The following is a 576716-nucleotide window of genomic DNA, read 5'->3' on the forward strand; positions in this document are numbered from 1 at the left end:
CAACTGCAATTGTTCATCTACAGGGTGGACAAATTGGTGTTTCTTTTGAAGACAAGGGGGCCTTTCGTCTGTGTTCCTGGAGCATATCACTGCCCTTCTGAGTGGAATGGCGTACTGTGCCTTAATGAGTGAGTGAGTAATGGTTAACTCTAATACGTATCAGTGGGCTTTAGCAAGATTCATTTTTAACAATAAACAAAGATGATACAAAAACATGTCTTTTTCCCTTCAGAATAACAACAAAAAGCATCCTCTGGACAAACTTGCAGAACATAGAAGTAAATTCTGTGTGCTTCACAGGTGATAAGAGCACCTTTTGCTTCCCATAGTCACCTTATTCACTCATGCCATTAAACTTCTAATGCTCTCTAGCACATTAACGTATCCAGTTGTACCTCCAAGGATACATTTTTGCATTAATTTATACTTAAGGATATTAAGAAAGAAAAGCTGTAGACTACTAAATGAATTAGAAAAAAATGCTTCTGAAAAGGTTGGCATCAATTACAGCAGTATTGAAGAAGCGCATTATCTTTCACAGGGCTTATGAGCCATTCATTGGCTTAAACACGCATTGCAACAAACATTCCTTCTGATCTATGACTTTTTTGCCTTCTTTCCTTAGCAACTAGACCTGCGCTTGGCATATACTATGTACTCAATAAATAGTTTAAATTAACTGAATGGCCTTATGCAATCGTATTTTCATAAATTAGGACATACAGTAAATGTTGTATTGAAGAAGAGGAAACCACTTTGCAAGAAAGCAAAAATTTCAAGAAAGAAACAGTGCTATTTTAATGAGTTATTGATGAAGTGTTCCAGGGTAGCAGAAAAGCATTTATATATTGTAGCTAGTTTAAAGACAGGTGACCTTTAGAGAGATTAGTTAACCTTTCAACAACTTTGGAGAGTTACTGTTTTGAAAGATAAAGGTCAGAGTAGAACTCGGAATGCAGTTATTGTCTTTTGTTTGTTGCTACTCCTTTAATTTCCAGTAAATTAATTCAAACTGTGGAGTCTGTTCAGAATAATTTCTTTTTAAAATAAAAGAATGTTATTGGTTTCAAGTATTTTTCCAGTATTAGGTAAGAATATTTAAAACATGGATACTTAAACTTATACTTCATTTGTAAATTTCACCTTTAATTTCATTTCAGGTTTAAGGTTTCTAAGACAAATATGTGTTTGATTTAAAGAAAAATGTGAGGTTTATGGTTATTTTTTTCTTTTAAGTAAAGTTCATTTTATTTTTCATTTTACCTACCCAATTTTTTTTAGACCTAGTCATTCTAATTACCTTCCTTCCTCTAAGCTGCCTTAGCTATAAACTCAGTGTTTACATATTTTCTTAGATATGTTAAAACCAAAAGGAAAATTGGGCTGAGTGTTTAGAAAACAGTGGTGCAAAATAGCATTTTTATTCCAGGGTTTCAAATAGTTGAAATTTGCACTGAGGAAATAACCTAACAAATACGTTAACATTTATAGATTTTGGTCAGGCTGTGATATGCAAAGGATCATTAACCTGACCTACATGCTCTCTTTCTTCTTTGTAGTTTCCTTTCTCCATATTTGAATATGCATACAAATTGCTTTTTGACCTATTCAATCCAAAAAAACCTACCTTTTAGTGTGGAAATAAAGAAAATGTGTATTTCTGTTAGATTTGATGATATTTACAAAGAGGTCAAGCCAATTTCATATTACCTGGACATATAACTTAGTTTCTAATGTTTTATTCATACTCAACCATGAAGCAAATATAGATAATACAGTGCTCAGACTTAAGAAAGCATAAAAAACCAAAGGATAAAATCATAGTGTGACAACCATAGTCCTATTGGACTGAACTAGCACTATTTTGGTGATGGCAATGAACATGCTGATCGAATTTTCACTTATTCAAAAATCTGTCAGTATTTTTACAATAAATTTCACATTCAATGATGATTATTATCCACCAGTTCTCAAAATTTCAATATCAATATGGTCTTAAAAGTGAAAATAATCCTTGGCTGAAGATTGAATTGTCTCATCACTCATTAAATAAGCACACAGAGCAAAGGAGGAGAAATTAAAATAAAGGATATTTTTAATACATACAACAGATTATTTTTTCTTAGTGTAATTTAGGATTGACTTTACTGCTTTGGGTGGCAGTGGAGCATTAAAAATATGGGCATAATCCTCACTGGCACAAAATTCTCTAAAAAGACCCCATCAAATATCAACTATCTCTCATGGTAGAAGTCAGAAGACACCGTCTGGTTTGGCAAGGGGATTCTCTCATCTCAGCATTCTAATGTTTCTGAGTGCGCACACTTTGTGCACATGGGCCAATACGACTGATGCGGTTTCTGAAATGACATCACGTTCAAGGCAGTTAAATAGAGGAACAGAAAAAACAAACTGGCAAATGGAGTCCACCACATATTCATAGTATGTATCGAACTTAATTTTGTAGTTTCATTTCTGTTTTTGAACATTTCCAACTATTTGTCATGTTTACTATTTTATAGCTTTCTGAGGGATCTTCCAAAGAACAGAGAAAATGTTTTTTTCTAATTTTTAATTTTTTTCTTTTCTTTTTTATTGTATTTTTCCCCTACCATTTATCCCCCCACATCCTCTTCCTTCTCCACCCACCCAGCTCCCCCCAATAATTATTACACTGTTGCCCATGTCCATGAGTTCTTTCTCTTTCTTTTTTTGATGCTTGATCCCTCCAACACCCCCAAACAGCCTCCCCTCCCAGGGCTGTCAGCCTGCTTTCTATGTATGGGTCTGAATTCATTGCATCTTGCAATTACTTGTATGGGATCACCGAATCCTCTAACTTCACATATATGTTGGGTTCATAACTTATTTTTGTTATGTCTTAAAATGTTTAGCTATCACTTTAGAAATTATTTTACCACTCATCAATTATTCCAAACCATGCTAAGAATAGATAATAGATATATGAAAAAATGCTCAATAATGTCACCAGCCTTGAATGTGCTTATTCAATTGCTCCACATATTGCATCATTATTTCAACAAGGTACAAATGTAGCTGACAATCTGCTTTTAGCTTTCATTGAACATAATTGAGAGTTCAGAGTTTTCAATTTTCAACCTTTAATGATAACAACAAAAAAAAGAAAACTGGTAAGGTTAGGTGTTTTGTAATTATCAGAAGATGAACGCAAAGGGGCAGATAATTGTCTAGAGCCACACTGTCCAGTGTGGTAGCCACTAACAGCCACCTGTGGCCACTGGGCACCTGCAATGTGCTCAGTCATGACAGCAAGATTGCTCCTCCAAATAGAATCTCACACTGTGACTGTATAGACTACATTACCCAAGCTAAACTTTCTCAAGCTCAAAAATCAATATGTAAAATACATGTTTCTGAATAAATAAAATATATAGGATATCCTCACCCAGTGCATTGTTGAGCAGAAAGAACTTCATCATCCAATATTTTTAAAAGAATTTGAACCATTTACTTTTGCTGCAAGGAAGAATGCCAGTGTCCTTTCAACCTTTACAATATTTGTACTCCAAAACTTGCCTGATACAAAGAGGTTTATTATACTTATTTTTAATTGAACTTTTTAAAAATAAATTTTTGCTATTTCTATATTCTTACATTGGTCCATTATTCATAATATGACTTAAAAAATTCAAATGGCCCATTGGAGGCAGTTGGCTACTGGAGATCAATTATTTACTGGTATAATGAGGGGCAAGGAATTTTTTCTAAATGTCACTCAACTATTTACATATTTTACTGTCCAGAAATTCATCACATCTCTGGGTAAGAGGGTTGCCAAGAACTGCAGTATTCATTTGGAATTACTATGTGCTTAGCTAGAGTACTTAGAGGTTCTTTTTCCAAAGCAGATAGGAGAGTAGATATTAGGTTACATCTGTTACATATTAGACATGCATCTGTCTCTGCTAAAGGGTCCACCCACATTTTTTCATTCAATTTGGATTAGAACCTTTGACAAAAAATGCTCCAATATGTATTCCTTATAGATATGATTTAAACTGCATCAGAAATCAAATTTTAGTACTTATATAGAAAGGAAAATACTTTTTATATCTTATACATTCTCTAAATTCTCTGCTTTCCAGAATCTCTCTTCCTCTTGGGTATTGGAGTTATGGGATTCTTAAACTTTCCAGTTAAGATATCTCGATCTGTTATGATTTGAAGCAGTTTTTCCTCTGTTTTAACCAGTCTCTTCTTAACAACTTCCTACTCCCTTTCTTTGCCCCAGAAGGTGCTTGGGTTGAGGGGAAGTTTTGGGAACCCTCGGGTTGGAAGAGTAGACTCCACAACATAACAGGGTTTGCTCTTTGTCCTTGAGTCGGTTGGCCTCAGCTGCAAGACTGTTGGCTTCAGTAGTCTCCAAATCGCTTATACTTGTATCTGTCAAGATGACCACTGATGAAATTTTCCATTCTCTTGTTGGGTGAGCGCCCAGTGCTTCTCCCTGCCAAACCTCGTTTTAATCACACAGACTCAGCAGATTCTTCTTGAGTTACGGCCATGTCCTCTACCTGAAGCCTGGCTTGGTGTGTCCATCCTTCATCATCCTACAAGGTAAGGTCATCTCTCCCTTTGAATGACAAACTTGTGGATCTCAACTTAAATTTGAGGCATGCTGGGAATTTTAGAATCATTTTCCTGATGAGTAGAATTCACAAGAACCTCTGAAACACACTACTCTTGTGCTCTCTTAGCCTGCTACATCACACTGTCATTTTTAGTTTATTTTAGCCCCTTTGTCTTAATTTGGGAATGCCTGCTTAGTGGTCACCTCCCAAAATTCCAAAAATAGATCTAGACACAATCCCTTGCCTTTCTATTGAAATTCTGTAACATCTCCCTTTCTCAGATTTTTGTCATGGAGGACAGGAGCCATAACGCATTTGTTCTGATGATATGACTTCCCTAACAGGTATCCCCACATCCTCTCCCTCTCCTTCTAGCAATGGAGTGCTCTAATGTACTGTTTCTTTACGTCCAGTGAGGACATTCTGTGTCACATAATAGTCATCAATTTCCCCAGTTGAATTCATCTTTGTCCTTGAGTACAATTAAAAAAAGTATTGAGCAAGTACGTAGCAAAACCTTGACTAGAAAACTAAAATGATTACTTGAGAATATTTGAATTCCATCATAAAATTACTTGTAGTTTTGTCTATAAGATCACAAACAACTAAGAGAACATAAGACTTTTATTGGAGGATCTATATCCTAGGCAATTGCTAGATGCTCTTCAGTATACAAAGAATTGAAGACACAGATACATGGCTTCAAATACATGGCCAAACAATCTCAGAAAGGATAAATTTGGCTATCTTAGATGGCATGTGGCATGTCCAGTGAATTTCGTAGGGGCTGAGAAGAAGAGTTAATGATTTCTGATTGTCATAGAACAGGCAGCTCAGAGGTGTTGAGACTCAAAAGGAGTCTAAATAAGTGCTCATTTAGTTAAATATAGAGTAGAATTGAGAGCTATTTGGATTTGATTGCAATTACAATTAACAAGCAGTGTTTATTCTATTAAAGGTTACACTGGATACATCTCTTTCATCAGGGACATATAAGAAAATGTATGCAAATTATCTCATTTGTCCTTAGTATTTTTGAGGATGTGTGACACTTGACAGAGATGTGGAGGAATGCTGTTATAGCAGGGACCTGAAGAATAGACTGAAGTAAGGAGAGATCTGAGACACACACTTAAAGGCATATCTAAGCCTCAGGTAACAAGGACTTGAATTAGAGCAGTGGTAGAGGATGGTAACAATGGATTTCAGTAGTACCCGAATGCTAGACCTGAGGATGTGCAAAAAGAAGGGCAACAGTGTCAGTCATAGCTGTAACTGAATCTCATGCACATTTTCTAGTGATGTGATTCTGGGGAATTTCTTTAACCTTTCTTCCTTGTTTTCTCCAAGAAAGGAGAATCATAGTAACTAACAGATCCACTGTAATGATTAAGAAACATTTAAAGAGGCGACGCAAGTACAATACCTAGAAAACTGCAGAATCCCAACATGTGCAAAGCATTGATAATGCTCGGTGATTCTATGGAAAAAGAAACAGGGAATGAGTTTGTGGATCTAAAATTAAGGCACCATGAGAATGTTGATATTATTGTGAGTTGTGAAGAGTAAACCAACTTTTGAGATGTAAGTGGGCAAACTGACAGCCCCAGGATCATTCCTCTCCCCTGGGCTATATCCCAGACCAGAAATGGATCTGGGAGGCATTATGCCCTGGCAAGCCTTGGCATTGGCTCTACTGCTCATCCAGAGCAGGGTTGGGGAAGGCCTGCTGCTGTTTGACTATGGGGAACTCCCCTACAAATGCCAGAAAGTAAATCAGCCAAAGTATGGTGGTTTGCTGTCAGGCAAAGGAAGTGTGGATGGCAGATGAGAGCCAGAAGCAAGTAGCTTTTATGTAAGTCTTTAAGTGGCTATATTGACTAATTCTAGTTAAGTGATCTAGTTTAGGTCACTTCACAGTGAAATAGCCTTGGTCCTTCCCTTGCTATATTGGCATTGTTAAGCACCTTTACAAAGTAACCCTCATAAAAATGTCGTAAGTTTATCTTTGCCTCCTTCAGTTGCTATACAATTCAGAACACCTTGTGACAGGCCATCTGTAGTTTTTACTTGACAAAAGCAGCAGCCCTCTTCATCTGGAAAATTCTCCCAAACATGTGGTTCAAATAGCAGTTTTCTTTTCTTAGAATCATCTGTCTTAGAAGTAAGTACTTAATGTAAACCAAGGGAATTATTATTCCCTTCTCTGGACAAATTATCTCCCTTTTCCAGAAAAGTAGCCTGTGCTTCCTTTCTAGTAGTAGAGATAGCAGGTGCTAGAGCTTTTGGTAGTCTGGCCCCTGTCCTGTTGAAGAAGCTGGTCTGCATTAAAAAAAAATCCAGAAATGACAGACAAAGGAGAGTATTGCGAGAAAAAGGAGATGGGAGACAGGGAGAGAGATGAGGAAGAGGAAGGAAGCTGACCAAAGGATTGGACGAAGGAAGGGAAGTAGAAATGTGACAAATGGGAAGTGATTCTGAATATTTACCTACTTGCTTAAGAACACATTGAGTTAGTTTTATCCTACTTGTAGTTGAATTAAAAAGTTTTTACAACCATATCTCAGAATTTATATTGATATCCCACAGTGCCCATGATGATTTTTAAATAATAGTTTAGCTAACATGTTTATTTGTGAGAGATTTATATACTACTTTTCTTTATAAGTTAAATTAATACATAAGTCACAAAGAATTACTAAGCACTGATATCTCATATTGTTTTACCTTTATACAAACTCTATATTGATTGTGTTAATAAAGAATTATTCACCTCAAATCACTGGCCTGGGATCTGCATTTGAAAACAAATTGGAATAAGGATATTGCTGAAGTGTTTCTCTCTCCTTTAATAGATGACAAACTGTGTTAGTATTTTCTAACTGTAGCTTCTCCACGTTTTGTTTGCTATTATCTAATTTCTAACTTTCATATCAGCAGACTCTCATCACTTTAAAAGATTTTCAAATTAATAGTGTTCTGTAATGATGAATTATGCAGTAAAATAAATTACTAATCTGCATATTAACCTCATTGAATTAATGAAGGTATTGAACAAATTAGAAAATACATTTAATGTTTTAATATTTCGTCAGCTCTGTTCAATTGAATACATGATTACATTAAAATAACAAAGTTTAAAAATGTTAAAAAGTTATAGTCTTATCAAAGAAAAGATATCAGATAGATTATTTTATATATTTCTAATATAATTGTAATTTTTCTAATATAATTTTAATGTAATTGTAATTTTATCTGGTGATCCTTTGGGTTGCAAGCCAGCACTCAATCCACTGAGCCACGCCAGCCACACAAAGTGATTTGGAGACTACTGAAGCCAACAGTCTTGCAGCTGAGGCCAACCGACTCAAGGACAAAGAGCAAACCCTGTTATGTTGTGGAGTCTACTCTTCCAACCCGAGGGTTCCCAAAACTTCCCCTCAACCCAAGCACCTTCTGGGGCAAAGAAAGGGAGTAGGAAGTTGTTAAGAAGAGACTGGCTAAAATAGAGAAAAACTGCTTCAATGCATGCTTTAGCCATTTTTAAATTCCAATTCCTCCTTTGCTCATTTTGTACTTCTTTTCCTGCCCTACCCGACTTTTCTCCACTTCCTCTTTCATGTCCTGAATGGTGTTGAGTGTGTTCAGCTGGTGTTAAAGACTGCTAGGAGAAGGGGAAGAGTAATATGAAATTGAAAACAAGGCAAGCTCTCTTATAGGAATATGGACTGGGTCATAAGATTGCATAAATTTATGTGTGAAGTGTTCCAAATGGAATTGACTGGGGGTCAGAAAGGTGACCCCAAGGAATGAAAACTTAAACTGATGGGTGGTTACTGTATATCAAGGAAAAGATGATGAGTGTGAGGGGAAAATATTTCCTGAAAAGAAAGTAGCCTTCCTAATGTAAAGAGGTAAGCTGGAACATAATTGACGTGGTACTTTAGTCACACCAAAAATAATTTGGAAATGTACAGAAATCGGTCCTCGATCATGAAAGATTTGTAAATCCATGTTAAGACGTTTTGACATAAATTGGAATAATATAGGATTTAAACAAGAGATTAGTATGGCCAGACTTGGAGTTCATATTAACTTTGGCAACTAAGTAAAGGAGAGATTGAATTGTAGGTCTGAGATAATTCCTAGGTCCAGGGAGACCAGTGTTAGTCTGTTGCTTTAATGTGTGTGAGACAGTGACAAGAGACACTGAGAGTATTAAACATTGGCAGACATTTTTGAGGTGAAATTCATGGAAATTAATAACTGTGCTAGGAGTTAAAGGCATAGAGACAAGCCTTCCGAAGTTTATGCTTTAAATAGCAGTGCCTATTTCTGTCATAAGGAACATAGGTTTTGAAGGTAAAATGACCCATAAATGCAATGAGTATTGGGACTGACAGCAGGCATTTAGAAATTGAGACGGAGATGAACATTTTATAGAGTATAGAGACAGTCGAATGCCCAATTCATGTCTAGATACACTGTGTGCAAAATACCAAACCAACACCAAGGCCAGATGGGAGGGGCAGCATGTCCTCACCAAACATTGCATCACATATTTTGTGTCTCTCTATATGACAAATTTATACAGGTTTGATCCTGAAATTAAGTTCAAAGTTCAGGGCCTATAATTAATTTGTGTCAAGTTAACAAGTGGAATTCAAAACCACATTAGAACATGAGTAGGAAAACGGATGAACTGTGGGGCTGAGCACTCAGACTGAAGTTGTATTATGAAGTCCGAGGCGCAATGTCGGCCGGGCTGGCCTAGCGCCCAGTGAATCCAGCGAACAGCACAGGAAAGGGATGTGGTCAGGAAATGTGCACGTTGGAGGAGGCCACCCTGGGGAATCAATTGACCTTTCTACCTACTCCCAGAATCCCCACAGGACACTGACAAATGCTGGCCAGTTGGTATGTTATTTCTAGAAAATACGATCTGCTTCATCAAAGACTTCCTCCTGGTTACAAAGTAGAAACCCCATCTAAAAATAAAGTGAAAGCAAATTTGTGAAACTTGTTTTTGAGAAGCTTGTGTTAACTACCAAATCAACTATGGAAGTACAAAGGTTATACAAAACAGAGAAGAGAGAAAATATAAATTACCAGCATTTAATATGGATTTCTCTTGAGAACACAAATGTGGTTCCAGCAATATTTTTAAAGATGAATAATGCAATATTATATTTGATAATTACCTAGAATATGTAGAATATTTAATACTATAAAATATTAAATATTTGATCTTGCCCTGGCTGGTGTGACTCAGTGGATTGAATGCTGGTGTGTGAACCAAAGGGTCACAGGTTCGATTCCCAGTCAGGACACATGCTTGGGTTTCAGGCCAGGTCTCCAGTAGGGGGTATACAAGAAGCAGTACACACTTTGATGTTTCTCTCCCTTTCTTTCTCCCTCCCTTCCCCTCTCTCTAAAAAATAAATAAATAAAATCTTTTAAAAATTTTTGATATTTACAGAACTCAACAGAATAAGAAGTTCATAATATTCCAACATTTGTGTTAATATAGACACACTTAAATGAATTCACAAATCAGGAACTTTCCAGAAACTGTTTTGACAGTAAACTAATTTAATATTTGCTTGTTCAATTATAAGATCATTACAAAATATGCCTTCTTTAGAAGTCAATTTCCTTAGCCATTAGATAATATTATAACAAGTCTCCATAACCAAATATCTTTTATTGTAAATATTTAAAGAACGAATGCTTTTGATTTGTTTCCTACTGCTATGTTTTATATATGCCTGGCTTTGGGGGGCTGGGGATATACAGACATGCGCCACATAATGACATTTGAGTCAATGCTACACTGCCTACCTTTGGTGGTCTCATAAGACTGTAATAGAGTTGGAAAATTCCTATCACCTTAGTGACCTCACAGACGGCGTGAAGTCATACCTGTCCCAAAGTCATAGCCATCCAGAAGTCAGAGGTGGCAGGAAGGTGTAGCCTTCCTGAAGATGTAGCCATTGTGAGGCCGTAGCCCCCAGGAAGCCAGAGCTGTTGTGAAGGTGAAGCTCTCCTGATGTCACAGGTGTTTTAACATCATAGTACATTGTGTTAATTACACACTCTAGTGATGCTGGTGTAAACAAACTGTTCACACTGCCAGTCCTGTGAAAGTACAGCGCACACAATTATGTAACCGGTGATGCCTTCTAGGTTGATGTACGCACACTCCATGCTGTTTACACGGTGATGAAGTCGCCTAACCACAGATTTCTCAGAACAGACCTTGGTAAATGGTGTGTGGCTGTACAACTGAAGTGTTGAAAACCATAACTTTATGTATTTTTAATATCTTGGCCATAAACATGAAAGTTTAGAAGTCTTATGTATTTATATTAATGTGGTCAATTGTGCAAAAAACAAAAGTAGTTTTTATAACATATACTTTAATTTGTTCATTGTTTGCAGTTTAATTGGATATATACTATAATTTATTGGTCACTATGGACAATATTATACATGAAAAGAAAAAATGCCTAAAAATTTTTCATTTTACATGACCTGCTTAGTTCTCTGTCATCATTATTTCAACTACATTTCTCATATCTGCATAATACAGACAATGGAATACACTTGTTGGGGTGGAAGCATGGGAATAAACAGGCTCAGTACGTAATTTAAGTGATCCCGGTGAATACACATTTTGCTCAGGCAATCCTGGAAATTGTTCAAATATTAAAAAAAAATTAAACCGAATTGGCTTCTCATTTTGATAGAGAGCCCTGTTTCAGGGCCGCTGGGTCAGCAAGAGCTGTGAACATACCTTTAATTAGCATTTAAAAGTTGGATCGACAATATATATGATAAAAATGTATAGCCTATGTAGGGTGTTAGAATAAATTATGTTTATATATTATATATGCTTCATATTCAGTAGAAATGAGAGCAGTATCCTTAACAGCAGGCTGTCCTACTTTTACCTTCTATATGGCTAGCATGTTGTTAATCTAATGTTTTGTTTTGGTTTTCAGTTTTTCAGTTTTAATAGACTCAGAGGTTATAGGATTTTCACTTAACATATATCTATTTCCTGGCCTAAATCAATCTATGTAGTTTAATCTTATCAAATACAGACTACTTTTGTATCTTCATTTTATACATGAAGAAACTAGAGATCAGAGAGCTTCAGTATTTTGTCCAAGGCCACAAAGCTATAAAATAAAACACAAGACTCCAAGCATAGACCTTCTAAATTTATATCCAGTGCTATTTCCATAATAATTCTACTTCTTTGGTGAAGTAATTAATTTCTGTAAAAGTCATGCTAAAACAAGAATGCCAAATTATTTTTATAAATCATAACATTATCAAATAGAAATATTGGTAGCTAATAAATTCTTTCCCTGGTAAAGGCCTGATTTTTATTCCTTTTAATAACTCTGGAGTGTTAAGTTTTAAAAGATGTTTTCATGAGGCTGTTAATAACTGAAATACTCATTTATTCATTAGAGATGTTAAGTGCCAAGTCAGGCCTATGTACTGTGCACTATGCTAAATAAATCGGTATGGGGTTTTAGGTGGCTTGAATTTCCTTTCACGTTACTTTTTTTTGAGTAAGACTTGCATATTGGTCAAAATTCATTCTTAACTCAGCCTCTATAGGACTCCAAAACACACAGTTTAAAGGTTCAGAACATTCCCCTGCTGTGATTGTTAAGTCCACAGCTGGGGAATGTTCTGTGAACCTAACATTCCTCGCATGTGAAGGGTTAAGTTCATTCCACAGTGCAAATGCAGTTCACCATATATCACCTGCCAGGCTAAGGGGATTGTCCCCACAGCTGGTAACACACTGTCTCTGGGTGTCTCTGTGAAGGTGCTTTTAGAGACATTATCATCTGAATCCGCCGACTGAGGAAACAATATGACCTTTACCAATACTGGACGACATCATCCACATCGCAGATGGTCTAAATAGAACAAAAAGGTGGAGGAAGGGCAAATTTTCCTTCTAGTTCACCTGGGACATTCATCTTCTCCTGCCCTTGGGTGTAGATGCTCCTGACTCTCCAGCCTTCTGACTCTGACGGAGTTTACCTGGGCATTTCTCGTTCTCCAGTTCGCAGATGGTAAAGTATGGAAGTTCTCAGCCTCTACAACTCTGAGTCACTTCCAACAATAAATTTATCTCATTATCTATCAACCTATCACCTATTTCTCCCATTGATTATATTTTTCTGGAGAACCTTGGCTAATATGCCAGCTCTTACATTATGGTTTTTCTTGTGTGTGCTTTCAAACTTCTCCATTGTTAACAGAATTATTTATTGGTGGTTAATAATGCTTCATTGGATTGTTAATCTTTCAAGAATTATATTTTGTTATTTAGCACTTCATTTGGAATTTAAAGACAATAAAAAATTCCAATCAAATAAAATACTTAATAGCAGTTCTTTAATAAGGAAGTCAAAAAATTGTTTTAAAGTTTTTATATCTCACTTGTGGAAACTAAAAACATCCTTTATCATAATATATATTTAAAAAGGGCTCAAGAAAATTGATGTTCCCTTCCTCTCTTTAATTATACAATGTTTTATAAATTTTAATAGTTTATAGTTAACATTGTTGAACAAAAATGCCATAAGCAAAATGTTTTTAAATAATTTCTCCTTTAACATGTTAAATATTTTGTATAGTTTCCATTATTGGAATTAGTAACTTTATTAATTAGTAGAATTTACACTGAAATTGCTAGAATAGTCCAAAATTTACATTATCTTGACATATTTTGTTTGAATTTTCCAAATTGATACTATAAAATTTATATAAAATTTCTAATTCATCAGAAGTTTGATTCATTACTTTTAAAAAATTCCATCATGTACTCACTGAAATTAATTCTCAATCATATCTTCAGATCAAACATATTCCCTGAAATCTAGACAAGAAAAAGATTAAGCAAGTACCAGTGAAAAGCCTAATTAGTGCATTTCACCTCATTATCAAACAGAAGGGCAGAAGTGATCAAAACCTTTTAATGGTCAGAAGTGAGCAAGTTTGTGGGCATTATCTTTCATCTAAAATGACTCTTTTCTGTATTATTTCTGAAGGTCCATTTTTTGGCCTCGTTTGGGAAGAGGTTCAAAAATTTTAGATTTAAAAGGAAATTATGGAATGATATTTTAAAGCCTTATTTCACGCATATACTTCTCGTAATTTGAGGAGCATGATAGAACCTCAAAAGTGGGAGAAATTCCACAAACATGAAAAAGTAATAATCTAAACTTAATTGCAAAATTAATCATGGCTATGTCTATATACTCATTGATGATTTTTACGTGAACACACTGTTTTAGTTATGAGAACAGCAACTAAATACTATTGTTTATTATAAATACTGACATAGAGTATTTTTATGTGCCCAGCACCGCTCTGTTCACCTGATGAACAGTAACTCATTTAATTTTCCTAACAGCCCTATTGGTCATGCACATTCATTATCAGCTTACAGGAAAATGAACGGAGGCACTGAACCTCTGCGTCACTTGCCTCAGCTCCCCCGGGCAGGAAGCAGCTGAGCTGCCACGGCCATTGCAGGCAGTTCGGCTCCGCACGGGAACTTTTAACCACCGTGCCTTGCAGTCTCTCCAGCTCACGGTGTTTGTCTCTTTTCCCAGTGAGCTCCTTGTTCTTTTAAAGTTTTTTGAAGCAGGATAACTTAAATTATTAATGTTTAAAAGAGAATTCAAACACTTTCTTTTATATAAATTAACTCACCTAATTATCACAATAGTCATATTTTCTACATTTATAAATGAGAAAATTGAGGTGACGCATAGTTTTGGCACTGCTCCCAGACAACTGTCAAAGCCAGGATTTAAACCCCTGCTGGTGTAAAACTTTCTATCACTGCATTGTGAGGTGGCTGCCTCCTGTTGAACTGGATTGCCAAAAAAATAATAAAATAAAAAGAAACACTGTACCAGTTGTTACGAAGAGTGAATTAATTCATAGGATTTACTCACAACTCGTTGCTGGTCAGACAAGTCTATTTCTTTGTAGGGAACAAGTGCACGGAACCATTACTCTTCCAGTGAGTGACACACACACACCACATGTACCTACAGTTTGTCTATTTATCTATATCAGTTTATGTTTATATGTGTGTATGTGCAGATATGTGTGTATTGTGTGTATATATGTATATACACACACACACACATACGTTTTATACCTAGGAGTTGGTTGGGTATATTCTGCCTGAGCAAATACCTTGAAAGTATTTCCTAAATGTGGTGTATGGATTCACCCTCTTACCAACAGTGCACATGGGTTCCAGCCACTTTATATGGCACCGACACTGGTGTTTCTCACCTTTTTCTTTCTAACTATTTGGATCGGGACAGTTGTCTCATACGTGCTTTTCATTTGCATCCCCCCCTCCCCCAAAGACCAATTTGGGTGAGTAGTTTACCCTTATCGGCCACATGATTATCCTCTGGGATCAAGAGGCTTTTGTCCATTTTGTCTTTTTATTTCTATTAGGTCAGTCTGTTTTTCCTGAGTGTTTTCCTCTATTCTCCATACAAGTCCTTTCATAAATATATGAAGAGCAAGTTATAGACTAATCTTGAAGACCCTCTAATTTACCGTTGATTTGTTAGGGAAACTGCCAGGTGTCTAGGTAAATGTTCCAAGTAGCACCCTGAACGTGGTGGCGCGAAACCGCTACTTTATTGTGCTCACAGGGCTCATGCAGGCCAACAATTCAGGGAGAGCACAGCGGTAGCTTCTCTCTGCCCCAAGGACTGGGGCTCCGCTGGGAAGGCTGGACCAGCTGGGGCCCGGAGCCCCAGGCTGACCTTCTTCGCACGTGAGTCATCTTCCCCTAAAGGTCTGAAGACTCTAAGGTTAGGCTCAGCTTGGACAGCTGAGTGGGGAAGCTATATGTGGTCTCCTCATGTGGCCAGGCCTTCTCACAGCATCAGGCCGAGTTCCAAGAGGGAGATGGATTTCCAGGAGGGGACTTCCCAGAGCGAGCCTATGAAATGAGGAGGAAGCCACATGACCTCGTCTGGCCAAGCTGCAGAAGTCCAGTAGCATCTCCTCCTCCTCATTCTGTGGCTTACAGACAAGTCCCACCCAGGGTTTACACCGATTCAAGGGGCAAGGAATTTAATTTCTTCTTTTGATATGAGAATGGTAACATCACATTATCAAAAACACTTGAAATACAAAAGACAATCTTTAGCAGTACAATTTTTTTTTTAATGTGGTCTTTTTGGAATGTGTTTTGTGTTGTTTCCTGAATAAGAAGATTCATGGGTTTTGTTTGGTTGTTTGTTTGTTCTTCTCAATCCTGGGTCCTTCTCGGTTATACTTTTTTAACATAGCCTGCCCCTAATTTTCTCTTTTTTGCCATTTTTAAAAGTCAATAAGGCACATTTAGAATCCTCTCATTTTATCAGCCATTATTTTGATCACCTCTTATTTCTGCTTCTTGTAAGTGTATGTTGCAAAATGAATAATTTCTTCAGATCTACAATCAATATAATTAATTCTTTCATCATATCTACTTGACTATTTAACTTGGTTCTGCATTCTTATTACTAATGATTATATTTATCAAGAATAGAAAATGCATTTGATTCATTATCAAATATACTTAGATGTTTTTGATAATGTCTTATTTCTAATCATGCGTGTGACCCTGTCATTTCTTTTAAACATTTATGTGAACTAATTTGTGTTTTTACATCTGATTACTAACACCTTATCTCTGTGAGCAGAATCACTGAACCATGATTGTTTCTACTGGTTCTCACTCTGCTTCCTTGTGGGTTTGATGGCTTAGCATTGTGAGTTTTATTGACAACATGCTATCTGTACGAGCCCTGTGAAATCTTCAGTGTTTTTAATTTGTGTCTCTTAAGAGGAAAGTTGTATTTTTAGGGAAATTGAGATGCTACTATCTTAATTCCATTTTAAGTTAAATTCTTACTTTGGGATTTCCTGTAATATACTCACATTTTAAACTCAAACCCGAAAGCCACATAAAGTTAGGATAGGTTTTTCAGGTTTGACGGGTGTATTTTTCCCATCCTATGCCAGAACGAACAGAGAATTTCTAGTTATACCCTCTAGGTGGGCACATTTTTCCTATAACCCTTGTGGTTAACATCTTTGTTTTATGTGGGCCTCAGTTTTAACCTCATAATTTTTGTGGAACCAAGACACTGTTTCCAGTTATTGGAAAAGTAGTTAAACTACTTTTTAAAACAAGCCTCTTGGTCATACTATCAGAAAATACTCCCAAGATAGCTGTAGTTTAGCTCCACTTCACTGCTGTGTTTTCTACCGGTCTCTCCATTTGGAGGCCCAAACATGTTTTTTTTTGTTTTGTTTTGTTTTGTTGTTTGTGTCTTGAGTGAGGATAATCTTCAAGATCTTAAATATGCCTTATATGAGAAATGGGAATCCATCAGAAGAATGTTTTTCTGAACATTTTATGACCATACAATTTATCTGCATTATCTATGTGGGATCAAGGCTGTGTGACTTTAAAGTTCAGTACGACAAGATGTTTTTTGAAATTTAATTCTGCATATAAACTCTAATCATTAATGTAAGCATGTGAGATTTAAAAATCTTTAAAAATATAAGCATGTTTTGAAGTTCTCAGAGGAATGTTAAATATACTCCAACATAAGTCATTATGTAGATAATTATAGGTTACTTATTAAGAAAGATGGAATTCCACTTTAGCAATCCACACGGCTTCTTTGTACCCAGGTAACCTTCAGCAGGAGCTTCTCAATGAAGACAGCCTGTAAGGCGATACCCTAGCCTTGATCCTTCCTGACATGATTTATAAATATTGCCTTGTGAGCAGCCTGCACATTGGGGTTGCTGAGAGCCAGAGAGGGCATTTTGGATGGTGGAGACTAGCTTCAGGAAACCGTTCGCTCTCCTTATGCAATGAACCCACTGACCTTTAGACCGGTGCTATTAATCCTTTCTGTCTGATATTTCTTAGCAGGAGTTCATTAGGATTTCTTCTTTCTGTAAAATTTTAGTAGATAGAATTAACAGAAATGCTGAACTTGGATTTTGTATTTGTAAACAGAAGCCACATAAGTATGAATACCTAAAAAAAATTTGTAAGTTTGCTTCTCACATGTATGAGGGGATGTCCTGTTAGGAGAGAGTTCTTTTTTCTGAACTAAATGATTATGAAAAATAAGTGAAAATTATGGACTCTATTTTTCAATAGAAAGATAATATTTTAATAGCTAAGACTGTTAAAAATGGAGTAATAAATGAGAGAAATAAGATCCCTGGCATTTAATGTATTAAATATATTTAATAATAGTTGGTCCTTGTAAACAAGGTTTTTGCATTTAACCAGAGATAGACCTAAACATGGCTCCCTTCTGAGTCAGGGCCTAACCACATAATATGTGGTGAGTCAGCTATCTGTGATGGTGTAACCAAATGCCATAATCTTTAGCAATTTAAAACAAAAAAGCATGCATTATCTCACACAGAAATGGCTTGTCCTCTCCCCATACTCCTGCAATTCAAAAAGTAAACATTCTCTGACTTTTAAGTTATCATATTTTTTAATATTATTGAAATGGAATCATATAGAATATACTCCTTTATGGGTGTCTCTAACCATTTATTTGTTCTCAGATTTTTCCCTGTTTTACATGTAACACTAGCCCATTCATTTTAATTCTAAGTAGAAATGAGTGTGAGAATATACTGCAGTTTATTTATCAATTCTGGTGCTGATGGACATTTGGGGTATTTTCCATTTTACATTATTAGAGTTGTACTGCTTCAAAAATAATTGGATGTCTGTTGTGATATAAATATATATATATATATATATATATATATATATATGTAGAGAGAGAGACAGAGAGAGAGAGAGAGAGAGAGAGAGAGAGAGAAAGAGAGTCTGTCCAGAAAAAGTTCAAACATTGTTAATAAAACAAGAATGGTATGTGAAATATTGATGTAACCTGGCAGCCAAGGAGAGTGGACTGGAATGAGCATGTGTGAACAATGATGACTTCACTGTACTCGTCATTGGGGGCGGTAGATGCCATTGAGTGAGCATGTGTACTGTGTGGCTGTCACATTCAAAATGACTGAGCAAGTACTGCACCAAATGTTGCACTAAGCTTGAACATTCCTCCGTGGAAACTATTTGGATGATTCAGAAGGCCACAGCTATGGGTAACTGGTGATTGGCAGCTGCATCAAGGCAATGTGCCCACTCATGCATCATGTTTTGTGCAGAGTTTTTTGGCAAAACATCAAATCACCCAGCTGACTGGTAGCCTCCCTCCAGCCCAGATTTGGCACTGTGTGATTTCTGGCTTTTCCCAAAACTAAAGTCACCTTTGAATGGGAAGAGATTACAGACCATCAGAGAGATTCACAAAAATACAATAGGGCAGTTCCAACAAAGGAATTCTCAGAGTGTTTTGAACAGTGGAAGAGACACTGGGAGAGCTTTGTAAGGTCCCAACGTGCCTACTCTGAAGGGGACTGAGGCATCACTGTCCCATGTACAATATTTCTTGTGTTTTGTATCTTCTTTAATAAATTCCTCTTTCATATTATATATATATTTTTTTAGTGTGCTCAGCTATAGTATATATATATATTAAATAAAGCTCATTATAACTAATACTGTTTCTGATTATACTGTATTTTGTCTGATATTAGTATAATGTACCATCTTTTGCACTTTGTTTGATTAATGTTGGCACGATATATAATTTAAACTTATTTTGAAATTTTTGCATATTCATATATAAAATTTGATATATTCTAAATACAATTATCCCTTGGCATCCTTGAGGGATTGGTGCCAGGAACCCTAATGATACCAAAATCCATCGAAATCCATAGATGCTTAAGTTTTTTATACACAATAGCATAGCACTGGCATATAACATGTACACATAATTCCATGCAATTTAAACAACCTATAGATAATGCAATATTTAGTACAAATTATTTAAAATTTTAATTAAATGTATTAAATAAGCTAATGTAGATATGCATGAATTTTAAATTAAGGGCTTTGGAGCAGATCTGTCTGTCTCTCCTTAAAACTCTTCATTTTCCAGATGAAGAAAGTTTTCCAAATGAGACATAGTAAGTAGCTCCCCTTATATAGGAGTTGTTATTGTGACATACAGTGCTCGATTGCAGCTCACGTTTATAAAATAGTTGACTATTGATAGTACAAAAGGTGACAATACACCCTAAGTTGTTTATGTGTCTCAATTTGACCCTAAGTTTCTTTATAATGAAGTGGGGGCTAGTTACCCATCTCATTGTTTTGCTGTAAGTCAATGTATAAAGTTCCCTAGTGAGTACTGGAGATGTCTAATTAGCAATATTATTATAAATATTATCATTGAAATGTATATAGATATATTTATAAAAATAGGAATAAAACCATACCTTTACAGAAATATAATTATATATAAATATAACTATAGAAATATAATAAGAACTTTACTTAATAATTTGTATAATATAAATTACTCAGAAGTTACACAGAAACTTCTGAAAACTCTCTCTCAAAACCTTTTTGTGGGGGGCCTAAAGGAAGCATTCATATATCTTAATATCCTACTTTCAAATTGCGAGTCTGATGCTTGCCTTAGGAAGGCATGACTATAAATTTCTTCTGGAAATACAATGAGATGTGCCACAACAACACCACAAAATATCTAGTACAAACCCCAAATTACATTTGGCAGACACCACAGCCAAATCCAAAAATAGAGCTCTCTGGAAGATCAAAAGTAACAATTAATGTATATTCCATTGCCTGGGTCATATACAGAGATTTTGCAGTTAATTTGAGGTTGTGCGCACTGATTTCAAAAGGAGAGAATTAGAGCTGAGTTATTTTCTTGTTGAGAGTTTGGCTTTCTTATGTATTCTATTGTATGGGAGGGGGAATCTCTCTTTTCAAAGATGTTATAATTTATGTTCATTTCCATTGCAGATTCCAAAGTAATATTTTTCATGACTAAGGTCAAGAAAAAATCTAAGTTCTGCACTGTATTTTGGTATAATAGTTTATCTGGTGAGTATTCTTAATGCTTATAAGGGGTCATTTACCTGTCAATCCAGTACTACATTGGCATTCAAATTACTGCCTGTAGAGGAAATATTTAAGTGTAGAAACAGCAGGAGAACTGAAGAAAAGTAGGCAGTTTCCAGAAATGGAGCCATTGCATTTTCTTATTAAATGGATACATTTTTTTCAGGGCCAAAGGCTGCCATAGTACATGATATTCTTGTTACTTGAAATATTTACTAAAATACTTGTAGCCCATAGATTTTGATTTCAGTGATAATATACAGAATGGCATCCAAATAAATTTAAAATAATAATCTTTTACTTCATGAAGATAACTGAATTGTTTAAATGTTGCTGGCTCATCTTTCCTTCAATTTGGCCAAGTCACAAGCTTCAAAATATAAACATCAGTACAATTATTCCTATTCAGTTCTTTCCCTCCTCCTGATTCTTAAACAAGGTGCTACCTGTTTTTATACTGATATTATAAATGTATCCCAACCTTATTCTGAAGGTTCAGAATAAGGTTGGAGCCCGTGTGTGCTCCAGCTGTCACACAAGTGGAAAATCAGGACAATTAGAAGATCATCACTTTCAGGCCCAATCGAATAATCAAAAGTGTTTTCACTGGGTCGTGATCACATATAGCTTTAAAACATAGCTGGTAAAGTTTAAGTAAGATTTGATTAAAAGGAAAATTCTAATTTGAATGAGTTTGCTCATTTCCTTCCTTTGTTGAAAATTCAAATAAAGTAATAATATGTCAAATTAAAATAGACATATATTTTAGGAAGAATTTATTTGTGATATATTATGTCATTGGAAGCTAGTGGTGGGTACATCTATACATATTATTAATATGAAATAATGAAAGAAAAACACTAACATCTAAATATCCAACAACCAAAATATTTGGGCATGTTTATTTTTACCTATTCAGACCATATGTGTTCATGGTACTTGTAATCAATCATTGTTTTGCAATATATGGTCCAATTCACTGAAGACAGATTTTCTTTACTATATTGTATGAATTCTACAGTAGCTACCATTTGACTGGTTAGTTTTGTCCGCAACATCTGCGTTTTCACAGGTCAACACATAAAGAACACATGGCAACCTTAATGCCTCTAAAAGGGCCTCCTTTGCCCACTGTATATTTGGGAGGTTGAGCAGACATTCATCCAGTGTGCAGTACTACGCATTTCAGGAATTTACTCGCAGCTGAAACAATTATACAGTACCACGGGGAGATGTGACAATGGAAATAACCAGCCTCTCAAGGCTATAAGGCATTCTTTGTGTGCATGGTTACAAGTCAGGGCACCAGAGAAGAACAGTGGGGCCAACACACAGGGCACCCACCATTGCCAGCACTTGATGCAGAAATGTTTCAACATGGTCTAGTAAACGGGCAGTACAGCTATTTCATCCAGTTTCTATCTCATTGCTTTAGCCCTTGTCACACTAATAGCAACACTGTTCCTGTTGCTGCTGCTTCAGAAACAATGCCGTCCCTCAATCTGAAATGAAACACTGTGCTTTCATAAAATGAGTATGCAAAATGCAGCCTGCGAGGACACATGTGGGAATCTGTCTGTCCATTTCCAAGCATATTTGGAACACTAATAAGCCTTGAAACTCAATGAAACACACACATCATATGTTGAAGCAGGAAGGAAGCAAACATGTCAAAGGAAGTGACACTCAACGTGTAGCATGATTTGGAGAAATATTTATGACTTCTATTTTTGTTTGTTCATGGATACAGCACACTATGTTCATTTTATACATCAAATAAAAATAAAGGGCTCTTGACAAATGTGTTGACTTAAGGAAACTAGTAAGTAAGTTTCTGATTTTACAATAGCAACTATCTATCAAAGGTACATAGGATTGCAGTTCATCCTCTACTCCTTAATTACTGAATTGAAGCAAGTATTTATGTATCCAACACATACCTACTGAGTACTGATTCTGTGCCAAGCAATATCATAGGTGCTGTGTTCACACTCAGGGGTCATACATACTGCCACCATCATTCCTGCCTTCAGATGAGTTGTAATTAATTGAAAATTATTGTCAATTCCTTTTCTGAAAAACATGGAATGGTAATTGACACAAATACATCCTTTCTTTTGCAGGTGTGTTTAGAAATGCCAGGAACCACCTTTGTTGTAAATATATGAGAGTTAATAAGTTACTGTTGACTAGACTTAATTAACTCAAAAGATGAATCTCTATCTACTGTTGTTGCCGGAAAAACTGCCACTTGGGATGGAAAATCTGTGGGGAGATATATTCCTAACATTTACATAGGACCACCAAATTCCCCTCCCCCAGTATGCCCATGGAGATAATTTCATAAAGTCATTAAGGTATGATTGAATATATACTCTTAGTATTTATTAAGCATTAATAGGTTTTGTGAGCTGGTACCAGTATACTATCGTTTCTGCAATTTTAAGCTTCCTTGGGTCCAAATAATTGATTCTTGTATAATTTATTCTATAAGTTGCCTATTATCTGATTTATTATGATGGTGAAGATGTTACCTTAAAAATCATGAAATTACATGGGAGGGGATTCAACTCTTCTACAGAAAGATTATTGTCACCCTATGCCATATCTTATGAGTGATGTTTTATTAATAATAAAGCAGCTAGTTTTATTAAAAACTAATAACATACTCATAAAGAACCATATTATTATGTATTAATTAAAAATTAATGCAACCATTCTGAAATAGAGATATCAACACATATTTACATATAAAATTTTAAACATATTTAATAGTAATAACATATTTTCTATAAAGCATTTTTTATATTTTAATTCTGAATAAGTCATTGTAAGGAATAGCGTATGAATCTTCTCTTTGTTCATTATCTGTGACTTGGTTCCAGTACAACAGGATTTTTGGAAAAGTTTTATTTTATAAAACATTGTTTTCAATAATTTAGATAAATTTTGAATCCTTCATTCATGAAATGTGAAGCACTAAGAATAACAGTATAAACGGGGTTCAATCAGAAATAAATCAAAATTTTAAAGGATTTACAATGCAGTAACTGAACAAAGACAAAGAGTGCTAAGTATTTACCTCTCCCAAAATTCTAGGTATCAAGTTGTCGTGTCATCTGAAGTCTCTGGGTTTTCTATCATTAACCATTTAATCTGGCTTTGAAGTATTCTCATTGACAAGAACTATAAAGTAATTAGTAATGTCATTTCTCAAGAGTGTACAATGTTATACAGATTAATAGTCAACAAGTTATCATTGTGATAAACTAACTCATCATAGCCTATTTATCTGGCCTATGGAAACCCTGGTCTAAGAAGAGCACACCTAGTGATAACAGCTCACCTCTCTCCACCATTCAACACGACTGAGTTAAGTTCGTTTTAACACTCTGGTAGTTCTGGCCTACATTTTCCCAGACCGGGGCAGAATTGCGGCATACGCTGGCTGTACATGATCTTCTCGAGTTTGTCTCATCTATGTGCTTGATTCTGGAACCCAGTACCTTTTGCTCAGGTAGTTATGTCTGCTGAGCCTTCAGTTACTTCATCCATATTTGATTAATATGATCTGTCAATAATGACCTGAAGATGAGTTCCCTTTTTGTCTAAAACTTTTTCTAACTTCCTTATATTGCTTACTTTCAGCAATTGGATATTTCTTGATTCCAGAATGTGTTGTGACTAATAAATTCTGATTACAGGCTAGGAAACTAAACAAAAGGTCTAGATGATACGATATTGAAATTCAGAAAAAGGAAAATTTCCTTCTACTTGACATTTCATAGAGGAGTTGACCCTGGGTTCCACTTTGACAGATAGCTGGGTTTGAATCTGTATAATTGGAGAATATTTCTTCCTACATAAAAGTAAATATATTGATACATGTAGATATATCTTACTGCAAACAAGATCCAATAGTGCTTTAAATGGCAGCTCTGTAGAGCAGTGGGGAAGATATTCTTGATGATGAGTGGAAATGAGCCACATGTATTTGCTCCACACACTTGAGTATGTAAATAGAGCATCAGCTTTTATTTTTCAAGCAACATATGAGTCTCTGCCCATTAGTCTCATCGGAAGAAAACACAGTATGCTTCCTTTTGAGGCTCTTTTCTTCCTATTTGCCCAAATCCTCTGACTGAGGTATAGAGGGGGCAGGAAAACCTAACCCAGTGGGTCTCAAAGCATAATATCCGTAGTTTTATGTGGAATTCTTACTAAAAATTCTCAGACCCTTCCTCCAGATTCAACTGTTCCAACTGTTGATTCTGAGACAGACGGTTCCTGGGTCATACATGTCTGAACGTACTGATCTCTTCGGTCTCCTACGGTTGCCGCGGACACTCAGTCCTGCCCTATCCTAGAGGATTTTTCACCCTGCACCGACGTGTTTGCTTTCCCACGCTCAGGTATTTTCACTGAGAGGTGTGGGTTTTTTTCCTTGGACTCTAAAGCATTGTTAGCGTGCGTGTGTGTATATACATGTTCAACGTGTTCACAACTATTCCTCAAAGCACCACCTAGCCGGGCCACAAGGGGCACCAACCATGTCCTTACACAGAATTGGACCCTCCTGTGTACCCTGAGAAATTCTTCTGAACTGCTGCTACCTCAAACTTTAAAATGTTGACCTCTTGGTGAATGCTTTTTTCAGGGAACTGTCTTAAATTTTTTCTCCTTCTACCCCGTGACCTATTCTGTATCTGAAAGTACTGAGGAGGGTTTGGGTAAATCACTGAGCACAGCAATTACATACTAAAACTACCGTTGACAACCAGACCCACAGGCACAATGCTCTTACAACCTTCTTTCAGGACAGCAAACACCTCCTGCCCCATGTGAACCTCAGGGATAAGGCCATCCAAGCAGTTACAGGACCAAGAACAGCAGCTTGAGCCTTTCTGCAAACATGCACCACCTACTGTGTGTGTGTGTTCGTATGAATACATATTTGTAATTCTTTTCTTATTGGGCTCCTTTTATTCTGGGAAGAAAATAGTAGTAGAAAAATAATAGACACTCTTCTCCCTTCTTCCTCATCTCAACATTGGTGTTTCCCTGATAGAGTTTCATGATAGGTGTGCATGATGATTTAGGAAAACTATAAACTTGACATAGAATTTCTAGAGGCACAGTTTTGTTTTGTGTCCCATCAATGTCAAATTTTTTATAATTAGAAATTACGATAGAGCAAGAATGATGGAACCAGGCCTTCCAATCCTTAGAGCTTCATCAGGAGAAAGCCTGGGGCCATGTGGCACTAAAGAGGATTTTCTTAAAACTACTGTATAGAGCCATACTCTGACATAAAGTCAACTTACATGAAATGCAACTCTATCATCATAATGCTTATCTCATTCTGAGGGAGAAAAAGTAACTGATTTTATTCCTGAAATACTGTGGTTGCTATAGAGTAGTTTAACTTTATAGTGTATAGTGCAACTGAAAATTTCTGATATGAAATTTTCAAAATATTTCAGGAGTGTTGTAGTCCTTAAGGGAAAAGCTAGCAGATTATGGATATTTTTTTTGGGGGGGGGCTGTATTTGTGATTCACTTCTCAAATATAGTTCTTTATATCATTTGTTCTCTAGTAAGTAAACAAGAGACTACATTTCTGAAAAAGCTTTTAAGGCAATTTTATGACAGTTTCATGATTTTCAATAAATAAAACACGAGGTCTGGCTTTTACATGCAATAAATGATGTGTTCATTTGTAAACATACCCCGTGGCTCCCCTGTACTGAAAAGTAAGTTATTTAAAGATTCAGGGTTACCTTCTCAGGAAAAGACATTCTCAAGCTCTGGTGCATTATTTCTTTTAAAGAAAATGCTTTATTTGTGTCTAAAATAGCACCTTAGGATTTATACAGAACTTATAAAAAATATATGCATTCAAGCACCAGTTGTATCAGACTCTTTCCTTTTGTCCTTGAGGAGTTTTTCTACCTTAACATAGTAGAAGTTGTGATCTTAGAAAAATGTGGTAAAAATAGAGTCCTTTTCTTACTGCAAGTCATATATTTTATTATTTCAACCAAATATCCCTAGACCATAAGACTTTTTTCATTTTTCTAAGGAATTACTACAACTCAAAAGGAAGCAAGAAAAATCTACACTTCAAAAAACAGATTTTAGAAGATTACAAAATGAAAAAGCAAACAAATCTTAAAATACGAATCTTTCCATTTTCTTAGGAAATAGTTAAAGGTTAAACTAAGTAAACGATTTTCATTTACTTAGTTTTTATCACTTTATCACTTTTGCTCTTGATTGGCATGATTAAATAACCTATTTCAAAGTAGGTAGCATCACCCACATTGCCAGAAATATTACTTATTCAAAATAAAATAATTATTGAGGAAAAAAGTTGCACGAGTTCATTACCTGATGCAGTAGTTAGAGAAACCTGAAGTATTTATGACAGATAAACCAACACGTGACAGGGTATCCAGAAGAGCTCATTCAGGTTCCCACCGAAATACCTATGAATAGAAACAAAGAAAAAATATAATCCTGCAAGTAAAGGGGCCGGTTAGAGGGTAGGAGGCTGGGATGGGTGGGGAGGAGATCTGTGAAGGGATGAAAATGGAGACAAATGTACTTTACCAATAATAAAATATAATAATTAAAAAATAAAATTTAACCATTCCAAAAAACCCCCATAAAACTAATGATAGACCTGTTGCTAAAATAAGCATGTAACGCAAAACTGACAGTGTTGCACTGAGAATTTCGTTTCATGGTTTAGGCCCACTGAGCTATGGGACACAGAACAAAACCCTGCCAGCCTTAGGAACGGTGGAAGAGTGTTGTCACGTTGCTCACTGCCTGGAGATCAGAGAGTTTGCCAATCAACATCCCTAGTTATTATTCCTTTACAACAAAGATATTGCCTTTTGAAGTACATACAAAATTCTTGCATCATATGAAGAAAGCCCCATTAAAATGGAATGAAAAAAGTATTTGGTCGGGTCTTTATCCTTTAAGTTGTGATGGTGGAGAAAAAAATCATTTGGTGAATGGCACATTAGATATAGTAAATTTTAATTTATCCCCTTTTAATAATGAAAATAAATAATGAGGAGTAGGAACAAGTCCTATGCCATTCAAAATAGGAGAGGTTTCTCTAAGAACACGGGCAGAAGAAATGGATTAGAAAGTGTAAATCAGTCAGGACAGGGGGATAAATGGAGATGGAAGGAGACTTGACTTGGGTGGGGAACGCATGATACGATATACAGATGATATAGAACTGTACACCTGAAACCTGTAAAATGTTATTAACCTATGTCACCCCAGTAAATTCAATACAAAGTCAAATAAATAATAAATTCATAAAAACAACTCAACCCCACAGCCAGAAATTTTGATTCAGTATGTATGGAAAATGGGCCCCAGAAACATTTTAACACGTTTCCAGTTGTGGCTAATAACACTGCTTGTCTAGGGAACTACACTTTGTGATAACAAGTTCTATAGCTTGTTGAACCGAAGGAAGGAAAAGAAAGAGAGAGAGGAAGGAAGGAAGGAAACAAGGAAGGAAGGAAGGAAAAAATAGAGGGAGAGAGAAATTAAAAAGTCAACTAATCCTCTAGAGCTAAGCATGAGAAGCCATTTGTTCTGGTTTATTTTGTTTGGTTTATTTTGTATCATTATTCTCTCAGAACTTCCACAGGAATGAGAGAGCTCAAGGAAAAAATCTATGGCTGTTTCTGTTAGCAATCGTGGGGTCAGAACATTTTTCTCCTGGTCAAAAGAAGCCAGTCATCATGGGGATGAAATGTTTTCTTTCCACATCATCAGGGAAGGTAAAGCAATATGAAGTAATTGGGAAAAGGAACACAAGAAAAGAAGCTGAAAATACACGGAAAGCAAGTTACAAAAACAACGCACTGAGATGATAAGTGAACCGTAGGTGAAACACAGTGGAACTACACTGCCGTTAACATTGATATCCGTGACAGAGTTAGAGAGGAGTACAAATAATCAGGGACATTACATTAGTCATGAGGCAGCGACAAATAAAATTTTTCAAGAACGCAGGTGAAAAAACCCAGAAACGTGGACATGGTAACGGTGGACACTGCCTGACAAGGGAACGCCAAGGCAAATCTGAGGAAAGCAGAGAAGAAGAGTTGAAAGAAGCCCATGTCACGCGTGTGGCCCTGTTTTAATACCTTTCCACAAACTAATTTATTCTCACAAAGCTCTGTGAGGTAGCCATTGATGTCATGACACTTTACAAATCAAGGTATGAAAGGAATGCAAAGAGGTTGAGCAATGCAGAACTAATTAGTAGAGTCAGGATTTTACCCAAGTACCACTCTCCTTCAAGGACATTCTGTTGGTAAAGATGCATTTAAAGATCTTGTAGATGAACAGATATTAAAATAGTCATAGTAGAGACCTGAAGAGTGCCCAGTGAAATCACTGTAACATGGAAAATATTACCATTCTTTCAAGTTTTCCATTTTCCATGTACTATTTCTTAGCCATGTGCACATACATTTGTGTGCACATATTTGAATACATATGTGTCTGTGAGTGGATATGTGTGCAAAGGGGGATCCAAAAAACCTGGAACTATCTTCTGGATGGTGGGCTTCCCGTCGTTCAGGCTTCCCTAGTAGGTGAGTGGTCTAGGAACCCATCTGTATCAGTGGGCCGACTAGCATTGTTGTGAGAGACTGTGCTCGGTTTCTGTGAATTTATTTTTTGAAGACTCTTTCAATGTGTTTGCCCATTTCATGAAGGGTGATTTTCGAGAGCACCTGCCCACACCACGCTGAGTGTTCAGCAGTATTTGACTCAAAATCACATGACACTTGTGCCCCACCCTCCCTATTCATGCCATCTCACTCCGGGAGACTTTTTTTTGTTTTCTATGAGGAAAAAGGTCCTCAAAGGGAAGTGTTTTGCTAATGTGGAAGAGGTGAAATCAAAAACAGCAGAAGCACCTAAAAACCACCAAAATCGATGAGTTCAAACACTGTTTTGAGCAGTGGACAGGAATCTTGCTAGGCGTATTGCATTGAACGGAGAGCCCTTGGAAGGTGACTGAAGTATAAACATGTAAGAATAAACACACAATTTTTGACAAATAAATTCTGGTTTTTGGGTTACGTAAATTGTTGTTCCCTTCTGTGTGTGCTTGTGTATACACATGTACCCCAACCTGTATATGCATAATACCTTATTATTTGTTGGCTGCTTGTGTGTGGACATAGAAATTGTTAATTGGGCAGATTGCTCCAATTCTGAATTATGTTCCTGTTTTTTTGAGGCTCAGTGCAGGGGATTTTTTAAAAATTCACACTAGTGTATTTTTTTCTATTTAACGTATTATAGTATTTTTTAGTTTTACGTATGGGATTCAATGTATTATTTAGCTACTTAGATTTTTTTTTTTGTCACTGAGCATGTTTGACATACATTCTCATTTATCTTCAACCTGATAAAAGTAAGGCAGGGTCAGTGACCCCTCCAGTTCAACATAAACACATTAATTAGAAAACTGCAGGGTCAGGTTTTAAATCACTAATAAGTCCATGTCATACTTTATTCTTTCCTATACTTGTCTCAAATATTGCAAGCAATTTTGCTAAATTTTACATTGAAATAAAATAGTTCATTGGTCAAATTAATATTCTCATTTTTAACATAATTTGAAAATAAATTGGATTTATTTTTGTTTGTTTCTAACTATGAATTTGGTGGGAATAGGACTCTCACAGACTTTTTAAATGTTTTGTATATCAACTTAATTAAGATTTAATTAATATCTTATACATTTCATCCATTTAAAGTATACAAAATGATGGTTTTTAGTATATTCAGAGCTTTGCAACCGTCAACTCAAAAACTTTAGCACATTTTTATTACCTCAAAAAAACCCCTCCTGTTCCCATTAGCAGTCACTACCCATTCAGTGCCACTCACCCCAGCCTCAGGCAACCACTAATTTCCTTGCTGTCTCTATTGATTTGCCTTTTTAAGCCATTTTATAGAAATGGAATCGCATACCATCCGTAACACATGGTCTTTTTGACTGACTTTTTTCATTGAGCATGCTATTTTTAAGGCTTGTCCATGCTGTAGGATGGAAAAAGAGATGAATCCAATATCATATAAAGGGGGAATTTGGGTCAATTTCCAAACGTTTGTAACTTCACTTCTCCCTCTGTAAAAAAAGGGGGATCATGTTTATGATGGATTGCACACAGGATTTCTGTTTGCAGATCAATGAAATAATTTATGTGTTATGTACATGTAAGGAAATACAGCTATTATCACTGAAAAACTGAGGACTGACAGATGAGGTATTTGTTCTCAATAAGATATTCAAATGCATTTGCCTTTTTGTAGGTGGTAAGAAAATGTCAAAGCATTCGTCCTTTCTCTTCTTTTATTTCTTACCTCCTTTAGAAATAAATTTCTATATGCAGAGCAATGTTAAAGTCACTGTGATGTCTGCGTAGAAGATGAACACAAGACACAGAAGTAAAATGCAATTAAGTTCTAAGGGGGAAAAAAGGAACATGCCAACTATGGTTTGCAAGTCTCCTACTTCCTTCTATGTTAACAATATGCTATTTAATGTCAAATATGGTACTGTGAACAAGTAGAACAGATACACCAGTGCTAATCAATAATGATTTAAGGGCAGAAAAAGTCAATACAGTGTAATAGGGCAATTATATAGTAAAATAAATCAACATGTGGACACTTTCTTGAGTAAAGTGTGTTCTGGAGATACACTATTGGAAAAAGAGCATAAATAACATCTTGAAAGCAAGAGGGTGGCTGACTATCGCTCTGTAGTTAAATGATAAAGTAGTTATGGAGCGGATGTGGTTGTGAAGCAACTTATTATTGTAACTCCAACAGGTATTTCAAGTTTTTTAATTCTCTATTTTACAAATTCTTTTTGAGTGAAACCTTAGTAAATTAAATGTTTTATTCATCTTAATTAAATTTACTGAGGTGACATTTATAAGATTATATAGGTTTCAAGTGTCCATTTCTATGATAAATGGTCTGCATATTGCATTGTGTGCTCACCTCCCAAAGTCAAATCGTCTTTCATCACCATATATTTGACCCCCTTTTACCCTTTACTCTTTTTTTTTCAATTTTTAAATTATTTTATTGTTGTTCCTCTTGTCTGTCTATGAGTTTTGTTTGCAAATTCTTGATATTCATACAAATAAGGAAACAAAAAGAAACATATCTACATTTCTTAATTTGGGGGGGGAAATGTGAGCAGATTGGAATTTCCCTGACTTACTAAAGGTCACCAGGCTCTGAGGATGTGTAGGTTAGCATGTGGACTGGGTGTAAGAGACCAGGTCACCTTGTCTCAGTCCGAAGGGAGAGCGAGCTAAATGCCTGACACAGTCACACTGCTCTTTGGAGGGGGCTCTCTTGCTCAGGCGTCTCACATGATGGTTAAGGCATTGAGCCTGGAGTCAGAAGAGATTTGAATTCTTCTACAGCTACATGCTTGGTGATATCAGCTACCATTTTTTGTGTGTTTTTCCTCCATCATACCTAAGATGGTTGTAGATGCATTTACTCAAATTTGTGTTACGTAAAATGTTTGGCATGATACCAGTATATAGTGAATTTTCAATAAAGAACACATTATTTCTACCATTGGTTTTATTTACAGTTTTCAACATTTCAGTAATGATCATTTCCTTTAAACCTATATGATTCATGCATATTTTAATAGGTGCTGAAAAATATTTGTTGAATGAATGAATGAATGGATGGGTAGATAGAAATGACTTTAAAACATATTGTAAGTGGAAAAGATGTGTAATATGTTATATGTAAATTTGAAGTTCCTGGTATATTTAGAGGTTTTATATTTGGCTTAGAATTCCAGAAATACACCATTTTGCTCAGATCTTTGTATGAAACATGAAATTCTAAATAGTTCAGGAATCGGTAAGGTTGAAATTTCCCAGATAAAGGGATGCTATCCATGGGATGAAATTGACTTAATATTTGGCCCTGTATATGTATATATATACATGTTATTGGATCTATATTGTTTTTTAAGTTCAGATTTCTATTATTTTAAACATACATCATTATTTGTATAATCTGAAAATCTCCCCCAAGCAATAAAAATGATTTATTTTGTGTTATATGAACAGTATATTTGGAAGAAGAGATATCAACACACATATGTTCATTAAATTCATGTGTTCCTCCTTCCAAACTGGTTGCTCAATGAAAGAAATTATTAAAATAAAAGTGAAATAATATATAACATTCACATATAAATTATGTTCAGCAGTGAAGTCTCACACAGTGCACCAACTTCCACGTAGCGTTTTCCTTTTGCATCTTATTAGCTAGACTGATGTTCGTTGGGGTAAATTCAGAAAGTGAATGCCTCATTTTATGCAACAGAGGTGTAAGATTAAATAGAACAGAAACCTTGCTAATTATCACTTCTCTCAACTACACATCTGACACTCCTTGCAATAAGTTTTTAGCAAATATTAAAAAGAGGTCATATATCAAGGATTCTTTTTATATGATTGTAATTAAGTAAAGATTTGAAAATATATATGAGCTTATAGAATTTCAGTAAATGTTTGATATAAATATTATACCACATTACTAATTAAATATAATGTCAAGAAATGAATTGCTAGAAAATATTTTATGTGATCTCATTCTAGTCTTCCTCCTCCTGTCTGTCACACACACATTTCCTGGTTTATTCCCTAAGTTTCTGTAGGGCTTTCTGAGTGGTGTCTCCTAGGAAGACCTCCCACCGTGACGTCCTAGAAAGCTGGCATGGGAATTGCTTCAAAGCGGCTCTGCCTTTGGTTTCATCTTTGCAAACAAAGTGCTCAAAAATCACAGTGAAGTGATCTGCATTCATCTGACAGTGGAAAAGGCACACAGATCTTAACAGCACAATTTCTACTTTGTTTTCTATTACAAGCAGTTTTGTTTGTTCCATTTGCCTGGAAAATGAACTCCACATTCTTTAAAATATCTATTTTTTTATGGTGAAGTAAAGCATACACAGAGAAAAGTGATTAAAACATAAATGACATCTCAGTGAGTTATTACAAAGTGAATAGAGAGGCAAGGTCAGGCTTGTGGGTGTTGCTGCAACATCCTTAGAAGGGTTCTCTCCTTAATTTAATGCTATACTGTCACTCTTGAAATTCATAAAACCTTCTGCATCACCTTTTCATCTCGCACTGGGCCCCACAAATTATGCAGCCCGTCTCATACACATGCAGAGAAATAACTGCCAACCACTAGCAAGCCAGTGTATCCCGCTCATGGTGGAGATCATGTTGTCCCTTGCCATTGTCCCATCTTTTGGACCTACTGCTACTTTAGGAGTTTATGTTCAAATATGTGAATGTTTCTAATTGCATCTTATTGTTTTCCTGTTAAGTGTACAAATGCATAATTTTGATCACGTGTATATTCACTGAGACTTCCTTTTTGCGTACGTGTATGGTCAACTTCAGTAGTCTTTCAGAGCATGCCTATAAACCATGCATAACTTATAGTCACTAGGTGTCATTTTCTTCAAGTGGGAGTGTTGTCAGCCTGGTTACACATGACTTCAAAGTTTGATATGCTTTCTTATTCCACCTTCTATCAGTTCCTGAGATGGTTGTCTTAAAATCTGCCACGATGGCTGTCTTTTTCTAATTTTCATTTTTAGTTTGGACAATATTTATATTTGTGATCAAATTATTAGGTTACAGATGTGCAATTGTTATATCTTCCAAAAGAATTCAATTCTTTGAATCATACTTTATAACTCTTTTTAGAAATACTTGTTTTAAAATCCACACTGTTTGAGTTTTTGTTTTTGTTTTTTTCCTGTTTGTTCATTTGTTGCTTTCAGTCTATATCCCACAAACACAGGCAACAGTACGGTAGTGACCAGAGGGAAAGAGGGTGGATGGGTACTATAGAGTAAAGGGGGACAAATATGTGGTGACAGAAGATTTGACCTTGGGTGGAGGGCACACAATATACAGATGATATGTCATAGAAATGTACACTTGAAACCTATATAAACTTATTGGCTAATGTCACATCAATACATTTAACTCAAAAAACAAATAATAAAAAATAATAGATTCAGACAGGCATTAGATGACCTAGAAAAAAAACTTCCTATATGAAAATATTATGAAAAACTTCCTTATGAAAATATTCCCTGTAGTTATTTTCACATTTTATACAATATGATTTTCATTCTACTTTTATGAGGAGGATTCCCTCACCCTGCTTGGCCCTGAGCTTGGCCAGTTGGCCAATGATGGGTAAGAATCCTCAAGGTAGGATCAACCTAAGACAGGCTCTGGTCACCAGGAATAAGCTCTCAGGGAAGGACTCGGGGGGCTGTGGAAAAAGGGGGTAATGGACCCTCGCCCCTCGGCTTTGAAATAGCCTGAGCCCTCATTCTGTCTGCAAGAAGTCTCCTAATCTCTTGGCTGCCTTACTTCCCTTGCCTGAGTTAAGCCTGAAGCAGTAAGAGAGGGCGGTGCAGCCCTGTGCTGGGAGGGGCGGATTCCCTGGGGAATCAGGCCTAACAAAAATACATACATTCCTGTGAAACCTACTTAATTTGTACCCTCAGCTTAAAAGATAAGGGTCCAGACCTGAGATGAGTCTGGCGCCTAAAGTTTTATGGCCCTCTAACTAATTGGCTGTAACTCAGAATAAGCCCTCAAAGTTCTCTGTAAGTTATGTATTGTTTAACCCTCACTGGCTGACAATGATTGATGAGCTTTATCTGTATTCCTATGCGAATGAACCTAATAAAAGCCCATAGAGGGAAAGGATCTGGGCCCTTCTTTGAGAGATCGGCCACCTCTCCTCCCCACGCAGATCATGTCTTGGTAGACTTATTCTTCATCCATGGCAGACAGGTGCTGCGGTAAAGCTCCCCAACACTCTAAAATTATATTATATCTAAAAATCATATACTGGATATCATAATTTCCCATTTCATATTTGGCACAATAAGCTCTCTCTCATGGTGTACTTAAATTTGAAGAGGTATTACTAGTGAATATTTTCATTGTCTTATGATATTTAAACTCATTTTACCTAGTTCTGAAAATTGTATTAGGTTTGCTGTGAGCAGATAAAAAAAATGAGTCTATATTAAAATATTGAAAAGATTTAAAATTCATAATCTGAAATTTAATGAACATCCCATATAGTCATTTCTTGGTACATATTCTTATAAAGTTTCTCTCTTTATGTCATTTTGCAAGTTACTTGTTAAGGTTAATCCTAAATATTTTGTAGTTATTATTGCTCTCTACATGTGTGCCGTCATTCTCTCCATACCGTGTATTCCCACGTCACTGCCGGTGTTAGGAGAGCAGAGGCATTTTGGTACATTCACCTCTAAATTTCCTTAGCGTGTCCTGTTCTTAAATTTAAGAGTTTCTTAGTTGTCTGTTTTATTGATCTTTCTGCAGAAAGAGCTTTGAATGATATCGATCAAATCAGTAGGTTCTTTGATCATCTTTTTCATTAATTTCTCTCTTTATTAACTCCCTTTTGTGCTTTTAATAGCTTTTTTCTCTAAATTTACTTCAATTGAATATTTATTTTCAGTTATCCTTATTTTTTTTTAATAGTCAAAAGCTAAGGGACATAAAAATGTTTTAAGGACTCAGTGAATTAGGGTCCATAAATTAGGATCAATTTTATTTTTAAGTATATTTTATTGATGATGCTGTTAAATCATCCCATTTTTTTCTCCCCTTTACTCCCTTCTTCCTTATAGTCCCCTTCCCTCCAGCATCCCCCACCCCCCCGTCTTAGTTCATGTCCATGGGTTGTGCATATAAGTTCTTTGTCTTCTCCATTTCCTATACTATTCTTAACCTCCCCCTGTCTATTTTGCACCTACCAATAAATGTCTGAGAATGACAGCCATTTAGTGTGCCATTCACTTATAAGAAATTAAATCTTTGTTTTGTTGTTGTTTTGTTTGTTTTGTTTGCAATGCTAGACAATGTTTATCAGAAAATGTTCATCTAATAAACACTCCTAACCCTTGATAGACTAACAGTGGTTGAAAATCAGTGGAACAGGGTTTGCCACAGTTGTCCTACCACATGAAGATCCTAATTACAGTAACTAAGCATCTGTTAGGAGAATATTAGGTGACACCTAAGTGCCTTCACATGTCCATCTTGTATTGGTAAAACCTTACATCTATAGCACAACATTAAGGTTAACAATTAATTAAAATTAAAGTGTGCTCAGACCTGGCTTAGTTTTTGCAAGTGCATGAAATCTGGCTGTACTACAATTTTGACGTTAAACTGACTTTTCTTTCTGTTTACATTTTGCAAGAACAAGAAGCCTCAGCTGGAAAATTGGCCCATAATCACAACCTATTAAGCTTTTATTGATATTGCAATAGAAGTAATGGATTTTTAATGAGCTTATCCATTTTAACATTTATATAATTTATTCACTTTTGCTTTTTCATATTTTGTATATTAAGAAAAACTTTGAGTTTAATAATTTTCTTACTGAACTTTTGAATTCACAGAATTTACTAGTAGCAGTATTTCAAGTTATCATTGGCAATTTTATTAAGTATGGCAATAACTTGGGTGTTATAGTAGGGCAAGATACACTATAAAGGATGATTCATATTGAAGATTTATATCTCACACGTGGCATGCTACTTGCCTTATCCATTTTTTGCCTAGAAGGGACATCAACTTTCACAACAACAAAGGTACAGTTACTGTTTCAGGAAAACAAATTTAAAGAATTGTGTGAATTTGCCCTTGAATCCTCTGTTTACATAATTACTGGATAAATTGTCAGGTTAAGAACTCCATTAGGGCATAAAAACACAATGCTTTTGTTAACCGATGTAACCCCAATAAATTCAATTTTTAAAAAGGCTGAATAGGTATACTGATTGGATTGGTAATAAAGAAAACAGCACAAAAGCCATAGAGTTGGGACTTTGCACAATGGAACAGCTGAGGTATATGTCGTGAGAATGAATGAGAAGGGGTGGGGACTGTGGTATAGGTGGGCAAACACAATCCTTTTCTACAATTTCTTTTATGCCAGTGACTGTAACTTACCAAACAACAACAACAAAACACTAGAGTACTTTTTATATTAGTTTACCTAGTCATTTAATAAATAAATTATAAACTTCCAGAAATTACTTTAAGGTAATAAATATATAACAATGAGCATACTTGTAAATTGATTTCCTTAATTGTCTTTAAACATTTATGATATCTTGAAAAGACATACCAATGATGAATCTCATTATATGTGTGTGTGTATTTCCTATTATTTTTTGTGTATGTGACAACCATACCTGTTGCTTTGGTAAAAAGATGCTAAGTATTGCAAATAGTAAATGGCAAATATGTTGAATTTTGGCTGGAGCTAACAAATTAACCCATTTTCATAGTAGTGCTTCCTTGAAAACACTTTTTATTTTAAACTGTCACCATAAACACTGAAATGGGCACTCAAATCAGCCCGATGGTAACACCAAGAATCAGAACTAGGGGACTTCAGAAAGATGTCTGTCTTCAAATCTAATGGTTTGTATCCTTTGCCTTCAGGGCACACCCCTGTACACCACCATATGGTCAACAAGATTTCTATTAAAATAAATGCAAAATAACAGATTCAGTGTGGGAGTGATTCAGGGTTTTTCAAATGCCATTTGAGGAAATTTTCCTAAACAGAAAAATGTAACCTATTTTAATGAATGGAATGAAAATTTTGAATAACTTGTGTTACGAAATAAAAGATTTTGTATCAGGTTCCAGAGTACACAAGTGAACTGATTTAGTCCGACTTCTGATTTTACATGGATGATCCAGGTGCTAAAACGCTCTGGAGCAGAGCTAGGTGAGGCAGTTCGCCCTTCTATTCTCCCACACCATTTCTTGGTGGCCACCCTGCAGCCAGATGAGTCGTTAACATGAGTCCAGAATGGTGGAAAGAGAGATCTGTGCTTTGCTCCTGCAGGAAGTCAGTGCAGTCACATGCCCTTCCCAGTGTGAAGCCACAGAGTGTTACTCAAGGCCAAGCAGATGAGAGAGACATAAGTGACTAACAACATGTGGGAATTATGTCTTCAAAGTAGCAGTCTAATTGTGCATCTTCATCAAGTGAATGGTTCAAAACAAATTACAGTTTCCTGACCACTGCAGGCAAAAGCAATGCCAAACAAATCTGCTAAATGAAAAACTTTGTAGGGTGGAAATGCTCTTAATAAAATGCCGCAGGAAAAAAAAAAAAGGAAAATAGTGAGAATAATACAAATGGACTATAAAATCAAATGTCAACCTCAGTTGTAAGCAAATGATTATAAGTTTAAACAATAGTAAATATAGTTTGGCTTTTTCTAAAATATGACAAATATGAAAGACTAAGATTTAGTATTGGTAAAAGTATAGGGGAAGGATAATCTCATGTACGTTGTGTATATTTCCTAACAAACATGTTTTTATTTTAAAAATTACAATGTATTTTCGCTCACTGACTCCAATTATCCAAAGGCAGTAGGCAATAATAAAAGGGACACATATTTTTTTAAATGACGCAAAACTGTTTTAAGGCAATAGGAAATATGTTACGACTTAAAGTTTTATAGTATTCAAAAACAGAATTAACTTTTTTCTATATGGAGTTTTTAAATGTTAACGCATTTTCTATATGAAGCTCTGTAAATGTTAACACATGCTTAACACCTGTAACCACCACCTAAAAACTCGCCTATGGTAATTTTTATATTTGCTCCCTCCCTGTACCCATAGCCTCCAGCAGCAACTGATGGCTCCCCATCATTGTCATTTTGACTTCTGTAGCACGGCCTGGAACTGAAGGAGCGCTGAGGGAGAAGTCTTTTGAGACACTCTTCACTCAGCGAGTGACTATGGAACTTATCCCAGTTATTGTGTGTTTCAAGTTTGTTCCTTTTGATTACTGCATATTAAATTGTTTGGATATACTACAGTATGGTAATCTATTCATTTATTGAAAGACACTTATGAGTAAAGTTGCTATAAACATTTTCTTTGTGCTTTTGGGGTGCACATAAGTTTTTACATTCATAGAATAGATACTCAGGGCTGAGATTCCTGGGTCATAAAGTAGGTTCAACTTTATTTTTTAATCTATGAGAGATCCGGTTCCTCTGTTGTTTATCTGGTTTTAGTTTCCGTGAGCCCAGCGAATAACCATTTTGAAAATATTTTCGAGGTCTTTCTTGACATCTGGGTCTCCTCTTAGGAATATGTCTGTTCTTATCTTTTACCCACTGTTGTGTTGGGTGATTTATTTTCTTATTGTGGCTTTTGAGCGTGTTTTGTATAATAATGATACTCAGATATGTAATCGGTAAATAGTTTCTCCAAATCTGTAGCTTGCTCATTTTATGCTATTAGCACTGCCTTTCCCAGAACAAAAAGGTTTTAATTTTGTTAAGTCCAATTTATCATCATTAATGGGCCATGTTTCTGGTTCCAGGTATACATTTTTATAAGAAATTTTATTTTATAATTTCGTGAAGGATTGAAACAACTGCAAATGTCTAACAGAAAAAGATTGGTTAAAGCATAGTACCCACAGATGATAATATCATATGCAGCCATTATAAACCATAACTTAGAAGAATATTTAGAAACACAGGAAATGCTCACTGTGTATTAAGTGAAAACACAGTGGCAGCAAAACAGTTTTAAATGATGAAACCACGTGTAGATGCATATACGTGTGTGCAAGCTTCCTCGTGCATATTTGTGCCATAACATTAATGATCCTCTACATATTGAGAACAAACTCCTCAATCTTTTTGAATTTCCTTTTTTCAAAAGGAAATTCATTTGTTAAAGTTAACAAGTAGATTTACTTTTGTAGAAAAATGAATATTTTCTGAATCCATATTTGTACATTAAGAAATACTTTAAAATGTATTTGAATACACACTCATTCTTGTCCTTACAATTATTTTAAACTGCATGATTCATTTGACACATTTTAAGGGTTTGCTTTAGGTGATGCGCGTATACTACAATCATTTAAATAGAGAACAGGAATAGTGAGGCCATTTTTCTGTATGATTTACATTCCCAGTATTCCTAGGTTTGATATAGCATATGCTTGTTAATTTTACAATGGAAATTTCCTAATCTTCTATAGATAAATTTTCCTGAAAATATGTGCCTCCATGTAGAGTAAAATACATAGTTCATGAAAACAAAATAACATAATTTTAAAATAGATTTCTAATTAGTAAGTTAAGGATCATATCACCTTTTTACCTAATATGCATATTAGCCTTATATTACTTTTTCTCCAGGCTCACTTGAGTTTCCATAGTTTAGAAAAACATTTGTTTCTAAATGCTGAAGGTAATGGGTAATGAAATTATGTCTAACAAATACGTCCCTTTTCCAAGCCTCTCATTTATTGTGAAGCGTATACCAGTTCTTTCTAAATTATTTTTACTTTCTTCCTTAATGGTCTACATGGATTTTAACAGTTGTTTTAGCCCAAACACACTGTGCTCTGCTTCTAACACGTTCAGATCACAGTCAGCCCCGGGAAAACTAACAGGTACTATACCCTCCGTGCTGGCCACACCAGCCATGTTATTGTCGTGGCAGCCACTAGGGGGAAGAGCGACAAAATGCTGCGGTAAAGACGCCCTGAAATGCCTGCCTGGTGGCAGAATGAGGGCCGGCCTGCAGGGATTTCTGCCTCAGTGTCCTGTTGCCTTCATATTGTAAATCATCGACATCCTGAGGATGAGACCCTCCTGCAGCATTGCCTTAAACTACAATACTTAAGTGAATCTGCTTCATTCCATCTGAATGATACAGCAGAGTTTTTCTACTGTAGTTGGGAAGCTAGGTGTATAAAAAAATATCCCGGTATATCTTCCCAAATTTCCATATTCTCAAAATTATTATCTGTACGTTTCAGACACTTATGGCTAACTCTAAACCTAAAACATGTTTGCTTATTGTTTTTTAAAATTTCTGAAGCATTTATGAAAAGAAAAATACTATATTCAGAGGCTTAAACTGGTAAAAAGACATAGAATAAATGAATTAATAAAAATACGGAAATATGGATTGAATATTAGTTGCATGCATTATGATTTATATGCATAACTTAATTTAAAACCTTATAAAGTAGCTATAATTTCTGTGATTTAAATTATAAGTGGAAAATGTGCCAAAGCTTACACTAGAGGTGTTGAAATATTGAGCAATAATGTCTTTTGTTAAAAATGTGACATTTGGACTGGCTAGTTATATATTATATAAATGATTCTCATAAAACCTCTACTAAGTAGATGTATTTAGTCACTTTGTCAAAGTACCTGAACTATTTCTTCAGGCGATACTTGGAACAGTGTTGAACTTCCTAGGTTGGTAGTTCTTTGTTGAAAGACTACCTATTGAGTTCCTTTATGCTCATTATTGGATTGATAACATATAAAACATAAGCATTGTTTAAAAATATTTAGAGAGTTATTATTAGACAGTATACGTTATCTCTATATTTCATTGCATGCCCACCACCCAGAGTCAAATCTTCTGTCACCATATATGTGACCCCCTTACCCCTTACAACCCTCCCATGCCCCTTCCCTCTGGTAACCACCATCCCGTTGTCTGCATCTATGAGCTTTATTAATCTTTATAAACATATTTGTTCCCGGGCCTTCTAAAAGAGACTGTCCCGTGTATAAAGTGAAGAATGGCGGTGGTGAGGAGCTATGTTTTTTTTGTCTCCTAATTCTGTGCTAGGGCCCTGTGAGCCATATGAATGCGGCCAGTATGAAGACCATCCTCCTCTACCAAACTCACGCCATGTTTTCGGCATCCTTACACTTGACATTTAGCTTTGGGACAGTCACTAGAAATGGGGATGCCCCTTTAGATCTGTATGTCACTAGTCCTTGCATTGGTCAGGGTCCCAGTAAGCAAATGAAGTCTTTCCAAATTGTTGACTGATCTGGATTCCTTCAGCGCTTTCTTGTTTTATGCTGAGTGACATTAAAATTCTTAACAGTAGCCCATGAGACCTGGAATAATCTGTAACAATTGAGGCACCTTAAATTTTGGTCTTTCTTTCTAGAAAGACCAAGTTGTTTTGTTTTCTTCCCACCCTTCTAGATATTCACTAACACCATTCCCTTTGTTTAAACACTGTCATCATAATGCTTTTTAAAAACTATGGTAAAACAGGTGTCAAATAAAATTTAACATCTGAATCATTTTATGTGTACACCTCAGAAGTAGTAAGCACATTACAGTGTTGTGCAACAGATACCCAGAACCTCTCCATCCTGTAAAATCGAAGCTCTATATCCACTGAAGAACAAGTCCTCATTTCTCCTGCCCCCAGCCCTGGTAACCACCATTCTCCTTTCTGTGCCTATGAATTTGACTACTCTAGATGCCTCACATAAGTAAAGGCAGGTAGTACATGCCCTTTTGTGACTGGCTTACCACACTTAATATAAAGTCCATTACTATTATACCAGGCTTTAGACTCATTTCCTTTTAAAGGCTAAATGATATTCCATTGCATGTAACCTCATATTCTGTTTATTATTCGTTGTCCATGAGTTCTTGGGTTGATGCCACATTTTGGCTTTTCTGAATAATACTGTTACAAACATCAGTGTTTCAAACATCTCTTCCAGATTCTACTTTCAATTCTTTATACATATATATTTGAATACCTAGAAGTAGAACTGCTGGGGCACATGGTAATTCTATTTTTAGTTTTTTGAGACATCACTGTACTATTTGGCAGAGCGGCTGCACCATTTTACATTCCCTCCAACAGTGTTCCGATTTTTCCATGTTCTGCCTAACATAGACTCCTGTTTTTTGCATGGGTGGCTCTTTATCTTTACGCCCATTTAAATGTTAACACCTTAGGGAATTCCTGATGGTCTCATCTAAGGGTGTGAACTATTCTGCCCAGTGTATGTCCATCATGGCGCCTTGTTTGTTAGATTAACACTGTCCACGTTTCTGCACCATACTACAAAAATCCCCACCAAACTAAGTCTCTACATCCTCCACAGAGTCATTCCTCCTACAAGAGCTTCACTATGTAAGTTAGTGTCCCCCTAACACGTGTGTTCACTTCAACATTGCTGTAAATAACTATAATAATATTAAATAACTTGCATGTGTATACATAAATATCATGCAAATGTAAAATTGTGTTCAGATCCCCTATGAAATTGTTCACCTAGGTAATGTAATGTTAGTCATACTGGTTAAAAAATAACATTAGATAAATATGTTATTTAGAGAAAAAATAGAATGATCTGATTTGGATTGATAAATATAGCAAAACTAAAATCATTAAACACATATCTTACTATTATTTGTAAAAGTAATTTAACTATATATCAAAAAGCACTTACAGTCTCTATACTACTAAAAACAGTTAATATATAAGATACCTGTGGCATTGAATTAATAATACATTACTTATATTGTAAGTTAAAAAATTTTCATTTCTCTGATTAGTCTCATGAGCTGATTATATGACAATTATTTGAAAGGACGGTGAAAAAAGCTGAAAAGAATGTTAATCTCTTAAATTTTATGCAGTTTTAAGGAATAAAACCTTAACATTTCAAAATATATATCATAATCCTCTTTTTTCTCTATATGAATTATTATAAGCATACATAGCTTACATGGGTAAATCAATATTTGCAAATAGATTATGGCAGTTAAATAATTATATGTACAATATATTATATTATTTATGTATTATATGTCATGTTATATTATTTGCTAATATAATTGCAAATTACATATTTACATAAAATATATAAAACTTATATACTTCTATAGAACCACAGTAGTTCTCTTTAGCGCAGTTGGAAAAATATATGAATCTGTACAGTTCAAAATATACACATTCAACTTTTTCATGAGAAAAGTTTTTCTTTAAGGCATGTGTTTAAATGGCTCAGAGCCCGAGCTAAATACATTCATATTTCTACCACATGTTATAACTGTATCCATTCTATTTTTCCACATGCACATTTTTATATGACTCTTTACCATGGAAATGGAGAGCATACACTTTAGAGGAGGAAACGGCCCTCGGAGACCACTAAATAGGATGTAGACCTGCAACAAAGCCCTTAACTACACAACTCGCTGGCGAGTGTACTTTCCGAAGGCTGAGGCGATGCTCTGCAAATACTGCCACTGACATTTCTCACTTGAGAATTAACATGTACAAAACTCAATTTTTTGTAATGTGAAAGCAATAATCTCCTCTCTCTCCTAATATTATACCAGCTTTCCATCATGGCTCCACCATTTCTATTAGCATTGAGTTTATATTGCATTTTACTAAGGAAAGAAGTATTTTTGAACAAAACTTTTGTTAAAATATAATAAGCATGCAGAATAGTGCACACGCCTTAAATATGTTGAATCATTCAGATGTTCAATACATATATGTACATACATTTAAATAGTATGCAGTTTTTAAAGTGGTGAAATATTTTTAAATATGAGAAAAGTGATAGGAACGTTAAAAAATGATATGTAAAATAAACTTACTAATGACGGAAGCCACACTCCACATAACAAGTCTACCACATATTCTTATTTCCATTGCTATGAATAAGTAAATAATATTTTAATAGATAAGAAGGTAGATTCTGTTTTATAATGAACAGAATTTTAATTTCAGTTTTAAGAATAAATTAAACATCTTAAAATGTACAGTTTTATTTAACAATGATGTTGATAGAAATAATAATACCAGCAAACATTTATCGATAGTTATTGTGTGCCTGGTAAGGTCAGTGCCCTCAGCATATATTAGCCCTTGTAAGCAATAGAGCTACCCTATGATCGAGTTACCAACACCATCCTGATCATGCCAGCTAGTCCTCGGACAAATACAGTCCCAGTAAATTCAAATACGTTCTCTTTTACCAACAACATTCTACAGGAACATGAAAGATTCCTAGAGGAAAAAAATCTCTTCCTCTTTGTTTCAAATGCTCTATTTAAATTTTTAAAAAGACAAATAACCTTTGAAAGAAGTTGAGGGACATTTTCTAAAACAACTTTCTTAGCAGGTGGTAAAATGGAGCAATTAACGTTGAGTGAGAAAAATGGGAAACTGACAGATGACTTATCTCTCTTGTGGCAACATGTTTGGGAAATGCTACCTCTCTGACTTACTTCCTGAGTAATTAGCCTCAAACACCTCCTTTCTGACCTAGCTTTACCTTGAAATGACCTATGATATTTCATACTCATTATTCTTAAAATTACTTGTTATTCTTACACAAGAGTTGACTCAAAGCTTTAATTAAAAACAGTTCAAAATGGACAAAATAATTTAAAACTTGTCTGACATATGTACGGTGTGAATGTGAATGATTCTGAGTTCATTGTCTATAAATCAGAAAGTAAACCAAATTTCATCTCTTTGGGGATTTTTTCTCTCATGATGGATTAAAAAATAAGTTGCAATAGGATCTGGTAAGGCAAAATCTGTCAGATCTATTAACTGAGAGAGATTCTTTTTATAACAAGCATGGATGATGCTGATGTTAAACAGACCTATGGAAAAACGACTTAACTGGAGAATGGTTTCTAATGCGGCCATGTATAAACCCATCCCTGCCTCCCTCTCTGGGATTTTAACATTTCATTGTCAGTCACCTGAGATTCCTCATTGGAAATGAAAGAATACTGGACTCAGATGCCAACACTTAGTTAAGATAGCTCTCACCAATTACTATTCTGAAGTATGTTAGAAACTCATTACAGAAAGTAAGTAGTAGGTTCACATAAAAAACAACTCCTGGGTATACTTTTGAAATATTTTGTTGAGAAATACATACAGAAAACAACACACACATGTATTTGTATTTGTGGCAGGGAAGGGAATCATGCTAAAACTGTATTAGTTAAGATTGCCAACAGTTCAGAGCCCTTTTTATACATAAATTGTAATTAATGTATTGTTGAACACCAACAGTAATCAAACTAATATGTTGATTATGCACCAACTAAATAAGAAATCTGACAGTTAATCTACTACATTGCATAAACACACTTTTGAGGTATATTTTATGGCATTAAAATATACAAATCTAGCTTCACTGTATTTACTCGTTAGTAAGAAAATCTGGATTTTGATTAATACTGTACTGCCACTTTGAATTTAACTGACTTAATTTTCCACGGGGTCTCAACCTCTTTATATTAGCCAGCATGCTAACATGGTTTGGCACCTTCAATTAGCTTTGTTCAATAGTATGAACTTGTGATTAGAAGAGGCTGTCAGCCAATGTTGTAATTAGATCTTCTAAAAATAAGAGATAAGAATCCAGTTGCTTCTGACAGTGTCGATGCTTGCCAGTGATTAACAATTTCTAAGTACAAATACAAAGACATTTCAAACTTATAACGAGGTGTATTTGAAAATAGCATTAGCAGATAGTTTAAACAGAATGTTTCTTTGTTTCTAAACATTCAAGTTTAAATTGATGCAGAGATGCTTTTGCACAGTTTTGGTGAAGAGCTGTGTACCTCTTCGTATACACGAAATTGTTCCTCACATTCAAAACATGGTGATGTAAATAATTCTTAATACAATATACTTATCTTCATATGTTTTTGCTTATATTAATACTATTTCAATGTGTTTTTTCTATGACAAATGTATATTTTAAAAGTTATTCTTTGTTAATGCTATATTTATGAAGAAATAATTGAGCAGAATTGCTGCTTCAATAGGAAAGATTTAATTTGCCCCAAATTATTTTAATGCTAATACTATTTATTCATTTCTATTTGCCATGTCAAAACTTGGAAGAGATTAATATATATGTGTATACTATTGTATCCACATACATGTATACATATGCAGGGTGTGGCAAAAGTGGGTTTACAGTTATGAGAACTGAAAACGATTTACTCTTAAATCATTATTTGTTAATGATTGTATTATTTTCCAGATGAACAACTGTAAATCTACTTTTGCCACACCATATATACATGGATAAGTATATTTATATTAAAATATGATTAAATTTTGTGCATTTACAAGATCATATATTAAAATGGTTCTACATAGTTAATTTATATAAAAATCTAATGTAATATTTAAAAACACTTGATTAAATATCATAGAAGTTAAGTGATGTCTAAATTAATTTAGAGACTTTCCTTGAATGTAAAATGTATTTTGTGTAACTGGGGAACTAATATAAATATAACTATATTAATAAATCAACAGGTTCTAATTTATTGTGTTTATTGTTAACTATAAGTGGTGAATATTTTTTGTGGACATAATGAGTAATAATTTGCAGTTTGGGAGGAAGGATTTTTTTTTTTTAATGTGTATCTCTTCTAGAAAATTAAGTGATATGGAACCATAGAATTTTGAAAAATTACTAATTAGTTGCAAATTAATAGTTTTTTAATAACAACTCATACTGTGCTTAGTTTATTGACAGCCAAATGCAAAGTTTTTACACATCTTATCTCATTTAATTCCTAGAACTTTTTATGTATACTAAACAAATGGGTAAGATGAGTGGTTTTAGTAACTCCTCAAATTTTATAGGTAGCATGAATAAAATTGAGTTATTACTGGTATCCTTTGTACCTGTAATGAAGTGATAAATAAGTGCCTTAGAAAAAAAGATTCACCCTGGCTAATGTGGCTCAGTGGACTGAGCACCGGCTTGAGAACCAAAAGGTTTCCACTTTGATTACCAGTCAGGGCACATGCCTGGGCTGTGGGCCAGGTTCCCGATAGGGGGCGAGCGAGATGCAACCACACATTGATGTTTCTCTCCCTCCTTTCCCCTCTCTAAAATAGATAAATAAAATCTTTAAAAATGTTTAAAAAGAATTGTGAGAATATAATGGTCAAGAAGGACAAAGTTTCCCCTAGCTTGACTAAATTTTAGGCAGTTTATTCCTGACTACAGTCTCTTTACCTCCTTTTTTCTTGGAGAATTTACTTTAGAAAACTTGCAATTCTAAGTTATTTTTTATTTTTTTCTTTGAGTTGTAAATCTACAACCCAGGTAGTTCTTTCTCAGGGACCTGGGAGCCACACATTTGATGCATAAACATCAAGAAAGATATTGCTCCTACTTCTCTACATCCAGTGTTTGTGGGAGGGAGGAGCCCAACTTCAATAAGCTCTAATTAACAAAACACAGATGGCCTAATCATATTGATCAACTTCCCACCAACTTCCTGCAATACTTTTCTACTAGGTCATCCAGTGATTAAAAATGTCTTTGCCATTTGTTTCAATGGAGTCCAGTTCAATCTCTCTCTCTCTCCCAGTACAATAGTCTGAAATAAGTTTTTCATGTCTATACAATTGGCCTGGTTCAATTTTTCTTTTACAATCATCAAAACCAAAACTTAGATTTTTTTTGTTTTAGGAACAGTGTGGACAGCAGTCCTTTTTAGTTTGATTCTAAAAGCTGGTATGAAGAACATGAAATTTTAGAGAAAAGACTTCAGTTAGAGGTGCTAAGCTTGGGATGCCAGTATCTTTATAAAGATAGAAATATGTGTGAGTGAGTTTATGGTGGAGACATGTGTTGAAGATATGTATGCATGGAATTTATCAGCATATAAGACCCATCTAATCCATGTGACTGGATGAGATGCATGTATGGAGGGATAAGAGGGAAGAACCTGGAGTGTCTAACATTAAGAGAAAGAGCCTGGAAGTGGGAACATGTGCAGTTAGAAAATAAAAGGCACCAACAAGAAAAACTCATAAACACAGAAAACACTATGGTGGTTAACAGAGGAAAGGGGGGTGAGGAAGTAGTAAAGGTTAAAGAGGGTCGAATATTTGGTAACAGAAGAAGATTTCACTTTGGGTGGTGGGCATACAATGCAATATATAGATGACACATCATAGAAATGTACCCCTGAAACCTATATAACCTTATTAACCAATGTTGCCCAAATACATGCTATTTTCAAAATCTCAATGTGATTTTTATGATTTTTACAAGACTTTACAATCAGCAAAATCAGAGGTAGCACAGGGTATAAATTACCTAGATGCATTCTTTTCATAGACAGAGCAACAATATTAAAAAACAAAGGGGGAAACTATAAATAATATAAAGATTATGAGTAAAGTAAATGCATATCTGAAAAATAATATTTTGATAATAATGCTATACATTTTCCAAGATTGTATAACTGACTTTTCTAATAAGCACCTCTCTGGTAATAGCGCAAGCACTGGTTGATGAGGAAGGTAGACTTCAACTTTTGTGCCCTTAGCAGATAGAAATAATGAATAAAAATATAATGAAACTACTTTAGATATGCTTTCACACCAGACAATCCTGAGACTCTGGGAGTTCATGTTTTACAGAAACAAAAGAAATCACTGTACACCCATTAATTTTGTGTAATACTACATGTATTTATATAACTTTATATATATTTTCTATAGTAATATATATAACTTTAATATATGCATTAAAAATATATATTTCCCATAAGATCATATAAATTTAGAGAATATAAAACAGTAATTTACTTTCATTTCTCTTGCATTAATTATCAAAACTAATGCCTGATACACTCTAAGCAGTGGAATATTTTAAATAACCATACATTAAACTTCAAGTTCAATAATATGATTAATTATATTAAACATTAAACCAAACCAAAAACAGGTTATGCATATACATATTTTATTTTTATTGCATAGATATTTACATATTCATTGTAGCAACTTAATTCCATCTCATTTATTTATTTATTTGTTGTTGTTCAGTTACAGCTGTCCTGCCCTCTTCCCCATTGCTTTCCCCTGCCCTGCCACCCCCACTCCCAGAGTCAATGCCCCCCCATTGCCCATGCCCATTCATTTCGTTCATTATTTGTATGTTTTACTAGTAGTTTTGACTACATTGTTACCTCTTTTAAAACTTGGGCTCAATAGACTTAGAGACCATATTCCTCATGTTAGCAAGCAGGTAAAATTATGGTAATTTGACAAATGAATAATTAATCTTGTGATATATCTATATTTCTATCTCTAACACTATCATTCTCTTTCTACATAAACAGATATAAAATGTAATAGAGATAATTTTGTTTTAATATTTTATTTTCATACATGTATACTCATTTTTTATTAAGTAATACATCTATGTTATTTGAGATACAACAAGAGTGATGTTTTGTAAATGGTCTCTTTCCCACTTCTATCCTTCAGCCACTCAAATCTCCTTCCCATAGATGACACATGTTAACAATTGTTTAGAGTCTTCCGTTGGTGTTTTAAGGATGTATCAGGCAATACATACTATAAATATATTACTTATTTGTTGCTCTATGCATTTATTTATCTTGACACATACATACATATATACAAAGAATAGGTAGGAGAAATAATATATATATTGTGGGCAAAAGTAAGTTTATAATTGTTCATATGGAAAATAATACAATAATTAATAAATAATAATACACAAACTCTGTGTTTCATGTACTCACAACTGTAAAACTGCCTTTCCCCACCCTGTATATATGTTTTTATCTTCTTTCCCTTCTTTACACAAGTATTAAAATGGTAATATACTATACTCATAATTCCATGCCTTGCTTTTTGGACCTAATTGTATAAGGTAAAAATAATTTTATATTAGTTATAATATTTATTATTTTATTGAATTTGAAGCACTATTTCATGCTATAGATATGGCATTATTATGTAGAAGTTTGTTAATAGCTATTAAATCTTATTTCAATTAATTTTCTCTGGTAAACAACACATGAATAAACTAAGTGTAGATGATTTCTCACAGGTACAATACATATGCAGGATAAATTTATAAAAATGGGAACACTAGTGTAAAGATTAGTTATATTTTTAATTTTTCCTATACTATTCAAAATAATGATATGGGGTTTAATTTGAAAATCTGAAATTAGAAAATTATTAGCTATGTCAAGTGTGCTCCAAAGTTGAACTAGTTAGATATTTCAAAATGCTGCTCTTGAAATGTTATTTGGATTATGTCACTAGGTATTGTAAGAAATATTTGTTCTGCTAATATTACAAGAATATCATTCAAAATCCATATTAGATTAGGATATGTTTAAATACTACAAAGTGTTGTCTATGTACAAAATTACTGTTACTCATTGACTAAAAAAGCTAAGTAATATAACTCAAAATTTGAGATGTATTCTACAATGAGTTGAGATGAGTTTGAAGAACTGTTAAATATTTCATTTAGTTCCTAACTTCATACTCAAAAAAGAAAGGAAATAACATGTTTTCAAGTGACCTCTGAAATAGAACACTATAAAAAATTTTGCTCCTTATTTCAGCTTATATAGTCACTTTATGAAGCCCTCGTGAAAATGAGGTTGTTTATGAATTTTATCCAAATACGGCTATGTGTTCTAGTTTTTCTCTTTTAACATGCAGCATAATGAAGAACTTTAAATCCCATCAAGGGCAAATAGTGAATATGAAGTGATAGTTTGCTCTTGCAAAATATATCTCTTTAGATGATGTTTTTGAAAGAATCAGAGAAAATTGCAAAGGAAAAACATTCAGACAAACATCTGAGAGAACTGTTAAGTGAAATAACTATGTAAAACACTTGTGCTAATAATTTTGGAAATTTACTACTGAAAGCAAACATTCAGAGACTGCTTGATCAGGCCAATGTTTGAGAAAATTAGTTTGTTGAACTCACTTTCCTCTAAGAAAGAAATTATGCTGTGACTTTAAAAGATAAATTCACTGTGTGTCTCCTATTAAACTGCCCAAATGTTGTCCATGATTTGCCTTTGCTACCACTTTAATCTGTGATAGAAAAAATAGTTATTTTGATATAAAATGCTTCCACTGATACATATGGATGTAACAATAACTACAATTTAAATTAATTAATAATAAAAATAAAGTATCTTAATTGTGCCATGAAATATACAATTTGATATAGTTAATAGTAAATCTACTATAGCCTTCTTATTTTTTTAGATAACTCATCATAGTTAAATTTATGGAATCTTTAGCTAGGCATATTCAATAGATAAACAAATGTGAAAAAATTGCAAGAAATATGTTTTATTTTTAATTTCTTACTTTGAAATGATGTATTTCAACTTTATAGAAGAATTCCAGGCACCATGCAAAAAACTATATACCCATTACCCCCACACACGGATTATTCATATTTTTCCCATATATGTGCTTCCAGGTGTGCGTCCTCTCCCTTTGTCCACACGATAAATACAAGTTCACAACCGACTGTGCATAGTCCTGTATTTTCTGAATCATTTGATAGTAAATTGCAGACATGAGATATTCTATTGTTTAGTAAACACTTCACACAAGGCATGGTGTGATGGTTGGCCATAGTTTAAATATGAACGGCATAAATTTGCAGATAGTAGAAAGGTCTCTATTGCAGAACAATTACTGTGTCTGCCAGGCATTCAATCTCTGGGAATTTCCACCACTGGCATGTGACTGGGCTGAGTTTTGTTGATTGCCTTTTTGGTGGTGTTATGAATAAATATTTACAATGGCCCCAGAACTTGAAAAAAGATATGATTAATAGTGAATCAAACAGAGATTGAGGCTTGATTTATTGCTGAAATTTTAGGAAATGAGAATTAATTTATTTTAGGAATGAAAAGAGAGACCTTGAAACTATTAAAAAATGAACAAAAAATGGTATGTGCAAGTGTAACAGAAATAAGAAATGTGGAATACTTAGAATGTCATTTATTTTCCCAACTACATATTCTTGGTCATTTGGGTTTGATTTCCCATCAAATGGATATTCATAGCACCCACTGTTATTTGTATTGCTCATCATTTCCTTAGCTTTTCCATGTTTATTGGAATTTTTCCTATATCTACCATTGTCTAGTAAAATCAACATATCTTTTGAAGAACTTTTTATAGTCAAGAATTTACTTTAAAGAACTATTATTTAGAAATTTTCAGTCTTAATTAAGGAAAACTCATTATATTATTTGTGTAGGTTGCTTGATTTTTTCAAAATGTTTATTTGGTTTTTAATTCAATAGAATATATGTGAATATATTTATATATCAGAACCATTAAAATACATTATTTTCTTATCAAAAGCTCTATAAATATCCTTTGAAATAATGTGTTGAATTTGCTATAATTATGTATGTATATATATTTGTATGTATGTATATATGTATGTATGTATGCATGTATGTATTTATAGAGAGGGAAAGGGAAGGAGAAAGAGAGGGAAAGAAACATCAATGTGTGGTTGTCTCTCCTGCACCTCCCCAAGGGACCTAGACAGCAACCCAGGCATGTGCCCTGACCGGGAATCTAACCAGTAACGCTTTGGTTTGCAGGCCTGCACTCAATCCACTAAGCCACACCAGCCAGGGCATGGATTTGCTATAATTTTTTATACATTTTAAATTATATTTAAACAAATTAATCTAAACCATTCTTCTCCCTCATCTTTTAATATATTTAAATATGCAGTCATTAATATATTTTATATATAGTGTTCCAATTACACTAGGACTTTTTGATGATATCTTAATCCAACTCCAAAACAAATTCACACCATACCTTGTTTGAAGTGTTTATAAAGCAATAGCATATCTCATGTCTGCAATTTACTGTCAAATGATTCCATAAATATGGAGTCATTAATATATTATATATATAATGTTCCATAATATTAGGATATTTTAACCCAACTCAAAACAAATTATGATCTTCTCATAATCTATCAGTAGTCTTGGTAATAATATTTTTGGAATAATACCAAAAGCAAAGGCAAGAAAATCAAACATAAACAAGTGGGTTTACATCAATCTAAAAAGCTCCTACACAGCAAAGGATGTCTCAACAAAATGAAAAAGCAACTTGCTTAATAAGAGAAAACATATTAAAATCATATATCTATAATACATTAATATCCAAAATATATTAAAAACTCATAGAAGGAAAAAAAGGATCTGATTAAAAGAGGGGCTGAGGAATAGAACTGATAACTTTCCAAAGAAAAATATAAATAAACAACAGGTACAAGAAAAAATGCTCAACATCGTTAATCAATAAAGAAATTCAAATCCAAACCACAAAAAGAAACCTCCTCACACCTGTTAGAATGACTGCCGTCAAAAAAGACATGAGAACCAATGTTGGCGAGGATCTGGAGAGAAGGGAACTTGTGCACAGTTTGGGGGAATGTAAATGTGCGCAGCCATCATGGGAAACAATATGGAGGCTCCTGAAAATATTAAAAATAGAACTATCGAGTGGTTCAGCAGTCCCTCTTCTGGGCATATATTCAAAGTAAATGAAAAATAAGGTATCCAACAGATATCTGCACTCCTATGTTCATTGCAGTATTAATCACAATATCCAAGATATGTAAACAACCCAAAGTGTCCATCAGTGGATGAATGTGTAGCAATGACCAGATGTGTACATGCAAAGGAATATTATTCAGCCTGGAGAAAGAAGGAAATCCTGCCGTTTGCAACAACATTGATGGCCCTGGAGAGCGTGTTTCTAAGTAAAGTACATTAGGGAAAAACAAATACTGCATGGCATCTTTAAAATAAATAAAAAGATAATAAGGTCAATCTTACAGGAAGAGAGAGTAGAGAAGTGATTACCAGAAGGTGCAGGGTAGGGGAAACACAGAGGGGTTGGTAAGAGCAGACGAACTCTCAGCTGCAAGATGAATAAATTCTGAGGATCTAAGATAAAGAAATGGTGACTACTAATGATAACACATTGGTATATGATTGAAATTTGCTTACAGAGGAACTTAAATATTCTCACCAAAAACAAAATAAGATAAATAGGTGGGGTGATGGATGTGTAGTAAATGCATTTGTAAGAGGATACTAAAAATCTTTAGCATTTAATGTGGAGTCAAAGATTCAACGTGGGAAGTTCTACAGAGAAGAAACTGAATACAAATACAGGTATTGCTATGATGTGTTCTGGCTAAATATCAATTATTGATTTGTAAATATTTATAATTATGGATGTAAAAAAGGTTAGGAAAACTGAGACGTTGGCATTGTCTGTTGTTTTTAACCAGGACTGTTCCAGAGGCAGGGACTAATTCCAAAGCCGGCATTTAGATTTCTATTTAGAAGTTGGTACAAAGCCAAGGCAATTCTAAGTGAAAAGACAAGCCAGAATTCAATTTCTTTTAATTAGACTACATGTGTAAAATACATTTATAAAATCAAGCAAAATAGAAGGAAAACAATGTCCCACAAAGAGAAAGTTGCTGCTTGAAAGTTATCCTTGCCTGAGTTGAATGTAGAACTACTATTCACTTTAAAAATCAATCACAATTCCACTTTATGTCATAAAGTAAACTGTTTTTCGGAATTTAATAGGATTATGCTATTGATTCCATCTGCACACTGCTAGCTGGTGTTGCATACCTATGAACTATGGCCTCTTATGTTACTGAGCACAAGAGAAAAGGGATTAGTCTGTGAGAGAACAAGCTGATTTCATGGCTCCGCACAATGTTCACATACCTGTTAACTCAATAGTCATTTTATGTTAGTAAATGTCAACCAATAAAATAAAACAAAATGAAAAAGTAGTCTGTTCTAATCCTGGACGCATCTGGCTAAGCTTATTTGAAAAACTCCGTTTGGGTCCCTATTCAAAATCCAGGCATTCGATCTGCAGCAATAGGTTTTTATTTCTGTTTTTTTCACAGGGATGAAAATAATATTGAATCATTGATTTCAGCTGCAGATTTCAGTGACTTCTGTAACGTCATCTTGGTAATCATTTAATCAGAGCAGGTGGTAATCGCTAGCTACTCTAGCTTATTTCAGTTTAAATCAGGGATGCACTTGATGATGTTAGGGGATGAGAGGGAGGACACTTCAATTATCACTACTAATGTCCTCTGCTGCCCACTGCTCCGTGTAGGTGAAAGTAATTTACTGGCGATTTGTTTATCTACATATTTAAATGATACGGTGGACAAGGTAAATTTTAAATTGTTTACACCTGAAATCATTTGTTTCTGAAGCGCTTCTCACCTGAATTCTCACTGTCACCGACGTTCATCTGCTTTACCTTTATTTTGCAGACACGGCCGCCCATGAGAGAGCTGTCTTCCACAGAATTTCAGCTAAACTACACTTATTTGTAAATGTGCTCTAATAACCTTGAGTAAGTGGCAAAGAACCTCATAGTTGCTTTTAAACGAATTTTGCATATTTTTTATTAAACAGCGTATTTTCAAAATAATCGGAAAATAGTTATAGTCACTTATACGGTAACCAATACTTTACAAATTATTGTTATAATATTATTCAAATGTCAACAACATCAACATTTATTGCCTCTGAATTGCTTTCCTTCCCCCATTTGGAGACTTAGCAGTGTGGCTGTGCTTCAGTTTTGCTGTCTCACCCATGGGTGCCCTTAGTCAGGAACTGTGAGGTGTAACTGGTCTTCAATCTGAGTCTAATCCAGAGTTTTCATAGTTCCCAAACTAGATTTCTCTAGGAAAACAATATGTTTCGCAGAGTAAGATGAGTAACACCCACCCCAATATATTAGCACACTAATCCTGGAAACTTGTGAATTTTACCTTATATGGCTAAGGAGACTTTGGAGATGTGATTGAGGGCTCTGAGATGAGGAAATGAGGAAGGTTTACCTGGGTAGCTCTCAGTGGGATGTCAGGTGTCCTTGTAGGAGGGAGGCAGAGGGAGATTGAAGTACAGTGGGCAAGACAGCACCACGCAGAAGCAGAGACTGAAGTCGTGTGCTTTGAAGTTGGGGGAAGCCATTCTTAGCTCATGAGCCAAATAACAAAAATAGGCCTCTGGCAGATTGATCTCCGGTGTGGAGCTCTTACATGATTGTGTAATTATCCAAGAGACGCACAATGACGGGCCATCTCCTCACTCCCTCAAGCGGACTTCTGACCAGTTCCATTCTCTCCAGTATTAAGGAGACTTTGGTTAGCTACAGACAATACAAATATCTAAAATAAGAGTGGTATAAATGAGACATTTATTTCCCTCAGATAAACTTCCAAGGACATGAGAAGTCAGTCTGATCCACAAATTCCATAAGGATCCAGACTTCTTCAAGCTTAGTAGTTCACCCTCATCCTTTCCGGTCAAGGTAGAATCCAGGTTCCAGCTGAATGAAGGGGAAACAAAAATAGGAAAAAGTGGCAATATCAAGTGTATGTAAAGAAATGCTCCTGGAAGCTTCCATAAACATTTAACGCTTTTATCTCTGGGCCAGAATTGACTAATGTGGCATCTCTAGCTACAGAGAAAGTTAGTCAATCTCGTCCTTACACTGGATAGCAGAGGACTGAGTCTAATTTTCTATTGCTGTGCTAGAAGGGAAGAATAAATTTGAGGGGATAACTACTGGATTCTGTCCTGATTCTTCCTTATTTAAATTAAGAAGCCTAATTATGATATATAAACATTTACTCCCATGACAAAGTAAGTAAAACAGACACTAATATGTTACTCATGTTATTTAACTTTCATTAAGTGTCAGTATATTTTAATAACTTAGTTGATTTTTCCTCAGGAATATTAGTTTATGAGAAAGAACTCACATAAAACTAGATTTCTCTGAGAAATATCTATATGCCACAAAGCAAAACTGATTAAATTACACACATATTTTTTTCTGGTGATATACTCAATATTAGAGCTTGAATGACCTGATTAATGAGTATTAACATGCCACATTCTGGAAGATATCTTTAAGTTGCTAATTTCTCATATTCTGTCATAATACCTGAAGCAATTTTAGAAATAGAAATTTATGAAAGGAATATGTTTAAATAGTTAAATGGTCTGAAGAAGAATTTTTAATGATATATTTCTCAAGAATAATCTCTGAAGAAAATGTCTTCACTAATAATCACTTTAACCACAACCATACAAAAAAAACAGCAAGTACATAAGTTTTATCATCCGCACTTTTAAGTAAATGAAGGTTTGTATTGCCAAGGAGAAGTAGGGATATGAATTATGGGATGTCTATCTAACTCTCCTTTCTACTGTACCTGCATATATATACACACACACACATATATATATCATGTAGATTTTCATATCTTATATTTTCCATGCAAAAAGGAATATTTACAATGTTTATTTCTATCCTACCTGGGAACAATGCATTAATTTATATACATATCCATATGATTTTTTGTGTAATCACAATACAGTGTATAATAATGAATAATAATTAACAATAAATTTAATAATAAAATTAAAACACTTTATTAATTAATAAATTAATGACAAAATAAATGCAATAATTGGAACTATTAACTTTGAAATAAATATATATATTAATAAGCTCATAAACAGGTGGAAATTATCTTTGAATCACTTACAATAAGAATAAGCTGTAGTACAACTATGACGAATAAAGAATTTCTCTGGTGACTCTTCCCAGCTGTATTACTGGGCATTTCCTTTGTACACAAGGTGAACACAACTGGTAGAGACATTTTTTCCCATTATTACTAGAGATTTATTAAACTGTGTACTGGATTTGATTTCAAATTATTGCAAATAAATTGCATAAAATAACCTTCTATAAACATTATATCTAGTGACAAATTAGTGTTTATCTAATTGGAGAAAGCTTCCATAAGTACTTGTATAAATCGAGTGATCTATTTGGCAGTCTTTAAATGTGATTATTTCAGATGCATAGGAAGTTAAGCTAGGTAATTGCCCCTCCTTTGTTGCAAGTTATTTTATTTCATGAACAAATTAATAAGTAGTGATTCTGTCCATATTAAAAAATAATTTGGAAGTTGAGGGCAAAGAAAGATGGTAAGTATTGTGCAAATATTTAGCTTACTGTTCTATACAGGCAAAACCAAAGTTTGTGAGTTCCAAATGACACATGGCATTATTACTCATTTACTTTGTGAATTATGCATTAGGTTTGAATAATCTTGTAAACTGCTAGTGTATGAAAAGCCATCAAACTCAGCACAGACATGGGAAATCCAAATGACTCGTATTTCTAGATAAAAACCAATATGCTTCCAAATATATTTGAAAAGTAGTAAAGGAGAAAGAGTAGCAAATCAATGTGCTTGAATCTTTTGTTCTTTATGACATGTCCCTTGTGAGTGTTAGCTAATTGTTCTATCATAGCTTTGCTGCCAACTACAAACTATTATCTTGGATGTGCCGCAACGATTGTTATGTACCTACCACCAGTTTTCACTTTTATTTTAAAGTGACATCTTCTTGAATTTAGCATGTAGAACTGCTAACATAACTATTCCCCGGTAGGATTCTTATAAATTCAGCTTTATTTTACTTTCTTAGCTACAAAATAAGACATCACTTTTAAAAAATGACTAAGTACTTTTTAAAAGCCTATCATGGTAATATAAAATACTTTGAAGTAACATCTCCAATGCACACAATTATTATTGATAAAAACACATGTGTATCATTTAATATAATAGGGGCAATATAATGAACACCAAAGAAAATGAAACAATATTTGGTTAAATTTTTAGCCATAGCCAACAATCCATTCTTACTGTTTTCCACAGGGACTCAAATACTTGTTTTTTAAGCTAAAAGAAGGTACATACATACATTTTATTTCTTTAACAGGTGTTCTGTATTTTATTTCTTTAAACAGGTGTTTATGTCTTTAACAGGTGTTTTGATACCAGAAATAATCAAGTAATGGTTATTTCTGGTATCAAATGGTTGACATTCATGTGATACCCTGCTTCTCACCAAATATTGGGTAAACCCAATGTAGTGATAGCAAAGGTAATATTAAAAAATAGTAATTGTTGCTTCAGAGTCATATTTGAGACACTACTCAGAAGCCATCATGAAATACATTGCTTTGTATGTGGTTTCTTGCTGCAAGTGGCATTTATTAGGAGCTCGTTGGCTAATGTAAAAGGCAGTCGCAAGATTTGTAGCGGAGACAGTCACAATGGCGATTCCTTGTATTGTATTAATATCAGGAGAAGAAGTTTTGTTGAGCTCAGGGCATCCTTTGATTAACTGCCGTTGGAGGCAGAGTTTGCAACAGGGCTGGTCCCCGCTCTGTGTCACCAGGCTTCATGAAGTTACTTGTAGGCCTTTAGGGAGGGTAAGTGTATAAACATTCACTTAACAAGAGATGTATGGACAGGCTGCGAAAGTAATGACTAATTGACTGCCATCCGGGATTTATTTGGAACCCTTTTGACTCCAGCTCTACCTCACGTAATGATGAATGATACTTCTTCCTCAAAGAGAGCAGAGCAGAGAGCTTGGGCCAAAAGCCGGCACTCTGAGAAGTGCCTGGAAGCTGTAGTGTTTCTGTGGAAATGAACAAACACAGACGGTCTGAAAGGCTTCCCACTTACTTTTTTGGCAGTGATATTAATAAATTAGGTGCACAAAATTTATTTCTTTGGAGGCTTAAAATAGCAAGTCAAATCAAAAGAAATATGTTTGAATTTCAAACCAGCGTAGATGTGCTTATTATGGGTTGTAGAAAGTATAGTTCCTGTTTTCTGTGAGGTGTATGTTATATTTTATTATTTCTGTTAAGGTATGGAATAGCCAAATATGCACATTTTCTTGTTCATCTTTATGATCTTCTGAAAAGAACTAAATTTAGCTATAATTAATTTTCTGAATAACCATACCTGGCCTATCAAGGGACCAAGTCCCCACTCTCATGTTTTGGTTCCCTCTCTTCTGCCAAAAGAGGGTGCAGAGGAATTGGAGAGAAGAGAAACCAGGACTGAGTAAGCATGGTTGAGATCAGTGAATGAAACTTTCTATAGCTTTTTAAAAAGTCAAATCTATTTTCTTATTTAAGTATTCATTTAGAACTTTGGGTTGTATTTTTTAAATACAAAACTGTCACATGATACTAAACTTTCAGTTCCATTCAAAATTATGAGGACTCCATTGTGTATAACTCATTAAAAACAGAAGAAATGGAGATAACACTATGAAGGACTTGTAACACTTCCTTTAAGGTCTCGCCCTCACCCATTATGTTAGCTTCTTGAAGTTATTTTGGATCCAACTGAACTAACAAGCAAAGTAGAGACAGACTTGTAGAGAGAGAGCAGGCTGACAGCTCTGGGGAGGGGTTGCGGAGGTGGGGGGGGGTAGCCAGGAAAAAAGAAAACAAACTGCTGGAATGCACAGCATGCAGTGATGGCTGGGGTGGGGAGGGGGGTGGAAGTGGAGGAGGGTATAGGGGATAAATGGTAGTGATCAAATACAATAAAAATCAACTATTTAAAAAAATGCAGTTTTTCAAACTCTCACCGTTTAGATGTGTACCTCAGCTTCATGACTCCAGTGAAGCTGTAATTCAGGGATGTGAGTAGTTGGAGAGAAGGATGTTGTGCGATTTAGTGGCTTAAATAAAGAATAGTAGCTTGTAAGCTTCTTTTCACTCACATCTTTGGTCTCATCACTAAAGAATTCAGTAGTGCCCTTGCTTATGTCCACGTTTCAGAAAGTCTCCAAAATCAACCCCAGGCTGCATGTGGTTGTAGATAAACCCCCACTCGCTTCTCACTAACATTACCCGTGGAGTTGGCAAGAATGGGGCCTTTCTGAAGGTCATGAATCTAAGACTGATACAAAGAGGAGATACAGATGAAAGATTGTTGTAAAATATTATATGCTCTGACAAGGAAAAATAACTATAAATTGGAGAAGAATGAAGAGAAAAAGGAAAAAGTAGAATAAACTCATTAATTGTACATATGTATGAAGTGGTAAGCAAAAAATATCTGAGATGACATCTATTTTTTTTTTATTGTTATTCAATTACAGTTGTATGCCTTTTCTCTCCATCCCTCCACCCCACCCCAGGTGAACCCACCTCCCTCCCCCACCTCCACCCTCCCCCTTGGTTTTGTCCATGTGTCCTTTATAGTAGTTCCTGTAATCCCCTCTTCCCACTGTCCCCACCCCCCCCCCCGCCCTGGCTATTGTTAGATTGTTCTTAACTTCAATGTCTCTGGTTATATTTTTTTTGCTTTTTTCTTCTATTGATTATGTTCCAGTTAAAGGTGAGATCATATGGTATTTGTCCCTCACCTCCTGGCTTATTTCACTTAGCATAATGCTCTCCAGTTTCATCCATGCTGTTGCAAAGGGTATAAGCTCCTTCTTTCTCTCTGCTGCGTAGAATTCCATTGTGTAAATATACCATAGTTTTTGGATCCACTCGTTTGCTGATGGGCACTTCGGTTGCTTCCAGTACTTGGCTATTGTAAATTGTGCTGCCATGAACATTGGGGTGCACAGGTTCTTTTGGATTGGTGTTTCAGTGTTCTTAGGGTATAATCCCAGCAGCGGAATTGCTGGGTCAAAGGACAGTTCCATTTTTAGTTTTCTGAGGAAATTCCATATTGTTTTCCACAGTGGCCTCACCAGTCTGCATTCCCACCAACAGTGCACTAGGGTTTCCTTTTCTCCGCATCCTCTCCAACATTTGTTTGTGGATTTGTTTATGTTGGCCATTCTGACTGGTGTGAGATGATACCTCATTGTGGTTTTGATTTGCATCTCTCTGATGGCTAGTGATGCTGAGCACTGAGATGACATCTAAATAGAAGTAATGCAGAGGTGGACAAAAGGGAATAAATGTAATAATGTCAAAACCTAAGAAATACATAACATTTTATCCTCCTTGCAAGGTGACAAGTTATCCTGATAGTTTGGTGAAGCTGGCAGGAGATGAGAGAATGCTGGTGGGAGACTCCTGAGTCAGAGACAAATGACAGTGAGGACTATGGCCACAGGCAGAAGGAGCTTCTTATTCTCTTCTGTCCCCGGGTCCCTCACAGGTGATGTTGAGAAGCCCAGGTGAAGGCTGCAGATGGACACATTGTCTTCCTTATCCTGTGCAGGGAACTCATGAGCCCCCTTCCCTGAAGGAAGCCACCACTATCTCAGCCCTCCACCACTGACTGCATACAAATGTCCCGAAAAATACTCGGAACAACCACTTAGGCAGCCATGCAGAAACACCCCGAAGAACTAACTAGCTTCTGACAGTTAGGAGAAGGGTAATAGGTTGAAAAGAATGGTGTGACGAATACAGCGTAAATACAACACAGAGGAGATTTGAAATAAAATTATGGTGACGTAAGACTAATCATATGGCATACCACTACATGTCAATGGAATTATCCTTCTTGTAAGAGGCAAATAGTTTCAGAATGGCTTGCCAAGAAATATCCTTGTATATGTTTATAGAAGATATATTTACTTTTAAAATTTTTTAACAGAAAAAATTCTGAAATAAAGGAGAGACAAAGGTATAGCAGGTGAATAGAAGCCAAAGTGAATAGGGATTGATATCTGAAAAGGTAAAATTCACTGCAAAAAAATCAACAAGATAAAAGACTCTTTAAAAGATTTCAGTGCAATTTCAATTATATATATATATAAGATTTCAGTACAATTTCAATTTTATATATATGTCAGTAGTAAATAATCCACAAACCTAACAAGACAGCAGCTATTAACTTCTATTAACTTTTTGTCTGGTCAGCAAAATTGACCAGACAAGAAGTTAATAGAAGCACAATAAAAACAGGCGACTTGAATATATCACTCTTGGCCCAACATAAGTCAAATGGTTAAAGTATAAGTAAGAATTTATAATCTTATAATACATAAATGATATAATCAATAAATTAAATTCTATGGATGTATAGTGAAACTTATGTGTTTTCAAATGCACATATCAAAATTCAAAAGAGGTAACAAAGTAGGGATAGAAACATTATTGAAACTATTTTATTCATGTTTATTAATTAAATTAAAATATCATATTGAAGTAAAATATTTAAAAACCAATAACCTAACTCGGTCACAAATAAGGCACATTCTTCCCCTGTCAGTGTTCTAGGCATTGTTGTGGGCATATTGCCAAGTTCATGGATCTTCTATTCACTTTACACAATCCCTGTATTTATGTATTATTCTCAGCTCTAACCCTCCATATGCAATAGCATAATAATCATATATACTTTTTGATTCAGTTGTTAGATCCAAGATATGTGTTAAAACACCCACATGCACACACAGAAAATAAAGCGACCATATTAAAGAGTGTTTTAATGAATATTTTTGCATTTATAACTGTCCAAGCAAAAAGCAGATTGTCAAAGGACTGCTTCATATACTTTCATAATTACATAATTTCACAAAAATTGAGCATGGGAAACAAAAGGCAAAGGAAGAGCATTAAGGTGAGGTTTTGGTTACAAGGGCAATAAATGGCAGAATAAATACGAGAGAAGGAAAGCACTATTGATTTTGCATAAAAGAGAAAAATGAGAAGGTAATGAGAGTTGATTGTCGATCGCCCTGGTTCCTGTGCGCTGCCTTCTGTAAGGCGTCCGCATGGCTTCTGCTTTACGGTTGCAGTTTCATTTCTGTGCAGCGTTGCTGAAGCAGAGGCTGCGTCACATCAATGAACCATCAGTATGCCTCTCCTGAATTATATTTTTTCATCAAGGCTTCTCTTAACAGGAACAAGCTGAGTCTTTTGAAAATTTCAAAAGTAATCTTAAGCAGTAATCAGAAACCTATACTTGTGCAGACTTTCAAAATTAAAGAACAAAGTACATTTTAATTTAGTTAAGTGAGCATCTATTTAATTAGGATAATTTACAGGGTACGGAAGTAGTAAGGCCCATAGCAATGAAGGACATTCAGAAACAAGGTTATTTGAATAAATATTTTATGTATTTGGAAGACAAAAAATAAGCTCCTTGTTAATTTAGAGTAATGTCTATATTATTAAAAATATACATATTGCCAATAAACCAGTATAAATATCCAACTTGTTCCAATGCAATATTGAAATACAATTTGGAATTGATACAGTTGTGAAATAACAGATATTCATTTGAGAGCAAATAAGAGTGAAGCATAATCTACATCTTTCTTGGAATTTTAGCTTTAATTTTTCATTTCTTTAAAGATTTCATTTATTTATTTTCAGAGAGAGGGGAAGGGAGGGAGAAAGAGAAGGAGAGAAACAACAATGTGTGGTTGCCTCTCGAGCGCCCCCTACTGGGGACCTGGCCTACAGCCCAGTCATGTGCCATGACTGGGAATCGAACTGGTGACCCTTTGGTTGGCAGGCCAGCACTCAATTCACTGAGCCACACCAGTCAGTGATAATTTTTCATTTTAAAATTCAGAATAAGGGTTCTTCGCACTGAGATAAGCATGTACACCTTATACTTCTAGTATTACTCTAAATGCATATGTTTATCCAAAAGAAATATCAAAAATGCTATTTAATTCTATACAACACAAAATAGCAACATATTCATTGGAAATTTGGTTATGGAAAACACAGATGTTTGGCTGATCAGAGTTACGTGTATCTGCCATGTGCTACCAGTAGGTTCGTTCAAATTACATCACTTACGTTTTCTACTCTGCTCATGATCTTTTCTGCTTATCCTGTGTCCTTGGTGGGAGGACAACTGACCTTCACCTGAAATAAAATAAGAGACAAAAAGGTCAAAAAACCGGCAAGCTCTTCTTATTGTAGAAACAGTAGTAGATCAGTGGTGGCCTGGGTGTGGGTGTGGGGAGTGACTGCTAACAGGCATGAGATTTTTCTGGGGGTGTGATAAAACGTTTTAAATTTCTGTTGTGGTGTGGATACATGCACTGTAATATAATAAAATTTTGACCTGTATATTTCATTAGTGAATATTATAGTATGTGATTTATAGAACTTTAAAGGTATTTTAAAAAATATAGTAAATTGTACCACCTAGAGTTTAATGACATGAAAAGCAAATTACTTGGGGATAGAATATTATTCTTTAGCACTTGCCATGTTTATTTAAAATAAATTTGGAGTTAGAAAGGGTCTTAAAATAATTTATTGTAATTCCCTCCTTTTATAATAAGAAAACTGAGGGCCAGAACATTTAAATATCTTGCACTAACTATTAAAGGCAATTTAATAGCAAAACCTACCTCATACTGTTGTAGTGTAGATTAAATATGGTAAAGACTTTCTCAATGTATAAAGTGCTATGTCCATATAGTGTGTGTATATAAATATATATGTATATATATTCATAAATGTTACAATAATGTTGTGTATAATATAAACTGTTATAAAACATAAGATAATGATTTATTATTATTTATGACATTATTAAAGTCTAACTTGTTTAATGTTCACCATTCTGGAATAAAGATTAGAATACATTATGACATATGAATTTATAACATTTCTCTTTATATTTCTCTTATCTCCCTGTCTACCTCTAAGCTGAATTTTTTTGCTAGTATTTGGAGATTTTTTTGGAAGCAACTTTGGATGTAGAGTCTTATTTGATTATTTTAAACTATACTTTTAAAAAGAAATAAATTCCCTCTATGTTTCAGATAACATAAAAATCAAAATCAATAGAGAATATATTAGTTTGTGATGGGTTTTGAAAGTTCTCACACAGATCAGGAGGCCAGCGCAGGGAACTGAGTCTCCTCTCCTTAACGGGCTTTCCCTGTATCACTTAAAGGACTTGCAGAGAATTCACCCTTGTTGTGGAGAACATTAAAGGAACGGATCAATTTTTCCCTCAAAGGAGTTTTCAAGTAACTCATATAACCTTTGCCTTTTTGATTGTTCAAAATCCTAAGATATCTTAGTGTATCTCTTGAGATCTCTTTTTCTTCTTCTTTTTCAATATTTGTGTTAGACGTTGATTTTTGCCTCAGGCAAGAACCTAATGGAGGAAAAATAGTGATGTTTTAAAAGCCCAAGAATCTAATATGCATTTTTAAAATATCTAACATTTAAAGGACTATTTTTTCTTAGACAAAGATGAATCTAGAAAGAAAACCTGGAGAACTGAACATTACAATAATTAAACTTCTGTAATTATTTCAAACAATATTTCCCTATATTTATGTTTTTATTTGGTTCCCTGTTTCCCTGAAAAATTGTTCCCTCATTTTGCTTTATTTAACTATAGAAACTTATAGATATTCTTACAGATATTGACAAATTCCTGCCCGTATCACATTTCTAGCACTCATAAAAAAACACACATTTCATTTAATCTCCTCTCTAAGCGATCGTCTCATATGAAAAACAAAGTGTCTAGTTGACAGAAAACTGGCCAAATCTATCTATACAACTTTTGGAAAAATCACTAAGGAATTTATATTCACATGTTATTCCTAATCATAATTAAAGAGGTAATTTGTTAGATTTGGGTCTCCAATATTATCTTTTATTTTTCAATATCTGGTACCAGAGTAATAGTTTTGAAATAATCAAGTACAATTTGAAAAATAATGTCATATGGGGTTACAGAAATGTTGACATTTTTTGAGTGATTTCTTTTTTTTTTTTAGAGACAACTTTTAAAAAGAAATGAAATTATTAGAATAATATGGCTCCTACGGAATGAGTATGGTGCCTCATCCTCTTTCCCTCTGTTTTCTAACCTTCCCTCTCCCTCATCTACCTCACTGGCAGGTCTTCGTGGCTTTGTTGATGGCATGACTCCTGTCCCCATTCCTAAGTGATCTGAGGCGTCACACTACCTTCTCCGCCACATTGCTGCACATGTCTGTTCACCATCATAAACGGGAAAGGAATACCAAGAGGCACCCAGGTGGGTGAGTTGTCTGCCCTCATCTCTGGTAACATCCACTGTGCGAAACCAGTGCAACCAGTGTTCTGTTGATCAGGATCAGATTATCCCTTCCAAGATGCTGACTCTTTTCAGCGGCCATTCTCTGAAAGCTAGAAGTCCCAACTGGCCTGCAGCAGTGCTTTCTTCCAGTTCAATGAGCTCATTTCAGTATTCTCTGGTGACAGTACACCTTCTTCATGGATTAAAATTCCCAACCTATAGAGTTTTGGGACAAGAAATGAAGAGTCACCAGTGGATCACTGGAAGTGATGACAAGTGGGGCCACTCTTATTTCCACTGCTGAGTGTTTGATCCCGTGCATTCTTCCTATTGGGGAAGAAGTCCCATATAGAAATCCCTGATTTAATGCACATAAGGTCTGTCCAGAAAGTATCCAGCCATGTACTATGACTCATAGAGACATTTCTTAAAGAAGGTATAAGGTGCAAGACACATTGTACATAGGACAATGACACCTCAGTCCCCTTCAAAGTAGGCGTCTTGGGACCTCACACAGTTCTCCCAATGGTCATCAGTTACTCCATCATATTTCCCTAAATCTCATCGATGTTCTGAAATTTCTTCCCTTTCAAAGGTGATTTTAGTTTTGGGAAAAGCCAGAAGTCATAGGGCACCAAATCTGGTTTGTTGTGGGCTGAGTCACCTGGTTGATTTGATGTTTCATCAAAAAACTCTCCAAGTGATACGTGAGTGGGCATATTGTCATGATGAAGCTGCCAATCACCAGTTTCTCATAGCTGTGGCCTTCTGAATCATGTGAATAGTTTTCAAGAAGGAATGTTCAAGCCTAATGCAAAATCTGATGCAGATTCATTGCTCTACTTGCTCAGTCATTTTGAGTGTGATGGCCACACAGTACACATACTCACTCAACAGCATCTACTGCCCCTACTGACCAGTACAGTGAAGTCATTATTGTTCACACATGTGCATTCCAGTCCACTCTCCTTGGCTGCCAGGTTCCATGGATGTCGCCCAACCATTCTCGTTATATTAACAATGGCTGGACTTTTTCCAGACAGTTGTATATATAATACTTAATTATTTTTATGACATCAACTCCAGTCAACAGTTAATTTTTCAAGAGTTCCTAACTTTAAGGAATAATTCAAACTGCAATGTTAGTTCAGAAGCCATTTCTTGCTGAAGTAGACCACATAAGGCTTAAAATCTTGTCTTTTGTGAGATACGTTATGATAAGGTCATATTCACCTTTTGAGAAGATTGATGATACTACTCTGAGAGACAATAGTGGAGTTAGGTTTAGTTTTATGGCCAAACATTCTGATGGGGCTTTCACCCAATCAAACACAGACACATGGAGAAATGGCTTAGAAATGATATAATAGAAAGACATTTCAAATGTGTGACCTAAAACAGTCACTGTGACGCTACTTATATCATATTTCATGTGGAGGAGTTATATGTAAAATTGGTTAGCTCCACAAAAATCATAAATGTATCAAGGATATAATATTCTGATCTATGTTGTTCAATTAAGCTTAGCAAGGACTACCTTTCCGTTTTCATGGCAAAATAAATCAAATAAATGGTTGGTAGGAGTGCCTGCTTGGTCAGTCTCCTGGTACAAGTTTATTGGAAGGTTCGTTAGCTTTAGAGAGCTCCTTTAGTTGAAAAAGTGCCTTTCATAATCATGAACTAATCAGCATCCTCTTATTTCTATATTTTAACTTTTGAAAGAGGTTATTTAGAGGGAAAATATATCACTTTTAGTAATCAGGATAGAAATTCTGTTATGCAGAGATTTTAATAAGTGAAAAAGCTGAGCTAGCATCTTACTATTCAAATGGCTCACACTTTGTACAACTTTAATGTATTCTGTTTCTCCTCGCCATGATTGAAGTTGGCATATTAGGACCAACTGTGCACAGGGCCAGTTGAATTAGCAACAGGAAGCAATTATACTTGACCAGAGCAACTGAGAATTTTTACAGATTTTTGTCAGTTTATAATAATGAATAACCCTGTGTGACTATTCAAAGAAAAATGTTGACATAAAAATATTTGCATTTTAATATGCTGGAAATTTCCAATGAAATTATTCAAGCCCTGTTTCATCTTTTATATATTTTTTCACAAACCATAAATGATGGCTGATGTATCATAAAAATGGGAACTAGTGATTTCCAACTCTGCTATGGCACTGGTGTGCTGTTGGCTGACTTAGTCCTGCTGTTTTTCTTGGGGGTGGGGAGGGCAATGTGATTCTTAACCACAAGAGGGGAATATCTTTTATAAATGTGCAAATCAAATGATGGGTAAATGTAAATATTTTAAATACATTAATTTTTTTATTCCATATATGTTCTTAAACTCAACAATTTTTATGCATGTAAGGAAAGATAAATTTATCTGAGCCGATTGCAAGAAGTCCTTGAGTCCTCTTTTTCTCTCAAACTGCATGCCTCTCCTACTCCTCTAGTCCTTATCAGCTAGTCTTGTCCTTGTACTTTTAAGATCTATGTCTCAGCAGAAGCTTGAGCCCCATCAATACCACTAGCATCCAGGTAATGGCACCACCCGCTCTTGCCATGCAGGACACCTCAATGCCCACCGACTGGCCTTCTGACTTCCCGTTTACCAACCTCGCCTGTTAAATGGAAAGGGGATTATGTTATCCTTAAATGGTCCTCATCCTTCAACAGCACTTTTAGAACTGGACTCAAAGTCACTGCTCTGTCCTACTAATTCTATAACCTGAATCCTGGCTCAATGTAGACCTTCTTTCCTACCAATCTGCCTTTGCCTTTTAGGCCCCTGGGCCCCCTCTATATTTCTTGAGCATATCGAGTACTGAGAGCCTCTTCACTTACTCTCCCCTTCATCTGCTTCCTTCTTCCCACTGTCTTCAGCTCAGTAACCTTTTCTTCTTGAAGTCTTTCCTGTACTTGTTATGTAAAATGCCAGTCTTTGCCAATTTCATTCCTTTAAATTGCTTATTTTTTAATAGATGCATCAGATATTCCTGTATATCTGCACTTATTTACCTGCTACTTTTGCATCACCTCTTTGACAGTGGGGTGATTTTACTCTCTTCACTGTCTCCCCACCACCCTGACAGTAACTCACAGAGTGAGTGCTCATCAAAAGTGGCTGGAATGAATGAATGAATATTAATGACCATCACGAGAAATGATTCAAAGATTGCTAAAAATGAAAATGTCACACCTGCTGAGGGAGAGGAAAGATGAGGCTATGGCAGACACTTGGGAGACACGCTGGTGACTTGGACTAGGGCATTGGTAGTGAACTTGAAGGGGGTAGATGTAGGTAAGGATGTGTGTGCATGTGTGTGTTTGCATGCATGTACAACGTGAGTATGAGAGAAACACTGGGAGAGTAATCGATGATATCCTTTAATTGATTATCAGAAATAATCACACACACATGAAAAAGACTTAATAAGATATCCAGGTAGTATTTTATTTTCACTGTTATAAGATCTCTGAAAGGGAACAGAAGGAAATAAGGTCAAATGCCATTTTGAATGTGAAATAATGTTACATGCCTTGCAAGTACAAAGTAACATGGCTGACATTAAACATGTCACATTAAAGGGTTTCTTTTTACAAGATTAACTTGATTAGCTGATCAATAAATTATGAATAGAGTTAATGGGATTATTTTTAGAGAACAAACAAGGAGATAAACATTTTAGAATCAATATATGTAATTACGTCTGTTACATGTTGCAGTCATTAGTTTCATAGTTTACTAGATGGTGGAAACGTCTATTGGCGCTGAATTGAGTATGCCTGTTAGGAAGGATGAGAAAGAATAAAGTACAAGGCTATGTTTTGTAACAGAAACAAATGAAGCATAAAGTAACATAATAGAAGAACATGACAAGTTAATTTTTTTTTGCTGTGCAATATTCTTGGAATACTTAGATCATAAACAAAAAAATCACTCTTATATCTGCTACTTTCATGGGCAGAGATGTGATGAATAGATCGGATAATCTGCTTTCTGAAGTTTTTCAATCAAACATTGGATTTCACAGCCTTCATGTAGCAAGCATTTGATTCATGTTATGTGACATAATTAGGACAACTGAAATTACCTATTTTAAACTGAGTATTTGTTGCCACTCTCTTTTATATCTCATCTCCTCATGTGTTAGAGAGGTTATTTATTTAAAATCTTACTAAAAATATGGAACTCTTCCTGAAAACACACCTGAGTCTTCAATATCTAAACAGTTTGTTATTGATGTACTTAGAAAATTTAAGTAAACTAATAATAGGTATAATGAAAAAGTAGCATAAATGGTAGGTAGAAAATAGACAGGGGGAGGGTAAGAATAGTATAGGAAATGTAGAAGCCAAAGAACTTATATGTATGACCCATGGACATGAACTAAGGAGGGGGGGATGTGGGAGGGAGGGGGTGTGCAGGTTGGAGTGAAGGGGAGGAAATGGGACAACTGTAATAACATAATCAATAAATATATTTAAAAAAGAAAAAAAAGAAAAATTGAACAAACCAAGAATGCCCATAAAATAAAAAATCAGCAAACATTTGAGAGACACCAGATGCGGTAACAAAATCTGCTATTCAAAGAACAGAACAAATAAAATAAACATAATACTTTAATAGTAATATAATAAATAGAATTATAAATAGTGGAAATTGCTTTTATCTATTAAACAGAAATGGATGCTGTGAAAAAGAAATCATTCCTGTTCTTTTAATGCTAAAATATAAATTCCTTCTCTTAATTTATTATTAATGTGTATTACTGAGTTAAATTAGGAAAACAGACCCTCAGTAAGGTTACATTTGTGAGCTGAATGAAAAGGGTTAAGGAATTTTCCCAGCACATTGAGTTAAAGGACAGACAGATAGGAAGTAGAAATGACAGGTTCAGAGACATAGTGGAAATATCCATCAGTTCCAATATTTATTGGTCTAATAGGAGCTCAGGTGGAGATACAGTGAAACAGTAGGTGACATCCATCAGTCAGCCGGTCCACACATATCTGTGCCTTCTGTCTCCCAGTCCATGAATTATTGCACAGGCTACACTGTGGTAATCAGGGGCACCCCCTCCCTGGAGGAAACAGACTGACAATGATCACAGAAGAATAAGTTAGATAATTTAGGTATATGTAGGTGTTAAATGAAAAGATGATTCCCATAATGTAATTGAGAATGGTGGTATTTGAGATGGTGTGTCTAGAATTATATGAGGTGGTCAGTGCTGTGAATGACATTTGAGTAAAAATTATGTATATGGAAGAAGATTGTTATGTGGGATCTTGAACAGATTAGATCAGCCGGTTTAAGAAGCTGTCCAGAAGGAATGAGGTTGGCCTGTCTGAGAGACTGAGATGCCGTAGGTCAGGGTGGCGGGGCCTAAGGGAAGGGGAGAGAATCAGAAAAGATGGGCGGAGCCCCCGCATCAAGTGGGAACCCTTGGCCTGGACTCTAGAAATAGGATTTCATTTGGATTGCAGTGAGAACTCTAAGGAGGATTTTGGTTTTAAGCTTTAAAAAAGATTCCATTCTTCTTCAAAAGAATTATTTTCTGGGTGGGTAGAGATGCTGTTATAGCTGAGAGAGCGAAACTAAAGAGGACGTAAGTTAGACAGCTGTTGAACTAGTCTAGGGGAGACACCATGGAGGCTGGCAAGTGCAAGTTTGGAGGTGACTGTGCTGTGGGCCTGTGGAGATGGCCTCCTGAAGGGGGGGATATTCTCAGCTTTGTCCCCACCACCTGTCGCCAGGGAGGGGGCAGGTCTGTGGACACACACCACTCTTTGGGTGGACTAATTGATCAGCTGGTGACATTAATTGGTTTGATTGCATAGACTCTATTTTAGTTTGCCTTTACAAATTACCAATATTCCTACGGTCTCTGTACAGACGTTTGGACTGCATTTTACATAGAACAATGCTTTAGTGAAAATTTAAAAGTCAGATAATTTTCTATTTCAATTCTTGCTAAGAAACAGGTTAGAAAATGTAAAATGAAACATGGAGTATAAAATGGTAGGTTAATCAGCAGCTAAATATTTTTAAATGGAAAGTTTTATTATTATTACCCAACCAATAAAAGTTTTCTCTTTCTATTATGCAGAGATTTCTTTGGGCCTGCGTACATCATGAACAACTTTAGATTAATAAAATTTTACAATTTTGGCTAATGTCATTAAATGAACAAGAAAATTCACTGAATTTTGTATAAAACATTAACCGCATTACTTTTAAATGTTACTACTGAAGAACCTAAGAAAAATACACATTTCTCTGAAGCCCATGCATGACCTGCTGCTAATTTTTCAAGTTTGTTGTTTCAGAGTTGTGCTTTCTGGATTTTAAAAGCAATTAGATGGAATTAAATGTTTGCCGAGTTGCATTAAATTCAGGGAAAAGTTTTTAAAGAATCTGTTGAAGACCAAGGCCAAGGAGAAATGCAAGCATCCAGCTGATGTGGACGATGCTCTTCAGCAAGAAGTTTAAAATCTTAATATAAAACAACCCCTTTATTTCTGAATTGCCCAAATTTGGCCTTAATTTGGGAAATATCCTGTCTCCTTTTTCTTTTCAGATAACACCAACAAATATGCCTTTGTTTAGGCATTTCTTAGGAAAATCTCAAGCTAATCTACTCTAAGAAAGGGTTCAAAACACAGTGACCCAAATCCACGAAAATGTATTCCATCATCATTTCACATTTGCAGGCCGCAGACCACTCCCAGCGAACTGTCCGTCTCCTCAATAAGTGGCTTCAGTTTGGGGGAGCAATGAACTCAGTGCCTTTTTCTCTTATACATATTTCTGAAGCCTATTTCACGTAGAACTTTACATTGATTCTTGGCATCTGTCCTTATATTTTAGAGATGACACTGTATGTAGGCAGAACACGCTAGTACTAAGATAAACTAAAAATGTAGCATTCTTCAGCTACAATAATGAAGAGTACAATCAATTGCAGTGAACCACACTCACTGTCACAAATATGTGTAGAATTCTCTAGTTGTTACTGATGGGTACTGGTTTTTCTAAGCAAGGTTAAGTGTACAATTTTTTTTTTACCTAACAATATAACAAAGCTAACTATATTTATATTACCCATAAATACTTTTATTGAAATAGTTATAATACAACATATCCTCCTTATAAATGGATCAAACATAGATTTACTATAAATTAAGCAGTAAAATTCCAATTTGCTTAACTTCTGAATGCTCTGAAACATTCATATATTATATATTCCACTTGTTCATACATGTATTATCATATGTATTTTCCATTAATTTTCATTTTATATAAATATATTCTGATTAAATAACAATTGAAAATGTAGAAACAAATAAGATAAAAGGCTAATGTTTCTATTCAGATATCTTTATCATTTCCCTAATCATGATTTGAAAGTTCTCTTCAGAGATCTTTGCAACAGTTTTATATGTATATTATCAGTATATTTATTTGCCTTTAAATGTTTCTGATTACATATGCATTAACTACATGGTTTTCCTTTGTGATATCCTACAATTGAAATCATCCTCTCATACTTTAAGGAATTTTTTTAACATAAGTTGCCTTGGTTCCTTTTATTTTAGTATGCATACTTTCATTTATTTTTGATTTGTTAGTTAAAATGTCTTAAAACTAACTATTGCACATGGTAAAAGAAAACAAATCAGCTACGTAAAAACTATGCAATGTATAACAGCCTTCTCTTGTACCACCAGTAACAGCGGTTTCTGTGTTTCCAGTATAAGATGGTATCATGTTACATTTTAACTTGAGGTTTGTTTTATTTAAAACTCTACTGTGGAAGGGTTCTCATTGTTTGTAAGACTGCTTAAATATAAAAGACACATGGGCTAAACTAAAGGGGGTAGGATCAGAGGTGGCAGGTGGGGATGGCTGGGGTGGTGGGGAGTGGTGGGAGGAAAATGGAGACAACTGTCCCGAACAACAATTTTAAAAAGTTTAAAAAAAAAAAAGCTCATTGACATGAGATAACATGTTCTTTAAACAATCCCGTTGATTGTAGTATTTCAAAATTTCTGTAATTATAAATGGTGTTTTAGTGAACATGTTTATATATAAATAACCATATTTTAGTGTATTTTATGTGGTTTTTAAATTAAGTGACTTAAACTTTTGAGCATTTTGCAGTATCACAGAATTTGGGGGCAGATGCATTTGAGATAGTAAAATGCAAGGCCTGCCTTATGGATAAGGGATGTCTGGTTCTCCAGTGTCACACAGTAATTTCACCGTCACCGTTAAAGGCAATTTCTCTCTCTCTTTTTTTTTTCTTGAAATTAGTTCTATGTTTTTCTGCTTTAAAATACACATTTGTGGATGGGATATGAACTTACGACCTCAGACAATCCAAGGACATGCCGAGTTTTAGCTCGCTTCCTTCTTGGAACAGTGACTTTCTCTGCAGATGTTTTGTCTAAGTTTCCAAATTCTGAAATCACGCATTCCCCTCTACTGCACCCTCATCAATCATTATACTTCTACAGATATTTATTTTTTGATAGCATGTATCACTTTAAATTACTTTTTTGGTTGTTCCTTTTTTTTTTCTTTTCACGTAGACTACTAATATCACGAAGAAACTGCTCTGTGTCTTTTAAGCACTGGGAAAGATCAAGCACTTAGAATGATGCCCAACCTATTCAGAGGCACTCAAATATTTTGTCAAACAAATCCTTTTCTGTCTCGGTTGATGGTGCAAGAAGCATTTTCCTCTCATCTGTCACAGATGCTATGGTGCACTCATTAGCATGTTTAGGTGTTCTTCTTAGACTCCCATGGCTGTCTGTTCTCAGAGGAGCAGATTACATTCATATAGACTCTTTGTTCGAGTGTGCCTTGTTTTTCTCTGCTTCACAATTAGAGGGCTAGCTCAGTTCAAAGACCTTTTATTTTCAGACATGTGGCCTTTGCTTTTGTTAAATCTATGACCACTTCCTCCCAGTCTACATTACTTTTTATTGCTATTTATTTACTTTAAAGTTGACTGGCGTTTTGTCTTTTGGATTGATATTGCCTTCCCTTCCCTTTCTCTAGTTCTTTCTATAGCTTTGTCTTTTGGCTTTAATATCTGGGAGGTTTCTTCAATGTTACATTATCATTATTTTTGCTATAATTACATGCTCATTACCACAAATTGATCTTTAGAGTGTTCATTTTTGATAGCTATCTTTTCTTATGTTTCAGATGCAAATATTTTCTCTAATCAATCTAAAAATACTGAGTAGAATTTTCTTCAATTTTACTGTTATTCCCTGAATTATTTTCTCCATGTTTAATTCTTTCTTTGTCCTTTTATGCCTTCTCTGCAGTGTGGTGAGCCTTGGTTATTGGTTTATATTTGTGGAAGAACAAGACAATTGGTTTACATAGGCAGTTAGGAGGGGTTTCATTTTCCCTGTTTTGGGAAGGGCAGCCTCGCTTTCAGGCTCCTCTGACTGGAGGAGAGTAGTGAATAGGTACTGAGGGGTGTTAGCAGGCAGGGTTCACCCTAGCGCAGATTGGTAGAACCCAACACGTGTCGTGTGCTCAGAAAGGTTTTATCTGTTACCCTGACATCCCCACTAGAAACCTTAGCTGATCTCTGGCAACTTTTTGGAATGCAAAATCTCCTTTTCACTTTGAGAGAGAGCAACACTTCTTTTCTCTCTGAATGTGTGGGGATGATGGCGGTGGGAAGATATTTGGCCGAACTGTTCCAAACGCGGTTCCTGTGATGAGCGTCCTGCATCTCATTCCCACTCTCTGAACGTGCACCAGCTGCGCGCGGAGCTTTTGGAAGCTTCACGAGAAAGAGACTTTTCCAAAGCAAATCAGGCCTTCTTGGTGTTATGAACCATGAGCTTCTCTTCTACCCTCTCACCTGCTTCCTTTTCAAGCTGTTCTCAACACCTTTTAATGCTCTTACCTCAGGCTACGCTGGCTGTATCAGGGCTATATCTACTCAATTTTGAACAGCCTGCTCCCATTCCGATGCAAGTTTGGGAGGAAGAGGCGAGCATATGTGTGCTCAGAAGCTGTCTTCGGTGGAACACATGAAATCTCTGTTATATTTTTTCTTAATGTGTTCTTCCTAAAGGACTTGATCAGACAAATAATACTTCAAATCAATTACCTCTTTTCAAATGAGGTAAATGATTAAAAATGTCAATGTTACTCCAAGGATATATGGCAAATGAGATTTGCCCATCAAAGTTAGAGACATTTAACATATTATTTTCTGTTTATTTCCTTCTGAATGTTAAAACCCATTAACATTTTATGAGGTACATCTTAATAGTCAATATTGTCTTCTATTTTTCAGTAGTTTTAACAATAGTCCAGTATTTCTAACTATAATGAACTATTCTCCATTATTTAGTAATAGTTCCAGATAACTGTCGATAGTCTTAATTTATTTTGTGCAATTTAAAACGATATACTTGCATGTGTAAGAACAAATGTTAGCATTTTTATTCATAGACTGTGGGTCCATCTTAATTATACGCTGGGTTCTTGGAGGGACCCGAGGGTAATGATTGGGTCTCACAGGACAGGTCTGTGATCAAATGTTGCAATAAACTGTGACTGGGGCTCATGCTATGCTTTTTCATGTTTAGCATTTCACCACATTTACTTTGGGTTGCTGATATCTATGAAAGCGTTGGCTCTACATTTTCTCTATTGATAAAAAATTTAGTAGTAATTTATTTTCTAAAGTCACTTTCCCATAGAGTTCTGCTGATTTTCCGTGGGCCTCCTGGCTACGAGAAATTGCTGGGAACTAGGTGGAAAACATTAGGCTTGATGTTTTCTCCACAAATTTTATGCTTCATTTAGTCTCTAAAAAAAATGAACGCAAGTGTTTCAAAAGTCCGTATCTTACTCAAGTGTGTTTTTATGAGCTAACTCGTAAAAACTCTAAAGCTCTCCCTAAACTCTAAGGCTCTTCAGTACTTTGGCTCCCCAGCACTTTGGAAAGATAGTGTTGTTATTTTATGACAATCTGCAGGCACTCAGGAGAATGGGATTGGCAATCCATATAATTCTACCACATGATGCAAATTTCCTTGAACTGCAAGGTAGCATTTGTCTTAGTAGTAATATGGAGGTGCACACCCAGTGCTGTGACAAAGCCAGTGGTTTGTGACCCATGGGAGTGACTCTGCGCCACCGGCTGGTGGACTGTGGGGCTTTAACAACTATAAAGCATAAATCTGCTGTCTATGGGCTGCTTAGTTTTATTGTTATTTTTCTAACTTCAGAATTTTCCTGTGGGGGAAAGAACCACTTGTCTCGTCATTTATTACTCATCTCAGGGCTTTTGTTACAATGCGAGTCTTCGCATACAGTGGCGTCAGAATTCTCTGGTTGTCCATGGGTGCCTTGGATCAGTGCTCTCAGGCTCCTGCTCTGTTCTTTCCAGTTTAAGGATGGAGGTCAATAGTGAAAAGAAAAAAAGTGTATTGGAGAAGAATCACAGCCATGAAGTGTCCAATTCTGAGAAACTGTGGAGATAATCCAAAGAAAAACTTAAGTAACTCTGTTGATAAGAGAAAATAAGCCCAACCTTTCAAAGGTGATAGAGGAAAAGCAACAAGCAAGAAAAAAAAATGATAGTATAATTCCTGTTAAAGGTAGGAAAAGAAACCCCAAAAGGAAGAGATGGGATCCTTGAAACACTGTGAGGAACTGGAGTTGAATCTATTTCTGCTGCAGTTAATGTCTATGTATCCACTCATTTCTCTTCTGATTTTTTCTTCCTCGTAACATCTATTCCTGTCAATGTGTTTTATTTCACTCATACAGCTTATTTATTTTATTTATTTCATCAAAAGAAGAAGACACATTTCTCATCTTCTAAGCGTTTTTTGTTTGTTTGTTTTTGTTTGTTTGTTTGTTTAATGAGCGATGTGTACCTGCATGTGTTTGCACGGCTCTCACAGAGAAACTGACATTTTTCAAACTTGCGCTTTGAGGTTCCTAGTCTCAGGTAGAGATGTTACGTGTTAGAAATTGCTCTATGTATCTCCGCAGGAAATGTTAGCTTTAACCAGAAATAACCTCCTCAAACGGGTGATGCCCAGGGCCACTGCCAGCGGTTAATGGCGATGTAAAACGAACATTCAGTTTCAGCAGGCTTCTCAGTTTTCGGTGCGTGTCCTTCCTGACGGCAGGGCAGCAATGTTTGGTAGGAGAAGCTCTCTTCAGGGAGTCTGGTGGCCTCTGTTCTACCTCAGTTTTACAACTTAATAGTTCTGTAACCTTGAACATGCCCCTTTATTATCTTAGCTCATTTTTTTTTTTTATTCTGGAAAGAACAAATTCTGTCTCCTCAATTGCTACATATGGCTGCTCTGGGTCCAATGGATATCAGACGGAAAAGCATGTGCAGACTACTCAATACCGCAGAAACATAAAGAAACATCCTCACAATGGGGAAGAATATATCGCACATATGCATATATTTTTACAATTTTGTATAATACACAGGAGGTTTTTCTCTGCTTATAGCATTCTAGAGTGGAACTTCCCATTCAATTATTCTGTTATTGTTATAACTTCATATTCATGTTCCAGGACAAACTGACTTTATAATAAATCCTTATTGTCATTAAAGTATTCCAGTGTACTATACTACAAATAAGCACCTTCGCATAGGAAAATATGGGCTATGTGCCACTGGTAAACAGCCTAAAGAGCAAATAACTTGTGAAATTATTTGCCATGTTGTGATATGAATATTCATTTCTTAGCAGTAATAAAAATTAACTACTTACATTGAGGTTTTCATTACTAAAGAATTGATACAGATATGAATACATGTTATTATAGTTCTATCTGAAAGGATTCATTATATGACTTTAGAATTTTACACTATAGGCAGTTTCAATGTAATTTGAGAGCAAAATTAAATTTGAATTATATTTATTAATCTTAGATGACATGTCTCAATTTTTAATTTGGAAAAATGGTCTTAATGAAGCATTTAATTAAACAAAATCATAACCAGTGACATAAGGTTATGTCTTAATAATGTTTTACTATTAAGTATGCATTGCCACTATGTTTTTAAACTGCAGAAAAATAAGTTTAGAAGTTTGAGGAAAACTATTGCTTAGTAGAGCAAAACTTTGTTATATGTGAAGTTTTAAAAATTTAAAATTTTAATAAAGAAATTCTTAAACAGTGACATCGAGTTATTCATTAGTAATTCTGCCTCCAGAAAAAAGTATCAATTTCTTAAAGTATTAAAGTATAATAATTATATAATCATTAATGCTATTAATAGGGAGTATTTTCCAGAAATAAAGTCAGCAAATGTACAGGTTATGTGTATTATTTACAATATATAGACGATTCATTATATGCAGCAATATAATTGAGAAACCCACATGATTGAAGTCAGTATGAAATTCCATTTTATTGAGTTTATTTCAGTTTTATTAGCAATATGGTATCACTTTCCAACCTGGATCTGTATTTCATTAATTAGCTGACTACGTTAAACAAAGAGGCACTGTTCTGCCCCAACCAGGGGCGTGCTGACACATGGTAAGCACGATGATGAGACACGGACCTGCATCCCAAACATGTGTCCTGCAGACCTGTGACCACATGCAGCCATCACCGCAGAATGAAAAGGTAACTTGCTTCTCATACGCATGAGTGCCTGGCGAACATTCAACATTCACACATCAGACGTCGAGTGGATTTATTTTCTCTACAAAAACAACAAAAACGTTTCCGAACTACGGCCCAATGAGAAAAGCTCAAAATGAAAACAATTGTGAGACTGCATATTTATAAGCAATTACTAAAGTAAACATCTAACCAAATTAATTAGAAGTCATGGAGCACAGCCATGACACAAATATAAAATTACTATATTGTCGCTGATTATTATGTTGAGGGGTATTTCCAGGGCAGCTACCTGAATGCCTTGGAAAACTGGGAAAGAAGTATTGTTGCAGCATAAGTGAGAGTATATTGTGATGTAAACAAGTTTCAACATGTTGAAAGTGGAATATCCAGGGCCTGGATATTTCTGGGTGATATGTAAGTTGATCTTTCCAAAATAAAGTAGCTGAATATGTCAGAAAGAAGGACGGGGTTGTTCAAGATGAACTGGTTAGGGCTTGTATAATTCAGTACATGGAGAAAAAAACATTATTTATAAAGACAGATGTGAATGCACACCGCACCGAATTCACTGGAAGTTTTAAATAATTTACAGTGACATGTTGTGCTACAGTTGAGAGTCTAAATTTGTATTGGATTTCAGAGAGTTGTTCTCCAAGGATTTTTGCAACTCTAAAACTTGGGTGGGAGGGACAATTGCCACCTGCAATTTCTGTGCTTCTAGGTTCAAGGCATGTTGAAGGATTTCTCTGCCAAGGCAAGCATCCTCCTAGAAATAAAATAAGGTCACCTTTTGAACACTTCAACACTAGCACTCAATGGACACGTCATTGCCCTACACATCCTGTGACATATGTTGGTGTAAACGCAACATCAGTTACCTCTAGTTCTCAAATATTGTCAATCTGAACTGAAAAGGGAGCAGATTTATTAACAAAGCTACACATTTTTGATGCAGTGGCTGATACTATTTATAATGAAGTTCAATATAGTTTTAGAAATATAATTGTAAGTACACACTTCTAATTCTTCTTAATTTGGTCTCTGATTTGAGACTCATAATGTGCCTTTTTTGTTCCACATTGGATAATAACATTTATTTTACCAGGAGTTTTATTTAGCAATAATCACTCAAAATTTAATAACATTATTGTAGCTTGTTCATGCTCTACTTTGGAATCCTGGTACTGAAATAGAAATTACGAAAGTTTTTCTTCACTTCCATGCAAGATCAATGGATGAAATGATAGTGGTTTCTGACTCCATGATTTTTCACCAATAAACACTCCCTTGAAGTGATTTGCAATTCCTATGCAAAAAGCCTCCATCCTAGGACAGAAAACAGAGATACTGTGTGCCCACTTTAGAAGTAAAATGCAGGTTTTGCAGTAACTGATGGGCCTGTTTACATCACAGATTGGCCAAGAATTAGTTAAAAATAACTCAGAGTTCACCCTGGCCCCATGGCTCAGTTGGTGGGAGCATCATCCCAAGCACCTAAAGGTTGCCAGTTTGATTTCTGGTCAGGGCGCCTGCCTGGGTTGCTGTTCCATCTCCTGTTAGGTCAAGTAGGGGAGGAAGCCAATGGATGTTTCTCCGTCACATCTATGTTCCTCTCTCTCTCTCACTTTCTCTCCTTCTCTTTCCCTTCCTCTCTCTCTAGAATCAATGGAAGCATTGAGGATATAAAATAATAATAATAAATAATAATAATAATAATAATAATAATAGCTCAGAGCACCAAACAGCTCCTAATAGGAGCTCACACTAACATCTCCCTGTATTCTAACTGTTCTAACTTGGTTTTCTCAAAGGCAGAGGGAATTTACTGTGTTGTTCTGGCCTCTCCCAGAGATTAGAGAGATGTGGTTCACTTCCAGGGCAGGAGAGAAAGAAGGCGGCAGAGCTTTGTGAACTAACAGTGGAAAATGATGAGAGTTTGATACGACAAAAACAGACCCCCAGGGAAAATATGGGGGTGTAGGGATACTGCAGTCTCTCCTTAAGGAATGTCATCAGCATCACCCACCACCCACTTACATACTCCATCCATCCATCCATCCATTCATCCATTTATTCTTTTATCAAGTGGCAGTTGTTTTTGGTGTTATACTGTTTCAGGTACTTTGTTTGTTTTGCTCTCTAAATGCTTAGGAAATTGTTCTCTGATGTTTTGACTTATAGAATTAGAATTTGAGAAATTTCTAGAGTTTGGTGACTTTCCATGGTGTCTTGAACTAACTATTGGTAAACTAACAAAACTCAGATTGCTGGCTTAGTTTTACATTTAGAAAAAAATCTTTAATAACTAAAGGCAAAAGAATTAACCAGAAAAAAGTCTTCAATGTCGGAGTCCCATCGTGTCCACGTGTCCTTTCTTTTTGGGATGCAGTGTCCCCAGCACAGACACAATCATCTAATGTCTGTCAGTGTTCTGCAGAAAATGTGTCTCATCTGCCACCCCATAAAAAGTCCTCTACATTTATGTTAGAGAGAAAATAACTCTGAGCATTGCTTTTATAACTCACTAGCAACATTCCTTCTATGTTTTCCCCAGTATATTCTTACTCTAGCAATCCGTATAAGTGGGTTTTCTCATTCTTATATTTTGCCTCTGATTTTGCCTAAATATCAAAATATTTAAAAATGCTAAATGGATTTTTACTGGCCCACAGCCTGACAGAACAACTACTCTAGATTTTTGGCTCCTGAAAAAATTTTAAACAAATTCTTCTCTCATTTGAGCTCTGTAAGAAATTAGAAGGAGGGATTTCAAAAGCCTAATGTCCATCCTTTTGTGGAATCCTTAATGACCATATACAGGTTTGGAGTAGTCTCGCAGTAACTAAACTAGTTTACCACATTAAGCATGTACTTTCTTTACTATTACGTACCATAATTGCAATTATATAACAGTGGTCTATCGTTTGTTAATTATCTGTGTTCCTGATAGGAGCAGACACTTGGATCCGCCCAGTGGAGCTCCTGTCCCTGGAAGAGTAGCGGACAGTTGGTAGACACCCTTTAGGAATCTTTGTGAGGAGTGCTATTACACAGCCGTATCCTTGCTGCCCATCTCCCAGCCCTGGGGGCTCCCAAGGCATCCTCCCTGAACTTTGTGCATTCTACCTCCACAGTTTCAGAAGCATGCACCAGCAAATGGTTCTCTTTATTCCTGTTTTCTTTCCGTGTTTCCCATCTGCTTTCCGTGTTGTAGCTGCTACCACCATTGTTTTCAGTATGCCAGAGGTAATAGCATCGTGTGCTCTGCTCTAAATGCCTTATTTATATGCCTTGCAATAACTAATGCCCAATAATATTTTATGTTTTCCAAGTCTAGCTAAAGTTTCATGTAATATGTTCTAACTGTGAGTCATATTATCAGTCCATAAAAGACAAATAGATTGATCTAATTTAAAGTGAAACAATCACAAATAGAAAGAGGGGGAAAGTTAGCCAAGAAAGTGGGGGAAAAGAGGTTGGGGAAGTTGTAATGAGGGCTGGAATTTTTCAGAATTGTAATCAAACTCGAAGGTAAGCTAGGCTATATACAGACATGATTCTTCCAATTAGTATAAATTATATTTGGTTTTGAATATGTATGTCTCTTGCATCTTCAGTGCTTAACTCCTTAGATCGTGACTTCCGGTTTTACTTAGAAATCTCGTCGTCCATCAGTCCCCATTTCCTCAGCTGTTACAGAATGGCTGTCACTTGCTGGCCCTGGTGCCCTGCCTGTAGTTATGAAGTTTTCCTTGGGGCACTGTATGTGGTACTTTGGATCCGTCCATAATTCTGAAGTGAACCATAGTTATAATTTATTTTTCTTTGATACAAATACCAATTTTTGATTGAAATGATTTAATATTCCATCATTAATGATGCAGACAGAGACCAAGAGTTAAAGGCAACAGCAGATGGTTTTAAAATTGCAAAATATCTATCATGCTTCAGAGATTGAATTCTCATAATAGGTGATAACAGGATAGCAGGATATATTGGCATATTCTATCCATAGAAAGATATATGCTGTCTTGATGTAAACATTGATTCCCAGCTTAGCCTTCGTCACTATGAATATCGGAGTCAATGAATCTTGATATTGACATTAATGGTAATCAATTCCTACTTCATATTGCTCAAGTCATAAATCATGGTTATCTGGTATCCTGGTGTTACTGTTTTCTAATTTCCCATGGCATTCTCAGATCAATACCTGTTTATTTCCTAAAGGAAAAAAACAATTTATTCTGATAAGTCATCTGTAGCACATACATTTCTAAAATATGAAGCTGATGTTTTAACTTTTGTAATTTCTGAAAGGCATTGCAAGATAAAAAGTAATCCAGTGAACTAAGGTTCCTGACACCTTTGAATCCTAAATAACTGGATTTATAATTGATGGTTAACACACATTTTTATTTCTAAGTGTAAAGGCAAAATAAACAAATAGGGAGTTACTTAATTTTGTTCAGACACATGCCCCTTGAAACAGTGTAATAAATGCAAAATACTAGATACTGAATTAAGCATTTAAGCTGAGCCATAAAATTAATTGTTGGAATGCACAGTGAGAAGATAATTGCCAGATTTCAGCATCAGTATGTACCATTTCCTAAAACTTTAGAAGTTTATGACAGTAGTTAAAATATAAAAAAGCGGTACCTAGATGAAATTGACTCATCAAAAGAAACATACAGCAAAGAGACTACAGAATGGGTCTGGAAAATTAACAAGGCCTGGTGCTCCCTGCCTAAATCATTGTTACACACTAATTAGTACTGTGCTCTGGTTTGAGGCTTTAAATGTGTTTCTTTGAAGATTTTCTTAAAATTGTATTCAAAGGAAAGCCTCTTCTTTAATAAAACTGTATAATTCTCCATTCACTTGGGGAACACAGCTTCCCAGCATAATGTTACTGAAAACCAAGAGCTGACTTCTAATAGAGGTGCTAATTACTAACATTCCAGCAACAGCTGAATGCTGCATTCTCTAAGACCAAAATAAAATAACAGTGCACAAATATTTCTCCTCCATTGCAATAAGTACTTGAAGAATTCAATAATGTTCATTAAATACATAACTGTGAATATTAGAAATAAAGATTTTCCCCTGTGATTTATTATGTACTGTCTGAAAGGCAAAGCTGAAGGGAGGCATCATTACATGGCATGAAAAGGAGTTTTTGGCTGTTAATTATAATGTAAATGTATTATACCAGGGGAAAGGAATGACTTCATATTTAAAACCATCAGGCATGACTGGCCATTCAAAATACAGATGCATTAATCTTTCATAATTCATACAGTACACTATGGACAGGGATAATATAAAATGATGAGATACCTTAAAATGATTTTTAAAAATTCTAGTAACGGTCTGTTGAAAATGGAAGCTTGACAGAAGAAAAGAGGGTATTTTGCATTGTCTTCTGGAAGATACAGTAGTTAATAGGCACATTTACATAGACTTCAGTTGCACACAACCTGCAACATACACTGTTTACTACAGTTTTTTCTCCTCCAGGTTTGCAATGACACTAAATGCCACCTAAAGCTCCCTTGCCATGGGAAGGAAGTTACCATTGTCATGTTGGAGAAGGAAGGACCGGGAGTTAAAATAATAAACTTGTCTAAACATTAACACTCGGAGCATCCTTGGGAAATTAATGTATCCTCCCAGGAACTCCTTTTCCTCTTCTGCGCCGTCAGAGAGTCAGAGGCCAATTTTCAAATGTTCACAATTTATAGGATCGACATCAAAGGGGCTTTCACCTTGAACAGGTGGCAGCTACAGGGTTGGTGGGTGATTTTGTACTGTGTTCATTTAAGATGGAAATACGCAACACTTCCCCCAATTCCCTCTTGCACGGTTCCAGGTGAGGACTGCTCACAAGAGATATCGGTGTGACACTGTGGAGAAGACAGTGAATCAGAAGCCACCAGGGCTTTGAGCATCACCATCCTTTTAGGCAGTGAAGGACAGATGCGGAGGGGCTTCTTGTTCTTACTTTGCTCCATTATCCGGTCTCCTCTGTAATTGCTAGCCCCACTGACCAACCAGATGCTTCGCTATAAACTTAGAAAGACGGAGATAGGGACACTCAAGAGTTAAAGATGTTAGTCTTAGTTCACAGGCTTAAGTGATTACTGCAGGCAGGAAGCTGTTATTCCAGTAACTGGAATGCGTGACCTGTGTGACTCCAGGAGGTCTACAGCAAGTCATAGAGATGGTATCTGAGCCCGTGAGTTCTAGGGAGGGAACTTCTGTGATGCGGATAAAGAATCGTTAGTTGACAAGTAAAGGAGTCCTAGGAAAATCACTTCTGGACTGCAACTCTTATCCTATTAACCTTTTTCCCAAACCCCTTACCTACCCTTTCTTCTCCTTATAAAATGTCTGCTTGAGATGAAATGTTACGTCGGTTTTTGAGTGTGTATAACCCCCATCTCCTCAGATTGCTTGGATCTGAATAACACTCATAAAGATTCAATCCTCTTTGCTACTTATTGTTTCTGGTAGTAACAGGCAGCACAACCACTGACTTTTCCGGTGTTAACAGCTGGATGAAGAGCCAACAATTTTCCATGGAAGTCTACCCTGACCATTTTGTGGTTTCATTCTTGCAGCTCTGTGCAAGCTCTCACTTTTTCATCAATCTCAGGGCTATGTAGTGACTTTATACCTTGATTAAAGCCTTGTGAGACCCTTTCCAGCCTAAACCATGTGCAAATTCCTGACCCTAGAAACCAGGAGCTCCTGGATCTGAGACAGGTCCTTGAACTATTGCCCTCTTCTCTTTTCCATAAATAGTAACACACAAGAAGGATTAAAGAAGAAAAAGGAGATGGATAAAGCTAAGAAAAGGCAGTGCCTCCTTTTCAGGGTGCTCACTAAATTTCATACAAAACAGTTCTCCTTATATTTCTCTCCTTGGACCATGGTCACATGACCACACTTAGCTGCACAGTTTCTTCTTCTGGCTAGTTATCGAGAGTTCTGTTACTAGAAAGAATGTGAAAATGGATATAAGGAGAAAACTGAGAGTCTGTCCCTCTACAAATTTGGAATGCTTAAAGATGTGAATGGGGAATGGGTGAGCCTAGCAAGAATGTCACCAAGAAAGACCTGCCGCTACCAGAGGGCACCCTCATTCCCCTAGTCATAAAATAAGACGACTTAGAGAAATCATCTTAGAAATTATTAAATGCTAAACTCCACTTCTGATAATAACATATGACCTGGAGTCGTTTTTAAGTGTAGGCAATGAAATATTGTTTATGCTTACTGCCACCTCTGTAACACCACCGCATTTTTGTTCTAACACTTTTGTTTTCACAAATTAAGGAATATAACACTCTTGTAAGCTTGGGCTTATTTACAAATCTGACACTTAGTAACCATGTGACTTTTTGCACGTTGTTTAATTTCCCAGATCCTTTCTATCCTCAGATGTAAAATACTGATAGTAATAATCATGTAAAGAGGATTTTAAAACTTTAAGTGACATTTTAATGCAAGGAAACAAGATTAAAAATCTTGGGAACATAAGAGTAGATGCCAGATGTTTAGGATAGAATGACATTGTATTAGATTATGCATAAGACTGGGTATAAGACAGGGAAGGCCAGGCATTGGAAAGTGTTCTTGTTTTTTATATTCTTATACAAAATTTCTAGCAGTTAATTCATTGAAGAAAGAGAAGGCAGAAATCCTCATCACTATTGATGCTGATGTCTGGCAAAAATAATTATATGCAATGGATTGTTGATAAAAGTTTTAAAATATAATATAGTTCAGGATTCTTAGTCTTAATATTTTTAAATAATTGATTTGTATACAATTGCATCACTTTTAAATTTCTATTAAGTATTATGATTATAAATTCCTTTACCAATGCCACATGTTAAACTCAATCAATTAAATAATGGCATTTTAATAATCATATATATGTTACAACATTATATTATATAATGGGGTATTAATCTAGTAAATATCTTTTATTTTAAAAATTAATTTTAGTTATGTAAATAAGCATAGTGTAACCAGGTCATGAAAATGATATCAGTTTCTTGCAATCACTGTGTAGCTTTTTAGTTATATATATGTTTTATGTCTTGCCCTTTAATTGTAATTATAGAAATATTATTTACCATTTTTGGACTTGATTGTGACAATTTTTTCAATAATCTTCAAGAAAGTCATATCACAACTTTATTTCACATAAATTAGCTATTTCATTTGTGAAGATATATTATGCATAGATTTTTTTTTATTTAGTTGAAAGAGAGCATGCCAGTTACTTTAGAGTTATCAGTTTAGATCAGTCAGGCTTACAATATTGGCTCCATGGATAAAAGGTCTGTTATTTTTCTGATGTTCTTAAGTTCCTCTAAAGATTTTCTGATCTAAACAAACTCCATTCTCCTTGTTAAAACAGAAGGACAAAGGGTTGCAAAGATTGAACTCCACTGGAAAAAAAATTAAACTGACTTTAGTTTCAGCTAATATAATGTGGCATGGAGCTGGCATTTAATTCCCATTTGTTTACAAATACCAGACAACATGGAACTTCTGAAAGCTCAGGAGAGATTCCTCTTAGAGAAAGAAAATATATTAAAAGAAAAGTAAAAGTCTCTTTTATCTTTTTTTCCATTTCTGTACTCAAATTCTGACATTCTAACTCATTGTATCTAATTCAATTCTCTGTGTTAGAAAAGAAATTTGAAAGCAAGTATTTATTTGACAAAATAAGTAACCTATAGAATTAGGGAACTGTCTAAATGGATAATGTAGTATTGGCCTATAATGATTAGAAGGATTTTGAAATTACATTATTCATATTTATTTTAATAAGAAGTTATCATTTCTTGAAACTAACATGCAATAGTATGTGGTGAAATCAGTCAGGACTAAGAGACAGGTAGGATAAAATCCCCAAATTGACATCAGATGATATCTCAGCTCTTCATGGGCTGGATCAATATGGTTAGCCACAGCAGATAATGAGGAATAAAACTATTGTCATCGATAGGGATTCTGCTGTTTCTGTAACCGAACGCAGGTCTGGCTGCCTTGCCACTACAAAAGCTGATACTCGAGAGGCAGGTACTGATGTAAAGGGGATCGGTGTATTTGCAGATGCCCACCATTTGGAAGGTGGAGGACTCATGTCCAAAGCCTATCTCCACATCTCCATGGTTGCAGAGGTTGTTCTGAGGAGGGAGAGGGGAACAGAACAAAGAGATCAAGGGAGAGGGGTTGAAAAATTCTCTATGTGTAGACGAACACAGTCCATTCTGATAAGGCAAGTGATGGTCCTGTGTTTGTCATCTGGTTCAGTCATCCTGGATTCAAGTCATCCTGTCTTTACATCACCTTGGCTGCTTGTCATCCTGGCTCCATGGTTGAAGGTCAGCAAATCTCCCAGAGCTGAGATGCCTGAAGGTCGGAGCCTGTATCTCTGAAACTAGTTCCTAGAGTTGTCATACAAACATGCTGTTTATCTACAAGCCACATAACAAACTCAGCATTTACAGAAACAATGTCCAAAAATGGCAGGGTGGGTTAAAATGCACCACCGTTACAATGTTCCACGTTACACCACCTCTTCTCTGGAATCCTACAACCTCCTTGAAGTGAGTATTTTGAACATGAAAGTTAAAAAGTTTCCTGTACTTTCCCAGGTAGAAAGTTTAGCTTCAGACTTTCTGGGATGGAAAGTGGCTTGAAGCCTGTGATGATGATGCGGGAACAGTGCCTGGGACACTGAATTGTTACTGGGATTGCTTCCCGAAGCTCCCTACCTCCTCTGCTTTTGCATTGCAATGTGTCTACGACAGTGTCTGAAAATTTCATAACTAGTCCCATTTATAGATTATGGGATATAATTCTAATTTGGATTCTCTTAAAAGAAACTTTGCCAGCTTATTGAAAATCATAAAACATATTTGGTTGTCATGTTGTGTGAGCTTATTTTTAGCACAAGGCAGCTTTATTTTTAGGTACTGTATTTAATTTTGAAGAGTGAATTTTAAAGTAAAGAAAATGTTTCCTCATTTGACTACATTTAATTTTACTTTAGTCTACAATGATTTTTTTTTCCTTGACCCTCGAGAGGGCTGTAGTGATTTTAAAGCCTTGTGAAAAGGTTTTACAAAAAATAAAATATAGTAAAAGCAGAGCAATTTTTTATTTTAGTTATGTAATTCTAATCCAATGCACTGTGAAGAATACATTTTTAATTACAAAAATTTTCTGGTATGATTCAAGGTATAAAAAAATGTCCCAAATCCCGAAGTTCCGCCCCTTCTATAATGTAAACAGCTTACGAGAAAACACATGCATTTGATGATGAACTTATGATGTATGTCACAATTCTTTTATAGCCCTCTTCTTATTTCATATTGAACATAACCATCCCTGATACTTGTGCTATGTTTTCATTAAGGAGAGTTTTCAAACTGAATTTACTTCTAACTGTAACAGTTTGTGATGATCGTTACTATCCTAAGCCTTACTGATGAGGAACTTGCCTCCCTGAGGGCCACTGATTTAATCCAGGTCACATGACCAGGAGGTGGTAATGGGTGCTCCCAAATGTAACCCCCTTTATTTTCCTGGAATCATCTTTGTTTTACTGAAGTTGCTTTAGTATTCTCTCGTTTTACTGTTACTGTTTTCTTTAAGATTAATCCAGCACCCTTCTGAAAACAGCAATGTGTAGGAGACTATTCATAGAAGTAAAGCTTACGCTGCAAAATTATAATTGCTTGTTTGTGTAAGCATGCATGAAAAGTGTATCTATTTATTTATAAATTCCTTACTCCTTAATTCCTAAAAGGAACTACTTGATACTAACTAGGTAAATATACAGCTGCAGAATATATGACCAGAGGAGGTATACTACTTAATATTTGTTTTATAACTAACACAAACTGATTTATCATCTTGGGGCTCAAATACAATTATATCACTTCTCTTGTCCAAATAATTGTGGCTCCCAGGTGTTTGTAGTGGTAAGAAGCACATACCCCCCTGCCAAGCCCATCCCTGCTATTCCATCTCTAAATGGCCAGAGAGCCAAGAGTCTGGATGACAAGTCAAAGCCATTTTTCTTTGGCAACAGAGCCATTTTTCTGACAACAGATATCAGGCAAGGTAATGAGCCTTTAATTTGGTTGCTGCTTCCCTACATCACCGGGTAACACCCTTCTCAAAGGGCCCCCATGCAGCCTCTATAGCTCTATTTCATTCCATACTTTGCGAATTGGTACCATGCTCCAAAGTTAGCACAATTTTAGTTCATATTCCTAACCTTGCACCCAAAGGAGAGCATTTGCCAGGTTATTATGCCTGGAGAGACGACTTTCAGGCTAGTTCCTGTATTGTGCCTGAGACTGGAATACCCACAAAGCCTTAAACCCATGGTGAGATTGCAGATTACTGCAGCTTCCGTTCTGGGAAATTTTCCTTTAGGACCCTACATGTATTTTTATGTCAGAAGATGAAGCTCAATTAGAGTCATCTCTAACTTTCAAAAGGTTCTGATAGAATGAATACATTTGTCAAAACAAATAGGATGTAATTTTATTCAATTCATTTCATTAAAATAAAACCCTAATATATATTCAAATACTTCCCCCCTCCACATATATGTATATATACCCCGTGGGGAAGGAAATGATACAATTTTCATCAAAACACCAATGATTCTGTTACATGGGACAGTAAATTTCTACAGACTTTCCACTGTGGAAATAAGACTTCATGCTGTGTTTTTTGCCATAAAAACAAAAATAAGTTATAGCTAGAAGATGCCTGGCTTGAGCAAATTGCACAGCAGGTTCTACCACTCTGTTGTTATTAATTCAACATCCAGTACCCTTAGTCCACTCAATCTACCAGTTCTTGAAGGAGGACAAAATCCTGGATGGGCAGGCAAACCAAAATCACAAGATATGCTCAATAATTTAATATTTTATTGCATTTCATCATTTATTATAAAGACTTTCACGGTTGAAAGAATATTAGAGGGGGTGCCCTGTACGCCCACCATTCAAATTCTGGCACCACCGTTATACGGCCTTGGATGCGCCATTTATTTATTCATGTTCTCTTCCCTCTGTTCACCTAGCGACTACACGTATGTCACTCCTGGTGCATTTCAAAATCAGGTGCACACATTTTCCCCTTAAGGTGTCAGAACAGATACAATTATTTAGGTTTTAATATTTTTTTATTTTGTCTTATGTTGTAAACTTTGTATAAAAGAATGCGCACACTTTGGTAAACAGTCTCTGAGTTTTGCCATTTACCTACATAACATTACCCCTTGGCACTTATAGAACATCGGCCCCACCCCCGGAAGTTGTCTGTTGTCCTTTCCTAGTCAATCTCTGCCACATCCCGAGATAAACACCGAGATAAACATCGTTATGGTTATATTCTACTATATATTCCATTAACCTGTTCTAAAAGTTCATAAACATAGAATGATCATGCAATATGCACATTTTTGAAAAGTTCCCTTCATTTAATGTAATACTTCCAAAATTATTTTATATTGTTGAGTGCAGGGACAGTTCATTCATTTTTATTGCTGAGTAAAGAATATACCATTGTATAAATACACCAGAGTTTATTGCAGCTGTTTCCAGCTATTTGCGCTTATGAAAGAGCTGCTATAAACATATACAAATATTTGTGACATTTGCTTTCATGTCTTTTGTACAAATACCTAGGATTAGAATTACCAAATTCTAGAGTATGTTTGCATATATTTTAGTTAAAAATGTCAATTCTTCCAAAGTGGTTCAATATTTTGTAATCAACCAAGAATTTATGGAATTTTCAGGTGTCTACATATTTTCCAATACTTGCTGTTGTAAGTTTATTTAGTTTTAGTTAATTTTGGTGAATGCATAATGGTAGACCATTGTACTTTTAGTTTGTCTTTTTCTGATGTCTGACGAGACTGGGTTATCCACACTTTTTCACACACTTACAGCCATTTGTGTAATTTTCTTTGTGAAGGGCCTTTCAAGGCTTTTGTCCTTTGCATTATTGCGATGTGCTACTTACTGCACCTTTTCAAAGATACGCTCACAAGACTGAGGTTTCTTTATTATCTTAATGTTTTCATTCTACAAGTTTCTAGTTCTGATGAAATCTAATTTATTTTTTTCTTTCAAATTATTCATTTCTGTGGCTTGTCTAAGAAAGATTTACCCACACTTCCAAATAAAGAAAATATATTCATAAGTTTTCCTGTATATATTTTACGGTTTTAAGTATTATGTGTAAGCTGATGGTTCCTTGTCAGTTTAATTTTATTTTTGTAAAATGTGAGGTATGCAACATATTATTGTGTTCACACACATATCCAGCAATTCCCATACGTTTTGTTGAAAAGATTTTTCTTGCCCCGCCAGCTTGCTTTGGAGCCTACGTTAAAAATTCAGTGGCCATGTAAGTACGGATCCAATTCTGGGCTTTCTATTTTGTTTTGTGAGTATGCAGATTGATTCTTATACCGAAAACCGCATTCTCTTGATGACTGTAGCTTTATAGTAAGGCTTGCCAACAGCTGGTCTAAATGCTCCAGGTTTGTTTTTTGTGAGGTTGCTTTGACTATTCTAGGTCCTTTGCTATTCTGTTCATATTTTAGCATTAGATTGTCAGTTACTGCAAAAAAAAAAGTCACCTTGAATTTTGATGTGACATTGCATTGACTACATAGATTAATTTGAGAGTAATTAACATCTTAACAATATGTAATCTTGAACTCCATAACAATGGCTTCTCTCACTACTTATTTAGATCCTCATTAAATGTAGAAGTCTATCACCTATTTTGTAAAATTTATTCCTGAATATTTATGTTTTTGGCATACACACATATACAATTTTTATATTTCTGTTGATAATATGCCAAACTATAATTGCTTCCTGCATATCTTAGTATATTCTAACATCTTACTAAGTTCACTGATTAGTTCTAGTAATTATATTCCTGATTTTTATAAATAAGCAATATATTATCTGCAAATAAGTTTACTTCTTACTCTCTTATATTTGTATCTTTATGCCTATTTCTAACTTTTACAAATGGTCAAGACCTCCATAGAAGTGTGAGAATGGGAATTTTCTTTCTTGTTCCCAACTTGTGTGAAAGTATTCAAATTCTTAGTATTAAATGCAATGTTAGCCGTAGGTTTTTCTTGAATGCCCTTTATTAGATTGAGAAAATTTAATTCTATTACTAAGTTGCTCTAAGTTTTAATTTTGAAGCTGTGTCAGATTTTATCAAGTGCTTTTTCTCATTTATTGATACTTAATTTGTACTTTTTCTTCTTTATTTTGTTAATACAGTGAACTACATCAATTGATTTTTAGAAAGTTCAATTGATCTTGCATTTCTGTGACAAAATCTATTGGCTATGATTCCTTACTCTTTTATATGTTGCTAGATTTTAGTTTTAAAATATTGTTAATTTTGCATATAAGTTTATGGGGCATATTAGTCTAGTATTATTTCATTTTATTATTTCATGTATTACATTAATATTATTATCCCCTTAAATGATTGAAAGAACTTAGCAATGCTATTATCTTGTCCTGGAGATTTTCTTATTGGAAGTTTATAATACTTCATTCAATTTATTTAGTAGGCATAAGTTTATTCAGATTATCTCCTATTTATCTCCTATTTATTATCTCCTATCAATAAGTTTCATTTTTCAAGAAATTTTTTGTTTAAGTTGTGGGAAGAAAGTTGTTCATAATGTTCTCTTTATAATTCTATACATTCCTGTATTACTTTTATTGAATACCACCCTTCCATTATTGGTATTGGTATTTTGTGTTTAGCTATCTCTGTTCTTGATAAATCTAGCTGAAAGTTTATATATCTTGTTGATTTTTTTGATGTTTTGATGTGTATGTTTGGGCAGGCATTTAACTTTGTCATTCTCAAAATGCAAACTCTGTCTCTTGGGTAACCAAGTAATCCCAAGTTATTTTTTTCCTTCTTTTTTTGACTCTCCAACAGAAGTCTGTCTCCAACATGTATCGTTCACAGGCAAGTCAGAGATTCAGCAGAGTTCACATACGGAATCTGGGGCTTCTTCACTTTGGCTCTCTCTTCTCTCAGATTTAGCCTTCGTTTTTGAACAGTTATGGTTGCTTCTAAACACTGTCCTCTACTTTTTCAGTCTGAAAATACTGCCTTTTATCATTGTTTTGAGGGCCATTTTTCTGTTGCAGAGATTTTCCTTAAAGCTTAAAGCCAGTAAACAACAGTTAAGCTACCCCAAGCCTCTTTCTTCTTTCAGTATTTGCAATCCTTAATCTGTTTAAGGATAGGCCTAGTAGGAGCTTCCTCATATATCAGAACTCAACACCCACCAGTTTCACTAATTCAAAAAGACTCATTGTATGTTATTTTAATTGCGTATGGAAGTTGATTTTTAATTAGAGCAAGATAGAATGTACATGGGAAATTTATTTTTAATGAAAGCTTTGGCAGTCAACCATTTCAAGTATCAAAAAGCAAAACAAATTTTTGTTACACTATTTTATATGTCGTTCAATTGGCAGTTGCCATTTATATATCTGTTATTTTTGACAATGTTATATAGATTTATCCATAACAGGGATTGGTCAACTATGGTCTTCAAGTTAAACCTGGCCCACTGCCTACTTTTGTAAATGAAGTTAAATTTGAACACAGCTACATTTATTTATTTATATAGTGAACAGGGTGCCTTCTTGCTACATTAAGCAGAGTTGAGTAGCTGAGACAGAGACCACGGAGCATGCAGAATCTGAAATACATACCCTTTACAGAGAGCCAAGATATGCACTCTTTCTACAAACTGTTCAAACGAGCTTTAGTAAACACAGTCTAGAACATAGTAAAAAGTTCTTAAGTCTTGTGGGGTTTTTTTTTGTTTGTTTCTTTCTTTTTTGTGCTAATTTAAAGAGCCTAGAACATGTACAAACTGTTACATCTTTTGTACTGGAGGTAGATAATACTTCTTCTGAGTTAGAACTTTATTTAGCTTTACTTCCCTCCTGAAGTCATTGAATTGTGAAGCATAAAGCTTTTATTTTATCTTAACTATTATTCTATTTTGCTGTCATGATTTCTAGGTTTTATAAAACATGAAAAATAATACCTTCAAATGGCACATGACTATGTGTAGTAGCATGTCTAAATACCACTTTAAAGACATTACAATTTATTTTCTTTATGGTATAAAACTTGCCAATTTAAGATAGGAGGGATTCTTTTTTCATTAGTTCTTTATGCCTTTAGTTTTATCATGTTTCTTGTTGGTTGATATTTCATATTGTATATTTAATTATTTTTAAATCATTGTTATTGTTCATCAAATCGTTGTATATTTAAAAGCACATTACCTGTGGATATAAGAAATCTAGTAATGGCATCCTTAGAGTGAACGATTAAACAGTTCATAGTAATATATTTCTCAGGGCGAGTTTCTCTTGTAACTTTCATTAGTCATTGATCAGACTAATTGATCTCTAATGTGCTCCCCACCATTGTCTTTTCCCAAGGCCCCTCTTCATTGAGATGAGTTGAGGATTTAAAGACTAGAAAAGCAAAACAAAAGGAGGGAAGAAAATTTACCTTAAGTGTTCACCGACATTACAGTAAACTATTTAGGTAAATCAAGAAAAAGGAAAAACACATTTCTAATAAGAAATCCTGAAGCTGTAGTATTCTCTTGAGGATACGACTTGAGTGCAGGCTTTTTAAAAGAACTACGCTGATTTTTTGTGTCTCAGCTATGTGTGTTTCTTTTAGACTTTTACTGAACTTGTCTATTTGTCTGTCTTCATGGGGCAGACCACAAGGGAAGGAAGTGAAAAAAAGACTCTGTTCTACTAGTATAACTATTATTCATATTTATTCCATTTTAATCTCTATATTAAGATTTATGTGAATATTAACATTTATAAAGTTCCATTGCTTCATATCTATTTCTTCTGACCAATTTCCCTTTTGAAAAATATTGATTTACCTTTTACAGGGTCAGTCTAAAAAAAATCACAGCATACAATAAAGCCTTTTAATTCTCCTATGTCCACATTTGGCCTTAATCTCTTTGCTCATTTTTGGACACAAATATCCATAATAAAATTTTATTTTTCTCAGAGTAGAGAAACATGTGCTGTGGCTTTCATGTTTAAGAACTCAACAACCTTTTGCTTATGATTAAATACTTCATTGTGTCTACAGGCAGTTGTAAATTTATTATGCCCAAGGCAGTGGTATTTGAAATAAGTGGAATTGAGTGACTCTTTGAAATAGTTTCTGAAATACATATATTGTTAGTTGCTCCATCTCAAAGGAAAAGAAAATATTTCCAATATCCCCACTTTGAAAAAAGTTGTCTGCATGAGACATTCCAAAGCTGTGAAAGTGAAGGAAAAGCATTTAATTTTGGTGATTGTGGCTCAGTTCCTTTTCTGCTGTTCATCTGAATTCTTTGAATCATAAAAATGATTCTCCATGTTTTTCTCTTTTTATTCAAACAGAAAAGACCTCTTTCTCTGGATTTTTAAGTCCATTTATTACAATTTCACAACATCTTTCAAGTCTAGTAGGTAACCATCTTTGTCATATACCAAAATAAGTTGGATTTTAAGCATATATAGAAGAAGTACATATAATATACACATAGTGTATACAGAGACATCATATAGTTTTTTACATATATGTATATAATGTATATCTACTCACTCACATAGTTAGTTTCAAATCCCACTCCCACCCTACTGGCCTCCACACTTTCTGAGGTAAGACCCAGGACATGACCACACCCAGGCATTTTCTCTTATTCTTCATTCTACTTAGAATTCTTCAACAAAATATACAGTTGTGATGTTTTTCCTTCTTCCTGAAAGTCTCTGCTCAAAATTCCTTCATTAGAAAACTCATCTGTGATTCACCCTTGCTCCCTATTGCCTTCCTTTAGTGCATTAACCACAATCACCGGTCACAAACAAAGGCACACGAAAACAGTTTTTATTTTTCTTAACTGCCCAGACTATATTTGGAGGGAAGAAAGAACCAAGGTAAATGCCAAAGCAGAACACTTACATCACTTCCAGTTAACACTTATTCATATTTTCATTTCTTATTCGTGACAAGATGAACACAGTCACAGTCTGGATTCTTCCATCCGGCTCTTTTATATGTTAAGTTGATTCTGATTTCGGAGGTCCATAGGGGTCTTGGATGATTCTTAAACTGCCCTGTACAAATATGTCGTAGTGTGTATAATCATCCAGTGTGACTTTTGGACTTCACCATCCCTGCTTATTAGCTTTTGTTGACTTTTCTCCAGGGGGTGGGAGTAAGACTAGGAGGGTGTCATTGAAGCCATCAAATCTCTTCATCTGGCCTCGTGTGTATCACCTACTCTCATATCTGAGGCTACAATGGCCATATCACCATCACTAGACCACCTTTATGGTGGAAATGTTCTCTTCCAACCATTTTGCTTATCCTTTTCAGGGACATGGGATGTTTCCACGCTCTTCTATGTCTCTGACCTGCCTCGGCAATCCCAGACTGTCTCCCTCCCTGGCCCTGACTCCAGATACAACCCTCTCTATTCTGCCTCCACACAGGGTGCCCACGACCCATAGGATGATAGCTGCTCTCCCAGATTTCCAGTTCCAAAGGGGAGAATCAGTGGTAGATACTCATGCATCCTTAAATTTAAAAAGGTAACCCAAATTCCTCCACAATGGTGCTGACAATGTATGAGGCACGGGACCTGTGTGGTGTCAAAATCCTGCCTACCATCCCCAGCACAAAGAAGCTTTATCAAGTCTAGAATGTGAAAATTATTTCATACCATCAAGCTTTCCTCCCAATCTGTCGTTTATGACAGTGTATATCACTTTGGCATTCAAAACCAGATTTTATTTTCTCTAAGCTTATTGTTTCTGCACAGAGCTTCAAAAATCTATTTAGAGACCTAAACGTTAATGACCATGGTGTACCCACTCTAACAACCCCTCTCTGAAGGCACTTAGTATGAGATCTCTTCCTTTGCCCCTCAGGAGATAAGCAAGGCAGAGTATGGTGTGAGTTTGTCCCTGCAGTTCTTCTCCCCTACATTCTCACTCTGCTCTGTCCAGAAGGATGACCTGTGGTTCAAGATTACTGCTTCCCATGCTCTCTGCTTCCCTGTTGGTCCTCCCAACAGAGTGCTACTGTAGAAGGGAAGAGTGTGGAGGGGCGTGAGATTGGGTTAAGTTTTCCCTTGGTTCTCTGTGAGGTTGTCTGGAGCTAGCAGTGCCCCATGCCCTGGCTTCTTTCAAGGCCAAAAACTCCTCACACCCTCTGCTTCCAGTTTGCAGGAAGCACACCATCCTCAGGGTGCTAACTGCTTACTGCTGCGATTTCAACCAGTGAGCTGCAAGAATTTTTAAAACACGTGACACCTGACTATCTAGTCAGGGGCACTGACCTCTTTGCCCTTAGATTGCCAAATGAAAAAATAACAACAGCCAACATAACAATAGCCTCCCTATGCAGACCAATCAAAATTATACCTATTTTTAAAAAATCAGATCAGCAAAAAAATATACTCTAGTTTTTTGGTGTACCCAGAATTTTAGTAATTGGGTTATGTGTGCCGTGAAATGAAAAAGGGTGAAAATCACTGACTTACTGCAACTAAACCTTGGGCCATGGCACAGCCTCCTGGGGTTTCCTCATAACTGTCCTTCTATAAAAAACCCGTTCTTAAAATCAATCCACTCTTAATTATTATTCTTAAAATGTGCAATCATTTTTCTGTTTTGAAAAAAACTCCTTACAGTTGAAGGTGAAAGGTTGCCCATGATAGGAAATCACTGGGGAAAAAAATAAAGATTGTTGAAATGAAAATGTGGTACATTCCAGATAGGCTGACACAGATACAGACAATAGTTATGATGCGTTGCACTGTGTTTTCAGCTGTGAAAAAAAATAATAAAACCCTCTCCAATTCTCCTTTACGCCATTCAAGATTTCTTCGCTTAGAGAATTCTTGCTTGGGGAAGGAATGCTACATTCTGGAAGCATCCGTATCACATAATCAGGGTGAAGAATCTGGCCTCTGACCATTCTCTAGACAAAGCCCTTTTCAGCAAAGATATCCGTGGCCCGGCACGGTCTTGCGTTTCTTGCACACATCACTGTACGATCAGGGATCTCAGGAGGGCATCCAGGCATTAATGCAAATGTGCTGTGTCCTCATTTTGCACATTATTTCAAGGCAGCAATTTTCTCTTAACCCTTCTGGTCCTCTCACAGTAGAATGCAGCCACTTGCCTCATGGCCTCCGGCACTTCCTGGGGCCTCAGACATTGGCTTACCTCAGGCTCTCTCCGGCCAGCTCTTCTGCCCATCTTCTTTCAAGAAGCCAACCCCCTGCCTGTCTTTTATTTGGTTGTCTCCAAGCCTCTCTGAATTTGTTTCTCTCCTCAGGACTTGTCACATGGAGGTGACTTTCTCCATTTCCCTAAACTGCCAATACTGCTTGAACTTTGTCGATACTGAGAAATGTGTTTTTTTATGAACACTGCTAAAAAATCACCTTGTGCAGCTGCCTTAAAATTATCCCCATTTTTAAAGATGAATGAATTCCCATTCTGAATTTTAAAAGCAGCCTCTGGTCATTGAACCCCTGGCGTGGGGAAGCCAATGATACATCTTCCTTCCTGAGACCCACCCTGCAACTTTCAGTTCAGGCAGACTTTGCATAAAATATGTAATTTTGGTCACATTCCTTTTCCTCTTGACTTCTGGTGCCACTTTAATGATAAAGTACCAATTCTCTCAATGTTTTTTCCTGGTTGCCACAGTAAGTTCTAATGATCTTTTCAAATGCAAATTTGATCATACCATCATTCTTGCTTAAAATACTCCAATGGCTTCCCTACTCTGTGAAGAAACTACATGTATGTATGTGTGTTATAGCTTTGTTATAAATATGTAAATCTTTTGCATGGTCTAGAAAATATTGCATGGTCTGGCTCCTGAAGCATTCTCCATCTTGTTTGCTAGACTCCAGCCACATTGACCTAATTTTTATATCTTGGAAATATTATGCTTCCTCCCATATACTTGCACATGCAATTTCCTGTGTATCCCCCTGTTTATATACAGCTCTTTTAGGTTCAGTCTCAGTTTGAGAATTCCACTCAAAGAAACATTTATTGACCTCTCAATTTGAGACAGCTCCTTTGTTGCATCCTTGCTCATTACCAATGCAGGCATAACCTTTGTTTTATACTTAAACCTAAGGATAGAATTAATGTTATGGTTATCTGAGTTTGAATCTTAAAAAGAATCCAACTGGAGTACAATCCATCACTTGGTTGATATTGGTCTTTGCTAATAGAGAATAAATCCAGTTAGGACAAAATCCTTTCCAGGTATCACATGGTTAAGTCTCACTAGTGTTTCCCCAACATCTAGCAGAGTGCCTGAGACACAGGTGGGCTCTCAACAAACCACATGGATCAGGAGTGGGTGTGTGTCAACCTCCTCTCATCCCCTACTCCTCTGCACTGAGCTCAGCCCACACTCACCTTTCACTTCCTGTAGAACATGTATGCTCTCTTCCTTTCTTTGCAAATTGTTTTCTTTTCAGTTTTGCCTATCTCTGTCTATTTTTTCCAAACCAAAGTTTAAATACTACTTTCTGGTAGAGATATTATTGGACCAAAACCATGAAATAGATCCACTGATATTTCTTTCATTTAAAATGCACACATGTCACTCATAGCAATTACTTCATATCTCTGTTCCTCAGTAAACCGTAAGAATCATAAGGCATGGAGCATACTATTCTGAATGCCCCGCACCTAGCACTAAACCTGGCACCACAGAGATGCTTGCTCCTCGTACTGCTGCTTATGCAGTTGCAGGGTTCCTGCATTGATATATTATAGGAGAATTTTTGCAGTGAGCTGCACTGGAACTGCATCATCAAAGAAATGACATTATTGGCACAGTTAATCTAATGCTATTTCTTATGTTAACGTAAGTTAAATTGAAACTTATTTTGCCCAGAAAATTCAAAAATACTGCCTCTGAGAAGCCACGCCCTACAACATTTTGTTCTTGTGCCTTCCAGCTAGACCTCACATGTTTAGTACAACCAGATCATTTCTAGTACATATTTACTGTGCGACTTCTTTGTAATACTTGTTGTTTGGGGTACTTTTTAAGATAAAAGGAAATGCAAGCCATATGCACTGACTTCAAAATTCGAATGGTTATGTTGATGAAACAATGCAAACTTACATTATGCCACGAAGGCCAAAAATTGACCTTTGAACACAAGGAGCAAATGATGTGCCACTAAAATGCAGGAGATTAAAGACCAAAGTGATCACTAGAGGTCAGAAGAGACAAAGCATATCAAATGTCCTGAAGGGACTGGGACTTGAGCTTGTTCCTGGAAACTGAATAATATTTCCTAGAAAGGAGAAGGAAGATATTATCTCTGGATGATACCTACACAACCACACAATTATTGAACCATTGCAAACTCCCTAGTTTTTATTTTTTTTAAAGATCATCCTCTCTGCCATCCGTAGTCACAGATGAGCAACGCCATCCCCAGCGAAGAAAGTATGTTACCTCTGGAGATCACCTGCCAGCCCATTCTCACTAACATCTCAGAGATTTCTTTTTAAAAATAAGTGATAACATATTATAAACAAAAACTTCATTAGGGTTGATTGAATCCTACGTGGGGCTCCAATAACCAGAAGAGAGTACATTATTTATTGATCTCTTATCTACCTTCTTCTACTTTACTATTAGGAAAATGATTTCTGACTCATAAAGAATGACCCAGGGAGTCAAATGTCATCTTCTACTCAATAGAGTGCTAATTCCTGTTACTAAAATGGTCTCCTTATCCTAGAAATGTAATGCATGTGTTGCTTATTATAGGATTTCAATAAAATATTGATGTGCTAATACCTTCTCCACTGAAATGATGTGAGGTCAGGGGTTCAGGAAGGCTAGTCCGTCTGCAATTTCATCATGGGAGGACATTCAAAATGCAGGCGCTCTGGGCACAGAGAGGAGGGATGCCCGGCTGCCATACGTCCCATGGATTTTGCTCCAACAATGTTTGTGCCACATTACAGTTCTGCAAGGGCCTCTGCAGAGTGGAGATTTAAAGCAAAATGTGTTTCAGTCCATTAAACAGGCCATATTAAGATCTTTTATGTGATTATCATTTTATGGTATGTATTATTATATCTTTAATTTATTTAGTACTCTATATTTTCCGTACTGTAGCACAGAAAGTATAAAATCTGCTTTAGATGGCAATTGCTAATGAACTCAGTTAGCTTATGTAGGTAAGAAAAGCCTTTATGGTTGGAGCACAACAGAATCCTTTCACTCTCATATATATATATATATATATATATACACACACACACACACACACACACACACATATACACGTACATATTATTAGCTGCAAGTTATACATTTTTATAAAAACTACACAATTTATTGAAATGATATAACTAGTTGAAATGAGCAATGCAAATTTCTAAATATATGTTTTTTAAAATAAAAAAGACATGCAGTAGTTTCTGGTACAATGTTCTCATATTCCTCCTTAATATCCTGGTATAAATATTCAAATAATGTATTTTCTAATTTGCTCTTGATCCTTCTTTTTCAAGGCTGTGGGGATCCTTTTGTGAAGATTCGAGTAAAGCTCTTTCGCTTTGCTATCTAGGGGAGAGGTCAGCCTCAGGGTCTTAGCCTTCGCTTACACACTGTGTCAATGCACAGGCTTAAAACCCCACAGTCCTTACCAATTGTCCTCGAAGTCAGCTTCGTTTCCCCCAATACATTCTGCAAAGCGCTGGCTTCGCGTTTTACTCTTTCAGGGTGAGGCTGTATCTCTTAGCCTCTGCCTCCAACGTGGACAGTCCAAAGCCCTGCGACTGACAGAATTTTATCTGCTGGATGCGTTCTTACATCCACAACGTGCTTTCTATGAAAATCAAAGCAATATTTTTAATCTTTTTTTGGCTAGAAGCAACTTTTAAAACTTTTTAAAATAAGAGCTCAGAATAATTACCCCATTCTTAGTTCCACAGGATACCTTTCCTAATAAATAAATAAACTCCCATCAATAACGATGGTTGTGAATCTGCTGTTCAGTCACTTTAGGACCAGTTCTATGTAAATTACCTTTCACGTACATCACTACACTTGATCTTTAACTGCTATGTTAGGAAAAGGAGTGTATATGCATACACACGTGTGCACAAGCACTTACATATACACACATGAACATGCATACAGGCAATGCATTTCTCTTTCATCCCTTGCCTTTGCTCGCTGTTCAACTATAGCTGCAGCCTGTGTCTGGGGCTATTGCCTCCGATGGGGAATTATGTAGCAAGATACAGAGAATAGAGTCAAATTATACACTTCTAAGTGTCTAAGCAGCCTTGAAAATCAGGGTTCTGATTTGCAAGGACAAGCCTTTTTGAGAGAGAAAAGGTTGCAGAATTCAGACTGCCTGTTTTTGCATATCAAAAGCAAACCCCAAAAGAGTCAGGCTTAAGGCTTCTGCCACTTACAAAAATTTTTTTTTGGAAAAGCCAATCTCCCCCTTTCCTCACTCAGCAAAACCAGGGTGGGGGGTGGAAAAGTAGGGGAAAGCCATGAGTTTTTTGCTAAGATGAGTTTAGAAAATCAGCCAGGCCTATCAGACACCCCTATCCTCCTGTGGTGGGAAACAGTAAGACCCCAAAATGGGTTTGGCTTGAATAAAGAGTTCTCAGAGCCCTGGATCTCATTTGTCATTGATGCCCCGAGAAATGGTGAGTCTGGCAGAAAAATCTCTCGTGGCAGCAACCTGTTCAGGCAGGATTGTTCACACAGGGTCCTGCAGGTCTAGGCAGAGAGGTCCTGTAAAAGCTCCCACTCCATGGGGCTCACATTAGAGAGAACGCTCACACAAGAACGTGCCCATTTATGATCAAAACTGGGAAGCTTCTGAGAATGACATGACTCAGGATTGAATATGAAGCCAGCTTAAACCGGCTAGTCAGGGCAAACCAACCCTATGGTCACCTTAGAGAGGAGTCTACAAGGTCCAAGAGAGAGAACTAGATGGTCCAGAATGAAATCACAGGTGGCATACGAGAGTATGTGTGATTCTGGAGCTAAAGACATCTCATTAGATGCCAGAGGGAACACATACTAGGAATAAAAGTTCACGGAAGGAACACAGACCCCTTAACATATGATATCAGTGGGCAGATGGGTGACTCCGCATATACAACCACTCCTATATCCTAGGTAAGACCATAAAACGTAGGTGTTAGACAAGCAAGTAGAAAGTGAGAAAATTGTGAAAAGGCTAAGGAAAGTACTCAGAGTTTAATATTAAGTTTATACTTAACAGCCAACTCTAGCATGATAACTTGGGTCAGAATTATTTATAGAAAATAAAGTCTTATTTTTATTGAATTGTGTTTTTGGCATGAGTATAAATTCTAGGAGCTACACCCATACACTAAACAGAACAGAAAGTATTAATTCCATTTTTCAGGTGAAGAAAACAAGGTTCATTTACCAATCAAACCAAAATCTCCAAGTATGTAAAGTCTGGTGCTGGGATGAGAGCCAGCGTCATCCAGTTCTTTGTGCGATATTTATAATATTGTTTCTCTCCCCCCCTTTTTGCTAATATAGAGTTATCCTTAAACCATAATCTCATGAATGTGCATTCTTTACCTGGAGATTGGGAGTAAGTTTTGGGGATCAAGGTAGGAATCTGGATTTGTGTGAGCAGATTAGTGCATATTTTGGGCTTTTATTCTTCTTGATAGTAGATCTGTCTAGTACAGGATCTTGCTTTCTATTTTTTGATGTTTCTCCATAACTCATCACTGTCTATCAAAATCTGGTTGATAGCATGTAATATTTGCACATATTATCTACACTCTACTCCACCTTTAAAATTAACTTCCATGAAGGCAGGAAATTTGTCTTTTTTGTTCACTTTTGTAACATTGTGGCTAAACATTGCTGCACACGTAATGTGCATTGGAGTAAGCATTTGTTTAACCCATTCATTAATGAAGACACAGTGAGCCTCACCGAGTATGGCACTACAACAAAGGGAGTGTTGACTAATGAAGTTCAAGTGTAATTTTTCTGAAGACCATTAAAATAATTATAACTGCATGCAAACACATTATCTTGGATATCTCTAAAAGGGTCATTCTCAAACTGTATCAGGCTACATAATCACTTGGTGAAAGTTAAAAAAAGGAAGTTCTCAAACAAACAAACAAACAAGCAAAATATAACCAGAGACATTGAAATTAAGAACAAACTAACATTAACCAGAGGGGAGGTGGGAGGGGATAATGGGGGGAAAAGGGGGAATGGTTGTCAGGAACATGTATGAAGGACACATGGACAAAGCCAAAGGGGGCAGGATCAAGGGTGGGAAATGAGGATGGCTGGGGTTGGGGGGGAGTGGGGGAGGTGAAATGGAGGCAACTGTACTTGAACAAAAATAAAACAAATGTGAAAAAAAATAAATAAAGTACCTTGAGTTTTTTAGAAGAAATATATAATGCAAACAAATGATATTCAAATTTAGCTATTTTAAAGATATAATTGGATATCTTGGATAATTGGATAAGACAACTGGATTTGAGATACACTTTCTAAGTAGTGACTAACATTTTCAAATATACTGTTTCATAATAAATGTATCTCAAAAACCTAAAAAAAATAAAATTAAAAATATAGAAAAAATTAAAAATATAGAAAAATAAAAATTCTGCTACAGTGGATCTGGAGTAGGTCCCCTAAATAGCTTAATAATCATTTAATAAGTACCCTAAAGAATATGGTCAAGTTGTCTTTTTGGTTCAGGCTCCAAAGCTTTTACTCAGAATTCACTAACTATGTAAAGCAAATTTTGTGTATCTGCCAGCATTTCCTTCTCACTTTTAAGTGCTGATTTTTATAAATCACACACCTATAAAATACACACCAGTTTCATATTACATTGAAAAATATGCAACATGATATCACTTTGAGAAAAAAGGTTGCATGCTTATGATTGATGTTGTATGTGACCTTGGCCTTCATTTTTAAACAAGTTCAAGTGGTAAGCTCATGAAATAGACTTAGTCCTCTGAACACATGAGTACTAGATACAGTGACCCAAATGGGGCATATTGCAGACAAACCAGGATTACTCATGGAAGAAAACTGGGACTGCACTTTCGTGTATAAAGAAAATATAAGGCTTAGTTATATTGATTTCATATTTGAAGGAAAAAGCACTACAACAATTTGATCACTGTTCACCCACAATGGCAATGCTAATGACTGTTTCAGAGAATGATTAACAAAGAAAATAAAATGAAAATGTAATTTTTTCTCATCTACAGAAACATTTTCTTTGGGATCATGGGAACTTCAATATGCCATTCCTCTTGGTTTCAAATCAAGGATGGCAGAAGTCCATTAGAGTAGACACAAAGTGCGTGTTCTGCAATCTGTTCTCTAGAGGACACACAATAATGAGCTCCACACTCTATAGAATGCTTTATACATCCTAATACAATATGACAGGACATCCTTCTTGCATTTAATCCAATAGATATTTGGTTTCCAAGAACATGAGAAGGATGTAATTATAACATGAACTCATGGCACAGTGGATCTGAACATAATCGGTTCATCGTACACCCTCATCTTATTAGATCTCTTAGTGCCTTTCACATTGTTGGTTTTCATACCAGCTCTATACTGACCACACCAATGTATACAGCTTAGACTTCCACTTCCACCAAGCTCCAGGCTCATATATCCAACTCCTCACTAGATATTTCCATTTGAAAGGCTAATGAGACATCTCAAATTCAGTTCCAAATAACCCAACTGAATTCCTGGTCTTCCAGCAAATGAACATGATGCATGAACAGCCTCCCCCATCCCAGTGGACAACTCTTCCATCCTTATGTGAGTTCAATCCCCTAACTGTACTTTTTATCTTTGAGCACCTTCTTTCAGGCTTGCACATAATCTTCTAGGAAGTTCTACTGGCTCAATCTTCAAAATTATATACAACTCCAGCTACTTTTTCCTGCTTCACTGCTACCAAATTGACCCTGGCCTTCCTCATCTCTTCCCTGGTTCACTGCAGCAGCCTCAGAATAAGTCCCCTTTCTTTTGCTGTTGTTCCACCACATACTAATTTAAACAAAGACAGAGGAAGAACTGGAAAGTATAACTCTGGATATCTCACCATTCTGAAAGTCTATAATGGCTTCTTACTTCACCCATAAAACATCAAAGTCCTGAAACTGACCTATAGGACCCTACATGCCCTGGCCTCCATGAAGTCTCCAACAGCTTCCCTGAAAACCCTCTGCCTTTTTTACTTGCCTCAAGCCACACTAGTCTTTTTGCCTTCCCTTGATCTTGACAGGCACAACCTCACTTTTCATTTATTTTTATTGTTAACACTATTACAGATGTCCCCATTTTCCCTCTTTCTACCTGCTTCTACTCATCCCCTAACCCCCTTCCCTCTGGCTAAAACCACACTACTATTGTCTGTGTCTGTGGGTTATGCACCTGTGTTGCTTGGCTAATCCCTTCACCTTCTTTCATCCAGTCTCAACTTTAAGGCACAATTTCATTTCAAGGCATTCTGTCTTCATTGTCTATGTGGCGAACTTTCTCACTTTCTTCCAGTCCTCGGTCAGATCTCACCTCCTTAATTACGTCTAACCTATTCATTCCATTTACTGTTGCAACTTTCTTCTCTCTCATCACTTTGCCCACCCTAGGTATTGTGGAGCCCCATTTCCACCTCTACTTATCCTATTTACATAGCTATTATGCTCACCTGAGAAAATATATAATTACTTTAGTTATTCATTTTAATGGAAGCATGCTATTGTGAAGAAAATACACAAATATACATGTATAACACAAAGAATTTTCACAAATCCAAAGCTGTGCAGGTTGTCACTGAGGTAAAGAAAGCATTGCTAGCAGCCCAAGAGCACTCTGCAGCCTCCTCCAGCTGTTCTTCTCTCTTTTCTATGCAAATGTTACCACTGCCCTGACTTCACATACTGCACTGAAATCTTGCCATTTTTTTAACTTTATAGGTACTTGTGGGTGTGGGTGTGCATGCCTGCCCCTTCTTTCAAGTCATGAGTTTTATAAAACTAATCTATGTTGCTTCATCCAGCTGCAGTGTTTTAATTTTCATTGCTGCATAATTTTCATGGTATGACATATGACAATTTACGTGTACCTTCTATCAAAGGACATTTGAGTTCACAGTCTTTGTTGTTTACAGTCTATTTCACCCCCAGTTTTTAACTTTGGCAAGAATCAGACCTTTGCCTGGGTTATTACCTGATTAACACAGAGGCCTAGCACAGTGCCAGGGTCAGGGCAGTACCTCCATACGTATCCATGGAGTGGAAATAGGTTGAACTGGAGAGTCCCTTAGCCTATTTTGAGGTTATTGTTAGAAAACAATGTAAACCCTTACTTTTGTTCTTGAGAGTTTTTGCTTGTATGTCATTGATATTTATGTAGCATTTATGGTGACTGTCAGATAAAAGGAGGATTTGGAGTTGGTGTTGAATTTATTATTAGTGTGTATAAGTGATTGGGGGAAGTAAAGCTCAAATTTTTTGATGACCTAAATATATCACACAAAATTGAAGAAGATTTGGCCAGAAATATGAAAAAAATATCTGACATTAATCTAATATAAATGCAATTAAAGTATGAAATGTCAATACAAACCCTCACATATTTTTTTAATTTGCAAATATCTTAGAAACATCCTAATCCAATGCTGTACACAAAATAGAAAAATATTTTTACCTATTCATAGAAAATATTTGTCATGGACAGAAAGATAAAATAGTGTAAATTTAATTTCTCTTGGACATACTTTATCATAAGTATTTGATAATATCCAAGAGAAGCAAATTATCAAGTTATTAATGACTTATGATACATTTAATTAACTGAATTAATAATGAACAGTGGCATTAGAGGGTCTATTCATTTACTATATAATAATATACTGGTTAACACTTAAGAAAGTGGCCAGTCATTAGCAATGTATCATTGTGCATTGTACTAACATTAATCAAATCAAACTGATGTAGTGTTACTTTTATCTCCAGCAGGCACTAATGAATGCTTCATCATTTCTAAATGTTGCCATGACATATTATCAACATTGCAAATGCTTAATGTTTAGCATAAAAAGGTTCATTTGATACCATGTTAATGAGAACTTTTTTTCTTTTATTACAAGTATAATTAAAGGCAGGTATTATAAAGACTTTTTTAAGATTGTTTAAATATATAAACGTCCACCTTCAAAGTTGTTCTTTTGAGGAATAATAAGTGATTTAAAGCTAAGGAAATTCTTTTTCATACTCTACTTTCAGCAACTAGATCGGTTCATTTCTATTAAAAGACAGAAATATGACTTTATATTAATGATGGAATCAAAACAGATGGCTCTATCTAATGGTTCAGGCAGGAAATTGGAGTAGGAATTATAGCTTCTTACCCTTATATCTAGCACAGATTCACTGAATAACCGTGGGCAAATTACTTAAGCTGCCAGGTCAGATTTTCTAAGTGCATGTCTTCTTTTTTTATGCCCAGAGCTCATATTAACAGCAAAGGAAGCTCTGGAGATCTAGAAAAAGGAAATGATATAATATAGAGTGGAGGAAAAAGCCTTTGGCATGAAAGAGATTAAGTGTTTTACCCAAAGTTTCACAGTTAGTATGTGAACTACTGCAGATTCAAATTCCAATTCAATATGAGCCTTATCAGCCCTCAATGACAAAGCCTTTCATACCAGCATTATAATAGCTACTCTGATTTTGGTTCTGATAATATGAATTTAGGATTGGCCTGGCAAATTATCAAGATTTAAGAAATGTAATTGTTTAATTCTTTTCTCCAACACCAAATGCTATTGACCTCTATCCTTAAAATATCTTTTAGATTTATGTGCTCATTTTACCTAGACTCCATTGTGATGATTCTGACCCATTCATTAATCTAGAATATGCTCTCAGTGACTCCATTGTTTTCCAAATTTACTTCAGCTTCCACGAATTTTGAAACGGTACAGATGATATTTAAAACCATTAGAAGATGAGAGAACACAGAAAACAAAGGCGCTATGCCTGAGGTTTTTGAACATGAGCATTCGCCAGTCTTTTAAGAAGAGAGCCTGGAAATGAGAGTGAGATATCCTTGTCTCTGTCTTCTGTCTTCTTACTGACCAAATTTGTTAAATTAACAGTGTACGCTGATTCCACCACTTATATATTATTTGAATCTATCTACAAATATTTATTTAAAATGACAGTTGCCTAATATGAACTTATATTATTATTCCTTGGGAATTTCTGACTAGTTCTCTTGTTTCTATATTCCTTCCTCAAAGATATTACATACACATTATCTATACAATGTGTCTCTGTGATCCTTTTAACATCAGTTTTCATGTAGTGTATTAGATAAGACTCAAATAAGTCTAAACTTCTAACGTCCTAACTACAAATAACACCCAAAGATTTTGCTTATGTTTTATCCTCCGCTGGAATAGCCACATGATTCTGTTTCTATTATGTATGTTTTAAAACTTGACTTGAATTTCACCTCCAAAAGCTTGTGTGCTTTGTTCGTACCAGTTATGGGTGTACTCCTTCTGTGTCCCCATATATATTGGAAATATCACTACAATGACATTTATTCCATTGTCTTATAATGAGAGTTTCACTATGTTTGTATTAAATTATGCAATATTAGAGGTAGTGCTACATATATCAAGTTCCAGATGCCAAGGAAAAATCACACCAGATAGAGTGATCACACAAGACAACTTTATGCAAGACTGTTGTAGTAGGAGCCAGGACTACCACAATGGAGGGGACAGGTTGAACTCAACTTCAGTGCAAGGAAAAGTGATTTATTTAAGCACTGAGGTGAGCTAGTGGATAAGTACTGAAGGGTGTTAGGAAGGACCTTGGTCATCCTGATTAGGCCAAGTTTTAATTGTCTTTGTCCCTTAGAGGAATTTGGGCTCCTGCCCTCCCACAGAAAGGAGGAGATAGCTGGCATTATGTCCCTTGATGATTCTATTTCAAATGAATAGCTCCAGGGTCCTTTATAAAGAAACACATTTCAGGCAAGAGGCTGGAAGGAGATTTACATCTCAAAGGAACAGAGAAAGAATTTAGCATTGCAAGTCTCCTAAGAAAAGGCAGGTCAGGAAGAAGCCTGTCTAAAGTTTAGTCAAGCTGAAAGGAATGTAAAGGCCATCTTGATCAATATTTATACTCACCTTTCTGAGACTTGTTAAACACTCTAGCGACTTTACTCTGTAGCTATGGCCTCTAAAACCTAACAGGATGTTCTAGCACTAACATTTTCTTTTAATAGACTGGCAGGAATACTTAAATGGTCACTGTGAACGCTTGCTGTGGGTTGAGTGTGGGCGAGAGAGTGAGAAACTCTCTCTCAGGGCCACAGTCCTACAGGAGATCCACAGTTCTGTGATTTTACCTCCAAAACTTCTACCACTTTTCATAAAAAGATGCTGCCCTGACTCAGGAAGTGAAGGGGATGAGTAATGCTGTGACATTGACCAGCACGCTTGTTAGAACAAATTCCTGCTCCCAGAGGGAACGACTTGACCAGAATCTTCTCCTATGTAGCGGAGGGCATTTGTCCTTCTCAGGTCCAGGGAAGAGAGAAAGTTAAGGAACCCTTGAGAAGCCACAGTCCAGGGTCACAGATCCACTAAAGGACAGATTCAAACATAAGCATATAAAATACTTCCGCTTGTCTACCCTTGCCACCACCTGCAGGCTCAAGAGCCAAGTGTATCAGGCTTTCTAAACACTTTGTGAAAATGCTGTGATTCTCACACTTCACACACTGAGAATTCTGGGGACATAACATTTTCCCAAATCCATATTACTCCACTCATATTTGTGAGAGTAGGGGAGAGCAACGACTAATATTGAGTTCTTATTTTGCACCTTGCCTTGCAGAAGAACTTTTCATTTTCTTTGTTTCAACATCATTCCTTCTGTTTCAATAGAAAGAGACAGGAGCTTAACTGTTGAATATTTTGCTGAAGGTTCTACAGCTTGAAAGAGAAAATTAAAAAGAAACACAAAGGAAACATAAATATAAAAGGATGTTTTTAAAATTGATTTCTAAAATAGATAAAGCTGTCATGAGAGTAATGATAGAAAAAACTATCATTACTATCATTACTATTACAATAGTATCATTACTATTACTAAAACTATCATTTTATCATTAGATGAAACTAAAGAGAAAGCAAATGTAAGCTAAAGTGAAAGGAAGTCCAAGAATTAGAAAATTACTTACAATTTAATCAAAAAGATGGAAACTTTAAAAAATGAACAATTTTTAATATAAACCACCAAATTTTCTTTAAAAGAAATGGAAAAGCATAATGTTTTAAATGTCAGAAAATACAAGTAAGGTGATTAAAGTTAAAAACCATAACAAACATGTTTGCAGTTGAATTTGATCTACCCTTTTCAGAACACATTTCAGGTCTTTAAAGTATTAAAGATGTATAAGATGGAAAAATTTCCAATTCATGATATAAAGCCAAAATAACATATGATTATATCAATTGAGGATACAAAGACATTTAATAAAATTTAAATGTCAATTCTAATAAAGGCTCTTAAAAATAAGAACAGATGCTGACTTATTTCAATGTAACAGACTATTTAACAAAATTGAATAGCAGATATCATTTTAAATAGAGAAGCACTAAGATAATTTATTTAAAGCAATGATGTTCTTTACCATCATTGTTTTTTGCATTTTTGGAAGATCTAAGAAATGGAATAAATAAAGACACAAAATAACTAAGGCAAATGTTAGAAGAGATAGAGCTATGGTTTTCTGCTGATAATATGATTTTATACTTTAAATATCAAAAATATTATTTTAAAAATGCTATAATAAATAATAAGATTCTGTGTGGGCATGTAGATTCATTTCCTTATTCTCCATTATAGCAATATAGTTAGAAATGTAAGTAAGAGAAAAAGTTCTGCTGAAACTCTAGGCAAGAAGTTTGCATGTGTATTACATAGGGCTAGCATTTTAAAAGGCATGACCCTTATGTGAAGGAAGCTATAACAGTTTTTGAGTAACTTACAACATGATCTGAGCCATTGGAGAGACATAATAACCTTCATTGTTCTTGACCAAAAAGGCAAAATAACAAAAATATTAATTGAACCAAAATAATTTATAAATTTAATATAATCCCATTTTCTTTGGATTTAGAAAAATAACCTGTAAATTTAAACATGCACACTAAACTTCCAATAGAACCTCAGGAGAAATATGAACGGCAAGGTGAAGCTTCCCTTACAAATACCAGATTATGGAATAAAACAGAGAAACAAAATAGACCATCATTATTTTCATAACAATACATGACACATTTGTTATTTTAATTCATTGTAAAATATTTAATTTATGCACACAGTTTACAATTCACCAGGAAGAAAAAGAGAATTAGATGTCCATTTTATATCATATCTAGAAATAAATTCCAGATAGTTTAAGGTTTAAATTAAGGTGATGTTAGTTGTCTGGGTAGATATCTACTAAATAGTGCAGTTTGGGGAAAGAAATATACAAAGATTTCTGAAAAAATATATTAAGACCCTGACTAAACCTGTCTTTCCAGTTCCACCATCTATGTGTATACGAGTGTGTACGGCCATGGGAGGTGTGCAATTATGTATACATAGTGTTGGAGAAAGGGTACGCAAACCAAAAAGAAAGACAACACAAAGTGTGCCCTCTCTCCCCGTAAGAAAATGTCCTAGAATAATTATGTTTATATATTCATATTAAATATACATACTTAGGTGTGCTTTCAAATAATTTAAGAAAAGTACACAGACTTTTTTTTTGAATGTTCAATATCCTTTCTTAAATGTTTGAGATGATGTATTACATTTACTTTATATCCCTGATTCATCCTTTGCTTTAGTTCTGCTTCATGGTGTATGTTGTGCACGAGTTCCCTTCCTTTTAAAGTGATTGCGTTGCTGGTGGAAATCAGACTCTTCTAAGGGGTCGTGAGGAAAGCGTTCCAAGGACCCATGCACGGGAGATTGTGGGGTGGCGTTGTGTATTCATGTGGAAACAAAATCTTCCCCGTGGGTTTCCAATGTTCATCTCCCTCTCTCCCACCGTGGAAAAATTCTAACGTTGTCCTCAGCAAGGCCAAGACAAAAGCCAGTGTCCAGGGTTTCTGCTTCATATTAAAGCTTAGTCTCTGGAGCCTGCAGTTGGCTTCTAAGCTGTCTCAGTCCCCATCCAGGTAACTTAGTCTATTCTTGGTGGTTCCAGTGGTGGAGCCCATGTCGTTGCCAGCAAGCTGGCTTCTATGGCCACATGACTATGGAGAGAATACAGAGGTGTACCGGGCGAGCATGTTAACGTTACTGGGTAGGCAAGAGAGAGAGGTTGTGAGTTCCCCTAGGATTATATTAGTTTGGGCTTGGGGTGGACCAGGTGTTTTTTCAGAATGACCAATCAATCTCCCAGGCTTTCACAGGCTTCAGGTGGGATTACCTCCCAACCAATCCCTTCTTTCCCTGGTCTAGACTGACAGGCCTCTTTGGTCAAACACTTTCCCCTGTGCCATTTTGACTTCTCTTGTGTATGTGCCTGCCTTCACCTGCTGCCACCTGGCAACATGATACCAGAGGGGGAAGGGAGGAGTGTTAATCCCCTTGGCAGAGCACAATGCTACAATACCCTGAAGTGTGAAAAGATATAGCTTCCTGGTGAAACAAAGGCTCCTGCTTCTCAGTTTATTAAGCTCAATGTCTAGCCCCTTTGCTCCCCTTTTCTAGCCAAATACCAATGGTAACAATAGTATTGTCTACAAATAATAAGTTTATTGACCTGGTCTTATTTTCACCTGGAGTTAGGAGTCACTCCATCTGGTAATATGTATGTAAGGAGGACCAAGGACTAGGCTCTGCTCTGTCCCTCTGGGTGAGTTAGAGAAGGAAAAGATGACCTTCACAAGGAGAAACACAGGCTTTCCAGAACTACCTCCACATGTCTTGGTGTGCTTTCTCTCCACCAGCAACTTCTTTCTTCAGAGGTGATTTTTAGACTCTTTGAAAAGAGCAGCATGGAAAGGTAAAGTGATTTTTAGAATGTAATCTACCAACTCTTAACATTTGAAGAGACAATTTGGAGGACAGTGTGCCCAGGACAGCTCTTCATCACCTTCTTAGCCCAGCAGGATTTAGAACTGCCGTGATATCACCGCATGGGCATCGGGTTGTCTAAAATGTCGATGTTGTTCTACATCCTACGGTAACCATGGGAACAGGCAGTGGCCCTCCCAGGTCAGTGAGGAGAGGGCACAAAGATGCAGTTAAATCTCTTCCTCAAACCATTCTCACTGCCAGATCTGTGTCCTCCAAACAAATGCTCAAACTGGTTCCTGATGGCCCAGAGTTGTCCCAGGACTTGGCTGTCATTGGCTTGCTTGCTTGATGTTTTCTTCATCTCCCAAACCACACTTTCTCACTCTAGTTGTCATTTTTGTCCTCTGTAAGGTTAATTTTTCTTATCTAAAACAGAAAGTAGAATATAAAATCTTTTTGACTGTAAACATTCATTATTTAATTTGGGAATGGAGAAAATGTCTTGGGAATTCTCTTCCAAAAATAGTTGAACATCTAAAATCCTCAAAAAATTTTAATTGTGGATGTGTGTCTTTGAATGCAAAATGTCATTTTGTGTTTTGTGCAATAGCATAGCAGTAACTACATGTTATCATTTGAGATGGCTTTTGTTTTCACTTTTCTTAGGTTTTTCATTTCTAACATTTTCTGTCGGTTGGTCCCATTCTGATGCACTTCATTGTACCTGGCTTTAACTTTTTAATCTGAACCGTCCAGTTGCTGTACTTCCTGCTGATATGACTCTATTGTTCGAAATATCACACTAGCCTTACCAACCAGTTCTGGCCTTTGGCTGCATCGTCTGCAGGGATGCCAGGTGTCTTTGTGTTTGGCATTAATGTGTGATATAGTCCATTAGCCTCAAATCTTTATGAGATCCTCTGAGGTTGGCTGAGTGTTCCAAGCAGACTTTAAATAAAACAAATTTATTGATTTAGAGTTGAGCTTTATTGCCTGAATCATTTTGGAATTGCCCTTAAACATTTTTATTTGTTAATGCATTTATTCATTTTTACTGTTTACATGCTGTTGACTTTAGAATATTTTATTGTCTGTGAATATTATATGTGGTTAGGTAGATTCTCACTTGCAAAATTTCTTGTATAAAATTGGACTCATACACACTAAATGTGTTTCCTATTTTCTTTTAATATAGAACTACATAAATTTAAGAAGTTATGGAACATTTGACTATAAGCACAAAAAGAAGTAATTCACAGATGTAATAATTGCCTATATTAATTACCTAGAGTAATATTAGGCAAAATACCTGGAGGAACAAATATAAAAGTTGTGAATTGGTACACCACACTAATATATTGATTTAAAATATTTAATACTTAATAATCTGAGGAGATCATGGAATTGGTCTTTGGTAACATAATTTTCCATCTTTCTTTTAAAAATATTACTTTAATGAGTCTCTAAAACTTCATGTTTTCTATTATTTTATGAGCCCTTGATGTAACTATGTGTGTAAATCTAGAGTTATATGCCATGGGTCATATTTTATTTCTATGTAGATGGCGACTTTTGAAAAAAATTAAGCACAAACTTTCAGCATCTTCTAGGATAGTGTCATACGAACTCTTTCTGTGAGAGTAGGGAAGCATTCTATACCATCAGATCTGTCTCTGGAACCCACGAATGACCGAGTGGAAGCTGCCAGGGGAGGACATTCGTCGGTATTCGAGGCAAGTGGTTCCCAGCTAAAAGACCACCCAACTGAGAATGAGGGCATGGAGCTGCCTGTTCGGGCTCTGAAACAGATTGACTGGCACTTGGCAAAGTCATTTTGTTTCTCCTGCCTTGTTTCCATCTGGCCGATTCTGAAGTAGGAGAGATTGTGTGAGACCGTCTGTATGTGAACTTTTGGGACCCCGATATACAAGAGCTGAGTGATTTCAAAGGAGTTTAATTATATTTTACTTTACATTAAATAAATTAAATTATGTAAAAGACAGGCTACATACCAAATGTTTGAATACAGTTTAAGAAAAATATTTTGTTGCATTTTATATTAAAATATTTTATGTGTATTTCATAGTTTCTTCATACTCTTAACATTTTAACAGATCCAGAAAAGGAACAGTAAAAAAAAGTTTGGGGAATGAGATAAATTATTTATGATAACATCTTTTGATAGAAGGCAAATTTTACAATGAATAATCAGTTGCATTGATAAAATAAATGTTGTAAAATATATACTTTAATGTAATGACTGAACTATGAAATTCATTAGGCTTATTATCTTATAATTTTAATTTGTTGTAATGATAAAAATAAATCCATACATTTTTGCTTTAAGAAATACTGAAAGGAAAATTTCTGCCATTTAATTGCATCTTTCAAAGGACTATAATCTCTTAATCACCATGAGCTTCTCTTTCATCCTAGTAATTGGTATTCACGCACATTGCCTTTATATTAAACTTTTCATGTCAGAAAGTAAGGCTGACTGCTGAATTAGAGGCTTTTCCAAAACAAAGTATCTGCTCTTCTAATTTATGATATATGAATCACATTAAACATCCCATCAAATATCACCCTTTTCTGGGGTTAATCTATATGTTAATGGTTTCTCTATTTTCTGTGATATCTTGGCCTTTTCATTTATTTTGTACATTGTATTTGGGCAGTTTACATTGTTTAAAATGAAAATTTTCCAGTCAGTGAAGAGGACAGCATGATCTTTGATGACAGGAAAATTACATTCTGAAAAAATTATGTTTAAATGCTATTAATATATTAAAATTAGGTTAAAAAACACAATCGAAAGGGTATTTGTCTGTAAGAAAAGGGCTTCTTATAAAACCTGCAAATACATCATGACAAGGGCATAAGGGAAGAATAGGTACTTTTATAAAATATAGCACAGGGACATTATAGGGTCTGATGTATTTTAATATTCATAGCAGGAAACAAGCCCAGAGATTTTAGGTAATATGTTGAGCTAGCTGACCACACTGTAAACACAATTCCACATCCAGAATACTGGAGCTTCAGAGATTTGCCAAAATCTCACAGCTGGACAAATAAAAGGAGAATATATCAGAAATTAGGTGGGGAAGCGCTGCTGGGCCATTGGAGAAAAGCTTCTCTTTCTAGAAGCCTGTAATCACGGTAGAGCTAATAAGAGAATGAGGCATCAGAAAATGACCTGAGTCGCAGAGATTTTACAGTGTGGTAGGCACTGGAAATCAAGGTAACTTTTTACCTTAGAAATCAGAAACATAGACTACGAAAATAGAATACTCGAGTGTAATCACTTCCTTTGCTCCATGTTTCCTCGGTTGAGCTGGTTTAAAACCTCCTATGTTTATTTTCTCTTCTGTAAAACGTTGCTTGCCTACCTGGGTGGTGTGAGCCTTGGAAACACTTCTAACTGATCTCCAAGAAAGAGAGAACATTTCATCTCTTTTCTCTCTTCTTAGAGCCCCTTATCGCTCTTCCATCCAGTGCCCTCCTCCATGTGACCCCTCAGTGTGGGCCACTTCACTTAGCGCCCCCGCCCCGAGCCAGGAGGGATCCATTGTTCTCTTCACTGCAGGTTCACTGCATGTCACCTCGCAGGCACCACACCAGGTCCATTTACACTCCTGTTACAGGCCCCAAGGCACACAGACCGCTGTGATGTGAGAGACAGAACCCAAAAGCCCCCGGGAGGGACCATGCTGCGCAGGCAGTGACTGTAGCCCCCCAGGTGTACAATTCAAATGCAGTGACACTTTAGACAAGTGATGGGTGGAGGGCAAAAGCAACGGAGCATTCTCAGCAATGCCTCATCCCTTGCTTTCTCTTCCTCCTTAGCCCAAAGCCTTGAGAGGAAAGATCTGTTCACACTCCTCTCACCATTTCACTTTTCTGCCTCTCTCGTTTTGTCAATTCCAAATTTTCATTATCCAGATGAGGAGCAGTTATTAATACACTTGTTCCAAATCATAACATTCATACTAGTTTAGAGTGGTGTAGGCGACATATGCCCAATGAGTTTATTCTCTGCACTAGAGAAAATCTCTTTAAACTGGGTTCTCTAAACCTTTAACTCACTAAAGCAGGAGTTCGAATTTTTTCTCTCAAGGATTCTAGAAAGTATTGTATTCTTGCATTCCAGAAAGCACTTTTGCCTCTATGAGTGCAACTTACACAGTTCTTGAACTCTTTTCAAAGACCTCATAGCTTTGGATGCACTAGGGTAAAGAGGGCAGGGAAAAAAAGAATAACACAGATTTTCAAAATCACATTTTCTTTTATCTACCCATTTCCTTAATAATGAGAAATCTTGACTATTCCCACATTTCCTTATTAAAACAAGGTTGTAATGAATAGCCTTATATATATCTTCTGTGTATATGTGATCATGTCTTTATCGCAATGAGTAATGGAATGGCAAGATTTGCATGCATTTAAAATGTTATTCCTATAAATCGCTCTCTAAAATGTCTTACTAATTTACACTCCAATGAGCAATATGAGGGTACCACATTTCCCATGCCTTCATTCACAGTTGACATCAGCAAACAACATCAATAAAAGTCCTTTTATTGTGAACATATTATCTCATTGATAGATTTTATGCTTTATATCAGTAAGAATGTTTTTCCATGCAAGCAGTAAACAGTAATACTACTCAGTTAAACAACAGGAAATGTATCACATAATGAGGAGTTTCAAAACTTTGGTGGCTCAGAGCTTGGCAGGGCCAAGGGTCCCAGTACCCTTCTCTGCATTTTCTTCAGTTTACTTTGCTCCTGGTGTTTGCTTTGTCCTCGGGCTAGATCTCATTCTGGCCATTGATTGGCAACAGCAATTTCAATTCTCGCATCCAGAGACAGCAGTGTCTGGAGGCATAAAAGAAGCGATTTCTCCCTCAAGTACTTTAGAGTAAAAAAAAAGTAATAATTCCCACAAGTCACTCTCTACCCCCAATTTTTCTTAATGAATATCGGCAAAAATAGCCTAATGCCTAAACCAGTCACCAGCAAGAAATTAGTTTGTACTGTATGGATTATAAGGTTGGTTTCTACCTAAAAGGAACCAGCTCCTTTGACTACAAAAGTAGCTGGCCATTCTTGAAGGGCATGAACATGAGGAAGACAGTGGAATCTGGACTCATGAGAAATTCTGATATGGAAAAATTACAAGGATGCTATATGAATGTTATCTAGGCAGCCACAGTTTCTGTTTTCCTGTTACAAGAAAAAAGAGAAAAGTGACTTCCCCTACTAAAGAGATCCCAAATGAAAAATAAAATGTATTCACATAAAATATTATAATATAACAAATATATAAAGAGAACTAAACACACCTGAAGATAGAGTCCTTGGGATTTCCTGACACAGAAGTAAAATGATAAAATGCTAGTATGTTTTTAAACTACAAAGTTACATGCTCACTAACACATTTTATAAAAATATATAGATACACACAGATTATTAATTTTAATGTTTCAAAATAGAAACAAAGATAGGGCTTAAAATATATATTGTCCACAAGCCACTAACTAAACCAAAATACTTCAATAAGATAGGAAAATTGTAGAGACCAATGTCTGGTTCTGGTAGAAGGACTTGTTCAGTGAGGTTAATCCTGTTCTTTTTACCCCTGAAAATATATGTGAAGGCTGACAAAATATCAGAGCTCATAGTTCAGAAGCAGATACTATAAATAAACTCCCAGGTAAGTGTGTAATGAACCAAATGGCAATAAGTACTAAGGAGAGCGTGCAGAAGGGTTTGGGATGTGCCGGATTAAAGTGGGGGTTGTCATTCTGCATACGGTTATTGGTTAAGTCCTCCCTCAGAAGGCGGCATTTGATCAGACGCTGGCAGGAAGTGAGGGAAAGAGCCATGCAGATAACAGGGCATTTTATAATTCAGGTAGACAGAGAATTATTTAAAAAATTAGAAAAAATAATCAGTGACATTTTCTAGATAAGATAAAAAAAGAGAACTGCTACACTAGTAGGGTTGTATACTTGGCAGATATTATTTTTACTTTTTCTTAAACTTTTTATAGTCAAGACCTAGCTGTGGAATCATGAAATAACACATAAAAATTTCACTATGTATTGAAACTTTCAGGTCTATTCCTATTCTATTTCACCAAGGATATTATAACAAAAGGAAAAATAATGACTACATCTGGATATAAATTTTTATTAAACAAGGCTTCTCTCTATGTTATAATCACCACCTCTAGCACTTCTTAGGCACAACTTCAGGCTTACTACAAATGGTACTATTTTTTTTGGTGACAGGTCATGAATATTTATATAAAGAGCTATAGATAATAATGTGTCATAGCTTGTAAAATATCACTAAGAGAAAGACATACTATATCTGTCATAATTGACTTACTCAAAACAGAGATCCTGCAATGGGCAGAGGTAATTATCCAAGTTCTGGTATAATCAGTTTCCTCTAAATTATTCAAAAGATTGATTCAGTAAGATGATGCATTTAACACTTTTAAAACATGGCATGCATCTAATCCAAGTTACTATTTTGATTGTGATATCCTTATTCTATTCCATGTTGCAAATGTATTTTCTTGTTTTATTTCTTTCCACCTGTAGAGACTTCAACACTACTGTACTTGAAGGTGCTGAATATGTACCTGCCCTTGGAAAATGCACCGTGCATGTGTGTGTGTGGGTGTGTGTCTATCTGTTTACAGATATAGAATTGCTATTCTGCTACAGATCTTATAATAGAGTCTGAGTCCATTTTTTGTTTACTGACAGCTTTAAAGCTTCAATCCTTCCCTTTTCCTTTTGTCCCACAGCTGAATAAACTGCTAAGAAAGCATGGGTGCTCTCTCCTTGGTTGCAAATAGGAAATTCAAATTTCCCATGCATAGAAACACTCACCTTAGCCCACATCCTGACCATAAAGACTCCAACTAGTCTGCTTTCTCTGCTCTCTTAAGTCACCTTTGACCATCTGGGGAGCCACCCTGCTCTTCCCAGAAAACCTCAAGAATGTGGCATCATCAGTTTTAACCTTGCCAACTAATGTGGAATGAGGATCCATCCTATTACTGCAGAGTAGCCAAAACACATTTCCTTCTGACTCTTCCTTGTCCCTGTCACTTATATTGTTACTTTTTTTGACAAATAGAAAGACAGAAAGACAAGGAGGACAAAAATAAGTTTACAGTTGTGAGTATGTTTAAGACTTTATTTTTCTATCATTACTTATTATTATATTATTCATTTGTACATAACTGTAAACCTATTCTTTTCACACACACGTACACACACACACAGGTATTTATTCACCGAGGTTGTGCTTCCTGCTGTGTAGCATTGACCCATCACTTATCTGAAATCCGATTGTTTGATGTGAGTTGCCACCAACTCTCCACCTCTGGAAAGAGAACTGAAACATTTTTCATATTTCCTCTCATGAACCCACACAATCTTACTCTGGGATAGAATCTAAGTCTGGGTTTTCATGTGAATATAATTCATGTATTTTTTTAGTTGTTCCCTAATTTGTAGGAATTATTTGCTTATGTTAAATAAGATGCCCTAATGGTGCATTTCACAAACATCTTTTCCCAGGCAACAGTCTCTCTGTTAACCTGACTCTTTGTGCAACTGCAACTGTAATTTAATGCGAACGACTCACATCTTCTGTTGCAATTGTGCTACAAGGGCCCTGTTGGAGTGCCTCCCAAGGACTGATTGGCCAGGATAGTGTCAGGCTTGCGTCCTCTTCTCCTAGTCCACATTTTTACTTAGTGTCAAAGTCAGATCCAGCTTCATTTTTTCCTCCAAATGGTAATCCTGTTTTCCGAAGATTTTATATGAAACTTACATCTTCTCTTCATTAATTTTGATACACCCTTTATCTTGTTTTGGTCACCATACAAACACAGAGCATCTCTTATTATTCTATTCTGAACCATCGCTTTACGTTCTGCGGCTTCTTACTGTGTGCTAACACTTAGGAGCACGGACTCTATCATGTTTTCTCTTCCGTCAAACATTATCTACTTAATGATCTCTATTTTTAACATAAAAATTTGATTGGTGTTGCCTTTAGCAGTGCCTAGTTTAAGTTGAGGAGAAAATATTTACCATTTAATTAATATGTTAAATCTTTGTATTTATTTGGGTCACTTTTAATAGAGAACTATGGTTAGAATAATTATAACTATAACTATAGTTATGGTTATAGTTTATATAGTTAATAATTATAGCCGTGGCTGGCGTGGATCAGTGGATTGAGAGCAAGCTTGTGAACCAAAGGGTCACCGGTTTGATTCCCAGTCAGAGCACATGCCTGGGTTGTGGACCAGGTCCCCAGTAGGGGGTGCATGAGAGACAACCACACATTGATGTTTCTCTCCTTCTCTTTCTCCTGCCCTTCCCCTATCTCTAAAAAATAAATAAACAAATCTTTAAAGAAAATAATTGTAACATTTGCCTGATGATGTTGAGCATTCCTTGCTCAGTTTTATCCTAAGATATTAGAACTTCCATTAGCAGTTAAGTTATATATAAATACTATATTCTGTAATGCAAGAAAACTGCATGGTGGTATACCTAATTCAGATATAAGACACTAAGTGAATGATTTTCATTGTACTCCTATCAATTCCCAGTCACGAACAGGAGTGAGATGAAAATAATCAGAGTTATTACTTTCTCCAGGGTGGAAGGGGTCGTGGAAGAGATGGGACTGTCCCAAGTGGGATGTTAGGACACATTTCTGGGGGTGGGAGGGTAAAGAACGCATCTCTGAGTCATCACTATTCTTCCTGAACGATCTTCCTGGATTTGGGTCAAATACAGGTAACGTCCAGTTGGATATTTGTCCAGTTGCTGTTGTTCTTTCTTTGGAAGGCAGTAAACGACACAGCACTAAGAGTCGTTCTTATCAAAGGTGAAGCCAGAGCAGACCTCAGCCCACTGGTATCTCACATCACTTAGACCAGGCAGCTGAATCCTGCCTGCTCCAATTGTCTGGGCAATTTATTAAATGGTCATGGTGCAACACTGAATTATATATGATTGATGATTTGTAACCTATATTCCATACTCTGGCAGATATTCCCATTTTCTAAATGCTTATTGCTGGTGTGGAAAAAGTCATGTTACGTTTGACTAAATATTACCATAAGGTCTCAAACACTTGGGTCTTGTTGGTTTTGTTAGGGTTTTCAAAGTGGTGACCGTAGCTTCATATATTCCCTTCCAATTCTCTCTTTTTAAAAATTATCTTAGAGCTTTGGCAAGTATATTTTAAGTAGCAGCAAGATCAAATATCCATGTGTTTTTCTGATGTTAAAGTGAATGTGTCCACAGTTTTTCTTCATTAAGTGTGTGTTCACTGAATATTTGGGGGATATACTATTATTTAACTATAAGTATTCTTTCTTCTTTCCAATTTCCTGTATTTTTCTCACAGCTAGTGTTGAAGGTTATGAAATTACTCTGTGAATTAATTCCTTATCATTTTGACTATAAATTCCTCTTAGGTGAGACAGGTTCCCAAGTGTCATACTCCTCAAGTTCGACCACTCAGAAATCACGTGCCAACAGCGCATTAAGTTCAATGTGAACATGAGCAGATAGAGTTCTAACAACCCTAAATACCACAGGTGAGCCCAGATTGCCTCAGAGAATGCAGTTAGACATATCTTTTTGGCTGAATCAGTGAAAAATTGTTCTAAAAGTAAAGATAATGCCGCATTCTTCATGTAAAGTTAAGATCAAACTTGAATGTGCAGAAAACTACTTTTTGTTGATTTACCACTCCTTGTGGTTATTCACATATGTGTGACCAGTTGCATGTGTAAAATTTAAAAAAATCACTTGATAAAACATATGGTCTTAAAATTATAAATTATAATGATATTAAAAATTATATTTAATGATAAATGCTTTTATAAATATACATTTAAATGGCCTAACAAGACTTCTAAATAAATGTGAATTACAAATGTTCTTGTAAATGCCCATTTTTGAAGTTCATAAAAATAGCTTTGAAATGCTCTTGAAAATATCCCTATGATTTGGATAAACTGATAAGGAGAATGGAAAAGTCAGAAATACACTTTATCAGACTTTTTCACATCCAAAATAATTATAAGTCCTATTGGGAAACACACCTGGCAAAATATGATATAGAGAATTTATGTGCTTGTGTGTGTGCTTGGAAAGGTTTTTGTAATAAATAAAATTTGAATAATATAATCATGTACAATAAATGTAAGACTAAACTGAAGAAGAGAAATAGGCATACAAATTTGAGAAAAAGAGCTAGGAATTGAGGTGAATATTCAAAATTGTGGAAAATTAAAGAACTAAATGAAAGGTTGCCATAACTGTAGATAATTTTTGTACCTTCATCCTGCATTAATCCAAGAATAATAAAGGGTTATTATGAATCTTTAATTATTTTTATTATAACAAGTTATTTTGTTAGTAATATTGGAGAACATAGAAAACCTCTCTTCTCTCTGTATAAATTATCCATTTACATAACTCCTACATGAAGTAAATCAATTATTCAATAAAATCTCAGCTTCACAGTCTTTGTCATGTTTTCTTCTTCCTCCCCTCCTCTTTCCCCTCTTCCCCCCCTCCCCCCTCCTCCTCTTCATCTGCTCCTTCTCCTTCTCCTCCTTCTTGTACTTAAATGGAATAAAAACATAAAAATAATGCTGCTAACAACTCCCCTTGTATTATCTATTTTATATAAGTTACTGATTATACTGATTTTAACAGATGTCTTTCCCTGTGGACTTGTGTTACCACTGTGGTCCTCTTCATTTTATTTTTCACATTTTTAATGCATTAAGCCTCATCCACTCTGGCAACAATGGCAGTAGAAACATCGATACACTCCGTCATTGCCTTTAAACCACACATGTCTGCTGATAAGGATATAAGGCAACTATGGAAGAGGAGTGGGCCAATGCTTGCACACAAACAGAGAAGGAAGAAACAGTTTTACCACTGACTTTCAAATAGCAATGGCTGTGGCCATAGAATGTTGTGATCACTAAAAACAGTAAAAAATAAAAAAAAAAATTGAGAGAGACAGAATTTGTTCTACATTTACAGGTAGTATATTTTTAATGCTTATATTTTAATGTGATCATATAATATATAGCCTTAACAGCATGATATGTATGCTTTTAAGCAGGGACTTTTAGATATCATGACAAAGTTAACAAGGTCACATTATCATCAGGAAAGATTCCAGAGTATAGAAGCATTAATTGCTTTGGTGGATTTAAAAATAAAGTGATTTATTTTGCTCTCCAATTCCCCACCTGTGTGAAGCTCAGTTATCAGTCGGTGTGGGCATATCGTCCTCTAATGAAATTTTTCAAGCCGTCTCTATTAAGAAGTCAGTAAAACAAAATATTAAAATGCAGATTGCATTGATTGCTCCAATTTATAGCAAGGTAAGAGGAAACTGTTATCAGAGGGTAAATCAATATAATCTACATTAAAGTACATTGTCTCTTAGAGTGCCAGGAAATATTCAGTGATCTACATCATAAAAGTGGCCAATGTGACCACTTTCTGTTGTCAGGCTTCAAATTTATGCCCCTAGCACCTCAAGATAAGCAAATGTTATAAACCTTTTCACAACCTAAATTTAGTTCCCCTGAGTTTTCTCTCAGTGCTCCTACTTTCTGATCAGATAGGGAATCAGGATTTGATTAATTTTATCAAAAGCAGATAAGAATGTCCAGACTCCAAAAGTATCCTCAAATACTAGAATCCAAAACCAAACATTATCTTTTTTTTTGCTATAAAGTCATGGTTTTATTAAATATTAACATCTCAAAAATAAATCTGATTTTACTCTGATATTCTAAGAAGTATCTACAAGTGGTTCAGGTGAACCTTAACTATGCTTTCATAAGCCAAAAGGACTTTACTTTTAATCATTCCCCATTACAAAATTCATTTTTTTCTATGAACAAAAATGAGGTTTGTCAACTTTGTTGCTAGGAAAGAATAAAACAGCCAATGGATTCTTCTACATTATCAATACATGGGAAGGAAACAAAATATAGGAAGCCTAGGATGTCCTTTAATCTCCTTATTATGATGTATCATAAGAATTTCTGCACTTTTCATGTGGTTAACCTCTCAAAGTTCTCAATAATTAAGGGAAAATGTATTTCCTATCACAAAAGGAGATGTTGAGTGTCAAAGAGGGAAGTATGGAAAAGCAATGGTCTATGAGATCCTACCCATCATTGCTTGATTGACAAGTCACTTTAGTTTGACTGTCCTGAGAATAAGGATGAGGAGAGGAATTCTGAGTCTTCCAGAATATTTGGAACAGCCCAAAAATATGATGTAAATCCTTAAACACAGATACTTTGTAAAACTCTTGTAATTAAAAACTTGGGTAATTCAAAAAGTGACTCTAACTTGGGTTTGCTTTCTATTTATGTTATTATAATTCAAAGATGCATGCAAAATTTCTTGGCATCCAAACTAAGCATACCTGATAAATGTGCTTTTAAATTTGCCATATTTTCTCCATGTTACCTATTCTAGAGCTATTTATTAGCTCTCTACTTAAGAGCTATTCTCTTGTTCTGATATTCTCATAATACCTTCATTCTGAAAAAAGGATCTCACAATGCTCTGGAAGTTGGACTCATCCCCAAATCCTGACAACAAATAATAACTCTACTAATCCAATCATACTAACCCCATTCCCTTCTGTCCATGCTTGCTTTAAGCATCAGAGACATCATTCAATTCTGATGAGTGAAAAGTTTCCTAACATCTGATGGAAGAATTTAGGGAAAGCATTGTCATCCTAGTAAAAGAGAACTATATTAAGGAGAAATTGCTAATCTCATCTTTGACAAAAAGAATTTGAAGTTATGCCTGCAGCGGACACTTCCATCTTGCGACCAGGTGCATAGAAAAAAAGTTCTAGCCATGCCAGTAGAAAGCTTCATTTCCTATATTAAAACAGAAATAAAAACAAAACTATAATCCTTTGTAGAGTCAAGTGCTCTTCCAGTTTTTGTACTGTTCCTCTCCTCTTCATATGATGATGCTTTTAGATGTTTTTTACACCGTTCTTTGTGCTTTCGTTCTCTTCGGTCTAGTCTGTCTTCTGTTCCAAGTCCCCTCACTTGAAAGTACAACAGTTTCTTCCATGTTGCCCGCCCCCCCCCATGGTCCCTTGGTTTTTCTCCTTTCCGTGTTCAGTCACAGCATCCCAGATAGATGATGCCCTCCTTTTGAAGTACTCCTTCCCTTAGTTCATGCAACCTACGCATTTCTGGTTTTCCTCTTCGGGTCTGCCTGTTCTTTTAAGTGCTGTTTTGCCTAGACTACTCCTGTAAATGTTTTCTTACTAGAACGTAAGAACCTCTCCCTCCTTTCCTCTGTCAGACTCTCTCCCTAAGCGATTTCATCTATTTCTATGATTTATATGTGATTTTTTAATGACTCTCTAGTTCTTATTCCAAACCAGAGCTCTCCACTAAGCTCATAATAAATATTCTTAACTATCTTCTTGACATCTCCACTTGCTTGTTTCATAGTCATTTTAAATTTTAAAACATACAAGATTAAAATCAAGATATTAGAAACTACACTTTTCCTTGCCACGATTTTTTAATTGTTTTTTTTTCCTTCCTGCTAATTATAGCATGCAGTAGCACAAACAGGAAACTGCTCAGTGGAAAAGACTTTGGCTTATGTAATGTTCAACCTGGACCACTCTTCTGATGAGTTAGGGTGACCATAACCCAAAGGCAGCAGCCTGTCCTAGATCTCGGACAGGGGAGTGAAGCATCTCTCAGTGAGGGTAAAATCACAGGAAGAGCAAGAGTTAATACTTTGCAGAGCAGTTATAACAGTGGAGCTCATTTCATGTTTAAAAATTTTGGAAATTTATGCAGAATTAAGAAAGAGCAGGAATTGAACCTCTAGAAATATAGCCAGTGACTATTCTAACCGAAACTGTACATTGACCTGATAGGATGCAGAGAGGCGTAATGTACTCAGCAGTTAACATCCCAGCTGCAATAGAAGAAAAAGATGATTGTGAGCTGTGCTGGGTTCTTTTTTTCCCTTAATGCATGTGAATGTGCGCACAGAAGACAATCCCACTGTAATAAAGAAACAGGATGATGAATAAAGCAGAGAAAATAGCCCATGCACAAGTCGGTTCACATGTTAAAGGAATTTACAAATTCCTTTGTTTTGAAAAATACATGTATGAGGTATCACAAATGTCCATGATAAACTTAAGTGGCTGTAAGAATTTCATGTTTATGATATTCCAAGTTTAAGACTTAGTCATTTTCAATTATTTTGTTGTCTGCACAGTCCTAAGCTGAAGAACTCTTTAGGTTTTTCTGGGAACATATAAATAACATGAAAAATTGAATAAAATATTCAATGTTCCTGGCAACAGACCTGCAAAAGTACACTTTGAACAAAGCATGGATAAACATCATTAAATTACAGAAATGGTTTATTTCCAGATTCCTAGCAAAGCACAACAGTTTTTTTTTTCCAAGTTGATAAAATTGTTTGTCTAGAAGAAAACTGAGAGCCCAAGTCAAAATATATGGCATTACTTGGGAGATTCCAATGCAAAAAATTTGTTTACTTATTTTATAGTTTACCCTTTTTTTCACTAATGAAGCTGTCCCTAGCTATATCATATAGCAAGCTTCATTTTCACTTTTCAAAGAAAACTGCCAAACAATTTTCTCAATTGATTGTATCATCACCTGCACCACATGTGCATTCCATTAATTTCAAAACTTCAATAACAGCCTGGCATGGCCAGTCTTTTTAACGTTAGCCAATGGCTGTGGAGGGCTATTTTATCATGGTTTAAATTTGCATTTCTCTAATGAGTAATGAGGTTAAGTATCTTCTGACATTTTTGTTGTCCATTTTAAAAGTTTTTCTGTGCATTTTCTACTAAGCATTTAGTCTGCTTTTCATACTGTTCTGGTTTGATAATTGACTTGTAGGGGTTCTCAGTACGAGTTGGTATAAGATATGCATGCAGTGAGTACTTATTCCCAGAGTCAGTGACTCAATTTTCCATTTGCCTGTCGGTGCCCTGTGAAAAGCAAAGTGTTCAATATTTATTAGTCCAATGTATCAACATTTTCTTTTATATTTTGTGCTTTTGTTTTCTGTTTGAGAAACTTTTGCTGACTTCAAGGTCACAAAGAGATTTGCTTGTGATTTCTTCTAGAAGATTTAGTCTTTGGGATTTTATATTTTTAAAATATTCTTATATTATAAATGGTTTCCTTCTTTTATTAATATTGACATTAACATAAAGAATATAATTTTTTAAAGTTTTATCTATTTTATTTTTTCAGAGGTAATAATGATAATGAAAATAACACAATGATCAAAATAAATTTACCATAACCTCGAATTCTTCTACCTGATGTATCACATTTAATGCTAAGAAAGATACATTCTATGCTTAGAGTCACTCGTCTGGCAAGTGGTACTTTGGGATCTTTCCAAATGACACAAATCCCGTCTCATTGAACATGTTATCCTATAAATGCATAATTATTCTTGACACATATTTTCACTTTTTCTACTATTCCAGTAGATAAAACACACTTTTAACTTTGATGGTTGACGTTAGACACCCCAATTAATATGCATAAAGTTTTTAATATTTATATGAAAAGTAGTTTACCTTAAGCTCATCACATTATATATATGTTTTGTTAATATTTTTATTTGTGGAGATGCATACGTTTTTGGTTTTGCTTTAGTTTTTCAGAAGAGAAGTCAGTGTGTAGTAAGGGACTCATCGTTTCCATGACGGCTCTATGGGAAGGTGTAAAGACATCAATTCAAATAAACTATTGGGCTGGCCAAAAGTTCATATTTTTTTCTGTAAGATGGCTCTAATGGCACTTAGGTGCCTTTAACCTCATTTGAAACAGCTTTGTTAAATTATATTGTGACAGCTGTCATATCACCATGTATAATAAAAAACTTATCAAAATTGGTGAGTTTTTGTGTAGCCATTTTGAAAATGCAGACATAGGAAAATATGCAACATTTTTGGCACGTTTTGCCTTATTATTTCAAGAAAGGTAAAAATGCAATTGAAACACAACTATTTGTGCAGCGTATGGAAAAAAGTGTTGTGACTGATTGAACCTGTCAAAAGTGGTTTGTGAAGGTTTGTGCTAGAACTTTCTTGCTGGACAATGCTCCACAGTCGTAGAGCAGTTGAAGTTGATAGCAATCAAATCAAGACATTAATTGAGAACAATCAATGTTATACCATGTGGGAGACAGCTGACATGCTGAAAATATCTTAATCAATAAAATTATTGGTGAAAATGAAAAAATTGCCCTTTATTTTACAGAAAAAACTAAACAAACTTTTTTGGTCAACCCTATATTTAAGAAAGTTTTTTCTTTTCCTTTTTTTGTAAATTCCCCAAAGATATATTTAATGTGTTTGAAACAGTCCACTCGTCTCTGTCTCTCTTTGTGGGACAAATGCCACATAAGTAAATGTAAATCTACACCATCAGCAGAATTATATATACTCAGTTATTACTCATTCAGTTCTAATTCACTTGACAGTTGACACTGGTTATGAGTTTTTCCACTCATTTAAGTGAATTTGCATTTATTTTTCCATTATTTGTGGACACATTTCTCTACATTGAAGACAAAGATGGATGGAACTAAAGTAAGTGGCTAAGATATATGTCAAAGTGATCTGAAATGATTTTCATAGTGACATTTTATACTCAAAACAATCTTTAAAACATTTCTAGAAACTTAGGGAAAACATTATAAATATTCAGAACATATTTACTAAATGAAAAATAATAAACTAACTGAATAAATTTCACTACATATTAATGTAAATACTTATAATGAAAATAAGTTGCAATCAGCATGTGGGTGCATTACATTGGTTAAAATCGTGGGCTCTGTATCCAGCTGTCCTTGTCTGATGCTTTTAGGGCAAGTCACCAAGAATCTTTTTTTTTTCCTTTTTTTATTGATGTTCCAATACAGTTGTCTCTGTTTTCCCACCACTTTCCCCTGTCCTCCCCATGTCCACCTCCCACCCTCAATCCCACCCCCCGGCTTGGCTCCATCCATGGATCCCTCATTCATGCTCATTTATGTCCCTTTCCCTTCTTTCCCACAGTATTTCCCTCTCCCCTCCCCTCTAGTTACTGTCAGTTTGTTATCTATTTCAATGTCTCTGGCTATATTTTGCTTGCCAGTTTGTTTTGTTAATTAGGTTCCACTTATAGGTGAGATCATATGGAATTTCTTTTTCACCACTTGGCTTACTTAGCATAATTCTTTCCAGTTTCATCCATGTTGTCATGAAGGGTAGGAGCTCCTTCTTTCTTTCTGCTGCATAGTATTCATTGTGTAAATGTACCCTAGTTTATCGATCCACTCATTTATCAACGGGCACCTCACCCAGCATCTTGTCCTTAGCTGCCTGTTCTGTAAAACAGAGACAGTAATGGTATATAACTATTCAGATTGCTGGGATCTTAAATAATTTACCTGTGAAGCACTCTGAACAGTGTCTGACACATATTAAGGGATAATTAAAGAGTAGATGCTATTATTATTATTATTATTATTACAGATTTCACATGTCTTTGGAAAGCACTAGAAAGGCTTATGTCTTTTCTAGTTATTTATTATCATCATTCTGAGTTTTATACAATTATCTTCAATTAGCATTTAAAACACATTATCTTCAAATCTCATTATGTATATTAAAAATAGTTAGAGGCTTCTTATACCCTAATATTTGTGTCCAAAATCAATGATTTTATCTATTCTCTCTCTCTCTCCCTCTCTATTTCTTTCTCCCCTCTTATACCATCTCCTATCCTTCCAAGACAATGTTTCTCAAAGTCTAGTCCTCAAACCAGCTGCAGTAAAAGCATCTACAGTGCCTGTGAAGTGGATTCCTGAGCCTCTCTCACAGTGCTATTAATGACTTGCACTTTGGAAAGTCTGAGGACTTTGCAATTTTTAATATCTTCCCCATGTATCTTATGTACAGAAAAGTTTAAAATTCAGAGTTTTGAAAAACTGCTCTATTCATCATTTTCCAAAAGTTCATTTCTCCTCAATTGATTAGTGCCCTCTCTATGGACAAATAGCTCTTTCCATAATCATGCTCAGTCCTCAGAGAATAGCACACCTGTGTGACACTGGACAAATGTAGCATCAGCTGATTCTTCAAATTGCATTCATCACCAAGGTAGACTCATCTCCTCTCACTTTCGTGTCTACCACAACTTTCTTCAATCCTGCAGAAACTTCAACTGCGTTGCCTGTTATGTTTCCTCCACTTTGCTGTCTGAATTATGCTAAGTTAACATGCTGCAGAAGGAGGGACAGAACACCCATAACTGAGTTGTGTTTGAGCTGTAATTTTGTTGGTTCCTGCGCAAGCTATTTGGCCTCTCTGAGCCTTAATACCCTCATATTAAAATATTTACTAATATTCTCATATTTACTAAATTGGTTATGATTTATATAAGCCGTCTACTTTATATCTTGCACATAAAATGTTCTTGGTTGTGTGTTATAACATAAATATTTGTATAATGGAAAGCAAAAATTAAAAAACAAGCAACATAATGAATTTGAGATTGTTCATGTATTTGAAGAAAGCATAAAAATAAAGATTAAAAAAGCTTTTACTCTCTGTGTACAGTTATATGTAATGTCTCATGATCCCAAAAATGTGGTTCTATAGGAAGTAAGGTTCAGAATGAATTAGCAACAAATTAGCAATATGCAAGTTTTTAAAATTGTGTCTTATCATTTTGGTCAGCAATGTTGCTTTGAAAAAACATTGCTCACAATTGTTGGGTCCTCTATTGTAACTTGTAGAAGAAGAAATTTTAATTCTATAGCTAATGTTAATGATAACTGAACAGATTAACTGAATTTTGTACAAGTTATTTATGAGTCTAAGAAAAATGGACACAGATAATGAATAGAAAAACTAAAGAGAAAGAACTGTCTTTCCTTTAATTAACAACTTTTACTAGAGATCAGTGTAACATTTGTTATTAAATTAAAATTCATTGACTAGTATTTGCATAATAACAAATATCATCACTTTCTAATAGTTAAAGATAATGAGACTTCTGTTTAACTAATGTGGACAAAATTATCATTTTAGAATTCCAACAAACTTTGCTAGTCTATGATATTTAGATCCCAGTTCATCCAGCGTTTATTCAATGGCTGCTCTATGCCCTGGACCACGACTGTGCCAACCTAAGTGAACCTCAAGATAAAGTTTCACAATTGGTCTAAATTCTCACTGGCTCAGCAACACCTCAAATCCTTCTCAAAATGCCTTTTCCTGGGCCCTTACATATGGAAATTTCCAATGTGTAGGCACAAACCAGTTCCTAGGACTTTGCTACGTGGACTTCTGGGGTTCTCGAATTAAAAGAAATATGGGAATCACTGGACTGGAATATAAAATAGATTTTACTTTTGCTTATTTTTGCTTAATTAAAATATTGCATAATTGATGATAAACACTGCCTTCTCTGCTTTCTACCCTCTGAAGTCTGAATAATTTTTAAAATAATTGAACCATAAACAAACTTTAAAAGGCGTACCTTATCCCAGGCAACCAGCCCTACCATACTGCTGGTAGAGCATGTATTTCCCAAATTACTTGCAAGCTACTAAAAGAGATAATTTTCTTCAGGATACAGACACAATTTCCATTCTGACATTTTGTATTTGTGGTACCAGAAACTTTATGATACTTCTTACTTCTTAGGTGTTTTAATCTCATTTTGTTGCTACTTATTTTGGAGAAAAATAACTGAACAAAATCCCAACAAAACTTAATTCTTTTAAGTCTTTGAATCTGCTGAAATGCAATATTGTTATGTAGCTGAATAATTTCTATAAAAATCAGAGGAAGCAGCTACATAATAGATCTGATTCTAGGTCTATTGCTGGCAACATTCAATGAAAGAAATATGCTTAAAAGTACTTGGCATGCTTTTAAAACAAATAATTTTCATATTTACAAAATTAATGTACTTTTATTGTTTTTGAAGCGTTTACAAGGAAGCAACTTATTATCTGGAACATAATTATCAACCAAGCAATTAACCAATTAATTTATAAATATTCATTGTATGTATTACTTGTCTGTCTCTGCAAAGTACTATGCTAAGAACGACAGAGAATATTAATCCTGGAATCAATGGGGAACACCATGCTAGAATTAGACACCGTTTCTGCTTCTTGGAGTTTGAAGTTAGATATGGACATAAGGCATGCATAAATCAATATAAAACTTTGGGTCTTTTTAATGAGTGAAGAGGGACTCAGTACATGCAATGGTTCACTAATTTTAAGTGGCAGGAATGAAGAAAAATACAAACTAACAGTTGACCACATAAAATAGTGGAGGTTCAGATTCAAGGAGACTTACTGAGGTCTGGGCACGGGGCTTTAGAATCACAGCCTGAGGAGAAATGAAGGAGGCCTTAGAAGAAACTCTTTCATTTTAAAAAGAGAAAGTACCGTTCCAGAAACCCATCCAATGATAGAGAGAACTAAATCAGTCTGGCCGCCAAAGGGTAATGAAACAAATAGCTTGAATAAAGTACATTATGTTAAAGATAAACATGACAATGACAATACTAATATTTTCACATGACTGTATCAGAAGATAAAGATCTAAACTTAATATCTTCAAATATATACCTACTTTCAACTAAAGCTGAATTCTGTAAACTTCCACATCTATGTGTAAACACAAATTCATTTATTTCCTATTATAAAATGGGTTTGTACCAAACAGCTGAAGAATTGTATCCTATTATGCTTCTATTTTAGGAAAAATAATTTAAAAATCTGAGGATAATTAAAACAGCATTGCTCTAAAGTTACTGCAAGGATTCACAAACTATAGTAAGTGATTTCCCAGAGGTTCTGGAGAAAATCTACAGGATTTGCAAAAGAATTGAGTCACTTTCTTTAATTAACAGACATCAAATGTAAGAAAAACAGTATCTGTTTACTATTGAAGATGTTAATATTCAGTACAAAAAGGGACACCTGTCTCTACCAAACTCATTTAGTTCTGTGTACAGTTGTGGGTCTGAATCTCAGTTTATGCAATAAGCGCATTAACGGAACTTTCCCTAATTTAATTTTGAACGTCACTACTAGAAGGTATCTGACATAGAGAGACCACACACACATACACATTTAGTAATACAAGACAAAATTAAAAATATAGCTCATATAAAAGTTGTCTCTGTTTTTGTCTTAGTGTATAATTTTGTTTACAGATAAACACTTTGTTTTACCTGGACATGTATATGTTATTTGGTTATATTGATCAGGAGTTTCTAAGCCCTGTTTATTTTATTATAAACCTTTAGGCTTTTAGTAAAAGTAACAATCTGTTATTTAAATTGAGAAAAATATTTCTTAAACAAAACATGTTTTCTCATGACAGTGCCTGAAGAATTTGGAACAGCTTAATTTTTAAAAGTACAACTATCTATTATATGTCTTGCTTTACTCATCTTTTACATGAATAAAGAGAGGAAACACTCACTTCACAAGGTTCAAACTCTCAAAATTTCAGGTTGGATTACAGTTTTCTAGGTCAAACCATTAGCTATTCTGAATTTTTAAAAATGAATTCTGCTTTATAATGTTTTAGGATAAGTTGTTGGGGCAAAACAATTTTACTAGCCATTTAAATATATTAAACATTTTAACTTCTCACAAAAATAATCACTGAAGATTTTTTTGATAGTATAGAGTCAAAATACCAATGTTAAGTCATTAATTATAGACTGACATAGGTGGACTCAGGTTGGTTCTAGATGCTGGGGCTGTAAAATGATTTGCTTTCTGAAACTTTTTGATTTTGCAAATCAATTTGAATTTTTCTGTCTTTTCATCATTAACAGAATGTTTCTTGAATTCTAATTTGAAGCTTCTAATATATTGTGGGCTGGAAGCCAGACAAACACAATAAAAATGTTTTATTAAAAGGTGTGAATAAAGAATGAAGCAGTTGAGGAACGCCATAAAGGTATTTTCTATTGTTAGAAAAATCTGGCTACCTTCTGGATAGACTATCGCGATTCTGAGACTCTAAACAGATAACAATGTGTGTATATGTGTACACTAAGCACATTTTTCTGTTCATTCCATTTGAGTCATAATTACTTGCAGTAAGGAGCTGTCCCCATCTTGAAACAGAGAGAGCCGAGTACATACAGGAATACGCCTGACCGGGTTTCCTGCAGAGAATAAAGGTACAACACGGAAAACTTTAGGGGGGGTTAATAGTAGAAAGACTGGGCTGTTCTGGTATGTATGATATTGTATTATGGATGCTTGATCTATTGTGATGTACACTGAATTTTCCCTCAAATGCCACTTTGTCTAAATATTAGACCACAATTGCTTTGTCCCTGCTGGGAAATCAGAAGACATCAGAACATTACCACAGGGAATGATCTGATGCTCAAAGTGAAGTGAAAAGTTATCATTGATGTTTCCAGATCCCAACAAAGAGCCAAGATCAAGTACATAGGACCTTGTGAGCGGACAAAGCTACTAAACACAGAATTGAACAACAGTGAGTCTCATCTGCCATTTCACATTACTGGAATAAAAAGGCTTTAGAATTACACAAGACATTCTTTAGGTTTGCTTAGCAGCTTCTGGGTTACAAAGAGTGGCTCAGGTAGTTTTCAGAACAAAGCGAGGATGGCATACTTGTATAATGAACATCCGCAATGACACAGATGGAATGATACGGAGGTACTGAAAAATGTCTGTGTTATTTAAAGTAACAAATGTTAATTTTGTAGATAAACAATTTGTCACCTGCTTGGGACATACTCTTACAGCTGTGGGTATCACACCAAAGCCTGACTTACTGGAAGTCATTCCAGAAGCACCTGTTCCAGAGAAAAGGATAAATTATTTTTACTCTTAGCTTATATGAATATTATTTAAAAAGTGGGGGTCGTTTCCCACCTATTTGGCAGCAGTAAGAAGACTGATCATCAAAGTTAACAGATGTTCTGCTCACTAAGGATCAGAAATGACTGAGCTGAGGGCAAAGAAGAGGCTTGCCAAGCTAGATGATAAAGAAGAGATGCTCCCTTTGGAAGCTTAATAATTTAGCCAGTTAGACCCAATAATATGGGACTTGTCTGCCTTACTGTGATAAGTATAGACTATGGCAGAGTGAGGGATTCTACATCTGGTTAGTATAGGTTTTAGTAAACACTTTTTAATAAGAGGAAAACAAAGATTTAATAAATGAATAAAAGAACAGAGGTCTTGGGTACTATTTTTTTCAAAGCAGTGTTTATTAGTCATTTATTTGGTTGCATGGGTCAGTTTTAATTGTTCCTCTAAAGTTAGCATGTAGTTCTTATCCAAATATATCAAAATTTTAATATGTTAAAATGTAGTTTCCATTTTTATATGGTACAGAAGACTGTGGTTTCTCAAATGGCTTTTTACAGAGGCATAGGTTTTTAATTGATGTATATTAGAGCAGTGATAATAAATGCAACTTTAAAAATCCCTGGAGAGAAAGTTCTAAAACTTCTAAACATTCTTTAATGAAATCAGAGACGCAGGAATATAGTTCAGAAAGTAGGTATTTTCTGACTGTGGGTTAAAAAAATAAGAATCACATTTCACAGTTGTTAATAATGCAACCCTTTTCTAAAACTGTGGTCAAATAGTGGGTTATTAATTAATATGTAGATGAACGAAAATGAGAAAACACAAGAGAAACGATGCAGACAAATGCACACATATATAATCCCTGTGCTCCTGGCTCTCATTGACTGAATTGAAAGGCCACATATGAGACTGTCATGGCTCATCTTTGACCTAAAATTAATTTAAAATCTAGGAATATCATTTCATAAAATGTCTCATTATCTACAGCTGTGACTCCAATGGTCAAACAACCAAAATTTCCCTGCTCCTAGAAAACCTTCTATTTTGCTTGTAAGTGTAATAACTTAAAAAAAAATTGCATAGTAGTGGGTGTGCTGGAACAGGAAAGATGTGATTAAAGAAATCTAAGCTAATTCAGCACCCAAATACGGAGATGATGGCAAGATAACATAAAAATTATAAATGAGTATGATTATTTATGGATATATTTCAAAATACTTTCAAATCATTTAATTAACAAAACTGAGCAATTATTGCAACTGAAAAGAATAGTATTTTCTCCATATGTTACAATGTATTTAAAAACTGTACTAAGTACACGGAACTAAATTAGTATTTGAACATTAAAACTGCCAGTGATTCTAACATGATGTTTCTTCCTAAGATTTCTCCTTTGAGTCCTGGGCCGTCACAACTGCTGAGTGACACCAGTGTGGATACGGTGGCTTTCCTGTGCTGTCCACAGAGTGATCAGGTCCAGTCAACCTTACCCTGCAGTCTCTCACTTCGGATGCTCCGTAGTTTGCAGACCGATTCTTTTTAACTCCACACCATTGCACCATTCTGCCTCCATGTGACCCATCTAGTCTGTGATCTACCAGACTCCTCTCAAAAAGGAAATATTACACTAGGAAATCAAGCTAATGCATCTGTGTCTCGAAAACACAGAGAGAAAAATTGGTGAAGGAGAGATGTCTTTATTTCAATTTAGGATTCCAAAGAGCTACTCTTTATATGACCTTACAATTTTCTGAGTACTAAACCGGCCACATCAAAAGATGGCTTCAGAAGTAATATGCACAAGATTAATAAAAGGAAGTGTTTCTTCCTACACACTTTGTAACCCTCACAGGTATAAAGAGTGATTGTGACATGACATGAGCCATGCTTGCTGGTGACAGAATCACTGTGCATGGACTCCGAGAGAAACCCGAATAAACTAAGACAAACTGAAACTAAGCCAGATGAAACCGACGTTCAGGAAAGATGTCTTAGCGACTGCCAACTAACAAAGAGTTATACTTACACTGCCGATCAGGTCCTTAGTTCAAATGCATTTGCTTACTGTCATAGGAAGCATCAGTTTTCTTCACAAGTAAGAAAATACCGTATTAATCTGTTATAGAAAATAGCACTAATTTTCCAAAGGGGAAAAATCTGTATGTTTCTTAAATATTTGATACCGTAGAATCTACAGACATTTTTATGCTTAAAGGCGTTCCCACATGTCATTTGAGACAGTAAAATTGAACTTGGTATTTTATTTGTTCTGACGCAGCCTCCACTGCCTTTCTAGAGGGAGTTCAGTTTGCCCTGTTGCTCCCTCCTCTTTCCTCTTTTGTGTTGCATTTGTTTTTTTCTTTCTAATCATACAGAATCAAGTATTTGTTTTTAATTTAGCATATAATTATAATTGAATTATTGACTGGATGTGGCCATAGGATTTCTACTTTCCACATATTCACCCTGATAAGCTTTTTTTATTAGAGTGGATAGTCCCTGTATTCCAAGGTCAAATTTTTCTCATTACATTAGAAAAAATTATGTATTTAAACTGGTCAGTTTGGGTTTTTTCTTTTACTTTTTATTTATTCCTTCCAAGTATAACATTGTTTTCTCACAATAAATTATTAAAAATTAGTTAAAGCACAGTGTGGATAAACACATAACACAATTATGCAAAGAGAAAAAGATTGCTTTGGGGAAAATAATATCACTTATACAATTTGGACTGGTTACATTCTGAAGGATTGCAAGCATTATGTTTATACTTGTTGCGAGAAGAAAGAACAGCGCTGTATCTGAAAAGCAAGAATGGAAAGGTAGCAAATGTGTGCCTTTGATCTAAATGACAGAAATAAATTTACCAATTTATGATAATATTAGGCATTTTTAAACTGACCTCTATTACTTGAAATGCAGGTTCAGTATTTTTCAGTTGGATGAGGCCAGTCAATGTAAAGCATAAATGGAATTAAGTTATGTACATAATACCTATAATAGTATTTGCTCCATTAACTCTTGCAGATGGGGGTTATTATTTTATTTGCATACATCCTCAGGTCTGTCCTCTTCTTTGCTTGGATTTATCACAAGGCTGCAGACACAGCTTGCTGCTAGAAATAGACATGAACAATTAAATTTTTTGTCTGAAATGCAATGAAAGATTCCACTCCAGCTGCATTTGCTAAGCCCTTTGGTAGCTGTACTGATAAGGCAAAAAGAGGTTCAAGAATGAGCAATCTAAAGTGGAGATGCAAATCTCATGCTCAGTTGCTATATTGTTATCTCAGAATATGCTGATCTCGACAGGCCTCAAACTAGCTTTACCAGGAGAACTGAAAAGAAAAGAGAGAGGGGTTAGGATTCTTCCTTTCTAAATCATACCACATCTATATTTTATTTATCTTCTTCATTAGGGTGGAAAGCAATTTAATTAATGCATATTTAAAGCAGTTTTTGTTAAACTGTTAAATGTGTAGACTTTAAAAATGTACTCCATTTATATTCCTGGTTGGTTCTTTTTACAAACACACTCAGGCATTTAGAGCTAAATGGTGTCAAATTGTATTTAATCAATCTTGTCAAGTAAATTGGTTGAATAAATGTCAAGTTCTATTGTTAAACAAAGCAGAGATATTTTTAATATTTTTGTGATATTTAAAGCAATTGATTGCTTTAATTTACAAGTTTAAGGATGCTTGCCTCTTAACTACTATTTATCAAAATTTAAAAACATACAAACCCTCAAAATAGTGCAGATATTTTTCTGCCAGTTTAATCATCTACATTCCAATAGAATTTTTTTCAAATAGCTATGCATAGTTGCTTTAATATGACTAGACAGATTTCTCCTCAGAGATTTAATCTAGCAATAATTTCCCTGGGTAAAATGCATGTATTTCTATGACTAAGAAGGCCATACGGAAAAATTAAAATATGAGGATATTTATTTTTCAAATTCTAACATTTTGATTTAAAAGATATAGTAAGAAACTTGAATGATTTTATTACTGGATTCATTTTTTCCTTTATTTGGATTTAGCCCTACTTTTCATTGATAGAATTCTGTAGTACAGGTAAGAGAACCAAAGACAAGTATCAAATCCAGTTACTTATCCCTAATACTTATCACAAAAAACACAGATAATACATCTTAACTGAAGCCCTCTTTGTTGAATGGAAAAAGTAAAGATCTATTGTTTTTATTTATAAACTGACATGAAACAGATTTGCAAAATTATGGACAAAATATTTCTAAATCAATAGGTCCTTCCTTCATGACGTGAGAATTTTTTAAAGTTTGTGCTCTGCTTTTTAAACCTAAACTTGAGATTATTCTGTCATAGATCTTTGGCAGTTCTTTTGGAAAGCAGCAAGGCAAATGTAAAATGACTAATTAAACAAATGCAAATTAGTTTTATACTCTACATCATGTAACATCACACATGTTACTTGACTAAGATAAAAAACAAAATACTAAATTCACCAAATAAGAGATTATTTTATTCTTCATATCTACTCTCTAAATTCTATGTGTCCCACGCTGCTGAGTGGGACAATAACTGGGTCTGACAGACGCTACCCGAGATTTGTTTTGGGATGGACACTTACAGGCCTGTCTGAGGCTACAAGGCTTATATTTTTGCGTGTGTTCCCAGTGTTTGCCATTGCTTTGAAACACTCTTGACTCTGAAAGAGGGAAAACAAGTGTTCTTTTTGTGGAAAATCTGCTATCTTAGCATTCTTAACTTCAATTAAATCTGCCTGTTTAGTAGAGAATTACAACTAGTTTCAGCTTTCAAAACAGTTCTCAGTTATCCAAATACTCGTTATCATGGGTAACCACAATTTCTAAGAACATTTCCAACCCCTTATCACATCATTCTGAAAGTGGGCAAACAAACAAAGAGACAGAAAGGCAGGTCTGTTAATATTGAGAAAACTTAAAGAAGAGGCAGAAGAACTCAAAAATCAAAAGCTTAAGAAGAAATGCATACGTGTTACAGAGCATTTGTTAAAGCATCCTGGTATATTTAAATCTGAAACATAGCACTTATACTCCCAAAATACTGGATCGATATATAATAAAATAATTCTCTTATTTAATCTTCTTATAACCCATAATTACAGTGCCATATTTTATGTAATTTCTCATATAATTACTAGAGAGTAAATACATTGATTCAAATATAGTGTGGCATTAAATAAAATTTTGTGCCTTTAAGGAATCACACAAAAAAGCTATGGAATCAATATATGGTAGTTACACATTGAAAAGAAAACATTTATAGTAATATTCACTTGTGCGCATGTACTGCTTCATCTGAAGGTACTTTCACTACTCAAACTTCACTCCGAAATTTATTTCATAAAGTGTTTGCTCTCAAATGAATTCCAATAATCTCTTTGTTGTTTTCATGTAATATTTGTTCCCAACACACTCTTTTCAATATAATCATGCACTTCACCCAGGTGTTTCTGGGGTGTTTGCTTCTTTGCTCCACACATTGAGTAACTTGGACATCCTGGGGGGCATGTGGGCAAATATTTGATAAAGACTCTTTAACTTAATAAGGCCACTTTCAGATAAGATAAGATAATTGGCCGGAAGATTATGTCATACTCTACAAATGGGAAGAAAATTAAATGGAGATTACGTTGTGTTACTTTAATTTTAAAAGAGCTTCAGAAAATGAACACCAAAAAAGTATGGATATTATAGGCCACACCAAGAAAAAAAATCAATAAATTAAACAACAAAAAGCCTTTGTTGGGTTCCTATCGTAGGTCAAGTTCTACAGATTTTATCATCCTAACACAGGTATTATAACTAGTCTTCAAAACAGGAAAGTGAAGCTCAGGACTTCCAAGTAATTAACCGAATTCTCTACCTACAGAAAGGCTCAGCAAGAATTCCAGCCTTGGGCCAGCCCAGCATTGGAGTGTGTACCTGCCTTCCTTTACCACCCCTGAGCACGTCCCCAAGAAAGTACTTCCTTTAAGCTTCAGTAATCCCTGCAAAGTAATCCTATGGAGTCGTCTTTTCCATTGTGCAGGGTCATAAATGCCCGCTGTTCATGATAGAGTACATATTCAATAGATATTTGTTGAAGTAAGTATGTATTTTGGAGAAATATTTTTAGCTACAATACTGGTGAATATCCATCACCAGTATGTAATGATTATAGAGTGACTATAATTTGTGTCTCTGAAATTGTGTGTGTCCATATATATATACACATATATATTTAACTTATATTTAAAATATGTTTTACTTTATCAGAGAAAAATATCAACAAAGTCTACGGAATGCAAAGACCACACTACTTAGTTCATATAAATCATGACCAAATACTCAAAAAACAAAACAACTTTGATATTCAGATAGAATAACTTCTAACAAATGTTTCTGAATTTTCAAACATGGTCACTAAACTCTTAGAATACTAATGCATATCAAAAAAAATCTCTTGACTCAGAAAAAAGTTAACCTGTGTTTGGAATGACAGCGTATTCTCAGAAATAGCTCTTAATAACTCCTGCTCAATGTGGTGTTGTATTTTCATTCTACGCAGGGGTGTCAAACTCATTTTCCCCGGGGGCCACATCAGCCTCGTGGTTGCCTTCAAAGGGCCGAATGTAATTTCAACTCCTTAACAGTTAAGAAGTCATTACATTTATACAGTCCTAAAATTATTTTGGCCCTTTGAAGGCAACGGTGAGGCTGATATGACCCCCAGTGAAAATGAGTTTGACACCCCTGTGCTACACATTTCTGATGATTATTTAACTCTACCTTTTAAGGTTTGAGTTTTGTGGGGAGAAAAAAAAAACAGTACTTCAGTTTAGTATTGACAGTAACCAGCATGCTATGTGAACGAGGTCTATTATCTACTTGATTCTTAATTACTTTTTAAAAACATATATGTCCTGGGATTTTACTTTCCTTCATTATACCTGCCAAACACTGAACTTTTAATTTCAGACTATTAATTACTATCCTATCCCCAGGTCATTTTCTATTCTCCGTTCCTGCAAGATTAATATCATTCTAAACATTTACTTTAGGTCTCCTTTTGTAGGTCCCTAGATGACGAACTTCGCTTTACTCACACTGAAATTTGCCACAACAAAATTGAATTCCTCTTCTTAACAATATCCTTCTTAGTGCTAACAATGTTTCCTACTTTAGCAGTAAATTTTATTGTCAGGAAGATTCTGCTGTAGAAATTCAATTGTCTGTAAATCTGAGCACCAGGAAAGCTGCTAAAATCATTGTGAGTCTTATTTAACTGTCTGGCACATAAATCAGATCGATTTTACTCGATTTCAGTGGGGTGTTTTCCTAGACCTTAGCTCTCCAGCACACACTGATATTAACGAACTGCACATGAAGGGCATATTATTTCTCCAAAGAGGAATAATTCATCCAATAGGCCCAGCCTATCTTTCTAAATGGCAATCATCAAGCTGCATATCCCAAGCAATGTCATCCTGGGTCAGGGATGTAAAAGGAGACTGGGAATTTAAAGCTTTTCAATGTCATTACTTCATGCTATGACCATGACATACCCCTTGAATACTAAGCCTTTCACATTCTTGCTGCAGAACATCCCAGTCTGTCCCTGTTTGCATGGAGAGGGATATTTTATGCCATCATGGCAATTTTTTCTTGTTCACAAGGGTTTGTGTATATGTTCATTTCATTGTGTACTTTTTAAATCTACTAATGACTACGTGTAAAAATATTTTACCATCATTTTCATTTTAAGACTCTCAATTTTGAGATTTAGTACAAAAACAACTTTTCCACAGTAGAAATGTTGGTATGGGCCAGAACCCAAATTTTACCATGTACATATTTAGAATGACAGTATTCTGTCATCACACACACACGTGTGTTCAAATCTCGGCTTTTGTCTGCACCACTGCAATTATTCAAAAATACGTATTTGAAGTAGCTACAGGTGACAGGAATCACAGCCAAAGCCATCGCCCAGCAGTGATGTGGGTGGGATGACACGGCTGCTCTGCCGGGAAACCCAGACTGACTCCTCCACGTTAATTTAAAAACTCCTTCGTGTGTCCTTTCCGACAGGCAGCTAACACTTATGTAGGCCTGCATCACATGCCAAACCATGGCTTAGTTGCTAGCTTCAGTGGGATCAGCTGCTGAATACAAACACACACAGTCCATTCTTGTTATTGTAATAGGATGGAGAAGAAAGACTAATGAAATATCCACGGGCACATAAAAAGCAACCATAAAAAAGCTAGTAAGTTGTATATGCATGGTTCTAAGAAACACCATAGTTCAGGAATAAGCTTAGAGAGGTCCAAGACAGTCTCCCTGAAAAAGTTACATTTAAGTTGATATCTAATGGATGGCTAGAAGAAAAGATGATCCCAGGCAGACATACGTGCCCAAAGATTAGAACAGGCACAGCAAGGAAGCGGGATTAATAGGTAAGCGTGCACGAAGGGAAAGGGTAACGATTCATGAGGTTGTTGAAGTCAGCAAAGATCAAAGCGTAAAGGACTTATAGGTCATATGGCTTTTGGTCATAATTCTATTGGCCATGGGAAGCTGCTGAAGAGTTTTAATCCAGGGCGGGACATGATCAGATGCGGTGTTGAAAAAATATCTCTGGGAGCAGTGTGGAGAAGGAATCAGTGGACACCCGTACACATGGATGGGAGGATGAAATTTACTATTCTGGGAGTTGAGGTGAAAGATGGTATTTCCTGCAATTGTTTTGATCAAGTTAGAAAAGAAGAAAAAGGAGTAGTTTCAAAAGAAAGAGTTATGATTAATAAGTCTTAGTGATGGTTTGATTATATGGAGCTGAGAGAGAGGTGCAGGACGATCCCATGATTGGACAACTGAGTAGAGGATGGGGTCTCTTCCTAAGATTAGCCACATGTAAAGACTGTGCTGTGTGTGTGTGTGTGTGTGTGTGTGTGTGTGTGTGTGTGTGTGTTGGAGAGGCTACCGCTTGTGCAGTTCCAGGTGGAGAGTGGAACCCATGGCCTGGTTTAGATATGCTGAGCCTGACATGCATGTGGAGCAGGTGGATGTGCGAGTGCCAAGGTCAAAGGAGGACTCGACTGTGAGTGATTTTTTAAATAATTTTTCTTTTATTATTTATGTTATTACAGTTGTCCCCACTGCCTTTTCTCTCTTTGTCCACCTCCACCCAGCTTCACCCTCTCCCTCGACTGTGAGTGGCAAATAATTGAAGAAAGTGGTTTGAATGACTTTGTTTTGAGAGCCACACCAGGAAAGAGGACCTCAGCTGGAACCTTAAGGAACGTCAAAAGCATGAAGGAAGGAAACAACAGTGTGCTTGAGACAAAGTTTATCTAGTTTTAAATGTGGCTACATCATGTTTCATTGTGGTATGCACTAATATAAAAAGGAAATAACTAAAGAAATATTGTTTGATTTTTTCCCAAGAGAACATAATCACACATTAATATAGACACACATTATTATTTTAATTTCATTACCAGAGGTTAAATCATGCAACTTAGAACACAGCAAGATAACTTAAAACGTTAATAATAACTGTCTTATACCTCAGGGCATAATGATCTGCCTCAAAAAGTTAGTTGATATTGTTATAAAAATGGATTGTGGTTTCATTATCTCTGACCTATTCTAAGGTTATGTTTTAAACCAGCTTAATATTGTGTGGCATTTCATTGTTCATCTAGACAAGGATTTTATTTTTGGACTGTGCAAAAGATAGGTTAAATTTAAAGAGCATTTATAAAGGGATCATATTTTTGTTCAAATGATGATGTGAGGGCTATTTTTAATTAAAAGTAAGATGAATTATTTAGTAGTTTTGTTTCTATTAAATATCTTTCACGTAGTGTATGTTTGTGTGCCCGTGTATAACCTTACTCATACCAGATTGTCAAAGAAATAAACAGAGATACATTTATGTTTATGTGTCATCCTGAGTTGATAAATAATATACTTGGCTATCGTTAATAGAGAAAAATGTCTTAGACAAATACAGGCAACATATACATCCGATCAGATGATCCAGAATTGATTTGACTTACAAAATGCACATGGAACGACTATATCAGATTTGCTGCCTTCAACAAAAATATTTTTGTTGAAATGTAAAATAAAAATGATTATCTTTTAAAAATGACTTTTGAATGCTCATCAACAGCATAAAGTTTTCAATGATATTTGCGTAGAGAGAAGGGAAAGGAGAGAAGTCCACGTAATACAAACTCTAAGCATTTTCAAATGCCTCTTAAAACAGACAATAATCTTTTTATGAAATTAAATGCGCCCCTGCACCTGCGTAATAGCCTAGGTCTTCAAATAGAAAACAAATAATAGAAATGGTACTGGAAGTTGGATGTTTGATTCTAAACATCCAAAAGTTATGATTCTATTAGTTTTTGCTATCAAGGTTCAAAAAAGGCTATAATTCAACCTCTTACTTATTATTACTTTATTGTGATTTTATTGTATTTCAATAGCATTCACTCTTCAAAACTGAGTTCTAAAAAGACACCCAGCACAATCAAACCAAAACAGTTCATCAACTTTTATCCCAGTCATCTTTTATACACATTAATTTCTGTGTCAAATCTCTAAAAATGCTCTTCCTTTACCCTCTTTTCATGAGTGATACAAACTCCGTCATACAGATAAATAAAAACTAACAGCAGGACAAGGAGAAGCCAAGTGCTACATTTGACTGCAGGTGAATGAGGGGACCACCGACTGTGTAAAATCAATGATGCTCAAATTAAATCTTGTCAAAATATGTCCATGCTATAAAAAAGTATCATACTTCTATTCTTTTGACAAATGGATCAATGGAATGGTGGAATAGACAGATGTGCAGACTCCCAGTTGGAATGAGATATAAATTCTATATTTTTTTCCAGAAGGGTCGCAACAAAACAAACTTTCAGACTCTGGACTCTGTTTTCCCCCGTGTTTTACAGCCCTGTGTCTCTGCCTTATTATATGTTTGCTGTTGCAAAGGTGAATTTTGGACCTCAATACCGTCTGGTTGCAGGATAGTGAGAACCTGCTATTTACTCACTGGTTTATGCTGCTGGATGGTGGGGGCAATACTGTTTAGATATTAAATGTGATGAGACAGACATTTAACAGGAGAATGTTTCCTAAATTCTCATTCATTATCATCAGGTAGCACATTCAATGAATACTTTATTTTTTGCTTTAATCCTACTCAATAAATACTTTTTTTTTTGCTTTAATCTTACCAAAACATTCACCCACTTGATATGATTGATATTTCTTGTGTGTGTTTTTAAAGATTTAACTTATCATTTTTAGAGGGAAAGAGGGGAAGAAAGGGGGAACAAGAGGGAGAGAAACATTGCTGTGTGAGAGATTCATTGCTTGGCTGCCTATTGCACACCCCCAACTGGGGACGTGGCCTGCAACCCTGGCATGTGCCCTGACTGGGAGATGAACCAGTGGCCTTTCGATTCGCAGGTTGGTGCTCAATCCACTGAGCCACACTAGCCAGGGCTGATATTTCTTGTGTTTTGATAATGCACCAGTGGCAAACACAAGGCCTGTGGGCCAAATCCGGCCCTCCACCTTGTTTTATCTGGCCCTGCACCTTGTTTCTACCTGGCAGCAGCAGCAAGCTCCTTGCCCCTAGTTAAGGAGTAGTTACATTTATACAGTCCTAAAATTACATTCGGCCCTTTGAAGGCAACAGCCAGGCTGATGTAGCCCCCAGTGAAAATGAGTTTGACACCCCTGCTCTAATGGATAGGTGAGTCTTATATAAAGCACAACAGTCTGCCTTCAATTACTCTCTAAGTTTTGCTCTTTGTCCAGATTTATGCAAATTCTGAGATTCTCTGTTACAAGATCTGACTTTCTAAATGCATTACTGGTTCTGCTCGAGAGCCTGTCTTTACCTAGCTGATAGCTTTACTTTCTCCAATTTTTTTTTAAAATAAGATATGGTGTCAAATTTTTTTTCCATCCTGGTTACTCCTTTCCATTCAACCAATATTTAATCTAGGAACTGAATCTCAGTTCAATTCAACAGGTGCAATGTGAGTAGAACAGACATTGCACAAACGCTCATTTCTCTTAATCTGAGTTTTGGTTGTGATGTCACTTTGCAGTCAAATGTCCCATCGGCTTTGCTGGCCACCCTGTGATTCTGATGATTTCTTTCAGCTAATGGTCAAAGAGAACACTTGAGTCTTCTACATATGAATTTATATTAGAGCTTTTCCATGTGGAGACTTTTTTTAGACATGAGATAAGAGGTTACTTTCATTTTATTCATTTATAATAAACTTCATATGTTTGTTAGTTTTGGCCCGCCATGTCAGCTTTTCCTCCTTTCATTTGCTAAATAGCTGATAAATATTCTCAAGTCTTTATTTTTGTTTGATAACACTGTTGCACAGAACCTAGCACCTAATCTGTTATCTATAATATCTCTTCTTAGCATAAGAAGAAACAATAGATTCTGGATCTGGTATAGAACATTACAAGCCAAAAACACCTTGTCATATAAGAAAAATGGAAATGATCAACAGCTAATACTCATAACTGGTAAAAATAATTTATGCATGAATAAGCATAATTGAGGTTGAAAAAATAATAAAAAGTTTAAATTTATAAATCCATAATAATACCTCATTGGTCACATTTGAAAATACTTGCAGACAAAATCTTCCTTTTAAAGTTAAAAATAAAGGGAAAATATAGCTTGATCTATGAAATAATTTTCATTTACTTACTTCAGGAAATAAAGTGTTTATGAAGGTAAGTCTCTTCATGGAATTATTTTAGTGGACAAGTGGTGAGACAATGACAGAACTGGAATGTCATAATTATGCATGTTTTAAGGGTTTGTGATTCTCTGTCATGAGCGCAAGGGAAACTACCATTCTCTAAGGAGAACCAGACATTTTTCTGTTATCATATAGGGGCACAGATATCACCAATAAAGTAGTTTTTAAAAAGATCAAAACTAAATCTGACCTAGCATCCAGACCTACATACTGTTCCATTAGAAATCATAGACGTGGAATAAGATCGGCAACATCTATACTGCAGAGAATTCTAGCAAACAAGCAATGCAATTTCCTCTACAATACACAGAGAGGGAGAGGTGGACTGAGAGGAGCCTCTAGATTAAACGAGACTTAAGAAACATCACAGCCAATCCATCATGAGATAGAGAACTCACTCAGATCTTGACTCAAGCAAAAAGAAATCACTAATGTTTGAAAAATAAGAGTTTTTCAGACAAATGAATACTGACTTGGTTTTTATGATATCAAAATATCATTGTTAAAATTTAAGGATACAATAGCAATACTGTGGTTCTTTATTTTTTAAAGATATGTATTGAAATGACAGATAATGTCAAGGATTTACTTCAGGGCATATCTTCAAATGATAATTATATAAACTGGATGATGAGTACAAAATAGTTCATTATACTTTTCTCTCAATTTTTGTATGTGCCTGAAATTTTTTGCCTTAAATTATTAATAAAGAAATATTTTAACCATATATTATTCTCATTATGTTTTGAGACCACTAAAGGGTCAAAGTGGCAAATTTTCACAGGAACAGATATAAGGCACAGGGCGATTATTTATAAAAAGTATGAAAATCACCTGAAAATGTTTAGTCTCCTGGGTATGTAGTGAGTTAGCATGTAAACACATTTTACTTACTCGTTTAGCCAGGGTGGGAGTAGCGGAAAACTTTCCTCTCTGTAAACTGGTCAAAGCTCATTTTGCAGAGGAGGGAGTATAATTGCTGCACTATTTTAGTGTTTAATTGGAGTCATACTGGCAAACATGATAAAAGGTATAATTTAGCTGGAAAGAATAGAATTTGTGTACAATTAGGAGTAGAAAAAGCAAATTTGGTGACATTATACGGCGGAGCCCTTCTCGGGTTTCAGGTCTTGTCTTCACTATCAACCTGCCGGCGTGGTCTACCTCACAGCCAGTCCTGCCGTACTCCCAGCCCATGGTCCCTGGCTTGCTGTGTGTGTGGGCACCCTGTGGTCCCACAGCAAACTCACAGGGCCACTGCTGGAGACTTTAATTTTTTTAGTTTAAATCAGAGCAATGTTTGCCAGACTCCACACTGATTAGCAATATTAACTTTTGATTTAGCTAATTAATAAATAAAATTATTACTCATTTCTTTTGGTCTAGGACTGCTGTGAACCAATATTTGGAAACTTCTGTCTCCATTTCAATTGAGGGTTCTCTGCTCAGTCCCCGAAAGTATTTCAATATTTATATAATTTCAGCTTGTTTTTGTCTCTCCCATGATGACTGCTTCAATCCCCACTATATATCTAGTAGATGACAGAGCAAGGCACAAAATAGGCCTGACATGCTCAGTTATTTACTTCTTTCATCTATTGAGTAAATTAATGAAGTGGTTAAATGAACACCTGACTACTTAGTGAAGAAATCTAAAGCAATAAAGGACAATTTTTAAAAATCACAGTGAGTCTCTCACTCTGGGAAGAGACAGGTATAAAACTAAAGAAAAAAATTTTGATCACTGAGACCTCTGACCAAGATGGAGTCATAGATAGATATACTGTGCCTCCTTGTACAACTAAAAGAAGGACAACAACAAATTTAAAAACAAAAAACAACCAGAACTGCCAGAAAATAGAACTGTATGGAAGTCTAACAACCAAGGAATTAAAGCAGAAACACTCACCCAGACCGGTAGGAGGGGCAGAGATGGGCAGCTGGGGTGGCGAGAACTGGAAGCAAGGCAGCAGCTGGAGGACTAGGTGGTCCCACATTTGTGTGTGGATAAACTAGGAGGAACAACTGGGGAGCAAGACAGACCACACAACCCAGGATTCCAGCAGGGAAATAAAGCCTCAAACCTCTGACTGAAAACACCTGTGGGGGTTGGAGCGGCAGCAGGAGAAACTCCCATCCTCACAGGAGAGTTTGTTGGAGACACCCACAGGGGCCTAGAATGTACACAAACTCAGCCACTCAGGAATCAGCCCCAGAGGGGCCCAATTTGCTTGAGGGTAGCAGAGGGAGTGACTGAAAGTCAGCAGAGAGCAGAGCAAGTGGCATTGTTCCCTCTCTGACCCCTCCCCCACATACAGCACCACAATGCAGCCCTGTGGGTTGCCCCACCCTGGTGAACACATAAGGCTCCGCCCTTCATTACGTAATAGGCTCACCTAAACAACAACAACCAAAAAATAATGGCCCAAATGAAAGAACAGATCAAAGCTCCAGAAAAAATACAACTAAGCAATGAAGAGATAGCCAACCTATCAGATCCACAGTTCAAAACACTGGCAATCAGGATGCTCACAGAATTGGTTAAGTATGGTCACAAAACAGAGGAAAAAGTGAAGGCTATGAAGAGTGAAATAAAATAAAATGTACAGGGAACCAACAGTGATGGGAAGGAAACTGGGGCTCAAATCAACGGTTTGGACCAGATGGAAAAAACAAACATTCAATCAGAACAGAATGACCAACAAGAATTCAAAAAAAATGAGGAGAGGCTTAGGAACCTCCGGGGCAACTTTAAAAGTTCCAGCATCCAAATCATAGGGGTGCCAAAAGGAGAAGAGGAAGAGAAAGAAATTGAAACCTTATTTGAACCAATAATGAAGGAGAACTTCCCCAATCTGGCAAAGGAAATAGACTTCCAGGAAGTCCAGGAAGTTCAGAGAGTCCCAAAGAAGTCAGACTCAAGGAAGCACACACCAAGGCACATCATAATTACATTACCCAAGATTAAAGATAAGAAGAGAATCTTAAAAGCAGCAAGAGAAAATGAGACAGTTACCTACAAAGGAGTTCCCATAAGACTATCAACTGATTTCTCAAAAGAAACCTTATAGGCAAGAAAGGGCTGGAAAGAAGTATTCAAAGTCCTGAAAGGCAAGGACCTACATCCAAGATTACTCTATCCAGCAAAGCTATCATTTAGAATGGAAAGGCAGATAAAGTGCTTCCCAGATAAGGTCAAGTTAAAGGAGTTCATCATCACCAAGCTCTTATTATATGAAATGTTAAAGAGACTTATCTAAGAAAAAGGAGATCAAAACTCTGAACAGTAAACTGACAATAAACTCACAACTATCAACAACCAAACATAAAAGAAAAAAAAAATGAACTAAGCAAACAACCACAACAGGAACAGAATCACAGAAATGGAGATCACATGGAGGTTTATCAGCAGGGAAGGGGAGGGGAGGAATGGGGGGAAAGGTATAGGGAATAAGTAGTATAAATGGTAGGTAGAAAATAGACAGGAGGAGATTAAGAATAGTCTTAATGGTCTTAACCTCTACATTTCCTATATTAGGAAAATTTAGGCCAAAGAACTTATATCTACGATCCATGGGCATGAACTAAGTTGGGGGAATGTGGGTGGGAGGAGGGGGTGTGCAGGGCAGAGGGAATAAAGGAGAGGGTATGGGACAACTGTAGTAGCATAATCAATAAAATATATTAAAAATTGACAAAATATTTCAGAGTAAAACCCAGGTGGTACATATGCTGACTAGAGAAGAAAGAACCCATAGTTAAGAGAGAAAGAAAGAGACGGGGCAAAACCTATTTTTTAAAAAACTTAATAAATATATAAGATGAATAGCTAAAGCAGGAATGGATAGGAGTGAAAAATTAGAGAAAATAGAAACATTTTCAAACACTTGTAATTTGTCATGCAAGTGACAAAGTTTTCTATGTTCTACTTTAGTCAATCTTCCCAAAAGGTCTATAAGGTATTGTCATCCTCACCTGCAAATGAATTAAATAAGCTCACAAGTGTTCATTAAAATATGTGTTCACTTAGTTCTAAGTGATGAAGTGAGAACTGGAGCAGAGATCTCTTCCCTATTTTTTTCCTGTCCATCTATGTTAGAACACACTTGAGGAATAGTCCACATGGGAAGTGGTAAGGCACAGGTGAAGAAGTTTTGCTGAGATGATTGACCAGTGAACACTAATTCAGCTCTTTTATTCACCCACTTTGGTGATTAGTGTCCTGATTTTTTCTTCCTGCTGCAGGGGAATCAGGATGAGGAAGGATGGGGTAGAGAAAATGAATGGTTCTCAATTTACCATAGAAATCTGATGTCAAGCCATTGAACTGAACTTTACGTGAAGAAAATGGCCAAACATGACTGGTTGGAGGGGAAATGCAGGTAGTGCACTTTTAACACTTCTAAACTCAGAAGGCACAGTGACATTTTCAAAGAAATTTTAAACTAAAAGGGGAATTTTTTTCTATTTTTAAATTACTTTACCTCTTTAAGTATTATGTCAAATTGAAGGAGACTGTCGCCACTCTCAGTCAATACATTCTCAAAGCTCAAATTATAGTCATTTTATTGGTAATTACAATGAGATGCATCTGGGATCCATTAGTTATAAACAATGCATCTGCCCACCTGATACTCTAATTTGGAAGACTTTTATGCGTATTTATTTCTGAAGTGGTAGAAAGGATGTGAAATACTCTTTGTCTTTCCTTCTTAGGTTGAATAACCAAGATGTCTAGCTAGCTAACGGCAGAAGTGGAAAGCATGATGGTGTTTTGTACTTGTTCAGTGTTCTTCATCTTTGGGTTCTGGACTGTTTTACAATATTAATTAAATCACTGATAAAAACCAATTTCTCCACCATAAGAAGGGGAAGTAAACATATACAGTCTTGCTTCAGGACACAGCACAGCACAGCTTTTATGTTTTTTCAATTTTTACAATTTTGTCATTTTATGTTTATTTTAATTTAGCATAACACCTTTTTAAAACAGATTGATGAAAGCAATAAATAACTATTTTAGGGATAAAAGTATTAATTGATTGCTCTTACCTGGAAATTTGGAATCAGCAAAAATATTGCCCTACTCACAAGCAAGCCTGAAGTCATTTCACTAAAACAATAAATTCACCCAAGACAAGTTTACCTAAAATACAATCCTGTTTAAATGTTTGTATTAGAAACAATTGTATACTATACATTTAATTGAGAAATATTTCGTGTGTTTTCAAAAAATTGAGTATTTTTTAAACCTTCTGTCTAAGGAGGAAGTTAAAAAATTGAGGTTCTGATCACAGTTTTATTTTTCTCTTCATAACAATGACCATACATTTCATTTTTTTGCACTGGACATTCTTTTCTTTAAAACAGTGAGTACATATTCTGTGATTCCGTGGAGTGCTGCCCAGATTACCAGTCAGCAGGAGATTTGTAACCTCCCCAGGAAGTGCTGCCATCAGACTGTCTGGGACACTCAAGTCCTACTCAGCTGACCACTGCTTCCCAGAGACCAATGTGATTTCCTTAGCTGGCCCACACCCCCCAACTGGTAATGCCCACGTAATACAGACCCGCCCCACTCGCCCCAACTGCAGACCTCTCCGAAGTTTCATCTCAGCATGGACCCTCACGTTGGGTCAGCTGAGGTTAAAATTGGAAATGCTTCACAGATCAACGTCTCCCTTTGACCAATCCTGTTTCTTCCCCTCCCCTCCCCATCCTCCCCTCCCTCACGTGGTGATCCAAAGAGCATCCCCCCAATCAACCTTCTCCACAACCAAAATGTCTGTTTCTGAGGGAGCCTGACCTCCGCCAACAAAGAAACATCTCTTCCAATTTTATGTTTCTGCACAAAATGAAGAATCAATTTCAGGAAAAAAATGAGAAAACTTTGAAAAAAAGAAAACCACGAAATGCACTTCAATTCTAGCACAAACTCCATTTCAATAATAAAGCCATTTTATAGCATTTCAATTAAAAAGGAAAGCATGAATACATTATAATGACACTCGATCTATTATATTTGGCATCTGTTCAATTTTTATCACTCACTTTGGTCACAGCTGTGACAAAACTGATTTGCACGCTATGCTTTATCAAATGGAACCAACATTCCCATGACTACAAATACTAACCTGTTTAGTGTTAGTTATAGGGACCTAAAACAAACGAATGAGTTTTTGACAAAATGGAGGTTTATTTTTCCTCATCTGTATGTCCAGTAGCACATGCTACTTCTGTTTTTATTCCCTACAGTGTTTAACATTGCACTCATGGCGATACTATGACTGCAAGAGTACCAGCCATCACATACATGTTTCTAATAGGAATTACAATGAAGAGGAAAGAACAAGAGAATAAAAACTGCTTATATCTCTTTTCCTTCCTCTTATCTGAGATGGGAGGCTGGTAAATGGAGTCTTTTTGTTGGACCTGTGTATGCTTCTGCTTCCCATTTTATAGTCAATCTAAGAAATGAGAATCGGTATTGCATAGAAGGTTAGTAATCTCTGCTACAGAAGAAAATCTTGAATCAAGAGGCACAGAATTACCCCAAACTCTGCACTCGAGTCATATTCTACAATTGTTTTCCACAAATGAACACAGTCAATTCTGGTAATTCCTGCAACTACTCCCTTCTCAGTAAGAGGGCTGCAATAAATCTGAATTCTATTTTAAGTGTTGTTAACAAACATCCCTGTCAAAACTTATTGACAAGTGATTCTAGACATCTATAGATCTCCACCTGCAATACCATTGACAAGTCTTCAGAAGCATATTTTTCTTTGTCTGTCAATCACCCTTTCTAGACAGACACGTTGACAAATTACATGCTTAGCAGCCTATGAGTTTGCAATCACATAATCTTAAATATATTGAAGTAAAAAACAACTATTCTCATTTGTGTGCCTTCAAACATTTACCCAAGGAAGCAAAGCCATAGATAAACTCAATTGTGAGAAGTTGTTCTTTGGGTATTCCATTTTGAAGGGGGGGAAGTGATATTTCTCAATAAAAATGCTTCAAGACTATTTCTGTGCAAATCCAGCAAATTTTCTGAGTGCTGGAGCAGAACCTTGCTTTATTCCTGTCATATTAATTAAAAAAACACTTTTAAAAAGAGGATGAATCAAGGCTGTAGCTCTGATAATGACAAAGATTTTTATCATGTCAGACAGAATTTCTGGAATGACACCAAAAACTCTCCAACAGCACTTGCCAAGGTAGAAATTAGTCACCCGGTGGCATGCAGCTTCTTGACCGAAAGAGCAGACAGACCTGGACGTGTTGCCAGGGACTGCGTGTGTTTTGCTCACATTGTAACTCTAACATTTCTTTTTTTAGACAGAGCTATGGAGCTATGATTGGAAAAGGGACTTTGTAAACTTTCAAAGGCACTTAGTGTATTTTCAAGCTTCAGCAATCTACTCACAAATTAGCAATTCTCCTTTTTAATGGAATTAGTATGCATATCACAGAAGAAATGCAGAATCGTATTGCCTGCTTTGAGGCTTTTAGGAGGGAAGGCAGTGATTTCTTTATTCAAAAAAATAATTCAGCTGTATTAATGAAAACAAATTCACACACAATCTAAATAAAGCATGACAAGCCCACTGTGTGACCATTTGTCAAAATAAACATTGTAAACATTTAAAAGGGTTCCCATCTTCTGATAGGAACATCTGATAGCTGTGCTTACTTTGGTTTTTAGAGTGGAGACTAAGTATTTAGTAAACATGGATACACAATCATTTCATGCACTTAGGGATGAGTTATAAAGGGAAGGCAGTATTTTTAATTCAATTGTGTACTGACGGGAAATAGCATAGTTGCATTTTCTTCCAAATAACTCATTTTAAAATATTAAAAGACATTTCAGTATTTCTAGACCAGATAATGTAATTTGGTAGCAGGAATGGCTTCGATTTTCTTTCCTTGCTTTAAGGCTTAAATCACCTCTACCATTTTCAAGGCACAGGTTCAATTTAGTTACCTGTTTCCTGAACAGATGCTCATGTGGTTTTATCTACTGCGAGTTATTGATAAACTATTTATCAAAATCCTGTCATCAAATGTTCAAGTACCTTTCTAGTTGTTTTAATTCAATGAAATGCTAAAGCTTTAAGGGGGAAAAACATCTCAGACCACACCAACGTTTTGTTCTTCCTGTCTGCATTGTCTCAGACCTCTGTGACAACCAGTTCCCTAAAACGAATCGGAGTGTTCCAGTCCAAAGGATTATTAAAAACACTCTTCAAAAGTCGATTTATTAATTTGAGGTACTTTTGAGGTTTGATTAAATTTAAGTTACTTTAAATAGGGCCATTGTTTTTCAATACCTACGCATTGTGATATTGCTTCAAATTAAAGACAGAATTAGCAACAGATGATCTTATTTAGGCTTAGTTTCGTCCTATCTTGAAGATGTTCATTTGTATAGAGAGGTCATTAAAGATTACAGGAAATATGACAGTTTATATACAATATATTTACATGTAAGTACAAAGACAATATGAGTTCTAATTTTTATTTTATAATCGATTTTATTTTGAATCTGTGGCCCAACTTGTAGCAACTTACAACGATACTGCAGTCTTTCGTCTGCCTGCCACAATGCAAGGCAAACTTGTGAGAAAGGTGTCAGTGAGAAGGAGACAGGTTTATTCGGGTGCTGGCCACCTGAGAAGATGGGGGGCTTGTGTCCCAAAATACATCCTAACAACTCAGTGTAGGCGAAGGTGTTTTATAAGGAGGGTGAGGGAACGCAGACCAAAGACATACGGCAGAGGGCAGTGTGCTGGTCTCAGTATGGGTTTTCCCGGTTGGCGTCCTTGAGTTGACCCTCTGGTTAAATTCCTGGGCCTCGAGGCCTAAGGTCAGATTGCCCCTTAAATTCACACAGGAACTGAACCTGCTGATTCTAGCAAAGTATACCGAAACACTTTTAACATGCAAGCTATAAATTTGAGAGAAAAATTAGGTTAGAGTAATAAACTGCGTTTAATATGTAGTAAGATTAATATGGGTGGCTTTATGTAAGTATAGCATATTCATTCCCTGTTACAATACTGATAGTATGCTAGTAACCAGCCAAATAAGTGTTTGCAGTCATATTATTATAAATGAGCGATTTGCTTTGCAGCTGGTGCGCTGCAAGACTTTTTAAAATATGCTACACCTGACCATGTAGTCGGGGCACTGACCTCTTTTCCTTTAAATTGTCTAATAAAAAAATGACAACAGCCAACACAACAATAGCTGCCCGGTGTGAATGGATCAAAATTAAACTTACTTTTTTGTCAAATCAGCAAAAAATATATTTCTTGGTGTGCTACAGAACTTTAGTACTTAGTTTATCTATGCCGTGCAATGAAAAAGGTTGAAAACTGCTGGTATGAATAAAAGGAATGTTGAACTTGTTTTAAACAGTAATTAATATCCTCAACTAAACCCTATTATTAAGAAATATATTAAACATATATCACTTCTTTAAGAAATGATATTTTTAAGAAATTGTCATTTCTTAAGAAATATATTAAACATATATCACTTCTTTTCATAATCATTAATTATTAATAACTAATCATTTTATCAATATAATTAGATACAGAAATGAAAAATTTCTTTTCTAGCAAAGAGACAATAGTTATTCATGACTTAAGATAGGAACCAGTAGTCTTCAACTCCTCTTGTCGCGGATGTACACTGATAGTATATTTCAATTAATTAAAAACTTAGATGAATCTTCTTGAAAAATAACTGAAAAGAAATTGTATCAATAGCTGGGTAAACTGGTATGTTTTGAAAAGCAGTATGCCAGTCCATGATGAGAAGCTTAAAAATAATTACATTTTGATCACATGATTCTAACATATATTCTCAAGAGATAACACATTACAGAGTGAAGAAAAGGAGGAGAAGATGGTGAGCTAACATATTCAATCGAATTCTTCCACTATTAAAAACAGAGTGCACCGCAGTGGTATGGAGTCTGGGTGTGTGTTCCCAAGAAAGCAAGCTCTAACACAGCTGCAGCTAGCTGATTTGGAAAGGGGCCCTAAGAAACAAGAAAGAGGGAATTGAAAGAGCAAGGCGGGGAAAGAGAAAACACCGGTGATGTGTGGGCTGCAGGCCTGGCTTTAGGTCTGTGACCCATCTGAAAAATCAGCATCCTTCCTGCCCCTAAGAAAGGAATAAGTTTGGTACCTTTATTCACTAACCTCTGAACCCCAATAGATGAAGTTTTTGCTTGGTATTTTAATCCCTCCCACTTCTGGGTTGCCTCAAGCCTCTATAGCTTTGGGGAGAAGAGGTGGAACATTTGAGAGCTGTCTCGGAGCCTTGAAGCTGATGCTGCTGGGTTAACAGGGACACCTCACTCTAGCAGCAGCTGAAATTAGTAACGGACTAAGAATGTGGGCCTGGGCAATATACATAGCTAACACCTGATCACTTGTTACATTCAAAACAGCTCATATCCACCTTAAGTGCACTCAGTACGGTGCCTTGTTACAGCCTGAAAAGACTTAAGACAAAGGAATAGAGAGACACGCTCTAGTGCCCAAAGCCTGTAACTGGCCTCCAGACCACATTTGATGGTCTTGTCAGCTTCCTCCACCACTGGTACTCCGTTTGCATCAGCCTCAGGCATTTTTTCAACTTCCCTAGGTTGCAGATTTCAATTCCTGCAGGAATTAAGCCCTTACTGCTTTTTCCCCGCTTCCATCGACGGTGGCTGAAGTTGTCACTCTAATGTTTTCACTAGACGTGGAAGCAACAAGAGACACCCCAGTGAATTTCTCAGTGACATACTCACATGTGCCTGCCAGCTACACATGATATTCAAGATAGATTATCCTGTCCAGTACATAAATTGTCTTTTCCTGCCAAGTACCATAACACAACACCCTATGTCACCGATGTGGATGTTTTGATTTACAAGCACGATGTTGAAGCACAGCACCTTAGGGAATTACTCCAGCTCCTTAGGGTATTATTCCAAACCGGCACTTTAGCTAAGTGTTGCATGGTCAGTTTTTGAGGTGACATATGGAGGGTTTCGTTGTTGTAAGCTGCTAAGCTCATGAAGTCATGAACGGTTTTTATCACAGTCTGTCTTGATGTGATGTCACACCACTTCACATAAGAACTTTTCACAGTGTACTTCTGTCTCTCCCCTCCCAGAATTCACACTCTGATTGTCACACTGTATACAATACTTACACGTGTAATAAACCCCACACTCCTTGTTATATGGCACATAGTGCAATATACAGATGATGACTTGTACCCTGGAGACCTATTATATCTTATTAACTAATGTCACCCTAATACATTTAATTTTAAAAAATATAAATTTATATTTATCACAGACATGATATTTAAAAAAACATTTACCCATTTAGTTACCTTCTCTAGTGCTCCTTTTATACTCCCAAATATCAATCTGGTGTTGTTTTCTGCCTGAAGGACTTCCCTTAATGTTTTTTATAGTGTGGGTCTGCTGCTGATGATTAGTTTTAGTTCTTGTATGTGTGAAGGTCTCTATTCCTCTTTGTTTTATCAAAGATTTTTCACTGGGTATAGAATAAAAGTTTGACAATTTTTTCCCCTTCAGTGCTTTAAATATGTGTCATTGTCATCTTGTTGCACTGCTTTCAATGCGACATCCGCTTTCATCCATATCTTTGTTCTGTGCTATACAATGTGTTCTTTTCCTTTGGCTGCTTTGAACATTTTCTTTTTGTCAGTGGTTTTAATCAATTTGGTTATAACGTGCTAGCATATTTTTCCTTATGTTTCTTGCACTTGAAGTTTGTTCAGCCTCATGGATCTGTAGTTTTATGATTTTTATCAAATTGGAAAGATTTTAGATTTTATTTCTGCGAACACTTTTTGCTGTCTCCTCCAGCTTCCATCGCCCCCTCCTTCAGGAAGCATAAGAGATGGATGCAATTGGATTCTCATGCAAACAATGAGCTTTGAAGAATACCTCTCCCACTACATGCAAAAATTAACTCAAAATGTATCATAGAATTAAATGTAAGGTTAAACTATACAATTTCTAGTGAAAAATAGGAGAAAATACTTAAAACATTGAGTTAGCAAAGAGTTTTTAGATATAACTGCAACATCTCAGTTCTGAAAATAATTTTATAAACTGGACTTAATCAAATTTAAACATTTCAGTTCAAAAAAAGGGTGGCTGTCCACAGAGTAGGAGAAAACCTTTGCAGATCATTTTGTACTTGCAAAGCCGCTGTATTTAGAAAAAGGTAAGGAAACTCTCAAAACTCAATATATAGAAACAACCCAATAAAAGACAAAGCATTTGAACAGAAAAGAAGATAAATGGATAACAAACAAGCGTACTAAAAATGTTGAACACCACTAGTCCTTAGGAAAATATAAATTAAATTTACAATGAGATACCATTACATATCTATTGGAATGACTAAAATTAAAAACGAAAACGAAACTCTCTGACCATATCAAATGTTGGCGAGAATGTGGAGGAACTAGAAGTCTGGTATCTTGCTGGTTTAAATATAAAATGGAGCAACCACTTTGGAAAACAGTTTAAAATTTTCTTAAAAATATTAAACACATCTATATCATATGTTCCACTCATTTCATTCCTAGGTATTCATTTATGCAGAATAAAAAGAAACCAAATATCCATAAAAAAGTTTGTATATGAATTTCTATAGCAGCTGTCCACATAGTAACCCCAACTGGAGACACAGATTTCTGTCAACAGGAGAGTGGACAAACGAGTCAGGCTGTAGTGACGCAACATTAGGTAACTCAGCAAAAAAAGTGCGTGAATTACGGACAAGTACAACAACATGGATAAAATCAAATAATTACACTGCATTTAAAAATTCAGACAACAAAGAACATACCCTACTGTTTTATTTATTTAAAACTCCGAAACAAGATGGATCTATAATGAGAGAAGGCACATGGACAGTTTCAAGGGGAAGGGGATAAGGAGGGGTGCCAGAGGGAGAGTGTTTGAAAGAGATCTGAGGACTTGTGGGGGGCGGGGGGCAAAGGAGAGGTTTATTCTCTTGATAGTGGTAGATTCAAGAATGTGTTCATCTTCAAATTTATCAAATTGTAAACTTTAAGCATTCTGTGTATTGTGTATCAACTATGCCTTAAAGTCAATTTAAAATATATAGAATGTAGTAAGTTATTTGCAAAGTGAACATAACCATATTGAAAAAATTTGTAGGTCATTTTTATTTATTTATTTTAAAGATTGTATTTATTTACTTTTAGAGATAGGAGAAGAGAAGAAGAAAGGGAGAGACTCATCAGTGTGCCAGAGATAAATGATCGTTGCCCCTGGCACGCCCCTAACTAGGGACCTGGCCTGCAACCCAGGCATGTGCCCTGACTGGGAATTGAACTAGCGGCCTTTCCATTTTCAGGTTAGCACTCAAGCCACTGAGCTACAACACCCAGGGCTCTAGGTCATTTTTAAAATTCAACTTTATGTATTATGGGTTTCTTGAAAAATCCATACAATTATCTATTTTACTGAACTATTTTCAAATAGAAATTCTTTGAAGTCAGGAAGCAAGTTATACATTCTACTGAAGGAAACAACTCATTGCAGTTGTTTTCTTGTTGCCTTCACTGCTGATTATATGGTGGACCTGAAACCAGAGTACATAGACTTGCTGATTTTTCTAACATCACATTTTCCTTTCAGGTACCTCAGGAGATGACCCCCAACTGATGCCCTTCCTATGGTCCCAACACTATGTGTTTTTCCTTAAAGTTGGTTCTGTCTTGTAATTATTCTTCATACCTGATCTGAATTTATACCTAGTTTGTTCTCTTAAGGGAATCGAAATATAAAACTTTAGCCTTAAACATTATAGGTATTTACCAGTAGTGCTTAAAATATGGTAAATATTATTAAAATATTTGCTGATAGGCTGATTCAATATAGATAGATAGATACATTTATATATTTAGATATATTTCTTACTGTATGTATCATTTTATTAAGCAAACTAAGCATTGGGTCATTCAATTATTGAACAGCTGGTCTCGGAGTTTCTGCTATAAGCCAGACCATGCAGTATTCTACAGAGAGTCAAAGATAAATTGCACAAATATCCTGGTCTCCTGGGGTTACTCGTTCAATGTCCTATGACAGTTTTCAACATAACTTGACAATACATATTTTTAAACATAATATAATTTTGCCGTACACATTATTATGTTTTACTGAGCAAGTGGTTATCCATTATGCATTATCTCATAGGTATCACTAGAAATCATGTTCTGTTGAAGCAAATAAAGTTTTCTATACAATTAATTACTACTGTGAGTAGGACTAATGGAAGATAACAATTAGTTTTCCAGACATAGAATATTTCAAAACTTGCTGTGTAACAGAAGAAATATACCTCCTGAAAAAAAATAGACGAATAACAGAACCCAAATAAGGGCGTCGTTATTTAAACATGCTAACTCATTTATTTAGATGTACATTAGAAGCATTAATTTCAAACCACTTCCATGTCTATGTTCAAGCAAACTTTCTGGACAAAATCTCCATAATTGCTGAGGCCACATTCTCAGGAGAATTTATTTCACTCTAGTTCTGGCTCTAATTACAGCAAAACAGAAGTAAAAAATGGTTTGGAATGGCTCAGAAATGTCTGGCCTAGTTACCTGGGAGGCACCCAATGTTTGCCTCCCAACAGGAGGTTTTTGACAGCTTCTCAATTGCCTGAAGCAGCCTCAGTGGTGGCTTTCTCTCTATTACAGCCCTAACAGACTACAGTTGTTGTCCCAGTAAATTTAAGGGGGACAACTTTGCAGTGTTTTTCCTAATGGGAATTATTTAACATATATATGATCTGCCACTTGTAAAATAGGAGTCATATATTAAATAAATATATACCCATATGGTGTTGCATTAGTAGGAATTCTATGGATAACTGTATTATCATTATATGCATCAAAATATCACTTGTAGCCAATGCTGGTAAGTTGTAAGTAGGATTTAATGTTTTGGCATTGATTATGAGTTTGTGCTGCCCTCTGTGTCTTGTGTAGTACCTAAAATAAGACACAGCTAGATCTGAAACTATAATTAAGTTTTGCTAGCATGCACCCAATACGTTCTCATGAAAAGTGACTTAGAAACAGACTGATGACAAAGTTCTCAGATATATTATATATATTCAATAGCATTTTGTGTGCTAGTGAAAATTTTCTGTGTCTACTTAGTCCAATATGGTAGCCACTTGCTTCCTGTAATTGCTTGAAAAGTAGCTGGTATAACCAAGGATATTAATTTTTATTTAATTTTATTTACATTTAAGTTTAAATGGTCATATGTAGCTAGTAACTACATAAAAATTCTAAGGCAATGGACTACAATTATTTTTTAGATGCATTAAAAATAATGCAAATTATGTGACATGGGGTATTTTATAAATACTGGGAATTTAAGACAAAGCTATTAAACCACTCTTTAGAAGGTCTCCAATGCTAAATATTCATATTTGAAATCCATTATACATTTAAAGAACAACTAAAGAATCTTTTATCATCACAAATTTTTAACTGTCTTTTTTTCTTCATGAACTCATATTTTGTCATTGGACACTCACAAAATTTTAAATACTAATAAATTACATTTTATACTTCAGCATTTCTATTACATTCAAACATATTAAACTGTTAAAAATGTAAACACATTAAAAATATTTATTTTCTTGTGTCCTGAAACATTTGTTTGTCTTTGAACCTTTTTTGTTTAATTCATTCATTCACTTAGTAGGACATAATTGATTAAAAACACATTTTAATAGTTTTAAACATAAAGTAAATTTTATTAAAATGAAACTTATTGGATGTTATTATTTATTATTAGAATCAGAAAGTGTTAACAGTGATTCAATTATTATTTCTTCTATAAGTATTTGGAACTGTCTTTTATAATAAATAATATATAACATAATTTTTGCTAAGGAAGTATTATTCAAATATTCTATGGGTTATACGTCAATATTGACATAGTGAATGGTAGGTAAATCATCATCACAATCATAATAATATTACTAATGACAGTAATAATACCATCACTGAAAGACTTAGTACTTTTTTTTTTGCTCTTTTCAATGTAAATTGATGAAAATCACCTGAGACACAAAAATTATTGATTTCTGGAAAGACACAGTTTGCTGAGATTTATTAGATACTTATAATTTTGCTTTTCACTTTTTTATAGAGTTGTCTTCTATTATAAATTTATCTTTTATTCTTTTTATATAGAGACATCATGTACTCTGGAAAGATTGCAAATGCTTTAATATTCTTAATTTCAGAATGCATTACCCCATAAAATATTTTTGATAAATTCAGATCCAAACTTTTGACAACTTTTTAATAAGTCCTTCCCCTCTCAATAAAAAAGAAACAAAACAATTTATAGATTCATCTATGGGGATGTGATGTACAAAGCAAAGATAATATTTAACAGATTTCATTGAATAATCTCTATAACTAACCATAAAATTAAGGTCATGCATAAATTTAAAGTTGCACAAATTTGCCCTCGGTTTTCTGATGGAGCTCTGCCATCGATCACATCGCCCTCGAATTCATTCACGCAGGAGGCAGAAACGTGTTTGTGTTCAATTATGGGCCATTATTTTCTGCCAGTCTTTTATTTTGGTAATACCCAAATTATACTCAAATTAATTTTCTTTGGATAGTTTTATATTTGTAATTATATGCTGTGGTTCTGGAATTAGAGGAAGCTAAGTTTAGAAATCACTTTACCTTTTCTCTACAAATATTTAAACGCATGCTTAAACTCTTTCTTTAAGCCTCTATGGGTTTATCTCACTGAACTATCATCAATCTCAAATGTCATTACCGCAAAATGTCACTATCATTTTGGCTTTGTTTAGCAGTCTCCTCATGAAGACAACTGAGTTCCCATCCATTAAATATGTTATAGTTAATATATGTAACTAATTCATGCTGATCCTTGTTTCTTATTTGTTGGCTTTGTCTTTTAAATTTATTTTCCCCATTAAGTTATTTTTCAACTTTACCATTCTCAACATTCTCTCTCATTTCACTTATTGCCAATTTTTCTCCTCTTTTTATTGTGAGATATAGTCTGACTATGAACTGTATTATTTCCATTTTCTTCATTCCCTTGCTTTTACTTCACAGGAAATAGGAAGTACTATCAACTTGCTCCCAAACCCCTTCATGGCAATGGGAAATTCCCACACTGCTGGCAGTGCTACCAAGAAGGAAATCCTGGAAAAAGCAACTCAATTTACAGCTTTCAGTTGACTCCATGAGGAAAGGAAATAGGTTCTTTGTTAAGGGGAGTGTTTGCAGTTCAACACTTGAAACAATTAGGTATATTTTATTGGGATAAATATAGTATTAATTGCCTAGGGCTTAGAATTATAATAGTTGAGAAGAGGAAAATGGAAAATGATGGAGAGTGGTTTAAAAGGGGAGGAAAAATAAAATTTGCAAAACTACTTAAAGGACCTTCATCAAATAGAACTAAAATTTTGAAAACCACATTCAAATGCATATTCATTAAAAAAGACAGAACACAAACGCAGTTAGTGAACCCTACCCACCTTCTCCTTTCCCGCTTTGCCGGTAGCTCCACTGCTACAGAAGTGTGGGGTCCCGGACCAAAGTGCCATCAAACAGTGTATCTCTTCCACAGTCTTCAACAGAAGAAAGGCAATGATACATTTTATTTCACATGTGCACTCAGCTAATGAATACTGCCTTTCTGGAGAGCTCTGCCCAGCAGAGCTAGAGGCTCTGTCTGGATTCAGGGACAAAACCAGGGTGTCTGTTACAGATTAGTGAGGGAAACAGGGGGTTCACCATCTCCACCCACATTTGCACTTTAGATAATGCTTCGTTTTAGCACAGGACTTCAATTCGCTCTTCCATTTTAGATTCATAGTAATATTTAGAAAGTTGTTTTGAATTATTTTATTGACTGGAAAAGTATAATTTTTGAACTATGAGAAAAGCGTCAGGAAAATATACTTTATATAACACATATAAATTATTTTATATGCAATATAAAAGATAAAAGCATATATTTCATATGATAAAATCAAATATGTTTGGTAACGTTAACCATATCGTTCTTACGAAAGTTTAGAATATAATTAGGCTAAAGAGAGCTACATTCAGGTACGTGTACCTAAATATGAACATACCACCAATGAAATATATTTCTGCTGTTAAACATCTAATTTAAACAGCTTTATATGTATGCAAATATATATGTACCATGTACAATGTATATATATAGTTTGCAATAGTTATCTGAAAATATTTAAGACAATTTTGTTAAATTTTTAATTGCAAGAGTTTTATTCTTACATTTTAAAAAAGTTCCTTATAAAAAAAGAATGTTGTACAATTGGTAAGTTTCTTCTGTGTGTCTCTGTGCCCCAACATTCATTTGTGGAGTCAGCTTGCGATTTTTACAGTTCTGATGTTGCCCAACAAACTGAGCTGCATATGCTTTTCAGTGACTCACTTATAAAACAGCTGATTCCATACTCATACGGATGGAAGCAGGCCAGGGTTTCAATATAGGAAACAATTCAATTCTAAACACAGCTAACTGAGATTTCTCTATTGAAAAGCCCATGTTGTCCTTCAGCAAACCGCTGAAATGAATTTAGTGGCTGGGAAAACTGCCAAAGAGAAACACGACCCAAACCCCTTTAAACCACAGAATTACAACATCAAAGTAAGCGTAATTACCATTCTTCTCATCCTAATCCCGCTGGCCACTTCAGCTCTGCCCTGACAGAGACTCCAAGTTTTTAAAGTGACAAACGGGGCTTAATTTTGCTTTTAACACAATTAGCATTATCCTGTACTGCTGTCTTCAGATCCAAAAAAGGTCTAGTCGAATCCTATTCTTTATGACAGAATCATTCTAAAATATCTGCTAAAAAAGGAGTGCTTGTTTTTATTCACACATACCATTTCTGACTGTGGGTGGACCATTGATTGCCATTTTGCAAAAGATAAAGAATAGTAACATTGACACTTTCACGTAGTGTTTGCATCTTGCCATATCATTTAATGCTTCTAAAAACCCCAGAGGTGAAGCATTTCCCTCTCTGGATAAAAAAGTCCCTCAAGTGAAGCAGTTTGTTCAAAACCATTAAGTTAAAAGTAACAAAACAAGAATTCAATCCAAGTCCAAACATAGCTTCCCTCCCAAAGCTGTTCCGCAAAGCAGGCTCTGCTACAGGGCTCTTTCCTTTGAGGTCCCGAGGAAAATTTATTTTCCTGTTAGCCTCAGGAATTCTCTCGAAATATCACATACAGCCAATTACTTAAGGTAACTGTATACTTTGCTTATTATAGTATGCTTGTAGATTGCCATGCCACATAAATTGCATTTACTTAATAACTCCATTGAAATATTTCATTCCCCTTCAAAATCCTGGCCTGTGGATAGCTCTTGGTAAGTCAATAGCAGACTGTTAGGGGAAGCACAGGTCTACGTTCTTGGTTACTCTACATCTGAGGGGTTAATCTTCACACTCTTGAATAAATCTAGTGTACGTATTCTCTTACATCATTTTTGAAAAGAAAATGTTTTAACCCTTCAAGATGTTTCATGATTTAAGTAGTTATCATAGGTATTCTCTAATTTTTGTGACTGGTGGAACTCAATTTGGTTCAGATACTCAAAGTGTAACTTCTAAACAGCACGTTCTTTTAAAGAAAGTACAGATTTTACAAAGCACTTGGTTGCTCAGGAGCACAGATAGAAAATACTTTGATCGAAATTAATTCCGTTGTATAACAGCCCATTTTGAACCAGGCCAATAAATAACTGGGGACACTAAGTTTGGATGGGACATAATTTATTTGCTAAAAAACTAGAGGTCATCATGCATTTAATATAGCAATTTGCAGGGCTGAATTTTGTTGCAAAATAATTTAGCTAAGACTTTTGAAACAATGAAACAATTCATTAAATACTGCCGTTTGTCATCCGAACTAGGACATTGGTGTCCCTTGAGATAAGAAAGAGACTATGCCTAACCAGATTTTCCAAGTATTTTACAGTTTATAGTTTAAATTTTTGGTAAGACAGGTAAAAACTAATCACACCAAAGACATTCTTAAAAGGTTTTTAAGAGCTATTTACTAATTACTTTCCTTTACATTAAAATGTTTCAAAACCTGAATTAGGCACAGATACATAAAATAGACAACTTTCCGTTCAAAAGCCATGGGGGGAAAATAAAATCACTTTGATAATCTGGGGCTTAGGGAAATGTGTCTTGCCAGAAATTTAGCAAGTGAAAAAGTGACGGTTAACCTAAAATAAAATATACCCTTATTTTAACTGAATTTACAAGGATTTCTTTAGCATTAAATACTTGATATATTAATCATGTATTAATGTCTAATATCTGCAGTGCCATCAGCTGTTGTTTTTCTTAAAATATTCAGTTGCAGAAATAGGCTGTGTGTGTGTACATTACAGTCTATAGCATTATTCTTAGCGTCTTCTAAAATGTGACGTCTGAAAATTGATTGATTGCAACCAAATTTCTGCTCACATGCTTTCTTCTAAAATTAAGTAATAATAATAATAAAATAAACTCTGTAATTACAAAATAAGCTATTTCTTAAATGAATTATATAAGAATTCATTTCTTATATTTTCTTATTTTAATTGTAAAAATGAATTGTTTTAATACAAACATTCCTAGACTTTTGTCTTCTAAGAGAGATTTTCTTCTTATTATAGATATTAACAGCTATATAGTGATACAGTTATTGATCTGTGAGTTATCCGAACCAGAGCTCTTGTGATGGACCTTACCTTCTAACTAGGGAAAGAAACACACCAATGAAATACAGGGACACATGGGGTATTTGCATATGAATGATGAATGCTATGGAAGAAATGAAGATGGAGATGCAATGGGGACCTGTGTGGTTGGAGGAATGGAGTTCCGTTGCAGTGTGTGTGAAGCCAGATGTATTTGAGGAGCCGGTAAATGAAGTGAGAGTTCAGATATGAAATTAGCCTACTCTCAAAAAAGCCAAGGGAAAAAAATTCAATGTAGCTAAAACAGTGGTTCCAAAGATTCAGAAGAGAGAAAGAGCTCTGGTTTTCCTGGGAAAGGAAGAAGGTCTGTGTGGCTAGAGTGCCTTGCCCAGGGGCAGAGGTGGTGCAAAGGGGAGCAGGGAGACCTGGAGGGCCCCAGCAGGGGGCCTTGCAGGCCAGGAGGCTCTTCCTTCTGCACTGCTTTCTTTAGGTGAACTTGGACCTGGCGTGTAAATGCTCAGAACTGTTGGGAAAAACTGATGCCATATGAAAAAGGCCCACTTCAGGATGTAAAATGACACTTTTACATACAAATGGATGGCAATATACACATTACCTGGAGATCATGTGCTGAAGCTGTAATGAATACATGACCTTAAACATAATGGGATGTCCCGCAAGGCCTATACCAGTTACTAGAGAATGGAGTTGAACAGAAAACAAAATTTTCAATGCAGTTACTTAAGTATATAAATTTTTATTTCCCTCATATAGATTTACTCCAATGAAATGCAGTCCAGGATCGGACCAATACTTCCAGAACTATTATGTCTATCAAGTAAAATAAACTATGGGCTGTAAAAAAGATACTATTTGACACAGTTAAAAAAAAGAGAAATACAATTTTCACACTCGTTGTTACTTAATAGAACTTTTTGAAATGATTCTCATCCATAAAATTATACACGCACACACACACACATACACAAGTAAACCTAACAGAGTGTGGAAAAGTGACTATTATTGACCACTTAGACACAAAGATGGCAGCTTTAATTGCAATGCAGCATAATTCTATTTGAAATATTTTTTACTGAGCTATAAGTGACAGTGAAACAGTAAAACGACCAGAACTTCAATATGTCAAAATAGATCATTGCTTCCATATTAAACTATATGAAGATACTTCTAATCAGACTATTTTTAATTTTTAAAATTCCTATTAAAACATATTTTAAATATTGATGAAAGTCTATATACTTCTCCCAATTACCTTAGAGAAAAATAGTACAAACAGAAAAAAATTTGTTATTTAAAATATAAATATACCCTGAGGCAGCACTACAGATGTGGAAGGCTACTCTTGTGTTGATGGTAGCGAGGTTGATATGTAGATTCCTCTTTTTTTTAGGCGGTGGTATATATTAAGCAGTTTACCAAATGAAACAATAAGAAAAGTTAATTTAAGTTTCGATTATTTATTGAAGTACAAGAACAAGAAAACATGAACGATGTGAAGTTTCTGAACACAGAGACCTTGCTACAGTTCGGAAACGTCGGTTTGACAGCCCGAACACACCACCTTCAAGTGACACCACCTCACTACAAAATGCTGAGTCATGAACCTTCAATTTCACAACTTCAGAGTCGGAAAGGCTCATAAAATGACGGAGATCAAAACGTTGGAGGTAACTTCAAAGAAAATGATACACTTCCTTTTTTATCTACTCGTAACATGGTTTTAAGAACATAAAAACGACTTGCCTAGTATGTTTCCTTTCTCAGCATGTGGGCTTAATACTAATATATAAATATCCCACCCCTTAACTTTTTCTCTCTCGTTGGAATTAACTGAATGTACATCTTCAACTTATCTGTCATTTTTATTTCAATAATGCTCTCTCAGTACCTATTTTTCTTCCTCTCCTGACACATTTTCCCTGCACGGCACCTTCCCAGAGAATAGCAAGCCAGTGCTAGAAGATACGCCTTGTTGCCTGCTACAGAGCTGAGTCTCTCCTTTCATCTGAGGATGCCTCCATCCACCATGAAGAAGGACGGAAAAGACTGCACTCCCCTTTTATATGGAAAACTATTGCTATCCTTTAGGAACTGCTGCTCCCCTTATGTCTTGACCCCTGTAGGTATACTTATGGTCAGTTTCTTGACGTTATTTCTCCTATCAGCTTCGTTTGTGGTGGAAGGTGGTGGGGAGCACTTCTGTGTGCCCCTTGTCCTCAGAGCCTTTCCTCTCTGACGGTAAAAATCGGTCCTTGTGTTGTGCTAAAGAAATGGCCTCTGCCATGTTTAGAACAGCAGTGATGATCATTCTGGTTTAGGAGTATTGACAATTACAACATTTTAGTGAAGTTTATAATATTCTCTTATTCTGCTTCTTTTTTTGGCAGGGGGAATAATTAAAATTTCTTCTACACTTTCATACCGCTCTAATTCTTTTTTAAATATCCTCTGTTTTCTCCTATCTCTTAATTTCAGACAGCCAAATGCAAACATACAATTAAGGGTACTTATTGTACAGAACAGGGGTGTCAAACTCATTTTCACTGGGGGCCACATCAGCCTCGAGGTTGCCTTCAAAGGGCCGAATGTAGTTTTAGGACTGTATAAATGTAACTACTCCTTAACAGTTAAGCTAGAGCTCAGTGCTGCTGCCGGGTAGAAACAAGGTGCCGGGCCAGATGAAACAAGGTGGAGGGCCGGATTCGGCCCACGGGCCCTGTGTTTGCCACCTGTGCTTTAGGCAGATTGCTCTCAGATGAGTCAAACCACCTGCCATAAGTTGCCTGTTGATTTAAACTTCTGATTATCCTTTCTCCCTGCCAAGATGGCCACTGGGTGTTGCTGAGAGAGGATCAGGCAACAAAATCTTAGCTCTCCTGTGAGGGGTGGGGCGGAATAGCTAAATAAACTGCAGTTCAATCTCTCTTGCAGAGCTCTAAAGTGTTAGATACAAGGGGGAGCACCCCCAAAACAGTATTTATAAACAATTGTGTATTTATTCTTACATGATTAAACTTCACTCGCCTTCAAAGTACTCTCCATTTGATGCAATACATCTGTGAAGCTGTTTTTTCCACTACTCAAAACAATTTTTGAACTTACTGATTTTGATGCCTTTTAGTGCTTCTGCCATTTTTTTGTTTCACCTCTTCCACACCAGCAAAACCTTTCCCTTTGAGAATTTTTTCATGCAGGGAAACAAAAAAACGGGGTGAGGATGGGGCGAGACGGAGTGAACAGGGAGGGTGGGGCACAGGGGCCATACTGTTTTGGGTTAAAAACTGCTGAACACTCAGCGTGGTGTGGACAGGTGCACTCGTAAATCACCCATCATGAAATGGGCAAAGGTGTTGAACGAGTTTAAAAAAAAATTTCATTGAAGCCAAGTGCAAACTCTCACAAAAACACCAGCTGGCCCATTGACACAGATGGGTTCCTAGAACACCCAGCTAGAGGGAAAGCCTGTTGACAAGGGGGCTGATCTCTGGAAGATAATTCATGTTTCTTGGGTCCCCCCTCCTAATAGGAGCAAAACTCATAACACTTGGAGGTTTTTATTTATTTAACTCGTAATTAAGCCCAAGAAGCTGGGTGAGGCACCAACAGTCTGCTGTGAGGAATTTCTCACCCACAGTGTCTGATCAACTCATTATAAGTCTTGGTCTTCTTATTTCATTTTAATTTATCATGCCATTAATTAACAGCACCAAAAATAATGTATTTTCTCAATATGTTGAAGACAATAAAAGCAAGACACATAAATAAATGCTATCACTAGTTAATGAGAAGGAAGATAAGATATTTTGTTCAAAAGCTTGATTTGTGGTTCAGGCAGATACAGATGTTCTGGAAAAGTGCATGGCATGTGGAAATTATATAAATATGTGCCTCTAATATGCATACACATTTTTTAAAAGAACACATAATTATATTTCAAGGATTTTTTATTTTTAAAGATTTTATTTATTAATTTTTAGAGAGAGGGGAAGGAGGGAGAAAGAGAGGGAGAGAAACATCAGTGTGTGGTTGCCTCTCACGTGGCCCCCACTGGGGGCCTGGCCCACAACCCAGCATGTGCCCTGACTGGAAATCAAACCAGGGACCCTTTGGTTCAATCCACTGAGCTACACCAGCTGGGGCTATTTTAAGGATTTTATAACATAAAATGTGGGCTAATCCCCGATGCAGAGTTAAAAGATTATTATGGCTCTGTTACCCTGGTACCACCCATAGTGAAGGCCTGGCCCCTCCACTTAGCCTAGCTTTTATTAACATTTATCTACAAAAGTAAGGAGATATAATTGAAGTACTTGCAAAATAGCTTGATTGGAAGACTTCCAGCACCTCATGTTAACTCCTTGTCCATAATGTTGTAATTAAGCAGTGCTACAATCATTCGGAATTTAAAGTGTAATTTCTTCTGAGTTAATGTCATTTCCTCATGACTTCTGCATCATTATTTGTGCTGAGATTTTCTCTTTGGCTGTCCAGAGAACAATGATGTTCTATATCTGGATAGTACAAAGATTAGATTAGAGGGACAGGCCGAGAAACCAAGATCGCTTAAATTTTCCCATTTTAATTGTGATTAACTTATTTTTAATTTTCCGATTTAAGAGGCTGTAGAATATAGGGTTTAAGAGTACATTATTTAACTTTTTCTGTCTGTTTCTTTATCTCTAAAACAGTAATAGCAATAATAATTCTTTGCCTATGCCTCTTGTACAATTTCAAGGAGTTAATACCCTAAAGCACTTTAGGGTATTAACTCCTTGAAATAGAGCCTAGCTCACAGGAGTACTCAATAATTATTGGCTGTTACTTATCATAAAATATTCTCAATAAATGATAACAAAGTAATTAATGAAAACAGCAGACTGAAGATGGAAGATTATCTAAAACGTCCCCTTTAATTTGTGGAATTGCTCACAAAAACCTTAGAGCAGGAGGGAGCCTTTGTCAGTGGGTATTCTTCATTTATCTCTTTAGAGCGAAGCCTGCCTTCCTGAAAGATACTAATTAGCATTATCGTCCTCATTTGATTACCAACAAAAGGAACCATCAATTGCTTAAACAGTGGCATGAAACACTGGAGCTGTCCATCATTAGATGCTGCACTTCTTTGTAAATAATGATCTTAGATTTGGATACTAATTATAGAGGTGCCTGGTCACCTTCCAAAACTTAGATATTCTGAAAATTAAACAATTGTATTTTTCAAATGATATCTAAATTATTTGATTGTAATTGTATTTATCACTTACTAAAACAATCAAGTGCTTTTCTGTTTAGACTTAGCCTGTGTCAACTTAGAATACTTAGAATATCGCAAATAAATAAATACATAAGAAAGGAAAACATAAAACTCAAAGAAAACTAGAGTAAAAAAACTGTTTTAAGCTTAATAAGATTTGAAAAGGAGTTTTTTTTAGGGAAGATATACTCAATAATATCTTAAAAGATAGTGTATACTATTTTATTATGGCAATTACATTTATTTAGCAGTAATAATTTAGATGTTAGGAACATAGACTTTAAATATGACCTCCCGGTTGCTTTTTGGAGAAGACTGTTTACAGAATCAGGCGTGAGTGCTCTTTATTTCTGTTAAATGAGATGATTCTAAGAAATACATATTGTTCCGGATTACTACTGTGTAACATATAATGTAATTAATATACAAGTCGAATTAACTATAGAAATAAATTTATCTTCATAGTTACATTTGTTTAAATATTGCTCTTTCTGATATAATGATAAGCTCCTACAGCTGGAGTTTTAAAAGAGGGAAGTTCCTTTAAGACAATTTCTCCAAACATTTCAATACATTATTCTGGGTATGTCTTCTCCTGATGTAAAGTGGTTATTTTCTGAAATCGTTATTTATCAGCTGCTGATCTGTTTATTTTATAAAACTGGAGTCCTGTGTACGCTTTTTAAGTTAAAAACCCCTTTTTAGGCAGAGTACCTTACAGCCCTTTGCAGAGCTTTACATTTCCCACTCCCTCTCTGTTGCCCTTGTGGACTGAACTCAGACCGCGTCAGTCATCTCCTGGGTTTTTGAAGGGGGCCACCCAGATGAGATGGGTCATTTGGGAAATAGCTCTTCTCTTAAGAATGAGCCGCGTCGGCCTGTTGAGGCAGCTGTGCAGTCGCTTACTTCCTGCAGGACTGCGCAGCTGCACTGCTCCTAAGGGCTCGCTCACTCTGCGATCTGGGGGACTACTCACTACGTAGAGTGCAGTGAAAAAGAGGCTCACGGAGGTCGTTCAAGAAGTTAACTTACGTTAACCTGTACAATTGGAATAACTTGTATAATTTATGTAAACTTATTTATTCTTATAATTCCTGAATATCAACTTGTTCTTAACTATCAACAACAATACTAGGATTTTCTAATTACCACCTTAAAAAGGTAAAGTGGAATATATGCCACAATCGTGTTTACTATCTAAAATAATTCCTGAAATACAAATCTGTCTAGATTTATATTTAAATTTAAATCTAAATCTCTATTTTACAGTTCTAGAACATACTAGAGCAAAAAATGTTTTCCTTTTGTTATCTTACATTTAAATAAAATACTACATGATTTATAATTTCATATCATACATATTTTTATCAAAGCTATTATTTTTAAATTAAGTGGTTTATCTAATTGTATATGTTCTAGTACTTTAAGTTTTCATACTACGTTGAAAAATCCCTTTTCAGTACTAAACAGCACTAAGAAAGAAACAATGACCCTGAATTGTTTTTAACACGTGCAGCAACTAGCGGAGAACTGGATACAATCTTTTTAGTACAAAGGAACCTCACTCCCTTTCCGAAAGATAAAATGTGAGCAGCCATGACTTGTGGACCCACTATGAACCCCGACTTGATGACTGGCAGGCACCTCAGTGACGGCCAGCAAGTACCCAGAACATGCCCAGTGACTGAAAGACCCATCCCCAGATGCCAGGATGGTTAAAACTCCCCTTGGACAGAACCTGGAAAGGTGGAAACAGAGAGAGAATTTTGCAGTTGGTGGAAGTAGGCAGGAAAGTCAGGACTTTGAATGACTAGACATTGCAAGTGAGGCTCTTTTACAAGGCTCTTAAAGTCAGAAGTACTGAGTTAGCTTCAAACCTCAGGCTTAGCCCGTTATAAACAGACATAGGGGCCCAAGCACAATAAAAGGTCAGTAACAGACAACAAAACTTAGGTTTCACTGCACATATAATTCATCTTGTTCCGCATATGCAATAGTTAACAAAATTTTGGAAATAATTTTTAAAGTGATGTATATTTCCTTCTATAGGAACTTTAAAAATGTTATAAAATGTATAAGTATAAATGGAACATATTTTCCAAATGGATATGTTTATTTAATTTACATGTCAATCTACAAATATTTAAAAGGGAATTATATTTCAAGTCATTTTGAAATATTAAAATAAATTTAAATAATTTAACATAAATGATTCCTAGATAATCTTTTAATGTCTGCTAGCTCTTCCTATATAACTGTTTGTTATATAATTTTTCTATGTAATTAGCTTTTTAAAACTGATGTCTTAGACTCGAGTATGATTGTTAATATCCTTCCTGTTTCAGTTATACAGTAGACTGATGTACAGGTAAAACAATACCTCATATGTAAATTACACATTTTTATCAAAATGTACTGGAAAATTGTAGCAATAACTTATTTTGTTTGCTTTTTCAAGATGGAGATAGGAAAAACCACGTACAAAATAAAGCATCACTTAGACTGCTACAAATCCAATAATGCAGAGTATTAAAGTGTTCTAGGCCACACTGTGATTCTGTTTTCTCCAAAACATAATCATCTTCGTGTAGAGTAGTAGGCTTATTAATAAGAAATAATAATTGCCGGTGTTTTCAGGATCTTGGGTATAATAAAATACTGAAATTGATGGTATTTTATAATTTCACATATATAAAGTGGTCCAGTAAGTAGTTTGTGTGTTGTAAATGAGCAAGTTTATATGTGTTGTGATCTCACGTAATATCAGTAAACTAGTTAAATATTAGGAATAAGGTAATGAGTATTTAAAAACTTTGCTTTTTTCCTATTTAGATAATCTTTTCTTTAAGCTTAGAGTTTTTTTCACTACCATTATGGGTAATTATAACTTGATTTAATTTTTGGTAACTGATTGTATTACTTATATATTGGATCTTTTTATGGTTATGAAACTAATGTTTCATTTTTTATGTCATCTTGAAGAATGAAATTAAAACTTCCAATAACAATACTATTACCTATTTGTAAATACTTTTCATATTCCAGTGTGTTTATTTTTTTTAAATTTGGGAAACATTTTAAAACAAAAATTTATTCAGTTAAATTATGATTATTTCTCATATCATTGGGTATTTTTTTAACTTTTTAAAAAATTTTGGTCAAGTACAGTGGTCTCCATTTTCCCCCTACCACTCCCCCCAATCCCGCCATCCCCACTTCCTACCCTTGATCCTACACCCCTTTGGTTTTGTCCATGGGTCCTTTATACATGTTCCTAAAAGGCCTTCCCCCTTTTGCCCCCAATTATCCCCTTCCACCTCCCCTCTGGTTACTGTCACTTTGCTTTTAATTTTAACATCTGTAGTTCTATTTTGCTTGCTTGTTTGTTTTGTTGATAAGGTTCTACTTATAGGTGAGATCATATGGTATTTGTCTTTCACTGCCTGGCTTATTTCACTTAGCATAATGCTCTCCAGATCCATCCTTGTTGTAATGGGTAGGAGCTCCTTCTTTCTTTCTGCTGCATAGTATTTCATCATGTAAATGTACCATAGTTTTTTGATCCATTCATTTACTGATGGGCACTTAGCTTGTTTCTAGCACTTGGCTATTGAAAATTGTGCTACTATGAACATTGGGGTACCTAGGTTCTTTCGGATTGGTGTTTCAGGGTTCTTAGGGCATAATTTTTTACAATATGATTTTTTATAATATCATAGTATCATCTTTTAAGGATGCATCAACATTTATTTATTTAGTGCCTTTTTCTAGGTTACTACCAAGAATATACAAATATAAATACTCTTAGATTAAAAATAAATAGATATTTACATGTGGATCTGTGATAATTTCCTGGGGATAAGTTTCTAGGAATTACTATTCAACAGGTTGACATATGAGAATTTTAAGTGTTTTGATAACTCATTATAGTTTGCATCCAAAAAGACTGTACCACAGTAATGTTTGAAAACAATCATTTTGCCATATGGTCTATATCACTGTGTTATCAATTAATTTTACACCAATTTTGTAGGTGAAAATGATATATTTATTTGTGCATTTTAATGAGTACACAAGATGTTAGATATTTTTAAATTTTTTTACTCATTTAGATTTCTTATTTTATGGATTTATTTACTTAAGCTATCTATCAATTCATTTATTATGCAATTTAAAATTAGGTGTGCCCTATCTTTTATTAATCTATGGACCATATCTAGTTTAGCATATTTTTTTGATTGTTAAAAAGTGCAAATGTCCTGGGTTGGTGTGGCTCAGTGGATTGAGTGCCAGCCTGAAAACCAAAGGGTCACTGGTTTGGTTCCCAATTACATCACAGGCCTGAGTTGCAGGCCAGGTCCCCAGCTGGGGACACACAAGAGACAAACGCACATTGATGCTTCTTTCCCTCTCTTTTTCCCTGCCTTCCCCTCGCTCTCAAAATAAATAAATAAATAAAATCTTTAAAACAAAATAAAATAAAAAAGTGCAAATGGTCAACAGATATATGAAGAGATGTTCAACTTCAGGAGCTATTACAGAAATTCAAATCAAAACTACAATGAGATGCCACCCCACACCTGTTAGAATGGCTGTTACCAACAAGACAAGGAGTAACAAGTGTTGGGGAAGTTGTGGAGAAATAGGAAGCCTTGTTCACTGCTGGTAGAAATATAGACTGGTACCACTACCATGGAAAACAGTATAGAGGTGTCTCAAAAAATTAAGAACAGAGTTACCATATGATGCATCAATCCCTCTTCTGAGTATCTATCTGAAAAATTTGAAAACATTTATTTGCAAAGATATATGCATCCCTGTGTTCACTGAAGCATTATTCACAGTGGCCAAGACATGGAGGCAACCAAAGTGGTTTTGGTGGATGATTAGATAAAGGTGACGTGGTTCATATATACCATGAAATACTACTCAGCCATAAGTAAAGATGAAGATGCTGCCATTTGCAGCATAAATGGGCCATGAGAATATTCTGCTAAGCAGAATAAATCAGTCAGAAAAAAAGCTTAGAACTATGTGATTTCACTCATATGTGGGATATAAAATTGAAACTCAAATGCACAGACTAGGTTAGGCTGATTATCAGAGGGAAGGGGGAGGAGGGGGAGGGACAAAAGGGGCCAAATATAGAGTAACAGAAGATGATTTGACTTTGGGTGGAGTGCATACAATGCAAATACAGATCGGGTGTCATAGAATTGTACACTTGAAATCTGTGTGATCCTATTAACCAATGTTACCCCCATACATTTAATATAAAAAGAAAAAAAACAAATTGACTTTCTCAGAAAAGAATATGACTTTCTGGGAAATGGAAGGAATATCCTTCAAGTACTAAAAATAAGAGTGATTTTTAACCTTCTTTGAGTGAGTAAAGCCATATCAGGAGATACATAAGTTCTTTATTTTTTTTCCTGCATTTTATCTGAGGAGATGTTTAATTTCATTAACTTAGGTAGTTACTGAGTTAAGCCAAGGCAGCTGTCTTCCCATTTAGTATCTGAACGCTTCCCATTTAGTCAAAATGAACATGAACTTCGTGGGTCTACTTTTGCGACCTGAGAGTAGTGCGCCACTTTGACCACACCGACAGAGGGAATCTCTGTATTCACTCGGTGCAGTACTTTCTGCTGTGCTTGATACAACATGAAGGACTTTTTGGAATAGCTCTCAGCATTTCAATGCATCAGAGTAAGTAAAGACATACTAGATAGATTAGAAGAAATATAAAAGGGAAAATGGTTCTAATAAGCTATTAGGTGGTCTAACACTGAGCAGACAGAGAAAAGGATGAAATGAGAAGCTGGAAGGAGGAGAAGGCAGGTTTGGCCGTGAGGAGCTGTGTGAGACACAAGTCTTTTTTCTTCTACAGAGAAGTTGGACATTCTAGAGAAGATGATGCATCCTGAATTCCAAATAGCAACAAGGAGCTATGGGGCATCCAAACTAAGTTAAACAGCGTGAAAGATTAGGAATTTATCACTGAAACTAATGTAAGAAGGCTGAAAAATAGATGATAGATTGATAATTGATAGACACATTCATATATACAACTATACATACATACATAGATAAGTGAGAAAGACTTACAACCAAAAAGTAATGTTCTGTGGGAGTGAAGGTGCAACAAGAGGGCTCATTGCTAAGTAGAGTATTGTGGTAGGTAAATATTTGAATAGATCATTTATTTAGATAAAAAGGTTGCTATTGATCTGTTTTACCCACTTGGCATGCTACAAATTACATAATTACCATTGAATATGTTTTCCAATATTCAAATAAGTTTTCTTTCTCCTCTTTTTACTTCTAGTGAATAATACCAAATCACTGTTCATTTTGGTTGGCTTTCTTGCAGTGTTTTTTCTACATTAAAAAAGTCAGTTTAAGCATTCTTTCATGCATTTATTCACTGCCATTTGGTATATGATGTACACTAGTATTGGATTTAATAAAAGATTAACTAATAATGACTAAGTTCACTCTACAGTCATGTAGATATAAATACTTAAAATTCAACAATGAAAGTATATATTACTTATGACTATAATAAAATATCGCAAAGTTCTGATATTTATTTTAATTATTCTTTACAAAGAAATAAAGGCTATCCTTTTCATACATAGCTATGAAAGACAAATTTCATCACCTGTGCACTTTTTGTTAACTTATTTATTCATGTGAACTCTGGTTGTTCTGCCATTTGTGAACCACACAGCCTAGACTAGAAGTGTTAGTGTTTGGTTGCACTTCTTTCTAACAACTGTCACAAAATCCCCAGTATCCTCACCTACAGTTTTATCTAGGTATGTCTGTACTACATTTTCATCAATCCTATTTCCTTAGTTTTAGGTAAGCCACTTTTTTTTTTCACAAGCAGTATTGTATAATGGTAAAGACCACAACCACAATTTCTGGAGTTGGATGCTTCATTTTAAAATTGAACTTTTAAAAAAAGCTATGTGACTTTGAGAAGTCAAGTTCTCTGTATCTCAGTATGATTGCCTGTATAAGGAGATAGTAAGAGGACCTATTTTACATGTTGCTTTGAGTCTTAAATGTGAATTCAGTGTAAAACACAGGAGTACCTGGCATTTGTTAAGTTCTGTGTAAGGGCTATCTACTTTCACTATTACAACCATGACTAATATTACTGTTACTACTATACATGTTATAGTCATTTTTAATCTCTTAAATAATATTCTTCACAACAACAGCTGTGTAACATTTTTAAAATGTTTTTTCTGTGCTACCCAATGATCTGTCTCATGTGCTGTTTTCTGGAATAGCAGAGTCTCATGGTAAGGACACATAGTCAGTTCTGAGCTTCTGATTTCATGGTTATACTTCACAGATACTTAGCACTGAATAGGAGACCTTCGTACTACTTTAATCCCTGTACGGTTTCATCAGGCCAAAATGTGCTACTATTTTTATATATGTTCTTATATATTCTAGAATTCATTGATAGTACGGTTTATTTTAGTTTTTAAGGACAATTGATTATTAGCTTATAAATTTTGGACAGACTTCCTGAAAAGGAGAACAAGTAAAGCAAGTACATGAACTCCACAATGTCTTAAACCTCTTGTCCATTCCCCATCACCCTGGAAGGAAAAGTATACATTGAAGACTCGGCAACTCAACCCTGCATTGCTGGTTGGGGCTCCCATGATAAACCCTGATGTTAAATTCTGTTAAGTTTTGTTCGACCACCATACAAGTTGCTATCATCTAAATGAGGCAGAACTAAGCAACTTAGAATGAAGTCAACTGAAAGATTTCCCCTCCTTCATCTACTCCAAGTTCGATTACAGAATTGAATAGAATTATAGCACTTAACTAGTGAAGCAAGAGGAGGCCAAGGAAACCATAGTAACCCATGTGAAGAAGAGAGAACAGAAGCCGGAAAGATAGGAGTGTTTGCTTAATGTCTGTAGCCCGGCAGGTTGGAGCAGTGAGGGCGGGTGGGGTGAGTACAGGACTGAATCTGCAAATCTATGCTGTGCAGTTGGGCTCTTTGGATCCAAACACACAGGATATATGTCTTTGTTCACATTACATAACCATTTTCAGACTTTCACTTGTAAAATAGAGATAATTAAAACAGCTACCTCATACGGTTTCTGTGAGGACATTTTAAGAAAATATAAGGAATGCTTCCTACCCCCTAAAAAGTATGCAATAATGAACACCACTTATTCATATAGCCTGCAATTCTCTTACGTTCTGTGGAAATAAGAGTAATAAAGAGAAAGGGCCCGTGTTCATCTCAGAGTATTTCTTATCCATTTTATCCTCTGCAGAGTCATGAAAGGAAACCATGGAAGAAGGTGGTCGGGGGCTCTGCTGAGCTGGAGTCTTCATTCATTTACGCATCAGACATGTTGGAGTGTCTCTACTCTTCAGATGCTGCAATTCAGGCATGAGAAAAAATAAAAATTCCTCCCTTCTGGAGTTCAGAGTCTAGTGAAATGAAATTAAAAATTCAAAGAAGAAAAATATAGCATATGCCAGGTGGTGCAGCAGTAAGAGAAAAATGAAGCAGAGGATCAAGCAAGCTATGCCACATTCAACTGAGTAGCTAGGAAAGGGCTCACTGGAAGATGCTTTTGAAGACGTTGGAAGTGAGGCATGTGTGTGGGCCAAAGTAGAGAAGGGCCGGCAGGCTGTCATAGGTTTTGGCTTTAATGTAATGGGAAAAATTACATAATTTGAGGATGAACATGTTTTAATTCATGTTTTGAAAGGATTATTCTAGTTGCTTTAGCAGAGAATAGCATTTTTTTTCAGGTGTAGGGGTTTAAAGGTAGAAAAGGCGGGTAGGATGCATGAATATTGTAGCAATCTAGTGAGAAAAAATGTTGGCTCAGACCACGGTGGTATCAGCAAAAATCGTGAATACGTGGGAGAATTATATATATATGTGTGTGTGTGTATATATATGTGTGTCTATATATATATATATGGATAGAGATAGAGATAGATAGATAGACAGATATAGAAAGACCTCCCAAAACTGGAATTTACTTTTAAAAATTATATATTTATTCTTACATGATTAAACCGGTCACCTTCAAAGTACTCTCCATTTGATACAATACACCTATTGAAAGGTATTTTTCTTTTCCCACTGCTCAAAAGTTTTCTATCTTGTCAATTTTGATGCCTTATAGTGTTTCTGCCATATTTTATCTCATCTCTTCCCATTGGCAAATATTTCCTTTTGAGGACGTCTTTCATCCAGGGAAACAAAAGAAAAGTCATTCAGAGGAAGATTAGGTGAATAGGGAGGGTGGGGCATGGGGGCCATGCCTTTTTTGCTCAAAAACTGAACACCCAGCACAGTATGGGCAGGTGTGCTCCTAAATCACCCATCATGAAATGGGCAAACATTTTGAAGGAGTCTTCATCAAAATTCGCTGAAACCAAATGCAGCGTAGCACAACAACGCCAGCTGCTACATTGATACAGATGGGTTCCTACAACGCTCACCTCGCAGGGGAAGCCTGTACTCCAAGGGCCCCGCTCTCCAGAAGACAATTCCTGCAGCCAACGTCATAGAAACATCGGATTTGAATTTTCATAAACCACTGACAGATTCATCCACTCCTTTTCCCACGCTCATCTACCACACACTCAAATTAATTAGCTAAGTTTGTTGATGGAATAGACATGTTTTGTCTGCTCCACCAAAGAATAACCCCTGGCTCCAGAATTGTTATTAAACTGTCCACGTGATGCCATGAGTCTTTGGGGCTGGTGGGAGTTACAAGTCCTCCCGCACCTGCTGAAGATTAAAGACCAGGTATTCACTTTGTAAGCATTTTCTCATCCAAGGACATGAGCATCTGAAAGTAATCATATCAATTTGGCCCGACCTTTGGATGGGAGGGAGTGATACAGCTCTGTGACCTTGGAGAACGGGTTTGGAGGGAGGCCATGCCGGGCACTCAGTTTACAGAGAAGCACAGTGACAGCCATGTCAGCAATGTGCATGCCAGGAATATACATGCCAGTAACAGCCACGGAGTGCTTACGGCGCCTTGGGTTTCACTTGCCTGTGTGGTGGATTTGCCAGCTGTAACCCCAACAATAGCTCCTCCTCGCCTGCACTTCTACAGTGTGACCTGCACATTCAGCCGTCCATGGAGGCGCCTGGCTTGGTGGTGCTCATGAGATTCGGGTGAAAGGGATGCTGTGTGCCTTCTGAGGCTAGGACACGAACAGCAACGCCACCCCTGCCTGACCCCAGGGGATTCTCACTCCTGAACTTTTCAGCCACCAGGTAGACAGGCCAACTCTTCTGAGGCCAACAAGCTTGGAGGAAGCACAGATGTCCTCACGTGGAAAGACTGCACGGAGAGGCCCACCAGTGACTGGAGGCCACTTGAGGAGACAGAGGGGCCTGGCAAGCTGTCCTCACCCCCTGCACTTCCAGACCCAGCAGCCCTCTGCCTGCAACTGCTTGAGACCAGAGACACAACTGTGCCTGATTCCAGCCTGACCCACAGAAACAGTGAGATAAAACACATTGGTTTGTATTATTTTAGCCCGCTTTGTTTGAAGGTATTTTGTTATTCAGCATTGGTCAAACAGAAAGCCTTTTGACTAAGGAAAAAAAAAGCATTTCCAGATATGGCATAATTCAACATACAAATTAAAGATAAAACGACGTCTCTCCGCATACTGCTGCTCTCCCCATGTGGCCGTGATCTTGTTTGTGCTGGAATTCCATGTCAGGAGTTCTTCCTTTGGGTTTTCCTGTCACTCCTCTTTGACGCTTAAGCTGCAAACCCTACAATGAGTGTGTTTCTAACCTTCTGTTAAATCTCCTGAGCTGTTATTTTCAGCGGGATGTTCCTTTTTGTTGATAAATCCCTGATATTGAACCTCAGAAAATTCTTACAAAAGGAGAAGCACTTTTATTTTACTTACTGGGATCCCCAACTTTTCTTTCTTATCCTCTTTAGCTTTCTTCATGCACCAGAGATTTATTCCCAGAATCCCTTGGGGCCTCCATCATTCTTTGACTCCTTCCCTTTCTAGGGCACACTGGATATGTAAGCCCATTACATTTCATAAACTTAACATGCAGTATTTTGGTAAAGGAAGCCTGGATTTGTCCCATCTGTCTTCTTTCCATGGCAAAAGAATTTGCCCTTTAAGAGACCTCACAAAACCGAGAAAATGGGCTTCTGGCCCAGGATACAGTGAGACCAGTATTGTTAGGGACCCCCATGCAGTATTTGCTTGCCATCAAGCGATCTCGTTAAGGTCTCACTAACCTTTCTTGCCTGTGATATTCTCTAGACAACCCCAGAGCACGTTTGCCCTTTACAGGTGCACGTGTCTTCCTTCCTGTCTGTTATCTTTCTGACATCTACCTGTACGGTTGTGCTACCATCCCTGTGCCTCCCACCTGTCGGAAAAGGGCTCTCTCCGACTTAGAATGTTCTAGGGTGATTTATCCAAGACAAAGAACACCTTACCTTCTAACTAATGATAGGCTTTTCCATGATTAAAAATGGGTATTTTGGGAAATCTTTGTTCTTTTCACCAGAGTCAGATGTGTCAAAAACTGGAATTGAGTTTTAAACATCTGACAGCTTAGCTTGAACTCATAGAAAAATCTGCTGTAATACAGAGAGACTCTCATACTATGGCCCGCGGACTCCAGGATACGTGAGTGGATGCAGGACGTGGACCAATCAGTGGATCAGTCTCCTTGCGAGCCCGTACAGACAACACGGCGGAGCTGCTTTTGCCTGTGTTATTTCAAAGGATGCATACTGCACTAAGGGACATAGTCCAGAGCATGCCAGGAGGCCCTAGGAGACACAATAACCAAGTACTAAACTGAATCCATTCTGCCTCCTCAACTCGGCTGCTCCCCAGCGCCCAAGCAGGGCTACAAAAGACTGCAGTAATTTTCCGATCAAAAGTATCTCCCATGGAACCCGTCACTCAGGGAAACAGAAGCTGCTCCGTGCACAGAGCTGGCCGAGTTCAGAGACCCTCTCATACTGCTAAATGTCATTTGAAACCCAGAGAGAGTGAAGTTCATTCTTCAGAAAGGCATTCCTAGTGGCCCCATTAAAGTGCAAAAGGGAAAACAGCTGTTCATCTCTGTCCTAAGTTCAATATCATTTTTATTTGCTACACTGTGTGCATTATGTCAACATTTGCCGTACTTTTTATATTTTTATGAAATCTCCTTTCAATTGGATTTTCTTCTTGCTCTATATAGTGTTTTACTTGATATAAAATTTTGTTGTAAATTAATAATTTTATGAACAATGTAGTTACGTCTTATAACTTTGACCCAGTGATTGATCGATACGGCTGAGTACAAACAAGAACACAGCTGCGATCATTTTATTACCATAGGAAAGCCACATATAACGTGTTGAAATATCATTGCCAAAAGCGCCAAATTAAATCCAAATATTTTTTCCATCGCATCCCTTGTGGAAATAAAGCAAATTTTATCTTCAGTAAGACTCAGGTACTTTGAAAGCTGTGTGTTCTGAGTTTAGGAAAATCTACATATAACACAGGGAATGTTAAATAGCACAAGATATGAAAAAATAGGATTTCTTTGTAAAGTTAATTTTAAATAATAAATTATTCCCAATGGTTTTGAAAAGGAATTGACTTAAGTAATAGTCTTTCTGAAAAAAAAGTCAACAAGAAAAATGATTTCATTATTTGTATTACATTCATAATAAATGGTAAGAGAATAAAAAGAATGAGGGGGAAAATTGGAGGAATATTTACAGCAATTTTAAGTGCCTTGATAAGTTGATCTGAATAGCTTGCATCTAAGAGAAAATAGAGTCTTTAATGATCACCTCCCTGACAACTAACAGTAACATCATTTTTAAACGTGACTGCTAAAATTAGACACCTTCCTCTTGGAAATATGCATTCCCTGGGAACAGCATGCATGACAGCCTTCACCTCGTGATCAGAAGGAGAGGAACAATTCATTGTTAAATGAGCAATTTCTGGGATGAAGAAAAAAAAGTCCCTTAATAAAGATAGAAGGATAGCAACAACAAATAGTGTCACACTAATTACTTTGGCATTATTTAGTGAAACGATTGCTTTGATTTTTAAATCGAGTAATACACTGTTCAAGATAGTCACTTATTAGGACTGTTTATCCCAGGAAAAGAGACTTTTATTGGTGACAAAGGCCTTCTAACAACTTGTTATAAAATTATGCTTACTTGAATAAACGACACAATAGAATGTACTTGTTAGAAGTGCAGACAAATGGCTTTTAAACTGCTGCCTTAGGCTGTTAGCAGTTGATAACTAGCGGGGCAGGCCAGTGGCACCATCGTTTCCCTGGCAGTGGAGAGCTAGACTAGGGGACCTTGTCAGGCCATCCATCACAGCTTGTCACCTGAAGACATAAATAAAAATTCAGCATTTCCCCAGATCTATTAGAAGGCTGGTATGTCTATTTAAAGTCCCCATGGCAAATTTATGGCTTAAATTCAGCCTTTTAAAGTATATACATTAGTAGCAGTGCAGACATAGAGTCAACATTCATTTTGCAACTTAAAACAAAGCGTAACAGGGAAATTAGGTCCACAATGAGAGCTGTAGCTACAAAAATATTGTTAAAAGCCTCTAATTTTATAAATCATTGTAATTGGACAGATCGATGTGCTAATAAGGAGGAACTGCATCTATTATGGCTGTGTAGAATCGCAGAAATGTCACAGGAAGAAGAGAGAAAGTCTCCTTCCTGTTCTTTTGAAATACTCTGTTAAAATGTACTCTAATTACTAGTATGGGTTAGAGAATTACTCTAGAACAAGGGTCTACACATTTTTTTTCTCTCTTACAAGGCAACATGGAAAATATTTTAGGCTTTGAAGGTCGTGTAATCTCTGGCACAAATTCTTCTTTGGGTTTATTTCACAACTCTTAACTATATCTAAACTTTCTTAGTTTATCGGCAGTACAAAAAAAGTGGAGTCCACTGGCCAGTTTTTGCCCATGACTAGTAATTTGCAGATGCTTTCTCTAGAAAATAAACAAATGTGTGCACAAATGTGTACATATTTAATGAAAAGGGAAATTATATAATTTAAAGGATGTCCTTCTTGCTGTTGCAGTGTTATTTTTCATCTAACAAAGAATTCCATAAAGTATGCCATATTTCATAACATGAAAAAAATTATTAGATAAAACTTCTGACGTGTGAGTGCTTTTTAAACCAAATCGGCATTTCTGGCTATACTTCTGCATTTTGAAAAGGAGAACTTACTGCAAGTTGGATGCTGGGCCAGGTATATATTGTCACTTAAAATGGTACGAGAATTGTTTGGAGACAAACGGGATTAAATTTAGCTCGATGCCAAAAGCACCTGTTTGAAAGAGACAGCTCTGGCCGTGCTTCAGACGTGTATATTTTGGTGTGAGGCTACAGATCATTTCTTTTAACATGCGTTGATTTTACTGACAACATAAAAGCAATAACAAAATAAACAGAATTTTAAATTCCCCTTCAGTGTGTGTGTGTGTTTATCATAGATACCTGAAATATAAAAAATAATCAGCTCATTAGATATTTTTTTGGGGGGAGTGAGGACATGAGTAGGAATTAGGTAGTCCAAAATGAATAAAGCTTAAATAATGCACTTTAGAGGAGAACACAAGCAAGATGTGGATCAGTTTCAACATTTGGGGGACATAGATACCCCCCAGTACTTTGCATAAGTTTACAATTGAACACTTAACCTAAAGGCAGGTCGCAAGCTAAGGATCCGGATATTCAAAGAGTAATTTCACTACCTAAAATAAATAAATAACCAATGAGTAGCGCTCAGGCTTTGAAGACAGTTTTTCCCTGAATCCAAAGTTGTATTTTATTTGATTATTAGGTTTTTTTTTAAGTAAACTTTCTAAACATTCTTTTTCCAAAAGCAAATAAATCAAGGGGGAGGGTAGAGGTGGGGGAGGGAGGTGGGACTGGCTGGGGTGGGGTGGAGGGATGGGGAGAAAATGCAGACAATTGTAACTGAATAAAAATAAATTAATTAATTTAAAAAAAAACATCTAGAAGTCTTAAGGGAAGCACAAGTATAATTGGCTAACATTGGCTAAAATGATTCCTGGATTATATTCTCATGACTAAAACATTCTTCCTCACTAAGATATCTGCAGCCCAAGGCCCTCGAACAAAGGACTCAGAGGGAGCTCCTCCACAATGAGGCAGAGAAAAGCCAAATCCAGACATTGCCTTAGAGTTATTTCGTTTTAGTATTTGTAGTGCCAAAAATGTTGTTTTGATGAAAATGGTTAGTAGTAAATAACTTCCTTTCTTACAAAAATATTACTATGTTATAAAATTCCTATTCTTCACAAAATTCTTCACATAAAGATCTATCAATTCTTCTGCTCTAATTTCTTGAGATTTAATATAATCTTTCTTTTTGTTCTTTCTGGCAGATTCTGTTCTTATAGTACCAAAACATGCTTTAATGTAGCAGAATGTCCCTGAAGCCCGTCTCAAATTTCCTACTCTTAAATTTAAGCATGTGCTTATTTTTGAATCAGAAATTATGTTCAGCATCTCCTTACCCCAATCTCTAATTGGATCCGGAACCCGTTTGCTGTTCCACGTATATTCTGTTTCATGTCCTCACTTTTAGTTTATCATCAATGTCTCCTTTCCTTGCTCTGGGACCAACTGCCACATAGACTTCGCTTACAAAACCCTAGAGAGAATGTTCTTCCCTCATTTTTATGGGAACACTTCCGACATTGTGTGGCGTGATCCCAGGTCTGGTCCCGGGAGACAAAATTTAGGTAAGGGACCTCCTTACCCCGATTCATGGTCAATTCTTAACATCACCACACAAAGTTAACCAGGGGAATATGGAATGGAACAGATATGTTAAAACATCAGCTAAGTAACATTTTAGAAGGGGGGAGAGGAGAGGTAGGAAAGAAAGAAAGAAATTGATTGCTTCATTGGCTAAGACTTCACTGATGGGTGAAACACACAGACATATGAAGGAGAAGTGAGGAGAAATACCATGGGTAGCTAATGCTACTAAGTTAAAAGGAAAGTCTTTTAAATGCAGCATGATCAATGTCATCTTAACAACGTGCCCTCAGCGGGCACGTCTTCACCGCAGGATGTTACTCCCAAAGGCTGTAGTCTCATTACTCCTCCCTGGTGGAATCGCTTCCACAAGGTAGTTCGATTTCAATAGGCTCAACAATTATCTCTGAGTACTTTTAAGAGGCTTCATGGAAATTATTTCCACTGAAGTTTCATGCTACTCAACAGGATTTAAGAAGGTTCAGCCACTCTCATAGAGAGGCCGTAAACATTTTAACTTTGTTTATATTCCCTACTGAATTCATGTGTCCAGCACCAGCTCTTTTTCTGAGCTCTAGACCTGTACTTTTAATTGCTTACAGGATGTCTCTCAGCTTCAATGTTGCCTTGAAAGTAGCACATGCAAAACAGAGGGCAGGAGAGTCATCTCTAGGCTACTTTTACTTGTAATAATTTGCATCTATGAATGTTCCCACCATTCTTCGAGTGATGTCAACCATGAGCATAATATTCATCCTTCAGAGCCAAAGGTTTCCTGATGTTCTTGGGTAGAAAAAATTGTTATACTCCAAATGAAAGAAGATTGTGTCTTGGATAGGAATGTTGGCAGTACCGATGGAAAAAAAAATGATCTTATTGAAAAGACATTATTTAACAAACTTTTATGTAGCACTTTCTAAGTGCCAGGTTCTACTCCAAGAATTTTAAAAATATTAACTTACTTAATCTTCAGAATGACTCTTTATTTACAATGATCATTCCTACTGTGTATGTAGATAAGGAAAATGAGGCACAGGCAGGCTAAGTAACTTGCAGAAAGCCACCAAGCTAGTTTGGGTTAAGTAACACATATAACAGGCACTTAACTGACTCTGTGTATTGTCTCTTGTACTGTTGACTAATGTATAACACTTAGTAACATTTTTAAAGTTTATGATAAAAGAGTTTTACTTAAAGAATTATTCTTTACATTTTGGAATAATTTTTTCATCATTCCAGCTACTTTTCCTCTATCTCATGAATTTGAGAGAGAGGAAAGTAATTTGTCCTGTTTACATTGCATTTGCCCACCAGGTTCAGGAGGTGGGAACACCTTCTCTTGCTCATAATTTCATTCTCCCCATTAAGTAGTCTAGTGAAAAAGAGAAGAACCAGAATAATGGCAGTTATTTCATAAGTCCAGCTTCCTGATTTCTTTCTAAAGTGACAACCTAAATTGTAATGTCCTTTTTGAGGACTAGCTTACATAAATAACACAGTGGAGCTTTGCCTACAGAGTATGGTCAATAAATAGTAGATGGTGGTATTCACATCATCACAAACGTGTGTTGTGTTTTTTTTTTGTGTGAATTTTACATATGGAGAAATGGTAGCGGGTGGTGTGTCTCAGGTACCACTGGTGGTTACTGGCTGGAATAAGACCCGCGTCTGTGCCTGTCTGTTCGCACAGACTAATGTCATATTAACTCTAACACACTGTAGAAACACTGACCAGATGGCTCCTCCAACCCAGGGAGATTAGCGGCCAAAATATGTCCGTTCCAGGTAGCACACATCTGTTTATTTGAGTTGCTGTCGTTGCTTAGTAATGATGTATATTATTCACATAATGAGAATTTGATTAGCCAAAATAAGTTATTTGTTTTCAAAACTGCAATAAAGGAAGTCTACCCAGAATAGAAACACTGCTACCTATTAATAATATATTATCTTTATCCATTTTCCATTGCTTTTCCAACCAGAGATTATGTTAGAAATGGGAATCATGAGTGAAAGGTAGACATAGCTATCTTCAATCCCAGTTTTCTTCAGTATGAGCTCTCTGTTGAAACCACAAAAGATCAAAAATACTAAATATTCTCTATACTGGAAAATTAAACAGTGACTCTAAGAAATGTATTGCTTTCTAGTTCTCTACAGATGACACAGAAAATTTTCTTCCAAGTACTATCAGAAAGAACCTCTCATGCCAGCATCTCTCTGTCTCCTCCATGTAACATCCACCAGTCGTGATCACTCCCAGTCGTGAATGTTTCCCTAGTGCTTGGCCAGATGAACTCTGAACTCCTTTGTAGATTTTCTAACAAGCTGACTGTAATATCCCTGTTCTATGAGCAATCATGTTGAAAATGCCAATCTTGACGATTACAAAGGGGTATTTACCTATCAATAATACTTAAACTCTACATTTGTCATTCATTTTTAAGGTTATATTTGACAATAAAATGTTATAATAAATTATTTTTAAAAGGATATTATAAATAATCATACTTTAATAAGCTTGAAATTTTAGGTGACATGTAAAAATCTCCTAGAAAATGCAATTTACCAAAATTAAGCCAGAAAGAAATAGAACTCTGTGCTAATCCTATAATTTTTCATAAATAGAGTCTTTGAAAACCTCACTGAAAACAAACAAGCAGACAAATACTTCAAGGAAAAGTTTATTTACAGGCAAATTGAAAGGTAATACCAATTTTTCACAAACTTCACCAGAGTATAGAAAAAGGGAGCAAATTTCTTCCACTGTCTAAGCTTCAGTGACTGAAGATTGTGAGTTAAATTGAAAATAGACATATTAACAGAAGAAGGGATTATTTTGCATGCCCAGGAACAGCTTTACAGAAAAAAGTGAAAACCCAAAAATGGTCAGGACTAGGGGCTTATATTAAGGAGGACCTCCCCAAAAAACTGGAATTGTCTTCTGGAGGGCAGAAGATAATCAATCCCCTTGTACTACAGGCTTCCCCACTAGCTGTATGTTCTAAGAACCCATCTCTATCAGTGTACCAGCTGGTGTTGTTGTGAGAGGCTGTGTTTAGCTTCAGTGAATATTTGTTTGAAGACTCTTTCAACACATTTGCCCATTTCATGATGGGTGATCTAGGAGCACACAGTGCTGAGTGCTCAACAGTTTTTGACCACATATGGCATGACCCTGTACCCCACCCTCCCTATTCACCTGATCTGATCCTGAGTGACTGTTTTTTGTTTCCCTGGATGAAAAAATTCTTGAAGGGAAATGTGTTGCCGATGTGGAAGAGGTGAAACAAAAAACAACAGAAGCACTAAAAGGCATCAAAATTGATGAGTTCAAACACTGTTTTGAGCATTGGAAAAAATATCTTGATAGGTGTATTGCATTAAATAGAGTACTTGGAAGGTGATTGAAGTTTAAACATGTAAGAATAAATACAAAATTTTTATAAATAAACTCCATATTTTGGGTTCCCCATCATATGCCATTTTAACAAAGGGTAATAAATTGTGGAGAAATAGTTCAAGTAGGTAGCTAGATATTAATAAAGGAAGGGGGCAAAGGGAATCAGACATTATGAGGTCTAACAAACCGGGAAGCTGAATCCAATAATAGGCCTGCTTTACTAGGGGCTACAGGTTGACGAATTCTGAAGGGAACCATTGGTCTGTTCCCTGCACATTACTGGCAGAAGGGACAAAACAGAAAAAGGGACATTCCTCTGCTGGGCACATACCTAGGAGAGGCCAGGATGGGGCAGGAGGAGGTGCTTCTACTATGAGGCATGCACAGTAGGAACTAATAGGGCCATTATAGAGGCCAGTCTAGCCTGGGAAAATGATCTGATTGGATAAGGGACACAGAACCCCTAAATACCTAGGGAATGCATTGATTAAGGGAAGGAAACAGCAAAAGCCATGAAAGATTGGGAAGTTTATAGGTTAGTTTGAAAAAGAGCCTCGTCCTTCCCAAACCTGAGATAATATAGCCCAAACTTAACAAAGAGCTCCTTTCTCTTTCTCTCTTTCTCTCTCCCTCTGTAACACATACTTGCCCCATTCACTGACATGTTTTCTTTCTCAGCAGCCATGCAGGTATGGCATCCGAGGTCCACACAGTTGGACCTTTGACACAGTGGTTGGAGCTGAATCCAGGGCAGGCCTTTGTGTTTCCTTCAACTTCAATAAATCTTACCTCACCATAACCTTCCATGGGTGGGTCCCCCGAATGCTTTCCTTGTGACTCTGAAAGATCCCCATTTCCACCAGCAACAAAGTGAGTAGACATAGCAAATGGGTTTGCATTTTCAGGATGTGTTGAAGCCTGTCAAGGCCTGGCATGTCCTCTCTAGATTTGGGGAGACAGAAGCAAATACATGGGGCCATAAAGATGCTTGACATGCCTTTATTCACAGGTGGGCAAGCCACACATTCTGCGAACTGTGCATCTAGTGAGAAGCCCCTACTGCTTTAAGTACTAGATGGAAGCTTCAAGCCAGAAAATCATATAACAGCACAATTCTGTGCGTGCAAGCCCACTTATGGGAAAAGTTTATCAGACCCAGTCTCAAGGCTATGAGAACACTACTTATCAGGCCTATTCCAGGTTATAGGAGCACTGCCTCCCTTAGTTACCCAGACACTTGGGTGGGGAAGCCAGACTGCCTCCACTTACCCTCCAGGGGCAAATATACGGGGGAAACAAACAGAAGGTAAGAGTTATTTCGTGAGGTTTGTTTGTTCAGTTTTGAGTCAGTGTCATCTCCAGGGATGAATCACTTCCATTCATTATTCATCTCTATTAAGAGTTATTCTCTTCCTGCTATGGGAGAGAAAGACACGTTTATAAATAGAAATTTAGTCAGAAAGGGAGAGAACAGAGAGTTCCTCTTCAGTCTGCTGTTTCTTAATTTCCTTAAGCTCAAAAGAATCATTATGCCAAAGTGGCATATTGTGTGGTGGCATATTCTGACCCCCTTCACCTGTTTTTGGTTTGCCACAAAAAGTACACCCGTTCAGTGGCTTAAACAACATAAATTTATTATCTCACAACTCTGAAGACAGAAATTCAAGATCAAGGTGTCGGCAAGCTTGGTTCTATCTGATTTGAGAGCTATGGCAGAAAATCAGCTCTGTGCTTCTCAGCTAAACCCCTGGTGGTATGCTGCTGGTCTTCGGAGTCTCGTGGCTCATAAAAACATCACCCCAATTACGATCGTCGTCGTGGAGTATTCTTCCTCCATGTGTGGCTCCAAGTTCAACTCTCCTCTTACTATAAGGACACCAGTACTATCAGAACAGCGCCTACCTTAATGGTCTCAATCAATTCAATCTAAAATGATTCCTATACCCCCAAAATGTCACATTCTAAGGTACTGGATGCTAGAACTTCAACATACGTATTTTTGTACTACCCAATTCAACTTATAACATTGACCTCATTTTTTTTCCTTTTACACCCAGTTCATTGTGCTATGCTAGATTGACATGTTGAGATTTACTAAAACAGCAAAGATTATGCAGTAGGTTTTACTCAGACAATAACAACATGAAAGTGATGACTTGAAAAGGAGGATTGAAGGGAAACATAAAAGACAAGAAAGGCTACCACCAATGTGATAACGAAAACCAATATATATTGGAAGTAAGTTTTCTGCTTTGACAGAAAATTAAAACAGAACAGAATTTCATTTGTAATTAATGAAGTTGTTTAAAAAGAGCACACACACACACCAGGATAAAATAAAAGTGACTTTTCATTTAACAAGCGGGACAGGACTTGTTTGATTTCTTTTCTTCCCTTTGAGGTTCTAAACACAGGACGACTAGAAAGCAGGGCAGGACTGTACAGACAAGGACAAGCTTAGTGAAGTTTAATGGGCCAATATTAGGGAGGTTGCACCTCACAGCCAGATAGGACAGGACACCCAGAATGCTTTTCTTCTGTATCATCATTGTTTAAACCCTCAAATTTTCTGATCCCTACCCAAAGTCACCTTATTAGAATGGCTTTTCACATGTATTAATAGCATTATACTTCCTTTAGCATGGAAATGAAATCTAATAATCTGTTTAGCCCACTCTTGAATCTCAAACACCTAGGAGAATGTCTAGAACCTGGCAGATCCTAATAGTTTGTGTTGGAGAGGTGGCCTTGATCAAAGGGTACTGGGTGGATTGTGAAGAAATGGGCAGGAACCCAAGCTTTACTTACTTTTCTTGTATTAGCTACACATTCCAATTTAACATATTCTCAACTTACATTCTATTTTTTCTCTTATTCATTATTTATTTCTTTCACCTTCCTTCTATTTTTCATCATTCTGAATTTTTATTCTTTCTGTGATAATTTATTTCTCTGTGTCTCTCTTCTCTCTCATTGCCATTTTTTGCAATTTTTAAGTTTTTTTTTCTTTTGAGTTTCATAAGTGTTTTAATACAGGCTCCAGATTTGTAAGTGAACTTGATTTAGAGGGTCGGTTAGTTCATGAAGTATAAAAACTCGGGCTAGCCCTACAAGAGCCAGAGCACATAGCAGTTAGGAGCAGAATGCCCAACTTTGAGTCCTGGCTTGTGGGAGATGTGGAGCCTTTCAACAACGACTTTACTATACCGAGCATCAACTACTCAAATGTAGGTAGAGCAAAGATAATCTTACCATTGGATAGCATTGTTCTGCAAATGGTGAGCTAATGAATTCCCGCTAGTTTTGCGTATCATTTCCTGGTGCTACCACAAGCTTTCAAATGATGTGACATCATTATTTTATCAAGGCCTAAGAATAGACTAAGGATTTAACCAAATTCATAGCTCCTAATTAACTTGGTTATCAGAGGGCCATTCTCTCCAGAAGTAGAAGGAAGAGCAAATGACCCTGGATCCTGATTGTGTCATGAGAGTAGAGGCTATAAAAAAAAAAGGCAATCTCTAGTTTTAACCCTTTTAAGTAGTTTCTGGTCTACTGATGGATGTAACTTATCAAGTGGCTTCATTTGACTTAACTTCCTTTTGCTTATTACTGGTTGATTCCACAAGTATTTTCAAATCAGTCACTGAGCTACTTAAGCCATGCCAATTGGATTTAATATTGCATGCTTAATAGACATTTATTTTTTGTTATATATATGAAATCTTGCCTGAAATATGTCATACAAAATAACCTACATAAACAAATATAGTTTATGAACATAAATACATTTTTCTATTATTAAACCAAAACACATGCAGTAAACACTCAAATATGAAATGTTAAGAGAACCAGACTATACAGATATATGGGAACATACTACAGTATTGCCTAACAAAAATTTTTAGAATGATGGAAATTTTCTATATCTGCTCAGTACAGTTTGGCAGCCATTGATCATGTGTGACTGCTGAGAACTTCGAATGTGACTAGTGTGACTGAGGAATCAAATCTTTAATTTAATTTCATTACATATGAATTTTTAAAGTCACAGATGGCTAGTGCCTTCTGTATTGAACAGTGCAAGTTTATAATGTCAAATTTGTATAAGAAGTTCTTTTTTCTGCTGTTAGTGCTTATGATTTGGTCAACAAAATTTGTTTCACAATATGCAGATTCTTGTGGAATTGTAAGCTTCTTTTGCTATAGGTCTCGATATATGTAGACAAACTTAGACATTTTTAGTGTGCAAGTCAGTAGAAGTAACTATGCTACATAAGATATTTTTCTTCATCGTAATGAGTTCCATTTTGTTTCTAAGTAATAATTGTGATATTGCACTTACCAAAATGCAGTAAAATATCTTAATGAAAATCTTTTGTTGTTTCCTCACCACCAACTGTAATTTTTTAATAATCTAAGATGCCTATATTTCATATTGAAAGTCCTTAGGATCGAGAAAAGTTGATACTGAGCAAAACACGTTCTTCCAATCCATTCTAGCTCAATGCATTATTGAAAGAAAAAATGACTATACCTTGATCATTAATATCTATTTTTAACAGCATTTATATCACCAGGGAACTTTTAGATAGACTAATTTTCAATGCCAACCCAAATCTACAGAATCTGAAGTTGGGGTTGGGCCCAGTTATTTGTATTTAAGGAGACTCCTGGTGATTTCAATGCACGCTAAGGCCTGAGTACAACCACAACCACCCATTATCTCAAACACAACACTATGCTATATTGGATATTTGCTATTTGACAACAGATGTTTATGGTAAGTGTTTTTACTTAAGATCATTGAAAGTATTAGAATACTCTTACCAGTTTGCGCTGCTCTAAAAACACAAAATGGAAAAAACAATGACAGGTTGGATTGAACAGCAGACATACATTTCTCACAGTTACAGAGGCTGATAAGTTCAAGATCGAGGTGCTAGCTAACTCAGTTCTTGGTGAAGGCCCGTATCCAGGCATGCAGAGGGTCACTATCTGGCTGTGTTCTCACCTGAGCTCTTTTTGAGTATGCAGGAAGAGAGAGGGGGTGGAGAGAGAGAGAGAGAGAGAGAGAGAGAGAGAGAGAGAGAGAGAGAATTCTCACCTCTCTTCCTCTACTTATAAAAATTAAATCCATGAGGACATCACCCTCATGACTTCATTTAAACCGAATTTCCTCTCAAAAACCCAACCTCCAAATACTATCACATTGAGGGGTATGGTTTCAACACATGAATTTTGAGGAAATGCAGACATCCAGTTCATAACAAGAACCTAATATTATAAAGGAATTCAACCAGTCATGAGGATTAAACACGTCCTACAGCAAGCTTCAATGGATCTTCTTTTAGTGAAATATCAAAAAAGTATCTGTGACCCTTGAAATTATTGTGTAGACACCACATTTAAATTGATTATGATAAAAATAACACGAGTGACTGAAGAAATAAACCTGATTTATACTACAGCTGAATGAACAAAAATTTTAGTGGTATCCAAAATTTCTCTAAATTTCTGGATATGTAAATAGAATATGGTTGTTTAAAATCTGTATACATTTTTCTCATAGTACTATGTATTCAGGGAAGATAAAAATTAATGTTGTCCCTTATTTTAAAAACCAGATAGTTGATCATTGAATTAAGAAACTATAGAATTGTTTGAACCCTGAAATCTCCAAAAGCATAGAATGATTTTCAATAAAAAGTTTCAAAATTATAAGAAAATAAATAAAGGTAGGTAAAGCATACCCTCAGAGGATTGTGTGTGAGATTTACATATTCGTTTTCCTAGGGCTGCTGTAACACACTACCATGGTCTGTCTGGTCTCAGGCAACAGAAATGTATTATCTTACAGTTCTGGAAACCAGAGGCACAAAATTGAGGTGCCAGTGGCCACCCCCACCAAAAGACCTGGGGCGAAACTTCCTTGCCTCTTCTAGCTCCTGGTAGCTCCTGACATTCCTTAGCTTCATGAATCTCTACGCCCACATCCCCATGGTTTTGTTTCCCATGTGTCTGTGTGTCTGTCCTCTCCTTATAAAGTCACTGGTCATTGGACTTAGGGTCCACTCTAAGTATAGGATAATTTTATCTTGAAATCCTTAAAAAATACATCTTCAAAGATGTTGTTTCCAAATACAGTCACATTTTCAGATACTAGATGGACATGAATTTTGCAGAACATTATTCAATTCAATGGAGTGGGCCAAAGGCTGGAGGTTATATTTTAAAAGGTCGTACTTATTAAAGAAATAACATTTTGTAGAGAAAATACTCGAAGCAAAAAAAAAAAGTTTTGTTCATGCTATTCTAGTTCAATTTATGTAAATCATTGAAATTCCAGCTTTTAATAAAGAGTACCCTCTTGGAAAGTAAACTTCATTTTTGGTTTAAGCTGATTTGATCCAGTGTCATTGCAGCTCATTTTTATACCCAGCAACACGGTTAGCCACAGAATATAGTTTAAATTTTAAGAAATGTTATTAATTTATTTTTAGTATAAAGAATACAGACATTGGTAAGCCAATTTCAGGGGGAAATGCCTGTGTGTTACTCTATATTTTCAAAATCCTCAAAGCATATTTGTAAATTTTGAAATTCCTATTATCTTTCACCCACAATAACATAAAGACTATTATTATTGTGGATAATCGTGCAACTTCTAATTAAAGGTTAAGGAATTCAATGACAGAGGCATAAAAAGAGAAAAAGTCATAGACATGGACAGCAGTGTGGTGATTGCTGGGGAATGGAAGGGTGGGGGAGTGTGGAGGAGGGTATGGGGGGTAAATGGTGATGGATGGAGAGGAAGACATGACTTGGGGTGATGAACGCAAAATACAGTGTAGATAATGTGCTGTAGAATTGTGCACCTGACACCTGTATAATGTTGTTAACCAACGTCACCCCAATAAACTGATTAAAAAGGGAAAAAATTAAACAGCAAATGCAGTGTGACAATTTCAGATAGGCTTATTTATGTGTCAGTAGACTACATATAATGTTAATAAGTTATGTATAATTCACACTGATGATAAAATTTGTTTACTTAATAAATATTTTTAGCCACACTCTGCCATCATCCAAATTATAGGTATGCAACCCTAAGAAGTAGAAAGCATCATACAATAGAATACACATGCTAAGAGAAAATTCACATAATTAAGTATATCTAGAAGAAATGCAGGGTTTCTTAAAATGTGTAGAGGAGGTACAGAAGAAACACATTGATGAAGACTTGAAAATGGGTGATCACATGCCTCATCGAATGACATTGAAATGCAGAGGATTTTAAATAAACTAAGAACCGCACAATGTCTTTTCAAGGCCTTCTCTCCGAGACACTGATGTGCCTACAAATAAAAATAAGCTAGTGAAACCAGCAGTCCAGAATGATGAGTGTTATATCACGGCCATATATAGGGACAAATTCAGGAGGGTCAGGGAAGACTTTCCCGAAGCAATGGCGTCCATACTGAGGGTTCAAAGGCACCGATGAGGCTTATAGAAACAGAAGGCAGAAATCATTTCATTCAGAAGGAACAACCATGTGAAATCGCCTGGAGACGAGTTTAGTTCACTGTCCCATTGAGTTTGGGAAGAGGAGTGCTAAGAGTTGAAGGTGGGAAGGTCAATAGGACCCATGTCATGAAAAGCCTAATAAGCCACATAGAGTTTCATTCTGGAAACAATGGGGAAGCAATGCTATGTTTTACCAGAAATGTGACAGGATCGGATTTGTACTTGAAAAAAGGACATTATGGCCACAATGTGGACAATGGATTTGTTTTGAAAATACAAATGGAAGCAGAGACACTAGTTGGAGACCATTAGGACACTTCCAGCCAGAGACATGGGTGCCATGGACTGAAGGCTATCGATGGAAATGGAAACGGAATAGACCAACGTGAATCATGTTTAGGAGACAAACCTGACACAGCCTGGTGATGGATTCGATGTGGGGGATGAGACGTAGAAGCAAGCAGATGTTTGATAATACCTAGTTTTCTGGCTTGAATAGATGGGTAGACAGCAATGCCACTTTTCCTGAAGGGGGGGAAGAGTTGAACATGCTAATCAAGGTTACAATTTACGTTATTCTTCCTCATTCAATTTCTTTCATGGCATAATTCCACAGTTCTAAATTCATTCTGAGGATATCATATGCAAGTTGTGACTCTACATAATATGTTGCCAACATCTCAGTAGCACATTTCTCACTTTTTATTTTTCTGAAATCAAGATATCTTGTAATTGGTGCCAGATAAATTTGCCTGGTGCTTGGCAGAGGAGCACTGTGAGAAAGCTACCAGAGGGGATATTCTGGCAGAGATTACACCTGTGTGCATTTGCACTTCCTTTTCTTTAATGAGGGTAGTTCATAAGGATGCGTGCATAAGCTGAAAGTCAGCTTGGAATTACCAAGGATGCCTCCCCCAGACAAGGAGGTAGCAGAAGTTCCATTCAAGTTACTGAATGAAAGCTATAGTAGGAGGCCAAGTTCACGTCCACAGAAATCACTGCATGTTTTCTCCTGCAGAAGATGAGTCTTCGCAGAAACAGAGTATCTGTATACACCTCTTTAAGGGAGAACTGAAACAGATGAGCAGACTGACTCCTCGTGGTTATAAATGGGGAGAATTGTGGGAGTGTTCATGGGTCTCAGATAGAAGTTGTTGAAACTAATCTTGATTTCTAGCAGCCAGAAAAGATAAAGATATGTGAGTCTGGAGACAAAGTTAAAGACTACCTCAGACCACAGCTCTGGAGAAGAAGCTTTCCATGACCTCCCTAAGTACACAGACATACAAACACAGGAACACAGGTATACCCACCCTTCCTCACTCTGAGCTACACCCTCACATGTTAACTTACTCTATCCAGCTTTCCAAGAATTATAACTCCTTAATATTATTTTAAAAGCTATGAATCAACTTGTTTATTTTCTGACTTATGAACTTAACAAATATGCCAGGTTCTAAATATTTCCTCTACTCAGACTTTCCCATTAGCATGCAAATAAGGCATTGTTTCCCATTCCTTAAAAGAACTCTTGATCCTCTTTTTTCTGACTGCTATTGCTGCATTTCTCTCCTTTCCTTTTTAGCTCAACTGTTTGAAAGCTTTTTTTCTCCCCGTCACTATCTCAAATTCCTCTATTTTCTTTGAAAATATTTCAGTTGGGTTTCTGCCACAAATCCACTAAAACCTCCATTGTCAAGTTCACGAATTACCTCCCTGCTAAATCCAATCTCAGACCTCATCTTTCTTGACCTATTAGCAGCATTTGACACTATTGTGTCTTGTATCTTTCCTTGAAACATTTCTTCACTTGACATAAAAATTTTTTCCAGTGTATCATTCACCGCCATATCTCAGGGTCCTAGGATGCTTTTCCCCCAAATCCCACAATTTAGCACTGGTGTGCCTAAAGCCTCAGGTCTTGCGCCACCTACCTTTCCAATATATGTTTTCTTTCTTGGTTATCATTTCCAGTGCGCTGAAGGTAAATACTATCTGCATGCTAATGATCCCTTCCTTTGTATTTTTAGCTGAATCTCTATGCTGACTTCAAAAATCATATAATCAGTTAACCACATACTTAGTTCTTTAATGGGCTTATGAAACCTGTCAAAAACCAAACTCCTGATTTCTCTCTCTTCAAACAAACAAAAAAACTTCCTTCTCTTCCTGTCTTCCATGGCTTAGTCAATATTTTCTTTATTCCAACAAATTTTAAGGCATTTCCTTCACCTTTCATCTTTTCTTGTCATCCAAAAATTCTGCTTTTATTTCAAGACTTCTCTCTAGGCACACTGTGCAAGCCGCATTTTTGCACTGAGGTTCTTGCAAATCTTAGAAGTTGTCTTCCTTCTTTTCTTAATTCACATTCCATATATGCAATGCAAGAAATCGCAGGGATCCTAAAATCCCTATTAATCAGAAATGCTATTTTGCTCAATTCTCTCCAATAGCACTCCATAAGTAATGCAAATGAAAAGACATATATATTTTTAATAATCTTTACTTTCAATTTAAATACAGAAATGAAAAATAATCTGACTCTATGTTCTTTAAAAGTTTATCATGTAATCACTTTTGAGGGTCAAATATTTCATATCAAGGTTTTTGCAATTTTTCTTTTATTTCTTTACTTAATCTCCTCGTAAGGGGAAACTATGGCAATGAGAAGCTGTAAGTTTCCTCATCCAGTGAGGAGACAAACACATAATATTGAGAATGAGAGTATGCAAATATTGCCCTTATAAACTAATTTATAAATATAATTATATTGCATTGTTTATTAATATATTCCTATTTCAATAAAATGCACAACGAATTGTTAATTCATCGTTGTAGGTGTTTTGTATTTTCAAATATTTTCTTTAATGATTTTCAGCAAGACAATGTGAACATGTAGGCTATCCAAAGCAAACTTCAACTACAATTACATCAAATGCTAAATTGTCTCTACAATGGTATAGAAGCTATTCTCTCCCCAAAGGTTCTTCATTGGAAAAGGGACCTTTATGGAGTTCTTACTGAATATTTAACCTCTAAGCTGAAATTGTCAGTACATTCAGCAACTTGTCTGCATAAGTCAAATCTGTCTTAGAACTTACAAAACGAATCAATGACAAGTTAAAGTTAAAACATTTAAAATGATTAACATTTCATCTATGAGTAGAAAAATGGAGAATGAACTACTAGAATTATGATTTTCATTAAGCTCAAGGTCTATTTATTTTCTAAAGGAAGAACTACTGTGGTCCATAGAAATCATCAAATTTTAGATAGTATCATAATGCAAAAATATAACCCAAGCATATTGAGTTTTGAACTGCAATTGGAAGAAAATTATTTTAAGATATTTAGAAAGTAAACTGTTAACATAATGAGTACTTGGATATAATCATTCACCAATCTTATATTAATGAAAAAATCTTTGTCTAATATCATGCATTTAGTATGCATAAATGAATTATTCATAAACTTAGATGATATTAAATTTTGTAAAATTGAAATTAATAGTGTCTCTTTCAAAACATGTCCTCTCTCTAATTATTAATTTATTAAAGTTAATAATGTTAAATGCCATCATATTCTAATGTTTAAATTAAATTTCAGTTCTATTCTACTTCAAAATACAAGAATACTAAAAAACTGCCAAATATTTTAATGTATTTAATTTATTTTGCTAATTGAAAAAATAAAATGCTTCAATATTTCAAATGCTGAGCTGTCTTAGGTGATAAACTATAACAACTTCTTATTTTAATGAGATTTATTATAATCCTTTAAATGCTTGCTTACAATTCTTTCAAATTGAGTTAATTTTAATAAAAAGATTTTGGCTTAAATTGAAAACATATAAGTATACACAGACTAAGAATGAATTAGAATAAAAAAGCAATCAGCAATCTTCTTCCTTCAAACCCAAGAATTTTAAAAATTAATCTTTTTTTGCCTCTTACTGTTACTCATTCTGATTGCACATCATTATCTTTCTTCTTTCACCTTACATATAAAACAAAAGCAGAACAAGCTTTAATTTATGAACACTGTTTATGAGGGGAAAAAACTAGATGCTGAGCTAAAGTTTCCCAAATTCAGTATTAAAACCCATGGGTATCTCAGACTAGTAATTGATCCCCGTGTTGTCTCCTGAGTTCGAGTGTTGAAAACAGTTAATCAAATACCATAAAGTTGATCACAGTTCACACATGTTCTCATTTTCACTAGTTTTTAAAAATTTACTATAATATTCTCTCTTTTGAAATTATTCACTAGGATAGTGGACATCTGCACATACATTTTTTCCTAAATGGAAAAAAAAGGCCAAATTTGAAATTCCTTTGAATGACTAATTAGGTGAACTTTTCTTTGTTTTTAATTTTATTATTTAATGGTATAGCTGTGATAATTTTAAATATGTTAAAAAACAAAAAAAGTAAGAACACTCTTTTCTTAGCTTTAAAGTACTTTTCAAATATATCTAATTTATTTTTTCCAGGATTATATGACTACCCCGTGGTATAATTGAAATTTGAATCCAATTTTTTTTCGAATTTCAAACTCTTTATTCAAATCACTAATTTTACTCTAAGCAATGATGTTGACCATATTTTTTCTATGTAATGTTAACTATATTCAAATTTTGAGATGAAAGAAAATATTCAATATAAATGATTCTTCAACTAAAACTGGGATTTTTCTATCGAAAAGATTTTCATTCAACAAATTGAAAAATGCCTTTCTTGCCTGTTCAATGGGAAATACTTTTGCATTTTACAAATATTTGCTACCCATAAATCCAGATTACCATCTTAATTTTAAGCCCATGTTTTATTAAATTTTGAACATGTTAGATCCCAGTAGAATTTATTTGTATTTGCCAACATCTTATTCAAAATTGTTTTTCTGGAGAAGGCCTAGCTCACAAAAGTTACAGACCAGTTCACAGACTCTCCTTATTTTTAAAACTGACTACATTATCCACACAGAGGTATCCACAAACATGAATTTACATGAGGTCTTGAGGTAGTTCAGGTAGTACAATCTGAGAGTTGGAGGTGAGGTGAATGGAATTTTCTTATAATGGTTCTCAAAGAATAATTCTCTTCAAGACTAATTTTAATTTTAAATCAAACAAGCTTGAATGAATATGAGAATACTCCAAGAAAGTCCAACATGGGCACATTTTCTAAGATAGCAGAAGGTCATTTCAAAGATTTTACTTCTATGATAGTTATAAACTCTGACTTTTTTTACCCATAAAGAGTTTTCTCTTAAATCAAGTACTAATTATGTACTTATTATGAAAAAAAAGAGTAGTGAAAACAATTAGATTGTGATTTTTAATGAGCTATGTGAGATAAAAATTCAATTCCATTTTTCATTATCTTCTAACTTTGCTGGTCAAGCACTAACCAAATAATAATGAAACTACTACTATTACTAGTAACAATAATAATGAAAGTCCAATTTGTTTACACCAAGTAAATACTGAATCAGTAATATAGCTAACCAAGATATAATTTTAACATTGCATAAAGAAAGCACTTTATACTCTTATAAATACCCATATTTTCAATTCTTTACCTACAGACTTCTTTAATCCAGATTTACAGGTTTCAGAAAAATTATTTGAAAATTGGAAATAATGTTAGAAGATGGGTGAAATCCATGCAGGGATTGTATGGAGCATATTTAGCTCAAATCACTATTTCTTAATGATTAAAGTTCACAGACCTATTTAGTTACGTGGTACCTTGGAGATTTTGTGTAGTTGTGGTACAGATAATTTTTTTTCATTGGATCATATAAATGTAGAAGTTCATGGCCTCATTAGATAGCAACCATGTCCAGCTAACCCAGAAACCCCAATTTGTAGAATATTTTGTTAACCAGTTATAGAAATCTCACTGCTTCCCTCTTTATCTACCTAAAATAGGTAGATAAAAATTGTCATACAAAAATTTTACCATTTTATATTACACTTCTACAAAGGGTATGCCTATACAAAAAAATACACAAAATAAATTGTAATATGAGTTCAGATGGTGTCAGAGCTGTAAGAATATGTGAGTTTAGAATGCGGTCTATAGGCCAACATGAGCAAAGTCTTTGAAAATACTTTGTACAACAAAGCACTTTCAGAATAACAAATGTATTGAGATAAAAACGGTTGAGGAATAGATAATTCCTATGTTTGTTGCTGAAAAATCAATGTGGCCTGCTGAAAAAGAGTGAAAAAACTAAAACCCAACTCTGAAAACAATGGTATCCCAACTCTACCAAACCTATTACTCTCTTTAAAAAAGTGTAGCAGACTTGGGCTTATGGCAGCTGTAGATTTACAGAGACACTAGGCAGAAATTACAGACAGTTTCCACACATCCTTCTCCTCTACCGCACACACGGTTTCCTGTTACCGCCATCTTAGGTGAGGGCACAGTGGTGACAATTGACAAAGCAATAACAATACACTGTTATTAAGTAAAGTCCCTGGTTCGCATCAGAGTTCATGCTTTGAGCTGTACTGTTCTAAGGGTACCACTGCACACATAAGCATTACAGTGTTATACAGAAGAGTGTGACTCCCCCCACCCCCCAAATCCTCTGAGCTCCACTCACTGATCCTTCCTCTGCCCTCCCCTGAAACACGATACACAGAAAGTCTTAGCACTTCAATCTTTCTATGCCCCTTAGCAAAAAGATTATTTTCACAGGAAATGCTAGGTAAATCTATTTGTAATGTTGACTTTTACTTTAACTACCATAAAATAAATATTTTTCAATACTTTAACAATCTCGGAAACCACATTGTATTGTCGTTCACTATGGAATACACCTAACATTATTTAGAGTGTACCATGAGATGGGTGTTGTGGTAAGTACGTAATAGGTTTTATGCAATTTTTAAAAAATATCAGCTAGGAAGAGGCAAGCAGACTATTTAAGGTTATTACTAAGATTAAATGTACTTATTAATCAGATTTATTAATCAAGCTATCCAAGTTAATGGTTAGGCCTATAACCCATATGTTCCATAACTGTGAACCCAAAACTCTCCTTCTTAATACACTACTGATCTTCCTCAGACGTCCTTGTAAATGTATTGGCTTAAAATTAACAAAGTCCTGTTTCTTTAAGGATATACCTGTAAATCAACCTGGAATTTATTGATCTGTGGGTCATGGCTGGCTGGAAAATGGAGCTTAATCACCTAAGCATTTCTCTCGTCTGAGTGCTTAAGGAAGTAAAAACGGAGAAGTTAAACAACTTAAATAGCTGTCTCGTTGATCAACAAAACTAAAGGCACAATAATGTGAAAAGGACATTTTTTGAGAAAGAATTTAATGGGTTTCTGATTCTTCAAAAAAAATTTTTTTTCTTGTTCCAGAGCTTGTGGCATCATTTGAATCATTGGTAGAGTTTGGTGCTGGATATGATCACATGGGTCAGCTATGATAATTCAGCATTATATCAATACATTTGTAGTAACACAATAGAATACGACATTTTTTTTCGTATGGTGCTTCTGACACAACTAGATGTGTAAACGTGGATGAGAAAACGTTTACCTATCTCAGCAAAATCTATCCAATACCATCTTTTAAACAAATATTTACTTGTTTTATACGAAGAGTAAGATGCTAGCGTACGGGTAAGCTTGTTGGCTGAAACATTGGCCAGTGAAGTCAAATGCCCCCACTTGTAGAGAGACGGTGCGGCTGAGCCTTTTCTGTTTATTCTCTGTGTCATCGCCAACATTTACATGGATCTTCACCCCTCAAGTACCACTGACTGAGGCTCTGCAAACTAAAAAGTTCATGTACACATAAAATTAGGTGACGTAATGCAAAATTATGCTATTTATTATTTTCTTTTGAAAATGATTACAAAAAAGCAAAACCAGTTAATACCATATATATTTGACATTAAATATAGAGCAGTGTGATCCTCCCACATGAGGACTTTGTACAAAACATTATAGAAAAACATATATATTGAGGGGCAAGTAATTAAATATAAATATTAACTATATTAAACATGTTAAATACAAAAATATCCTTCTTAATTCATCCAGCCACTATACCTTTAATATCAAATAAGTTAAAAATGGTAAAATTTTAGTCATCTGATTAAGAAGACATTGGGACAAAAACTGAGTTTCTCAGATTATCTTAAGAAAAAATATTAACACTTGAAAAATGTTAAATAATTAGATGATGAATATTTATTAGAATTACTGATTCAGAAGATAACTCACAATTTTGCATTTTAAATATCACAATTTGTTTCTTGCCTTTTTCTCCCTCTTAAATTTCCTCTATGCATGTTAACTCTGAGTTTCAGAGTAGAGACCCCTACTATTTTCCTAGAGTAACATCTTCTAATATCAATAAATACTTTCTTCTTTCTTATAAACATTAGATGGGTTAAATTCACCCACGGCCTCAATGGAAGAACAAAAAGTTTATCTAACATTACTTAAGTGAAAGAGATCCTTCCACTTGTATGCCACTTGGCTGGTTGCTGACATTCCCTATTCATTACAGATCGGCTGACACTGGCCACATTCCAGTATGTGAATAGCTGGAAGAAGTTTTCTTTTCCTAAATTGGTTTTTGTCTTTCCCCTATGTGCCCCGCAAATGGAGGAGCATTGATCAATTTGTAGTGGTGGTGTTCTGTACGGCAAGGACACAATTAGCCTGCGCTCTCCATTTTCCTTCCACGTTGACAAGTATCTCTTCTGGATATAATGCCGTCATTGATTTTCCACGTTACCTCTACTCGTCCAGAGCTATTCTGGGCAACTCTTTTCTAATGGGAAGATTCCTTCAAATGTGGCAAGAAAAGTCTCATTTGTGTGACTCTGTCACATTTAGTCACCTTATTTACCACATTAAGAAAATGTGTTGATTCTCCTTTGAGTCTAAAACTTGCTTTTTTTTTTACTGCTATTCACATAAATTATTCATCCTAATAGATGACTTCTTTATGTATGTCCTTTAAATAAAATCAATCTTAACTCTTGACTATACACACACACACGCACACACACACAAATTCTTGGTTGAAAGTGAAATTCAGGATGTGTGCATTCTCGTTATCTAATGTGGAATAAGAAGAGCATGGAGAAAACCAAACATACTTGACATGTATAAATTAAAACTAAGAAGTGTGGTGGAAAAAAAAATAACGTTTTCTACTCTTTTTCTTTCAACTCGTTTCTACCTATGAGGTCTTTGGAACAATGGAAGAGTGACATACACATAAATTTTATACTGTACAATACAGGATAGCAGTAAAATGCTGTGCTTGTTTTTCCCTCTAAGTGTTGTTTGCTCTAAGGGCCCTGTGTGGATGCAAAAGTCCTTTCCATTAGCTCAGCCCAGACTTCAGGAGCAGAAAGGTTCTGAGGGAGAGCGAACCCTGGAGGAGCACGTGAGGCAAAATCCGTAATGATCAGCTGATGGACAATGTGATGGAAAATGAAATAACGGTTTATAGCAGTCTCTGGACTCCGTATGAATAATCCTCTAAGAGTGAAATTTTAATTTTGGTAACGAATGGTACCTTATTATCTTTTCAAATATTTTACCAAAGCCAAGGTATCACAAATGTGTAGTTAATTTTTAACAAAGGCTTTTGTGATTTCTAAATAACAAATTCCATGTGCATTCTTACAAAAGAAGGTGGTATTTCACATGGGAACCCACTAAGTCAGAAATAAGAAATGGTTCTTAAATATGGCCATACATCAGAATTACCTGAAAAACTTTCAAAAATATATATTTAAAAATTTGGCCCCAACTTATATTGAATCAAAATCAGTGGAGGTTTAAGAATATAAGCCTTAAACTCTTTAAAGATTATTTTTATACAAAAGCTCAAGTGTTGTTCAAAATGAATAAAGATGACAAAATTAATTCCAAGAAAATCCAATAGGTTTCATTGAGATAATAAATTCAAGTAGGTTAGTCTTTCTTACAATCAGTGAAAGTTGGTTTTAAAAAGTCAGTGACATTCTGCCTCTAGCAGACATTTACCCTAAAACAGTGACTCAGTGGCATAAAAGAGTAAAATAAATGTGCTATGTAAAATAGTAGTAGTTGTTATAATGAAATGGTAAAATGGGAAATGGTATCCTAATGAAGTTCAATGTCTGTCTATCAGAACGTCTCAAAACCTTTGATACTATTTCCTTGCTAGCCCATAAAATATATCCTGTTGTACTGCCCAGACTGCTCTGAGATTAGATCTTTCCCACAATACTTTTGTTCAGAATAAATATTACTTGAACACAGTAAAGCCATGTCCTGGACTGAACACAGTTTTTATTATAATATGTGCCTTCAGACTTCTAACCTAGTGTACTTCTCCCTTGTTAGAAAACAAACTTCATCTCAATTTTAATGGTCTCATTGTCTTTACTCAATGATTCAAAATTCAAGCAGCATCCCATCTAGCCAATAGAAAGGAGCTCCAAAGAGATACATAAAATGAAAGAGGAAGGATGCAAGGGCAGGGCAAGGAGCTTACTAGGAAAGAGTGAATTGTTTGTGGTATAATTCTGGGATTTCTTTTCAAGGTAAAGGATAACATAATATAGCACCCAAAAGACGCTGCTTTGCTATAGTGGTTATTTTGAGCTGTAGGCACTTGAAAACAGCAAACACAGGGATGTTTTCTCTTGTTAGAGTAATTAAACAAGAGGGTGGCTCAGTCGCCCTGGCAGCCAACGCGGAGAGCTAGCAGATACCTGAACCGCAGTGAGTTCCTGTAAATACCACAAAGTTAAGAAATCAATACCCACGGACAGCCAATCACAAACAGACGGGTAGGCTTTAACCACAGACGGTAACGTCTTGGGCTCTAGCAATCAAATCCTCTTGCTCTGCTTCTCAGGCTGTGAAAGCCTTTTTCCCTGGGCTCCTGCGGCAGAGACCAGAACCATCTTCTCTTAGGTGCTGCCGGATTGGAGTCGGTAACAGTTGCTCAAATGCACTGAAAATTTTAATGGGCCTCCGTGTCTCTGAACTCCCCTTGCTGTGTCTAAAGAGAAATACCGCAAAAGTATCTCAATTGTCAAAGATCCTCTCTCCGGAAATTTCATCAAGCTGGGCCAATTCCCTCCTAAGACAGGGGAGGTGACTTGAAGTCTAGGCCACACCCAAAAAAAGCCTGTCACCAGCTACCAGGCCACCCCTCAATTCTTCTCTGGGCCCATTCATCTTCCCTACAATCGTTTTCTCTCCCCTAAAACACTCACAGACTCTCTCCCTTTTTCCTGTTAAGATGGTATTTGATCTGAACTCTAAGGCAGCTTCGGGAGTTCCTCATTTTTCCCTAGTTATCACACACACATGCATGAGGTATACAAGGTATTAAACTTCTGTTTGTCTTTCTTTCATTAATTTGTCTTACAGGGGTCCAGGTTAAAAATTCAGAAACGTCTATGAAAATATTTTTTTTCCTCGTCTTCACAAGGTTTATAAAGTGGTTTATAATAAGACATCACATTCTATGAATATTATATTTCTGCTTCCTTTTGTGGTACCTTGCTTAGTGACTCCGTATCACCCCACTTTATATCGTACACGTTTGACGGCAGGTTTTCAGTGTCAGCTCGTCTAGACTGGCTGGCATTCCTTTAGACTGCCATCCATCCCCTGTAGTTACGGGGCATGGTAAGTGGCTAAGGCATATAAGATCTTCATTTCCTATAGAAATACAGGGTGGGGCAAAAGTAGTTTACAGTTATGAGTATGTGCAACAGAGTTTATTCTTGTATTAGTTTCTATTAATTATCACATTATTTTCCATATAAACAACTCTAAACCCATTTTTGCCCTGCCCTGTATTATCATCAACAGTTTTCTTCCAAGTTTCACAATTTTGAATTATTTACACATCTAAACAATGTATGTTTGTCTTTCTTAATACAGACTACTTTATCAATAGAATCATTAAATGCAGTATATTTGGTTTAAGAAAAACTCACAATATTCATTTATATGTATCTGAGTGTGACAAAAATTTAAATATATTTTTCTGCAGCTATCTGAACTTTTATATGGTTTCTAATTTTGAAGTGAACTAGTTTTATTTTCAATGTAACTTTTATGTCACAGTTTTGTCTGATAATATATTTGGCCACAAAAGGCTTTGAAATCATTTTCACAACATTTTTAATGGTTCAATTGTTTCATTCCTAAAACAATTTATTTTCCTTATGGTGTGTAATAACATTTTATTATGTTCTTTTATGCATTTTTATTACATATTCTGAAACATAATCATTTTATTGTCATTCACTTTGTTGATGTCAATATTGAGCAATAATAAGACGGTAACGACCTGTTTTAATAAGTCTATTATAAGCATTCGTGTATCATAGTCTCTATTATGATTGGATATTCCTAAGTGTGGGGAGATGGTTTATGAAGAGTAAATAACTGATCAGTACTGTGTTTGCAGCCTCCGAGACAAAATGACCGACTGCCTCTGAGAAATACGTGAGGAGGAAATACACTGGTGCTCTCAGCTTTTGAGCTCCTGAGAGATGTTCGCAAGTCCATTAGGTTCTGTAAGGCCCTGGATTTCGCGAGCAGTCAGTGCTAATGGGTTTGTACTGTAAGACATCCCTGGATCTTTGCAGTTACAGCAATAAAGTTTAGATGATATTAAGGCTACACTTGATAAATCTGACGCCTGTGAAGAACACAGTGAAAGAATCGTTGTGAGATAATTATGGATAATTCCAAATAACAAGTTATGCAAGAAAAAGTTTATGGGTTGAACCATAAAATGTGTTTAGAATGAAAATAAAATGATAAATATTAAGAATAATTGTGGAATATTGAAAGAGGTGGTGAGAGGATTTGAATGACAATATGCTTTGCAACATATCCAAGTATATTATTTTAAAATACATGATGTATCATCAGTGTGTATTTCTCCTAGAAAGTTCAAAAACTAGTAAGAACCGTAAAATAATCTGATTCCCCCCCCCATGTCTTTCCTTTTGAATTGTAAATGATGGTATGTGAATGCGCGGTGGAAGCAAGGGGAGTTTTTCTCTGAAAGTGTTGGAAAATGTCATTGGGTGTCATACTTTCAGCAGAGAAGGAGGTGGCACACAGCTACCTCCTGTCCTGGGGGACTGAGTGCTTTTTAGGTATCACCTGTCTTTATCAGAATCTTATTATTTTGTGAGTGGATCCCTAAAGGTTTCAGAACCTTGTCCCATGGGTAGCAGGACATACAAAAGATTCAAACTCAAAACAGCCCCTTATGACAATATGTGAGTGTGTTTGTGTTTAGAAGCAACAGAGGCCTTTACTTCCCTGAAGAAGACATCTGACTTTATTTATTACAAAAGACTCTAAAATGAGGGTGCGTGTATGAACCTCAGGGAACACTTATTTCCCATGGATCTGCTTGGCACAGACTGTGTGCGTGTCAGGGGGAGATCAATATTCTGAAGAGATCCAGCTTTCTTTAGTCTCCAAATAGATTTAGGAAATAACTTACACAAGTTAAAAAATCAGGATTATTGAATAACTTTTTCTGATTTCAGTTACTGGAGTCAGAGTTCCATAAAGTAATCGCTTTATCATTGTTTGGTGATGACATTTTATATTAATATACATACATACACAATGTATAATAACTATATTTGTTGTTGATCCTTACAGTTTAAAACAGTAGGGAACCAAGCCAGTTATATAAATAAATAAGTCACTTGCTCAGAGTCCGAAAACTGACAGCTCATTTTTTTATTACTGGAAACATACATGCTGTGGTATTTATCATTTTAACCACCAACAAGCATACCACTCAGTAGCACTGAATACATTTACAAATTTGTATAACCGTGACCACTGTCTACCCCCTAAAACACTTTGATCATCCTCAACAAAACTCTGTACCTATTATACAATACTTCCCATTTCCTCTCCCCAGACCCTAATAACCTCCATTCTCCTTTTTGTCTCTCTGACTTTGCTCATTATAGAAACTTCTTATAAGTGAAATCATACAATACTTATCCTGCTAAAACTGACATCTCTGTCTTGTTCCCAGTTTTAAGGGGAACACGTGTGGTTTTTGTCCACTGAGCATGCTGCTAGCAGTGGGTTTGTCATACATGGCCTTTATTATGCTGAGGTATGTTCCCTCTGTATCCACATTGGTGAGAGTTTTCATCAGAAATGGATGCTGGATTTTACCAAATGTTCTTTCTGCATCTATTGATATATCATGTGATTTTTTATTTTGTTTATGTGGTATATCACATTTATTGATTTGTAAATGTTCTACCTACCTCGTATTCCCAGAACAAATCACCCTTGATCTTTTTGCTGTATTATTGTGTTCAGTTTGCTAATATTTTATTGAGGAATTTAGTGTTTGTGTTCATCGGGGATATTTGTCTATAATTTTCTTTCTTTGTAGTGTCTTTATCTGGTTTTAGAATTAGGATAATGCTGGCCTTTTAAAATGAGCTTGGGATTCTTCCCTCCTCTTGAATTTTTGAAATATTTTAGATGGAGAGGGGTTAGTTCTTCTCTAAATGTTAGGTAAAATTCACATGTGAAGAAATCTGGTGCAGGGCTTTTGTTTGTTGGAAATTTTTGATTACTGCCTCAATTTCACTAGGTACGATCTGTCTATTCAGATTCTCTAGTTCTTCCTGATTTAGTTTAGGAAGATTGTATGTTTGTAGGAATGTATCCATTTTTTCCAGGTTGTCCAATTTGTTGGCATATAGTTGTTCATAATATTTTCTTACAAGCCTTTGTATTTCTTTGGTGTCAGTTGTTATTTCTCCTCTTTCATTTTTGATTTTGTTTATTTGGGTCCTCTCTCTTTTTTCTTCATGACTCTGTTTAAAGGTTTGTCAATCTTATTTATCTTTTCAAAGAACCAGCTCTTGGAATCATTCATCCTTTGAAGTTGCCATAGTTTTAATTCAGAAGACTGGCATTAAGAGTAATTTCATTCCTTAACATAGAAATATTTACATGTTTACTTTAGTCTTAAAAATTCAAGGGTTCCATTTTTAAATACATTGTATGAAAAATTTTTATCTGAATTGAGAATAGAAATATAGAAATTATGAGACTCTACTTTTCAAAATAGTTGATAGGGGAGATTTAGAATAACAATATACTAATAGGCCCCAAAGCATGAAAATTAATATGTAACAATATGAAATTTGTGAATTTGCTTACATTTTATACCTTGAAAATTATTATTAAAGCTATTATTTTAACATTCTAAAGAATAAATATTGTAACTCTCTAGTGAGACAAAAATTTTGTGTTAAGATTGCATTATGTTATATTGTCAATTAGAAAAAAAATGAAGACCATTTTTCTTTTGGTATGCTACTCAAATTCTGTCTCATAAGTCACTTTTGGTTTGGCCTACTTGTCATCACTAACAATGCTACTGAAATCTAATCTTATCCATTTTTCTTTCCTCAGTGCTGATTCTGATTTATTGACTCTGAGCTGCCGAAAAACATAAAGTTAAACAAATGTATAGTTTCATATAATTAGTGAAGATATACCGCTTGTACTAGACAGTGTAAACATACTCAGGTGGGAAATACTGAAACATTATTAGCTACAACAATACATCATAATTTTCTCATTAACATTTCTTCTTCCTTTTTCATCACACATACCTTCAAATATATTATAGAAAATCTTCCTGAAGTTCCTTACACTGAATCACAACCACAGGTCATTGGATGGAGGCTCCCTTTCTGAAAGCTGCTAAAAGAGGTCTTTCTTTAATGGCCAACAGCTTTTGCTAACTTCCTGGGACTCCAGAAATGCTAATCAGCAGTTCTAGTCGGCAGCACATTTATTACACACTGACGTGCTGAAGACAGCCAGTTACAAATAGAACTGCCTCTTGAAAAATGCTGCTACGGTGTTTTATAATAAAGTGCACCAATTAGATGCATTCATTAGGACAAACTGCTTGTCTTTTCCCATATTAGAGCTTTTTAAAAAGCACAATGTTTTTCATAGCTTACCCTGCTCTATATTATTATTAATTGAACATAGCACATTACAAAGTTTAATCCAATAACTATAAATACATAATGAATAATAGTTCCCTGGAGACTGTCAGTTCTGCAAGAACCCACTGGCTTCATACCCTCAGATGAATAATGTCAGAGAAGCCTTGCTCATTTCCAAGGGGTTCCAGATATCCAGGGGACATTATTTCAATAAATAGCATTGACTGATAATTTAAAATTATTTCATTTAACAATGGACAAGGATTTTTCCCAAAATATATTCTAATTTTCTTAAGAATAAAGATTTATGATGTTACACATAATACTCCTAGTTCATATATTGCCTTGATTGTTACCTTTCCTTTCACTCATAATGCAATACTTTGATTGCACTAAAGTTCTGAGGCTAAGAATTCCAAAAGGGAAAATGGCATCACAAATATTGAGTGTGGACAAGAATCTCTCCCTTTTGGAAGGGGGAGGGCATAGGATTATTATACAACACTGTGAATTAAATAGTGCCAGATAGATTGGTCTTGTTTTTCTGCTGGCAAGAACATTCTTTTTCAGTTTCTTGCTTATCCACAAACATGCAACACTACCCAGTTCCTCTCTACAATGGATATACTTTGCATGAGGACCCTGACTTCTGTTATAATTATTTAGTCTTGTCTTTGAATGAAGACACACTAATGATGGACACTCATTGTGTTCTATTTATAATTTATATGGTTTATGTCCTCACACATTGCTAAAAATTAGAAACATTTGTCTCCCATAAAGCTTTTGGATTGACCTCAAATTGGATGAAGGAAATGAAGAGAAACCTGGTCTGTTAATAGAAAAAAGTAGTAATCTTACATGTTCTCCAGGATATGCCATCTAGGTGTTTAAAGCAGAAATCCACTTCTTTAAATTATTATAATTTTTAAAATTCATTTTACTCAAAAATAACTTCACTAGGTAGTGGCATTTGTTGGTGCACTGTGATGAACAAATCCTACTGGCAACTTCCATTATCACAAAAATGTGTTTGCAGTCACAGGTCTGCTCTCACATTTTGATGATGAATAACGGCAAGAAATTTATGTGCCATATAAAAGTGCAAATAATATAAATCGTACCCAGCATTGGTATTGAAGACAGTTGCTTCTGCCAATGGCATGGAATCCAGCATCAGACCTAACGATCGATTCGTATGGGTGCCAAACAGAAACGACTGTCATGGATACACTGGCGTTTACAAGTTAAGTGGGAACAAATGCACATAGAAAACTGACAGGGAAATGCTGTGAACCATACTCATCCTAAATATTTGAAATGACTATGTCTTTCTATTTTATTCCATTTTAATCTAGTTTATTTTATGATAGCATATTAGCCACAAACCACTCTACTGAATGTTTTATCCACTGAGTCCAGATCTGTGATTTGACAAACATAACGTTAGGTGATACCGTCATTTCAGTTAAAACACAAACAAACAATGTTTATAATGCTTGCTTTTATAAGGACATAATGAGACTTTTGGTCCAACATAACAATTCTTCTATTGTCAGCTTTATACAAGGAGTTTAAAAATATACCACAAATATTTGGGGAGCCCCATCCAGACACTATGCAGGTGGCTGGCTTCAATGTGTAGCTCCCTTCTTCAGAAAGATAATGAGCGTCTATTTTTTCTGTATTTGTTTTCCTTTCTGATCTATATTTGTATTATGTTTTTACTTCTCTATGCTAGTGAAAGTTATCAAACTCATAATATTTTAGGCTCTAGAGTCTCATTTTTAAGTAACTTTAAAATTTCATGTGTAAATTAAGTATAATTGAAAGATACATTCTAAAATGGGCCAGAATTTTAATCTTGGAAAATTTAAGGCCTCTTCGCTCTTTAAATATATCAACTATTATATGTATTTTATATTTACTTAGACAATTCTACATATTTAAGAGATATTAACAGTATTAAGAACTATCTTTCCTGATATGTGTTTTTTTTATTACAGTGTAAAATTGATTGTGATAGTTTAAATTATAAGATCCAGAAACATTTCATTGTTAACATCTATGCTAAAGTTTATAACATAATGTTGGGGTTATTTTTAAAAGTTTATTGATTTGGAAGATAAAATATTTCTTCTTTATGGTGTCAAATGGAATTACATATGCACATAATTAGGATGAAAAAATAACATAATAGTGTCTAATGAGCCATTATATACCTTTATATTTGAACATCTTGGAGAAAAACATTGAAAGTTTAACAAAGACGTAATTGCTGTCACTTTGAATAATACACCCAAAACAGAAAGCCGAACAGCATTTCAATGTCCTGATACAGTTAGCTTTGTCCCCAGCGATATAAAGCCTTTGTCTGAATACTCTGTTAACAACCCTGGTGCAATTCTACGTTTTTCTTGTGTGTCTTGGCATTTCTGTTACAATGTTAATTAGACTCGGTCTGTCATTGTTCTTCATATGCAGTTGTTTCTTATATGTAAAGATCCCTCAAAATACTATAGATGAACTGCATACACAGTAAAGCCACAAGAGGTGGGGTAGAGCAGGACAACGGCTTTGTTCTTTCACGGATTTTCAATGAATTGCATGTACTAAAGAAACAGCAACATCATTTTAAGGTGATACGCAGTTGGAAGTCACTAAGTGCAGTCCTCTCTCCTCTCAGGGAAGCCTGGATCCTGAGTGCGTGGATGCGACGGCGGTTCCCCACGGCATGGGAAGAGAATCAACCTCCCGGAGTTGCGGGGAACAGAACTTGCTCTTAGTCAAGAGCACAGTTCTTAACTAAGAAGAAAACACAAAGAAGGAAACAAGGAAGCCAAGCCTTTGATAAAGAATGGATCCCTAAATTGTAGGCGAGGACAAAAGCAGAACAGGAGCATTTCTTATTCACAGAAAAGGAGGCCTTAATACCACAAAGGGACAACCCAAAGCAGAGGGGCCGCGTAATTAATAATGCCATGAACTGGCTCTGGATAAATGAAAAAGAGAAATATGGAAAGGTGAGGAGAGAAACTATTCCCTTTGCTCAAGTGATGCTGTGATGAAGGAATTTGAAGCATAAGAATTGTGTGTCATGAATAATTTGTCTCATAGAAATGTGCTTAGCTTGTTTGACAGTAAATTGGAAATAATCTTCACGCTTTGGTGAGGGTGAAGGAAGGCGCTACACATGCTGGTGACATGTTAATACTGTCAGGCCTCCCCAGTTCGTCTCCCTTCGCCATGTCAGACAGATGGAGATCCTGACAAAGTGCTTCCTTTTCCACTTCGGATGCCCAGAGAAAGCAGACTCGGTGAAAGGCACTGGTGCCTTTCATAAAAAAGATTTACATAGGATTAGAGCAAACAGAAAAGAATATATGATACGAGTATGTAAGTACATAAGTCATTGCAACCAATGGCACAGATGCCTCAATGACTGACAAACAGAAATGGCATTTGATTTGAAAGGGCCTTTATTATTTATAATTTTGAAAATATGCCTCATTCAAGGGTTTTTTTTCTGTCTACATTTGGTATGGGTGAAGTGCAGCACTCAGAAAATACAAAGAAGCAAGAATATTGATGTCGAGAAAAATAACTTCGACATTTGTTAAAAGCCCTTCTTCTCTCTGTCTCAAACCCCGGGTCTTAGTGGAAAGTATTAGGATTATTTGTCTGGTCGATTCATGATAAATTCCTTGTGTACATACTCTGTCTCTCCCAATAAGTTCTTCACTATTATTATTTCTCTAACCTACAAACTAAAACAAAACCTGGGTCATAGTTTCACTCTCCTGATTACTGTATGTTCCCTGCCTTGTGATCTCCTATAGATCAAAGGTATACCACTGTCTTCATCAATTGTCTCAACTAGTTTACAGTTTAATCTACCAGAATGGCCACACCCTGCTCCTTGGCCACCCACAACGACTCCATGTTTTCCAAATATGCCATGTTCAATCATGCTTATGTGCCTTTGGACATGTTCATGAATTTTGCTGAAATGCATTTTATCTCATTTCTCCCTAAAAAAACAGCACTTTCCGTCCTTCAATCCCATTTCTATGCAAAAGCTTCAATTATTATATATTAATTATCAATAATGTCTGTTGCATTCATTAGATTATTCAAGTCAAAAATGTTTTAAATTCCTTTTTATATCCCTGTGCATACCCAAATATTCAATAATATTTGGTTGACTTTAACTTATGGTCTGACTAAATTTTATTGCTTGCTCTTCTAGAAATCTAACATTTACATTTTGTTTGGAAATAAAAAATGTATGCATGGCAGTAATCAAGGTTTTATCCCAAATATTCAACCCAATGAACAAAAAACACTGGCGTTTTTGAGTGTAGATTTGTCTACACTCTTAGGGCAAAATTAGTTTTGTGGACCCCGTGTCATTTGTGAGTTTCTTTCTTACTACTTTTACTTTAAAAATACATGCAGCTCTAAGCATTTATTTCAAAGTCTTTATTTGGATTGCTTTGCATTTGAAACTCATATTAATTTGTTTATCTATTCAACAGTGTTTGAAGTTGATGCTGTCAGTGTTGACTACACCAAATTTGAATTGATTTTTTAATTGATCACTTACCCAATTGCAAGCTAACCTTATGTCTTAAAATTTTAGTCAATTCATTAAAGTTATTTAAGGCACAAAATAGATGCATATTATATTGGTCCCCATAATCTGTCAAATCCTTTCAATATGCATTCCAATCAATTTGTTAACACATTTTCAATAGGTAACTACACAAGTACCTTAACAATGGGAGAGTGATAATGGTAAGGAAAATTTATTTAAAGGGTACTGTTTAAAATTATATGTAAAAAAGCATATGTAATAGAAAAATTTAAAATATGGCATGCAATATTTTAAAATTACATATGCAAATAATTCTACACAATGAAAAGTTACTTGAGCATTTCAATTTATGAATTATTTAATTATAAAGTTGTATATATGTGGAAGTGTACATCTTTATAAATATCATGGTAATTTGTTTCATTTTTTCTATTTTAATAATGAATTTCTTTTTAAGCTTAAATATTATCTTTTTAACTCCAAAATCCATCACATTGTACATAAGTATTATTCTGTAACATACATATATTTTATACATTATACCGAACCACACTTTATCTCTTAGTTATCTCATAGGTGCTTTTTTTGTGACTTGCATTAAAGGAGAAAATACAGGAGGAGAAGCAGCTAGATGTTAAAATTAAGAACTGTTGTTGTTCTACAAACACAGACCTCAGCCTGCCTATGATACACACAAATGGAGAGTTCTCCTGAAAACAGTTGTGCATGTTTCAGCATCTCTGTCGTACAGGAGTTTTATTTATTTATTTATTTATTTTTGGTTTTGGTGATAGATCGGAGCATGCTTAAAAGCTTATGAGCATGAGTCAGAGAGTCTACGGTGGAAGATACAGGGGAGGTAAGAAGTAATTGAGCAAGCGAGGTTCTTGAGAAAGAAGTAAAGACAGTAATCAGAACCTAGGCAGAAGGATGCAACCTGAGAAGAGAATAATATTTCATGTTGTAATAAAGTGGGATGAATGTGCCGCTACGAGCAAGTGTCCTGGTTCAGTGGGAGAACTTGAGGGGATTTTTATGTTATTTTAAATCTATTATGTCAAGATAATACATATATTACTCTAATCCTTTCCATATAGATACATAATGTATATATACATATGTGTGTATGTATATATGTATGTGTACCTATGTATGTATATATGTATATATACCCATGCATAATTTATACTTATATTTTTATATGTGAAACACTGATTTGTCTGGCCTAAAATATATATATTACCTTAAATAAATTATAGCTGCATTTTGCTGTGATTAGGTGTGCTAGTAAAATAGATTTATAATATTTGTATGGAATTGTGTTGCTTCAAAATAAATTCAAATCCATTTTTAACAATTAAAATAAAACATCAGAAATAATGTGTAGGAACTGAACCTAGCATGCCATGTGAAAGAAGATATCAAAAGAATTTCTAGCTTTGGCTGGTATGGTTCAGCAGCTTAAGTGCTGGCTTGTAAACTGGAAGGTCACTGGTTCAATTCCCAGTCTGATAACATGCCTGGTTGTGGGCCAGGTCCCCCTTCAAGGAATCAATGTCTTGGTGTTTCTCTCCTTCTCATTCTCCCTCACTTCCCCTCTCTCTAAAAAAAAAAATAAATAAAATATATAAAAAATAACTTCTACAAGTATAGCTACAGACAATAAATAAAAGTTATTTAATATACTTGATAACTACCATTCATACAGTAATGTTCAAATATAACATTAATCTCCTAAATTTCATTAATTGTAAAGTAAGTTAATAAGAATAATGTAATTTTTACTCACACGAGGGTTCAAATGAAAAGCAGCACACAAACCCATAGATACAGACAATGAAATGGTGGTTAGCAGAGGGGCGGGGGGAGGAGGAGAAGGGCCTAGGGGCCAAATGTATAGCAATGAAAGGAGACTACAGAGGGTGTACTCCAAAGTTGTGCACCTGAAAGTTATATCATGTTATTTACCATTGTTACCCAGATAAATCTAACTAAATTTTAAAACAAATAATCTCATATTTTTTAGGTTAGAGATTGTATATATACTTTAAACTGCACTGATTTGTACTAAGTATACATTTGTTACTAGTGGATTGAAATTAATATTACTGCCAGTAGCGTTCATATACTAATATAATTAAGAATAGAAAAATTTAAATATTAAGTACTTTTTAGAAGACAGTTCTTAATGAAGAAGCAATACCTGGCAATGAAGATCTGATGTAATAACATTTCAGATACTCATCCTAAACAACTCATGCCTTGTATTACTATTTTTTGGGACATAAATAAAACACAGGTATAATTTTAAAAGTTAAATGATTAATGGAAGGGATGTTACCATAAATACTAGAAGCTCAAGGAAACAAAATTTTTTAAGATATAGCCAATGACCAGAAAAAATACTAATTGCTTTTACCTTATATGTAATCTATTTTATTCCAGTTTAAATCTGCCTTAGGATACAAATGCAAATGTTTATAAAGCAAATATCAACTTAATTTTAAGAGTGGTGATTGTGAATACATTAATTTAATTATTTATTAGTAAAGATGCTGCTATGCTTTAAGAAACTACTGATGTATATAGGCTGAGATATACTAGACAAACAACTGGTGAAAGGAAATCTTAAATTTGCATAATTAAATTTAAATGCAGCTCAAAATCACTTTACATTTTTCTCAAATTTTAAAAAGTATCTAAAATTTTATTTCTTTCAAAGACTCACTGAAAATATCTATGGTTAGAAAAACAAATGTCTTGTTGCTATTTCTTCTCTATTTCTTTATGACTGGGAATTTTCCCATGAGATAAAAATTGTTTTATATCTGTGCTCACAAAGCGTACCTAGTATTGTATTTTTTTCCATAATAAATGTCAGTTTGGTAACAAACCAAGCAACAATATTAGTGAGAAAAATCAAGACTAGAATTAATAAAGTGATAAATATTATACATACTCTGAGATATTCAGATTTAAGCTCTTCAAAAGCTCTGCAATACTAACTAAAAGTCACGGGGAAAATGGGTAATTTGTTCAGCACATGAAAATAGGCTGCATTGACAAAAAAGCAATGTATTAAAAATTTACTGTGATGAGCTGTCAAATCAGAATTTTCAGTCAGACTTACAGCTTTTCATTCCCTCATTTTCTCTCTACACTCTCATCTATCAAGCTCAGTCCTCAGTCTCCTGTTCTACCTAAAGACTTTTCTGACAACTTGGAATTCCATTATTTTTTTCTCTTTCATTATTTTATTTCTCATTTTTTTCTGGTAAATGTTCACATGTAACAGACACACAACATTTTCTAAAGCCACCAGAAATAAATAATAACAAAAAGGAATGTCTAAATTAGGATGATTCTAGCCACAAATACCACTAATCTGTAAATAAAATCAGAAATGAAAGAGAAGGAATAACAACCGACACCAAAGAAATACAAAGGCTTGTAAGAAAATATTATGAACAACTATTTGCCAACACACTGGACAACCAGGACAAAATGGATACATTCCCACAAACATACAATCTTCCAAAACTAAATCAGGAAGAACTAGAGAATCTGAATAGACAGATCGTACCTAGTGAAATTGAGGCAGTAATCAAAAAAGTTCCAACAAACAAAAGCCCTGCACCAGATGGCTTCACATGTGAATTTAACCAAACATTCGGAGAAGAACTAACATCTCTTCTCAAAATATTTCAAAAATTCAAGAGGAGGGAAGATTCAAACTCATTTTACAAGGCCAGCATTATCCTAAGTCCAAAACCAGAAAAAGACACTACAAAGAAAGAAAATTATAGGCCAATATCCCTGATGAACATAGGTGCTACCATCCTCATTCATATTGCTAAAATATTAGCAATATGAATACAGCAATACATCAAAAAGATCATACAGCACGATCAAGTGGGCCTTATTCTGGGAATGCAGGACTGGCATAACACTCGCAAATCAATAAATATGATTCACCACATAAACAAAATGAAGAATAAAAACCGCACAATCATATCAATATATGCAGAAAATCATTTGATAAAAACCAGCATACATTTCTTTTTTATTTTTTAATTAATTTATTTTTATTCAGTTACAATTGTCTGCATTTTCTCCCCTTCCCTCCACCCCACCCCAGCCAGTCCCACCTTCCTCCCCCACCTCTACCCTCCCCCTTGATTTTGTCCTTGTGTCCTTTATTGTAGCTCCTATAGACCCCTCTCCCCACTATCCCCTCCCCACTCCCCTGTGGCTACTGTTACAATGCTCTTAATTTCAATGTCTCTGGTTATATTTTGTTTGCTTTTTTCTTTTGTTGATTATGTTCCAGTTAAAGGTGAGATCATATGGTATTTGTCCCTCACCGCCTGGCTTATTTCACTTAGCATAATGCTCTCCAGTTCCATCCATGCCATTGCAAACAAAGGGTATAAGCTCCTTCTTTCTCTCTGCTGTGTAGAATTCCATTGTGTAAATGTACCATAGTTTTTTAGAAACTCTCATCATTGTGGGTACAGAGGGAACATACCTCAACATCATAAAGGCCATAGATGACAAAAGCATCATACTGAGTGGGCAAAAACTACAAGTGTTCCCCTTAAGATTGGAAATAATACAGGGATGTCTACTTTCACTTCTCATATTCAACACAGTACTGGAAGTCCTAGCCACAGCAATCAGACAATAAGAAGAAACAAATGGCATCCAAATTGGAAAGGAAGAGGTAAAACTGTTGTTATTTACAGATGACATGATATTGTACATAGAGAACCCCAAAGATTCCACCAAGAAACTACTAGAACTGATACATACATTCAGTGAAGTAGCAGGATATAAAATTAAGATCTAGAAATCAGTTGCATTTTATATGCCAATAGTGAACTGACAGAAAGGGAAATTAAGAATGCAATTCCATTCACAACTGCTACAAAAAGAATAAAATACCTAAGAATAAACCTAACCAAGGATTGTAAAAGTCCTGTACTTGGAAAATTTAAGACACTGAAGAAAGAAATAGAAGAAGGTACAAATAGGTGGAAGCACATACCATGTACACAGAAAGGAAGAATTAACATCATTAAATTGTCCATATTACCCAAAGCAATCTATACATTCAATGCAATTTCTATAAAGGTTCTAATGAAGTATTTCAAAGAAGTAGAACAAATATTTCAAAAATTTATATGGCACTACAAAAGGCCCTGCACAGCAACAGTGATCCTGAGGAGGAAAAATGAAGTTGAAGAGATTGTGCTACCTAATATGAAACTATGCTATAAGGCCATTGTAATCAAAACAGCATGGTACTGGCACAAAAACAGACACATAGATTAATGGAACAGAATAGAGGGCCCAGAAATAAACCCACACCTTTATAGTCAATTAATATTTGACAGATGAAACAAGCACACACAATGGGCTGAAGATAGTTTATTCAGTAGGTGGTGTTGGGAAAATTGGACAGATTCATGAAGAAAAACTGAAACTAGACTACCTTTTCACACCACACACAAAAACACATTTAAAATGGATCAAAGACTTAAATGTTAGACCCCAAACCATAAAAATCATAAAGAAAACATAGGCAGCAAAATATTGGAGTAGCCCATAGCAATATTTTATCAGATATATCTCCATAGACAAGGGAAACAAAAGAAAAAAATAAACAAATGGGACTATATCAAACTAAAAATGTTTTGCACAGTAAAGGAAGTCATTAATAAAATAAAAAGACAACCCACAGAATCAGAGGACATATTTGCTGATACACCTGATAAAGGGTTAATACCCAAAATTTATAAAGAACTTACAAAACTCAACAACAAAAAAATAACCCAATTAAATAACGGGCAAAGGACCTGAATAGACTCTTGCCCAAAGAAGACATACAGATGGCCAATAGATTTTGTTGAATGTCAATAATCATCAGAGAATACAAATTAAAACCACAATGAGATAGCATCACACACTTGTCAGAATGGCTATCATCAATAAATCAACAAACAACAAGTGGCAGCAAGGATGTGGAGAAAGCGGAACCCTTTTGCACTGTTGGTGGGAATGCAGACTGGTGCAGCCACTGTGGAAAGCAGTATGGAGATACCTCCAAAAATTAAAAATAGATCTGCCTTTCGATCCAGTGGTCCAACTTCTGGGATTATATCTGAATGAACCCAGAGCATTAATTTGAAAGAACTTAAGCACCCCTATGTTCATTGCAGCATTATTTATAATCACCAAGTTATGGATGCAGCCCAACTGTACAACAGTAGATGACTGGATTAATCAACTATGGGACATTTACACAATGATATACTAATTGGCAGTAAAAAAGATTTACCTTTTGTGACAGCATGGATGGAACTGGAAAACATTATGCTAAGTGAAATAATCTAGTCAGAGAAAGACAAGTGCCATATAATTTCATTGATGTGTGGAATCTAATGAACAAATTGAACTAACAAGGAAAATGGGGACAGGCTCATAGATGGAGAGCAGACTGACTGCTGCAGGGCGAGGGGGTGGAGGGCTTGAGCAAAAAGGAAAAATGACTCATGGACATAGACAACAGTGTGGGGATTGCTGGGCAAAGGGGGTATAAAGGGATTCGATGGTAATGGGAAAAAAAACAAAATAGAGGTTACATTTAAAAAACTGAAAATATTTAGAAATAAGTGAGCAGTGTTAGCTCACTGAGGAGAAAGTCCTAAGGCAGGGAAATTCCAGGGTTCTTTAACCCAAAGGCATTGTTAAGCATCAAAGTGTGGTAGGTACGCTCTTTTATGTTGGTCTATGGGACTGTGCCCTCTTATACACTCTGGACTGCCCTAAGAGTTCCGGGTCTCTTTTTATCTGGGTTCTTCTATTTTAAACATTGTATTAAATGTTTTGGGGTAACGTTGATTAATAAAATGGTATAAATGTTGGATGTACAACTTTATAATATGACACCTACAAAGTCTGTCCTGTGCCCACGACCCGGATTCTAGTCCCCTTCTGTGGCCATGCATCTTACTCCCTCATCCTCTTCTCACCCCTTGCAGTAACTGCCACAGTGTTGTCTGTGACTGAGCTTGTGTATTTGTTTTGTTTGTTTGTTTGTGGCTTTAAAAATATATCCCATATATGAGTGACATCTTACAGTTGTTGTTTTTTTTTTTCCATTTGACTTATTTTACTTGGCATGAGACTATGTGTGTTGTTGCCAATGGTGATATTTTATCTTTTCTTATGGTTGAGTAATATTCCATTACATACATATACACACACACACACATACACACATATTTTTTTTTTCAGAGTAGAAACTTTTCCTATAGCAACTTTATTGTGTAGGGAAATTGTTGAAATTGTTGGTTTGGGGTAATAACTATTCACTCTGGAATATTTGGAAAACACTAACCAAAACCATTCTGACGTAATACCTGAATAAAACACATTGGGAAAAAAATAAATAATGCCACTGACTTTTATTTTTGGCTTTGCTTTTCATTTCAAAGTTGAGAGAAAAAAAACGTTAAGAGGAAGAGTGGATTTGAATAATAAACAATACATTTATTGAGTATATTGTATTAGCCTCAATCAATACTGATTTGTTCGCAACCTGAGATTTAAACCTCTCAGAGTCTGGATATCTAAACATCAACATCAATAACTAAATAGTCAGTTGTTGATAACATATCGGCTACTGTCAGTGTAAGAAGCCTGGAGTTCTTAGCCTCTCATCAAAACAATCCTGAATCATTCCCAACTTTCCCCTAAAATCCACTGAGCATCAGCACCCTATCACAGCCCATGGGAGCACCCAAGTTACTAACCCAGCCCAGGGGAACACCAAAGTTACTAACCTAGTCCATGTTTGTCTTACATATCTACTAGTGTTCATACCAAACTTCAATTTATGGATGATGGCTTATCTCAGTTGATGATAAACTTAAAAAAATCCCAAATAATTTGAAAGACCAATAGACTTAATGGCTCTGACTGATTATGAATATTTGAATGTGTATTATATACACAGTTGAGACAGATATATGTGTAAGAGTAGTTGTCTTCAGTGCTTATTGATTACTGGTAAAGAATGGAGCAAAATTATGAGGGTCTGTTGGATGTTGTGGATGGTTTTGCTTTAGCCTTCTTGAATGTTTGATGAGGACAAAGATTATTTTGACAAAACCTAGGTAAAATGTGCCTTCATTTTTGCTTAAAAATTTTGCTACGTATACTATTCCAGTGATCGTAATTTAATCCAAACAAGGGAAAGAATAGAGAATGAGACGAACAGTTGTTAATTTTTCTATTACTGGCATTGCATACAGAAATTATGGTACTCATTTTTTCAATAGGTGGCAAGGAAGGGAACTGTCAGGGAGAATTTGACAGCATCATAAGCACATGGTAGATGTCTGCTTTACTCCTTGACATGCTCCCCCTTGATTGCCTTTGGTCTTACTTACTATTGGCCCAGTCAATCATGCATCTTCATAAACAGATCTCATATCCCCATTTCCCTTTTGGCTTAAGCTTTTGACAAACCAGAGAATGTTAATCGAAGGAGAAAAACCTCTAATTTATCTTAATTATAGAATTAATATTTAAACATTACATGTTTTACTCTCAGCATTTAAGATTTACTTCCTACTTAGTCCTAATGTAGTAAACTTCAGTGATAATGAGAGCAAAGAACCCAATTCTACTCCCATCCTCTCTAAGGGCTACCTTGACCCTTTGGGTACCTCTCTAAGGGCTACCTTGACCCCTCCCCCCAAAAAAAACTATGAGAAAGTTTAAATGACTTTCATCCTGACTCTTTTGCTCTTGTTACTTATTATATTAAATATAATTCTGTACCGAAAGGGCCACATGAAGAGAATGCATCATCTCCTGAAATATATTTAGAGCATTATTTTCATTAATTAGTTCATGTGATTGCTATCGCATTGAAATGTTGTGCAGTCCTCGTGGTTGGGCCTCAGATAGTGTTAAAATTCTTACATTTGCTTTAGCATCCTCTCTAACATAAAATAAGTAGTCATTAAATATCATTAAACCTTTGTTCAAATAATTAAAATTATTATAATAAGGCATGTTTTTGATGGCAAGAGAAAATATACTATTCCTATGGTCATTTAAAGAAAACTCTGGAAATCACATACAATTTTCAATATATGTAGAATAAAATACCCCTTACAAGAGGCAGCGATGCAGTCAAGTTATTTAAACTATTAGAAACTATTGTTTCCCATGTTACTCTTCAACCTACATATATTTGTTAATAGTTTACTATAAGTGATTAAAATGTCAAATAATAACATTCTTGATGATTAGTGTAATGATTTATGTGAAAGTGAGTGTGAAAAATAAGTAAATACTCAGCTGTTTTGTGATTGAGACCTCGGATGATATGTCCTTGAATCATTTACATAAATTATCCACACAAAATGTTTTCTTCAGTAAACATTTGGTTGATTGGCCAGCACTAATGTTATATCTAAAGAATTTCCAAATAAAATTGGACTGTACATGTAGGGACTAGCTGAACAGGTTATAGGTCCAGATAATCATTCAGCTTAAAAATTTTATAAAATTATCTGGGTCACTCTTCATACCTTGTGAAATTGTTCTGAACACAAAGAACAAGCATTTACCGCTTTAAAATTAAGAATGGGGAAAAAGGAGCAGCTCTTGACACTCAGAAGACAGCCTGGCCCTCACATCTAGGCTGCGCTACTATCCTATCAGATGTAACAAGCACACAGAGCCCCAGCAGCAGACAAGGTTACTCTGAGGCCATTGTGCAATGAGACCATTGTCAATAGCGGCCACTTCATGATTTTGTCTACGCAGAGGTAAAAGCAAGATTATCGTACATAAAACTCCTAAAATATAAAATCCCTTACTTTCTGAGCAATATTAATAAACATTTCCTAAAGAATTATAGCTTAATCCTTGTTTTAGTCTGTTTTCTATAGACACATTTTATTGAGATAGACACAGAATTACCTCCACTTTCTGACAGCATTCAGTCTAGCAGGAGCCATTGCTTTCTTTTACCCTCCCATAATTCACCCAGTGAAGCCCCACATCTGCTAATGGGTTATTTCTAACACCTTCTTATGGAGACACCTCATGTTTCACCATGGCATGTGCTCTTCCTTGCTGAGAAGAGTGACAAATCCAATTTATTTAACTACAATCTGTTTCCGGTGGTCTTTGGCTTAAGTATGTTGAGTGAAAGTGACAACTTTTAAAATAATGAGGCAAAGAAAAACAGCCATTGTCATCAAATCTATAAGTGATGCTTGCTATCTTATTTCAAATTCTCTTGTGCTAGAAAAAAAATAAGTACTCACATACACAACCCATTTTACCATTCAAACCTAGAGAAAAACAGAGCAAATCTGCTATGAATTTACTCTGATGATGAGAAGTAACATCTTGGGTCAGGCTGGGATAACAAGAGGAAATTGTGTGTGTTTGTCAGTGTGCATGTGTGAGTTTTTTTTTTTTTTTTTAATTTGGAAGGTAAAATTAATCAATTGTGTTTTCTTAGTGTCTTTTTTTTCCAGGAACTTGTTGGGTACATGTGGTAGGCTAAAGAATGCCTCCCAAAATGTCCACGTTCTAATCCTTGGAGCCAGTGCATTTGCTACATTATATTTTAAAAGGGATTTTGCAGATATAAACAAGGCTGGAGACCTTATCCCAGACTGTTTGAAAGATCTCAATCTAATTACACGAGTCTTCAAAACAAGAGCACTATCTTTAGCTGGAGGCCCGAGGTGTAGCACAAGGAGGAGGCACTGGGAGGAGAGAGAGAACTGACCTGCTGCTCTGGTTGGGGGCTATGTGGGAAACTGGAGGAGCAATGAGACAGCATCGAAGCAAAGACTGCACTCAGGATGACAGCTGCCATAGAAATGAGGACCTCAGTCCTACAGCCATAATGAGGAACTGAACTCAGGAAACAACCTGAGTGAGGTTGGAAGCTGAGCCTGAGGCTCAGGAGAGGAAGGAGTGCAGCCTTGCTGACACTTTGATTCCAGCTTTATGAGACTCTAAGCAGAGGAGAAAGTGGTCCATGCTGGATCGGGGCTCTGATCTACAGAACTGTGAGATAACAAATGGCATTACATCCAACCGTTAAATTTGTAGTCATTTGTTATTGCAGCAACAGAGAACTAAAAATTCTGTTGGAAGCCCAGTGTTAAGCAAAAGAGTTTGCTCTGCACATTTTTGGAATAACCCTTTTACCAGGATAAAAAAGATTCTCTAGCTCAACATTTATTTTTGCGTCATAAGCTTTTTTCATTTTCTCTAAAATCTATAATCCAATTTTGTAAATTAAAAAGTATTACATTCTATTTTTATTTAGAGAATGGAAGATAGGTATATGGGCCTTGTGTTAAGGAAAGGCAATAAGAAACTGCAGTGAAAACAAGCAAGAACATGCAAGAAACTCATCTGAACATAGATTAGTCTAATGTGTGGATGCAGGGATAAACTTCGTTACACTAAAACACCTGGGCCCAGAGAGGAAAATCTCAGGATCTCTGTAATAAGTTGCTGAGGAGATGAGTGGGTCTTGAGAAAGGCAGGTGGTGTTTGAACAAGATGAAGGAAAGAAAGTAGGACTAAAATCCTGAATCTTAGTGTGTGTGGCTAGAAAGTTATCAGATCTTCAGAGGAAGGAATTCATTTTAAAACAGATAAGTCAAAAACGCATGGGCTTATTATGAACATAAACAAATGTGTATACACATAGGCACATATTTATATATACATATATGCATTTTTAAGTTTAAAAGGACACAAAAGTCCACATAATGTTCTTATGGAATTATTTTTATTACTAATAACTGGCTTACAATTTTTCTAAATTGTCAAAACTGAAAAGTGTGCTTTATAGACTAGAAATATCTGAACCTACCTCCTAAGGTTCAGGAGACCTGAGCAAGCATTTTGAAAAGATGGCAGTTACGCCCAGTCAGACATAGCTCCCTATTTATTAGGAAATCATACAGCTACTTCACAAGCAGAGCTGTTTCTCATTTGATCTGGCAAGATTTAACTTTGATCTTTTACTTAAGCAGGGCTTTTGAATTTAGTATGTTATTTCACATTCTACATATGATAAAATATAAAAGTATACTTTGTTTTTTCTTAATTACATTCAAATTTACTTGGTTTCTAATGAAATCTGAAAGATTATAGTCCCCATCTTGAGTGTGCCTCCAAATTATTTTGGAAATTTCCTAAAGTGAGTTAACACCTTACAGTATTTTTAATCATTTAGAAATTTTATTCAACTGCACATGTAATGAACACCTGACCAGAATGGTTTAATCAAATGCAGATTTTTTTCATCTACTATGTCTGAAAGTAGGTGACTCAAGACTGAATGAAAGATGATGGATTAGCCAAAGAACATTTTTTTAAAAATATACAAATAACCCTACTGAAAATGAGGTCAAAAACCATAAACAGGCATTTCACAAAAGAAGATACACAAATGGCAAGTAAGCCTATGAAAAGATGCTCCTTATGATATGTCATAGGGAATTAAAAATTAAAATGACAATAAAATACCACCACCTACCTATTAGAATGGCTCAAACCTGGAACACTGCCCATGACGAATGCTGAGAAGGATGTGGAGCAACAAGAACACTCATTCATTAGTGGTAGAGACTCAGAATGATATGGCCATGTCTTATAAAACTAAACATATTCTCAGCATCTGATCTAGGAATTTTCCAGATCACATGCTTAGTAATTTTTTCCTTAGTAATTTTCCAAATGATTTGAAAATTTATATCCACACAAAACCCTATATACAGATGTTCATAGCAACTTTTTCCTTAATTTCCAAAATTTGGAAGCAACCAATATGTCCTTTCCGTGGGTCAATGAAGTGATAAACTATGATAGACCCAGACAATGGAATATTATTCAGCAATAAAAAGCAACGAGTTTGAGGACACAGAAAGATAGGAGGGAAACTTAAACACACATTACTTAGTGAAAGAGGCCAATCTGAACAGGCTATATAATTCCATAACTGTAGGACATTCTAAAAGGGGAAAACTATGAAGACAAATTAAGAAAAAAACAGTAGTCAATAGGGGTTGGGTTGGGGAGAGATAAGTAGGCAGAGTATAGATAGTTATAGGGCAATAAAAATTTTCTGTATGATACTATAAAGATGTATGTAAAAGCCATCACATATTTGTCAAAACCCAAAGACTGTACTACATCAAGAGTAACTATAATGTAAACTATGGACTATGGGTGACTGCGATGTGTCAGTGTAAGCTCATCAATTCTGATGGATATGCCGGTCTGGTGGGGAATGGGAATTATGGGGGGAGGTTACGCCTATGTGGTGATAAAGGGTGAATGGGAAATCTCTGTACCTTCCCATCAATCTTGCTGTGAACCTAAGACTAAAACTGTCCCCACAAAATGTCTTACTTAAATAAAAATGGAAATAAAAAAAGAAAGGAATAAATATAAACTGACAAGAATGTCTGAAATAACCCAAAAGAACTACAAAATTGTGTAAAGAGTGAAAAATCATTATCTCTTATGACTGGGAATGAGGGAGCAAGGGCAGAAACTCTTACTCATTGGGACTAATGAACAAGACGAGTTTAATGAATTGAGGAATTTGGGGTAATTGGAAAAGTAATTATCTTATTTTAATTCAAACATACAGCTGTATTTTTCCATTTATATTTTGTTATTGAGCCAAGCTCCTCTACTGTATTTTGAAGATGGTAACCATAGCTTTTCTTTTTAAAACATACTCACAGTGTACCTTCCATAATTTCCACTTCCATTCCTTTAAGGTGCAGTGAGAACTTAGAGACACTTGCAAAGACATCTGAATGAAGGAGCCTCCCAAAGTCGTCTGTTTTTTTTTTTTTTTTTATTTCAGATCTTTCACAGTTGTGGCACCCATACCGATTTTCAGTAACTATTTTTAGTGCCTCTACTTCTTTTAGGCGCTTAAAAACATCCTTAGATTTTATAATCACATCACATTTTTCTTTCATGTTCAGTATGTTTTACAAAAAAAACCAAGCAGAGTGGGTTTTGTTTTTCATTTTTGTTCAATTAAAATTTGTTAAATAAGCATCCAATCCAAAATTTGCCCTTGGACCCCATTCTCACCTTGGACTTTGCTGATTGCTCTCACATGTAGTTAAAAGCAATCTAAATGCAATGGCTCTCTCCCTCCATCCATTAATTAGACTATTTTTAAGAAAATATGTTCAAATCGTCAAGTGCGGTAATGGAATATAAAAAGTGTAAGATCAGCAATTTTCTTTCAGCTCAGGCATCTTTAGCTACGAAGAGAGTTAACTGCTCACCAAATTAAGCTATGTGAACACCAAGGGCTTCTCTTATTTTGAAGCATCGCACCTTAGTGTACTACTGTCTGGAGACATTTAACTCAGGCCAACGAAGATCACTAGTGTCAGCATCACAGGGCCATGCTGATAAATGCTTTACAGCCAGCTGGGACGGGGAGGGGAGGCCCCTGGTTCGGAGCCCTTGCTGATCTGTGTGCTCTAAATACCCCTGCAATTGCAGTTGTGAAACTGTCCGTGGGATGTCCTGGGATCCAGCGTTCAGAGGCTGGAAGCACCGTGGTCTTCCAGGGCAACCCCATCAGGTGTTGTATCGGATAAAATAAGGCTTGTGAAATTCTTCTACTTCAGGTTTCACGTTACATGAAGTCAGAAATTTACCGATATACTTTTAAAATCACTTTTCTGTGAAACTAACATTTAAAGTTCCTTTCAGAGAGATTATTATGCTAAACCACTTTAATTCCACCAACAATTTCAAGTATACTTGACAAAAGTGCGGATCGCCTATAAAAGAGGGAAAGGCTTTCCATACTACATGAGGATATATGCAAAAGATAGGAAAATGGCCTCAAAAAATTATGCTTCATTAGGTTAGTCTTTGCTTTTCCATTACCCTTTTCATCGCTAGAGCTCTCCTTCTCACATCCTTCTTTCGTGAGTGCCCCAGGGTAAGAATTACAATAGAATTAAATGTCAAGGTACCATTTTAGTATGAATTGTGCCTAGGTTTACATTTTTAATGTTGCTCTTTATTGTTCATTACACTACATAAACATATATTTTAACCTATTTATTTCACTGAATAACGAATGTAGAGATATGTGGAGTTTTTAAAGACCTTGTCTTTTAACTGGGAGTGTTATCAGTGGATGTGTAAAAGGTATCAGTTATTAACAAATAGAACACTTCCATATCTTGCTCCAGTTACATAGTTTGAGCAAATCTATTATTATGTATTCTCCAATGGGACGACCTGATTTATTGGTGGCTTCCTGTGTGCCTTCCCTTCTCCTGTCTGTGTGCTATTCATTTGCATTGGGAAGAGATGGCTTGTGAGAGAGATCTAAGTTTAGCTGCAAAACAATAGATTGTGTTCTTAAATATTAAAAAAAATCTGATTGCATTAATCAAGTGAGGTGACCCCAACTGAATACAAAACATTTCATTAATTTGCATAAAACTAGTGTATTTTGTAGACTTTGAAAATGTGTTATTCTGCTATAATTCTGTAGACATTTCTGACTTTTGGTGATCTACACATATTTTTTGAATGGATCTTTAAATCAATCATTAACAATAACTTTGGAGAAGACAGTCTGTGCGGTTATGGGGGCCGGGTCCCAGGAGTGAATTCCCATCACAGCAAGGGTAGGTGATTTCAGGCAGAGAAAACAATGTATCCTTCAAAACAGGTGTGAAATAGCATGATATGCCCCAAAAGAATTAGTACAGTGGCACGGATTTCAATACCCAGACTCTTAGAAAACTTCATTTCTAGCGTATCCACAGCATGATATGCAGCCCAGGTAAATTGCACACCTGAGAATTGGGTGATCATCTGAAGACAACAGGGCAGATTGATAATTGGGGTGAATCATTTGTGCAATAAAGTAAATTTATTTAAGGGACTTGATTGCCCATATTCATTATCTGCATAATGTGAAGTGCTCTACTTTCAACTTTGCTTTAACTAATAAGAACATCTTTTTAACATAATTAATGTTAAAATTATCTTCCTGATAGAATTTATCATTTTTATGAATTTAGGTTATAGAACTTTATTTCTATCCTAGGACAAGCATTTTTAGGTTCTGTAAATATTAACATATATGATTCTATGTTATTATGAGATACTATCTTAAAAGATTTTTACTGTTATTTTTCCTAAATTTTCTCTTTCTTTGACCATTTTTAAGTGAAAGATTTGAGGCAGAACAAAGTAACAGGTATTATTAAGTCACTGTAGTTGTTTTTCAAACTCTACATTAGTAGGAGTATTGATAGGACTGAAATAAGTAGTTTAAGAAAAAATAGAGGAACACTGTCTGGTGCGGCTTAGTGCATTGAAAGCCAGCCTGTGACCGAAAGGTCATAGGTTCTATTCCTAGTCAGGGCACATGCCTGGGTTGCAGGCCAGGTTTCCAGGTAGGGGCATGTGAGAGCCAACTGATCAATGTTTCCCTCCCTTCCCCTCTCTCTAAAAATAAATATAATCTTTAAAAAATAGTAGAGGAGATATTTCAGGTGATATGACAGACACAGACTCAAGAACGAAGAGTCTTTGGGGTTGGGGGTGGGATTCATTTATGAACTCGGGAGTGTTAATGATACAAAATATTGGTGGTTTCCTTGGCAGAAGTCTGGTAGGCAGAATAATGGTCTGCCCCTAGATGTCTTCCTAATTCTCAGAAACTAAGTGGGTTCCATATAATCCTGAGTTCTTATAAGCAATAACAAGACATCAAAGATTTAGAGTGACTCAATGTGAGAAAGAACTAATGAACTAATGAATTCAGGCAGTCCCTAGATGTTAGAAAAGTCAAAACTATTTTCTCCCCTAGATCTTCCAGAGAGGAGTGGCACCTTGCTGACCTCGTCATGTAAGCTCAGCGGGATCAGTTTTGGATTTCTGATCTCAGAAGTGCAAGAAGATAAATGTATTTTGTTCTAAGTCAATACGTTTATATACTTTGTTACAGCAGCAATAGAAAACAAATACCAGGAGGATGTCAGAAAGGTGGCAAGAAAATAGATTAAAGGCTCTGCGTGGGAGTGTTCAGTAAAGGGAGGATGAGAGTCCCACAGAAAGATTCTCTTGCTCCAAGGCTGGCATGGAATCAGAAGCAAGCCAATGGGCCTGAAAAGCCATCCTTTGAAAGACCATCCTCTGAAACCCTAGTGTGAATGGGAAGAGCAGCAACGAAATGAGATCGAACCCCCCAAATTAATATCTGTACAGAGTTCGTGAACTTACGCCTGATTTAGAGATCACTTTCATTTTAGAAATATCAGACTCCTCACTTAATACATGCTTTGTTCACAGACCAAAATTTAGAAAAAAATTGTATCTATATATTCTAGTTCATTTATTTTTTTTTGCTAATTGCCAAATACTGATTTGCTAATAAGCAATACCAAAATAAAAGTGTAATAATTTTACTACAATTCTATTTTAGATAGGGAACAAAATATACCAATCCTTCCTCTAAATCTCATTAGACTCTCAATAAAATATTGATTACAAACTTTTAGCATGCACATATTCACTAAATCATAGACTTTGAGATATTTAGAAGCTCATATGAAAAACAAAATATATATATTAGACAGTATACACTCAATTATACCTGAAAGTATTACTGAGGGAGAATTTTACCAATATTTATAAAACTCTTGAGTGAATCACTAATTTAAGATTCATATAAATACCTATGGGGGAAATAAAGTAGAATTTAAAATATATAAGCCAAGTTGGATTTATTTCTCTCCTACTCATTTTTAATTTTGAGTTCTAGATTTTTTAAAACTAAAATAGATAAAACAAGGCCATTGGCATTTAATTTCTGTGCCCTTAAAATTGGTAATTATATTAGAAGCATTAAAAATGTTTCATATGAACTGAACAAGAGCTCTCACCTGGTTTCAGAAGTTAAAACATTTGAAATTATTTCTTAGCCTCATAAATTTACCTCTAATCTTTCTTTTAATTTTAATAGATACTTAAATTGATGCTGTATTTAATGAGTATTTTACTATTAAAAGAAAAATCAATCTCGCTAATTCAAACAAATAACAAGACTAAGAATTTTTCGTATGGGGGCAATTTGCTGTGTCAAGTCAATTTGAAGAGCCCCAAATATTATTTTTACTCTAATTGAACTCTAGATTCCAGGAAATAGAACCAATTTAACATATTGATAACATTCATTTTTCTTTTGATGGCTATGCCTATAGTATTTTCAATTATCTCAACTAGAGGGAAGAGGAAATATACTAAAAACACCATTTAGTGTATATTTATTTATGGCTATGTCTCCTGGCTATTCAAATTAAGTTGGTTATTAAAGAGGTTCAGATTTCATTTTTCATACTGTTATAAAATACGAAGGAAAGAATAAAGGTAATTTATGGCAGCAAAATTATAATTGTATGTTGATAGAGTATAAGGGATCACCCAATCTAAAATTTTCCTTTCATAGGAAAGGAAATTAAGAGTAAAAAGTTTATTGAATTACCCAAGGTTTTTTGACTTCCTAGGGACAGGAAACTTTATCTTCATTTTAGTTTTTTTCCCGTTAGGATTATTGTAGTCAATACGTGATTTTTACATACAAAGCTATATGGATGCTATTGCTCACAATCTTTTCTTTGAGTACTACTATATGTTATAACTGTGAAGCATGCATTTCATGAAAGCTTGCTTAAAGGATTTTCCCAATACTTCACCTCATACTTTACTGCAAAAATAAATCTGTTGATGTTTGCCATAGACTACAAAATAAGTACAACAAATATCTCTAACCTTTTTCCAGTTCCTCCTCCTAAGCTTCAACACTGGAGAAGGCAAATAGATGCAGAAGAAACAGTGAGTGGGGAAAAAAGAATAAAGAGCTATTCAAAAGTCCATGCTCTGTTTCCTCACTGTGGCTATCTTAATGATGAGATCATATGCAAATTGAGATGGATGATAACTTAATTAAATTGATGTTAACAATTTAAATGGATCAACATAGAAATATGAAGGTATCCAGAGGACAAAGCAAGACATAGTCCTAGGATTGCACTAAAGATACTGGTTTTGATGACTATGTAAGGATAAAATTATGAGGTCTTGCACTCAAACGTGAGTGTAGGAACCGAAATGACTATTTAAAGCCAGTTCCTCAAAAATGCAGCTTGCGCAGTGAAATGATGGGTTTAGAAAAATAAAAGTAAATTCAGAGAAAGGGTGAACAGAGCGAGACTGTAATATCTTGATCTTTATTGGAGCTAGACAAAATTTTAAAAAGAGAGAAATAAGAGAGAAACAAATTTTCACCCAAATGTGAATCCATAATCTTGTTATTGTAAATGTTTAATGGTCAAATGTGCACATGCATGTATGATACGGGGACGCTGAAACTTAGAGAGTAAAATAAAGTGCACTCCAACTGGTAGTTTCCAAGTGCACCCGAAAGATGTAAATAAAATCCTTTCTGAAGGAACACGCTATCATGATCTAATCTTCATACTTTTAAACATTTACATCATCTAAATAGCAGCTTGCAATAAATAGAAAAAATGTGGAAAATTACCTATTGCAAGACATGACTAAAAACATTAGAAATTAATAACAGCAGAATTAAATTTCAATGTTTTCAAATATGATAACAGGTATGAAAATTATTTAAAAAGCTGTATCAGAAAAAGATGATTTAAAAGAAACACATTGTGACTATATTAGAGTCTTAAAATAGACTTTAAAGTAAAAATCGCATTAGCAATTTTCAGGAGGATCATTACATTAATGACAATTTTAGTTCACCATGAAAAAAGGTGTATTCTAAATTCAAGTGAGAATTTGTCTCATTTCTTTTGTTTCAATGACAAAAAGACACACTCACTTTGATAGTAGGTGGGAGAGAAGATAACTATGTTTTCTAGTTTCCTTCCAGATACAAAATTCTATGAACTGTATATTTTTTTGATAACAACTATCCATTTTGGGCTAAGGCAGATTCATGCCAGTGCAAAGTTATTTCAGCGCTTCCAATACCAGAAATGTCCTCTGAAATATGTGGATAATGCTTATCACCCATTCTGGTAAAGAAGCGATTCAGCTTGTTAGCTACATTCTCCCTATCAACTCTCCTGGCGATAATGCAATATCAGAATTTATCATTTTCAAAGTATGTTTCAGCCGCAAGAAACCAAATTTCAGAATAAAAATAGACTACAATTAAAGACAATACATGAAAATACCAATTTCACATAACAGAAAGAACAGGGGCATTATGATCTCCACGTGCAGAGCACTCAGTTCTATGGATGCGTTTCTGTGTGGTTCTCTGGACTCACGCTGGGTCATAAGCTGCTCCCTGGTTTCAGAGGGCAGCAGAATCTATGGAAGCCTGAGAGGCATTTGCCCACACCCGTAGGGACAGAGGGCACAGTCTGTGCCTGACAGTGAAATGCATTTTTTCTTGAATTTTGTTGGACTATTTCAGGTTATTCACTAACAACTAGCCCACCGACCCATTAGTCTGATTCCACACACTAATGAGATTATGCCCACGTTCCTGAACCAAACGCAAATGCCTAAAATCACCGGGGATCACCGAGACGGACTCTCACTAACCAGAATCCAGAAACGCAGGTGGGGTTGGCTTCAGGTTCTTCAAGTCACTGGAAAAGTGTGTGTTGAGTGAACACAAGAAGAAAAGTGGTTCTTCAAGTAAACTTGACAGTGGGGATTGGTAACAAATATGTGTACTACTTGGGGTTTAGTGTGTGGTATAGAAAAGTATTTTCTCTCTGTTGAAACTTACTAAGCATATTTAAATAAATTTTTTGTTTAGAAAAATCAGAAAGTGCTACACAGTGAATGTGACTGTCATGTCTATACTATTTCACAAACTCTAATTTTTAATGCAATCCAAACCATAATTATTGTTCTATTTTCCATGAAACAGAGATCATTGATGTAACCAGGGATGGTCTTTATCTCTGGTCATTTGAATGTTTTGAAATTTGATTGTATTATATTGTGCCTATGTTATCTTAGAGTTCTGTAACAGGGCCTTTGTATTACTTTGGGTTCTCCAAAGGAACAGGATTTAGGGGAATATATACATATATAATTATGTACCTATATATTTAAAGAGAGACAGGGAGAGGGAGAGAGAAGAGAGAGATGTAGAGAGAGTGACTATTAGCTCATGTGACTATGGAGGCTGAGGAATCAGAGATGCATTGTGAAGGCCTGAGAACCAGGAGAGTGGGTCATGTCAGGCCCAGCCCCAGCCCCAGCCCCCAGGTTGGGAAGACTCATATTTCAGCTCAAAATCAGGCAGAGAGAGATTCTCCCTCACTCACTGAATGATGTCCATCCACACTGGAGAAAGCAATCTGCTTTATCAGTCCACCAATTCAAATATTAATCCCTCCAAGCACACTCAGAAATACTACTTATTCAAATATCTGGGCATGCTATGGCCCAGCCAAGTTCACCCATAAAATTAACGGTCACAAGGCTTACATATATAGTCCAGGGAACAATGAGAAAGCGTTTTCGAGAAAGCTGTTTTTTCAAAAGTATGCATTATCCATTACTGCCTGTGGAGATGTTACAGGTTCGCATTTCATGTTTCTAAAGAAACCGTGGACACTGTGAGCATAGCACACCTGATTCTGCGTTGGTGACCTTCGCGATCGCCTTAATTGGCCGAGTCTCACTAAGTGAAGGCAGTTGCACTGGTGTATTCCTTAAATACGCTCATAGTTTAACACCCGTTGTCTTCAAAGGAAAACTCTAAATATGCCCTCAGCTCCACCCATCCTACTATTTAATTGTCTGGAAATCAAACGGAATATGAAAACCAGGCTTTTGTGTAAAATTGGGGTTTAAATAGAAACACATTTCGGTAGCTAAGCAATGAAGTAGTAGTAAAGCTGAAATAAAATTTTACGTTTCCTTGCATAAATCTGAGATAATACCTGCTGCCTGTGCATATCTATATATGCATAATATATGCACATACTATTTACATAATTAATTAAGTTTATATCATGTATGAGTTTCATTTTTAGTAGGCTACTAATCCTCTATCTCTTCTGAGAGGAGTAAATTGTGAACATTCTAATTTTTTTATAGAAAAAATGTCTCTCTTATACTCTCTCCACCTTCTCTACCAAGAAGTTAGGAATGATACGTGAACGACCAATTACATGGCTGTTGACGGCTTATTTTAACGCACCCTAAGGAAAAAAGTACCAGCCTTGTAAAGCATTTAAACATTTTCTATTTATCTTACTAGAGCACTTTAAAATGTGTCTGAAACAACTTCAGGGAAGCTTTTTGCTCCTAAACCTAATGCATATATTGCAAATTGCACGTGTTTAATGAATATTAGAGAAAGGAATATATACATATGCAGGAAATATACATAGGCATACATATATGTACATCTAAAGTTATTCCTTTTCCTAGTACTTATTATTTAATATACATATACACAGATACACATGTGCATATGTACTTTTAAATTTATTTTCAAACTCTTTGAGGGCAGAGATACTTTATTTCCCGCCTCCCAGTCCCCAGCTTCTGGCATAGTTACTGACTCACAGTAATAATAGTGAATGCTTAGTAAATTTTTTACAGTAAATGAATGAACAGGTGAATAAAGACTAGAAATATGAGAACGTGCATTTTTTGAATTTCTAACTTTACTGGATAGAAAATATTTCCTGAAAAATAATCATTAGCTGTCATGGGTTAGCTTTACTTTCTTTTTAAATTGCCATTAATCCAAATAAGCAAAGTATATTAGTCATAATAAAAAATTTCAAAAGTTAATATTGAGATATTTGAAAAAAAAATGAACCAAAGCTCTCCCATATGTTCAGTATTAAAGACAGAATAAAACACCTTAAAATATGCCTTTGAAAACATGAAGAGGAGGTCCTGAGAGCCCAAGATAGTGTTTCAAATGGCAGGAGAAGAATATGAAAATGTGGAATGTGAAAATGAGTGAGGAACACAGCCCCTCACTCCATCAACACTCTCTGCGACGCTGTGAGAGGGACATATGGGAGCTCAAGCTGAAATCAGAAGTGGGAATTTCCTTGCAATGATCGCTATGATGTTACACCATTTCTGTACTTCTGAGGAGGCTCCGTGGGTTAAAGACAACAAAGAATGTCACGTTACAAGCTGTTTGAAATGCATTCTTTAAAAAAGAACATTATTCCCATAGTGTATATATGAATATGAGTATATACATAAAAATGAATATATACTTTCAATCATAATGATTGCAGAATATTGACTCTCTCTATTGTTTAAATTTCCCCCCAAAAGCATTTAGATATTAAATCACAAATTTTTGTTAAAATTCTATTATATGAGTCCATTTATTTAACATGTATATTTTTTAAATGTGACAATATTAACAATATCTAGAGCCAACTTACATAACAGCCACTGTTGCAATTTAATTCTCAATAAGCTAATAGGATTTGATCCCTATCTAAGGAATTTTAAAGCACATAGTTGACACTGATATCTATGGAACGACGAGCATGGGCGTTGAAACACTCATTGGTATAGGTAGGTGCCATACAAAGTTAACAACGCTGGGGAAGGTGATGCTTTTGCACCAATAACATCACTGCCGCGTCAGCTTTGCTAGGTGACCTGCACTTAGAATTTGAGATGCTATTTTAAGTGGTTCTATAGAGGAGACAATAAAATATGTCAATCTTAGTGATTTTACTGGTGCCATTAACATAAAAAGTGGTATGTTTAACATTATGTATATATAAATATATACACACACATATACACCTGCATGTATGCATATACTGTGTATGGATTCTTAATCATATTATTTTGTCACTTCAAAAACATTTTGTAGAGATTACGAACTGACTAGTCTGAACTAGACTGAACATACCTGCACTTTTTATCATTTCACTTTGAAATATACATAATGTTTTCATTACCAAAAAGGTCACAGTGCTCAAAATCTAGATCACAACAAAACAGATTGTGTGAAACAAATCTATTTTTGCAGTTCAATTGATAGAATCATTCATTTGAGACTCTAGTGAACATATTCTTTTACATATGCAAGCATGTATGGGTGGTGGGGAGGAAACCTTTGAAGTATTAACTTATTCTCTAATTTAATTGCATTTTTTCACTTGAAATTTCACAGTTTATCTTCCACCCAACTCTAGGCTGGTAGACTTAAGTCACTCATTTCCTTAATAGGACAGTTTTCTCTGTGGGACTAATATAGCACTCATGTGAAATGAAATTATATTTCATGCAGGTAGAAAAAATAATCCATGAACTAATCAATGCATATCAACTGAGAGAAATCCCCCTACCAGGGGGCATGTGGCAGCATCTAAAGTCATTTTTGGTCGCAGTAGTAGAAGGGTGTTATTTGCATCTAGTACGAAAAGCCAGATTTGCTCCATCCTACAATACACAAGACCATTTCCACAACCCAGTCATCCAACCCAAAGTATCACTAGTGCCAAGATTGACAAACCATGGGCTACAGAAAAAAGGTGGGAGAGGAACCGCATTACTGTGGAAACCATCAGTTTGCAGAGAACTTGAGTCTCCATTCCCGCCGGTGCTGAACATCAGCCAAGCTGACCAGATACTTCAGCTGTCTTCTGTTTGCAAGTTAATAAGGATTTTCCTTCGAGTGCAGGCAGCACATCACCCACTCCTTGTCCAAAGGGTTCTCATGCCTACTTTGACCGCCCACTCCTCCCACAATTTGTTACCTTATCAAATGAACTCTCTTTAGGCCACTCTTGTTTAATGTCCAAGAGGAACCAGACAGCAGCAGCTGAAGACTGACCTGTGAACAGTGGAGGGGTTGAGCACCCTCCACCCTGCCCCATACACACTGTCCTCTCGAAAGGTGAAGATTTGCATGATAATGCTATTCAAAAATAATAGGGGTCTTCATCCTGCCAATGATTAAAAACAGATTAGAGATTTACACAAAGAAAATGATACTTATTTCTGTTGTTGTTTGCCTTTACACATAATATTTTCCCTTGTAAGTCCATAGTAATTTTCACAAAATGTCATTGTGATGTAATTACTTCCATGAGATTGACGGAAACAGCCAATCTATTATAGATTTTTATGACATGCTAATTTCCCATCTGTCCGGGGCACTTCTCCTCATGTGCCAACATTTTAGAGAAAAGTTATAAGAATTTGAAAGCCTGCTCCTCTACTAATTGCAGGTTGACAATTACTAATGCAATATTCTTGCTAAAAGAGGAGGCACGCCTCTTCGTTTTTTAAAAAGGTCACTTTTCTTAAAAAAATGATAGTTCATTATAACTTCCAAATTGAAACTCATTTTCTGGTAATATAAGAAGGCTCTGCCCCTCTTTCACTCTTATCCCCAACCTTAAAGTCACTTCCTTTCCCACATTTATTGTTCCCATCATTGTCTGTGAAGTTTCTTTTACATAAAGAACCTCTCCAAGAAGGCTTTATTGAAACATACCATGTAGAAAATTATAAAATGAATGTTAACTCTTCTTAAAAAAAAAACATTGTGAATGCTATCAATGAATCAACCAATGACAACCTGAACATTTTTTTTCCTGTTATGAAAGAAAACAAAGCAACCTGCAAAGAGGGCCTAAGAAACCATATATGCTAAAATTTAAACCACATTAGAAAAAATGTATTGTAGAAGCAGGTCACCTTGTGCTGATTGCTGCCTTTGTTCTTCTATCGGGCTGGAGGGTCTGAGCTCACCAGAGTCCTGGAAGGGCGGCTTCATAGCACAAGAAAGCTTATACTCTTACTCACGTGTGTACGGATGCTTTTTTAGTGAAACATTGGGGAAATGTTGAGAGGCATTGCTACATATTTCGGGGGTTGCATATAGCATTTCATTATTAAGTAAACTAGAGAAGAGCATGGATGATGTTGAAGGGAAAGAGAGGGCGCGTGGACAATCGGTGTGCAGGTCACAGTGAAACACCGAAAAAGGTGCCATAGAAATCATTTTGTTTAGAGACAACATGCACAGTATTGTTGACTAGTGAAGGTTTGAAAAATACTCTGCAAATACAGATTTCTAACAAAATGTCAGCATTCAGAAGTACTTCAAAAGACATGTTTCTTGACAAAAGAAGCACGTATTTGTAAATGACCTCCCCCTAGTTTTTCCCACTTATAAAAAAAAAAACCTTCTATGAATAAAGACTTTAAAGTCGTCTTTCTCAAGTGATTTAGGGGGAACTCCTCAGTTTGACTAAAATGCCTCTAAAATAATGTGGCAAAAGAGAAAAACAATATTAATGAGAAAGGTAAATTTAGCAGTGCTGATTAGCTAAATACTCACCTGATGTGACAGTTACTGAAACCAGCATTTACAAGTTGCATTAGATCTGTACCTTTTTATTTAATTTATTATAATGCTATGAATACAGATTAACTCTCTCAGCCTAATATTTCTTGGCTGATTAGCATTAAAATGAGAACTGCCGGTTCCTTGGAATAACCTTTAAATTGTTTCTTCTAACTTGAGCATAACTTCTGACAGTACCTCTAAATCTCCTCGAACTATTATTTTGTCATGTTCAACTCTTCTCAAGCTGTTTTTAATTTAGTCTTTCCAAGGGCTAGAGTTTTTAAAATTGACTTTTAAAAGCTATCCACAAATTTTGTCTGAGAGACTGGGGACACGCAGCAAAGAACTCCCAAGCCTTTTTTTAGATATTCTAGCAAAACTCAGGCCATATGGTGGCTCTAAGAAGTCCCAAAAATATACCAAGGGGCATAGTGAGGGTGGCCAGACAAAATGTTTCATGCGTGATGTTTTTCGCAACTCTTAAGTAGCAGAAAAGAAAGGATAAACAATGAATCTCTTGATACCATGTCTGCTGCTTTTTTCCAAGGACTCAGAAGGGAAATTTGCTGAGGGCACCACATGGTACAGGTTACACCAAGCACACCGCACAGAAACCAAATCATTTGATAAAACAGTATTTTGAAAATGGAGTAAAAAATAAAAGGGAGAAAGGGGTAAAAGTAGACTTCATGAGAAGGCCGAAGAACCATCTGAAGGCAATGCTGGAAAGAAAACGGTCTCAAGATTTCTTACACGACAAACAATCCAAAAGTATCACCTGAACTTCTTTCTTTTGAATGAAGTCACAGTAGGGATATGATCTAATTTTTTAAATACATGTGGTAGTAGAAGTGTGGTTGGGGGAATCTGGGACATTTAACTCAAATATTGAAGTGAATTTCAAACAGGCAAACGTGAAATTTTCTAAGTCAAAATAATCTTCAGAAATTAAAAATGAATTAACTTTATGAATGCTCCAAGGTGAAATGGACCCATCTCAAATAATTTTGTCTGAGAGTTTTTAAGTCACTTAAGGAAAACTATATTTCTATGCTTCCTTTTCAAATGTGCTAAATTAAAACAATCACTTAAAATATATCACAAAATCAAACATACTGACTTGGTTATCAACAAAACTGAGAGGTGATTATACTACTGATTTGTATTATATTCAACTTATTCTGATATATAGCTACTAGTTCAACAATATTAACTCTGTCACCTAATAAAATACATATTTTAATGATTACCTATCATTTCCTTAAGTTTTCTTACTTCTATTTGCAGTAGTCTCTAATATTTTAAAACATATGAAGCATAATTTTATGTTGTTTTCTTTTATTAATGATATTAATCCTCAACATATGATTGATTCACTCTAAATTAAGCATGATAAATACAATTGAAGATTAACTTTTATAACAATTTCAATTTTGATCTAAGTGAAATTCAGTCAGTGTGAGAATAACCACCCATGCACACATATCTGTAAGCAGCCACATAAACGTTCCCGAACTCTATGACTCAATAACAGGACACAGGCAAATCAGTGGCTTGTATTGTCACCTCTGGTTTCCCATTATGACCTCTGTGGGAGTGTATTCTCTTCTAGTCTAGTGCTAAGTGCTTAGAAAAGTTAGACCACAGTCCTACCCATTGAGAGAACACTTTCAATTATAAGTCAACTTCCACAGAAAGAAATGTTAACATGTGTTTCTTATGATACCTTTCTGATCTAGAATTAATTTTTTTCTGACAGTGAAGAAATACATTTTCTACACGCCACATTGCATGTGTTATGGGGCACACTCTGCTTTTCCGTGCATCCCATCTCACCAAGGCTCGTCCCATTTAGGCACACGATTTCAAATTGATTCGATTTAGAAATAACAATCTGAAATCAGTGAAATAACTATGATTTTTTTCTGTCCAGAGTAAACAGCATGTTTCTCTAAATAGAGGGTGGGAGGTGGGGATCGCTGGGGTGGGAAGGAGTGGTAGGGGGCAGGAAATGGAGACAACTGTACTTGAACAACAATAAAAAAAAAATCTTGGCAAACATTCTTTTAGTTAACAAAATCCTGCTGTTCAATTTTCACATATGTATTTGAAATAATGTAGCAGAATTGAACTTATTTTAAATATTTTCACATAATTATATTAATCATTGGGCAATCCCTATTTAGTCAGTAATAAGATATAATCTTCTCTTAACAAATAGTCACATGGTACAAGAAAAAGTTTTATGATCTGTAATTAGCAGTTCTTGTTCTGCTTCTGAATATATAAACTTTTGGAAGCTTATCAAAATATTTTAAGTTGAGTATGCTTATCATAAAATAATGTCGTGTACTTGGTAGACAAAGGAGATGTTCATCTATTTTCAAATCACTGCCATCTTTTAAAACAAGTGGACTGGTTTTTCTTTTGTTTTATTCTAGTAAAATTACCCTTGTTTCCTCTTTTGTAGCAGATGTGATGATGGATTCTACTGCCTTAGCTGGAAACCAGGGGTTTTCTTCTTTGGCTTTCTTTTTCTCCCTGCACGGGGTAGCCTTTGATAGAGGTTATAGTGATATTCCAAAGTGCTAACATCTAAGTTTTTTCATATTAATAATTTCATTATGTTTACTTTCATCCTTAAATGATGGCTAATTTAGATGTAAAATTCTAATTGAGAGTTACTTTTTTTTTTTTTATCTCTCTGAAACATTCCTGTGTGCTTTCTGACATCTATATTTGCTAATGAGAAATAATACCTTAAAATAATGTCTTTTTAGGTAATTTGCTTTTTCTTCCTGGCTAAAAAATCAATAGTTTCACTTCATTGTATGTAGTTGTATATTTATTTTTCTGGATTTAGTAATCCAGAGTATAAGTTGGCACACACAAATCTGAGGAACAGGTACACTCCACATCCAGGGGAACCAAACTTTGGGGGACTCTCTAAGCACTAACTCAGAAGGACTGGACACCAGTACTGTAATTTTGTCCAGGGCAAAATGGGAGTAATTTTCTACTTTTCAAAAAACCTCCAGTCTCCCCCATCACACAGGACCCTGTATGCTGAGTAGTTAATTCTCCATGTAAACTTGGGTGCTATGTATTTCTTTGCATTATCTCCAAAGATTAGCTGTATATTTCTTTTGAGTGAGAAGCAAATCAACCTGCACTGCCACATTTTCCAAAATAGTACACAGAATTATTATGAAAGAAAAGTAAAAATATGCATAATTTGTGATTCCCATTATGAACTCTATTTTGAAATGTTTTAAACTCGTATTTGTTTCCATTATATATCAATTTGATTTTTTCCGAAGGACTATATGTTAAAATTTTGAAAACAATATGTTAATTTCTATATTTTAATTATTTATAGCTTACCTATCAATTCTGTGCTCTACCACAATAAATTGTCTTCCTGATTTTGTTAGCTATAGTTTGTTTATATACCTCAAAAATAATGAATTTAACCAATAACATACCTACAGACATAGAATTTTCTTCCATCTTTTATGGACATGGACCATATTTATGCGATGTGAACTTTACATCTCTTCCTGCACCTTCTCTCTTTACCAACTCGAGCATTTTCCTTAGTCTTGGGGGTGTCTACCATGGCTTCTCTGACTTTTTATATATAACATGTATTTAGATTTGTCAATTTGTCAGTCTTATATTGCACTCCATCCTTTGGAATAACTTTGATTAAATTCCCAAAGGAACACATTTAGTTGGTCCACTTTTTTTCCCGGCAGGCCTTAGGTCATACTATTTGGGCCACACTATGGCTGGGCTCAACATACAGTCTGAGTGACTGGGGTGGTCCACCTGTCCATGATAATTCAGATATCTTAAAGTAAGTCGAGGGGGAACCGGCACGTTCTGTTAGGAGATGGAATAAAGTGGAATTGATATTGATGTTCAGTACAGAGACACTGTGAAAACAGAACCTCACAATCCTTCTGACAGTTGGGGCCTTAAGTAGAAGATGTCAGAAAAGTTACTACAAGTGTGACTCGAATACGGTGGCCAAGTGTTCATAGCAACTCTACCCTCTTGTCCTCAGTATTGGCTCTTCATTGTGAAGCAGTCTTCATCAAGTGTTGAATTGTTCTCCCACTAATGAGTATGTGAGATGGGTTCAGGGCAACGTGACATAGGACCATTTTACCCTACTGATGATGTGTCGTTGCCATAGCGATCTGCTCAGCACCAATGGAAGAGCTGGTTCCAATCTACAGATAGCACATACAGCCAGTACTATATCTAAGTGAGTTTCAAAGTTAAAAAAATAATATGCAAAATAAGTTAATTAATAAAATGATAAAAGTCATATTTGTTCAAAAATATTTAAAATGTGAGCATACATGTTCTCATGTCTAGATGGACATGACTATAGGAGAACAAAGGTGAAGTGAAGGTGAATGTGAAAAAATTAATACAAGTGAAAATACCAAAAGATCTTAAATAAGTGGAATTTACATTTAAGATAAAAATTAATATCTTAGTTAAAATAGACTACTTTAATAAATGGCAAAGGTTGCATGTATACGTGCATATATACTAATTATCAATACTTGTAAAAATTACATTTAGAATTTAATGTGATACTTCCTTACTGTGTGAACTCTACTTAATTTAATTTATAAATATATATATATCAAAGGCTTTTACTACATAAAAGAGAGTTACTGTGTGGGTTCCTGTGGATTTAATGATAAATGTGATAGATGTTCCTTCAAAAAATATTTAAAATCAGAAAGGAGTACAAATGCATACATAGACAGAAATATGATATATAACAAAAGGAATAGGAATTTTTAAAAGAAAAAAATCTCATTAGAGATTCCAGTACCAGATGCAATGCATATAATTTCCCCCAAACAAAGTATAAAGATCATGAAATGACAGACTGCAGAGTAACATATCCACCGGGAGTAAAAATCACGAAGGGTAGAAGGGTTATGGTAGTGGAGTGATAACACTCGAAGCTAGTGAGATAACAAAAACCTACTTCGTGTAGTTCATGCAGAACAGTTGATATGTATATGTACAATACTCTAAGGCCAATGGGAAGTCAAAAGCTTGGACAGTAGTGGAGCGTGGAAGAGATGCACAATCACGTTTGCATGTTGAAAGATCTTGTTCATTGCCCCATGAGAGGTTGATGTGGAAGGCACTGGGAAGGCAGTGAGGCTATTGGGGAGGTAATATCAGCATTCCACATGAACAATGAGGCAGGAGCTTCACTGAACCACAAGCCAAAAAATCAACCTGTTATGTATATTAAGAAAGGGCAACATAATTTAGAGTCATGTTCTATATGAAAATCATATTAAATGTTTATTCAAAATATTCCTATTTTGGAGCACAAACACTGGTTATTAAATTGAATGTGATTACTAGATTATTAAGACTATTCTTGAACTGTCAGTGTTGTTAGTAGAGACAGTGACCTAGTACTGAACATCATCTAAAATATGACCAATTGGATTTTTTTGTTTATTCAACTGACATTTAATCTAATAAAATTTTCATCTAAACAGCATTTAGGACTTTTAAGTCTATATGGGATATGTCTGCCCTCAGGTTTGCCAGAGGCAAAATGTATTTTGTTGATAGAGTAAGCTTTGTGCTTTCCTCTGGGATTTCCTCTTCATGGCATTTTCAGTAAGTCCTTTCAGTTTGTTCAAAGTACTCCTCTTTTTTTTTTTTTGAACACTTGTGAGAGCCTGTATGACATTTTTGTGTGTGTGTGAATTAAGGTGGGAGAGCATTCTTTTCAGAAATGACTTCAATTGATAGAAATAGACACATCTTTTCTCAGTTAGAAAGCATTCCAGGGAAACAATTCATGGGAGATACATGTTAGACAATGAGGGCGTGTGTGTGTTCTCTGACTTAAAAAAAGCAAACTACTGATTTGTTGAAATGATAATTATCTTAGTATAAAGCATAGTACTTAGACTTTCCTTCTTTTCTGCAAATATTTTTCCTTCTTCTTTTTTTCCTTCTTTTATTTCAGGTTGGAAATATTTTTAACTTTACATAAATGTAAACAGATGTGGTTGAATTATATATTTAAAAACCTAAAAAATATAAAGAAATATTTTCACATTTATATGAAAATAACATTTAATGAAAGAAATAATGGATAAATTTAATATTAATTAAATATAACCATGAGTCTGTAATCCCACTGTGCCAAAGTACCAGCATATTAAATAATTACTTCAACATGTAATGACTTTTCTGTTTGCTAGTTTTCTGTTGCAATATATCAGGATCTCTTAAGGAATTTGAGACTATAGGTTAAAGTTTTCTAATAATTAATAAGGACTCTGATTTATATTTACAGTATGTGATACAGAGAAACTACTTGTTTTCCCTTAAAAAAATTTCAGTAAAATTGAAACAATCAGAAATATACAAAACATATTTCAGCCAACACTGAGTATGAGAGAAATCAATAACAGGCTATCATAGGAAGCACCAATTATTTAGAAATTCACCATAACTCATGTAAGTAATTATGAGTCACATAAGAAATAACTAGGAATATTAGAAAATATTCAAACCTAATAATAATGAAAAATTTATAAAAATTTATGGTTCAGCCATAATAATACTTAGAATCTCACAGCTTTAAATGCTCACATTGAAGGAGAAATAATGATCCAAAATATTCAAAATCAATCACCCCAAAGGTCATCATCAGACATATAAAAAAGAAAAGGAAATCACACCCAAACAACAGATGTAAGATACAGAACACAGCTAAATACAAAAATTCCAAAGTCACCTATTGATTATTTGAGTAGATTGAAAACTACAAAAACAAAAACAAGGCAAAAATGCTTATAAGAACCTGCTCAGATTGATCAAGAAAAAAATAAATCAACAGACAACAAACTCAGACACAGACAACAGGATGGTGGATACCAGAGGGAAGGGATGGGGGCTGTGAAGGGTAAAGAGGGTCAACCTTATGGAGAAAGAAGAAGATGTGACTTAGCATGCAGGTCACAGGGTGCCATATACAGATGATGTGTCACAGAGCTGTGCACTTGACACCTATATGATTTTATTAACCAATGTCTCCCCAATACATTTAATTTTAAAAAAGAAAAATGTTCAAAATAGAAATAAATTATCATAATTGAGAAGGAGGTTTTAATGCTAGAGACTATAGATAAACAAAGGATAATAATAAATATTATGACCAACTTCCTACCAACAAATTGGAAAACTCATTATATAGACACATTCCCTGAAAAATGCAACTGAATAAAACTCACATGCAACATAACAGGACATTATTATAGCTCTATACCTCCTAAAGGAACAATTCGTCACAGAAAATTTTACTACAAAAAAAAAATTCAGACCCAGGTGTTTTCACTGATGAATATTATCAAACACTTAAGGAAAAATAATACGAATCTTAACAAACTCTTCCAGAAAACAAAGGAAGCAATATCTTTCCCTAGTTGTTTTAGGAGGCCAGAAAAACCATGATTCCCTAACCTCACAAAGACTCAAAACAAATTCATAGACTAATATTGCATATGAATAGAGATGCAAATTTCCTTTAATACAACTTACTAAAAGAATTATACATCATGACCAGAAAAATGTTATCTTAGTAATGAAAGGTTGTTTTAACAGATCATTCCAATAAATGAAGAAAAAGAACTTGGAAAAAATCAGCACCGATTTTTGTTTAAAAAATCTTTCATTAAACTAAGAATAACGGGGAACTTCCTTAATTTGATTAAAATATAAAAAATTATAGTTGATATCATAATTAGTGATGAAATATTGATCACATGCCTGTAAATATATCCTCTTGTACCACTTCACATTCTAATGAGTAGATAAAAAAGCCACTAGAAGTAAAAACTTCACTTAGTACATTTGCAGAACATAAGGTTATTTTTAAGCACTAGAAGCAAACAATAAGAAAATGAAATTTAAAACATTCTATGTACAATAGTGTCACAATTCTTATCGGTTAACAAAAGGAAAATAAAACATTTAGCAAAAGATGAACAAAATTATATAATGAAAAATAACAACTAACCATTAATTTGGTAGGTTAAAGACTATCTGAAGACATAGTGTTTGTTATTCCATATTCATGGTTTGGAAGATCCGATATTGTTGAGAAATCTATTGTCCCCATAATATATTTTAATGACATTTCAGTCACAATTCCAATAGGTGTTTTTCCTTTTCATAGAAATCAACAAATGGTTTCCAAAATTTATATGGAAAATATGGAAATACAAAAGGCCTAGATGAGCAAATCTTGAACAAAAGACAAAAGAAAAATTAAGGACTTATCACAGATTTTCAGATGCATGTAAGTTTACCTTTGTCAAGAGAGGTGGCATTTGAGCGAGGGAAGACACAGACTAGTGGAACAGACTATAAGGAAGACAACCACCTCAGGGAGATACTGTTTTAAATTTTATTTAATGTTCTTATTGATAAGCTTCTTACCATATATTTAATAATTATCCATTCAAATACTTAGTTATTGTGTTTGGTTGTAAGTGTTTCTACCTCCCTTATAAAGGTTATTTATTTAGTTAGCATTCACCAGTTAATCATGTTTATAGTAAATATTTACCCAAGTGCCTTTTCACTTTTTTTTTCTATTTTGATATATGAAATTGTTTTCATTAAAACAGCATGAAATCTACCATGAGATATATCAATATTCTTTCTTTGGTTTTGACTCTCCTTATTTTTAGATTTCTTCCCTTACTTCTAGTAGTTTTGTATCTTTAACACAATCTATAAACATCTATTATTCATTTTGTTTCATGGAACGGTGGTTATATTGAGACACTATTCAATTTTATTCCTCCCCTGCTGAACCTTCTTTAATAGGACTTCTAGTTTAAAATGTTGTCAGCCTAGGCATATATGACACTGTCTTTTCTAAATTTTCAGTTAATCACCTAAGAAAACATAGAAATGACAAAAAATTGACAAGAACATAATTTAAAAAAAAGAAATCAGTTATTGTCAGACCCTCAAGACCTAAAGCAAACAATGACAATTCTAAGTTGATATAAAATAATAGAGTAATTTCTCCCTAAATGTTTTAAAGCACTTGGAAAAAATATAAATTTTAATTCCAACTGTAGTATTATTGTCTCATTTAATTTTTGTGTAAATGTTATCATCAGTAGTTAGCTAATTATTAATTAAAAAGGGGGTCAAAGGGAAGTAGACATTGAGCTCAATAAACTAGAGAACATAAGCCTGCTTGCTTAGCCAGGGAAGCCACAGCTTCACACTCCCAGGGGATCACAGCATTGCTCAGCCAGGGGATTCAACTCCTCCCTCCCCTCCAATCAGATTGTGCAGGGCAGGTGCTGGACCATAGAGGACTATACTCCATCTGGGGGTGGGCTAGCAAAAGCCCACAAAAGCTTGAGAAGTTGAATGGTCATTTTGAAAAATCACCTGGTCCATCCAAACCGAAGCTAATATAATCTCAGGGAAACAAAGAAGTGTGTGTGTCTCTCTCTTTCTCTCTCAAGAGCCCCATGACCATGGGGATCTAGTAGCTACCAGGGCCCATAGCAGATGGCATGGGCTCCAAAGGACTGAGCTTCATATGAAGCAGAAACTTGGGACCTTGGTTTTTGTTTTGGCCTTGCTGAAGGCACAGTAGGACTTTTCCCATGATGGGATGGAGTGAAAAGGGACATTGGAAACCCAGAGGGCAGTTGCTATCCCCCACCAAATGAACCATGCCACACTGCTACTTCCCATGTGTGGGTCCTTGGTGTGCTTTCTCATGGTCTGGAACAAAGAGCCTCATTTCCACCAACAACAATAGTAAATTTACAAAGGTATTTGAAGTACATAAACTTTCATTTCATCCATACCTATTTATGAACATTTATTTAAAACTTGGATATATCTATGTTTCATTACAAACACCAGATTACCAAAGAGATGGCTGAAATCATGATACATACAATTACTTCTTCTGAGTATTATCTCCTTATACTTTTAAATATTCTAAAATATTTAAATTCTAAAACATCAGCCAGCTCTATCATTTGTACTGCCAGTCTTGTTTCTGAAATCTTAGAATACAACTTAGAAACTACTATTGAAAACCTTTTAAAATTTTTATATTTATTTGATCATTAAATTAACATTTTCTTGTATGTTCTTTTTCTATGTTCTTTTTCACTTAGTCTTTTACTTAATATTCTATATTTTAAAAAGTGAAGATATTTATTCTCTAAGAGAGGATCTCACCTCTCTATTTAGTATTTGTTGAAATAGATGGCAGGAATAAAGTATTTCAAGTAGAAAAGCTAAATGCGTCATACAAGTCTTATTCATGAATAGCTGCTTAAACATTTAATGTATAGATTTTGAAAATAGATGAAGTGTATAAGAGCCACAATGTTTTAAAAAACACAAATATATTGAACTTTTAATATTTAGTGCTTTACCACTTGTTTTTAAAAAGTCAGTGAAGCATCATTTGGGAGACATTGTATTCTGTATTAGATTTTATTAATTTTTCAAGTAATTTTTCAAGTAATACATCCCAGAAATGCTTGACTTTAGAAGAGATTTAAATTAAAATGTGTCTAAAGAACCTAAGAGAAGATATTCCTTGAGCACCTGACAAATTCTAAAAGAATATTTTTACTCCATTAAATAATGCATCCGTGACTGATATATATGTGTGTGTGTATACATATAAAATGTAGATACATTTTAAGTGTATATGTATACATTTTAAAATATAAAATATTTTGTAATTTAAGTTTATTTCTGTAATATCTCTGAGGTTTTATTCTGAACTTTTGAACTTTAAATTTTGACATGATAATATAGATTAATTCATGCTTAATCAAGAACTTCACATGTTCCTTATTCCATGTTAAATATTCTAATGTTCTTTCTGTGACTAGAGTCAAGAGTTATTATCATTCATTGAAATATGTTGGAAAACATCAACAAAATGTAAAGAAATCCAAGTGAAAGAAAGAACATAGTCACTGATACATTTGATAGAGTTAATATCCAAAATTTATAAAGATCTTAAACTCAACACCCCAAAAATATCCAATTTAAAAGTGGGAAGAGTACCTGAATAGACACTGCCCTCTCCAAAGAGGACATGCAGATGGCCAATAGGCATATAAATGATACTCAATGCCACTAATCATCAGAGAGATGCAAATTAAAGGCACAATGAGATGTTACCTTGCACCTGTCAGAATGGCTGTCATTGCAATAAATGAACAAACAGCAAGTGTTGGTGAGAAAGTAGAGAAAAGGGAAGCTTCATGAACTCTTGGTGGAATGCAGATTGATGCAACCACTGTGGAAAGCAGGAAGGAGTTACCTCAAAAATTTACAAATGGATCTGCCTTATGATCCAGGATTCCACTTCTGGGAATATCTCCAAAGAAAACTGCAACACTAATTTGAAAGAATATATGTACCCTTATATTCATTGCAGCATTATTTATAAGATTTGGAATCAGCCCAAGTGTCCAACAGTAGATGAGTGGATAAAAGTGCTGTGGTACATTTACACAATGGAATAATACTCAGCCACAAAGAAGAAGGAAATTTTATCCTTTGTGACAGCATAGATGGGCCTGGAGAGCACTATGCTAAGTGAAATAAGCCAGTCAGAGAAAGACAAATATCATATGATTTCCCTCATGAGGAATCTAATGTGCAAAATGAACTAATAAGCAAAACAGAGGTGGACACATATATAGAGATCAGGCTAAGAGCTATTGGTGGAGAGAAGAACTGGAGGAATGGAGAGATGGAGCTAATTTTTTTTTTTTTTAAAGAGAAAGAACTCACGGACACAGACAACATTGAGGTGATTGCCAGGGGGAGGGGGGATGAGCAGAGGTGGAGGAGGGATAAATAATGATAGAAGGAAAGGACTTTCAGTGGGGAACACACAATACATGTACTGGCAATGTGTTGTAGAATTGTACACCTGGAACCTGTATAATTTTGTTAACCAGTGTTACCCAAAAAAATTCAATAAAAAAGAAGAATATGTTTCCACAACACAGATTTCTTTAGTGATTTCATTGGATTATGTGCAGCATTGTTATTCACTTTACTTTATATCTCCTGAGCCCTCTGCTTTGTTTGCTTCCACTTCTTCACTGACCTGCAGTGTACCCCAGTACTAGTTACCACACAGCACTTGGTATTTAGTGCTGCTTTGCTACATGTGGACAACCGCACACGTGTTCTTTGAAAATTAAATCAAGTATCTGTTGCAACTATCACCAAATCACATAAAATGTGTGTGTGAAGGCAAATATTGTAAATGAGCAATAAATATGTAAACTTACAGATACAATACTGTCATATATGGTATAGATTTTTAAATTACTATAATTAATACTAGTTTTTTGATTTACATTTAAGTTACCATTTCTTCATGAGAATTAAGTGAGGCTGGCTTACACAGCAGGTAGACATTGAATCAGAAATTAGGATTGTGAACAAAACGTTACACTCAGTGCTTTTAAAACTATAATGGCATTTTGTTTTGTTTTGTGTGTAAGACCTTGAGGATGAAGTCATGACAAGATATTTAGATATGTTCTATCTGCCCCTTAGGATACACACTCTTATCCTAAGCACTTGGTCATTGTTATGTATAGTATTAGTGAGCCATATCCATGGTGCCATCTCAGGCCCCCGTGAGGTTAACTTTAGCCCATTTTATAGCTGTATTTCTTTAGGAGAGCTTAGAGATATTTTCTTTGGGGTAAGACCATTTTAGTAGTTTTGACAGAATCAGGATTTAAGCTCTGCTGGATCTGATTTCAGAATTTTATTTCTTTATATTGTAGCTTTTTTAAAAGGCTAATGAACCCAGGAAACATGAAGAGTAAAAATAAGCTTATTATAGATGTATATATGTCAATAGATTTCATATGGTAAACTTTTATGATATTTTTCTCATACTAACCTGACAGATGGTGCTGCCTTCATAAAATGCTAGCATCAACATAGAAATTAATAGTTTTAATTAACATCAATTATCTGAATTAAGGAAGTTGGGTATTTTATACCAGGGTTTATTTAAATTTTATTCTATATAAAACAGAGATGGATAAATCTTATATACATATACAGGGTCCAGTACAAATAACACCTTTTTATTATAAAATCTTTTATTAAAAATCATAAGCATGTAATTCTGTAATAAAAAATATCACACTAAAGCACACCATATGACATTTTACGTGAAATGTTCAAATAACAACTATAAATTTTTACACCCATATTATTACCCTACCAACCACACTCAAGCAAGCCTTACTTCTGCCAGACACTGTATATCATGCATGTTTATGCATACCTTATATGTATATATTATGTACATTATATAATACTATCAATTGTATCATTTTAACACAAAAAATATCTTTATAGCCTGGCTAACCCAAAAATGCTCTGGTATAGGAATCATTCTTTGGCTGAAAAGTCTTATAATGAGAATCTCCTTCACTTGCTCTAACAAGCAAACTCCCTGTTTCCCAAGAACATTCTTTTAGAGACTCTTGAATGTGCATCTCACTTGAAAGGATGGCCTCTCTACATGGCCATTTTCTTCTTTTATTTTCAGTACTTAGAATTCAGCTCAGGTCAATACCAAAGAAGCAGTTCCACCTCACAAGTGCTGCAGCTGGGTGACTCCAAGGTCCCTCCATTCACGGCAAGGGAAGGCATGGTGGACTCATACAGGATGGAGTTTAAAGGAAAACCAACACCGCCTCCTCATCCACAAGGAATCTTGTGCTGGTCTGGCCAGGATCCAAAGAGAAAGGGCTCAGGTTGGGAAACACACACACACACACACACACACATACGCGGCTGCCAGGGAGAAGAATACTCAGAGATGCATACCAGGGTACCAGGTTATTCATTTGCCAATGAACACATCACTACAAGAGGAGGTAGCATGTCTTCCCTTCACCCATCTGGTTTAAATGAAAAATATAAATATTGGAAAGAATAGAGCAAAGGTTTGTTTTCTTTAGTCATGTCTTATTGCCTAGTTATGAATTAAATTATCAAATATTAAAAATTTTCTTAAATGTGTGCATAAGTATAAGATGATGAGTAATAAATCAACATTATTATATTAATATTAGGAACTAATGGTGAGTTTTATTAAAATATTTTTGATGTGAATTATTTGGATTCTTCTCTGTAACGTGTTTTTTTTTTCCTTTTTTCCATGACCTATGTAATAAAAATTTAAATGTAGGAATTCTTCCAATTTCATGGCAATATATATTGTTTTCTTTATATATCTGGTTAACCATTCTAAGAAAAAAATTGCCTAGTGCCAAAAACAATCAAAAGATACATAAAATTCTATCACTATCTGGGGAAAATTTGACCTATATGCAAACATTTTTCTCAATCTCTGCCTTTTTTCTTGTCTTTCTACAAATAAGGTCTATTATGTGCCAGATGTTTGAAACACTAAAGAGAAAAATAACCAACAAGTAAAAAGTTATTCTATCTTCCACGGAGACTGAGTTAAATCTAGAGAGACCAATGGTGATGTAACCCACACAAACACATCCCAAAGAACAAAACATTACACAGTGTTCTTCTATCCTAATCCATCTCTTTCCCCACTATCATAATTCCTCAAGTTGAAAACCACATAAATATAATTTTAAAATAGTTTACTCAAATCATTTCAATTAAGTTGATACAAATGATGATGTCATTGCTTTCCTGGGTGAAGATACACATGGATTCTTAATATGCTGCACACTTTTATCATTACAAATAAGCAGAAAATTTCTATAACACAGAAAGTTTTAATCCACATTGTTCAGTTAAGGATTAAGATAACTGAAGTTTTACATGATATAACCAGTCAGTATTACTCTAATAAATACTGGGTTTTATATACAAATGATGTAAACTTTAAACATAACCTTCAGAAATCTAAATACAAATTGCAATAATTTTATGTTAAAATACCAAAGCACAAACCCCCTTTTAACATAAATATCTATTCTAGACAAATTGTGATATTGTGATATATATATAATATCTAATAAATTATATATACAACTTATTTGATCTTACGGATGACGCGGACCCCGGCCCACAGGATCCTGTGTTGTGCCGGCAATAGACAAATACACACGGACCACTGAGTCCTGTGGAAGAAAAGGGACGGGCGGGGGCAGTCTCTCAAGGGGAGAGTGCCTCGCCTTGACAGTTTTTTATTGCTTTTCTGAGCACATTACATTGAGGATGGTCCTCATTTACTATGCACAGGTTCCCTTTAGGCTACAGAAAACAAAGGAGAGGGTGTTGTTAATGACATAAAAGAAGAAGGGTATTTGCAAATGTAAAGGGAAAAGTGGTTAAGCTGGTTACACTGGTCCTTGGAAGGTTCAGCATAGATTTTAGGAAGTTACTTTAAAGATATGCAGTAAAGGTTTGCTGCCTCAATTCAGGGTGAGGGAGTTTTAGCAAAAAGCAAGTCGTGAAGTGGCCTAGGTACAATGAGGGCCTGATTCCCCATGGGAGAACCTATCCATGGGTGCGGGTCCTGCCGCCAAACCTCACTCCCCACTGGCTTTTCTGAGTGGGGGCTGGGCCACATTTCCCATTCTTGGAACGGTTTCCCACATATGGATAAAAATAAAACATGATCCCTACCTTGAAATCTTTCTGTTCTAGACATTTTGCTATTTTTCATGTGTTGACCAATTCTATTGTTTTGTTACTCAAAACAATTCTGTGAGATTAGCAGAAACTTTCACAGAGTAATATAAATACAAAGGAATTCAGAAAAGCTATATATCCCATTCTTTCTGACTCCAATCCCAAGCATTTTCTAGGCCTTTGATAATTATTATGTGATATCTTGGTTTTATCAGAGTCACAGCCTAAAGAAGGTATAACATAACACATAACTTATTGTATATTCCTGGGTCACTAAAGTATTTTCAGATATTCTCACAAAAATATTTTATTTTTCTCTAGCATGGAAACATCGGTTTCCACACGACTTGCACAATGTGATAGCAATGATGAATTCACAGGGCCACATTTGGTTAAACCACTGCGACGTTTTGCTCCCCTAGTACCTGCGTGGTTATACAAACACATAGCCTGAACAAAGATAACACTTCACACGTCTTTTCATATAATGCTCTTCAGATAGTAAAGGACAAGGAGGGTCAAACATCTGGTGACAGAAGAGGATCTGATTGCGGGTGGCAGGTACACAGCACATCGGATGTGCATGATGTATCCGAGAGCTGCACACTTGAACCAATGTCATCTTATTGACCAGTATCACCACAGCATTTTAATTAAACAGTAAACATATATTTACAAAGTTAGGAAATTATTTTGGTGTAAATCATTCATACTCTGGATCTATTATTTTTTCACATTATTTCTTTAAACTAATCGTTTCAATCATAAAACCAAAACTTCAATATTGACACTTAGGATCACAGACTGGTATTTTTCTTGCAAGGCTTGATTAAAATTAAAAAGCCAGACTTCAAAATTAAATTCAACCTTCTAATTTATTTTTTTTGAAATGCAACACTGAGAAAATATAGCAAATGGTATTCCTCTTTTATCCACTATCATTATTTTTAACATACAGATGAATAATTGCTGTTGACTTTTTCGTTACTATGGACTTTTGTCACTTTTATCTTGTCTCATTATTTTGAATGACTGTGAAACAAAAATAATAACCCTTTAAAATTAAAACCAATTTTAATCTTTCATTCTCAATGCCACTTTGCATAGAGTGACTACTGCTGTATAATATAGATAAGTTCAAATAAATCATAATTCTCTGAATGTATAAAAATAAAGAGCAACTCTAGTAGAAAATTAGATGTTGCACATTGCTAAATATGTAAGGAAAAAACATCTCTGCAGATGGTGCAAACCAAATCCTTTCTCAACTTTGCAAGCCATTACCATATGATGAAAAATATCTATTCAACAAAACTTGCATATGACATATTTACCTGTTTTAAAGCCAAATAAATACAATGTAAATAATCTGTGGCCAAGTGTAAATAAATATTTTGACTTTTTTAAAATTTATCAACAATAGGTATCATATGTCAGCAATTCTTTGGTAGGACCATTGTTGGAGGTGGGTGAAGGGGGAAAGTGGGGATGACTGGAATAGCATCCACAATAAAATACAAAAAAAGAAATATGGCATTACGCTTTTTGTTACTTGATATTTTAAATATGAATTATGAAGGGCAGGTGCTCCTTCTTTCTTTCTGCTGCTTAGTATTCCATTGTGTACATGTACCATAGTTTATTGATCCACTCATTTACCAATAGGTACCTAGTCTGCTTCCAGCACTTGGCTATTGTAAATTGTGCTGCTATGAACACTGGGGTGCATAGGTTCTTTTGAATTGGTGTTTCAGGGTTCTTAGAATATAAACCCAGCAGTGGAATTGCTGGGTCAGAAGGCAATTCTATTTTCAGTTTCTTGAGGAAATTCCATAATGTGAGAAAGAAGGGAAAGGGGCATAAATGAACATGTATGAGGGACCCATGGACGGAGCCAAGGGGGGATCAGATTGAGGGTGGGAGGTGGGCGTGGGTAGGGTGGGGGAAAATGGAGGTGGTAAATGGAGACAACTGTATTCGAACATCAATAAAAAATGTAAAAAATAAATAAAAATGAAGTCATTAATTAGATATGAAAGAAAGTACTTGGCCAAGTTGTTTGTGATCTAAATTGTTTTAATTTGTGTACATGAAATTATTTACCAGCAAACAGTTGAGAAAAGTAAAATATTTTTGTAATAAAGTTATTTTGGGAAAATAATGTATTTAACAAATGATTTGGATTGTGCATATTCCTGTGCCTGTCATTGGTATCAGACTCAAGCCTACAGGTAAGTTGCTAGGTGACTTTGGATAAATCATTTAATATATCAATGTGTCAGATTTCTCTCTTCGTAAGGAAAAAAATCAAACACAATGGTCTAAAGGCCTCTTCTTGTTTCAAAAGTTTTCTTTTATAATACTGTATATAATTCATTAGATTAATGTCTAACTGAAAAAGAATACTGCAAGTTTATAATGAATATAATGGTTTTCTGTAACTTAATATTTAAATATGCTTCAAATTAAACAATAAGAAGTACACAGGTTATGTTTGTATTTAAGTGAAATTATTTTCTTTGTTTTTGCTATACTTTTTAAAATTTATGACATGACATTGGTTAAATTATATAATTTTCAAGTGTACAATTCTCTAAACATTATCTGTTCACTACATTGTGTATTTGCCACCCAAAATCAAATCTCCTTCTGTCACCATATATGTTACCTCCTTTACCCTTTACTACTTTCCCACCCCCAACCCCCCTGGTAACTACCATACTGTTATCTCATGCAGAAATGCAGGGAAAAACACTGGTGCTCTCCCAGATTTTTACTGATTACTTTTATGTCTCTGTGCTTGTCTTCTCTGCCCCCTGTGTATTGGTTTCTCCTCGGCCTCATATAGGATTCATGTAGGATTCTCCTCAGATCACTGGCTCATTGAGGATGACTCTGGGGAGTGAAGTTGAATGGGTTTTGACAATTACACATTGATATGTATTCACAAATACAATATTGCACAGAATAAAGTCACTGTCCTATACTATTCCTGTGTTTTACCTATTCAACCCTCCTCCTCTGCTCCAAATCCCTGGAAACCACAGATATTTTTATAGTCTCTATAGTTTTGCCATTTCCAGAATATTATATAGTCATAATTACACAATAAGTTGCCTTTTCAAACCAGCTATTTCACTTAGTAACATGCACGTAAGATTCATCAACATATTTTCAATGGTTTGTTACTTCATTCTTTTAACATTGAAAAATATTTCATTGTTTGCATGTACCACTGTTTGTCCATTAGCCACATTCGAAGGACATCTTGTTTCTTTCTAGATTTTGGCAAAAATGTTGCTATAAACATTGATGTGCCATTTTTGTTTGGATAATTTTTCAAATATTTGAGAAAATAAGCAAAACCAAAATTGTTTAGCATTGTAAGAAACTGCAAATTATATTTATTTAGCATGGAAAATTTTATCAGGAATAGGTATTGGATTTTGTCAAATGCTTTTTCTGCATCAATTGATATGATTATTTTATTTTTATTGTGTTGCATGCTGATATGCATGCAACTTTCCACTGGTTAATTTTTGACTGGTGACCTGGCATTGCATACCTAGAGTAAATCCCACTTGATCAGGTTGCACACTTCTTTTTAGAAGTTGAGGGTTGACTTAATATTGGATGGAGATGTTTGTATGCATATTTATGAATGATATTGGTCTGCAGTTTCCTATTTTGAAATGCCTTTGGCTTTGCTGTAAGTAATTCTGGCCTCATCGAATGAGTTAGAAATTGTTCCTTCTGTTCTTATTTTCTGGAAAATATTGTGGAGAATAGGTATTACGTCTTTTCATGAAAGCCAAAATATATGTCTTTACTGCCTTTCCCTTTCACAGTTGGCCATATGTATTGGTAAGGGAAGGACAGGTCTGAGGTAAATAAATACAGGCTGAGGATGCAGGTGGGGATAGCTTCTGAATATCTTTGGTGTTTATTGTAATTATTTCAGGAGGATATTTTCAGTCACTAACTAACATGGACTAAATCTTTCTTTTTGTTTGAACTTGCTCAGAAGCAACAGTCAACAAAATTATGACCTCCAATAGCTTTTAGTTATGTCGCTATGTTTCATGGGTTTATTTTGATTCTCCCCAGAGCCTATCACATTATACAATGACAATTTTTAATCCATGGGATTGTGATCTTGAAGAAAGTTTTTGTCTTCATTGTCATTTTAATGACACATTTGTGGAGGAAAAATAATTTGTTCATATCCCCTCGTTATGACTAAGATCTATTGGTTTTAAAACTTTTGAATGTATTCTTCAAGATCACAGTGACTAATATTAATAAGGATAATGAAAAGCTGGTAAAAACCAAATACCTAATAATAAAAACATATTAAGTATTATCTGCACATAATTTTTAACTATATTGTTACTAAAGATTTTTATGAAAAGTTTATTTATAAAGTTAAACATAGTTATATTATGAAGTTCAAAAGAATCAAAATGCAAAAGATGAAATAGTTTATGATCTTTGAAAGTTCATAAAAATTGGAAATAAAGGTGCTACATTTTTCATTTTATTTTTATTTAAGGAAATTTTGAAATTGACATACTACTCACATAGTTAGGAAATACACTTTTTACTCAGTATGAGTACAATGAGTAACTTCTACTAGTTCTTTAGCCAGATCTGTGAAAGCTAATTAAAGAAATGTGAATATTTTCAGAAAGTTATTTTGATGTAGTATCCAGATTATATATGAACTCATAGCACAAACTAAATTGTAGAGCTAGAATTATTTTTCTTAATTTTCAAAAACACAATTTTAAAACAGATCAGTGTGTTCCTACTTGCAGAGAGCACACTCTCAAGATTACGGATCTGGACATTTTGATACTCAGAAATGGATTTTTTCCTAAAGTTATGAAAGCATGAAACATATCCCCTTGACAAAAATATAAAGTTGCACCTCATTTGCATGATGAGCTTTGGAGGTTTTTAACAGTTATCTTCCTTGCAGCTGGTTTGGTCTTCTTTTGAAACCCTGGCCTGACTCTATAACCGTGTCCAGGCAGGGTGAGGAGATCACATCAGGTGACTGCCTGGGTTGCATATCAAGAATCTCATGCTTCTAACACCTCATCTTGGCAACCTTGACAAAACAAAGTAATAGGTCATGATGTCGCAGTTTTACGTAGAGTTTTGGCAGAACTTGGACCAGGAGTCAGCAATCTTTCTTCTCTGTAAGTGGCTGGATCTATGTGCCGGACTTTGCAGGAAACATGCATCTTTGTTGTAACCATTTTGCCGTGACAGTGAGGAAGAAGCCTTGGCTAACGATTAAACAAACGGGCATGCTGTGTTTCTATCAAATTCTTTTACAAAACGGTCATCAGGCTAGCAGGCCATGCCATGCTGCCTCCTAAACGAGAGGACAAGATTGATATGTGCCTTGGATATGAGGAGCTGCTTATTAAATATTTGTAAGACACAGGCATAATTTTTAGGTTTTTTTTAGTTTGTATTATCAGTTTAGGTAGCTTCTACATAACTGACTTGAATAGTGAATTATAAAAGGGGTTCTTTCTGAATCATTCCCTAACACCACTTGGTATTAGGGTGAGAAGAATTCTTCTTCCTTTCAAATACTTAATATTGCCAACTGATCAATCTAATAATAAATACATAAAACTTCATTCTTCAGGTGAAGAATTACCCTCCTACACCCATACATATAGTTGAGTGCACTTCCTAAGTAGAGTTTTGACCTTTCTTGTTACTACTTAATATATGTATTCTTGAAAATTTCGCATTCTCTAAAATTTTACTAAAAAATACATAGCTATGGATATGATAGCCATATAATTTAACAACTAAACCAGGACACTTTTAAGAATGAAAGATGTTATGTATAATTATGCCAGAAACAGACAAACGAGAAAAGCCTTAAGCCGGGACTGTCAGGAAGATCCAGGATTTAAGATCAGCCTATTTATGAGAAAACAGGTGGGAGGAAAGACAACTCAGAGCACGCGCAAGCCTGTGCGAAAGCTGGAAGTTAAACAGTAATTGGTCCTTCGGGGAGATAATTTGGACCACTTAGGCGGCTCAGCCTGGTTAGAGGCTGCCCCTGAGATACTAAGCAGGCATGATAGCAACAATACAGAAGTTCTGACAGCAGCTTCCTTAGAGCTGAGGCTCCTCGGCTGCCGTGGGGATGGAGCTCAGGTGGAGCCCTGCATTAGTGGAGCTGCCATTCAGGGGCACTAGGGGCTGTGCAACATCCTCCGGAGCCAAGGGCTGCTCAAGGTTGAGCGTTCTCCTCTCAGTGGACGAAACCCCAGGGCCAAGTGCTCGTTTTTAGTTTTGTTGAAATACAGACCAAAAGGTTGGGCTTCAGTAAAGCATGCTTTCTTTTTCCTGTAAGAAGTGTTAACTTTACCTCTACTATTTTTAACTTTTCTTAAGAATGACTGTGAACGAAACCATGTGACTTCTATGTTTCCCTGTTTAGCAGTCATGCATGAGAATTGATGTCAGGAAAAGGGCTGATTTCCCCCTAACAACTAACTCCAGGTAAAACAACATGTTGAATTAACTTTTTGAGGTAATTATAGACTCACAGGCGGTTGTAAACATAGCACAGAGAGAGCTAGCTCCCTTGTACACTTTGCTCTGTTTTCCACAATCTTACTCGTATTTGCCTAGGATTTTGCCTGCATTCATTGGGGCGTGTCCTGTAAGATCTACATGAATTTACCGTCCTGTGTTGTTCTGTCTCCACTACCGGGGCCACACGAATCAGTGTTGTTACCACCTCTTTCTTTACCACCTGCCAACCACTCATCAGTCCTCCACTTTCAAAATTTTCTCATTCAGTAATATTTTATAAATGAAATGATAGTGGGTAAGCTTTTGGAGTTAACTCTTCTTTGCTCAGTGTAATTTCTTTGAGTTTTATTCAAATGCTTGCATGCACTCAATAGTCTGGGCCTTTGTTGCTTATTAGAATTCCCTCTCAGCATCGCTTTTGCTGCGTACCCCCAATTTGTGATATGTTGTTTCTATTTTCATTCCATTCATGTATCTTTATTGCCTTTGAGAGTTCCTATTTGACCTATAGATTCTCTAGAAATCATTTTATTTCTACATATTTAGGTATTTTCTTGTTGTCTTTCTGGAATTGATTCTTAGTTTTATTCCACTTGGTTAATGAACACAGTGTTGAGATTTAAGGTCCTGGCTATGGTTTCTCTTGCTGAATGGTCTCTAGACAGTTGAAAAATAAAATGTTTATTCTGCTTTTTGAGTGAATACAAGTGTTACTTTTTGGGGGGTAAAGTGGTATGTATGTCAATTAGATCTTATTGGTCGATTCCTGTATTCATACCCACTACATGCTTGCTGAATTTCTGTACGTAGTTTTGTCCATTACTGAGGGGTAAGTATTGAAGTCCCCACCTGCAGTTGTGGAATGGTCTAGGCCTCCTTTTAACTCTGTTGGTTGTGTTTCATCTATTTTGGGTTCTCATCTGTGTTAAGTCCTCCAGGCCCATTGAATCCCCATTCTGTAGCACTCCTCTTAAGCCCTAGTCATTTTCTTTGTTTTGAAATCTACCTTATCATGAGCTAAATTTCTAAAATTTAATATTTTAAAATAATTAATTAAACATTCCCTAAGCTCCAATTTCCTTTTTCACTGGTTTATTTTCAACATATGGAATCCCATAACATTCATAACGATCACTAAAATAACTACAGATATCAAATAAAGTTTATTTGTGTGTCAAATGTTACTTTCAAGTTGAAATTCCACATCTATTGGCTTACCATATGTCATTCTCTTCTAATTTTACTGCAGTTGAACTCAGAAGAGGATCAAAAGAGATATACATCAAACAGTATTTTTAAGATCCCTCCAAACTCCACAAATTATTCTAAAACTGCTCAACAATAACAATAATCTACTATCATTTTCAAGATTTAATTTTGAGATAGTTTCCTGCATATACTGAATATATTCATAAAATAGTTGAAGAGAAACTTAAAAGATAAAATTGAACAGTGACTTACTTTTTCTCTCTGGTTTAAATATTTTAGGATTATAATAGAATTATGCATCTTCTTTATATTAGAATTTGTACACATATATCCTGTAATTTATTTTAAAATTCATATTTCAAACTGAAGACAAAACATGCCTGAATTACTTACAATTTTTAATTGTTTAAACATTTAATTTACTCCAGCATCATATATACCTTTATGATTTTTATGTTTAAATTCCATGTTCCAATAAAGAGCAAATTTTTGGTATATAAACAGTTTTATTAAACTTCCCAAATTACATGCACATTCTTTGATTACTTGGTATTTTTCTTAAAACCATTAGCACTTAAGATTTGTCATTTCAGGCCCAAATAAATGGAAGTGTATGCTGGCATCATAGGTGGGAAGAATTAACATTGGTAAAACATCCATACTACTTAAAACAATCTATAGATTCCACACATACCTATCAAAACATCAATGGCATTTTCACAGACCTAGAACAAATAATCCAAAAATGTATAAGGAACCACAAAAGATCCCTATCTTGTAAGAAAAGAACAAAGTTGGAGATATCATGCTACTTGATATAAAACTATACTACAAGACCACAGTCTTATAGTAATCAAAACAGCATAGTAATGGTATAAAAAAGAGACACATAGATCAATGGCACAGAATAGAAAACCCCCAAATAAACTCATGTTAATATGGTCAATTAATATAGGGTGGAACAAAAATAGATTTACAGTTTTGAGTATGTGAAACGCAGAGTTCATTCTTATATTATGACTTAGGATTATACTACTTTTCCATAAAAACAACTGTAAACCTACTTTTTAAATGTGGTATATGGATATAATTGACGTATTTCAAAGATATGTCTTGATCTTAATTTTTAAGGAAGAGATAACAAATATGCTGAAGAACTAAATGTAGGTCCTAGGGAAAAAAGGGAGAAAACCAATTTCATAATTAATATATGGGTTTGCTGTATATCTAATAGAGATTTACATATTGAAGTATAGCAACATTTGCTTATATTTCCAGTATCAAGGTACTAAATCATCATAAAAATAGGGCTTGACTTCTGGAAATAACATGCTTTCATCATAAAATAATGTCCTGAATTTTAGATGAGGATTTTGCATTATGAATGTACTGTACAGACATCTTGCCAAAGATCATAATAAATCCCTCTTCAAATTTTACTCTGATACATTATTTACAATAATGATGTATGGAACTATGCACACAAAAGTAAAAACAAAGTATTAGCCTTATGTGGTACTTCAATCAAATGCATTAGTCATACATACAATTATTGTCACAGCAATTGCACTTTAACAAAAGAAAAAAGCCACTCTCCATTAAATATGTGAGAAAAACACCATTTGAACATACTAAATGTATTCTTTTTCTTATTGCAAAGGTCATATTTCTTTAAGTGAAATTTTTGCCTAATGTCAAAATTTTAATAACTGCTAAAAGCATAAATAGAAATGTATGAAAAATACATTCATGGACTAAAAATTAGGGAAATATTTGATTTATACAAGTTTAGAAGCATGAGATTAAGTTTTATTTACTAATGCTAAAAGTAAAATAACATATACAAAAAGTTGAAATATATACACATCTATTTTATATTTAAAATTACATAAATATCAAATTATTTTGAATATTTAAAACCTGCAATTAGATATTTCATATTTTAATGTTATTTCCTTCACTAAAAAAATGCCTTACATTGTTAATTATTCCTGAATATTAAACAGAATCATCTCATATAAATTCCAAACTTGCGATATATTGGCTTAACTAAAAAGAAAGCACCTACATAATAAGAGATGTGGAGTATGAAGCAAAACTCAGCCATTGTAACTGTTCACAGATAATATTTTTTTAAAAATTATGGAAAGTTATCTGAAGTGAATTTTATTGCTAATTATTTCCTAAAATGTTGAAATGATAAAAAACCACTATTTTTAAATCATTTTGTGAGAATGTTTCTTCTCTTTTGTAATTTTAAGGAACCTAGTATACATGTAAAATTTTTTAAACAGTGAAATACTTACAAGTTAGGCATTATACAAAAAGTGGAAAACTATATTAATTATTTCTTCTTCAGAGTCTTCTGTAAAAATAAAAGTGATACACTTTTACTAGCAATGGATGAGAGATTTCGAATATCCTGTTAATTTTATACAACTTTTTTAACATTTTCAAGTCTTTGAAACAAAGTAAAACAAAACATATGAAGACTAAATAAATGTACTCTGCTTAGATAAAGCATCTTGAAATATTAGATATCGCTAATATGTTAAAAATGTCTACATATGTTTACATGTAAGTAGCTAAAGTTTATTAAATGCCTCTCACATTTTAAGGACTGATAAATTACCCTTAGCAAAATCTCTGAGTCTTCACAGCCCAATGAATTTGCTGGTACCACATTTACAATGGATAATTCTTTCTTCCCTTTCTGGTTCTCTGTCTCTATTTCTGTGTCTCTCTGTGTCTGTTTCTCTCTATATAACTAGGTAGACTAGGCCAGCAATTTTCAGCTGGGGTACCACAAGAATTTTTACAACATGCAATTCCTATTTAGTTAGCAGCACTAACCTCTTTTCCCTTAGATTGTCAAATAAAAAAAGAAAACAACAACAAACAACAGCCAACACATCAAATAGCCATCTGGTGTAAATGAATCAAATCAAACTTATTTTTTTGTCAGATTGGCAAAAGGTACAATATATATTTTTGGTATGATACAGAATCTTAGTAATTGGTTTATGTGTGACATGAGATGAAAAAGTTCAAGAATTGCTGGAAAAGCTATGTAGAAAAACATATTGCTAAAAGATAACCTGAGATGTGTTAAAAAAATTAAGAGTTTATTTGAATAAAAATCCATTCAAAGCAGACAACATCCAATGTAGCAGATGGAAAGGAGTTGTGACTTATTCAAAATGTAAGACTGTGATAAGAAGAAGGTAGTGGGGACAAAAGAGTTGGACTAGACGAAAAAATCCGGCTGGTTATTGTAAAGTCACTGTCCTTTGGGGAACAGCAAGGGTATAACAGGCAGATGACCTAACTCGTGTTGATCAGGTGATTCCTGATGGACTGATGTAAGATTCCATGTCTAGGAGAGATGGGACTGTACGTCTGGTTTGGTCATGTGGGGCTTAGCATCAGTGACCACATTTGAGGCCTATTTGTTTTTACCTACGTATACATATTTGATTTGTATATATATTTGATTTCAAACCCCAGGCTTTTTAACTACTGCAAGATACTTCTTCTTCTCACATCCTATCTATTATTCCTATGGCTTCCTACGCCTTGTAATTGCATACCCATCTCAATTTGACAAAAAGCCCAAATAGAGAGCTTCTTAAGATATCTTCCTGCTTTTATTGTCATCTCCATTCACATCACCCTCTTCACTGATATCAGAATGTGCATTTTAAAATGCAAAATTGAACGAGTCCCTACCATTCTTTCATGCTCTCATTGGCACTTCACGGGATCCATGCATGTGCTCACTATGCTCACAACGTTCTCTCGGCAGCAATTCTCTGTCTTCCGCGTTCTCATCCTCAGGGATGTCTGGATCCTCTTGCACATGCCCTTTCACAGAATAGTAGCTCTTATTATTCTTCAAAACTCAAGTTGAAACTGAACTCGAGTCTGGCTGCCTGCCCCAATGCAAGCCAAACCCACGAGACAGGTGCTGGTGGGAAGGAAAGAGGTTTATGCAAATGCTGGCCACCTGAGAAAATAGAGAACTCATGTCCTCAAAAGCCCATCCTTTTTATAGGTTTTATTTTTTTTTTTTACTTTTAGAGGGGAAAGGAGGGAGAAAGAAGTAGAGGAACATCAATGTCTGGTTACCTCTTATACACCCCATTCTGGGGACTCAGCCCCCAACCCAGGCATGTGCCCTGACTAGGAGTCCAACCAGTGACCCTTTGATTCACAGGCTGGTGCTCAATCCACTGAACCACACCAGCAGGGCTCAAAAACCCATGTTAATATGTCAGTGCGGACAGAGGTTTTTATAAGGAGGAAGAGGGAAAGCAGAACAAAGAGATAAAGGAGAGGGGTTATGGATAGTTAGGCAGTGCCCTTGCTGATCTCAATATGGATTTTCGTGGTCAACCGTCTTGAGCTGGCCACCATCTGGCCGAATTCCTGTGTCCAGGGACCTTGAGGTCAGGCTGTTCCTCAGGTTCACACAGGAACCGAAACTGCAGATTCTAGTAAAGTATACAAAAAAAAAAACAAACAAGCTTTTAACATGTATGCTCTACTTCCGAGAGAATAATTGGGTTAGAGTAACAAGCTGAGTTTGACATTTACTAAGATTTATATGGGTAACTTCATACAAGTGTAGCATATTCCTCCCTGTTACAAAATAAGCATCTCCCCTCTAGGACATCTTGCTTGATATACATAATATGATTAAATGCTTGTCTTTTCTTTAAAGATTTTTATGTGTCTTTTTCTGTAGTTTAGAGTGGTATGTCTAGGTGTAGCTTTTAGGCATTTATCATGCTCGGCTGACTGGATCTCTGGTTTGCTGTCTGACATTAACTTGGGGGAGATTCTCGGTCATTATCACCTTACGTACTCATTATCTTCCTTTCTCTTTTTCTGGTAGTCCCATTACCATACATTTTCCTATCATCTTTTCCATTTGTCCCATAGTTCTTAAATATTCTGTTACAGTTTTCTTCTTTTTTCAGTCTTTTTTTCTTGTTGATTTTCAGTCTTAGAAGTTTCTATTCATGTATCCTCAAGCCCAGTTATTCTTTCCGAGGCCCGTCAGTCTACTAACGACATATAAATGGCATTCTTTGTTGATGTCAGAGTTTTTCTGACCTGTATTATATATATATATTTTTGTTCTTTCTTAATAGTGCCATCTCTCTGCTTGTATTACCCATCTGTTCTTGCACATTGTCTACTTTTTTCCACTAGAAACAGCATATTTATCATAGTTATTTTAAAATACTGGTTTAATAATTCCCACATTCTGCCACAGCTGATGCTGGTGTTGACACTTGCTCTGTGTGTTTTTTTTTTAATATGAATATTTTATCTTTAAGTACACCATGTAATTTTTTGTTGAAAGCCTAATATCAGGTACCAACTAAAGGGAACTCCACACTGGTTCCTACAGAGGTTTTCTCCTGCTGGTTCTCCACCGTGGTGGTCAGTTGCAATTTTCTGCATGTTCCCATTTATCTGTCTTCCAATTTTGGGGCTGCAATTTGTCCTGGAATCTCAATTCTTTGACAGATTGAAGAAGAAGTGTTGGTTTTCCATCTGTGTAGCTTTTTACTTGTTCTTAGGGCAAAGTAATGACTTTGAAATTATTTACATGCTGGATCAGAAACTGGAAGTAATGTTTTCAGTGCCTTACTTTTCTATATTAATAGTGTACATTTATATGATGTACATGTATTGTTATCATAGAAAGCTGTATGTTACTACAATAATTATCCACAATTTTAATTCCATTATGTTTATTATATTTTTCCTGTTGAGTATTTATTTTGACAGTGGTTATCACATCTTTATACATCTTTCCAACACTAGAAATTAACTCAGTGTTTGATAGTGGTAAATGGTTTAGGAATTGAATTAAAAATAAGAAATAATTTTATTTAAAGTGCTTATTTTAATATAGGTTTACTAAACTTAATTTGGGCTTGGCTATTTGTTAATTTACTTTTTAAAAATATGAATAGGTAATATTCATTTAATACAGGCTACTTACATTACAGATTCAAGCAATCCTGGAATCTCAATATCTCTAACTAGTTAAGTTTCATTTCCTATTCACATCCATTGATGGTTGTATGAAGGTGATGATACATTTCAGTTTTGCTGAGAGTCACAGGAAGACAGAATTTCACATCTGGGGTCTCACTAGTGAAAGCAGTTTTTGCCTAGAATTGGCACAGCTGACACCAATTCACCGACTCATGCCTAAAAATGTCACATGAGCATATTTTACTATAAATGGTATCAGGATGTGACACCCTACCTTGTACTGAGAAGATAAAATACAACTTCACTTTTCCAGTTTTAAACATTTATGTATTAGTATGTATCTTCTAAACTGGCTCTACATAATAGTGAGCCCCTAAGCTGTGCTATTAAGTGTGAATATTAGGGCACATATTTTAAAACATTTCTCCTTATTTTTTATTTTAAATTCTATCTTAAAAAGTCCCTGTGTATTGCATGAAAGTAGGGAATATCAACAAAAAAAATCTTGCCCTTTGTGTGTGTACCAGCTGTCCCCAAGAAATTGGTTAAAAGCGGTTTTAAAGGAATTTATTAACATATGGAGGTATTCAACTATCATATAAAATAACATTATAAAGATGGCGGCAACATAGGTGGGAGCGGAATCCACTTCCCCTCAGCGCCAGGGAAATACCTAGCTGATCTGAGGAGCAGAGCGAACAGCCAACAGTACTCCAGCATATACGAAGATTAGAGACCAAAGATAGAGGACATTGAAAGATCTGACGGTAAGAAGAGTGCTCAAGGACAATAAGGTCCCCGGGACCCGGGAACGCGCAGTACAAGGGCGGCAGAAGCGCCAGCCCTGGCGCAGGGGCTGCTGCAGGAGTCTTGGGAGAGGGCCAGGCTGTGCTATGAGCAGCCAGGTGCTTGATTGGACCAGGGGAGCTTGAAAAGGAGGAATTTCTCAAAAAGAAAAAGAAAATAGAGACACTCAGGGGCTAGTTAGAGAACTCTCAGTAGTAACCGAGGCCACTGGCGCCCCTCCCCCCTCCACCCCTGGACTGCGAGCTGGGGGGGATAAACAGCACAAAAAGTGACGGCGCTCACCCGAGGTCCGGTCGCGCGCAGATTAGCGAACGGGCCCATACATGAAACCCCGGAGGGGCGCCCACACCTGAAACCTCCGAGATAATTTGCAGCTGAGGCTAGCTGCGCCACCCACAGGCCCAAAACCTCGGAACAGAGTGCCGTGTGATTCGGTCCCAGGGCGGCCCCGCCTGCTCGAGAGACTCAAGCCCAGGGCAGCTGGATCGGGCCCCCAAGCAAAGAACCTCAGGCGCGGGCGGATTGCGCACTCACCAAGTGCAGGGCCGGCTGGGTGTGCGTTTTCCAAATGCAAAGCTGCTGGCGAGTGTACTAACTCCAGAGTCCCAAGCCCCGGCGGCTCGATTGGTCAGCTCAGGGCACAAAATACGTCACAAACCCAAAGCAGCTGGATTCCCCTGCTGCACGCGCACAAGTACCAAGCCAAAGCGGCTGGAGCCACTTGCGTGTCCCAAGAACAAAGCTGCTGGAGTGGCTGATCAACGGCCTGATTGACTGCCAGGGACCACACCTACAAAACAGCGAAGAGTGTGACCCAGGAAGGGAGAAAAGTGAAACCAATCCTTCCAACCACCCCCTCCCGTTGCACAGACAGGACACCAGCAGATATAACCTGACCGGTTCAAAGCCAACAGAAGATTTTTTTTCTTTTATTTTTTCTTATCTTTTTTCTTTTCTTTCCTTTCCCCCTGAATTCCTTCTTCCTCTCTCCTTTTTTTCTTTTTTTTCATTCCTTCTTCCTCCCATCCTTTACCATTTTTATGTCTTCTTCCTGCCTTCTTTTATCTATTTCTATGTTTTAATTTTTGTTAAAATTCCTTCTTATCTTGCCTACGATCTTTCTTTATTCCTTCTTCCCTCCTTCCTTCCTTTCCTCCTTTCCTAGTTCCTTTTTCCCTCCTTCCCATCTTTGTTTTGGTTTTTTTTGGGGTGGCTTTTTTTTGTGTGTGTGTGTGTTTTGTGTGTGTGTGTGTGTGTGTGTGTATGTGTTTTTTCCTTTCTCCCCCCCTTTCTCTTTTTCCCACAGGTGAGACAACAAAACCTGGAGGGCTGAAAAGACTAGAGTTAGACCGTGTTAAACACATAAACGTCACCTCAAGACCAGTGAGCACAGGAGAGTAAGGAGACAGCACCACCGAATCCCATTGGCATTCTACCATAGAAGTTCATATCATAAATCCAGGGAGTCAGAACAAAGCAATTTAAGAAGCAGAGGCCAACAAGAAGAGCCTCACAAACAATGGGAAGACAAAGAAACAATTCCCAAATGAAAGGAAAGGAGGAAGTCTCAGAAAGAATACTAACCGAAAAAGAGGCAACTCAACTATCAGATACTGAGTTCAAAGCAATGGTCATCAGGAAGCTCACTGAGCTCTCTGAGCTCAAAGAGAACTACCAGAAACTACAAGGAAACTACAATGAACTCACTGCAAACTATATCAACATGAAAAAGGAAATAGAAAATATCAACAAGAGCCAAGAGGAAATGAAGAATACAATTTCTGAATTGAAGAACACAGTAGAAGGAATTAAAAGCAGACTTGATGAAGCAGAGGATCGGATCAGTGAACTGGAGGACAAAGTAGAAAAAAACACCCAGAATGAGCAAGAAAAGGAAAAGAGTCTCAGAAAGAATGAAGAGGGGTTAAGGGAAATGCAGGACAACATGAAGTGCAATAATATCTGTATAATAGGGATACCAGAAGGAGAAGAGGAAGAGCAAGGGATAGAAAACCTGTTTGAAAAAGTAATGATGGAAAATTTCCCTAATCTGAGGAGAGAAAAAGTCACCCAAATCCAGGAATCACAGAGAGTCCCAAGCAAAAGGAACCCAAAGAGACACACTGCAAGACACATCATAATTAAAATGGCAAATTTCCAAGACAAAGAGAGGATCTTAAAGGCAGCAAGGGAGAAAAAGGAAGTAACATACAAGGGAGCCCCAAAAAGGTTAGCAACTGACTTCTCAATGGAAACGCTCCAAGCCAGAAGAGAATGGCAAAAAATATTCCAAGTAATGAGAACCAGAGGCCTGCAACCAAGACTACTTTACCCAGCAAGGCTCTCAATTAAGATAGAAGACCAAATAAAGAGTTTCCCAGACAAAAGAAGTCTAAAAGAATACAGCTCCACCAAACCAGCTCTGCAAGAGATGCTAAAGGGACTGCTTTAAGGAAAGGAAGGAAAAGAGAAAGACAGAGGAACACAGGTAGGAAATAATGGCAATGAATAACTACCTATCGATAATAACCTTAAACCTAAATGGATTAAATGCTCCAATCAAAAGACATAGAACAGCTGAATGGGTAAGAAAACATGACCCACACATATGCTGCCTACAAGAAACCCATCTCAGGACAAAAGACTTACACAGACTGAAAGTGAAGGGCTGGAAACAAATTTTCCAAGCAAACGGACAGGAAAAAAAAGCAGGGGTAGCAATACTCATATCAGACAAAACAGACTTCCAAAGAAGGGCCATAAAGAGAGATCCAGAAGGTCACTTCATAATACTCAAAGGAAGAATCCACCAAGAAGACATAAACATTATAAATATATATGCACCCAACATAGGAGCACCCAAATACATAAAGAAAATCTTGGAGGACTTCAAGAAAGATATTGACAGCAACACAATTATAGTAGGGGATTTTAACACCCCACTATCAAAAATGGACAGGTCTTCCAAACAAAAGATCAACAAAGATATTGTGTCACTTAACAATACCCTAGAGGAAATGGACTTAACTGATATATACAGAGCTTTTCATCCCAAAGAAGCAAAATACACATTCTTTTCAAGTGTCCATGGAACTTTTTCAAAGATAGACCACATGATAGGACACAAAGCAAGCCTCAACAAATTCAAGAAAATTGAAATCATATCAAGCATCTTCTCTGACCACAAGGGTATGAAACTAGAAACCAACCCCAAGGGTAAAAACCCAAAACACTCAAAAACATGGAGACTGAATAGCATGCTATTAAACAATGAATGGGTCAAGAACGAGATTAGGGAAGAAATCAAAAACTTCCTGGAAACAAATGAAAACGAACTCACAACAACCCAAAACCTATGGGACACAGCAAAGGCAGTCCTGAGAGGGAAGTTCATAGCAATACAGGCCTACCTTAAGAAGTTAGAAACAGTTCAAACAAACAACCTAACCCTATGCCTACAAGAACTGGAGGAACAACAACAAAGACAGCCCAGAGCAAGCAGAAGGAAGGAAATAACCAAGATCAGAGCAGAACTAAATGACATAGAGACTAAAAGCACAATTGTAAGGATCAATGAATCCAGGAGCTGGTTCTTTGAAAAGATAAACAAAATCGACAAGCCTTTAAGTAGGCTCATCAAGAAAAAAAGAGAGAGGATCCAAATAAACAGAATTAGAAATGAAAGTGGAGAGATTACAACTGATACCACAGAAATACAAAGGATCGTAAGAAATTACTATGAAGACCTGTATGCTAAGAAATTTGAAAACCTAGATGAAATGGACACATTTCTAGAAAAATATAATCTTCCAAAACTGACTGAAGAAGAAGCAGAAAACCTGAACAGACCAATATCAGCAAAGGGAATTGAAGCAGTCATCAAGAAACTCCCATCACACAAAAGCCCTGGACCAGATGGCTTCACAGGAGATTTCTACAAAGCATTTAAGGAAGAACTAACCCCTATCCTTCACAGACTATTCGAAAAAATCCAAACTGATGGAAGACTCCCAAACTCTTTTTATGAAGCCAACATCATCCTAATCCCAAAACCAGATAAAGACACAACGAAGAAAGAAAACTTCAGGCCAATATCGCTGATGAACATAGACGCTAAAATTCTCAACAAAATATTAGCAAACCGCATCCAGCAATATATTAAAAAGATCATCCACCATGACCAAGTGGGATTCATCCCAGGGATGCAAGGATGGTACAATATTCGCAAATCAATAAACATAATACATCACATCAACAACAGCAAAGACAAAAATCACATGATCATATCAATAGATGCGGAAAAAGCGTTCGATAAGATACAGCATCCATTTCTGATAAAAACACTCAGCAAAGTGGGAATAAAGGGAGCAGTCCTCAACATAATTAAGGCCATATATGAGAGACCTACAGCCAACATCACACTCAATGGACAAAAACTTAGAACTTTCCCACTAAGATCAGGAACTAGACAAGGATGCCCTCTCTCAGCACTCCTATTCAACATAGTATTGGAAGTCCTAGCCACAGCAATCAGACAAGAAAAAGCAATAAAAGGCATCCAAACTGGAAAGGAGGAAATGAAACTGTCACTGTTTGCAGACGACATGATAGTGTACATGGAAAACCCTATAGACTCCACTCAAAAACTACTTGACCTAATAAATGAATTTGGCAAAACAGCTGGATACAGAGTCAATACCCAGAAATCAAAGGCATTCCTGTACACCAACAACGAATTTGCAGAAACAGAAATCAGGAAAAAAATCCCATTTGATATAGCAACAAGAAAAATAAAGTACCTAGGAATAAACCTAACCAAGGAGGTAAAAGACCTGTACTCAGAAAACTACACAACACTGAAGAAAGAAATTAAGGAAGATACAAACAAATGGAAGCATGTGCCATGTTCATGGATTGGAAGAATTAACATCATCAAAATGGCCATACTACCCAAAGCAATTTATAGATTCAATGCAATCCCTATTAGAGTACCCATGACATATTTCACAGATATAGAACAAACATTGCAGAAATTCATATGGAACCATAAACGACCTCAAATAGCAGCAGCAATTTTGAGAAAGAAGAACAAAGCAGGAGGGATCACAATACCTGATATCAAACTGTATTACAAGGCCACTGTAATCAAAACAGCCTGGTACTGGCATAAAAACAGGCACATAGACCAATGGAACAGAATAGAGAGCCCAGAAATAAACTCAAACCTATACGATCAATTAATATTTGACAAAGGAGGCAGGAGCATAAAATGGAGCAAAAACAGTCTCTTCAACAGATGGTGTTGGGAGATCTGGACAGCTACGTGCAAAAAAATGAAACTCGATCACCAACTTACACCATACACGAAAATAAACTCAAGATGGATAAAAGACTTAAATATAAGTTGTAACACCATAAAAGTCCTTGAGGAAAACATTGGCAGGAAAATCTCAGACATTCCACGCAGCAACATCCTCACAGACACATCTCCTAAAGCAAGGGACATAAAGGAAAGAATAAACAAATGGGACCTCATCAAAATAAAAAGCTTCTGCAGGGCTAAAGAAAACAGCACCAAATTACAAAGAGAACCAACAGTATGGGAAAACATATTTGCCAATGATACCTCAGACAAGGGCCTAATCTCCAAAATATATAAAGAACTCACACGACTGCACTCCAGGAAGACAAACAACCCAATTAAAAAATGGGCAAAGGACTTGAACAGACACTTCTCCAAGGAAGACATACAGAGGGCCCAGAGACATATGAAAAGATGCTCAGCATCACTAGCCATCAGAGAGATGCAAATTAAAACCACAATGAGGTATCATCTCACACCAGTCAGAATGGCCAACATAAACAAATCCACAAACAAATGTTGGAGAGGATGTGGAGAAAAGGGAACCCTCGTGCACTGTTGGTGGGAATGCAGACTGGTGCGGCCACTATGGAAAACAGTATGGAATTTCCTCAGAAAACTAAAAATGGAACTGCCCTTTGACCCAGTAATTCCGCTGCTGGGATTATACCCTAAGAACACTGAAACACCAGTCCAAAAGAATCTGTGCACCCCAATGTTCATAGCAGCACAATTTACAATAGCCAAGTACTGGAAGCAACCGAAGTGCCCATCAGCAAACGAGTGGATCCAAAAACTATGGTATATTTACACAATGGAATTCTACGCAGCAGAGAGAAAGAAGGAGCTTATACCCTTTGCAACAGCATGGATGAAACTGGAGAGCATTATGCTAAGTGAAACAAGCCAGGAAGTGAGGGACAAATACCATATGATCTCACCTTTAACTGGAACATAAGCAATAGAAGGAAAAAGCAAACAAATTATAACCAGAGTCATTGAAGTTAAGAACAATCTAACAATAGCCAGGGCGGGGTGGGGGGTGGTGGCGGGGACAGTGGGTAGAGGGGATTACAGGAACTTCTATAAAGGACACATGGACAAAACCAAGGGGGAGGGTGGAGAGGGGGGAGGGAGGTGGGTTCAGCTGGGGTGGGGTGGAGGGATGGGGAGAAAAGGCATACAACTGTAATTGAATAACAATTAAAAAAAATAATAATAAAAATTAAAAAAAGATAAATAAAATAAAATAAATAAAGCAAAAAAAAAAATAACATTATAAAAGAAGTCAGGAAAAATAAATAAAGCATCTCACCCAATAACAGAAAGCCCATAAGCATGTAATTTAACCTTTCAGGATGTCATATTATAACATTTATATAATAAGACTGTTGCTTAATGATAACTATGATTTCTTAACCTAAAATTCTGATTTATGTGAATTGCGAATGATAACATATTACGTGATTGCACCTTAGTACTACCTGCCCTGTTTATGAATTGCCCAGACATGACATTTTCAGTTTTCCCAAGCCTTTCATCTGACTTTTAACTTTTCTTTGACTAATTAGGCAGCTGAATCTAGGATAGATTAGCACAAAATTGTTAGTTTTTACAGTCTACCTTTGAAAGTAAATACAATATCTGGAAATTTTAACTGCATATATTATCTTTTAAAAATACATACTGATTAGAGAATAAGAATTGGATAGTTTTTTGCACATATAATTCAGAAATATCTTTTAAATTATTCCCACAAAAATAAGTTTTAATTTTTTATTTCTACAAAGAATTAATTATATTAAATGTATGAGTTGAATACTCATGTGATGGATATGTATATAAATTTTCCTACATGTGGGTAAATCTCTTCTAGGTGCCCAACAGCCATTAAGGAGATATCTACCTCTAGGAGAAAACTCACATACTTATATGCCAGTCAGGCCTATGTGTGAAAGTACAGCAAACTACTACCCAATAAGCCCAGCAACTACACTGTATGCAATACGAAATATCATAGAGGTTATTCCATGTTAAAACTAAAGGTTCCTGATGATTTAATTCAGCATTTGTGGCTGAATTAAACTGCTTATTTCCTTTATTGTATGTATCCCATGAGTCATCTACAGCTTTTATCCACAAAAAGCCAAAACAATGTGTTTTTCAAAAATAGTTTTGATGATTCTCTTGCTGATAAATCACACTGTGAATATTTTACCTATAGTGGTCAACATGGATCTGTTGGTATACTGTGGAAAATTAGCTCAAATGTATTTTTGATGATAAAGGACCTATGACACCAATTAGTCAAAAAGCTATTTTAGTCTATTTCCATAGTTATTAACACTTAATGAGAGCTTACGATGTCCCAGGCTTTCTGCTAGGTACTTTCCACACATTATTAAATAAACCTGTATTCTGTAAGGTGAACGTGATGCCCAATTAGACATGAAGAAGGAATTGAGGGTTAGAAATGGGAGACAGGTTGTCTAAGGTCATGCATTTGGTAAAACGTAGGGGTGGTTATGTCTGTGTTATTGGAACAAACACTTTTCAATCTTTATCCCTCACTGGGAACATTTTCTCCATTCAGAAATCACCCCATTAGAATCTGTATGCATTTATCAATAAAAGCTTCCAAAATGTTTCATATTTTTGTTTAAATTTTCAGTTTTTGATACAAATTGATACTCAATTTGAACTTTTTAATGTTTATTATAAAATTATTAAAATTTGATAATGTGCTTGAAGAAAATAAGATTCTCAGTGGTTGTTCTTTACATTTATTCCTTAAACATATATGATTTTTAAAAAGTCTATTTCCTGGGGGAAATACATTTAATAACATGTGTATTGAAAATACTTGATACTAAATTGCTATTGTCATTTAGAATTGTATAATTAAAACTTAAATGCTAGTAGCTGCTTAAAAAAGTAAATAATGTGGTATAATAAAATGCTTATTGAAACCACTTCTGATTATCAGTCAAGGATTACAGAAAAATTATCATATTCCTTTTGTGTAGTAAATTTAGTATATAAATATACAACTTGCTATTTAATCATTTTAGGGCAAGATGTATTTTAAGTCACTAGTTATAACATTTATTAATACATTAATGAAAGTTATGTAGACACAGGCTTTGATGAATTCTATTCAGTTTAAATCAGTGATGCCCTACCTTTTATTCTGTTATTCATTAGCTAAAGTCTTGATTATTTTTTCATTCTTCTATTCCCTCCACTAAGCTAGTAGTAGATATATTTTAAGGTCATACAAGTTAAAGACAAGAACTCTTTCAAAACATGTCTCCAAGTATACTTTCATAACCTTATTAAGATGTCAATTATTTTGCCCTGGCTGGTGTGGCTCAGTGGATTGAGTGCTAGGCTACAAACCAAAGGGTGGCTGGTTCCATTCCCAGTCAGGGCACATTCCTGGGCTGCAGGCCAGGCACTCAGTTGGGGGCGCTCCAGAGGCAACCACACATTGATATTTCTCTCCCTCCCTTTCTCCATCCCTTCCCCTCTATCTAAAAATAAGTAAATAAAATCTTTAAAAAAAAGAAATCAATTATTTGGAAGTGCTCAATATCTATTCACAAAATAAAGTCAGTTAATGAGTAACCAGAGACATTTTAATATGCAAATTATTGCTATAAGTGGGACACCACAATTGAGGGTTCACTCAAGCTGAATTTATATTGTTTCATATTCTCATACTCATGCACATATTTATTCAGCTATAAATTCTAGAACTACATATACTTGAAGTGATTGAGAACATAGGTTTATCCTTAAAGAACAATGGACATGTAAGACTTCGCCAAACAAGTACTTGTTGACTTCCAGAGTAACAGGAGGAATTTTTTGTTAACTTGTGCATTATTCAACTTGCAAATAGCATTTCACTGGAGTACTACGTGATTGATAGCTTTGTGCTGTTTGAGATTGTTAAAACACAGATGCAACATTATAAATGTAAGGGCTACCAGAAACAAACGTGAGAAACAATAATATATTCATCACATTGTGCTCGTTTACACTCAGGATTGAGTAGAGGTGACTCTGTTGAACTTCCGTGAATGGCCACTTGACTCTGCAGGAATAGTGTGCAGACTGAAAATTTCCATGTCATGCCTTTTCAAGTCATCAGAGAAGTGACTGAGGAACGATTGTTTTGAGTAAGGAAAAACATGACAGCTGTTGGGTATTCTAAAGCACACTTCAACCCTAGTGGGGAATTCAGAGGGAGGAATGAAAAATCGCATGCACTGTATTTAGTATAGATGAGGGTGAGCCATATGGAAACAGAAGCCAATGACCCGGGGACTGGAAATTCTCTCCGTTTTGTCTGGATGTGGGTGGCGGTGTATTTGTGTTCACTTCCTGCTGGTCTCACGACCGAACCACTGCTTGCACTTTATACCACAATTTACATTCGGATGTTCACGCCCATGTGAGAACACCAGAAAAAGTGCAGGAGTGACCCCAATTCTAGCGTAAAGAAAAAAACATCTAAATTTTTAAGTCATCAATGATTGGTGTTAATATAATGAGTAGTTATTAATAATGTAATATAATAATAAAAGCTCTGGATTTTGCAATCAAACAAGCTTGGGTTTTAATCACAATTCCTCCATTTCTTAAATTCAAATAATTCTGACTCATTTTCTTACATGGAAAATAGAAAAAAATTATCTCTGAGATCATACTTAACATTTTATTTTTATTAATAAATGATTTTTTATTGTTCTTCAATTACAGTTGTCCCAATTTCCCCCCCATTTCTCTCCCCTGCCCCTCACACCCCACCCACTTTCTCCATCAGTCACCGCTCTGTTGTCCGTACTTAACATTAACTATGACTGCATGTGAAGTACTTTCTAGACAACCAATAATGTTGACACTTTAAAATATCTCTGCCAAATGTCCCTTCATTAAATACAGGTCCTGTCTTTTCTGACCCGGAATAAAGAATTCCTCTGTAGTTCTAGACTTTGGTGAGGATGCAGTCTGTGAATACCAGTTACTACTTTACTATTATTTTTTCTGTTCAATCTCCATGATATTATAAGAAATGTTAACCAGGTCTCTTTCGGACGAAGATGTGGACATTTGTATTTTACACTGGCTCCTGCTTATTTATGCAATGAGCGATGACTCGCAGCTGGGTTCAGCCATCATCTCTACAACTTTCACTTATGTGACAACAGGCAAATCAGTTATTAATCTATTAAGCTATTCATATGGAAATTTGGGGCATAATATATGTTTAAATGAACACATTTAGAGTTAAATCACATTTTATACAAAAATTATTTTTCCATTTGATCTATCTTCTCAGTCTTAAAAATCATCAAGATCAATTGTTGTCAGGTTATGTGAACTGCCTGGTTCGTTCTGGCTTTTAGTCTAATGAATTCTTTCACATATTGCTTGTGGAAATGACTTCTTATGAAACATCTACCTTTACATCCTTATCTACAAAGTAACTGTTTCTCTCTGAAACCCATGTTGCCATTCATCATTCTGAACTCATATGCAGATAATATTTCTAATAATTTATTACACTAAACATGATGGAATGGCCTTCATATTATAGTTGGTAGTTATATTATTTATACTAGTGGCTTAGACTGGTGATTATTATTTTTGCCTTTTATACTTAGTACATATTTTAGTCCACCATAAATACACAATTTAGTTCCCTCAAGATCAGTCATTAAGAAAAAAAATGATTGTAAGCTACCTCACCACACAAGATAATATCACATGTTGTTTATTTATTTGTATCACACTTTTTTTCCCAAATAGGTTTCTTGTTACTAATATATCTGCACATGTCATACAGATATAAATCTCATTATCTTTCAAGATGAGCAAAAATGCATCACTAGATTCTGATTCCGGTTCTGAAATCACCACTGCCTGATGATTTCTAGTAGAACTGAATATACTGTAATCCCCCCAAACACAATAGTGGTAAGTAAAATGGAAGTACTTTTGGGTCTGCCAGATTATCAAGAGCCAGAACATCCTTTTGGAATGCCATCTGTTTCCATCTCCCGAACTGGGAGTTTCTTTCTGGACTTCTAATCAAAAGGCACAAGGGGAAATCGTTTTGCCCTGCACCCTAAAGCTACTTGAAGCGCACTTAGGTAAGAGTCTTTCCCTGCTGCTTTTGGAAGAAGCTCTTCAGTTTCCATAATCCTCTTGTATTTATTACAGTAAATTCTGCTTTCTATTTGTTTTGAGACTATTTCCATTCTGTACAACCCAACGTAGTCCTCATAGTGTTATTGGTAGATCTAAAATGAAAACAATGTTTAAAATAAAAAGTTTTAAACAAATTTGGTAGCAAATTCTGGCAAAATCTACGTCAATTCAAACTAACGTGCTACTTACAGACTTCATTCCTCCCCTTTGGGATGAACGTTCTTGTATTTTACTGAGAAATGAAAATGGAGCTTCCTAGATGCAAGTAGGAATATTACAAAATATGCAAAATGTAAAATTCGAAGTCCATTAATTTGCAATATATTTTTATATGCTTAATTCAATATTTGAGGACTTATTATACTTCTTGACCTTTTCCATTCTTTGCCAAAATTGCTTGGTTTGATGGACTGCTTCCATTATAATATAATTACAATGTTTTTTAAAAAGCACACAAAACCAAATATTTGTAATTGCATGTCCTTCACTTTCATTTAATAATAATATGGACTGTCATTTCAAGCCATGACTTATCCTTCACTTCATTTTAATTCAACACAAATATTTAAGTCTACCAGAGGTTCTGTAATGATTGATAGTTACTTACACAGAAAAATATTATTTCCTATGCCGTTATAAACTTTACATTTACTAAAGCAATCAGGAAACAATTAATGAGTATTATACGAAACATTGCTAAATTGTGTACGATGAAGTTCTAAAACATTTAGGAAAAGAATATGAATTATGCAACAACTTTTAGTATCACTTCAAAATATAAATCATAACTGACTTCCTTTATGACATAAGAGGGCGTTTTATGAGACATCGATGTGGTATTATATTAACACTCACTCAGAGTTCAAGAACTGTTTCTTGCTTTCCATCCAAACTGATATGAAAAGTATATGCTGATACAACACATTGGATATAAAATTCTTCCCAAAGTGTTACAACATGATGAAGAGGGTTTCAGCCTGCTTCCTGACTCTGTTTTGAGTAATTAGAAAATTAAGATTTTATTTAAAACTAGCAGTGTTGTTAATGCATAATATTCAACAGTTTTGTATTCTTCTATAAATTGTTAATAGTCTTTATCTCAACTTTCAATTGTTCAGACAAAGCTTTACAAATAAACCATAAAACAACTGCACTTACAGAAGGTGTGAATTATAGGTGAATCTTATAAATACCAAAAAATAATAAGGAAACCAGGATATGGGTAATTTTTTTCTGAATATAATACTTAAACCATGCTTTAGGAAGTTAAGGCTAGCTTAGCCACCTCTTTGCAACTTAATTTTAAAGCAGATACATGAATATTATTAACATTGCATTAATAATTCCACACCCCCAAAAAAGGAAGAAAAGAAAAAAAAACACAAGATTGGTACTAAAAAAATATAGTTTTCTGATTTCACAAAATAACCCCTTTCTGAAAGTGGGCATGAAATTGGGTATACACATAATAAATTTGCTACACAAATAGTATTCCCTATTAATTATTTTAGATATAAATTTTCAGATAACACCTCCAATGAGTGAACAGTTGAAACTGACAAAATGGGAAGTTCTAAAGCCAAGGGCGCTACAGTGTACGGCTCCCAAAGCGGAACTGAATAACCACCACCACTGCACTTGGAATTCTGAAGCCCCTTCTGCATCCCTGTTTCTCCAGTAATGGTTGGCTGATGCAACACTACCCACTGGGGCGATGCCTCTAATGCTGCTGCTGCTGCAATTGCTGCTACATGGCATCCAAACACTTCGTCAGGCTCTTGTGCCAGGCGTAAAAGCCAGGCACAAGTTCCATCTGGAGCCCTGAAGAGCCCCTCTCCAATGTCTTGTCAGCTGTAATCTCTTTGAAAGCTGCTGTTCATCAGGTCTAGCCTAGGGCAAAATGGAAATCCCAATGGGTAGTCTGCTCAGCAGAATAGAAAAATCAGTGAAATTGGATGGTTTTACGGCAATTCAATCAATGAATGAAGCAATTTTCCCAGTTTTATCAATTTTTAAAACATTTTGCTTGGTTAGTGTATAGGCATAGTCTCTGAGAATTATTTGAAAAGGCAGTGCTTAAATACCCCGCTACTTATTTTTTATACTGTGCCTATAAACTACTGTCTTTAAACAGCACAAGACCTCTGGAAACAAGGGAATTAAACTTCAACCAATGGGACCAGTTTGTAATGTATGGTTTAGTGCAGGTAAACATGAATTCCATTTGACCTATATATATGTTTCCTATAATACAAAACTCTCTTATTTTGTTACTCTATTATAAACTGTTGCCTGGTATTTGACACATACTTGCCTGTGTCGATGTATATGACAAAGAGTGACCCCAAAATCTGCTGACAAGCTATTTCATATGAATGCATTAAATTTAGTTCTACAAAGATATTTTTGCAAAAAAAAATTGTCAGTACATGTTAATAAATGTACTATTGAATATTTAAATTTACATACATTTTATCCCTATTTTAGTGGCCTAAAACAATATTATTAGTAGTATAAATATTACTGTTAGCATAATAGTGGTAATACTATTTGGTGCCAATATGTGAAATAAGATCTATTTAAATATAAATAAACTATTTCATAATATGTGCTATTTGATGATTACATTTCAAACCTGTTTTATTTTGCACATAGAAATATTCTCTAAGTGATAGAAAAATACTACCGTGGTTCACATCTTCTAAAAATTCCTTTATTGTAATTACCAATGAGTATGACAACACTTAACATTCAACAACTTCATCATTTTTGTTTGCTCAGAGGTTTAGTTCTTTTCCAAACATAGGTATTAATTAGGGAAAGGTTACACGAAACTCTAAATGTCCAAAAGAGAAACTCATAATGAATTCCAATAAAAACTGATGTTGAGTCATAAATGAGTCTCTGATAATCCACACTTATTGTTAGTATCAATAAGCAATAGGATCTGGGAGGGGCCCCGTGTGCACCTCAGCATTTCAATACCTAAATTATTTCTCTTAAGCTTTGTTGTGATGATTTTATCTTCATGTTACTTATCTGGGTGCTATTATTCATGTTCTCCACATAGCTTAGAAATATTTCCCTTTATAAATTTATTTCAGCTTGCATATAAATCAAGGGAATAATCTCACAACTCAAGTAAATATTTACCTGGGATGAGGAACTGGGAAAGGAAGACGACCTACCCATGAGGAATAGCGCACTGGAGGCTGCAAATATTTTGATAATGTTCTAGTCCTTAACTGAGGACTAGTGCCTGAGTGGAGATACAGGCACTTTAAAGTTATCATGTCTGTTTCACATACATTCCCATAGCATTTTATATAATATGTGTATGTATATTATATTGCACTAAATTATTATGTGTGATCAAACTTTGGCATTCATACATAGAACCATCATAAACTTAAGTTGTTGCCAGCATTTAAGTTCAGAAGAAATGATAAAAATGCATATTTTGTGTTTCTATTAAAAAATACGGGATCTGTACAAAGCATGTACAAATAATGGGCATTTTTAGTTGAAATAAGTCAAGGGCTCCTGCTTACGGTTAAAGCATTTCCTTTCGTCAGTAATATTCACCAGATCAATTCATTTGTAAGTTTTATCCCATTCAGTCTCATTTGTATGGGATTTTTAACAGTGGTTAACATATCTCAAAACCTCCCAATTGTCTGAATAAGCAAATACGTATAACATCAGGACAAGTAAACAAATGCAGCTTCATTTTCCACTTTGTCTTAACATTTAAAAAAAATAGAAACTATATGTTCTATTTGCTAATACTCCTGTTACTAGGCATGTTTCCTGTAAATAAGATAACAAAGCAATTTTTCTGATAGGCAGCACCCCATATAAAAAGCATGAAGAATTTCCACCATAAATTCTGCTACTATTTATAACAACTCCATATATACTTTTTGACATACGCTACGGTTTCACTAGATACGCTGTATTTCACTCTACACAGATTTCATCATACTGCATATGAGTTTCTGGTGTTGGTATACGGTACCAATATGAATGATTACATACATTGAAGAGTAAATCTCTTCCTTGACGTTGAGGAAACACAAATTTGGTCAACAGGTAAGAAAATGTTCCAAGAACGTTGAAGTGATAGCCTGTCTAGTTCTTATCAAACAATGAATGATTGTCAATGGTAATTGAATAGCTGAATAGCCATACTGAAAGAGTGAAATGTATGTTTGAAGAAGAAAATTCAGAAACAGAACAATAATATAAGGAAGTCTATGATTAATGGGATTCCTAAATATATACATATGCCTGACTCTATATAAAAAGCACAAAATGCTGTGTGTGTGCAAGGTTTCTGATATCCCTCACCTCCCAATATCCCAACCCCTTGTTTAATTGCATCCTATACTCTCCCTCTAATAGCCAGATATCCTTTTTTTGTACTTGATTTACATTTTGGCTTGAGTTTTGAACTCTGATACACTCCCTACAAAGCTATAGTTTAAGGTATTCATCATACTTATTTATTCCATAGTTATTTTTTAACAAGAAAAAAGAAAATGTGAAACATTTTGAGCTAAAATAATGAGTAAGACCACTTGGGCAAAGCCATAGTAAATAATCACGGCCTGGAGAGGAAGTGGAAGAAGGTCAGAGCGACGGAGATGCACATGTCGGGGTGAAGAACAGCATGCAAGCAGGAAAGAGAAGCAGATAAGGGGCTAACTTGTAGGTGTTGTGTGGCCACTTTACTGTTCTTGTTCTTAAGTTCAAAGAGAAATGGTAATATAGTGAAGTGAATTTATCAGAAAGAAATGGAATGGTGTTATCGGACTTGTATTTTGATAAAATAGTATTTGTTGGAGTTCCCGGGTGAGAAAGCAAACATACAAACGAACAGGACCAGTGAAGCTGACAGAGAGAGAGAGAGAGAGCGAGCACAAGCAAGCTTCTTTGTTCCCCTACAATTATATTAGCTTGGAAAGGATGCTGTGCTTTTTCAAAATAACCAACCAACTTCCCAAGCTTTCCTGGGCTTCTGATGCATCCACTCCTAGTTAGACTCACAGGCCTCTAGGGTCCAGCACCTCCCCATGTACAATCCAGTACCAGAGGAGATCCAGGGCTCCTTAGGAGATTTCCTGTGCTCCTGGGATTACATCTCCTCTGCTGAGTCCTCTGGAGTGTCTGGATGTGTGCAAATGCTGTAGCTTCCTGGCTAAGGAAGCAGGCTATGCCCCCCAGTTTATTAAACTCAATGTCTACTTCCCTTGCACCCCTTTTCTTCTTAATAACTAGTTAACCACCTCTGGTAACAATTCTAAGCAGGCTCCAGGTGCTGATAAAAACCAAGCAATGCAACAAGTTGTTGAATTACAGGGGAAAAAAGTACAGAACCTTCAGGATTGACTTGCCCAATGACACCAAAGAAACCTTAGGGATTTTGTTAGATCTCATTGAGAGGTAATCTTGCTGGAAATAATAAGGGAGAGTGGCACAGTGTGGGTGCATTACTACAAAACCCTGACAGTTGCATCGAAGCCTGCCCTGCTCAGCCCCCTTAGAGCCCTGGTTAGGGAGATAGTGTGCACTCCTGCTGGCTGCTCCATGCAGGAGTAGAGGCAGAATGTGATTTGGAAAAATTCTGCATTATGGAAGGCTTTAATCCCACTGGAGGCGCTACACAATGCTTGGGAAGTGGATGTCCAGGAAAGGAATAGCTGATCTTGTTCCCAGTCCCGAGACAGAAGCCCTGACTGTCATCCCAGGCAGGAGTGGACGTGTAGGTAACCACTCAGACCCCATTTCCATGAGCTGGCACAGCCCCAGACTGGACCTCTGACCACACGGCCCACCTGGCCTCCCTCCCCCATGCTGGCCTTCCTCTATAAACTCCTCACCAGTTTCCAGCTCCTGCAACAACTCTGGACCTTCTGAAACCTTCTTTTTCTTCTACTTGTTGACTTGGATTTATTACCAGGGCAAACCACCTTTGTCTCCACGTTTTTTTTCTCTAACCCCCATCTAGTGAGGGTTTTCCCTCTTCTCCTTAGTGCCCATTAAACTCAGAAGTCAAATCATGAGCCACAACAAATTTTAGCTGAACTTCCTACAAAAGTAAGAAAAGTTTAATTTTAATTTTAAAATGTTTCCAGGAGGTGAAGAAAAAATGTTGGAATGTCATTCTTTTAATATAAGAAAAATCATTAAACAGCAAGATTCCATACTTTAAAAAATGGCTGAACTCTTTATCATGCCACATAAACATGGTTTCATGCACATTAGTTTGGTTTTTTTCACCCTAGTACATACAATATGAAGAAACTCTCATTTGAATGCAACATCTTTTCTTGGCAACCTGAGTTACATTATCTTTTATAAAATATAGGACTCTAATGTGTCAGGACCCAAAAGACATTTTCTGATGACAAATTATTTTCAGGCAGATGAGTCTATAATACAAAATACCATACTAGCTCTGTTTTTTGATAATTATATTGAACACACAAACATACGGAGGATATAAGCACTTCTGAAAGGGGATAGAGGAATTTTAAACTGAATTGTTATTAGAAAACTGTAGAGTAAAACTGGTTTACTACTAAATACTTAAATATACACCAAATCTGTTTAAGAGGCCTATGTTGTCTGATTAAAGAGTTTTAAAAGTTTGGGATATTTCATGATGTAATTTGATGTATTATTCTAAGAATATACGATGATAAAAATTATGAAAAAAATATTTCTGATAACCTGTGTAATGAAAGTATTTGTTTGGATTGCCTAATACTTAATTTTCCAAGTTCTGAGCAATTTATTAAGACCCACATGGTAATTTCTGAATAGAGACCTGAAGTTACACTATAAAATTATTTATTGAAAATGTAAAACTAAATTCATGATGGTGTGTATTAAAGATTTATTCAGAGAATTACTGTTTTATTCTTTTGTGTGAAATACACCTATATATAATTAAAATACCATCTTAACATGTTTCTCTATATGCATCTATGGAATTTTAGGGCATACCTAACATGACTAGAGGTATAGTGATTATAGAAATCTCATTTTAAATAGTCTCATTTTTGGAAGAATGTTCATATATACCATGTCTGATGCTAATAGGCATATATACTAATGCCTATTGCTTCATTAAGCTCCATTATCATAAGTTATTCAGTAATGTTTGCATATGATGTATAAGGAATAATAAAATAGGTTTTTAATTTCCCTTAATCTTTCCACATAAGGAAACTTCTAATAAATTACTTAAAACACATTTTAGAAAATACATATTATTTTAAACTATATATTTGCTCTTATTTTAATTTCAATACATTAAAATTATTTTCTCTAGTACCAGCATTACATTATTTTCACTTTAGTTATATTATGTGAAAATGTTTAAATTTGTGTTCAGGAAAAAAATGAGAAATAAGATCTTTTTTAACCAAGAATACATTTCATGAGAATGCAAGGAAAAGAGTCAGACAGATACAGGTGAAAAGCAAAACTGCTAAAGGCATTATGCTTCGCGTCGACAGCGCAGCGATCTTGATGGAGGCTCTCCATGAATTTTAAAGGAAGCGAACAAGAAATCCAGTGAACCTTTAACTGACATTTTTTAAAGTTCACTAGACTTGGGAGAGATTCTAGAGGATTTGAGAGCAGCAAACATGACTATGTTATTTCAAAAGGGTCAAGACAGAAGCAAAAAAATATGAGAGCAGCAAGTTGAGAAAAGTTCTACTAACTGAAGCTTCATGCTGAGAGAATATTAAAACATTCTCTTAACTTAAAATAATTAGCACAAATACACTCATTGGTTAATGTGCTTAATTAATATAAACAGCAAGAAGTGCAGAGAGAATAATAAATATTTTGGAAACAAATTATATACGTGTCAGAAAGAAAAGTTATTGACTAATACAATTACTATTCATTGAAAGTTGGAAAGTGTTAAAATTGTTCTATTGCTAATGCAGTAAGCATATATGAACATTTGTACCTATGAATGAGCCTCACTTTCGATTAGGTTACAATCACATGTTTAAAAAAAAAACAGAGCTGGATAATAGTTAAAAAGGTAAAAACACATTCTATTTAGGAACTATTTCAATAGGGGAAAGAGATCTCAGTATAAACCTGGGATCAATTCAGAATATGACAAAGACACATGGAGATTTATAGTCAAGGAACAGGTTTGTGTGTGGGGGGGGTGGTGGCATGTGGATGGAAAATTACTAAGAGAAGATCCCGAGAGTGGGAAGTTCTTGTTAGACTGATCAAATGGAATTCCTGCTGAAGACTGGCCATTGGGGTCACCTGTAACTTGGGTGTCTGGTGGAGGATAAGGGATTTGACTAGACATTAATTATTACCAGGTATCAACAGTGGATGATTCTCTGTAAACCGATTAAGCAGGACTCTTGCCAAGACTGGGCTGTCCTAGCCCTGCATAGCCTGATCAAAGAGGGTGCAGAGGAGCCTAAATGTTAGTAAAGGAGAAAGTCTTTGTCAGATATCATCTATGCTCACCTTATTGGAGGTAGCCTGTGTGTTAGATGAGAGGAGAGAGAGAGAGAAAGAGAAGAGAGAAGAACAGAGGGAAACTGTTATATATATAATATAAAAAACTTTTAATTATATATATATGTATATATATATGATTGAAAAGTTCTTTCATTTTCAAGTGGAGTCAGTCAAAGTACAAAGCAAGTTTTCTAAATAGGGATCCTACATTAAAATTGGAAACACTGCAGAGGAAACAATGGAACAATAAAACCAGCTTCCCTGAAGGACTAATTGGGCCATTAGATGCTCATACATAACCTGAGGCCCTAATTACCCATGCTTTATATAGAAATTTCTGCCTGAGAAGACATCAGTGAATACCTTATCTGGAGGAATCATTACAAAATATTGAACCCGTGTGAAGAAAGCACTTGTCTTGTGCAGAATAAAGAGTAGACGGCAGCAGCGCAGAGTGCGTCATGCTTCCTGTCTGTGCTCCTCTGCTGTGATTTTGTCTTCATTTTTTCTCATTTCTTTAGCATTTTTATTAAATCATTTCTTCTTTTCGTCTTGTCTTTTTTTTCCTTTGAAAACTTTTATGTTGAGGGGAGAAACCAAAAAAGGATAATGTGGCATGAGGTATTTAAATTCTTTTGTTTTTTTTTTAAATGTCAATTCTAAGCCATCTCTGGAAAATTCCCTCACCCATGACTTCAATCCCCAGGCCTACAGCCTCCTTCCTATGAGCCTATCACCGCATTAATGTTACTCTCAAATAAATATTCAAAGGACTAAGAATAGGACAATATCTCCTTCTTTCTATTCACCATTTCTTTCCTTTCTCTGTCAGTAAAAAAAATAAGAACATATTTTTTTATGCTTAGTGTGTTCCACTCACCATTTCCCACTACTTTTTAAACTCTACCGACTTCTATTCCAAGCTCCCACTGAATTAATAGGCATCAAATACCTTTTCAGATTAGCTTCAGGGACTGGTTGCATTGTTATTTCCCCGCAGTCCCTTTAAACTGGTTGCCTAATCTCTTCTCTGAAACTGATGTTTTAAAAATTTGTGAACATGACTCATTCTCAGTTCTCTTGCTCTGTTGACTGTTTCTTCTCATTCTGCTTTACAGGCCACCATGTCTTTCCTGCGCTTGAATATTACTGATCCTTACTGTTCAGCAATCTTTCCTTTTCTTAATCTAGATTTAATCCCTGAGTGATCAGAGGTATTGCTACAGTTCTGGTCCCAGGTACTGAGGAGCGAACACCCTAAATCTCTCTTTGAGGCTCCCAAGTCACATACACTACTTCATAGGTGGACCCTCCCAGGGAGGATTCTCACCTCACTTCCTCTGTGTAGAGCACATTTGCCACTTCACTTATTATTTTATTTTCAGCCATCTTACGTCTGCCATCTTATTAGAGCAGAACACTCTAGATGTTTTCCTGGGGTGGGGGGCACAAGGCCCCCAGGAAAAGAGCAGGACAATTCGGTAAAATACTGGAAACTGTTTGTGGTGCAGGAGGCCGTGTCTGCCAGGAGGCCTCCAGCAGGCATCCCTCAGTGTTCTGCTGGGAACAGCACTGATGTTTGTCCAACAAGCAATGGGGGACCGTTGATGACTCTGTAGACAGGCGATGACTAACATGCTTGCTTACATGAGTCCGAAACATCACTGCCTGACGTTCCAAGGCTTCTGCCAGTTTTCGAAGCTTCTTAGTGCTGTTGACCTCATTGATAGTGTAACCTACCTAATACCATTTCAATAGTTTAATTTTCTGTTTAAAATGATAGTTTCTATTGTTTGGAAAAAAAAAAAAAAACACCCAACTTCGATGAACGCCAATCCCTAACCTCCCTCCAAGGCTACAACACCCTGGACATTCTACTTCTTTAGTGTGTATGATAGTAAGAGATTTGCACTTTTACCCGAAAGAAGCTAGACCAGAAATACGAGGACAATGGCTGCTCCCTCTCTCTACTTCTCATCATCTGCTGGGTCCTGTGGATGCCCTAGATCTTGCATGTCTTTCATGCCCAATGCCTCTTTGCCAGCCCAACTGCCAATTTCTTCTTTAAGGCCCAGTAATATTTCCACTAGAATATTGTGAAGCTTATAATTATATTAGTTGTTTAATCCATCCAAAACATCTCTGATGTCAATGTTAAGACAATGTTAACATTAGTGACAGAAATATTTTTAAAATACACATCTAAGTATTTTAGTCATCACCTTTAAAGTAACTTTACTTTATAGAAAATACGTGGGCACAGAATATAAAGAAGTCACACATTCTTTGGGTCATTTTACCTGCTTTGTATTCTAGAAAAATACCCAGATTGATCTTTTATCCTCTATTCCCGATGATACTTTGTATGTTTCTCGTGGCAGCATCTTTCCATGAGTCAAAGGCATTCTATTCTATTTCTATTTAGACCAATAACGCTGCCCTCTTTAAGATCCGGTTCATTTCATCCAAATGACTACCGGAGTTAAAAAAGAATTGCCAATTTAGTAATCTCCTACTCTGCCCACCGCCTGCCAGTTTCCCCCAGGTCAGCCTTTGATTGGATGAGAAATTTATGCATTTTTGCACAAGTCTAATCAGAATGCATGCAGGAAAACTCCCCTGCACAATGGAGATGACTGCAAAAGCCCCAGAGTTTATGTAAATAAGGGGGTGTTCAAGGCAGCCAATCTAGGACTCAAAAAGCTTGATTTGAGTGTGCCCAAGAATAGCTATAGAAAAACATCCCAAGTTTGCATTTTAGCAGATGAGTTCTCCTTACTGATTTTTGCATCTAGGGGAGTTAGCTTGGCTTCTTAAAGAAATACAAAAGCGTTATAGAAAGTGCTTTTTAAAAAAGTTCAACAAAAGCCTGCTAGCTAATTAAATTAATTCACATTTTAAAGGGCTTTATCATTACACCTAAAAATGAATGTTAAGTGCTTTCTTTGTCAGGAATCAGTACAAACATCATTGAAGTCATTCAAGAGAATCCCTTTCTTATCCACTCTTGACATGGATATCTACTAGTCAATCAATGGTATTAAATAGTAATATACCAAATCTCAATCTTTATATTATTTTATACCAAATATTAATAAAGTAAAAATAGTAGTTTCCTCAGCTTTTATTTTGCATTAACCAAAATCAGTAAAAATGAAGATATTTCAAAGGAGGGCCTTGGAAGTTGCATAGAAACTTCCATATTATTCTAAATTACTTGGTACTTTGAACATGCTCAATTTTTTTAGTAGCATAAAAAACATCTCTGTCAGTGCTTTCAAAACCTTTTTTGTACCTGTAGGGTTGGTCCTACCTGAGTATATATATTTCATCATATCTGCAGCTGTGTAAAAACGTCATTTAGAGTAGGCTTTCTCCTTTTCCTTTGTGCCAGTAATGGTAAACAACCTGTGATAAATTGAAAGATGCCACGCACACCCCTTGTGAATGTGGCCTTGTTTTGCAGAAAGGTCTTTGCACATTGATTGAGTTAAACATCTCAATCAGATGAGGGCTTATCCTAGCTTATCAGGGTGGGCCCTGAATGCTGTCCTGGGGTCCTTATTGCAGAGAACCAGAGGGGGATGAGACGCACAGAGAGCAGAAGGGGCTGTGAAGCAAAGGTACTGGTGGGAGAGATGAGGCTGCCGGCTAGTACTGTCAGCAGCCAGCTGAAGCTAACACAGGCAAGGGATGGATCCCCTCCCAGAGCCTCCAGAGACAGCACAGCCCTACGTACCTCTTGACTTTGGAATCCTGGCTTCAACAACTGTGAGAGAATGATTCCTGCCATTTTAAGCCACGGATGTTTGGGTCCCTTGTTAGAGCATCCCTGGGAAACTCAGCCTCTTCCCTAGGCTGTTTGCTCCCTGAAAGGTCTGGGCATGTCCTTAACCTCATGTCTCACCATCTTCTGAGTGTCCAGTGTCTGGCTCGGTACAGTTCCGGGGTGTCGACAACTTCAAAGTCTTTCGATCTTTTATTTTCCCTACTGCAAATAAATATGCGACAAAATTCTGACACTTAAGTGTTTCTGTTGAAGTAGGAAGTAAATTATCCAAAATAAAGTTCTGACTCTAAAGTAGGTTTAGTGCTGACCAGTTAGGAAAACAGGATTCTGTGTGTTGGACTATTTATCATACTTATCTGAGTTAGAGTTGAGGACAAAAACCGACTAATAATATGTTTATCATGGTATTTACTATCTTTACTCTGTACCGTTTATATTCCCTACATTATAATTGGAATGAGTAGTTTAATGAATATTTTAGACAAGTTTATATCTTCTGGCTAATTATTATATAATGATATTTAATCATAAATAAATAAAATGTTACCACTTCAAAATAAATTTTGAAGTTGGATAGTTCAAGTAAAGTATTATTATGGTTCCTGTAATTATTATTACACTACCTAGGTGAAGCAAGCTTTTCTCTCAAGTTCTCCTAGTAATCTAACTTTTTGGTTTTAACTGGAAAAAGAATAAACAGACAAAAAGCCCAGTTTAAAAGAGACCCTGAGGTATGTGATAAAGCATAATTGTGTGTGCCCCCCAAATTTTGTATTACAAAGGTAAAGCGAACTCTTATGGAACCAGGTCCCAGAGTTGTGTGAGAGAAAAAGGGAGGGAGAGAGAGAAATCCTGGACCTACCAGCAAGTCAGCATATTGATATATCTGGGGGCCCTGAAGTAGTTAGTACTGGATTCAAGGCAGAAGTGGAGTTTCTCCACTCTTCATCTTCAAGTAAAGACGAATGGGCTTTCATAATGGACCTTGCTCTGACAATGGGAATAAATGACCGTGATGTCTGAACACTTTCAAGGAGAGCCAGAGATTCAATATGCAAAGTCTTTCATTTTATCACTGAAAGTGCAACCTTGGATTATTACTGACAGCCAAGATGAAGTTAAAGTAAAGGTCATGCAGACTATTGACAATAATAAATTTAAAGATTTGGTATCTTTTTGCTGAGGCTTTCTCCAAGTCATTTATCAAAAAAAAAAAAAAAAAGATAAAGAAAAGGAAAAAAGAAATAAGCACTTGGCCTCAGTGAAGTCGAAAACAATATATGCATTTTCCATATTACTTCTGAACAAATGTAAAAAAACTAGTTTTTAAAGTTTATTAATAAAACTATCCTCTGAATTCCTAGGTAAGGACATCAAACCCTGGGAATAAGGATATAAACACTGGGAGCAGAGTATAACTAAAATGAATATGGCTCTGTATTTTGATGAAGGTTTGCAATATTTAATGGAAAGTTTATTTTTGTTATATATGCTTGAGGCCAATAGGTCCTCCAATATTTTGACTAATTGCTTATTTTAATTGAGTATTAAATATTTATTGCCTCAAACACAACAAAGTATAGCTTTTAAATTCACTATTGAACTTTGGTTGAGGTTTCAGTTAAACTCTGTGGAGAATTAGGAAATGATTAAATTTTTATCAAATGTTGTTTTCCTAGCATAGCAATATATTTCCATCAACAAAAATTATCTATTTCTAAAATAACTTAAGATAAACTTTTTGGACTTTATTTTTATAGTTATGAACTTTCTTCTTCATTTGAATTGTCCTTTCCTTTATAATTTTAATTTTACCAGTTCCCTAAATTCTCCATTCTAACAATGTATATATCTTATGATTTGTTGTAGTTTAGGAAAAAGTAGTTTGGTTTAAGGCTTATTTACTTATTTATTTGAAAGATTATCTTGGGGAAACTAAAACTTTCTGATTATGTAAGCAATAAATATACCATGTGGAAACTCTTGATTCAAAATACAAAATTTCTACCCTAAAAAAAAAAAAAAAAAAAAAAAGCATTGGCTGTTTTATGGAAATCAGAGACATGGAAATTAGAGATTAAAAAACCAATATCAAAAACATAATTAAAACTAGATACCCTCGGGTCAGCCAGGGCTTTTGTGTTCGCAAGGGTTGCCCTGAGGCACGCTCGTTGGCCCTCCTCCAGGAAAAACCGTCAGAAGTACAGTATCTCCAGAGGTGCTGAGTTGTGGTCATGGAAATCATGTAACAGGACAAGGACCTGGAGACTTTCAGCCACCTCATTACTTAATTTATCATATTCCTCCAGCTCCATTACAGTCACAGACATAAAGAAAAATTTTCCAAGAAGAGGTCCGCTCCTAGCAGGTGCACGGATGAATAATAATAATCCCTGCTCCCAGCTCTGGCAAAGCCCTTGGAGAATAGGAGGTCACGGGCATCGTCTCCGTGTGGATTGCAAGGACGCCGAGCCGCTGGCTGATGTTTCCGGGAAGCATGCGCGTGTTGTTAAAATGTGCATGTTAACAATTCATTGCCATTTAGAAGTAGATTGTGACAGAATATAATTTAGTCTCTCACTATAATTTAATAAACATACATTTATCACCTACAAGGTGTCTGGTATGGTGTCATTTCCTTATGGTGATATAAAATGTAGGAGGAATAGGCTACAGTGTAATAGATACAAATATATACACACCTCGATCTCTTCAGCTTTAATTACATGATTTATTTGTACAATCAGATTAGACAACATAGATTTAAAGATGTTCTATATTAGCAATTATGGTTAATATTAGAAGAAAAATTGTACTAATGTAAAATTTTTCTATTGAAAGCTACATAATAGATTATGGTCCCTAGTATTGAATAGAAGTTACACACTTGTATTGATAGTTGATTGGATTTAATTTAACGATGCCATACAAAAGACCATAAATATAGAAAAAGCAATATAAACAGTAAAGAATTATTTAAATTATAATAATACCAAATCTGTGTTGAACATTTCTCATATACTAGAGGAGTTTATCAGCTCTTTACACATGTTAAATTGCAAGGTGAAGGGAACAAAAACAACAAATTTATTTATTTAAAATTGTTTTGATTCTTACATGTTTAAACTTCAGTCACCTTCAAAGTGACTGAAGTCGATCTTGATGTCTTTTACTGCTTCCGCCATTTTTTGTTTCACCTCTTCCACATCAGCAAAACTTTTCCCTTTCAGGAATTTTTTCATCCAGGGAAATAAAAATAAGTCTCTCGGGGCACAACTGGGTGAATAGGGAGGGTGCGGCACAGGAGTCATGCCATTTTTGGTCAAAAACTGAACACGCAGCGTGGTGTTGGGCGGGTGCACTCAGAAGTATCCACCATGAAATTGGCAAATGCGTTGACTGAGTCTCCAAAAAAATTCACTGAAGCCAAACTCAGCCCTTCACAAAAGCGCCAGCTGGTCCACTGATACGGATGGGTTCCTAGAACACTTGAATAGTGGGGGAAGCCTGTATTCCAACGGGGCCACCCTGCAGAAGATAATTCTAGCTTTTGGAGGCCCCTCCTTATATTTAACCATTTCTACAATTCATTCACTAAATGGTTATTAATTTCAATTTTACATAAAAAGGCACAGACACACATAAAGTAGGCCAAATGTATAGAGCTCTGAGAGGCAGAGTCAGGTTTCATAACACGACACCTGGAATTCGGGGCCAGGGCACTTGAATTTCCCTGCAAAGCTATTGAAATGTCTTGGAATTTAGAAACTTAGCTCTTCAGTCGAGTGTTGCTTCATCAATTAAGGCATGGCATTTTAGCTGAAAAATTGACATTTCAAACTGACTGAGGAGTGGATGTGGATGGTGGTGGTGGATGCATACAGAATGTCATTGAAGCTGAGAGGGCGTTGGGAGCCAGAGGTTAAGGCGTCTGCAACTGTGCTTACTCTACATGGTATTGGTGAAGCTCCGCCTACCAGCCTTGGTTTCCTCATTTACCCAATGGGGGCTAAGGAGTCATACCTCCTCCTAACCTCACTATGAGGGCTGAACTGTAAGCAGTGCCTGGTGACTAACCCTTCTGTAAAAGAGTAGCTATTTTTATTAAATATTAAGAATTACAGATTAGTGTTGACATAATTCATCACAATATTTAGTGCCATAAACAAACTTCTATTCTAAAATACAACCCATGGGACTGCCAACATCAACATGTTAGCATTGGGATTCGCATTTTGTTCTGCTGTAAAACTTCCCTGCATTGTTTTACTTTTCACTTAAAAGAGCTCTGTCTCTTTTTAAGGACTGGCACTTTCTTGAGATTATGTGTATGACATAATTAGGACTCCCTCTTAGCACCGCACGTAAATGTATCACGTTTTTGTGAATCAATAGGAGACACTCTTTCCTGAAGACAATGCTACTTGAACATTTAACTAGGAGAAATAATGCATGTGCCCGCATGCACACACACAGAACCCCTTCCCAAACTGTACCTTTTGATGATAACTAAAACACAAATATTCTAACTACCAGGCATATTTGGAGTTTTATATAACGGGCAGTACACTGGAAATTTGCATATTTGAACATTATTTTTATTATTTCTTTTTATTCTTTTGAAAAGGGGAAGTTGATATTAAAATTTTAGGAACTCTAATGTTGTTTATTTACAAAATTACCACAACAATTAACACTTTTCAATTAGAAGATGAAAGTTGCTATAACACAACAGTTTATGGCATATCCTACCTGCCATTGTGTAGCTGTCATTTCACCTATTGTTTTATCCAATAATTGCATACTTGATAGGAATTGGAAATGTGGGCAAATCATTTTCAAGTTCCTTGGAAATGCAGAAGGCAATTATGTGGCTCTACGCACTGCTGCATTTCAGAAGATGAGACTCACTTTTGTTCATTAATTCTCCTAGCACCTGGGTCTTTTGTTCAGTAATTCCCTTAGTATAGTTTTCCCAAGCAAGTCAATGGTTTAATCACATTTAACAAGTTATGGAAGATTCATGATTGTTTTCAGATGTTACTAATCCTAGAAATAAACTCATAATGAATTATTGATTGAAAGATGGGATGCAAAGCATATACTGTATTTTTAGGACTATAAGAGGCACCCCCAAAATTTTGGGAGAAAAATAGGGGTGCATCTTATTGTCTGAATGTAGCTTACCTGGCTCGCTGGGGTGCAGAGGGGGGTGGTGGCAGAGTGGGTTTTTTTTTTTTCCTATTTTCCTCCTCAAAAACCTAGGTACGTCTTATGGTCCAGTGCCTCTGATAGTCTGAAAAATACAGTATATGCTAAGATCAAGAAAATTGACCAGTCAAGGAATGGCTTTGGGAAGCAGATTTAGCATTCAATATGGATTGGGAAGGAAAATGCTTCAGGATTCCTACATTTAAAGTTCAACCCACACTAAAGGTTATGTTGTACCATGACTTCTGCATTCTTTAGAAGTGAATGCTTCTTGCCTCCATCAACAGGAATAAATCTGGCTTGTTAACACTCAGTCACTGGCTGGTGGGTTGATGTGTTTGCTTTCCTGTGTTATTTTATTGTTTGTGCTGTGTCTTGTTATATGTATCTTATAAAAAGATCCAATATGAATTTTATTCTTGTAATTATAATAAGACATAATAATTTAAGCCTCATATGTGTTGATATGCCTTATTAGATTCTAATTCTATCCCCTACTAAAGTTTTTATGTTAATTGATATAATTAGATCCCTTAGCTGGAAGAATACAATCTTCATATAAGTGTAGCACACAAATGCTATTGTTTGTCCAACTCCAAACTATCATTTATAAGTCTCATGTAGGACAAACATAATAAAACACCACCCAGAGTGTAAGTCTCAGTGCCAAGACGATTGCACTAAACAATGTTGCTAGGTGTCCTCTGATGACCTTGAAGATCTACCTTCTCTGTGTAAGAAAACCACAAACAACCCATCAGACTCCAGCAAGAGGCCTGCACTTCCATTCCTTTTGAAGATACATCAGAAGCATCATAATCACCACCTCTTCCTCAGAGATACAGGATCAATCACATACCTTCAGATGTGTCTGCATGAGAAGCTTGTCATTAGGATCAAGCTCAGGGGAAGGAGCAGTTTCTCGTACTATTGTTTCATATTGGGGCAGTCTTTATAAATAGCCTTCTATTCGGAGGGCTGAAAAGCAGTAGTGCCTAACTAAATCAGCTTAGCACAGCTAGAAAAGGCAATAGAAATCCCATAAGTACTAATAGGTATTAGTACTAAAGATACCATAGTACTAATGGTATCTTTCTCTCAATATTTTCCCTTTTAACTTAAGTGGGTGGCTTGTTAGCAGGTGTTCAATGAAGGCTTCCCATTCCAGTTAAACAGATGTCATTGCTTTTCGCCTCCTCTCAAGGATGCTACACTGTCTACCATACAATCTTTCATTGTTAGAGTACAGCATTTGAATGATGCTCTTTTGTCTGAATTCCCAGAAATCGTTCATTCCTTTCAATATTTCATTGAGTAAATATGTGCTAAGCATTCATAGGTGCCACCCACTCTTGTTAGTGGAGAGAATAGAAGAGTGAACCAAAAGGAGGAGCTGTAAGAACACTCATGGGGCCTATCAGGGGGTCAGCAGAGGCACTGCTGCTGGACGCCAAGAGCTCCCAGCCTAGTCTCTCAGCACGTGCCTCCCGAATAGATTTACAGTGAACTTCTAGAAATTATTGTAATTATTTGGTAGGAAATACCTATCTCAAGATGTTTATTATTCCTGGAGGTTAGATTTTTCATAAATATAATTTAAAACATTGCAAAAACTTGGTCAAGTAATATTAGGAAATAAGCATATGAATTCTAATGACTCTGGGAAATATTTGAATAATTATTAAGTACACTCACAATACACACGCACACACCATCTTTCTGATTAGCTGATGAGAATAGCAGTGTCCAAAACAATGGATGCGTTTTTAGGGAACGTTTCCACTTATGAAACTCAATACCGTATCAGTATAAAAAGCAAAAGAGGTGCCAGTAGGAAGAATCAACAATATTACACGCCTTTTGGAACTTCATTTCACATTTCTGAAGTGAAGTGACAAAAGAAGTCATTATTCATAATTGGGTATTTATTTCCATATGCCTCAATTTCAGTGGAGAATAAAGCCTTTTCCTCTCAGCAACTGATTTTTTTTCTGAAATGAAGATTGCTTTTTTTTTTTGCCGTTAGGAAACTGAGGTACTGTGCATGGGCAAACTCTGCAATGTAAACATGTCTGTCAGTTCTGTTAGGTTCAGGTCGTTTCATGTTATTTTATCATTTTGTTTTTATTTTATCTGGACTAATAGCTTTTACTGTTGTATTTTATGCATTTTTCAAACTGCCTTTTCTCTATTTTGGGAGAAGGCCAGGTATCAGTTATTAAATAAATAAGAAAACAGATAAAATATGAAATATACATGTGATGCTTTTTAAATGAACAGATATTTTATCAAATATGACAAGGGTAGGATTAATAAACAAAAATATATAATTGAAAAACTGTTCAGCATAACATGAGAACAATTGTATTACTTAGTCATACCCTCCCATGTAACTAAAATGGAAATAATTAATCAGTTTCAGGTGTTTATTAGGGAGAAATATTAAAGTGATACTCTTAAATATAAATATTTAATTTAGTGAATGTCACAAGTAACCTTAATGAATAGCCTTATGTATATTAGTCAGAATTCTCCACAGAAATATATCCAGTGGGATATATGTATATATGTAGAGAGAGATTTATTTTTAACCAATTGGCTCACATGATTATGAAGCCTGGCAAGTCCAAAACCTGCAGAGTAGGCTGGCTAGAAAGATCAGTGTTACAGTCAGGTCTGCAGGTGGCCTGCAGACAGAATTCCTTCTTGGTCTGGAAAGGTCAGCCTTCTGTTCTCTTAAGGCCTTCAAATGATTGAATGAGTCCAACTCGCATTATGAAGAGCAGCTTGCTTTATTTGATGTCTACTGTTATATTTTTTTCTGATTACATTTATTGAGGTGACCAGGTCAACAAAATTATACAGGTTTTAGGTACACAACTACACAACACGCCATCTGCACTGAGTGTTCACCACCCCAACTCAAGTCTTCGTCCATCACCCTGTGCCCTCCTCCTTCTCCCCCTCCCCCCGGCCATCACCACACTGCTGAGCCAAGTCTACTGATCCCTTTGTAGTTACCTCATCCAACAATACCCTCACAGAAATATCCGAATAACGTTTGACCATATATGTGGGTACCATGCTCCACCAGGTTGACCCATAAAATTAACCATCAATGCTGGACTAGTCAGTCCTGGACAGAATAAACCATGCACCTCAAGAAATTGTTAAGTCCTATTTATATACATATATTTTTTTTCAGTAGGACAACATTAAATGGTTTGAAGTAAGAGACCAAAGAGGGATCCACAGGAGCTGAAGTAGTAGTAATCCAGCTGATGGCAGCAAAGTCCAAATTTCACTAGTGGGACGAGTGAGTAGGCATATTTGTTACTGTTTTTAATACAATATGCCCAGGCTAATGCTATTTAGCCATCAATTAGAGCAGGTATTGTACTAACCAATATATATTGTGAATAGGATCATTTAACTTGGCTTGAATCTATGTTTTGGCTCCCCTATAAACTTCAGTTATGTTCCAAACTCAAAACATGGCCTAAAATCCTTCAGGAATCTGAGTCTTGTTGATCTTTCAAATTCAGACCTTGCCACTTCTCCCTTTGATGTCTGTATCAGCTACTTCTAGAAGACAATTGTTTCTTGTTTTTTTTTAACTCAGTACTTTTGAAGAAACCCTTTGTTTTGCCTTCATATGTATCAGCATTCGTTACTAGAGAGCACCTTCCCATTGGTTCAGTCCAGGTACCAAGGGCAGGTGTCTTCAGAGGGCTCCCCCAGTTCCTAGCCTCAATTAGTCCTCCTCTTTCGCGTAGCCCTGTTTTACATCTGTAGCTTTTATTACACTTTTTACTTCTGTTTATCTGTTCCTTTGTTTAATATTCTGTCAGTCTGTTTTATTTGCTGCTATATTTTCAGAGCCTGACATGATTTCTGGTAAATTATAAGAAATTGGCAATCGCATTTAACTAATCCATTACATTTTAAACAACTATACACTAAAATGTTTTATCTATTAAGTGTTCAATATGTTGCCAAATTTTTAGTTATGTTTATATTACCAAACAGCAACTTGGGGTTCTGCTGCCAACTGACGCCCTCGAGGCAAAAATTCCAGAGGCAAAGGTTTGGTGATGAAAGAAAGGAGTCTTTATTCAAAAACACTTAAAAGCCTATCCAGTCACAGCTCTAATCACTTAAGCATATCAATTAAGGCTAAACTCTTAACACCTGAGTTCTCCTAGCTTTTCCCTGTTTTTAGTTATCTTGTTACTATGGGGTTAGTTTACAAACTAAAACAACATAATATACAAAAGCTACACAATTTTGGAAGAATGGTAGCCTTCTGTCTCAGAGCCTGTCCCCTCTATAATACCCAAAGAAGAATAATCCTGCCACCCTCTACCAGGCCAGCCTGATGCTAGGCTGGGTCCAGAGTGGGATTGGGATGGGATTCCTTCCCATCAAAATAATGTCCGTTAGCAAATGCAGGCAGCTGCAGCACAATCAGCCAGACATCCCTGAGGAAGAAGAGCCTGAGAGCCCAGGAGTTGGAGCTAGAGACAGAGAGCCAGCTCAGGAGCCAGAGAGCCAGCCCTCTTTGTATTTCCATTGGCTCTGGAGTCTATCAGCTTCTCAGCCAATCCCTTCCTAGGCCACCCAAAATTGCCTGGGCAAACTCCTCCTATGGCCCCTCCCTACTTCTCCCAGTGATCTGAGCTACCTTAATCAGATGTCTCTGTATCATTAATAATACCAAAACAGCAGCTATCCTTGCTAAACATTTCTTTTCAGCCCAATAATCAAATGTGTGAATATTTTTAAATTCTGAACTTTGTCATCCATGTATGTAATATCTGTTATAAATTTCTACCAGTTTCAAACTCTGTAAACATGCAGCTTTCTCCACTGACTGTAATATGCAAATGAGACACTTTCAGTTGAAATAATTTGATAAATTCATTCACTGAGCTCCTCTATCTCAAATAAATAGCAAAGATAAAAAAATAAGAAAACACTGACAATATAAAAAGTATAAAGTAAATAATTTTGTGAAACCAAATAATTAATTATGTAAGAGGTCCAGGAAGTTCGAGCTGATTCAGAATGAGCAGTTGGTTCAGAGGAAGATAAGGAGAATAAAAATATTTCACACAGAACAAGGGGTATTTTCAGACTCAGTGATAAAACGAGAATCCCAGTGTACAAACACACAATGACTAGAAACTTTTTAGAATTGAAGAAATAAATCCTGAGTTTCAAGTTTATTTTGAGTTTGGAAGAATATAACAAACAAACCCATAACTAGGTACTTGGTAATAATGCTAGACCATATCAAAAGCAAAATGAAATTCTTAAAAGCTTCCAGAAAAAAAGCCAACGGGTTTTCTCTAATACCATGATGAGCAGATGTCAGCCGACTATTTTTACCCTAACAAGGGTCTGTACATCAACTGTTACGGGATAACATCTGCAAATACAGAGGATTTTCCTCTAGGAAAGAGTTACATTTCCTTCATGTGTTGAGTTCTTTTTTAATACCATTCAATAACATTTTATACTTTTCTTCATAAATATCTTAGAAAGATCTTCTATTAAGTGTATTGCTTAGGTAACTTTCAATTTCATCTGCTATTATATTTTAAAATTAGTTGTTGCTGTTGTGTAGAAATAGTATTGATTTCTGGATTTTTGATCTTATATCTGGCAACCCTGCTGAAATTTCTGATTAATTCTTATTGCTTCCAGATTTCATTAGATTATATATGTTCACAATTGTATCATCTTTCAATGACTAACTTTACAGTTGTTATATTTCATTTAGTTTTATTGCTTTCTTACATTATCTAGGACTAGTCATGTATTCAATAAAGAAGGTGATATTGGGCATCCTTTTCTTGTTTTTAAATGTAATGTGTTTCTGAAGTTTTCCTTTAAGAATGATGTATGTTCTACACTCCATGGTGCTGAAGCAGCTCTTCTCTTCCTAGCTTGCAAGGGTTTTATATCATGGATGAGTGTTAATCTATATAAATTACTTTTGTACCCATTTAATTCATTATGTAGCTTTTTATAATCTAATATATTACATTATATTGACGTGTTTTCTAATGACGAACTATCTTTTGTTTATTAGAAGAACTCTATTTGGAATATATGTCTTAATGAACTCAACATTCAGCCTCAGGCAAACACCACCATTTATATGGATGTTGACAGAGCGGTACATTCATCCGCTTTCTCCCTGCTCCTGACACACCGTGGTTAGGGGCTCCTCACTACTGCTGGTCACAATGTTCATTCTGGGATCTCCCCCCACGGGCCATATTTCTTTAGATACATTGTGGCTCCACATCTATGGCCTGTAAACCAAGCCTTCAGAACATCTGGCGGGGCTCCCAGACCCATCTCCTTGTTATGATGTGTGTGAACAGAAACGGATAGCAACAGAGAGTGCAGTGCTCTCATTTCTTTGTAAATTCTCTGTGCACATTCTCTGTGCACAAATGCCAGCTTGCCTCGTGTTTATACCTCAGTGATTTTTGAAAGAAGATTAATGACACGAATATTTGCAAAGAAAATGTCTTTGTGACCAACATTGGTGCCGCTCTTGAATATCAGTGTCACGGTGCTTTGCAAAGGCTGCCTTTTTGCTACGCAGCCCTATTCCATGGAGGTGACAGGCTGTCACATGTAAGGTTGATTTCTATTACTTCTTTTGCTGCTTTAATTCACAGTCTCTTTTCAGTGTCTTTCCCTTTCCTTTTCATATGTTAATTGTGATCTGAACCAATTAACACATCTAACAAATCCTGGAATTAATTTTTCAATTCAGATGGAGGCACATATTCTGCTGAAATATTTTAGGCATTTTTTAATAGTTCAGTTTCCAGTATTTACCTGCATGTTGGAACAAGGTTATGCCTAGAGTTATTTACTTTGTTGCTGCCTCTCTGGCTTCCCTGCATGGCTAATTTTTAAGGACTGAGCTTGAATGACACAGTTGCAGAACATTCTTGTTAAGTATTGTCTCTGAAGGCAATTGCTAATATTGCCAGAGAAGATTTTTGTAGAAATACCATTGTGAGTTCAAATAAGATACTCTTCTCTTGGGTCATCTGAATGGGGATGGAGCTGTGAGGAAATGTGGAAAATGACTTAGAGCAGAAACATATGGTTATATTGCAGCAATAAGTAATTGCCTTTATGCTTTATGTAATCAGACACCATTTTGTAAAATTGCAATAAACAATTGAACACAGGCTATATATCATTTAGTTTTATAGGAAACTTTTATATTCATTTGGAATTATCAAGGATTTTATATTGAATTTCTTTTTTTTCTCAAAATTCCAATATAGCTTAAAAACAAAACAAGTGAAAATCTGCAGGGTACAGAATTGCATTTCTCCTATAGCAACCAGCTTTTAGAAAGGCCTTTGTTTATTATGTATTTTACACCATTGTGAATAAAGGATAATGTTTGTACATTGACAATTTAATTAGTTCTCAAATAATCTCAAGACCCACAAATCTGAAATATAGGAAAGTATAACAGACAATGCCCTGTTTAGCATCTAGGTCTTCACTACAGCGGATAAATTATGATCAATGGCAAACATCAAACCATCCGACTCGCACTGACAAATGACAGAGCTTTAGGTACTTGCCTCACATCCACATCAGCTACAAAGTCTAAAGAGACAGTCCTCTCTATCTCACAAAGAACTAAGGAGCCCAGATTAATTCAGGTCAAGTGAGCACTCAACATCACCGAAACGCTCTCACCTCTGTTCTCTTCCGGGTGCCACCTTCATCCACAGGCTGCCCTGCCTTTTGGAAGAAAAAATGATCCTGCCACTTAAGATCTCTCATTCTTTGCTCACATTGTCCAGAACAGAAAACTTCATTTTTTTACATAACCATTAGACAACATTCTGGGCTTAATTCCAGTTAGAACAATTTAAGGCCAGATTCTGAAGCAACAGCTTTGCAGCAGGGAACACCAATCATGGCCCTTCTTCTTGGTGGGAGATGGGATTAAATGCACTCATACCACTAGACAGCAGAACTACTATGTGGGAGAATATGACGAGGGGACAGGGATACCCAGTGACATCCTACAATATGGAGAACTTGTATTTAGAGACAAGTCATTGGAAAAGTCTGAAATAACGACCAATCAGAACTTCTCTCTAAATATGTTACTGTAGATTACTGTCAAAATACAAAAGCAGCAATGGCTATTGGATCAAAACTGGCCACCGCACAAATGCAGACAGCTAATATGCATATTCCCTCTAATGCAAACCTTTATCCCATCAAGTCAAGCAATATTTCGGGAAGAACTGTCCACACAGATCAGAGATGTATTACTGAAAATTATACCCAGTTGACTATAAAATGTATAGTCAACTGGTGATCCATTTTTGTGAAGAGAAAAGTCCCCTCTCTTGCTCATTTTGTAAATTTAGTCTATTATCTATAGCTCTTTTATGGAGAAGCAAAATACAATAAGGAAACCTGGGAAGTGTAAAGGCTCAGTTTGGCAAATTATTTAAAATCATACCCCCCAAAATAATGAAAAATACCCTCCCATGCAGTATCACCTAATCCAGGAAATGGAACACTTTGATAATCCCAGAGGGGTCCACTTCCTCCCACCAAACATAACTCCATCACTCTCCCTGAGGACAGCTACTATCTAGGTTTACAGTGATCACACCTATCGGAATATACATCTCTGTACATTAGAACTGTATTTGGCCTGTTCCCGATTTTTTATAAAATGACATATATAGTAAACATTCTTTTGTCACTTCATTCTTTAATTCATATTTATGAGATTCATCCACTGAAGACATATATTGCTACACTTCATTTTCTATGCTGCATTAGCATTCTCATATCTCATTTATCTATTCAGTTATTGGTAGACATTTGATTTACATCTGTTTGAGGCTATTATGGATACTGCTGTTTTTCATGTATTTGAATGTTTCAGGGAAACTTGGCACAGAATTCTGCCAGATATATATCAAAGGATGAAATGGAAGGGATGTCTTTCAAGTTTTGCTATGAACTTTTTACATATCTACATAATCTTTTTTAAATGGCATATTGTCTATCAGGATTATTATTTACAACTAAACCCGCAGTTTATGGACTTGAGATCCATAGCTGAGTTGGAGAATACAAGACAATCAGTAGCTTTCTAGCAATGACTAGACTGCATTAGAAAGCAGGAACTCCGAGGCTCATAGAGTCCCCATGCTAACTTGGACCATGTAGAGTTGGTGCTCACCTGCATGAACCCAAACCATGTCCTGAGGAGGAGAGTGATTTTATGAAGCTGTGTATGACAGTTCCAGGGCCCCTTGATTCCTGATATGGCATTGCTGTGCTCCATTTTCCTGTACTTTGCTAATTATGAGTAAAGCTCAGGGCTGAATAAAGCTTATGTACCTGTGAATCTAGAAATTCAGTCCTTTGTGATTGTACCAAAACGATAACAATAACTAATATTTAGAGTGACTGTATGTGAAATAATTTTCTAATGCCCATAACAGCACTAGAGTTTAGGACTATTGTAATCTGTTTTATAAATAAGAAAATAGAGAGATTATGTCATTTAGATATTACCAGATAGCAAATATGGAGCTGGAATGTAAATCATGCATGAGACCTGGCTCCAGAGTCTGGGCCAGTCTAGATATCATACTTTTTGGAATATCCGTTTACCTCGTGGGATATTGTTACTCTAAGAAACAGTATCATTACCAAAGAAAGTAATTTCCAAACACTAAAAACTAGCCCATGCCAAGGGATGCCATGCTGTGACCCATTTTTGAGTACTTTTTGAACATACTGATAACATGGGAGGGGTCTGCAACATTGCATCTGTAGGGCTAAAGCTCGATGAGGATGAGTAACCCTGCTCCTTAATTTATTTACAGTGTTTCTGCAGATACCTCTTTTTTCTTTGAAAGGGGAAGGACTCTAGTACTCCTTCCTGTGGATATTATCACATACAGATACAAGTAGCTGATATCATCACATAGATATAAGTAGCTGATATCCACAGCTACTTGTATCAGACATCTTTTTGAGAAATTGAGGCTATTCAAGGATTATGTTTAGATGTGGGGTTTAATGTTCATGGCATATATACTATATTTAATGCTTTACTATAAGCATCAGAGTAACAATATTTACTTATGGTTATGCAGAAATTAGTTGCCTTTACTGAACTTTATTATCAATATGGTTTTGTAGGAAATTTTTCTCATTTTGAAACTATTCAATCACTTTCCCATTATCATTATTGTCATGGATCCTAGTAACTACTTAATATTGAGTTAGTTTGTGCTAAGCACTACAGTAACTGCTTATATATGTTTGATATTTATTAATATAATAGTTCTACCACCCAGGCCAATATGGGAACCACTAGCTGGATGTAGCTATTTAAATTTTTAAAAATTAAACAAAATTAAAATTTCATTCTCATTAATCACATTTCAAATGTTCTCAATTAGTGAACAGAACAGATTTAGAACATTTTATCATCACAGAAAATTCTATTTGTCTGCTTCGTGAGACAGGAGTAGTAAGGAAACCCAAGCCTACAACCACAGGATGCCTGGCTCACGGAATACAGTCAGAATTCCATGTTGTACTGTACACTTTATGACTAAGGGAACTATCTTTATCATGTTTGCATATACTTTGCAGCAGAATGCTTATGCATACAGTGTGCCACTCGTGAATTAGTTGTAAAAGGAATGACTGATTGAATGAATAAAAAAAATCACGATAAATGACTTACAGTTAATTACATATCTAGCATTTCTATGCAAGGTAATTATTCAATGTCTGCTTTCGTGCGTGACTTTAAGTAGCTTGTCATGTTCTCTACCCCCCTCCACAGAGATAATAATTCCATATATGTTTTCTGTTCCTCTCATCATTTGAGATTTGTTAGAGTACTTCATATCACCAAATTAATTTTTCCATTGAATATACTAGATTTTTGTTCTACATTTTGCACATTAGCTAACTTTGTAAGAGTTAACTCATCAAAAGAGCAATAAATTTACTCTGAAAAGAACTCAGCTTCGGAGTATGACAAAAAATAAAACTGAACTAAATGCTTCATTACTATTCTCAATGGATCATACTCACATATTTCCAAAACCTATTTATGGGGACGACATTGTTTTACCAATCTACAAGTATGTAGACTTCGCCCCATATCCCTGAATATTCATGGCACCATCCAGATTTGAATCACACAAACTTTTGTTTCTACTGTGTTTCTCTGGTGCTCTGCAATGTCATAAAACTTTTATTTGTATTCACTTCTTCCTCTGGAGAGTCAGCAAGTTCACAGGCACTTTTATCCATTGACTAGTGTTCGGAGGACAGTTGTGAACAACGGGAACTTCTCCTCCTTCGGTGCTGATATAAAATTTGATAACCACAGTGCATCTGGGATTATTACTTTAGCTTGTGTATATTCTTCACCTTGATGGGTAGCTTTCAACAGCTGTGAGAAAGCAGTATTCTGCACCCTCAGGAATGCTTCCTTAAAATTTGTCAAGTTTCACTAAAGTCAAGAAAACGTCATTTAGGAATTATTTTAATGTATGGGAATAAACTCTCTCCATATGAGCAATATTTCAATAAAATTCTGCATAATGTTTTTGGTTTGTAGTCATTGAAAATTCTAACCTAAACTAGGAACCAAAATCTTGCTAATCTCTGCATGGAGATCACATAAATGAGAAAAAACTCAGTTTATACATCTGGATTTGTGTGGCGCAAGGCCTAAAATTAAGGTCAATATTACATGCTGCCTTGGCATGTAGTAAAATTGTGGTGGCCTCAAGTGGCCTAACTGCAAGGAGGGCTCCCCACCTTGGAGCTGTGCTTAAAGCCTCCTAGCAAAACAACCCTTGTTATTGAATGAGTCATCGCAAGTTCTGCTTACCAACAAGTAGACAGCCTGCGGAATCATTCGGACCAGTCAGTCACAGCTTTCCGTGGGAAACAGGGGTCCCCACACTCTCGATGCTACAAAGCCTCCACCTCCCACAGACCCTGGTTTACTCTGTTTTCAAGGCAAACCCTTATAGTCCTGTTAGCACACGGTGCTTTCTTCACCTGAGCTCTTAGCACGTGTGAGTAATGACCAATCTCATTACTGCTGCCAACCTCACCTGTCCACTGTTGGGTGTCATGTGACTGTTCACCCTTATGCACTAGGGTGTTAATGGGATGAAGACAAAGTGATTAAATAGACTTATCAGTTAAATACTGTTGCTCTCGCTTATATAAAAATCACCAAGAATAGTAACCAATGTTATCAAGTTCCACCATGTTGTTCTGTAAATATAATTTGTGTTTTGGCAGGCTTATTAGTGAAATGCTTTTCAGTAACCCTCAGTTACACTTTATATGACTTAGTACTGAAATGTACCAATTAAGTCTTTGTATTAATAAGAAAGAGAATATTAGATCTGTCTGGAAAAAGTCCAGCCATTGTTAATATAAACAGAATGGTCTGTATGACACCCATGTAACCTGGCAGCTAAGGAGAGTGGACTGGAATGCACATGCGTGAACAAGGCCATTTCACTGCACTAGTCAGTGGGGGTTGTAGATGCCATTGAGTGAGCATGTGTACTGTGTGGCTGTCACATGCAAAATGACCGAGCAAGTAGAACAACATACCCACATTCAAGTTTGCATTAAGTTTGGACATTCCTCTGTAGAAACTGCTTGGTGGATTCAGAAGGCCACAGCTGTGGGCAACTGGTGATCGGCAGCTTCACCACTACAACACGTCTGCTTCCGCATCACATCTCGTGCAGAGTTTTTTGACAAAACATCAAATCACCCAGGTGACTCAGCTCTCCTACAGCCCAGATTTGGTGCTCTTTGATTTTTGGCTTTTTGCATAACTAAAATCACCTTTGAAAGGGAAGAGTTTTCAGACTGTCAATGAGATTCAGGTAAATATGATGGGGCAGATGATAGCATTGGGAGAACTGTGCGAGGTCCCACGGTGCCTACTTTGAAGGGGACTGAGCTGTCATTGTCCTATGTACAATGTTTCTTGTATCTTGTATCTTCTTTAATAAATGTCTCTATTTTTCATACTACATGGCTGGATACTTTCTGGGCAGACCTCAGTATGCTCAAATATAAAATATAAATTCACATCTGATATTGATTGACAGTATGTCTGGCTTCAGTCTTCTCTAACTCATATAATAACCCAGTGAAAATAATTATATTTAAGAAATGGTTGTATTAAATTAAAATTGCATTCCTAATATAATTTAGCATCAGATTTTAACTATAAGTAGCAGAATCAGCAGTTTAGCTTAACAGGGAAAAATAGTCTTTTAATTATGATAAGTTGGTCTGTTGAACATTTGACTCATTGTTTCTTTTAGATTACAATGGCTCTCAATCAATTATTTTTAGCATAATTTGAGTCTGGAAAATAATTATAGAGGCAAAGAAATTATATGCATATCTTGATATTTAAAACTCATAAATGAACACTAATTCAATGTGATTGAGAAGACAGAATTCAAATACATATATTTCAAATTGATGATGTTTTTTGTCAAAGTCCCGCAACTACTTATTAGTTTCATTTAACTGAAATCTTAATAACATTAGCTCCTTGAGTATTACAAACAAAATAAATACGAAACGTGGTATTTAATTATGCAATGGCTATCTTTAATTTTGAAAATTTAAGAATAATTATATTTTATATCAATATGTTATTGTTTGCATTTACACATATATTGAATATATGACTAAGACATAAAATTCATGAATGTGATTTAATGTCCTGTCAACATTGAAGGTCCTAATATTGAGGAAATTAATTTTGCTTTGTGATCAAAACTTTATGATAATACAAAAACTCCTTTATTTCTGAAGTATTTTCCCATAAAAATGTAATAGGTAAATTTCTTCTTTTGAGATATTAAGATACTTTTGTACTAAATTGAGGAAGTAAATGGTAGCTATTTTTTAATTTCTTGTGCACAGGTTTAGTTATATAATTTTGATTATCTTGTGTGTGTTTTTTAGGGAGACCCCCAAAAACTGGAATTATCTTCTGTAGGGTGGGCCCTTTGTACTGCAGTCTTCTCCTGTTAGCTAGCTGAGTGTTCTAGGAACCCACCTGCAGACCAGCTGGTGATGTTGTGAGAGTCTGCATTCAGCTGCAGTGAATTTGTTTTGAAGACTCAGTGCATTTGCCCATTTCATGATGGGTGGTTTAAGAGCACAGGTGTGCTCCCACTGTGCTGTGTTCAGCAGTTTTGACCACAAATGGAATTACCCCTGTGCCCCAGCCGCCCCCTCCTTCACCTCATCTTGTCCTGAGAGACACTTTTTTGTTTCCTTAGATGAAAAAAAAATGTCCTTAAAAGGAAACATTTTGCCAATGTGAACGTGGAAGAGGTGAAACAAACAAAAAAAAAAAACAGAAGAAACACTAAAAGTCACCAAAATTGGGAAGATCAAAAATTGTTCTGAGCAGTGGTAAAAACATCTCGATAGGTGCCTTGCCTCAAATGGAGAGTATTTGGGAGGTGACTGAAGTTTAAACATATAAGATACACAATTAAAATATACAATTTTTATAAGTAAATTCCATTTGGGGGGGATTCCCCTCATGTGTGTCAGTATTGAAGTCAAAGAATCTACTCCTGATGACCTTAGCCTTTGGTAAGCAGTTAACCAATACTGCCAAAATTCACCTTCAAATCTTCCAACCATTGTGCAATTGTCTGCGACAGGTTTTATGCACCGAGAAAAGCTTAAGAAACAATTGCTTACTTGGAATCTAATTAGACCCCTAGTGCACTTAAGGCACAATTGTTGTTCCACAATAGCTGGATACGCATAATGAGCTAACTCCTCGAGTAATAAATGCAGTGTCCATTTTAGAGGTGGCATTTGTCTTAGTCACTTTGGACAGCCAGAACAAATTGCCGCAGGCTGGGTGGCTTAAACAGGAGTTTAATCTCTCCCTCCTCTGGAGCCCTGCAAGTGCAAGATCAGGGCACCAGCAGGCCCACGTCTACTAGGGGCTCTTCGCCTGCTTGCCAACAGCCATCCTCTCACTGGACCCTCAGGAGTCAGGGACAGAGGTAATATAATCAAGTTACTCTCATAAAGATGTTAATAGAAAAGACAGAAGATCAAATTGTCTCGTCAGTAAAACTTCTTGAGGCAAAAGTTTTTAGAGTTTGTTTTTCTTGGTCATATTTACTTCTCCCTATTCTAATGTTATTTTTAAATTACAAAACATTAAATATATAATATTCGTATTTGAATATAATGCATCTAAATAATTTCTCATTATGTGTGAACCATATTTTATTACTTGTGTTTCAAATTCCCTAACTCCTAATTAAGTGTTCCAAAGCAATAGCAATGCGAGTGGCCTGATTCTAGATGAAGAATGTCAAGCTCGTAAAAATTATTAAACTGTGGTGTCTGTAGAATAATCTGGCACCTGTTTTATATCATACACATCAGGAGAACACTCAAGAGAAAATAAAGTCTAATATAATCATTATTAAATGTTTATTAGTCACAGCTCAAAATCTCATTTCTTGTTTTGCTGCAAAGGAAAACCTATTTCCCAAGCATAAATATATTTAAGTTTTAATAACTAAAACTTTGGAAGTCAGTATTCTCTTGTTCAGGTAGCAGGTATTGTGGTGCTTATTTATTACCATCTAACTTTTCTATTTATGACCTAAGCCACATTAGTTTATATCTTTCCTGTAAAAGTGACCCAAGTGAAAACTTTGAAACCGTTTGTCATTGATAGAGCAAAATGCGGCAAAAGAATAAAACAAAAGACAAATTAAGTAAAATGAAACATATTGATGGCTTAACATTATAACTTTGGAAAGAAATTATTTTGGTGTTTAGAACATAGAAATTATATATTTGTATTTTTTCTCCCTATCCATGATGAATGCTTATTGAGAATGAGAGAAAAAAAACTTATGGACTCCCCCCAAATAATGTATTTCTCAGAGCAGTTTATTCAATATGCTCTCATACATCTTTACTTAGTTTTATTGAAGTCTGACAGAACTGTAAGATAATTTAAATTGTACATGGTGATGATTTGATGTACATACACATTGCTAATTATATTACTCCAAAGAATATTAGGTTTTTATTACACTCTTGTTTTGTACTGAAATAGTTAACTTGTTTGTCCTGAAGTGTAAACTCTGTATTTTGAGTGACAGGTCAACCCTGGGTTCAATTTTTCTATTTTCAGCTGTGTCACTTGGAGTCTGCCCCATACAGGGAGTGGCAAAAGTAGGTTTGCATTTGTGAGTATGCAAAACAGAGTGTATTGTTGTATTATTATTTATTAATCATGATATTAGTTTACACACGAACAACTGTAAACTTACTCCGCCTTCCCCCGTAGGTAATTTAGTATTCAGTGAGAGATTTGGTCAGAGGTTATTCTTAGAACATGGGGCTCCCCTTCCATGACACATCTTCTCTGCTCCACATGCTATCCGGTAGCTCTGGCCTGCAGCGTACTGGAGTGTGGTTCTTTAGACCACATGGTGGTTTCTTTCCCAGAGATCTAGCTTGTCCTACATTGATGACCAGGGCTAGCAGCCATGGAAATTTATGCCATGCCATTTCTTTATTCTAAGTACATTTGACTCTTGAACAACACAGTTTTGAACTGAGTGGGTCCACTTATACAGAACATTTTTTCAATAAGCATACAGTCTGCCTCTATTCCAATCCCAGGTTTGTAAATCCTTGGGTTCAACTAACCATGGATTTCACCCTTGCTTGGGAATGCATGTTTACAGAAAACCAATTTAAATTCTATGTGGATTTCGACTGTGCAGGGGTTGGTGCCCTAAACCTTGAGTTGTTCGAGTCAACTGTTAGCTGCTTTTAGTTGCTCCTCCATATATTCATGTATTGGGGGTTTGTTGTTTTTGTTGGTTTGTCCCAAATTTATAGTTGTTATCAGCAGGAGGGCCATCAAAGGAACTCACATAGTCATATCATATCAGAAGCAAACTTGCTGCCATCGAGTCTAGGGCTAGTGTTGGTATTTGACTCCAATACGGACTTGACTTTGGTCTCGTGCTTCTTGTTGTTTTTTGAGTTACTGCCTTTTTGTTTGTTTGCTTTTTGTCCTTGTTCATTTCCTAGTTTTTGCAAAGTCATCTGTAACATAATGTGGATACTTGATAATATTCCCAGTAAATGTTAAATTTCATCAGTAGATTCCACAAATACTCCATCTATTATTGTAATGGATAAGAAAAAGCAATGTTTATTATCTGTGGGTACAAAGTTTATTTATGTGGGTATAACTTTAAATGAAATATACTTAATCTATTTATATCCCCTTGTTTCTATTAGCTTTTTTCTTCTTCAATGCAAGCATTCTATAGCAGAAAAAAATTCAACAGGAGTACAGAAGGGCTAATTTTTACTGTGTTTTATCAAAATTATACATATATTTGGTTGAGGAGGGAGAATTCAATTTTTAATTTTTTTGAGAAAAAATACTTACATTTTCATGTAACAAATCTGCTCAGGGATGAAGGAAATCATTATGTAATTAAAAAGCAAAACATTTGATAAATTTCAAAAATATTGAACTTGATATTTTCTTAATTCAAAATAGTATATATTTACTTTTCAGTTGAATGCAATGAAAACAAACCTTTTCTCTAAATTGGCTGAGAAGGTATCTGAAAAAAGCACAGATCAGTGGTGCATCTGACATTCTTGTTTATCTCCATGAAGATTTATGCATCTTTACAAGCAAATATTTGCAGGAATTATAACATTCTCAAAATAGGAACCACAGGAGAGCAGAAGTTATATGATGAAAGCCCAGCTCAGTGGTATAGCTGAAAGTTGTTCTGACCTCCCTGAGGGACTGATAGCTTTTACTTGAAAATATATATGAGGGCACCTTAAAAGTAATAAAATAGGAATCGTAAGAACAGCCATGATCAAACCTACAATTTAAACTCGGAGTCCCCCAATTTTCTGTTTTGTAACTTCATTCAGGGGAGTTGGTATTTAAGGCAGTGCTCATTATAAAAAGCATAGCATTATTTAGGTTGAAATTATAAAAAGGGGTGTGAGTTGTGTGAATCTGGTTCATAAGGGGGCGCCCCTGGCAGAGTGGGGAGAAGAGAGAAAAACCCGTGGTGATGAACAGACAGAGCGCATTGCTCTGGACTCGCACTTGCCTTTCCCAGGTTGTTACTTTGAACGTGTCATTTAATGTCCCTAAACCATTGTGTTCATTGTCAAAGTTAAGACAACAATGTGGTGATTGTGGGGGCATGGGGGGAAGGGAGGTATAAGAGAACTAAATGGTAATGGAAAAAATGCAATTAAAAATGTTTTGTAAAAATAAAAATTAGGACTAACAATATCTGTTCTGCCAAACACACGGTGTTTATAAGTCTCCAAAGGAAAAAAAATGAATGTAAAATTATAAGTAATTAAATTAATAAAGATACAAATTTGAAATATCTTTTAAGAACAGATCTTAAGGTGAAATGAAGATTCTTTGTAGTTTTATATACTTAATTCAGTGTTGTATATACAGTTAATTACTTACTAAATGAGCAAATAAAAGAAAGCATGGTCTGTACTTAAGAACTAAATTATTCACTTATAGCCTTCTTACATATATGCTTATTTTTAATTTATTTTTCAACAAATCTTTTAATGTCTTACCATAAACATGCTCTGTCTAAATTCAGTGAAAAAATGGAAGTGGATAACTTAATGAAAAACTTAATAGATGAGCTCATATTAGTGGAAATAAAAAATACTTACTCTGACTCATCATATTAAGTGTGAAGACTGCACACTATAAGTGCTATGGAAAAAATAGATGAATAAATTATTAATTCCTTTGGAAAATGTTGTAAGAAGGTTACCAGAAGTGATACTATTTGAACTATTACTATTTAAAAGATTACTATTTATAGGAAAAACTAAGGGGACGAAAGGTAACAAGAGCCAATGTTTCAAAATGAGAGCAAAGAGTTTCATCTCACTTTACAGCAGCCATTTCTTTAATGCTTTGTATTTGCTGAGAAGCTTCATTCTCATAATATAAGACGTTAGAGTTGATGTACCTATAGAGTTAGTTTTAATCTTATTCCTTTAGCATAGGAGGACACCAAGCCTTAGAGAGGTTAGGGGACTTTGCCAACAGCAAGACTGAATGAGAAGCAAAGCTGGGATTCCAGCTTCCACAGCCCTGACCACCATCAAGTACTTACCCTCCATGCTACATACACTAATACCTCTGAGCACATCAACGATTTTCACAAGTTGTTTAATGAGAGCAAACATTCCTCCGGTAGGAAATGGCAGGAACAAAGGCACCGGCCAATCAGAGTGCAGGGAGGCATGCATAGTCCAGTGACTATGAATTGAGCACAGAGTGGAAGAGCAGTCATGTAATACAGCTCCTACAATGTTCACAAAAAGGACGAGTTAATTAAACCAATATGACCACTTCGCTGTAGGCTGCCTGATAATAGCCCTTTCAACCTCAATCAGTTGCTTTAAGAAATATTTCATCATTGTCCATCTTTAGCAAGACTTCAATAGATATGTACTTTCTGTGTGAACAGAAATAACCCAATCTGGAAAATTATGTACATTGCCTTTTCCACCTGGAGAATGGTTGGGGGCTGCAATGGATACCATCGTGCTAAGTTCAGGATTGTCAATGTGGACCTTCTACTAAGGAAATCCCCACCCACAAAGTGCAGACAATAGTATAATTTTCCTAAGTAAAGGGAAATTATATTAACATTATTTATATATGTTTAATATGACATAATTCTATTTAATGCTAATATTGAGCCCTGTAGTTCTTACTTGGTAGTAAGACATCCATAGTTACAAACCACATTGGTAGTAAATGATGTGGTTTCACACTGAATAGAGTTTTATAAAAACAGGTCAAGAAGACAGGATTATAGGAACTCAGTAGTTTCCATGGTTTCAGAATCAAGCTACTGATTTCAGGATCAAGTGAACAGGTATGAAATTTTACACATTGTTGAAAACTACAGTGCCAATGAGATATTGATTAAACATATGCATCTTATGGAAACTGAATTTCTGGATTCGAGATAACAAAATACTGGTTTCCAGTAAATTTCCAGGTATTATTTTCCTTCTCTAACATGAAGCTTCCAGGAATTTTAATAATGTTTTAAAGAATAAAATCTGTATTGCCTAATCACTGGAAAACTTCAAGGAATAACTTGAATCTGGTAAACATTAAAACATCCCCAAAGATGACAAACCCATGTATTATTTCATTATTTCCTGTGGGAAATTCAAGGTATTTATAATTTAGTTAATTTAATACAGAATGTTATTGTTAAATTTTCTCATTCTAGCCCTTTTTAGAACATTAATGTGAAAATGTCTGTGGAGAAATAAAAACATGCTACTGTTTTATTGTTTTTATCTCAAATATCTCAGTTTAATAAAACTGATTGATTTCCAATGTAAAATTAGGGCTAATACAAAATCAAAGGGTTTGTTTACATAAACATAGAATTCAAGTTATTAATCCTAACTTACTACAAATAGTCTAAGATAAATTTTCAAGGAGAAAAAAAATAGATGTATAGACATGGGTTCAAAATCAGAAACTTCCTACTATCTGTTTTTCATAAATATAGTTTAGTTATGTACCTTTAAAGTGTTTAGTATCACTTAGCATTGATTTAATACTTCATAATTGGTTAATGAGTTTAAAACATGTGACCTCTTTGGATACTCACAACAGCTAAGCGGGGTAGGAAGGACTGGTTAGTGCAGTTCAACACGCCAGAAATCGTGGCTCAGAGAGGATGATGCACTGCACAAGTTGACCAGCTGAAATGGGAGCATGGATCCTCTGATGCTTAACCTGTTTCTCCACACATTGCATCTTCTAGGTACAGCTTAGCAAACTAAATTGTGTAAATGTAGTCAAGTGTATTGTTTTTCAGGCATCTCTATCAAATATGTCGAATCCTGCAAAAACTAAAAGGGGTTCCTATGGGAGTTTAGCAAAGTTATCTTAAACAGCCCTTGCACCTGCCTCAGAGGGATCTGTTGCATGAAGGCTTTAGTCACCTTTCAGGGGTGTCTCACTGTTCATGGTCAAGTCCTCACGGTGAAAGTAAAAGGAAAACCTCCTTAATAGTGGAAAGAAGACAACATATGGTCTCTAAGGAGGCTTAGCAATGGGTGTTCTCAATGAGTAAGAGGAAGGACGGTTTAGTTCAAGGATAACAATATTTGCCTGTAACACTTCCCAGTTATGCATGTTCTCATCCCTAAAGAATCAGCCCCCTTTTCCAGCCCACGATCACTACTCAGCACCTGTCACTTTCTCTACAGTTTTTTCTTCTTAATACTTGTCTTTCAATACACTGTATATTTTATAATTTATTCTGTTTATTATGTATTATTCTTACCTGAATATAAGCTCTCCAAGGTCCAGGCCTTTTGTCTGTTTTTTTTTTTCTTGGTTGCATTCCATACACCTAGAACAATGCCTAATTATAGTAGGTATTTCTAAATATTAATGTATTAGTATCATATTTATAATGATTATTTAGAGTTAAATATCTTATATATTTATTAAATAAGTGAGTGAACCATTCAATTAGCTTTTAAAAATCTCTCACAATAGAATATATATTATTTTCTGTTTAATAATTTATTTATGTAATAAATTTTTTAATTGATTGCTTATTGTGCTGCTATGTTGTCTATGGTGAAATATGACCTGTCTTTGGGGAGCTTACGATCTTAAGGGGAAAATATGTTAAATCAATTATTATATTGTTAGTTATCAGTGCTCATATAACAAGATAACACATTTTATTTCATCAGGGAGGCCTCATGAAGGAGTTTTGCTGCTACTTCAAGGATGATTTATGTTAAAAGCATTATTAATGTTAAAGGTTGAAGTTGTGGTTCAGGCATAGGAAACAAAGGGTGTGAAGGTCTTGAAGCAGAAATGAACAGAAATAACTGTTGTGTGTCTCTAGCTTCATGGTGTGGGAACCACACAGGGAAACATGACTTGACTGGGAACCTGACATGTCGGATCTTGTACATCATGATGAGTATCTTTATATATTAATAATTGTAGTGGAGTGCTAATGAAATATATATGGTCTCTCTATTTAGTACAAGGGAAACAAGGACAAATTTTAAAGACGAAATGTGACTATAATTATTTACACTATATACCACTGTTTTTTTTGTAGTGAAGTGGAAATGAAAAATGAATTAGTACAAGACACAATTAAATGCAAAGAAATATTTTAGAAGATTATTTTAGTAGCCCAAGTGAATGTTGATGACTTAGCTATGTTGCTAGTAGTGGGGATAGGATTGAACAGATTCATTTGCTCACTCAAAAAAGTTGGTCTTCAGCCCTGACTGGTGTGGCTCAGTGGATTGAGTGCCGGCCTGTGAATCAAAGGGTCACCAGTTTGATTCCCAGTCGGGGCACATGCCTGGGTTGTGGGCCAGATCTCTGGTAGGGGGTGAGTGAGAGGCAACCACACATTGGTGTTTCCCTTTCTCTCTTTCTCTCTCCATTCCCCTCTCTAAAAAAATACATAAAATCTTTTTTTTAAGTTGGTTTTCAAGTATTTGCTGTTTTTCATGCACTCTAGACTCAGCCTCTTGGGTCTAAACAAGCCCAAGGGTCTAAATAAGACCCTTGTTATAAAACAACTTTTTAACATTTTTATACTATGCATGTACAGTGGCAAAACTCATGTGTCCAAAATAATTTTGACAATTTGTCTGTCAATCAAATATTTGACCTTTTCAAAGCGCAGTATAATTGACAGATTCCTGGAACATCCCTCGCCCTGACTGAGCCAATGTGGACAAACTATAGAGGTCAAAGCAGTTTTGTCTAATTAGGAAATTTGATTGTGGTTTTGGTAGGCTTATGAAAACCACAACAATTTGTTTCAAACAAGTGAGCTTATAAAAATATTAAAAAATAAAATAACTCTGAATGTGAATCATGCAAATGAAAGGTTATTTATATCAATCTATACAAATACCCACCTTTTGTAAATAAAGGAATTCATGGGTCATTAAATTTAAAAAATCAAACAAAAAATTTTCATGAGTTATTGACATTCTTCAATTGGTCATAATACACATTTATAACATTTGCACATTGTTCTTATATTTTCTTATTTGCAGACCATACATATTAGACCCTAATTGTGTTTTGCTGTTACCACACAACCTCTAATATTTACTTGTTCACCCTAAATTCTCAGCCAATGATTGTTGCATTGAAAATATAATTGACTATATTGACTACTAATTCTTGAAGTTTTGCCTTCCATTTTGACAGCTTGCAAAAGAAACTGCTACTAGATTTATTAATTTTTCTCATCACACAGAACATTTTTTTCATGCATATCAACCATAAAGCACTGAAAAATCTATCTAAGAAAATGCCTTGAACTGGTAGAGTTTGAGATCTCATAATAGTTCCTTTTTTTCTTTCTCTGGTGGTTATGCTGAATTCTGTAAAAAACCCTAAACCTTGCAACTCTTTTGCCCAGTAGAGGCAACTGGGGGACAGTGGTGAACATATATGCATATTAACTTCAATACTAATGTCAAAGAGGACAATTCCACATTGGAAAGGATATTTGAGCTGAGTTTGATCTTAATTCTTTTTACAGATTCCCATTGATCTGGTTCTGAAGCAATTATTTAACAAGGACATAAAAAATCATAAAGAAGATAGAAGCTCAGCTAATGTCAGTGTAAAGACACTTCTGATAAGTGGTCAGAAATATGATCAAGGGTGATTTCAGTTGCTTTAATCACTCTGTATGGGTTTCTGAAATGCATTAATGATGGTCACATTCGTGGGTTATTAATCTACATTTTATAAAGCCAAAAGCATGCCAAAATTGTAATGGCATTTAAGCTGAAATACTGAAAAGTAGAATGGTTATTTTCTATAGTTTTTATTTTATGTTATCTGTAATTGGCAGCCAGCTTTAAAAAATCTCTAAAATTTACATTTTTAATGTTTTTAGGAACTACCTTATCATTTGATATCTAAGAAACAAAATTCATATAAGTTAAAATAGAGCTTTTCTTATAAATTGACCAATCATAGTAGAATAGATTAAACCCAATAGCATTATTAAATCTGACACTGTTACTTTGAAGAACCTGAATCAGAAAACCTCTCTATATGATTGCATATTTATGAGTAAGGATAATAAGTCTGAGCTGCTGCTAAGACTATTCACGAAATCGTAATGACCGAGCACAATAAAAGTCTCCTTCTCACTTAGTTCACAGTTTCACGCAGTGAGGTGTGTCTATGGCGCTGCTGTCCTGTGAGAAGGTTCCAGAGACCCAGGCTAACTCCATCTTGCAGTTCCATCATGTCCTCTGTCTCCTTCAGAATTCTCCACCCACTAGATAAAGTGCACACAGTTGGCAAATGAGTAATTAGAGCCTATGACATAGAGGAAAAAGTGTGTTGTGACTCAGTCTATGAGGTAAATCCTTTCTACCCGCAGGCCTTGGGCCAAGTCACAGAGCAAGTAAGGAATCCCTAGAGGACTGCAATTATGGGACACATTGTCTCCCCTATGGCCAAGATGAAAAAATGAATTAGTGAGAAATCACTCAATGTCTGTCACTATATCTATTTAGATAACCCCCTCACCTTTTTTTCTTTCTTTTTTTGAAAATCAGGAAATATGATTCAAGTTCATTTATTTACCCAACAAATATTACAAATATGTAAAACAAACATAGTTCTAAGCAAATGCTACGGACTAGAGACCCAACTGAATAATAATAGAGCTAGGGGCCATATTGAGCTTTCAGTGAGGTCTCTTGCCTTGATAGAACTTGTATTTTATTGTAGGGAAAAAGCAAACATAAGGCACATAAAAAGTTATATAATGGATTTTTGCTCTGGAGGTAATAAGTAGGGTAACATTGTCAAGACTCTAGAAGGGATAATTTAGATCAGGGAATTTATAAGGGAATATTTTCAACAGAGACCTGAGTATATACCAACACTATAAAATGAAACCAGGGAAAAGCATGCAAGCCAAACGGAAGTGCAAGCACCAGGACCTACACACCAGGAAGGGCTGATGTGGGGAAGGTGCACAGCGCCAGCCAATGTGGCAGAAATATAGTGAACAAGGATAAGCAGCGCAGGAAATCAGGGTGAATAGTCAAGTACCAAGCAGATCATTCAGAGCATGGCAGGCCATAGAGAGGTTTTTATTTTATTGAAACTATGGTAGGATCTCTGTGTCAGGGGGTCTCGGCTCTCTGATTATATCTTAATCAGAGTTGTATGATGTTAGTTAATTTGTGCCTGCAATATCAAGGAAAAACAATTAATCTCTCCACTTAGCAAAGTTTTTTTTAAACTCCTTTGCCCTGACAATATTTTAAAAAGTACATTTGTTTACCACAATATGCAAAGTATTAAAAATTGTTTTAATTTTTTTAGAAATAACGTGACCTCATTTAATGTTTTATTTTTACAATATATACAACCATATGCTTTCTAGGGGAAGAGGGGCTATATTAAGCTTTCAGACTATCTGAATTAATAGAGTCTTTCAAATGTAATAAGCCATTTCCCAGTCCCTTAGTAGAAGATAACATCCTATCAATCTCTTCCCAAAATTTAAGTTACATCCTTATATATTGTATTTTTAAATATATATATACACACACACATATATATACACACACACAAAAGGTATATATACAAAAGGTATATATATATATATATATATACACACACACACACATACCCCTTAATATTATACTGTTCATAAAGCTGGGTTTTGAAAATTTCATGCTACATACAGAATCTTTCCCAATTACATTGATACACTTTACATCTAACATTGTTTCAGTTTAAGGTGTATGGTGTGTTGATTTAATACACTTCTGTATTGCTAAGTGATCATTAACATAGCATTAGCTAAAGCCTGCACGACCTCAATTAGTACGCTTTTATGGGGTGAGGACATTTAAGGTCTACTCTCCGGGTAACTTTCAAATATACAAGATGCTGTCATTAACTATGGTCACCGTGCTGTATACTAGACCCGCAGAATGTGCTCGTCCTGGAACTGGAAGTTTGTACCAGTTGATCAGCATCTCCCATCTCCTTCCAGCTGCCCGAGCCCTGGCAGTCAGTCACCCTTCCGCGCTCTGTTTCTGTGAGTTTGGCTTTTTCAGATTCCACATACATGTGACATCACACAGTATTTCTCTTCCTTCACTGAGCACAATGCCTTCAGGGCATGATGTTGTTGCAACCAGCAGTGTCTCCGTTTTCCTCACGGCTGAGTGGTCTTCCACTGTGTATATTTACCAGGTTATTTTTACCCACCCGTCTGTTCGCAGGCACGTGCAGGCTGTTCCTGTATCTTCGCTATCGTGAATACGCTGCCACGAACACGGGAGTGCAGATTTCCTGCAGGATATATATACCAGGAAGTGGAACTGCCGGGTCTTACGGCAGTTCTATTTTTAATTTTTAGGAGCCTCCATGCTGTTTTCCATAGTGATTGAACCAATTTACATTCCTATGAACAGTGCACAAGGGTTCCCTTTTTTCTATCCTCCCAACACTTGTTTTCTTGTATTTTTGATAATTCTCCTTTTACCAGGTGAGAAGAAAAATCTCTCATTGTGGTTTTGATTTGCATTTCTCTGATGACCACTGACGTTGAACACCTTTTCCTGTCTTGCTGGCCATTTATATGTCTTCTTTGCAAAAAGTCTGTTTAGTTCCTATGCCCATTTTAATCAGTTTTTTTGTTATTAAGTTGTATAAGTTTTTCATATTTTGGATATTCATATTTTATAAGATATAGGATTTGCAGCATGTTAATTCTATACATGAAAAAATTAAAACATATATACAGCACACGATTCAAGCCATTGTTAATATAACAAGAACAGTTTGTACAACATTGGTGTAACCTGGCAGCCAAGGAGAGTGGACTGGAATGCACATGTGTGAACAAGGACGACTTCACTGTACTAATAGTCAGTGGGGGTGATAGACACTGTTGAGTGAGCATGTGTCCTGTGTAGCTGTCACATTCAAAATGACTGAGCGAGTGGAGCAACAAATCTGCATCCAATTTTGCATTAAGTAGATACTTAATGCAAAATTGCAGAATCTACTCAGATGATTCAGAAGGCCACAACTATGGGCAACTACTGACTGGCAGCTTCATCAAGACAATACGCCTACTCATGCATCATGTCTCAGGCAGAGATTTTTAGCAAAATGTCATCACCCAGGGGACTCAGCTCCTCTACAGCCCAGATTTGGTGCCCTGTGAATTCTGGCTTTTTGCAAAATTAAAATCACCTTTGAAAGGGAAGAAATTTCAGGCCATCAGTGAGATTCAGGAAAATATGATGGGAGATCCGATGGCAACTGGAACTGTGTGAGGTCCCAAGGTACCTAGTTGGAAGGGGACTGAGGCATCATTGTCCTCTGTATAATGTTACTTGTATCTTGTATTTTCTTCATTAAATGTCTCTATTTTTCATAATGTGTGGCTGGATACATTCTGGACCGGCCTTTTCATTGTATTGAATAAAGCTAATTAAATTTAGACTTTTATTTTTCTATTTACTAACACTTAAATTGTGAAAAGAATCTATTCCTTAGTTTCAGTGAGCCTTCTGTATCGTGTTCTGTTATTTACCCTGTATTTTAATTTCAACTCCCTTCATGACTCTAATGAGATGCATAGAAAAGGCACCATCAATTCACATTAGAAATTCCCCAAATCCCTTTACACTGATTCCCAAAATAAGTAGCACCAGCCTCCCAGAGGCAAAATATTAATTTTTATTGATGGAAATTCCCTCAGGAAATTAGGAAACAATGCATTCTAAGTTTCATTTTGAAAATCATAGAAAGTACAATAATGAGCCTGCTGGTGTGATATTTTTATACTATGCTAAAAATTTCCAAGTCTGTTTTATTGGATTATTTTGTAAGTATTAAACATTTTTAAACTAAATACAGAAATAGCATTAACACATTATTTGTAGAGAATAAGTATACTAACATTTTCTTTTCCTAAGATTCATATTTATTTACAATGTAAGCAACAATCAGAATGTGGGGTATGTGGTTCATTAATATACAGATATTATTTAACTTATGTTTTCAATAATCACTGTTCATATTATTTTACTATCATCTTTTCTTAAAAATTGTATAAATTTTGTTAAATGCCTGTGCATATATTCATTTCTGAAGATTTTATTTATTTTTGCTATGTTATTCTATTAGATTTATTCAAAACATAACTTATGATCATTGAAATTTATTTAAAATATTTTTTCATTGGTGATCATATAAAATAATTTTCAATTTTCATAATTTTCCCTATTTAAATTAAAATATATTTACTTACAAATTGGCTTTTATGAATAAAAAATGTGTCATTGTGAAGGAAAAATACAGAGCACTTTGAATTTGTTAAAATACAGAGCACTTTGAATTTGATAAATTAAAGTAACTCTAATTTAAATTCTTAGTGAATTTTGAGTAAATGGCTAAATGCAGGGCATAATCTTTCTTTCGATATTTTATAAAGTGTTTGAATCTATCCTGACATATTTTTTGTGTCATTTCTCTTCCAAGTGTGATTTGTTGCTAATGGTATAATCGCTTGAGTTGAAATGATTTGATTTGAATAGTATGCATAAATGCAATATCCTTTCATTGAAACAACATTTAAATAATAATTAGAGAAATATCGCCTGGGGGATAATTAATGCCATATGAATAAAATTGAATAAAGAATGAGTGAAAGAATCTGTCAGCTCAACTCACAATTTTAATACTGGGCATTTGCATTCATGAGACTTGAGTTGGTAAATTATCAACAGATATGCAAAAGCTTTTATATTTTGAAAAAGAATACCAGTAAGTGACAACACACGATACACACATGAAATGAAGAGCTGGACTTCAGAAAATATTTTTGTTCCGATATTAGAAAACATAAAAATGTCTCTCCATAACTTCCTGCTTTGTTTGAGTAGAGCAGTGAACTGGTTTCCACCAAATGAGAAAGTTGAAATGAGACATGTAATTTAGAGAATTGAATTAGCAACAATATAGTAGAACATTACAGGAAAAAAATAAAAACACTGAAGTCACTTAAGTGGCATCTGGGTTTATAAGTGATAACAGAAAATAAATACCTAATTTACTCGTAGTTTAAAAGTAAAAGCATATTAACAATTACAAACCATGTGAAAGCATACAAGTAGAGTTCGTCACCAAAGAACAGCTGCAGAGTTGTGTCAGACAGGGCTGGCTATGGTAATGTAGGAGAGAGGTAGGAGAACGATACAAATCAAATAAAGTCAAACAGAATTAAGTCAGGGGCCTGCATGTGCTTCCTGAAACAGAACTCAGCTGACCAGAGATGTGAGCCAACCACAAAGAGCCTCTGGACGAAGAAAGTTCCTGCAAGAGTTGATCAATATCTAGCAACCATACCTAATCGTTTACCCATCCCATAAACGGAAAACACAAGGCCACAAAATATTATACCTTGTAAAGGTTAAAGTTAATCCCTTTTCCGCTCTCTATTTCCGCAGAGAAACTACAAACACAGAAGCTCAGCCACCACGGATGGTTGGGGTCTCTCTCCCTTCTCCTGTGAGGACAGGCCAGTACTCTGTCTATGGAGTGGCTCTTTTGGTTTGTCCTTTCGGCTCCATAAATCCTGCTTTTCCACTTTAACTTCTTGTCAGCGGGCTGGTGTCTTGAATTCTTTCTTACAGAAAGCCAAGAACCCTCTGGGCTCAGGGATCAACCCCACCCTGCCCCAGGGACTCGCCCCTCTGGCATCAGTGTTAACAGTATCTCAGTAAGTTTTTAAAGATTTTATTTATTTTATTTTTAGACAGAGAGGAAGGGAAGGAGAAAGAGAGGGAGAGAACATTAATGTGTGGTTGCCTCTCATAGACCCGCTACTGGGGACCTGGCCCACAACCCAGGCGTGTGCCCTGATTGGAAATCAAACCCTTTGGTTCACAGGCTGGCACTCAATCCACCGAGCCACACCAGCCAAGGCAGAATCTTAGTAATTTCAAACAAGAAACCGTTTCTCAACCAGTCTGCGTCTATCAGAGATTTGCACATCTTCAGGGGGTTCCTGTTATCAGAGTCGCTCCAGACTCAAGGCTGACAAAGGAACCCCTGTGCAGCAGGTTCCCGCAGGCTCTCTTTCAGAGAAGCCCTGGAGCGAAAAGTGGAATGTGCAGTCACATGTGGGGGGGAGTCTTCAGTCAAATTACAACTGTTCCAAAGTGATATTCTCAGAAGTGACTCATGTAGAATGTGAGCAGGGTTGGTTTGAGGACACACGCTGTGTCTAGAGAAGAATGACTTTTAGTGTCGCCCCTGGAAGCTCCTTCATGGCTCTTCACTTCTCCTAAGGGGAGTTTCTTCCAGTACACGTGTAAAATGAGGTGCCATAGCACATTAAATTTGAATCTTCTATTTAGACGTGGCTTCGTTTTTTCATATTCCCTTTTCTAGACTTTTTTTGTTGTTGTTGTCTTTGCCTTCATCAGTGCTCTCCTTGGGACTCATGGACACCCTCTCCCGGTTGGAAGTTGTAGGTGCTGCTTCTTTAGTGTAAGATAGATGTTTGATCGAGAATGGGTGGTAGTATCAAACTTTACTGAGAGACTGGAGATAATTAAAAATAAATAAATAAACACACGAACCATTGCAATATAGGCACGGACATTTTATAGCTATGCGTTAAGGTACATTTTATAAGTTGAGGGAAAAACCATCAAGATGACTTAGGCTGTCACTGCCAGGTTATCTGTGGTATAAACTCTAATTATTCTAATTACTGTCTTTCAGATTTCCACCTGCTGGGGGTGACACTGATGATTGCCCCAGTATCGAATTTCTTAGTGTATATACTCTTCATCTGCTCAATATACAAATATACCCACACAGCATAATTGCCTGGTTTTGGTATATTTCACCTTTGGGTAACATCCCCCAAACTTTCTGTTTTGAACCGACACACCAGGCATATTCAAGAGGCATAGACCCTCACAGTTGGAAGTTCTTGAAGATTCTGTAAGTCTGAGCACACGCATGCGCACTGAGGCTCATTGCGATAGGGCGGTGGCCCAGGCCCTCCGCCACTGGTCTGCAGCAGAGCATGTACTCCATAAATGTTTGTTGCATACGTCATGTTTCTAAGAAATGGACTCGAATTTTAGACGTCGTGGGGAGAAATGTTTCTTATGAGAAATATCTGTGCTCAAAAACTAAATTTTATTCATTTGAAAGGAAGCATCATTGAAGAAAGTTTTAAGAACACAAATCTATTTCCCTCTGATTACACGGGTTTCTTTCCATGTTATTCTACACTTTAGTTCACTCAATGTCATTCGATCTCTGTTGTCAGCATGAGAACTATGAGACGAAAAGGTTTCCCTCATGACCAGACCTGCATAAAGAAAGGATGACGAGGAGAAAAGGTTGTACTGAAAACACCTGGACGCCCAGTAACCCTGCTTTGCTCGATACTGTAGGAAAAGCACAGCTCCTTCAGACCGGGCCCTCTGGGTATTTGTTTTGACAGTGTAACAATAACCCTATGATGTTTGCTGTACTTAAAATTTAACAGGCTTAGTCTCGGCATTAGATACATTACTTTAATGATGCTTATCCAGCCAACTAAGGTTTATGAATTCTACTCGTGAGAGCAAGTTGTGGGGAGGTAGAGAGTAAACTGTGATTAAAACAAACAAAATCAAACAAAAAAAGTCCCACTCCTCAAGAGTCTGAGGGTGTGAGGAAACACGGGAAGAAGAAGCTGATCTAAAATCACACTCCACCAATTTTGTTCTATAGTTGTATATCCACTGTTTATTATTTATTTATTTGTAATAAAGTGCATTGAAACTTGTTTTAAAATAACTAAAGGTAACTTGAAACATGCACACACTATAGCAAAGTGAAATGTTATTAGAAGTAAGTAAAAGAAAAACCTCAGATTAGGAAAAGAAGATGAAACCTGTGACGCTTGCTGCGTAAGTTACATTAATATGAGGTGAACCATACTTAGTAAGCCTGGGCCACAAAGTGCATAAAGAATGACCTCACGTTTGACATAAGAAAGCACAAACAAGTGGCCAGAACAGAAATTTTGTAATTTTCCTAGAAAATAGTAACTAGTCCTGATATTTAGATCAAAGATGACATGTTGTTTTTATTGTAAGTTTCTATACTGCACAATCATATGCCACGCCCATTACTGGCTGTGAAATTTTCCTGAGTAAATAAATAATTAAAACAGCACTAACTGCTTAGAGTGAAAGCTATTTAATTCATTTCTAATTAAATATGTTTTTGAATGGACATGTAAACCATCTTCCACATTTGGAAAACTTATTTTATAGTGATATTTGAATTATTCAACTCAAATGAAATTATCAATTTTCCTGAAATTATAACAATTGTAAAAAACCTCTCCTATTGGTTTAAATTCATGTTGTAAAAGGGGTGTGTGTCATGTTGGAAGTTCTGTGATAATCTATGGCATGTGACATTCCAGGGAGGAGACTAGGGTACAGTGTTGATTTTTAATCTAATTTACCAATGACTAAGGAGTCATTGGCCTCAATAAACTGGAAATATTTCTAATTTTCCAGTGTGTTATTATCAGCATCATAGGAAATATAAATGTACTGAAGTACAGTCATCAATCCTTAGTCATTTTCTGGATACGGTACTTCAGGGATGAAATCTCAGTTACTAACTTGAGTTCATTATTATGTTGCGATCCTATGGTTGAAATAACGAGACTTCTGCATAATACATATCATGTCTTAATGTACCTTCATTCATCCTCTTGATTTTATTTTTCCTCTGTTAATATATTTCCCAGTTGTTTGTTGAATTGAATTTTACTCATTTCCTAAAAGTGATCGTGTTTAAATTATACTGCACCCTTAATAACATGGTATTATAATTTACTTCATTAACTCCATCTCTCAGTCAACTTGTTTGTGTATGCGAAGTTGGCTGCTCACTTACAATCCTTTAATGGCGGAGAGTTACAACCATATCTATGAGCAACTGATCAAGATGCATTAACTATTTTTTCAGAGGGTAAATAAGTTCTTAAGCTTTGTTGATGATGAAGAAAATAATTTAGAACAAGAAACATAATTGTCTTTTGTGATTAGTTCTTTTAATTTTTATACACATAGTCTTTGGACTAATATATAGTATTATACTATTTACCTAGGTTAAACCCCTAAAGCTATATTTTAATTTCTTGAGAAATGACCTCCTCTGTGTTAATTTATTTATTTAGTCAAGAATATTTATTGACTGCACAATCACCTGTAGGAACTATATTAGGTGTTGTGATAACTAACAACAGGCTATAAATGGAAAACAAAAGGCCTTCAAAGTACTTTCAGAGAATACACTTTAATTTTAATAAGTAGGAAATTGTATAATTTTGTATTATTGCATTCTTGAAGAGCCTAAGATTGGATATACTTTTACACTTGTTACTAATTGTCCTTCTTGAAAAACTCAATTTTAGCCCCGATGGTATGGCGCAGTGGATTGAACACTGACCTTCGAACCAAAAGTTTGCTAGTTCAATCCCCAGTCAGGGCACATGCCTGGGTCACAGGCCAGGTACCCAGTTGGGGGTCTATGAGAGGCAACCAATTGATGTAACTCTCACACACCAATGTTTGTCTCCCTCTTTCTCCCTCCCTTTCCCTCTCTAAAAATAAATAAATAAATAAATAAATAGCTTAAAAATTTCAATTTTAACTGAACAAATAAATGAAGGGTATTCATATTCTATCAGTAATTCCAACAGAGTAAAGATGAAGACATCTATAGCTGGTGACCATCAAATTTATTGTCTAAATTAGTACAATTTGAGAGTGAAAATAACCCCAATCATTTTGTGAAACAACAGGCTTGTATTCAAGCTGCTCATGGCAAACCTGTACATGTGGTGCCTGTCAATAGAGATTTTCAGACCCGAAATGGGGATTTTCAATCAGTTTTGTCTTATCCTGACCAACACGCAAAGGAAACGAAAGTGTCCAAACAAACAACAGTGAAGAAGAAGGATGTAGCTCTTTATTCTGAAGTAAAGCCAGTGAGGGAGGAAGACAGAACGGATGCCCGTTTGGAGAACTTAGGAGAACGGCAGTCACAGCTTTTCCTGGAGAACTCCAGGCACCAGGGCCCAGTTCCTTGCTAGTCTCGCTCTCACTGGAATGGAGAGCTTGGAGCTCCACGACTTACTGACTTCTTTCAACCATCCCTCAGTTTTTCACCAGAAACTGAGGGTCACTTCTTGTGTTTTGCATAGACTATTTAGAAATCTCTGAACACTAAAATTCCTGTAAAATATTCAACTTCATGGTGTTCATTTAATGAAAACACTTTGTTTTCCTCCACAAAAAGGGACAAAACAGCTCCTTCCAGCTGTCATATGCAAATTCTATTTTGTTTCCTGAAGTCATATCGTATTTTCCTCATGGTACTAGCCACTAAAGGAAATATCATTTATTTAAATGAAATTCAAATTATTTATATTAATTGATTAATGATTAATATAATCTATTATTTAAATATTTATTATTGAAATGGGTTTGCTCATTGACTGTTCTGTTTCTCTAAAATGTAAGCTATTTGAGGGCTGTCATTACTCCTTCCCTGATGACTGAAAGAATGCCTGGAATAGTAGGATCTCCATAAATTTTTGTAAGATTAATAAAATATTTGTCTCTGAAATGAAACCATATTTAATATTATAAAACAATAATGTTGATTAGAACATAAAGGAGAAGCTGTTACCAAAGTTCATTTTAACGATTAAATTTGTTATAGCCATAACATATCAGAGCATTAAAACTGGCCTATAATATACTTTTTTTAAAAAAAGTGAAATAGAAAAAACATATCAGTGAATGAAACAAATTTAATAACCACTGACACCATTTTAGTAATGTACAGTTTTGCTGCCTGTGAAAATCTCAAAATAGAATATATCCAAATTGGTTTATGAACAAAAACACAGAAAATTTAATGCAAATTTGAATTTACATAAATGACAAACAGCAGTATTAGGAGTATATATGTGTGTATATGTACTCTGAGTGATATGCCGATCATTTAATATTTTTTGCAAATATTGAGCGAAGCTGCACTACCACTAATTTTAGGCACACTACCTAATCTAATTCTAATCATTTATGTCGTTAGACCTGAAATACAACTGAGTTCTGGAAAGGCAGAGTTTAAAAAAACACAAAGGTGTGTAATGCTTATTAATGTGAACACTATATGCTGGCAGGCACTTGCTACATATATTGGTATCATGTATTTATGACTCAGCATTAGGATTATAACATTTATATTTAATAGCATTTTATCTTCTACTTTTCCCTGTACCTTACCATTTGTAAAACATCATAATTCTCACATAATATCACATCATTTCTCATTCTGTTTTGACAGAAGGAACTAAAGTGATGGGATAATTCTTCACATAGGCCATCACAAGGAAAGGGGTGTATCCTTCAAATCAACTATGTGTAACATTTAGTCTGTTAATAGAGGGCTTAAAGTTGGTGTTTATAACTTTATTGTTCTTCCACAAAAAGTTTAATTTTATTCTTTGATCATAGAAGAAGACAAATATACAAAACAAAGTACAAAGACATAGCAGGTATGAACTGCCAATGTGGATGGAAAAGGGCCACATACTAAACCGGACAAGCTCAAGGCCTTATAAACTCAGAGTCTGAAAGTAACCACCAAAGAGGATCCGAAATGAACACTTGTTAAGTAAAAGCAAGTCACGGCACGCAGTACTGTCCTAGGCCTGTATCTTCCTTGACAAAGGTCAATCTTTACCTTACAGAAACTGGTCTACTGTCTTTCTGCATCTACGATAACCTATTTTAAACATGTTAGAGTGATCTCTTTCTTCCAGACCCCTCAGGGGACCCCCACCCCATCACAGCAGGGCCCACAGAACCCCTTATTGTCATCTCGTTCCCCAAGTGCCATCCCTATGTGCTGTGACTGTTGTTAACTGTCCTGTATCCACCAGTGGAAACGAAGCATGTGTCTCTCTTTACCCAATCTCAGAGATTTCCCTGCTTTGCTTTCTCCCGCCTCCCTAATCTCCCACCAACTGATTACCTGCAACCCTCCTTGCACCTCCTCCTTGATCCTAATGTGAAATAAGCTGCAGCACTGTGTTCTCGAGAGCATGTTCTCAATCAGTGGGGATTTTGCTGCCCAGCAACTGTCATCAGTTTGGCTCAAAGAAACTCATCACAATTCTCTACAGGTTTAGATGTTTCTTACCTAGGCACCAAATTTATGCATTTCTTCTGATGCAGTTATCCCCTGAGGTATTAAAACTAAAATTGATAAATTGCATAAACATGAACAATTCAAATCAGAAAAAAATATTTCTGAAGCTAATCCTGAAGGAAGATTTTTCTTCCTATTTAAAGCGACCCTCATAGTTGTTGACGAGCATAAACCCTTTATTCATTTAGCTTTTCGTTTCTAGTATTCTCATCTATAAAGTGGGTCCTAGAGATTGGCTTGGAAGTGCATAGGATGTAACTTACGGATCTTTAGATCTTTTGCTGGACTTAATGGCATAAAAAATATAAGTTTGGCAAAAAATAGTGTAAATAACACATGTATTCAAAATCATGGGGTGGAGTGGGGTAGGGGTGGGAGGCTGGAACAGAGCTCCAGAAAGAGGGATTTGGTGGGTTTGATTTGTCTTCTAGACAGCAATGCGGGGCCTACTCTCATGGCTTCCAGTTAGGTTTCCAAAGGCCATGATCTTGGAATCTCACCTCTGGTGTGCTAATTTCTGCCCAGCTCCACCCTTTTGAACTTGACCCCAGCCCCTTTCCTAATCATTTTCCCGTTCAGCACAAGTAGGCTGGGTAGCTGGCATTGCTATTATGCAGATCACTATTCATAGTTCTGGAGAGATCTCATTGGCACAAAATTTCCACGCTATGTTCTCTAATCTGTTCACTATAAAATCATGTGTATCAGGGGCCTTAATGAGCACCCACATGCTCCCATTACCACCGCCACTAAGTTTCGGCTCTTACAATCAAAAACATTGGCTAGCTTGTAACTACATGACAATCTCTGACCTAAATAAAAGAAGAACCCAGGTCTGCAAGCATGTCTTCCTCCCTAGCACCACCAGTTGCTGTTTGGACGTGAAGCAGGCTCAAAGCCTGGCCAGGCATCCTCTTGAGCAGGACCAAAGGCACTGTTTAGTGAGGAAAGGTGAGATTGCCCTTGAAAGTTGAGTTTCTTTCGTATGGTAACGGTGGTTCAGGAAAGAAAGGAAGGTTGTTGCTGGAGCTCCTGGTTCAGTGGAAGCAGAAACCCTGCCTGGAAAGCAGAGGTGACAGTGCTTTCAGTCATAGCAAATCCCTTCGTGATCCTGAAGACTATTGAGGGCCAGCCCCGAACAAAGAACACAGCGCCAATAATGCGGAAAAGGATGACAGACCAGCGACAGGTCCAGATTACCACGGGGCCCTGCTCTGCTTCCATCTGGAGTGAAATTCTCGGCGCTGGGGGCAGGTCTCGAAATTGAGGTGAAATAATTATCTCCAGAAAATTACTATTAGAATATACAAATGGCTTGGCTCTCATTAACACACTGTCACAGTTTATTAAATTAAGGGATTCCTGCTTTCGCTGTTCAACAAATAAAAGAAAAAAGGTTTTTTTGCTTCAGGAGATTGAAAGAATCACAAACGGGGCCCTGGCAGGGGAGAGAAGTCTACCAAGGCCTCCACTGTGAGCAGACCTCCTGAGGGTGGGCCTGACCACCCAGGCGGAGGAGCAAGGTCCCTGGGGTAGGCGGGCTGCGGTGAGTCTGCAAGCAATTCTGATTGTTGCCTGGTGTCTCACCTGGGGGAGGGGAGACCTGATAGGATCACGCAATCACGCTTAGGATGTGCCGCGACAGGTGAAACGTTTCCTAATGTATTTTAATGCGGGTTGAGGAAGGAGATTAGATCTGCAGTTCTGGGACGCTGCAGGTTTGGTGCGTTCCTTCTGAGATTTTCGGATGGCACAATACTGGGATATGCTTTCAGAGGTGTTATAAAATACGCTTTTTTCCAAGAGTTTTATTTCATTAAAATATCAGGGATTATAACCCTGTTTACAGGTCTTCCTGAAGGCAAGGGGTACAATTAAGGACCTTGCAAGATACTTTCTCTCTTTAAAATAATATTTTCATGAGGTTTTGTAAACACAAGTGTAGACACATTCTAACACATACACACACACATTGACTATATAAAAAGACCTTTGCAATCACTAAATCTGAGGTTAAAGTTTCAGAACCCCAGGCATGTCTTTGGCTCAGTAGAATCATACTATTTAAAAATACATACTGGTTAGATTTTCTTCACTACGTAATGCAGTCATATACCCAGAATATCTGAAGGTATTTAAGTGAGATGTGGTATCATGAGAAATGAATTTATGTTTTTCGTTTTAATGTACCTGAGCAGGAGAATCTCTGGTAATTAGAGTGATTATTGAGTTTGCGTCTTTGCGATCATTCCTCACAGGTGAAGAAACATTACAGTATAATCACATTTACCTAATTACTTTGCATGTCAATTATACCAGACTGTTAAAAATACAATTATTATACTTGGGGTTCTTTAATTTATCTATTTAGTCCCTGCTTTTGTCTTTCTCTTTCTGGCATATAGGTATAATAATATTGCTGCATCTATGGTTCAGATCATATTTTCCTGTTTCCACTTCTGTGTGATCTTGAATCATTTACAGTACGAGTAAATAAAAACTGATAATGAATGTCAAAGGTATCGTCACTCCTTAATTATGTGAGATTTCACCTGTATTTTGAATGCTGGAATAGGAATATTGACTATTGCACTAAAACAGAAGAGAGTGAAATTTATGGAAGTGGATATGCTTCCTATTTTTCTCAAATTCTTAAATTGGAAAGCTCTTCCTGATTCTATTTTACCCCTGAGTGTGAATGGCTATGTAAAAACATAATAAAATTCTAGATTCAAGTATAACATACATCATTTAGGGCTTCTGGACCATAGACCCATTATTAAATGTTTCAATTGCAATAGAAATGACTTCAGTCACAAGCCAAGTCTAAGTGAAAAAAAAAAATTAAAACCAAGCAACCACTAGAATTTGGTCCCAAGCTTTCCAATCACCCATTTTGATAAGAAACTAATTAATGCTTTATGAGTTGAACAACTAATGCTTTCAAATGAAACTAATAATTTAGCATCAAACCTACACTGAACCAAAGCCATTATTTCGAGGGAATGGCAATGAGAGGCTGTAACTTATTCAAAAAGTCATATTGATCACAGTAACAGTGAATGATAAAATGATCCAGTTTCAAAGATATAGTTGCCTTTCCTCCTTTTTAGGTCAGTTAAATAGATATTATCATGTCAGCAAGCAAACAAATGTCATTTTTTGTCCTGTAAAACATACAATTGAGAAAAGTCTGGCTGCAAATCAAGATAATAATTGGATATCTCATTTTATTATTTGTGCTGAATTATCTCCTTACTGTTACAAAAAATGCTAGTTCAATAAGGATTTCAGCCATGATTACACAGACAACTTTGTAAATTTTAACATGTGAGGGGCCAGAATCCAGAGCAACAGGCAACTCAACATGTACCTGTTGAAAACGGCTATCCTGTAGCTGCCTTAGCCCATTCCTGCTGCCATAGCAGAATACCAAAAACTCAAATAAGTTCTGGAGTCTGGGAAGTACAAGATCAAGGTTAGAAGGGCAGCTTGGGCGTCTCGTGAAGGCCCACTCCCTGATTCCCAGATGGCCAACTTCGCCCCGGGGCCCTCACATGACAGAAGAGGTGAGGAAGCCCTCTGAGGTTTCCTTAGTAAAAGCACTAATCCCAATCAGGAAGGTTCCACACTCGTGAGAATCACATCCCAAAGAGCTCGCCTCCTAATACCAGCATGCTGAGGTCAGGTTTGAACACAGAAACCTTGAGAGAAAACCCATTCAGTTTCTACCAGCAGCTAAATACCTGACGCTGCCCCTCTTACCGCTTATGACATTAGGATTGTGTACTTCCTTTATGGTATTCAACATTCGTTTTCATAAGACTTTATTTAAGCTAATTTGCAAAGTATTTAAACTGCGCTATAACATCTCCAGGGTTCTGTGAACTAAAACGGTAAGTGAATCTGATTTAGTTCTTCTTACCTACAAGTTAAATGGTGTAACACAACGAACCCCATTTCATAACTGCAGAGAAGTTACCCACGAATACTGAAAATTGGTGCCGTTGTAAGAGGTCGGCATTTTGGTCTCTGCTCACCGGTGGGATCAGGCTCATGTGTCTTGTACATACATTTAATTAAAGAGTTTGATGTGTTGTAATTAACCGATGTGCACTTGAACAGCTAGAGGAAGTATAGTAAAATTATTTAATAAGCAGATAAGAAAGTTAAGACAAAAATATGGAATTAAATAACATTGTTTTAAACCTTTTTCTGACATCATAGGTTTGGCCTCTAAATACAGAACGTTAGGGACAGGTTGGAAGGTCATTTAATTAAGAGATATCAGGAACTCTTAAAGATATTCCTTAATTTAACATTGAACAACTTGACCCAGTCACAGGCTCTATCTGTCATTATCCCTTATTGCTTCTTATGGGGAACAATGAAACAATATCACAACCTATCAATTGACTCCTGCCATATTTAGAACATTGTAGGAATGTTGCACAACCTACAGAAGAAGACAGCGTGCAAGGACTTACATCAGTAAAACAATTTCATAACTGCATAACAAAAGACTGAGAGGTCAGGATTTTATTGAATTATAAACAGTAGGAATCAGAATCACAGGTACAGCCTGACATGTGCCTCTGAACAGCTCCACTGGCCTCCGCCTTCTCCCTGTGCTCATGTCTGGGAAAGAGTTCACAGGAAAGGAATTACTGTGCCTCAAAGGGTGCTGGGAGTAGGGCATCGGATCTATTTGCAACATTTGTTCCACTTTTCACAGTCAGCATCACTTAGCACTTATAGAAACTATGTAATAGAAGCTTTAGTTTTTAAAGGTGAGCAATTTAATATGAAATACATGGATAACAGTAACCAACACGAACTCTCATTTTTGCTACATCCCACTCTCAATTAAAATAAAGTCCATAAAATAATAAGTTATATGTGAAGTACCGCCATGTAATAAAACCCTCATTTGAAAATGCTGTTCCCAACTTCCTGGACATGGTCTGTCTCACATTTGGGTAGAAGAGTAGAGTCAGTGCCAAGGTGAAAATCAGGGCAAAGCATGGAAATGTCAGTACAGTGAAAACACCTGATGCCCTAGCAGGTGTTTTGGCCCACGTTGACATTACTCTTACCCATTTCAGCTTAGGTTACAACTGTTCTGGTCAACGGATAGGAAGAGACTCTGGCAAAATGATAGAACTAAGAGTTCTCAGAATCCCTCAGCTGCCACGGTGGCCACGGTGTGAATGATGCCACAGCAGGTCTGCCTCTGATCCAAGACAGAGTCAGCTTGCAGTTCAGAGAATTCTCCCTGCCAGTCATGAACTCTGTGCTTTAAATAATGCATGTAGTCAAAACAAATTTAGATACACTGCTTACTTTAGCTTTCAGGATAAGAAATTTTATTAGAAAATGTTCTTTTTAAGCATTGAAAAAAATCTTTAAAGTGTAAATAAGCCATAGGGAGTTGTTTCAAATAATGACACAGCCTGAAAAGAACGGAAACAGCAAAATTCCATGTCTGAAGTTCAGATTGATTGTCACTATAGCACTGAATTTGATAGCCTCTCCGGAACAAAGGAAATATCACTTTTTAATGTGAACTCATAAGTTAATTTTCTTAGCTGATGTAAACTATTTTGCTGACTTTTAATGAACCCAGGAAAATGTTTAATGTGTATATGTGTCTTCTGATGTTATAATGTCCATAACCTGAGCCAGTAAAAATGGGTTGCAGGATCGGATACAAATTAAATGGGATTAGTACTTCCTTTCATTTTATGTACAGTATTTTAGATGAATAATAAGTAAGGTTTAATACAGAGAAAAGAGAAGCAAGAGTCATTTTTATCCTTAACCAGACTATGTACAAGCTGCTTGGCTGTAGCAATATGGATGCAGGCCACCAGCTGATTGAAAATATGTATCTGGAAATATTCATTGGAGACATGGGACGTCAATATGTTGATACCCATGGGATATACCATCTCACTTGGTATATTTCAAACTACTCTGTTCATTGACAAATATTTATATTAAAATATGTGCAAGTCATTTTAACAGCAGCCCTCATATTTTTCTAAATTTAATTTTTTAATTTACCCTGTAATTCATTTTAGTCCATACATAATTTAAATACTTGAATGTTAATGCAATAAAGATGCACTCTTACTATTTTCTAATTTAGTGAAAGTAGAGACTAGACATTTTATAAAAAAACATTATTTGCTATTAATCACTAGAATAATGGACTTGATATTCAAAATATTTTGCTTATCCTTATTCTGTGATGTATAAATATGAAAATTCTGTGACGATGTGCATTGTGTCTGAGCATCCATAAAACAAGCCGCGATGTTTCTGCCTCACTCTTGGACTTGAGGTAGAGTGAGTAGATGCATGCAAGGAACCCTAGATACAAAGCCCCAGTAGTGAATGAAACCAAGACTTGCATGAAGGAAAAAAGAACAGACAACTGTGTCCTAAGAAGTCCTTGCAGCCATCTACAGCTTATCTCTACAGTGACGAAGAGTGGCTATAAGTCAATGATGAGATTCACCTTGACACAACTAATGTACACAAAGAAAATTAAGAGAAATGTTCCTCAGAATAAATTTACAATTTTAAACTGGTCCTTTTGAAGCTTATGGACTATTGTTTCCACTATATTGCCTTTGCTCATAATATTGCTTGGCATTTTTTTAATCAAGAGAGACCTTTAATTCTTTACATTAAATCTAATGACACAATAATCTCTATTCCTATGTATATACTGTTATGGACTGAACTGCATCAATTTTCATATTTATTATTTCTTACATTGATCTAAAAACTTGGAATATTAATAGTACTTTTGCATTTACCTTGTCACAATTATTTTCTATTTTATAAAAGGAAAGCAAATCCCTTATTCATCTCAAATTGTTAATATGAAAGAACTAGAAGACCTCAAAGAGACAATTACAGATATTGGTGCTGCTGCTACTGTGAACACAAATGGTGGGGTAACAAATTCTGTCACTGCTGAACAGACAAAAGGGAGCTCATCTGCCTGTCCCCACAAAAGCAGAGGTTATTTTTCAGATGTTGTGTGATCTGGCAGAATGGAAGACTCCTTATCTCAAAGCTCCTCCCTTCCACAAAACCTGAAGTTCTACTGTCCTCAGCGAGACCAAAACAAAGGCCAGTGCCCAGAGTTCCTGATCCATGTTAAAGTACCACCCTTTGGAGCCCATCCAGGTAGCTTAGCTTGACGCAGCTGCTGCCCCTTTTAGGCTCCCTCCTGGAGTCTATGGGTCATGTGGCCACTAAGGCTGCAAGGTCGCAGGCTCTGATAGAGCATGCAAATGCATGAGAATCTTCACTATGTTGTCGAGAGAGAGACAGAGACACAGACACAGACACAGACTTCCTCCTGGAGGTCGTTGGCCATCTGGCTGATAAAGCAACTGTGACCCAAGGAGAGAACAGATGAAAATACTGTACAAGTGCAGATTCTGAGACAGATGCCAAGCAAGAGAGCATTTCTTTGTTCCCCTGGGCTTATATTAGATTTGGTGTGGGGCAGACCAGGTATCTTCTCGAAATGACCAGTCAACCTCCCAAACTTTTGTGTGCTTTGGGTGGGTCCACCTCCCCACCAATCCCTTCTTTCTCCAGGCTAGACTGACAGGCCTCTTTGGTCTAGAACCTCCCTCTGTGCCATTTTGACTCCTATGGCACAGGTACCTGCCTTCCTCTGGTCCCACCCACAATCTGGTACTGGAGGGGTGTAGGAAAGGGCATTTTATACACTCAGTGTGAGAGCGTTCCCCTGCTGCCCCCTTGGCCACTGGGCATAGACTCCCTGGGCTCTGCTCAACTATCTTCCAGTAACACTATTGCAATTCAAGCGGGTCCCAATACTTGGATTTCAGTTAAGTTGGTGAAATCTTCATTGACAGATGGTAAATCATGAAAACTATATTTAGGACATTTTACTATGTTATTTTAAGTATAACACTGCATATTATAAAAATAATTAAGCCATCTGACTATAACAAAATTATGACCCATGCTACCTAAATTTATAATAAAAAGTAAGAAAAAAAGTAATGGTAAAGGCTGAATCATTCTAGCAAAATAATATACGGGACGAAGCTGCATAGCGATGTTGCAGTTGACAAAGGACTGCACTTTATAGTGGTCGTCCCATCAGATTCTAATGGAGCTGAAAAATTCCTATAACCTTGAGATGTCATAGTGATGTCATCAGGAGTTTGTGGTGATGGTGTAAGCAAATTTACTGCACTGCTAGTTGTATAAAAGTACAGCACAGAAAGTTATGCACAGTACATAATACTTCACAATGATAATAAAAGCTATGTTACTAATGTCTGCTTTGTTCATTATGGTCCCTAAGCAGACAATATCCCACTGTGACTGTAGCCAATAAGAGGCCACATCAAGCCACTGACCTGGAAATGAAATGAAAGTGATTAAGGAAAATCCATGATCAATATTGCTCACCAAGTCAGGCATGTCCCATTCCCCCATAGCCATGACCCTGAAGACCAAAAACAAAGTGATAGAAGCTGTCCAAGGACCTGCTTCATTGAAGGCACTAAGACTAAACAAAAGTCAGGAAGCGCCTGTGTCAGACATGGAGAGACGTCCAATGACCTGGATTAAGAACCAGACACCGAAGTGTGTCCCTCTCAGCAACGTGAAGATGACAGGCAAAGCAAGTGTTTTTTGTGATGTTGAAAAAAAAGGCTTGACCACACTGTGATGTTTAAGTTACTGCTAGTTCGGGGGGGGTTAAATTCAAGAATTACTCATTATTCATTATGGAATGTGGGAGTAAGTATGAGTCTGAGAGTGCTGATGCGGAGGCAGCTGGGGAATTTCTGAAAACATTGGATAAGCTTAAGGTGGAAGAAAATTACTTGCCAGAGCAAATATGCTATATGGATGACACCCCCTTATTATGAAAATGGAAGCCAGGAAGGACTTTCATCCACAAGAAAGCCAAGTCAATGCCAGGTTTCAAGGATTTGAAGGACAGGATGATAGCCTTGCTTGGGGGAAATGCTGCAGGCTACCCAAGGAAAGCCTCTGTAATGACACACAGAGTACTCCAAAGCCTTCAACATATCAGTAAGTGCACAAGGCTAGTGTATTACAGGGACAATGAGGAGTCATGCTTACTCAGCCTTTTGACTTGCTATGCCAGTGAAATGGAGACATACCATTGGAGAATAACACACCTCTCAAGATTTTGCTTATTGTTGATAATAACCCAGACATTCTTTTTTTATTGGCCATCTTTATTATCCCAACAGCAAAGTAATATTTCTGCCTCCAGACACTACCTCATTGGTCCAATCCATGGATCAAGGAGTTACGGCAGCTTTTAAGGGCTATTACCTGAGGAAGATCTTTGCTCAGGCAATTGTTACAACTGAGGAGGACCCCGAGAAGACACTGATGCAATTTTGGAACGATCACCGCATCTATGACTGCATCAGGAAGTTTGCTTGGGCTTGAAGTGATGTCACTGAGGAGGACATGAATGGCATGAGGAAGAAGGCACTCAAGGGCTTCATTCATGACTTCAAAGGCCTGTTAGAACTGGAACAGGAATGCATAGCTGAGGCAAGATTAAATAAAACCGCAGGAGAAGCAACAGAAGGAGAACCTGCAAGAAAACTCAGGGTGAAGGATTTAGCAAAAGGTTTTGTAGACCTCAATATGCTCCTATAACAAGTTTGAAAACCTGACCCCAACACCGAAACCTTTTCATTAACGGAGAGGGATGTTCATGGTGTGCTATCTGCTTACGAACAAATCTAGGATGAAAAAAGAAACAAGCCAAGCACTCCACCACGGGCAAATTTCTGCAAAGAATGACACCTCCCCAAGAAGAGCCTGAGGCAGGCCCTTCAGGAGGGGTTCCAGAAGAGGCTTTGTTAACACAGGAGATGACAGCTCCAAGGGGTTATTGTACCTGAAGACCTTCCTGTGGGACAGGATGTGGAGGTGGGAGACAGGGATACCGGGATACCGATGATCCTTACTCTGTGTGGGCCTAGGCTACCGTGTGTGTTTTCACCTTGGTTTTTCATAAAATAGTTTAAAAAATTAAAAGTTTAAAATTTTAAAAATAAGTGAAAGCTTTAAAATAAGAACATAAAAAATGTTTCTTTATACTTGTCCCATGAGATCATGTTTGAGGCTAAGTATTACAAACACATTGCCCTATAATACCGAGGTCTTATCCCCACTACTTCCACATGTTCCATACAGGTGGGATTCTCTACGTTTCCGAATATGTCTGGGCTCCAGAGTGGGCATGAATCTATCAACCATGTGATCACGTGTCATGTCTCTTTCTGAGCCTTTAAGCAGATTCTGTACAAGCTATTAGACCTGGAACCAGGAGCAGGCTGAGTGTTTACATCCATTTCATATTTTCCCTCTGGGCACAAAATGCAGCTTCAATGTAATCTTCTGATAAATGTTTTCTACCTCCTTGGAAACTAAGATGTATTTTCCCTATATTTTATAGCAACTTAAAAAGTGGGAAAGTATCTCTGCAGGTCCACCCATTGCCCAATTTTTAATTAGTCTGTCCTTTTTTTTGTTGAGTTTTATAAATTCTTTATAAATTTTGGATATTAACCCCTCATCAGATACATCAGCAAATATATTCTCCCATGCAGAAGGTAGTCTTCTCATTTTGTTGCTGGGTTTCTTTGTTGTGTAAAAACTTTTTAGTTTGAATTAGTCCCATTTATTTATTTTTTCCTCTTGTTTCCCTTGCCTGAGCAGATACATCAGGAAAAATATTGCTAAAAACAACATTCAAGATTTTACTGCCTACATTTCTTCTAGTACTTTCAGGGTCCCTATTCTAACATTTAAGACTTAATCCATTTTGAGTTTCTTGTTGTGTGTGGTGTAAGAAGGTGGTCTAGTTCCATTTTTCTGCATACATCTGTCGTTTTCATCCCAACACCACTTATTAAATAAACTATCTTTAGCCCATTGTACATTTTTCCTGCTCTATAAAATATTGATTGACTAAATGAAGGTGTAGGTTTATTTCTGGGCTTTCTATTCTGCTCCACTGATGTATGTGTCTTTTTTTATGCCAGTACCATGCTGTTTTGATTTGAATAGACACTTCTCCAAAGAGGACATACAGGTGGCCAATAAATGCATGAAAAGATATTCAAAGTCACTAAATATCAGAAAAATGCAAATTGAACCCACAATGAGCTATCACCTCGCACCTATCAGAAAGACTGTCATCAACAAATCAACGAAGAGCAAGTGTTGGTGAGGACGTGGAGAATACAGAACTCTTCCGCATGTTGGTGGGAATGTAGACAGGTGCAGCCACTATGGGACACACTATGGAGTTACTAACAATGGAACTGCCTTACGACCCAGCTTTCCACTTCTGGGAATTTACCCTAAGAAACTTGAAACACTAATTCAAAAGAATGTATGCACCCCTATATTCCTTGCAGCACTATTACCCTAGCAGCCCAAGTGTCCATCACTAGATGAGTGGATAAAATAGCTATGGCACATTTACACAATGGAATACTGCTCAGCCGTAAAGCAGGAGAAAAGTTTACCCTTTGCAACCTCATGGATGGGCATGGAGAACACTACGCTAAGTGAAATAAGCCAGTCAGTTAAAGGCAAATATCATATGATTTCAGTCATATGTGGAATATAGAAACACACTTAACTAACAAGCAAAACAGAGATAGACTCACAGAGGGCAGGATGACAGCTCGGGCGGGGTGGGGGTGGCTGCAGAGGTGCAGGGATTGAGAAAACAAAAGAACTCATGGACACGACAACAGTGTGGTGATTGGGGAGGGAGTTGAGTGGAGGCAAAAGAAGGTGTAAGGAGTTAAATGGGAATGAAAAAATACAATAAAAATAAATGATTAAAGTAAGTTAAAAAGTAAAATAGTGGGAAAGTACAATTTGTAAAAAAAAGGTTTAAACTGAGGTTTAAAGAAATAAGATGTTTCTCATAGATTCTCTTGCCAAAGAAACTCATACATCTTGGTTAACATTATTTAAAAAACAATTGGCAATAATTACAGTCAGTTAACCTCATTTGAATGAGAGAGAAAATCATGATATCTTTATTTCAAGTGTTATTAAGCCACATGAGAATTTAAGAGTACCCCATAACTAACTTGATCACAATAAGTATTTAATAAGCAAGAGAATGAAACAGAGTTTAATAGAGTGGATATTCTCAAATTTAAAGGTAGGCGTTGCTGGAGTTTTTGGAAAATAGTCTATTGGAATCTGAGCGTCTCTGATGTCAGAGGCAGACACTTCAAAGTGATGGCAACTCAGAACGTGTGAATGTGGGAGTTGATGGCAGGTGTTAGACAAGGAAATGTCTTTGATGATAAGGAGGTGAAAGAACCAAGAGGCCAGGTTTTGAATGGGTCATCCATGTCTTGAACCTATATGGATTTATGGAAATTACTTATAATTAAAAAATATATTCCATTTAATATTTTTAGAGAGAGGGGAAAGGATGGAGGAAGAGAGGCAGAGAAACAACATTCAGCTGCCTCTCACACACCCCCAACCAGGGAACTGGCCCACAAGGCAGGCATGTGTCCTGACCAGCAACCAAACCAGTAACCTTTCAGTTTTGGGGTCAATGCCCAACCCACTGATCCACACCAGTCAGGGCTATGGCAATTCTCAAGATTAAAATATATATAAGCTAATATCTTCATTGAGTAAATGAATGAATGAATGAATGAATGAATAATATAGTCATATTCTGAAATTTCAACTGGGATGCCATCTGCTGAACAAATATACTTTTTCACTTGTTGAGTAACAAACATCATTAATTATCTGAATGATTCTAATAACCTCTGAGTGGACTATGTTCACACTTCTATCTCTTTCCAACACTTGTATTCCCCAGTCTGGCGCCAGTCATTTTCACAGTGTGCTTCCTTACAAGATGACTTCCTGCTTTCAAAAAATAAAAGACAATGCCCTCCACATTGTAGTTCTAATTCAATTTTCCATTGTTACAGTCTCCCTTTCCTGTCTCTCCATTAAACATCCATTGCTTGTTCTTCATTCTCAGTGGACCGTGTAACGTTTTATGTATTTTGCAGAGTCTGCTTTTTTGTCCTTCTGGCATTCCTGGAATTTCCTGGACATGCATGCATCCATTCATTCAAGCATCTATGGTATTCACGTGCTCAACAATGAAGACAAATCAGTTAACAAGACAGATAGTTCCAAGAAACAAGTAAGTAAACAAATGAACAGTCATTACTTATAACAGGGCCTAGAAGAAAGAAGAAAGAAAGAAAGAAGAAAGAAAGAAAGAAAGAAAAAGAAAGAAAGAAAGAAAGAAAGAAAGAAAGAAAGAAAGAAAGAAAGAAAGAAAGAAAGAAAGAAAGAAAGAAAAACCATGAATACACTATTTCTTTTCCTCCATCCCCAATTTGGAAATAGATACCTAGAGACCTAATTTGGATATAATTTTAAGAAAGACTTCTCCCAGAAGATGAATTGGTTCAAGTAGGGAGTTAAAGGTATTTAGAATGGAAACTGGAGTTATGAAATGCCACAGAAGCCCTGAAGAAGAAAGAGAATCTGCAAAGTGTCTGATGACCAGACCAGCAACAGAGGAGTTCAGGAGATAGGCTGGGTTAAGATAAGGCAGTTGGATTTTATTAGAACTGAAATAGGAAGTATGTGCAGTGCTTTAACAAGCAACAAGACCTGACTGTCTCTTTTGCTTCTGTTCCGCAGAGAGTGCAGAATGGGCTGATTGAGGGGAGGGAGGCCAGTGGCAGCTGTGGATTGGGCGCATCTTCACTGTGGACAGAACGGGCACAGGGTTTGAAGAACACATCAGTGGTGCTTGCTGCTGGCTGATATGTAGAGATTAGAAAAAGAAAGGATCAAGTATATGTAGTTTCTGGCTCGAGCAGCTATTTAGTGAGTGCCATTTAGTGTGAAAGCAAGAATGACGAAGGGGAATCTGTTGGAGCAACGATAACTCAAAGGCTCAGCTTGGACATGTGAAATGTGAGACGTCTGTGAGCCACCCAAGATGTCTCACACAAGCAACTGGGCCTGTGGGTCTGAAGCTTACAGGAATCACTGTATATGGATGTGGATATGAATAGAGATATGGATTTGGATATAAACATGAATATGTATAGATGTAGCTAAAGATATAGAAATAGGTATGTGCATATATACTTACATGCATTCATTTAAATGTATATATGTGCATATGTATATGTACTATATATCTGCATATAGACATGCACATGCATACATGTACATGCATATATGTATATGTTTATGTATAGTATGTGTATGTGTGTACTTTGTGAGCACATCATCATCTAGGTGGAATTTATGTCCATGATAACGAATGAGAATACCTGTTGTGTTTTTGTATGTTCTCTAATGTTTCCATTTCTGTGATACTACTACCCACTGTAACATTTTTATAGCACTGATAGTTCACCTCATGTGTAATGTTTTGTACACCTATTTGTTACCTCAATGATAACAACCTTATCTGGAGAAAGTTTGTTTGCTGTATCTTCTATGTTGTTTAAATTGTGTGTGTGCTGTGTCTATACCACACAAAAAAATTAAATTTCCTGAAATTTCTAGCCTTAAACATTTTTGGCCAATAATGCCTTTTTCTGCTACATTTGTTGAATATTGTTTTCATTATATTAATTTATTCAATGCCATCATAAAAGTGAGCAATCCTGATTCACACAGTTTTTTTCCCCCAGTAGTAAAATTTTTGGTGAGAGCCTATAAAAGCACTTATCATATTTGCTACTATAAAAATAGCCATTGTTACATTCAATGTTTTTGAGTTGCGAAAGAGGGTGTAGGAAGTTTAACTGCATTGCGAAAATCAAAGAACTCTAGATGGAATCACTGTCCTGGGTTATAAGGCGCTAACACATAGGGTGGAGTGGAATAAATAAAAACTTTTGGAGTAAGTACATTAGCAATAAAACAGTCTGTAAGTGGTTTCTCTCTGAGTGTTGCACACATGTTTTCATCTCTGACCTGAAAAGTCTTTACTAAGGAACAAACCAAACAGTAGTCCTATGTCATTTTCTCTCTCTTCCTTTCTTTCTTTTTCTTTCTTTCTTTCTCTTCTTTTTTGTCTACATCGTACCTCCTCGTATGCTGCCCTCTTAATCATTCAAATACTTTCCCCTATTTCAGAGATTTTTATACCTTTTTACTACCTTGGCAGGATGCTTTTAATATAAAATATCAGTCCCTTTTTATATATTCTTCAAGCTGCTTTTGTAATGTTCTATGTGACACGTAGAATTTGATCATGCTTTGCAATCAATTAAACCTTTATCTTTAAACAAATGATACAGCACAGCACTGTTTAGGTAAATGCCCATATTAAGAAGAAGAAGGAGGAGGAGGAGGAAGACAAGGAGGAGGAAGAGGGGAGCTTCAATGATTTTAGGACCAAGAAGATAAGATAAACTGTGTCATAAAACTACAATAGTTATCCAAAACAGCTCATTGCAAATGAAATGTTTCAGATAAATGATAACCATTTTAAAGTAACCCCTTCCATTCAAAATACAGAACATGGAAGTAAAAGCTTACATAAACATCTTCACACGTTCACACCAAGCACTGGAATTACTTACCCATGTTCACACATCTTATTTTTCTAATGAAGGCATAACGTTTCCCGGACCTTTTCCATAAATGGAGTAATGAACACCTAAAGCATGTGCATAAAAATAGCAGACAAGGGCTGCTTCCTTTTCTGGTTCCCATCACTTGTGGATGTGTCACACACTGTGTATTTAAAGGATCCAGAAAGAAAAAGGTGTTTAAACAGAAAATGAAACCAGTGTACCTAAAACATGAGCTTTCTCTATTGCTCAGCATTAAAAAAAAGGAAAGGGAAGAAGAAAATATTAGAAAGAATGGCATGGTGGGCTAATGCTGGTCAGTCTCCTGGAAAATGAAATTATTCATAGTTGTTAAACTCTCATAAAATAAACATTCTAGTGACAGAAGAATCTTATTGTAGTCCCAGAATCCGTAGCCTGAATTTTCTATATGAAGATAGACTTTATGGCATTTACCTTTGAAATTTTTTCATCTTCTAACAGTGACAGTAGCCCTGGTCAGATACCTCAGTGGTAAGAGCTTCGTCCTGATATGCCAATGTTGCAGGTTCGATCCCCAGTCAGGGCACATTCCAGAACAACCAAGAAGTGCACAAATAAGTGGAACAACAAATCAATGTTTCTCTGTTTCTCTCTCTGTTTCCCAAATCAATCAAATGAAAAATTTAGAAGTGACTGTAATAACTCATGGGTGGCTATGCGTGTGTAACATTTTTTCCTTAATTAATAGAGAGCTAAAATAACATTCCACTGAGTTACTGAATGTGATGACAGCTAAGATCTGTGAAAAATCATAGTAATTCTAAAAGTTAATATTAGACAGTTTTTATGAAATGATTTATGTTCATGATAGCTCTTCCAGTAATAGGTTTCTAATAAAGTTGAAATATAAGAAAAACATTTAATTATTGAAATGACTAAAAAGATACAACCAAACAAATGAATATAAACCTGATATTAGTTTTAATCTTCTGGTTTCATTAAAAGTTGTTTTTAACCTGTACACTTGTTATGCTTCAAACATTATAACATTATTTCATAGTAAATAATAATACTGGACATAATAGCTTCAACTATGAAGACAAAGTCGTTGATCCACTATGCTCTTTTAGAATATTTTGGAAAATATTATTTTTCCTTAAGTTTTCATCTATTTTGAATTATACAGTGTGAGTTAGAAATTGAGATTTGATTTCTTATTTCTACCTTAATGACATTTATCAGATGCCATGCTTTGAAAGGTAGTCGAAGAAGTGTCCTTGGGAAGTCTGTCACTTCTCAGATGTCACCCTGTGCAGTTGGCTATTATACCCAGAGCAATGTTTCTCTGTCATAGAAACAATGTAACTCTCTGTCATTTGCATCCCGTGCTCTACCAGGCATTGCTGTTCAGTTCATGTCAGTTCCCAAACCAGCAGGAAAACTTGGAATGTGGACATTGTGTTTGATATTTCACTTGGGAGTGCTTATATTTTTCCACTGCCATTGAAATCTATTTTTCAGAGAACTAGAGTTCATTCTTTAAAGAAAGTCTGAGACCGTTAATGTTTTAATTTGGGAATGCAAGGTACCATGATAGTTACCTTGGCATATGAACTAGGAAGGGGTCACCCAGCCTTTTCGATTAATAAGACATCATCGTTATATATCATTGAATCTCTATTTACATAAAAAATTTTAGGAAGTGACAGGCTAAAATATTAAAGATTAAATTCTGGAAAGTTATTTTTCCTTTTAAGAAGTTTTCTTAATGTGTAAGAGTTAACAAAACGTTCAATCCATCGAAAATGAGCTTAAGATAGTGAATATTAGCCATATGGAGAACTGTACATTATTAAAGAATACTTAATAAGATTCCATAAATTTATCAGCGGTCACAACATACAATGTATCACACAGGAGACTGAGAAGTTTAATGGGATAGATCTCTCAACTTCTGCGAAGAGACATATATGGTCATTTCTAAGGCAAAAACCAAGGGCCAACTCACTTTATGAGTCAAACTTCAAAGCAAGTCGTAGCACTTCTATTATAGATAATTTAATCTATTCAGATTCATTAAAGGTTCAAACTAGATTTATAAGAAAGAACTTGGAGGCAAAAAAAAATGTATGTTAAGAGAAATTGTTGTTACTCCACTTTGAAAGCCTAGTAAAGGTAAGAGTTAATAAGTCAGAGAGGATGGAAACAAAATGTTTGCTCAGTAGATGTGTTCTAATGCTATTTGCACATGTCCTTCTAACACCACATTGCTCTTCTATTCCCACCTGCTTGGGAGCAACGTTTAACATATTTTATAAAACACAAATACACTTAAAAAAACTGAATAAAATGACATACAGTTCTGATTCCCATTAGAGCCCATAATGACGCTCATTACAACCCTAACTGCAATTTAATGCTGAAATATAATGCCTCTATTCATCATCAGAATGGAGTACGATGCTGACAATTGACGAAACTTAATAATAGAAGAGTTCACAAAATTCAAAACTCCCTGCGTCTATTTCCAGCTTGAAAGGAAATGCGTGATGGATGTTGTCAGCACCAAGGAAAGTGAAATGACTTCAAAGGGAGGGAGCACAGAGGAAGCACTGTACAAAGGTTACTCTTTACCAAATAGGTGTTAGCAATAAAGCTTTCTGACAAAACTCAAAAGAAAGAAAAGGAATTTCTTACTAGGTTTTTCATTCTAAAGATGTTATTGTAAACCAAGTTTCCATAGGCCTAATTCTCAGTCATCAGAATTCTAATCTACTTTAGAAGCCAGTTCTGTTTGTGGTTTTGTGTCTGTGTGTATATGAGTGAGTCTCTGCTTTGTTTTGTTTTTTGTTTTGATTTTTTTTAAAGCTCATTTGTTTTTTTAATAGAGTCTTGGGTTCGGAGACAGGATTCAGACAGGTGGACGAGCATTAGTTGCAGGCACAGAGACATCAAAAGGTCACTAAAGGTCGGCTGCCCCACAGGGATACATTGTACTCCAATAGTCGAAGAACGGTGCTGACACCCTGCTAGGAGGTGGAAGGCTATCGCATTTTGATTGTCATTGTTGAGGGGTAAGAATTTTAAAGTTTATTGAAGTTTATAACTGATAAATATTGATATAAACAATTTCATCAGTGCAGAAGCTATGAAGACCAAAATAAAGAGCATGTATAATCCCAGGGGTCCATCTTCCCGTAAACTCTGGGTTTGTATTGGCTTGTCTCAGTATTCTATACTGTAATCATTTTTTTCTTACAATTGCATTGTAAGCATATTTTTTCTGTTAACACGTCAATGTAAAAAAAAAAGCCACACATATTGTGTGATTAGATTATATTAAAACTAATATTAACATTCAAAATGCAAAATAACGTATCCAAAAATCTGCCTCTGTCAGTACAATGTGACTGATATGTCACAGGGCCTACAAAATGTCGGAGACTGTGAGGTCCTTGGAAGTTTTGAAATATTCCTACGTGAAAATGTCTTAGCTTTGTCCTTTTCCGTGTGCTGTAGTTTCTTCATTACTCTATTTTTTCTATGCAAATTTGACTTATAACTTTTTGTGGGATAATTTTGATAAACTTCATTGCCCTAGGAAAGCATTCATTTCATTTAGAATAGGTTATCAACTATTTAGATAGTCCTGCAATCTTGTGATTTAAAAGAATGTTCTGTATTTGAATGGTCATTTTCCCCTTTGCCATTTCTTTACTCTAGCTCTCTCGTTCTGCCTGTCTGTCTCTCTTTTCTTCCTCAAATTAAATAGTGATTTGATTAAAAAAACCAGAAATAACAGGTTTTCATGCGTATAGTCTTATTCTTTATCCATTCTCTAATGTTGTGCTTTATCCTTTGTCATTTTGTTTCTTGTGCTTTTGTTCAATGTACTTTGTTGTTTTATTTCTAGAACTTAACTCATTCTCATCCTTTTATTTTTAATGAAAAAAGTACACAGAACTATAAATGTTCCTGTGTTCACTGTTTGAATTCCATAAATCCTATTGTTCTCATTATGTTGGTATTTGCTGTATTTTCCTTCAAGAATTTTTAAATAGAATCCATTTTTACTTTTCACTTGATCCTTTCCAGCTGTTATTGTTTCATGGTTTATCTGTCTTTTATTACTCCTAGTGACATATTAAGGTTATTGAAGAATAGATCCTTTCATTTCTAATGATTTACAAGACTATCATCAGTGTCATAGGAAATTCAAATATCTTCCCCTCATCAAGTCATTTTGAGTGATTCTCATAATAACATGCTTGTCTTGCTATGAAAGGGGGTTGCTATTTTGCTTTCCATTAGTGATGTTTTTTATATAAGCTAACCACTTGGGTCTGTATTTTTGTTTGTTTCTATTGTTTTACATAAACAATATTATGTAAAAGAACATTTAATTTCTATTAAATTTAACATCTATTAATTTCTAATATTTTGAAAGCCCCAGAAAGTCTTCAGACTCTATTTATGTTTTATTCATATTTCATAATATGTTTATATATTTATATCATGTTCTCATAATTAAAAAACAATTCTGGCTGCCTGGCCCGAAGACGCCAATGACTTCACTGCACCTTCCCATCTGCCACCGTGCCTGTCACCTCTGGGGACCCCATCCCTGAAGAGTAGCTGCTGTTTCAGTACGGACCCTTGTAACATGACCATTTCCTTTCAAGGATTGTACAGGAAACACATTTTGGGGAGATGAGTTATAAAATTAAAAGCCTTGATGTATTGTCAGGCTTCAAGAAACGTTATCGCTGATTACCCTTTTCCCATTTATGTAATTTTCCATGTTTTTATTAAAAGCCATTCTGCACCCATGAGTCAGCCATCACTTATGCCAGCCCCAGCTCATTCCGTGAAAGATGTGGTTCTTAAAATATATAGATTTAAAAGTGTAGAATATAAAACAATCTTTAATGTCAAAATTCTATATTTGTCAACTATTTTGTTTGTTTTTTATTTTGGTCTAAAAAGATACTAGAGCTCTATATATTCATTCTATACCATTTTCTTGAGCAATAAATTCACTTAAAATGCAAAGTAATATAATACAGCAATTAGAGGTACAAAGAACTTCAGTTGAAGTGACGGTTTTAAATTAGTTTAAAAACAATTAAATTTTATTCAGCTATAGAACATATCAGTATAGTTTTCTTAGCTGGAGTATTATACATGTCCACCTATGTTTGTCATAACAGATTTTTCCACCATTTGACAAATTACTAAAAAATGTTTAGACCACTGAAAAAATGCATAAGACATTTAACAAACTGCTATTAGTAAAGTAATGTTAAGTGCAGCATGTTTCTTTAAAAAGAAAATAATGTTACCTATAAGTTAAAGTGGCAGATACTGAAATAACACCCAAGAAGGTAAATGACTGTTCATCTTACTGGGAAAATGTGAAACATAATTCGCTTATGAGAAAAGAGAACACTCTAATTTTTCTTCCGTATGCTCCTTTATTTCCTAGGCAGAAAAGTTGCTAACCTGTGTAAAAACTCCTCGGTTAAACAATCGAGGGAGTTATCTGTGAAAAACCAAGTTAGCATTTTGCGTTAAAATCACCAACCACATTATTTATTAAATTCACAACCTCTTCAAGTTTTTTTATTTGAAGGTAACACTGATTTTAGAACAGATTGTTCTTAGAATTTTATCCATATTCTTGTTACACTTATTTCAATAAACATGTTTTTACTTCTTTATCTTCTTTGCCTAATTACCTTCATATTTTAAGAGAGCTCTGTAATGTAGAGCTTGATAATATACTCCAGATGTCTTCCATCTGACAATATTGTTCTGAACGTATAACAGACTCCACAGTTCTCAACCATCTCTCAAAGAACAGTATCATAAAGGGAAGAACTCACCCTACTATAATATAATGGCCATAGGATGGAAGCATTTAAAAAATATTCATAATGATGGGTTGGTATCTGCATACAAACAGATGCAGGTTCACAATTATACCTATTTATTTCTATAATCATATAAAACTCTTTTCTGCACAAAATAACATGGAACTAAAATAATGGTGTTCAGGCTGTAGATAGAAGAGTAGAGAGATCATAAACATGTTAAATTAATTAAACAAGGAAGCCATTAGCCGGAGGTGTCTTTGATGACACAGTAGCCTACATAATAAGCATAGTAAAACCTAAGCCTGTGAGTGGTCAGGATGTTAAAACATAAGAACAACCAATCACATACAACTAGGGTTTAAGCTATAGTCAATCAATAATTCCCTTATTTTGCTTCAGCCTTTCCTCTGAAAAAGTCTCTCTGAGATCCTGCATGTGGAGTGTTCCTGACCATTTCTGTTCGGCACTGCCTGATGAGAATTAGTTTTTAATCAAAAGTCTTAAAAAGTTTAATATGCCTCAGATTATCTTTAATGACATCCGATTCATATATTATCTATAGCTATTGATAGCAGTCATCTGCTGCAGCCTTGGCCCTCCCACCGTTCTGATAGCCAAATGACCAACTTCTAAACAAGCCAGTAGTTTTTTTTCTCATCGTGCTAGATTTTTACTTTTTATGAATCAACACTGCATATTAGTTTTATTTTAGCTGCCATATCTTGTTATGTGATATTTTCAGTAAATTGTTGCCGTCATCATCATCATTTTGAGAATTTTTGTGTTATGCAAAGGGAATACAAATGAAAAAAGGTTATTCTTAGTCTAGTAGACATTGAAAAGTGTTATAACAATAACTAAATCAGATGTACTTGGGAAGCAGATAATCCATAAATGCATAAGTTGAGATCATCTTCTTTCACTTCCAAAACCAGTCCACAGCTAATACAACAGCATCAGTAGCTTTACACATCCTAGTCATGAAACACTGTATGATTGTCTCAGTATCACCTCCCACTGCTATCTCTGCTTTAGCCACATCGGTCCCCTTTCTTTTACATAAACCACCACACTCCTGTCTCAAGGCTTTTGCATTTGCTCTTTCCTCCTCTAGGGGAAAGTTTCTCCTCCCCCAGATATACCCTTGGCCAGTTCCCAAATTTCAGTCAGAATTCTTCTGAAAGGTCACCCCCTCCACAACACTCTTTCCAAATAATCTTGTCTAAAACAGCACCCTTAGTCGCTCCTTATCCTTTTACTCCACTTATTTTTCTTTAATGCATTTATCATCCATTGAATTTATTTTACAAGACTTATTATTACTTGGCACCGTGAGAGTATAAGCTTCAGGAAGCCAGGAATTTTGTTAGCTTTATTTATCATGTTATCCCCAGGGCTGAAAGCTTTCCTTTGCAAAATATGAGCACTTGATACACTTTTTGAAAAAAATAAAGGAGCTATATACTTTTCTTTATTATACTGCCCTTCTTGATATCAAGTACAATAAAATAGTTTGGGAAAAAGTGGGATACCTTCAGAGTGAGAACATAAACTGGATCAAAGGGTGAACATACAGAGGTGAGGTTCTCACCATGATAGCTGGGGACCAGTACTGGTTTAACGTGGAAGTGGAAAATCATCAAATTTTTTGTGTAAAACTCCTACTTTGATGGACAGTAATAAATCACTTAGTCCTTAAGATCCACACAAGCTGAAATTTGAACTTTTAAGATAAGTAAATTCAACAGTATAGCTATAGAGGGTAAATCGTTCACAAAAATACATGAAAGCCCGCATGCAGCTTCTACACAACGTCTATCTCATGTCATGTTCAGGTAACGAACCTTTCGGGGCACTACACATTTCCAGCGGTTTGCGATTAAGTCAGAGGAGGAAGGGCCACACTCTCTTCCAAAGTAACATCTCTATCAGCTCCACAACGATGACGGCTATGTTTCTCAGAGATCATTCGGCGCCTTTTGGTAAACATTTCATATAATGTCACTATGTCTCTAAGCAGGGATCCTGTTTAGTCTCGAGGAAAGCAGGTTTTAGAAACTAAAGAAATGAATGCCAAATCAATAGAAAAGATATGAGACATATTTTTGTCAAATTGAGCTGAACATTTTTAATAACATTTTAAATCACATTTGGTATCCAGCAACTTTTAGTGAAGCTCGATATTCTTATGTAGATTATGTAAAAATGCTACTTGCATAACATTCTGGGAAGGAGATTTAGAAAGTGTTATCTTCTAAAGATCATTTAAATATAAGACTATGGAGCAATTATCCAAGGATGCTTAAAACATCAGATGGTGGAAAAAATCACCTCATCCTGTTCAATGGGAGCAATCTGGAGGCAAGTCGTGTGTATTGTAATTGTTTCATTATTTTTGGTTTAGGACAAAGTGTTTGTCAGAATTTGATTACCTGCCCAAGCCTATAGAAGCAGTGAGGAAGGGAAAAAAAAATACACCTTGGCAAATGTTGCCTATTAGTCAAAGCAATGCTTACATTCACTTTGTGTATAATGTTTGAAGACAGTTTAAAATTAGAATCTTGCAGATTCTTGACATACATTTTAACATTCAAAGATTACACGAACAAAGACTCAACAGAAATTCATATTGCATTCACTAAACAGCTGAACATCAGAGTTGAGGAAGAAATGAGAAAAATAATTTTTATTCTCAAGCTGCTATGTCTTTGAAATAACTTACACCACCAAATGGGAATTATTTCTGCAACATTTTACTCTTTGCACACCAAATACATCAGAAAAGGAAGGAAGAAAGGAAGGAAGGAAGGAAGGAAGGAAGGAAAGAAGCAAGGAAGGAAGGAAGGAAGGAAGGAAGGAAGCAAGGAAGGAAGGAAGGAAGGAAGGAAGGAAGGAAAGAAGCAAGGAAAGAAGGAAGGAAGGAAGGAAAGAAGGAAGAGAGAAAAGGACTGTCATTCTTCTTAGGCTTGTAGATACGGCATAAAACCCTTCCCGAGCTTCCTTTCAAAAAAAGGTTCTGATGCTCCATCTTAACTTTTTCCTCCTGACTTTTCGTGACTTATCTTACTCCATTTGACCTTGATATTTTTGTTGTTTCTTTTTATATCATTATTTTTGACCTAGAACAGCTTGGATTTACAATCTTTGTTATATCATCAGTAATCTTGGGGAATATGACTCGATTTCCTTTTTAAGTTTTAACAGAAAAAAATCAGAAATTTATTTAATTATCTTAAATGGTCTTATTATTTTCTTATTCCTCTCAAGACCTAGACATATACATATTTTATTAAATACTGAGAGCCTTAATACTTAGAGGAGCATTCCGTGCTCCTCACTATTTACAAAGGAGGGCTAAGAATAGCAGTCTGCTTGGAAGGGGAAGCCGGGGGACTGACCTTTACCATCAACTGCATTTTTCTTGTGTCAAGCCAATATACACAGACATATAGCACTAGGAATATGTTATGTAACAAATACTGTAATGTTTATAACCAAAAGTTACAAGCAGGCACAAAAATAGTATATAAGGTCTGTGTGGAAAGAATCCAGCCACATACTATGAAAAAATAGATACATTTATTGAAGAAGATACAAGATACAGAAACATTCTGCACAGGACAATGATGACCCAGTCCCCTTCAAAGTAGGCACCTAGGAACCTCACAGAGTTCTCCCAGTCTCCATCAACTGCATTGTCGTATTTTCCTGAACCTCATCAATGATCTGAAATCTCTTCCTTTCAAAGGTGATTTTAGTTTTTGGAAAAGCCAGAAGTCAAAGGGCACCAAATCCTGGCTGTACAGGTGCTGAGTCACCTGGGTGACTGGATGTTTCACCAGCTATGCAGTAGATGTGATGTATGCATGGGCACGTTGTTTCAATGAAGCTGCCCATCACCAGTTGCCCATAGCTGCAGCCTTCTGCATCATCTGAATAGTTTCTGTGGAAGAACGTTCAAGCTTATCACAAAATTTGGTGCAGATTCATTGCCTTAGTTGCTTATTTTGCATGTGATTTTGAATGTGCCGCACAGTACACATGCTCACTCAATGGTATCTACCAACCCCCACTGACTAGTACAGTGAGGTCATCATTGTTCACACATGTGCATTCCAGTCTACACTCCTTGGCTGTCAGGTTACATTGATGTCATGCAAACCATTCTCATTATATTAACAATGGTTGCACTTTTTCTAGTCAGACTTTTCGTATGTGCCAATGGAGGACAGAGAGAAAGAAAGAAGGAAGGAGTGATTCCAAGGTAAGGGGTGGATGTCTAAAAGGATAAAGATGCCATTAACTGTGAGGGGGAGACAGCATCAACATCAGTGGGGAAGAGGGAGAGATTACAATTTGGGTTTGGATCTTAAGCATGTTAGATTTGAACTTTGAAACAGAGTGAAATACTCTGCCCATCGGACTCCATGTTATTCATACCTGCTCTGTTCTCGCACACAGTCGTGCTAGAGATGAGAGGAACTGTACTCGCAGCTTCAGTTCACAAAAACAGCCACTCCCTCCCCCCGTCCCTTGACATAAAAGAAGCTTGAACTCTGCGCTTTGGAAAGGTAGATTTAAGGATTAGATCTCTTATCTTTTCAGCCAATGCCTTCTCGATCAATAACTGTTTCCTTTTTCCACACCCAGGCATTCTGAGTTTTGGCCTTTCAAAGCATTGTGCCCAGGAACTTCGTTCGGGCTGATGATTCCTGTGCACAACTCCAGGTGGGATTGTCGAGCAGGTGGTTACACACACAGATTTGAAGTTCATGGGAGATACCCAGATTTAAGAGGAAAAATAAGGTCTCTTCAATACATAGATAACAATAGGGAGGTAAAAAAGGAAAATGGCAGGCCACTCAACTGTTTAGAGGCTGGAACAGTGAAGGGGAAGGAGCTCAGGGAGAAAGCACGGAAGGGCATTTCCCTCCATGATGCAGAAGAGCTGGGAGGCTGCAATGTCCTAAAACACCGTGAGGAGCTGTTTGAAGAAGGAAAGGGTGACCCGCTGAGTCAACTCCTGCTCAGCCAAGCAGGACGAGGACTGAGGACTGATTACTGGAGTTCGCCTTGCGGAACCTTTGGTAACCCAGCCAAGAATGCAGTAGGCAACCTTTAGGGGCAGTTTGGGTCGCCATGGTTTCAGTTCCCTGTGGTCAGCTGGGTCCAAATATATTACTTAGAAAATCCTAGAAATAAACATTTCATTAGTTTTAAATTGCGCTATTTTCTTGTGCTGTTGGCACCTCGTGCCATCCCATGCTGCCCCGCGCAGAATCGAAATCCTTCTGCTGTTTAGCATCTTCACGCTGCAGAAGCCCCCAGACCCTTGGCCACTGAGAAGCCATCTCAGCTGTCAGACGGGTTGTCTTGGTACCCCAGGGCTTGTGTTCAAATTGCCTTTATTTTAGTTAACGATGGTCCCCAAGCCATTCCCATGACTATTAGTATTACAGTATATTGTGACAATTATTCTATGCCAGTATTAGTTATTGTTGTTAATCTTTTACTGAGCCTAATGTATAAATTAAATTTTAATCATAAATATATATGGATAGGAAAGAAACAGTATATATAACATTCAGTACTATCTGCTGCTTCTGACATCCACCAGAGATCTTGGAATGGATTCCCCCGAGATCAGGGGAACTACAACCTAGCACACATTGAACGGCCCTTTCTGGAATGTCTTCCTAAATAAAGACTGGGGAGAAACAGAGCAGCCCCTTGCACACAGTCTGATTTTCCTATGCAGATGAGAATCAGTAAGAGTCGTTTCCTCTGTATAATATTCTGTGATACTTTAAAACAAGCTTGGAAGTAATATTCTACATTTCTTTTAATATTGAACTCACTATATTTTGTATTTTAGAGAAAACTTTTTCTTTCTAAAACAAATATGACTACATTATGAGCTTTATGTTAATTGCAACATTCAAAGCCAGGTAGGTTATTGTCTCCAAAAAAAAAAAATACACTGTTATAACCTCAGGCTAACTGAGTGTGTGAATCTTGGAGAAAATATACTTAACTTTTCTGTGCTTCAGTTTCCTCATTTACAAAAAACTGCTGACAAAATTACGTGCACAAGCCAGGGTGTGAATGTCGGTTCCTTGGCACCCAGATGACACCGACAGCAAGCAGTGTGGAGATTGCTGGGGGCAGGGCTTTAATGGGAAAATATATAATAGAGATTGAATTTTAAGAAAAGAATTCCAAATGATACAAACACATCTATTATTTTTCTCTTCTGCTACTTTTCATTTCCTGTGAGTCTTTTTGATATTTTGGAGGAAGCGTTTCCTATTCAGAACTTTAAAAAATCAATTACATACTTGGATTTCAATTTCTAAGTCACCTCTGCAATTGTAAAGGAGTTGAATTTGGAAATAAGCTTGACATTCAAACCTCATAGTATTGCTTCCATTGCTGCTTACCACAGGGATGAAATCCTCACAAAGATACTATTTGATCCCAAATAGGAGGGAAAAAGATAATGGATTGCCCCTCCACATGAAACCATAAAACAGAGTTCTGGGCTGCTGCCATTCAAATGAATAGAAACCGGCAGCAATTCTAACACCTATCCAGTTTCAATTTTGTAACATCTGCAGGCATCATTCTGGAAATGGTAAACATTTTAATGGTCAGCCCCTGTCCACTTAAGCATTACTATTTCCAGTATTATCCCCTATTTCTGTCTGCAGAGAGAAACTAAAAGGTGACAGATTGCTGGGAATGAAGTGAATGGAGATGCCATTTGCATTCATTTCTGCAGCAGCACACGTGTGACTTTTCCGTTCCTTTGTTGTCCTTCAAAGATCTCCCTGATCGCCTTGGAAAATTCAAGAGCCAGACACTACATTTTGATAATGCAGCTGGAACTCCAAGTGTCGGCATCAAACAACTTTATAATTACAGCCCACCGCTTCCTTTGAAATACAAATTCATTCTGATTGAATTAAGATGGAAACTACACACTATCTGAAAATTGAATTTTTATAAATATAAATACTTTTAAGTGTCTAGTGCACACCCACTGAAATGCAGAAACTGAATAGCATGTTATTTACTTTGTATAAATTTGATATTTGATTAACCAAAACCTTTGCATTTGTTCGGATCCCTTACATTAAAAAGATACATTGATTCCACTTACTTAGTAACCACCAGGAGAAGTGTCATATTTGGAAGGTAATGTGATGTGTGTACTGAATGCATGAATATGATAATGCAGCCTGGATGCGTATACACTTATTCTAGTTGTAGAAAAGGGTTTAAGAAAAGGAGTTTTCTTTTTAATGCACCTTTCAACAGAGATCACATTTTATCCCGATTGTACTCTGTTGGGCACTTTGCTGAAGGATCTCATTTACTTTGGTTGACCAATCAATGGTGACCCACTAATACAAAACAAAGTCAACTATGACACTGCCTATTATAACGTCAGATCAGTGTACCAGTTCAAAGTTGTCTCTGGAGAAAATTCCCTCACAATGTTAGATAAAGACCCTCAGAGCGATCTACAAATTCTTGTAAGCAATACTTTAAGGAAGGAATAAACATGTATAGAGCCTCAGTTAGGAATTTATTTATAATCAAAAGAAGACATGCATATGACTTTTTGTGACACATTTCCATTTTTCTGTCTTTTGTCTGCTAAGTGAAATATATGTTTTCTGTCAAAAATAAATTTGTGGAAAGGAAACCTTAGAAAACTGGTAGCAGCCAACATCCTGAATCATCTCGATACTATGCACGACTAAAGACCTATATTACTAATTTTATAATATAATTTACTTCATGATCAGTGAAATTGCTAACTGTTGTTTAACATTCCTGTTTATTTGTTAATATATGTATGGAATCCAAATTGGGATATCCAGGTATGAAAGTAGAGGGAACATTTAGCTTAAAAGTTGCATACAGTGCCCCTGTTATGCCATATTTGCATTTTGAATACTGCATTATGGTAAACTTTAGAATCAGAGACTATTCAGAATTGATCCTATTGAGATTTGTAATTTGGGCAATTAACACAGCTTAGACCAGAATTTTCTTTTATTCTATGTGGGATAAACCTACCCAAAACTTTGCTTCCAAACATCATGAATTCATATTGGGAAAGACTTTTTATTTTTAATAAGTGTTTTCTTTAGATTTATTTGAACTTGTCATGGGTATTTTACTTGAACAAGAAAAGGTGAAAAATTGTAGAGAAATGAAAACCTCTTTACCTTTGAACAAAACAAACTCTCACGAAACCCCAAACTGTCATTTTCAGGTTTTATGCAGCATTTTCCTTCTTATACAACTCTGAGAATTAACACCCAACAAGTCAGGAACAGGAAAATAAGTGGTAGCTTTTTTTTTTTTTTTTTGTAAGTGTTCAGTTATGTGAGTGTTCACATTGATTAGTGGACTTGCAATGGTGTCATTCACTCAGGGTGTGTGGGGGTAAATTATGAAAAAGCCCAGTAAAACCTGTCCCGTACGGACACTTGGTAAGGCTGAATCCTAATTAAAAATAAAGTATTCTTTCAACTCACATTTGATTTTAGGCTATATACAAAAATATGTATGTTTCATTCAATCCGTGCTTTAACTTAGACTGTCAACAGTCAGTACCCACACGAGCTCATTTTCATTATATGGAATTAAAAATAATCCACTTCTCCAAAGCTGAGTTTAAACTGTTTTCAAGAGTGCAGCCCACACTCTGTATTTATATATCTATGGATATATATATGAAATATGCATATATATGTATGGAATAGAGACACATCATGAGATATATAATAGTGTCAAAAATAAAAAGAAAGGTAATAAAAAGCAATAGAACCAGAGGGTAATTAAACAAATATTTGATTTTGACATGCAGAGCTGTGTAATTAGGTACAAAACAATATTGACATCTATGGCTCCATACTAATTTTCATATATGATATTTTATTTTAAATGCCATTACCTAAAATTAAGAACCCATTGACTTAAAATATTTTTGAAAATATATTAAAACCATATATCTTTATCTCTACATTACTTATTTTTATAATGCCATGTGAAAGGCTTCTAAGTGTTACCAGGAATGGAGAGTGTATTAATTTTCTAGAGATGCCAAAACACCACAGCTTAAAAACCAAAAATAATTTTCTCAAAGCTTTGGAGACTAGAAAACCAAAGTCAAGGTGCTGGAAGTCTGGATTTCTTCTGAGGACTCTTCCCTTGGCTTACAGGAGACCGTCTTGTCACTGCGACCTCAACTGGCTGTCCCTGTGTCTTTGCGTTATCTATGGCTTCCCTCCACCTAGAAGAGCTGAACACTTAAGGGCAGCTTCCTGCCTTCCTGCCCTTCCATGGCGTTGCCTAGTTGTGAGAAATCTTATCAAAATAAAAGCACACCACCTTCCATATAAAAGTGAGAGCTAAATGGGACCCCATATTTTTGAAGGCCGTTTTACTCCCACTTTTGCACATACACCATGTGTAATCGTGTATTCACAGTGTATGCTTTCATTTCTCTCTGCTGGGTGAGATTGAGCTTTGTTGTGAGTACGACCAATATCCAGGCCATGTACGCACTGGGTCATCACATCACCGATTAGTTGTAATAAGTGTTCAATGTACAAAAAATAAAAGAGAGAGATAGCCCAATACCAGGGCAGTTAGTAATATAATTTGTTAGCTAAAATGAGGTGTGGGAGGGAAGGGATCAATCAATTTTGTCAAGTGAGCCAAAATTTAGACCCTGCCATTTGATTGCCATCCAGCACATTTTGTCTGTGAGCTGCCTTTTAATCACTTTTTTCCCCATTCAATACTGATGTCACCTGACTTTTTCCAAGATCACCTACATGTTTCATTTGGTTTGGTCAGATGCTTTGGCCACCACTGTTTTTCTCTTTGCCTGGATATCTAGCTTGTTTGAATCGGTATCACTCAAAACTTTCTTCTTATCCCTGAAATAACCATCATGAACTCTGATCCTGGTTACTCCTTCCATCTCCCTAATCAGAAGCAAGCAAGCCACTGGCTCCTCCTGATTATGAATTTCCTCAAGTACCCTCAAGCTTTCCTGGAAGCTCCTCAATTATTCTTGTCACGGGAATTTTCGTTCAGGGCAGGTTCCATCAGAAAGTGTTGGTCTTCAAAAAATGCTTCTAATGACACATGCCCTGATCCAGAGCACCATTAGGGGAACACAGGTAGCAATTCGTTGGCAGCTACCCAAGGTCCTATTACTCAGCGTTCTCTCTGGAGCAGCGATGTTGTAACTTCTAAGAGCTTGTGAGATGTTCAGAATCTCAGGGCTCATCCCCCCCAACACCAACTGAATCACAATCCTCATTTTAAGAAGATACCCTTGTGATTCAGATACGCATTAAACTTGGGAGGAGTTCATCTTTGGGGGTGTACTATGTCCCTCTGTAGCTTAGCATCTCCTTGAGTATCTCTCCCGATTCTCTTGTTTAACCCTCTGGTACCAAATGCCTGGTTCTAAATACACAGTTCACAAATATTTCACAGAATTACCATGTCTCCCTTAATTATTCTCCTCTCATTTCAAACTTCTTTGACTCATTCAACCATTTCTCTTATATGGGTCTCCAGACATCTTCAAATCTTAGTCATGAAGGATACTCTGTAGATGATTTCTAACCTGTCAATATCTACAGCAAGTGCAGAATTCTTTTCTGCCTACTGCACAGAAGAAAACACTAAGAGGCAAATGTAGGTGGGAGACAGGCACAGCCGATTGCACAAAGCCAGCGTGCTTATGTCTTAATAAAGATGAGAAATCAATTCAATTTTTAGCTTTTCTCAGAGAAGTGTTGCCCAACAAGATACAAAATGGTTAATGTTGACCTCTTAAAATCACTAAGGTATAAAATAAAACAAAAAATTGTTAATATAACATGTGATTAAGTATATCTCTCTCAATGAATCAGTGATGGAATTATTCTAGACTTTACCTGCAGGAGTGAAAAATGAGGTCATTAGTAAAAAGCAAATGCAAATATCCTCAGATTCTGGAACATTTCTTTAAAAAGGGCATTTACAACTTGCAGAGATGTACACACTTCAGTCTTTAAAATATATCGCCTTGGCAAATACAGGTGGTTTTTTTTTTTTTCATAGAGATAGTCCAGTATTTGAAAGCCTGGAATTAATTTTAAGTGTTTGAAACATACATGGTTATATTACAAAATAAGTAAAATATCCTAAAATGAATGTTAAAATAAGAGGTATATTAATATGAACATTTACAATTATGTATTTTCTATATGTGATTAATTAATTGTAACAGGCCAATTAAATGAACACTCTAAATTCCAAAGTTACCTCCCTTTTTCCATTTTTTTAAAGTGGAAAGGTTTTGACATTAAAATGAAATTTACATTTTGAAAAATGTAAACACCCATGTTCTTCACACACATACAACGCACACACATCTGGAAAACCAAATTGACTTATAAATATGATTATACTTCATCACTTACAAAGTACAGAGAAATAACCATTTCAGTTTTCAGTTGGTGATATAGTGAGTTAGAACCTGAAAGGCGGGCTATGGAAAGTCTTCTGTGAACTTTTCTACAGTCAATGGTGAGTCACAAGGGCTACTGAAATGCAAAATTATGTGACATAGGAATAGCAAAGTTAACTTGGAGGAAAAGATGAAAAGGCTTCTAAGTAATTCAGACCCAGGATGACTAGCCAAGTGATAGCTGTAGTTATTCAGTAGACAATCTTTGTATTTCAATTTTTCTATATAGCGATTCAATTCTTCTCCAAAGTCATGTTATTCCGATCCTGTGGCTTTTTTAGGTAAATTCCTTAATTAGCTCAATGTCCTTATTGTGACATGACTGATATTGACTCATAATCTACCAAAATCTTTACTGAAATCTGTGACTGATCAAGCTTTGAGAATTCTACTTAAATTTAATTATCTCAAAAATTTAGGATATTCTGATGATTCCCACTCATCCACTCTAACTTTAATGGGCACTGTGTTTGCGCAATTGCCTGATAATTGAATGTCTGTGGAATGAACTCAATTTAATTGAGAAAAGGAAAAAGTAAAGGGAGTCAGTTCATTAATCCATACACTAAAAAAAATAAAGAAAATAAAGTCCTCCATGCCAGAAACAATAAAAGGAAATGTAATATCATAAGAATAAAGACATAGAGGGCATAACCATTGATTGTATTGAATTGAACAATTAGGGAGGGTGAAAAGCTGGAAAATAGCTAATTAAAATTTGTAATGTGTTATAATCAATGAGAAACGTAAGGCAGGAACTTAATTAAGACTAAGGTGTGCAAATGTGCTTCTAGGATGATTTCCAAGGGAGGTAACAAGTGCGATGAAACTTATTCAATGAGGAGGGATTTATGTAAATTTTTTCAGTCTGATTCTGATACTCAAAAAAAAAATGCAGGATTTGTTTAGGGGTTTAGGAAGGAGATCGCCCCCTTTTCCCTATACTATCGTCACAGGATTGTTCAACTCCACATTCCTCAAGGGCACCAGACGGGTTAGTGGTAGTGCAAGAAATGATGTGGGAGATCGCTCCACATCTTTAACATTCTCTGTGTGACCAGGACCTTGTTGCTTCTTCTCCGTTAATTACTTAAAGCAGTTGCATCAGAACAGATTTTTTTCCTTTAACTGGAGCATAAATCTCTTCACAGCAACAGGGGAAATATGTGATCTATGACTCTTTGTTTAGGTTTAATTAGTTCTGTGTATTAAAAAAGAAAATATAATTTACATTGTTAAGCATTTTATTAATTCAAATAAGTTAAAAAGCCTGTGTTTTTAATTTTGACTCTGCAGTGAGTTAAAGGGATCTGGGGACTCACCAGGGTCAGAGGTCAAGCAGGAGGTAGGAACAGGACATGAGAAGCTTTACGTTGATGCCACTTTGAACAAGCGTATGTGAGGAGCAATCTGGTGACCTTTCCGAGGCCACAGCTTGGTAGTGGCCGCCACTAAAAGGGGAAGAAGGCAAGGGGTCTCAGTGTGTACCTGTGTGTTTTAGGGGTTTTTCATGGCCCCAGGTTTACCTTGTTTGTGGATTGCAAATGTCGGGCATAGTTTGTGGAGTATGTAGGGAAGGAATGTTTTAAATGACTAAATATCTGCTCATTTCAGCTATATCTAAAGCAACTGGATGTGTAGAAAATTGAGGCTGGCCTTTTGAGCGAATGGTCCCAACCTGCCTTGAACAAGTAAACAACATAGGGCCAATGTACAGGGTCCACGTTCAACCTATTTATATGACAGGCATCGGAAATATTGGCAAAGATTTAGCACACCTTCTTTCCAGTCTAAGAGAGCAGCTTGCTTTAATGAATCCAGTGGAGAATTTACCTAGTAGGGAAACCCATCGTTTATTGACAATAACATATTCATTTTGTAACTTAAAACTTTTAATGCATATTCAAATCCTACAGCCTATTTTGGGCTTCACTGCAGTCTTCCAAGTTTACTGTTTCCCACTTTCTGTTTTCTTTTCCTCTCACAGAGTTAGAAAGATCTGCATACAGTAAATACAAAATTCATTAGGACAGGAGTGATTTAGCAAAATGATTTTGCAAAGATTATTTCACCATTATTTCTTCATCTACAAAATAAAGTAGGTAGACACAATCTCTAAGGAGCCTTCTGAAGTTAGGTGCAATGATTAGTATTTTAATATTTTCTTTACAAGGCATCCTAATAGTCCACGTACAGCATTCATTTGCTTAATAAACCCTTTTAGTCATAGAAAACATAATATTAAGATTCAATTTAGTTCAAGCTGGTTTAATTAAAAGAAATAATGGAACTATTTCCATAAAATGCCAGGTAAAACCTGGATGAAGAGCGCACATCGAAGTGGGCACGGCCACTCTGTGTAACGGGATGCAAAGATCACTACCTTTGCCGAGCACCTTCTGTGTACCGAGCACTTTCCTACAGTATTTTGTGGCAACGGCCTTCCTGGGTAGGTAGCACTGACTTTATATCAGGGAGAGGGAAACAAAACTTCTGATGAAGTGATAATTTACTCAAAGGGATTGCTATAAACGGTATAGTCTGGATTCAGGTATCTCTTCAATTCCAGATTTGTTATTCATAATAAATTAAATTTTAAATATTCTTAACTTAATGGCATCTATCTAAATATAGCCTCTAATGCTTCCTATATATTGTATATACCAAAAATACTATATAAATTTATTCTACTCACTTTTGAAATCACTAACAATAATGATAGAAAAATATGATTCAAGGACTTACTACATTGAAGCTAAGAGATGAATTTAGGTGGTTTGAACAGTAAAATAAAGACCTATTTCATATATAAAGGAAGAATTTTCATGTAAGTACATTAAAAAAGTAAATGATTTAATTTTCATTTATTAAAGCTGGTTTAATTCCCAGTCAGGGCACATGCCTGGATTGAGGGCCAGGTCCCCAGCTGGAGGCATGCAAGAGACAACCACGCATTGATGTTTCTCTTCCTCTCTTTCTCCCTCCCTTCTCCTCTGTCTAAAAATAAATAAATAAAATCTTTAGAAAAAAGCAACTGTAGAAAATATGTAAATGAACTTGACTGTGTTTCAACTAATCTTTATTTATGGACACTTGAAATTTACATTTCATATAATTTTCATGTATCATGAAATAATATTCTTGTTTCCATTTTTTTCAACTACTTACACATGTGAGAACTTTCTTAGCTGGCCGGACATGCAAAAACACGCAGCCAGCCGGCTTTGATGTGGGGGCCACAGATCTACCTGCTGGGGGATCAGGGAATGCCATTCTCTGTTAGTAGCCCCCATATTCACAGCCAGAGGTACCTATGATTCACACTGGGCTAAACTACAATTATGAATGAAAACAATCTTATGTTTATTTTAGCCACAGCACGAAGCCGAGATGCAATAAAAACTGAGTGTTGCTCACTGAGGACACAGGCTTGTGAACATCTAACGCAAGCCTTCAGCCACATGTCCGTGCATTTATGCAGAGTCCTGGTGGACACAGGTAGGAATGCACTTTATTGTTAATTGAATGTAATCCAAAATGTAAATTTGTCTTTCCACCCATCAAATTAACATTGCAAAAAGACGTTATATTCTAGCCCAATTGTAAAAGAAGTTGAAAGAAACCTGCAAAGACTAGTTATATTATAAAAGGATGCATTGTTATTATTTTTCCCTTTCAAAGATCTTATTAACTGTAGCCTGTTAAAAAAAAAAGAGGCACAGCGATTACTTTCATGCAAAGAAGGAACTGATGATTTTAATGTAGATTCTCCTCTTCATGTTGTCTAAAATTTTATTTCTCTTGTTTGTGTTTGACACTGGCCAAATCCTCTAGTCAGATTTAATAAAAATCACAACGTACTAATTAAAGCTGAAAAGAAAATTAAACCCTTAGGTCTATCATTACTTGTACTAAACTGCAGCATCGCTGGCATCTGACCACTTTCAAAATAAGAACGAAGAGGTCCAGAGTCCACCAGTGATGCCTGTAAATATATTTGGCTATTTCCATCCAGAGCATATAAACTGAAGTGTTAGACAGATTTGCCCGATTGCCTTGTGGGGTCTTGGCTGCAAATGGCTTGTGTCCTTCTTCATGAATCCCATGCATGAAAACCGCTGTTCATTGACTCTTCCCTGGCTTTCCTTGGGTCAATTTGTCCAGACCTAAACATTTTTACCTGATTTAAGTCTGATTTTATTTCTGACCTTCCCCCCGCCCTTGACTGGGGAAGTATTTTGACATGGTTCATTTTGGGCAAATATAAAGGCAATGAGGAAAAAATTGTTACATAGCTGTTTAAATAACTTTTAATGGACTAGCAATATACTTCACATAAATACTTGATGTATTTCCAAACCATTCAGAAATGTACCCCACTGAGAGTTCCCTATTTCAAAGGAACAAACCAAATTTGGGAGATAAACAGGCATGCCAGGCAAACAGTTTGATATTCTGAAGTGTACCTACATCAAAGTTTTTTATGCAACTTTAAACAAAACACCTGCAGAAGTTGACTTGTAAAATTTGTGTTTTCCGCAAGAAAACACTGTGAGAAAAGAAAGATGTAAAAAGTATAAAAATGTAGTTTAGTTAAACACAAATTATTGTCTTTATGCTTTTATATATATGCATGTATATCTTTATGCATAACCATATATATTTATGTAAAAATGTGATTTCCCCACAAACAAACTTAGTAGCCAGTAGAGGATGATCACAGTTGAGGCCTATATTGGAGGCTTTGGGTAGCAATTTGGGTAGCAAGTAGAAACAATAATTATAAACAACAGGAGAGGGGAAAAAACACAGGCATGAGAATCACAGAGGAAAACAATAAGGAAACTGAGAGACAAGTCCAGAAAATCTAATAAACACACAATAGGAGGGAAGAAAGAAATGAATGGAAGTGAGACAATAATTATTCCAACAAAAGAAAAATAATGCCCTTGAGATAAATAAAGATCTAAATATGCAAGTTGGTGTTATGCTGGGTGGGATTGATGGCAAAACTACACAAATTTTGAGAAATTCAAAAATTTAAAGAAAATCCAGCAGACACCCATTCAGAAACAAACAAACAAGCAAATAAAAAACCAAGCTGTTTAACGAGTAAAGTAGGTTCCTCTTCACCAGCACTGGTGCCCCAAAGCAGCAGATCATGTTTACAACTACGGAAAGGAAGGAGCTCCTCCACAGAATCCTACGGGCAGCAATGATGCTGTTCATTTCACCGAGGGAAGAAAGCTAATTTGGATATACAAAGAAAATACATCATTCCCTCTATGAGCTATGGGGAATACTTGAAAAGAATCTAGCCTCAAGAAAGCTTTGAGAACACATGGAGGAAAGAAATCCATGGTGAGCAATAAACTTCAGCATATAAATAAAGTCCAAATTAATACAGTGTGAACTATAATTCCAAAATAACTATTGTTGGAAAAGAAAATGCTTGCTACAAAAGGAAAAGTAATAATAGCTCAACTCAAAAATGCTATTGTAGCTAAGGAAAACTTTGGATACTTTGATAGAATAAGGTTTGTTACAAGAAAGTAAAATTGTTCTAAAACCTCCTTTTAATTTTAGTAGAAAGGGGCAGTGGAGAACACAGGAACTTAGTATGAATATATATAGATATATTTTTTCTTTTAGATAATAGTGTAAATATATTCAGGGAAAGATAGGAAAATAATCAATTAATGAAATAGAAAAGTACAATTAATCTCCAAAATTAATAAGTTAAAAAGGTCAATATACAGAAACTTGATCAGAACATAAGGGATAAAAAGAAAAATTCAAAATAATAAGCAAATGGAAACAGAAGAAAAACATATATATATTTTTTTTAATTCTAAATGTGAATTGGCTGAATGATCCCATAAACAGATTGCCAAATTGGAATTAAAAAAATCACTAAACAGAGTAAAAAGAGATCATATTATCTAAAAATGCAAAAATTATAGAATATAGACTAAGCATGGAAACTATACAAATAAAATATTTTTAAAATACTTTATCTGAGGTGATAATTAATCAGAAAGATTCCCTCTAAGGAATTGGTTCATGTGACGGTGGGTGGGCAGCACCAGCAGTGTGAAATTATCAGGGCAGGCTAGTGGGCTGGAGACACCAGAAGAGTTGATGTTAACAGACTCAAGGCCAAAGGTAGATGGGGGGCAGAATTTTTTCTCCCTTATGGGACTTAGGTTTTTTTCTTAAGACTTTCAACGGACTGGATACAACCCACAGATATTGTAGAGGGTCAATTGTTTTACTCAGAATCTACAGAATTAAAGGGCTATTCATGTCAGCATTTATAGCAGTATCTTCACTGCATTTGACTGAAAACTGGGTACCGTATTCTAGGCTAGTAGACACATAAGATTAAGCAACTCAGTCAAATGTTTGATTGATGCTGACATATGTATATAATGCAAATATGTAAGACATAAGGTTTTCTTTATTTATACCTAGTAATTTTAAGTGTGTTGATTATATTACTTAGCTCCCCTATGGGTCTTATCAATTACTCATTTACTAGATTTTTCTAAAACTGAAAGAATTATGTAAAAATTTTGTACCATATATTTACTTTTCCAATTCTTCTTATTTTTAGAATATATTATGAATTGGTGTATTTTCTATATGTAAATGGTAAAGTATCATATAGTAGTATATAGATATATGTTTTATAAATACACATATACACTCACACAAACATTTTATTAGTTGCTTTCGCTGGTGAGCCCTGACTAGTATGTTGGCCAAAGAAAATCTTGATACAATTTTTAAATCGAAGATTTTATAATCTAAATACCTATGGTGTTTCAGTTTTCATAGTATTTTAGATAATTTAGAAAAGATAAACAGAAGATCTTAAGAGCTTGGAAATAATGGGCAATGGAGGGCTGAAAACAAAATGAAATATCCAACTGTCTGGGAAGCAAGGGAAATTGCCACTTTATATAAATGAATGGCACAGCAGTATCTATTCAGAAGAAAAGACAAAACAGTCTTACAGCAGCTGCTAAAGTGTAAAAAACTCCCCTTTACTAGTAAACACTCATTTGCATCTTCTCTCCAAGAGTAACATAGCCTGCCAATCATTTCATTGTCTTACCCTTTTTCACTTCCGGGCTCCACGTTGTCACTTTGGTAAGTTTCTCCGTATGGAGGTTGTATAGAGAAATCTGATGACCTATGTGAATTTATTTACTCATCTTATAAAAATCCTTTTAAAAAGAGAGAAAGAACTGTTTTTGCAAACAGGGATGATTCCACCTAAGTAATCACTACTTGGATTTGTCTCGACACCACCAATTGACCATGTGACACATGGGCTAAGCTCTCTGAAATGTTCTTAGTCATTCTCTATACACGGATTTGGAACTGGAATTCAGAAAAGCAAACAAATCGCTGTCAGTACTAATGGAGGGTGTTTGTGGGAGCTTTGCAGGGGGCGTATGTCCCCAAAGGCATTAAAAACCAGAAGTAAAGGAGGAAAGGGTACAAAAAAGAGAGACAAAAAAAAATTAGCATTCCAAGTGCCAATAGATTATATTTTATCTTTTAATTTACTTCTTAGATACTTATATTTTGCTTTAGGAAAATTGGAGTGGATTTCTATCACTTATGACCTAGAAAATCTCCATTAAAACCACCGTATTCATCCCATAGCCTGTAACGCACTTCCTATGCCAGGAACAGATGTAATACTCAGAATATGTACATAATCTGAGAAATGTCAGTGTGCTCAGTCAGTGTGTGCAGCATAAAAGTGGAGTTTTGTGTTAAGAAACAAAAATATTATAATGTAGAATGCAGTGGACATATTTTGGAAAATTAAAGAGTGCTAACTCATTCAGTTAAAGGAACTACAAAAGACTCTTGAGCTGAGACGACATTGGAACTGCATGTTTGAGCAGAAGTGGCATTTAACCAAGTGAAAATGTGGGAGAAAGTCAGGCTGGACAGCAGAAACCTGTACAAAGGCCCAGAGGAGTAAGAGAGAAGGTCATTTTCGAGCATCTATAAATAATCAAAAGTGTAGGGAGAAGAGGAAGGCATAATGGAAAAAAGAATATAAATACGACAGGCGACAAATTATATTCAACCTTTTCCTGAGTGTGATGGGAAGCCACGGAAAGATTTAAAACGGGGTGGAATGATAAATTTCACATTTTAGAACACTCTGGAAGCCCTTCGGAGGATGAGGACCGGCCAAGAAAACATATGAACAGAAGTGTGGACGACTTGAACTTCTGTTGAGACTGGGGTAAGTAGCTGAGCTAAGCAGGGGGAAACAGTGAGAAGGAGAAGGTGGACTCCGGAGATAACTAGGGGGTCCCTCCATGAGTACCTGTAGGGACACTTGCAGAGCCTCGTCTTGCTCTTATCACACAGGTAAAAATGTGAAACTCATTCATGCAGTTTGCATGAGAACAAAGAGGTAGGATGTGTCAAAGCACCTGGCAGAACTAGAAAGCTATAAATACCTTTGGTAATAGTCTTATTAAGCTCAGATTTATTATTAGACACTGAACAGTCCTTTCAGTCACTCCAGTTCCAGCTCTCTCACTTTTTAATACTGGGCACAGGCCACTGCTCACTCATCATAACTCTCCCCCCCGCCACTTCTCATTCCTACGCTACCTTCCACTTCTGACCTGTGTCTTCTTTTTTCATTTTCTCCTTGTATCCTCTCAATTCCTTTCTTTGTCTTCTTTCCCAGAGAGCCTTTTCCAAAGGGCTGATACCGGCTAGAAATAAGAGCTTTTATTATTGAGGTCAAATGCATCCAATGTTGTGTTTGGGTCACTTGGCACAATGGTCTCGGCACTGCAGTAACGAGACATACTTGGTCTCTGTCCCCACTAAGCTGATAGTCCACCAGGTAAGACAGGCAATTACAGAAGTGATGGCATGTGTGTGTGTGTGTGTGTGTGCGTGTTTGCCTGAGTGTGAAGGGGAGAGAGAGAAGAGGCTCTGAGTTTCTGTGGGATCGCAGCACATGGACTTGATACACTACTGGGAATGTCTGTCTTCAAGGGAGAAATAATGTTGAGGAGAACTAACCTATGAGGAAGGGTTATTTAGGAACCACTGGGGGTTGAGGGAATAAGAATTTTTTCCAGAATAAGAAAAGAACCTCTTTTAATGTCCTGATGCAGAAAATCACACAATAGCTTCCAGGAACAAGAAGTTCAGTTGGCCCAGAAAACAGGTTGTGGAGAGAAAACTACTGAGAGAGTCACGGCGATCAAGTCCATCAAAATTAGCATGGGTACTACAGGAAGGGCACTACCTTAAGAGGTGCAGAGTGATCCCAAGACACATTTTAAAGCAAAACGCCATCTGAGAAAGAACATGTGAATCAGAATATTTCTAATTATTATCACATCTGGGAATATGGGGGAATATGAAGCTGACTTGAAGAGGAAGGAGAAAATGCTATTTTTATAGAATTAAGTAAATATTATTTCTATACAACAATGCCACTGTCTGGTTAGATTTTTGAAAGACAATGTGCAGACTGAAAAACTGATTAAATGGGTTGGAATTGCTTGCATAGGGAAAGGAACACACTTGAAAAACAGACAATTTTAGCATCCTTAGAAGCCCTCCCAGATTGGGCTATTATCTCCTTATATACAGAGGGTGCCATACTCAGCAGTGACCGCAGAGAAAACAATCGAAAGGCGGAAGCTGCCCTAGGGACTGCAAGGCAGGAGGCATCATCTCCACGTGGCATGACCCCCATTATCAACAGACCTGTCACTCACACCCACTCAGGAAGCTCTTGGTAGCACTTAAAGAAGTTGACGATTATCGGGGCAAGTGGAAGGGTCACATTACTTGTAAGTAAATTGCCTATCAGCCTACAACAGTGGAAACTTTTCAAGAAATGATGCAAAGGTCAAGAGGAAAGTAATGAAAAGCCCACTGACCAACAATGCTATAGGACATAGACAATATCTACTTTAAGTTATAACTGATGTTTTCAGGGACTCAAAAATGTATTAGAAAATCCACAAACCCCTTTGTTCAGAAATAAGGCAACTGGAATCATTAAAACCCATTCCAGCTTAGGAGGGCTGAAATTTAAAATTGTATAGATCCATTTATTTTATGTATTCATTCATACATTCATACATTCATGCATTGTATCTGTGCTCATAATAAAACAGCTACTTTTGTTTTATTCAAACAATTAGCTGGTATAAATCAGAGTTTATTAAGAACAAAATAATACTATGCTGCTAAAGTTCAAAAGAAAACAAAATAATGTTAAGATTTATGAATATTTAAAAATTAGGAGATTCATATCTTATTTTTACATTGAAATCATCCAAAGAGATTTCAATAGATTTAAATGTCTTTTCACTATTATATTCATTTTTAGTTCCTTCATTTGATAATAAGCTTAATTGACAACTGTACTTTTAACATATCAATAAAATTATTAACTATGCATCTACAGTAAGATAAATTAAATACAGAGATATACATGACCCTTATACACTTTACAGTTCTGAATTATTACTGTCATATTTTTATGATCTTCAGGTTATTGTTATTGTCCTTTCTTTCATCTTTCCTTTTCTTCTAAAGGTTCTATACCCAATTTTTCCAATGTGTGTATGTGGGGGAGTTTCCCGACCACACCAAGAAATTACGCAAGACCAGCTGGGTGACCTACAATTCAACTCAATTCTGGTACCATCCCCCCAGAGACAGCATCTGGTTCCTTAGGCCAAGGGCTCAGTCAGTTCCATGAGACTGCCCTACACTTCCGATGCCAGTCTCGGCCCAGGTATCACCCATGCTTCCAACCAAATGGCTGTAAATCAGGGGTTTTTGCGCCCCCTCCTCGGGTTCCCTTACTTTGCTAGAGCAACTCACATGTAACCAGTTTACTCACTAGATTCCTTGGTTTATTACAAAGTGTAGTAATGGATACAAATCAACAGCCAGATGAAGAGATACACAAGGCAAGTTTCCAAACAAAGGAGCTTCTGTCCCTGTAGAGTTTGGGCCCAGCACAACAAATTAGTGTTGTTTTAAACTACTAAATGTGGGGTGACTCATTTCACAGCAATAGGGAGCAGAGGAAATGTCAAGTTTAGTCGGTGTCCATAGAGACTAAGGCCACAGAAATGAGGTGACTCCTCTCTCCAGGTTTTCACAGTCTAGTTGAAAGACAGTTATGAGTCCATTAAATATGACAATGCAGTGCAAACAGTGGAACAACAGAGCGAAATGCATGACCCTTGGGAAGCCCAGAGGACTGCTGGGAGAGGCGGTGAGCCCTGAGCATCCCTGAACGTTCTTGCTGAGTGTGTCAGGCACACAGTGTCACAGGTTGTGTTTGCAGCACTCACAACGGGGTGTGCATGCTGCTTACTCTGCTTGGAGTACTAACATTCTCTGCCTGGGAACCAGTAATAGGGTCAGGCCCTCTACCACCACCATGAGACAGAGACAGTCTGGCTCATCCGTTTGTGAGTAAGTTAAGAAAGAGTGCAAGAGTAGTCAGGGGAACTTTTATAGCTTCTCAGGTCTAAGAGGGGCAGCACACTCCATTTTCATGGCTGTGTAGGCTGCATATTTGACTACTGGGAAACTAAAACTAACTGCTTTAAAATATAATTTTCTGAATGATATTTTTAATGGTAGTGGAAGATCATGATTGGAATTAGTGATGGTCTAGGACAGATAAAAATTCAATTTTATATTGTTTGATCAAGAGTTTCAAACAAATAGCTGAAATATCAAGTTTACCTCATTGCTGATTTTTAAAATTTTTATCGGCAGCTGGATTCCATCTGTTGGTACCAGAATTCACAAAGGGCCTTCTCTTTGTTCTTGATTTCCTTAATTTTTAATTTCCATATCAAAACTGTATTATCAAGTTTTCTTCAATGGACTGGCAAGTTTTCAATCAGTAATTGACAATTACCATTGGCTTTTTGAAAAATGTGATCCTCTTGTATTTCATAATATGATTCATCAACTTAAAGTGTAGACTGGGGTAAAATAGTTAAAGACAATGATATCAAGTAAACTACTTGTGTTTTAAGAACAATATGAAGATAGTTTCTTGTTCTACAGAATCTTTTTTTTCCTAAAATGGCTTCAGGGCCTCCCAATGAAGATTCTAGATACATGTACAACCATTGTTGTCTGTGATGAATCTTAACATAATTAATCTATGCAGTGCCACTATTTTTTGAAGTATATGTTTGGATCTTCAAATATTTAGTTATGAATTTTGACATATGTTTCTTAAACAAGTTTGTTACATAATCACATGCAAGATGTTAATGTATTTTAAAACAGGAATAGAACTGAGTGGTTTAAAGTGTCATACTACATTTTGTAAATTAAACAGAAGCGGCACGGATTTATGTCTCAGTATCATACAGTAACTTACAGGAAGAGCTGTATTTAAAATATTAGTTTCCTGAATACAAACCAACACAATTTTTTATCGGTGTTTATTTTTAGCTTTGCAAATCACAGTGAACACTCGAAATTGTTTTGTGTTAGCTGCAGTTCTACAGCATGGTGGTAAGACAATCCTATGCTTTACAAAGTGTTCTCCCTGATATCTGCGGTACCTACCTGGTACCATACATAGCTATTACAATATTTTTGACTATATTTATAATTTTAAATTATTTTAGTAGAAATGGAAATGCTCTGCTTTCTCTTGCATATTGTTTTATGTATAGGCCTCATACAATTACTTCTGGTGATTTTACTCCCAGCTAAAGAACAATGGCCTTCAGAGTGTGGGGAAGAAGATTACAAGAAGGAAGAGAATAATGTTTCCTTCCCATGGAAGAATTAACTCCAATACATAAGTGATTTACTAAAACTATCACACTATTTTATTTTTAGGTAACCTTTTAATGTCAAAACATAAAGAACAAAAGTGCACAAACCTTACATTTACAGATCGATAGAGTTTTACCTTGTAAACACACCCAGGAAGCATCACCCAGATCAATATACCAGACACCACTAAATACTCAGAAAACACCCTGCGCCCGCTCCTTCTTATTATGTTTAGTTTGTTTGTTTGTTTTGTCTCAGGGATATAAAGTATTAAAAACATTCCAAATAACCCATATTGCATCATCTCATCTATGATATAACGTTTTTGAAAATCACACAGGCCATGTGACCCCGCATTTGTCTTTGGTGTATACAGGAGACTCTGGTGCGAAGATTAAAGAACACGACTAGTACTAAGCCTGAAGTATTAAAACATAATACTGAGCATAGAAAGAGGGGTTTTGAAAGAAATATTGCATAATCGTAAAATATCCACAGATAGAATGGGTTTTCATATTTTCCCAGCACAAATGGAGAGCACTAAATAAAAAAATAAAACCTTGGTGGAAAATATAAAGATCTATATTTGAACCTGATACTCCCTATAGTTTTGTGTGGCTGCTTATCTATGGTGCTTCTCTATATTTTTCCTTCAAAAATTAACAGTATCCTCTTAAAAGGATAGTATGAATTCTACCTTTTATAGAGGTTTATATTCAAAATCATTGGGTGTGCATTTTGCTATAAATTGGTGGCATGCTTTAAGAAGTAACTGTACATGGATACTATTATTTGTAATAAAAATTAAACAACTTCAAATGTCATTATATATGAAGCAAGAGTATGTTGATTTTTCAGTAGCCAAACAATTTTTATTACAATTCAAATATTGATGCTTATTTTTAAACAAGTAAATACATATCTAAAACTATTGTTAAATTGTACTTGTCATATCAAAAAATGTGCTTAAAATATTCATTAATAAAATAAATAAATATTGGATACGGCACCCCCAAAATGTAAGAAAATCTAGGGTTTAAAATTAACAGCTAAATTAATAAAGCCATCTGATATTCTAAAAACTGTTCAATTATAATGTTAATTTACACACACAGAGCTAGTACTGTGTTCAGGGCACACATTGGGCTAAACATACCCTCTGGGGCTAGTACCTCAGTAGACCACGCCCAAGCCACTATCATTAGAGGCATTTCAGTAAATACGTGAATATTGAGCCCTGAATACATGTATGCTTTTTAATGGGCTACAAATAATTTGATAGAATCATGTTGTTGTTTTTATACCCACATAGAGAGCAGGAGAGAATGAATGGACACGACCCTCCTGAATGTCTTGCCCTATATCATCTCTACCTGCCTGCGAACAAAACATTTTCTCATGGCTAATTGAGGTTCATAGACAATACTAAAATTCTCCCTCTACAACCAAGTTGGTATATTTTGGGGTTGTACTGATATTGGCCATGTAGTCCTCATGTGAGAATTCAACTTGAACCTCAAAATTTACCCACTGGCTGTGATGGTTGTGCTTCACTGGCCAAGTCCCAATTTCAGGTTCTCTGAAGAGGAGGAGATACTCTGCTCCAGAACCTTGAAAACCCACTGACCTTTAATGGGAGATGCTTATCAACTTTGGAACCACCAGGATGGCAGCCCATGGAATCAGACCATGTACTGCTTCTGTGACTTCAGCACTCTCTTTAAAGCTCTCCCTCTACCCCTTGGGGCCACTACTTATACTGAGCTACACTGTGCTACACTGACTAACAGCCTGGAGACATGAGACTGCACCTATGCTAATGTAACCATGCAGCCAGGTTCAGGCCTGCTCTTGGGTATCAAAGTTCTCACCTATCACTGTTCTTAAATATGCCTTGATTCCCTACTACCAGATTGAGGATCTGTATCTCTAAAACTAAGAATTGCATTTCTATAGGGAATCTATCCGCATGGAATGGCAAATGTGGCCCAGCCCTATTGGAAAGCCCATAGGCTCGTGTCGGCACACAGGAAGCCAAACCCACGAATCGGCTCTCCCGCAGGAAACCAGGCCTGTGTTATACCTAGGCTGCTTTGAGACTTGCTCTTGCTAAAATCCCTCACCCTGAGTTGAAGCCGCAAATACTTACTGTGTATCTCTAAAGTAACTTCCTGAAGTCTGTGCTAATTGTCCCAAGGACTGAAGTGTAACCAGACCAATTACTCTTACCATTCCCTTGCATTTCCAACATTTTTTCCTTGCTAATCTGTAGGAAATAATCAGTAACATCCTTTCCTTTGTTATCTGTAAAAAGTAATCACCTAAAGCAAACCTGAGCATAATGAATGAGAACCTTCTTTGATGTGTGCTATTAGGAAGCCAATAAAAGCCTGTCAAGGCAAGGGTCGAGGCGCGCTCCCCTTAAGAGAGTGACCGTGCTGTCCCTTTTTCTCCACTGGACTTCGGTAGTCCGCGTGAATTTGTTTCTTTGCATCCACAACATACAGACTCCACAGGACTGAGTCCGCATCACACTTCAATTTAGTTTCATATGAAAATTCCAATTTGCAATAATTATTTTTCCTTAAAACTTTTAGAATTTCTTTTGGTTGGGATTAGGTCATTGTTAATTCAGAACTCACAGTGTAATTATTAGCTGTCAAATGGAATTTTATTAAGGTTGTCAAATGGAATTTTAAAAAATTGTATGGTCTTAATAATGTAAAAAGAGATGCTATTCTCAATTTTTAATGCAAATGCTACATTGAAAGAAAAGAAAAACTACTTCACTTATACGAGCCAGTACAAGTATTTCATTGATAAATAATTTTAACATTATAAATGTTATTGCTAATTTAAATATAGGATCAAATTGTTTTTCATATATTAAAATAAAAGATATTTAATTTTCCTTTCTTTTAATCAGATGATTTTAATGTTAACTAACTATGTAGAACTGTGAATTTTAATCTCATTTTAACAGTTGAAGCCTGTAGTTTAGTGTTATATTTTCAATAAAACCTATTTGAAGTAAATTAGTCCAATTTTCAAAACATTAAGACAAATTGATCCTTACATTGAAGTCAGTTGCAAACATTTTTCTGTTACATAAGAACTTGAATATCAAAATAGATTATTTCAGAGCTAGGATAATATAGATGATATATAATTCTAGACATGTTCAAATCTAATGAGGCTTTTTTACCTCAGCAAACTAATTTTTAAAGGTATTAAATATTCTTTTAAAATCATAAATGGAATTGTGGCATATCATAATGTTAGATAACTAGGACATGAGGATGGTGACATACTACAGTGTAGACGAGCTGTAGAAAGAAAACTAAATATATATGTAATAATTTAGTCAACCAAACTAGTGATTGTATTTTCTTTTGCAAAGACAAACTGAAAGAAGTGTTCCTTCCTTCTGCCCCATCAATTCCCTACTGGCAACTGGACTGAGAGGCAGGTGGATAATTCTGCAGAAGACCCAGGATGACAGAATAAGCTTAAATTCATGGACAGAACCTTAATTCCCAGGTATGGAGAACAAGAAATCAATAGAAATGAGAGACAGGGCTTAAATTTAATACTTTTGAGAGTCTGTTTGCAAAGAATGGCATCTGTAAAGAAATGGGAGATAAAAATTAGTCAGTTACTTAATGATAAAACATTTGCAGCAACGGAAGTAGATCTGTAGGACCTCAGTAGTTTAGGCTCGTCACTGGCGGGACACTGTGGGTTAGTAAAGCAGAAATGCATTTGCTTAAAGTGGGAAATTACCCATGTCAGAAAAGAAATTTTGTTCTGTCGTCTTTTATCACTTTGCGGGGGGGCAGTGATTTTTCAGCCTATTCACCAATTTAAAGGGGTAAGTGGGCAGTTTCTGGAATTTTCTGATCTTATTCTACCACGTGCTTCTTAAGTGCAGTCTTGTCCTCACATCTCTGCCCTCAGATACTCTGCTGTTAATTTTCTAAAATAATCTCCACTCTAGGTTTCATTTATCATTCCAGTAAAATCCCTATCAAATCTGTATTTCAGAACTTGACCTTAAGTTCCTGTTCCAAGATGCCTGATAAGTGTCTCCGCAAGGTATCTTAAAGAAACCTAAAACTTAACATATTTTTTACTAATTAAAAAACTTTTTAGATGTTCTTAAAAATAAAAGCACAAGAAAGCAAAGAACAATATCCATTTTCCCACTACCTGATTCAATCTGTATTAATATCGTGGTCTGGTTGCTACTAGTTTTTCTATTCTTAAGCAAAATTACTTGTTTTATAAAAATAGTATATTCTTATTACAAAATTTTCAAACATTACCAGAAAAAGCATGACGAGATACATGAATCCCAACTACGCATTTGTAACCATGACCCAACTTAGGAACGTTATGTGAGTATCAACGAAGAGAACTATGGATTCAAAATTTACCACCAGTTCTTTACCACAGCCACTCCTTTTCCAAGTTCAATATTTAAATTAATTTTTCATTTGAGTAAATGTAGTAGTCAAGTAGGTAATCTTCCAATTCGCCCCAAGAAGGACTCCATGGTTCTTCTGCTATAACTGTTAAGCTGGTTAATGTTTAAGAAGTCTTTCTGCTGATTCTATTCTTGAACGGCCTATATGGTAGTGGAAGATTTCTCAAGGCAGTTTCACCCTCAGATTTTGATGACCTTTGGCACTCATATGTTTACTTTTTGAAAAAAAGAAAAGAGAACTGAGATCAGTTTATTTTCACCTATATAATCATTTGCTTTTCCAAAAGTTTACCAAAAAACTTTTCCAGTTTACCAAATATTTTTTTCTTTTTTCCATCTGAATTATATTGTTGTACTGATATCTTAGTTTTATTAAATTCTTTAGAATACAGTTCTCTTTTTGATATTCGGTTGTTTCTTCATTGTAAGAAAATGCATTTTATTTTCCATTCCATATTGCTGCACTTTAGAAACACATTATGATATCCTTCTGTTTGTTTTAAATATTTTCTTTTTAAATGTTTTTGCAATTAGAATCATCTCAAGGCTTTCCACTATGACAACAATTTGATTATTAGTGGTTTATCTTCTCTTTTTTCTTCTTTCTAACTTGAAGTCCAAACTGGTGTGTGTTGAGTCTGAATCCTCTTAAGTCTGAAATCCCCTTTTATCTCGTTCTGTTGTTTAATTATTTAGCGTTTGAGCTCTTATTTTACTAAATTATATTCTTAATATGCTGATTTATACAGCAAGAAGCTATTAAGAGAAATGTTCTTGCCTCTTTGAACAGACTTCTTAGACTTGGGAAAACTGTGTTTCTATTATTGCAGCTGCTTTAACTTTTGCTTTCACTTACCTGTGATTCTTTATGGAGGCTTCCATATTCTGGTCCGGTTCTGTCCAACACTGAAATTTGCTTTGATGACTGTGTGTGAATTCTTGTCATTCTTCCCACTGTAGCTGAGGTCAGCTTGTCTGCCCCTCTGAGCTGTGGTTTGAGGACTGACTATGGCCTGAGTGGATGGTGAGAGGAGGTGGAAATCGCTGCTGAGTAGGTGAAGCTGAAGTTTATGTAAGAATAAATGGGCTATACTCATTTTTCTGAGAGTTTTAAACATATCCACACTGAAGTGCATTCCCCATAGGTGTCAGGGACACAGAAGGGAAGAATAATCGTATGTGATCCCAGTTGTTTTCACAGTTTCAGAGTAGTCCTAGAGGGTTTGCTTTGTCAGACAGAGTCATCTCCTTCATTTTTTCCCCAGACTGCCTACTTATTCCCATCAGTTGTTTCCACTAATTTGCAAGCAAAAACAGAAACATAAATGAGGTGCTATTCAGTGTTTCTCCCCATATTTGAGAATATTCATAAGGATGCTTAGGGTACTGTGAACTCAACTCTCTGGTACCAAAGGGCAGAGTACAGTGCTTGTCCACTAGTTAAGAATATTCGATTACTTGGACTCTCAGTGTTTAAAAGTACAAGACATTACAGTATGTTATATAAAGTAGCATTGATGTAGATACAGAATTTTCAGTATCAAATTTCTATCATTTAAGTACAAACTGAACATTATTGGGTAACCATGGAAGGGAAATTTTACTGAAAAGTCAATGTCTGGCAAACCCCTTGGTAGCCATTTTATATTTACAATCTCATTTCATCCTAAGAAAAAAACCCTATAGTCACATTGTATTCCAACTTTATAGATGTGCCTGTAGACACTCACAGAGTATATTAGGAAGTGACGCAGCTATTACCTGGTAAAGCGAGTATCACACCTGAGTTCTGAAGGGCCCCAGAGTATATATGGTCTCCATTACCTGCTCCCACATTCATGTGGCACAACTTTGTTGTGCTCTAACATTAGCAAAAGTATACAAGGAAAATGCAAAATGTAAAGACACACACGCACAATGCTTTTCTCAGAATCATTGCATCCACTAAAAAGATTTTGGTACTGCCAAATTCATAGCTTTGAAACTATGAGTAATTGTTCCTTACATTAGAACAGCACTAGTCCCCTAACCTTGAAGTGATATTTACTGAGTCTGATAATGGGGGGGTTCATGACCTAACAGAATTTCCAAGCAATTGCTTTATGGTGGGAAGAAGAAATCATCAAATAAATGTATAGTGATTCATAACATGAAGCAATGAAACCTTGCTGCTGACTGCCAGAAATGGACAGCAATCGATCAATTTGACATGCAGCAATTAAAAACAAGGTAGCCATAACTGAGCAAGTGTGTCAACCTGCTTAGCAGTGAAAGGGCAGAAGCACAAATAGGACAAGATCTAAAAACACTGGGTCTTTTCATTAATCAAAGGACAGGTTCTGTAAGTACAGTCAGTAATGAGCTTTCCAGATAATATCTTTTTGTATTGTTTGAGTATCTTATAATTCAAAAAATATGGATATGGTAGAATCATATATAAATAGATAGCAAAGCTATGCATCACAGTAATGTTTTGTGGGGTTAACCTTCATTCTCTTCAAACATTACTGCCCAGAGGGGAGGTGGAAGGGGAGGTGGATAATGAGGAAAAGAAAGGAAAGGGTCATCAAGGAACATGTATAAAGGACCCATGGACAAAGCCAATGGGGGAGTAGGATTGAATGTGGGAAGTGGGGGTGGGTAGGGTTGAGGATAGTAATGGGGGTATAATGGGGACAACTATCACTGAAAAACAATAAAAAATAAAATAAAATAAAACATCACTGAAAACAAGAGTGCTATCATATGAAAAGGTTCATGCACTTTTCTACAGCATTTACACAACATGAAAAATTGAATCTTCCAAGAATCAGGATCTTCTCATAACACAAATTACATCTTCAATCAGAGTAATGTGAAAATTGTGAATTGTGTAGGGTGATGCTTTTAAACACAACATACATAATTTGTTTTTACACTGTGTTAATTTTATTCTTTTGTGTTTAGGAAAGTTAAAAAAAAAGACATAAGGATAATTTTATTAGCCCAAATAATTACAGGTTATTTTAGTGCTTTTTCTGAATTTTATAAAAATCTCGTGGAGACTGAAGTCCAAGATGAAATTAAAATGTTCAAAATAATCAGTTTTATGTAACATTTCTCTTTAACCATTTATATACCAGTAAAACAGAATGCTGTGAAACACTATAATGACTTTTGGCCACATTAACTACTGGTTTTAGTACTGTAACGTGTAACGATGAGGCAGAGAGTTATTGTCAGCCACTTGTCAATCAGTTGCTTCATATAAGAGCAGACACATGGGGATTTTTAATTAAGTTGAATATTTTCAAACAGTGATATATGTTGTTGATATATAATTTAGGGGATAAAGATACTAACAACACCTATGTGCTTTGTTTATTTGCAAAGATAATTATATACCGATCCAATATGCAGATATCTGGAGTAGTTTGCTTGTATCGTACACAGTTTTAGATAATGGATGTACTTGTGAGTTGATTGAACGGCATCTGTAGCTACTAATCATCAGAAACAGAAGCTCTCAGAAACAATTAGGTTAAGTTAAGACGTGACCCAGATATTCTAAATCTATCTAGAGTTTAATCTGCTTCACTATATAGCATTTCCATCCTAAATATCTAAAACAAATAAGCATAGATTTGGAATTAGGATATGTGGATTTTATTTTTTTATGAAGAGACTTGGGAATGAAGTCATTAACTTCATCCTTCATGGAAGCAGGAAATGAGCCAAAAGGAAACCACACTGTACCACCAGTGCCAAAGAAGCTTTTGAATTACACAACTTTTCTCGAAAAGGGAGGTAACTGAATTTACTCAAAATATGGATGGTCCAAAGCATGCAGCCCCCAAAGAATCAGTACCCCTAAATCATGAGCAGAGGATACAAACTATTTCCTATTTTTTTTTTTTAGAAATATGGTACATTGAAAGCAGAGATGATAAGCAAAACATATTACCAATAATAAAACTACCAAAAATTAAAAGGCTAAACTGAGAGGAAAAGTTTAGAAAAGAAAGAAGTCCTATGCTTCCCCTCCTTTATCTTAATATGTTTTCACTTTGTATTTCTACCATAAGATAAAATATTTGAAAAATAATTATTTTATTAATGAAATAAAAGGTAGTGACATTAAATCTTGCTCAATCTATATATCCTATATACAAAGACTGAAATATTGGGTGAATTTGGAGGTAGGTAATCTGCATGATTCAAGCAATTATTCTTAAATTTCTACAAGTTGTCTACTCAACACTGAGACCCTGAATAAAAACAAGTAAGCTTTATTGATTCATGTGATCTTCCTCTTCCTAAATCCACTGCACGAATGCTCAATTTTCACTTTTATTTTTCCCATGTTTACATATTTTTATAAATAGCAGCCACTAGAGTGTGGAGTGGTTGAGAGCCTTTTCTTTAAATCATATAAAAACGATGTCAAAAGGGCATCAGAAATGAGAAAGTCAGGCACATTCTGAAATATTGAACACTGTACTGCTAACCTGCTCTGATAGACACATCAGAAAATATCTCATAAATGCAAATGACATTCCAGAACAAAGGACTGTCACTTCTTTCTCTGAAAAACAGCTGTCTAGCTTATCTCCCTTTCCTTGCCCTCACAATTGCCTTCATCAAAGGAGAAGATACACAGTGGGGGTTAAAAGGCACATTTCATATTTATGCAAAAAGGTAAATTTATAAAATGAAGATAGTGAGCTAAATGAGTAAAAAATGTATTCTCCTATGCAACATGAAATTGTCAGATATTGTAAGTGATCTAAGTAGTCCCAAGTTTCCCAAATATTTGTAGTTTTTTTTTTCCAATAGCAAAAAACAGATAATTTATTTTGAAAACACCATAAATTTTTTAAAAGACAAACACAAAACGAAAATTTACTGACTTCTAAGAAACCATCTCTTTTAGTTGGTCCAAGTCTTTTCTTTGTTGGCAATTTTTTCTTGGTCCGCTCTCCTTCACTAGTCATAGGGCTGTGCCGAGTCTCTATCTCTTTGTTATTTGGTTTGGTAATTTATTTGATGGTAGAAATTTGGTCATCTCATGTAAGATATCAATGCACAGTATTCTCTTACAATGCTTCTTCAAATCAGTGGTAATAAATAGTACACCTTTTATTTCTAACTTTAGTTATTTTTGTCTTTGCTCTGTTATACTAAGGACCAGGCTGTGAGTCAGGATCTGCTTCTCCATGGACTTTCATCAGACAGTTTTCAAACTATATGAGGAGGGATCCAACCCCCCCACCCAGGATTTATTTGTAAGAAATCATGTATTTATTCTTACATGTTTATACTTCAATCACCCTCAAAGTACCCATTCAGTCACCTTCAAAGTACTCCCCATTTGATATTCCCTATAAGTACTCCCTATAAAGGCATTTTTCTCCACTGTTCTAAGAGGTTTTTGAACTCGTTGATTTTGGTACCTTTTAGTGCTTCTGCCATTTTTTGTTTCACCTCTTCCACAAAAGCAAAAACGTTTCCCTTTGAGGAGTTTTTTCATCCATGGAACCAAACCAAAAAAAAAGTCACTCAAGACAAGATTGTGTGAATAGAGAGGATGGGGCACGGGGGTCATGCAGCTTTTGATGAAACACTGCTGAACACTCAGCTTAGTGCAGGCAGGTGGACTCATAAATCACCCATCACGAAATGGGCAAGCACACTGAGTCTTCAAAAAAAAAAAAATTCACTGAAGCTGAATGCAGCCTCTCACAACAACGCCAGCTAGTACACTGATACAGGTGGGTTCCTAGAACACTCACCTAGTGGGGGAACCCAGTACTTCTGGCCTGCCCTCCAGAAGATAATTCCATTTTGGGGGGTCCTCTGTATTTGCATATCTCAATTCAATTACACTAAAATTATTTTTAAACCCAACTGCATCTTTTAGTTCTCCCCCCCAATCTGAGTTATTCTGCCCTTGTTTGTGTAAAAATATATGCTGTCTTTTTCATTTTTTCCTTGTTTATGACTTGAGAACCAACTTTCAGCCATCTAATTAAAATTTCTTGAAAGACAAAACATAAAATCCCTGTCAGGGGGCAGTCTGAAATTATTTGAAGTGATATGAATCTCAATGCTTGAACTTTCCGTGGCACCTTCAAGTGTTTGTGGATGCAGGTAAAGAAATTGCACGCTCTTTCACAGTATAATGAGTATTCCATTGTATTATGCTCCGATGTCTTGATGGGCCTACATAACATACAGCCATTCTAATATGTTATCAAAATAATTATGGTGATAGGCTATCTATAGATAAGTATTGTTTAGATGGAACAAAGGACTTTACAAGAAAGGAAATGGGATAAAACAAATTGTGGACTATTTGGGAAAAACAGAATAAAACTAACAGGAGAAATGCAGGCTAACATAAACAATGAAAAGGAAAAAAAAAGTAAGTCCCAAAAGATGTTGATAGGAATAAAAATAGAGACATTTAAAAAATGTAAATTTAGAGTTATTGCTTAATTTTCCTGTCCATATATAGCTTGTTTCCTTTTGAGAAGCCCTGCAGTATTGCTGAGTGAGGAAGCCACATGTAAATGAGGCTATTGGAGCATAAACGGAGACCTAAGAGGTGATGAAAATGTTATGCTAATATTCAAAGAGGTCTCTGAAGGTCCCGGGAAAGAAGCTCATCAGGTTCGACATAGAGTTATCCACTTGGTCCATGAGACTAGACAGAAATTATACTAAAATTAAGACAAACAGATTCCTAGTACGTTTTAAAATGCATGTTTCTATGAAATGAGTAACAAGTTTTTCTAAGATGGGATTTCACAAATAGCATAATTCTTTAGCCCTATGTAAGTATTCATTATATCCATTATATCGAACAGGCATTGTTCTGCTTTTAGACATTTGCAAACATTTAGTTTTGGGAATTTAAACTCAAGTGAAGAAATTATCACAAAGGTGGTTTTAAAATAACTGCTGTTTCACTATGTGTTGAATATGGCAGGGATTATGTGATTTTTACATATCCAATCCCAGGCTAGTCAATATCAAAAGCTTTCTAAGATGTAACATGGTTGTGGCTTTATTGCAATGGGAAATGTTTTCTATTTGGATAATAAACTTAGTAAAATGTACACCTAGAGATACACATACGTCTTATTCAGTTATGTCAGTCAATATTCTGATAGTTTTTACTTTGGGTTTATCTTAGCTTCATGTATCATTTCTCAACTTGATAATGACTATGATAATCACTTCAAAGGCTATATTAATAAAATACAAATTGCCAAATAAAAATAGCTTATGCATCATTTTGAGCTTCCTGAATTATTAAAGGAGATTAAGTGCCCAGGTAATATAATCAGCGTAAATGCATCTTAATTCATATTAAAACATTTTTGTGTCTAATGACCCTGACATTACTCCTGTAAAATTATAAAAATGATAAAATGATTGAAATACACAATTTCAATTACACTGCAATAAAATAATTAAAGAAACAAAATGAACATATTTCTTCTATGTAAGAAATTCATTACGAAAAAAATAAATGAAGCTCAGGAACACAGTACTCAAACTAGTGAAGTATGCAATACTTTCATTTCACCTGGAAAATGAATTTTACCATTATGAATGTTACCATTATGAAATAATGCAGTTTTGTTCCATAAATCAGTATTTCTCACATAAGCAATTATGCTGTTTATTTCACTCACATATGAACTACAGATTCCAGCTTGTGTCAGTCAGAAAGTGAGAAGTCAAAAGTCCATGTTTTAAATCATATACTGACCCAATCTAAAATAATTGAACATCTTTTTCCAGTTTCATGTTAAAAATAAGTAGTAAATATTCTTGTCGAGAATGATTCCTGGGTTAGTGTTGTTACCTAAATAATTCTTAATAAAGGAAAGAGAGCAAAGGGACTTAGACATTGAGCTTAATAAACTGGGAAACAAACCTGTTTGCTTCCTCAGGAGCTACAGATACACAGGACAGGGCATCCCAGCGTTGTTTCCTCGAGGGGATCAACAGTCCTCCCCACCCCCATCCAGTTCCAGACCGCCAGGTGCGAGCAGGGGAGGCCGGCACAGGCACAATAGAAACAAAACAGGGGAGAGCTTGACCAAAGAGGCCTGTCAGTCTAACCAAGGGAAACCCTCGAAAACTTAGAAGTTGATTGGTTATTTTGAAAAAGCTTCTGGTCTTTTCCAAGTCCCACCTAATATAATCCCGGGGGAACAAAGAATCAATCTCTCTCTCTCTCTCCCCCCTCCTCCTTCCCTCTCCCCTCTCACTCCTCACCCAAGTACTGCATGGATCCCGTGCATTCACGAGTACTCCCTCCAGGGCCACGTGGGCTGAGCAGCTGCGTGACTGATTGCGGCAGAGACTCCACGCGCAGGATCCAGGAGGGGTCCTGGATAGGGCAATACAGCAACGGACTGCAGCTGAAAACACACGCTAAGCCGGCTGGGTGCTGGACTGGACTGCACGGAACCTCTGGGCGGTGGCCTTCATTCTGGAGTCACTGAAGATGAGAGTGGACCTTTTCCATGGCAAGAGGAATGGAGATGAGTTGCTGGGAATTTTTCATCTTCAATAAAGTTTACCACAGAACACCATCCTCCTGTGCAAGTCTCAGAAATTCTTTTCCTCGCAACACTGCAAGAACTCCACCTGTACTGATAACAGTTTAAGTATAAAGTAAAGGCAATGTACATGACCAAATGCAGCAGATGTCTAATTAAATTTAGTTTAACTTAATCCCAAGAATACTTCTGATTCTGCACAGTTTGCCAAAGATTTAGCTATTTTCTCAATATTTATTTTTGAGCAATGAAATTTGAGAAATTTATCTGGAAAGCTAAGGTCAAGTAAGTAATCAAGATAACCTTTATCTTATCACTAAAGTTTATTACATAATAAACTATTTGTATAGATTTATTTAAAAATGTATTCATTATATATATATTTATTTATTCCTCAACTAAAAGAGAGACAAGGAAATTCAATTTGCTCTTGGAATATCCTTCTATCAAAATCTAAAAGAATTATACAGATAACCCCATTGTGCCTAACACAGGGGTTTAAAAATTACCTCCTCCTGTAGCATCCAATGGTCAGAGATTATCATGTGTGCGTGTTTTCTAGGAAGAGATATTGAGATAAAAATTTGAGTGCAAATAACTATATTGGTAGAGATGTGAGAAAGTGATAGGGAAGGAAAGGCAGCCACGCAGGCTGTATTACAGTCAACTATTACAGTGGGCAACTGAAAATTAACCTACTGAAGCAGCTCTGGAAAGTACTGTAGAATCACACCCCGATATTCTCTCATGTAAGGGACAAAGGAGCTGTATCTTTTTCCATCAACTCCCGGATGGGTGTGAATGTTACTCGATGTTACTGTTCTTAGAGGCTGGTCACTCACTATATGGTTGGTCACAATTTATATATATATATATATATATATATATATATATATATATGTATATATATATATATATATATGTATATATGTATATATGTATGTATATCGCACAATGGTGGTTTGTAACCACCCCCGTTGCTGTGGTTTGTCCCAAATCTGGCCACAGCTGATATTCTTCGTATTTCTCTTCCACTTGTACCAGGTTTTCCTCTACTTGATTTGTTACTTCAGCTAGCCAAGAGTTCTTGCCCAGGATGATAAATTATACCTTTGTGGCTGAGGGTTCCGATCCTTTGGTTACCGAGTCTTATTCAGATTATGTTTCCTATAATTACTACTTAAGATTTTTGTCTCAAGGGAGCACTGAAAAGTACCTTAGGAGTCTCTTTGCCCCAGACATACTTCCCCCTCTCCACATTATGTAGTAGCAACCTTACCTCCTCATGATCATCGTGTTCACCGATCTGTTCCAGTATAGCAACTCCTTTTTTGCTTATTATTTTATTGCCATGGGAGGTGGGGGGGCTCAAAATACCTAAGTTGAGTCAATACTTTTAAGTTTAGTAGGGTCTTTAATATGGTTTTGAGTAAACATGTCTTTCCCCTCAGAACCAGGACTTCTAGTTCGGAAGGCCAAAAGTTGCTCAACATTCAAAAATTCCTCTCATGTGTCACTGGGAGCAATGGTGAGAAGGTGCTAAGACAAAGATATTCTGTTTACTGGGGATATTGCAGGTGTCGCGGTCAAAGGATCCCACAGACACTGCACTCCCGTTGCACCAGCTTGGCCCCATTGCAGATTGCTTTTCCAAGGCCCTGGTCACGACCCATCATGATGACTCAATTTCTTAGCCCTTGAGTAGACTGGCTGGCCCAGACACTGCTGACCAAGAAGGAAAACACATAGCCACATGCACGTCAAAGCAAAACTTGCACAAAAATTAAAAGGCAAGGAAGACCTTATTTAGGATTATTGCAATAGGGAAGGAGATTGAATTCAACTCCACTTAAAAGATGAAAGACATTTGGAACATCAGGGTGAGCTAGTGGAAAAGTATTAGATGACTTGAGGGGTAAGGTTATGTCCAGCACATGGAGTTATTCCTGAGTTTGCATATATTTTTTTCTCATTAATTAGGTGATGTGCTAATTCTTGTCCATTGAAGTTAGGTCCCCACCCTTTCTTAGAATCTTGGAAATAGGGTATTATCTCCTTTGATGTTTACATTTCAAAGAGATGGTTTTCAGGTCCTTGAAAAAGACATTTCCTGGGTTATAAAACTGGCAAAAAGTTCTGAGAAGATTTACATACATTTCAAAGGGACAGGAAAAGAATGTACAATTGAAATTTTTCCGAGGTAAATGCTCTAAGAAAAGGCAAGATCAAAAACCTTAGTCAGGAAGAATCTTGTCTAAAGTTTAGAGTAGCTGAGGGGAATTTTAATTTCATTTTAGTCACCCAGGATATGTATCAATCCAGCATGGATGAATTATTTTTCATTCAAGGGTGGAAAAGATCCAATTTATTAATCTATCATACAGTGGCTAGCTGAACTCTCAAAAGATCGGGCCACACCAACCATTTAACTTTAGTCTCCGGTGCTATATGGTTGGGTGTTCAGCACTAACAATATCTATTACAGGTCAGTGAGAAGGCCTCCATATTGTTGGGCTCAGGCATGTTACCACGCCTTTTACTATGACTGTTCCTTTCATTTCGACAATGTGCAAGCACTGTGGTAGAAAGGACAGAATATTTGTGTTGTTTTCAGTTTTCTTTGTGGTTTTTGGTTTTATTATTTGAGATTTTAGCAATGCTACAATAAATAAACATGGGCTATATTTTTGCTGACTTATACAGGCCTCTCTATAGGACTAATTTTGCTTGAGTTGTTTAGGCAATCAGAACTATACTGATGTTGTGTAGATAATTTTCATCAGGGAAGGAGATATTTCCAAGCTGGGCTAGCTACATTCCCATTAATGGCCATGGTTATTTCCTGTTCACTTGGACTCCTGTGACATAGATCTTCCACATTCCAACTTGGTGTACAGAACTTTCTAACCCTTGGTATCCCTGGACTCCTGGGCTTTGTGTTAGAGTTAGCAATGGGGTTTAATTAATTAATTAAGTGCTTATACAGTAGCAATACTTACACATGCATGGCAACTTCACATTCAATGATTTTTTTTGATGTTTTGTAACATTCTTCGTGATAGCTTAAACTCAAAAATAACCCAAATGTACATAAGCAGTTTAATGGATAAATAAATTGTAGTATATTCTTAAATTAGACATTATATAGGCATGAAAATGGGGATGGAGCCACAAATACTATGTTGAGTAACTGGAGTCAGACCCCCCAAAACACATACGCTTTGATCCTGTTTAGAAAGCAAACTGCAGCACACACTACCCCACTGTGCTAGAATTCAGGGTAGTGTTTACTTTGGGGAAAGAAAGAGGGAGGATTGGAAGGGACATGGAAGGTCAAAGGTGTCGCCAAAGTTCCATCCTTGATCTGTTTGTAATTGCACAGGTATTTGTGAGAAAATCATGGAGCCATACAGCGGTGTTCTGTATACTTTAATGTATGTGTATTATGACTCACAATGGAAACTGAAAAGAACAGAAACCTAAGATCTCACAGTTGTGTACGAAAATGATTATTTCCCAAAACGTGGTTAGACTTTCTCCAGGACTTAGTAAAAATTGCTTTACTTAAATTTTTCTTTGGTCACCAAAAATAACATTTATTATAAGAATAAAATAAACAAGTGTAGAAAACTTATTCTGATAATAATTTCTCTTAATTAAATATTCTTTCTGATCATTTACTTTTTCCCTGGTTGCAGAGTTCTTTTGATTCTGTAGGGAGTCTTGCCTGGGGACACTGGGGAGGTTGTGCTGTGGACGCAATGGCTGCAGACACTTGGTGAGAAGCCAAGGAGACAACCAACCATGTGGGTCAATCCCATGGCTATAGAACCAGAGTGTCCAGCAGGGCTCCGACGCTCAAGCCCAGCTTCAGTGGCAGCTCAAAGGAAGCAGTGGGAGACATGCTCCCTTGGTGAGAGAGGGGAGTTAACTACCAGAGGTCCCTTCAAGTATGAACTGGGCCCTTGAACTGCCCCGGAGAACATCAGGAGCAAGAGTCTGATCAGCCTACTAATGACTCAGGGCTCACCTGGCCATGGTTAGGTGGCTATGGGGTTTCTGAAGTTCCTGTGGACAAACTTAGCCTTACTGCCCAGATCCTCTTCAGTACTGAGGAGCTGGTTGTATTGGCAGGTGCTCAGATCACCGAGGGGCAACAGTCCGGATCTGACCAGGGCAGAGCGCAAGTCTTTCCAGAATGATGAATGAGACAGACACCTTGATGCCCTGCCCACTGGACTAGGCCAGCTAACGCGACTGAGGAGACTAGGACACAGAGCAGGTGCGGTTCACACAAAACAGGAGGCAGTTGAACGATTTTTCTTCCACGGCCTTGAAAATTGGCTTACGGTTCATTCGTGTGAGATCACCCTCCCCCACCTGGATTTCTGCATTGGCTCTATACTTCTGCTGAGTTCCCCAGTTATCCTGATCAAAAGGATATTCAATAACACCACTGAGTAGTCCTTGATGAAGGGCTTGTACAGATCGGCCAGCTCCTCAGGTGTGATGTACCTGCTGGAGTCATTGGGTGACGTGGATTTCAGGTCATGTTTTCCCAATTTGAAGAATTCATAGGCAGCCATGTCCACGCCAGTGACAAGATTATCCACGTGGCACGCCTTATTCTCCAGGAGCCAATCTGCCTTCATCTTGGCCAGTGGTGGCATCTTTCATGTATTTCTTCTTGATGACGCTTTCCAGGTTGTGATAAATCTCTGTTTTAATGCACACGGATTCCCTGAGGTTTATAGCACCGACAGGAAGGAGCAGAGACCCCTTGCACGGCCATCCTGGGGCCGACATGAGAACTACCTTTGATCACACTGAGGGTGGAACCGGCAGGGCGATTCGGAATCATCAGCCAAGTCGAGTCATAGTGTCTTTTAATTTTCAGCAAATAAAGTCAGGCAGCCTTTTATATTCATATCAGTTATTTGAATAGTTTCATTTTTAAATGTCTTTTTAAATCTTTTCCCAATTTTCTAATGGGTTGTCATTCTTTTATTAATTGGTTTATAAGAGTGTTTTATATAATCTGAAATCAAGTCCTTTGTCAGATATGTGAATGAGAACTATTTTTCTTTTTCTATGGTTTGTGTCTAATTTTTTTGATAAAAATAATTTCTTATTGTAATAACCTTTTTGTTTTAGCTTTTTGCATCTAATATCCATGAGAGATAATTATTCTTTTTTTAATACTAGTTTCAGATTTTGTTGTCAAGAATATGTTACATTTTAAGTTAAGAAGTATTATAATTTTGTGTTCTATGAATAATTTTAAGAAGATTCTTAGGATTTTTTTCTTAAATATTTGGAAACATTCACTGATGATGACTTCTGGTCATCGGTATTCTGTTATTTGCTTATTACTAACTGTAAGATCTGAGTGATGTCCCCTTTTTTATTCCTGCTGTTTTTAGTCTGTGGTTTTTTTCTTGATAAGTCTTACCAAGGTTTTATTAATCATAAATCATTTCAAAGAACCAACTTTTGGTTTTGTTGATTTTATATATTTTAGTCTGTTAGTGGTGGGAGTAGAAAAATAAGTTTCCTCCTACCTTCTAAGTTCTTCCAGTTGGACCAATAATTAATTACCATGATAGAGATCAATAGGAGAAGATGCCCAAATTTATTACCTATGTCTACACAGAAACTTCAGAACACAAGACCCCAGGACACATCGGGCATTGGATGCTTATATACCAAATTGGACGAAAGAGAGTGAGGGGGGAAATAGGCGATTCCCAGGTAGATGGAGAAGAGCGAACACGCGGTACATAAATTCTTTCTTGGCTACAGAGAAACAGGGAGGCACAGGGCAATCTAACAGACTGGCTTGGATCTTCCCTGTCTGCCACACTCAACTCGTGTATGTCAATGTGAATGTGCTAAAGTGAACAGCTAAGGTGAACAGGCTAGGTTCCCTTCTGAAGAAGGATTTCCCATCTGACTTCCTTTAGGCGGGTAAAGGGGGAGGGTCAAAAGTTCTTTCTGAGTCTTTTATTTCTTAAAAATAACCAGCTTAAAATTAGCATCTCAAAAGGCATATTTTGGGGTGGCTACCTCTGGTCGCCAAGCATAGCTTAAGCATAGCTTAAGACACAAAGTAACTATAAGGAGATCAGAGCAATTCAGGTGGAACACCTCCCTCGTGTGATTAGTAGTAGCTATGCTTCCCACAGTTATTGTAATGTTAACTACCAAAAAACTGACAGCTTTTATACCAGAAGATAAATATTTTTGTGGCTGGAAATTCTAAACTAAAACTGAAATGAGCTGATTCTAATCATTGTACAATGTGTTATCCACTTACAAACTTTAAAAAAATTGTCATTTTTAGTGTCTCATGTTAGAAATAACAACATAAGAAACTCCATGTTCAGAATGAACCAAGGTACCTTTTAACAGAAATGGTGAATTATCGTTTGCCTAAGGAATACTAGGATTGCCCACGTTTGCGTATGTAGATTACTTGTACATTTCCACAAGGTTTGTGCTGTAATTAGAACGTAAGTAATGTTTGTAAAGTGTTATCTGTCAGAGCCTGAAGAGACCCAAAGAGAATGTATGCCATTATGCAAAATTACTAATTAGGTACAAGTAATTTAGCAGATAATTTACATGTTCATTTTATAATAGAAATTATTTAGTTTTAGGGTTCTCTTTGTATTTCTAAAGTACTCTTGACCCAAGGGATCACAGATTGCTAAGAAGTAGGAATTACAGAAAGAGACATACGTTTAACTGACTTGCAGAGCTCTTGTTGTGACTAATGATACCTCCAACAGCAATTGCATGAGGACAGCCATTGTCTTTTTAACTAAATAATGTTTATTACCTCTTAAATCTACTGTCACTTGACAACACTAATGTGGAAAAATTTCCCCCGTCTTGATTAGCTCTCCAAGGATATTTAACAGCTTTAAATTAATATTGATCAAACAGAAACCATCATATCCATCAAAATGGTCTTATAAGTGTGGGTGAACAGGAAAGTAATACTATTTCAATAGATTCTGGAAAGAAAAACACTCTCCTAAAATACAATGAACAAGCACCCCTGTTTGTTACACTTTACTTTATCGGTCCTCACCAATGTTGCATTTTGTACAGATTGAGGGGAGGGAAACCCCCCTCCAGCAAGAATATTAGGACTCACTTTATCGCGGTGGTCTAGGACTGAACCCACAATGTCTTTAAGGCACGCCTATAGACATACTGTAAATTCTTATAAAAGTTACATAAGAATGGCTGATTTATATGATGGCTATTGAAAAGCACTATGTCCATTGATAAGTCTTAAATATTTCAATTTTAAAGATTTGTACCTGTATAGATAAATAGTAGCCATATTGTGTTAATAATTGTTATTTTAATGCTGCAGCTTTGGGGATGAAAAATAAGTAACGTGACTTCTTAAATTGATCATTTTTATTTAAATAACCGGAAAGCTCTCAAATTATTCTTTCTGTCTTCTTTTGGTTCAATTTATTATTATTATTGTATGATTTTATCCTCCCCCAGGATACTTTTTCATTGCCATTAGAGAAAGAGAAAGGAAGGGGGAGAAACACCAGTGTGAGAGAGAAGCATCCTTTGGTTGCCTCCCATATGTGCCTGGAGCAGGGACTGGCGCCTGGATGGGGATGCCTGCCTGTGCCCAGACTAAAGATTGAATCTGCAACGTGCCCTGACCAGGGATCAAACCTACAACTTTGGATTCCTGGACGTCGCTCCAACCAACTGAGCCACACTGGCCAGGGTTTTTTTGGTTTAATTTAATCTTGGTTTTCAATAACTTTTTTAAAATTTGGTGTTTAGTTATTTTATATTTATTTTTTTTGGAATTGATATCAATCTATGTTTAATGCTATCAACTTTTCTCTGATAATTTAGTTTCATCCCAGATTCCAGTATGTCTTGTTATAATTTTGAGAGATGTTAAAGCTTAATGTGTATGTCTAGTTTTATCCAAGAGTTGTTTAACAGTGTTTAATTTCTAGGTAGAAGAACATTTTCATTTTTTATAGTTTTAAATTTTGTTATAAATATCTAGTTTTACTCAAGAGTTCATAGAATACCCTTTAATTTTTTAAAACATTTTTTATTGTTGTTCAAGTACAGTTTTCTGCCTTTTCCCCCCAGCCCTCCCTACCCCAGCCCTGCCCACCTCCCTCCCCTGTTTCCACACCCCTTGTTATTGTCCGTGTGTCCTCTGTAATTGTTCCTGTAAACCCTCCACCCTTTCCCCCTATTAGCCCCTCCCCTCCCGCTCTGGCACTGTCAGTCTGTTCTCAATTTCAATGTCTTAGGTTATATTTTGCTTCCTTGAGTCTCTGTGACATAAAATAGTCAATTTTCATAACCATTTTCCATTAACTTAAATGTAGTATCTGTATGTGGTTGATTTCAATATATAAGGTCTAAGTTATTGATGACAAATGTTCAGTACTTCAATGTCTACAAAATTTTTGGCCATTTGATCTGCCTTGCTTGGATCAAAAGAGATGTATTCAATTATATTTTTTATAAATATACTTAATTTTGTATTGTTTATCAAGTTATATGCTTAATTATCTGTTTATCTGTTTTTCTATGTGTATATTATGGTTTACTTAATAAAATTATTTTAAATAATAAAAAGCTAAGTACATATCCTTCATCAATACGTAGATGTTCCCCAAACTGTCGGCACATGCTTTCTCAGGTTCATGCTGCAGCTGTGTATTTCCCTCAAGCTGATATCCAGCCATGGATTTGGGAACATGTGATGATTTGCTGTGAAATGTACTTTCTCTACGGTACACTTCATCCCTCTAATGACTTAGGAATTCCTCTTCAACGGCAGCACAGTTTTCAGCATGCGTTCTGTTAGAATGAGATCAGAACTCCCACAAAGAAATGTACCCATAAGACAGGCTGAAACATGACAAAGCCTAGGTAGGAAGAAAAATGAGTTGTTACTTAAAATAATGCTAATAAAATATTTAAAAATAACACTCTAAATTATTGAAAGGTGAGCCTCCCTGACCTTTGCAAAAGATTTGCTTTTATTTCTTAACAACACTGTGCTGTGTGGTCTAATTTAAAACAGACAAAAAGTGAGGCTGACTCTGTCCAGTATCATCCTCTAGGGAGCCTTCCTGGATGCTTGAGAAGGGGGAAAAAAATTTAAAAAAACCTTCCATTATGAAGAGACTATTTCCTCCTTACTTTGATCTGGTAATAAATCACTTCAAACTTTTTTTTTTTTGATAAACCATTTGGAATATTTCTTTTACCCCTTTTACCCTAGCATTTTATCAGCATACTATCTGATAAAATGTTAAAGCTTTGAGTGAGGCAGGGATTAGCTTGATACTGTAAAGGAGTTGGAATAAGAATAGTTGATGTCCAGCATGTTGAGCAACAAGGGAAATTGTAGCATAAGAAAAGAATGAAGAGATTGACAGGGACCAGCGAATTCAAAGTCCTCTAGGTCCTGGTACAGATTTACACCTGGCAGTCTGACTTTAAGAGTAAAGGAAGGCCACAAGAAGTTTTTAAACTGACATAATCAACTTTGTATTTGCCAAAATTATTTTGGGTAAATACAAATAAGATTACCATATAGCCTCAGCACCAATCACTTTTTACTAATTGTAATCTGTACAATATAAAGGTCACTTGTATAAGTATTATGTATGAAATGTTAGTGAATAGAGTGGTGAGTATAAGTAGATGATCATTTCTAATACCTCCCTTGGTAATTTAGTAAAATAATGATGTGTAAAAATAGTCTAGTTGTAATTCTAAGATCTGGCTTGAATTCAAATTGAAGTACATATTTGATTACGAAAGCTTTGCTGGAATTACTACTTTAAAGGCTGGTTTTAACTTCAAGGAACTAGGAGTGGCAATATGTCAAACCATGGTGCGTTGGTATGGCACTGGCTCCTTGACAAAGATAAAATGGAATGTACATCAAAATTGTGGTTCACTGCAGACTGTCAGATAGTTTCCTGAAATAAGCAAAGCTCACTAGAAATACCAATTCAAACACACACAAACACACAACACAATGAATCATGACCAATATTAACTTTATGCAAAAAAAAAAAATATATATATATGACATGCACCATTTCAGTGACATTGCCTTTGAAACTCAAATGAGCTCTTAGTATTTGGCAGAACTTCAAACTGGGAATATCTGCAGTATCTCAGTGATGTAAAGATAAAATGTTTAGCAAAACCTGATGCAACATCTCTGTACAAACAGCCAATATATCTTAGAAGTGACACATTTTCTCTACTATGGCAAAGAAAGCCCCTAAGAGGATCACTTTCCTTCGCTTGCTTGATGCATTCAATGGTTTCACTCAGGGGAACTTCAATGTAGTCAAGAGCATTCTGTGAGCTCCAAAATAAGACATGAGCATGAGACAAACCAACATATAGCTATAAACATTCCTTCTCAGCAAACCTGCAAATCATCTGACATACCCAGTGCAAATCCTAATGTATTGTAATTTAGAATTTTCTTTATATGGATTAAAAATATACATTTATATGGTTAAAATGTGTGAGGGTTATACCACCTTTGGGTAGACCAGAAAAATATATTGAAATACTTTGGGTAAGTCCAGTTCTGTTAATTCTCATAATTTAAATGGACTAAAGAACCTAATAATAAATCCTTTAGCAGAGAAAATGAGCATCCATTAATTTATCTTTGTGGCTATTTTTTATATATCAGAGCCATTTTGTAGGCATGTAAATTTTTACTAAACATGGGTTTATTTTGAAACACTCTTGACCATTTGTAATCTGTTGGTAAGTATTTTTTTGGAAACCCATTTGGGTAAATAAATTGAACCTGACCTTTTCAGGTATAATTTAGAACTAATAGAATATATAAATATGTGAAAACACTGAATGAATTAAAACAATTAAAATGAATTTAATTTTATACAGAATTCATTGCATAATGTATTGCTTATGAGCATACAACTTAAGATAGAGGAAAATCACCAGTTTGACTCAAGTGTTGAAAACTATTTGTAGGGAGGAAACATAATTTTAAAATCTATTTGTGAATAAAAGTTAAAGAAAAAGATATTAAATACTGGAACTCAAAATTAGAGGGAAATAATTTTTTAAAGTATCCAGAATTTAGTGGACGAATATCCTTGCATCCATGTCTACACGTGTCTTTCCATCATAAGCCCCTTCTGCACAGAACTTGGGTGGTTGCCTCCTTTCTCAGTTTCAGTTCCCGATCTTGTTGAACCTCTGCACCGATAATGGACAATGAAAACTGAGGGGCAGGTTGGCAAATGTTTTCAAGGAAAGGCATCACGTGAATGCTGCTGTGTCTCAGAGTGATGACAAATTCTGTAACCATCTTGCCATTTGCCTGAAGATGAAGCTCAGATATGGAGGGGAAGAGCCAAGAGAATCCAAGGGATATGGCATTGAAATCCTGACGCACCATGCCTGAAGATACGTTCAGTCTGAATATTTTAGGTAAAATCTCTCTTCCTAATGTGAGTTGGGAATTTTTGTTACAAGAAGCCAAAGCTACCCTCAGGCTATTTAATTTGTTCTGCCTTTTAGAACGTAGATTTCAAATATTCTTTTTGCCTACTGTTGTTTAACCTACTTTTAAAAAATTACATTAGGAAGCATATTTTCCAAATATAATACTAGTAAGCTAAATTGAAATCCTCAACAAATTTACTTCAATAACTCAATTCAGAGGTGTCTTTAAAATGTCAACTGAAAACTTGATCTATGTTAATGGTTCTCAGTCATGGTTCCATAAGTACTGGTAACTTAAGAAAGAAATGCTAGTTCATATGAGAGTTGGTCTTATCAAACATGCAATATGTGCGCCGTCATTTAAAAAACTGCAAGTTGTTTTCAGCTTACTCCTAAAAACCCCGGATCTTTAAAAAATTAGAAACACTTAGAAAGTCAATAAATAGAAATCATTTTCAGACATGTTTTCACCATTGAAAGATTAGACTTTATTTGATCTTTTCAACATGGACTTACAGAAATATTAAGAACATAAAATACAAATTCTAAGCCATTTTAAATAAAGTTTATTTTTAGCAACAATAAATTTCCGTTTAAAAACAAACTGTCCAAAGGCACATTTGTTGAATTGGCTGTACATGCAAGCAGGCATCTGCACAACAAACTTGACAATGAGTGTGGGGGCAGGGAGGCAAGAGTAGAAGCAGTCGCTCAAGGCATCTCTATGTAAACTAGCTTTCACTAGAACGCTGATCAGAAAAGTGAAGCTTCTCACATAATCAAGGCACTTGGACACAAAACATTACATTTTTTGAAAGAAAGAACCTCTACTACCAACTAGGATAACTTGATATTACCACACACACACACACAATTTAGAATAAGCAAAATTTAAATAAATTAATCAAGAAAATCCACAGGATCACATATTTTTATAACCTGACTTTAATTATTTCTTATGCTAAATAATTAAAAGTAAGCAATTCCTACTCAATGGTAGATTACTGTGCCATAAAATAATGGTTATACTTCATCGAGGCATCTGATATCTCATCCTATTAATTCCTTGTGCACATAAGAGAGAACATAGGTCCCTGACATTATTTTGGTAATCCATTTACCAGAAAAAGGAAGGGGTTGAAGGATTGGTGGGGGGGAGAGAGAGAAGGAGAGAAAGAGAGAGAGAGAGAGAGATAGAGAGAGAGAGAGAGAGAGAGAATGTTGTTCCACTTATTTATGCACTCATTGATTGCTTCTTATATCTGCCCTGACTAAGGATTGGACCCGCAAACTTGGCACATCGGGGTGACGCTCTAACTAACTGAGCTACCCGGCCATGGTAAGCATTATGAAATATTGTTCAAATATTTGAACATTTTGATAGACTGGATTATGCAGGAAGATATGTCAAGGCCTGACACACCCAGTACAGTTCCCATCCCGGTTCCCTTTCTTAAAAACTCTGCTCTGGAGGTAAATGCTGCCAACACAGTGATTCATAAAAGCAGGGAAATAGAGTGAGCACATGTGTTTCACGTGGAAATTTACAACAGATCAGTATCTACTGAGACAGGTTGGTAAGTATTGAAAAGCAAGACACGTTGAAAAGATTTACCATAGTTTGTGGATAAGATACTCTATACACAGAAGTTTTATTTACAGAATGCTGAGAATACGAAACTCTGAAAGTAACAGACAACAGTACAGATGAGTTGCATGGGTATTGGGGTAAAAATATTGGAGGTGTTCAAAGTGTTTTGAAACATAGCATCAAAGTTATCTAAGAAAAAGACTGGACATTTTAAGTTAAAATATTTAACTTTGTGATGACCTTCCAAACTATAAACAAAGTGAGAATATTGAGGAAAAAAGTCTACAACTCTGTCCTTAATATCTAAAGAAATCTAATAAATCTATATAAAGAAAATGTGCCCCAACACGAAAATAGGCTAAGATCATGAAACATTAGCTCATGAATATGAAAATACAACTGGCCAATAGATATAAGGAATGTTGTTTAGCTTTGTAGCAATAAAAAAGTAAAAGTAACCATGAAATATTTTGTTTTATATATCATGTTGAATTGGCCTACAAGTTGAAGTCCCTTGCTCCCAGGGTATGTAAGAGCACGCTGATGGTGGAAATGTAAGTGGCATAAGTTTTCTGGACAGCAGCTATGCAATTATTTATGAAAATTATCTTTAAATTGCTTTTCTTTTAAACATTAATTCTGATGAAATATATATTTTCTTAGGAAAATAAATGGATATAAGAGCATATATGAGTGCAGGGGCATCTAAAAGCTGATTATAATAGAAAGAAAAAAATGGAGGGGGCAATCTAGTATCCCATAGATTTATCAACAGGAATTTGCTATATTATGGTACAAATATTAAATGAAAACTAAAAGTTATTAAAATTATAAGCAAACACTTGTGGAAACACAAGTTGACTGTAACATATTATTAAATCAGAAAAGTAATTTCAAATAATGATTCTATTTTTCTTAAACTATCTTTTTGTGTATATGCACACAAAAAAATGGGGATGACAGGCAATCAACTTTGGGCAGATTTATCTGCATGATAGGATTATATGTTGCTATAATTGTTTTTATTGTCCATGATTTTTTCATTGTCTGGAAGAGGCCTTAATTTAGAAAACGTGTGATTACTATACATATAGTTTATACAAAAATAAACAGCTGTTTCTCATTCTTTCATAGCTAAAGTCCTGTCAACATTTTTAATATTCCCTTTGTAGTGCTAATGTATGAAACAGAAGATTTGACTACATGGTTACAGAAAGTAACTAAGCAGGTTAAAAAGTAAAACAGCAACAACAAAACTATTTTCTAGACACCTTTGGTATGAGCAAGGTACAATTTTAAAAGTAATTATTTAAGTGCAAATAAATAACTTTTGCCTCTATTTTCAAAGTGGATTTCAAACAGCATGTAGCAATAATCAATATAATAAAGCCCTTTTAAAATGTGTAAAAATGAGCTAAGTGGTATAGACGAAAGGCAGAAAAAGAAGGAAAAGTCTGGAAATGGGACTAAAATAAAAATGATGCTAGAAAACAGGCTGACTTAAGTTTAATTTATCAGAAAATCAATTAGTGAGCTTCTGATCAATCAAGGCTAAAAAATGAACTTTAGTGGCTTACATAGCACTCATGGTCTAATACAGGGAGACAAGAGTTGATAAAAATAAAGCAACTTTTTTCTGAACCCTGAGACAATATCACTACATGGAACAGTATAAAACAGACACTTACAAAACACAGTTGTTAAGCATAATTTCTATGTTCTCTATATATGAACTTTATAATATAGGGTATCTGATAAAAACTTAAGGCATCCTATTAAGCTATACAGCTATGCAGAGAACTAAGAGCAGGCCAACTTTTGTTGCTTAAATTGATACAGGTTTATACCTTAAGGAATGTAGAAGTTAAGGTTTTACTATACATGTCACAATTTTGATCACTAGCAAGCAACTGAATTACAGTCAACCAATGGAAAGAATAGCAAAATATCCTATAAAGCAGGTTTGTAGGCAACACTGAAAATCCCCATCATTAATTTCAGCCATCAGAAAATCAATCATGTCAGGACATAAATAAAAAAAGAAGTTCAGCTATTTCCTAGTATTTTAAACATTAATTCAAAATGAAATTAGATGCTGGATTTGTACTAGACATCTTTAAAATTTTGGTTTCTTTAAATAAAAACTCAATGAGAAATTAGAGAATTTTTGTGTGTAAAAATAAATTACTCTGCCATCCTTAGATAAAAGGACTATTTTGAGCATATATCCAAAGAAGAAAATAAAGCTACCAATATTATTAAAATAAGAGAAAATATGAAATATACTCCATTACCACACTTCAGTTGGTTCAAAATGTATAATAAAAATGCATCTCTTTATACCCATCGCTATGAATACATCAAAATAAGAAAAAAATATACAATACTTTAAAAGATGTGCCTCTGTAAAATAAACCAACCTTCTAAGGTCCACTTGTTTTTCCTGAAAAGAAAACAAATTTGTATACAAAACCTGTTATCACAAGGTTTACTAAGCAGGCATCACACGGGAATTAAACCTGACTGAGGGCAATGCAGGCAGAGACCACTGTGATTCCCCCACCTGCTGCTTTCACTGGCCGGTGGAGCAAGTGCTTCTGGCCTAGGGCCGCTGGGCCAGGGCGATGTTGATCGCCTTGGAGCCCAAGACCTGGCCATTCATCTCAGCCATAGCTTTAGTGGCCTCCTCGGGACAGGAGAAACAGATCAAGCCAAACCCTTTGCTTCGTCCTTCTTCCTCCATTACCTTGACTCTGCTCATTGATCCAAACGAAGAAAATGCCCGCCGTAGTTGTTCTTCATCAATGGTCTCGTCGAGGTTCTTGATATAGAGCTTCACCCCGCGGCACCGCCCAAATCTTTCCCGTTTCAGCTGCTCAAACATTTGCTTTAACTCGGCTTGTCGCTCTGCTTTCTTTTGTGCTCGGCCTACAAAAACCATCTGTCCACATATGTCCTTCCCATTCATATATTCAACAGCCCTTTGGGCAGCCTCGTGGGTATCAAAACTCACAAAGCCAAAGCCTTTGGATTTCCCGCTGGAATCTGTCATCACCTTGACACTCACGATTTTGCCATATTGGCTGAAAACTTCCTTCAGTCTCTCATCATCCATGTCATCTCCGAAGTTTTTGATGTACACATTGGTGAATTCATTGGCTTTATTTTGGAGCTCAGCCTCCCGTTCTTTGCGGTTTTTGAATGGGCCAACAAACAGCCTACAGTTCTTAAGCAGCGCCCCGTTCATCTCCTCGATGGCCCTGTCGGCGGCCGACTGGCTCTGAAAGTGCACAAATGCGTAGCCCCTGGATCCCTTATCATCACTCATCACCTTGGAGGAGAGGATCTTCCCAAAGGCCGAGAAATGTTCATAAAGCATTTTGTTATCAATGGATCTGTCCAGATTCTTGATGAACACGTTCCCAATCCCAGATTTCCTTAAGTAGGCATCACGCTGAGACCACATGAGCCGGATGGATTTGCCTTGTATCATGTCAAAGTTCATGGTGTCCAGGACCTTCTGGGCATCCGCCAGGTTCAGGAAGTTCACGTACGCGTAGCCCAGAGAGCGGCGGGTGACCAGGTCCCTGCAGATCCGAATGGATAGCACAGGCCCCACGGGGTTGAACTTCCTGAACAGCATGTCTTCGGTGACGTCTGCAGGAAGGTCACCCACATACAGAGAGGCATGGCGGTATTTGGCATCGACACTCATGGTGCTGTTGCCCCCACACTGGGAGCGCCTGTCCCCAGAAGCGCCCACAGAGATTCCTGCAGGAGGGTGGCCAAGCCGCACCTGGGCCCGGACTCAGCCTGGTGGCCTCGGGCACCCGGCTCCGAGCTGGAGAGATGGAGCTCAGGGGCAGCTCCCCCAGGCTCAGGCAACACGTTCATCCAAAGGCCCCCCGGCAACCAACCAGGCCCTCCCTGGGAACCTGCGACAGAACTTTCGAACCGCGGGGAGAGGCTGGCAGGAGACGTTCGCTCCCAGCCAAGGTGCGCAAAAGCTTCGAGAGGCGGGCTGGCCCGCAGTCCGGCAGTCCGAGCGCTCTGCGCACACACTCCGCGGGCTGGTTCCCGAGTGAAACAGGCCTCACTCCGGCTGGTTTAGAGTTACAGCCGTGGGGACTGGCGCTCCACAAGTGGCCTTGGAGGCCGCGGCCCGGACGCGAAGTGCGAGGCCCGGCCAGACCCAGAAGCCTCCCGGGACCGGGTTCTGCAGGGGCCGGGGATACGCGCTGCGGCCGGGACTCCGCGGGCTGCGGGAACCCTGAACCTGCGCCAGGCTCCGACCCGCAGATCCCGCGCGGCCCGCGGCAAAGCGGATGGGGGATGGCGAGGCAGACAGACGGACGGACGCGGGGACGGACGCGGCCCGGCAGGCGGCGCGGAGCAGGGTCTGGGGGCTCACCCGGTGCGGCCGGCGGGGCGGGCGGGAACCCCGGAACTCGCGCGCTGAACTTCCCGCGCACTCGCTGCCAAGGGCGATGTTTTCTTTTCAATATATTTTGAGAGTGTTTTCCTTCCGCCCGCCCCTCTCTCTCCTTTCCCACCCCCGTCGGACGGTGAGGCTGAAAAGCAGGAGGCGGCGACTGGGGTGGAGAAAGGCAGCCTAGGGGAGTGGCCCTGCCGCCCACCCACCCGCGGGGCCGCGCCGGGTCAGACGGCGGAGCTCTTCCAAACGCGGATCAGGGCCTGTCACTTAAAAGCCTCCAAAGGCTTCCTCCCGTTCTGGGCTAGGTTCCAGCATGTGCACCTTGTTCTACAAAAGTCTGCAGGATTCCTGCGGCGGTCCAGCCTCAACTGCTGCTCCGTCCCCCTCACTAGACTCCGTGGCACACTCACCTGGTTTTGGTTTTTGTTTTGTTTTGCTTTCAGCGTCAATTGCACAAAACGGTGCTCCCCAGAAATCAGGTTAGATCCTTTTTCCAAATATGAGGTTTCCCTAAATAACTTTGGAAAGTTTAAGTTCCCCTCTTAGAAACATACACTGCCTTGCATTTTCGCCGTGTTTGTTTAATTACAACTGCACATCCCATGTCAGTAGGGGTCACGCTCATTTTATTTCCAGGGGTGTTTAGGAAGGCGATGCTCAGCGTTTGCTGAGCGACCCGACTGTGTGGGATAGATGAGGTATCTATCTCATAAGCTGAGGTATCAGCTTAACCTGAGCTGGGTTTCGTGCCCGGAGACGGGGAAGAAGTGCCGCTCGTCTCAGAGCTTGTGAGAATGATTAAATGTCTTGCTGTCTGATACAACATATGGGGCATCACAGGCTTTGAGTAACATGGATTTCATTTCATGTCGTAAATAAATTCCTCAACATCAAAAAGCACCATAAAGAACATTACCTGCAGCATTGAATTGGGTGGATCCGTTTATTTCAGGCTAATTTGGTGTTTTTTCAAACTTCAATCAACATAGGAATTAGCTGGGAATCTTGTTTGAAAACAGATTCTGAATCAATATCTTGAAATGTACTGGAAATTCTACACTCCTGAAAAGCTTCTGAGTGATGCAAATTCTCTTGTTCTCTGAGCTACCCAGAGTATCAAGACTTTAAAGCTAAATGAGTGAGAAAAAGTATATATTTCTCTTTCAGAAGACAAGATACTCTACCAAAATTCGTTCTTAGTAATCCACTAAAAAAGTAACCCCATTAAACATGCACTGTGATTTTCACCATAAAATCCAAATTAGCTTCTAGCATATCTAAATTTGAATAATGTATCTATGATGCTTCTGAAATTAATCATAATTAATGTGATTTTTTGGTAAAATTTATTCTGATATGTGATGTTCATGCAGGATCATTTGTTCAAATACATACACTGAGTATTGATGTATTTAAAAAAGGAAGAAAGATCACTGCTGTGGTGTATATCAGCAACATTGTTAAAAGTAAATAAAAGTAATCAGCATAGTCAATGTTATCAGATTTTTTTTAAAAGAAAGTTTCTAAGTGTATATTTCCTGAGAATTTTCTCTCAGGACATTATTTCTAAGACAAATACTTAAGAACACATTCGTTCTTTGTACAATAACTCAGCTAAAGCAAGGTACCAATATATTTCATATACTATGGGCTTTTCATTTTCCTTTAGTGTGATGTTCCCTAAACACTTTGTGACATGCCATGCTCGGTGTTCACTCCAAAGTGTGACATCGTGTCTTTCAGGTTGTTAGGTTCAATTTTATTTGACATTTATGTTTACTTTACCAAATATAGTGTTCTTTAGAATAAGGTAAATAATTTACATATCAGAGTTGTCATCTATATGGAACATATAGAAATGTTTCAACAATTAATGTTTAATTACTCATAGTTTGTGATCAAAAGTTCAGTTTAATGCCATTTTACTGGTAAAATGCCATTTACCAGTAAAAATATCAGGCATCAAGCAATAAAATTGAATTAAGACACAGCATCTTTCCTCAAAAGTCTCATGGCTCTTATCAGAAAAAACAACCAAAACAATTTCAGAATAATGTAAAATAAAAAAAGTATAAAATATATAACAGCAGAGATGATATATGAATAGTTCTGCCTACAAGCATCAAAAATGTCTTTGCAAAGAAGATAATATTATAGAAGACTTGGGTTGTCTTTTTGTGGACTCTGGGGAAATTTAGGGATAAGTAATGTTAATATCAACCAGCATCCCATTTAATATTGCCGGAATACAAAGCATGAAGAAGGAAGTGGCAGGAATTGAGACAGGAGGAGAAGACAAGGCCAATGAGCCAGAGGGCCTCATATGCTAAGCTATGGTATGAGCTCCTGTCTAAATGGGAGCTATTGGTATAACTGATCCAGGAGATGACGTATTACATTTGAGAAGGGCAAGGTTAAGGTAATGTGAAAGACATGGCGTCATGAGACAGGAGGCAGGGATAATGTCAAGCTGCATAATCACAAACCATTTTGAGTATGGAAATGCATTTAAAATAAACATCTGTTCTGCTAATGAGACCAAAATAGTTTCTGAAGTTTACTTGAATCATTGCTGTGATACAGTCAACTCTTGGTGAAATGGTGCTAGGCAACAGGACCACAGTGGTTACTAAGACACAAGTGGTGGTGGGGAACATTGAAAGTTCCAGTCTCATTGTCTCCAGATGGGTGCCCAAATGACCTTCATTTTGTCACTTTGTCCTCCTTACCCACTTGCACTCTCTGTCCTTGTTCCAGAAATTGGAGTTATCTTATTCTTTGCCCCATAATGTCAAAGCCAGAAAAACTGTTCGTCTTGTCTCCTCTGATTCTTCAGATTTAGTTTCTACACAACAGTCAGACTCTCTATGACCAGTGCTGATCACTTGTCATAACAAATCCACTGTATATTCGTGCTAAAATCCCCTCAACCCCACCGGGAGTAAAGAGCGGAAGGATTAAAGGGGTCAGAGAATCGCCTTCTGGGAGAGCCATTCAAAAGAGAGTCCATTTTGCTCTAACCTTGATGAAGAGAGAGGGGTTGGGGGCTACTATCCTACCCCTCATACCAGGGAAGATCTAGCATCTTCCACAGAGAGTTTCATCTTGTTACTAGTCATTCACACATTGAAGATTTTCTGACATCCATTGTGGGGAATGCACTTTGGACAGAAATCCTTCGAAGGGTTAAAGATAAAAAACTAAGGCAAAAGAACTCTTAAACTTAGGTGGTGAGTATATGTGAAAGTTCATCATATTACTTTGTTACCTTTATGTAAGTTTAAACTTTTTGCCAGTAAAATGTGCAAAACAAATTGCAGTTGGCCCTTCCTGTCCACGGGTTCCAAATGCTCAGATTCACCCAACTACTGATCAAAGAGCCCTTTGCCTGCTCATCCTTTTAGTCTTTACTCGTCCACACTGCTGCCCTTAGCATTAGCCAGCCAAATCCCTGCTTAGAAAAGAGTATCCCAGGTTCCATAGGCTTAACCACCAAAGTCTCTGCATTAAGATCTACGGGAGTCAAGGCGGTAGAGAAAGTCGTACAAGATTGACAGGGTTGCTGGGAATTGATCCTGTAGCTATTATTGATTTCTCCTTCTCATTCTCTTTCACCCTCCATGAGTCTCCCTGAAGGGGAGCCTTATTAAGTTATGCAAGTCGACTGTTACCAGTTTAGAGTAGGTAATTACCTCCCCTCATCCTTTACCAGGCCCATTTCTATAATTGGGTAAAAATGTTTTATGATTCAACAACTCTTCTGCCTGGCCCTAGCTCCCAGCTACAACTGGCAAACTATGAATACCCTGAGAGGGCTTCTAGATATGAAGTCCTTTTCCTGCAGTTAGCTAACTTCTGTCTTCAAAGTAAAATCTTTTCCTCAGGTAGCAATTCCTGAGATATTACCTTGGTGTGTAATTGCATTTTCTAGTGCTTGCTGTGATACCAAGCGGCCCCAACCACTAGGCAGATAGGGACTTAGAAACTGTTCTTCTAACTACTTGCTATGTGATGCCCTCCCTACCTCATTATCATGTATCATGCATAACTATATTTTATCGGCCACTCCCCCAACACAGACACACACCCAACATACACCCCCCATCACCACTACCACCCTCTCTAAAATGTAAATTCCATGAAGGCAAAAATTGTGTCTGATTTAGTCACCACCATATTCTCAATGCCTAGAATAAAAATGAGCATGAAATAGTTTCTCAAAGCTTTTGTCAGAGTGTGGGCAGACGGTTCTTGGCAGGTCTCTCACACTTCTGCACACCTTGTAAGTAAAGCCATTCAATGCCTTTCTTCTGGACTATGGTTTAAATACTGTTTATATAGCAAACAGATTTGAAAGGTGGGGATAGGGTTTCTCTCTGAAGCAAACTGCAGGTTTGTTCACAGCCTTGCAGGAGAGAGACGCTGTCTGTCCCTAGAGCGCAGAGTGGGCATGCTTCCTGTCCATCACAAGTCATTCACGTTTTCTAAGTGCTGGGCCGCTCTTCTCTCAGGCATCCCAGGGTGGGTGCAGCTGCTACCTGAGCATCCACGCATCACCCTGTGGAGATTTGGACTTGGGGAACTGTCACAGGAAATGCTAATATTCTGGCTCCTGCTATTACTGTGAGTAATGAAGGCTTTGTCTGTAACCCACAAGTACAGTTTACTTTCCTATCAAACAATGGCAAGTGAACTTCTCAGCTTACCAGGCGGGTGAACACTCACTCTCAGAGTTCGTGAGAGATTCAGTGATGAGAATGCTCTCTTGACACAGACATAGCTTTCTGGGAAGGAGGGTTAAAGGCCTCACAGGCAGATTAATGAGATTTTAAGCAAGTTTATAGGATTCAGTGGCAAAAAACATTCACCAAATAATATCATCTACTGGCAAAGAATGGCTCTTCAGGGTATCTCCTGTTAATTGGCAGGAACTGGAGAGGTGGTGTCAGGCTAAGAATAGGGAAACTGATGCAAAGTCAGCTGCCCAAATCGTGCCCTGGTTGTTGCTCTCTGTCCCCCGGGCCAGGCGATTGGTTTTCTCACTAACCTGGTAGTCAGCCTCATACCCAGCCCACTGAAACAGCTAACACGAAACTTTACCCAGAGCTGACGGGCTCTTCTGACGCTTTCAGACAACAGTTGCAGAGGCGTGTGCCTATCCTGACTGTGAGGAGAAGGAAACCCATGAGCACCCAAGGCTTCAACAAGACAAACCACAGGCTCTGTGGCTGGCCCTCCTGGCAGCTGAGGCTGGGGTGGGTTCACAGGCTCGGTCAGGAAGGAGGGAGACAGCGTGATGTCTCCCAGCTCCGCTGCTCTCACAGTCCATCATGCCAACCTCAGGACCATGTGAAGGCAAGAATAGAAGGCCTCCAGGGTTTCATTTGTCTGTTTATCTTTACTAGAAAGCAGCTTTGGCTCACTTAGGGAGATTTTCCTGAGACAGAAGAACTCTCGTGGGAACCTACAGATGGGTAATTGACCAGCACTCAGGCTTTACTGTAGTGATTAAATTTGAGGAAGGTGAGCCACTGGGGAATAAGTCACAGAGTCAAAGAAATTTTTGTAAATTCTTGCAGAAACCCACACTTCCCTGGAAAACCCCTATATTAGAGGAAGATGAAAACTTAAGCGATATTATTAGGACAATGGGGCAGCAAATGCCTCAGAATAAGGTGAACTGCATTAAAAAGATCGCTGCTCTCCACATCAAGCAGAAACTGGGTAAAGCGCATAACACAGCAGCCCCAGGAGCAAATAGTTTGGCACCTCTGAGTGAGTGTCCCCTTGTGAGGTCGATGACTGGCTCGCTCACCACCCATGACGAGGGCTGGCCAGGCAGGAATGTAACTCCCTTAGGAATGGACTGCAACTCCCTCCTTATCTCTTTTTGGGAGTGGCATCTTTTCCTGTGACTGTTTCTTGACTTTTTCATTCTGTATATACGCACTGATGTAATCTAGTGTAGAGTCACGCATAGGACACATGTCTTCTATGTCTGGGACCCCTTATAACGAACCTCAGACTGGAGGAGGCGCGGTCTCTCCCACACGGACCTGCCTCTCCCTTATAATATCAGTAACAAATGTCAGGCCCACATCTGCTTGTTTTGTTTTGTTTTGTTTTTGGAATATTTGAACACTTATGCAACTCCTCTATTTGGAGGTCCTGCATTATGCCCCTAAAGCTGAAAGAGATGGTGCCAATCATTAGGAACATAGCTATTAAGGTTCATTGATCAGGCTGAAAATATTGGGAACGCATCAAGCTACCACCACATACTTGAACCTGATGATGCATGTGAAGCCTGTTTCATGGCAAGCAGCAGCTTTCCTTATATGCGTCCCCGATCCTTTCCTCCACCTCTGCCCCCACTTCAGTCACTGTAATGGGAAAGGTGATTAGCGATTACGCCAAGGCTCCCACGTCCCCAATGGGAAACCAGATGTCAGCTGGACACATTCAAGCATGCCAGGGTACTTTAAAGAAGGGAGGGAGTCACATTTCGATGGCTTTGTCGGATATTGATGCCCAAGTCACAATCCTACCTGGCCCCTTGGAAGGAGGGAGTGTTGAAATCAAACTGATAGGATTTGGGCATGGTTCACAGCAGGGAGGACAGGCTAAATGGACCTCGTGCATGGGTCCTGTGAGACAATTTAATATTCTGCTTTTGTTGATCCTACATCTGAATTTATATTAGGAATTTATGTGTTAGCTGCTTGTACATTCCTATAAATTGGCAGATGAAAGACAACCTTCCTTCGGGGCAGTGAACTACGAACATAAATAGCTGCTCCTTATTGAATCATCCGAGTCCCTCATACCAATGCCAATGTTAGGGGTCATTCACACGTGAGATTGACAGAAATGAAGCTGATGACTGAACATTCAACATTCAGGTGATCACTGTTGCTGCCTAAGTCCTTCATCGTACCTTTACCTTTCGTGACTGTGTTTCTGAGGAGAGAAGGGTTGCATTGCATTGAGTCCTGCCCATCCCTCTACTGGTTACCCCTACTGGATGGTGACCTCCACTGGAGTTACCGCATCTGGGAGCAATCAGTACAGCCTACCCACTGCAGACATGTGTTCATGTTACAGGGTAGCTGTTCAAGGTCAGCCTGCAGCACTGTGGCTGTACCACTGTGGCCTTTGAAGATAAACTGTCATATCCTTGGCCATCTGAGGCAGGGATAGTTACAGTCTGACAACGCAATATCTTTTATCGCAAAAGCCACTCAGGAATGGGCTGATAATCAAGGTGTTCAATGGGTGCCCATATTCTGTGTTATCCACAGACATCTGGTATTATGGAGGATTAGAATGTCTTCAAACTGTAACTCAAAATGATTCTGATTCTACCTTCCTCAACTCCTCCTGGTCCACAGCTTAGTCAGAGATTTTAATCACTGCATGTGGCCGCCCCCAGTAAGTGATCTCAATTAGCTGCTTCCTGGGTAATGACCAAGATGATTGAGGAGGTGGGTCACATAGATCTATTGTGAGTAGGTGACATTCTTCTCTGCCCACTCCTGACCGTGCTTTTTTTCCTTTCCCCCAATGTCAGCCACTGGGCTGGACGGCTGAATACATCATCCAAGTAGTAGCCTGGCTGAAAGGGGCACAAAAGATTAGAACTCCATTCTAACTCAGCTACCTGTATCCTTTACTAGCTGTGCATGTTCCCCAGTCATAAGGAAAATGACCATTTGTCAGTAATGCACTACTATTAGTATTAAGCAGTACACTATGGGCCAACTCCCTCTTTTTTGGTCCATGGCGATTAAAATAGGGCATGTATGGATATTACAAGTTTAATTTAAAAAGTCCTTGAGTCTTATGTACCTGGCACTGAAGGAGGAAAAGCCTGGGTACAAGCAGGAGATTATTAGGAAAAGGGTGAAGTCATAGCCACTGCAATGGGAAGCAGCAATTTTGGGGCAAAGAAGAGTGAGGAGCCAAAACGTATTTCAGACTCTAGGAGGTAGAGTGAAGAGAGAAACATGAATGATCTTTTTCAGAATTATCGCAGAGCCTCGCTCACTAGGGAAGACACCCTGGCGTGCTGTTCCCAAACCGGGGAGAGCATTTTAAATTTCACCGACCGCGGTGTCTTCCATCCCCCACCCCACTCTCTGACCACAACTCCAGTGCCGTTCTCCTTACACCCACTGCAAAGTCTATTGGAAACAGCAGGTGATGGTCTTGGCTCCAGTGCTTTCCATGCAAAACAGCTGTCAACAAAGCTGTTGTTGTCAACAGCCTCACAACAAATTGAAAACAACTTGGGTTTAGAGCACAGTTCGGGGCATTTTCTACTGCATCAAAAACCTAGAGAACTTTTAGCCTGTTCACCATGGCCAGGCAGAATCAGGCCTCTGTGTCCCCAAAATCTTGTAGTTCAGCCTTTGGAAGATTTCATTCTGGTCTCTGAAATCAAGCACCTCATGCATGCAGCCTACAAAAATCCCGGACTTCTGCACCCAAGGACACAGAGGGGAGTTTAGATTGCTTCTGTTATTTTCTTTCCAAAATTGAAAGCCCGTGGTCCCGCAGTTGTAGTGAGGCTACAACCCAGAAATGACTAAGATCCTTCAAGCAACACCATCCTGGCCGGAATGCCACTTCTCTCTGTGCCCAGAGTGAGGCAACCAAGTATCTTTAGTGTCTTTAGTCTTAGCATCACTCAGTATGGGTCTCCTAATATTTCGTGCAGAAAATTCTCTGTATGAATCATCTCAATAACTTAATAAAAAGGGACAGTCTGGGCTAGTTTTCTTGTTAGAAATCTCTTTTTTAAAAACTTCATTTCTACAGCTATCTTAGAGCTAAGACAATTTTCTCTTTTGTATTCTTCTATCTCAAAGAGGGTCATAGGGTTTGAACTTCTCAGGCTGTATGTACAACTCATCTTACGCACCATTCTGCTAATGGTTTCTAACAACAGTACTTTGATTCAGGGTAATCCATGACAGATTTCAACCCTCTGGAGGAGACCCCACAAGCTCCAGCTCGCCCCTACGTCCTATAGGAAGTCCAGAACTCTGTTTAAGTTCAGTGCCTTAGCCAGGAGGAACTCAGCTTTGTCTACAGCGAGTCATAATCACTTTCAGACAAAGAGTCCATCCCAAATGGCACACTAGAAGTCCCTTTTCACTGACATCTTTTTTCTTATTCCTTAGTTTTCTCTATTTCCTCTGGATCTGATTTATGCTGTATCACTTCTTGTGGTCAAGGCCAACAAAACCTGTTAACATTGGACCCTAATATTCTTCCGAGAAGAGCACATATAAAACACAACACATTTTTTTTTCATGCTGATATGGGTGGCTTCCTGATGTCATAATATTTTTTCAAGTAATTTAACGTATTTTCATTCTTAAAGACCCTGCTCCAGCAGAGCTGAAGATGGGAAAACAAGGGCCTAAGGAAACAGAGAAGCTGAGCCTGAATACAGCCACTGCATGATTTTCGGAGAGGACCTAAGTTAAGACAGGGGCATTGGGGGTTATGTGAGTTTAGAGCTGTTACGTCTGCCAGAGGTCACTCTGGAATGTAATCTGATTTTCTTCCTAAAATTACTCTAATAATATAGCACATTAATTTTATACTTTTGATGTCTCTGTAAACAAAGGGACTGTGTCTAATTTTTTATTTGAGATATAACTGACATACAACATTGTGTAGATTTATGGTGTACTCTATGCCGATATGACGCATTTGTATGAGTATATTGCAATAGCATTACTGCCATAGAGTTGGCTAACACCTCTATCAAATCACATAATTATAATTTCTTCTTTTGTGGTGGGAATAATTAAGATCTAGTCTCTAAGCTGCTTTGAAGTTTATAATACAATATGTATTGTGGACTGTAATCTCTATGTTGTACATGTCTTAAGTTTTTCTTAACAAAAATCAACCCTAGCAGGCATTTTGACTACAGAAGCCAATAAAAACAAAGCTTCTAGAAATTTTCAGATTCTTTCATCACTCTAACTTGCATTCCCACTTGTTGACTCAATCTAGTGGCCATTTACAATATCCTGTCTCCATTGTCTGTGCCTTTATTCCTGTTTTTTCTCTAATTCACAGTCCCCTTATATTTTTGCTACCACATCTCTTCTTCCCTTCAGCTAATTCATCAATATGCAAGACTATATTCTGTGCATTTCTCGTAGACAGTATGTGGGGGTGACGTTAGAAACAAATATATCGGCAGGCCATGGGAGAGGTGTTGGGAATTCTGGGAAGATGAGCTGCTTTGATGGACAGGGACTCTGAGCTACAGCCCTCAGGGATCTCCGTGCCTCTCTGGCATTTTACAGTGACACAGCTGAAACCCTCTCCAGCTGTTTTGTTCTCTGAAAAGATATCTGCTGTTTTTAAATGAACCACAAAAAGTGTTCTACTCAGGAAAATTTCAGAGGAAGTAACGCAGAGGGAAAAAAGAATGAGAGGGACAAATGATTTAAAAAAATAAATAAACGAAAATATAAAAAAAGGCTATGTACCAGAAATATAAGAACTGGACCTGGAATCATGTTAGATCAGCCCGAGGAAAGAGGAAAAATTGTGTTTCTCTGTTGATGCAAAGCAATCGCGTTTCTCAGTGTTTCTGGATTATTTTTTCCATTTGCGACGACGCAATTGTTACACGTGCATGCATGCAGCATTTTCTGATAAAGCAACGAAAGCCCCCAATCACAGACTACTTATTGTGAGCCACATTCTATTAAAAGCACATTACATGAATTATCCCATTTATTTTTTATAATAGAGTATGTGGTAGATACTATTATTAATCTTATTCACAGATGATGAGGGGAGGCACAAAGTGTTTATATCACTTGCTGCAAGTCAAATGGATACAACGTAGAGAGCCGACTCGATGGCCCAGTCTATCCTTTCTTCATCGGTGAGGAACTTTGGAGTTCACTGTTGATTTCAGACAGGGTTGAACGACCATTCCGAGGTCTGTTTCTGGAAGGGGAGTGGTGACGGTGTCCACTCCATCCCTGGTTTTCTCTGGCAGCTCTCCTGTACATTGGAGCCAATATTAGAGAACAGTTCTGACTCTGACACCCATGACTAAGCTGACCTTCTCTACCGTCTGTGGTTCTTTAATCCTCTTACCCCGTTGCTTGACTCGGGTCTCCCCCCACACACTGGTGAGCCACCGAAGGCTTTCCCTTACCCTGCAGACACCAGGAGTGCTCCCTACCCCTCCACCCACTGCTCACTTCGCTCTCTCTAACCCAACATACTCTGCGCACCACTTCCTCAGTTTCAATTTTATTGACAATCTTCATCCACACTCCACATATAAAGTGCAAATTTGGCTGAGGCAGACATTCCGCCCCTCTTACAGTTCAGGGTCACTGGGTGGCTGGAAGACCTAGACACACAACTTCTGTTGGCAGGCATTTTAGGCTGTGACAACTGTTTTTATGGAACTGGAGTTTTTATTGATTTTTTCAACTGTTGTGTGCATTTTAAGATGTCCCCAACAACCCTCCATCTATTCTTTCACCAATACATTTCTCCTTGAACACTTCTACCTCTTACTTTTCCCTGGTAAACCATAATTTATTTTCTCTTCCTCTATTGATTATCAGATGGTACTTTTTGTTTTATTGCTGATGTAATCTTTTTACTCCCATTAGAGGACTTGTATTCATTTTGAGTGGTTTCACTTCCATTCACTTCCCACACACCACACACACTGCATTTCTTGATCAGAGACTTACCTTCCCCGTATGTTGCAGCCACGTGTTGGGTTAACATGTAAATTTCTTTCAATAATTTAAAGAGAAATTCTACAGTGGCTGTTACCATATTTCTTTTTGTTCATGATCTTTACTTTCTCCTGCTTCAGTCTGTGAACCATATTTTATGTCTTATCTAAGTTATATTAAGTGTTTTTTTGTGATAACAATTCATGGGGCCCTTATAAAGCTCACAAATGTTGCAGAAAAGTGCCATTTGCAAATCAAACACTCATTATTGTAGTGTTATCTGCCCTTTCTTTACCATTAAATAGTGATAATGTTTTTGTTTTTGCTTAGATATATTAAAAAGTCAACTTTAGACATAAGGCTCCTCAGAAGACACATATTTAGAAGATAAAGAATTTTAACTTAGAAGTAGGAAGCTTATCATTGTTTTGAGAGAGTGAGTTTTAACTTAATCTTTTGTGTAAAAAGACAGATTTAGTAAAAGTATATGAAGAGCATTTTAGCATAATTTGAGGAATCAATAAAAACTGGAGGACTAAAAAAATCAGTTTGTTGTTCACAAGTATTGAGGCAGAAGCTGTATCAACACAGCAGCACGTGACAAAAGGAATCCCTTTATAAGATGCTAAAGTAGATGATCTCTGAGATTTATGGTTACTTATTATTTGTGGTATATTTCATAATTTTATAAAGCCAAGATATTAAAAATATTAGTATCAGTGCTCCAAATCTATAAAAGTTTAACTAAAGTATACATAGACTGTTTCATTTTTATTGGGTGCTTTGAATAGTTGCAGTTGAAAGATATTTTTAACAGAGTGATTACCTAATCAGTACATCTTGTTTGTTGCTAATGCCACAAAGTTTTTAGTCATTTCTGTAAAAAATAAACTTATAGATGCATATTTATAGGAGTGTTTTATTTTAAATGTTGATACAAGCAATAGCATTAATAACTATCATTAAAATTAAAATGTGGCAGAAAATTTTTTTCCCACCATTTCCTTCACTCTCACTTTTACTAGGAAGGAATGCCGATGCCTATGATTTTCAGGACCTGCACTTAAATATCTTCAGATTACTTGAGTAAATATTCTTGATTTTTGCGAGGGCAATTAGTATAATTCTTCTCCTAAGTATAGACTCAAGGTTTACAAGTGCAAATTCTTTACAAATGTAGATGCATATATTTTTAAGCACAGACGCGTATGTGTTATAAATAGTATGTGTTTGTGTACTTTTTATAATGAAGAGAGTAAAAATCTATAGTGAATGTGCAAGTGTGTGTGAATGTCAGATCCTGTATTTGAGGATGTGGTGTTTCAGGTGACTTTTAATATACATGTAACTATGTTTTAATCAGCTCAGTCATGCTTTCTACCAACATTTGTCTGGTACTCGCCACGTATCGTGTGAAATCCTGGGGAAAACGTGATGCTAGACACGCTTCTCACCTCCAGGCGTGTACAGTCTCGTGGTAGGAGGAAAACAGAGATGTCTAAATAAATGAGTTACAAGAAAGTTAATGTATATTTACTTCTTATTAGTATTTATTACCCATTCCCAAATAATAATAGATGCTTCCATTTGTTTTCATCTATTGCAGTCATACCCAGTGCTTCATTTAGTGATCTTGGTAAAGTGAATGTCTCAGAGATACCGCTGACAAAATGAACAGCGAGGGCACTAATGCAACTCTTTTGTAGGTGGCAAAGCTGAGAAACAGTATCAGACAATCAAAATAAATAGGGACACAGTTTCTATTGGTAATGTATAACAGATCTGTTGATAAGAACAGGTTTGTGAAGGGTGATACTTAGATTTCCCATGTAAGAACATTCGCTCTGAAATACTAAATTAGTGCCACAAACTACATTATATTATTTGTTGAAAGGAATTGTGAACAGTTTGTTTTACATAGAATAAGAAATGAAAGCATCTTATGTGCAGCAAAAAGATTTAAATGCTTTTGGATTTTTGACTTATAGAAGTTAAAATTGGCTTAGAAATAAATAATAAATCCCAAATATCATTTTCCTACTGCTATGGAAATCTATTATTCTCCATTGCCCTTCTCAACAGACTGATGAAATTATCTCTTCTTGACTGAAAGGTCTCAAAAACTGACTGAAATAGAGAAAGTTAAAAATAATTTATTTGAGGGGTGATGAAACTTTGGTAATTAAAATCTGTGACTTCTCAAACAACGTAATTAAAAATGGTTTCTTCCTAAAAGGCAAAGTGCTGGTCCTAGCCCTTCAAAGGCAGGCTCAAACATCCCCAGGAAATACCAGAGATGGGTAGACTAATCCCATTTCTTCTCAACTACTGACTCCGCTATGTCAACTAATACAATTTTCATCTCTTCTCAGAGACAAAAACATCGATTCATGATTTTAAACATTCTTTGGTGACTTAAATAAGATGTTTCTGATAGGAGAAGAAAAGGTACATGTGGAATTTCCAGAGTCCATTTCAGAAGATCGGGGCCTTGGAGCCCCACCGACATTTCATCTGGACCTCAGCGGTGTGACCACGGGCAAGCAAGTCACGTCACTTCTTTAGGCCTCACTTTCTTAATTTGCAACATCAAGACACTGCCAGCAATTCCAAACTCACGCTATCTGCTTGGCATATACAAAGCATTCCGTTTATTTATTTATTTGTGTCATCTGAATGTTTAATATATATTGAATAAAATCAAAAGTGAAACTAAAAATAATTAAAATCCATGAATCCATGTTTATATCAGATAGGAGAAGCCAGGTTCTTCTGCAGTAACAAATTACCCAAAATATCCATGGCAAATCATCTGTCTCACTTAGTCTCAGGCCAAGCTGATAGAATAACCTCCATGTGGAGTATCACCATGAATTTTGCTGAGGGGAAATGTGGCACGTTGCTCATATTTCATTGGCCAAAGCAAGGAATATAGCCCCAAAAGAGTTACACAGGGTGGAGATGTACAATCTTCCAGCAGGGACAGGAGATAACTTCAGTGGACAGAAATAAAATCTACTACGATACATACACAAACAAACCAGAAAAGCAAATGTAATTGAAATCCAATGTGTAGAAATTATTCTAAATTATTTTTGAAACATGGCAGCTAAAGAAAATTTATCAAGAATTTTTCTTTTAGGAAAAACTAACTTATCTTCACTGATGAGGGAAAACTCCTTTACAGAAAAATGCCTGTTATTAAATATAGAAAATATCCATGCTTTTAAATGACAGATTCAGAGAAAGATTAGCCATTAATGCTAAAATGATTAGGTCAAGCGGTTGGGAAAGAGAATTTGCTCAGTGACCAAGTAAGACCTCCCGATGGCTTACTACATTCCAAATGAAACACTGTGCTGGAGAGGTCTGGAGGTTAGCGTGGTGAATCCTCACGACACTGATAGCGGATGACCGATGGCATTCTGTTTCCCCTGTGGTGCTGCGGAATAAAGAGAGATCGTCACCCAGGAAGTATTCATGGGCAAAATGTTTAACCCGATCCAATAAAGCCTTGAGACTTAACTTTGAGTGTACAGTAATAAATATTTGGAAGAACATTGCGTGACACCATAAGAGAGCACTTAGATAAATCCTGGGGGGGCGGGCATTTTATAAGAAAACGGGCCTGGTGTGCTCGAAGAGTCAATTCCATTAGAAAAGTAAGAGGGTTATTCCACCTCAAGACACACACCTAAATATGTGAACCTTGATTAGATCATTAGAAATGGCAATAAAACTTTATTTTGGAGACTACTGAGATGTGAATATAAATTTCCTATTAATGATGTCAGGGATTATTATCCCTATTCTTATATAATGATATAATGACCAGGTAAGCGAATGTCCTGATTATTAAAAGAGGCACATGGTGAAGTATTTATGGGTGAAGTGTCATGTTTGATACTAGCTTTCAAATGGTGAGAAGTAAAACATAACACAAAATAACTCTAAAATTGAGGTGGTGAGTATAAATGGATGCTCACTGTAGTACTTTATTACTTTTGTATATGTTTAAACTATTTACCAATAAAAAGTGGAGAATAAGCTACAGTTGACCCTCTACAGATTTCCATGGGATCCAAATTCATAGTCTCAACCAACCACCAATCAAAGATATTTAAAAAAAGGTTATGCTATTGATGAGGTGTTCTAGTAGGCCACAATGGCTGTGTAGGTATTTTTTATTATTCTTTAAACAATGCAGTATAGCAAATATTTGCACAGCATTTAGTTGTGTCAGGTATTGTAAGGAATCTGGAGGTGATTTGTGGTGTATAAGAAGATGTACATAAGTTACATGCCAACGCTAAGCTGTTTTACACAAGAGCTTTGCACATGTGTGGACTTTAATATCCACGGGGCATCCTGGAAACCTTCCCCCTTGGTACCCGGGGATGCCTGTGCAATAAACTTTCATTTCTCCCCGGAAGATACGCAGACCTTTGAAAAATCTGATCTTCCCCAGTCCTGACAAGAGTATGACAACCGGGCAGTTTTGCGTGTTAACGGTTGGATTATCAGAACCTAGCAAAATGTATAAACATGTTCATCTCATCTTCATTTATAATATCAGACAACTGAAGATCAGTAAGATATCCATATATAAAAGAATGTTTTAATGCATGATGGTGTTTACTTTATATATGATAGATAAGGGAAAATACACATCTTTTATAAGTGAAAGAAGTGCACCGCAGACCTCTCCCTCCACTGTGACCATGTAGGGAGCGTTAGTAAAATCTCTGTGTATCAGTCTGACAATGGAGGTCTAGGAAAAGAAGCCAGCTTTGCTTTTTACCTTTCTTAGTTCTTGGGAAAAAGAAGACATAAACAAGTACTATCATCAAGCACTTTTGTTGCTGTTGTTGTTGTTTAATAATAAAAATGATCAAGACACATATTTCAACCCAAGTATTCAAACTGGGAATAGCCTTAGAGATTATCTTAAATTTATTATTTTTTATTTAACTTAAATTTATAACAATAAAACTCAAATCCACGTCGTTTTATGCCTTATACCACATATCTTAGCCAGATTTGTGTAAAGCCCGAATAAAACAAAATAGGCCGCAGGATGCCCACGTTTGTTTCCGTCTGTGTGCTATGGTATACACCACCTGTACGTTAGCGTACTTTAAGGTTAATCACAAAATAAAGTTAAAAATACAATGTGTTGCCAACATCTGCTAAAAACATAGCATTCTAATTTGCAACAGGACTGCTAAAATAAACCATTTTTGCTGCAGTATGATATTTCAGACCCCCTACTTACTATCCAAGTGAATATTTTTAAAGTTGAATGACATATTAAAATTTTTAAGTTTCATTTTTAAAAAGTAAAGGTTATGTGTGTTTATAAGTGTTTTTTTCTTCAGGCCTTCAAATATGACACATTCATAGCATCTAAAAGAATTTAAAACATCACTTTCTCCATTCCAATCAGCAACATATACTGAATTTATGAGAGCATCATGCAGTCGTGAGGGCAGGGGCAAGAATAATCATCACCTCCATCTCTCATGGGGGGTTCACATTAGCCCAGATATTTTCTATCCTTCTTCCCCTTACTTTCTTGTTTCCTGTTATGGAAGTTAGAGATTTTTAAAATCTGACCGTGAAATTGGTGAAAAAATAGTCTCCATTGACATATATACCATGCAGTGTGTTAAGCTATGGAGAGAAACTTATATCTATGAAGCAGAAACCAAAACTTTGGATAAATTCATCACACACTTATATAAACACACACACGCACACACACACACACAGATGTAGAACAGAATGAGGGCTACTACCTGTGAAGGAGTTCCAGTTCCCTGCACACTCAGTGTATGTATTTTTCATTTCTAAACTTTCAAAGAAAATGCAATAATATTAAAAAAGAGATTCCAGATATATACTCCACCCAGATTCACTAATTCTCACACTTTTGTCTCTGTCTCTTTCTGTATATTTGTGCACATGTATTTTTTTTCTGAAATATTTGGGATAAAGTTTAGGATATTGTACTCTACTTTTCAATAATTCATGTGTAATTTCTAAGAACAAACATATTATCAAATATAGATATAATTATCAATGTCCAAAAATTTAGCATCAATACATTATTATCTAATCTATAGTCCATATTCTCAAAGTATCTCCCTAAAAATTACTAATTAATTACAATGGGGGAAGAGTGACTTTGACAGTGGATAAATCTGACATGTACCACCCTAAATAAGTGATTAAAATTAATACCACTAACGTTGCAATAAAAAGTGTACAAATTTGCCTTATGTGCTTCCTGAAATTATGACATAATACCATTTCTTGAAAATCATACCAAAAATGCAACCTGAATATAAATATGAGGATGCATCAGACAAAGCAAAATGAGAGGCGTTCTTCCTAATAATTTTCTGTTCCCTCAAACACATCAAGGTCCAGGGAACACAGAAAAGATATTTTCCAGATTACACACATCATCTTAGTTAAGCGGTGGAAATACGATACTTTAGTTTTTCACTTAATTTATCAGAGTATTATTGACAGTTTCTCCTCACTTTGTTGGCACACTTTGTTTTTGTTGTTTCTTTTATTTTTTATTAGTTTAAATGCTTTTACATCCATGTTTTTATTTACACAGATGTTAAAGTGGGTATTTATGCTCAAATATGTAACAGGATGATATTTAGATAATGAATATTCTTTTGCTCTGTATGTCTTAGTTACATCTTTACTTATTTAGCTTGTAAATTTAGGTTGCAACAATTAGATATTGTTTCCTAGCTGTTGTTAAGTCTCCTGCTGGTGTTTTCCAAGGACTGCACTCAGCCTCATGAAGTCAGAGACCAAGGATGCAGTATGTAGAAACCCACAAACCAGGACACAGACCAAGCAGGAAAAGGGAAGAACCAGGCACAGAACACCCCTGAAGCACAGCACAGGGAGCTCCCACAACTTCTCTATATGTTACCTCTAACAATTAAGTACCAATAAGGAGTATTTATAATATTATGATTATGTAAACATTATTCATTATAAAAACTAATTAGTGTAAGTAGATCAACTGCCATTTGCTTTCTTCTGGGGATTTCTCCAAACTTTTTGTATGCTCTTATTTTTCCATTCTCCATGGCTTTATTATTCTATTCACGTATTTATCCTTTGTTTATTATGTATGACCTCAGTTGGACCATTTAGAAGTAGAGTAGCTATATATAATAAGTCTGTTAGTTTCAGCCAGAATCTCTCTTTTTAAATAAATGTTGATGTTCAATTTCTCAGCAAACTCAATGGTTCAACTGTATAGAAGTGAAAAGTTGGATTGTCATGTTATTTATAAAATATTTCCTATTTTAGGGAATATTTTAGCTCAGAGGGGGAAAACATGGACTGTTTTTCTCAAGTTATTCTGCTATAAGGTAACATGAAATAATCCTGTTTCATCGGAATGAGTATGGCATCATATGTAGAGTATCCCAAGATAAAACATGGATTACATGTAAACTGTGTCTGTGTTACAATTTACATTCAATCCAACTTCAGGGACTGTTTGGCCAGTTCCTAGCCTTTTCCAACTTGCCTGTGTCCTGGTATGTGAATCTTTACATACTGCATCCCTCATTCTCTGACTTCATGAAATTGAGTTGAGGCAATAGAAAATACCAACAGGAAATAAGTGTGGGAGGAGGGAGAGGAATTAAGTTATTTTCCCAGCTCAGCATCTCCTCCTAGGCCTTAAATTAGCAAGGTCTGTATTTCTTAACTAAGGTTGTAACTCTTGCTAAATGGCCTTCTCCTTAGGATATTAAAATATCCTAAATTCCTATATGAGTGTGCCATCTTTTTTATTACAAGGGGAAACTTAATGGAAATAATCTCAGTATTTCTAGTTTGTTATTATTCAAAGATAATTTTTACAAAGAATGACTTGGTTAGTTATCTAAACATGCTTTATTACTCTAATATTCAAATATGGAAAATGAATTCACATAAAGTTTTATATGCTGAAATTATGTAAAGATTTTCAAGGTATATATTTTCTCACAATACAATATTCCAAGGAAATGTTCTTAGCAAGACATATACAAGTAATTTATTAAACGATTAAGCATTCAAAACTAAAAATGTTCAAGCACTGTGCTAGTTAGAAGTATACAAAAAATGAACTTCAGCTCTATGACTGCAGGACAGTTTCAACTTCAGCAATAGTTTCTTTATGACACTATAATGCAGGGGTTTTTTTATAATGGACATACTTAAATACTATTTTGGGGTTTGCTCCTTTTAGAATTGTTGAAGAGCTATTTGTAGGCCATATGAAAATTCATCTCATTCCTCAAAATTGAATTTTTAAATGGCTAAGCTAGTGCCAAGCATGAATATCCATGTTTTTCACCAGATGTAATTTCAAATTACATTTGGCTCTTTCCAAGTAGCAAAAGTATTCTCAAAAAAAGAAATTGTCACCAATGATTATACACACACACACACACACACACACACCCTAGGATTGTATTTAAAAATAGCTCCATAATTAAATATTCAGAGACTGGAGCTAGACATCATGGAAGAAATCCCAGCTCTGCCACATAGCAGCTGGATGACCTTGACCAAGGTATGGATGCTTTCTCTGACGTTGCCTCATCTTCCATAAAATGTGAATAGTAGCACCTAAATCACAGCATTCCCATACAAATTAATGAATATATTTTAGTACAGCATTTATGACACCATACAGAGCATTCTAAGGACTAGGTAAATATTAGCTAAGGAGATTCAAAAATGAATGTTACAAAATAGTTATATAAATGGCAACAGCAGTGGAATCAAACACAACAACACAATATATAATTTCACAGGAGAAACTATTCATTTTGCATTTTCTAGTCTGTCTTTTTAATTGTCATACGACTTTATTAAAAATATGATTCACATGTTGAGAATCCAATTAATTTTTTGGAGGGGATAAATACTATTGGGGATTTTTCTGGTAAGAGGATATTATGCTTGCTTTTAAATGAATCAAAATAAATTAAAAGACAAAGAAAATACACAGGTAGCTTTATTTATATACATATATGCTATTTATGTACTATTTATTTACACTATATACTACTGACTGTTAAATCATGTACCTAACTTGACTATATATAACTTAATATCAATGATTATAATTAAGGAGTAAAATTGTAAACTTTCCCACCCAATGTTATGAAAGCTTTTTATGTAAGAATTGTGTTGAATATTAGGGAACCTATATGTTCCTTTAGATGATGGTTAAAAACATCTGGATTCAGTTAACCTGTCTGAGAGCAATGGACTTATTTTAGCTATGTATTGAGGACACTGTAGAGAACATCGTGCTATCTTCTCATTTAAAAGGAAATTGAGACATGTCTTAGGATTTAGAATGACAGATGGATATTTTCTTCTTTTAAGCATCCAGTGTGTTCCTATATGACAGACACTGAGAATCCTGTAACTGAAGATACCTATTTATCAGAGATCAGATTTACTTTCACTGTAAAGTAAGCAAATATGTACTTAAAGCCAGTCCTCTCTATGCGAGTGTTAGCTCCCCCTGAGTGTGGATTCAGGACCATACAACCATGCTGAGTTTAAAGGCTTATGTGGTAGGAACTCTGTATTTTCATTCTCACATGAAAGAATGAAAGAAAAAAAGGACAAAAACGTATTCAACAAATAGCACCAAACAGAACACTGAATTTCTCTGAATTATATCTGAAAACTGAATGCAATTCTATAATTATTTTCAAAATAAAAAAATAATTAAAAAATAAAGCCAAAACTATAATTGCAAGCATAAAAAAATTGATAATATTTAAAAATAATGGCCCTTAATATCAGGAACAAGAAAAAGATATACCATCACTACATTCACCATATTATTGGTTGATTTATCCATAACAATAAGAAGATAATAAGGAATGATTCCACAGTGAAAATAATGCAAACTTATCAGTATTTGCAGATTATATACTTAATAAAATCTAGTTCAGAGATAAATCACTAAAATGAATACAGTAATTTTGCTGGACACAAGACTAATACTAAAATCAGATGCATTTTATTTACCAGTAATAAATAATTAGAATATAATTTAGAAGATACCATTTATGGATATTTAAAAATTATGAATATGTCTAACAAAAGTACTGTAAAATCTTTTTTTAAAGAAAAAGTATACTACTTTATTGAAAAATCCATAAAATGGTTTTAAAAACAGTTGTACATATTCATAGGTGAAAAGATTGTATATGAAGATGATGATGATTTTTCAAATGAAGCATAAATTCAACATGACTCTAATTATAATCACAACAGTGTGTCTTTTCTACTTGATAATGTTATTCCAAAATTAATGGGGAAGAACAAAGAATCAAGAACAACCAAGGAATATCTAAAGAGAGAGAAAGAAGGAACAAACCACTTTTAGTTGCAAATGTAACAACACATTCTAAAGCGATAGATATTTAAGATTATGTAGAAATGATACAAGAAGCCAAATGGAAGCAGAATGAGGATCTCAAGAAAATAGCTGTGCATTTATGGGAGCTGGTGGCAACAGGGGTGCCCTGCACATCACTGGTAACTAAATATCGAAGGATTAATTACTCACACAGATTTTTAAAGTTAAAATCAAATTCTTAACCTCAGTCAAAGTAGTTTCATATGGCTTAATGGATAAAATGGACACATTACAACATATAAATGTAAGCACTTCTCTTCCACAAAACACTCATAAATAAAATGACTTCAAAGCCTCTGGATGTTAAAAAGTATTTGAAACACATTTAACAATTATGTGTTCAGATATAGAAAATATAAACAACACCTAAAACAAAAAGAGAAGGATAAATATTCCAAAGAGTAGTGGACAAGAAACCTGGCAAAGCATTTTACCAACAATAAAAACTTAGCCCTTTTTATATGCTTGCTTCCTCGGGTAAATATTAATTGACTATAAAGGTGTGGGTTTATTTCTGGGCTCTCTAGTCTGCTCTATTGATCTATAGGTCTGGGGTTTTTTTGCCAGTACCATGTTGCTATGAGAAAAAAAAACCCTAAAAACTAAAACCACAAAGAGATAACACTGCAACCCACCACATTGTTTGGCAAGAAACACCTGCGCTGCTGGTTAAAGGATGGGCTTCTACAGGCACTTTGGAACATGGTGGGATTGATCTTGTAAAGCAGAAGACATGCAGATGGTATGGCTCACCATTTCCACTTCCGGTATAAACCCTATAGGTGCTCTTTATCTTTCACATAAAGATACCCTCTCAGTGCCTTTTTGCTGCTTCAGGACGGCAAGTATATCGAAGTGGTCATTCGTGTGGCCTCTGGACGTTTTCAGATCCTGAACAATTTCTTCTGGTGAAACTTAGGACACAGGCATGTTATGCTTTTCTTTTGTAAGTGGAAGAAGCATATTTTGAAAGCAGCATTATCTATCAGATCAGTTTTTAAATAGAGTATGCATGGAGGATGAGAATAAGGAATTAAAAATAGATTTCCTTAAAAATAGCCTCTACCTAGGAAGTACTTAAAAATTCTCAAATCTATTCACAAGGTATTTATTTTCTTCTTTGAATATCAGTATTCTACAGTAATCTGGTTTCTTAAACATGCCTTTTTTTTTTTTTAATCTACCATGGTGGAGTGAGCTACCTGATTGTTAGGTCCCAACCCAATTCAGGTGCCTCAATTAGACAGAACCAGTGTCTTATAAGTCCTTAAGGACTGGAGAGACTTTTCCACAACCCAGAATGGGAAATGCAGTGTCCTTGGGCATGTATGCAGATTTTAAAAATCTAAACATGTTCTTTCAGATATCCCAAAGTAAATACTAGGATTGAATGCTTAGTCCATTTGGTTCTTAAGTCACATTCAAAGATCTGACAATAAAGGTAATGTTTTGATCTCCATTTATTCAACTCCTTAGTCTATATCCCAATTGTAGTTGAATTCAGGAAGTTAAAAATGGTGGTATATATGTATAAAAAGACCATATATATATATGGTCTCTCTAATATCAACATTTAAATTGATAAAACTGGGCTTATTTATTTTCTAAAGGAAGCATCTTGTGAGTTAATAAATATTTAAGAAAACTTAAAGCAGAAAACTTAAAACTTAAAGACAGGAAAACTTGTTTTCCTGTCTTCCACAATTTTAAATTAGAATGTATATAGGCAAAGCCCACAACCTCTCAATGTCTGTACTTTCAAAAACCAAAGCTGCCTCTCAAGCTAAATAAAAAAATGTATTCCTCCAGAAGAAATCAAGTTACTCATCAAAACTTTGGAGCCAAAAAGTCAGCATAAGCTCAAAGTTTTCCCCAGTACCAAAGTCCATAAGAACTAGTTTGCACCCTTATTTCTTTCTCTTTACCATGTACTCTGTTCTCCACATTTTGTTCTTTACTCAGGTGGAAGGGTGCAAGAAGAGGATTTTTTTTCTACCTTGTTACGCCTAGTGGATGGTTTCCTCCTTTTTAACAGATTTATGCATGTTTATGATTGTTCAATTTGTTTTTCATTTTCATGGTGATTATAAACAAAATTTCTTCTACTTTTAAAAAGATAGCCTTAAATTCTATTCTCTTTTTAATGCAACTAATACAATGTGTCCTCTCTATCCTGTGAAACCTGATAGATTTGTCTAAACCTTTCTGTTTTGGAGAATTTCACTGAAATTCCGGATATTGACTTTATAGGAAATTAGGATCCTATGGTACAGTCTGCCCTTGGGTCTCTTAATCACATATGTTGATTTATTTTGTGTCCCGCCATCCCAGGGAACATAATTCATCCCTTTCACTAGTGTCAGTTGGTACATAGAGAGAGAGCTGATAGATGGTCCACAGACCATGAACGACTTGGTTTTAAATAGAAACTTAGAGATGGCAGGAAAAGGTTTGTGTGGTAGCAAAACAAACTTATTTTTCTACAAAATGTCTGCTGGCTATTCTAGTTGGTGAGGTTTCATCATGCTTCTAACATCCCAAAGCCTTTATCTATATAACTGGGTCTTCACAGATTCCGCTACTCCTTCTCTTCCTTGAGTTTATGCTTTGTGGAAAGAGTGAAGAACAAAATTGCTCCACTTGCCTCATACAGCAACATCTCCCCATTGCTAATTTCCAGATCTTGCGTGGAGGAGGAGTTATCAGGGCCAAGTACACCTTCTATCTCTAACCACTTCAAGAGCACACGCTCCTCCAAATGAAGAAAAGGTCAAGAGAAACTCTCTTTCCCATTCATAAAATCTTCTCTAGATGGCAGCAACTATAAAAATTATTCTTGTAAATTTCTAGCATATGTCTATAGAGATACAAAGACTAAAGTCAACACTTTCCTCTGCAGTTTCTTCCTCTCTACCACACTACTATGATCCAGAGTTTATTTCTGTTAACAGTTTCTTATTTAGGATGGTTGCATAAATTTTTAGTGCCTATAAAAAGCATGTTGCCAGATTTTGCTTCAAATATGTACCTTGAACATGCATTTGTATCAGCATTTATAATCTCAGTTTTTAACAGGGACAGAATACTAAGCATTTAATGGAACAATGTCAAAACTGTGCCATCATCCAGACTAGTTCCCCACTTGACTGTTCCTACTTTAGTGTCTCGTTATTTGGCAGAATCCTGTAAACACCTGGAACGATGTTTTTTCAGAGTGAGGTATGGAAACAATTAAGGGATGATGGTATAAGGAAGTTATGGCAGGATCAGAATGCTTTTTCCAAACACAACAGACAGTATCTATAAATATAATTGCTGACCATGGAAGGAGACAAACTGCAATTTCTGATTATTTTTCTAAAAATCTCACCTTTCCTCAGAACATTGTACTGTCACCTCTCCAGTAAGGCCAGCAATCCAACTATTGAATCCCAGACTATCTCCTCCAATTCTCCACTAACTGAAAAGAAAATATTTGGATGGAAATAATTAAAAAAGTAGATGAGGGAGTAAACAAATTGAGCTCTCCTCTTCACCAAACTTTGAACACATTATATCATCCCATCCTTACAACACAGTATGATAAACTGTGTGCATATCCAAATTACTACAGGTGGGACACTGGGGTTCAGAGAGTTTAAGAACTTCTCCAAAGCCTCCATTTGAGCTCCTTCTGCTACATTATATATCTTTCCCCCAAAGACAAGAAAACATCTGCCAAAAGTCAGACCTAAAAAATGCCTGAGGTTGTTGCACTGTTCCATTCAGACTGACTAACTTCCGATTGATGAACCTATTGGAATGAACTGCACAGGTAACTTTAAAGGGTGTTTGTCATGAGACAGTCAAGAAATTGACCTGTGTTAACTTATTCAAGGATACCTCTGCTTTCATTTGAGATGGGAGTGAAAGTGAATGATAGGATTTTCTTACCAGAAAGGAGGCATACAATGATGTCTCTTAATTTAATAGACAGGGAAATAGAGTCTCAGTGGTGTTAAGCAGTTTTTGTTTTGTAACAGATATAGTTTATGGCAAAACTCAGATTCCTCTGCTGGCTGGTGATACTCCTCTGACTACTCTGTGCTAGCAAAGTATAGCATCCACAAATGAGCAGGCATCTCACAGAATAAATCCTATGCAATGGTATCAAACAGCAGTCCAAGATAGAGCTTAATCTGTATAAATCCCCAGAAGAGTAAGAAAGATAGCCGTCCATGCTCTCCAGAGTTTATCACCAAGGGTTTAAACTGAGAGGCCTATCAAATGCAAAGGGCTTATTTCAGGTGAACTAGTTGTTTTCACCTGTCAGGTGTAGGTGTTCTGCTGACCAACTTTGGCTCTAACAGCTGAAACTAAACCAGAAGCAGTAAGTAAGCAGTGACAATTGCTTACAAGTATTCAGGAGCTTAGTAGTCTTAAGGATTAACTTCTATGTTTGATGTGACAAATGACGGGAAGGAGGAAACAAAAAACAAAACCTGTGTTCCATGATGGGATATAACCAAAGAAAACAATTATTGTATTGCAAAGACAATGGATACTCCAAAAAGACTTTCTATCACAATTCAGATATATGACTTGGTTTTAATCCTGTGCTATTGCAATTAAAGTTTTAAGTTAAGGTGATTTAATATAAAGTAATTAACATAAGCATAGGGCAGCATGTTATTTTTTTTCTTATCCTCTGTCTCTATAGGTGCATTCCCGAATGTTTTAAAATAGTGGATATAGTTTGTGGAAATGATGATTTTCAGGTTGTGCATGTTTTCTCTAATGAAACCTTCCCGTAATGCCGAGGTAGGCCAGCTTTCTGGTCTGTTTCAACCTTGGAACACGCAGTGTTTTTATGGTACAGATCAGAAACAAAAAAGAAATCATGGTCAAATATTTTCCAAGGTGTTAGCTCAGGCTTATTTCCTCATAATAATGGAGTCCAGGAGGCTGGCAGAAACATGATGAAAGGTCAGCTCTCCGATGCAGTAGTGCCGTTTCAATTCAGTAACGTTTCCCCCCTCCGTTATACAAGGCAGCGCTACCCTAACAGGAGGGGAATCCAGACCACGCTTTGTGTTACAATGGCATTAAAAAGAAACGAGAGAACTCCTCACCTATCTACTGATGTTCTGTCTGCTCTGCACAGAAGCAATAAATCCAGGTTCAAGTTGCTGAAAACAAACAATTAGAAATCAAATCACAGCCTATTTGGCTTCACAACGGAATGCTGCGATGCAATAGGAATAGTAACAATGCAAGGTAATAGCCTGCCCAATTCAATGAATACGGCTTAATAATGTTGGACCATAGCAAAACTTGGGAAAAATTAAAAAGTAATGTAAAGCTCCTTGGGTATGTCCCACTAAATTAGTATTCTGAGGTATGTGCCTGCACACCATCCGTAATGAGGACGGCTGGTTTCATTTACAGAGGCAGCCTACATTAGCTCGCCCTGATGTGCAGAAACCTATTGCATGCTGGTCTATAAAGTCACACCAAATTTCCATTATGTTTCACTCAAAAAATGCTTGTTTTGCAGGATGGAGTCTGTGTCAATAAAATGGATTGCATGTCACTTAGACCAAGTGACATGCTAATCTTCTGGAGCCCTCTGTCCTTAATCTCTCCAGGAGGAGAGTCAGTGTAGACGTGTGAGCTGTTCTCACAGGTAGCAACTATTGCGCTCTTTCCTGTAAATTCAAAAGCAAAGCTGCTCCGTGTGTTTCAGCAATTACTTCAATGTGGTTACTGCCTATGAAACATAAAAAATAAAATAAAATCCCTGTCTTCCCCGAAATCCATGGGCAACTTGCAAGATTTTACAGTGCCTCGGAACACCTCTTAATTTAAAGAAATTGGTTTTGGTGAGAGCTGCCCTGTGACTAATTGGATTAGAGGCATCACTTCTGGCTTCTATGAAGCTAAGTTGACTAAGGTCCTTTGTATAGTTAGGCATGATCAAAATATCAAGTGAATCAGTGTCTCCATTCAAAACTTCAAGACACAGTAGCTTAAATTCTTTACAAGTAATGCCATAAATAGCCATTTTATAACAATAAGGCCATACAATGGGACTAGGATCAAGAATTCTTTGGCTTGTAAAGGGAGCTACAAAGCATATGGAAAATGACTTAGATTACTTTTCTTATATTGTAAAAACATATGTATTATATCATGAAAAAGATAGAAAAATGGAAAGGCAACCTACAAAGCTTCTACTGATTCTAAGAGCTAAATTGGTTTATAATAAAATATTTAAAATGTGAAAGTAAGTAAAAATTTCCATCCTATCATCTTTACATTTTATTTTCTAAATATCAAGAAGTGTACTTGTTCCAAACAGAAGAAAATACAATCATTAAAGCAAGTAAGTAAAGGTCTCGAATCCAGCATAACACTTTCCACAGAAGAATAAGAGGCTCACATCTCTTGTTCTGTCTGGTACTAAATGACACTTTTGATAAATACAAATATGAACTTTTGAGGAAAACGACATCAACAGCATAAAATTATCTAATATTCCATCACCTCTGAGATCAAAGCAATAGAAAATAAGGATAGGGTTAAATATATGTTTCTATGAAAGAATGTTTTAATTTAGAATTAATTTTTTTCATTTAAGCTTGATTTGTAAAAGTTAGTGCAAAATATATTTTCACTGTCAGGCAATAAATTACACTGAATCAAGTTTAATTTTTGTTTGATGACTTTAGATCTGTCATTGACTTAAGTTCTTAATATAAAAATTCTCTTAATTATTGATATAAAAACTGAAGCATAATGAGTAGTATCTATCATAATTCCGGGATACAGCTGCTACATATGTCTTTGCAACATACCCTTCATTTTTCCTTGTGTTGTTCCCACATTCACAGGGTAAATAATGTATGTGTTGGTCAGTAACCAGTGAATATTGTATACTCTGCTTAATGAACACTTACATTTACAACAATAAATCAGGTGATTGTTAGCAATAAAATACAGTTCATTTTATTTTACTATAAAAAATGTCCAGCTTAAATTTTGAAATCATTGACATAGGATCAGTACTATCATACATATAAAATAAGTGTATCTTAATGACATTTAGGAGGAAATGTTTAAGAATGATTTTGGAAATATTTTATACTGTTGTAAAGGATGTTGATATTGTTGCTACCATAACATTTAGAAGTAATTACATATGTAGGTATTATATTTTTAGGCAATAAAAGCATGATGCACATATAGAATTGTTAACAGACAGCTGTGAATACAGTACATGCAGATATTCTTAGAGATATTCTCGCATATGAAAATGGATAGCCATCCTAAGATCTTGTGGATTACAAAGAAAGAATAAAAATACAACAGCCATGTATAAATTCAATCCTTAATATCACAGGCTTCCAGTACATACCACCAGGTTTAGCATATAGATGCCACTTATTTCACTTTTGCTAATGACGAAAAGTAACATATGCTCTTATAGGAAACGTGAGTGTGTGTGCGACTTTTAGTGGTTCTCCATCATGAAGTTCATGAATTGTTAATGACCCCAAATATTTTAGGATTAGCCCAAGCCCAGACCAAAAATTTAATGAAGGAATTCATAGTTATCTGAAACACAGTTCAGAAGATTTAATCCTTCAAATCATTAAGTGCCAAGTGTAAATTGAAATGCATCATGTGATTGATACTGCCATAATACCCAAACTCAAAGAAAAGAAGATGGTGTTAGGATTCTTTCTGCTATTATATCTCTCAAAGACATTTCAAAAAAACAAAACTGCTGTTACTGCGTTCTTAATGCATGAACAGTAGTATATCCAGGGATATTATATGATATTTTTTATTAATGACTTAGAGATGAAAAGAACAATTATTGATTCTGATTTAACAAGATACATGTGAAAAACCATCTTACTAAATTCCATAACAACAATTTGTCTTTCTCTGAGTGAGCTGTTTTTCTAAGTGATCTATTAGTATTTCATTTCTATAGTCAATCTCTGACAGTGTCCATCTATAACTTTAAATAAATCAATCAAATTTATGTAATAAAAAAAGTTTGGAATGATTTTATGCTGTGACACAATGGAAATTATATAGAATCAAATGTATAGGTCAATATTGAAAAGAGGACTCATGTTATTGTTCATTACTTAAATTTAAGGCATGTCAGGTTTGTTTTTATGCATCAAAGTTATATAAAGTATAAAACTCTGGTAGGTTTAACAGAACATAAAATCAAGAAATTTCCATCCAAAAAAAAAGAAAGAAAAGAAAAAAGAAAAAAAACAAAGGAAAGCAGAGCATTATTGCCCAGACTCTTCCTAAGGTCAGGAGAAGAGACCCTGAATAGATAAACATTTTGCCTCTTGATGTGGTAAGAACCATTTAGTCTGTGAGGGCTAGAAAATATTAATGCTTATTACAACAGAAATTAAGAATTATGTCTTCTTTCATGCAGCTTCAGAAAGCAAATTAATGTATTTGGCGTATTAGAAAATAACTAAGCTGAATAGGGCTGACCATATCAAAAAGGTACTTTAAGAAAATAAAACAGTCTCTTAGTATTTAGAACCTTAGGCTGAAGAAAGGCATCTGGGGGCAGTTTTTGCTGGTTGGGTCATGGGTACAGGCCATAGGTTCATGTTTTTGTGTGCCTCTTTGTATTACCTTACTTTGTACATAAAATTAAATATTACAATTATTAAAAAGCCCTAATTTATTTATTCCTTTTAGAAAGTCACGTTTACCTTTATTCACTTAGCTGAAGAACACCAATTTTTGATAGCTCTGCTAAGTGAAGATCAAATACAGAAAATATTACTAAATGTCTGAAATATGTTGAAGGCTTACCATTGGCCAGAGACTAGGCAAAACATCTGTACCATAATCTTAATGTACCTCTTAGAATAATCATATGGAATAAATATTCATAAACCCATACTCCAGAACAGAGGATCAGAAAAGTTAAGAAATTTGCCAAAACTCATGCAGGCATTATGTATCAGAATTACACTTTGAATGCGTATCACTTCCTATAACACACATTCTTACACATAAAGTATGTTCTTGACATGTTCCTTTTAAACCTAAACATGTCTTAGCACCCATTACATAGCATAATGTTTTCAAAGTTCATCACCTTGTAGCATGTATCAAAATCTTTCACTTTTAGGCTAATGATATTCCATTTCAGACACCCAAGAATGGGCAAAAGTAGATTTACAGTTGTGAGTACTCAAAAACACAGAGTTTATTCTTGTATTAGTATTTATTATTGCATTATTTCCGGATGAACTGTAAACCTACTTTTCACACTTCTGGGTACTGTCCTACATTCTGGTTCTCCCTTCACCTTTGGCTGTAATAATGCTTCCAGGAACCCTGAGGTGCTCATATCTGAGTCCGTGCTTTCATTTCTTTTGGATATATAGCTGAACTGCTGGATCAAATGGTAATTATGTGGGTTTTTTTTTAAGGAACAATCACACTGTTTCCTATAACTGCTATATTTAAACAATGAAAGTGTGCAAAGAGAAAGTCATTTGAAGAGTCAAGTAGTGGTTAGGGAATGGGTGGGAACGGCATTGGAAAAAATAAAAATTTTGAAATAGAGGAAATAGCATGGCACACAGGCTACGAGGTCAGAAAGACATGTGCCAGTTTTCCGAAGAAAATATATCAGCACGTGGTTGTTCACGGAGAGAGAACTAGTTAGGTTCGAGACCAGGTGTGGACCCAGGTAAGGGCCAGATCAGACAAAGCCATGAATGCCATTGCAGTGTGCTTGCGTTTTAGTCTGTGCACAGGAAAACACAGAGAAGGATATTTAAGTAGAAACAACCTGTGACTTAAAATGTTTATATGAAAAATGGGTAGGAGTGATGCAAGAATACATAAAGTGAGGCAGATGAGACTAGAAAGCCATTCCCACAGTGCTCCAGGGAAGACTTTATCATTGCCTTGTTTGAGAAAGGGGGAGTTTGTGATTGACACTCGGGGAGCTAGGGGGTCCATCCAGTGTAGAAAGTGTAGGAGGTAAGGCGGGGCGAGGCATCCGGAAGGACTTCCAGGTTTCTGTTTGTAACCGCCGAATGAATGACGGGAGAAGCTGGTTGTAGGAATTCCAAACCTGAAGTGCCTATGAGCTATCAAAATTCTTAGTGCTCTCATTAAAGTCTTCCCTTGACTTTACACTTATTTAAAGAGGGAGATTTTGGAATTATTTTTTTCATTTGTCTCTTGCCAGAGAGTAACCCTTATAGAGTAAGGAGTAACTCTATAGAGTAAGCGTTTTATTTTGCTCTATTCCTGCAATAAGAAACAACGGGTTTTTGTTTTTTTTTTAAGCAAGATAACTAAATACACTCGAAACCTTCTTTCAACAATCATTTTATTTCACAGAGACAGTAAAATGTATTCCTGACTATTATCTGGTTAATAGTTTACCCAAGCAATTTGTCAAACCTGGTCATTCATGCAAAATATGTAATACCTTTGAAATATATCCCAAAATGGCTTGACTATACAGAGCTAATTTGCTGTATAAATTTGAAATCTCACAGTTCATTTCACTTGCCAGATTTATTCTCAATTTCATTGCCCTCTACCTTAGTAGACTCTTCTCTCCTGTTACGTGTTGGTCAGCACCACTGTGTGGCTGGATTTCCTGACATCTGTGTTTTCCTTTCCCACATGAATGGAAGTGTCCTAGCAAAGATAATCTGTATGTCACTTATTGTTAGGAATTCAACACTGGTGTCACTAGGTCACTTATAATCTTAGTGCTCTTGGAATTGTGTTAGTTTTATGTTACTTCACAAGGAGACCCTTTTCTCTGATATGTTGCAATGTAAGTATTTAACCTAATGCTTTTACTCCATGCATTTCCTCTCCCTAGAATACATTTTTAAATAAAATGCCTACTTAAGAGCCTGGCGACACTTTAAATAAGCCAAAAGTATGTTGTATTTCCACTGTGCAATTCTTATGGAAAACAAATGGTCTTCATTTGGTAATTTAGGTCTCCTGTTATCATTACCAGAATGGAATACATTAGAAAAGGTATCCTTGACCTTGTACCAGGATGTAGCAAGGAGAAATTATCACTTTGACTTCAAGGCTATGGATTTTTTCATATTTTTATGGTTACATGACTCTATCATGTGTATTATTGTTTCTCCCTCCAGCTCTTCATTACTCATGAGCAAATAAAGCTATACATGGAAAAAACATACAAGAAAAAATATAAGGCAGGGAAGAGGGGGAGGAGGAAGAGAAGCATAAGAAGGAAAAGTTCAATTTTGAAGGACATTTTAATTGAAATTGAGAGTCATATTAAACACATTTTATGATTATAAACATAATATGTATTACATTAGAAAATTAAAAATAAAAAAACACAGAAGGTAATGCCATTGGTAATCTTACTAACAAGAAATAAGCATCATTACCATATTAGTGTATATTCTCCAGTATTTTATATAAAAGCAGTCTGACTGAATATTTTATCTGCCTTTTTTTTTCTATTTGGAGAGCAAATTATAACTTAAAGGAATACAAATATTGTAAACTCTTTTCTTTTTAAAAATATATTTATTGATTATGCTATTACAGTTGTCCCATGTCTCCCTCTTCACTCCACTCCATCCTGCCAACCCCACATTCCCCCCCTATAGTTTATGTCCATGGGTCATACTTATAAGTTCTTTGGCTTCTACATTTCCTATACTATTGTTACCCTCCCCCTGTCTATTTTCTACCTACCTTTTATGCTGCTTATTTTCTGTACCTTTGCCCCCTCTCTCCCCCTCCCATTCCCCTGTTAAGAACCCTCCATGTGATCTCCATTTCTGTGGTTGTGTTCCTGTTCTAGTTGTTTGCTTAGTTTTCTTTTGTCTTGGTGTGGTTGTTAATAACTGTGAGTTTGCTGTCATTTTTACTGTTCATATTTTTTATCTTCTTTTTCTTAGATAAATCCCTTTAACATTTCATATAATAAGGGCTTGGTGATGATGAACTCCTTGAACTTGACCTTATCTGAGAAGCACTTTATCTGCCCTTCCATTCTAAATGATAGCTTTGCTGGATACAGTAATCTTGGATGTAGGTCCTTGCTTTTCATGACTTTGAATACTTCTTTCCAGCCCCTTCTTGCCTGTAAGGTCTCTTTTGAGAAATCATCTGACAGTCTTATGGGAACTCCTTTGTAGGTAACTGTGTCCTTTTCTCTTGCTGCTTCTAAGATTCTCTCCTTCTATTTCATCTTGGATAATGTAATGATGATGTGCCTTGGTGTGTTCCTCCTTGGGTCCAGCTTCTTTGGGACTCTATGAGCTTCCTGGGCTTCCTGGAAGTCTATTTCCTTTGCCAGATGAGGGAAGTTCTCCTTCATTATTTGTTCAAATAAGTTTTCAATTTTTTGTTCTTCCTATTCTCCTTCTGGCACCCCTATAATTCAGATGTTGGGACGTTTCAAGATGTCCTGGAGGTTCCTAAGCCTCTCCTCATTTTTCCAAATTCTTGTTTCTTCATTCTTTTCTGGTTGGATGTTTCTTTCTTCATTCTGGTCCACACTGCTGATTTGAGTCCCAGTTTCCTTTGCATCACTATTGGTTCCCTGTACATTTTCCTTTGTTTCTCTTGGCATAGCCTTCATTTTTTCATCTAATTTGCTACCAAATTCTACCAATTTTGTGAGCATCCTGATTACCAGTGTTTTGAACTGTGCATCTGATAGGTTGGCTATCTCTTTGTCGCCTAGTTGTATTTTTTCTGGGGCTTTGATCTGCTCTTTCATGTGGGCCATTTTTTTTTTTTTTTTGTCTTGGCGCACCTGTTCTGTAAAGGGGAGGAGTCTTAGGTGTTCACCTGGGCAGGGTAATGCTGGCCACTGCACTGTGACACCGTATGGGGGAGGGGCCGAGAGGGAGCAGTGGTGCCTGCTCCACTCTGTGCCGGATTTCAGTCACTCCCTCCGCCACCCACAATCAAATTTATCCCCTCTGGTGCTGCTTCCCAAGTGGGTGGGCTCGTGCACACTCTAGGCCCCTGTGGGTCTCTCCAACGATCTCTCCTGTGAGGCTGGGAGTTTCTCCCACTGCTGCCTAAACCCCCACAGGTGTTTTCAATCAGAGGTTTGAGGCTTTATTTCCCCACGTGGGAGCCCTGGGTTGCATGGTCTGCTTTTCTCCCCTGCTATTCCTCCCAGTTTACCTATGTGCGGATGTGGGGCCGTGGGGTCTGCCAGCCACCACCTTGCGGGGTCTGCTAGCCACAGCCTGGCCTGCCCAGTTCCACAATCCACCACCTCACTGGGTCCACCAGACCCCACCTTGCCGCAAGTCCTCTGCCTGGCTGCCCATCTCCACCACTCCTACAGGTCTGGATGAGTGTTTCTTCTTTATCTCCTTGGTTGTCGGGCTTCCATACAGTTGATTTTGTCAGTTCTTCTTGTTTTTTGTTTTTAAATTGTTGTCCTTCTTTTGGTTGTGTGAGGAGGCACAGTGTGTCTACCTATGCCTCCATCTTGGCCAGAAGCTCTGTAAACTCTGTTCAAGCCCAGATTCATCTAGTGTGTAAAATGCTAACATTGTTCATATATTTCTCATAAATTTACATTGTAAAGCTTGTCAGTCTTGATTGACAAATGACCGTGGCTCTGTACTTCCTGTATAAGTGGCCTACGCAGACACATTTTAGGCAATGAGGGGACAGGGAAGACCCCATGTAGACACAGGTGAAAGGTGGGAGGGGGCGTGATGAGCTGATGTCTAGAGTAGCTGAGCAGTGTCCCATTTCCTCTGAAAAAAATCTGTGAAAGATTTTTTCATTGAGGATTCAGAACTTTAGGGGCCTTTTCAAGGACCAAAGAAATACGTCTCATTGTGTAAACAGGACTGTGGAAAGACAGGTATTACGTCTATAGTAAGGAGTCAAAGGGAGGCTACAAATGGACTCCACTCTCAGGCTTCTTTAAACCTTCTAACATTTGTGACAGGCTATGCACAGGGACAGGGACACTGTGCGTGGAGTCACAGGCCTGGTCCAAATTCTGACTTTAGTTTTTACATCTGCATGAAATGAAAAATATCCTGCAACCTCTCCAACTTGGCTGAATGTACTCATCATTAAAGCGAGATTAATAAGACCTCCCTACTGATTTCTGTGATGACTGGATGAAATCTGTGTGAGCAGCTTACCATAGTGACTGGTGTATGGTGATGTAGTAACAGTGACCGATGAGTGGGACAGATTAATCAGAGTCAGAGTTGTGTTTCTTACACCACTGTTTCCTTTTCCAACAGGAATTGCTACGATACTGCTCTCATAAACAGGTGCTGTCTGTCCCACCCCCATTGCTGATACTACAGTAACAGTTCGGGGAGATGTTATTTAAGGCTACAAACTTGAAACTAGTAGGTAAGTCCCGGAGACCTAACATGCATCGTAATGATTATAGTCAATAGTACTCTATTATAAACTTCAAAGTTGCTAAGAGATGTGGTCCTATTTGTGCACAACAAAAAAATAAGTGATAATTATATGGCATGGCAGAGGTGTTAGCCAATGCCACAGCGGTAATCATATTGTAATATATAAGTGTATCAAATCATGACATTCTATACCTTAAACTTATACAATGCTATACTTGAATTACATTTCAATGAAATTATTAATTAATTTATGCATGATGTTACAAATGTGTAGAGAATATGCATTTTCTTTGTTCTCCTTTGGAAATTCAGAGAACATCCTGTCAGAAGATCCTGTCTACAGTGCTCTTTCAATCGAGGCCTTTGGAGCCCTTTGATGACAGAACTTGTAAAGACAACTTTATTTTCTCAAGTGTCCTTGGGAGAAAACTTACTCACTAGTAGAGAGGAAAGCATGTAATAGGAGAAAAAGCGTTACCCGTTGAGATAAGAGATCTGGTTTCAGCCCTTGTTCTGCCACTCAATGATAATAGTATAATCTTCAGCAAATAATCTATCCTATGAGTCTCTGAGACACATTGTATCTTGGTTGTGAATGGAGGGGTCAAATTAAATCACTACATTGAGCTCAAACATTCTCCTTCACCTCCTGTGCATTTTCCTTTTTCTTTGCAAATACCAAAGAACTCACATAGCAAATCTTCTCAAACATTAAAGGCCAATGTTGATTATAGACAGAAGATAGTGATGATAATTGAATACATGGTAGGAAATAACACTTTCCTTTATTGAGATGTATGAAAAGTATGGGAAATATAATCAAAGTATCAAAGATAGACCACTGAGGAAGTCTATTGCCAAAGGAAAGAGATTTGGTTCTCAGTAGCCAAAGTAGAGTAAAAGCTCACAGAAGCCTAGAGCAGAATCTTTAGAACCAAAGACAGAAGAATCAAACTGGAATGAGCCCCCTGAAAAAACAGATGAATAACTAACTTAGTCTAGTCTAACAAAGAGATTTCACTCGGGCCTCAATGAAAGATGCTTGAGACTAAAATGTGTACATTAGTATCTGGTATCACTGTTAAAATATCCCAAACCCATACCTGTGGAAAGAAGCTTCAGCTGCTGGGTGTCTGCCTTTTCGAAGTCCCAATACTAATCAAATACAATACATCTGTTCTACTCATCTGACAAGATTGTTGAAATATATACAGTTTTTTTAAGATTTATGCAAGCTATAAATCTTAAAATAACTTAACACCTACAGAAATATATGTGTGTGTGTGTGTATTCTTTAAGTTGTCATATAGCTATTATATTTTAATATATAATTTTGTAATTTATATTATAACTAAATCAAAACAACAAACATTAATCTAAATTTTTAAAAATAAAAACAAGTTTCTCTATTCTACTAAAACAAAATTCAGAAGAAAATATAAGGTACATAGTGATATCATTGACTTTTTACAATGTTTTTCCCTTGAACTATTTGGTTTTATCTAGACTTTATAGAGTGATATATGGTGATAATTTCTTATAATATATATTTACTCCTGCCCTGACTGGTGTGGCTCAGTGGATTGAGTGTAGGCCCACGAACCAAAGGATGGCCAGTTCGATTCCTGGTCAGGACACATGCGTGGGTTGCAGGCCAAGTCCCCAGTGGGGGGTTCATGGGAGGCAACCACAGATTGATATTTCTCACCCTCTCTTTCTCCCTCCCTTCCCCTCTGTCTATAAATAAATACAATCTTTAAAAAATAAAAACTGCTTATTTTTCTAAAATACCATAGTTAATTTAGCAAGCAAAGTTTGTTTTTTCAACTATTTTACTAATTCTGATATATACATTAATGTAATTGAGAAAATACCTTGAAATTCTAAAAGTCAATAGGCTTATAATTATGCTCTAAATACACATTTGACATAACATCAATATGCTATCACTTTGCACTTATAATCTTATTTTCATAAATATTTTTCATGTTTTCATATATAAATACCTATGTGCACACATATTAATATATCACTATTATATTAGTAGCAATTAATGGGTTAGTAATAATAATGAAGTTAATGGAGTAATAATGCACACTATTAACAATAACTAATTTATTGAGTGTCATTTATATTTTAGTCACATTATAAGGTTACTTCCTCCTCAGATTAACCTTTAAAGATATATATGCATTTATTCATTTAGATGCTGTCGTTCAAAGAAATCAAAAAACTTACATTCAGTCCCTAACTCAAAGAATCTAACTCTATTCTGTTTGATTATGATGTTTTCCCACTGCATTGTCTTTGTAATCTATTTTCCTAATAAATAGATATCAGTTTATTTTAACTTTACTACTTCATAAAACATACATTCTATGTATAATTTGATGTGCCTTAGCTTCAAACTGGTGTGTTTTATACTTAAATTTTATAAAGATACAAATCACAATTTTAGCTTTACATACTCACTATGAAACCAACTTCATTCTAAATTTCCAAATCCTAATAACCCTTATAATAAAAACAATTTATTTAAACAAATATGATAAAGTGGCAGGAAAAATAATTATGTAAGTAATAGTTCTCATATCTTTACTAATAAAATAAACATTTCATTTCAAGATCTGACATAATTAAAATTATTAATTATGCATTTAAACTGAAGCTTATTTTCTCAATTGTTTTTCAATTAAATATAACCTGTGTAATATTTCATTCATTATTTCAAATATTTATTGAGGATAAATATTTATCATAAAGAAAGCATTGGAGGAAAAGCCTAAATAAGTAAAAACACTTATTTTTCTTTAAAATTATTTTTTATTTATTTTTTAATATTTATTTTTATTCAATTACAGTTGTCTGCATTTTCTCCCCATCCCTCCACCCCACCCCAGCCAAACCAACCACCCTTCCCCACCTCCACCCTCCCCCTTGATTTTGTCCATGTGTTCTTTATAGTAGCTCCTGTAAACCCCTCTCCCCAGTAGTAAATAAACGAAGTTACTGCAGAAAAATAAGCATAGCAGTCCTACTATTATAAATAATGAAGGAGAAAACACCAATACCCATGCAGTGTTAAAACATGAGGAACAAGTTCACCCAGAAAAAATCAAGGAATTTGTAAGAAGATCATATTGGAGGATAATTTTCCAGTTGACTTATAGAGACAGCATTCTAAATCAAAGACAGAAGACTGAGGAGAGAAGATTAACTGGCTACTCAGGGAATAGCTGATTTTTCATTTGTGCTGTAACACATAGTGTATATAGAAAAAACTAGAAGGTGATAAGGTTTGAAAGCCATGATATAGCTTGGAGTGTCAAAAAGTTTATATTTCACATGACATAAAAAAAATTAAAAGAGGTTTTGTAGCCAAGGCACAACGTGAACAGAGCTTGCCTTAGAAAAATTTATTTTGTGGCAATGTTGAAGCTAAAGTCAAGTGAAAAAGGGCCTGTCACAAAGCTGCATTCTCCTTTGTGGCCCCTGGGAGCACACCAGACCGCTTTACAGATTTTCAGTACCTATTTGAACACCTCCTTACATCCGCCATGAGAAATTGGAGTTTTTGTGGTCTAATCCTTATCCTCACTCTAAAAATGCAGAATATCCTTTAGAAAGCTTGTTCATGATAGTTACTTGGTATTCAACCACCCCCTGGCCCTTCAACGCTCACAAAACTAGACACATTGCCCAGGGTCTCAGATAAGATCTTTCTCTTACTCATTCTGCTCTTTGACCACACCGCCATGCGTCCAGTTACCCAGACATGAAATCAGGCCACTGTCCTGTGCTGCGGTCTTTTTCATCCCTAGCCCAAAGAGTGAACGTTTATCTCCGCTCTCTGCTCTATTCCATTCTGTCCCTTGTCCTCACCAACTTCCGTGTGCATTATGCCATCGAAGGTGTCTGTCTCTACTCTGACTTCCCACCAATTTTATTCCTTATGTTGCCACCTAAATAGTCCTTCCAAAACATCATCCTCAAAAAGTCCTCCTTTCCTGGAGGATGACGAACACACTACTTAGCTTGACATGCAAGACCATGGGGGTTTTCTGGCTTCCATCTTCCTTGCTTCTTCTCACATCACCTCCTCTTGAGATTTGAGTTCTAACAATGATGAACTCCTTTGAGTTCTCCAAAAAGGGTCATCTAATTTTTCATCACTAGGCATGAGCTCTCCTTCAAAGGTCTTTTCTGGTTCTTCTTTGTTTCTCCTACAAAACACTGGGCTCCCATTGATACCTTGCACAATCTCTTCAACATATATATCTAAAACCTCTTTGAAGTTATGATCTTGATCATAATTAGTGATTAGCTTTATGTAGTACATCCACATGGTATGTTTCTATTACTAAATATGTCACAAGACATTCTAATTGGTGCTATGTACATTTTTTTTTGCTGTTATTAGACCAAAGCAAGAGGAAAACAGGGAGTACCTTTATTCTTATTTCCCGGCAAAGTGCATGAGACACAGATGACGCTCAAAGGCAAAGCAAAATGGAACAAGACAAGACACTTGCACAAGCAGAAAATGGGTTCTAGGCAGAGACTTTCACCTAAGGAAGAAAAGACTAAATCAAAGATTATAGTGAAACCATCATAAATTCTGATTAATGCAGTTTATTTTCAGCCTAGACTATACATTTCCCTGGACCTCATTCCATGAGAGAAAACTTTACAGAGAAATCTCTCATGACAAGAATCATTTTCTCTGCGGGAACTGGTGAGACTTTGAGTATTTTACTAAATATTTGTTTTCCTGAAACTTCAAAGTTAGGATTTCAGTGAAGATAGAAGTATCCAAAGAGAGGCAAAAAATGTGGAGATTTTTGGTTAGTATAAATATATTAATCTAAGAATGTCCTTATGAAAATTTAGGGATATTATAGACTTTTTATTCACTAATTTAATTAATAATGTATTTGTACCTCATTGTGACATTACCCACTCCACATAGACTCACAATGATACCCATATTTTACAGTAGGAACACCCAAACATATGATAATAAAAGCCTTACTTTCTAATGGAAGTCAAATCCCCACTGAATATGTTTAAATACTAAAAGAGCATGATTAGAAAGTATTTTGCAGTTTGTGTTCAATTATATTTTAATATATCTTATTTTTAATATAAACCATACTTTGATTTCTTATGGTTATATTTTATATGTTTGAAATAAATTATTGGATTGTAATTTTACTTTTATTTCTAATTTAAGAATAAAATAAAATTGACTATGACAATTGAACATGTGCTATGAAAAATATGCACTATGATATTATCCACATGCAGGTGATACCTTAAGACATGTACACAAGGATAATAAGTGCATTTAATATATTAAACGATCAAAGACAATGTAATAAAATAAAATTAATTATATTATTAAGAACCTCTCCAAAAATATCTGAACTAACAATTGTAGAATTGAGGGCATTTTAAATAAAATTATAAATACAATATATAGGTAGTATTTAGGGATAACCCCCAAGAGAGTGTCACAGTATTATCAGGCTGACAAGTGAAGCAGGGAGAACTGTAATGAACTCTATGCATGAAGGGGTAACATGAGGAGCAGTTTACTGGAAACCAGAGATGGGTGCTGTATGCAAGGTAGGGATGCTCCAATGTGCTATGTCTTTGCATAAAGCCAACCAATGTCGACCTGGCATTGATGGGACGGAGAAAATATATATCTTGACCCCACTGCTTTCCTCATATATTATTCTGATGACTCCCATTGGCCAAATCTTCTTGAAAGTCTATAGTTAGTGGATATGCAGATTGGTGTAGCCACTGTGGAAAGCAGTATGGAGATACTTCAAAAAAAAAAAAAATGGACCTGCCTTATAACCCAGTAATTCCACTTCTTGGAATTTATCCTAAGAAACTTGAAACACCAATTTAAAAGAATATAAACACCCCTATGTTCATTATGACATTATTTATAATAGAAAATATTTGGAAGCAACACAAGTGTATCAGTAGGTGAGTGATAAAGAAACGATGGGACATTTACACAATGGACTACTACTTAAAAAAGAAGAAAATTTTACCCTTTGCAACAGCATGGATGGACCTGAACATTTGCTAAGTGAAATAAGCCAATGAGAAAAGACAAATACCATATAATTTCTCTCATATTTAGAATCTAATGAACAAATTGAACTAACATGCAAAATAGAGACAGACTCACAGGTAGTGAGCAGGCTGACAGCTCTGGTAAGGGGGTTGAGGGTGGAGAGAAAGATTGGGGGTGGAGGGATTTAGCAAAACAGAAAAAAGGCTCATGGACTTGGACAACAGTGTGGTGATTGCTGGAGGGTGTAGAGAGATGGGTGCGGTGGAAGAGGGTATGGGGGATAAACGGTAATGCAAAAAACACAATGAAAAATGTAAAAACATAACAAAACAGAAAGTCTATAGGGATGCAATCTGCCTCCTTAGGCCCATACCAAGTAGAGAAAAGTTAAAGGATCTGTAGGATTAGTCATTTCATAAATATATTAAATATTTATCAAATATTTCCCTCCTAATAAGTAGTTTTAACCTTCAAAGTATTTATCAGTGGAAAGAATGGAGATTTGAACCAATACATCTGAATGAAATTCAAATTCCATTGTTTACTAGCGATTGACATTAGGCAAGTCATGTTCCTTGACTGTAACAGCAAACTCTATGAATTGGGGGCAATATTGCTTGGTAATATGGATATTATTAACATTAATATTGGTAATATTAATATTACTTGTTAATATGTAAGGGTTAATTAGATTGTAAATACAAAGGATCTACACAAAATTGAGCATATAGCAAGCATTTAAAAAGTTTTATCATTCTCTTCCCCTACAAATGAGATTTTATTCAGGATACTCAAGCCCATGCATGACATGCTTGTATGTATGAGTGTGTGTGTGTGTGTGTGTGTGTGTGTGTGTGTATGCTAAGTTCTTAGCATCATATTCTAATCAGTTTCACATTGTTTGAAGGTAAGAAAGAATTTGACTCATTTAAAAATTCTGCTATAGTCAATACAGAAATATAAACCATATGCTACAATTGCATTGTAGAATTTATGATGTTTCATACTTTGTGCCAAATAATTCTACACATAGTAATAAAGAAAGCTGATAGATTCTAACCATTGTGCTTATTTGGAGTAAGTGCTTTTAACATTTTTACCTATCCTTGTTTGAGATTTTTAAAAATTAAATTTATGTCTAATAATAAATAGAAATTTTCTTTTTGAATTAGTATTTCAGGATACATAACTAAAATCCTAACAAATACATTTTATTCTGAACTTTAAATTTGTGATGACTAGTGAGCTAGGCTGTGCTTTATCATATTTTCATTGCATTTAAAGAAGGGAATGGGCAACATTATACAATCAAATTCCCCCGGACTACATTAAAATATCAAAATATTTCACATAGAAACAGCATTTTCAGTAGAGTTTCAAAATCCTCCTTGAATTAAAATAAAGTCACTTATGAGCCATTTCACCTGAATATGAAAAACAAAATCATAAAAATATAAGCCATTAATATCTGTGCTTTCTCAACAATTCTCTTCACACTTTCTCAGCAATTCCTTTTGCTGCTATCAACCAGTGTGTTGGGCTATAGGGAATAATGTTCCATTTCTTAATTCAAACATAGAATTATAGGTGTGAGTGAAAAATAGATAAATGCATAGACGCTTTGCTAAAATCTGTTCATTCTTTATATTTATTTTAGAGTAACTCATATTTTAAATGCATTAAAAGAAACTTATGAAATAAAATTTAACAAATTTCATATTTATAATGTGTTATAGAGCTCATTTTCCAAATAAGCTAAAAAATAAAAATGAAATTGCAAACTAACAAATTTATACTACAGATTTTTTTCAATCTAAATGGTTCACATAACCAATATTGACACAACAGGTACAATATTGAATGAGAAAATTAAGAGAAATTAAGAGAAAATGCAATATAAATCAAGGCTTTGATTAGTAAAATTTAAATCAGGTTTCTGGGCCTTTGCCAATTAGAGAGACAAAAATATCTTGTTTTAAAATTGACATTTTAAAGTTTTAATGTATTCATTATTTTTTTTTGTGGGATGCAACATCCTTTATTTATGAAATGAAGTCGTTTCCGAAAGGACTTTCCAAGCCCTAATTAGCACTCTGTGAAGATAACTTTATGTGATAAGCTTATTTTTAATTTAATTTATTAGGGGGGCATGGTTCACAGAATGATAAGGTTTCAAGTACACAACTCTACAAAACATCATCTGCATCCTGTATCATGTGCCCATGACCCCAAGCAAGGTCTCTTTCTGTCCCCAGTTTTCCCTCCTTTGCCTACCTCCCCCATCCCACGTTCCCCTTCCCATTTGGCTTTCACCACACTGTTGTCTGTGTCTACGTGTTTTATATATATATTGTTGTTGTTGTTGTTGTTTAATCCCTTTGCCTGCACTTAAAGCAATAGGAGTCTACGATCTACTAGATGTTCTTAAAGATTATCTACATTGTGTCTTGTATTTGATTTATGGCTGGACACTCACTAACATCCATTTCAATGTTTCCATGTGAGGCATAATATTGTGACTTAAAGTAATAATTAAAAATAATTTTCTTCATAGATAGGAGCTCTGGGAGCTTTCAAAGAAGTAAATGGTCTCTAGCTTCAGCAGGCTTGGAAAAAAAGTCAAAGATAAAGACCCTTTTAAAATGTGTCCATAGCTTTCAAATAATTAAAAGAAAAACTCTATGGACTTCCACTGAAACACATCACTGACAATTAATGACCTATCTTACACATGCAGTCTGGAAATAACTAGCCTCAAATGGTCATCTTTTCAGGTAACTAACTTTGTTAATTATTTACTGCTGCCCAGGTGCTTAATTAGTAATTGTTTTTTTCACAGACATTGTCTTATTTTTTTTAAAGTGCAGAAATTTGTGAATGAAAATTGTGTGTATGAAAGAATGCTGACACTTTGCTAAATACTATAATAAACTACATACCAAGGCAATAATAATCACTATTCACTTACTTTATTTATTTTTTAAAGGTTTTATTTATTTTTAGAGTGAGGGGAAGGGAGGGAGAAAGGGTAAAAGGTAAATAAGTCACCAAAGATTCAGTTTAATGGCACGTAGAATTAGATACTACGGAAGCAAGGGAAATCCATAGCATGGTACAGTAAAGAGGTGTTGAAGGTTAACCAAAGAATATTCAGAATGTCAATATGGGTCTTGCTTGGAGATATTTCAGAGACAGAAACAGAGAAGCAACATGATTTCAGGGCTCAGAAACTAGTGATGGATATCATGGAGTCTGGAATGGCTAGTATAGTATTAAATCTATTTCTAGCCAAAATAAGAATTAAAGGAAAATGGCAGAAAGTTTAGGGTGGAAGAGAAGGCACACTATATGGTAATAGTTTTGTAATTGTTTAGGTTAAGTTGTTTGTAGGACATGTATAAATTGATTAAAGAAAACTAGCTACACAGGAAAACATTGCGATATGAAGTAATATTGCTATTTTAAAAGGCATCATGGAAGTTAGTAAGAATCATTTTAATATCAACAAATACTTTCTCTATATAAATATTTTAGCGCTAAACCTAATTGTGTGTGAGTAATCTCACACCAACCTTCCACTAGGCCATTAATCACTGAATATAAGGGTAAAGTGCAAGTTTCTCAAGACAAATAATCACAATTTGGTTTAAATCTCATTGTCCTAACAATGAAAAAAATGGTAAGAAGTGCAATGAGGATGTTATATCTAATAACACGTAACAGTGAGCAACTTTACAATAGTCCGCACATGAGGATGATGGTGACGGCAACATTCACACAGCACTTCCTACGTTCCCGGACATGCACGAAGCCGTGAGTTGTTCCAAGTTGATACGTTCCTCAGAGTATGTTTATGAACTTCACTCAGAAGACATTTAGGCTGGAAGAGGTTTTAAATAACTCGAGTCAGAATTCCAACTCAATTCATAGACTTTATACAGTCAAAAGAGATATTATTTTGAGAGAATGTTTAAAAACATACTTATTAGTGTTCTTTACTGTCCACAAAATACACAATATTTCTGGCTTTTGGCTAGTGTCGCAAACTTTATTTTTGTGGAAGTAACATACAAGTTAATTTTTTCGGTATCATGGAATATCTTACACAAGGCGATTTAGACTCAACACAAAGTAGATTTTAATCAACTAAATAATAGCAGACTGTTAAAACCTGCTGTAAACTTGTAACTCTCTTTCCTCACATCTTGAGATTATTTTTCATACACTTAATGAATGCCTTCATATTTTATTTTAAAATATTTTACTAGTGTGGTTCTAATATAAAAATATGAAGAATCCAACTTATTTACCTTAAAAATCCAGCCTTATAAGAAATCCAGCTATTAGAAAATATATCCAATTGGGCTTGTCTCTTTAAATTTTTTTAAGATACTAGCAAAATAACTCTGAGAAGAGTCACATTGATTTTAGTTAACAAGGGAGATTTAAACGTTGCACTAATTATTCCTTGTACAAATCATATTTCTCTCAACACAGTTCCAGGTCTCTATGAGAAAAATCTGCATAGCAATCCCTCGCGTAACTGAAAGCAATAGAATATTCTCTGTCCCATCTTTGTCATTACAAGGCCCACCAAGAATACAAATACATTCCCACTAAAAAAATCAAAGTGTAAATTAATTGGATTTATTAATATCTCATTAAGCTTATGTTTTATTAACACATCCCGTTTTAAGAAAGTCATGTCCTTCAACAAGAAGGTTGGGGCTTAGCCATCAATAGTTAGGGAAAATTATAGTTTTAGTCAGTGCCCACATTAAAAAGACAGTTCCACAACCAAATTAAAAATCAAAATAATCCATAAAGTCAGAAGGTAAAACCAAAGTTACCAAGGGCTTTGGGGAAGAGGAATGGGTACAGAGTTCCTATTTGAAAGGATGGAAACGTTCTGGAAATGAAGAGTCGTGATAGTTTTATGTTATTGTTTAATGCCAGTGATTAATATAGTTTAAAATAGCTTCAAAAGTCTATGTTATATATAGCTTGTTCTCCAAAACACAAAAACAAAAGAAGCATTATTGGACTGTCTCCTAAGTGTACGTTTTGGTTAAAGAAAACCATGCTTAAAACTGAAAACATTTTATGTTTTTCTAAGTCCTATTCTGATTGTTTTCTCACATTTCCTTTTAGAAATGTATTACATTGGGGCATTTTACTCTTCTTAATAAAAATTGTATAGGGACTTATTTAGAAGCACAATAAACCATTTCATGGTGTGAATTATGGGGTAATAAGTCACACCTTGTGCATTAAATGGAGCTCAGTAGAGTCTTGTATCTAACAATGCATAGGGTATGAAATATTACATCATAACTCATATCCTGTTGTGTTATGTTCCTTAAATATCATCTCTTCGTAGAAAAAATAGCACTTTATAGTCATCTGTCTCATTTTTAAATTTGGGTTTGGATACTTGCCTTGGGAGGATATTTTTGTCTTTGCCTATATAAAAATGCAAGTCAAACCACACTTTAATGCTGTAGATTATGCTATGCTTTGATTGTTTTACATTTGAAATATTGTTGTCTAATGTAAATCAATACATGTGACTGTACTAACAGGGGATATGGACAAACACCTGAATAGGTATTACGCGTTTGTTGTACGAACAGACTAATTGGTCAGATGATCTTGATTACTGTCCTTAATATCAAATGTTTGTTTACAAGTTATTTTAACCAGGTGAGGCAAGAGTCATAAATCACTTATTTGAACATTATCCAGTTGGTAACATCACTATCACATTCAGGATTCCAGCTTAGAAATACTTCAAACATTTTCTTGTGAGACAACTGTACTTGAACAACAATTAAAAAAAAAAAAGAAAAATTACTTGTTAATTCTGGAAGTAGAAATAAAAATGCTTTAGTAATTATATCAATTTTGTTAATATTAAATATTTTCTTTAAAATTAAATTAAAAAGTAAATATTAATTTTGATGTAGAAATTCTTACATGTCCGTGTTTGGCTTGGACAAAAATCCGTGATTTAAAATGAGGAGCTGTTATCAACGTCAGAATTGTACATAAAGAAGCAGCGCCGGAAATTGTTTGGCAAGGTCTATCTTTCTTTGTTTGCTTGTTTAAGACAAAAACTTAATCCCAGACAGATGAAGATAAACAAATTTGATAACAGAGGGGTTCACTATTTTGACTTTTTAATCCCAGGATCTGCTTCATGATTCTCAACAATTTCTTCTATTATATACTTTTCTTAATACTGTAAAAGCCAGTACTTGAGCCTTTAGTTAAGATAGATTATATATATATATATATATATATACACACACATACATACATACATATATGTATACATACATATATATACACACACATACATATATGTATACATACATACCCAAATGTATATCTATTCTGTGTGAAGACACTGGCTGTATTTTTTATTTAAATTTAAATTTTAATTCATTATAATTGAATAAAAATTTAGTTTCTCAGCCACACTAACGATATTTTAAGTGCTCAATACTTACATGCGGCTAGTGACTACCATCTTGACCAGTGGAGATGGAGAATATTCCCATCCTTACAGAAAGTTCCATTGATAGGAGCTGATTTTTATATATATATTTTACATATAATGTATATACCTTATATACATTATGTAATATTTCATTATTTAAAACATCAAACATATAAAGTGGATGCTTCTACTACCTTACCAAATTGAGTATTTAACTAGAAATCCCTAGGTGCTCTAGCTTAAGAATAATTTATCCCTGGCTGGGTGGCTCAGTTAGTTGGAAGATTGTCCTGTAAACCAAAAGGCCATGGGTTTGATCCCTGATTGAGGCACATGTGGGAAGTAACTGAGCGATTTCTTTCTTTCTCTCTCTCTCTCTCTCTTTCTCTTCTCCCTCTCTCCCCCTTCCTCTCTCTCTAAAATCAATAAACATACTTGGGTAAGGATTTAAAAAATAATAATAATGTACATTTCTTAAGGTATTTAATTTTTTCATTAAATAATTTATCTTAATCAGTGTGTTGCTTTTATTTGTTTGTTTTTAAACAATCCTCTTCCCCCCAACATATCATTAACATTTTGGTTACAAACTGCAAACAATTGTACTTTCAGAAAATATGACTGTGGACTGAAGGGGTTGGGTAAAGGGGAAAGAACTTACAGGGAGGATAAGCAGTAATAAAAAACACAATTAAAAATGTAAAAAAATAAAATAAAGGTATTAAATAAAAACCAAATATGAACCCAGAATTGCTTTAAGAAGGGTTTAAAAAATAGAACTGGATCCTAAATGGATTCCTCTTTCAGCTTATACACATTTGAGAGAGAGTATCTCCCTTGATTTATGTCTAATATAATTATTTTTTCATGTCTCTAGGTTGTCTAAGTATTTTGTTGATTTATAAATACCTAACATAGTTTTGACTCCAGAACTTAAGTAGACTATAACATAATTGGATTTGACTGTGGTTGTTTTTATAATTAATGTTCATGTTTGTTTGCTGAATGTATTATGTACAGTTTGAGCAGTTTGCCACATGCAATTAATTATAGAAGATTTGACCTGATGTGCTATTTTTTCCTTTAATTAAAACTCCAACTCATTGCTATGATGAAGATTGGTGCAGTGGAAAAGGAAAATAATAATAATAAAAAAAGGAGTATAAATTTACTAACCAGCTTCAAGAAAGTGAACACAGTGTGGGGAAAAAAAGGGTAAAGATTAATGTTACCTAGCATTTATCTTGTGCTTTAGCTTATGGAAATTATCATGATGTTATTTATTCAAGTAATCATCTTTTAACCATTTAGTTAGCACCTACTATATATGTTGCCATGTTAAATAAATGTAAAGCTAGAAAATTATAAAGCAGAGAAGCAATGAGAATTATAAAGCAGTCATCACAAGACTACCCTCCTGGGAGGATGTTCAGGTACATTAAGCTTCTCTGAATTAAGGTAGAATTAAGCAGAGGCAGACTTTTGAAGGCATGGTCAGTCGCTGCACGCTGGCCTCCAATCCTTGGGTCCTGCTGCACAGTGAGAGTTTGCTGCCTGCCCAGGCCTGGGTGTGGCTGACCCAGGATTGCAAGAACACTGTTGTGGAGCCAGGGAGGGTGTAAACATCTAAGGAACACAAAGCATTTATTATGCTGCCAGACAATACCTACCTGTTATCTGACTTAATTCTTTCTACTCTATCTTTGGGCCCCTATTCTGTGGTTTTCAGGCCCCTAGATTCTCATTCCTCCATCATTCTGTGTTACTTTTATGGTCAGGTTACTTTAACTTTAATGAGATTCTCCTGTCAACACAGTCGTTTTCATGTATCCTCAAAGTGCAGGGTGCCCCGGCCACTCACACTTCCCTCTGGTCCTCTCAGGCACTCTTCTTGTCACTGGTGAGGTGGCCTGCCATTCAAAGTAATCCCTTCTGCCACTGGCCCACCCCTTATTTTCACTACATACACGATCCATGCGATCCCTTTTTGTCACTGAACTCTACTGCCAAAGACCTCCCTTATTTCAGGTAGAAACTCCTAAGAACTTTTCTCATCAAAATTACTCTATTTCTAAAGTTACAAACTCTGTTTCTATCTCTCCTTCTATTTCTCTGAGCAGTATTCACTGAACAAATCAATAACATAGATGTTGAGATTTGACTGCTATCCTATGAATTTAAAAACATGATAGGGTGTACTTATGGTATTTTTAAAAAATGGTATTTTTACAGGAAAGAAATCCAGCAAATTTTTACTGTTCATATGTCAAGCATTTCAATGTGAGGAAAAGCACATTACATAAAAGCATGTTATAAAATTCACATGAGGCTCTGTTTTATGGAACTGCATTCTTTACAATGAAAGGGGTTTGTCAAATTCTAACTAATGTGTCTTAAATTACCTGTCTTGTGAGATTTTTCATAGAAATAAATCCCCACACATGAAATTATCCTTTGTTGCATACCACAATTATTACTTCTTATTTCAAGGATATCACATACACAGTTAAATATCTGAATGCAGTATCAGATTCTAATTCACTTGGTACGTCATTTTATAATGTATGGGAAGTCCTTGCACAGACAGGAAATGGAAATATACATGCATTCCCTTGGTTCCTTCTCACACCAATCCTATGATGTGCGTAGTATGGACCTATTTATGGATGGAGGCATGGAGGCATAGTGATGTGCCCAGGGTCACACTGCTTTGGGAGTTGTTTCCAAATGCAGCCAGCCAAAGCCTCATACCTCTCAGCAGAATTTACTGACTGTGGCGAGAGCTCTGATTATGGCAGGTGATAAAAGAGCAGTCTATTTCCTCTGTTCTTTGTTTTAGAATACAATTGAAGGTAAGATCTCTGAGATACATCACAGGAAAGAAGACTTAAGGAAAGCACTGACATCCAAAATGATTCCGAGAGCATTCCCATAAGAACAAACAGGAAGGAAAGCAAAAAATGGTCTAATTTATATAATTACAATCAAAATAGCTGTACTTCTCAAGAGCCACAGCTCTCTGAACCCACTGAAACTTGTTTTCAAAGGTGTATTTATCACGCGTTGTGATTTATGTTCAAAATTACACATTTCTTAATTCCCTGACTTCCTGGGTATAGTGCATTAGGTGTTACCGAAAAATGAGAGCAGGTACACATTAAAGCCCCCCATCACTCTAGCAAAGAAAAAAATGTCTGAAGTTAGTGTAGGTCATGCTGATGCGAGTATTTTGGTATTTTTAGAGTAAACAAAACCAAAAGGTAAATATGCAAAATATCGATCTTGAAGCCCGTGCTGACAAGACGATATGTGTAAATAAATAGTTATTATTAACTTTTTCAATCGAAGAAGCAAAATTAAAAATATGAACCCTTTCATAGGTCACGGGGCAGATAAAGACAGCAGCAGTCTAATTGCAATGTATCCTGTAATGGAATCACAATCTGTGTAGAAGCTGATTAAGGTTAATTTGAATCACATCAATTTGAATTAACGTGGCCTTTGCAGACTGAACAACACCTTAGTGCCAACATGATCGATTAGCACCTTTACCTCCATACATCCGCCAGAGAAGGCTGGATTTATTAGTTATCAAGATAGCCTTTTAGAATGCAAATCCATGTTACTTCCTCTTTTCTAACCCACCTCACCTGAGCACCTGGGCATTCTCGGTACAGTAGTATCTTGGAGGAAAATCATCTATAATGTAAAGAAAGAAAAAAATGCATGGAGAAAAGCATAGCCAAATTTACTAAAAAGACACCATTTAGAATACCTTTGTATGTTGTATTTGGCCCCTCTCCATTCCAACATTTTTTCATTGCTCACATTTTCAGTCACCCATGCGATGTAACAAACCACCATAATTGCCTGCACCTAACATGACAAAAACTTCTCTCCTCATGATTTGGCACCTTGGGGAGGTAAGCATGGCTCATGCATTTCCCTAGTTTTATGTGGTATCTGGGACAACCTGCTAGAAACTGGAGCATCCAAAATAGAGTCACTGACAATCTTTTAGGGCTGACTTGGTTGAGGATCGTTGTCTTTTCAGTTTAAGTCTGCTGACAACCAGGGCCTCTCCATTTCGTGGGACTAAATCTTCGTAAAGGTATCCAGGCTTCTTTATGATGGCTGCCTTCCAAGAGAAGGTGAACAGAAGCTGCTAGACTTCTCAAGTCCTAGGCCTACAAGTCACATGGTATCACTCCCACGAACTTCTGTTGGTTGTCACAAGCCTCAGGACCAGCCTGCACTCGAGGCAATGGGAAACCGACTCCCAGTCTGTAGGAAGGAATGGTGCATCCCTCCATGGATGGGAACGCCGATGCCATGTTTGCAATCAGCTGACATAGCACAGCTGAGTCTGCTGAGTCCTGGTACAGATGCCTTTTCTCATACCACCGTCGACTGAGGCTAGACCAAGGGCTTCCCTTTTGTCCATTTCTGCCCCTTCCCATTATACCTACCACATTTGAATGATGGTTTGTAACTGCTTCCTTGCAAGACTATAAGAAATAAAACACAATCAGTTCTTAATCATCTGTGTGCCATCTTTAATTAGCGCATGCCTGGCAAATCAAGTGCTGGATGAAGGACAGCCAAACAAAACTCGAACTTGAACATGACTTCCCAAGATAGGCACATGGCCAACTGAGGAAAGTTGAATTGGGGAATAGGATCAGTAACACAAAACTTATGGTGATGATGTAATTAGAATTTTTCATTAAAAATAACAATAAAATGAAGCAATGAGACAAAGGAGACCCAGAAGATTATATTACAACATGAATATATTACTCTGCGGGGGATGCATGAGACGTTTCATTCCACTTTATTTGCATCTCTGCTTTAGTTACAGCAGATAATTTTTGTTTATTATGAGTATCTGTATGTATTAATATGGGTATCTGTATGTATATCTGTATGACATTGGTAGGTATTTTTCCTCATGGTTGTAATTTTTCATACATCTAGATGTTTCAGGAAATGAAGGAAGGATGGGTAGTGCAGGGAGTAAAATTCTCCTGAGGGCAAAATTTCAGGACTGAAACTTAAGTGAGCAAACTATTCATTAAAATCCACAGTCTGCATCAGTATATTTGAAAGGCATGGGCCTCTTCCTCCACCAGCATTTCTGTCTGTCTCTTAATTCCTTTCCTCCCTATTGGAAATAGCTGTGAGCTTGTTGAAACAACCCACATGAATATTTCAAAGCATTATTTTAAATGCTTAATAAACACCATTTAATGGGTTGTTAGTTTGTTTCTTCCCTTAATGCAGCAGAGGGCTTGAGAGAACACAGGGCTAGCTTTCCTAGCCTTTTTAAAGGCATGCAAAAAAAAGAAATAAGGATCCAGATATTACATATTCTTTAGTCCTGAAATAAAACTGCTTTCAATAAATACAGTATCTGTAAATTTCTTATAACTTAAAATGAAAAATAACTATAAATAATAGATATTTTATAGGACTATTGAAAGATAATTGTATGGGCCAAGAATTGACAAAATACAATAGAAATTTTGTTTTCAACTAGGAATCACAATGAGGAAGGCAAGAGATAAACTGTTACTTTCCTGTTTCAGCAGTAGCTTTGTTTATATACGTCAGGATTTAAGTTGTTAGTTTGTCAATTAATTTCATTAGCTTTCTATTTCTGTTCGTTATGTTGAAGGCTATAAGAAAGGTCTGTTTGAAATGTGTCCCCAGAGATATCCCTTTTTTACTAGAAAATCACTTAAATGTGAAAGTTATCTGCTAGACACAGGAACATGAACACAATAAATAAAATTACAATTTGTTTCCAGTTCATATGCATAAGTCACATGGTTAGAAACTCTATAGGAGATAAAGGACAAAAATCCAAAGCAAGGAACAATTTGCCCATCTTTTTTTTTTTTTTTTTTAACTAGGGAAAAACTTGTTAAGCAGGCAGAAAGCAGAGTGTGAATGGGAGCCCTTCTCACCCAACTGATTGATGCAAAGGCTGGGGTGAACAGCGCAGCTGAAAGAACTTGCTCCTTTTCCCGAACTAGTCAGAGATAAAAGTGAAATGAGGAGACTTGCCTACCAAAAACTTCTGAGACTAGTCCCTGTGGTTGATATAGGAGAAATACAAGGCTGGGCAATGATATTCATAATGTCGCCTCCTCTCACATGTGGCAATTATGGCATGAGTGTCACGGACAATCTTAGGGAACAAATGTCCATCTTTGGAAACATTACCAGCACATTCTAATTACTTAATATCTAAAACCACAAGTGACATTTTCATAACTGTCTGTAACTAACACTGCATGTTTCATTATATTTTCTAGCAGATGTTATAAAAATATCATGAAAGTATCTTTTAGCAAACACTGGTCTGTGAATTTTAAATATTGACATCTAGTGTTGAAATATGTTGATATAAACTTACTAAAATTAAAAATGTAACATATTCATCTGTATTTTGTTTGGCTGAATATGTCTGTTTTCTTTTTCACTTTCATTACAAAAACATTCTGGAGCTTTAATCTATATGCCTGGTATTTATTTGTTCATCTTAGGACATTTCATATCCATCCATGTAAATAACCTTTTTATTTATGGAACTCTAAACAATGCTTCAGTAAACTATTGCTGATTCATTCCATTTGAAACGCTTGCTGTATACATCTCTGTAGTTGGTATTCCACTTAAGCACACAGGGTTTATATATTCATGTATGTATATATATGCATACAAATATAAATAAACACAGATATACATTCTAATTCATTGTTGTTATGTGTAACAATGGGTAACTGGTTTATACTATTTGATATAATGTTACCATAAGAGTAGTATGAAGTACATGAGATGATTTAGGACACAATGAAAAAAGATTTGACCTCATAGAAAAATAAACAAATAGATAAAATTAGCCATAATAAAAAATAAAATTAAGAAACGGAAATTAACTGTGTTGTTGGAGACAGTTGTTAAAATTAGTTGTATTAGTTTATGAAGTGATAATCTCTTGAGCCTAAATTTAATAATATTTAAACTAGATAATATCAAATTTACCTCATTTGATTCTAGCAGTGATTAAATTTTAAGAGAGTCTGGCAGATACAGGATGCTAAATAAATAGTCTATTCTTCCTCTAGCATTTTTCAAAACAGATGCATGGTGTTTGTTCATTCTTTTTGATCTACAGAGAGTATAATCCAGGGGAAAAATAAGAGCTTCTAATTTAGGGAAATCTAGGTAGCAATCCCGGTCTGTGCCTGGAATTAAACCCAAGTGACCTTTCCAGGCTTAATTTCCATATCTGTGAAATGTATTTCAAAGTTCCTACCATATAAGAATACAATGATTATGAGTAAGGGTAACATATATCATTCACCTAATATATTACTTGTCACAGTTGTGACATTAGCAATATATTACATTTATAGAATATGTACTCTATGACAAACACTGGACTAAGTACTTTACATACATTATTTCATTCTCAGTGTGATGTTTATTCCAAATTATGTTGATGGATATTAAGATTATCCTTGGAGCAATACTATATCCTGGAGAGCATATAACTTTGAAAACACTAATGTGTAATAAATAAGCAAAATATGCTTTGTGAATAAGAAAGTGTTTGTTGCCAGTTATTTTGAAGACCTATCAGCCTTAATTTCATTCAAGATCATCACACATTCTAACTACAGAACATCATAATCTTATGACCCTAGGTTATTATAAAGCATGCTATGAGTCACTTTTGAGATGGTTATCCAGGCTTATAACACAAGCTTAATTCACTTTATTCTGCTACCCAAGTATTAGACTTACTTAGGACATTTTTTCCCATAAGCAATAGAATCAAAGAGCATATACTAAACTTTGATCAACATTTTCTTTCAACTAATATACTACCAGTGGATAGAGCAAGAGAGACTGACCTCTCTCCTGTTTTAAAAAGGCTTTTGCCTATGCATCTCCACAGTGTTGATAAATGTTGTAGAAACACATTAAAAACCATGCTAATAGGTGTCATAGAAACACACAGAGAGAAAGATAGATGGATCGCTCAAATTAGCCTTCCCAGCTGCCCAAGGAGGCCTTCCCGGCTTCCCAGGCCTTGCAGGTGAGACAAGAGTTGAGTTGCCAGGCAGTTCCCCTCCAGGGTCCTCAGCACCATATGACTGTTCAATGCAGTTTTATCATCAGCAGAAGTTATTGATTCAAATCCGACAAACCACCGTACATGGAACATGGGCCAGGAAACAGCTGCATCTGGCTAGACAGCACATTTACATTTTATTCTTGGCTGATAGAATCCAGGATTTTCAAGATATGATTTTTATAGATTAATAACGTGTGACCACACATAATATTTTGTTACTGAGAAATCTGAAAAGAGCCTTGTTTTTAAAGCCCTGAGAAAAATGCTGCTGTGACATGTATAACTCTGATTCAGGCACAAGGAAAATAAACATCTATTTAATGCTTGCATTCAGTTGGTCAGTGAATTGATGGCTCTACATTTGTAATATTCACATATATTACATATTCATATATGGTGTAGTTGTAGGGTAATGTGACCCCTCTAATTCAGCATGTAAGTCACATTACATAGTTGTGTAATCACAGAGATAAAAATACTTTCAGGAAAGTCTTGAGAGATGATATAAAACAAGAGTAAGTCTTTAACATCCCAATTTTGTGGCGCCAACAAACTGTGAATGCTGTAGTTCCTATATACGAGGAAAACACACCTACAGCCATTGTTCAATAAGTGTGGATGATTCGCTGCCCAAGCGTGCTGTGCCGACCTGTGCCCGCTGCGCCGGGAGCCCCAGCAGCAATACTGCATTTAAGACATGGCATGAAGTTGATACAGCTACTAAAGAATTACTCGTATTAAGCCAATTCTTCAAAAAAGTGGCAAGACATTGTGGAGATTAGAGGACATTCAGGATATACTCTGTCTGTCTGTCTGCCTATCTATCTACCTACCTACCTATCATCTATCCAGTAGCAATTTCTGTCACTATTCATGTGGAATCTAAGTTTCTCCCATATTCACCTGGGGCTTCTGCATACTGTATTTTTCCCCCACAGCTTCCTGTACCTGCTGACAGGGCACTAAATATACCAAGAACCCCTCAATATCATCCCAGATCCTAGTCCCTTTTTAAGTCTCCAATAAGCATTAACACAAAGATTTGTCTTCAGTCTGTGTTCCCACATTACTTATCCTACTCCAAGAAAGACCGTTTAATCATAGAGCTATTCTGTTATGAATCTTTTCCTATTTATCATAAAACGGTGGGTCATCAACATCATCTACTACAATATCTTAAACACCCATCCATCGTGTGTGTCTTAGGTGTCAGTCCTGATCACCACCAGGTGATGCAACTGTGTCTAGGCATTCAGTGAGTGATTATTCGATGAGTGAATTTACTTATCATCGCTCGATAAATGAGGTCATTTTAATACTTTTAAAATTAGGTGAAATAATAATTGGGTGGGAAAGTAACGCTTACTTCTTTGGTGTGCATAACATGAAAAGTTGAACTTCATCTACTTTCTTCCACTGATCAACATGATAACAAAAGGACAACTTTCATAAGACCCATCCACGTCCATGCTACAGTAATGCAAGCATAGTATTCACTTTATCTTATTTACACTTGCAAGGTAAAAGAGATAAAAACTGTCACAAAGCTCAGAAGTTTACATAAATTTATGTCTTCTTCAACATTTTTCTCTAGAACATAAAAGCTGAGAGCATCATGTTGTATTTTATTGTCATTGTAAATTGTTTTTAAGATTTCTTTCTTTTTTAAAATTTTCCTTTCTCCTGTTGCTTTCCACAAGCCTCAGGATCAACCTAAGAATATACACAACCAAATACTTCTTCCTCCTACTCCCTGTATTATGTAATCTAACCTCTGTGTTCTCATGCAAAACACTCCGTTTGAGACTGTGAAAAGAGATGACGTCCTTAAAGAAATTGTCCAAATGCACCTAAACTAAGGACTTACAAAAATCGTACAAATACTGTTTAAACAACCATAGTGCAAGTTATCTGGCCCTGGCATGCATTTTGAGGCAACACACACCTATTCACTGCACATGTCTTCAAGCATGTCTATTCTCCCTTTAGTTGCGACAGCAGCTCCCTGACATTGCAGGGTTCCGCATGTGGCCTGGAGAAAACGAGCCCCGACTTGGCTGACGGAAGGCAGGATGGCTCAGTCGCTATAAGGATGATTATGCAATTTTCGACTGCCTTTGTATTTTCTTCTTTAATATGTACAGGAAACATCAGATCATCATTTTCCACGTCACGCTGGCAGTGAGGCTCACCGTGTGCACAACTTGTTGTGTGGCTCCCACTGCGTGCTGAGTGTCCACGATGGTGCCTGGTGTGTGACGGATTCCACTGAAGGAGCTGGATCTGGCTATTTTCAGTCACATTGCATAGTAGTAGAGAGAGCCTCCTCTTCAGTTGTTCAAATCACCTGATTTCCTGTCGCAAACATAAGGGAAGCCAGTTTAAAAGATCTACTGAAGGTGCGTTTTTTAGGCCTTATACGGGCCTACCAGTATTTAGAGAAACTTAGCGACACAGAAAAGAAGACCACAAGGATAGCAGGGTATAATTCTAAAGAGATTATAGAATCAACCCCTTCCTCCATTTATTCTTTAATCCTATGGCACTCTAATGATCTCTTTGTGTGGCCAGTCTAGTAGAATAGAAAAAAAAAAAAAAAAAAAAAGGAAAGGAAAAGAAATGGCTTGCAGTTTTGGAAATACCATGACATTGAATACTATGTTAAATTGTTTGAACATTATATAATGGAGAAAATTGGAAAAAAAGGTTTTAATAGAGAAGTAACAATTATGTGAGTGGAAATACCATAGCCTAGATGTCATTAAAAGGACATATGAATACTTTATACATTTTTTATTCTTGAAATTGAAAAATTTTATTAAAAATACATTTACACAATGGAAGACTACACACAGAAAGAAAGGAGCTCCTATCCTTTGCGACAGCATGGATGGAAGTGGAGAGCATTATGCTAAGTGAAATAAGCCAGGCAGTGAAAGACAAACACCATATGATCTCACCTATAAGTGGAACCTAATCAACAAAACAAATAAGCAAGCAAAATATGTTCAGAGACATTGAAATTAAGAACAAACTGACAGTAAGCAGATGGAGGGTGGGAGGGGATAATGAGGGGAAAGGGGGGAAGGGTTTTCAGGAACATGTATAAAGGACCCATGGACAAAGCCCAGGTGGGGAGTGGTGGGGGGTAAATGCAGACAACTGAACTTGAACAACAATAAAATAATTAAAATTAAATACTACTACTAAAAGTTCTAAAATAAATTAATATAAGGCTTGCTTAACACCTAGAGGAAAAAGTTGACTACTAGGGGAGAAATATAGATTTACTAAAAGCAAGTCATTTAATTTATGTGTTCATTTATTAAATTAATTTCTCTATTATTGAAGTATAACAAACCTACAGCAAATTACACATACCTTGTGTATACATCACTGTAAACATTTATTTATTTTTTTGAAAGATTTTACTTATTTATTTTTAGAGAGAGGGGAAGGGAGGGAGAAAGAGAGGAAGAGAAACATCAGTGTGTGGTTGCCTGTCACACCCCCCCAAATTGGGGACCTGGCCTGCAACCCAGGCATGTGCCCTGACTGGGAATAGAACCAGTGACCCTTTGGTTTGCAGGCCAGAGCTCAAACCACCAGCTAAGGTAAATGCTTACGTATGTAATCACCCATGTATCCATCATGAAGAAGAAGGTTACAGAAACATTATATGACTGTACTTCATGAATGAGAAGAAACAATGTGTGTGCACATTTGAGTATAATGGGGACGATGTTAAGAGAACTAAACTTTATTTTTATCAAAAATCAATCTGTTTGTCTATCCATTCATCCTTCTCTCTATCTGTCCATCCATTCATCCTTCTCTCTATCTGTCCATCCATCAATGCATCCATCCACTGAACTTGATAATGAATTGCAAAATAAGTTGTTAAACATGTGATTCAAATATATTGGAATATATTTTTTCTAGAAATAAATACTTGTATGTATGTAGCCCTGTGAAATTATTAGACAATAATCAATGTACATATATTTTAATAAAATTAAGCTTTAAATTAAAAACAATAATCTGCATAAAGATGCTAGGAACAATGTTTGATATAATCATTAAAAGTTTTATGGTTGTATTAAAATTATGCAAATTTCCTGCAAGTTATATTGATAAGAGAGAAAAATATTTTTCAAGGTGAAAGTGAAATAATCAAACCTCAACTAATCTAAATATGTTCAAAATAAAATTTTAGGTAAAGGTTCTTAATTACAATATTTGGTTATATTATTAATAACTTATTTATTATATAATGTATCCATAGGAAATGACATGTGCACATAAAAGCACATATACATTATTTATCATACATTGATACTTTAATTTCACATTTCTATCAAGAAAACTGACTCTAATACTGTTTGCTTCCACCTTCTCCTTTCATTTGTTTTTACCTTCAAGCTAATAGCCAAATTTATTCTCTTTACTATTTTTTCTTTGAAGATTAAAGACATGCCTAGCTTTGTACTGCAGCTGCCTGGACTGTTGACAGCCCATTAAACTAAAGTCATACAAGCTGTACATTTTAACGCCTTGATTCCAAAGCACAGCCGAAGTGCCTTTTTTTTCCCTATATAAGAGCAGTGCTTTTCTGAAACACTTTGAAATGGATACACAACAGTTTCGTAAGACTCTCTTGGCCTTTTGTATTTATTAAAAACATTGAAGTCAACGAAGCTGATTAAAAGTCTTTTTTTTTCAGTTGGGACTTCTGAAAAAATCTGGGTACACATACAGCATGCGATTCTGAAGTAATTTTGAGGATACACATACTTGCACAATCTTGAACAGACTATGAAATCCCCACAGTTGAAAGCAATCACAATGAAAAAGGTAAAAAAAACACATCTGCATATGAAGTGGCCTTATGTGACGATGGCTGTCATCATCATTCTAATTCATGACATTTAATTATTGTTTTCCTGTTTGAGAAAATGATGTCATTTTATACATACACTTTAAGATTCCATCATCACACAGATTGTTTTTCAACTCCATATCCTGAATTCCCTACCTCACAGAGACTTACAGGTCAAGATATTTGCCTTTCAAAATGTCTATCATAGTATTGTTAAGCAAGTAGCTTGCTTTCTGATGTACCATTGATTCCATCTTAGCAGTGCTTTAGCTGGAAACAGAATCAGCAATAGAAAAAAGTGAAATTGGCAAAATTCGATGTGTTCCTAAAGTAAGGACAGATTTTACAAACGGAGATATTTTTTTGAACACTTCTTCATCAAGGTCTCCTTGTTTTAAGACTGCCAAAGTGTATGTCCTTAACAAGAGTTCAGATCACTGTGTGTAGCAGTGATAAATGCTGCTTGTTACGTGGTCAGATGGCTTACTCAGATCTGAACAAAATAGTAATATTTCTCACCTCTCTTCTGCTTAAACTCTCTTAAGTAGGAATAAATTGCATTGTGTTTTATGTGCATGTTTTTCATTTGGAAGCAGCCCACATCAGTTCAAAAGCATTACATTTTTATGTTTTGGCACTACACAGATAAAAATTTAAATAAGTAGATAAAGTAAGCTGTTTGTTTTTTTTATTTAGATGAAGAAGCACTGAGAAAGTAGGACAAATTGACATAAATAGCAATGATCGTAAACACAAATGTAACAAGACTAAATTATAATAGCGTATTTTCCAAAGCAATTGAACATAAACACTACTTTTTTAAATGCTCAAACTGAGGGCTGAGAAAATAAACTAAATATTTTGCAAAGAATGATCAAAGCAACAAGACTCTCTATTTTCATTTTTATTTATTAAGTGAGTCAAATGACAATGGCATGAAACTGTTGAACACTAAGTGGAATTCAGTATGTGTTAATTGCCACATGCTATTTTTGGCTTTGAAATTTCATCCAGAGAGACAATATGTTTTTTAAATTTAAAAAGGGAGTCACAATTTTTGACTCCTTCAGTGAATTTGTATGTAGTTTTATATCAATTCATTCTATTAATCTCAATTTTCAAATATTTCCTGACTTATTATTTTGTAGAAAACCGAATGTTCAGAAAATTCACCACCAAATTAGGTCTTCCATTTTCATATTTCTGTTACAGAATTAGGTAGGGGTTGCAATTAATGGTAAACATGTTTGGCGGTCCACTTTTTGTGCAAACAGTGACATATCTCATTCTCCAAGTGTACTCCATAGATTATAAAGTAACCTATATTTTTCAAAAATTTTAAGATTTGAACTATGATCACATTTTATGTATTAAATGTAAAGATAAGTTTTAAAAACTCTGCTGAATGCCCTGGGATAATATCAGGTTGGCCAAGAAGGGTTTTTTTTTTGTTTTTTTGTTTTGTTTTGTTTTGTTTTTTTTCCTGTAAGATGGCTCTAGTAGTGCTTAGTTGTCTTTTAACCTCATTCAAAAACATGTTGTTAGATTGTACTTTCAGCACACATTTTCAAAAAAACTTATCAAAACTGGTGAGTTTTTGTGTAACCATTTTAATATTGAAGATGGAAGAAAATAAGCATTATTCCCAGCATATTATGCTTTATTTTTTTCAAGAAAGGTAAAAGAGCAACTGAAATGCAAAAAAAAAAAAAGACTCATACAGTGTATGCAGAAGGTGCTGGGACTGATCGAATGTTTCAAAAGTGGAGTGAGGTTTTTTTTTTTCCTTCTTTTTTTAAAGACTTTACTTATTTAGTTTTAGAGAGAGGGAAAGAGAGGGAGAGAAGGAGGGAGAGAAACATTCCTGTGTGGTTCCCTTTTGCACGCCTCCCACCAGGGACCTGGCCCGAAACCCAGGCATATGCCCTGCCCTGCAGTCAAACAGGTGACCCTTTGGTTCACAGGCAGGCACTCAATCCGCTGAGTCACCAGCCATAGAAAGACAGACCAAAGAGATGGCTACCAGAAAAGAGAAAGGGGATGAATGAGAAGAAGGCAGATACAGTCAATAATATTATGATAAGTTTACACTGTGGCAGATGACTACTAGAATTAATTGGGTGATCACAATGTAGGGTATAAAGATGTTGACTCACTGTATCGTACACACACCTGAAACTAATACAACCAATGTAAGATTATATACCAACTACACTTAAATAAGAATTAAAAAAAAAGTTAGTGGGCACCATTAATAGGGAGTCTGATTTAGTAGGTTTAAAGTGATTTGGGGATGCAGAAAGGTCTCACAGCGAGTTTGGAGGCTTTACAGCCAGAGACCATAAATGCGTTCGGTGATGGTGCATGTGGTAAAGGTGTTTCACCCCTCGGGATATTAATGGGTGTTTTTCATTATGAACACACAATGTTTTTGTTTGTTTGCTTAGTTTTTCTTTGTTTTTGTTTCTAAGGAAGGTTCATAAAAATGTGATACAAAATTTTTGTCATCCATAGGTAGGTTCAGAGGATATAATAAAAAATTAACATGAACAATTGTTATTCTCAGATTTTGTGAAATTGGACTATAATCATTCATCCTTAGACTCTGACAAAGTTTAGAAAATTTAAATAAGAATTTCAGAGATGATTACCATTTTAGAATATGAAAACCAAGATGGAAATTATCCATTATTCAATTTTTAAAGAAAAAATACCGAAGGAAAATTTAAATAGTCTTCAAGCATGATGGAACTGGGAGGTTAAACTCTTACTCTAAGTCTTAATTTTTCTCTCTTACATTTACTTATATAAGAGCAGTGGAGAGTAATGGGGGAACAATTGGGACAACTGTAACTGAACAACAATAAAACAATTAAAGAAAAGTAAATGTATATATAAAATTAACATTATGTGTTTATTCAAATTAGTTCACCATCCTTTCAGTGAAAGTTAAAATATAAGCATTTGGAGAATTAATTAATAAATTGATCAACTCTGCAGATTTACTGAGCCAGTCAAAAATCTGAATGTCAGGATTGACATTTAAATATGCATTCAGAAAAGTTGGATACGATGCTTAAGCCGACAGGTTTACTTTTTCCCAAATATTAAATTTTATTAAATAAACAAAAGTTTTAGACAAAGATTATAGACAAAAGTTTTTCATTCTCTGTGGAAATGAGAGGGATTTAATTTGACTTGTTAACCTATGGAGAAGCTGAAGAAGGACACTAAAAATCCCACATGCCCCACTGGCATTCCTCTGCTTGGCCACAGGAATTCTTGAACTCTTTCCAACGGCATTATTGCTTGCATTCTTTTTAAAAAGCTGAGCATTTTGCCTAGGTTAATTACTATGACCCTCTCAAGGAGTGACACATATGGGTTTGCTTTTGTTCCCTTGGTACTTGTTCTTACCTGATGTGCCAGAAAAAGGAAGAAGTTGTTGAGGAACAGGCACCTGTCTACACAGCTAGTTAAGTAGAAAGGAGTGGGTGGTATCTGCTAGAGGATCATTAAAGAAAGTGCTCACTCCTTTCCCTTGTTGTCTAGGGCCAGCAGGAGTTTTATTCATTTCTACAAACTGGTATGCTAGCAAATGTTTTCAGATCTATTGTAGCGTTTGCCAATTTCTATGGTGAATGTATTTCCACTATGTTTTCATGTTAACTATTGTGAAGCAAGCTCACTTAAATCATGTATTGTTTTGCTACAGACTATTGTTTAATATTTGCTTTTTATGTTACAGTACAAATGTTAAGCCCAAGGGTGGCATGCTACAGATAAAAGAATAAAATTTCACTGTTACAAGGGTAGAGTTCCAACCAAGTGATCTTACATGCACATTACTATTTTACAGTAATGTTGCCTTGAAGATATCAGCAAAAGGAATACAATTCCAAACACTATCCTGCAAAACCAGCAGTGCCTGAAGGAGATGGTGATTAAGAAATAATAAAAAAAGACTATTTTGTAGAATTTCCTACATATTAACTATAATAAATGTTTTCATTCAAGGAAAAATGTTAGAAAGAAAAATCAAATAATTATTGACCTAAGAACTTGTAGGACATTTTTAGCTGGAAGCAAATATGTAATACAGAGATATAAATCTCTCCAAAAGAGTGTACCTTGAAAGTGAAGTGTGCCAATGGCAATTTACTACTCAATGTAAGATGTTGCATTGCACTTTATTTATGTAACCAACATCATCTGAAAAGTTCAGATTTGTGTGAAATCAGAAAAGAACAAGGAGATAGAATTATATCTTTGGAGCTCAACATACCTTATTATCTTTCCCTAAAAATATAGTAATGTTCCCTTTATTCTCTTTCCAAAAAAAAAATAATCAAGACTATCCTGGATAAAAGAGATAGAGGCTTTGAAAGAAATACACTAGCTTGAAATCCAGCTTAAAATTCTTGTTTCGTTACTCTGGAAAATTGCCTAACAGTTCTGAAGTTCCATTTACTTAACTGTAGAATATGGAAAATAATAACAATATATAATAACAACTATGTGGTGACTATTTTTTGAGTTATCATAATAATTGTATGAACCTTCCCAGTAAAACTGCAAACAATACAAGATCCAGATGCTATTTTGCCATTTTTAAATTAGATGAAAATCTAAGACACAAAGAAGCTAATCAATTACTATCAATTAATCTACTATCAATTCCTTATTGAAAGTCATAAGAAATAAGTGGCATAGAACAAATTGAACTCAGGTACCTGATTCCTAAATTCACACTCTTAAACCCTTCACATACTTGATAATATTTTCTAGAGAATTAAGTAAATATGAACTGTTAGCATTGTGCTTAGTACCTAGTAGAGATTAGTAACTATTAAATCCACTCCTCTATTTCTAAAGGATCTATGGTGAAAAGGTAATAGCTTTCTTATTTAACAAATCATCATAAATATTCTGTTGGCCATTTCAGACCCTGCTCATGAGTTTTCTGTAGGGGTGGAGAAAAATACAGAGAACTGAGAGAGACGGGGGTGGGGGAGAGGAAAAGGGAGAAGGAGAGAGAGAAATCTCCCATTTGAACTTACATAAATTGAGGATCTGCCTTTCAGCACCAAGCCAGCTATTAAATAAAGTAAAAGGTGCATACCGGATGCAAAGCCATCTTCGCTGTCACCCTCTACAAACTATGACTGAGTAACGGAGGAGTATTTGCATAGAGCACCATATTCCATCATTGCATGTCAGCCTCGGTGCTGACTAAGTGAGTTTTGTTACTCACTGTTTAACTTGAAATACAGGGGACGATCATTTCCATCAACCTTTATCAGAGCTTGGTGGTTCAAGCTAAACAGTTGGTGCCATGCCACGACTATTCTTGCAGGTAGTTCTGGAAATTTCAATTTGTCAGTAGAATTAGTTTCTCTGTTTTTTTCAGATTTGGATTCTCAATGTACAAAATCACCTTGATGAAACAGAACTGACTTAGGACCTTTTATTTCACAATCATTTTACAGTAAACAAGTTCTCAAAATAATTACCAAAGAATTTGTATGTTGCATTGTTTGGGTAGTAAGAGAAACAAAACCTACACCAACAGCAATCTGCATGTTTGGCTAACATCGGCTAACCAAAGGCAAACCACAAAACATTGTCTTGAACAAAAATAAGCTATTTTCTTCTAGCTTTTCCCAAAGGTCTTATTATGGTTTGTATTCCTATTTTAAAAGCAACAGGAAGGATCACAGTAGGAGAAATTTCTGAGATAGAGAGTGGGTATACACAGATTATTATTAAAAAGTCTATATTTCATACAAAATAATATGGCCGATTTGTTAGGAAGCTGAGAATATTTGTCCAAAATACGAAGTATTATCATTTTCCATGATCTCACTAAATCAAAGCCTTATGTAATATCTTTGGAAACTTTATCATCTAGAATAATTCACTTAATTATTTTGATACTCTCTCCACCTTTTAACTCATACAGAGAGTCCTTTTCTTTATTCTTGGAAATAGATCTACCAAAGTTGTTATCATTTATGGAGAACCACAAAGAGTAATTAAAAAGGGTTGTAAAAATCATCTAATGATTAAACACTTGTTCAGTGTTCACAAGCGGTATTCTACAAGGTTTCTGCTACTAGTCACTGAACAAAGACGCCTGGTTTATGACAGATGAGAGCTGACCAATGAGACCAGCGAGAGAGATAAAACCAGAAATGATGATAACCATGGGGAAAAAGGAGAGGAAGCACTGCCTCATCTGAAGGTGGCAATTATACTCATTTCTTGCCAATTTCTGGAGGAATTCAGATTCAGGCTGTCCATTTTGAGGTAAGTTCATCAATACTTCTCTAATTAGTAAGATAATGTGGTAGGCTGATGTTAACATGGTTTTAAACACACTACTGGGACTTAAAATAATTTTAACTTAGGTAAACTGAACAACTTCCAAATGTTCAAGAGGAAAAGGCATCTATTTGATACATATTAGTTTTTAATTTTGAGAATTCCCTAGAAATAGCAGCTAAAATATAATGTTATATAAATATTCCAGCATAAATGAAATATATGACATAACTTATTTTTTCTTAATAAATAAGGAACTCCTATTTAATATTTAATTATAAACCATAAAAGTAGGTTTCTTTTAATACAGGAGAACAAAAAAACAAAAATCACACTTGGATAATCACCATCTTATTAAACACAAATAAAAATGATAACAATTTTAGAAGTCAAATTACACTGTGTACTGGCCTAAGAATTTTACACATATTATTTCATTTAATTCTTATAACAACCCCAGGCACTGGGTTCTATTTTTACCTCCAATTTATGTATGAGGAAGCTGAGACCCAAGTAAGAAAAGTAATTTGTCCAAGATCGGATAGTAATAAAGTATTTGAACTTTGACCAGTATTTGAACTTGTTCCCTTCCCCTTTTTGTCACTCTCTCTTCCCATCTTTCCTCTCCTTCCCTCTCTCAAATGTGGCATTAAAAAAATGTGCTCATATTTTATACACCTACTTGCCCCTTGTGTTTTTACATGTTATTAAGTGTTGCTCATATTTCCTATCAATATATACAGATCTACCCGACTTTTTACACTTACATAATTGTATTAAGTGGATGAATCATTATTTGCATAATGCGCCACCTCTTTGGAGAAGCAGCACTGAGTAGTGGTTGAGCACACAGATCTGGAGTCTGACCCCTGGGACGGGCATCGTAGGGCTGCAACACTAGGTCATTACCGCACTGAATAACAGCTCTATGGCCGTGGTGTAAAATGGGACTATTAACAGGGAGTACCTCACAAGGTTGCTTTGAGGGTCAAATGAATTAATACTATGAAAGCATAGAGAACAGAGTATGATGTAATTAACAACTTGCACAAAGATTATTAAAAACATTGAAGAGTATTTTTAAATTATTTCTAAGGTGCTTATATTATAAACCACACACATTCATCAATGATACAGCATTTCTAACTTTAACATTGCCAAATGATGCTCCTGGAAGTGCGCCACCTTATATGAAAAACTTGTCAACGCTTTTATGTCGGTTAATCTTTAGGTAGAAATGTTGCTCCATTTTGAATTTCATTTATTTACTTATGAGTGAGGTTGAGGGACTTTTGAGATGTTATTGAGTAGTTCTATTTATTAATAAAACTCACCAGATCTACCAAGTTCTCACCTTTCTAATAGGTTACTTCCCTTTTTATTAACATATAGAATGAGGTGTTTTTTCCAAATCTGTATCTTATTTTTCCAAATTTATCTTTCATAGTTTTATTTATGGATTTTTCCATATGACTTTTTTATTGTGCTTAATTTGTAAAATTTCACTTATTGATCTGGGAAAACAATTGAAAATTGTTTTACTAAAGATTTTTTAAAAATAATTTTCTAATAATGATAATATCAAATAGCTTTATCACTTATAAAAATTCTATATAGAACCCAAAAGGTCATATATTTTAATTTACTAGACATATATAATCAATTCGGTGTAAAAGACAGAAATTTCATATTCAAACCCTTTAGAACCTATACATTTTTGAAAACTATAGTATGAATTAAGATAAGTTTGTTTTATTTTATATTCTAAACATATTAAAAATTAAATAATTACCTTTTAGGAAAGCCAAAACTTTGATATCCAGATTAGTAACTGAATATTAAGAAAATATTTTTCCTTTCTTTTCTCAAATATGTAAAATAATATCACTCAGCTGAAAATTAAATGTATTTCAAATAGTACTGGTCATTTTTCAATTGTCAATGAACCATTAGACACTACATTATATTATTAGAGTCTGTTGTTGTTATTCTATGACACTTAGACACCTAATAATTCTTTTTTGCAGTTGACGGATAGTGTCATCATTCTCTGAGACAAATGATTGTAATTTTTTTGGCAAAGACTGCATCATAATCATACTTTTCTTCTTTCATTAACATACCCCTACTCTGCATTGTATTGGCATAACATAGGACAAGAATAATTTAATGTTTATTAAACGTAATTTGAAGGAAAATCAGATCTACTTGTGATGTATTCATCACGAACAACGAATTCTTCTCATTAGGAATGATTTTCCTACTGTTATACAAGGTGACGGTATTGTAAAATAATGCCTTGGCACTATGCATAAAACAACCCTTCGAATACACAAGATATTATGGTCTATCTCAAGAGCATATAGTGAAAATGGATATTGTTAGATTAAGAGATTTTGTTGGTGAAACAATGAGTATTCAAATATAAAAAGGAGATTTTGAATTCAATATTCTACTATCAGGGTGAGTGTAGCCGATGTAGAAGAATTAAACTAGATAACCCTTCGTGTGAGGCAACAATATGGGGCCACGAGCCACGGCACAGATGTGAGAAGTTCCCAGAGAAGGGTCTGAGAGAAGTCAGCTGTGACCAAACAGAGGGGACTGGAACACATCACAAATAAATAAGTAAACTACACAGTCTGCCAAATTATGGAACAGATGCACTAAACCACAAATTCAGGAACTGGATTAAGGACACATTTAGCACCAATAAAATCTTGTATGCTATTGTATAACAAAGGTCCAGATGTGTTTATAAAATGTAAAGAGAAAAAAACTTAAAGTGTCACCTGTCTTTTAGCTCTTCATGTTATGCTAACCATGCTTATGATTTCATTGGCTTTTAAGAATCTAATTTGATAAGTTACAGTTACTATTTTTTTTATTTTGACATACTATGCTATTAACTTGTAATTACTAGTAGTCTCCCAGGTGAAATAGAGATGAGTTTCAAAATCATTTTTTAAAGAGGGAAGAAATTAATAAATGAATGAATCTGTCTATAAGGGGTTATCTCTCTAATGATAAATGTTTGTACCTGTTTCCATTTAAAAAATCTATAAATGCTCTAACATCATATATAACATTTCAGTATTAAGGTAATATGTGATCACTCTATACATTTGAAAAAACATAAAAATAAAGAGGAAAAACACATATTTACACAATCTAAAGTCAGACAGCCTTTCATTGTTTTTCTTTTATAGTCTTCTAGAACACTGTAGAAAACTCTCAAAACAGTTAAGTACGAGGACAGGGAAGTCACATAGATGAAGCCATGTCTTCTGACCGAAGGGACATGCAGATAGTCAAGGAGGAGGCACATGAGCTCTGCCCTGGCACCTGGCGCACTGGGGAGGGAAAGGCTCTGCAGCCAAAAAAATAAAAGTATGAAAATATTGAGGTATAAATAGTGTTGAGTGTAAGGTGATTGTAACTACTTCAGTTTGTTCTGTGTGTAATGTGCCAGGTGGGGAGTTGTAGTAAAGAAGACGTGAGTTGGAAAGGGTAGAAGAATGGAGACTCACACTTGCCAGAGTAAGAAAACTGTCTTCGATCCAAGCTAAGCTGTTCATGGAATCTCACTAGAGAGGAGGCACCACCAAACTGTTGCTTTCGTCTTATTACTTTAATAAGAAATAAGATGACTGGTTCAGTATGAGAAAAGGCGTGGAAACAATGAACACTAGAGACAGTGAGACAATTTGGATGGCTGTTACAATAGCTCGTGTAGCAGATGATGGGGCCCTGACCTCAGATAGCAATGGTAAGAAAGGTGACGAGAACATTTACCTAGGTCATTAGTACTTAGAATGTAGTCAGAGACTATAGAATACCCAAGAGTTGGTGACCAACTGAACTTAGGAAGAAAGAAAATGTAAGAAGGTAGAGTGAATCATAAGCTTCTAACTCAACAGATGGGGTCATCATTTCCAGAATGAAGAATGCCAGTAGAAGTTTAGGCATGGGAGGGACATGATGAGTAAATATACACATACGCATACACTTGAAGATGTACAAAAGTATGGGGAGGTTTGAATCTGATCACAGACATACAGTTTTCCCAAAGGTAGATAATTTTACCATCAAAATGCAAAAATATTTGAGGCTATATAAATTTGGAACTTCCTTGGGTAAGAGAAAAGTACATAAAGAAAACATATGAACAGAAACCCGTCTAAATGGTAAGCAGAGAAAGACCCTACTATAATTAAGAAACAAAGAACAACCAGACACAGAGGAAGTTGACTACAATTTTGTACTATTATGGCAACCAAGAAAGGAGAAAATGTTAGAAGGAATGTAGTAATGAACAATGCCAAATATCACAGAGAGACCAATAAAATAATGTTTAAAAAGACACCCAAAGTGTTTGGCAATACCCCACATTTTTGGCTACAACAGCAAGAACAGTTTCAGCAGAGGGATGTGGAAGGAAACCAGGTAGCAATGGAATGCACGGGGAATGAAGCGTAAGTGGGTAGAAAAGGTGACGCACACTACTCACTGGAACGGCTGGGTTTTGAAGTGAAGGAACGGATAAGATAGTCATAAAACTTCACAAAAGGTCATGGGCATTTCGTATGAGTGAATGGAAGGAACCAACTGGAAAGGGAGAAGTTGAAGAAAAGAAAACCAAAAAATAATAAAGCAAAGACTTCTAAGTGATAACGCAGAAGGAAAAGTCCTGAACAAAATAAGGAATATTTATCTAATCGAAGCAGGAGAAAAATAGTTAAGCATAAATTTACGGAGGCAAGTGCAGTTTAAGATAGGAGAGAAAAACTGAAGTCTTGTGTATCATATATGGATAGAAAAACAGCATTCCAGAGATAGTCTTTCTTTTTCTTCCTGATATGTTATATTGCAGATATTATTTCATCTCACATGTCTCTAAATTATAATGAAAAGCTGATTAATAGCAGGGGATGAGAAAGAAAAGAAACAAAAATGTAAGACTGTTTTATTCCATGGTATTGACTGAATCCTAAAGAGCAAGTGCAGAGAACCATTTAAGAAACGTTATGAGGGTTACATCATCACAATGATATCAGGCTGGCAGGGATCACTAGCTCTATCCAGACCCATTTCCAGCAGAACTTACATGTTCACCCACTATCTCCTTCTATCTTTTCAATGTCCTCCATATGTCCTCAGTCTGAAGTGCCCTATTTGGTCTGTAACACATATCTCCTGCTAGGCATTCCAGAATGGAGTGGCTCTGGATTAACTCATAAACCCCCGCCTCTCTCTCTCTCTCTCTCTCTCTCTCTCTCTCTCTCTCTCTCTCTCTCTCGCTTATTGTGAGTAACATCAAAATTAAGTGTGGAATAAAATGTCTTGGGGCAAATAACACTGGATGCTTGGGCATACTTGACTTTGAACAAATCCAAGTTATGAGCTTGTTTCTTGATAAAAAGATAAACCTCAGTGAACTGAGTAAGACGTTATAAATTGAAGACACATGTCTTAAAATGAAACTGGATACCTGATGTTTAAAAAGGTGTTGAGCTACATCACAGTGATGGAATGTCAAAGCAAAAAAGAGTTTTCAGTCCACATTTTATGGTAAAACATGAATAGTCATACCATCTTTCCTTCTTTTTATCTTCTTTCTCTATTTTAATCTTTCTTTTTTACTTGGTAAATAAAATACTCAGGATTTTGTCAATTGTTCTAAAAAGTTAAAAAAATGGGTGTTTGAAAGTACCCAAATAGCACATTCTGTGCCATGTGATGCAACAGACAGACCCCTGTCTGAGTCTGGCACCTACCCAGGATATTACATCAGTATGCTTTTTTGGTGCCTACTTTGTACAAAAACACAGCTTCAGAAAGAGAAAAGTTATACGTGGCTTTTCATGTCTTTGCACTTTGTTATAGGGGACTTAGACTATCACCTAAGACTTCAGCAGTTGGAGTGAAGGTGACCTCATTTAATATTTAGATTAAACTAATAAGAAATACATGTTTGTGCATGATAAGCCATACAAAGATAATTCCATGATCTTGATATAATCATTAGAATTAAATTTCAAAATGTTGATGTAAAAACGCCTTTTAATTAAGCCATATGTAATGATAAAGAAATTAAAATGTTAATGATCGTGAATATAGACCTTCCAAAGCAATTGAAATAAAACAATGAATCCCAGTGGAAAACAAAAAAATATTTGAGATGAAATTTGTAAGAATCTAGATCACATTTTTAAGTAAACTATAGCTTATTATTAGCATATGTTTATAAGTTAAATATGGAAAAACATGGAAAAATATAAATCATCAATCAGATATAAAAATTTGTTTTGAATTCTCTGGTTGTATATCAAATTTGCCCTTCATATATACATAGAATTTTTATAAAGATGTTTACACTAATAAAATACTATTTCAGATGGCATGTTTAGTAGATGCACTATCAATTGCTAAGCCAAAATCAAAATTCATTTGATAACATTTCAAATAATAGAATTAGTTATCACAAGTCAGGTATTTTATTTCACAGAATTTTTATACAGTTAATAAGAGCAATTAACCAAGACTAAAGACAATAATTTACTTAGCTGGAGGTCACTCTTTACTAAGTACGTACTCATCAAAGATCAAGCCTAAGGTTTCTTCTGTCTTTTCTCTGACCTCCCCATGGTCATTAGACATTTTGCTTGACAATTTTGACCTCCATGCTTCAGGACTTTGTGGAGCAGTCTGAGCTTTGTCCAGCTTTAACAGTAAACATTGCACGTTACGTTGGCGTAGGCATATGAGTCTAATCCTAGTATGCTTTCTCTTTGCCTTATTTTGTAGTTATCTGTCTTTGTGGAAGAGGTTATTATACTTTTCTTATTCTTCATTCACAATAATAAATCACTTAAGGTCATGGACACTAGTAACCTCTGATTCTTGTAGTATTATCAAATTACAAGTTCTATAGTTAGTTAAATTTAAGTCCATTCCTTTAATTTTTTCTTTTGAAATAACAAGTTTTATTTTTTAAAGAATCTTATTATTTAATTTTAGACAGAGAGGAAGGGAAGGAGAAAGAGAGGTAGAGAAACATCAATGTATGGTTGCCACTCACATACCCTGGTACTGGGGACGTGGCCCACAACACAGGCATGTGCCCTGACTGTGAATTGAACCAGTGACCCTTGGGTTCATAGGCCAGCCTCAATCCACTGAGCCACACCAGCCAGGGAAGTTTTTATTTCTTAACTTTTAAAAATTTTTGTTGTTTATGCTACTACAGTTATTCCCACTTTATCTCCCTTTCCTCACCTCCACCCAGCTGCACCCTTTCCATTCCTTTAAATCAGTGAATCTGACCTTTTGATCTGCCAGCAAACATCATATTCAGTAATTTTTACATCATGGACACTTCTGGGTTGCATGGATGCAGAGATGAATAACGGAAACTACTTCTCTGAAGAAACAGTTATGGGAGGTATGCCAGAAAGTAAAAATATGCAGCAAGTGTTATCAATGTTGAGGTAAAGATATAAAATATGCCCTGGGAAAACAGGAAGAACTGTCTCATTTTTCTGCAAACAAAGTAGATTTCCTTAAGGAAATGACTCCTATCCTGAGATGCTGAGGATGAATAGGAGCACACTAAATGAAACCAAGATAGTGCAGATAAGGGGAAAACTTGTGTAAAATTTCAGAAATGTGAAGAAGGATGCAGGTGGCACAAATATAGTGGGAAATAGATCAGACTTAAATAATAGTTTGAAACCAGATCACGATTACCGCTGCATGACTTGCACAGGTGTTGGGAGTTAAACTCATTCCTCTACCTAGCTGTGTGCTGCCTCCCCACCAAATGATGTCTGAATGATAATTCTGTAGGATTATAAGAGCTGTTACTGGGATAAAAGAGATTCTGGACTATAATATATAGGATGGACTGGGACTCAATAATATTAGTATTTACCACCCCAAACAGGCTACCTTCTAACACACACAAACACACACAATCACAATCCTAACTCCTACAGGTCTTCTTTGTGTCATTAGCCTACTTCAATGTGAAAAAAAAATGTCCATTGAGCCTATCAGTTTTATATATAATGTAATCAGTGAAAGGTGGAGCGTAGTAACAAGCAAGGAAAAATAACCTGTATTTTGCTAGACAAAGAAGTCAATTGCTATTTTGGGGAGATAGAGGAGAGAGAAGGAGTAGTAAGTGAAGGACTTACATAATAAAGAATCACCAAGAGAAAAGAGAGGAATTGAGATTCGCAGAAGATAGCTGACTACAGACTCTTTGTTTCTGACACAACCCCAAGGACTAGAGATCAGAGGAGAGACACTACAAAACATCACCATGAGAAGTTAGAGAAGCATCCTAAGGGCTTCAAGAGTTGAATAATCTTATCAGCTTTGGAAATGTAAATGTATAAGAGTGATTTTTTTACCTAAATATTCTGAAAATAGCAACCAATTATAAAAATCGTTTACTTTTTTTCATCTCTTTTACTATTAGAAAAATTTGGACAATCCTCTTTGCAGGTGGCTTGTCGAGGAAGAAGACTGTAAGGATAGTTTACTTTTCAGTGTGTGCACTAAGTAGCTACTTTAAGATCACCACCAGACAAAGGGGACGTGACCGTGGTGACGTTCTTCTCTGCAGTCAGGGCAATCCAGGAAGAGGCTGACAATACTCCTGAAAGCTGTCGAAACAAATGATTCCTTGAAGGGAGATTTGATGGGTTACCCTTCCCAGTTCATTACCCTCCACAAATCTGTTCTTTAGTTGAAGATAGTATCTACCTTACCCAGCAGTCATATCTTCTCTGAAGCAGGTTATTCCCCTCTTTTTCTATTCCTTTACCTTCTATGCCATTCTGGGCTGTAAGTTCAAAAGTGCTTTCAGTTGCTTCTTCATTTCTGAGGTGTAAGCTCAGACAAATAATTCTGTTAAAAATGGGCTATGAATCATGGCATGGAAGGAAACAAAAATAAACACTTTTCATTAATAATTCTATTAAGAGATACATGAGAAAATTCCTAAATGGAAAATAGGGAAAAGCAATCATTTACATTTAGCCTCACATTTTAAAGTTTGAGTTAAATAGACAGAAAAGATTGGGTTCCTTTTAAAAATATTAATTATTTATTTTCTGTCAATCCGATCCTTGTGAATTCCTTTAGCACATAATCTAGTGCCAGGCCTCTAAAAGTAAATACCTTCGAGAACATCTTATTTTGAGTATGTGAGCAAAAACAGGTGAACTAAAGGTAAGGATAAAAGGCATCGACCTGAATAAAAATTATTTTCTGGGAGGTTGTATGCTGTAGAGCTGGCTGGCATGCATAACAGGTAATTTTCCAGGAAAACATAAACTGAATACTGTCCCGTCTGAGGCTGGGCTGTATGTACGTCACCACTGGCCTTTCCGCGGAACATGCCGTCTGCCAACCTGCAGGCCCGTACAATCTCTGGAAAGGCTTCTGCATCATCAAAGGAAAGAAGGACGTTTATGAAATATGCTACCTTTTGATCTCTGTTTTTGACAATTTCTGTCACCATTTTTCTCTGGGTACCAGAACTTTTTTTAAAACAAGATGAAGACTGCCCTCATCCTTAAGCATGTGATACAGATTATTAATTCATTGAACTGGTCAGGCCTAACTGTACATATGCTCAGCAGCTTAGACAAATTGCTGGAAACTGCAGCTATAACCTATTTCATCTACTAAACACATGACATATGATCAAAAAGGAAAATGTATAAACCAAACAAAACTGCTAAGATCAAACACCTTAAGCATTTGCTTTCTGTGTGTATTATCTGAAATTATGAATACATCTGGTTTTCATGCCAGCAAAGGGAACAAATACCCACAGGTATGTCTTCATTTATACATTCAAGAATAAAATGCCAATAATAGGAAACATATTTTTTTCTGCTTTGCGATTTAAACTTCCCTTATGTAAGCACTTATTCCAGGTTTCAGAGGCAGACTCATTGAATTTCAACAGTGAATAATAAATGAGATGTATATCTCTATTTGGTTTGCAATATAATTTGGTTATGCTGTTTGGAATTTCAGAACTCGTTTTGAATCTAAAGCTCTGGGTCTGAAAATAATTTTGAAAGTTGTAATCAGTAAACAAAGGAATTTCTTTCTTATGATATCACTGAGTCTGGTCATATTAAGTGAATTTAGTCTTTAGTTCATTTTAGTGCTTTATGGTGTGGAGATATCTGTCTTCTTTAACAATTGGTTTATTAGTACACTGGTCTGAGCGTGCACATGTGGATGGCATGTAGACACTGACATTTGACATAGTAAAGACACAATGAGAAAAAATCGCCCACTCTGCCATGACAAATATCGAGCAACCTACACTGTAAATATATTCTGCTGAAGTTAAAGGTCGTTAAAAATGATAGAAAATACTATTCTACCATGGAGGAATGCAGTGGCCAAGATTGAAGTATAAAGATTAAAAACTTACAGGAGTAAAATTTTTAAGTAAATGAATTGCAATTTCCTTTATTATTCTGGGAACCTTGAATGGGATGTAAGAAAGGTGATCTTGCTCAGAGGTGAAAGGAAAAGAGTGTATATATATATATATATATATATATATATACACACATACACACACACACACACATGAGAATTTATATATGTGAGGATATATAAAGAGGATATATATATATACACACACACACATACATACACACACATAGAGATTTTATTATCTTATTTTTTTAGAAAGGAAGGGATAGAAAAAGAGGGAGAGAAACATCAACATGTGGTTGGCTCTCACGCCCCCTACTGGGGACTTGGCCCTCAACCCAGGCCGGCACTCAGTCCACTGAGCCACACCAGCCAGGGTGAGGACATGCATATTGAAATCAAAATTTTCCCCCTCGATTCATGCTGCTCACATGCCGGCTCGCCTCATCTTAGCTGAGTTAGCAGAGTTCTGGAGGACAGAAGATCTGGCAACCACGGGTGATACTTCTCAACGATTTCAGAGACTCTTGAGCTAACAGAGCAAAAGCAACACCTCAGGAAAGAAGTGATTGGAAATGATACAGTGCACAGGCCTCAGGTTCTAAAGGAATAAAGATGAGATCTTGAGCATGATAAGAAATTTAGAGTTAGAAAATTTGTTTTATTTAGGAATCGATGTTTTTAACTTGGTTAAAAAATTGTCTTCATTTCTTAGGATCAAACAGCACAACAAAATTCAAATTGCTTAATAAATTTATAAACTGCACTGCATTTTTCTTTTTTTAATAGAAATGAAATTATATGCATTTTTAGTATCATTTTTAAAGAACACAATCTTCAGGTCAGTCTGACTTTCCTCAAGTTGTTCCCCTTTCCAGCTGTGTGACCTTGAATATATTACTTTACCGCTTCAAATGTTAGTTCCCTCATTGTACAATGAGCTTTAATACAATATCCATCAGATGCTTGTTCTGAGTATTAAATGAGGTTACTTCAGAGATGTGATAGGCCCAGTTAGTATCTAGCAAATACTTAGTTATTGGTTTATTAATAGAATTTCTTTTTCTTACTGTAGTTACTAGGTTTGTCAGTTTATTAAATAAAACAGCATAGGATTTCTAGCTATGTTTAATTTATTCAAAGGGAAGGAGCAAGCAAAGGAACAGGAATAGAGGACTCACGGGCACCGACAATGGGCAGGAGTTAACTGTGGGAGTGGAGGGGACAGGGTAGGGTGAGCAATGGGGAAAAAGGTGGGACAACTGTAACTGAACAACAATAAATTTTTAAAAAATGAAAATACCCAACCATTTCTATTTTTTCCAGCAAATTTATCATTTCTTTTAAATAAATGGGGACAAAGTAATCCTTTCATTATTTATTTTTTTGAGTTTGCTTCCCACAATGGAAGAGAGAATTTTCTAGAAGAGGAAAGATGTAATGGGTCTGCCTAGCTGTTGAGTGCTCACAGAGAAAACAGGAGAGTGGGCATGTCCTTGGTTTGGTCCTTTCCTGAGATTTTAATAATCACGTGGTTCAAACAAACTTGTTCTCCATTCAGTGTACTAATTGGATGGATGATTAAATGCTATTCTGGGCTGCATGAGACATTTTAAATTCATATATTTATTTGTGTATGGAAATATACTTGTCTTCTTAAAAGAATGAGTTTCATGGCCTTCAGTAGTCATTCATTATTAAGTCAGATTAGTAAGTTATGGACTAAAACTCTGTTTTAGATGAGAAAGCTAATAAGTAAAACTCTAAAGCTTTCATCGCCAAGATAGAATACTTAATGTTTAATATTTGAGTTTCTTTCTCAGAAAATAAGATAACTGGTTTTAAGTCTCCTAAAAATTCCTCCCACAATGCTTTCTAAATTAAACTACAATCTCTGCCACCCGTACCCATTTCTCTTCTTTGTAGAATCACAAGGGGGAAACTGCTGCATTTACACATCCTACAATATCATTTCCAAAGTCTGTGCCTGGTCCAATTTTTCTAATAGCTCTGAGAGCCTAATGTAGTTCCCATGCTCAGGTTTATAAAGCCAATAAACATTAAAATTGTCTATTTTTTTTTCTTTCTGCCTCCTACCCCAACCTAACCTCCCTTTCCATTCTTATTTTAAAATGTATTTAGCTCTTAGGACATTTTTCATACTTTTATTCTTAGTATCCTGGAGCTCAGAATTTAGCTCTTCAAAATGTGAAACTCATTTAGCTCACGCTTACTTCACATGTTAAAAATAAATCACATATAGATTTCTTCTGGTTGAAGTAAAATATCAAAAATGTTTCTCTATATAATATCAATATAAACTTTTTAAAGTAGTCTTACTTCTCTCCTGCTGTATGATAAATAACTTTTTACTTCTTTAAGTTGTCCTCTATAAAAATGTGTCACTAAATTGTATAATTATTGTCGAACATATTCTCAGAGTCTTTTTATTCAATTACAGTTTATATTCAATATTACTCCATGTGAGTTTCAGATACACAGCAAAGCGGCTAGACAGTCATGTTCAATACAGAGTGGCCCTCCTGATATTTCAAGACCCCATATGACTCCCTGCAGTGTTATGGCGACATCAATGATTATGTTCCCTATGCTGTATTCTACGTCTCTGTGACAGTCTCGTGACTACCAATTGCACTTCTTAATCCTCTCTCCTTTTCCATCCAGGCCACCGAGCCCACTGTCCTCTGTCAACTTGTCAACTGTCCGTCTGTTCTCTGTCTCTAGGAGTCTGTTTCTAATTTGTTTGTTTGTTTTGATCTTTAGATTTCACATATAAGTGAAATCACATGTTTTTTTTTTTCTGTCTGAGTTTTTTCATTTAGCATAATAACCTCTAGGTCCAGCCATGCTGTTGTAAAAGGTAAGATTTCATTCTAACATATGCTTGTTGAAATGTTATAGGTAAAGCTACCTCAACACATGCATACATGTTAATTATAATATTTTAAATATGTCTTTACATTTTTCCTTTTGTAGATTTCTTCGGTAGTCAAACAAAAAACAGCAACATATATTTTTCCACTAAATATGTTATGTATGGCACAGTTGACCAGCAATTCGAAACTCATCATTTACCAGAATGATAGCGTCAAGAGATGTGATACAGGTTGTGTGACAAAGTGTGAGAAATACCTGGGAATTGTGTGACACACATTGGCATTATGAGTTTTGGTGGAATATGGTGTCATGACACTGATTTAGCCTTGTTTAACTCAAAGTTTTGCATCTTTATTTACAAATAGTAGACTATTAATTTATCAACAATTAATAGTTGTTTATTGAACCAATATTTTTAACCATTACTGTATGACAGGCTTTATTCCAGGGAGAATAGAATGATCAGGATCCTCTGAAGTTTATACTCTAATAATAATGATCTTCTTAATATGAATAACGTCAATTAATCATTTAATACCATTTTGAACATTTACAATTCACCAATTTTTTTAATTAAGAAAAAATAAACCCTGAAATAGAGCAAGAAAATATGTAAACTCTCAAAGCAGCGAACTTTTGTAACAGATCTCTGTTTCGAAAGCAGGAGTCCCGCCCCAAACTCTGTGTTTCTGAGTGTTAGACTACAGCTCTTTCCAGAACATGACTTTGCCAGCACTACAGTCAGCTAAGGGTTGCTTGAGATCAGAGACCTGTTCTATCCTGTTAAAAAAGTATCCCTTCTGCTAACATAGTTCCTAACATGTTAGATTGCTACAGACGTTGCCCAATAAATAAATGGATTAGTGAACAAACGTATCCATTAGTACCCTAAAAAACAAGTAACTTCTACTTAGCTGTTGCTTCCTACTGCACAGAGATAATTAAGATTAATACCTTTCCTATTTTGCTTTCCCCTTTTCCATTTCCATGTCTACACATTTATCTAAAACAAATCTATTATCAACTATTTGGTTTTAAGATCAAAATCTATTCAAGACCAATTTCTTCTCTTATTCCCATAAAATGAGCATTATCCACTCAGTACCATCTCGCTCTTGTTACCATCTACTATTCCTCTCTGTTGGCTCTACTGCCTCAGTTCGTTCCAAATCTTAAACCTACTTTATGCACCATGGACCTCTGATGCTCCTCATGTCAACTTTCTAAAGGCTAGTTCATTCTCTTCAACTCCACGTTTCTTTACCTTAAAGTGCATTTCCAACTGAACCTCGAGTCATGATAACATCATACTTTAAACTACTTTCAAATCTACTTAGCATCTGTTCATTCACTTACACAGTTTATCAACAATACTTTTGAGAGTTTCAGCCCTTCCCCTCTCCCATTCTGAGGTGACATAAATCACCATGCACTGTATATGCTCTTTCTCTCTTTCTCTTTTATTGAATCCAGTTACTTCCTTTATTTTCTGTATTTGATTCTTTTTAAAATTATTTTGTTGTTGTTCAAGTGCAGTTGTCTGCATTTACCCCCAACCCCAGCCATCCCCAACTCCCCCCCCATCCTCCCTCCCTAGTTTTGTCCATGTGTCCTTTATAGTTGTTCCTGAAAACACTTCCCCCCATTATCACCTCCCACCTCCCCTCTGGTTACTGTCAGCTTTGATTCTTTTTGAGGCCACACTGTTTGTTGCTTGGATTGCTGCCATAACCTCCTCACTGCTGTCCCTGCATAGTCCACCTTCTCACCAAATGCTGTCACCCCAGCCAGATGGATATTTGTGGGAATGTGACTGAGACACCCCTGCTACTATTCTTGTGGCAGGAATGTGCAGACCGTGTAGTGCCATTGTTAAAAATAATTCAACGTTGGGAAGAAAGACACCATGCTCCATATGGTCCTGTTGCTGGTGCCAGACCCATATAACTCGTGTCAACGTTCCTGCTGAACCATATTTGTTTAGGCTTTTGCAGGAAGGAAGAGAAAGTAATTGTCATCTTGAGAAGAATATTTCATGAGGTATTAATACTTTTCCTCCCCCTTTCCTTTAAAGGGAGGGTGGATCCAATGCTACCACCACCTCTTCATTCTTTTTCACTCCTAATTTGAGAAAACTACTGAATTTTGATGAACCTTCACGCTGCTGATGGGTCTGTTATAATACAGGCATGTAAAAGGAAGGAGAGACATTATTTTTCCTTATTTTAAAGATGAAATATCTAAATGCAACTATGCAATACTTGCATTTGTATTTCAAATGAGAGACCTCATTATGAGAATGAAGTTAACGTAAACTGTGGGTTAAGCTTTCTTTATTTAATACAGAGTTGAGAATTGTTACAATTGAAGTGGCCCTTAACATATGGATTTGAATAATAACTATTTTCTTCTATTTATAGAACATATCCATTCAATTGCTATTGTACTAGATTTCTAAAGCATGAAGCCAATAGGGTCATTATGACTTACTAATTTTAATTCAATTCTTTTCACTTTTGATGAATAATACAACTTCTTGTCTACTCTGATACACATTAAAAATAACCTGGAAAACATGTCTACAGTGGTTTAATTCCTCTACTTTATCACATTTTTTAAATTTATATTTCCCCTTCATTTATTTTCCTTTGTTCATTTATCTTTCTAATACTGCTACATGGAGTTTTAAAATATTCCAAAATTGGTACTTCTGTCAAAATCTGTGTTTCCTTTAGCTAATGCTTCACAAGTACAACTTTCTAAACCAGCATCCTTTTGCTTCAACTGTCACATTTTAAAATAAATTAGAGACTCACCATCCACTGGCTATTGAAGTTCATGAATTAATTGACTTGAACATTGTAGCTTTCTTTGATCTGAGCTATTTTCTCAGAAATAATGTGATTTACCTGACGTTAAAGGGCAAACTGAACAATGAGTTTCTGGAACTGCATTTAAATAAAACTGCTCCAATACGCCAACGAATGGCATTAATTGCACTGGAGATATTTACATAGAAGGGTGATGTTAATATAACATTTCTAGTATATATCCAATCTCAGATATTATCATCAGAAGTATTGAAATGGAAGATGTATTTTGTTCTATTCAGCAAATGTAGTTAACAGCTACTATGTGCAAGCAGTTTGGAGGACACCAGGAAAAGTCTGTTAAGTATCCTTAAAGTTGCTGAAAGCGAACACAGTCTCACTTTAGAGAGATGCCCTCCTATTCCTTTCATTTTAGTGCTCCTTCGGAAAGGGGACGAGTTGCTTCCAGATTCATTCAGGTTGCTGGCCGAGCCCAGATGGCTGTAAAATTGTGGTAACCACGTTCTTGCTGGCTGTCAATTAAGGACCACTCAATCTCTAAAGGCCTCTCTACTCCTTGCAAATAGGTCTTCACATGGTAGAGCCAACAAGGCAGGTCTTATCTTTCTGACACTTAGAATGTCTCTGTCTCCTTCTGCTCCATCTCTTCTGTCTCCAGTAATCCAGGCTAATCTCCCTATTTCAAATCACATCTACAAAGCCCTTTTTGCCATGTTGTCTAATATAGTCACAGGTTCCATAGGTTAAGACATGGACATTCTGGTAGGACCATTCTGTCTATCACACCAGGCAATTTTTGTTTTCTCTAGCTCATATATTTCTAAACTATTTTTTGAATGAGCATTGGTGTGATGTTCATCACAGCTATAGTACTAGAGTACATGGGAGTGAAAGTAACTGTTAGGAAAGAATACACATAATATATTTACTATGGGTCCAACTTTTTAAAACGTATTTTGGAAAAAAAGATATGTCATTCCAGTTAAAATTTGTTAAAACACTAGGAAAATATTTGTAAATATTTTCTTTTTGTAAAAAATAAGGGGGTTAATGGTATTGTAAGAAATTTGTCTAAAGATCTTTCTTTCAAAGTAAAAACTTATTGAATTAACTGTTTATTAATAATTAACCATCCTAAATGATTGTAGTGTAGAAAGGAAACGTCAAAATAATTCACTGCCATTGCTCTCAATGAATTTATAATCTAATTGTAATATAAATAGGAATGAGCAAACCCACACAAAAGGCCATTAAGGCCTCAGTACAACAAAGAAGATAAAATATTTACTTGATGCCTTTTTAAATTTTCCTGAGTTTCCTTTCCCTCAATACAAGTGCATTTACCATCTTCCCACCAATTTTTTTTTTTCTTTTAATTCCAGTACTGGCCACTGCTATGTAACGTAACAGTACCGCATCTTCATCAAAGAGGCATTAGATCACGCAGGTCCAACTCCTCAATTTACAGGGCATGACCAACCCTTTTTCCAGCTTTGAAGTTCTTTAAAGAAAAAGTTCAAAAGAACAAAAGATTTGCCCAACCTAGTCAAATTCAAAAGCTATGTGACACATTATTAAGTTCCGAAAGGCAGTTTTAAAAGAACATGACCACGCTTCACAATATCTGTATCATGCATGAGCCAAGCCTACAGGCTTGTTCCCTTAGTTATCCACCAGGTTTCTAAATTTCAAAAATTTGGAAAATTGTTACTTAGGGTACCATGCTTTCCATTTTAGTTCTACATATAACAACCATTTGTATACATTAAATTGATTTTAGTCTTAAAGGCTTTTATCTTAATTAAGAAAATTAAGAAAAATTATGAAATTCAGAAATTGATAAAGAAATCTTCCTCATGTTTCTGTACATTTTATAAAAAAATACTTAGCTTCTCTGGACACTACCCCACAAACTTAACTAAATTGGAATAAAATGGAAAGAAAAAGAGAGAAAGAAAGAAAGAAAGAGAGAAAGAAAGAAGGAAGGAGGGAAGAAAGAAGGAAGGAAGGAAGGAAGAAGAAAGAAGAAAGAAGAAAGAAAGAAAGAAAGAAAGAAAGAAAGAAAGAAAGAAAGAAAGAAAGAAAGAAAGAAAGAAAGAAAGAAAGAAAGAAAGGAGGGAGGGAGGGAGGGAGGGAGGGAGGAAGGAAGGAAGGAAGGAAGGAAGGAAGGAAGGAAGGAAGGAAGGAAGAAAAAAGAAAAGAAGAGAAAGAAAAGAAGGAAAGGAAGAAATAATGACCTCTTTATTTTTCCAAGAGTCCACCAATGGATGGATGTTATTAATATCAAATGAGAATTACTGGAAAGGAATTAGTCTGTGTCAAGCAGTAATGCTTGAATATTTTGTAGGAATAGAGAAAAATCTAAGTGGAGAATTCCAATGTTTATTTAAATATGTCACTGAGAACAACCCTGGCTGGTGTGGCTCAGTGGATTGAGCATTGGCTTGTGAATAAAAGGGTTGCCGGTCGGATTCCCAGTCACGGGCACATGCCGGGTTGCGTGCCAGGTCCCCAGTGGGGGTTGCGTGAGAGGAAACCACACACTGATGTTTCTCTCCCTCTCTCCCTTCTTTCCTTTCTCTAAAATAAATAAATAAAATCTTTAAAAACTAAATAAACATGCCACTGAGAACAAAAGCTAGTGAATTAAGCATTAAAGTGGACGCATGTGATGATCATTTTGAATCCAGGTTTTGAGCTGGGCAAAACACTTTGCTTAAAGTTGCAGTGTGACTACATCACTGCAATTTCCCACTCTAGAAATAGAGATCAAGGATGCCACTTATGGCACCCCAAATGCTATTTTGATATTATTTTTTTAATCTACTCTTTTCATATAAATTAACAGCAAGGAAAGAACAAAAATTTTGGAAAATGAGAGTTCAGTTTGCTTAGTTTTTTAAAGTGAGCAAATACGATTTTTAGTTTAATGGTTTTTATTCACATCAAGTAAGGGCTTGCTGACCCAACAGATAATTCTAGCACAGCAGCCTTTTCACAGCACATGATTCTGAGAAAAAAAGATTCGAGAGTGGAATAAAACCAATCACAAGGCTGCCCTCCCACTGAACCAGCAAGCTGGTAGCCTCGGGCCAATACAATCCTAGTAAAGGGATTGATTTCAGAGCTTGATCTGAAGACCGAGTTAGCATGTGGTAGTTTATTGTATTTTTTCATTGCTTCAGTTTTATTTCTGTACTAAAACCATAGGTTTTTTTTGTTGTTTGCTTTTTCTTTCTTTCTTTCTTTCTTTCTTTTTTTTTTTTTTTTTTTTGGCTTGCTGGCTTGCTTGTTTGTTTTATTTTGTTTTTATCTCAGCTGCAAGATAAGAAGGCCAGTGGGGCATAGTGACAGGTTGTTGCTGTACCTGGTGGTTGTTACAATTGTTTTAGCTTTGGGGGGGGGGGGCGGGGGGGCACGTGTGTGGTAGAATGTGTTGAAGCTCAACCTCATTTAATACTTAACTGCCCTGCTTGAAGATTATTTTTCTAAATGAAGGTGAAAGACCCTAAAATCTGTTTTGTCAGTCATCTCACAAAAAGGCCACGTTCCTTTTCCAGTCATCAAATAAAAACACCAAAACAACTATCTGTTTTTGTTGGCGTTATTTACAAACCCCAGTATATTTTAAGCCTCTTTCTTCTTACCATTACTCTCTGGAGTTCATATACATTTTTGGATTTTTTTTATTTCTCCATGTTATGAATCTTCCCTTTTATAAAGCTCATAAAAGATTCATGTGCACCTAAAACCTCTTTTTCTTTTCTTTCTTATTCATATTCATGTTGTCAATATTAATTAGAAAAAAAACTTACATACCCATGAGTCACAGTGTAAAATAACTTCATTTTCAGTTTAATTCCATCTAACAAGAAAATAACTCATGGGTGATGGGAAAGTCTTAAGAGTTTTTAGTGATTTAATGAAACTTTGATATTATCAAGTTTCTTATGTATTTTATACATAAGAAAACTGGAGGTCAGAGATAAGTGAGTTGTGAAAAATCACATAAATAGCATGAGGACTTATGCTCAGCTATTTGACTCAATTTTTAATGTTATTTCAGATTAAAAAATTGTTAAGATTGAGTCTATAATAGGAATAGTAGGAAATATTACCCATAATCAGAATTTAGAAAATCTTATTTTACAAATTTAATAAAATATATAGAAATAGAAAGTTCTTATGTCTGCAGATAAAAGTAAATATGAAATCATTAGGTTCTCATTCTCAAGAATCTTGGGAGGAAATTATAATATTTTATAAAATGGGGAAAGTGGTTAAGTATACCAGATTGAAAAAAAAAAAAAAAAAAAAGAGAGAAATCAGCATGGTTTGGACAGTCAATAAAAACAGGTTTGAAGTTCTATTACAAAATTTCCATAAAAACTGACTATTCTCAAGGCTATCCTATGTGGACATGATTTGACATAATTTTCCAAACTGGAAAAGTATCTTTAAAGCAGTTTAGCTGAACTAGACTATTTCATACACTTGTGTGCTTGATGAAATAGAATTCTCATTTGCTTCTCATTAGCGCTGACATGAACACATGCCGCTATGAAATGTCTATTGTAATAATGATTAGGGTTTAAAAAAACAAATAAGAAAATTTCCATGCTAGATAGAAAATGCTGGAAAACCACCTGCCACAAAATTTGAGACATTTTTCATTTTTTTAATTATATTAAAATCTCAATTAAGAAACCTATGTTTGAGACAAAAATTAGTCCAACATTAAGATCAAGAGCCCTCTTAAGAAACCAATGAAACAAGTTACATAGAGGTTTGGGTCATACATGAATTCCTGTATGATCTTTAAGAACCTCAGCAGAACCTCAAAACTCTGCAGAATGCAGAAGCCGTGGAGAGTCCATGGAGAACTTACATCAGGTTTATAGTTCACCTGAGCAGCTACATAAGAACAGAGCCGGAGCACAGCTACACCTCATTCTGAACCAGGAAAACTGAGCCAGGAAGATAGCTGGATCACTGTATTACCAAACTGGTAGATCCATGATGGACCAATAACAGCGAGGTTAAAAATCAGGCACTCACTGATTTCAACTCTGACTCATTTTCAATCATCTGCAGAATAGGGATAAGTGGATTAACAAAGTGTAACCTAGTAAATGTAAGCATTGTTTCAGTCTCTGATTGACATGAAGTACTGGAATAAGGATCCAAACACCTGGGCATGTATTCCAAATCTTCATACTGAACTATTTACAGACAGAGAAAATTTGCCAACTCTATGTAAAAAAAAAAAAAAATTCAGATAAAAGAGCCAGTCTCAAGATGTAAAAAACAGTGAAATAATAGAAAGCTTCCATGATTGGAGAAATATTTAAGTCTCCTGATCAATAGTATCCAAGCAACACAAGACAATTTTAAAAACAAATTTTAAAAGATCATCCATTCATATATTTGTTTATTCACAAATATCCTAGACATTGAAAATATGCCAGTGAAAGAAACAGATCAAACTTCCTACCCCATTGGTGCTTAAATCCTAGTAAAGAGAGGCATGATATATTAGTAAATTATATGTTAGAAGATAATAAATGTTAAAAAGAAAAATAAGCATGTGAAAATTGATGGAAGGGAAAAAGTTGGTTAGCATTTTTAAATAATATGGTCAGGGAGTAGCTCTTAAAGAGGCAATATTGAGGCTGAGACTGGCAAATGTGATGGAGGACTCTATAATACCTAAGGGAAAGTATTCCATACCTAAACATAATCTGTGCTGCACTTCAAAATATATAACTCTCTCTTGACGTTTTTAATGTCAATGAAAGATAAAAGAGTACAATATCATAGATAAACCTAGGAGGAGAAGCAGAATTCCCAACAAAGGGTAATGCCAAACATCAAATTTTCTCTTCTCAAGTACAAATACCACAGAAAATTATTTACCAGGTCCAGAAGAAAAGTTTGTGTATAGAATTCTAACTGAGTCGAGTGCCATTCAGGTTTGACAATTCCTGCATGTCATCTGTGCTCGCGCTGAGTTCAGAAATAATCTTATTTAAATATCTTACTTAAAAATATCATATATATTGATGAAAATAGATTAAAAGTTTAATCTAATGAAATATTCAAAGAATGAAAAACTTAGGGTTTGGGGGGAAAAGTAAAAGCCACATAGAAGATTGAAACAATCTTTCAGTTTTGACTGAATAATCATTATGAATATAGCTACACAATGTCAAAATGATTTTCAAAGGCAAAATGGTTTATTTCTGTTATCCCTTAGCTCTCTGGAGGCTCTTATTTATGGGTAATATTTACTTATGTTCCTAATCATCTTTGTTGCACTTTGTGCTTGAAGGGAAGAAGCATATATGTTTGACTAATTAAAAGCTAGTTTTAGTAACATCATCCTTCAGATAGTGGTATCATTAAATTCTATTGGTGCAGTTCATGACCACCGGTCTTCACTCCCGTAAACCAAATCTCATGCTTGAGAGTTCTTGGGCCACCCAGGTAACTCAGAGTCCAGCTGACTGGGAGCGTGGAGGCTCATCAGGCAAGGGCTGTTTGAACTTCTTTGTCTTCAGACCCTTACTCTGTAGATAAACACACACACATATGCATATATACATACATATATTCATTTACATATATGTATTTATTGTCTCTATAACAGATTACCAAAAATTTAGTGGCTTAAAACAATACAAATGTATTACCTTACAATTCCTTTTTAATATAAACTTATTGGGGTGACATTCATTAGTAAAATTACATAGGTCGCAGGTGTACAGTTCTATAATGCATGAACTATGTATTGCGTCATGTGCCCACCCCCCGGAGTCGAATCTTCTTCCGTCACAATGTATTTGACCCCTTTACCCTTTACTTTCCACCACCACCATCCCTCTGGTCATCACCATACTGTTGTTCATTTCTATATGTTTTTGTTTTTCTTGTTTGTTCAGCTTATAACTTTTGAGGACAGAAATCTAAAATGAGTCTTCAGGGGTGGGTTCCCCCTCGAAGTTCTAGGAGAGAATCAGTTTCCTTGTGTTCTGTTGCTTCTAAAGATTGCCTGTGTTCCTTGGCTTATGGCTCCCTTTTCCATTTTCAAAGCCAGCAGTGTGGCATCCTTAAACTCGATCTGACTCTGCTATCGTTCTCACACACTCCCACATCCCTTTACAAGGACCCCTGTGATTGCCATGGGCCCATGCAGATAGTCCACACCTCCAGGATAATGAAGATCCTAAGTTAGGTATATCTGTAACATCCTTTGGCCATGTAAGTTCATGTATATTTATAGGTTGTGGGGATTAGAGGGCCATTTGCAGGCCATTACTCAGCCCAATGTGAGTGTGCGTGTGTGAGTGCATTGTATGTGTATGGGTGTGTGTCAAGGCATCTTGGTTGTGGTGCAAAACTTCATTAAGTTTCTTGGTATTTGTTTGCTATTAAGCTATAGTCTGTTTTACAAATGAAAAATAGAGTAATCACTAATTCCAGTTATTTGGAGAACTGTCCCTAGAAAATGAATATGAACAAGTAGTTATTCTACATAAATGCAAAGTTCTACAAATTTCTGCTCTTGGAGATAATATAGCTGCATACCTTTAAAAGACATACAAACATATCTATGCAATGAAAATCCCTGAGGGTATAGACAAGAAATTATCGGAAAAGAAGATATAAAATATTTTAGGCTTTTCTTAGCATTAAAAACCCCCAAATCCCTTCTAGCATGTAGAAAGTGATCCCTGAGCACTTTCAACCTTTCAGGTGCTTTCATCCAAGAGAAGTTTGGGTAGATTTTGGCCTACAGGCATTAAAAGTATGGAATCCTATAATACGAAATACGACTTATGTGTCCAAGATTTTCAACGCTGCATTCAGGATGCTCTCTCATTGAGGAGCATTCTAAAATAACTTTAGGGAGGATGAGATACCATTTAAATACACATAGAAGTTGCTGTTTTGAAAAACTCTCAAAAGCAGCTAACTTGAATTAGCAGCACCAGCAAAGTAAATACTACCTACATAACCGTGGAGATGATCGTTCAGAGGACACAAGTTCTAAGACAAACACTGTTGTAAGGCGAAGGAGCAGTAGACGAGAGGGAAGACATCTGTTTCGTTCGACGACCTCTCACACACGGAGGGAATTCTTGGCACCTTCAGGATCAGTGGTGATATTCCAGGTCCATTTCCAGATGACAATTGCCGACGATCGTAAGCTAGGACCTGATAGCTTGAAAGCTGATGGCAGGCACATGCAAAGAATTGTGGAGAGGAGCTGTTACAGCAAAAACGCGCCTGGTGAGGCAGCGCTGCAGCATTTTGTACATCGCCATGAGCTGAATAGAAGGTGGTTATCGGTAGAGATCTGTGTGCAGGTGCTGGAGGAAAACTAAAATTTAAAAAGATGTGTCCTGACCAAATAGTATATCTGCATTATGGACACAAATGAGGAGAAAGCAGAAGTTTAGAAAATAGCAGTTAGAAATAAATAAATATGTACATGTACATTTGTCTTTATATATGGGAAGAGAAACATTATATTTCTTTTTACTTTTGGGGAAACACAGGAGAGTAAAAGCCCAAAGGCAGGCAGAATAAATGAGAAAAATGAAATGACAGAAAGAATTAAGTCTCAAGTGGCTTGGCTAAGCAAATTTAAATGCCTGGCTGTGGTGTTAAAAAAATGATTTAGGTTTGTTGTGTGTTTGTTTGCTGCCTTTCCTTGGGACTTTGGTCAGTCCTTGTTATTTATTTTCTACAACTGAGCAATTTTTGTTTGGTTATTTGTGTTTCTGTTTAAAGGAGTGAATCCTTTTAGGGACACTGTACAAGGATTTACATTCCTGTGTCCAGTTGGGCAGAGCTGACGTTTTACCCTAGAGCATATTGGCAGAGATGATAAGCATTTTCTTTTTTTTTTTTAGGTCATTTAACAACTAGCCTGTAGAATTAGATAGTTCTTTACATGTTTTGTGGCTCTCACATGAAATGATTTGGGATCAGTCTCCTAAGGAAAGTGACTATACATTACATTCTCCTAAGATGCTTCTTATTCATTTTACAGCTTTTGCCAAGAATTTTTAGCACAACCTATTCTAGTGCTAGTAAGCTCTTGGACATGAGAATAATTCGACTTCCTCTTTGCACGCATATCATCCTGACAGCTGACTCTCCTAAGGGGGTCACGGTCGCACAAAGCGGCCCCGCTATTACAGCCCTTCCTGAACGATCTCCTGAAGTGACGTCGCATCAGACATTCAGCTCTGGCTGACACTGAAGCATCACCTACAGAAAACGGTTGCTTTGGCCATAATTTAATTTGGGCTGTGACAACTCCATTTAATCACCTAAATGTCACACTTGTGGTAATAACATTAATCAGTATCTTATTCTATTACTTTCATTTATTTAATTATTAATCACCCACCCAGTTTTTTACTTCATTGTTCAGTTTGCCACTTGTGGCATTTGTATTCAAAACTGATACAGAGTGATAGCAGTTTCTTATCTTTAATAGCAGAGTAAGAAAACATCTTCGTTTTCAAGATCACCAAAACTACCACATGAGAAAATTTTGAATGCTTCCCATACTACTTTGGTTCAAGTCATATACGTAATAAAAGAAACTAGTGCACATGTCAATGATCAACAAATAAATGTCCGCAAGAGCACTATAGGGGATTAAAGAGAAAATTTTAGAGGAAATGCATCAGGGCATAAATGAAGAAGAATAAAATGTTAAATGTAACATTTATTTCCATACTGAGGAAACTATGTTTACATTTCTTGTCATTAACTGTAGGGCCCAAGGAAGATCAAGGCAATACCCATGAATTATTGGTCTCACGATCTATTTATTACTACTTTCTTTGTTTCCTTCAAAAAGGCATTTTCGACAGCTCTAAAGTGCACTGCTGTACCAGGTCATAATATACAAACTTGGAGATTATTCCATGCAGTATTGTCTCTTATGATTGTATTATACATCTTCTAGGTAAAAAAGCTCTTGACCACATTATTCTAAGGAAGAGAAAAGAAAAGTAACTGACATCCGCATCACTAGCTCCCTTTTTGACAGTCCCAGTAGATCCTCACACTGCTACTCAACTTCCTCTCCTGCCATCAAGCCAGGCCGGCCACCAGTTCAAATGACAGTTGGGGAGGTTGGGGCAGGTTGGGACAGCTGGGGGAAAGGAGTGAAACCTGTTTAAACATGAGCTTGAAAATAGTTCTCATAGCATGATATATAGTGTACCATAGATCAAAACAATGTATTCTAAATATTTTGGCTAACATATTCGAACCTTGTCTCAACAACAGGCTAATTCTAACTAGGATTTGCCATTTCACCTCAGATTGTCTCTTCTTCCACAGTCCTGCATATTATCACTTAGCATTACAGGTATCATCACTTCATTCCAGGAGACAATTTGCAGGATGCCCTAAACTTGTACCCTTGGTATTTTAATGTATGGAGGTGACTGAGGAATGACACCATGGAGAAGCCAATGCCTTTGGGGAAGGATCTTAGTCACCACTTACATTTCCTGAGGAAAGAGCGACAGCTATAGCAGGCAGAGCCATATGGCCATGCACTGGGTTTAGTCAGGATGCAGAAGCAGGAGCAAGGGGGAAGCCGAGGCTGAAGCTTTATGGCAGTATCCATGGAAATGAGAGCAGGACAGAGTGTGTGACCTGGAATGGGCTAGTCTGAATAATGGGGGTGTTCTGCAGTTGCCTGGTATGGTACCGGCTCTGGAATGATTTAGGGAGTGGATATATTGGTTTGTTGTGTGTGAGATAAGAAGATGGCTGGGGCTACAAACTAAGGGTTGGTTGGTTTACACAGGGAAGGCTTGTTCATAGGTGAGTTCTTGTTATCTTTGGGAATTACCTAAGTTGGGGAGGCGTCTGCCAGGCCCCTAATGCTACATCAACAAGAATACAGAAAATAAAAAAATACAGTTAACATAATTGGCTTTGTGATGAATAATGTCAAATAGACAAATACTGAGTGTATGGATCATAGAACATAGAACTCAGATTGAAAATATTGCTATAAAAAGGCAGATTTGTGGTTTGTTTTAAAGAAATATTATTTTCATAAGTAAGGCCCAGTAACTTGACTTCTTCTGACACAGTGATTTTTACTATGTCAAGTCAAAACAAAAGGGAGATTTTCAAAAGGTTATCAAAAATAAAAGGATTTCCATTAAAATATTTTTTCTAATAGTAAAATCTGAAAGCAACTTAGTTTATTCCTGTATGCGAATGACTAAATGCCATCTATCCAAATTAATTAGTATGTTCTCTTAAAAAATGACATTTTTCAAGAATATTAATTAATATGGAAAGGTACTATGATGTAAAAATAAGTTAAAATGCAGGATATAAAATTTTTTCTTCTTAAAAAACATCATTTTCTCTATATTTATTGAAATATATGCTCCCCCTTATTTTAGAATAGCTTTAAGCCTTCCTGAAAATCTACTTTCCAGATATTTTTTCAGAATTTTCTCCCTCTTATGTCCAACACTTATGATACTTTCATGTATCCTTGCTGATTAATTTCTCTTGTCACATCGCCTTTCCTCCATTTTATATCCTATTTCCTCAAAGTGTATTTCAAAATAAATAAATAAATAACTCTACAAAATTTTCCATGGTTTTCTTTGCTCTAAATAACTCCGTAACGTTTCTCTCTCCTTCTACCTTGGCCTTGAGTTATTGGGGCTTATTTCCTCTACCCCCTACTGAGCCATGACCATCACAGTATTGGTGTCGTTGTCAATGCGTGTTTTGTTTTTGCATAAAAGATTCTCAAGTTCTTATGGCACAAATAAATTAATTACGGTAATTATATTTGTATGTACCACACAATTACAAGGAGTTTAGAACCCACATTGCTTCCTAAGTGTGATAATTCATTCTGCAACAAGTAAACAACTTGCAAAAAAGAAATAGCTGTGAATTGATCTTGTTAATGTGAACCATATGAATCTTAGTACTTGCTCATTGAGCTGTGTATTATGATGTTCTCAGATATCAGTAATGCAAAATCAATTGTGGCGAGGTGCTCAAGTTTTTAAATCTCACTAATGATAGAATTTAGTCTTGCAAATATGATTCATTCATTTTTTAATATTAATTACATTTGATGTTACTCTCTGAATATTTTATTGAAAGTAAGTTAGTGTATGCATACTTAATTAAAGGAGGTATTTAGAAATCAGTATTTATAAACTCTAATAGTCATGGTTCTCATTGTAAACATCATTAATAAAGTTGTTACAGCAAATGCATTTTGGTTTAATGTTTTATAGGAGGAAAAAATATATCCTTATAATTCTACTTCCAAAGGCAGGAAATTGTTTTGTCTTCAAGCAAATAATGATTTTTTTTAAAAAATAAAGCTTTCATTTATGAGGTCTGTCCAGAAGGTATTCAGCCATATAATATGAAAAATAGAGACATTTACTAAACAAAATACAAGATACAAGAAACACTGTACATAGGACAATGATGCCTCAGTCCCCTTCAAAGTAGGCACATTAGGACCTTACACAGTTCTCCTAGTCTCCATCTGCTGCCCCATCATATCTTCTTAAATCTCATCAATAGTCTGAAATATCTTCCCTTTCAAAGTTGATTTTAGTTTTAGGAAAATCCAGAAGTTGCAGGGTGCCAACTCTGGGCTGTAGTGGGGCTGAGTACCTGGGTGATTTGATATTTCACCAAAAAACTCTTCATAAGGCATGATGCACGAGCAGGTGCATTGTCACGATAAAGCTGCCAATCACCAGTAGCAAATAGCTGCGGTCTTCTGAATCATTCCAACAGTTTCTGTGGAGAAACGTTGAAGCTTAATACAAGATTGGATGCATATTTGTTGCTCCACTCATTCAGTCATTTTGAATGTGATGGCCGCACAGTACACACACTCTCTCGATGTTGTCTACCACCCCCACTGACTAGTACAGTGAGGTTACCATTATTCACGCTTGCACATTCCAGTCCACTCTCCTTGGCTGCCAGGTGACATGATGTCATGCAAACCATTCTTGTTATATTAACAGTGGGTGGACTTTTTTCCAGACAGACCTCATATATACAATTTTGCTTTGAGTTTTGTTATAAAAGTTTTTCCTCCCTAACTTCTATTTATGGAGAGTTTATTCTCTGGTGGAACGAAGTAATTAATTTGAAGTGGGAATACATTCAAAAGCAGAAGTTTATAAGATGAAAAGTTTCTTTACTCATCTGTAAAATTGCTTCCTTTATCAAAAAAGAGAAGGGGTGCAAACAATCCCCGAGACAGCTCTTCTGGGGAATGAGGACAGCTTGTGAAATGCATATTGAAAAGAAACAGGGGAGAAACTTTTTTTCCTATTGTAATATTACCAAGCTGTAATGAAGTATATTTGAGGACACCAAATGCCAACAAGGAACATAATTTCCCTGATTCCAGTTTTGTATTTGATATTTACTTCCGAAGTCCAAGCCTCATTCATTATGCTCTCCCTCTTCCTCTATTTTATATTTCTAGGGTAAGAGTTGTTATATGCAAAGAGGAATAGCAGTAGTTTTGTCACATCAGTCCTGTTTGTGTCGCTCCTTTCCGAGCAGACATAAATCCATACTAGTTCATTTGCTAAAAGAAGAGGCCATGGAGATAATGAAGAAAAAGAAGACACAAACACAGTAGAAAAAGTGCAGTTGAGCCTTGAATAATGCCGGGGTTTGGAGTGCTAACCACCTGCATAGGCAAAAATCTGCATATAACTTAAGTTGGACCTCCATCCACATCCATGGACTGTTGAACAAGATGGGTTTAAATTCTGCATGTCAACTGAAAAGCGTGGGTCAGCTGAGCTGCGTGAGTCAACTGGAAAAAATCCACATACATCCGGATTCCTGCAGTTCAAACCCCTGTGTTGTTCAAGGGTCAACTGTACATTATTGGTGAAAGATATCTTTATATTCATTTTTGCCTCCTAAATTTCCAATGGCCTAATACTAATCACTTCTCTATACAATATATTATGTGTGAACTTGATCTCATGTTCCTCTTTAAATCAAAATTATATAGATTTACTTATATATTAATTTATATATTTATGTTGCAATATGTTTGACATATGACATTGCATAAATAGTTACATGTTAAATAGGTTTCTGCATTGTAATATGATTCAAACTTTTAATAAGTAGGAGTTCTTACTAAAAATTAGCATAGTTTTTTTTTCCAAAACCATAGCATTGTTAAAGATACTCAAGGTTTTTACTCTTGTTTTCTATTACTATATCATTATGAGAAATCAGACATTTATTTGAGGTGAGCATTCAAAATATCCATGCTTTATATCATGACCATAAGTCCCACTGAGTCACTGCAGCTTACATTTTATAATGTATTTTATCTGAAACCAAAATCATCCTAAGGGCCTTTAAGAGGTACATTTACCACACTATATTTTATACTTGCTTTTTCCAAATTTTACACTAGATTATAAGATCCTTGGTAGAAGGAATTAAACTTTTGTCATGTAAAATTGTATAGCTTTGTCAATATTCAACTATTTTTAACTCCTAAAAATGACAATGACACCTGATTCAACTTAATAAACCCATCACCTCAGCGTTTAGCTCTATTTAAGAAACAGAGTTGGTGTTCAAACGTTTGGTGGGCAAATGAAAAAATGAATAGCAACGTATATGGTAAGAATTCTTGAAACTATCTGAGTGTTCTTACCTATTGTTTCCCTGTTCTTAGTCACTAAGGAAGAAGAGTCAAACAAAATTCCCTTTCCTGAGGCCACACACAGAGAGAGAACCCAAAAAGTCTCACAGACACTTTTTCTAGATTACTTCCCACTGTTCTCCACTCTTGCATGCAGGGCCCAGAAGTTTGCAGCCTGTCCAATCACGCATGTAAACAAAAGAGAAAGGGATACAGCGAACTATCAACGATTGTCTTCTCCGTTTCCTCATTTCACTTAAATCTCTGCTCCCACTACTGGCTGTGAACTTCTTTATGCTTACTAGGCACAGTTTTTTCCCCATGACTTCTAACTCATAGTTCTCCTGGGTTTCTTTCTACCTCACTCCCATTCTGGTCAGGGGAAGCTTCCTATCCTAAAATACTCAAAGTCCATCCTCAGCTCTCTTACATTGGTCACTACTCACTTTCTTCCTGGACATCTTGTCCACTCCTTTCCTGAATTGTTACCAGTTGCCAATGCCCTCTGAAATGCCATATCCAATCCAGACCTCTTCCCTGAGGTCTGGGACCACACTGTCCACATGAATGCATCAAGGATTCTGAGTCTATGCTACATGAGTGAATCGTGTCCTCTCACAAACCACTGTGGCTTTCTCCATGTTTCCTGTCATAAAATACCATGCCATGAATGATGTGCTCTCTCACATTCAAGCAGTAAGAACTCTCGATCCTACATCTTCAATTATCTTGTGACTATTCTGTGTATTCCTCCCTGGTTAACTTCTACCATATTTCTTTGTGGCTATCATCTCTTGATTGGATAATTTTTAGGTTGTTCTCACTATAAAACATTTTCCAATTCTACTAAGAGTTATCTTAAACATCCGCATCATATCATTAAATACTCTGATTAAGTTATGATAATGACTCCATATTCCCGACTGGCATAATTGAAAGGGCTATTTAGATTAGAATCTGCACTCTGCTCCAGTTTCAAGCTTCATCCTTCCTAATTACCTCTACCCCTTTCCCACGGTGTTGCTCTCGCGCTGAAATATGTACAGTTAGTTCCCTGGATGAAACAAATTTCCTCTCTCTGGTACTTCTCATATAATCTCACTTCTTATGGACTATTTTTCCCCTCAACATACGAACTCTACCTGCACTTTTCATCTAGATTTTTATTAAAAGGACACCTTTTCTTTCAGGTCTTATCGAAAACATCATTTTTTGTGAACTCTAGGTTAGTTTTCCTTCTTTATGCTATTTTACCAGGTTGTACTTACTCCTGACTAATCATTTTTCACACTAATTATAATCACTTTTAGAGGCGTGTTCTCTCTCTGTCAGACAAAGCAAGTAGAAAATGGCACTTAGGTACGGTGCCTAATATATTACCCGACACCCTTAGCTTTTGTGTTTCATTAAAAAATTAATATAGTGATTATTATACTTCAGGTATAATAAGCTAATCCTCATGAACGTTTTATGAATTAGGCTGCAATATTATTTAATTTCACAGATGAGCAAACTGAGGTTGAAAAAGGTTAAAAAAACTATAAAACGTCAAAGAATTATTAAGTTGTGGAACTTAGATAAACCTTCTGGCTCACAATTATTATTAACTCAATAAATAAAATATGTGTGACATGAAATGGTGCAAACATTTCCCTTTTCTCAGGTCACTAAGTATTGGTTAAGTGACTGGGGTACATTTTCACAACTCAGTCTCTCTTCCCTTTGGATAATTTTCCCCCAGAAAGTTTCTCAGTCTCTCTGGCATAGATTGTTCTGGAAGTCCACCAGCCAGCAGGTATCTTCATCAAGCAGTAGACACAACAGGTGAAACTGGGGCACCGGTTACGTTAAGTTCAGTAAACCCCTTCGTTACTTTAAAAGGTGTGTTCCCGTGAATAGCTGTGCAGACTGGGTCCAGAACAAGGGCCTCTGGCCAAGGGGACTAAAATCCAATGCAGAATGTACTGTCATTAAGGAGAAAGAAGTGGTATTTTAACTAATTAATCTTCTCAGCAAGCAGGGACATGTTTTCCAATTAGTCTGCCAGACTCAGTGTTTTATTTTTTTCTAATTCTAATATTTTTCTATTTTTTTAAAAAGGTACACATATGCTAGTAGAGAGCCTTCCCAGGAGGGCCTAGCTATTCAGGTATATATTCTTTTCCAAGCCATGTGACCTTGGAAAAGTTCCTTCACATCGATTTTTTTTCTGTGGGAGAGGAGGTAATGTAATATCTAACCCAAAGTATTGTTAAGAATATTAACTAATATAATGCATGCAAAGCACCAGTACTTTGTGTTACAGACAGTAACTGCTCCATAAATATTGGCTCTTGTTGTTAATATTTTACTTCTATTAATACCATCATTATTCTCTTTAAAAGTTTGCAGTATTCTCCACCTATTGACAAAATAGAGCATGGGCTATAGGTAGTCTGAATTTACTTGGTTTCTGTTTTGATTTGTATGAGAGGTTTTTTCTCTGGGGGGTGTGGGGTTGGTTGTTTTTTGAAAATATGTGGCAAAATTTGGCAACTTCCATAATCCCAAGAGAAGTTAAAACTGCCACTTAATATTTTGTTATTATTCCTTCCTCCTATTAACATATACAGACAAAAACTTTATTAAATAAACCCTGGCTAAAAATTATTGTGATGTATTACTGATATAATTCAATTGGAAAGAAAGAAAACTCAAAATTACTATGCCATTTAATAGTTTATGAGTCTAAAAGACTCAAAGGAAAAGTAAAAAATCAAAAAAATAAACTTAACTTCTATGTACAAATGCAAAAATGCAAAAGCGTTTGTAAAAATGAGGATTATCAGGACTGATATTTCTAAGATATTTTAAAGAATGTTATAAAGAATTCAAGTTAACATTTACTAATAAAATTTAATAATCTGCATAAGCACATCCATTATACGAAGAAATGACTGCAGGCAGGAATGTGAAATTTTCTCTTCTGGAAGTCATCAGAAGAGAAAGCAGTATTTGTTGTGTGTGTGTGCTGGTGGAGGCCTTGAACGAAGGACTTCCTGAACAAGAAGAGATGTTTGAGATCTCAGTGCGACTTTCAGCCATGATATCAAAGTCTACGATCCGGCTATGTTTCTCATTATTACTGTGCTGTCTTTATTCTTTCTGGTATAATTTATTTTTATGTTTCTATGGTAACAGGAGAAAGTTACCACTTGGTGCTCCTTACACTTTCCCAAGCATCACTTTTATCCAAAAAAAAAAAAAAAAAGTGGGGGAATTACTATAAAAGTGTTCACCAGCTGGAAATACATGAGCAAAATTTCCTGTAAATGTTCATGGCTTCAATTTCATACTTAATTTATCTATATGACTCAACAAAATCACTTAACCACACAAAAATACTTAACATTTGAAATTGGAAAATTACCGCACTAATATCATTAGTAAGAACCATCATCAGCAACATAGAAAACACTCAAACATCTCTAATCCAGAAAATTTTAATTACCTAGCTATGCTAAAAGTAACAAAATGATTTCCCTCGCTGCTTTTCTATTGCTTGTAAAATAAGCCCTTGAGTACAATGATAAGTTAAATGCTACTTTTGTATTCATGATAAAGGAAGCATTCTGAAAAGAGCGCAGCTGCCTCAACACATTGAAGAAAAGCTTTTATCTTGTGCAGAATCACATACACACTCACATACATGCACATGTGTGCAAGTGTGGCACACACACAAATTTGAAGAGGTAAGAAAATTATTATCTTGTTTTACATTCTACTAAAACACACTGTGGCATATCAATTGATGATAGGTCAAACAGATGGAATGGAAATAAAACTTCCATTTTTTTTGCCTCTGTGTATGTATGCATTTTATCCCAAGTAGTGGCGTACTTGAAATATCCCTCATAGTGAAACATTTCATTAATTTGCAAATCTAGGTCAAAATCATATTTGATGTCTTCCCCCTTCTATTCAACTACCATTCACACTTAGCACATTCAAAAGTTATAAATTAACTTCTCTATTTAACTGCTCCAATAAAGAATAGTGCTATTCTTTAAGTTTCTCAGAATGCTGTATTTAGACTTATCTTATGCTCTTCTCTTCTTTTATGTCCTTCATTGCAAATGCATTAGGAAATGATGAGTAAATCCTGTTGATCCTACCTTCAAAATACAACCAGTGTCCATTCACTTCTTACTGCCTTTACTGCTAGCATTCTGATCTGAGCTGCCATTATATCTTACCTGGATTGGTGTACCATCCTCCGAAGTATTCTCTCTGGTTTCGCCCTGGTCCCTCTAATGTGTACTCTCAATTCAGCAGCCAAATAATCCTTTGAAAATTAAATCAAATCAGATGACTCTGCTTGAGATTATCCCATGGCTTCTCCCCCCCTTGTACTCAAGAGTTCAGTCTCTCTTTCCCTACACTGCACTGCAATGCCCCGGAAGATCTTCTATGGGTCTTCAAATGCCCTCCATCTTTTCATTTTCTGACTTGTCTTATGATTCCTGCTGTTCATTCCATTCCAATCACTCTGCTCTGGTTACAAACCCTCAATCATGCCAAGCATGTGCTTACCTGAGGACTTTACATTCACAGTTTACTTTGACTAGAACTTTCTCCTAGATGTGATGCAAGAAATATTTTCTTCACCGCTCTGATCAAATTTTACAACATAAATAAGACTATTTTTGAACACACTAGGTAACTCTCCCTCCCTCCCCACAAGCATTTCCTGCTGCATCTCCCTCCTACTGATTTACGGCACACTGCTTATCATAGGCTTTCCTGCCTAGTATTTACTTCTGTTATGGCTCCTCATATTTGATTAGCCAAATAGATTCATAGAAAAATCTTCTTCCAAAAGCACTATTCTTGGAACCTTTTGAGAAAATTTGATTCTACCTCAGTTTATTAATATCCTTTTCTAAAATTTTCCCTGATATTCATTTCTATCCATAATTATTTACCTTGAAAACATTCCCTACTCTCTACATTTCCAGACATTGACGTTAAATTTTTACTGACTTTTTTCCTCCTGTCCTTGAACTTTCCTTTGAGAATATCCTCACTTTCTGGTTTCTGTGATATTATTCACTTAAATAATTTCTTAGACTTTTTCAAACTTGAAAAATCTGCAGTTTATAGTGTTCTCATTACTTCTATTGCTATATTAGTATTTTATTTAGAATATGTAGAAGATAACATCCTTGAAAACACTATGATATTTAAGTAGCCTGTAGCTATCGTAGCTTGGGTAACAGGCTTTCACCAGGACGTGTATTAAAAAGAAAGGCATTCGGAAACACACACAAGGACACCCACACAAGGTGATTTTTGTTAAAGTACCTTGTGACTTTTGCACCATGAAATTCTTAAAGTTCTTCTACCATGACAATTGTCTTAGAAAGATGATCACTTAATAGAAAAGCCCCTGATAATTACATTTAATTAATTTCTACCAAAGCCACCCACCATTATTTATTAAAATGTTTTTTTCATGTATTTCCATATGTAATGATTTGATTACCTAAAGTTGATACAATGGGAAAATATATTAAAAATCAGATAAAATAATATGTATGAAGAACAAAAATAAAAACACTGTGTAAAATTAGAAATATAACCAAACTTTGTGGCTAAAATATGTATATAACTAACAACTTATTATATTCAGTCAATAGCAATTTAGAATATGGCTAACCACATAATGTAAGTTTCTGACCATAAAGATCTCTAACTGGAGAAATCTGAGTAGCTTTCACAAGTATATATAGTATAAAAATAAAGATATGAAATGAAATGTTAACTTTCATCATTATATTTTATAATGTGCTTTCATAAAATGGTTTATTACAGCAATCATTCTAGTCTTCCTTTAATTCTGCACGAGTCAAAATGGTCTATATAGAAAGAATTGAATTCGCCTCAGGTACATGTTGGTTTTTATTCATCATGCACTAGTTTATTAATATTACTTTGTATTTCCATAGATGAAGTGCAGACCTCTTTCTAAATAGAGACCACATGTTTGTGGAATGTCTAGGTCATATTCTTGTGCCACAGGTAATAATTACTACAGCATTTATCAAAGTGGTTGTCTGCAAAAGAGCCATGTGTACCTTCTCCCTTGCCATTGTTACAAATAGAAGGAGACTAGAAAATTAAAAATAAAACTTCAAGGATGAAGGGGCATAAGAAAATATTAATCAGTTTCCAGCTGAGTTAGTATGAGCACTAAGACATAACTTTGAAATAAGCAAAGGGCCCATCCTTGGGGAGAAAAGAATGAACATAAAGGTAGCATTCTGAAACATTCTCTCATCTTCTTTGGGATATTTGTTTCTTAAATTACCCATTCTTGTTTGTATTAGAATTTAAAGGCTTCCAACTAGGCTTTGAAACTGATATGTTCTTGAAGTTGTTACAATGAAGTGGAGAGCTTGACAACTTTATTAAAGCTTTCCATGATTATGATAAACAATTCCATAAACTGTTCTACTACTTTTGTAAACAAACACTGCCAAATATATTTCACTTCTTTATCTAAAGCATTTTCTCAGCCAAGAAAAAAATGTACACAAGTGAAACATTGGTCTTTTATGTTGAAAATTTTAATTCAATGCCTAATACTAAGATGTTATCTCACATTTTCTATTTGTAGTTTATTTAATTAGATAACTAAATCATTCAGACTCAACTATCTCATTTCCCAATTCACAATTATCGTGAAGTAACTTTTGTTATTGCTCATAATTTATGCATTAAAAATTACTCTGCCTTTTGACACACCTATTCTACAAACTTATTTTTAGCTGATTCTAACTGTTATGTTTGATTAATTATATGCACAATCTTTACTGCAAATTTATGACAGACGTCCAGAAACCCAGTGATAGACACTTAGTACTTAATCTCTCCTTAGTATTCTCTACTGCCTTCATTGTGATGCTTCCATCTTTCCACTTAAAATAATATATTCACACACTATGTCTTCATCTTATCATTGGAGGTAAGGTAATGTAATTACACTATCACATCTAATTAAAAGCATTGGTTAGCTATTAGACTTCAAAAGTTCAATTATATGAAATACTCATTACAATTTTCATCAAATAGTGGCAAAGTCCTTTTATTTAAAATGATGCTACTATTTTTTATTGATTTATTTTAGAGAGAGAGGGGACAGTGTGCAGGGGAGAAAGAGAGAAGGAGGAAATAGAGAGAGAGAGAGTGAGTCATTGATTTGTTGTTTCACTTATTTATACATTCAGTGGTTGATTCTTGTATGTTGCCTGACCAGGGATTGAACCCACCAAACTTGATGTAACAGGACAGTCCTCTAACTAACTGAGCTCCTCCACTAGGGCTGATACTGCTGTTCTGAAGAGGAGAAGCAGCAGCCAGGGAAGTGCCCTGGGAGAGGGTAGGTGCTCTGCCTCCCCAGCATCTTGTGGTTTGTTGAGTTGGGCTAGATGAGCTCTGGAATTAAATTCACAGATATGGTAATTTGCATGTATTCAACTCAACTAAGACTTTGGATACTTCTTAACCCCCTTTCAATCTATAAAGTAACAAAGAGAGTTTTTTGAATTTTCTAAATACATGAATTTTGCTTTCAGTTTTTATACAAAAAAGATAATTTTTAAGTAGGTTCTTCCACATTTCTACATGCCTATATTTTAAATGTTTATACACTTTATAAAAGCCTGAATATATGTCTTTTGTAGTTTTATTTTCTCTTATTCATATACAAAAATCTTACTCTTAGGTATTAATTTTACAGTAAAAATGAGAAAAATGAGATGTCTTCATTTGATTCCAATTTATCTCTTTAGACATACTACATGACATGACTAAGCCTTAATTAACTTAGCTAGTGTGTAGGAATATTAAGACTGATTTTTACACAAAACATCCCCTTAACAAATTATTTTTTTTGAATATTAGCCATGTTACAATCAATCGTGTTCCTTGAAAAATGGTAAAATTAGTAAATTTTAACTATTGTTTGCAAAGCCAGGTACGGTAAGACTTTCCATTCCTTTCCAAGATGTTATCATTATTGAAATACCTATGAGAACTTTGTGCAATAAGTGTGCTTGCTTGCAACTTTATTATTTCTATTAAATAACAGGGAAGATGGGGAAATAAGGATCCTTAGTGCCATGAATGAAGTGAAGTGCTGAATACGTGTCAGTGTGGCCCATCCTTCCTCCCTCAATGGAGGCAATTAAAGTCAAATCGTCTTGCTGCTTTTAAGGGTTCCCGAGCAGCCTTCATGGAGTTCGCCTGTGAAAAGCACTCATGAGTTATGAATATGTGGGCAGACATTTGGAAGAAAAAAGATATACATCTTAAGCTGAAGTTTGCATATAACATAACATTATCTTAGGTAGAAAATTAAAAAAAATAGCAAAATACCCTCTTTAAAGTTATCTTCATGGCAAGAAACTTTTATCTTATTAAATATAATCTCTTAGAACTTAACTCAGAGAAAAACATCATTTGTTATTTTTTACCAAGTTTGAAAACACTATCTCATAGGGCTCACAACATAATCAAGTAAAAATGTAAGGTGGTGTCTTTCAAGATGGACTATAACATACATTTTTGTACAAACACTCAGGTAATATTACTTTTTTATGGTAAAATATGTCATCATTTTATGCTAGAGTCAGAAAGCACCTTAAAACTGTATGGTTTGACCTAACAGTCGCTGGTTCAATTCCCAGTCAGGGCACATGCCTGGGTTGCGGGCCAGGTCCCCAGGTGGGGGCGTGCGAGAGGCAACTGATCAATGTTGCTCTCCCTCATCAATGTTTCTCTCACTCCCTTCCCTCTTTCTAAAGATAAATAAAATCTTTAAAACAAGCTGTAATATTTAACAATCATTTTATAAATTAAAAAAAAAGGCAAGCCATAACATCTGAGTGACTGATCAGGGAACTCTGAGTTAGAACAACCCAGTTTGTCCTAAGTTTCAGCCTGTGTTCTCTCAATCAGTTTTTAGCCTTGTTACCTTGATTTATCAACTCCATGACAGCAGGAACTCCTTCTCTGCCTGGACCTCCCGTGGTGTCCAGCACAGCTGCCAACACATAATTCCTTTTGATATTTCCTGGTAAGTTTTAAACTAACAAGAGTGCACCATGAGGGTACGACTGTGCTGCTGGAATGCTGAGGGGACAGAAAAATGGAGCAATTCTCAGCCATGCTGGTGGGATGGGAACCAGAGCATCACGCCAATCTGGAAATAAAATATTATTTGTCCTCACATTGTGACATTACATGTATTATTCGGAAATCTGTGGGTTTCTCTTTGTGTTGGCTTAGTAAAAAGAAATGTCTCTGAAAATAATGCACCCAGAATTAATCCTATAATACTTTTTCATAAAACAATAAGCGAACAAACTACGGCAACTATATTAAAGTTTTCATTAGAGCCTCTGATGATTCTCATATATCGTTTTCCCTTGTTTCTTTTCAGCCATTAGCCTGTGGGCTGCCTTGTTAATTTTCTTATAATAGAAAATATTCAGTTAAAATCATCATGACCAAGAAAAAAGGAATTCATGTGTAGTCACCTACACTAGCATCTGTGTAGCCGTTATTTTATACCCATTATGCCTTAAAAATCTTGGCTTGAATCACTACATTTTTCTAGTAAACAGCAATACTCATCTTGCTTTACATATTTAAAAGAAGTCCAGATTATTTAGTGAGAATGTAAATTCTTTGAGGATGAAGAGTTTCATAAAATTCTTCTAATGGCTCCACTGATTGGAACGGTTATTTTCTAAATATGCAGCTATTAGAAGATGAGGGAGATTTCCAAAGAAATAGATGCCAATATTTTGATTCAAATTGGTGAGTAAAGTAGCTTCTGCTTTGAAAATCATGCCTAAGTGATTAGGGGGAAAATGAGACTTGGTATTCTTGGCTCTCTGAGACCCTCTCCTGTAAACACATGGAATTGAATGGGGGATTAAGTCAAGTTCGGAATCAGCAGCTCTCTTCTACCTCAGATTTCTATTTCAATCTGCTTTTCTTTTCCTTTTTAACCCAGATAGAATCTATTGATATGTTGATTTCCCCTAACTTGCTTTTATGTTACATTTAAAACCCAGGGGTAAACATTATTAACCATAGTTCTAGCCATGAGTCTCTCTGCCCAGCATCATACAATTGACTCTCCACAGAATTTTATCTGTATATGCAATGCTGACTAATTTAACTTTCCATTGAAAGTCTTTTCAGAATCCTTTAAGTATGAAGATTTATCTTAAGTAATATACCCAGAAAGGGGGAATTTGAAGTATTTTAATAATAATAGTCAAAGGTCAAGCCTAAAATTAATTTCCTTTTATCTTTTAAAAAGTAACAAGAATATATATTTGAATAAGAGTTACATCTTTGTTTAGAGTATGGAAGCATGTGAGAAAAAAGTAAATGTAAACAGGAAACATGTATAGGGAAGAAGAAAAGGGAAATATAATTATTCTGAATATTAATGTAAAATTAGATCATATGACATTGAAATAAAGTTAGCAATTTTGATATTATGTGAATACATAATTTTACTACATTAATGTAATTATATAGAATATACATGTTTATATATGTTTTTCATAATACTTCTTGTACATATTTGTTTGAAATATTTAAAACATTTAAAAAGTATAGTTTAAATATTTGCTATTTTTGAAACACTTTTGCAGATTATAAAGGAACATGAATAAAGGACACATGGACAAAACCAAAGTGGGGTGGGATCAGGGTGGGAAATGGTGGGGGAAAATGGAGACAACTGTACTTGAACAACAATAAAGAAAAAGAAAAAAGAAAGAAAGCAATAGATCTTTATGAATTTAAATTCTTCCACAGGTATAAAAGGAGACCTAGATTTCAGGATTCTTCCACAAAAATCATTTCTACCTAGACTACAGATATTATAAATATCAGCTCCCAGGAGCATAAGATAACACACAATCTACTGAAATACCAGATGCAGAGAGCTAACTAGAGAAGTTTTATGGAATTTGTTCCTCAAACAGGGCACATACCAACATAAGTACCAAACAAACAATCACACACTCATGAAATACTGACAGTAAACAAAATGCATGAGCTTATTTGCCAGGAAATGACAGATTCTTTAACTGAGTAAATAAATTATTTTACAAGGTTCACTCGCTCGCTTTTCTTTAACCCATCTACAAAGGCCCGTCAAACGGAGTACTCAATGCTGGGCCCACAGCAAATAAACTCTGGCCCTCGCTGGGTGCAGAAGGAAACCGTAAAAGTGTGAACACACACCTGCTTCTCTTATTCTTGATTTCTTGATCCGAAGGCAAGAGATACTCAGGGCTGACTGTAAAATTCCTTAGAACTAAGATCTGTGGGAAACAAAGATATGTATGTGGGAAACAAAATGTTAGATTAATGGCGCATCTTGGAGAATAATTATTGTGATGCTGGAGATCATTTTCCAGCAGGCTTTGTGTGATTGGGTTACATTGATTTTCAGCCTCCAAGTTTACATGATGCTCCCCCTGGGTGCTCCATTCCCTAATCAGAGCTCAGCCCACCTGGAGTGTACAACTGCTTCCTATCCCTCAGAATAAGGCACCGACTCCATTTTATCCCCAGATGTTCTCCTTGAGAGGAAAACAGACTCTCTCTTTGACTTATTTGTCCTGAAAGACACACAGAGGAGCCAACTGCATGAGTTTCTGTGTGTAAACCAACTTTTTATTCAACTTTTTACAGTGCTTAAATATAAATTAAATAATTCTTAACTAAAAAAGGTTTTTATAACCAGGAAATTCTATTTAGCATAAAATTAATTCTAACTGTAACACTAAAGCCACTGATATCACAATATTAATATATTTAGTGTGTGGTTTTTATTTTCAAAATGGAAATAATGACATTGTTCTCTTGAAATTTCTGTGTGCCTAGGATGACCCCAGCAGTCCTTTACTCTAAGGTGAGGTCATCAGAAACAGAAATTGAAGGGTTTTCCTATTTTAGTAAGGTAAGTTCACTTGGAACAGTAGATAAAAACATCACGTCTTGATAAATAGACCAGGAAAACTCTCATAGAAAAGATAGGCAACGCTTTATATCACATGCGCCTGAAGTTTTAAAGTTAAAGGCACTTTTGGCAAGAAAATAGTGGAAATCGAAAACAGGAGAACAAAACATTAGTTCAAAAGGACCTACTTGACTGGAAACCTGGAATTATTGAGCGAAAGCCTTCCTCTTGGGGTTTACCACGTGTACTTTTTCCCACTTGTAAATTGCTTCCACTCTCTCTGCGTGATGAAACCACCAGCTTATAACACAGAGGCGTTTTAAAGACAAACACTGGAATAGGTGCATTTTGTCTTATGGCAGGTTTTTGTTTCCCGAGCAGTGAGCAATTTTAAAACGTTACCATGTCCTTACAGAGGCCATTCACGATGCCAAATACTTTAGAATCAGAAGAGACTTCGGAAATCCTTGTACCGTTTCCCCAAACACTGTTCCAGAGTTTTTGTTCTGCCGAATATTCTAAGGAAAAATAACGATGGTGGTCATAGAGGAGTTACATGGTCAAATACATTTAGAAAACTGCCAATTATATCTGCTCTTGACAATTTATAGAAAATAATGTATTAAACCCAAATATTTCAGAAGAGAGATTTTTTTTAAATTAGATTTTTAAATATATATATCACTATTTACAATTATGTAGAACATCTTCACTTTAATACAGATATATTTACATTTTTGGTCCCCTGAACATCTTGTATTATTTGAAATAATATACAGTGTTAAAAGTAATATTTAGATGTAAATGAAACTGAAATGCATTTTTTCTTGTTATATATTTTGTGATATTTTAAGGTACTAGAATTTTAAGGCAGTGTCAAGATAATTTTTTTGACTTTTACTACCTTTCATTCCATGTTGTCCTATTGAAATCACCTTGCCTTATTATATTTTCTTGCCTGAATTTATTCTTTAGTTTGTCTAATATACTTCTGGAAACTCCTACCTGGATCACTTAAGTTACTGAAAGAAGACAAAACAAAACAAAAGTTGTCTTATGTTTTTGTCTAATAAGCTGCATGAAAGCTCGGTGCCTTAAAACAGCGACCACTGTATTAGAGTCCACATTCCGGATGGTCGGGGACTGGGGCAGAGTTCAGCCTGTCGATCCTTCTGTTCAGTGCTGCACTGTCTACAGCCATCTCGTGAGGGCCCAGTGAGCTTCACTCAGGTGCCTGGCGCCTTGGTGGGAAGGCTAGCAGGTGGGGCTTTAGGCTTCTTTCCTTCGTCATGTAGTCTCACAGCCTCTTCACATTGTCTGAAGAATAGTCAATGAATTACATATGGGGATTCTCAAAGACTAAGCTTGGAACTGGCACAATGCTACTTGGACCATATTAGTCCAATCAGCCACAGCCCCCCCCCCACATCCAAGAGGAGGTGAAGTAGACCCACCCTCCATGGGAAGTATAGAATACTTTGTCATTATTATTCCTCCTTAGCACCAGTTCCAATGAAAGTGATGTCTTGTATTTTGCAGCTTCTAAAGTCTTACTGCCATGTATTGCAACTTTTGATTTAAGCAAATTCAAAATTAGGTAATATTTATCAAAGTTGTATTATATTTAATTTAATGATAAAACTATACATATAGATCTAAAAGTGAGGTTTTACATACTAGAAAGGACATGACACAATTGGAGGGTGTTGATAATTTCATTAGATTGGCTTTATGATTATAAAACAATAAACCCTAATATCTTAAAACAATTAAAAACAGGCACCGTTTTAAGTGTTTTGATTTTCTTTTTTTGTTGTTTTATTTTATTTTTTTAGTACTTCCCCAGGAAGGGCAACATTATCATCCTTGTTTTATACATGAAGAAACTGAGCCACAGGTTGATGGAAATTTCCTAAACTAATAGACCTGTATTTGGGGTTCAAATCTAGTCAGTCTGGCCTTAGAACCTGTACTGACTTCCTATTGATTCTTTAAACATATCATTATATGTTTATCATTATATATCATTATATGTTTAAAGAGTATTTTAAAATATTTCCACATTTGAAAAAAGTGTGGCATATAAAGAAGTTGCACAGATTTTTAAAACCTCCCAACTGTTTAGCGTCCCAGTAAAAATATCAGCAATTTATCCTCACTATCATTTCCACTATAGATGTTTTTGAGCTGTTGTGTTTTTACAAACTCCCAGATAGAATAAAGCCTGGGAGACTTTAAGAATTAATCAGTTGGACAGCCAATTAGTATTAAAATAATTTATATAAAGTTGGCAATTCTCTTTTAGGAATTAGAAAGTGCTTCTGGTTAGAAATGTACATCTGGAATCAGAAGACACAGTAACCTTGAAGTCATTCTCCACTCTCATTTCTTACAAAGCTGTTTTGATATTTGGAAAAATACCCTAAGCAGGAAAGCAAAGCATAGGAATTCAATCAAAGCAGTGGTTAGTATTCATCCAAGTCATTACAGAAGTAATTCTAGATATGCTTTTTGAATTCCAGCATAGACATATAAGGTACCTATTCTGAAATAACCCAGATGCCTATTTTGTTATAGAGGAATCATAGTGTATGGTAGAAAAATTTTAGTAGGATGCTTTTGAGTGTGTCAAGGAAAAAAATTAATATTTAAGGACCCTTCGCTGAAAATTCACAGCACATATTAGCATAATAGAGCCTTAAAAGGCATGCTGTTTAGAAACCCTTCAAATGTTTAATCCAAAATTTCCCTAAACACATATTCTAAAAACAACATTTTAAATAAACTCTCTGGATGTCTTGATCATTACTGAACACTTTAGGAAACGCTACGTTAAAATGTAATTTCAATCAATATTTTGGACCTGCTCACAGAAGATGTATTTTTGAATGGCATAGCTATCTTCTTAGTGGGATTATTTACCTCTTTTTAAATGTATAGCTGCTTGTTCGGTTCAAAATATAACCCAAAGGATAATACAAACACAACCCAAAAGTTCAATTCCAAGGAAACAGGTGAAATTATATATTTATATATAATTATGTATATATATTATATACTTAATGCATGTGATATATTATACATGATATACTGAATATGTATATTTAATAATTGAATTGTATATTTTAATAGATCTAATATATCCAAATTGTTATCATTTTAATGTATACTCAGTATAAAGTGTTGTTAATCAGTAATTTAAAATTGTGTTTTCACACTAGGGCTTAGAAACATGGTATCTTTATACTTGCAGCGCATGTCAATATGGAATAGCCACCTTTCAAGGTTTTAACAACACCTGTGACCTGTGGCTACCAAACTGGGCAGCCCAGCTTTCATTTACACATTTTATAAATTTAATTTGACAACTTCTACAATTATGTTAGTTTTGATAATTCAAAAGCTCATGAATTCAGAAATATTTCTCAAAGTTGATATATGTATATATTTTTAATTTTAATTAAACTTACAGTAATATAACATATATATGATAAATTGCAGCACTCAAAGAACACAGTTCTATGAGATTTGACCAATGAACACAGGCATGTTACCACCATCACAACGAAGTATTAAAACATTTCAATACTCCAGAGTTCTTTCGTGTGTCCATTCAGTCACCTCCCTCCCCAAGTCCTAGATAAACTCTGATTTATTTTCTGTCACTAAAGATTAATGTTGTATGATGTAGAATTACATACAAATGTATACTTATGCAGTATGCATTATTTTTTTCAGGCCACTTTGCCTAATTTTTTTTGAGATTCCTCTACTTGTCCCAAAAGCTCCAGCCCCCCCGCCCCAAAACTCCCAATTTGTCTCTTCAATTCAACAAGACTCTCATGTTCTGCTTTGCCCCCCTTTTCCTGTTCTGGAATCCAGAACTTGCCTCTCTCCAGAAGAAAGGCAGGGCAATTGTATGGTTTGCCTCATTGTCTCAGGAAAGAAAACTGTAATCCCACGGTGCCAATGAATGAACATACAGGGTCACACCTCTGTCCAGATTTCTAGCTGTTTGCACTGACAGAACATCTCCATCACATATTGCTTTATAAAATTGGCAATAAGCACCGCTTAGGAAAAATGCAGAGTAAAGAATATTTCTGGGTACGTTTTGCTTTGTTTAAGAAGTAGGATTAATGTGGGTAGGAATTAAACATGAGAGGAAAGATGTTCTAAAGGCAAGCAAGTTATGCAGTGCGTACATAACTGAGAAGCGGACAGCTAAGAAGCATTGAAAAATAAGACAGGGGTTAAGAAACAGGCGGCTCATGCATAGGTATTCACCACTTTTTCTCCTAACACTCCATTAAAATTATGGTATAGGAATGTAAAAATTACAAGAGTTTACAAGAGAAGAGTTGAAAGCAAAGATTTCAATGGTTTGAATTATAAAAAGCAGTATAATCAATAACTAGTTTAATGAGTAAAGCAGTGTTTAATGTCAATATATTTTGAGAGGGATAGATGCAAACAACCAAGCTTATTTATCTCATTGAATCCCTGAGATGTTTGGTACTAGGAGAGACCATTTAAAAGATAACAAAAATCACTGAGGTCTATTTTATGTTAATGTATCAGCTTTTGTTATAGGAAATATATTTAAATATATTAGGGCAACTTCTTTAATTATAAATAGAATACTTTACTTCTAAACTATACATGCAAATTCTCATTTGTATAAAGAACTTGATAATAGATATTACTAATTCTGGTCCACATATTTTCAGTTTCCCACACATTGAGCTAATATACACAAACTAAGTTATAATTTGTGTAATCACTGCTGTTTTGAAAAATGTGCACTAAAATGTCTTCTGGCTATTTTCTTTAATATTGCCAAATTAGTATTTGTTTCCTTTTTATACCATGAAAAGTTTCATTTCTTAGAGAAAGATGGTAAACATTGCAACATTTGAATGACAGAATTCTCATTAAAATCAACTGCAAACATGAAAACATCACTCTGTGGTTTTAGACTCATCTTAATACATGGTGTGGTCAATTATTTATTTTTGCATAAATCTGGAAAATAAGAAGCAATTGAATGTTGTTTGCTCAGAAATGTAGCCATATAAGATAACTAAGAGAACAAAATGTAGGATTTCATTTGTTAGTAATTTGAAAATATTTCATGAGTGTTATATAATATATTTTGTAATCTGGGAGATAATTAACCTCTAATGAAATATTTAACAATTACAGTTGGAAACATAAACAAAGACATAGAGTTGCTCTTATTCAGTCTATCACAAAAGTAATAGCAATATTTCATAATTTAATCACTTCAGAGCATTGTAAAAGACTCCCTTCAGCTTTTTAAAGACATATGAATTCCAACCCAAATAAACAGAAAAGGAATATGAAGGCAAGTGGTTATTAACTTTGAAAACCTAGGTCTCCCCTTTTTTTTGGAGACGTAGTCAAGGCCAGTGGTCAGAGGAAATGCCGGATAGGTCCAGGCAAGTTGTCCCTGTTGACAGATACTTATGGTTTTAACTAGCAAAGTCAACCTCTTTCCTCTTCTCCCCCTAGACAGGAACTGGAAAACACATTTTTGTAAGTACTATAAAATGATTCACGCATAGGAACAGGAAAGTTTTAATATAATGCTGTTCTCAGAGTCCTGACGGGTGAAACAGTACAATGAATGGAAATTCTGGTGTTTATAGTAATAAAATCCCTTGGAGAAGGTCCAAAAGCCATTTGCCTAATACTGGATGGTGTGTTCCTGATGGTCTTAATAGTGGCATTTCAGCCTATTCCGGAAGAACAGATGCCCACTGTTTTGGTTTTGCAGATTTTCACAGAAGATTGGCTATGTCTACTCACTAAACGGCAGAACAATTTAGAAAATACCTCTGGCCGTAACTTCAGTAAAATTGATTAAGAGTGCGATCTGTATAGTAATATAATTAAACTACATATAATGCAGTGTTTCCAAATTGTGTTGCCAGGTTGATAAAGAATCTGAGTGAATTTGACTAAAATCCAAAAACAATTAGTGTATAGTATTTTATGGAACGATGCATGCCAACCAACTTTAATGCAATACATATTTAGACATAGATGTTAGAACTTTAGATATCTAAAGTGCCACACTTTTTAAAATCTGTCATTAGTCTCTTCATTACACCAGGATTAAAATAATGTTTTTGTGCAACTATAATAGTAATATTTCTGATTTAAATACCAAAAGACTATATATAGTTAATTTTTATTTACCCATCAGCAATAGATTTAATGGATACAAAGTTTCTGCTAGCAACTTAATATTTTAATTCTAATACAAAGGAAGGTCATAGATCTTTTGGAAATAGCAGTAGCCTATGGTGATATTTTATTTATTGCTCAAAGAATTTGAAAAAGAATGCAGAACTGGTCATTGTAAATTCAATTTCATTCAACTTCAATTGTGTTTTTTGCTGCTGTTGATCAAGCCTATAATTAATTTGTTTCTGATTCCCTAGCTAATTCACCACATGGGATTTTCTCTCTTCCTTCTTCAGTGCTCTAAGCAGATAATCACTCCTTCTTCTATGAAATTTAAAATAGTAAAAAGACTATACAGTTTGACCTTAGAAAATCAGGATTTTAAATTAGATTTTTCATTTATTAACTGTATTGGTTTTTATAAGTCACTGCATTGTCTTTCTGTTTTTATTTATAAGTAATGGTAACTAATTCACAAGAATAGTATGAAAAGAAAATGTGAGCAAATATGTTGAAGTGTTCTGTGTAGCTTGTTGCAAATAAACCATTATGTGGGATACCGGTTCTCAAAGGCTGATCCTGGAAAGAGCAGTGTCAAAATAACTGAGAACTTGTCAAAAATGCAAAGCAATTAAACCCCAATTAAACCTACTGAATAAGAAATTTTAAGGGTGGAACACAGTGTTTAAACAAGTCCTGCAAGTAATTTTGGTTTGAGTAAATACTGAGAACCGTTAATGCAAGGAATCCTGTTCATTTGTTTCAACTTGGCATCAGTCTTGTCTGCTAAAGTCCTCACACCTGATGCTTTTCCAGGAGTCATTGATAATGACATTGCTCTTCACATTGGGCTTTATGCCATGAATTACTGAATATATAAAAAGTAATGAAAGTCATTTCCAGATAGGATTTAAACATAATTACAAGAATCAATGTAACTCATGTAAATATCTTTTTTGATCAGTTTTATTTTTATTTGTAGTTTTTCCATTACCATTTATCCCCCTGGTACCCTCTTCCACCTCAGATTTCACCTACCTATGGAATTGGTGAAGACATTGTACATCGTATACATCATGTTTTGTTAGAATCAAGGAAATGCTTTGCTCTAATTTAGAGTTCATTTTTATAATTTTCAAATTCTGATGACTCACTCACTCATTCCCTCCCTCTCTCCCTCCTTTTTTTCTCTCCTCCCTTCCTTCCCTTCCTCCCTCCTTCCCTTCCTCTCTCCTTCCTTTCATAAATGTTATATGTCATCCTCTGCCATGTTTGTTTGACATAAATTGTGCTGTTGGTACTATTGAAACTGTGGAGAATACCTTTATGCATTTTTTAATTGACTTTAGGTAATTTCTGTTGGAATAGCATAGAAGACAAAGTAAAGTAAAGAGCAGAGAAAAAACAACTAATAAAGGTGTTATTTAATAATACTTTTGATTTTTCTATGTGTGTATGTTTAGTTGTAACAGAGACTATTTTCTTACTTTCGGTTAAGGGAAAAAAAACCTTCGCGCTTCATGTTTACCTTCAATACATTTTTTCATTCTTTTTCTCTCTCAACACTCAACACTTCTGCCAAGACTGCTGTAATGGTTTTGTGTTTTATGCTTCATTCCTTTAGGCAAAAGGAGTTAACCCAAATTGTTTACAAGCTAAAAAGCGCGCTCCCTGTAACAAAGAAATATAGGTTTATTAAATATATCTAGCTGCAGTTGTTTAGGGGTTCACCACCTACCCATTTATTTCCCACTGGTTTGGTGATTTACAAAACCATTCTTACACTATAAAATATACATTCTTACAATTCTGATTATTTTATCTCCTATTTCAGCAGTCTTATTCATAATAATCTAGTGATTTGTTATAAGTATAATTGGATTTATAAAATTACTTATATATCATGCAAAATCTCTACCTGCTTTAATTCATTTAATATTAATTATGCTTCATAAAGGAATCATTGTTATTGTTCCTCATTTACAGATGAGTAAACTGGAGAAAAGAGGTTAAATAACCCGTTCAAGATCACGTAAGAAGTGGTAAAGAAGAGATTTAAAATAATTAGAGTCTTGTAACAGAGCCCTTGGTCTTAGCTGCTTCAGATAACGCCGCAGCCTGGACTTACAAGCAGCCGTGCTATTTCAAACACCTGGATCCACTGTATTTTCTTTAGCAGGGCTGGGAGCGTGTCAGCATTAGGCCCTAGGATTTTATGTAGTTTTGAATTTTAACTTTTGAACATGTGAGGGAGGTGGGAATGGAAGACACGTCTCTCAATTGTCAGGTTACTATTTCTGAAGAAGAAATGTCCACTTGCAAAGAAAGTGGCTCAGGAAAGAGTGAAAAAGGAGTTGGCTTTCTTCTCTCTTCTCTCCCCTCCCTGTGCCGGCAGGCCCATCGCTCAGGACTCCAACCAGACTCAGCTGTGCCTGATCTCAGCCTTGCCCGCTGGGAATACAGAGAGAATGCCCACGTACATTTATTTCAGCGGAGGGCATATTTGACCAGCTCTTTTCCTTTAAAATATCCATAGCCTTGGGAAACTTTATCTTGCATGATTTCATAGTTTTTGTTCAATAAGTTTGCCTTTGACTTCTTATCACATTTTTTCTTATGTTTCATTCTTCTATGCCTTTATAGATTTAGCTTCTTTGTCTTTTGTTTTGTTCTTTAATTATTTATATTTATTTAAAAAATCTGGTGTTTTCCAGAGCAGAATGAGGTTAAAACTAATGAAGTAATTGCCTAGAGACACAACATGTGTGCGAGCAGCAAAATTCAGGGAATAATCTTTCACCTTTAGGTTAAACAAGTCCTTAAGCAATAATTTTGTCTACACTTTACTTTGTATATCAAATTCCCACGTCCAACAGAAGCAGCCAACAACCGTCACATGTCAGGAAGTTGTGCCAGTGTTTATTTACAAAAGTGTCAAAGTCGGATGTTTCCCTGAATTAAAAATGGCACGTTGTCCAGCACAATCAAGGTGAAGTTCAGCAAGCCAGTGCAGCAAACTTATTTCCACTGAAGCCATTTGGGTGAAGATAATTCTAACATTACACAGAGGCATGAATTTGATTGGGTCCTCCATCACAGGAATGAGAAAACAAAATTGGTCTAAGTAAAAAAAAAAAAAAAAAAAGGATGCAGTGGAAATGGGTATCTTTAAACCCTCTCCGGCCACTGTGTGCATTGTGAATTGTAACAGTATGTTGCAATGCAGAATAAAGGACTTCCCTCCTAGTGAGCATTTTACTTGTTACCATCCCTACAAGCCTAAGGAATAAAAGACAGTTCATAAAAACCACTTCAAAAAAGTGACAAAAGAAAGCGATCTGTTAATTTATAAACACCTTCTAAAGCTTTTCCTTGTTAATAATTTAAACACCTCAAGGTAAATAAACCATTGGCCCTAAATATCACCATGTGTCTCATACCCATAGTCACTAATTGGCTCTGAATTTTGCCTTTCTACTTGAAAAATGACATGACTCCCACGTTTTGGTTTCTGAAAACAGTTTGCTAACCACTGTCATCAGGAAGTTTGTTTGTCCCTTCATGAACTTACACAAACAGCAGTTTGGGCTGGTGTTCCAAGGCCTTCAAATACTGTGCTCCTGCTGTAGTTTTGGCATCTATTACAAGTGGTGCTTTATGTGTTACAGGGAGTGGCTGCGTGCTGGCACTCCTCACAGCCACCGTGAGGCTAAGCCACATACATGCACATGGGGCGGCACGAGAATTTTTCACTATTCTTTCTTTGCTGTTCTAAAATAACCTTACCCCTCAAAAGAAAGAATCCTTGAATTTTTTGTAAGTTTAGTGAAAAATACAAATTTTGCAACTACTTTTTAGTCTTTCATCTGACATGTAGGCAGTGATGTTGTAGCCTAACTCAAGAAATATATACCTCAGACATTTATATTCTATGATATATTTTTATATCATAGAATTTTTGATGAAGTCAATCAATTTGAAATTTTTATAATTGGCCAAGAACATAGCCTTTTAAAACCTGGGGTTTCATCCCAACTAACCATTTAATGTTCTAGAGAAACAGCCAAATCTGCCTGCCACCTGCTTTGTATGGCTGATGAGCTAAGAATACTTTTATTATATTTGTAGGCAGTTGAAGAAAAATCAAAAGAATAATAGTGACATGTTAGAGTTATACAAAATTCCAATTAGTGTCTATAAATAAAACATTGTTAAACACTGGCTTACACAGTGTTTATTGCTGTCTCTGCACTAACAGTAGAGTTGAGGAGTTGGAACAGAGACCATCTGACATGCAAAGCCTCCATTAAAAACAACCTGGCCCTTTACAGAAAAAGGTTGCAGACCCCTGACCTAGAAGAACTGAGTAGGGAGTCAGCTGCATGTACTAAACGGGGACAGAACTCCTTTTCTATAACTGCAGTAGGTGGTCACATAAAACGGTATCTTGGGTCAGATGAGGGTTCTTTAATTTGGGATGCTAGGGCTAGCCATTGTGCATTTACCCAATCAACGTTTCATTTTATACACAAATGATTGGATAACATACCTAAGTTTACTCAGCTTAAGAGTAGTTGAGAAGTACTGCAAGCCAGATTGTGATTCTAATAGTTGCCAAATTTGCATGCTTAAAACATGTTGGCCCTTATGCCAAAATTATGTGTGTGTGTATATATATGTGTGTGTGTATTTATACATATATAAAATTAATATATGTGTATACACACATATATAGATAGATAGATTGATTGATTGATTCTGTCCAGAAAAGGTCCAACCATTGTTAATATAATGAGTACAGTTTATGCAACATTGATGTAACCTAGCAGCCCAGTAGAATAGACTGGAATGCACATGCGTGAACAATGATGACTTCACTGTACTAGTCTGTGGGGGTGGTAGATGACACTGAGTGAGCATGCGTATTGTGTGGCCATTGTATACAAAATGACTGGGCAAGTAGAGCAATGAATCCGCATCAAATTTTGTGTTAAACTTGAACACTCCTCCATGGAAACTATTCAGATGATTCAGAAGGCCGCAGCTCTGGGCACCTGGTGACTGGCAGCTTCATCATGACAACATGTCCACTCCTGCATCACGTCTCGTGCAGTTTTTCCATGAGACAGCAAATCACCCCGGTGACTCAGTCCCCTACAACCCAGATTTGGTGCCCTGTGAATTTTGGATTTTCCAAAAACTAAAACCACCTTTGAAAGGGACAAGATTATATTCTGGAAAATACAGTGGAGCAGCGGATAGCAATTGGGAGAACTGTGTGAGGTCCCAAGGTGCCTACTTTGAAGGGTATTGAGACATCATTGTCCTCTGTACAATCTTTCTGGTGCCTTGTATCTTCTTGAATAAATGTGTCTATTTCTCATAGTACATGGCTGGATAATTTCTGGACAGTATTTAATATACAGAACCTTGTATGGGAGGTATTGCTATCACCATTGTGTAGCCTAGCCAACCCTGGTGGGAATGATGTAACTTCCTCTTATTCAGTTTTAGAAAGAGGCAGAGGCATTATTCTAACTTCGGTGTCTCTAACTCCTGGGACTTGAAATTTAATTGCAAACTAATGCCTTCCTTCCTTAGAAAGAAATCTGTATTTCCTTTTACTAAAATTATAAGAAAATACCTATTTGGAGAAAGAACTGAGTACCGTACATAATAATACATATTAGGGAACGTTGAGTTGTAATCTCTTTTTTTAAGGACAAAAACAATGTTTATTAATTCGTAAGGGGGGAATGTTTCAGCTTTATATGTAGTAGCATAGCATATGGATGAATAGTTCTAAAACAGTACTAATCAGTACCCAAAAAAGCAGCTGAAAATAGACGTATAAAACCCAACCCTGAGGTGTTTTTCAAGAGCATGTTTTCATATCTCCGTTTATAAAGCAAACTAATATAGTTACCTTACGTGACTTTGATGTTATTTTTATTTACTAAAAAAACCTTTTTTTATATATTATATTGTATCTTCAAGTCAGGTAGTTGGATATTTTCATTTTTCATTAACAAATGAGAAAGTTAGAAGAAATTAATTTCCCGGAAAGTTAGAAGAATGGGCAGATCTAGCACCAAATACCATGGACCCAAGCACTATTGCCGGGTTTGTTCATTGTTACTGGCAGAAATCTACTGGTAACACCCCCATTCTTTGACGGTAGCCAGAAATAAAGCAAACCGCCTGGGCTTGAGGGAAAGAGGGGCAAAGAAATTTTTTACCATTCCCATACTAATAAATAAACTTCACTAATCTATTTTAAGATGTGAAGCTTGAAATGCAGTTTGGCATTTTATGCAATACATGTATCGAAACTTGTTTCCACTGCTCAAAACAGTTTTTGAACTCATCAATTTTGATCCCTTTTAGTGTTTCTGCTGTTTTTTGTTTCACCTCTTCCACATTGGCAAAATGTTTCCCTTTGAGGACATTTTTGATCTGGGGAAACAAAAATTGTTGCTCAGGGAGAGATCAGGTGTATAGGGAGGGTCGGGCATGGGGGTCATGCTGTTTTTGGTCAAAAATTGCTGAACACTCAGCACAATGTGGGCCAGTGCACTTGTAAATCACCCATGATGAAATGGGCAAACATTTCAAAAACATTTTAAAAACAATCACTGAAGCCAAGGCAGTCTCACAGCATAGTACGCTGATACAGGTGGGTTTCTAGAACATTCACCTAGAATGGGAAGTCTGTACTATAGGGGGACCACCCTTGAGAAGATAATTTCTTTTTTGGGTGGGTCCCTCCTCATATTTTTGCTTAAAGAATTAGAATAAACAGAATTGGCAATACCTTTCTATTATCATAGAACCATCATGTGAGGAGACTTTAAAAAAGACTGGAGGAATCTTCAATTGTAAAAAGAAATATAGTCCGGAAGAGAATTGGATTCAGACAAGAAAAATTTATTTTAGTGGAGTGATCTTGGAAATCTTGGAATATTTTTTCTCAAAAAAAATGTCTGCTGAGTAAAATCCACATGTCACCTTCCAAATGAAAGTAATAATAACAATGAAAAATAGTATTATCAAGGTATAAGTATATTGAGTACTCTGAAAGTCAGGCATATTTTTCAAAGAAGAACATAATTGGCAGTTAAGGTTTGTGCAAGTGATAGGTATGAATAGAATCGTCTGGTATATTTTCTCTCTGAAGTAGGAAGCAATGTGATCTCTTGGGAGTAAAGGAGGAAGAGCAGGATTTGCAGGTTTAGAAGGAGAGAAAAGGTTTAACTAACCATTGCCTGATACGCACCGTCTGCACACACTGGCTGTCCGTTGACTTGAAATTATAGACAGCGTTTGCAGAGCCTGAGACTGTTTGTGATCCTGCCATTTCAAGTGAACTGTTGAATCAATTTGGTCAATCATGTTAATAAGGTCAAAAAGCCAGTCAAACTGGTTGTCTGACTTGAATGATTGTGTGACTGAAGCGATTAGTGGAAACAACCTGAAATTCACACTTGTCCCCAAGCCTAGTCTTTCAAAGAGCTGCGGTGTTTCAGAGGCTTCTGTCCACATTAACGATCCTCAGGGTTTTAGAGCCCACACTTCTCAAAAGCATCCTCAATGGTATGCCGTCTTTTAAAGTTTTTCAAATGCAAAACAAAAGTTTTAAATGCCAAAAGACAATGGGACTCTTCAAATGGTTTTCAAAATAAAGATACCATTTCTTTATCTGGGTATGCCTCAAAGCCCACTTTACAGAAAATTGTCAGTTCAGCAGTGGCTTTGAATCTTTACTCTGCCCCATTGTATCCATATACCCATTAAGCAAATTGTGTGCTAATAAAAGTCTTTTAATAAGAAACCCTTCCTATTTTCCAAAATGTAATTCTTGTTAACTGTATGTTGATATTTAACTGAATTCACTGGGTATTAGTTCTGTGTGTACCGCAGGCCATCCAACACAGTCATCATTGGTTACGGAGGTGGTGGGAAGTAGGATATGACACTAGGAGACTGCACTGGAGTCAGTAAAGTCTCGTGTGTGGCTTCTCACTTGTTTACAGATTAATCTACACAAATCTATCTTTGTATGAAGATGGTAGGATAAATGAGATCCAGATCTAGACTCGGAGTACTTTGTTGTTTGGGGGATGTCTCTGTAGGGCAAATAGGATCCATTCGACATTTCTGTCTGATATAATTAACTAATTATAAAGATCAAAATTGTTTACTAAGTGAAAAGACTTAATCAAGCAATGAAATGCTATCATACCATGAGCATCCCTGAATGGTCTCTTAGTAACTTTCCTAAAAAATAAAATCAACATTGATATTGTGTGTCCATAAAAGAAGATTAAGTTTCAACATCTTACTGTTCACTCCTGTGCATTATACCCATCATGACCCAGGCAACCTCTCATTCCCTATTGGCCCAACCAAAAGAGGTACCTGATGCTAAGCTTCCTGGAGGACTTTAAGAGCAAAAAAGAAAAACTTTTCTATCCCTGTGTCAAGTAAATTTTGAGTGAAGGAAGTCAAAAGGAATGCCATTTGGAAAGGGAATACTGTACTAAAACAAGGAAAACTTACTAAGAAGGAAATAATGGATTAGAGATCCAAAGTACTGTGCGACAGAGAAGTAAAGATGTTGAGTAACCAGTTTATATATATATATATTTATGTGTATGTGTGTGTGTGTCCTCCTACGCTTCTAATTTCTACTTGCGCCACCTCTTGCAAGTCTAGCTAACCAGTTTTCAAAAGATATGTTTTTCCCAAGAATGGGACCTTACTATTTGACCCAATCCCCCTAAACCCTCGATTTAAAATTCTGTTCATTATCCTGAGGTCAGTGCCCAGGCCTTGCGCAGCCTGGCCATAGCCTGTCCTTCCCTCCTCGAGTTGTCACACCCAACACCCGTGGTCCAATCACTATTGCTTGCAGTGCCTTCCTTCCACCACTCTCCTTCCCCTGCAGGCATTTCTCTGTATCTTGCTTATATTACTCATTTCACCATAAAATATGGTCCAGTACAGCTTCATCAAATCAATCATTTGAGTTACTATTTGCATTCTCTGAAGTGCAGTGTACACAGGGAGAAAAAAGGAAAGCATAAAGAAGAGGTCATTAGCCATTCAAATATGAATAAAAGAGTTTGAGTGTAGCCACAAAATAAAAGAAAATAAAACACTTTGGAATGATATATATTTCTAATAGTTTGACAAGAAATTATAGTGCTTAGTTATATTTTGGGAGCACTTATTTTTTCCACTGGGAACACAGACATGAAGTAGTCTCTCGTTCTTTTATTTATTTTTGGCTCAATTATCCAGGCCATTAATCCTCTTTTAGTATTTAAAATTAAGTAGTTTTGGGTTTGTGTCATGAATCACATACTATTTTTCTTATATCCTTTACTTGATAAAGATCGGTGTTTCATCTAATTTAAGACAGTCTTTCCTAATAGAAATAAAGTGAATGCTACTTTTTTAATTATGCCCCTTGGTCTTTAGGTAGACAAGTAAAATGAATTCTAGTTTATTTAATGAGTAAAACTAGATGTAATTGAAGAGGTTAGATTTTTTTTTAAATGTGAGCTACATTCGTATGCTTCATAAATTTTAGCTGGCTAAATGGACAAAAGATTCTTGAATCATTTATGTTTTTACAATTGGGGAGCTTCACAGGTTTCATAACTTTCCTTGTTAAATTGCAAAAGCCTGTGCTTATAGAATAAGTTTAATTTTCAAATTAATTGTTTAAGTATTTCAGGCTGAATATTTGAAATCTAATTCCAGTATACTGAAAAGGTTCACAATTTTCTAATACCTGGTAAGATTATTGAACACATTTTCTCAGAAAATTTACAATATATCTTAATTATGATAATACTGAATTTAGAGTATTAAGATAATTAGATAGATATTATCTAGGCAAAAAATATTAGTTATTTACTGTTTCTCCTATGCTTTTCCTTATTTACTATGCATGTCCAAAACACATAAAGTAGAAAGTAGTCATTGAAAACAGAAACCACTTATAAGAATTCTAATGAATATATTACTATCTTTATTGTGTTTCGTAGTGTCCTGAGATTCTAAATATATCTATCATTTGGGTAGTAATATGTAGTTAATTGCAAAAAATTTCAAAATGATTTTCAAAACTTCCGCACCATGAGGCGGAAAACTTGCAGTAATGTAGAACAGGTCTGCTTTTGGTCAATGTTGCATCCACATGACTGACCTTTGCCCACTAGTCAAAAATAATTATTAAAAAGGAACTGAATTATGTATTTTGCTTAATTAATTTCCTATCTGTGATGTAGATATTCAGGTAACCAAACATTAAATTTGGTATAAGCATTATTTTGATCTACACATGTCTACAGCTTTGAGCAAAATTTAAGGAAATGGTTTATTTTATTAAAAGAAGAGAATGTGCCCTGGTCGGGTGGTTCATTGGTTTGAAGCATGATCACATGCACCAAAAGGTGGTGGATTCCATTCCTGCTCAGGGCACGTACCTAGGTTGTGGGTTCCGCTCCTGGTCAGGGTGGGTACAGAAGGCAACCAATCAATGTTTCTTTCTCTCTTTCTCTCTCTCTCTTTCCCCCCTTCCCACCTCCTCTCTCTCTCAGAACAACAAAAATACTCTTGGCTGGGGATTAAAAAAAGAAGAAGATGATTATATAAATTTGATTTTCATTTTCTAAATAAACAGATGCTGAAAACATACTTGTAGATAGTCACTGATTGCCTTTAATAATAATCGTAACCCATGGATATGAAAATAATGATGGCGTCTCAGTACCAGACTGAAGTGACTTTCATCTAGCTCTTTGTACATTAATCTTTGTTGATTTAAGGACAGCAAAGATGGGACTGGAGAGCATTATGTTAAGTGAAATAAGCCAGGGAGTGAAAGATAGATATCATATGAACTCACCTATAAGTGGAACCTAATCAACAAAACAAACAAGCAAGCAAAATAGAACCAGGAAATTATGGACAGTGACCAATGGGGAGTAGGGAGGGGGATAATGGGGAAATAAGGGGCATGGTCAAGTCAAGGAACATGTATAAAGGACCCATGGACAAAAACAATGGGAGGGGAGGATTGAATGTGGGAGGGGAGTGGATAGGTCAGGGGAGAATAGTGGGGAGAAATGGGGACAACTATAACGAAACTACAACAAAAAATAATATGTATCAGAAATTAGTAAGGTGTACACTTACAGGTTATTTTGTGCTCTCATCTGGTAGTGAACTGAGTGTTTTTTCCAGTCACCAGGTATTCAGCAGCAAAACAGGTTGAGAATAGTGTATGAGGCCATGAATAAGCATTTCAGAATACTTCCAAATGCCTGAGATAGCCCTGGACTTTTATAAATCACTCCTTAACACACAGTCTGAAGTGTCTTTAGGATATGATAGCATGGTCCTTTAATTTAGTCATTTAAATAGAGAAAGCAGTAAATTTATTTCTGTGATGTAATGGACTACTTACTACTCAGCCGTAAGATGACATGCTGCCATTTGCAATGTGGACGGACCTTGGGGATATCAAGTTAAGCAAAGTAAATCAGGCCGAAAAAGTGAAGAACCGTATGATTTCACTCACATGTTGGATGTTAAACTCAAAGCAGCAAATGAACAAGCAAGAAAGTCAATTGAAAACTCACAGACACACCCTGGTTGGTGTGGCTCAGTGGACTGAGTACTGGCCTGCAAACTAAATGGTTGCCAGTTCAATTCCCAGTCAAGGAATCGCATCAGATCCCCAGTTGGGGGTATGCAAGAGGCAACCAAACATTGATGTTTCTCTCCTTCTTTTTCTCCCTCCCTCCCCCCGCTCTCTAAAAATAAATAAATAAAAGTATGGTTGTTACCAGATGGAAGCGGGTAGCAGGGTAGTGGAAAGGAAAGGAAAGGTAAAGGGGATCAAATATATGGTGTTGGAAGATGATTTGACTTCAATTGGCAGGCACACAATACAATATATAGATCATTCAATCACAGAAATGTATGCTTAAAATCTATGTAATCTGATTAATCAATGTCACCCCAGTATTTTTTAAAAAGGATAAATATATATAAATAAAAATGAGGAAGAAGGGAGTTCTAACTGCTTTTCCTAATCTCGCCCATTGAATCTACTCATATCACTTAAAAAAGTAGGGGAATAAAGTTCATCTGGCGTGGCTGTTCTCCTCAAGTGCCCTTTACTGACACCAAAGTTGCTTCCAACTTTGATTTTGAATTGGAAAAACCCAGTTCAGACCGGTAGTGACAAACATCCCATTAATATCAGTAAGCCATGTGGATTTTTTTAAATGCAAATTACACAATAAGAATCTTCTGCTTAAAAGCCCTAGGTAGTTTTCCATTGTCCTATGGATAAAAATTTTGATTACTTAGGCTAGCCCTTAAGTATATCTCAACCTCACCTGCCCCTCATGCTTCTTCCTTATCCTCAGCCCTCATTTCAGTCCCATTTCAGGACACTCCATACGTATTTCCCCTTTCTGCCATACTTCATCTGATGTTTTAAGGTTACTCTGCCATGATGCCTTTTAGTACCGTCTCCCTCCTCCCATTTAGCCAGTACCATCATCTAAAAGGGTAGGTACCATGAAGGCAAATATCCTATATGTATCTCTTCTATTTGCCATAATATAATCTCTCAGCATAGTACTAAAGGACCCCTAAGATGACCAAAGCCCATATTTTTGGTTGTCTTTGACAAATCTGACCTTAGCCCAGAAAACCCAAAGCGCTTCACACTCAGACCCTGATAAAAGCGTGTCCCCAGGTCCTGTCACTCTCTCTGCCTACACCCTGCCTTGACATCCCCACAGGTGGCCCCTTGAGGCATGCTGTGCACTTATCCAGGATCTGTGAGTAATACATTCTCTGTTTCAATTCCCTGCTGGCCTTTTGTTTAATGAGGCTCACCATCTGACACCCCAGGCTCTATCCAACAAATATTAATTTACTGAAGTGAAAATAATAGATTGTTTTAAATTTCTATTATATATATTGGGTTGGCCAAAAAAGTCCATTTAATTTTTCTATAAAATAAAAGACATGTTTTTTATTTCCACCAATAACTTTATTGATTAGAATACATGCATTTTGAGTATGTCAGTTATATCCCACATGATATAATGTTGATTGTTCACTTTGATTGATGTCAACTTAACTAGTCTACCTGACTATGGGGCATCGTCCAGTAAGAAATCTCTAACAGGAAATTCTGCAAACCACTTTTGACGTGTTCAATCAGTCTCAGCATCTTCTCCATACACTGACCATTTTTTTTATGTTTTCACCTTTCTTGAAATAATAAAGCAATATACATAATAATATTAATATGCCAAAAATGTCATTTATTTTCTTCCATCTTCAATATTAAAAAGGCTACACAAAAATTCACCAGTTTTGATAAGTTCTTTTTTTAAAATGCATGCTGATATGACAGCTGTCACAGAACAATCTAATAAAATTGTTTCAAATGAAGTTAAAGGCAACTAAGCACTACTAGAGACATTTTACGTAAAAAAATGAAGTTTTTGGCTAACCCAATATCTTAATTTATTTTCTGCCTATTACATGATGAAAGTTATTATCTTTACAAAGTATTCATAGACATGGTATTTCACTTAAGTTATGACTTTGGGAACAGGCAAAGTTAAAGAGCAATTAAAGAGAAAAATGTTGAATCAATGATGGATTTACAAGTTTTTTATGCCAAAAATATTCACAAGATGGAAGCAATAAATGGAGGTTCTTAGAAAAGCAATGTGTAATGATTACCATAATTGATTAAATCTAAGACACCCTCAATTGAAATGTGCATAACTCTCTCATGTAGAACCACAAAAAATACTGCTAATTAAGCAATAACAGGATGTCTTAATTATTCATTTTCAAGATGTCTAACACCAGGCTGATGTTGTTGGGGTTTTTTTACAAAAGTTTTCAGGGAATTTGTTAATATTTCCCCCTTCAGTTTTATTGCCTGACAAGTTCTATCCGATCATCCTAGAGGTATGTCAGTTACAAAACCTACTGTGATTTAAACTATTTCTTATCTTCCTTCCTAAATTCTGTAACCACATTGTCGCTTTGCAAGTAAATATGAAATTCTAGATATTATCTATAACATGTGTTTTCTTTACTGTTTATAAAGTTACATCATGATTTTTTTCCATATCTTTCAGTATACCCCATATAGTAATTTGTTTAAATTCCCTTCATAGTGCCATTTTCTATAAAAGAGTTGAAGAACAATTATATCCAAAATCACATTATAAAAATTGCACGTAAATTAACTGAACAAAAAATGTATGAAAATGTTACGATTGATTTCATATATTTACAGGCCATATCAACCATTTCATAATAGCTTCCCAGCAAAGAGCAATTGTTAAATGTCATCAATGGTATATGTCCCAAATTTAAGACATTCTGAGCTATGAAGAGAGAGAAAAAAAAAAGAAGTGTGACTTGAAAAAATTATATTGAGTAGATAACTGGATTTTTTCTTCTATACACCAATGCTTTTTATTAAAATGCAGACAACTGTAATTGAACAATAATAAAAATTAAAAATGGATAACAAAAGATAAAAATAAATAATTCAAATATTTTGCTTTTGTGTCTTCACAATATACGTAGAAGAATAAATATCATTTGAATTAGATTAATATTGATTACACAATCACAGATTTATAAACAAATATATATATATAAATTTAACAGTACTAGTAATAAACATTTGCATCACCTTTACTTTCTAAACCATCTACATTTAGCTCAGAAAATGTACAGGTGCAAGTACTTGCATAAAATTCAGATCTCATCAAGACAAATTATGTAAAAATGTACAATCCAACATACTAACATGCATTTTCTTCTGAAGGGCAAACATGGTCTTCAGATATGCAAATGCACATTACTCTGATTACTCTGTAGCATGTTCATTGAAAGAATTTATGAGGCAATTAGGTAACTTGTTTGCATTATTCAAAAACTCAGCGCATGACGAAACTCAACTGTATCTTTGATTCTAAACAGATTATTGCCTATTGATAGTGAATGATTGCGGAGCTCTGTTTCATGAAGGAGAGTGAACACTGCATCTATACTTGCTGATTACTTGTGTAATGTATTTTTTTAACTTACAAAATCCACTCTTTCAGAAGAGATGTCTTCTTTTCATCTTTAAATCTCTCATAAGTCACACCTATGTTTGTCTTTCTGACAACTTTTAACCTGAGGTCTCTCTTCCATTAAGTCTTCAGTGACACAAAGGGACTCAATATTTAATCTTTCTGTCAAGTAAGGTCATATCTTCTTGTTTATTCTGAAATATGTTAAATATATTCCATTGACAAAAAAGGAAATTAAGTCTTATATTTTTTAAAATAATGAGATAAAATTGCTTTATAAAATGTTCCTAGAAAGTATGACAAAGCTTAACAAACATACATTAAAAAAATAAAATCCTTAAATAAAAAATAATCCCTTGATTACAGACTGCTTCTCTCGTACTATATCATTTTACAATATCACACACAATTTTACATAAATGTTTTCCTTCATTAGTATCAATGATTTTATTTTGTTTTTTTATGTTATTTTGTTTTTTTTCATTTTTATTTATTTTTATTAAATTTATTGGGATGACATTGGTTGATAGGTCATATCGAATTCAAATGCACATTTCTATGATACTATCTCTGTATATTGCCCATCACATAAAGTCACACCTGTTTCTATTCACCTTCAACAAATAGTATTTGAGGGGATCATTACTGAAACTGTTCTATCCAGTAGATGAGAAATATTTAAGAGCATTGAAAAATGATGCAGTATCAAATTAGTTTTTCAAGATATTTAGTTACAACAAATGGACCCCTTACTGAAATTATTCCCGTATCTCATATTATTATGTCAATTGTGAATATCAATAATGGAACTATAATAATGTAACATCTTTGAAAAACCAATGTGTCCATAAGATCCATTTTTTTCTATTGGCAAACCTCACATATAAGTATTCTTTTCAGTGTGGTATGAAAATGTTAACATATAAGTTATTTCTTGAAGTACTGAACATTTAAAAATGGATTATGCCATTGGTCATCTGTGAAATCTAGCCTAAAACTGTGTAACACTTATATAGTTAGATTCAGTGTTTTCAATGAGCCATGTCAAGAGTTAATTTTGACCCTTGCCTATCAATTAAGTAATAAGTGATAAGTTTCATAACAATTTAAAAATTTGAAAAGTGTATATAGTAATAAAAATATCAGGAGAAAGCCTGAGAGATTAAGTATGTCCCTAAGAAGGCTGAGTAAAAAGGAAAGAAAATATACAACAGCAACAACAAATGTATGTGTATATACATATATATATATATATACACACATACACACACATACATATATATGGAATATGGATATATATATTTATGGAATATGGAATATTGACATATATATATGGATTTCATATATATCCCATATATATATATATGAAATAAAAACAAAGCTATATCTAACATGTAGTTAAAAGCATTGCCAGAAAGGGAGAACTTACGACTTCTAAGTTAGAAAAATCATCAAATAGTAAAAGAATATATTCTAAATTATAGAAATACCTGGATCTTTAGAAATACTGGCACCAAGACAGGTGAATTAGGTAAGATCAACATTTTCCACATAGTGTTAAAATTCCAGAAAATTCCTAACTAAGAAAATCCTTACATCTCTCAATGATGAGAAAATGCACATATACAAAAGAAACATCTATCAGCCTGGCATCAGACCTTTTATCAGAAAAGCTGAATGTTAGAAAAACAGTGATCTAAAGAGCTAATAGAAAATTATATTGAATGTAAAAAATCAATACCCAGCCAAAATTGCAATCAAATAGGTGAGAACAAATCAAGATACCTTCAGACATCTAAGACTCCAGACAGAGAATTCTGTTTTTTAAAATCTACAACAAAAGAAACTGCATTGAATAGGTACACTGAAGTCACATTCTGGAAGCACTTCATATGTGGTGAAGAATACATATGTTTCTTTACTCAAAAAAAGACACAGAAATTCAACTGGAACTCTACTAGAAAAAAAAAAAAGCCATACTACCATGTTACCATCCAAATATAAATAAAATAATGTGTAACAGAGTCTGTGATATGTATAGTAATAGATATGTCATTTATACTTAAAGCTTAGATAACTGAACTTTTAAAATAAATATCTAGAAAAGTAAACTATGGTAACTATGAACCAATTTATACATAGAGTAAGCACTGACAACGTAAAAGATATAGTGCATTTACTATAGTTCTAGTCTTTGTTCTTATTCCAAATTCGTGTGACCATTGAGAAAATTTGTTGATATTGCTTAGATAACATTGTATGTGTTTGGGGTGACTTCTCATAATCACCAACTTGATGAACTTGAGTCCTCTTGCCACATACACCTCAGCATCTTTCCCCAACTTCTCTGTGAAGTTCCTTGGCTCTTGAGACTTACTGCAATATTCATCCTTTGTACTAGTAATGAAGTTACTATATACTAAACAATTATGACATGTTGGGCAATGGAGAATTTTCATAACACTTATAAAACACAGAATGACGTATAACAGATTTTTCAGTGCAGTTATGAAAGTCCTATGATGAGTATAAGCACATATTTGTTTGACAGGAAATTTATATACCGCTATTTGACCACCTCTCCAAAGCAGGCCATGCCTTCTATTTGTAGAAATTTATAGAAGTAGTCCATAACCTCCATAATACACACTCAATCTCAAAGGAGATTTAAATATCAATGCAGCCACTTAGGACATATTTCATCCTTGTCGGCTTGCATATTCTTCTGAGCTTCAATTTCCTTCTTTGGAAAATGGGTAAAATAGCAAAGACATGATGCTTTGCAGATGTCACCAGAATGTCGTCAGAAATGGCACCTGCCCTTTCTGTGTCTGGCACAGCTTAGATAATTCACCAAATATCTTTTTTTTCTCCACTTTAATCATTAAGCAATCCTAAATTGTTGGCAGAAATTGGAAATAACATTATTTGGCGCAAAATTATACTATTAAAATATTTTATTTTTTTACATAAAACAAGTTTAGCACTTTATATTATACTATAAAACACTTTTATATTACATTAAACACATTAAACATGTTTAATATATGTAAAACTCTTTTACAAAGCACTTTAAATATAATTTTCTTTTATTTGCCACAGTGACACTGTGGGGAAGATATTTGTCATCCATAAATCTAAATATACTGTGCGTAAAATTTTTGGAGTGACATAGAATACTTCGGCAGGTTTTTGTATGGCACTCACACAGTTCCAGTTACCAAAGGAAGACAACCGCAACACGAGTTCCATGAATTTGTGCTGACGTAGCGCTATCTTGGCAGCTCTATCACTGTTTTCAGAGCTGGGTTGGGTTCCCCTGTGAGAGGTTAATGGGAGCGTGTGTGTATCCCAGCGGTCTCCCTACTTCAGCTGTTTCTCCTGACAATACACTTACGTCTGGTGCTTCTCTGGCCAGGTAACATGGCAGAATGCCACCGAGTCTCTCCTTAAAAATTATTCAACATGGAATAACACTCCAAAACCTCATTGTTAACATATGTCAGTACCAGATGTAAAGAAACACATTAAACATAATGAGAAGGCATAATGTTTCAATAATATTAAGATATATATATGCTTATAAACATTTTTAAAAGCCTCCCACCTATACAAAAATAAAGTACGTTATTCTTAGATTTGTATCTTAAACATTTCTGCTTTGGCGTCTCCTGACGTGAGGTCAGCCTCTTGCACAGGGGATCTCAGAGGACAACAGATACGCCAGGGAGGTCACTTCAATGTTTTGACACGACTACCGGTGAAGAGAGAACACCGTGACCTAAAATCAAGTATGTGTATGTACACACACATTTCATTTTAAATACATATATATCTTTCTTTTCAGTGATATCTTTCTGTTTTATTTCATGAGGAAATATGTTTCATGTGAAATGAAGTGGGTTTTATGTGCCTATTAAAGCAGAACTGATGTTATTATTAATTAAAATACTAAGAGGCTAATAACATATTAGGGGTTAAATGTATAATATTGATACTTTAACAAATTAACTAGGAATAGTTAAATCACATATAGAGAAATTTAAGGGATGAGAATGGATTCAGAATTCCTGATTTTCATAGCACACAGCACAAATATACACAAAACGCTGACTTTTATTTTATCATAGAGAAAATATTTTCACAAAGAATACAGTTATTGCTAAAACTATTGTCTGAAATAACACCCCACAATACTTACAACTACCTACAAACAGGAAAAATATGTGTCAAAATGCATCAGTGCAGACTACCCTGGCAGAGCACTGATGTCAGAATCTGGAAAGGATGTTTGCTGAACGTAACCCTGGCAGGCCAAAAATGATGGTTACAGTAAAGGAGTTGTCTGCACCTCACTCTATATAGCAGAATATGACTTTAAATCTAGAAAGCGATAAGAGAACTTGTCACTTCAAATGGTAAAATCCAGTAGGCCAAAAGGCCAAAGGACTCTAAGAGATTCTGACTTGGCAAAAATCAAAACTAATTATTTTAGAGATGGCGGCCAAGTAAGTGGAAACTGAGTCCATGGATGGAACTGGAGAGCATTATGCTAAGTGAAATGAGCCAGCTGGTGAAAGGCCAATACCACGTGGTCTCACCTATAAGAGGACTCTAATGAACAAAACAGAACCACAGGCATGGAAACGTGGAACTGACTGAAAGTGACCAGAGGGGAGAAGGAGGAGGGCAATGGTGGACAGAAGGGGGAGGGACCAGACAAAGAACATGTATGAGTGACCCACAGACATGGACAACAGTGTGGGGATTGACTGTGGGAGCGAGCGGGAGATTTTCTATTTTTTAAAATTTGGATTGGAACAATACTTCTTGAATTTGGTTAAATAATCTACACTACAAATTTGAGTTGAGTAGTAATGACCATTTGGAAAATGATACTCTCCCATATCTTTTTAAATTACAGAATGCTGTAATCAGTGTCTCACAAGGAAGATTTTAAGTATATTACCTTAGACTGCAGCTGTTTGGTTGGTATATGAATAACTCAATATAACAAGTTTACTCAAAATTCTGAATACACAATATAAACCCCAATGGATTTGAGAATTTGTGCACCAGTTGTGTGCCATAAAAATAATATATAACCAAATTCATGAAATAGAGGCATATCAAAAAACATGTATTACAATACTTCAGCATTCCATGGAGTTTCATGTAATAGTTCAAACTTAGCTTCTTAACATTGGCACGGATATTATTTAATATATTTTTCTAAACACTGATGAAATGTTTTACCAATAAATTACATATTGGATACTTAACAAGTTTATAGTGAAAGAACTAAACTATGGAACGTCAAGTGATTCATTCATCCAATTAATGGCTATGTGTTGAGTGTTTGCTAATGTTTGAAATATCCTATGTCTGTGAAATTGGAGATACACATGTGGAAAACTAATGGTTATATGTAAATGAGACATTTGATGGAAAATTTGAAACTCTTATGTTAAAAAATGTTCCCTCGGTGACGTGGGTTGAATTGGAAAATCACAAGAGTCAAAGAGCCCCGGTGCTGGAGTAGAGAATACCTCAGGTTTGAATGCAAGTTGTAACATGTACCGCCCCAAAGCACATGATTTCATCTGTCAACTTTTCATTCCTTACCGATAAATTAGTACGTATCTGCTGCCACCTTGGCCATCCACCCTGGCCTCCTCTGGCGCTGGACTGAGAGGCACCTGGCTCCCCGTGAGGGGACGGGCTCTGAGGCGCTTGTCTCCTTCCCTGTAAGTATAAATTGTGGCCTGTTCTATTGTAACCCCACTGTTGAGTGAATACTCAAATTCAGATAAAACGAGCAACATTGGACTGAGTTTAGAATTCCACAACAACTGCAAAAGAGAATTTCAGGAAGAAGACCTCCATGAAATCTTTGTGTTAACTGCTGAAGTTCTGCAGGAGTTCATCAGGAAGAAGGACCTCAATGCTCAGATGTTTTTGGTATTTCAGCATCACCTTGCACTTGCTAATCAAGATTTTAGCTGGACCTTTCCTCCTCTGAATTTGGGCAGACCTCATGTATCCGTGTTTGAAACAAAACATGCAATTAAAGCCACCAGTGTTCTGGTGGGAGACACTTTTGAGCAGCAGACTTATGAAGCTTTTTCTTACAGTGCCTGGGAAAATCAAAGAAGGTTCAGATAAGGCACACGGTTTTCTTGCACTGCCTTTCCCGGTTAGCTTCTCTTCATGTACCTTCATGAGAGATACAAGCTGGTTATCCAGCATGCTTCTTTGTGAGATTACTGAATACTGCTACCATTGGAAGCAAGGCAGAAGATCCTGAAGTTGTGGGAATCCCCAGCATTATCAACAACCCGATAACAGTCCGCTGACAATATTTCAGCGGTCATTCCAAATGAACTTCTCTCCTCCTCCGTTAACTGCCTCCGTCACATCACTCGTTGTTTGGGTGGAAGTGCTGCACTGGAAGAAGTCTCTGTAAAGATCACGTGGTGCACAGGGAAGTATATGACACACTGCTGGAGCCTCGTCTAACTTAGATCCGAGAGGACATACATTTTTATGAAGTTTTTTATTTCCCCAACATGCAGTTCCAGTTGTCAAATCTTGTAATCAGTGCCACCTAGCTGCTCCAGATGACACTAGGAATTGGACTGCCTGCCGATGGCATGGCGTCTCATGAAGAAGAAGAGAGGGCACATCAAGAGGATGATCAAGACCAGTTTTCAAATCGACTAGTCAGTGTAGTACTGCCAGGAAGAAGTGCTGAAGAGCGCTGCATACCTCTTCTGGCAGGGTACGCACAGTGCAAAGAAACCCCATAAGGCGAATACTGTCCATTCACAATTCTCTGAGAGGACCTAGAGAGCTGAAATACTTTAAACACCCCACCCCGTTTCCCAGTGCTCTGGGACAAATGGACAAAAAACATATACACCTGATTGCATCCCCTGGTTTGCATATTCAGAACCCGGGCACTAGAGCGTAGGTCACAGAAATTATGGGAAATTTAGGATGAGAAATTATTTGACCCATTTCAATAAAAACTTGGAATAACCAGTTTCCAAATGCTGTTGTAAAACGTGATTTTTTAATAAAGTAATGTTGTAATGTTTTAAGTCAAAACTATAAATCACAATTTCTATTTTAATAAAGCACTTACCTATAAACTTTATATAAACATTAAATAATGTAGTTAGCATAATTGTTACAATCCCTGGTACATAATTCTCACCAAATATCATTCTATTATAAAAGTTGTGATACTTATGGGGAAAGGATCATTCCTATCCATGCTGGAATTTTATCTGCCACTTTTGTGAGTTTAGAAAATAAGGTGAATGTAAGCCTGGTAAGTGAAAACGTCCCAACTATGGAATGAACTACAAATATAAGGTAACTTATTGTGCTTCAACTCCAAGCAGCCTCCTTAAATAGCCTTCTTAAATGAGTCTGCAAGCAGGCTGCTTTAGCCTTCCATTGTGAACAGTTACATTAAAAAAATAATAATAACTAGCTAAACCATACTCTATAAACTCTTAAAAGGAGAATTAACAGTGGAGTGATTACTTGACATATTTTATTACTCCTTTCCATTCCCAATAGGTAATTACTCCATTGTAATGTTTAAATTTAGGCTTATATATGTTGTTTATAAGAATATAAAAACTGTTTTCTTCTTTCTGTAATTTTTCTTCTTTTTTGTCTTGGCAAACATTTCAGTCTCTCACTATGATAGAGAAAGATATCAGCAACATGTGGTGAGATAAGATTTAAAAAACTAGAATACTCTTTAAAATTAAGTAAGGTAGTTTTAGTGTTAATTACTCTTAATTAGACAAATTTTTCCTTGAAATGCATCCAATGAATTGAAAAATAGTTGGCTTGACATTAGAAACTGTTTGAAGGTATTCTAATTTGGAAAATATATATATATATAACTTCTATAATATTTTTATAGATTAGTTAGGGCTTGCCTAAATTTTACCAATTAAATTTAGCTGAAAAGAACTAAACTGGCCCTGTGTGGTGTGGATCAGTGGATTGAGCACGGGCCTGTGAACTAAAGGGTCCCCAGTTTGATTCCCAGTCAGGGCACATGCCTGGGTTGCAGGCCAGGTCCCAACAAGGGGCACATGAAAGGCAACTGCACATGGATGTTTCTCTCCCTCTCCTTCTCCCTCCCTTCCCCTCTCTAAAATAAATAAATAAAATATTTTTTATTTATTAAAAAAGAGCTAAACTGATTTTCTCATCATAAACTCATACCTAGGTTGTCAGAAGATTCTGTCTTCCCACTCTGCTGCCCTTTCCCACTAGGCTACCTGGACTGAAGAAAATCATTGGCCAAGACATTGTGCAGAGATTCCTCCGATTCTGCCAGTTGGAGGGGGATGGTCTCTGAGTTATGCGCAAAAGTACCATGTAGGTTTTAAGTTCCAGTACTTATTAGCTATATGACTTTGACTATGATAAAGTCTATAAACCTCAGTTTCTAGAGAGTAAATTTGATGCATAAATTGGTGATGTCAATCCCTCTCATACTGGTGGTACCTGGAAAACATCCCATGTTTCTGTCTCCTGTTCTGTTGAGGAGGATACAAGTGTGTCAGTGTGTGTGTAAGAGGGGAAAGGATTTAAGGGCCTTTCAGGGCAGACGGTGCACTATTACGGTTGTCGAACATGTTCTGGTTGGTAACTGGAGATACTAACCACTAGTAGCGGTCACTTCTGATGTGTAACATAAATGGAGTGTTTACTTTGTATATTTAGCTACACTGTCATGCAGTTTTATGGACAGAATATATCTGGGGTGCCCACATGCACTTCCCAAATAAGTAAGAGACTGATTTAAGTGAAATGCTAATTAATCCTTTAATTGAGAAATATCCTTACCTTACATTTATATAGGTTTCTTAACTAATAGGAATTTTCTGTTTGAGTTAGCTTCCTCTACACACCTGCAGTCCATTGTATAAGACAACAGCATTCTGTTCTGGAGAATTCTAAATATTTTATTATCTATTTTTTTAAATGAAGGATTAAAATCATTATTACCTCACCAAAGCATTATATAGTGTTAAGTATAAATTGTGATACTTTATTTTTATTAACTGAAGTTACACAATTTCATTTCCATTGGATCATTGTCTTAAAGGATATCCTTGACCCCTTGATGAGATTTGAAGGTTGTTCTTATGACCTTCAAACACTTGCAATATATGACTATGGATAATTTAGTTTGTGTATCGATAGCTTGTTCCTTTCTATTACTGAGTCTTATTTCATTATGGATATAACTTCAATTGTTTATCTATCCTCCAGGTGAGGGACATTGAGGTTTTTTCTAGTTGTTGGTGATTTGAATAAACTCCTAATTACTCAAACTTTTTGTTGAAAGTCATCCAAGAATTGAAGAATAATTGGCTTGAAATTAGAAAGTGTTTGAAAATGTTCTATTTTAAAAATATATATTACATATATAATATTTCTGTAGATTAGATTTGATTTGACTAACTTTTACAAGTACAATTTAGCCTAAAAGTGCTAAACTGATTTTGTCATTATAAATTCATACCTAGGTTGTCGGAAGTTGTGCATGTACATACGGGTATCTGTGTGAACATAGATTTAATTTCCCTTGGATGAGTATCTAGACATGAGGCAGCTGGGATGCGTAGTAAGTATGCTTAACTGTGTACAAGATCACCACATTCTTTTTCATCGTGGCTGTATAATTTTGCACATTGACCAGTTATATATGAAATTACCAGTTCTGAATTTTTTCCCAGCACTTAGTATTTATGCTGGCAGAATATTTGTGATTTGAGTGCAAAGGTCTTTGGATCAAAATAAGCCATGTTCTAATTTAAGTTAAAGACTTCTGAACACACCGCCTGAAAGAGACACTCACATTCTAAAGAGATCCTGGACTTAGAGCTCGATGCCCTGGGACAGAACTGGCTTATCTCGCTTGGACGGCGTCTGTTCAGTTTCCGACCGCAGGAGGGGAGCGAGTGGAGATTAGGTGCCCTCAAGTAGACATGAAAATTCATCGAATAGCTCCAGCTTTCTTTCTTCCTTGTTGGGTTGTACTTTGGTTCTCTTACGTGGGGTGGGGCCGTTTGAAAACCCATAACTTGTACAATGGAGTGCTTTTTGTCCCTCTTTAGCTAGAGTATTCCTCTTGTACCCACTAAAATGTGGTCAATGTCTGCTGTGCCATTAGCCTGAGCATCTGCGTGGACATATGAACACAGCCTCCATAACAGACACAACATGAACAAAAACTAGACCTGTATCATTTTAAGTCATCAAGATACAGGGGCTGTAGGCTACCTCAGTTTATCCCTGGTTTATCCTGACAGAAATAGATTGTGACAAATGCAATGTTTAATTAGATAATCCATTCCACACACTTGTCTTCATTCAGAAAACCATTCTCATGGCATCTTTAGCATAAAGAGATGTATTCACATTGCTTCTTTATTTAAAAAGAAATTTTATTTTTTAAGATTTTATTTATTTATTTTTAGAGAGAGGGAAGGGAGGAAGAGATGGAGAAAAACATTGATGTGTGGTTGCCTCTCACATGCCCCACACTGGGGACCTGGCCTTCAACCCAGGCATGTGCCTAGACTGGAAATCTAACAGGTGACCTTTTGGTTCGCAGGCTGGCACTCAATCCACTAAGCCACACCAGCCAGGGCCATTGCTTCTTTTTATAAACTATATGTGTTTTACCTATGAAATCTTAAATGTCATCTTTGTTTTCCTGTTAAAAACAACTTTATTGTTTACCCTGGCTGGTGTGGCTCAATGGATTGAGCACTGCCTGTGAATCAAAGGGTTGCTGGTTTGATTCCCAATCAGGGCACATGCCTAGGTTGTGGGCCAGGTCCCCAGTGGGGGGCACGTGAGAGGCAACCATTCATTGATGTTTCTCTCCCTCTCTTTCTCCTTCCCGTCTGTCTAAAAATAAATAAATAAAATATTTAAAAAGCAACAACTTTATTGTTTGGGTTACATTTCCAAACAATTCTATTCAATTTTTTTTAGAATTACGCTTCTCATATTATAGAATTCTATAGTACTAGTAAGTTTGTTCATTGGTTCTGCTGAGTTATTTAGCCTGTTGTTTCTTTGAAATTCACAGCCTGTTCTGTCACAGAAAAACATAGGAGTTTCCAATTTTGGCTTTTGTTTTCTATGGTTCACATTTATTAGTCTCCTCCTGTCTACAATACGACAATGACAATGTTGAAGTTTATTGAAGCCATATGATCCTAGGGAAATTACAATGAAAAAAACCTACACCTCTTTGATTTATGGAAATAATTTACAGCAAGTATCCTTCTTCCCCATGTGAAGTAGGCAAGATTCAAGAATACTGCCTTGTTTGCCTATCAGTAGGCCAAACACAGACACTCCATTCTTTGCCTTATCAATGATTGTTTGATGACCAAAGGTTTGATGACCTTTAATTGACCAAACTTTAGTTAAGCTTCTCTCTCCTTCCTCCAGGTTCCTGCACTTTGACTCCCCGGCTCTCACCCTGAGCCAGCACACAACCCCTCCTTCTTAGTCTCTCCAGAATATAGACTGACCTCAGGAAATGGCATTCCCTGAACAACTCTCTGTTGAGATCATCCTTTCATCCCACTTCCCCATACCCTTCTTTCTTGGTTCACCCCTCCCTATTTAGAGGAGTGAACCATGAAAAGAGGCTCAGTGCCACTAAGCATCAGAGAAATGCAGATAAAAACCACCGTGCGATGTCATCTCACACCTGTCAGAATGTCTATCATCAATAAATCAATAAACAACAAATGCTGGTGAGGATGTGGAGAAAGGGGATCCCTTTTGCACTGTTGTTGGGAATGCAGATGGGTGCAGCCACTGTGGACAGCAGTATGGAGATACCTCAAAAAATTAAAAATGGAACTGCCTTTTGACCCAAGCATCACACTTCTGGGAATATATCCAAAGGAACCCAAAACACTAATTCCAAAGAACCTGAGCACACTTATATTCACTGCAGCATTATTTATAATCACCAAGATATGAAAGTAGCCCGAGGGTCCATCAGTACATGGATGGATAAAACAACTATGGGGCATTTGCACAATGGAATACTACTTGGCCATCAAAAAGAAGAGAATTTTAGCCTTTGTGACAGTATGGATGGACCTGGAGAACATTATGCTAAGTAAAATAAGCCAGTCAGAGAAAGACAAATACCATATGATTTCACTCATATGTGGAACCTAATGAACAAACTGAACTAACAAGGAAAATAGGGACAGACTCAGAAAAAGCAGGATGGCAGCTAGTGGATGAGGGGAGGTTACGGGGTGGAGGGATTGAGCAAAAAGGGAAAAGATTCAAGGACATGGACAATAGTGAGGTGATTGCTGGGCAGAGAGATGTAAAAGGGGACTAAATGGTAATAGAAAAAAAATACAATGAAGGTTAAAGTGAGGCAGGGGCCAATTAATCCCCGTCCAAGAAAAAAAAAAAAAACAACACCTTTTTTTTTCACCTTCTGTTTGAGATCCTTGCAGATCTCATGCTGCAGGCATCCTCCCTATTTCACTATCCCACCCACACCCTGCTCTTGCAATCATCTCCTCCAATAAAGTTTTTCCTAACCTCCGTCCCAATTTGTTTTTATTTGATACCAAATTCACCTTTCAACAAAGTTATCATAACTCTGAAGTGTTATTTCATATGTCAAGGCAATTAAAACATTACTACTGATAATTAAATATAAGGAATTATGAGAAATTTAATTCTCAAACTTCATTTGCCACAATCCTACAGATTCTGACATTGGCCCTGCTCGGCTAGACAGCTGCAGTTTTGGGTAGTGCCTTTTCCAATTCTGTAATCTGGATTCATTGCTCTTCCCTGTCCTCATTTCCACAGCCCTACAATCACACTTGCCTGTGCAATTTTGGATGTACTTTTGCTTCTGCTGGGAATGTTGCCTGTACACTCCTCACCCACCTCTTTTTCTTACGTGAAACTAAACCCTGAGTTTGGAAATCAGGTCTTCTGAGAAACCTCCCTTGAACCGCTACATCTGTTTGCAGTTCCCTTTCGCATACTACTTCATTACCAATGCTTCTCTCATCAAGGCATGAGAGTGCTGAATTGTAAGTGTGTCTTCCTTAACAGGTGCAATGGTTATATCTTTGGAGGCAGGGTGCAGACACCTCGCTAAAAGAGAATGAGAACAATAGTGCATTTTGCAAAGCTTGAGTTATTTAAGCTGGAGTGGCATCTATGGAATACAGCAAAAAAGTCCAAATTGGTTTGACGTTGCCATTCTGGTCAGCTCTTATGTGCCCCAATAATATGCGTTCAAGATAAGCCCCATTTCCTATGGATCTGCTCCTAATCTTCTGGACAGAATACAATTGCTTCTAATAACAATTTACACAGGCAGCAAAGTACAAATCCATATCAAGGGGAAAAAGTTCCTAAAGGCAATCACATTTGAAAGATGTTACCTATTACCAGGCACACAATAAAGAAATCTTTTTTTTTTATATTATTACGCAGAGCAGTTAGAACCCTATTGAACATTCCTGAATAGGATCTTGATTTTAACTTTGAACAGAGAAGACCCATTGAAATGTTTGATTCAAACAAGAGATTCCTTTATTTCAAAGGTGAATTCAAGCAATACAGAGAGGTTACAGTCCTTTTTCACCAACCTCTTCCCTCTTTTTAAATGAATCTTTCCCTCAACCAAACTTCTAAATGTTGACTAACTTCAAATTTTGGTTCTGTAGGTACTCTCTCCAAATGCAGTCCAATTAAGGACCATGTGTTTTAATTGATAACCAGACACTTAGCTGTTCAAAAGTACCAGACACCTCCATTTAAGTGCTTATTGAGTACCAAAGTATGAATGTGTTTAAATCAAAATTGTGAATCGGAAGTCTCAGTGTCTTCCTCTCATAATTATTTGCATAAAGATAAATAGCATTAATGGTCCAGTTATACAAGACTGACGCTTAGAACAAAAATAGACCCCAAAACTTGGATCTGAGGCTTTTATATTTGGGGGTTGGGATCCATAGCAAATAATATACAAAATTATGAATAAAGAACTTACGTATAAAATATAGTCTTTTTTATAATGAGAAAGTAATCACAACAAATGACATTTAAAGTTGAAAAATTCCATAAACACCATCCCAAAATGCCGGATGTCATCAGGTCAAGATACATCAGATATTGACATATTCAAATGATTTTGGATGCACCTATCAGGGCATTTTGTTCTCAGACTTAAATATTCTTTATAGTATTGAACGACTGAACATGTAAAAGGACCACAGTCAGACATATGAGGCCTGTCCGGGAAAAGTCCAGTCACCGTTAATATAACGAGAGCAGTTTGTACAACATTAGTGTAACCTGGCAGCCACAAAGAGTGGATTGGAATGCACGTGTGTGAACAATGATAACTTCACTGTACTATACAGTGGGGGCAGTAGACACTGTTCAGTGAGCATGTGCACTGTGTGGCCATCACATTCAAAATCACTGAGCAATAAGAGCAACAAATCTGCATCAGATTTTGCATTCGGCTTGAACGTTCCTTCATGGAAATTATTTGGTTGATTCAGCTATAAGCAACTGGCGAATGGCAGCTACATCACAACAACCTGCCCACTCAGGCATCACGTCTCCGGCAGTTTTTTTGCAAAACATCATCAAATCACCCAGGTGACTCAGCCCTGCCACAGCCCAGATTTGGCACCCTGCAACTTCTGGCTTTTCCCAAAATTAAAAGTGGCTTTGAAAGGGAAGATATTTCAGATCATCAGTGAGACTCAGAAAAATAGAACAGGGCAGCTGATGGCGATCAACAGCTTCTCTAGTTTTTGCTCCCTTTTCCGTCTGAGGATCATCAGTAGAAAGCCAGCTCTGCATCCTTAACCAATCACAAGATGTCCTGCTTCTGTGGAGTTTGACCAGTTTATCCATGCCAGCAGTGTTCAGGAAGGACACACCTGAAGTCTTCTCTGGTTCTCATTATAAAGCTTTCCAATCCCCTGTCTGCCATTGAGTCTCTGACAGACTAATGAATGAGAGCTGACTTGCTTCCTATAGGAATCTCTGAACAAACAGCTCATGTTTTTTTCTCATTTAAGTGGTATTTGTTTATTGCTACAGTTCTGCTACCTGTTTATTCTCTAAAAAATACAGAAAGTTTAAATAAAATATCAATTTCACATAATTCTAAGTAAAACAAACTAACAAAAATATATGTTGAATTTTAAATTCATCTATTGCAGTACCAAATATATTCCTGGCAGGTGAAACATGAAGATCTGGTGATTCATGGGTGATAACTATATACGTCATCATAGTATTCTGATGACTGGAAGACGTTTCCAGGACTACCTTTGGATGCTAGTCATCTCCAATCTGTTTCTCTTTTACAAGTTCATACTATATCCCCTGTGCACTTACGACACAATGTTAGGTGAGTTGGCACAAGGGGAGGGGAACATTCCTAGAAGTCTTTTCCACATTGGAACAGCCAGTGATAAATATATGTATAAGGAACATTTGGATACATTAAAACTAAATATATCTCCAATTATCTCCAAGTTGGATTCCCCCACCAACAATGACAACAAAGGGCCTGTGGCCATTCCAGCACCAACCACACACAAGAGGAAATCTGATAGAAATATAGGGAGTACAAAGTGATAGTGGATTTAAACAATTACAATGAAAATATCTCATGTTTTTTGCAAATGTTACACAAACTTATGGACAAATATGGACAGCATTCTCAATGCTGGGATTTCTGTCCAAACATTGGAGCATCCCTTTGAAGGAAGAACACAAAAGCTTAAACTCCATTACTTTCACAGTAAATATATCTCTGACAGATCCCAGTTGTTTTTAATGTTTGACTTTCTTTCCTCTACCCCCATACAATCATCAAAGCATCTCAGTCAAAGATGATCCACATAGATTTAAAATGGAAACTTCACACTGGTGTTCTTATGGACAGGAAATGGGAGACATTCTTCTAGGAAGAGCATACAGAGTAGGCACATCTTGAGGCATTGCATTAGCCCAGAATTGGACTGGAAACTAGAAGAGATTTCTGGAGAAGATTTTGCTCCTGAGCTTTGAGGGTTTATAAACCTACCTTATAAGTTTAAATGTTTTTATAATGCCTTTTAAGTTTAAATTGCCTTGTTTATCCCAAGTATGGATTTTTTGCACATGCTTTTTAAATTTTGTCATTCTCTTAATTCTTATTAAAATTTTGAAACTTTGTCCTGGCTGGTGTGGCTCAGCAGACTGAGAGCCAGCCTGTGAACCAAAGGGTCGCTGATTTGATTCCCAATCAGGGCACATGCTGGGTTGCGGGCTAGGTCTCCAGTAGGGGTGCGTAAAAGGCAACCACACATTGATGTTTCTCTCCCTCTCTTTCTCCCTTCTTTCCCCTCTGCCTAGAAATAAATAATTTTTAAAAAATCTTTTAAAAATTGAAACTTTGCAAACTAAAAATATATTTGGAATGGGCTTTCATAAAAATATTTTCATTCTATTCAATCAGCAATTTTTCTATGAGTTAAAAAATCACAAACTGTTTATACTTTTTTCTTTCTCTACACGCCCCCAGCTTTCCTGTGAATGTACATCTTTTTTAAAGTAGCATTCATCCTTTTTTTTATTTTCTTAAGTGTCGGCCATATGCCATTAATTCTTATGGAGGCTAGTTTTTAGCCAGGATCATATTAAAGTATTGATTTTAGA

The 576716-nt window shown here is 35.8% G+C and overlaps 1 protein-coding gene and 1 pseudogene across 1 annotated transcript; both read right to left on the minus strand.

Annotated features, from left to right (window-relative positions):
- Positions 1-413495: 413495 nt before the first annotated feature.
- On the minus strand, positions 413496-414316 carry LOC112312500 (alpha-enolase pseudogene; annotated as a pseudogene).
- Positions 414317-421467: 7151 nt separating this feature from the next.
- PABPC4L (poly(A) binding protein cytoplasmic 4 like) lies at positions 421468-427137 on the minus strand. Its single transcript, XM_024569221.4, has one exon. The coding sequence runs from the start codon at positions 426285-426287 to the stop codon at positions 425175-425177; it is 1113 nt and encodes a 370-aa protein (XP_024424989.1). The 5' UTR covers positions 426288-427137; the 3' UTR covers positions 421468-425174.
- Between the last annotated feature and the right edge of the window lie 149579 nt (positions 427138-576716).

Source organism: Desmodus rotundus, chromosome 9, assembly GCF_022682495.2.
Source record: "Desmodus rotundus isolate HL8 chromosome 9, HLdesRot8A.1, whole genome shotgun sequence".
Classification (NCBI taxonomy): Eukaryota; Metazoa; Chordata; class Mammalia; order Chiroptera; family Phyllostomidae; genus Desmodus; species Desmodus rotundus.

Excerpts from the sequence above, each read along its gene's own strand:
- PABPC4L (XM_024569221.4), bottom strand. The coding sequence starts at position 426,287 with ATGAGTGTCGATGCCAAATACCGCCATGCCTCTCTGTATGTGGGTGAC.